This window comes from Homo sapiens, chromosome 8, assembly GCF_000001405.40.
Source record: "Homo sapiens chromosome 8, GRCh38.p14 Primary Assembly".
In the NCBI taxonomy this organism is placed as follows: Eukaryota; Metazoa; Chordata; class Mammalia; order Primates; family Hominidae; genus Homo; species Homo sapiens.
In genome coordinates, this window is record NC_000008.11 from 16,346,244 (window position 1) to 16,922,959 (window position 576,716).

The 576,716-nt window shown below is 36.2% G+C and overlaps 2 long non-coding RNA genes and 2 pseudogenes across 3 annotated transcripts, besides 5 other annotated features; 1 reads left to right on the forward strand and 3 right to left on the reverse strand.

Annotated features, from left to right (window-relative positions):
- Positions 1-26,345: 26,345 nt before the first annotated feature.
- Positions 26,346-409,194, reverse strand: LOC101929028 (uncharacterized). The gene is made up of 10 exons (XR_007061175.1): positions 409,108-409,194; positions 352,281-352,406; positions 330,674-330,831; positions 319,305-319,517; positions 316,292-316,456; positions 308,773-308,895; positions 165,604-165,667; positions 149,550-151,741; positions 37,036-37,084; positions 26,346-27,500 (listed from the first exon to the last, which is right to left on the reverse strand). It is a non-coding gene; the product is annotated as an uncharacterized LOC101929028 (long non-coding RNA).
- Positions 28,376-28,843, forward strand: MRPL49P2 (mitochondrial ribosomal protein L49 pseudogene 2; annotated as a pseudogene).
- Positions 130,963-131,724: an enhancer, noted in NCBI's record as "OCT4-NANOG hESC enhancer chr8:16334715-16335476 (GRCh37/hg19 assembly coordinates)". NCBI's record gives its function as "activates a minimal SCP1, AML or CMV promoter by ChIP-STARR-seq in naive and primed H9 embryonic stem cells {active_cell/tissue: H9 hESC(naive and primed)}" and the evidence as "EXISTENCE:reporter gene assay evidence [ECO:0000049][PMID:30033119]".
- Positions 313,624-313,824: a silencer, noted in NCBI's record as "peak6924 fragment used in MPRA reporter construct". NCBI's record gives its function as "represses an SCP1 promoter by STARR-seq MPRAs in K562 erythroleukemia cells {active_cell/tissue: K562}" and the evidence as "EXISTENCE:reporter gene assay evidence [ECO:0000049][PMID:32103011]".
- Positions 429,261-429,408: a silencer, noted in NCBI's record as "fragment chr8:16633013-16633160 (GRCh37/hg19 assembly coordinates)". NCBI's record gives its function as "represses an EF-1alpha promoter that drives an FKBP-Casp9 reporter gene in an ReSE screen in K562 erythroleukemia cells {active_cell/tissue: K562}" and the evidence as "EXISTENCE:reporter gene assay evidence [ECO:0000049][PMID:32094911]".
- Positions 436,972-569,829, reverse strand: LOC105379297 (uncharacterized). Of its 2 annotated transcripts, none has more exons than XR_949525.1 (3): positions 569,745-569,785; positions 568,675-568,790; positions 436,972-437,039 (listed from the first exon to the last, which is right to left on the reverse strand). It is a non-coding gene; the product is annotated as an uncharacterized LOC105379297 (long non-coding RNA). The 2 variants fall into 2 exon arrangements; XR_949524.2 differs by lacking the exon at positions 436,972-437,039 and adding an exon at positions 564,061-564,862 and having other exon boundaries at positions 569,745-569,829.
- Positions 479,731-480,930: an enhancer, noted in NCBI's record as "P300/CBP strongly-dependent group 1 enhancer chr8:16683483-16684682 (GRCh37/hg19 assembly coordinates)". NCBI's record gives its function as "activates an origin of replication core promoter dependent on BRD2, BRD4, P300/CBP, MED14 and CDK7 cofactors, with strong dependence on P300/CBP, by STARR-seq in HCT116 cells {active_cell/tissue: HCT116}" and the evidence as "EXISTENCE:reporter gene assay evidence [ECO:0000049][PMID:35650434]".
- On the reverse strand, positions 516,953-517,253 carry RN7SL474P (RNA, 7SL, cytoplasmic 474, pseudogene; annotated as a pseudogene).
- Positions 522,241-522,410: an enhancer, noted in NCBI's record as "experimental_102343 CRE fragment used in MPRA reporter constructs". NCBI's record gives its function as "activates a minimal promoter by MPRAs in K562 erythroleukemia cells, with activity observed for the non-introgressed 8:16726078 variant allele {active_cell/tissue: K562}" and the evidence as "EXISTENCE:reporter gene assay evidence [ECO:0000049][PMID:34662402]".
- Positions 569,830-576,716: the final 6,887 nt, after the last annotated feature.

Sequence of the window (576,716 nt, forward strand, 5' to 3'; positions counted from 1 at the left end):
ATTTACCTATTTTTTTCTTTTCTTGCCTGTGTTTTTAATGTCATATCCAAGAAATCATTGCCAACACCAATGTCATGAATCTCCCCCCGCCACGTTTTCTTGCAAGAGTTTTTTAGTTCTTACATTTAGCCATCTGATCCTTTGTGAATTAACTTTTTATATATGATGTAAGGGAAGAATCCAACTTCATTTTATTCTTTTTTTATGTGGACATCCAGTTCTCTGAGCACCATTCATTAAAAAGAATACCTTTTACTATTGAATGATCTTGGCATTCTTATTGAAAATCATTTGACCATATATGTGAGGGTTTATGTCTAGACTCTGCATTGGTCTAAATGTCTGTTTTTATGCCAGTACCACACTGTTTTTATCACTGTAGCTTTGCAGTAAGTTTTGAAATTGGGAAGTGTGAGTCCTCCAATTTTGTTCTATTTCAAGACTCCTTTTGCTATTCAAAATCCCTTGAGATTCCACATAAACTTTTGGATTTCTTTTTCTATTCCTTCAAAAGATATTGTTGATGTTTTAATAGGGATTGCATGAAATCTGTAGATCTCTGTGCAAAGTACTGGCACTTCAGCATTAAATCTTTTGATTCATTAACAAAAGATATATTGCTATTTATTGGTGTCTTCTTTAATTTCCTTTGGAAACATTTTATAGATTTTAGTGTAGGCGTCTTCTGCCTCTTGGGTTAAGTTTATTACTAAATATTTTTGATGCTATTGTAATGGAATTGTTTTCCTAATTTCCTTTTTAAATTGTTCATTCTCACTTTGTAGAAAAGCAACAAATTTTTCCACGTTGATTTTGTATCCTGCAACTGTGATGAATTAATTTATTAGTTCCAGCCAGCTTTTTTGTGGAACTTTAGGATTTTCTATACATAAGATAATGTCATCTGTGAAGAGAGGTAATTTTACTTCTTACTTTACAATGTAGTGCCTTTCATTTTTCTTCTTGCCTAATTACTCTTGCTAGAATTTCCAGTGCTTTGTGGAATAGAAGTGAAAGGAACATCCTTGTCTTATTCTTGATCTTAGGTGAAAACTTTTAGTCTTTCACCATTGATTATGATGTTAGCTCTGTGAATTTTTTAAATATATGGCCTGTAATATGCTGAAAATGTTTCTGAGTTCATTCCTTCTTACCTTAGACTCTCCAATATTAATTATACTTCTAAGTTGCTTCCTGGTTGTTTGTAAACTTATTTTTAAAATCAAATTATATTAATAGAAATTATATATTGAGTGCTAAGAAACTCCTGGTCACTATGTTACCTGTTGGTAAGTCAGAGATTGCTGAAATATATTTCTTTTTCTTAGGTGCTTAAGCAAGCAGTGGGAAAGAAGTTAAATGGAGTTTTAATAGAAGTATGCACAGATTGCTATGGAGCAGAGAGGAAGACATAATTAACTTTGCCTAGACAGAAGAGGCTGTACATCCCAAAAGTGAGCATTGAAGGATAAATAAGAATTTGTATAGTAAAGAATACGCCTGGCATTCAGGAGATAGAAGTTGTTTCCAAAGCATTCTCGGAAGAAAAATTTCATGCACATAGGGTTGGAAATATAATGTCACATTCAAGGAATTTCACATAGAAATGCATAAACTGTGCTGTGAATTTGGAATAGGAATAATAGAGGAGGATTGAGAGATGGTAGAAACATGCAGGAAAAAAACTACGAAGGGCACTGTAAACCTTTGCTAAACCATCTCAAATCAGGACTTGACGATAGGCAAAAATGTATCAAACTAAATTTGTAAATGACAGCTTTCTTGAAAATTTAGACAAAAATTCTTTTTATGTAAAAAGCATATATTAAATATGTGATGAAAAGTGAGTCTCACGTTTTTCTTTTAGCAATATGTTTCTTTAAAACAATATGGGAAGAAATTTGGTGTTTGCTATGGGCAAAGGTTTTCTACATCCTTGGACCTTCAGGAGCACCTGCTCTTTGGTTTGGGGAGAACCAGAGAGAAAGCCACTGCAGGAATTAAGCAAGACAAGGGCGTGATCACGTCTGAATTATCAAAGGAATTACACTTTAGTTACACGACTCATCTTTCAACATCTCATTACACTCCCTAAAACAATTCCCAAAACACACACTTTCAGTATTATCTGGGTCTAAATACATCTGTAGTGTTTCTGGTAATGTTCTAAGACAGATTGAGGAAAAGAGTTTTTATGATTCTATTTGTTTTTCAACAGTTATGTAAATCCTTATACATATGCTCCCCATTGAATATTTACTGTTTCTTCATTATAATTTAGACAAATGTTATATAGGAAGAAAGTATTGAAAAGAAAGCACAAAACATTCAAGAGGCATTATGGCGTGTGTCATGTTAGAAGAGTTTACCACAGGGTCTTAGCTGGGCTTTTATCCTAACTAGCTGTGTGATCTTGAGAAGTTACTACTTCTGAATCTCACACCTCATATGTAAAATTAATATTTTATTTAAAAGGAAATTCAATCTCCAAACTCCCTTCTAATTTTACATTTCCATGGCTGTAAAATTTCATTAACAAATATACAACAATCTTTTTAATGAGACTATTTTTCTCTTAATTCATTTCATTTAAGGTGGTCACTATGCCAGGTGGCTGCTGTTGTCTAATAGGAGAGTCAGTAACTTCCCACAAGCACCATGGTCCTCAGATGTGGATCATTTACAGTGCTCAGAAAAGTCCTGTAAATAGCCCACGCCCAGATCAGGACTGCCTCATGTTAAACTTATCAACTTCATTACAATGTCACTCTCATGCTTGCCTACTAAGAAGGAAGAATGACACAGGAGTGGATTTCTTTTCTGAATCACAGAAAAAAACTGTAAATCCATCAGATTTCCCAAGCAGGCAGGGTGCTTTATTAGGTGATAAGAAGGAAAAAGAACCTTCTTTTGCCAACTTTGGCTTGTAAGTTTTCCCATTATCCTGCAAAGTCTGTTCATTATACCACATCATGTGTGATGCTGTGGCATTTGTCTGGAGTGAGTGATTCACACCTGTTTGTTAACTAGACTCACATTTTAGGAAGCAATAGAAACTGTGATTATTTTATTAGTCTGACTTCAACAAAGAAACGGAACCAAGATTGTGTGTGTATGTGTGTATATATGTATATACACATATACATACACATATATATGCATATAAAATTATATATATAGATAGATACATGCTCCTCAACTTAAGAGCATTGTAAGTTGAAAATATTGTAAGTCAAAAATATATTTAATACACCTATCATTAGCACTGAAAAGATCAAAATTCAAAATTAGAAGTATGGTTTCGACTGACTGCATATTGCCTTCACACCATCACAAAGCTGAAAAATTACAAGTGAAACCACAGTAAGTTGGATATGTCTGTATACATTCATTTTATATATATATTATATATATATATATATATATACACATGTAATTTATTATGGGAATTGGCTCACACAACTATGGAGGCTGAGAAGACCCACCATCTGCAGTCTATAAGCTGGAGAACGAGGACAGCAGTGGTGTAATTTAGTCTAAATCAAAAATCCTGAGAACTAAGTGGGGTTGGGGATGCTGCTGTAAGTTGCAGAGTTTAAAGGACCAAGAACCAGGAGCTCCAATATGCAAAGGCAGAAGAAGATGTATGTGCCGGCTCAAAAAGAGAAAGAATTTGCCCTTTCTCTGTTTCTCCTATCCAAGTTTTGCTCTCTTCAACAGATTGCATAATGCCCATCCAAGTAGGTGAGAGTGAATCTTCTTTACTCAATCTACTGATTCAATGGTCATCTTTTCCAGAAACGCCCTCACAGAGACACCCAGGAATAATGTTTTACCATCTATCTGGGCATCCCTTAGCCCAGTCAAGTTGACACATAACATTAATCATTACAGTAATAAATCAATACTTAAAATCTAAAATAAATTTTGTAAAAAATTAAGTATAATTTTCAAACATATAATGTGAGATTCTTTTAATATCTTGGCAAGAATTAAGCAAATCTTTTAACTTGTAATTATTTTTCATGTAAAGTTTCAACTGCCACCTATATGTCATTTTCTCTTCCATCTCTGTTTCTGGATCTTAACTCTTGTATTTACTTGCAGATGCCTGTGCCTGCTGTTAGGCTGTCAGCTCCTTGGAGGCAACACTGGGCTGGAGCAAAGCTCAATAGGGCCTTACTCTGGCCATGGAGGTGCAACCACCGAACACGTAGAGGTCTGTAGAAGTCAGTGTGAGAACTCCTAATTTTGTCTTTAATAAGAAAAGAACAGTGGGAAACAGGAATCTTTCATAATCACATAATCTTTAAGGAGGAGTAGGATTAGATCTCAGGTCTTCTCACTTCCATGTTCTGGTTTTTAAAATAACAGCTCCCTTATTGTGTTAGGAAAAACCTTCTGACAAACCCCGAATATATCATGTTCTAGACTGAGAGCATTCTGAAAGTCCTGTGAGGACAGGGTTGGTTGCCTTCTGCACTAGTTTGTCTCCAGGACCTAGTATGTTGTAAAGCACAGTTAACATTATAAATTGATATTACAAGTATTTCCGAACAACTTTAAAAGTGAGAGAAAGACATATATCAAAGCAAACAGAGGGACTGCATTATTACTATGACACATTAGCACCTTAATTTATAAAATTAAGAGCACAACGGATCAAATTTGAATAGAAATGAACGATTTAATAAATGTTCAGTAGTGAGATTGAACACAACTTTACCAAAACGTAGTTGATCATTCACAAGGAGTTTTGAGGATCTTATATGCCTGTCATTTTACTGTATGTTTGACTAACACATTTGGTTAGACTATCAACTATGTATCAATGGAATGTTTCCAGTATGATCAGAACCATATCATCTTTATTGCTGTTTTATAAAGTACAGAATATTTTTGTGAGAAAAGAACCTATTATTCTGTTCTTTTGTTTCAAAATTACATGATCCGACTATTATCAAGATGCATAAATCCTTGGCTTTGGCTTGGTAACATTATATGTATATTTCAGTTTATATAAATATAACTACTTATTTGTGCCATTAAATCAATTACAATAAATTAGTATCAGTGTTCTAAATTAGTCACCACAAACGTATTTATGTAAAATTTTTTATTCTTCCTACTTCAGAAATATGCAATAATTAACACATTTAAATTATATATTATTAACACTTTGTGTGAAAGTGCAGAAATTGTATATCGAATATTTTCTATGTTGAATCAGGATGGATGTTCCAATAGTGAACTGTATCCACCAAATGAAAGCAGAATATGTCTCTCATTACTTTTCACTGTCTGCAGGATCCACTTTGATATTTCACTTTCATCTATTATGTTAGTAATTTGAGTATTATTTTCCTTGATAAGCCTGAATGAGATTTTATAAAGTGATGTTAATTTTTTATAACATCATCGTTTTTGCTTTATGTTCGTTATAAATTGTATTAGTTTTTTAAATTAATTCCTGTTCTTATCTTTATTAATCCTTTTTTTATTGATTGGGTATACTATTTATTCTTCTAAGTTTTTGAGATTGAAGTTAGTTCATTTGATTTCAACCTTCCATTCTTACATGTTCATTTCTGGTTATAAAATTCTATCTAAATACTGCTTTTGCTGCATCTCACAAATTTTGTTATGTAACATATTTATAATTATTAAATTCAAACTATTTTCTAATTTTCCAGTGACTTTTTTGACTCAGGAATTATTTAGAAGTATATTAGTTTTTAGGCAGTGAGCATGTTCTAATTTTTTTATTGTTTTTGAATTGATTTCTGAATTCCACTATTTTCAGAGAATATACTCTTAATTGTTTCAATTCTTTGGAGACTTATGAGATTTCTTTAGGGTGGTTAATCACTTTCACCACCTATGTTCCACGGGTATCTGAAGGGATTTGTAGTTACTACATTGGTGGTTACAGTATTCCAGATTTGTCAATTAGGTCATCATTCTTATGTGCATGGACAGACTTTCTATAGCTTTTCTATCTTTATCATCTATCAAAACTTCCCCCATGATTTCCCTTTATAGTTCTGTATAATTTTTATTTATATCATTTGAAATTATATTTTTGGGGACATGAAGATTTTAAATTATGCTATCTTCCTTGTGAACTGACCCTCATTATTAAGAAATACCTCTTTTTCTCTATAAACACTGCCTGCCTTAAAGTTTCTTTCGTCTGTTGGTTAGTATAGTGACAACTTTTCTAGTCATTAGTGTTTTGTGATATATGTTCTTCTACATTTATTTTCTAGTGTTTTCTGTCCTCATATGTAAAATGTGTCTTACAAACAGTATAAACGTCTTTTTTCCCCCCAGTCTACATTTTTACTTGATGATAGGGTATTTAGGCAGCATCAAGTCAGGACCACCTCCAACACTTCTGTCTTTTATTTGCTGTATTCCCAGGGTTTCTCCCTCGGAAGTTCTTTGTCTCCTAATCACTGCCAGACTGAGAAATTTTGCTCTGCTTTTCAGAACGATTTTATCTTAACTCATTAGTTGCTTACCCCACACAGCTTTAGAACTTAGCACAAATCTTGAGGGACATACTGTCTCTTTGCTTGAGGCCCACATTTTTGGAACTGTGCCCCTTCATGTCTTTGTGCTCACCAGAAGCTCCAGGTAGCAATCTTCTGTCTTGGATAAATCCAAATGCTGAGCCTACAACAAATGCCTGGAATTGACAGAAGCCCCAGAAGAACAGCAGCAGCAGATTCTTGTCTCATTTCTTAAAGATTCGCCCATGTTTACAATCTTGGTCTCCCATTGTCTTCTGTGATTCTCTGATGATAGCTTGTGATATATTTGTAGGTTTTCCTAGATTTTCTACCTATTGTCAATGGTAGTCTTCTGCTTGTTACAATCTAGTTTGCCTACCCAAATAAGACAGGGTATTATTTTTTAAGTGAGAGTCAAGCATATTTGCATATTAAGAAGAACAATCCTGTCGAGGAGAATGGATGTCATGGTTGGTAGAGCAGAAAATAGCTTTATCTGTATTCTTCTTTAATAAGTGAGACAGAGAATTCATCTAATGTCCAAGGGGAGCAATTAGCCCTAAATAGCAGTAGTGAGAGCTTATTTATAATAACAGAAAAATCAGAGCTATTCTTTGACCACTGCAGGTCAGATGGTGGCGGTATATGTGGTAATGGGAACTTATGAAATTTTTCTTCTGATTATTTCTGTTTCTGTCAGTAAACAGGAAGTAAGGTTATAAGTTGAGAATGATGAATTGAAAGGAGTGAAGGTATGAAGATGTGGAATAACCCTTTAAATGAGTGACAGAGAAGTGTATTTGTAAGACTCTTAGCTCACTTGGTATAATTAATCATGCATTTAAAGTCAATTCAATCACCATGCGTATGTGTTTATTTCTAACCAAGTTCAGTGACTTCGAGCAGGAACAGAGTAAATGGAGAAATACATTTAATTAGAGTTAGTATTTCACTAGGAGAATATGATGGAAGCAGAAATGAGCAAAAGAGTGAATATGGGAGTTATTAAATGATTATTTGTGCAATTTAAAGTAGCAGAGATGAAATTAGGGATATGAAGCAATGAGAGACAGTGATAAGAAGATAGTATGAATGGAAATTACATCTAGCAGTGTAAAAAATTCCAGGAGTCAGTGAACGAGGGGAATTGAACTGAGAAGTAAGATGTAATAGTTGGAGATTGAAATCCTTGAAATTTTTATTATAGAGAAGGTGAATTTCTGTGTAATGACAAGTTTTAGAGTGTGATAGGGCTGGGTAATTGAAGTCAATGACTGGATATGAGGAGAGGAGACCAAATTATTAAGAAGTCAAATTATTAGAAGAGTCATCAACAAATAAAAGTGTCACGAGAGAGAGAGTAGCCCTGGTGCTGAAATCTTAAGGAGTGATAGAAATGGGAGAAGATTTTGACGATAGGGTTAGTGGATTGTACAATTTGAAGGAATTAACTTAGGAAATGATGATGTTAGACAAATATTTTTTAATGTCTCTCATTGAAATATCACGATTTCCTCCATAAAGATCTTTCACATTCATTAATTCATTCGGTAATTATTTACTAGGAGCCTAAGCCCCGTTCCGGACATTAGAAATCTAGCCACTTAACTTTGTCACCGCCTTACTAAAATATTGCTCTCATATTTAAATAATCTGGAGGAATTTTTTAAAATGTTAAGCAAAACACCACATTCTTCAGCTCAAACTCATCCAGTATTGACTCATTACATGCAAAAGAAAATAAAATTATTTTACCATGTCCTAGAAAATCTCTCTTGTTGGGAAAGGCAGTCATATGCATGCAGTCTTTTGATGATGCTGGGCTGCACAAGAATGGTCCTGGAGATGGAGACATTTTCTTACCAAGACAGAAAGAGCAGTCACAGTCTGTGTTGGCCTTACGGCCATGTACGGGAATGTCTTACTTTCTACCGATCTCAATATGTGTTCCTTTGCTCTACTTAAGCGTATGTGTCATATAGCACCTCGCCAACCCCACTAGTACGTGTGTACTATGAAGTCCTTCTCCTGCAACACAAGAGGAAAGGTAGGCTGTAGAAGGAGCTTGTTCTGGCCATGGGGGACCCACAGCCACAATGGAAGCTGATCTGGCCCTGCCTCTGTATGTGAGCAAAGCATTGCTCCACACCATGCCTGCAGGTTGTGTCTTCCTTGGATACTCTGAACCATGGAGTGAGTTGGATGTCCTGGGACTGCTGTTCCTGCTGGCAGCATTATGCTATTTGCTATTCTCCATGAAATGGACTCCCCTGCTATCACCAACAGAGGTGGAAAAAGGTGTGTCACTTGCCGCACAGTTACACACACAAGATCTGGCTCCTGTCTTCCTCTCCAACGGTTTTCTTATACCAATCATCTCCTTCCACACTTCCAAACTGTTTTGAATGGCCAAGCTTCTATCCTTCAGTGAGACATTATATTAGTTGTTCGTTCTGCCTGGAATTCACTCTCACCAGATCTGTATAAGGCTGCTAAACACTTGGGTTATTCACATGCCATCTTTCCAAGGAGGTCCCCTCCAAAACACTCAATTAAAAATAGTCATCAGTCATCATTCTTGGTCCTAAACTTGGCTCCATTTTCTTGATAACACTAATGGTCTATGAAATTCAACATTTAAAATTGTATAAAATTATATTTATCACTTGTATATTGTGTGTCTCACACACATATGAATTTTTTCAGGAGAGCAGACCCTTATTTTGTTAACCACTTAATCTTTAATTACTAGAATAGTTCACAGAACACAGGAGGTGTGTAGAAACACTGTGAAAGGAAAGGGGAAGAAGGAAGTAAGAAGGGGGCAGGAGATGAAGAAATTTTGAGAATGTCTGCTTACTGCCTTTGAACTCGAATACAAAATGCACTTTATTTAGACTGTGCAGGTCCACTTATATATGGATTTTCTTCAACTTCTTCCCCCTCCTCCTCAGTCTGCTCAGTGTGAAGATGATGAGGATGAAGACATTTAAAAAGATCTATTTGCACTTAAATATATTTTATTTTCCTTATTAATATCATTATTTTTTCTCTAGCTTACTTTATTGTAAGAATGCAGTATACAATACATGTAACATGCAAAATATGTGTGTTGATGTTCTCAGTAAGTCTTCTAGTCAACTTTTAGTAGTTAAGTGTCTGGGGAGTCAAAAGTTGCAGTGGATTTTTTACTGAGGAGGGGACTGACACCCCCAATTCCCATGTTGTTCAAGGGTCACCTGTTCTGCTTAACAGATTTAGGTAATAATTTCTTTCCCTCAGAATGTCTAGATACTACTTGATTATTCATAACTCTGAAAGATACTATGAAAAAATCATGTAAACTTGACTTTTTTCCTTTTGTATATGACTTGTTTTATTTCTGCGTGGTTACTTGAAGGATTCTTTCTTTATCCCTGCATGTTACTAATAATCCAGATGTATCTCAATATAAAATTGTATTATGGTGTCCTATATATATGTTGTTCCTCCAATTTATTTTTCATTCTGCAGATAAAGTTATTTAAATAGTGTTTTGTCTCTAATATATATGACAATAATTTTTGTTCCATTTGTTAGATTCCCTAGTTTAGAAATAAGTATTTGCTTTTTACGGCAGATATATTCTTTCTGCTGTTCTTATCTAACAGCTTCTCTGTAATTATGTTAATTATGCATCTATTGCCTCTCTCTATCCCAGGCATTTTTATCATGCTTATATTCACTTTTCAGCTGTGCTCAAAACCCTTCCATTCTGACTGGTTCTAAGTTACTTACTTGATATTCAATTATGTGAATTGTGGTCTCAGGGTTTCTTATCTCAGAAATTTCTTTTTCCATATTAAACTCTGATTTTATCAGTTTACTTCCTCACCTCTTAGATGTGAATTTGTATTTTTTAAATTTGTAATGTTTGTGGGTACCTAATAGATATACATATTTATGGGGTACATGAAATGTTTTGATACAGGCATGCAATGGGTAATAATCACATCATGGAGAAAGAGGTATCTATCCCCTGAAGCTTTTATTCTTGTGTTAAAAATGATCCTATTATACTCTTTTAGTTATTTTAAAATGTACAATTAATTATCTATTGACTATAGCCATCCTGTTGTGCTATCAAATAGTAGGTCTTACTCATTTTTCTATTTTTCTATTTTTGTTGCACCCACTAGCCATCTCTAACTTCCTTCCACTCCCCCACTACTCTTCCCAGCCTCTGGTAACCATCCTTCTACTCTCTATGTCCATAAGTTCAATTGTTTTGATTTTTAGATCACACAAATAAATGAGAACATGCAATGTTTGCCTTTCTATAGCTGGCTTAACTCATTTAACATAACGATCTTTAGTTCCATCCACGTTGTTGCAAATGACAGGATCTCATTCTTTTTATGGCTGAATAGTACTCCATTGTGTATATGTACCAAATTTTCTTTATTCATTCATCTGTTGATGAACCTGTAGGTTGCTTCCAAATCTTGGCTATTGCTAATAGTGCTGCAACAAACATGGGAGTTTTTGATATCCTTGTGATAAACTGATTTCCTTTCTTTTCAGTATACGCCTAGCAGTGGGATTGCTAGACCATATGATAGCTCTACTTTTAGTTTACTGAGGCACCTCCAAACTGTTCTCCAAAGTGGCTGTACTAATTTGCATTCCAACCAACAGTGTACAAGGGTTCCCTTTTTTTCAACATGCTTGCCAGCATTTGTTATTGCTTATCTTTTGGATAAAAGCCATTTTAACGGGGGAGAGTTTGTACTTTTATTAATGCCTTCTCCAATGATATATCCTTGCAGGGAATGAGATGCCTTTGTTAGAAGAGTTTTGTTCTTCTGGACAGGGGTATGACATGTTTTGTGCACTCTCCTCTCCTCCATCATTTTTTGGTACTATGTATTGCTACTGTTTGTTATTATCCTATTCAAGGTAGCAGCTCTAACAGGTTGTTTGTCTATTATTTCTTTCTGGAACTTCTTTAAAACATATCGTGGGGTGCGTGTGTACGTGTGTGTGTGTACGTGTGTGTGTGTACATTTAATACCGCTGAACTTTTTTCTTCACACTTGCTCCCTCTTTATCTCCCATTGTTCTGTCTTCAGGAACATCTCCTACCTAGTTTGTTTTGTCTTGATTTAGTACTAGCTCACTTATTTAGCCCACCTTAATACGTAATTTAATTTCAAAAACTTAGGTTTTATATTTCTAAATTTTCTGCGTTTTACCACTAATTTCTGCACTTCGCTGAACTAAAATGTGTTCTTGTTAGATAATAGATCTGATTCGCCCCCTGCCTCTACTGGGGTATTAAATATACTTGCTTTACTGTCCACTATTATCTCTATTTCTTCCATGAGGGTTTCTCCCATTTGCAGAGTCTGTTGGCTCTCATGATATTGGCCTTTGTCAGACGTTTTGTGATTCCTGCTTGTACATCCATGGGGATGTTCTCCCACATGTCTTTTCGGTTATGATGGCCACTTGGCTGGTTCCCTATCACAGGCCCTCCATGCTTGAGGTGAGCCCTGTTGCAGCAATCTCTGGTTAGAGCATTGCCTCATCACCTGCTTTCCTTTCTAAGACAAATCATTCTTTAATTTAGTTTTATTGTCATAGGTTATATTTTTACTCATCTTTAATGTTTACATTTCACTTACTTTCTCTTTTTTGCTCCAACTTGGGGTCATATTTTTGAGGTAGACTTCAATGTTTTGAATAATTTGCTTTTATTGTATTAAGTACTTTTGGCATGTTTACGAAAACATACACAAAGCAAGGGAGGATATCTATTTATTCATTTTCTTATTATTTCTTATCTAACGACTTCCCTGTACATGTTCATAGATTCTAGAGACTTGATGACTATTTTTTAAATGACAATATTTGGTTGAAATATCAATTTTTAACATTTGTATTCAACTATTGTAAGTATACTAACAATAGCATAGCTATCTATATTGTTGCTTATTTGATTTGGGTGCTTAGAGCCAGGTATTCTATGGTATAAGTTTTGTTTTCTTAGATTCTTAATTTTGTTCAACATCTCAGTTTGCTGGTCATCAAATTTAAGTACTTTAAAAAAAGAACATGCGTATTTTTAAGTTCCTATATAAACAAAAATGTTTTCCTACTGTCTTTATCAAGAAAGATGTCATTTTTTCTTTTAAAACTTTTCATATAGTTCTCCATTGTCTTGACAGTTAGAGCTGTTGAGAAGTGTGCAGTCAGCTTAATTTTTGTCTCTTTTGTAGATTAATTACTTTTTCTTTCCTGCCCGGAAACTTACAGATTTTGTCCTAACCCTTCTTCCTGGGCTTTCTTTGCCTGAGGCAAGTTTTACAATTTTTAATGTTTGACTATTATTTCTGTCACATTTTCTATGTATTCTTCACAATTCTATTGTATCTCATTTTTCTGTCACTATTACTCAAAAATAATTTCATCATATTACTTTCATTTATTTGTTCACAATGTTGCATTCTTGGAAAATTTGTCAAAAATATTACTCAAATTATCAACTTAGTTGTCCAGGACACTAATTAAGCTGATTTTTTGATATAAAGCAGACTAAAAAATAGAATTAGAATTTTTAACACAAATAGACTAGAAGTTTATACTTACAAAGTTCAAATGATCTGCTCAAATAAAAGAATGGTGAAATATAATGATTATTGAAAAACTTCCATACTAAGATTTATAAAAAAAAAACTGAAAAGTAAATTGTGGAATAAATGTGTGTCTGTTTATTTGAATATCAATTCAGAAAGATGCTGTGTCATTTTTAAAATTAAGCAAGATAAAATAATTTATAGAAGAGTGAAGAGTATATTGAACCCATACAGTAATGCTGTAAGTATGGTATTTACAAGTCCATTCCATCTTAGCATACATTGTTCAGTATCGTCCTGCACATTCCATGGTTGAAATTGCAAACTTGAAACAAGTTCCAGCATTATACTGAATGGGCAAAAGCTGGGGGCATTCCCTTTGAAAACCTGCACAAGACAAGGATGCCCTCTCTCAACACTCCTCAGGGAGGAAATGACCTGGCCTTTTGGAACTTCAGCTTCCTCATCTGTGTCCTATTCAACATAGTACTAGAAGTCCTAGCCAGAGCAATTGGGCAAGAGAATGAAATAAAAGCCATCCAAATAGGAAGAAAGGAAGTTACAATGTCTCTTCAGATAACATGATTCTGTATCTAGAAAACCCCATGATCTCAGCCCAAAAGCTTCTTTAGCTGATAAACAACTTCAGCAAAGTCTCAGGATACAAAATCAATGACATGGAATCAACCTAAATGCCCATCAAAGATACATTGGATAAATAAAATATGATATCTATACATCATGGAATACTACGTGGCCATAAAAAAGAATCCAAGATTATGTCTTTTGTGGGAACATGAATGGAGCTGGAGGCTATTACTCTTAGAAAACTGGTGCAAGAACAGAAAACCAAATACCACGTGTTCTCACTTATAAGTGGGAGCTAAATGATGAGAACTTAGGAACACAAAGAGAGAAACAACAGTGAGGTCTACTTGAGACTAAAGAGAGGGAGGAGGGAGAGGAGCAGAAAAGATAACTATTGGGTAATTGGCTTAATACCTGGGTGATGAAATAGCCTGTACAACGAATGTCATGACACAAGCTTACTTATGTAACAAACCTTCACATGTACCCTTGAACCTAAACTAAAAATGTTTAAAAAAGAAGTTCACAGGAAAAATACAGGGTGTATAACAAAAATAAAAGGAAAGGAAGAAAGGAAACACATAATACAGATGACTAAATAAAATTATTTTTGTAAAAATTTCAGAACACTAAAGTTATAAAAAGTATTAAAAGTTGAGTCAATTAACTTACTCGTCAACATGAGAGAGGGAAGGAGGGTCTACATCATCACATGAACTTCTAATTTAAGCTCCTGGAGTTCAATTATGCTTAAATTGGTTGGGCTCATGAAGGCTGAAAATTAAAAGACTGTGATACAGTAGAGAACATCATTAAGAGCAGTGTAAAGTTAAGAGCATATATATGGACTGAAACAATCTTAGGAATGACTTTGAATTTAAGATGAAAAAGTTTTACTCAATTTTTTATGCACTGAAGTGCACAGAGTTTTTGGAGGAGGGATGTGATTCAAATACAGCTGCATATTTACAAAATTAAACTGACCATTTCTGATTTTGAGAAGGAGAGATAGGGAAACCAGATAGAAATCCATTTTAATAACCCAAACAGGCATTTGCACTAACTAGATCGGAATGCAAAATCTTGTAATATTTCAGGAGATGTTATAAAGTTAATTTAGCTGAACTTCAAAATAGAAGAGGATCAATACCAAGCAGACACTATGTATTAGTTAGCAGTACATAGTTATGAGTGACCAGATTTTCTCTTGTGTGCTTTAAGACAAATGTGACAGGGAAAATAGTAGGTGGCAACAGGGTTAAATTTTTGCACTCTCTTTGAAACTTTTATATCTAGGCTGTTGATTCTTAAGTTCAAAGATATTTATTTTTCCTAAAAATTATTTCCCTTATTATCGGAAAGCAAGGGTATTCTTCCAGCCTCTTGTTTTAGCACAACTCAGAATGATCTGCCAACTGAATGTTCACTACTTATTTAATTTTTAAAGGGCATTACGCACATTCAAGGTGGAAATCTTATAAAACAGATTTGGACTTTGTGACCCAAGATATGGTTTGCTTTAAGGAGGGTTCGGAAACAGTGTTAAGAATGTGGGAAGAACACTTGTAGCAAAGACAAAAGCAAATTTTTTTTTTTTTTTTTTTTTTTTTTTTTTTTGAGATGGAGTCTTACTCTGTCACCCAGACTGGAGTGCAGTGGCGCAATCTTGGCCCACTGGAAGTTCTGCCTCCTGGGTTCATGCCATTCTCCTGCCTCAGCTTCCCAAGTAGCTGGGACTACAGCACCTCCCCCCACAACAATGCCCGGCTAATTTTTTGTATTTTTAGTAGAGATGGGGTTTCATCGTGTTAGCCAGGATGGTCCAATCTCCTGACCTCATGATCCGCCCACCCCAGCCTCCCAAAGTGCTGGGATTACAGGCATGAGCCACCGTGCCCGGCTGCAAAATGCCTTTTAATGTCATGATGATATGCTCAGGCTTCCACATTCTGTCCTAAGTAGCATTTCCACAGGACTACATGCATGTTCCCACTCTCTCTCTCTCACTCTCTCTCTCTCTCTCTCTCACACACACACACACATATTTCTTCACATTCTAAAAAGCATATTAGATGAGGATGATGGCATCATTTACAGGATTTAGTCGTTTTTAGTAGAAATAACCCCATATTCACATTCTCTAATTCAGTGAACACTAGTCACCATGGAGGTGAAGCAATGTTCAGTTATGTGGTGTTCCAAGAAGATTAATAAGGGAAGTAAAAACAAAAATAGAAACCAGATTCTTTTGCTATTATGCAATAAATACAACTGTAAATTCTTTTTCATAGCTTGTATGAATTCATATTAATAGTGTATAGCCAGCAAAAATATGGTTGAAAACACTTCTCAAAATTATCCTATGAATCTTTCCTTGTGGGCACACTGTGATGTGTTACTCAGATGCCCCGGCAAATAAGAACTCACTGCTGCAGTTATTGAGAAGACTCTGAGCAGATGTCTGTCAGCCATTAGCTCCTTCAAGGATTGCCTTAGCTAAGGAAGGTTATCTCCCCAAGCCTGTGCCTCTTCTCAGGGTCCCTCACGTCGAATGACTGAGCTTTGAGAGATTATAATGGCCTAAAGATTTTGTCCCAACTAAAGACAACTCTGACGGGTCATTCTACCTCCAGAACTTTCCATGGGATTAACCAAGACCATCTTGGGTCTACATCACAGTTAAGTAGCTTTCTCTGCCCAATCCTGCTGTCTCTCCCATCTTCCTGGAATGCTGATCCCAAGGGAACTCCCCAATAAACATACTGCATAGTAAATGCCATTAAAGAGTGAGTTTCCCAGGATCCCAAATTGTGGCATTATCTTTCATTAGAGGACTCGGGGGGCGGAGGCAGGAGAATCGCTTGAACCCGAGTGGCAGAGGTTACAGTGAGCCAAGATTGCGCCACTGCACTCCAGCCTGGGCAACAGAGTGAGACTCAGTCTCAAAAAAAAAAAAAAAAATTAGAAGATGTTAATCAAAACAGATCTTCCTCATTTATGTCTTAATAAAAGTTGCGTGCAAGGTTCACTGCAATATAAAAGTTAAGTTTCTCTTTTGAAATACCCAATAAGGAAGTGCTAAAACTTAGAAAATGCAATCGTTTGCTAGTACTGACAGAGTAACAATGGAACAGCTGCTAATCCAGGGCTATGCTTCTCTGGCAAGGAGAGGACAAAGGTAATTTTTCCACAAACAGCATTTGATAGATCAAATGTGCTTTTTTGCTTTCTTGGAATCTCCAATCATCCAGGAACACAGGTGGGATAAGGCAGTAGACACCCAAAATGTAAGAAAAACATTGGTTTATGAACGTATTTAAAAACCACATAAGGTGAACAACAGCAATTTATGTTCAGCAAAATTCTTAGGCAAAAGTAATTTATGTACCTTCCTTTAAACAGGGACTTACATAAAGCAACTATTAGAATTTGATTCTAATAAATCATTATTATATGATTCTGTCACATTTTGCCTCAAACCATGCCTATGAAGCAAAGTCGGGTCTAATAAATCTTTTTGCTATTATCAGACAAAATTCCAATATTTCACAAAAAGCAGAAATGCCATTTCAACGGAATTTGATAATACTATGTGTCATAAAAAGATAAAACGTATAGGCTTTTAAGGGGAAATCCTGAATTTTTTCCAAATTAAAGTAAAAATCCTTATATCCCATTATGTGCTAAATTGTGTCCTCCCCTAAAAAAGATATATTGCCTATATTCTAACCCACAGTCCCTCACAATGTGAACTTATAGGGAGATAGAGTCTTCACAGAGACAATCAAGTTAAATGAAGTCATTATGGTGGGTCATAATCCAATATGACAGGTGTCCTTACAAAGAGGGGCACAGGGACAGACACGCACGGAGGGAACACAGTGTGAAAGACATAGGAGGAAGACCATTGCTAGCTGGAGTGATGCTGCCACAAGCCAAGGAACACCTGGGGCTGACAGCAGCTGAAAAATGCAAGAAAAGATCCATGCCCTACAGGTCCCAGAGAGAGGAGAGCCTGCCAACACCTTCATTTCAGATTTTTAGCATCCAGAACAGTTGTTCTAAGCCACTCTGTGTTTCTCTGTTATGGCACCCCCAGGAAACTAATATGTAACCCCAAACTTTTAAAAATTGATTTTGGTATTTTCTTATTTTTTAAGATTCTCTTGACCCTTCAGTTATGTGATTTGACACCATATTACACACATACACACACACACACACACACATTTATGTCTACTTGTGAGAATCCATTTGTATGGTATTGGTTTCAAAAGCCATACTTGCCATATCATTACTATTTTATAATATTCTACATTTTTATTCTTAAAAAATGCACATTATGTTAAGCGGAAGCACTGAACTTTATATAAGAACATGCGCTTGAAGGAAGTTTGGTACAACATCACTTTGAGTAACTGCAAATTTCAGCCTGGGTTTAGGAAGCTAAATTTGAATAAAGAAACTGATCATTTGTACCAGTTCTAAACAACAATGACTTGTCAGTTAATACAATTTGGTAACTCAAGCATAATATTAATAAAATGCATTTATTTCACCCAAACTCTGTCTTCTTTTTAGCTACACTCATATCATAAGTTTCTAACTGGGCAAGTTAATGGCCCCAATTATTAGGTTAAGCAATTTTGGAGGAAGAAATCAGAGTGATGCTTTTATTTTTAAAAAGAATTAAGAAATTTTTAAAAGGCATTCTCAGTTTGTAGTAATAATGACTAAGTTTTAAAATACATTCCTCAAGCATAGTTTAGGTCCTCAGTAAAATATTGGATGTTACACAGTGTTAGTTATTTCAAGATGATCTCATATCCTCCTGCAGACATCACATTCTGCCTGTGTCATCACATCATAATCTAAAGGAAAATGATGATTCCCTCAATGGTCATAATATCAAGCTAGGAAATAAGAAGAATAGGAAGTTATCAGTGAAGAGATACTGAGATATATGTAAACATATCTCTAGTAATAATCCTCTCTGGCTGGGAAGGCTGAAAGTCCATTAGGAACAGTTATACCTCGTACAAAATGCTATCATTGGAATTCCTAGCCAAAGCAATGAAACTAGAGAAAATAAATAAAAAGCATCCAAATTAGAAATGAAGAAATAAAACTATCTCTCTTTGATTATATAATTATATAACTAGAAACTCCTCAAGACTTCTCCAAAAGACTTCTAGATTTAATACATTAATTCAATGAAGTCTCAGGTTACAAAATCAATGTACACAAATCAGTAGCACTGCTATACAGCAACAATGACCAAGCTGAGAATCAAATTAAGAACTCAATCCCTTTTATGATAGCTGCAAAACATAAAATAAAATACCTAGGAATATACTTAACCAACAGATGAACAATCTCTACAAGAAGAACTACAAAGCACTGCTGAAAGAAATCACCGATGACACAATCAAATGGAAATATATCCCAAGCTTATGGGTTGAAGAATCAGTATTATGAAAATGACCATACTGCCTCAAAGCAATCTACAGATTCAACACAATTCCTATCAAAATACCAACAACATTTTTGAAAGAATTAGAAAAAACAATCCTAAATTTCATATAGAACCAAATAAAGAGCCTCAATAGCCAAAATAATCCTAAGCAAACAGAAAAAATCTGGAGGTATCACATTATCCAACTTCAAAATATACTATAAGGCTATAATAACCACAAAAGCATGGCACTAGTATAAAAGTAGATACATAGACCAATGAAACAGAATAGAGAACCCTGAAATAAAACTGAATACCACTAACTGATCTTCAACAAAACATACAAAAACATAAATTGCAGAAAGGACACCCTGTTCGATAAATGGTGCTGGGAAAACTGGATAGCCACATGTGGAAGAATGAAGCTGGATCCCTATCTCTCACCATATAAAAACCAACCCAAGACTAATTAAATTTATCTTAAATTTAAGACCTGAAATCATAAAAATCCTAGAAGAAAACCTAGAAAGAGCTCTTCTGGACAATGTCCTACACAAAGAATTTATGACTGAGACCCCAAAAGAAAAACACAAGCAAATATAAATAAATGGGACCTAATTAAAGTAAAAGGCTTCTGCACAGCAAAAGAAATAATAATCAGAGTAAATAGATAACCCACAGAATGGAAGAAAATATTTGCTAACTACGCATCCAACAAAGGACTAACATCCACAACCTGTAAGGCACTCAAACAAATCAGCGAGAAAAGAAAAAAACAAGAAATCCCACAAAAAAGGGAGCAAATGACACGAATACACATTTCTCAAAAGAAGATATACAAATGGCCAACAAATAGGAAAAAAATGCTCAACATCACTAATCATTAGGGAAATGCAAATTAAAACCACAATGAAATACCACCTTATTCATGCTAGAACAGTCATTATTAAAAAGTCAAAAAGCAATAGATGTTGGCATAGATATGGTGGAAAGGCAATGTTTATACACTGCTAGTGGGAACTTAAATTAGAACAATCTCTATGGAGATTTCTCAAAAAAAACTAAAAGTAGATCTACCATTTGATCCAGCAATTCCAATCTGGGTTTCTACCCAAAGGAAAAGAAGTCATTGTATCAAAAAGACACCTGCACACGTATGTTTACTGCAGCTCTCAATTCACAATTGCAAAGATATAGAACTAACCTAAGTGCCCATCAACCAATGAGTGAATAAAATGTGGTAAGCATACACCACATTGAAATACTACTCATGGAATACTACTGAGTTATAAAAAAGAATGAAATAATGTATTTTGCAGCAACTTGGATGGAGCTGGAAGCCACTATTCTAATTGAAATAACTCGGGAACGGAAAACGAAACACCCTATGTTCTTACACGTAAGTGGCAGGTAAGCTATTTATGTCTTCACAAAAGCATACAGAGAGGTATAATTGACAATTGAGATGTGGAAGAGGGGAGAGTGGGAAGAGGGTGAAGGGTAAAAACTACATATTAGGTACAATGTACAGTCCTTGGGTGATGGTGCACTAAAATCTCAGAGTTTACAACTCTGCAATTCATCCATGTAACCAAAATCACTTGTACACATAAAGCTATTGAATATTTTTTAATTATTGGAAAAAAGCTATTGCTTGTTAATAAGAGTAACCACAACCATTTTAAACAATCAAAATACTTCCCTTTGCAGAAAATGGTCCCAGAATAATCTGAGAAATAGACCTATTTTATCAGATCTTCGCTTCTGCAGATTGCTGTGGTCTAATCACTCACAGTTTGGATTCAACAACAGCACCCACACATAGCTGATGTCCCAAAGATGTCAGGGTATTCACCCAGGTAACCATGAGTCAGGAAAACACAACACTTCAAAGACAATGCATTGCTTTCTGACTCAATCACAAGACTATTACCCCAGGATAAGAGGGACAAACAACATATTTTCATTGTATTTTAATTAGCATTGTTTTATTTTATGTATTAATACAACTTAACATGTTCCAGCTTTCTGTGTTAAATTGATCTTAGAGCCAGGCATACTCACCAAGGTGCTCAGTGCTGCCCATCACAGGAAACCATCCCAATGACACCATTTCAATGGTGAGCAAAGTGATTTCCTAATAGCCTTAGGTTGCCTAATAAGTTAATTACATTAATTGGTTTATACTTCCAATCTTGAAATTTTACTGGTAGATGTAGTTACTACAACTACAATATGTTGTTTTTTGTGCGTTATTGGGGTAGAATACGCAGAAAAGAATATGCTGAAAACAATTTTCTTAGGAAAGCAGCTATCTCTGGGAGAGAGGTTTGGATGGGGAAGGCAGGGAGAAGTGGCACTGCTATTAGAGTCAGCACATTGAGAGAGAAGCAAATTGAGTAAAGTGATGTGTAAATTGGGGAATTCTCAATAGAGTCAGAACAATGAGCAATTTCAGAAATCAAAACTACCTATCTGGACATTCATTGTGTTACTACATCCATTTTGATGCCTGCAAATCCGTCGAAATCATTAAAGGTGTTCAAAGTTCTTTGTTAAGGAGTGTTTAGCTATTCTCATTCTAGTTATAAATTGCACATCATAGGTAATCCTGTACTTACCAGTTCATGAAGAACTTTTTGCCATCAAATAACTCTCTCAGCTATATAAAAGCTTAAAATTAAACAACCTTTTAATGTTCTCTACAGATCAGAAAAGGATGATGCATTAGACTGTGTCTGGAATAGTCAGAGAAACATTCTGATGGGAAATGACCTTTGATCTGAGTCTTAATGAACTAGCATTTCCAGGTGGACAGACTGGGTAAACAAGGAAGGGAGTAAAAGTGAGAAGTTATCAAGGTCGTTGTTAAAAGCATGCACTGGTGTCACAGGCAGGTGTTCCAATTCCAATTTTCCTGTGTCCTGGATGTATTACCAAGGCAAGGACTCTAATTTTCCTTGACTCCCATTTTCCCATATATTAAACAAAGGCTATAAAATACGGACCTCCTCAGGTAGCTGAAAGACATAAATGAAATAATGCATGTGATCATAAAGCCTGTGTACCTGAAATATAGTAAGCATTCAATAAGTGTTAGCCATCATTATTACCCTCACATCAAACTGTGGGCATTCAATTCACCATGTTTTTTTTTTCTAAGAGAAATTAGAACAAAAAGAATATAGATATTAAAATAATAGAGCTCTGAATTGATATAAAATTTGGAATATTTCCAAAATACTTTTTCAAAAGTAATTATTACATACATTAATGAATCACTATACTACATATATATCAATAAATAACCACAGTTATTTAAGTCACTTTCAGCTCTAATCTATAGGAATTTAATGAGATTTTAAACTCTGATTATTGTCAGTACTTGTAGAAAATTTGATTATCCTCAATTCATTTTTATTCTTATTTTGTTCTCCTTGCTAGGTCAACCTAGACTTTTATAGTGATCGTAGCCTCACAAAATAAAATCTATTTTTCAAAATTGAAGTGTTACCTATTAAAGGATAATAGAAAGTCTAAATCAGTTTTTCCAATTTTCTCCCAGCACAATAATGATACAGTTCTCATATTTATTTATTCTTGACCTGTCAGGTCGGACTTTATGTTATTGAATTGGCTTTATATTTCTTGCATTAACAGAGGGGATAGAAGCAGAGGACAATGAACTAGACTTAGTAATTTTCTAACTTAGCCTCAGCGATGACTCAATTACTCTCAGCCAACAATCCTTGAAAACCTACTGTGTGTAAAATTCTCACGAGCTCACAGAAGCTTCTTCAAGTGATGTTCTGATATTTATGCAGTTGTAATTGAAATGATTCAAGTAGATTATAAGTCGCTTGAAAAAGTAATTATTTCACTCATTTATTATGCATTTGCATACTATCTAATTTTGTGCTACAAATTGGTGCCCTTAAATGAAGACTTACTGAATTAAATTGAATAATAACATACTATCGGTGGCTCTTATTAGGAAAAATTATTAGGCAATGAGAAATATAAAGAAATGTTTTGCCAACTCAGACTCACAAGAAGCAGAGACTTTACACAGTATTGCGCTTCATTATCAGTTCAATTTCATATACGTAACTACGAAGCAGAGAGGAAGCATGAAGTCTTGACTCTCCAATACAGCTCTGGACATGCTTATTTGCTGCATGAGGAAGTACCTTAGCCCTGATTTAGCAAAAGAGCTCTCTCTAAGGATTGCAAGCACCATCACTTATACAAACAAAGCCATTTTGATGATGAATGTTATATTATAGATGCTATAACAGGTCACCCCAATGAATAGAGAATATTTCGTGCAAAATGGGCCCAGGACTTTTAAGAGCAAGAGCTATGTAATGACCTTGAGCTCTACTCCTTTAGAGGATTATGGATATGATTCTATCTAAGGACACATACCTTAAGTGAGTCTATTTCTACGTAAGTATATTTGAGGGAGCATCATTTGTTACTTTGTGTCAAAATCCCTTAGGCTATATTTGACATGACAACTTATTAAAAGCAATTTCTTGTTTTAAGGTATAAAGAATTATCACTCACTTAAGAACAATGTGTCTTTGATGCAAACAACTTCCTAATATAAATTTTCTTCCCTGGAAAAAAAAATCCATACCTAAGTATTTACTTTTCTTCCTTCCTCATTTAATTCAAGCCTGTACAAATGTCACTTACTGCAGAGATATGTCCCCATCTAAAATAGTAATCCATCATTCATTATCAGTTCCCTTACTTTATCTTCTGTCTTATAGCACTTCTCAAGACCTGAAAGTGTAGCATTTATTTATTTGTTTACTTGTTATAGTCTCCCTCCTCAGCTAGTGTGCATGAAGGAGAAACCTAAAAAGTGCTTATAAATTAGCAGATGTTTCATAAATATTTCCAGAAGAAATAAATGGATTCTCATCAAAAGAACATAGCAGGTGCACTAAGTCTGTGGGTTTCTTCTGTCGGCTTTTCTGGAGGCATAGTTTTGAAAGACCAACTTTTTTAAGTTTAAGATTTAATTGACGTTTAGAGCAATATATTTTGCAGATAATATTTATTGGTGTGGTAGACTGCATAAGGGCCCTCCAAAAATCTACATCCTAATCCTCAGAATCTATGAATATGTTACTTTACATGGCAAAAGAGGCTTTGCAGTATGATTAAGTTAAGGATCTTGAGATGTAGAAATTATTCTGTATTATCTGGGTGGGCCCCATGTAGTTTCAAGGGTCCTTATGAGAGAAAGGTAGGAGGATCTGTCAACAAAGCGAGTCAAACTGTAAAATATTTAAAGAGGCTTATTCTGAGCCAAATATGATTGACTAAGGCCCATGACACAGCCTCAGGAGGTCCTGAGAACATGTGTCCAACATGATTGCACTATAGTTTGGTTTTATACATTTTAGGGAGACATAACATAGCCATCGATACATGTAAGGTATACACTGGTTTGTTCTAGAAAGGTGGGACAACTCGAAGGTTGGGGGGGCGGGGGTCGTGGGGGAGGGTGGGTTCCAGTCAGAGGTGGATTCAAAGATTTTCTGACTGGCAATTAGTTGAGAGAGTTAAGTTATTATCTAAAGACTTGGAATCAATAGAAAGGAGTGTCCGGGTTGAGATGAGGAGCTGTGGAGACCAAGGTGCTTATTACGCAAATGAAATCTCCAAGTATTAGGCTTCAGAGAGAATACGTGGGAAATGTTTCCAATCAGATCTAAAAAGGTACCAAACACTTAATCTCTCCTGGATCAAGAAACATCCTGTAAAGGGTCTACATGTAGAGAATCTACGTTCTCTACTGAATGTAGATTTTTCCCAGAAAAGACAGCTTAGCAGGACCATTTCAAAGTAGGTAAAAGAAATATATTTGGGGGTAAAATACTTTGATTTCTTTCAGGGCCTGCTATGTGTCATGTGATGCTGTACCAGAGTCAGGTTGGATTTTGGTATCTTATTGCTAGAGAGTCTGTTTAGTCAGTCTTAAGATCTCTGTTTTAATGTTAATGATCAGTTGTCCCCGAACTCCAAAGACAGGAGAGTATAATGAGACACATCTGACCTCTCCTTCCCATCATGGCCAGAACTAGTTTTTCAGGTTTTCTTTGGAATGCCCTGGGCCAAGAGGAGAGGTTCATTCAGTTGACTGGGGGGCTTAGAATCCTATTTTTGGCTTACAGTTCAAAGACAGTAAATGTAATCTGACAATACAAGCAAAGAGAGAGGACAGAGAGATTAGAAGTTGATACGCTGCTATGTTTAAATGTGGACTAAGAAGCCACCTACTGAAAACTATGGATAGGAAGGTGGCAAAGGCAAGGAAGCTGAGTCTCCCCTAGAGCCTCCAGAGCAATCAGTTCTGCTTACACCTGGACTTTAGCCCACTGACTGATTTTAGACCTCTGACTTTCAGAACTGTAAAATAATAAATGTGTATTATTGTCATCCACTAAGTTTATGGTAATTTGTTGGAACAGTTACAGAAAACTAATACAATTGATAAATTCTGTTGATCACATACAACATTCCCAAGAATTTCTGGACAGATTTTTTTTTCTTCTTAATTTAAAGTCCTAGATACTTGGGAAGGTGAAAACAAACTGTGTGAGAAAACAACCCTCATGAAATCTACATATAGCAAATTTGCTTTATGGCAACTTCACATTTAGTGCTAGCTGGTTGTTGATGAGAAACAGGGAAAAATCCTAAAGATTCTTGTTCTTTCTGCTTGTGGTAGGAAAGGAATCTAAAATTCTCAATTCTTGTTTAAACGTGATCTTAAGTCCAATATTAGTTTGATAGGACAGCTATAACAAAGTCCCATAAACTGGGTGATTTAGAACACAAAAATTTATTGTCTCACAGTTCTGAAGGTTAGATGTCCAAAATCAAGGTATCTGCAGGGCACATTTCCTGTGAAAGATCCCAGTAAGGGTCTTTTTCAGGCCCCTCTCCCAGCTTTTGGTAGCACCAAGTATTCTTTGGTTTGTAGATGAATCACTCCAGTCACAAGGCTGTTCAATTCTTGTGTCTTCAGTTTTTTTCCTCTGTAGGCCTGTCTCTGTATCCCAATTTCCTCTTTTATAAGGACCAATTATTCATTTTCAAAGAGCTATGGTATATCAGTATAACTTGACATCTAAATAAAGAAACATTTAATGCATACCATAAGGCATTATGCATTTATTTATGCACCACAAAGGCATATGTATTTATTTCTAACTCTCATTCTATTCCAGGACATGATGTAAACAATATTTAAACATAGAAACGTTTTTTATCTCACATTTTAGTATCTCAATTTAGTTTCTGAAATGAGGAAAAGAAAAAAATGAGATGAATTTCATTTAACTTCATTCAATAAAAATTGTGTCATTCCTTCTTTTAAATGCACAGACTCAAATTTTATTTTCAGAGATAATGAGTAAGCCACAATTGCAAAGGTGATTATAATCAATTTGGACTGGTAACAAAATCAGGTGGTCAGAGAGAAGCTGAACTCATTTACAATAATGAATCAACTCAATGATGATCATTTCTGAATAACTGCATTCCGGTATCCAACACTTGAAAGGGAATATAAATTACTATCATGTGCTTACTATAAGAGGCTTCTATCAGCATTATTGCCTCTACATTAGAGACCATTAAAATGCTTATTTTAAACTAAGGAAACTGACGCGGAGGAAAATTAGTTAACCTGTCCAACCCACATAGATTGTAAGAGCTGAAGGGAAGATTTGAACCCATATGTGATGCTAGAGTTTGTATTCTTAACCACTATAACATACTGGCTCCCATATATCCCATAGCTAGATAAAGTATTATTATATACCTGAATATCTTCTCTGTAAGCTTTGGGCAGAGTCAGAGTTAATATGCTTTGCACACAGACTCACATAGGCTCCCAGACTCTCCAAGCCCTTTCTTACCCATCCTCCTTCTTTTCTTTCTCACTCACTGACAATGGAATATAACAATTGCAGTGGATTCCTGGGGGGATTCAAGTGGTCCTGAACTAAGAAAAAAACAAAAATATAAACCACCCATTTCCAATGATAAAGATTTAAAACTTAATTTACATTTCATACAAATCAATAATTTTAGTCTTATTACACTAATGTGTAGCATAAGCTTATCCAACTAAATCACAGTAGAAAATCTATGGACAGAATATGTGCTAATGTGATCTTTGCAAACTCCGTCTTCTTGGAAGTACATGTCTTCTGTCTGAGTAGAGTTGAACTATCACTTCACTCTTCTTAATAAAATCAGTTCAATATCAGATAATAATTTGGAGAATTTGGAGAAAACCTGTGAAAAACAAGGTTTGTTCTATGTTGTATCACAGCTCTAGTTCTTATAACTTGGCAGGTTAGTTTTTTTATACTAAAGATCACAATTTTTGGTGTTAAAAATATAAGCTAACAAATTAATATCTCCTTATATATTATGATTGTACAACATTTTAAAAGACTAAATCATCAAATACTGAAATTCAAATTAATAATACAAAATAAGTTGTGAAATCCAAAGGTCTTTGTTTATATAACTAAAATATATATGTATATATGTATGTGTGTGTGTACACATATATATATGTCAAGACAATAGTGCCATTGCTGTATATTTTTCTAATTAAAAATCTAGCAGTTGCCCTTTATTTATCTGTGTTGAGTTTCCTGGCTATGAAGCTACGTTAACACTGACCTAGATCAATACACCTCAGCAAAACCCTGTAAGCAACAAGCTTAGAAAGGAATTGTGTTTTTACTATTGACTTCAGAATAAATCTCCTAATTTCTTAGCTGAAGCAAACACTTATTTAACAAAAGCTGAGAATACAGTTGTGTTGTTTCTTAAAACAATGCAACCAAATAGAAGTATTTTTACTATAAAATTCTCCAATTCTATTTTAATAAATATGTGCCAGACTTAAAACAAAGTAATCCAGTGGGTCAAGATTATATGTATGAAGTATTTAAATAATGCAACTATTTTTCTAATTATAAAAGCAAATCATGTTTTGACAGGGTTTGAAAATATTAAAATTATAAATAAGACAGTCATCTAGAAAAAGTTTTATATAGTCACAATATTTGGCATTACAAAACAGAAACAACTTTGCATAAATTTATTTTAATAGCTTTGGCCTCAGTGAAAAATGTCTTAGAGCCCAAGGCCAGAACAGGGCAACATCCACGTTCTGGGCTGCACTGCTGGACTGGAGAGCCAGTATCCAGTCTGGCTATTCACCATATAGCTGAGATAGGTTCAGGGGTCTCCAGATTACCCCAGGTTTGTAGAGTATATGTATGAATACCAATTTGTGGAGTGTCTATTATTCCCTACCAGCGTCTTAATGCCCCCAAAGCATGAACATTATCTCAGTCTTAGTAACTGGCAGCCTCTCAAAGACCCCCATCCAACCTGCCCTACTTAGTGCAGCACTCTCAGATATACAACATCCCTGTCTACAACCGGTCGGGAGCGCGGAGGACCATATTTGGGCCCCGCAGAAGAATGTGGAAGATTTTCTGAGTCCACTGCTGGCAAAGACATGCATTACCCAGGCCAAAGAGTTGACAGGTACCCTGCAGGTCAAGGGCTACTTTGACCAGCAGCGCAAAGCCTGGCTCCTGAAGAAGGGCTACTGAGGTCCAGCAGAGCAGCTTGCATGACAATATCCCCACAAGCTGCACTCCAAGGAACCTCAGGAGGAATAAGGTGGGTTTTGGAGCCTTGAGACAGGCAATCCAGAGACTCGGGCTAAGGGATTTGGTGGGGCAGAGTGAAGGCCAAAAGGATTCTTTGTTAGGTCTTAGTTGCATAAAGTGGGAAACAAGACCCTATGTACAGGTGGCAGCACTAGGTGAGCACTACCTGCCAGGAACAGCCAAGCTAGTGGGGGCTATTAGCTCTTGTCCCTCCCCATCACCTTGGCCCATCCCTGCTTTCCCTTCATTGGTGCTCCTTGGGTGCAGCTATTAAAATTCTAGGGGTTGTCACCTGGTGAAAGCAATAACCTAACTCCATTTAGGAGACTGTAGCAGAGGGCAGATTCATTGGGTACATTCCTTCCTTGGTCCTCTGGCCTTCCAGAGCTCACTGCCACAAATTTACCTGAGCCCTTGTCCTAGTTCAGACCTGGCTTGGCAGAGGCTATGGAGAACACAGATGATTCAGGCATGGGTCTTGGGGGTCTTCTGTTCCAAGTGCAGTGCTGAGCATGAGACACAGAGTTCCTCTGTTAGCCACTGAATTATTTCTACCTGATGGAGGAGTAAGAGGCCCAGACTGGGTGCCTGTTCCATTCCAGACCAGACTTGGGTCTAACCGGGTTTCCAGCTCCAGGAGATTAAGTGATTCGCTTTGGCAGGGCTGGCCACAAGCAGTGCCTGGGAGCTCCAAGTAGTCCAGTATAGGGCTATCCTCCCCAGCCTGCTGACCTGGAATCAAGGCTGGATGGGGGTTTGCAGGCAGGAAGATGCTGGCCTTTAAACCCGGCCATCCCATCCCATCCCACCCCCAATCAGCTAGCCATCACACCCAGGCCATACTTGGAATCACAGGCGCCAAGGGCCTGAGTTCTCACCCCCATCCCATCCTAGCATCAAACTGGCTAAGACATGGTTCAGATACTAGCTCTCCTCCATGGTCTCTGACCTAAGGTAGGGTACTGAATTTCTTTGGGACTCAGTTTCTTTATATGTAAAATGGGCACATCTTTGTAAGGATATTCCTGGCTTACATGTTAAACCCTCACTCCTGGAGACTCCAGGACCCTCTCAAGTCTAAAGCCTCTGCAAAGAAAAGGAGCTCAATACATTGATTTAATGACATAAGCCCCACCAATCATTAATGCAAATTTTTAGTTAGCTGTATATACGATTCAAGCTATTAAAATTTTTACAATATTTACAAATTAGTCTTCCGAAAAAAAAATGCCTTACAAGGAACTAGTACTGACAATAATGACAAGTCAAGATTATTTGAATTGCATCAAATATTTCCATAACACTTATAAATATAAAATAAGACATAAAAATAAGAATAAAAATATGAAATGATAACATAATTTAAAATAAGAATAAGCATATGCATCAAAGATTACTTGCACAGCTAGAAGCCCGCTCAGAACTCTAGTCAGTTAAGGAGCAAAATACACATTTAATAGAGTTTCAAATAAAAAGTTACTTCTGGAATGTATGGGAAAGTGACTATGTTCCCAAATAATTTAAAAGTTGAATGCAATCTTTTAGATTTCAGAGTGAAAGTGACTCTTGATTGTATAATTTATTAAAATTAGAATCAGAGTTGCGTTTGGGCCAGGTGTCAGTAAACAAAAATGAGTGACTCTATCTCTAGTAACTCCAAATTCCTCCTTATCACTTACTGCCTTGAGCTTCTCTCCTCAGTTATTTCGTGTCCAATGACAAGGTTCACCTGATAGACTGGTGTGGCCATAGGGAAAATTACCGCCAGGGTCCCCTCAGGCTGGCCAGTATTCATGACAAACTGTTAATGATTTTGAAAATCACTACCTCCAGTGTTTCCAGAGTCTTTAACTGATGACCATTTACAAAAGCTATTCATAGAAATATAAGCCTGATATCTAAATGAAACATAAGGTTGCTCTGTTACATCTCCTACAATGTTTGCATTTTAATATTGGCCATGCCTAGTTTAAGCCAAAGGGAGCCTCATTCTCTCTGCTTCATGTTTCCAAAAAGAGACCGCCCACACCTCGACTTCCGCTAGCCTCTGGTATCTCTCCATGATTCCTGTTCACTCTTGTTGGAAATGGAGGACTGGTTCCTCTAATTGGTGGATTTGGAACAAAAAATTCAGATGTGCTCACCTCAGCCTCTCCTCTTCTGCTTTTTATGGAGCTAATCTATTTAGCTCACTGGTATCAACCCACGTATCTGGAAATTTGCCTGGATTATAGGATGGGCTTCAGAAGTGTTTACCAAACACTTACAAACATTTAACAAATGAATAATAATGAATCTGTTGAGTCAGTAACTGAATGGATAAATTTCATATAATGTGTCAAATATCAGCATGTCCATTTGGTCAAAGATCTGAATCTACATTCTTCACATGGTTTGTCAGTATTTGAGTAAATAATTTTAAGTGCATCTATGTGTCTTTGATCCAACTCTAATAGTCTCAGAATTCAGTCATGGACAAGGGGTATATTACTTGTTGTTTGTTCTGAAACCACTTAATAGAATTGAAAGGAAAATACAGCGAAGAAGAGTTAAAGTTAATATAATAGAAAACTTTTTTAAATGGAAGCTTTTGAAAAACCAGGATGTACCGTCGCGAGTGTAACATTCACCTCAATAGGTGAATATTAGTAGAGAATAGATACTTGTTAGATAAGATGTAGAAGAGATGATCCCAGCACCAGAGAGAGAATTGGTCAGTGTCAAGTAATAAAAACAGGAACCACTCCAGATACTGCAAGAGAAGAGGGGCCAAAAGCAGGGAATAAACTACAAAATTGTTGGAAGGGCAAAAATCAAACAACCAAAAAAAAAAAAAAAAAAAAAGAAGAAGAAAAGGAATATTGGAAGAGTGAAAGGGAGAAGGGAATGAAGGGAATGTTACCTAGTTATCAGGGCTGTCTTTTCAATTCAAGACTCAACACACCAGCCATCCCTCCAGCTGATCTGCTAAAGATGTTGCAGAAACAAAGGAACATGGATTCCATGGATGCTACTGAAACCCCTACTGACATGTTGGTGACCCTGTCACCTGAAGTTGCTCTCAGAGCCCATAGTCACCTCCCCATGTTATCACTGCAACCAGAGACACCACAGTAACAGAAAATAAATAATTATTCTTTCTTTCTCCTTAAAAAAAATGTCCTGCAAGGGCTTCGCATTGGCCAAATCTTACTGGAAACTTGTTAGCAAGGGAGCCTGGGAAAACTGCTTGGCATTCTTCCAGCTCCCTGCCATAGAAAAGCAAAGAAGGGTTTGAATGAAGCTGAGAGCCAGCAAGCAAGCAACCAGAATACCAGATAATGTATTCTTTCACATTTTTCAAGATCCAACAGAAATTTGTTAGAGGAGGAACACTATTCACTATTAACCTCTCTAGAAATTACAGCAACAGACCATTAAAGACATTTAGAATAAATAACTAGCAGCTACCCACAGTCGCAAAAATATTTGTACTGAATTACAGCTGTCAAAGTATATATGACAGCTTACACTGTACATGGAGAGAATGAATTATAGAACTAAGAAATGCCAAACCTACCGACTTTATTTATACTCATAATGCAGAGTGAGGAAAAAATGGTGTGGGCAACTTTAGAAAGCCTTCAAGAGGAGATCAAAGGTAACGTGCCCTGGTAGGGGAGGTAGGATTTCAATGAAAGGAAGTTATTTTATACTGATAGAGAACATAAGCAAGGGAACTGAGGCTAAATGGGAGTAACAAGTATATGGAGAACATGGAAGAAGGAGTAAGGTAAGAAAAATCAGTCTCACTCAAGGATCTGAACATTAAAATAGGGTCCAATATGGCGGATATAGTTATACTTAAGGTGTGGAAAACTACAGAGTATTGAGGAAATGATGAAAATAGATTCCTTTGGAGTTCACTTTGTTAGATTTTATTTCACAATGTTCTATCTGAGGAAGGCTGATATTCCATTCTTGATTACAATCTATAAACAGTGATTAGCCTAAAATATATGGAAGTTTGTTTGGGGGGGTCTTCCAAATCTGACTTGAGGTGTTATTTTGAGTGGTATTCGCAGCAACATTCCACTTTTTCTGACTTCCTTTTCCTTTCTATACTAATTTGACCCCCATTTCTATCCTACTATATAAATATTTATACGACATTAATATCAGCAATAGGAACAAACCACTCTGAGAATGAATATAGTCTAACAGTTAAGAGAATGAACTCTGGAGCCAAACTACATAAATTCAAAACCCAACTCCACAAGTACTACTTATATGACCTTTGATTTACTTAAAATTTTCTTAGCTTCATCTTTAAAATGGGGTGATGGAAGAATTTATCATCTAACATTGTTGTCAGCATTAAAGGCAATGATAATGTTAAGCACTGGCCTTAGGGCCTGACATATACAACATCATGTAAGGGTTAGCTTTATTTTTTCTGTTATCCCCAGCATGTGGTTTTAACTTGTGCATAAGTTCTCCATTTTGACAAAGGCATCATTATCCCCTGTTGCAACTCATTTCATTTTGGACCACTGAAATCATGAAGTCTTCTCTATACGTTTCTTCATATTGAATTTGTTATAATTTCCAGCCATTGTTTCTATTTCTACCTTTGACGCTACCTAGAATTCATGCACCACATTCTCTCTTGAGTAGGGCAGGCTTTCCTAGATTGAGAGAGAAATAATTACCCTCTTCCAAATTCTCTTATTTTGCTCATATTAATAGCACTGTTCTTATATTAATACTTCATATTGTATATTTCTTAGATCTACATGAACTTGATTATTTGCCTTTGGATCTCCATTTGCCAATATCATTCTCAAACATCCTAGTAACATCTGCCATCTCATGTCCAAAGATATGCACACTGGGGAACTCTCAAATGGCCAGTGGGACGGACATAAGTAAACTGGGGGCCTTCTACTCCCCCGTTGATCACCTGTGTACGAAACTGTCCCTGTCACCTGCAAACTGTGACTTCTTTGGATACAGTGTTCAAAATAATCTCCCTTACTTGGACTAATAAACTGAATAGAGATAATCCCAGAAGAGAGAGACAAAGATACACTATCAGGGCTCCCCCTTCACATTTGTGTTCAGCAAATTTAAGCTGTAAAAATGAAACACTTATGCTGCTTTCAAATGATCAATATTCACAGAAGTGTGTCATAGTAACCATGGATTAAAAATTATAATAATATGTATTAAAGTAACATAACGTCTTAACAGGGTCAAATATTTTTAATGATTTTTACAGACAAATGGTTCCTCTAAGAATGCTAACCTATTATTTAATGAAACTGTGTTAAAAATTAAAATCAATTAACCAAGTTTTTTCCTCAGCCATTGTATTTTATATTAGCAATGTGTTTTTCATATATGTTTCATATGTGTATATGTGTGTTTCTCATATATATAGCACATATATAGCAATGTGTTTCATGTATATGTTTTATATACATACACACATACAAGGTAGTGAAGAACCATTGTGTGTGTATGAATGTGTATATGTGTGTGTGTGTGTGTGTGTGTGTGTATATATACATATATATATATATATATATATATATATGCTGTACACCAACATTGCCCAGTGCTAAAACTATATCTCACTTCAAGGAAATATTATAAAAATAGAATTGTGAAAATTCCAAAAGACAAACCTTTTCTAATAGTTGTACCATATGTCACCATATCTTATAAAATTATATATTAACTTGAGAAAATCCAGATAAAAATATTTTACTAAAGATAAAACCAATGTCCATTTTGTAGAACTCATAATCTGCTTTGTATTATTCTAATGCAAGGGCAGGTCAGTGCAATTAACTTTGGGTGAGAGTTGTTCTTCTCCACCTGTGGTCCTTGGAGAGCTCATCCTTCTAGGCTTCCGGGTAAGCTGTCAGGTGCACTGCCAACCAAGATTCAGGCTTAGATTAAACCTTCAGGGCCCACATAACAATTTATACCCTTGACAATTTTTTTCTGCTGATTGAATAATGGTATTTTATGGCCCATTTAAAAAACAATGTATTTGAGCACATTTTATTTGTACTACCCTAAGTTGCTGATCCTATAAAAAACTGTAAGCCAACTATAGTGTGCCGTCACATTTTTGGAGTTACGTATTTCCCTAATTGAATTTGTTGATTTATTGCTAACAAAGATAAAATTTTCTATTTCAGCCAATTTTCTGGGATGTGAAATTGCTTCAACATGGAAGCAAATTCTATGACTTTGAAAAAAGTGCTTGAAATCCATTTAGTCACCAAAATATTAACTTGATAGAAGTGAAACAACCAAGGAAAATGATCCTGTAAAGTCTTCTTTCAACTCTAAAATAAAATTATTGAAAGTACAGCTGCTTGAGCAGAAAAGTAGATTGTGACAACTTCTGCCACTTAAATTTTCTGAGTATAGAGTAAGTTTCATAATATTCTAGAAGAATATTATAATTAATGATTATCAATTTCTTAAACTTTTATGAAATTTCATTATGTAATTAATATTTCATAACTAATTAATATTTAAATAGGAAATAAAGTATTTCCAAAAGTCCATTACAAATACAAAATCTCATAGCAGGCAATTGGAAATGCTGTACTTTTTCGATCTTTCTAAAATGGAAAAGGCATGTTCTCAATTTTTTTCTGAAATTTTATTCTATAATTGCTAGCTTAGATTAGAAAACAAAAATGTTTGATTGAATTTCCTAAAAGGTTTCTATTAGGTGGTAGGTATTATGCATACACTATTACCTTATTTAATAAAATATCTGTTGTTTCATTAGAAATTTTCTACTTATGATGTTTGATATAAACCCCCATTTGGAAATATAAATCTATCTTTCTCAGAGCAAATAGAAGGACATTGTCATGCTTGGAAATCTCCAGGTGTGTCTTTGTATCTTAGAAAGCTTAATGTAATACCATCATCCCCAAATTTGCACTAAGCTTGGCAAAAAGAACAGCAAATCCCAAGAAGCAATTAATCTTTTCTATCCTACTGAAGACAATAGCTGAAGTTTTAGAATTCAATATTCAGTCAGCATACAGAAACAACACTTTGAAGTTATATAAAATAAAACGTGATGACTCTTTAAAAATAGTTTTAAAATTTGGCTGTACTCCACAAACATGAATCTATGCTGTGCCTTCTAAGTACACTCTCGCATTTCTTCCATACAGACAATGCAATGCAATGACATCATTTCATTATATGGAATGTTGGAAATATGCAAATAGAAAGGTCAGCAGAAGAAACCACTGCAGAAAGAAGCTTGGTCAGGACAGCACAGCAGGAAACAGATTCAACATCCTTGTCTCCGACCTGTGTTTGCCTATGAACCCATCCTAGTCACCATATTGAGGTCTGATCCTACCAGCACCAAAAGAGTGAAGTAAGTTATACAGAGAATGGAGAAGTGTATTATTATAAAGTGCCAGAAATTGTTGCTGCAGGATTACTACGGAGGATTAATCTAGTAGGTAGCCTAATGTTTTCCCTTCATAGGTTAAGTTGTAAAGGATGTTAAGATACCAGGTCAAGCATGCCAAATTACTTCCCAAAATTGTAGTACGGCTGGCAAAGGATATTTTGAACTCCTATTTTCCAAATTCTAACTAACACCAATAGGGAATTATGCTTAGGTGGGAAAAAGATGAAATGGAAAGCATTTTGGAAATGAGGGGACACGAGAAAAGAGGAAGAGATTCATTCAACACACAGCTACCAATATCCATAATTTGGCTACTCAAGCCACACTGATCCTACCTGAATTTCACAACCAATATATTTGGCTTAAGAAGAAAGCAGCTAATCTGACGAATGCTTACAGTGTTGAATAAGGAGATTGATGCTTTTTTGTAAAGCCACATGCACACGGAATACTGACGTTTCAGAAGAAAATTCAACTGTTGAAATTCTAACACATTGGAGTTGGCAATAAAGATTGTCACATAGTCCAAATTAGTAAGATTCTTAGCTCTCCTTTTTCAGAAACAACACAAATGATTGTCTAGCAGGAGAATCTCTGCCAGAAAGCTGACAAAATGCTGCTTTTGCTTCATTTTTGGAATTTTCAAATTTAGAATAGTAAAAGAAGAATTTGGCCACAAATTACTGACCTCTTTGTTTTGGCAACATAAATCAATGGTGAGAAGTAAAACAGGCAATCTGCGAAAACAACAAAGAAAACCAAGTTAAAACAAATATTGATTGTAAGTGGAGAAATGCAATGGAGAAATCAATCACTATTATAATTCATCATTCATAGAAAAAATACAAAAATAGAAAAATTAAAACTTAAGCCCTGAAATACAAGATAAGCCCTGAAATACAAAATAAACCCTAGTCAATGAATTCTGAAAACCACATAGAAAATACTCTTTCCAAACGGTCCCTTCCTCCTTTATTTACTGCTTCACTGCCAGCATTTCTTCCATTTACATTTTAGGGAAATTATTAAGTTTCAAAAGATCCACTTCTTTTGGTAATATCCAGTTGTTAACCCTGAAACTCTGTGACTGGCTGGGTCTATGTGGCAAATGTCAATGGAGGTAACCAAGATGCTTGTAATTTTCTAATTCTCTAATCTTCTAAGAATAAGAAAGCTATTTATCTCATGCTTTTTTATGAAAGTCTTTCTCCCAGCTATTTCTGACACATGGAAGATCCCAACTCTCTAATTAGGACCCATGTTTGTTATGAAAACTTCTCTTATTTACTCAGCCTTTTCTCCTCCTGACAACATTCCTTGCACCAAAACACGTGTTTAGGTAATTTACTACATTCCTGCCATTCGTTTTCACTTTATCTTGTTTACACAAATACCTATTAGCAAAAGGGGAACAGATATTAGTTATTAGGTTGAATCTCACACTTAGCTGTTCCATTTTAGTACCTTTTTCACATGACCATACAATGTTATCACACGTGTAGTATTCATCTTCTGTCCTCTTCATTCTTTATGCAAAGTTTATAATGAAGACTCCGAGGCCTATGTATGCCCAATCAGTTATGTGGGGGTAACAGAAGACATCTTCATTTGTAAAATTTTGTTTTTTTTTTAATAGAAAGAACACTTAACATAAGAACTACCCTCATAACAAATTTTTAAGTGTACAATACCACATTATGAAACATAGGCTCAGATGGGCACCACAGCTCACGCCTGCAATCCCAGCACTTTGGCAGGCCAAGACAGGTGGATCACCTGCTGTTAGAAGTTTGAGACCAGCCTGGCCAAAATGGTGAAACCCTGTCTCTACTGAAAAAAAAAAAAAAAAAATTAGCCGGACATGGTGGGAGGCGCCTGGAATTCCGGCTACTCATGAGGCTGAGGCAGGAGAATCGCTTGAACCCGGTAGGCAGAGGCTGCAGTGAGCCGAGATCACGCCATTGCATGCCAGCCTTGGTAACAAGTGAAACTTCGTCTCAAAATAAATAAATAAATACAGACACTAGGATTATAGCAGATCTCTAGAACTTACTCATCCTGCATAACCAAAACTTCACACTTGTTGATTCACAACTCCCATTTCTTCCTCTTCCCAACCCCTGGCAACCCCAATTCTGCAATTTGCTTCTATAGGTTTAACTATTTTAGATACCTCATGTATGTTGAATCATGAAGCGTTCGTATTTCTGTAACTAGCTTATTTCGCTTAGCATAATGTCCTCCTCCTGGTTCATCAATGTTGTTGCAAGTGACAGATTTTCTTATTTTAAGGCTAATATGTCATTGTATGTACATGTTAAACTTTGTTCGTTTCTTGATGAACATTACAGTTTTTTTACATGTTAGCTACTGTGAATAGTGCTGCAATGAACACAGAAGTGCTAATATCTCTTTGAGACCCTTATTTTAATTCTTTTGGATAAATGTCGAGAGTGGGACTGCTAGATCATATGATGGTTCTATTTTAATTTTTGGAGGAACCTCCATACTGTTTTCCACAGTGGCTGTACCATTTTGAATCCTACCCACAGTGTGCAAGGTTTTCTAATTTCTCCACATCCTCACTAATAAGCTTGACTTTTTTTTTTCATATGTCATCCAGACAGGTATGAGATAATATCTCATTATACTTTTGAATTACATTTCTGCGATGATTAGCAATACTGAGCACTTTTTCATATGCCTGGTGGCCACTTGTATGACTTCTTTAGAGAGATGTCTATTTAACTCATTTCGTTTTAAAATCTGGTTGTTAGGTTTTTTTTTTTTGCTTTTGACTTGTAAGATTTCCTTATATATTTTGGAAATTAACCTTTTATCATATATATGCTTTGTAAAGATGTTCTCCCATTTTGTGGATTGTTTTTTTCACTCTGAGGATTGTTTTCTTTATTGTACAGAAGGTTTTTAATTTGATGTAGTCCCATTCATCTTTTTTTTTCTTCTGTTGCCTATGCTTCTGGTGTCATAGCCATGAAGTCATTGACAAAACCAAAGTCCTAAAGCTTTTCCCTTATGCTTTCTTCCAGGGATTTTACAGTTTCTGGTCTTACACTTAAGCCTTAAATCCATTTTGAGTTGATTTTCATGTATGGTATAATATAAGGGTCCAACTGTGTTCATCTGCATGTGGATATCTAGTTTCTCAACATCTTTTCTGAAAGACTATCCTGTCCCCCTTGTGTATTCTTTGCAATCTTGTCTAAGTTTAGTTGACCATTTATGTGTGTGAATTTATTTCTGGGCTCTCAATTTTGTTCCATTGGTCTATATATGTTTTTATGCCAGTACCATACTGTTCAAATTACTGTAACTTTATCTGCATGTGGATATCTAGTTTCTCAACATCTTTGCTGAAAGACTATCCTGTCCCCATTGTATATTCTTTGCAACCCTAAGATTGTCTAAGATTAGTTGACTATTTATGTGTGTGAATTTATTTCTGGGCTCTCAATTTTGTTCCATTGGTCTATATATGTTTTTATGCTAGTACCATACTGTTTAAATTACTGTAACTTGGTTACACTTTTTGAAATCAGGAAGTATAATGCTTTCAGCTTTGTTCTTTCTCAAGATTGATTTGTCTATTCAAGGTCTTTTATGACTCCGTATGTATTTTAGATAGTATTCTTTTCTATTTCTATGAAAAATGGCATCAGAATTTTAATAGGGATTGCGTTACATCTGCAAATCTTTTTGGGAATATGGATATCATAAAAATAGTATGTCTTCCAATCCATAAACACAAATGTCTTTTCATTTGTTTGCATCTCAATGTATTTCATTAAAGTTTCGCAGTTTTCAGTGTATAAACCTTCCCCTTCTTTTATTCCTAATTATTTTATTATTTCATTCTATTGTATGTGAGATTTTTCCTAATTTTTTTCAGAGAGTATGTTTTCAGTATATGGAAATGCAATTGCTTTTTGTAACTTCACTGATTCATTATTAGTTCTAACAGTTTTTTAATAGAGTCTTTAGGGTTTTCTATATATAAGATTATGTCCTCTGGAAACAGAAACAATTTACTTATTTTCCAATTTGGATGCCTTTTTTTTTCTTGCCTAACTAATTTTGCAAACACTTCCAGTACTATGTTAAATAGAATTGAGGACAGAGGGCATCCATGCCTTGTTCCTAATCTTAGAGAAAAGTTTTCAGTTTTTACCATTGATTTAACAACTAGGCTTTTCACATATGTTTTTATTATGTTGAGCTACTTTGCTTCTATTTCTATTTTTTCAGAGTATTTATTTATAAAAAGGTGTTTACTTTTATCACATGCTTTTACTGTGCCTGTTGAAGTAATTTTTTTCATCAATTAATGTATCGCATTAATTGAATTTTAGATTACCCATCCTTTTATTCCAGGGATAAATCTGACTTGGTCATAGTGTATGGTCCTTGTAATGTGTTGGTTTGCTTGTATTTTATTGAGGATTTGTTGCATCTATATTCATCAATAATATTGGCCTGTAGTTCTCTTGTGTTTTTTTTTTTTTTTTTGAGATGGAGTCTCGCTGTGTCGCCCAGGCTGGAGTGCAGTGGCGCGATCTTGGCTCACTGCAAGCTCCACCTCCTGGGTTCACGCCATTCTCCTGCCTCAGCCTCCTGAGTAGCTGGGACTACAGGCCCCACCACCATGCCCGACTAACTTTTTTGTATTTTTAGTAGAGATGGGGTTTCACCGTGTTAGCCAGGATGGTCTCCATCTCCTGACCACGTGATCCACCCACCTTGGCCTCCCAAAGTGCTGGGATTACAGGCGTGAGCCACCACGCCTGGCCTCTTGTGGCATCTTTGTCTGGCTGTTATCTGGGTTATGCTCGCTTCATAAAATTAATTTAAAAGTGTTTCTTCCTCTTCAATAGTTTTGGAAAAGTTTGAGAATGATTGATGTTCATTCTTCTTCACATGTTGGACAGAAGTCACCCAAGAAGCCATCAAGTCCTGGGCTTTTTTTTTTTTTTTTTTTGGGAGATTTTGCTTACTGATATCATCTCTATACAGCTCTGTTCAGACTTTGTAGTACTTCGTAATAAAGTCTTGGTATGTTTTATGTTTCTAGGAATTTATCAGTTTCTTCCAGGTTATTCAATTTGTTTGTGTATAATTGTTCATAGTAGTTTATTATGATTTTTCTTATTCCTGTGGCATCAGCTGTAATGTCTTCTCTTTCATTTACAATTTTATTTATTTGAGAAATGGATCTTTGCCATGTTGACCAGACTGGTCTTGAACTTCTGGCTTCAAGAAATCCTCCTGCCTCAGCCTCTCAAAGTGTTAAGATTACAGGCGTGAGTTTCATTTTATTTATCTGAATCTTATGTCTTTTTTTCTTAAATAGTGCAGCTAAAATTTGTCAGTTTTGTTTATCTTTCATAAATCAAGGATGCTTGGGGGAAAGGAAATCACATGGGGAATTCTTAATGAATCTACTAAGGTCTCTCTATTTCTGAATTAAATTCCAGATTGTCTAACCTATATTTAAACTCTAAATCCAGCTCTCACTCCCCACTTTCAGTTTTCAGCAAGATGATCTAGTAACTTCTTTCCCCTTGTCCTTGTTCTTACTAACAGCTCATATTCCTCTTGTTTTACTCATCCTTCTTCAATATGGTTTTTGTTGGAACGTTATATTAATTTTTTCAAGAAGGATTGTTGGAGGACCTACTATATGGTAGGCCCTACAATAGTCATTAGGAATATGTCTAGCAAAACAGTGCTAATCTCTGTGGTGCTTTTAATATAGTAGGGGTGAGAAAGATTAAAGAGATAATCACATATTTGAGTATATGGTTACAGGTTTCAGTGAGTGGTATTAAAGGAAACATACGACTGTTGAATGAGTAGAGAGATCAGACTTAATCAGGAGGACAGAGAAAGCTCTCCTGGAAGAAGAATATTGGGCTGCTGTCTGAAGGATTAATGGAGTGAGCTAGGCAGTTGTAGTGATGCAGAGAAGAAGAGGACTAAAAGAAGAGAGAAATGCAGATATAAAGGCCCTAAGTTAGATATAAAGCTTAGCATGGTGAAAGAACTGAGAGAGTACATGTATAACTCAGTGCATGAAGCAAAGAGGAAATTGGTAGGATTTGCAACCGGGGAGACTAGCAGGGCAGATTCATGTATCACGTTACAAGTGACATTAAAGATCATGGTCTTCTCCCAGCAGTGAGAAGCCACTGAAGGGGAATTACTCTGATCTGATCTGAATCTTCAAAATATCACATTGGTTTCAGTGAAGAGAGAAGCATGAAAGGGGTAAAAGAAAAACTGGGGAAAGATTTCTTTTGTCCAAATGAGAGATAATAGTTTGAACTAGAATGGTACAGCTGATAGGATAAATTGAATATTGGAGAGAGCTTTAGAATGAAATAAATTGTACTCAGGAATAGATTACGTATGAAGGAGTGAAAGAAGGAGGTCATACGATGGGTGCTGCTGAGAGTACTAGTTAAAGCAGATGTCTCAGGTTCGATTGCTTCTAACGAAGTAGACACAATGTGGACTACTGAGTATCTGACCACCAGATGTTAGCTTCAGAGAGCATTTTAATTCTTAGTCCTCTGTTTGAGGTTGGAAGGAGAATAGATGTACTTTCTACTTCACCCATTTTACTAAATTCGTACATTACACTTCCTCATGCTAAATGGTTGGACATAGCTCTGGGTCCAATCAGGAAAGGGATAGCAAATGAGTCTGTAATTACAGCACCTGAGTGTAAATCCTGTGATGGGCCACCCACAGAGGGAGATGTTGGCTCTGTCTGGGAGGTCCAGGAAGGCTTACTGGAGGAGGTGGCATGCTAGCTGAGTATGCAGGATGAACCGGGGGAATTTGTTACATATCTGTGCAAATCATTTCTCCAATCAGATTATAAGCATGCTTTGGGGAGAATCATAATATATACATTTCTCTGCTACAGACTAGCCCTGCTGTGAGCTCACCATAAATGCTTCCTAATAATTATTTATTGGAAAACAGAAGTAAAGTTTCTTGGGAAAAATACCTCATTCAAACTAAATCTACCACTGAAACTTCCTTTTTAGACTATGAGTTTTGTATACATTACTCCACAGCTTGATTAGTATGGGTAATTGAAATTCTTTAAGTTTTCAAATGGAAGATGAAAGTGAAAATTTTAAGTTGATAACTGTGCAAATTATAACTGTTAGTTCACTTACTTGAGGAAGCAAACTAGACTGTATAGTCCTAAATGAATATTCACATGTGTTCTCTTTCATTGGCAGGGAAATGCCTATTTTTAAACTCACAGAAAAGACTTTCAATTTAGACTTCATTTCATATTAACTTCCTCTGTTTCCTTCCCTGTAGTTTTTACTTTGTTCTATTCAGTGTGACAAATTTATGCTTAGACTGTATTTTTAAAAATTAAGGATCTGCTTAACTTTTAAGATTTTTATAGTATAGAGATTATGGACCTTATGGAATAGTTTGACAAGTGACTGAATTGCCAGATGTAAAAACCTAAACTGTGTCTCAGTTTTGAAATGCCTAAAAGTCTGCGACAAAATCCACCTAGTGTATTTTGAATGTGTTTTTATTGTTTGGATTTGTCACGTAATATGTATGCATGACATGAGGATATTATAACTTAAATAACTAGAGGGGTGGACCCAATAATTCAAACGTGGACCTTTAAACATGGGTCTGCACCTCTAAGGACTACATATTGGCTGGACTGCTGACTTGCTGCTTACAGTTTCTGCTATGACCTTATATAATCTATGCATTTTTGCTCCCTGTTTGCATCTAGTAATCATCTTTAATCAGCTTACTTCCCTGTAGGGAAGGATTTACTTCTGTTTCTGTCTTACTGTTTGCAACTTAAATTGTTTTGCCTTTAAGTTCTTGTAACTCTTCTATCATTTAACCTTAAAGGCATTATTTAACATATAGCAATGGTGATTTTTAAAAAATCAAACTATCTCATATGTCAAGGTCAAAAAGCACAAATAAAAAACAACCAAAATGCTTCTCTGACATTTTCTCATAGTGCGTATACTACCTATATCTTCATATGTGATAGCACAGATCCACTTCAATAAATGTAAACTGATTTTTCCTATTAAAAAATACACTCAATTTTTAATATTTGAACATAGCTCTCAAGAAACATTTCCCTTGGAATTGAGGAAACAGCAATCAGAGCAACAGCAGCAATGAATGAAGGAAGAACCAGTGCCCAGACTATGCCAGAAAACCAAACAGATGGCTCTCAGCAAATGAGCCAAAACATGTCCTGCAATGTATATTTTATGTGTGGGCAGGGACAATTTCAGGCACATTTACCTTGCATCCTGAGTGCCTGGCACAGAGTAAGTGCTTATATTTATATTTATGTGGAATTAACTAGTAGGCAACTCAACACTAACTTGATTTACTTAAAAAGTACATTCATGGTCTTTATGAATAAGAGATAATACCATTGGTACTAGCAGTTATTTTGGGGATGTTGCTGAATGACTATTTGAAATGATTCTGTATGGTTGGTTGATGGAATTTACTATACTTAACAGAATATCATTTTCTAGAACTAGATATTTTCTGTTGCAGATTACAAATGTCATTCTTGAAGAATCTATGCTTATCCAACACAGGTCATTTCCATACCTTTCATTGTTTTTTGGGGGGGAGGAAATAAAACAAATTTCTTTATGACTTGTAATAAAAATTTTAAGCCCAAATAACTGAAATTGGGGGACATAGACCATTTTTTGATGCAATATATTCAATTCCTCAAAAAGAATTGCAAAGTCAAATCTACATTAAAGCATATAGAAAAGTGAAGTAGGACCCTTATAAGGTACTCTCATAAAAGTAATATGGACATGACATAAATATGATCAAATCAATTCTGGAAAACAGAAGTTGACTGCAAAATCAAACTTATGTTTACTTTAAGTTTGTAAGATAAAAAAGCCTCATGTCCTGATTTGTTCAGAATTCTTTAATAATCAAAATATAGGCAGTATTTGACAATCTGCCAGCTTTTGGTTTTCACAAAAATAAGTTAACGTACACCAACTCAGTTACTCTTTCCTTCAGCTTCTCTCTTGAGAATCATGCTTAGATCTAAAAGAGGAACCGCAGAAGAGTGTCAGTGATAATGAAAGGATGATGAACCATATGGAATTCCTGAATTACTAAAAGCAGACGAGCAAGATTTTCAAATAAATGAGATGCCCTATGATTGAGTTCATCTGTTTTCATTTAGCAGAACAACAATAAGTGAACACATAATGGGATAGAAAATTATGACGGTTTTTACATACATTTACATATCACATTCCAAAACATTTCCAGAAAGGAAATATTTGTACCACCTTATGATGGTTAATTTTATGTGTCAACTTGACTGGGTCATGAGTTATATATTTGATAAAACATTATTCTAGGTGTTTCCATGAGGGAGTTTTTGGATGAGATTAACATTTATTTATTTATTAATTTGAGTCAGGGTCTTGCTCTGTCACCCAGTCTGCAGTGCAGTGGTGCAATCTCAGCTCACTGAAGTATCAACTTTTAGGACTTAAGTGATCCTCCCGCCTCAGCCTCCCAAGTAGCAGGGATGACAGGGATAAGCCATCCACACCTGGCTAATTTTTTTTAATATTTATTTTCAGTACAGATGGGGTCTCAATATGTTGCCCAGGCTGATCTGAAACCCCTAGGCTCAAGCGATCCTCCTGCCTCAGCCTCTCAAAGTGCTGGGAATACAAGTATGAGCCACCGTGCCCTGCTGAGATTAACATTTAAATCAATAGACTGAGTAAAACAGAGTACCCTTCATAATGTGAGTGGGCCTCATTCAAGGAGCTGAAGACCACAGGAGAGCAAAAGGCTGACCCTCCTCCAAGTAAGAGGGAGATCCTCTTGCCCTAAAATGGCCTACACTGGGGCATCAGCTCTTCTTGGTTCCACAGCAGCTTCCAGTCCTTGGATTCAAACTGGACATTGGCTCTGCAGATTTTGGACTTGCGAGTCTCTGTAATTGCTTCAGTCAACTCCTTAAAATCTGTCTCTCTCCTATTGGTTCTATTTTTCTGGAGAGCCCTGACAAATACACACCATGTAACCATATTCTTCCATACAGTTGAGCCCTCACAGCCACCTGTAATACTCTGTGTTCTCCTAGTCAGTAACTTCAGCCATTCTTCACAACTATTGTAGTTTTTCCTGAACAATTCTTAAGCATTCTACTCCATCTCTTCTTACTTTCAGCAGCCTCCTATCATGTAGGTAAAATAAATGCCATATGATAAGAAATCACTAAACTTTAAAATCCCCAAACCTCCACTCTCCTCTATGATTTCCTCATTTCTTTCTGTTCAAATACAGAAAATAACTTGTCTCTTGCCCAAGAGTAATCCAACCAGTTGTGTTCTGTGTCCAATTCCTTCTTCCATGTTTAGATACTTGCTGGGTTTATCATTTTTTTCTCTCTCCTCTTTGTTTGTAATTTCTTTTTATATATCACAACCTTTTATGAAATCTAAGCGTGTTCACTTCTCTCCTATCACAAAAATAAACAAAAAACACAAAAAGCCCTCTTCTTTGGCAGCACCTTCTGCTCTGCTCACTATTTTTCCCCTCCTGATAGCCATGTTTTTTAGGTCATTATTTGCAATTGTACTCTGGCCCTCTTTATCTGAATGCCAAAATAAATGTTTAAGGTGCCAAGGCAAGAATTCAAAAAATTACAAAAACAAAAGATAAAAGCTTCAGACGGAGTAGGGACCCCTCTTAGCTACTTCTGGGCCGCTGAAACATGGCAATTTTTAAAAAATCTTGAGTCCCTTCAAGGGAAGTTCCAGGCACCTAGCTGGCCTTGAAAAGTAAATGCCCATTAATCAACAAGCAGATAAAGAAAATGTGGTATATATGTACCACAGAATACTACTCAGCCATAAAAAGGAATGAATTAATGACATTCACAGCAACCTGGATGGAGGTGGAGACCATTATTCGAAGTGAAGTAACTCAAGAATGGAAAACCAAACGTCGTATGTTCTCACTCATAAATGGAAGCTAAGCTATGAGGACGCAAAGGGATAAAATGATACAATGAACTTTGGGGACTCAAAGGGTGGGAGGGAGGAGAGGGTAAAAGAGTACACAATGGGTAATGTGTACACTGCTCAGGTGATGGGTGAAACAGAATCTCAGATTTCATCACTGAAGAACTTATTCATGTAACCAGACACCACCTGTTCCCCCAAAACCTATTGAAATTTCAAACAAATAAGCAACCTGATAAACAAGAAGATAATAACAACAGTCTCCAGCAAGCCAGAGTTGCAAGGTATTTTGGTGGTGGCACCTTTATTCTTTAGGGTCTTAGGGCCACAAAAATTCCTCAACCAGACTTTCTATGCCTCATTCTTTCTAGAACCCACTGCACTCTGAATTATCCCCTCAGTTCTGCTGAAATTGCTCTTACTAATATCATTAATAGATACTCATGTCAGTATCATACTTAGTTTCTTATTATCATCTTCCTTGAAACATTTTCTTCCCTTGGCTTCTCTGATGCTTCAGTGTTCTGTCTTTGGGGCTGCTGGTCTCTTCCATTTTGTTCTCAGGCGTTTCTCCTCTCATGGAATAATCTCAGTCCATGTGATCTGATTCCCGCTACTCCAATTTCAAGTCCTTTTATTTACTGATGGCTCCCAAAATGAACACTTCAGCCTATATCTCTCTTAAACTGCAACCTTTATCTCTCTCTTAAACGGCAGATTTATACACCCAACTATTATATTTCTCCTTCAGGATATTTCAATGGAAGTTCAAACTCATCTTCTAGAAAAATGGCTTTCTATGCTAATCTTTGTCTCTGCTCTGGCTCCCACGTTCTGTAGCTCAGTAGATGGCACTGATGTCTTCACTGAGGTTCACGACTGAATCCTCAACACAGGACTTAACCTCTCCTGTCCTATACCATACAACAAATAAACCATCAGTTCCTACAGATTCTACAATCCTAAAATCTCTAGAATCCTACCAATTTCACCTGATAGCTAGGCTATTGCCTTTTAAATAAGTTTGAGTTTCTTGCCTTCTTTTTTCTCTTTTCCAATCCTTTCTTTATGATGCAACCTGAAACATAAATTAAATGTAAATTACAATCGTTTGCTCTTTAGCATAAGAATTTCAGTGGCTCCTTGTGGCCTTCAGGATAATGTCTAAGCTCCTTCATGTTTCTTAGAACAACCAGCTTGCCGTGACTTGTTTTTACTGCTTCAGTATATCCTCTTATCTGTAGATAGGGTTTCCATTCTTCACGTGTGCAGTTCCTCTTGTATTTGAGGGCTTTTGCCACATTGTTTTGTTTTCTTTTTGTTTTCTCATTCAACTAAATCTTGTTTTAGATCTCAACTTAGACATTTACCCCATATGAAAAGCTTCTCCTAAACTCTAAATAGGGGTTTAGGAACTCATATCACATGCTGCTTCAGACAGTTATTTTATCCAAACCACAATTTTTCCATTTGTAAAATAAATAGGATTATATCACCTACTCTACAGGGTTGTTGTAAAAATTAAAGGAGAAAATGTAAAGTGTTAGCAGAGTGCCATAGCTCAGAGTAAATAAATTAATTAAATATCAGTAAATATTAGCTCTGATGATCTTTATGTTTATTATGATTACTAAGAAAGATTCTTTTATGGATTCTTATCCAGTATTAACAAAGACACTCAAGTTCCTCGTGCATAATTGAAATGTAAATTTCTGATCTACTCCAAACTTTCTTGAAAAAAAAGGAAAAGCACAAAATGAATAGATACATCAATTTTTAAATATTGTTACTATCAAACCAAACATCTTCCCAAAGAAAATTATTATGGGCTCATGATTTTTTTTTGTGATAGAGAATGAACAGATAAACTCTACTGTCTAAAATAGTACAGGGTTTGTTGTTAGCTTTCAGAAGGATATTTTATATTGGATAGATCTTATTGCTGCTTACATTTCATCCTCAAAATAAAAGGACACGTTTAGCCACTTCAGAATCTAGATACAGATTTGCCTGATTCTGTCAGCCAATCTTTCTGCCCTGTATGCCATATTGCCTCTCTAGGGAGCAGCTTCTGGGTAGGGGGAAGGAGTGGCTGGAAGCAATGTATGAGACAGTTACAACAAATTTTCACCCAACAGGGTTCTGTAAATTGTATCTTTAAGATTAGGAGAGGATTTATTTTTCAATAATAGCTCAAAGCACAGCTCCCACTCATTTTCTGCAATTCCAAAATCCAAGGAATCCTGAAAAAACAACAAGTGTTCTCCTAGGTTTGGTGTCAAAGCTCAATTGAATACAAAACTGACCTGAACTGACAATAGGACATTTATTACTCCTTTTAACCCCATTTAGTGTTGTGACTATTGATTCATGTTACTACAAAAATCTTAATAGGTTTGACTCCAGAGTGCTACCCTGACATTTCTGTTCTTTTACATGAAATACTCAAATTCTGAACCATATCCGTCCCCAAGGATTTGGAATAATATATTGTGGATGTGTCATTTTTTTCACATCCTGACTGTCATGGCAGATATGTAATAGGTAATACTTGTAGGTTTCAACTTCTAAAGAAACAGCCCAGCCTAGCTTAAGTAAAAGGGGGGATTCGTGGAAGGATACTACAATTGCATGTAGAAATATAAATGCACAAATCTGGTGATTCTTTCTTAATATAATATCCATCAGGAAGTTTTAGCCGTCAGGGAAAATTGTTGGCTACCTTCTCTCAGATGCCACTGCATGAAGAAAACAAGGCCTTCAGCAGCTCTAAGCTCTGGCACTTACATCAGATAAAACACAGGTCTTTCTTTCTTAGATAAGTTTGGTCATGGAATGGGAACAGGCCTGTGGCATATGCCCAGCTTTGGGGTAGTGTGGCAGAGTTTGTTAATGGCAAACTCCAACTTAACCTCACAGGTGGTTGTGGAGGTGGAACAACCACCGCCCCCCGCCCCACCAAGGAAATTTTAGCTAGTAGATGAAAAATCAGATGTCCTCCAAAATATGACTGACCATAGGAAAGAAAAACATGCATAGTATTCATCAACCACTCTGGTAAAACTAGGAACAGATAAACGGTTTTTTTCATTTGTTTGTTTTCTACATATCAAGATTTACAGTTCTTACATTATAACTCAACATAACATATCATTACATTTTATGGCAAACCAACCTACTGAAACCTATTTTTTTAATACTTCAAATCAGAATGGTCAGGCATTTTATTGTATAATTGACTCATACTTTACTCTTTCTAAAAATAATCTTTCTCCACATCCACTGATAAATGAATAAATATGCCATCTGTAATGTTAAAGGTTTGTTTGAGAAACAAATTATTTTCTGATGTGACACTAATATGGTATTTCATCAATTAATAGTTTCAGTGGCTTTGAAATATTTCAAGTCTATGCCTAGCTAATGAATTTAATAGAACTAAATTTGGATATTAGTGCTTCATCAGTGTTGATGAATATATTTCAACTGTAAAAAGATGAAAGGAAGTAATTCAAAAAACAAATGTAGGCACTTGAATTACATTTTGATGATAATTATTTCTGCTCTTTGTGAGCTAAAGGAAACCTAACCCCAACATTTTATTTGTTAATAAATAATTCCGTATCAGTAGACTGCAGAAAAACTTAATGTAATCACTTAGAAATAATGAAACAGTAATAACCACGAAAAAAAAAAACATAGAAATCTGGGAAGAGCCTAAGATTTCTTTACTTCATGATGTTTTCTGCAACTATTCCATTCCATACTGGTCTGTTGAGCTTTCACAATACCTTCTGTCCAACCATTATCTGCCCTTCATTACATGCAATGTGATATTATCATTGAGTCTAATATTGAATGCATATTATGCTTTCCATTCAACTTGAAAACTCATTTAGGTAAACATATTACACTTCATTTATATTCCCTCTTCAGTGCCTATTATGAAATGTACACTAGGCATTAAACAAGACTTGAAAATTGAATTGTTAAACCTTGTGAGAGTTAACAGAGAATCATTGGCTAATCAGTTTCAGGAGACCTAGGGTTAATTCGTTTAACAATTTATACATGAGATTTTTTGCCATTTATGATAAGCTATCAAATTTCCAAAATATTTCACTCATCTATATTCTAATGACATATCTATTAAATCAAGTAGAGGAAGTGTTTACCTAGAAACAATGTCTTTTCCAGAATTAAGTTGGCCCACTATCAAACATCATAGTAAGTTTACAGTACTATTACCAATTTATATGTGTGATATAAATACAGTGTAATATTTTATTCTTTAACGTGGACTAGGGTGATATTTTCTGAAATAATTGTTTCCTCCACTATATTCTTTAGCTGCTGTCAAGAATTTAGACGTAAATCACATTTCTGATTATGTTTCTTTCTCATTTACTGACTTTTAGAATGGTCCAGTGCAAACTGAAGAACTCAAATTTCTTGGCAGAAAAGATTCTTTTCATCTTCTCTCGCTATGTTTCCTCATCATGTTCTCTGATTAGTCTATTGTACCTATAATAGCAATATCAAAAATTTACTCTTCTCTAAGTATTCTAATTATTTTTTCACTGGAGAATTCCTTTTAAAATATTTTTCTCATCTACCAACCTGTGCTCAAATATTAAGTTTTAACATCTGCAAATTTCCTCTAGCTCACTTGCAAAAAAAAAAAAAAGAAAAACTTAAAACTGTTCAAAAGTCCATTTATCAATAACCCTTTTTAAGCAAAAGGTAACCATCCACCCAAATGTCATTCTTTGAAGATGTACCAGCCCCTTGCACATTAGTTCTCAGATCTATTCTCTGACTTTCCCCGCATATTTTAGGAAACCTTGATCACTGAGTTCTGGCTAAAGTTAGCTACTGTGAGAAACTGACAGGACCCTAAAGACTGGGACACAGACACAGAGTTAATCCACCTCTTCCATTTATGCTTAGAGCTGCTTTTCTGGAAGCAGCTGTATCTCCCCATGGCCCCAGCTCACCCTGGGCAACCCCTTTATCTGCGGTTCTGGTCACTGCCATACAGCTTTCTTGGAGACTGAGTAACCTCACCCCAATCTGGCAACCCCAGCTCTGGGTTGGGGTACCACCACTTCTATCTTCTCACCCTCTAGGCATAGAGCTAGCATCAACTAATTGATGTTGTTAATCTAGGAATGACCTTAATAGTGCCTGCTTGCCTTCAGCAAGCACCTGTGCAACTAGTCCCCAGAACTCAAGTCCTTCTTTTGGACTATGTGGAATGAGCTCTGCTTTTTGGCCTAGACCCTGACTCTGACACATTATCAATCGGTACATAAAAAGGCAATTTTTAAACTGTGATTATATACTTTACGCTATTTAAATAATATTAAATTGAATTTGTTAAAAATTAATAAAACGAAATCAAGTAGAAGTGAAAATCTCAGTGAAACTCCACTGAAAATCAAACATTTATATCCTTATTATAAGAGATATTATTCTCTTAGAATATCCTTGTGAAGATAGGAATGAATTGTAATTAAGACAAGAGACTTCAGTTTAAAATTATATGTTTTATTTCTTTATTTATTTTTGGTTGTTAGAGACAGGGTCTCACTCTGTCATCAAGGCTGGAGTGCAGTGGCACGACATAGCTCACTATAACCTCAAACTCCTGGGTTCAGGGAATCTTCCCATCTCAGCCTCCTGAGTAACTGGGACTACAGGCATGCACCACAATACCTGGCTAATTGTTTAAATTTTTTGTAGAGATGGGACCTATATTGCTCAGGCTAATCACAAACCCCTAGGCTCAAGCCATGCTCCCACATTGGCCTGTCAAAGCACTGAGATTACAGGAATTAGCCACTGCGCCCAGGCTTACTATATGTTTTAATCGTAGATATTACCTGATCCATAGACAAAAACCTTCGCTCTCTTGTAGGCTCACTTCCTTTCCAGTCACCTTCCATTTCAATTGCCTCCTTTCTCTTTTGTAAATTTGTCAATAATTTGACATGGCAAAAATTGTAACTTTTTTATTCTCTCCTGCCACCAGTTTAACATCCTTTATTATAATTCTAGATTTAAGTGGAGTCAGTGATAATTGTCACCAGTTTAACAGGGTTTCTTATAGCAATTCTACATTTAACTGGAGTCACAGATAATCACTACTCCAATACCAAGGCACCATTTGTGAGTTCTTTATAAGGCTGCATTGCATTATATGTTGAATTGTCACGATGAGGATTGTTATCAGTTAAATTTTAATATGCAGTTTGTTTCCGTTTTTCTTACCAGTGGTTAACAGGTGACATATAGGTTCTTTCATATTTGAGATGGCCTGACTATTGCTCTGTCCATGAAATACTTGGTCCAATAGTTTGGGTATTTGTCCTCAACAAATCTCATGTTGAAAGGTAACCCACACTGTTGGAGGTAGGATCTGGTGGCAAGTGTTTGGGCGCAGATCTCTCATGACCTGGGCACAGATCTCTCATGACTTGGTGCTGCCCTTGTGACAGTGAGTGAGTTCTTGTAAAATATGAGAGTTTAAAAGTATGTGGCACCTCCCTGGTATTGCTCCTCCTCTCACCGGATGAGACACCTGCTCCTCCTTCACCTTCTGCCATGAGTAAAAGCTACCTGAGGCCTCACTAGAAGCTGAGCAGATGCCAGAACAATGCTTCTACAGCTTATAGAACCATTTAGAGTCAATTAAATTCCTTTTCTTTATAATCACCTAACTTCAGGTATTTCTTTATAGCAATGTAAGAACTGTCTAGCACACTTGTGTTATGATACTCTCTAGTAACATTTCTGCAAAACATTGCAGAATTTTATCTATTGTCTTCTGGCATTGGATGTTGCTATGAAAAAACTGATGTCAGGCTAATGCTTTTCTTTTGTAGTTTAAGTTCTCTCCGAATGGAACTCTACATATATATTTGCATATATATGGCACACACATGCACCCACACAGACACACACACACACGTTGTGCTCTTTTGTTCCGAAGATTCTACTCTCTTTAGTTCAAATTGTCTTTCATTGTATCTGTATTTCACTGACTGAATTCTTTAAATCACAGACATTATTTATTCTATGCTGAATTGTCTTGAAAAACCCTTATATTGGTTGGAATTGTCTAATAATTTAAATTTTTTTACCATTTTATTATTTCAAGCATTTTTCTATACCCAAAGCTCAGTTTTTTGTTCTCTCAAATTCGTTTCTTGCTGTTTCTAATTTATTAGTTTTGAAAAGCTATTGTACATGTTTCCTGATGTTGGTGATAGTTTTTCATCTCATTTTAAAATTTTATAATTTGTGTTTGAGCTCTCGTCTCATTCTATTCAAGCTTCTTAAACTTGTTATATAGCTCAGAATATTTATCAGGCATTTGCTTTAGTTCCCTGCATTCTTCCATGCTCAGTTTTTCATTGTCTTTTCTATTCTATGTTCCTTTTCTTTACTGTCGTTATGTCTTATGTTTTATATTTTGGGGTATTACTGGCAATTATTGGGACTTTTCAGTCTTCTTGCTTTTGAGATACAGGGATAGGGTTAGGACTCTTGTCACTCTACTACAGAATACTTTTATGGTTCTTAGTTAACTAGTGTGTGTATGTGTATGTGTGTGTATCTTTATTAATATCACTATTTTATGTTATTTTTGTAATTGTTGGCATGTTATTTTTATTGTTTGTCAGGCTTTAGGTATTGGAATGGGAATTTCTGTATGGTAGCTTTATACTGCCCTCTCTGCCTGGAATTCTCACTTCTATAATTTTTAATGTGGATATTTTTCCATTTTGCTACAAATTTATCAAGACTTGAACCATTTATAATTCACAATTATAGGCCATAACCCCTGCTATATAACAGGTATATAATAGATTATCAATACATGGTTGATGTATAAAATAAAATGAATACATAAACATAACATGTAGCCTCTAGAAAAGTAGAAAATTTTCAGTTCAACAACGTTTATGCATGAATGACAGTAAATCAATCAGAAACTTAAAATATCTCTCTCTATAGTTGGATTAAATGAACACTCTCTTGCTGTTTTACAGAGTGGTGAGAAGAAACTATATCCCTCATGTGTATGTTTAATTGTTATCATGATGGCTGCATGGAGTAATTAAATCTTAAGTCTTCCTTGTTTAAAATAAAATGTAAATTCCCTTGGGCAAAATAAAATTCTAGCTTCATTTTGTGTGAGATAATAATATCATTTTTTAACATTCAGTTTTGCTGACAAAAGAAAGATAATATCCAAGGAACTAAATATGTGATGTGGGCTAAATATTGCTAATATACAGTGAAAACGTTACAGTATAAAAAGATTTATTTTCTTCTTTTGCTTCACAATATTACTATTACTATCAATATTTCCCATTTATATACTTTAACGACATCTAATTAGTCAAAGCCATTGAAGTCTGCCACACTTGAAGTTCCCAGAACATACCATCTACATCGTGAACTAATGTTTTTTATTTCTTAACCTATTTCCCGTTTGCCCCAAGAATATTCTTGTCTCTAATCCTAATGTAACATCATATACATTCCTGTTACATTGAGATTAGAGAAAAGTTCTGTTAAGAAATAACTACAAGAACTGTTTATATTTTGTTTTCACATTGAAAATCAGTCAGATTTGCTTCAGTCTCAAAGAACATGTTTATGTAAAATTAAATGAGCACTGGCCCCAAGCTGCAATTTTTTTTTCTAAATGGGAAATGAGTTAAAATTCTCAAAACATAATTCAAAGCTGTATTTTGAGGGTTAAAAACCTACTTATAGCACTTAGCATAATAAATGGTAATAATTCAAAATATGCTATACGTTTATATAACCATCATTACTGTTGTCATAATTTAATTGCCCCCTTACATCAGGATAAAATCCAAACTACTGAGCTCTCTTTGAAGGACTCCCTAGATTTGTACATTCCTAAATCTCAGGAATGAATCTGATAATATCCTCTGCCAGGCCCATTCACAGTGACTTGATTTCCCTTTTCTATGTAAGCTATGTGTCTCTCACTTCTGGGCCCTTGAATGTGTTGTGGTTTTACTTTGAATATATTATTTTTCTGTCTTCATGCAAGAGGAAGACAAGAAAGAAGAAAAAATTTTTCCATATAGGAAACTTTCCTTACCCTCCCCTCACAGCAGAGTTCTCCATATAAAATATGAATAAGAATAGATATCACAATGGATGAGAGAGAACTTCTATTCCTAGAAGTAGGGCAGACTATATACTCTGACAGACTCTTCCATAGAAAAAAAAATCTAAAAATGCCAGACAAAAAATAGAAAAAGAGTAATTTAAAATAAAACTCTAGAAGGTGGTAACTCGATAAAATCAGCAGTCATTTAAAATGTCATTCTGAATGTGGAAGAAAACCAACACAATTTTACAGGTGAGCTTTATCAAACATTAAAGGAACAAATAATTTTAATTTTAAACAAACAGTCCTGGGTATATAAGGAAACAACATTCTCCCGAGTCATTTTACAAGACTAGTAAATTTAGTTTGATATCCGTACTTAACAAAGACTGTACAAAACATGGAAAACGTCAGGTCAGTCACCCTCACAAACAGATGCAAACATACTAAACCAAGTATTAGCAAATAGATTCAGGTATGCATAAAACATGAGTAAATCTATCTTCAAAATGAGAAACTGATTTCAACGTTAGAAAAAATAAAGTTTATTTCATTAAAAAGTTTGGAAAGAGCCTTTGTTCATCTTGAAGATTAAGGAAAGCACTCTTTTAGGAAAAAAAAAATTCTTAACGATAAACAGAATTAAACTTCTGTAAACTGGTAAGTCTCCAGCAAACAGAATACTTAGTGGAAAAAAGAAGCTAGCATGTCACTATGAGGGACAATACAAAGTTGTCTGCTATAAGCAATTTTATTTAACACTGTACTAAATGTTCTAGCTAGCTCAGTCAGGTAAGAAAAATAAGTACAGGTTTGTAGTAACTGGAAAGGAAGGAACTACCGGTTTTTATTATTTTCACAGTATGATTATGGAAAAACTACATAATGACATCTCCCAATACATTTTTATAACATCAGGTCTCTATATATGAAATCAATATATAAAAATAATTTGCATTTTATTCAGTAGCAATAATATCTATGCAAGTACTTAACAGGGAAATCACAAGAAAACCTTTGTATGGATCATTCCCAGCTGATTAAATTATAAAATATCATACTACAGTTGTGACATTCAGTAGACATTCTGATTTCTACTTCTTTGCTTCAATTTTTGGCTTACAATTGATACAACGAATGAAATTCACTTATGGTTCTACTTCACCACGAATTCTACTCAAAGCTGCTATTCCAATGTCTGTTTTGCCTACACAAGTTTTCTGCCTAAAACATTGTTCTTATTTACTTAACAAGTTTTTACTTTTGAGATCAAATTTTCTTCAAAACACCTTTGCTTTAGGGGCAGAGATAAAAAGGAGTTCTTCGAGTATTTCGTTATTGAAACAGAACCTACCAAATGCCATTATTTAAGCTGCAGTTTCAGCTGTATAGCAAACAATGTGGACTGTAATTTGTTTCAGTACTAGTTTCTTCAAATCTTCAACAATATATTTGTTGATAAAATGCTAGCTTGTCACCATATAGCTTCTTACACTATTATTTTAACGGGAAGAATGTATTTCCCAAAATGGCATTCTGTTTCTTAGTTATTTAGAAAGAAATCTCAAAAGTGTATTTTAGTTTTTATCATTACATTTAGTTAAATTTTGTAAATTACGAATTGAGCATTAAACGGCTTTAAATATAACTTAAAAATTACAGAGATTTATCTTCATTTTATGAATGCTGAGTTAAAAGTCATCTGAATACTTATTTCATATTTCACTTGCTAATACCTCAAAGCATCAGGTAAAGCTGAGTTTATATTAATCAGGTAGTTGTAAATAAATATTTCAAGTAGTCATTATTTGACATGTTATATGGTACTCAATATTTTCAAGTTTTTTTTTTTTTGAGTACTTAATGGGTCATTGTTTTTTTTACGTCTCAGTTTGATTGAGAGCTCATACTCCATGGAGGTGAAATGAGAACTCCACTATTTGATCCTTTGCTTGCTTTTAAAAGATTAGCATTATCTTTAATCTGTTTATTCTTTGGAGCAATCCTTGTGAACCTTTTGTTCATTTTCTGTGAGTTAGTTGTCTTCCAACTGCTCAGTAAGAGTGGTAGGACAAAGAAACAACCACTGAACTTGAAGCATAAAAAAAAAGAAAAAGAAAGAAACAACCACTGGATTAGTCCTAGTAATGGAACTAGGTAACATGTCAGCCTGACTGTATGCACGCAAGTGTAACTCACAGTCGCATCCAGCACTGGTTGTATTTGGAATTAAAAATTCAAACAAAAACATTTCTCCATGAACATTTCTCCATGATTGTCATGTATTGTGACAATCCCCAGATGGTAGGGATAATCTCAACGGGGCAGAGTAGAGCTGGATTGTATGATTCCTACAACAATCATCTGGCTTGTCTAGGCAAACATTTCAAAATTAAATGAATAAAGAAATAAGTAAAGAAAATGAATACACAATGGAATACTATTTAGCCATAAAAATGAAATTATGTCATTTGCAGACACAGGGATACAACTGGAGGTCATTATGTTAAAGTGAAACAAGCCAGACCCAGAAAGAAAGACAAATATTGGATGTTCTCACTATTATGTGGGAGCTAGAAGAGATAATCTCCTGGAGGCAGAGAGTAGAATCACAGACATCAGAGGCTTGGGAGGATGTGTGGGTGAGTGGGAGGGGAGGGAAGAGAGATTGGTTAATAGGTAAAAACATAGAATTAGATAAAAGGAATAAGTTTTAATGTTCAATATCAAACTAGGGTGACTGGTTAACAAAAATGTGTATTTCAAAGTAGCTAGAAAAGAAGATTTGGAATGTTTCTAACAGATAGAAATGATAAAGAGAAAGATACACTAAGTACCCTGGTTTGATCATTACACATTGTATGTTTGTAGCAAAATACCACATATACCCCATATATATGTACAAATATTATGTATCAATTAAAAAATTTAAATAAAAAATATATAAATTGCTTCTATGCAGCCTAATAGGCATATACTTTCCAAATCTATATTATAGGTCTGCTTTTCTAATGAGTTGTAAGAAGGCATCTCTTTGTGAGACCAGATTTCCTCATCAACACTTGTTTGGGTACATTATCCTCTCAATATCCAAGTAATCAATAGTTTGTGCTCTGCTGAATAACAAGTAATACTGGAATATAGCACCAATTTTTATTTCCTTCAATACTGGGGGCATGGATGACGGCCAAAAAATATTACTGCTGTGTAGTGTTCATTCTTCCATATCCTGAATACTCTGACTTGCAAACTTTTCAGGTATAGTTGTACATGAGTGGGAAATGTTTTAGAAATTGCCATTTATTATTTCACAAATATTCATTAGCTATAAATACAATTAACCACAAATCAGTACACAGTTCAGGACAAAAATTTTAGATTTGAAGTCATATTGGGCAGATTCTGGAATTATGGCTTCACCACCTCTATCTATAAGCAGGTATTCTATGTCTTCCAGCTTGCTCCTTCATCTGGAAAATGCTTCTCAGTGTCTGACCCTTAGCAGACATTCACTAAATAAAGCTTTCCTTTCTTTTTCTTTTAAAAACTCTTCACAGACACTGGAGGTAAGGTACATTTTTACTCCTTGCCCATCCATTTCTCTCTCCTACTGACTCTGTGGTTGTCATTTGTGGTTTTTTGATTTCTCATCCAGATGGACATATTTCTGGATGGGTGGTTATGTGGACACTCTGGATGGAGATGGAACTCTTCCATGTGCCTGAAGGAGCATCTTCACTTTACACTCCATGTGCTCTAGCAGGATGGAGTTTATTAATGTATACTGTGGACTGACGGCATTATGTCTTCAGGAATTAGAAAATATCATCAGATGCAAAGTTACTCAATTAAAGAAAACGTATCTGCCTACATATTAGACTAAACGTTAGGAATAAATAAAATATTTGGTAAAAACAATTCCGTCTATAAAAAGAAAAGGGATTAAATCTGTTTGACGGGGTAGCTGATGTTATGTTTTAAATATGAGATATTTAAGATAGAGTAAGAAATTACTAATATATATATATATATACAGCTTTGACTTAGTTTGGGTTATATAAAATTTCTCTTTTCTAACGATCACGATTGAATATTGGCAAATTTGTGGTGTAAATGTCACAGTTCTGGTGATAGTCTTCCTTGGAAAAAGAAATTTCAATTATATGAAAACCTTGAAAGGAATAAATCTCAAAAATATTTCTTCGCTCACAAAAATGTGGGTTACATTCCATAATTTGACAGTTCGGAATGGGTTCTATTTCCTTGGGCAAATGAGACAGCATCAAGACTACCTTTTGTGTTTGTTATCCACCCGTTATATTTCCTTAGAATAAGTATAATCATGTATCTTCCAAAATGGGATGCTTTTGAGAGTAAAAGAAGAACTACTAGTTGTCAAGGTGGATTTAAAAATGCAAAACTGGAACTGTACAGATCAAAGTGGCTCCATGATAATTTTCCTTACTAATAACCCAGGTGCCTCTCTACAGTGCTTTGTTTCTAAAACACTGGAACAAAATTGGGTTGATTCTAACTTTATCACACTGGATTAACAGAGTCAGGCTCCAACTGATTCACCCAAGGATCATTTCTCTGTTTTATGGAATGAATCCAGTATGCCTAGATCAGAAGACTCATTCCTTCATATGACATATTAGTTTTTGCCCTCCCTGATGCTTCAACAACAGAAATGTGACTGTCAGAATTAACTTTAATTAAATATTAAAACTAGTAAAATCTATTTCTTGCTGCTTCCATTTCAACAATAAAATCTATTTTAAAACAGTGTACTCATTTAAATACAGCAGTTGCATCTTCCTTTATTATTGTATCAGTAAATCATCAGTAATTTTTAACTGTGTCAGAGATACCAAAGCCAAAATAAGCATAAATATATTTTGTTCAATGAATTTAACAATTTGCATATCATGTTATTTTCATCATCTATATTGAATTCTTACTACATAATGTTCTTGTTTTCTGTCTACCTATTCTGACCACTTTATAGTCAGTTTCCTTTATTGTTTCTGATTCATTTCCCTAATTTTTAAATATTGGGAGGCCTCAAAAATTAACCTTCAAAAAATCTTTCTTTTTTTTTTCTCTCCACACTAAGTCCCTGCAGCATCTAGTACATTTTCATAGCTTCACGTACCACCTAATGACCTAATGACAATTTCCTGGACTCCAGAATCATATATCCATCTGCCTCTATGATACATCCACTTGGAATTGACATCTGGAAATTTTTAGGTCCCAACTGAGTCACTGCTATTAAATCTCCCCTATCAAGTTGAAGATTTATAATCTCACAGATTTATCCTTTCTAGTGGTGGTTACTGCTGGTCTACACTGCTCAGGCTAAAATACATGGTGTTTGATTTCTCTCTCTCTTTCATACTCTGTTTCCAGTGTATTAGACAATCCTATTGACTCCAATTTTAAAATGTATCCAGAGCACTGTTCAAAATAGTCAAAACGTAGAAACAATATATTGTCCATCAACTGATGAAAAGATAAATGTCTTGTATCCAAACAATGGAATATCATTCCGTCATTAAAAGGAATTAATTACTGATATATGCTGCAACATGGATGAACCTAGAAACATTATTCTAAGCAAAGGAAGCCAGTCACAAAGGCCACATATTTTATATTTGGATTAAATTAGCAGAAAGTCATTGACCTGAGACTGTCCCATATTTTGAGTTTCTAAGGAATACTCCAAAATCTATCTTAGGATTATGTACATTTCTGCAAAAAAAAAACAGCCAAAAGTCAGCCAGGGACAAATAGCGGGTCACAGTCAGTCCATGCCCAAATAAGGCAAACACCTAGCTGTAGCTAATCCGATGATTTCATTAGTTTGTTTTTGTGAGCTTGCTGCTCATGCTGCTGGGTGGAGCTCTCTCAACCTCTCTTAGTTCTGAGTGCTGTCTGATTCATGAATTGTTCATTGTTCAAATAAATGCTGTTGAATATAATTTGTCTAAAGTTTTTCTTTTAGCTGTGTAATTCCATTTATATGAAATGTCCAGAATAGGCAAATTCAGAGAGGCAGACAGCAGATTAGTGGTACCAGGGGAAGGAGAGGAGGAGGGTATGGGACATTACTGCTTAAAGGGCATGGGGTTTTCTTTTGGAATGTGTAAAGTGTCTTGAAACTAGAGAGAGATGGATGTACTAAACGTCACTAAATGTCACATTTTAGAATGATTAATTTTATGCTATGTGAATTTTACCTCAATAAACAAAAGCAAAAAATGTGTGTCCAGAAATAAATCACTTCTTATTACCTCCAACTGTAATCACCCAATGGGTTCTTCTTCCTCGCTGCACAAATAAAACAATTTGGTAAGACTGGGATATTGCAGTAGAGAAAGAGTTTAATGAATGCAGAGCTAGCCAAGTAGAACTAGAGTTATTACTAAAACCAATCTCCTGTGAACTCAGAAGCTAGAGTTTTATTACAATTTTGTGGGCAGAGAGCTAGGAAATGGGTGCTGCTGATCAGTTGGGATGAAATCATAGCAACATGGAAAACAGTTACTGTGCATTGTCTGCCTGTGGGTGGAAACCACAGGACTAGTTGAGTCATGAGTCATGTGTCCAGGTTGGGTCAGTCAATTGCCAGAATACAAAAGTCTGAAACACCACACCTACATCTTAGCAGACCTCAAGCCCCTTCCATAATTCTATTCTCATGGCCTTTCATTAGTCATACAAAGGTGGTTTTGGTCCCAAGCAAAAAGGGCATTAGTCTAAGGGAGGGACTATTATTCTTACTTCAAATTTAAACTCTAAACTTAATTCTTTCCTTGGTTAGCTTGGTCTACATCCAGGAATGAGCAAGGAAAGCCAGCTGGTGAGGCTAGATGCAAAGTGGAGTCAGCCATGCTAGATTTTTCTTACCATTGTAATCTTTGCAAAGGTGGCTACAAACCCAGGATCCTGTTTCAAGATACTCTCTTCTCTCCACTAAATTACAGTGATAACTTTCGAACTTATTTCTTAGTAAGACTGATACTATAAAATTATGAGATCATTTCACTCTTGAGTTCAAAACTTTCCAGTAGCTTTTGTACCTTTCAGAATGAATATCAACATCTTTATGTGACTATCAAGACCCAGGAAGATCAGCCCTCTCTGTTGCTTCACTGATCTCACCTCTTAACTTTGCCCCTGACCTCTGATATCTTATTTCCTCTCCTCCAGTCAGAAAGGTTGACCACCTTTCTACTCCTTCAAATATGAGACAATAAACCATCTCAGGGGATTTGCAGCTGCTGTTTCCACTGCCTAGAATTCTTGCTCTGCCCAGATACATTCATTTTTAATCCATAGCTTCCTTCTGAAATAATCTTTTCAGTAAGGCTACTCCAGGAAGAATCACAACCCCTGTTCTCCTGCCCACACAACCGTTTCCCTATTTGACTTTATCTCTCAACATTTGTCAATAATGTGTTATAAATTTTTATGTATTTATCTTATTGCTTGTACACCTTTCTCTATAATAATGCTCCATGCATTTAAAAAAAGTCCACAGATTTTTACCTCTTTTTATCTCTGATGTAAATAACATCACATTGATAACATTACATTGACATCTCCGATGTAAAAAACACATCTATCACATTGATAGATGTCCAGGTGTTATTTAAAAATTAATAATTATGAGGCATTTAAAATATATTGCAATACTGAACAAAATTATTTAAGGAGACCAGACTTATGGATTATTAAATCTAGCAAAAAATTACTTTTACTTTTAAATGCTGGTTTTGTAAATTTTGCTCTAAATCATATGAAAAGATATTCTAATACATACAGCTAACTCATTCTGTGCCTCACAATCCTGTTTTCATAGCAGTGTCAGCAGAAAAGAACTGATTGCTGTAGATTTTGTTGAAACTCATTTCCAATTTCTGATTAAATTGCTTTTATTGAACTTAATTGTAATGTATATATGAATTAGCTGAGAACAATAACATGGCCAGACTTGATCAAAAATTCTTCAGAAGACCATGCTAAAATATAAATTGCATGGACTCAAAGCATGTGCATTAAGACAAACATTAGATCGAAAAACCACTGTTTTAAGATTTTCTAAATTCAGGGTTGATTTAATGCAACTCCGAAGCAGACTATGGAGGAAATTTATAAGGAAAACTGATTTTAATTAAGAGTTTAAATGGTCTCAAGATAAACAGTATGTGTTCCGGACCTTTTGAGTTGGAAGAAAGGGTTTTGAATCTCGTTTTATCCCAGATAAGGAACGATCCACTCTTCCAGCTTTCTAAATTATTGTACACATTTTATAAAGGACCAGTCATAGAAATCCAAATTATATAAGCATGACAGATGGCTATGTCTTTGAACATTATAAACTTTATTTAAAATATGCAAAAATACTACTTGGAATGCCATAAGCAGTGCACAGGCATCTCATAAGACTGCAGGACGGGGAGACTGATTGAGGTCCACAAATCATCAAATCTCATTTGTATCATATTTGTAAACTACTACTTCATCAAATCCTATACTGGACTAGCCTATATTAAAAAAATCTGATATTATACCTTCTGTCTGAGGGCTGTGGTACTCATATAAAGGCTTAGGAAGAGAAAGAACTCAGATCATCTACAGACTGTAGAATCGACAGAAAAGGCTGGTAGTGTGCTCTGTCGACGGTGCTTGTCTGGGAGTCCCTCAGCTGCCTTTCAGTGACAACATTTCAGTGACAGGACTATAAACATGCCATTGTGTTTTCAATAAAGCTAGTTATTAGCCTTCAGAGGAGCATGACAAATACAATAGATTTGAGGTTTCGATGAAACTATAGCTAAAGGATTTAGATTTTTAAAACATGTTGTACATGTTCTCTAGTCAATTTATTAAAAGTTGGAGATATAATTTTTCATTCAACATTAGTTTGCACTCATCCAAATGTAATTTTCTCTTCTCAGCAATTTAGTAGTGCCTTATGGAACTGGCCATGTAATGTGTTATGCATGAGGAGTTGACACTGTTATAAAATCCATATTCTGTATCTTTTTATAAGAAATAAACATTTACTTGCAGTTAAGGGACTGAAGCAGAAAAAGCAGCCAGGCCAATAATCAAAACACAAATATTTCTTTATCAATTATTTGAGGGGATTACAACAGGCAAATGAACCAGATATGTAAAAACATATCTATTTTTCACAGTATCAAGTTTCTTCTTCTTAGGGCTCATCGCTGTTTGTCAAAAATGTGTTTAACAAAAGAGATGTGTTTAACAACAACAGCAACAAACTATGTTTAAACAAAACTATATCTTTCTCTTTGCTCCACTTGAGGCTTTGTTCTTTTCAGAGTTCAAAAGCAAAATGAAGTTGACGGTCAAAATTGAATGAAATGTGCTCAAATACTGAGGAAGTCATAAAAAAAATTTTGTTGCAGACTTCCTGTGCTTGGAATGGCTTCGAAAAACATTGAAGGCAACTGACATTATATTTATTACAGCAATATTCTGCTCAAAATTTACATAGTTATTTGTCAATTCTATATTAAAACTTAAATTACACAACTGAGAATGAAGCCTTGTTTGGGATGCCCCTAACACAAAGACGGTAATAGGTGTCATCTCTTGGATCGGCTATAATCTACTGATAGATAATGGCATTTTGGTGTGCCAATTCCTGAGATTTTTGAAGTTAAGTCTGAACTCAGGGGGAAAGAGGATCCTAATCCATGTAACATGCCTTCCAAGGGCAGAAGATAGAAGCAACCTCCCAGTTCTAATGTTGGAAGTCCAAGGCAGCCATGCACTTAAGCATACTGTCCCCTGTATAAATAGTCAATGCTCAAGAAAGTTAATGTTTTTCTTCCAATTTCTTCCACTGGGAAATTAATTAAAGGTATCTCCTTTCATAGGTGGTATTGAGATAATAAATACATTCAAAATATTGTTTTGAAATAGTCACTCTAACATGTCTCTAATTTTCTGAAGTCCTACATTTGTCCCATATATTTACCCTATTATTTGCCTTCAACATGGGTAGAACTCCTATTTGTTAAACTGTTCATGTATTCTCCCAGGGCAATACATTTCAGAATGTGGCCACAATGTAGTATTCCTTCCTACTTGCCAAACTTTTGTGGTATCTGAAATGTAAAACAAGAACTCTTAACCTAAAGACATATAAAGATGTATTTTAATTGTTATGAAGCAGAATAATATAGTGGTTAACAGTATTTAAGACCATTTAATAGCCACAAAGTTCCAGGCTTCAGTTTCTTTATCTATGAAATAGAGAAAATATCACAGGTGATGCGACTGTTACGTACATTAAGTAAAATAAGCTTTACTAAGCAATTTGCACATACCTGGTACAAAGTGAGTTCTTAAATATTATTTTTTTAATCAAAAAGTAAATTAGTTGAGCATATTTGCACCATCTGAGAATACAAATCAAGTTACCTAACCCATATATACCACTCTCTCACTAGCATTCTTTTTTTTTTTCTAGACTACTCCTGCTAGAAGATGGTGTGACTGGCCTTCCAAGTTCAGGCTACAAGTTCCTCAGGACTCATCACATCTCCTGCACCATAAAAGCTTCCAGCATTCTCTTTCCACCTGGCCTCTCTCCACTCTAGTCTTTCTGGAACTATCTTCCCAACAAATTTGATATATTTTCAAAAACTTGACTGCCTTGGGGAAATCATAGTCTAAGAAGCACTTAATTCTTGTATAGCCTGCTTCCTACCCAAGGGACATAAGATGCTGAGACCTTCTCAGTAGAGTGAAGGATAAGTTAATTATTTTTGCTGGTAATCACTATTTTTGGCTTTTTTCCCCCTCCCTTGACTATATAGTCTTGTTTCCCCTCCTTATATGCCTCTTCTCTAATGTCATGCTCCTCCATTCATCTACATCTATTACAACTCTACGTTATAGCATAGTCATTTGATTCTCCTCTTTCCCCACACCCACTGGGTTTATAAAGAAAAGTATAGGGGGTAGTGGGAGTTATGATTAGTGTCTGCTGGGAGGGGAGTAGTAACTTCTTCTAGAGATCTTTGCAGACACAATCTATACAACTATTTCTTGTTTCTTTTCATTTCATTTCAAAGCTGAATTTCATTTTGGTTTAGCTTTGATCCCACCCAAATCTCATCTTGAATTGTAGTTCCCATAATCTCCATGTGTCATGGGAGGAACCTGGTGCGAAGTGATTGGATCATGGGGACAATTTCCCCCATGCTGTTTTCATGATAGTGAATGAGTTCTCGCAAGATCTGGTAGCTTTACAAAAGGCTTCCACCTTCGCTTGGCACTCATTCTCTCTCCCACCGCCCTGTGAGTAGGTGGCTTCTGCCATGATTGTAAACTTCCTGAGACCTCCCCAGCCATGTGGAACTGTGAGTCAATTAACCGTGAGTCACTCTTTTATATATAAATTACCCAGTCTTGGGTAGTTCTTCATAGCAGTGTGAGAATGGACTAATACACATTTTACAGGTATTTGTATTTTCATTACTCACTAATCTCATGTAAGATTAGAATGGATATAACTCTGTTCCTTAGGGTAGACCTTCTCGAAGTATTTGTAGTAGAGAATCAGTTTTTCCCCTAACCTATTATAGACTAATATTTTATTAAAATCGAAAAATAAATAACTAAAAGAATAAAATAAAAACAGACATGCAAAGTAATAGTTGCAAATTTTTTTAAAACAATACAGGAAAAAGAAAATGACAAAATCTGTATATGTTGTAGTTTTTACTATCTCATCAGTAGCTAGTTACCATAGTTTATCCTATAAAGTTATAGCTACATTTCAATTGTCTTCTGTTGAAATAAATTGGTTCTGGAATTTTAATACTTTTGGGTTACAGGTGACAAAACAGCTTTAAGACATTGTGTAACATGACAGTCTGCTACTCACTCCAACATCAACTGACCTTGTGGGGTCTACAATATACAAATTGGTCATGCTCTGTCCAGCAAATCCAATGAACTAAATAGTTTTCCTCAATTTCTGCACTTATTTCATCAGGGACCAGTGACAAATTTTACATAATACATCACTGTCTGTAGATTCAGTTTATACAGTGCTACTGAATAGCTTCTTTTTTTTTTTTTTTTTTTTGATAGCTTTTAGCAGGGCCAAATTTTATGACCAGGCCTTGGATTTTTTATATCTAAGAATGGAACCATAACTCCAAGTTACTTCAAATTTTACACTTACTAAATTTGGCAAATTCACCTCTGCAGTGCCCATAACCCCTCTCCAAAAGGAAGGGTAGTGAGGAAAATACAGGAAAAATTTATCAAACTATGTGAATTTTCGGTAGTATATCCTAAAACACTGTTAAATCAAAACAATAAATTATCCCAAATAACTAAAAATGCACAAAATAATCCAAGGAATTTGATAAAAAACAGCCCGGTTTTATTTTTTAAGTACTATAAGATGCCATTTTTTTAAGAATTGGACGTTCAAAAACGAATTTTTAAGTATTAGAAGTTCAAAAAGTTTAAACTTTTACATTTCAAGGTGAAAGACAAACTATCAAAGGCCAGGCGCAGTGGCTCACACCTGTAATCCCAGCAATTTGGGAGGCCGAGGTGGGTAGGTCACCTGAGGTGAGGAGTTCGAGACCAGCCTGGCCAACATGGTGAAACCCCATCTCTACAAAAAATACAAAAAATTAGCTTGGCGTGGTGGTGGGCGCCTGTAATCCCAGCTACTCAGGAGGCTGAGGCACAAGAACCACTTGAACCCAGGAGGCGGAGGTTGCAGTCAGCTGAGATCACACCATTGCACTCCAGCCTGGGCGACAAGAGTGAAACTCCATCTCAAAAAAAAAGAAAAGAAAAGAAAAGAACAACATCTCTGTTTATACATGAAATTGTAAGTAAAAACATAAAGCAGAGAGGTATGAGATTCATAGAGACTATATCAGACAAAAATATAAGGAAAGCAGTAATTGAAATAAACGTATTTATAAGGCCCCAAACCAAAAAGTAAAAGAAAAGATAACCACTAGAGAATAACAGCATGTTATTTCTAAACAGGCAAAGATACAGGCTAGGAATGGTGGCTCACATCTGCAATCCAAGCACTTTGAAAGACCAAGGGGGGAGGATGGCTTGAGCCCAGGAGTTCAAGACGATCCTAGGCAACATAGTGAGACCCCGTCTCTACACAAAATAAAAAACCATCTGGGCATCATGGCATGCATCTGTAATCCCAGCAACTGGAGAGGTTGAGGTGGGAGGATCGTTTGAGCTTGGGAGGTTGGGGTTGCAGTCAGCCAATGTCTCAACCACTGTACTACAGCCTGGGTGACAGAGTGAGATCCTGCCTCGAAAAAAGGGTAAAGAGAGTATCAGTGTACCACTTCTAAAAAGCTCAACTTAAGATACCTTTTTCTACATGTAGGCTTATGCTATACAAATGACATTCTGCAGTGGTTGCTGTGATTCCATTTTCAATCTCCCTCCATGGCAGCTGAAATCTCTTTGCAGTGAATGGTTTAGGGAAGGTCAAATGACTTAGTTCTTTTTAATAGGAAGTGAGGAGGGTTTGCTATAAAAGAATTCCTCAGAAACATTCCTTGCCTATGAGACACAGAATAACTGACCTCTGTTGTTTCCAGGACATTGGCATTGCTGTATACAATGTCTGGAACTGCTTAATTTCCACCAAGCTAGCACTGAAGCTGAGCAATGAAAGTAAAACTAACAGAATTATGACAACCAGGAGAGCCAGAGAGCTTATGTACTGTACCTGGAGTCTCCCCTATCTTTAGACTTCTTGTAGAAGGAGGTAATAAATTTTCTTATCATTAAGCATATTTGAATCACGCATCCCCATCCCTTGAAGACGAAGGTACCCAATATGATATCTTTGCTTGAGACTGATGATTTGCCAGGTACCCTTCAAGTTTATGGGCTCACTCACATGAAGTATTGTGATTTATTTACATGCTAATTTACTAGTAATCAGCTATTCCTCAGAAAAAGGCATGCTTGCAGAACTGAATTGGACATACCAATCTTAGACTATTATGAGATTGTTTAAATTTCAAGAGACCTGAGTGCTAATCTTTCTTTACCTGTAAATATGTAACTTAGAGAAGATCAATGAAATTAACTGAATCAATTACTTTTTTGAAGTTCTACAATTTACGATGTATTTTGTTTTGTCTTTAAGTATTTTCTGCTTTCAATACTGCAAATACCAGATCAATTGCAAATTGCAAATACCACATCAGCTTCATTAGAAGACAGACTATCATATAAAATTGTAAAGCATCGATAGCTATCTGCCTGATACTTCATTCTCGTAATTCAATTTTTGTATTTGGTCAGAATCAAGAATGTAGTTTCAGGTTGCAATAGGATAAAAATGGTGCATACAGAGGTAGAGCTTGCTTTTAGTCAATAAACATTCTTTATTATTTTGATCAGCTTTAATCTACATTAATATTACACCTAATAATGGGAGACTTTAACACCCCACTGTCAACATTAGACAGATCAACGAGACAGAAACTTAACAAGGATATCCAGGATTTGAACTCAGGTCTGCACCAAGTGGACCTAATAGACATCTACAGAACTCTCCACCCCAAATCAACAGAATATACATGCTTCTCAGCACCACACCCCACTTATTCCAAAATTGACCACTTATTTAGAAGTAAAGCACTCCTCAGCAAATGTAAAAGAACAGAAATTATAACACACTGTCTCTCAGACCACAGTGCAATCAAACTAGAACTCAGGATTAAGAAATTCACTCAAAACCGCTCAACTACATGGAAACTGAACAACCTGCTCCTGAATGACTACTGGGTACATAATGAAATGAAGGCAGAAATAAAGATGTTCTTTGAAACCAATGAGAACAAAGACACAACATACCAGAATCTCTGAGACACATTCAAAGCAGTGTTTAGAGGGAAATTTATAGCACTAAATGCCCACAAGAGAAAGCAGGAAAGATCTAAAATTGACACCCTAACATCACAATGAAAAGAACTAGAGAAGCAAGGGCAAATACATTCAAAAGCTAGCAGAAGGCAAGAAATAACTAAGATCAGAGCAGAAGTGATGGAAATAGAGACACAAAAAACCCTTCAAAAAATCAGTGAATCCAGGAGCTGGTATTTTGAAAAGATCAACAAAATTGATAGACGGCTAGCAAGACAAAGAAGAAAAGGGAGAAGAATCAAATAGATGCAATAAAAAATGATACAGGGGATATCACCACTGATCCCACAGAAATACAAACTACCATCAGAGAATACTATAAACACCTCTACGCAAATAAACTAGAAAATCTAGAAGAAATGGATAAATTCCTCGACACATACACCCTCCCAAGACTAAACCAGGAAGAAGTTGAATCTCTGAATAGACCAATAACAGGCTCTGAAATTGAGGCAATAATTAATAGCTTACCAACCAAACGAAATCCATGACCAGATGGATTCACAGCTGAATTCTACCAGAGGTACAAGGAGGAGCTGGTACCATTCCTTCTGAAACTATTCCCATCAATAGAAAAAGAGAGAATCCTCCCTAACTCATTTTATGAGGCCAGCATCACCCTGATACCAAAGCCTGGCAGAGACACAACAAAAAAAGAGAATTTTAGACCAATATCCCTGATGAACATCGATGCAAAAATCCTCTATAAAATACTGGCAAACCGAATCCAGAAGCACATCAAAAAGCTTATCCACCATGATCAAGTTGGCTTCATCCCTGGGATGCAAGGCTGGTTCAGCATACGCAAATCAATAAACGTAATCCAGCATATAAACAGAACCAAAGACAAAAACCATATGATTATCTCAATAGATGCAGAAAAGGTCTTTGACAAAATTGAACAACGCTTCAGGCTAAAAACTCTCAATAAATTAGGTATTGATGAGACGTATCTCAAAATAATAAGAGCTATCTATGACAAACCCACAGCCAATATCATACTGAATGGACAAAAACTGGAAGCATGTTCTTTACAAACTGGCACAAGACAGGGACGCCCTCTCTCACCACTTCTATTCAACATAGTGTTGCAAGTTCTGGCCAGGGCAATCAGGCAGGAGAAGGAAATAAAGGGTGTTCAATTAGCAAAAGAGGAAGTCAACCTGTCCCTGTTTCCAGATGACATGATTGTATATCTAGAAAACCCCATTGTCTCAGCACCAAAATCTCCTTAAGCTGATAAGCAACTTCAGCAAAGTCTCAAGATACAAAATCAATGTGCAAAAATCACAGGCATTCTTACATAACAATAACAGACAAACAGAGAGCCAAATCATGAGTGAACTCCCATTCACAATTGCTTCAAAGAGAATAAAATACGTAGGAATCCAACTTACAAGGGACATGAAGGACCTCTTCAAGGAGAACTACAAACCACTGCTCAATGAAATAAAAGAGGATACAAACAAATGGAAGAACATTCCATGGATAGGAATAATCAATATCGTGAAAATGGCCATACTGCCCAAGGTAATTTATAGATTCAATGCCATCCCCATCAAGCTACCAATGAATTTCTTCACAGAATTGGAAAAAACTACTTTAAAGTTCATATGGAACCAAAAAACAGCCCACATTGCCAAGACAATCCTAAGCCGAAAGAACAAAGCTGGAGGCATCACGCTACCTGACTTCAAACTATACTACAAGGCTACAGTCACCAAAACAGCATGGTACTGGTAGCAAAACAGAGATATGGACCAAAGGAACAGAACAGAGCCCTCAGAAGTAATGCCCCATATCGACAACCATCTGATCTTTGACAAACCTGACAAAAACAAGAAATGGGGAAAGGATTCCCTGTTTAATAAATGGTGCTGGGAAACCTGGCTAGCCATATGTAGAAAGCTGAAACTGGATCCCTTCCTTGTACCTTATACAAAAATTAATTCAAGATGGATTAAAGACTTACTTGTTAGACCTGAAACCATAAAAACCCTAGAAGAAAACCTAGGCAATACCATTCAGGACATAGGCATTGGCAAGGACTTCATGTCTAAAACACCAAAAGCAATGGCAACAAGAGCCAAAATTGACAAATGGGATCTAATTAAACTCAAGAGCTTCTGCACAGCAAAAGAAACTACCATCAGAGTGAACAGGCAACCTACAGAATGGGAGAAAATTTTTGCAACCTACTCATCTGACAAAAGGCTAATATCTAGAATCTACAATGAACTCAAACAAATTTACAAGAAAAAAACAACCCCATCAAAAAGTGGGCAAAGGATATGAACAGACACTTCTGAAAAGAAGACATTTATGCAGCCAAAAAACACATGAAAAAATGCTCATCATCACTGGCCACCAGAGAAATGCAAATCAAAACCACAATGAGATACCATCTCACACCAGTTAGAATGGTGATCATTAAAAAGTCAGGAAACAACAGCTGCTGGAGAGGATGTGGAGAAATAGGAACACTTTTACACTGTTGCTGGGACCGTAAACTAGTTCAACCATTGTGGAAGTCAGTGTGGCGATTCCTCAGGGACCTTGAACTAGAAATTCCATTTGACTCAGCCATCCCATTACTGGGTATATACCCAAAGGATTATAAATCATGCTGCTATAAAGATACATGCACATGTATGTTTACTGTGGCACTATTTACAATAGCAAAGACTTAGAACCAACCCAAATGTCCAACAATGATAGACTGGATTAAGAAAATGTGGCACATATATACCATGAAATGCTATGCAGCCATAAAAAATGATGAGTTCATGTCCTTTGTAGGGACATAGATGAACCTGGAAACCATCATTCTCAGCAAACTATCACAAGGACAGAAAACCAAACACTGCATGTTCTCACTCATAGGTGGGAACTGAACAATGAGAACACATGGACACAGGAAGGGGAACATCACACACCAGGGCCTGTTGTGGGGTGGGGGGAGGGGGAGGGATAGCATTAGGAGATCTTCCTAATGTTAAATGACGAGTTAATGGGTGCAGCACACCAATATGGCACATGTATACATATGTAACTCACCTGCACGTCATACACACGTACCCTAAAACTTAAAGTATAATAATAAATAAAAAAATAAAAATATTATACCTAATTAGTGACTGTCAAGTAATGTGTATAGATTAGAGAATTACCTCCAGAATCTGACTTTCTTAGGATACACTAGGTAAGTTACTGAATTTCTGAACTAAAATGGATGCTATAGCCCACTTGAAACTATAACTGAGTGTTTACAGCAACAATGAAACAGACCAAGATTATCTGGAATGCTTTGAAATACAAATGACTTTGTATCTGGGTCAGATAGCTTATTCTGTTCAACCCAGTTTTAACGGAATTCACTTAGAGTTCAATCCTATAATGCTATACTGCATATATCAAAATCATATCTTTTAGTTAATACTCTGGCATGTCAATCACACATTTAGCAAGATTCTAATCTCTATGCAAACATAAGATCAGGATTTTATGGGCAGAAATGAATTTTAATACAAAGTTTGTTAAAACTTTATCGTATTTTTTTTCTCCTTTGGTTTATCTGACAGTGAGGGTTAACTTTTGAGACTATTTAAAATTGGAATTATCCATGAAGATATAAGCCTGCTGAGAAGAGATAACATCTACTTCTCTGTTCCAAACAGAAAATGATTCTTAGCACTCAATAAATGTTAAATTAGGAATAATAAATGCACATAAAGTCTGAATGAAAAATGTTGCTGAATGCGTATCTATTTATTGATTCAATCTCCTTAGTACTTCCTTGTTGAAGAATGCTTTATAAACTTACACCAAGATTATACCAGAAAGATAAAATTATAGAAAAGGTGGAAGATTATACAAAGGAAAGGAAATACAGCCCCTGAATGTGCAAAGCAGGAAACTGCTTTTGGTAAAATTTTATGTGTATCCTAAAACTACACAGTAAATTTGTTAGCAAATTTGAAAAGAATCTCTAGTAAGTTTAAACTCACTTATTATAGATAAGTACTATAAAATGGCTCAATTCAGCAGAAGTCTTTTACACAAAACAAATGAAATTATTAAGACTAACTTCGAAGCGGGTATATAAAAGCAACCGGGAGAAAGTTCCCAGGAGCCTTTTTCAGTAGATTAAACATATGTCATGGTCACGGAGCTTTAAAGCAGAACTTTACTTCTACTGGAGAAATCAAATCAGTGACACTGAAGGTCACTCCTAATCAGAAAAAAAAGAAAAGAAAAAACATGAGTGAGACATAAGACAGGCTGGTGATCCAAACAATTTAACTGGGAAAGCAAGATAACAAAAGGAAATAAAAGAATCTCTTGTAGAAGAGAACTATCCTGAGCTGAATAAATCTATGTGATTACTCATTATCAACAAAATTATATTTGAAATGGACTAATATCTTTAAATATCTTGGTGACAGTTTTAGTTTCAGGAACAAAAAAAACCTAGGTATACCCAATTTGAAAAATCAAAATAGTTTGAAATAAAAATATTGCACACTAATTAAAAAAACCAGAATGACTTCAAAATTCTTTCTTTCATAAAAAAAAGTTGAAGAAAATATTGTTCAGAAGTAAAAGCACTTGCATCTGGTTTGTTTTCTCCTTTCCAAGAGCAGATAAGATTGCAGTTTTACACCTGCCTAAATGTTGTTCAAGCGAGTTGTGATAAAATAAAATATTCATATATATAAAGATATAGATGACAGAGATATAGATATCTCCCTTAAAGTGATGCTAGTGGAAATGCAATGCACACAGCACTGCTGGTCTGGGACATGACAAGTATAGAAACCGAGTATAAATTGAGAATATGCATTCAGACCTTTAATAGCATTGCCATGACATCCAAGCACACAATTGTATGTTTTAACAAAAATGAGTGCAATGAAATGGAAAATAGAAATAAATTTACTCTTTACTGCAGAGGAACTCTACCATAAAAGATAGAGTGGGTCTTATAATGCAACTCTAAAGACATTCCAAATATGCAAAAATATGAGGGAGATATATGTTGACTGAGGACCTCGTATTAAAACAAATGATATAACATTGAGAATTCTGTCAGAATAGTATAATTATAAGAACTTGAAAATCCAAATAACTTTAACTCAAATAAAAAACAGCTTTCTCCCACCCACCTACCAATCTCTCTCTCTTTCAAGAAATCTGAAAAGGTCAGCCATCCAGGGCTGGAAGAGAGATTCCTCAGTCATCACAGATCAGGTCTCGCTGTGTCTTTCTTCTTTATTATCCTTAGAATAAGGCCTCCATTCCTCCATTCTTAAGGAGGATGATGGGAAGGGCAAAATGTTGCCTGCCTCCCAGCTGAGTCAGCCCCTTTAAAAATAACTTTCTGGAATCATTACCTCGAAGATTTTCTTAGCCAGATGTGTCTTGATTTATGGGCTTATGTTCAGATAAACTCATCATAAATTCAAAATACCATTAAGTAGAAAATGCATTAAATATACCTGTATATTGAATCGAATCGATTCTCACCCCAGCTTCCTGTTTTCAGCCTCACCTTTGTCCCTACTTACAGAAGTACCTGGTGAATTCTAATTCTAGTGCCTCTTTATCTGCTGGTGCAAATTAGCTTGTTTCTTGGCTCTCTTACTTGCTTTATTAAAACCTCTTGTTCATCTACTTTCCAACTCTCAGAAGTCTGCTGCAATCCCATTCAATGTTTCGTGTGTGTGTGTGTGTGTGTGTGTGTGTGTGTGTGTGACAGAGACAGATACAGAGAGAGCTGTTTCAGGAGAAAGTGGAAGTAAAACCATTTCCTATATAGTCCTTAACAATTCTTTCACAATTCTGCAGCTAACTTATATTCATAGCTTAGGTCACACTTTAAGACATTTTTGTTTTTAGATAGGCACGCCCTGGCCTCCCATTCTGACCTAGACTCCCACATACTATTTTTTTGTCTCACAGAAATCTGCTCCTTCCGTTCCTTACACTTAACCATAGTTATTAATATTTTATTCTGTTTTGTTTAGCCTTTATAAGCTGTAAACTTGGTGGTAGGAGAATTCCAGCTGAGATTTGGAGACTGCAGGTTCCTCTCCATCCCAGCCCGAAGGAGGTGGTTAATACTGTTTTATTTATTTAATATTGAGAAGAATCAACTAAATGAGAGTGGTTACAGAAACTTTTAGGAATGAAAAGATAAAACAAATCAGCAGACACTTTTCTCTGCCTACACTAATCAAATGTCTATAAATTAAGATATGTGCAACGAAGAAGTATAAAATTATTCAGACATGTATTTAAAGTATTATTTCTTTATTGTGCCTTGAAAATTATAATACTTGTTTTCATTTCTTCACCAAACATACAATGTAAGTTGGGTGCGGTGGCTCATGCCTGTAATCCCAGCACTTTGGGAGGCCAAGGCAGGTGGATCACCCGAGGTCAGGAGTTGTAGACCAGCCTGGCCAACATAGTGAAACCCTGTCTCTACGAAAAATAAAAAAATTAGCCGGGAATGGTGGCACACACCTGTAATCCCAGCTACTCTGGAGGCTGAAGCAGGAAAATCAATTGAACCCAGGAGGCGGAGGTTGCAGTGAGCCGAGATCCTGCCATTGCACTCCAGCCTGGGTGACAAGTGTGAAACACCGTCTTAAAAAAAAAAATACAATGTATGCACATAGTAAAATTTTAGCAAACCCAACAGTACAAAATGTAGAGTGCAATGTAAAAGTCCTGCTTTTCAATACATCTCTATCCCTAGAAACAGATTCTGTTTAGAGTTTCTTAATCAGTTTTGCAGGACTTTCTGTTTACACACTATGACTGCCTCTCCCTGTGGTCTCATTGGCACTATTCTCTTAGGTATTTTTGGACTTAATCCTAGAATTAGAAGGATTTTTTGATAAGTAGCATGAAAGTAGAAAAGGTCCTTGACTGGAAGTAAAAAGCAAGAGTCTCTCCCAATTTTCTGTGTCCTGAGTCTACTGGCGGACATAGGAATCATGCTACCTTTTCCCACCCCAGCCCCAAATATCTCAGTGTTTGTTAAAACGATTTCAGCAGATTTTGTATTTCCTTCCTTCCTTCTTTACTTCCTCCTCCCCTTCAACCTTTCCCTCCTCTTCATCCTCTCCCCCCCTTCCTCCTCCTCTTCTTCCTCTTCTCTTTCTTCAATAAATACGTTAACCATTTTTTAAGAAAGTCATAGTTTAATAGTTTGGCATGGAAGGACAGCACGAGAATCTGACAATGTACTTTCTGTAAAAGGACTTCATATCGACGCATACAGGGCTCTGATCTGGTATGTAAAACTTACATTTCTATGAAAATTGATACTCTTGCAGAATATGACATCCAAGCACACAACTGTATGTTTTAACAAAATACTGCAAGCACTCCCTTATTCACTCCAGCTGGTTTCTCATTAGGTCATGTGCCCACTATGTCCATTGGTAATGAGCTCAGCACAGGCCAAGGAGTTGCCTAGGAGTGGCAGTCCTTACGGCCTAAACTGCCTTTCAAGTTTACCTAAGACCCAAGAGCACTTTAGTTTATGTGGCAAGTCTTGTTGGAACTCAAGTTCCAACCACTGCGATGGCTGACTACCCTCTTGGTAGCGCTGGTCCAAATGCACCCTCCATGAGTGGGTAACTCATAGAAGAAATGTCTAAGCAGCAAAGCATTCAAGAGGTGACTTGGGTGCTGTTCAAGGCATTCAGTTTTAAAAGGCAAACAGAGCATATAAGTTTGGAAAATTTGCAGCCTGTAAATATGATAGAAAAGAAAATCCCATTTTATGAGGAGAAATTCAAGGTGGCTGCAGAAATTAGCATAAGTAATGACAAGCCAAATGTTAATCCCTAAGACAATGGGGAAAATATCTCCAGGGCATGTAAGAGGTCTTCACCGCAGCCCCTCCCATCACAGGCCTGGAGGTTTAGGAGGAAAACATGGCTTCTTGGACTAGGCCCAGGGTCCCTATGCTGTGTGCAGCCTACAGACTTCATGCCCTGCATCGTTGCCGCTCCAGATGTGGCTCAAAGGGGCCAAGAAAGACATTGGGCTGTGGCTTCAGAGGGTACAAGCCTCAAGCCTTGGCAGCTTTCAGGTGGTGTTGAGCCTGAGTGCACACAGAAATCAAGAATTGGGGTTTGGGAACCTACAAGTAGATTTCAGAGGCGTATGAAAATGCCTGGATGTCCAGGCAGAAGTTTGCTGCAGGGGCAAGGCCCTCATGGAGAACCTCTGCTAGGGCAGTATAGAAGGGAAATGTGGGGTACAAGCCCCCACACAGAGTCCCTACAGGGGCACCACTTAGTGGAGCTGTGAGAAGAGGGCCACTGTCCTCCAGACCCAGAATGGTGGATCCACTGAAAGCTTGCACCATGCACCTGGAAAAGCTGCAGACACTCAATGCCAGCCCATGAAAGCACCCAGCAAGGAGGCTGTACCCTGAAAAGCCATAGGGGCAGAGCTGCCCAAGACCATGGGAACCCACCTCTTGCATCAGTGTGACTTGGATTTGAGGTTTGGACTCACAGGAGATCATAGTGGAGCCTTAAGATTTGACTTTTCTACTGGATTTCAGACTTGCATGGGGCCTGTAGCCCCTTTGTTTTGGTAAATTTCTCCCATTTGGAACAGCTGTATGCTGTACCCCTATACCCCTATTGTATCTAGGAAGTAACTAACTTGCTTTTAATTTTACAGGCTCAAAGGCAGAAGGGGCTTGCCTTGTCTCAAATGAGACTTTGGACTGTGGACTTCTGAGTTAATACTGAGTTTTGGGGCACCGATGGGAAGTCATGATTGGTTTTGCAATGTGAGGACATGAGATTTGGGAGGGGTCAAGGCAGAATGATATGGTTTGTCTGTGTCCCCACAAAAATCTTATCTTGAATTCCCATGTGTTGTAAGAGGGAGGTAACTGAACCAATTGAAAGACCTGGGGGCAGGTCTTTCCCATGCTGTTCTCATGATAGTAAATAAGTCTCACAAAATCTGATGGTGTTATAAGGGGGGTTTCCCTGCACAAGCTGTCTTCTCTTGTCTGCCACCATGTGAGATGTGCCTTTCACCTTCTGTCATGATTGTGACGCCTCCCCAGCCATGTGGAATTTTAAGTCCATTAAATCTCTTTCTTTTGTAAACTGTCCAGTCTCAGGTATGTCTTTATCAAAATCATGAAAGCAGAGTAATAAAGACGTGAGGGTTACATGTGCACATAATTAGAAATACAATTGAAAATTCAAAAGATAACAAAATAACATTTTAGTAAAATAAGTAATATTTTAGCATAAACTTCAAAATAATAAGAATAATCTGTGTCTCTTTTTTCCAGAAAAAATCTTAATGAAGTACTAGTCTTTAAATAATCAAGGAACAGACAAATTTTATAAAAAGAAGATAATTATACCAATATTCATAATTTATGTAACATTTTTTATTTTCTTTACTTCTAACTCAAATTTATATTTTCAAAAATTACACTTTAAAATGATAAACAAGTTAAGGTTGTAAAAATCTGTAGACTGTGTGGTTAGTTGTGACTGACTTTAATTTTTGACTTTCTATCTGGAAGATTTTGGGAACTTGTGAAGCTTTTGGGGGCTACTATAGATCTTCAAGATGATGCACTAGTGCTTATAGCACAATAAAGGCCTGTATTAGACTGTCAGGAAAGGGGAGTTACCATTGTTATTATTGTTATTGTTTTGGTTGTTATGATGATTATTATTAGGTTAGTTAGGGCCCCAGAAATTAGGAAAAGGAGGGGTAATGAGGAGAAGACATGAAAGAGTAGAAAATCCTTTCATGGAGAAGAGTGTTGTAAAAGAACTACACTTGAAGCCATAAAAATTTAACTCTAATTTGAGAGCCAACAGTTTGAATTATAATAAATGTTATTTTGAGAATATAAACATGATCTCTAATGCATATGCTCTTTCAAAGTAGATACAGAGATGATTAGTAGTTCTATAATCATCAGTTACTTTGATCTATATATCTACTGTATCAAGGCAGAATAGTGGCCCCCTATAGACATCTATGCCCTAATCCTTACAAGGAAAAAGAACTTTGCAGATGTAATTAAGACTATGACCTTGAGATGGAAAAAGTATCCTGGATTATTTCAGTGGGCCCAATTAAATAACATAAGTCCTTAAAAGCAAAAGATGGGAGCCAAAGTATCAACTAGAGAGATGTACATAAGGACTCAATCCATCACTTGGAAAATGGAGGCTTGGAAGACAGAGGAAGCAGGCCAAAGCAGGAGGGACCTCTAGAAACCAGGAAAAGCCCTTGGCCAACAGCCATCCAGAAAACAAGACTTCCTCTGTGCAAGAAACTGAATTCTGCCAACAACAAAAAGATTAAATTAACAGATTCTCTTCTGGAGCCTCCAGAAAGAAATGCAAACTTGCCAGCACCTTCATTTTAGTTCACTAAGACCTATGTCTGACTTCTGATTAACAGAAGCATAGGACAGTGAACTGTGTGGTTTAAATTGCTAAGTTTGTGGTAATTTGTTATGGAAGAAATAGAAAAGTAATACATCTATGATTGGAAAAAATTACATAGATACCTAAACACTGCTGTACTTTAATACCATATTAAAATCACTGATCCAGAACTTCAGGTTATATTTATTGGAGGACAAATCTTGGCAGTGTTAATATGCTTATACCAAAATAAAAATTGTACTGGACACGTTTCAACATTTGGCATACAAAAATGCTAAAATGTTTATAAGCAATAATGCAAAAAGTTATAGCATCTTCACAATTTATTCTATGAAACCATAATTGTCATTCTTTTAAAATAATCAAACACTTTTTAAGATTTAATGTACATATGTCTTTAAAGGTTGACAGTTGAACAGTTATGGAAGGCACTAAATTTTATAGAGAATATAATATTTTGAAATATACCATTTCTTAAAACCACATTCAGATTAATAAATGACTGAATTTTCAAAGATCAGATGGTTGTAGATATGCGGCATTATTGCTCAGGGCTCTGTTCTGTTCCATTGGTCTATATCTCTTTTGGTACCAGTACCATGCTGTTTTGGTTACTGTAGCCATGCGGTATAGTTTGAAGTCAGGTAGTGTGATGCCTCCAGCTTTGTTCTTTTGGCTTAGGATTGACTTGGCGATGTGGGCTCTTTTTTGGTTCTATATGAACTTTAAAGTAGTTTTTTCCAATTCAGTGAAGAAAGTCATTAGTAGCTTGATGGGGATTTCACTGAATCTATAAATTACCTTGGGCAGTTGGCCATTTTCACGATATTGATTATTCCTACCCATGAGCATGGAATGTTCTTCCATTTGTTTGTATCCTCTTTTATTTCATTGAGCAGTGGTTTGTAGTTCTCCTTGAAGAGGTCCTTCACATCCCTTGTAAGTTGGATTCCTAGGTATTTTATTCTCTTTGAAGCAATTGTGAATGGGAGTTCACTCATGATTTGGCGCTCTGTTTGTCTGTTATTGCTGTATAAGAATGCTTGTGATTTTTGCACATTGATTTTGTATCCTGAGACTTTGCTGAAGTTGCTTATCAGCTTAAGGAGATTTTGGGCTGAGACAATGGGGTTTTCTAGATATACAATCATGTCATCTGCAAACAGGGACAATTTGACTTCCTCTTTTCCTAATTGAATACCCTTTATTTCCTTCTCCTGCCTGATTGCCCTGGCCAGAACTTCCAACACTATGTTGAATAGGAGTGGTGAGTGAGGGCATCCCTGTCTTGTGCCAGTTTTCAAAGGGAATGCTTCCAGTTTTTGCCCATTCAGTGTGATATTGGCTGTGGGTTTGCCATAGATAGCTCTTATTATTTTGAAATACGTCCCATCAATACCTAATTTATTGAGTTTTTAGCATGAAGCATCGTTGAATTTTGTCAAAGGCCTTTTCTGCATCTATTGAGATAATCATGTGGTTTTTGTCTTTGGTTCTGTTTATATGCTCGATTACATTTATTGATTTATGTATGTTAAACCAGCCTTGCATCCCAGGGATGAAGCCAACTTGATCATGGTGGATAAGCTTTTTGATGTGCTTCTGGATTCGGTTTGCCAGTATTTTATTGAGGATTTTTGCATCAGTGTTCATCAAGGATAATGGTCTAAAATTCTCTTTTTTTGTTGTGTCTCTGCCAGGCTTTGGTATCAGGATGATGCTGGCCTCATAAAATGAGTTAGGGAGAATCCCTCTTTTTCTATTGATTGGAATAGTTTCAGAAGGAATGGTACTCCTTGCACCTCTGGTAGAATTCGGCTGTAAATCCATCTGGTCGTGGACTTTTTTTGGTTGGTAAGCTACTGATTATTGCCACAATTTCAGAGCCTGTTATTGGTCTATTCAGAGATTCAAATTCTTCCTGGTTTAGTCTTGGGAGGGTGTATGTGTCGAGGAATTTATCCATTTCTTCTAGATTTTCTAGTTTATTTGCATAGAGGTGTTTGTAGTATTCTCTGATGGTAGTTTGTATTTCTGTGGGATCAGTGGTGATATCCCCTGTATCATTTTTTATTGCATCTATTTGATTAAACCTGACAAAAACAAGCAATGGGGAAAGGATTCCCTATTTAATAAATGGTGCTGGGAAAACTGGCTAGCCATATGTAGAAAGCTGAAACTGGATCCCTTCCTTACACCTTATACAAAAATTAATTCAAGATGGATTAAAGACTTACATGTTAGATCTAAAACCATAAAAACTCTAGAAGAAAACCTACGCAAACCATTCAGGACATAGACATGGGCAAGGACTTCATGTCTATAACACCAAAAGCAATGGCAACAAAAGCCAAAATTGACTAATGGCATCTAATTAAACTCAAGAGCTTCTGCACAGCAAAAGAAACTACCATCAGAGTGAACAGGCAACCTACAAAATGAGAGAAACTTTTCGCAACCTACTCCTCTGAGAAAGGGCTAATATACAGAATCTACAATGAACTCAAACAAATTTACAAGGAAGAATCAAACAACCCCATCAAAAAGTTGGCAAAGGATATGAACAGACACTTCTCAAAAGAAGACATTTATGCAGCCAAAAGACACATGAAAAAATGCTCATCATCACTGGCCACCAGAGAAATGCAAATCAAAACCACAATGAGATACCATCTCACACCAGTTAGAATGGCGATCATTAAAAAGTCAGGAAACAACAGCTGCTGCAGAGGATGTGGAGAAACAGGAACACTTTTACACTGTTGGTGGGACTGTAAACTAGTTCAACCCTTGTGGAAGTCAGTGTGGCAATTCCTCAGGGATCTAGAACTAGAAATACCATTTGACCCAACCATCCCATTACTGGGTATATACCCAAAGGATTATAAAACATGCTGCTATAAAGACACATGCACACGTATGTTTATTGCGGCACTATTCACAATAGCAAAGACTTGGAACCAACCCAAATGTCCAACAACAATAGACTGGATTAAGAAAATGTGGCACATATACACCACGGAATACCATGCGGCCATAAAATTATGATGAGTTCATGTCCTTTGTAGGGACATGGATGAAACTGGAAACAATCATTCTCAGCAAACTATCATAAGGACAAAAAACCAAACACTGCATGTTCTCACTCATAGGTGGGAATTGAACAATGAGAACACATGGACACAGGAAGGGGAACATCACATTATCACACTCTAGGGACTGTTGTGGGGTGGGGGGAGGGGGGAGGGATGGCATTAGGAGATATACCTAATGCTAAATGATGAGTTAATGGGTGCAGCACACCAACGTGGCACATGTATACATATGTAATAAACCTGCACGTTGTGCACATGTACCCTAAGACTTAAAGTATAATAATAATAAAATTTTAAAAAAATAAAAATAAAAGAATAAATGACTGAATTTTCTCCTGATCCAGTTAATTTCCAAATTTAAGTGCATATATATATATGTATATATAAATATATATGCACACAAACACACACACACACATACATATATGAAGTAAGATGAAATTCATGTGAATCATTTGGCTTCATTTTAGACATTTAAAGCAAGAGTTATTATCATTGAAGAATTTAGTGCTTCTTAACTAAAATTTCAAAGACTCAAAGAATAAACTCTAATTTTACTAACAAATTGTGTTTTTTAAGAAAATGTTTAAAATTTAACCTAAAAATTAAGCATAACAAAAAAATTATAAATATTTCCAAAGTATTTTCATGTCATCAAAATATTTTGGCTGGGCTCTGTGGCTTACACCTGTAACATCAGCACTTTGGGAGGCCAAGGTGGGAGGATAACTTGAGCCTAGGAGTTGAAGACCAGATTGGGCAAGATAGTGAGATTTTGTCTCTACAAAAAATAAATAAAAAAATTAGCCAGGCATGGTGGTGAGCACCTGTTATCCCAGCTGCTGAAGAGGCTGAGTTGGGAGGATTGCTTGAGCCTGGGAATTAGGTTGCAGTGAAGTGTGATTGCACCACTGCACTCCAGTCTTGACAATAGAGTGAAACCCTGTCCTCTCAACCACCAAAAGAAAAAGAAAAAAGAATCTGGAGTTTAAATGTATCTTAAAAGTCACCAGGTCTAACATTTTCCTTCTACAATGCCTGCAATAGATGGTCTCTAACCTCTGACTGAATACCTCCAGCAAAGGTCAAGTGTTATGCAAATGTATATGTTGTTTTTTAATCATTGTAATTATTTGAAAGTACAAACTAATACGCATCAAAACCTGATGATTGGCTCTACATTCATTTTTTAAAATCTATGCAAATATGCGAATATGCTACTAAAGAGTTAATTTTGGCCAAGTCCAAATCACCCATCTGATTTCCAAATACTGATGAGGGAGAACATAATGTAACAACTTCTTTTTGACTCTGTCCATTTCCAGACACTAAGCTAGGCTTTTACCATATTTTAATTCATTAAATAGTCTTGCAAATCATTAGATGAAATCAATCAGTAAATTCTTTCATGAAATGTTAGTGGACTTCCAGAATCAATGCCTCCCGAAGAATTGAGACCTTAATTGTTACTGGTTTACTGGCAGGATCTGGCTGATAATATTTTTCCAAGCAGTCCTAAACTTCAGTCTTATTGTTCATCATTTCACATTGCTTACTTATGATTCAGATATTACTGATTGGCAAATTTTGTTTTATTTTATAGACAATCGTCCCTATAAAGTATATAAAAGTAAACGCTACATGAAAGGGTACAATTAGATGTTTTTATGATGATTTATTTTGTTGGAAGAAAGCTTTTGAAGCATCTGTTAACCAGACTTTCTTGGTTAACATTACAAGATGGCAGAGAGATCACAGGTACTCTCCCTATTCAATCTCCACTGAACTGGCACAACTATTTAAATCCCTAACAAAGCACAAGTTACACTGAGTAAACATCGGTATCGATGAGCTTTTTAAAGACAGGCAGTGGGTGACTTATGTTGATGTATTCATCAACACAATAGTCACCAGGCTGAACACATGCATGAAAGAACGTGCCTCAGAGCAAGAAGTCTTTTTTCTCTGTAAAGCACAGACAAGTTTCTAGGTCAGAGCCAAGTCAGTAAACACACACAACAGAATAGCTTGCAACAGTAAAGGAGAGTAGTACTGAAATCTTCCTTAACAAGTGAAAAACACCACAGACATAGTGGCAAAACAGACCCCAACACAGTAATCATCTTCCTGTTCTTACGGATTCTGACAGTGAGTTAAAAATTTGGAGAGTGTTACCTTGTCTCTGCTCTGCAATATCTGGGGCCTTAGCTGAAAAGATTCTAAATTTGAAGCTAACTCAATGACTGGGGTAACTCAAAAAATAGAAGGGATTCCACAGTCAGGGGCTGGCATTATGCAAAGCCTCACTTACATGACTGATGGTTGATACCAGCTATCAACTGGGAGCTCAGTTGTTACTGCTGGCTGTAACACCTATACATAGGCTCTCCATGTGGTTACGTGGGCTTCCTCACAGCATGGTGGTGAAGTTCCAAGAATGAGTGTCCCAAGAAGAAACAGATTGCACTCCAGCCTCGGCAACAAGAGCCAAACTCCGCCTCAAAAAAAAAAAGAACTTGTACAACTTCTTATGACCTAGCCTAAGAAGTCATATCTGCCACCCAGATTCAAGACAAGGAATCACAGAATCCATTTTTAGTGAAAAGAGTTAAAATCACATTATATGAAGAATGGGAGATATTGTTATTGTTGTATTTATAAAATAAAGTCTGCTACAGGTAATTTATTAAAGAACTATGTAAGATTAGCTGTCAGTTTAAGTTTCCCTCTACTCCAGCCACACAGCAAAATCTGCTGAAAAAATGAAAGGAAGTTTGTTCTGTCCAGAAGCAAAAGGAGCATTCAAGTCAAAATATTCAGCTCATTAACCCGGATCTCACACTCAGACCTCTCTTTGAGGAGAATGAATGAGTGTGAGATCAGATCTACACACTCAAAGTGGAAACCTATTCCAGAGGATTTGTAATAATCAGCCTGAAACTCTATTCCTAAATATAGTTATCAGACATTTGGGGAAAATACAATACCATGAAGAGAGAAATCAAAATAAAAAGAGATGAGGAATGACTTAATAGAGAACTGAGAATTTAAAAAATGAAAGAGAACTTGAAGAAAAAAAGGAAAATGTGAAATTCCAGAGTCAAGTTAATATGGCATATATTAAACAGAAATAAGATGCAATGAACAAGCAGTGGTCCAAAAACAAGATGGAATAATTCAAAATTTTAAAATAACTTATAAAAGTAACAAATATAAAAAATAATTTGAATAAGACGACATACATAGGTCTAAGATAATAAGGATGTTTTCTAAGGTCATACAGCTAAAAACTCTGGTTGGTGAAGCAGATTTAAATGCAAGTCTAATGGAATCAACCCAAATGCCCATCAATGATAGACTGGATTATGAAAATGTGGGACATATACATCATGGAATACTATGCAGCCATAAAAAGGAATGAGATCATGTTCTTTGCAGGGACATGGATGAAGCTGTAAGCCATCATCCTCAGCAAACTAACACCAGAACAGAAAAACAAACACCACATGTTCTCACTCGTAAGTGGGAGCTGCACAATGGGAACACGTGGACATGGGGTGGTGGAACAAAACACACCAGGGCCTGTCAGAGGTTGGGGGGCTGGAGAGCATCAGGATAAATAGCTAATATATGTGGGGCTTAATACCTAGGTGGTGGGTTGATAGGTGCAGCAAGCCACCATGACACAAGTTACCTGCATAACAATCTTGCATGTTCTGCCCATGTATCCTGAAACCTCAAATAGAATAAAATTTAAAAAATAAAAAATTCAAAAAAATAAGAATGCAAGTCTAACTGTACCCCTTTACCTACATATACTGGGATGAAATTTAAATCAAATTTATATATTGTGTATATTAGTGTTATATGTATACTTTACAGTACATTAAAAGCATATGTATTACATACAAAAAAGGCAGGAAATTCATGCTTTATAAGAACTGCTGTATAATTTCACCATTTTAAATTATCTCTCCATTTGGTAGGGCTACAACTTTGCTTTTCTTATGTATTATTGGTTTCAACTATGAATTAGTTTTCCTTTGTCATCTGTTAAGAATACAACCTTCATTTATATTTTTCTCACTGCATAGTGAAATTATCTCCTTTATAAGTTTCTGTACGACATTGTCCACAATTATACTACTGACAAATAATTATCAACACATAATGCTGAGCACTAAAGTTACTGTGAAGAATGCATATGGGAGAAGCTGTCTCAGAGCTTGTCCTACGTATTCTGACTTCTTTGTTCTTTTCATATTAAAATACAGTTCAAATTGTGATACTGTTATATGAAACTGTCAAATTCACTTTCTGAAACGAAAATATTTTTTGTAAACATTGAATATATACAAAATCTTTGGCAATTATCATTTTTATGTTTTGCCTCTCTTCTAGCTTTTATGTTTTAAGAACACTTTATGCCTTAACTGCAATTATATTAATTATAAAATAAGTTTTGAAGATGACTTTCTATTGTTTCATCTTATTTTATCTCCATGTTGTATGTGGATTATTTGTGCTTTTTTTTTACCTTTAAGAGATCAGTGAATACTGACATTCCAGATATTTTTCATACATACATGCTTTTGAGATGTTTCTAGAAGCATTTAAATATTGACAAGTTCCCCTTCTCAACTTATGGTGGACCCATTTTCAACCACAACCTTACTCTCTTACAACTATCTGTAGGTTGACATTAACCTTCACATTTTGTTTATGTGACTTTAAAGTTCATAGTAACTTTTATATCCATTCTCAGTTGATTTTCATACCAGTCATTTAAGATGGGCAGAGCTGAGTATCCCTGTTTAAGAAGTGAGTGAGAAGGTTAGAGATGTGAGATAAATTCTTCAGATTTGTGCTTTTAGTTGAACTCCAACATGATATGTGACTATAATATTATTCTCTATATGAGCCAGTGTTCTTAATTTCAGACATTTCACATTTATTTTTAAATAAAAAATAGGCTTAATAGGGAACATGACTTATTCACAGAATTGTTTGTAAGGTGCAGGAACAGAATCTAGGCAGCACTGGGGTACCAAGGTAACTGCTGATTCCAGCACACTTAAAAAGCAACAAAATCCGAAACTGTCAACATGGCTACTGGGGCCAGAGCCATACCACGTCTCAAGACAAAGTTCAGGAAAGTGGATACTTGCCTTTCTCTCAGTGTAACTCAGCTCTGAACCAAAGCTTTGTTCCAGTGGAAACTAAATCACCTTTGGATCCCAGCTTTGGGTGCTAGAATAAATACTGACCAAGACAATCTACACTACTGACCCTTGGCTACTCCACACTTACACACAGGTTTCTTCTCATGTTTAAACTCCCAACTGCAACAACAGCATGCTCCCACATAAACAGCACAGTAAGACCTCAGACAAATTAAAGTGTGCTCATTGTTTCCATGAAAGGGAAGACCCAAAGTCATATCAGTTATTACATTTAACTCTAGGTAATGTTAATTCTCTTCTCTTCCAGTTTCGATGCCATCTTTATTTTTGTAAATTATAGACCAATTATAAAAGGTAACCACGACAAAAAAATTCAGTATAAAGTACTACAGAAATGAAAAAGAAGTATATGATTAATAATTAGGTACTACTAAGTATGATCATGCAAGAAGAATATGAGGAGCTATTACTGTTCTCATTTCTGCAACTGTTCACCAGGGTTTCATCAGTATTTATAATGTTATTCCCCCTGATCCAATCGATATTCGCTTTTTATTCTGCCTTCACCTCAGTGGGCCAGGTTTCATCCCTTATGAGGTGATCAAGTCTATATTCCTGAGGTCTGATCTCTGTGGATATGTCTGCATAGGTTTCTTTGTTTTCTCCTAATTTGTGTTCCTTGACAGAAGATGCTCAGGATTCCAGAGCTTCAATGTCCTTTCCTCACTGTGTGGAAAGCACTATATTTCACCTTGATCATCAGAATCTAGCACCCTGGCCATCATCTTGCCATTGGCTACAGTGCAAGTGGTATTATGGAGTACTTGAGAAACAAAAACCCACAACTGTGTCGTGAGCCCCTGGGCTGGCTGTGAGATAGAGTTGGGACAAAGCTCCACTTGTCAACTGATGCCTGTAAGACACAACCCTGCCTGGAAGACAACAATGGTGTTATGTACCCCCAAGTACCAGCATCATCTCAGAGCCAGTGGTCAACACCCTCCAAATATCAGCGGGCACGCTGACTCTCACAAAAGGCTCTTGGTGTCTTAAGGAAAAGATAGGAGGAAAATCTATAATAAAAACTAATGATGTTTCCACAAGAGTCTTTTTCAGAAGTACCCACATTTCCATTCACTCAAAAAGATGGGTGGAGGCTATGCAATGACTCTGATGTAAGAATTGGGTGAGGGCTCCTGACTTCCCAAGGTGGTAACTCAGTGTTAATTTTGACTTTTTTTCCCATTACACCTAGAGTTTGTACAGTTAAAAAGAATCAGAATTCAGTGAGCTTCCCATCTTTTGAGTTCTACAGACATTATGATGAATTGGCCTATAACAACGATTTTCAGAGGTCTAATCATTTCGTTCGGCACCAGAGCTGTTAACTATTACAACTACTCCCACTTTGCCTGTTGCGCTGCTACTACCTTTCTGAAGTCAGGGAGCTTGTCCCAATGGATCGTCTCCTTCCTGCATCGCTGGTTTACAAAGGACAGTCACTGAAGTGCACTGAAGGATGCTAACGTTTCTGACACCAGTGTATCTCTCAGTGTCTGGTGGATGAGAACAACCTCTAGGGATAAGGTCTGTAGCAGAAAGGAGGGATGGCAATAAATGACTGTCACACATAATAAATCTCTTCCAACATACTTACTTCTCTATGTCTTTAGATGCCTCCTTTCACAATACTAAGAATTTCTGGATCCTCCAAATCCTTTATCACAGTGTACGCCTGAGATAAGTTTCAGTTAGCCAGCAAAGCAAACAATCTGAAATATCTTCTAGCTCCCTGAGCTAGGAATTTAAATCCCATGGGATCCAGAATCTCAGGAAGAAGTGGTCAGGGTACAGCATTGAGACTAGACGCTAAAGAGGGTAGCAATTTATTCCATCATTGTTTTATAAAACATAGAGCATTAAATAATTTAACATACGTCTTAACCTAGATGGAAGGCCCAAAGAGTCAATTGTATTCCTTCATATAAACAATGAAAATATCCCTAACCCTAAGAGATACGGTTTGAGGCACAAAGAAAAATGAGATAGAGATTATATCTGCTTATTTTTCCCAGCACTTCCAAATATCACCTTTGAAATGAGAATCTGGGAGGAAAATCCCAACAACCAAAACAATTGTGAAATACATTATCTCTCTCTATATATTTGTCTGTTAGCAGGCAGCAGTAAGTCTGACAATTTTATAATTTTTATTTATTCAAAAATCTTTTTATAGAAAAGCATTGAAATTGTAGACTTAAATGGGATACAAAAAGTCCATTCACTTATTCATTTTTATTTAACAAATGTTTATTATAGGCCTACTACGCACCAAACAATACATTAACTCACAATGATCTATAGTCCTTATAGACACATTTGATAACACAGTCAATGCATAAATAATATAAAATTACAAACATAAAAGTAAAAATTGATTAGCATACAGACTAATAGAAGGAAGCCTAACTTAGGAGATACTCAAGAAAGCTTTCTCTGGGGAAATGTCATTTAATTTGAGAATTAAATGTTAGGATGAGTAAGGTTTAGCCAAGTCATGAGTTAGAGTTGTGGAAAGGGTAATTTGATTCTTTTTTTAAAAAAAATTCTAGTTTTGCACGCGCACACACACACAATGTTTTATCAGAGGTTTATTGTCTATAGTGAGAGAAAAGAATAAACAAAAGTGGAATTAGGTTGTTAAGGAGAAAGGAGATAAAACTGAGGTGTCATTTAAGTGACCATAATAATAAAAACATCATTCTCAAAACAACTGTTTATTTCATTTGAAAGCTGTGTGTGTGCTACGGAAGACAGTGCAGAATAATTCTGCCTGAACAAACAACATATCATATGAAATAAAAAAACAGTACCCATAACAGAAAAAAAAGGGCTTAATTTTGGTTCAGACCTCAGCAGCACCAACCTTTCTATTTCAGTATTCACTCAGTACATTGCATTATAAACAAAGGTGACATGTCCTCTTCTTACTTGTGATCTCTCTGCTATTTTCTGATGGATCAGATTCCTAGTAGTTTGTAGTAGTGTATCTTGCAAAAATAAAAGCATGGCAATAACACTTGCTATTCTAATAATTCTATAAACAGAATTGCTTAGAAAATTCATAATAAAATGCAAAACGAGTACTTTAATTCCATATTTCTACCTCACAAATATTAAATCTACGAGCATAGCCTTGACACCATAATCTATGCCCTCTGAAAATAAAGAGGTCATAGGCCTTTCTTGCTAGTATATAGTTTTACTCAAATTGTGTAATAAAGAATTATAGTAAGAAGTTTCAAGTTTTTAATTTTGAAGCATATAGTGTATTATCATAAATCCTTTCTTGAATTTCCCTGCAGTTGGGAATGTATTATACGTATAAAGTGTACACCTAGCAATGCCTTGTTTAAACTTTACATAATAAATACCAATGTTATTTCAAATTTGATTTTTCATTTGCTTTAAATCTCCGGATATTATGTAACCATCAAATTTGTCGAGATTGAAAAGCTGTTTGTATAGCTAGATGCATGATTACACACATAAAACTGTAGAATTTATTCATGATGATCCTAAGTGATCATCTTTATAGCTGTTTGGTTACAATAAAATAGCCATTAAAAATTATACCTGAGGTGAGTAAAATGTTCAGGGTTTCCAAAAGTCTCTGCTCTTTTCTGAACAACTTTTGCTCCTTCCATAGAATTCAATAGTACATATGCAAATAAACCATTATGGCGTGCTGCTGCGTTAGGAATTTATATACTACTATTTCCTTTCAATTCATGTAGTACTTATCTCCAAAAACTGGAACCATTAACTTTTTTTCTTTTAAAAAATCTTTTTTTTTTATCATTAATTTGAGATCTTTCTAGCTTTTCAAGGTCAGTGTTTAGTGCTATAAACTGTCTTTCTAACACTGTTTTCACTGCATCCCAGTGATTTTGGTATGCTATGTCTCTGTTTTCATTTATTTCAATGAATTTTTTTTTCTAAGTGCCTATCATGTATAGCAGATACAGTGCTAGCTGCAAAACCACTTAATTGCAACTTGACTCATACAGGAATCTTTCTAGAGAAAATTTACAAAGATTTAAACTGTTCTTGCTCTAGCCAGTGCAGCTAAGCATCAGAAACTTTATGATGGGACTCACTTGTGATCTTACTATCCCCCCATTCTACTTCTAAAATTATGATATTTTTGAGATCTAGTCTGTACCTTCTGTACAGTTTAAATACTAAGTAATTTAGTTTTCCCTGAGATTTCACTTTGGAAACTTTCCTACAATTCAGTTTCTTTATAACACTAAGCATTGCTTTACTCCCATTAGTCCTATCCTGGAAGCTTCCATCACGGTCAATGGTGTCATGGTAGAGGCATTTCCATTTGCCAGAATTTCTAAATTTCACTTGTCTGTGTGATTGGCTCTACATTATTGCCTCTGATCCTCTCCTATTGAACTTTAATTGTCTCATGTTTCATCTCCATTATGGTATTTCCATATCAAATATCCTAATTTTTATTGACATTAGTCTTCACATTCTATCTCTCACCCAACCTTCTGGCAACACTCTCTGCAGGTGATCTTTTTTTAATCTCTCTATTCTATCTCTGATCATCTTTATCAAAAAAAATTCTGCCATTAGTTCTAAAGAGAAATGTGTTTATTTCTTTAGTACTAGTTAATAAAATACAGCTCTAACTTTGTGCATAATTTTCTTAAGGTACATATCAAATCTTATGAGATGTGGTCACAGCAATACATAAATAAGAATCGATAGGATTTATTAATAGAAATGGAGAAAAAATACTGATAAAGAAGCATTGTTGTAAGTTGAATTGCATCTTCTCAAAAAAGATATGTTAAACTTCTAAATCCCAGTACCTTACAATATGACCTCATTTGGAAATAAGTCACTGCAGATGTAATTTGATAAGATGAGATCCCACTGAAATGCGGTAGGTCTGTAACCAAATATGACTGGTGTCTTACAAGAAGATGCCCGTGTGAAGACAGAGTCAGACAGGATGAACATCATTTAACAATGAAGTCAGGGATTGGGGTTATGCACCTCCAGGCCAATGAATGCCAAAGACTGGCAGTAAAGCAACAGGAGCTAAGAAGACACAAGGATTCTCCTCCAAACTGTGAGATAATAAATTTCTGATGTTTTAAGCCACACAGTTTGTATACTTTTTTACGGTTGCCCTAGGAAACAAATACAGCCCTCAACCAGAGAAATTAGAAAAAAAAATCCAAACGATATGGAAATAAATGAAAAAAATAAAGGTCATTAACTTTAAGATGAATATAAATGCAAGTCAACAAAGAGCATATTGATAATAAACATCAAAAATTGGTTCTGAAAGGGTAATACAGATGTGTACACTATTAGAAATTTAATCTAAAAACAGTAAATAAAGAATAATAGAAAAGGAAATAATATCAATTGCTAAGTAAGGACTTTTTTAATAAAGAAGGAAAATAATATGTAGCTTGGCAATTAGTATAATGAGGTCTACATATAACATTTGGGGTCCGTTTCAGGTTTTTAAAAATTCTAGTTTGTATAATTTCCAAAACGCAATAAAGTGTATCTATGAGAAACATACAAAAATTAACACTTTATGTTCAACAACTATTAATAGAAATGTTTCCATTAAGTCAAGAATCAACCAATCCAAAACAATAAGAAAAGAATAAAATAAAGAAAAAGCTGTTTTTATTTGCAGAGATCATGATATCCTACATAAAAATCAACATACATCACTGTAAACTAAGTATTATTAAGAAGAAACTTTAGCAAGATTACTCAATATATCACGACAATGACATAATGCATTGCTAAACACTATCCATAAGCAATTAAAATGTAATGAATCCAAAATATCTCATTCACAAAGCAAATTTATAAAACACAAATAATCGAAATTATAATTGTATGACATAGCTAGTAATTTACTAAATATAATTGAAAAATGATAATATTTAATCTCAATTAATGGAAACCTCTACCAAGATACTGGATGGAAAAATAACATCAACCCTTGAACAGCACAGTTTCATCTGTGCAGTTCCACTTATATATAAGTTTTCTTCAACCTCTGCCACCCCTGAGGCAACAAGACCAACCACTCCTCTTCCTCCTTCTCCTCAACCTACTCAGCATGAAGACAACAAGGATGACCACCTTTGTGAAAACCCACTTGTAGATAATCAATAGAAAAGATATTTTCTCTTATGACTTTCTTGAAGTTTCTTTTCTCTTTCTTTGATGTAAGAATACAATATATAATACATATACAAAATAGGTGTTCACCATCCACAATATCATTCCCAAAAGACCAAAATAGGCATTAATCAATTGTTTCTGTTATGAACTTCTGGTCAACAGTACGTTATTAGTAGTTAAGTTTTTGGGGAGTCAAAAGTTATATGCAGATTTTTGACCTAACAGGGGGTTGGTGTCCCTAATTCCCACATTGTTTAAAGGTCAACTGTACATTTTTGAAGTGTCATATTTTCCTCATAAATTTATAAATTCAGCAAAAATTCAAAAAAAGTATGAAATTTGACAACTAACTTAAGTTACTGGAAAGAGAGAAAGCATGGAGAATTAAGTTTATGTTCTGCTTTGTAACCTAACAAGTTACAAGCATTTTCAAGCACATGAAACTTTCAAGCACATGAAAAAATCTGCTACAATAACTCACGGCTGGTGAGGGTCTAAATTTACAGTCTTTTTGGAAGAAACAACAATATTCATTTAAGTATTACAATGTGTATCCCATAGGAATTAACAGTTCATTTTATTTTGGCAAGTCTAAGGAAATAAAAGAGAAACGTACAAGGGAGGTCACTGCAATATTATATGTCTGAGTGAAAAACTGAAAATGATTGAACTATCCATCAATAGGAACTGGTTAAATAAACTTACATATAAACAAATGCACTTTAACAGTTAAAAGGAATGACATAGAATGATAAACACTGCTATTGTTTGAATATGTCATAAATTCATGTTAGACACTTAATTCCCAGTGCAACAGTATTGGGATGTGGAGCCTAACAAGAGGTGATTAGATCATGAAACCTCTACCCTCATGAACACATTAATGTTGTTATCACAGAGTGGATTTATTATCATGATAGTGGACTTATTCTAAAAGTGAGTATAGCTCCCTCTTGATCTTGTTCTCTCTTGCCCTTCTGCCTTCTGCCATGGGATGATGTAACACAAAGGCCCTCACCAGATGCCAGCACCATACTCTTTGACTGCCCAGCCTGCAGAACTGTAAGCCAAATAAACTTCTATTGTTTATAAATTACCCAGTCTCAGGTATTCTGTTATAACAGCACAACATGAACTAAGACAAGCACTAATATGAAAAGTATCTAAGACATTGTCAAGAGAAGAAAGCAAACAGCACAATAAATATATTTTATTAGAACTATATTTTACATGAGGATGTTTTCGTGTCTATTCTTATACTTAAGTGCACTAATGAAGGATTCAAATAATAATAGATTGCTCATAAAATTTTTCCATGTTGGAGGGTAAAAGGGTGGAGAGGAAGGAGTTGAAAAGTAATTTTCACCTTTTTCTCTGTATCCTTATTTATTTTTTAAAATTGTTTTATTAATGACATGAAATAACTTTAAGAGAAAGCAATAAGGCAGACTAGTGTTTTAAAGTTATATTTCTACCATGATGTATTCTTAATACTTCAATTCACATACTTAACCTCTTTATCAGCTTTAGAGATTTTTAACTTGTCAAAAGAATATAAAAACAACTTAGAAGAAATTGCTTTATTATTAGCGTGATCCTCCCTCACTTCTTGCCCACGAAAATTATTCCCTGTGCATTGAGTGTGCACAGGACTGTGCGTGAGCACTCCACAGTTCATTTCTTTATTTAATGTCAACTTTCAGCCCTGAACACGCCTAAGTATAGGTATAAAGTAATAGAAAATAAACCCTAAGTGAAAGGCATTAGAAATTACAGATTTAGGATATTCTTTTCACCGAGAAATTGGCATTGTACATAACTAGCGGCTTTTCAGTTTCTGAAATATATTTGGCTTACCTGGATTTCAGTTCAATCAGTTATACCTGCCTAATATCCTTCATTTTCCTTATTGCAGAAATTGGTTGCTCAATAATGAGCAATAACTATGCACATGAAATTAAAGAAGTCATCACTTAGAGTTAGATAAATAGTAGAACTAATAAAACTAATGAAAAAAGATTCTTTTAAATCTGCTAGTGAATTACTTGATATGTCAAACTCAATTTTAAAGCCTAGTGAAAGTGAATTTGAAGAGCTGATCAAAGTCAGTCTGAAGTTGTTTAGCGTAACTGAAAGGAGAACATGCTATTTAAGAACATTCTTTAAAATTTGTTGGAAATTTAGATATAGTCTAAGAGTAACTCAGGGCTTCTTCGGTTGTATGCAATGGTAAACACTTTAGCTGGGAATAAGTACTTGTATTCCAAGCCACTTTCATTCTACAAAATGGGTGAAGAAGAAACTCCAGTCACCCACCCCTTTCTGTCCCTCATCTTACATCCTGGCCAACTCTAGTCACCCCAAGTCCACTACATGTAATTTTATGCCCTCCCTCCTCTTTATGTCATTCCCATAGATTCAATTGATCCCTTCCCCCAAATAAGTTAAAGTCGTAACCTCCAGTACCTCATAATGTGATCTCATTTGGAAACAGTCTTTACATAGATGTTCATTAAGGTGAGATTATTAGGTTGGACTGTAATATGACTGCTGTCCTTATAAAAGGGAGAAATGTGGACACAGGGACAGAAACACACAGAGGAAAAACAATGTGAATACACACGGGGAGAAGACTGCAGCGATGCATCTACAAGCCAAGGATCACCAAGTGTTGCCAGCAAGACAGTAGCTAGAAAAGGCAAGTAATGATTTCCCCCTAGAGTTGCCAGAGGGAGCATGACCCTGCTGACATCTTGATTTAGGACTTCTAGCCTCCAGAACTGTGGTTCAGTAAATTTCTGTTGTTTTAACCCACCTCATTGTTGGTACTTTAAGGCAGCTCTAACAAACTAAGACATCCATATCCATGAGAAGTTCCAGACATCTCAGTCTTACCTAAGCCACTATCCTCTAATCCTCATGAGACTCTTCACATCCATTATTCTGCCCCTCTATTCACCCCTCCCAAGCGCTGGAAGATTCCACTGTGCACTGTGGACTTATTGGTCCATTGTCAGCAAAATCTCTTTACCCTGAATCTCTTCTCCATACATTGAGTTGATTTTCTGGATCTAACAGAAACCAAGCTCTTCTGAGGACACTGCTTTCCTTACAACCCCTCCAATTTCCCTCTCACACTCCTTGTACTTACCTTTGAGTGTGTAGGTGAATGGTAAAACCACTATGCTCCTCACTGTCAGTCCCAGATTGTTTTCCCTCTTGCCTAACTAAAACTTCCATTAGGACTCTATGTCAATAGACTCTGTTACGTGACATGTACTGTCATGACTATTCATTTCTGCTGTTACCCACTCTTTCTTAGGTCAATCCATCACTTTTCTGTGATTTGGCTCCTGACTCCCTGATTTCTATTTCTTCATTTCAAAAATGAAGAATATACATTCTCATGATCCTCCAATCAACATGGGTTCTCAGTTTCCTGAACTTCTCTATTCCAAAGGTATTTTATCAGTTTGTTTTTCTCAGTTTGTTTTCTGCAGTACACCAACTCCTACACCAGGCTCATCAACCCATGAATCCTCCCATCTTTATACTGTCTCTCCTCCACATGTTGCCCCTCTGCCCTCTTTATATTTAAGACAAATTTCCATGAGGGCAAACTTATTATCACTACCTAGCATGCAACCTCAATTCTCCTGCCTCTTTCTCACTACCACATTCACTTGGAGAAAAAAACATAATCCTGATAAATTCCTATTCTTTGCCTACAGAGTCTGTACCTTTGCAGTTAAATGTGGCTGAAGAAAAACTAGAAACAATGTCTGTGGTTTCACTTTGAATTCATGACAATTAATTTCAAGGGGGCCTGTAATGCTTGCTTTTATGCAAGCATGGTATACTTCCTAGTCCAATCACTCCTCCTGTATTCTGTATTACAGTTTACACTTCTCTTATTTCTTCAAACCTTGATTATCTTTTGCCCCACCTTCCTTCTAAGCTGATAACCTCGATTTCTTCATTGAGAAAAATGAAGTGACCACAAGTAAAATTTCAAAGAATGCCACCACCACATATGCCCTCACTCCAAGTATCTGTATATACATCCCTGCCATCTGTTTCTGGGAATCAACTACATGTCTTCTGCCTAAAGTCAGCCCCTTCAGGGGTAATTGATCCTATTTCTTATTGCTTGCTTATACTACAGAATTTCTCCCTTCTCTCAGGTATAACCACACATTTTTTCCTTTCTCCCAAATCAGTCTTATGTGTACATCAACTTGATGATATTTTCTATTATAAAAACACAATAAACCAAAATGTAAAAAAGCTCTTAACTCCACTTCTTGCCAGTCACTGTGCAATTTCTCTGTGCCCCTTTACAGAAAAATCCTCAAAAGAGTATTCCATACTCACTGTCTCCTCTTTCCATTGTCTTCCCTCTCTTTCCATTCTCTTTAATTTCTCTGCAATCATTATGAATTGAATTGTGTCCTTCTACAAATCCATATGTTGAAGTCTTAACCCTCAGTATCTCAGAATGTGACCTTATTTGGAAACATGGCTGTTGAAGATGTAGTTACTTAAGATGAGGTTATCCTGGAGTAGAGTGAGTCCCTAATCCAATATGACTCTTGTTCTTATAAAAAGTGGAAATTTGGAGAGAGACGCACACACACACACACACACACACACACACACACTCTTCAAGCACCTTGTCAAGATAAAAGTATATAGATCAGGGTACTGCTTCTACAAGTCACAGAATACCAAAGATTGCGGAAAAACCATTAGGACTTCCATTAAGACCCTAAGTCAATAAACTCTGTTACATGACATGTACCGTCATGACTACTCATTTCCCATGACTACTCATTTCTTCTGTTACCCACTCATTCTTAGGTCAATCCATCACTTTCGTATGATTTGGCTCCTAATTCCCTGCTTTATATTTCTTCATTTCTAAAATTAAATCCTTTCACTTTCATAGACACCCGCATGATCCATCAATCAACTTGCATTCTCAGTTTCTTGAACTTCACTATTCCACAGATATTTTATCTTTGCCTTCACGTAGCAACTCACTGACATAATCACCCTCTAGACCTAGTCATTACCAACAACATCCTTAGCTTCTCTGTTACCTTAATTGCAGGAACAGATTCTTCCTCATAGCCCTTGAAAGGAACCAACCCTGCTAACACCTTGATTTCCCATTTCTCACTTCCAGAGTTGTGAGGCAATCATCTTCTGTTGTTTATGCCACTTTGTTCATGTTTCTTGGCTAAAGCAGTCTTACCAAACCAATAGGCCAATCAAGCATTTAGTCTACCACTTAAGTGCAACTGGTCTAACCTATGTTCCTATGATCTTCACATTGCTAAAGCCTAAGTAATTATCAGTCCAGATTTGTGCTTGATTGGTCAGCATCATTTGACTGTCTTCATCTGACTTCTCAGGTACAACACCTGCCAAATTTTGCTTCTGTCACTCTGAGAGGTCCCTCTCGGTCTCCTTTACTTGGTTCTATTTCTCCACCTCTTAACTTAGGAGGGCTTTCAGGGCTGAATTTCTGGCCCTCTTCATTACTTAAATGTACTCACCTATGATGTCATTGTAAATACCATCTATCTGCTGAGGCCTCTCAAATTTACATCCCCATCCTAAAACTATTCCCTGAAATTCAGACTTGTACACCTAAGCTCTCCTTAAAATTCTGCATTTGGATATCAACAGACGTCTCAACCCTAACATGTTCAAAATGTAACCTGTGATCTTCTCTCATGATTGTCCTCCCACGGTCTTTCCCTTCAGCTGATGACACTCTGTCCTGCCTGTTGTTTAGTCCAGAAACCTTGGTGAAATCTTCAACCCTTCTCTTTCTTTCACAAACCCTATGTAATCCTTCAGATGATCCAGTTGCAACTAGTTACAAAATATATCCATAATTCTCAACTTTCCCAACCTCCTCCACTACCACCCTTATCTGAGTCATCATGCCACATGACACTTCCCCTGAATTACTGCTGTAGTCCCCTGCATGCTCTTGGCATACATGACTGCCCTTTGTCTTAGTTCATTTGTGCTGCTATCACAAAATACCACAGAATGGGTAATTTATATAGAACACAAATTTGTTTCAAATTAATTCTGGAAGCTGAGAAGTCTAAGTTCAAGGTGCAGGCATCTGGTGTATGGTGAATGCCTGCTTGATGTGGCCTCACATGGAAGAAAGTAGAAGGGCAAAAGGGGACAAACTCCCTCCATCAAGCCCTTTTATAACAGCATTAATCTATTCATGAGGGCAGAATCCTCATGACCTAAACACTTCCCAAAAGGCCTCGCCTCCCAACACTGTTGCATTGGGGATTAAGTTTCCAACACATGAATTCTGGGGGACAGATTAAGAACATAGCATCCTCTATGGTCTATTCAAAGCACAGCAGCTAAGATGTCCTTCAGAAATGTAAATCAGACCATGGCTCCCCTCTGCTCAAAATCCTGCAGTGATTCCATATTTGCTTCATAGGAAAAGCCAAAGTCCTAAACATGTACACTAGGGCACTCAGCTTCCCGTTAGTGTCCAACTACATCCCTTGCCTCTTCTTCCCTGCCTTCTCCTCTAGCACAGGACATTCTTGCCACTCCACAAGTAAGACAGGCACTCAGTCACTTCAGGACCTTTGCACTGACTGCTCCTTCACCTTTTAATTCCCTTATCCAAGAAATCTACTTGGCTATCTCTTTCACCATTTTATATATCTTTGCCCAAATGTTACTTTCACATAGATTACTCAGAGCACTGCATTTAAAATAGAAATAGTTGGAGTGTAAATTAGTTCAACCACTGTAGAAGACAGTGTGGTGATTCCTCAAGGATCTGGAACCAGAAATACCATTTGACCCAGCAATCCCATTACTGGGTATATACCAAAAGGATTATAAATCATTCTACTCTAAAGACACATGCACACGTATGTTTATTGCGGCACTATTCACAACAGCAAAGACTTGGAACAAACCCAAATGCCCATCGATGAAAGACTGGATAAAGAAAACATGGCACATATTCACCATGGAATACTATGCAGCCAAAAAAAGGATGAGTTCATGTCCTTTGCAGGGACATGGATGAAGATGGAAACCATCATTCTCAGCAAACTAACACAGGAACAGAAAACCAAATGCCACATGTTCTCATTCATAAGTGGGAGGTAAACAATGAGAACACATGGACACAGGGAGGGGAACATCTTACACAGGGGCCTGTCGGGGTTGGGGGTTAGGGGAGGGATAGCGTTAGGAGAAGTACCTAATGTAGGCGATGGGTTGATGCGTGCAGCAAACCACCATGGCATGTGTATACCTATGTAACAAACCTGCACGTTCTACACATGTATCCCAGAACTTAAACTATAATAATAATAATAACAATAATAATAATAATAATAAACAGGAATCTCTACTCCATCCCAGCATGTCTGACTCTAACTTTGCCTTATTCTTTTCCATTCTAACAATTATATGATTTATTTTCTTATTTAGTATTTCCTTTCTACCCAGTTTTCGCTAGAATGTAGGCTGAAACAAGTCAAGACTATTTATTATATTCACAGATGCAACCAAGACAGGTATGCTCAAAAAACATTTGCTAGCTGATGAAAACAACCAGTCCACCTACCAACATGTCTTATTAATTCAAATAATTCATTCCAAATTTTCTTCAATGTTTAATGTACAAGTCATGCCATCTGTAAATAGCAGATTTGTTCTTCTAATATTTATATACTTTATCAATAGTCTTTGTTTTTATACTCTAGGAAATCAACAGAATGTGACACCACAGGTTGATTAAGAATACCACCGTGGAAGACAGTGTGGCGATTCCCGAAGGATGTAAAACTAGAAATACCATTTGACCCAGCAATCCCATTACTGGGTATATACCCAAAGGATTATAAATCATTCTACTATAAAGACACACACACACGTATGTTTATTGAAGCACTATTCACAATAGCAAAGACTTGGAACAAACCCAAATGTCCATCAATAATAGACTGGATTAAGAAAATGTGGCACATATACACCAGAGAATACTATGCAGCCATAAAAAAGGATGAGTGCATTCCTTTGCAGGGACATGGATGAAGCTGGAAACCATCATACTCAGCAAACAGTAACAGGAACAGAAAACCAAACACTGCATGTTCTCACTCATAAGTGGGAGCTGAACAATGAGAACACATGGACACAGCGAAGGGAACATCACACACTGGGGAATATCGAGGGGTGGAGGGCTAGGGGAGGGACAGCATTAGGAGAAATACCTAATGTAGGTGACGGGTTGATGGGTGCAGGAAACCACCATGGCATGTGTATACCTATGTAACAAACCTGCACGTTCTGCACATGTAACCCATAACTTAAAGTATAATAAAAAATAAAAATAAAAAAATAAAATGAAATAAAACAAAAAAGAATACTAGTGCAGATACATGTTTTTGTATATAAAAGATCTTACAATATGCAATATAGGGGGAATCTAGTTACCACGTATTAACATAAAGTATGACAGTTTTTATTTTAAAAATCATAGGTAAATATATACAGACACTCACAAATGTGTACATACACCCATATATAGCACTTACTGTGTCTGATACTCTCAGAATTACTCAAAGCATGTATTATTAGGCATACTTTCCAGATAAGAAATCTAAGTCCCAAGTTTGTACAGGGGGTATGCAGAAAAGTAAGAATTAAAATCCTATGTCTATCCTTCCAAAACTCCCTACGCTCTATTGCATTCAACACTGGAATTTGAAATGGATCATGAAAATTTTTCAATTCCCCAGTACACGACAGAATAAATCTGATCTTTTGGGTTTTTTATTGTAAATATAAAATTCACTTAGCAATAATTCAACAGATGAATGCACATGCTTCTTCTTGTGTCTAGGTAAATCCTCATTAATCCAAGTCAGAAGATTATTCCTGGGTTAAATCTGTGGAAAAATTCAGCAATTGGAAATGTAGACTACTCAATCTTTAATTTGCAAGGGTTTTTGGTGACAGATTGAATTGATGAAGTCATGAAAGACACTCAAAAGAATGAGGATAATTGATTAGAACAACTTGATGGAAACTTGGTTTCAAGTTATCTACCAAAACATGCCTTTATATCCTTTTATAGTTAGAAAATTTAGATGAGCACAGCCTTCCAGAATAAAGACTGTATGTGTTTTCCAGACTTCCCTGTGATTCAGTGGGGGCCCTGTCACTAACTTCTGGCTAATGAGATAGAGTCTAAAATGAGCTCTGCAACTTCTGGAATGGGTTTTTTAAGAGAGTGCATATAACTGCATATAACTTCTACCTTTCTGTCTTTCTTGCTGGAACCTGGATGCTTTTTTTTTTTTTTTTTTTTTTTTTTTTGTCCTAAAGAAACCATTTGGGACCCTGTGCAACTCTTGGCTCTCTGATCCTGAATAATTTATTTAGCTTCTCTGTGTTTCAGTATCCAAATTTATAAAAGTAAATAATACAATGTATCTTCTGGGAGTGCTAAGAGTTGAAAGTAACATGGAAAAATTTTAGCAAAGTAGCCAGTCCTCAGAAACATTTATTATTTTGATAGCCTGAAAGAGGGAGTAGAGGTAAATATCCTTTTCTATTCTTCATATTCTAAAAACACTCATATAGAATTTTATGATATACTAATAGATACTTAAAATGTGAAAAGGAGGAGGTCTCATTTCTCTACCCCCGCAATATAAGTAAGGGACATTCATACACACGACTTTGATCAGACTCCAGAAAAAACAGGCCTCCACTGCATTCTCCCTAATATCTAACATTCATTTCTAAGGAGGGTTAATGCCTCTAACTAAACTCTTCCCATCGGCAGAAATTTCCTCTGAGCACAGAGTCTCAACAAGCATACACATTTTCAGCGTGAACTGTTTAACTGTAACAAGACCGTCTTTATAATTCTGGAAAATGTTTAAGTTCCTACCACGCTAAGAAACATACGTATACACACACACACACACACGTAACTCATCTATGCACATGAATTATCAATGACATCTGACTTTTACTTGGGCTATAAATAATCTCACCAAGAAGTAGTCAAACTCTTAACAGTGTATATGCTACTTATTTAATTTCTTGAATATAAATATTTCCAAATAATAGAAACCTTATTGAACGTATACTTTTTGAGATTTATAACAAAAAAGAAACATTGATGTCAACGTTGCTTTACATTCATTATATTTAAATGACTGCTACTTTTACACTACCACACTTACTGTATGCTAAGTATTTTCAATTTCAAATACATAGTGAGAAACATTTCCCAGTGGGAATGCATTTCCACAGTTTTATATCAATTATACATAATTTTATTTCTTCCTGGATATGATATACTTTGTTTCATTTTTATAAGTAATTGTTATATACCCCAGACCAGTTATATATTCTTCTTAAGTAACAGGAAATGAGTTTATTCACAACTTGATGAATTACAGAATGCCTGTGCTTTTGTAAAAGTCTTAAAGAGCTTACTCATTCCAAGGTAATACTTCCTTTAAAACTCTAATTGGTACAACTATTAGATTAATACATGATTTTCCTAAATATTAACAGATTTGATCATCAGCTACTTGATCTTCCAAGTTCTGCAGGCATTAAAAGATGGAAAAGTACACTGACAGTATCTGTCCCCATCTCAGGTGATACCCTGCCAGTCTCAACTGACATTTATGGTAAGCCAAAGAAAAATATACATGTGTAGATATACTTCGAAGCCTTTAAATACTTAAATAAATAGGGTGAAAGTTTTTACATACTACCTCAAATTTTGCAGCAATTTTTCAAGAAAAAGTGACCCCAAAACAACATAGCTCTAAAGTATTTATGTATAATTCTATAAACATAAAAGAATAAACAATAATAATAGTAATTGATATATTACTAGGTGGCCTGTCTCCATAATACAAGATTCACATAATTTAGACATGTAATAACTCTACGAAGAAAGTTCTGTGATTTTCCACAGAGCTAAGAAGTGGCAAAGCTGAGAGCTTTTTCTGACAGTGAAATATGTATTTTAGCTAGCAACTGTATTCCCAAGAAGTTACACATTTGCAGCCTAGGAAACAAAGTTGATCATTTGTTTGCTTAGTTAATTTTATTTAAATTTCAGTACAGTACCAGGGGTGGGGTGGGATGGAGTTTATTATGTTTTGCTTTAGATGCACAAGAGGATTAAAAATGACGTTATCTTTGAGAACCAGGCATTGTGTTAGGGGACAGAGATGGAGATGAAGACAATCATGTATTTTCTCATTATAAAATCCTCTTAGTTTTTTTTTGTGATCAAATTAATATAATTACAAAAGCAGTAATCTTAAAGAGACTGTGACTATGTGAGGATTATTTGGATAAGATGTGGTTTCAAGAGTATAAAATTTCAAGCTAAATTACAGGATTTAAGTTAATGTATGATATTTTAAGTAAAGTTTTAACTATTTAAATTTGAATATCTAAAACCTTAATGCCATCACATTATTATAACCTGAATCTCATTAGCTATTTTTAAATAAAATGATTACTGTCCTTTAAAATTGTTTTTAATTTTCTTCAACGAAATAAGATGCATTTTGATTTAAATGTCTTGGTACATGCTCAAATATTTATATGACATTCACATTATATAAAAAAATTGAAAAAATAAAAGTATACAGTAAAACCAGAAAGCTAAAGTAGACTCAGAAAGTAATGAACTTCTGTTTCATGAACTTTTCCATTGTTGAAAAGAATTGCTATTTCTTTGCTGAGATGTAGTATACAAACCTTATGTTACTATAAATGTAACATTGTAAGTTACCTCAGTAAGTGACCCTCAGGAAGACTACCAATTTACAGTATTATTATATCTGAGAGAGTTAAGTCTGTGACGGCCACAAAATTATTTCTAGCAGTAAACAAATTAAACTTGTATTTTTAAACTATCACAAAGCTGGCAAATACCTAAATAGAAGCACTTTTTATACCAGTTACTGGATTTCTTTACTACTGAAAATAATCAAGCATATTGTAGAAAATCTAGAAAATGCAGCAAAATGTCAAAATAAAATTATTAAACATCTATAATCCCCTGACCTACAGATACACTTTTTGGTATTTTGGTGAAATAGAACATTGCAAAGTGGACCATGTATATTTTAAACTTGTTCATACACATTTTCTCATGAGCATTTCCTCAAGGAAGTCGATTTACCTTAATATTTTATCTTAATAAGTTGTAAATTTAAATTTCTCAATGTTTGTAATTTAAAATATACATTAAACCTCAGGTCATTTCCATTACTCTGTTCTGTGTCTATATATTTTATTAATTTATGTTACATGAATTACAAAGTCATTATCTTGATATTAATTCTCCAAATGACGAAAATTTATTATAATCGTTACATGACATTACATGTGCATAATTATTCAAATACACATGATTTTTAATTTTTATTTGGGAGGTAAATCCTGAAAATGACTTTATAACACCACATATCCAGTAGAAATTTCATGGATAATGCTATATATATGCACGATTATATCACTTAGATATAATTCTTTATTTTATAATCCCACTTCCTTGTTCATCCTACTTTTGTTAGGAGTTGTATGTATTAATATGTGCAATAATAATTTATGTGTAAGCTTTAACTGACTTAGGAGACAATTTTGTTATCCCCTACATCCTTAAATATTCCAACCCAGCCAAACAACAGTGATTATTCTCGCAAATGAACAAAACATCATGGTCTAAAGTCAACATAGCAAAATAAATAACCTGAAAATGTTCCCACAGTAAATACCTTAAAATCAAAGTGATAATATAACAAACGATCTTTTCTCAATGCACAACTGAACTCTCTGGAAAATAAGGGAAGCCACCTGACTCTCAAATCAAGAGGAGACTAACAGAATAGAGTGAGAAGCATGTAGCTGGATTCTCTGGGAAGTAAGAGTCTTAGTTGAGATTTTTGGCATAAAGTCAGGTCCTTTGACCCTGGGTTGGGAGGCGGGTCGGAGGAGGTAAGGTAGAGAGAAGAATCTCCTGCAAATGAAAGCCGCTTGTGCTTTCTGAGAGCCCCAGGTGAGAGAGGAACACAAAAACTGACTCCTTTTAACTGAAGTAAAAATTTATCTGCTATAGTGGGAACATTCTCTAACAGATCTTGGTGCGTTCCCATACATAACCTCCCCAGGTATAAAGCTACGGAAACGACAACAACAACAACAACAAACCCTTAAACTCCAAGCTAATATATACATGAAGAAACACGGTAGGTAAAACAGTCTGCAGAAGTAACAAGAAAATTAGCTATTTGAGTACTTCGGTTAATGGAATCTTAATAGACATTTTTTAATAAAAATGTGAAAGGAATAATATGAAAAAAGTCAGGTAACTTTGAAAGAAAAAATGCAATTTTGGAAATATAATATCCAGTAACTTATTATGAAAGGACACTAAAAACAGTTGAAGAAGGAATTCATGCATTCAACGGTGAATCTGAAGACACCACAAAGAAAGCAGTAAAGGGAGATAAATGTACGGGAAATGGGGCCTGGGCGCGGTGGCTCACGCCTGTAATCCCAGCACTTTGGAAGGCCAAGGCGGGCAGATCACAAAATCAGGAGTTCCAGACTAGCCTGGCCAATATGGTGAAACCCTGTCTCTACTAAAAACACACAAAATTAGCCGGGCGTGGCGGCGTGCGCCTGTAGTCTCAGCTACTCACAGCCTGAGGCAGGAGAATCACTTCAAACCGGGAGGCGGAAGTTGCAGTGAGCCAAGACCGCGCCACTGCACTCCAGCCTGGGCGACAGAGCAAGACGAAAGGAGGAAAGGAGGAAAGGAGGAAGGGAGGAAGGGACGGAGGGAAGAGAGGAAGGGAAGGGAGGAAAGGAAGGGAGGAAGGGAGGGAGGAAGGGAGGGAGGAAGGAAAGAACGGAAATGCTGACGTCTGAGAGAAAAGCATGAGAGAAAGTGTGATAACATCATACCAATATCTAATTAGAATTCTAAAAGTAAAGGAAGAGAATAGCAGAGAGGCGATGTATTAGTCCATTCTTACACTGCTATTAAGAAATACCCAAGACTCGGTAATTTATTTTAAAAAAAAAAAAGAGGTTTAACTGACTCACCGTTCTGCATGGCTGGGGAGGCCTCAGGAACTTAAAATCATGGCGGAAAGCCCCTCTTCACAGAGTGGCAGGAGAAAGAAAGAGCGGAGAGGATGGGGAAACCCTTTATAAAACCATCACATCTCGTGAGAACTCACTCACTGTTACAAGAACAGCATAGGGAAAACCGCCCCCATGATCCAGTTATCTCCACCTGATCTTACTCTTGCCATGTGGGAATTATTACAATTCAAGCTGAAATTTGGGTGGGGATGCAGAGCTAAACTATATCAGACAATATTTGAAGAGGTTAATTTTCCATGACATAAATTTTCCAAGACATAAATCTTCATATTCAAAAAGCACAGTATTTCCTTAACATGATAAAAAGAAATCTCACGTGGATGCATGTATTAAACTACAGAACTTCAAAAACAAGAGAATCTATTTGAAACAAGCTTAGAGAAAAGACATTAGCAACATAGAAATGACAGTGATGCTAACAAGTAGACTGGTCAATGGCTTAAAAAAGAAGCCAAAAGACATTTGAGAAATGTCTTCTGGTGTTGAGAGGAAACACCTGGTTTCCTCTGGCATTCTAACAGCAGCTAAGACACTATTCAAGAGTTAGAAAAAAATACAGGTGTTTTGATGAGAAGACTGAAAGTTATTAGCACTAATATTTCCTTGAAAAGACTTTCTTCAAGAATAAGGATATTTAACCCTAAAGGAAAGGAGTATGAAAAATATAAACCATGGTTAAAACTAAACAAGCATTGATTGTATGAAACAATTTAAAAAGGGACTATCTTTAGTCGTTTTACAAAAGTTAGAACTTTAATAATGGAGCCAGAAATTAAGAATAAGAGAGGAAATATGAACAGATTTAAAGCTACCTAAGATCTTAGGAAGGAGGTTAGAGATACTGAGTAGTTAAATGGGGATATTATGAATTTAAGAATTTAAAAATAAAGGGAAATATAAGACAAAACAGCAAAATATTTTGAAAGTGTTATTTAATAAAAATAGAGAAAACATCATCAAATAATTTGGAATAAAATGGATATAATTACTAATTGTTGATACATTCGTTTTTAAAAATTACATTGCAATAACATTAATAACTAAGTTTTATATGGCCCTTATGATGTTCCAAACATTTTTCTAAGCATGACACATATATTACTTCATTTAGTAGTTAATCATTAAAGACAGTATGTATTGTGTTACACCATTAAATTAGAAAAATATTTATTTCACTCTTTTCTAGAAAGATACAAGTTAGTAAAACAATGTCAAGAAATAAAAACAACCTGAATAAATCCATATATATTAAATACATTTAGTTTTGAGAGGCTGAGAGTGGAAGAAGATAATCTTGCAGGATGGTTAAAGACGATATCTGGAGAAAAATAAGGTACCTCTGTTTCATACCCTTAATAAATTCCTGTTTAATAAATTAGGGTCTGCATGTGTATACAGTCAAGCATAGCTGGAAATTATAAATCCAAATACAGAATAATGACTAATTATTTAAAGGGACGGAATAAGGGCTGCCTTAGGCTGTGAAGGATGTGTTCTGCATCGTCCGCGAGCATGATTTCCCTTAGAGTTCAGGGTATGTGAGCACTGCACACACAATCTGAAAAATCACACACAAAGGCCCCAGAGAGCAAAACCGTGATGTTTTATCCCAAAAATATGCATAATTTGAAATAAATGGAGATGAATTTTAACTTCAGCACATGGGTGTTGAATATAAAATTCTCTATTTATTTTACATGCTTGATATACTATATGAATTTTAAATATAAAACAATATACAGATGCAGTGTCTTTGACAGAAAGATGATGTACCCACTAGCAATGTTAGAAGTGTGACTTTTCATTTTTAAAGATGTGACACTCTTAATCAAGAACTTCTAAAATGTAAATAACACTGAAATGCTCTATTAATGAAGCAAATAAATAAGAGTTCATTCTTAAGCCTTTATTTAAGCTATTAATTTTATTATTCCACCATAAACAGTACCCCTAAGTTTCCCTGTAGTTAAATTCAAAGGATTGACTATTTGATCTTTCACATACTATTTAAAATAAACTTTGTATAGTTTTATGATTTGCAGTTCTAAACTTCTGACTTCACTTGAGCTATACAAATATAGGATTCATTTCTTAAGCAATAGTCTTAAATTATATTAGCATTATATGTTACTAAGCAAATTAACCAGATATATCAATTCCTTTTGTAAACATCTTACCAATAAAACAAATAGAAATTTGATAATTCATTTTGGGAATATATTCTAATCAATATTCTTATCATATTCTGAGAACTCAGCATGACACTTTCGATTACAAATCTTATAGTTCTAACTGATATATTTTCTATTAGGTCATTCTGTTTAACCTCAAATGCCATTAAGTTCCTTTGTAAAGAGGAATAAAAGTTATTTTATCTTAAAGTGAACTGAAAACTGATGGAAAAAGTTGTTCTTTTATCAAACTATAATCTATTGTTTCAGCTACAGAGAAATTATACACAGAAAAGAGTATAAAGAACTCCATAAATTATTATGACAAAAAGAAATGCCAAAGCAATAGCTTTAAAAGTGTTTTTTCTATGCCCTGGCAAGCAGTAAATTGATAAAACTAATAAAAATTGAAAGTGAGACAGAAAAAAGTGTCCAATAGTGTAGGAATTCTGAATTTCCTCTATTTTATATCTGAAGTATCAAAAATGCATCATTTGCAACTAATAACTCAAGTAGTATAATTAAGAAAACATTAAGAAATATAATTAATAAAATTAGGTAAAGGAAACTATGAATTATACTAATTTCATCAATGATCATGATAGGAAATTTATAAATATTACATTAAAATATGGTAGTTAAGTATTATATGAACATAAGCAAAAAAGTTTAGCTTAAAAGGGAAGTTCTAAAAAATATTACAATTCTCCCTAATTATTAAAAGAAATAAATTAAAAAGACACAAAGGAAATAAAATAAATCATATAACTATTAAAGAGTGTAAACAACACAAACGGATGCCAAAAGAAAGACTAAATTTGATAATTATTGTAAATTGGCTAAATTTGCCCACTAAAAGATAAATATAATTAAATTGAATGCCGAAGCAAAACCCAATACTTTCATGTAAATAAAATAAAGTAGTTCCAAAGGCAGGAATAGAAAGGAGGGTATAATATAAACAAAAATACCACAAAATAATAATACGAGTAAATAAAATACTAATACAAACAAAATGAAAGCAGGGGTCACATTCTAAATAAAAAACAAATTGAGTGCCTGCTTGTGAAGTGTGACAGAATTGGCACTTTGTTATGATGATACAATAGCTATTAATATCTATGCTCCAATAACTGAGCATAAATTGTCATAAACCAAAACAACATGTAAATCAGTTCCTACAAATAAAAAAAGAGATACAAATATTCTGAAGATGTACACAACACACAAAAAGGAAATATAAGTAGTTTTTAAATATAAATCTTTCAAAATTTTAAATACCCATACAATTTGACTCAGAAATTTCATTTCCAGAAATGTATCATACTAACATGCTTGTATTTGTTCACAAAGGACATTCACTGCAGCATTGTTATAGTGGCAAACAGTTAGAGACAATCTAGTGCAGGATTAGATAAGTAAAATTTGGAATTTTCATATAATGTGACATTATTAAGCTTTAAAATAAGAGTTGCATATACTAACAAATAACAAGCTCTAGAAGCGGGGGGAGGTAGTCAGGCAGATAGATAGATAGATAGATAGATAGATAGATAGATAGAAAAAGATAGATGATAGATAAAGATAGATGATAGATAGATATAGATAGATAGATAGATAGATAGATAGATAGATAGATAGATGATAGAAAAAAGATGTTAGATTGATAAATAGATAAAGATAGATGATAGATGATAGATAGGAGATAGATAGTGGACATAGATGATAGATAATAGATGATATATAATAGCTAGATGATATAGATGATAGATAATAGCTAGCTAGCTAGTTTTTAAATAAAAGTGCAAGATGTGGATGATAAACTCATGCTTAATATATTTTATTTTCTGGGCACATAGAAGGCTATGATTTTCAGGAAGGCCATATTACCCAGCCTTTTTCCTGCAGCAGCATCATGTGACCAGTTATAGCCAAAAGGTTGTGAGCATAAGAGACTTATGCTCCTTAATTGCTTCTGATTGACTTAACTGAAGCATTTAATTGCTCCTGAATGACACCCTCTCCCACTCTTTTGCTCTGCAGGGGAGGAGGGAGACAAAAAGAACGTTGGAGACTGGCAACCCAGCTCCCTGAGTGACAGAATAGAGCAGACCACTGGGGTACTCTCACTCCTGGCTGTCAACCCAGGCTGGTTATAAACTGCAATCAAGAAATAACTGTTTGACATTGACATTCCAGGAATAATTTCTTAGTGCAGCTTACTCTAGAGTATCTCACTATGGTACAGAACTATATATGAAGTGCAATCGTTTGTATAACAGAGGAATACGTTTTATAAACATATATGTATGTTTTTATAAACATGTATGTATGTTTTTATAAACATTTATGTATGACCTGAGAACAGTGTCAACAGTGTCAATAGAAAGGGAAACAGAAAGCTAGAAAACAGAGGACACAAGGGTCCATATATGAATTCTTTCTGTTTCAATTATTTTTAACAACGTCATATATATGTGTATTATATATGTTTCTTGCATGTGTATATATATATATATAGATGCACTACACACACGTGCACTCACGCGCCCACACACACACACACACGTTTCTTCCCAAAAGAGAAAAAGCAGGAGAATCTATTCATCTGTTTACTGGATAAAATTAGTATGAATTATAAAAGAGCAATGTATCTGTGTCTGCGTGTGGTTCACCCAAGTGCTGAATGTAAAATTACTACTAAGGACTACGCTATTGATATTCAAACTGGGGAGAAGTTTGAGGTTTCACAGGATGCATCACAGCTTCCTGGTTTGTATCCAATGACAGGAAACTTTCATGTGACACTGCAGCCATTAGAGAATTTTTTGATCAAAATTATTGTCAAGCCTTTTTCATAGCCAGAGAATCCAAAATATTGGCTCTTGGAAACAATACATGAAAAGTAAATATAGGCTTGTAATATTAAAGCAAAAATGATGGAGAAGGTATAGCAAAGAGTAAGTCCGTAAGTATTGAGCTCACAGCTATTTATTATTTTACTGATTATATTAGGAATACAAACATCCTTAACATGACCAAGAGTTGACATCACAGTGAATTGCAGGGAAAAATGAAAAATCAACAAACAGTAATACAAAAAGTAATCAATCCTGGTGAAGAAAATGAGAGTTGAGAATTACATTGTGCAATCAATGAAGATCAGGAAAATCTGACAAATATGAAAAGATAAATGTAGATAAAGCCAGAACAAAGACAGGTTTTCTTCATAAAAATATCACTACCTGAAATGTAATTATACAACTATTTGTGTGTGTATACATACATACGTATTTACACATTTCCTCAATGAAATATAAGGTCCAAAACTTCAGGACTGGAGTTTGTAATTTTCCTAGAACAGCATCTGACACATAAAAGCCACTCAATTAAAACTTTCAGATTAAATAAACAAAAGATCATTACCTTAATGGTTTTCTCCAGTTACTTGGTAAATGAATTAGAAGCTTAAAATAGACCCACTCGACTACTGAGCAATTAAACTTACTGATTGTACATAAATGCCCATAAGTGCAAAATATTATAGATTATAATACTAAAATTATATAAAAATATACATGTATATATGCATACACATATGTATATGTATGAGTGTGTGTGTGTGCATATATGTGACTTCCTAGGAAAAGTTTTATATTCCATTTCTCAGTAATCAGGTCACTGATTCATTCTTCAGTGGTTTGAATCATCTCAATATGTTTTCTAGTTATTTGATTTATTAATTCTGTAATTTATAGAACTTTATAGGATTTGAATGGACCACTTCTGAGCACGAGAATTAACGTTGTGGGTCCCCAAAGGGATACAAACAGATTTTAAGAATTTGACATATGCTCTAATACATCCAAGAGGAGACTAAAAGTCATGACTTGGCCAAGGTAAAAGATAGGTCCAATAATTGTTTCTTTAATTTTGTGTAGAATTTGAAAAATTAGAAAGATGAAGTCACGCTGAGATCCTAAGAAAATGAAAGATCCTAAGTTATGAGAAAGACTCCCAGTTGAACTTGAGATGTTACCTATATGATAAATTACTACCTTACCCAAATATATACATAACTAATATAAATATGTCTAAAAATATTTGCAGTGAAAACCACTGGCTCCCTACCACTCACACTACGATAAAAACCACCATTTTATAAGTTCTGTTTATGCTCACAAATTTTTTTCATGCTTCTTTCTTACATATGAAGGGATAGTCGATGATCACCTGATAGCTCAAGAATATCTTTATTACAAAACAAAGGCACAAAATGAAAAAATAGTGAAAACAAACTGGAAGAAATGAAATCCATACAAGAAGAGAAAATGTAAACATTATTGAATTTAATGTGTTCATAGAAAAACATTTCCTCTCTAAGCTTATGCAGCCATGAAGTCAAGACAAGGTACAGAAAGCCATAGTTTGTAGTTTGTTACAAAGAATAATTAGAGGACCAAAAGCAGCATTCAGATATTTAAAATAAAATACCAATAAGCACACAAATAATGTAAGTTTGGGGCAATAAAACAAAAATTCTCATGAAGTTGAATTCATATACCCATATTTAGTTAAGAGAAGAGAGACAAATTCTGGATCCAAAAAGCAAGTGAAAATTAGACAAAGGGTGGGAAAAGAACCCTGTGGTGGTTCCCACCTCCTTTCCCTCTTCTTCAGCCTGTAGATACTGTAGAGTTTATTTATCTACAAGTTATAATACTCTAGTGTGTCAGCTATGATCTCCTCAGTTCCCAGAATTCAAAATTATTAGCTTTGGGTGACAACTTAGAGATACCTACACCCTCAAATTTTGGAAACTGAATGATTGATACGGGAGCTAAAAATTAGGCAGTTAGTGAGGGTAAGAGAGTCATCGGTAAGGTTTCCCTTTTAATAAAATGCAGCCCCCAAATCCTTTCTTTTCTAACAAAGGGCAGCCTGAAAAATCAAGCTGCAGACATAGAAAAGCAAGCTAGAAGCTGGCACAGGTGAATGCCAACAGCTGTGCCAATAGAAAAGGGATACCTGGAAGTCAGATATGTTCAACATGGAGGCTCCTTCTTTCTTTTTCTTTGCTGCCACATGTGCAGTAAAGAAGCAGGCAACAAGCCAGGTGTGATAGCTCACGCCTGTAATAACAGCACTTTGGGAGGCCGAGGCAGGTGGATCACCTGAGGTCAGCAGTTCGAGACCAGCCTGAACAATATGGAGAAAACCCGTTTCTACTGAAAACACAAAATTAGTCAGGCAGGGTGACACAGCCTGTAGTCCCAGCTACTCAGGAGGCTGAGGCAGGAGAATCGCTTGAACCCAGGAGGCTGAGGTTGCGATGATCACAGATTGTGCCATTGCACTCTGGCCTGGGCAACAAGAGGGCAACTCTGTCTCAAAAAAAAAAAAAAAAGCCGACATGGCCACTGGCCAAGGAAAGAACCCATCAGCATAATAAAAGATAAGGGTGGGATGACCAGCTTCTTCTTGCATTATGTAAATGACGTAATGGGTCCAACCAATCTTTTGGACCCTATGTTAATCAGACACCACCTCCTCAAGCTTGTCTATAAAACCCCATGTATTTCACCAGGGAACCAGAAGACCCACTTGGGAGCCTCTCTCTCTCTCTGCAGGAGAGAGAGCTTTTCTCTTTTTCTCACCTATTAAACCTCCACTCTTAACGTCACTCCTTGTGGGTCCACATCTTTGATTTTCTTCGTGTGAGGCAAGAAACCTCAGGTATTACCCTAGATGAATGATGCCGCTTCATGAAGAGTGCCCTAAACAGCGTGACAGCCAAAACTCCAAATGGTCCCCACTTCAAATATGTCAGCTAGGTTTGGTGAAGTGAAAGAAGGGGCAGTTTGGTCAAGTGTTTGCTGACTTATTCTGGTGGCTAAATATTTACACTGTCAACTGTAGAAGCTGCCAAACTATATTTGAATTAGGAGCTGAGGTATTTAGGAGAAATTACTAAGATGGAGTAGGGTGATTTTAGTCAAATTAATTAACTTATGTCATTCCAAGTTTCCTGAAGCAAAATGCATTTAAACATTACCATCACAGCACTTTAATAAGGCTTAGCATTTTAATGAGGTAACATATGTGAGAACTTCTAGAATAAAGTCTGAAACATAATAAAAGCCCGCAATCACAATGTCTCCTCTCTTTTCTAGTTTTCCTGATCCTAGTATATACTAACTTATCAAAGTCCTTCAAGCACATGCCCAGAACAAAACTAGATGCAATTTTCCAACTGAAATCACATCCTTGGTCCAAAATAGATACAATATTTATTATATGTAATATATATAATTTTTAATACATTCTAAGACTTTCAATGGCTCCTGTACTATTTGTTTGTAATGATCATGTAACTGTTAAGTCTTTTCCAACTGGGCTGAATGCAGACCAGGTACTTCTCTCCAGCTGTGGTTGTCTCACTTAAGAGAATCACAACATGGCTCTCATTAAGACACTCAAATATTTTCAGATTAAAAAATGATCATAAGTACAGAGAATTGAATACCAGAAATAAAGAGATGTAGATGGGCTTTCTATAATCCAAAAAAAAATAACTTGTTGGATGCACTTGTAAAAACTGAATGACAGTTTAAATTTTTGGTTGACTTCCCTTCTCTCGATGTGTGTTGGACTCTCTGATGACTTAATAGAATTTATATGTGCAGAGATAGAGTAGCAAGGCAAAACAGTAAAAATAGGATGACATATCAGTATAACAACCCTGTCATATAGTTAATATCAAGAAAAGTATCTGATTTTATATTCAATATACTTCCTGGCACATGAATGACATGTCATGAATATAGAAAATAATCGTTTGTTTGATATATCTTAAATTGAAAAGTTGTGTGGCAAAACTTGAACATTAAACTTTTTCAGAAAAGTTATATTTTTCAGCCAGCTCAATTTTAATTTTTTTAAAAGTTTATAAGCATGTTTTTTTATTACCCTTTCACATCTTCTGTAAGATGCAGTGTACCCATGCATCCACCAAACACTACCTGATCAAAAACAGTAAATTTCTTCGTTTTCATTTGCTAGTAGCCTTTCAATTAGGAGTTGCTTCTCTAAAAGAAAATAATTACTTGGTCATTTATACCATCTATCTTCTCCATGAAAATGTTTCAGAGTATGTAATGGAATTGTAATTATACATCAGTCATCTTTAATTATTTATAATTTTTAGCCTTAAAAGCTTGCCATTTTAAAAGTGACTTAATACAAGATTTATGTTATATTTAAGGACTCATTAGAAAAGTCCTTTCTCTGTTTCCTAAAACTCAGATAATCAACATTTCTATTTTTTTCTGTTTTTATGCTTACAACACATCTAGGTGCTAAGCTACTCCTTGAAAAAAAAAACTGCAAAACTTGGGAAGCTGAAGAAAATTAAAAAATATATATAAGAGAACAAAGAGATGACAAGCTAATTTACTTCCCAATAACAAAGAATGTGAGAGTTACACTGAACAAATTAAAAACATTAAAATTTCACTATGATCTTTCTATTCACCTATATTAAAGGATACATTTATTTATATAAATTAATCATGTAAGTTTGAAGTCTTCAAGGACTCAGATACAAAGAGAATCAGGAATTTGGCAAATTGACATCTTCCTATAGAAATCATAGAGAAAACTTTTTCTAAATTACTTTAAAAAATATTCTGTGGTGTCTATGATTCGCTTCCTATTTTATGTTTTGCAGTATTTTTATTAATGTGTAAAAACTGAAGATAAAAAAGAGAAATGTAGGGCTATTTTATTTCTTAACGATAGAAAGAGAGAATTCAGAAATAAGGGAACAGGGGAAAATGTTACCAGAGTCTTGGGAAAGATGAAGGAATGGATAAAATATCACTTTTTAATAACAGAAGGACAGGACAGAAATGGCTGGTGGAGCCAGGCCTGAGTCTCCTGCCTTGTGTTTCTGTGCTCGGATGTGAGGTTACCTTAAAGGGGCTTCAGTTCACCAATCTGTTTATTGGCGAGAGTCTTAAAGAAACCATCCAAGCCACAAAGTACGCAAATTACCTTTCTTAGCTATAAGGAAGCAAAATGCTTATAAAACTTTCCTAAGTGTTTTTCCATTTACAGTATTCACATTTCTTCTCATTTCTCAAGTACAAGAGAAGATGAATGTTAACCCAATGGGAACTCACAAGACCTATGGAATCTCTCTCTTACTCCCCCACCCCTCCCCATAAAACTGCTAAGTCTTGGTGCTTCCTTAGATCCAATCCTACAAATCATGTAGGATTTTAAATGGGTACTCAGTAGAGGCTCTTCACCTCTCCTCACTGAAAAGATTTAAACTAAATTTAATTATCTGCGCCCTGCCTAGAATATTCATCAACTAGATCTTTGTATTATGTCTGGCTTCTCAAACTTCAGATCCATTAACAAATAGTAACTTTGTTTTCCCTGATTATTATATCAAACATAACACGCACCAGTCATCCTCTATCCCAGGACATTGCTTTATGTTTTTTGGTACGCTTAAGACTTTCTTAACTTTTATTTCTTTATTATCTATTTGGCCCGATGTTGATGTCTTTTCCTACTGGAACAGTGGACTAAGATCAGGAACTTTGTCTCTAAAGTTTACTGTGTACCTGGATTCCCAGGAACAGTGCTTGAAAAATAGTATACACTCAGACACTATTTTCAAATGGTATTGGATGAATGGAGGAAATTAGAAGTAAAGTCATTTCACTTTTTGGAAGAAGTTAGGTGTTACGATCCTGAGAGCTGTAAAGTCCAACTGTGTTTAGATCCTGACTCAATATTTACCCTCTGGGTAGGCTTCAGTTTTCTAAAATCCAAACAGAAGGAAAAGAAATGTCACTGTGGTATAGGATTATGGTGAATTCAAGTTAAGTAGTTGTCATTGCACATAGCACAAAACACCTCAACAAATATTTTACTATTAACCACACACAAAAAATAATTTTATGAATAAGTTAATATATGAAGTATATTCTAGATTGTCAGTAAAATCAAAAGCAAAATAATTGAGATTATTATTTCATTCACTAAAGACATTAGAAATCACACATTGTAAATTAATTATATAAAAGGCAAAGCATATCTAAAAAAAATCAATCAATCTGTATTGCCCTTGAATTTCAGAAAACAAAAGAATAATGCAAAACAAAGCTGGGAATCCAGCCAACCATCTAAATACAGCATTTATCATTTACTTGTGAAATTACACTGTAAAGGCTCAGTAAAGAAAGCGAGATTATGCATATTCATACGATGCTTCAGTGGAGATGATAAATGAAACATAGCCACAAAATCATTCATTGAATATGACATGATTACATTTCTTTCCATGCTCACCCAACAACCAAGATTACAATGTAAAATTTCTATATATTTTTAGGAGAATAAAAGATCTAAATTTCTGAATGAAGGCAAAATCAGCATATACATTTTATGCATTGTCAAATATTATATGATTACAATGTGCATTCTGTTTTTTTAAGAAGACCAGAACAAAACACAAACTCCTTACAAGAAGATAAGAGGTTATCCTGATTCACTAAAGGTTTCAAGAATTTCGCTTTGACATTGTTTAATAATAAAAAATAAGTATCTCTTCTTATATTTTTAGTGAGTTTAAAGTTTAGTGAGTTTTATTTATTTTCTCTCTTAGTCTTTAAGCATGTTTTGTTTACCTTTTTAAGCAGCTTTTAAACAGTAGAATAGCATTATTTTAATAAATCATCAAACTTCTTTTGTTCAAAAAACATGTTAGTATACTCTATCAAAGCCATGAGGCTTTGATGATACATTATAGTAATAACTCATCAAAAGACAACAGTTTGATCATGCTGTACATTAAGTACATCACCAAAACTCATCTTTCCAATAGCAAAATAAAACAGCACCTAGCACAAACTCCTTTTTGGTTAGATGACTTTTCTTTAACACTAGAAATTCATGTTCATATGTACACACATACACACACACAAACATCTGTTCCTAACTAGGGATGGATTTATGCATAGTACTGAAAAGGAATTCAACTTAATAGGAAAACAAATTCAGGTGGATGGATTTGACAAGAATAAGGAAACCAAGAGGAAAATGAAAGGTCACTTAAATATATGATTGTATATGGTTTTACAAATAATAAAAATAATTTATGACAACTGTAGAAAGATGCAAAAGTATAGACAATCACAAAGGAGAAGATAAGTCATCCATATCACCACTAGACATAAACACCAAAACATTATGATATATCACTCAAGTCTTTTCCTCTCCCAAAGTATTTTCTATGAATTATTCTAGAATATATATGATATGTATATATGATAGATATATATGTGTGCATATATATGATATATGTGTACATATATATTTGTGATATATATTTATGATATATTATGATAGATATAGGTATAGATATTTTATGCAGAGTCTCACTCTGTCACCCAGGCTGCAGTGCAGTGGCACAATCTCATCTCACTGCAACCTCCGCCTCCTGGGTTCTAGTGATTCTCCTGCTTCCGCCTCCTGAGTAGCTGGGATTACAGGAGTGCGCCTCCATGCTCGAGTAATTTTTGTATTCTTGGTAGAGACAGGGTTTCACCGACATGTTGGCCAGGCTGGTCTCAAGCTCCTTGCTTGAGATCGGCCTGCTCAGCCTCCCAAAGTGCTGGGATTACACTACCAGCTGATTGCTATATATGAGCTTCATTCTTTTATATACTTGTATAACGTTTTAAGAATTTGATTTTCAATTAAATTTTTTAACTTTTCTATATGAATTATATTATTCTGTTATTGTTGAATTTCTGTAATGGACTATAGACATTTCATTCTATTTTTTTATTCTACTATAAGTTATATTCAATTTTTTTTTATTATTACACTTAAGTTCTGGGATACATGTGCAGCAGGTGCAGTTTTGTTACATAGGTATACACGTGCTGTGGTGTTTTGCTGCACCCGTCAACACGCCATCTACGTTCGGTATTTCTCCTAATGCTGTCCCTCCCCTAGTCCTCCACCCCCCAATAGGCCCCAGTGTGTGATGTTTTCCTCTCTGTGCCCATGTGTTCTCATTGTTCAGCTTCCACTTACGAATGAGAACATGCGGTGTTTGGTTTTCTGTTCCTGTGTTAGTTTGCTGAGAATGATTTCTAGCTTCATCCATGTCCTTGCAAAGGAAGTGAACTCATCCTTTTTCATGGCTGCATAGTATTCCATGATGTATATGTGCCACATTTTTCTTTATCCAGTCTATCATTGATGAAGAAAACGTATCTCTTTATTTCTCTAATCATTCATTTTAATATCTAAATGATTCTTATAGGCCCTCAACTTTATGTAAAATATAGTTATTAGCTATTACTTGTTGATTGTTTATCATGCACCAGAATGCTGCTATTTTGTGAGTAGGTCACTTGATTTTCCCTAGAAATTTATTAAATATATATTACTTTTGTTTCTACTTATCATCAGAGAAAGTAACTTGTCAAAATATTAAATAAGGAAACTGAGGTTCAAATTTCATTCTTCAAACTCCTCACTACAGGTTCTTAACCACTATATCCTAATGCTATAAATCATACTTCTTGCCAGGCGTGGTGGACCTGCCTGTAATCCCAGCTCCTCTAGAGGCTGAGATTTGAGGATTGCTCAAGCCCAGGAGCTCAAGGCCAGCCTGAGCACCACAGGGAGATCCATCTCTTTTAAAAAACATATTTCTTCGAGTCTACAATTTCATTGTTCACCTTAAAAATATGTCACGCACATGGACTAAGTTCACACATTGCCCCCCCACCTCCACTGAACACTCAATGAGACACACTGTGAATTTTTCTCTGACTTCCCAAACATACTTGATCATTCCTTTTTCATGCTTCCACATCACTTGTTACCTAAGTCTGTGAGAATTTGGCACGATGTTTTATAACTAGTGGCTGTCCTGCCTGCTGTCTAATGATACGTTTAGTCCTGTGTACTCCTCTGCATTCTAAGTGCCTGCCATGATAATTTATCATAATAGTTTATGGGTGAGTCTTACGAAATGAACAAATAAATGGTTGAATATATTGTATAAGAAACACTGCAACTACACATCCAAGAACGGTCTTGAATAGGCCTGTATTATAAAATAACTATGTTTTGTAAGTACTTAATCCATTTAATTAAAGGACATTCAGATTGAACCCAATTTATATCGCTAATTATTTGTTGTAGATAGCATAGGAATGCCATTATTTCTATGCTTGGGGAGATTCTTTTTGGTGTTGAGGTTGTTGAAAATGTGTTAGAATGTGGAGAAGTAAAGTGAAACAGAGTATCGAAACATTCAGATCGCTGAGCTGTCAGGGTCTCGTTGGAGACGGTCCTAGGAAAGGCTGTCAATATCAGTAGGAGTAAAGAAGAAGAATCAAGTGCCTAATTCCAAAACCAAAAAGTCTTGATTTTCATTTCACACACCATTAACTGCAGGCAGTGGCTCCCCTGAGGGTAGAAAAAGTAAAGTACCTTGACACAGGTGGAGGTATTGTAGGGCTCTGGATGGGGAACAGAAGCTTTCTGTCTTCTACGAAATCTCACTAGGGAAGACCATTTCCAATTAACACTACAGGCTTTGCTGTATCGACCAGAATGTTTATAATTATAACATGTAGATGTATATAACCAGCATATATGGTGTTCATAATTATAATATCTATAATTTAGAGAACACATAACCCAAAATCGTTTTCACTGAAATTACTACATATTAAGGTAGAAGGTCTTATTCAAAAATTAACTTGTATAAAAATGTAAACAAAGAACGGTTAAAGAATTGCTCATTATTCACCTCAACTTCAGATAATATCCCATTCAAAAAGCGCTCCAAATCTGATGCACACTATAATCATGGGTAATAAACCAGACTGGCTGTGTTTAAGTTCACCACATAAATGATAAGCTACTGAAAACAATAATTCTATTATGTTACTATATAAATTTTACTTTGTTGAAATTATTATCCCATAGTCATGAGATCAATGAGATCTCAAATTTTCAGTTTACAACAAGAAAAAAGAATGCAATTAACATACAGCCAATAAATAAACTGTATCATATTTTTGCCTGCCACAACAAATAATATTTTATATCCATGTTATTAACATATATATATATATATATATAACTAATAATAGCCTGATTGGCAAATAAAAAGTACTGCTACTTAAAATGTTTTCAAATTAATTAGTAATTCTGCAATTTAGAAAGTAGTCAGTAGTAAACTATGAATAGAATAATTTCATATGCAATTGAAGATTATAAATGTTCTTACATATGTAAAGCTTCCACATTTTTGTTGATCATCACTGCCTTTTCCTTATGATATACAGTTTTATAAAATCTTGGTTAGTTGTGACATAGGAACCCAAATGCTCTTCCTTTAAATTGTTATGTCATATAAAGCACTTTTTAGTAAACCTTTTATAGTTTATTATAGTCTTCTGACATAAACCATGCATATTTTTGCATGGTTTATTTTTAATACAAATTTTAACAAATAATTATGTTTGTTATTTAAAAGTAGAAAATTATAATGGATGAAAAGCAGTACCCCTTGTAGTCTTAGCACAGAGTGATAAATACCACTTTGTTTTTTACTGAATTGTTAAATTTAAAATATAATTAAATCAAGAATTTTTCACAATGTCAGGAACATTGATTTCGAAATGAGCACGTATTTTCAAAGTGTAATTGAAGTTCCCAAAATTCTCACTTTCATTTACTGTTTGATTGTAGATTGTCATTTATAACTTTGGTTTTTAAAATTTTAAAATACCATATTCGATTTCATTTTTTCGTATTTATTTATTTATTTATTATACTTTAAGTTCTGAGATACATGTACAGAACGTGCAGGTTTGTTCATATTTAATCTCTTAATTATTAAAGCAATAAATACTTATTTGGAAAAATAAAGAAAACCTTAAGAAGCAAATTGAAATTTCTGATTGCTATTTGATATTCAAAACTTTGACTAAAAAATAATTCTAAGTTTTTAATAGCAACGTCTCCATTTCTATATTCCAAAGGACAAAGAGAATAACGCAGCAAAAATTACTGAATGAAAATTGAGATACTAAAAGTAACAAATGCAAACCTATAGATATAACACATGTAAAGGTAAACATTTGAATGGGAAATACAATATTTAAATCCGTCTGTATAGTGTTTTCTCTATTGAGTCACTATGGTTTGCTTTTAACGCATGTCTGAATATGTTCAATCAGCCTTTTGCTAAACGTCCAAGGGGGAAGAAATAATCTTTTATAGGCATTGCCTCATGGTAGATAATTCTGACTTCCCTAATCTACCTAGGTGTATTTATATATTTTGACTTCCCTTATCTACCTGGGTACATTCCTACAAAACAGAAAAATGCCAAGTGATATCTTGGAATATCAACTTATTTCTAAATATGTCAACAATCAAATGAGCAGCATTTGTTCATTAAAGACTGATAGACACGTGCATACATTATGCATACATACATGTATGTATACATACATTATACATTCCTTACAACCTCCCTCAGTAAATCATTCAGAGACTTAATTCTTTGTTAAAAACTTTTTTTTTCTTTTTACAAACTGAAAGTTTGTATATTTTAATTTTGGCATTGTTCTTTATTTATTTTCCAAAAATATTTATCTTCTATACATTAAGACAAGGGTTGGTTATAGATAAAATCACAAGGAAGCAATCTTATCTTGAATCTTGTTCAACCACATCTTTGATTTACTTTTTTCCCTCCTATTCAAAAAGTCTTCAAAGCCTTTTTCTCACAGCCCATGCATTAATGTGAAACACAGGGACGGGTATCCATTGTTGAGGCTCTGCTAGCTGGGAAGAGCTATGCCAGGTGTCTTAGCACATCTCAGTGAGCCTCAAAACAACTTTTTAAGCTTCAATTTACAAACTAAAATAAATAAATAAATAAATAAAGCTCAAAGCATCTTAGCAGCCAAAGTCACACAGATAATTAGTAAATACTGAAACTTATATTTGAACCCTGCTCTCTGAGACTCCAGATCTGTGCTTATAATAATCACTCTATCACAGTGATCTTTTAGTTATTTTCAAGGTGTTAATGTTTTATTATGAAATATTTTAGACAGACAAGAAGCATAAATATAATATGGCATATATCGCTGCTTTTATCTATCACCTTAAAAAACAAATCCTCACTTTCTTCCTGCAAAGGGATCCACTATTTTGAATCTGCTGCTTCTTGTTCCAATGCAACTATAGACCTCTGTTTGGTTCTCAAATAATGAGTTTTTATTTTCCATGGTTTAAACTTTATGCAATATACATGTACGCTACATAGTATGCATTTGTCTACAACTTTTCCACCTCAAACATGCTGATTATGGTAACTCTAGCTCATTCATTTCCACAGTTGCTAAATATTCTACAGCTGGATAATGCCACAGTTTAACTATTCCTCTATACATTACAATTATGTAGTTTGTCTTATTTTCTATTACAAAAAATTCTGCTAGGAATTTTATTTTTACTTCTGTTTTTAACAACTTTACTGGGGTTTAACCGATATACCAAAAGACTGAACATGTTTAATGGATACAATTTGATGACTTTGGACATATGCATTACTCATGATATTCGAGGTAATAAATATATCATCAGGTCTAAAGTTTACTTGTGTCCCCCCCTTTTTTTGTTTTTTGGTATGGTAAGAATGCCTATCATGACATCTATTCTTTTAATGAATTTCTAACTGCACAATATCATGTTGTTCACTATAGGTGCTACATTGTACAACAGATCTCTAGATTCTGTTGTTTATCTCACATAACTGAAACTTTACACGCATCAACAACTCCCCATTTGCTCCTCATCCAGGCCCTTGGCAGCCAGCATTCTATTATCTGCTTTCATGAGAATGACCAGTTGAGATAACTCATATGAATAGAATCATACAATATTTGTCTTTCTGAGACTGGCTTATTTTTACATAACGGACTGTCCTTCTGGTTCATCCACATTGTCACAAATGGCAGAGATCTCTTTTAAGGCTAAACTATATTCTATTGTATGTATTATATGCTGCCTTTTAATCCAGTCATCTTTGGATAGACACGTGGGCTGCTTTCATACACTGGATATTATGAACAATGCAGCAATGAATATAGCAGTGCAGACAGCTCTTCAAAATTTTGATTTCAGTTTTTTAAATACATATACTCAGAAGTGGGATTTCCAGATTATATGGTATTTCTTCTTATTTGATAATTTCAACATTTATTTTAGATTCAAGGGGTAAAATGTGCAGGTTTGTTGCGTGGTTATATTGTGTGATGCTGAGGTTTGGGGTAGGAATGTTCCCACCACCCAGATAGTGAACATAGCACCCAATAGATAGTTTTTCAACCCTTTGCCCCCACCTCCCCTCCCCAGTAGTTCCCACTGGACTATATAGTATTTTTATCTTTAATTTTTTTGAGGACTTTTCATACTGTTTCCCATAGTAGCTGCATAATTTTAAATTCCCACCAATAGTGTACAAGCGTTCAAACTTCGCCACATCCTCATTAAACGTGTCATCTTTTGTTTGAAACTAGTCATCCCATACAGCTGTGAGGTGATATCTCATTGTGGTTTTGACTCGTATTTCCCTGATGATCAGTGATACTGAGCACCTTTTCATATACCTAATGCCCACGTGTATGCCCTCTTTGGAGAAATGTCTATTTAACTCTTTTGCCCATTTGTAGTCATGTTATTCTTTTTTTTTTTTTTTTGGCTGTTAAATTGTAGGAGTTTCTTACATAGTTTGAATATTAACCCATCATCAGATAAGTGGTTTGCAAATACTTTCTCCCATTACATAGGCTCCTTTTTACTCTGCTACTTCTTTGCTTTGCTATGCAGAAGCTTTTTAGTTTGAGGTAGTCCGATTTCTCTGTTTTTGCTTTGTTGCCTGTGCTTTTTGTATCATATCCAGGAAATCATTGTCAAACCCAGTATCATAAAGCTTTTCCCTTATGTTTCCTCCTGAGTTTTATGATTTTAGATCTTATCTTTAAGTCTTTAATCCACTTTGATTTTTCTAAATCGTGTAAGGTAGTAGCCCAATTTCATTCTTTCGTATGTAGATACCTAGTATTCTCAAAACCGTTTGTTGAAGAGACTGTCATTTCCCCATTGCATATTCTTGATACCCTGTTGATAAGTAATAAGTGATTTTTCTCTAGCTGCTTGCAAAATTCTCTGTGCCCTTGACTTTTGACAATTTGATTATAATATGTGTCTTCTTTTGGTGTCAATATCTTTAGATTCATCTGATTTGGGATAGTTTGAGCTTAACGAATCTAGGTGTCCATTTCTCTCCCCAGATTTGAGATGTTTTCAGCCATTATTTCTTTAAATGAGCTTTCTGCCCTTTTCCCTCTTCTTATTCTGGAACTTTCATAATGTGCTTATTTGTTGTCCTAATGATGTCCCAGAGGGCCCGTGGGCTTTCTCCACTCTTCCCCTTTTTTTTCTTTTTGTTCCTCTAACTTGATAATTCCAAATTACTTGTCTTCAGGTTTGGAGATTATTTCTTCTCCTTGATCAGGTCTCCTGCTGAATATCTATATTTTTCAGCTCAGTTATTGTATGTACTCTTCAGCTCCAGAGTTTCTGTTTCTTTAAGATAATTATTTAGAATTTTTTGTCAGTCAGTTCATAGGTCTCCATTTCCTTAAGGTCTGTTACCAGAGATTTACTGTGGGTTTTTTTTTTTTGTTTTTTGTTTTTTGTTTTTTTTGTAGTGTCATGTTTCCCTGATTCTTTGTTTTACTTCAGATTTCAGTAGCTATTTGTGCATTTGAAGTATATCCACTTTGTCCAGCCTTTACAGGCCTTGCTTTGGTAGGGAAAGACCTCCTCAATTAACCCTGCTAGTGTATCTGGAAGTTTCCAAAATCTTTTATATGTATTTGCACACTTTACCCTTCTCCCTACCTGCTGGGGAGAAATCTCAAGATTGTGCATCTTCTCCTAATCCCTCAGATCCATGCCAGGTGCCGAAAGCCACAGGCTCCTTTTTCCTTGGGCAGCTCAATAAAATGTTGGGACATTGAGTATAAGTTACACTTCTTTCCCTCCTGCCTAAACAAGAAGTTTTAGAATTATGTACCTTCTCCCAATCCTACTGAACTAAGCCAGCTTCTGAGGTCTACACATCCAGCTGAGAGCTCCATGTGCTGGCTGCTAAGATCCATGCCATCTGCTAAGATCTGTGCCATCAGCTTGAGAGCTGCATATGCTATGGATATATGCCCCATCAGATAAGATCCACTCTGTCAATTGAGATTCAAGTCAGCTGCTGAGAGCCACAATGGCTGTTAACATCTGCACCAGCTGCTGAGAGCCACTTACCCCTTTTCTTTGTTCTTAGCTTCCCCCAGGCATTCTAACTATGCTAGATTCCCTTAGCACTCTGAGTGTGATAAGACAAAAGCAGGTCTTTTGAGCGGTGCCCCAAAAGCCTGCGGATGTTAGATGCCCACTGATTCCCTTTCCCTGATGGGAGAAATCACAGGTTGAGGGAATCTCCCTCAGTACTAGGGTGTGCTGGCTTGAGGGAGTGGGTGATTAGAAACTGCTCTTCTTATCATTTTAATGTGATTATTCTTGGTTTTGTGCGATCCCGGAGCATTGTAACCTCTTATCTGGATTCCTGAGTTCTCATAAAGCTATTTTGGTCCATATGTGGCACCAAATCAGTCTATTTGTTTTTATGAGAAGATAAAGAAATATGGACCTTGACACACACACACACAAAAACATATATTCCACTTGTTTCCTCAATTGTATTGGGTTTGGCAGTAACCTTCTAACTCAGAACGAAGGTAGCCACTTCAGCCTAAAGACACAGAAAATGATGTTCATCCAGTTGAAAAAGCAAGAAGTGTACATGAATGTTTACCAAATTCCTCAGTCACTCATAAGTTTCAGAATGGCATCAGACGTCAGTTCAATTGGAAATAATTCTACATCTGTTTTTCATATACTAGTAACTCAAAGAGTCAGTCATAAGCACCTCCTCCAGAATGCTAAATGTATAGGTGAGTTTCTGAATTATTTTCTAAAATATACATTCTAGTAATTAAAAAACCCCAAAGTAATCGTATGATGCTGCTGAAGCTACAGAACATTATGGAATGTTATTGTCTTCATATTCATTCAGTCGTTTAACTAAATATGTTATACAAAGTGATTATAATGTTTATAGATACCAGATATTGCACTTTTTATATTTAGAATCATTTATTGAAATCTCGTGTTATTTGATGATTCAACAAATGTCTTGCACATAATCAATTACAATCTCAGCTCCCATATCATGTCTATTATTGGTTTTATAGAGTAGATGTCACAATTTAGCACTTGTTTTAAATTTATATCTGAAATTTTCTGCACTCAAGACATCCAGCATTCTACAAGAAAATTCAATTTGAATAATAGTAGCTTGCAAATGCATTTTTTTCTGCATCACTAAAAGGTAAATAACATCATTTGACTTCAATTAAATAATGTGACACTAAAATCCTTGTAAGCAAAAATATAACAATGGAAATACATTAGCATGGAAATTTATAGGCAAACCATAAATTAGGCTTTAGAATGTACTGCAATGAGTGTCAGCTGCTGCAATTTTATTCCTTAAAATGCAAAACAAACTTTACTTGCTAAATTCATGACAGAAAGGAATTACGAAAAATTACTTTTCTTTACTATATCCAATTCCAGTGTACTTTCAATTAGATAAGAGTTTGATTCACACGAGGATCCAGAAAATACATAATGCCTGAAAAACAGATACATTTATAGCCACAGGGCATTGTTATATGAGAATGAAGTAATTAGATCTCTAAATTACTCCATTGTTTAATTCAATTCAATTAAATATATCCTCTAAATATCTCTGGTATTTTCAGCAATTTTCCTTATCATTATAAGAAACAGAAAGTCAAGAAAAAGTTATAATTCTGGGCAGGCCCAATCTTATTTTTTTAGAGACTTTAGGTGGGGTTGGGAGAGAGGTCTATCCCTTCCTCAGAATCTGTGCTTCTATTTTAGAATCCTGTACAGTTCTGAGGCAGATACCTTACAGTACAAGAGTCATTTATCCTGACAGGCACTGTCCTTCTTCTCATCATCATGACCCTGAGGACCGGGATGAGCTTGAATGAGTCCAAGTTCTACATGGGGTTCTGAGATCTTCCTTGAGGTCACCAGTTGTTCTGCTTGCTTAAATCACTCTTTTTTTTTTTTTCTTGAGATAGAGTCTCACTGTTGCCCAGGCTGGAGTGCAGTGGCGTGATCTCGGCTCACTGCAACCTCCGCCTCCTGGGTTCAAGCGATTCTCCTGCCTCAACCTCTAGAGTGGCTAGAATCACAGGTGCACACCACCACACTCAGCTAATATTTTTTTTTTTTTTTTTGACAGAGGTTCGCTCTTGTCACCCAGACTGGAGTACAGTAGTGCGATGTTGGCTCACTGCAACCTCCGCCTCCCGGGTTCAAGTGATTCTCCTGCCTCAGCCTCCCAAGTAGTTGAAATTGCAGGTGTTCACCACAAGTCCTGGCTAATTTTTGTATTTTTAGTAGAGATGGGGTTTCATCATGTTAGCCAGGCTGGTCTCGAACTCCTGACCTGAAGTGATCCGCCTGCCTCTTCCTCTCAAAGTGCTGGGATTACAGGCATGAGCCACCACACCCACCCTTAAATGACTCTTGTAACCATTTCCCCTCTGGAATATCGCTGGCCTTTTGGCTTCTCTGCTGGAAGCTGAGGACATGTCACTTGTGCTTTGAAATCCCCATCTCCAATGTCACCATCTCCCTTCATGTCAAGCTGGGAAAACTTTCTAGTTTCAGTGAAATCCTTCTGCCTTTGTGTTTATGGTTAAGATATTTTATCTATGTCTCAATCTTCTCATGTCTCTAGAGTTTAAAAAGACTTGCAAGAGCCTTCTGCATTCTACCTTGTTTCAAAACTCACTCAAAACAAGCACAAGTCTGACCATTTACTCATATGAAATGGCAGGATTGGGAAGTGGGAGGGGAGGGGGAGAATACACAGATTTTAAAACATGATAATGCCTCAAAATATACCACCCAAAACACCTAACTTGCACGGTTGTAGTAATACTTAGAATTTCTGCATGTAAAATTTGTTGCATATTCTAGAGTTTTTCTGTAATGATAGTTACTATTTTTATTATCATATAGGACCCTATAAAATTACTCCCATGATTTAGATTTCTGATATTCCTGCAACAATTATGTGAACAAATTATATATAACAGATGGAAGATATTGAATGGAGTCCCAAGGACTAGCCAGAGACAGAGCTCAAAGTTAAGCCCCTGATACTTTGAAAATTCAAAGAACATTTAAATTCTAAAAACTACAAATCAAATTTAGACCTAAACAATGAGCATGGTTTCTGACACATATATCCAATAAGCAATCTTCCTACATTTCTACTGACATTTTCTTAACATCTTCAGTTCTCAGGTTTAACCCCAAAAGACATGTTGATAATTTGGCAAAGATAGCATACATGTGGTGCCTAACATTTTCAAGGATACAGTTTATTTGAGAGTGGCTACCGTGAGGCTGATTCGAGGGCTACTACTATAAGAGAACAAAGAGGCAATATGAATTAGATCAAGGTAGTAATAGTGAGGAAAGAAAGAATTGGATGAATTCTATTTTACATAGATGCCTTCATGATTAATCGGCTCAGGTCCTACACTAGGTAACAGAAATTTAAAAACTAGAATACAACCTCTAGTTTCCAGAATCAGTGGCTAAGTAGATAGTGAAGGCATTTCCTAAGATAGGAAGAACTGGAACTTCAGAAGGTCGCAGAGAATTTTTTTCTAGTTTGATTAATGATATGCTTACCAGTTATTTCCATTTACATGTTTCAATGACATTTCAAGTTCACCATATCTTTAATCACTGTCTATACATTATCAATATGCCAATAATTCCCAAATAAATATATCAAGCCTAGACTTTTCTTGAGATTTCACTTTGTTCTTAGTCTTGATACAGGCTCTGGAATTGTTAGCATATAGACAATAATAAAATTTATATCAGTGGATAAAATTGTCTAAGGAGAGTGTAGAGTAAATAGGTAGAGAAAAAAGAAATTTAAAAAAATCCTGGAAAACAGTAATTATAAGATGTCAGCAATATGTCGCTGTAGAGCTGACAAGCATTGACTGCTTTCCTTTTTCCAGAACTGGGCTAAGAATATTTTATACGTTATTTCATGTAACCCCTATAGCAGGGATATCTGTAATAATGCCATGCGGACACAGAATATATTCTAATACTTAATAAGAAATGATGTGTGAAATCAGCAGGAAACTTCAAACAATCACCTCTGTATTATTCTCTGTATTATTTTCTTTAGATTTGAGTAGAGGCACAAAGGAAGAAAAACTGGTTAAATATTTGCTCTCTTTTTAGAAGTTTTTTATGTGTTCTGGAAGTCAGAAATTTTTACAAGTATAAAAAATCCTGGGGGTCAGGCCAAGTGACATTCAAGTTGATAACAGCGCTTTTCAGGTTTTAAATGTCAGTACTTTTAAGCCAGTCCTAATCTTTCTTGAATCAAATAAATGAATAATAAATGTCTGCAAGATTTTTCCATGCATACCCTTATTGAAATCATGCATTCATTTAACAGTACTATGCATTTATAAAGCTGGCTATTGATCAGAGGGGGTATTGTGATCATTCTTCTTTCTCTGCATTCTATCAAAGGTGCTTAAGATGTTTTGGTAATTCCTTTACATGTCTGTCTTACCCATCAGGCTATGGGCTCATTGATGGTTGGCGCATATTTTACTTATCTTCTATATCAAGAAGTTAGAAATGAACATAAAATATATTATAAACTTATATTAAAATATATTATAAACTTAATAAGTTACGCTTTGAACATTTCACATTTATAAAACTACATTTTTAATAATTTGTGAAGGGCTAAAACACAAAGATTGTCAGTAGATACTTTCTTTGAGGCCATGGTTAACGGCAGAAAAAACATGGGTCTGGGAGGTAAATACAAGTTTGAATGCTCACTATATATTAGCTTCCTCATTTTTCACTTTTATCCTTTTCATCTTAATCACCCTAGTCCATTTCTATAACCACTTGCTCACAAAGGACCTCAGCTTCCTTGCCTATCCCTCTGTCCTTGGTACTTAACTGGTAAGACTCTAGCTCTAGATAAACCAAATAGCTCTCTCCTCCATGCCTTAATCCATGAAACATGCTAGAGGGAAATCACCCAACCAGGCTCCCTAGTTTGAACTCTGAATTAATAATCAAAAACCTCAAAGGTACGCTCAAGATTTGCAGGAACTTTACTATTTTTATCTAGCAAACTTGAGATGCCATTCACTAATATTATTTCACAACATCTTCTCTCTCTTCAAACTGAGAAAAATCATCAGATGCTAAATACATTTTCTTCACATCATTAAATTTGTAATGAGCCAGCACATGAAAACCTTACAAATGGTCTTCAGCGGGACATGCTGTAAGAATAATAATTCAACTTAAAAAATGTCAGTTTATCCATCTACATTCACTTAAAAATTTCAGGCCTGCTAATACCTGCAGATCTTCTAGGTAAATCTTACTACATACATCAGTAGGGTGCAGGAATTTAAGTTAGCTTATGTTTTCATTGCAAGTCTTGGAATCATGGCCCTGATCTTCTAGCTAGTGTGGTCTACCAACTCTGTGTTCTATCTTCCACCCACATTATGCTTCAAGTACTTCAACTGGATTATTTCATCTATGTATTAAAAGAAAGTTTATTGAGTGTCATCTATGTGCAAAGCACCATTATAGAAGCTGGTGTAACAGCAGCGAAAATACAAAGTTCCCATACTCATGAAGACGATATTCTTGTAGGAAGAGTTAGAAAAAACAAACACACATATAAATGGGTAATAGAGTGATAAGTGTTATGAAGAGGAATAAAGCAACGTGGGAAATAACAAGGTCCATGCAATTAATATTTCATTTTATAAGATTGGTAGAGAAGACTTTTTAAATAAAATAATATTTAAGCAGAGTCTCAAAAGTTTTTCACCATGTGCATGTGAGAAAAACACATGAGGAGGGGACAGCAAGCACAATGGTCCTGAATTGGTGCAGGAGAGAAACAAAAAGCCAGTACGACTAGGTACAGAGTGATCAAAAAGAAGATTGTTGAGGCTGAGTGCAGTGGTTCACACCTGTAATACCAGCACTTTGAGAGGCCAAAGCAGCCACATGGCTTGAGCCCAGGAGTTCTAAACCAGCCCATCTCTCAATAAAAAAATTTTTAAAACATTATCCAGGAATGGTGGCACATCTGTAAAGTCCCAGCTACTCCAGAGGCTGAGGTGGGAGGATCACCTGAGACCAGGGAGTTTGAGGCTGCAGTGAGCTGTGATCGCACCACTGCACTCCAGCCTGGGCGACAGAGTGAGTCCCTGTCTCAACAAAGAAGAAGAAGGACAATAAGGAGAAGGAGAATAAGGAGAAGGAGAAGAAGAGAAAGAGGAAGAGGAGGAGGAGGAAGAGGAGGAGGAGGATGGTGGGGAAGAAGAAGAAGAGAAAGAGGAAGAGGAGGAGGAGGAAGAGGAGGAGGAGGATGGTGGGGAAGAGGAAGAGGAAGAAGAAGGAGGAGGAGGAGAAGGAGAAGAAAAAGAAGTTGAATAAGGAAGAGGAGGAGGAGGCAAAGGAGAAAAAGAAGAAAGAGAAGGAGAAGAAGAAAGGGTAGGGAGAAGAAGAGTGCAAAGTTGTGAGTTTAAAGGACTTTGTGTCCATTGTAAGGATTTTCTTACTATTTTTTTCCAGAGGAGCAAAATAATCTGGTGTGTTTTTAAAACACTAGTGATTACCAGATAGAAAACCAAAGCAATAATTCAAGCACCAGATTATAGTGGCTTGGCTGGGATTGGTAAAAGTGAGGTCATAAAATAGGTTAGATCCTGAACATGCTTTGGTCCTTCATCTCCTGGGACCCTAACCCTCATATAACTGGGCAGGTTGACTTTCCTTCTACCTTCTGACACTCCTCATCTCCTCAACTCTTCCACTCTGTACTCTGGAATTTCAATTCCATCAATAGCAAAATCTGTTGTGGCCTCAAATTCTTTTGTGAAAGCTTCCTTTGCTTTCTTGTCCAAAAAAGTCCAAATCTTCCCTAAAACATTGCTCCTGCTGCAGGCACAGGTAGTGGCTGTTTTCTCTCCCATGCCCCTCACAACACCAAGGTTAGAAGACATGGTTCACATCCTCACTGTTCCTCATATTCTCTTCCAGATGATTCTTGCTCTCAAATCCCACAAACACCCACTTTTGTTTATTGTGTCATCAGACCCTACTACACACTATTCCTCCTTACAACACTCATCTATCACTTCTTAGAACACTCATTTCATTCTCTTTGGCTCCTGACCAAAGTCTCTTTCCTCAACACTACCTCTGTCACATGTTTTACTGATTTCTATACTAATGTACATGATCCTTTTAATCCTTCTTCCTAGGCCCTACCATGGCAAAGACAAAGAAATGGCAACTAAAACCCATTCTGTCCTTCCATGAATAAAATTTCAAGCTAAATGAAGACCGCATGTCACAGAATCTTTCTCCAATTTTTTATTAAGGTATAGTCATATTACTAGTTCTCACTAACAAAATGTGATCAAAGCTGATCTGTGCCACTTTAGGATCAAGGCTTTTAAAAGTTAGTTGGCCTCCTCTATGCCCTCTTCACTCTCCTGCCTATAGGATGTAAGAAAAATAAGGGTTTGAAAAAATTTAAAAGGTAGGTGGAGTCTGGGTTCCTGAATCATTTATTGGCAGAAAATTGGCCACCAACTAGAAACGCAGTTTGGTAACAGAGACGTGAGGTATTTTTTTGGTTGTGTTTACAGCCACAGCCTAGCATATCTAACTAATAAGACATCTCTCATCCGACAACTCGCCTAGGACCCCACCTCATCCACCATTTCCATGGTTACACCCAAGACCTGACATTGCCAATAGCTGCACACTTTCTGTGAGCAATATTTCAAATATTCCTTTTTGATGCCAGTTGCATTGTTTTAGCTCCTTCCCGTTAGTGGTTACTTACCAAATTTTCAAAACACTATTCCATTGATGCTCACATTATTTTATGGTTCCTCATATCCATAATACCCTGATTTCTGATTTCTCTTCTTACATAGGTTAAATATAATAGAAAAGGATATACAGGCATATCTTGGAAATATTGTGGGTACAGTTCCAGACCACCACAATTCAGCAAAGATCACAATAAAGTGAGTCACACAAATTTTCTGGTTTCCCAATGCTTACAGTATGCGTACAACATACTGTAAGTGTGCAATAGTATTATTTCTAAAAAAAAAAAAAAAAAGTACCTTAATTTTAAAATACTTTGTTGCTAAAAAATACAAACAATGACATAAGACTTCACTGAGTAATAATCTTTTTGCTAGTGGATGCTCTTGCCTCAGTGTTGATGGCTACTGACTGATCAGGATGATGTTTGCTGAAGGTTGGGGTGGTTGTGTCAATCTTTAAAAATGAGACAACAATGAAGTTTGCCACATCTATTGACTCTTTCTTTCAAGGAAAATCTCTCAGGCCAGGTGTGGTGGCTCACGCCTGTAAGCCCAGCACTTTGGGAGGTCGAGGCGGGTGGATCACGAGGTCAGGAGTTCGAGACCAGCGTGGCCAATATGGTGAAACCCTGTCTGTACTAAAAATGTAAACGTTAGTCAGGTGTGGTGGCATGCGCCTGTAGTCCCAGCTACTTGGGAGGCTGAGGCTTAAGAATTGCTTGAGCCCAGGAGGTGGAGGTTGCCATAAGCTGAGATCAGGCCACTGCACTCCAGCCTGGGGGACAGAGTGAGACTCTGTCAAAAAAAAAAAAAAAAGAAAGAAAGAAAGAAACAGAGAAAGAAACAAAGAAAGAAAGAAAGAGAAAGAAAAACTTCTCTGTAGCATTTAACACTGTTGGATAGCATTTACCCACAGTACTTCTGTCAAGACTGAAGTCAGTCCTCTCAACCCTTGCCATTGCTTTATCAACTACATTTATTGAATATTTGTTTGTTGTCATCTCAACAATGTCTACAGCATCTTCATCGTGAGTAGATTCCCTCTCAAGAAACCACTTTCTTTGTTCATCTATAGGAAGCAACTCCTCATCCATTCAAGTTTTGTCATGAGGTTACAGCAACTCAGTCGCATCATCAGGCTGCACTTCTAATTCTAGTTCTCTTGCTATTTCCATCACATCTGCAGTTATTTCCTCCGCTGAAGTCTTGAACCTCACAAAGTCATCCACTGAGGGTTGGAATCAACTTCTTCCAAACTCCTATTAATGTTGATATTTTAATCTCCTCCCATGAATCACCAATGTTCTTAATGGTTTCTAGAATGGTAAATTCTTTTCAAAAGCCTTTCAATTTACTCTGACCAAATCCATCAGAATCACCATATATATGGCAGCTATATCCTTACAAAGTGTATTTCAAAAATAAAAAGACTTGAAAGTTGAAATTACTCTTTCATCCATGAGCTACATAATAGATATTGTGTTGTCACTTACATAACAGCACACATTTCCTTGTACATCTCCATCTGAGCTCTTGGGTTACCAGGTGCATTGTTAATGAGCAGTAATATTTTGAAAGGAAGTTTTTTTTTTCCATAGTGGTCATAAAATAGTCAGTATACCATGCCGTAAACAGATGTGCTGACATCTAGGCTTTGTTGCTCCATTTATTGAGCACAGGCAGAATATCTGATTTAGCTTAATTCCTAAGGGCGATACGATTTTCAGAATCATAAATAAGCATTGGCTTCAGCTTATAATCACCAGCTGCACTAGCCCCTAACAAGAGAGTCAGGCTGTCCTTTGAAGTTTGGAAGACATAGGCTTCCAAAGTTTGAGAAGTTTGGAGAAGCATAGGCTTCTCCTCTGTAGCAATGAAAGTCCTAGATTGCATCTTCTTCCAAGAGAAGACTGTTTTGTCTACATTGAAATTCTGTTGGTGACTGTAGCCACTTTCATCAATGATCTTAGCTAGATCTTCTGGATAACTTGCTGCAGCTTCTTCATCAGCACTTACTCCTTAACCTTGCACCTTTATGTTATAGACATGTCTTCTTTCCTTAAAGCTTATGAACCAACCTCAGCTAGCTTCCAACTTTTTTACTGCAGCTTCCTCACCTCTCTCAGCCTTCATAGAATTTAAGAGTTAGGGCCTTGCTCTGGATTAGGCTTGGGCTTAAGAAAATGAAGTGACTGTTTTGATCTATCCAGACCACTGAAACTTTCTCAATATCAGCAATAAGGCTACTTTGCTTTATTATCATTCCTGTGTTCACTGGAATAGCACTTCTAATTTTCTTCAAGAACTTTTTCTTTGCATTCACAGCTTGGCTAACCAACTCATACAAGAGTTGTAGCTTAGCCTTCAACATGCCTTTCTCACTAAGCTTAATCATTTCTAACTCTTGATTTAAAGTGAGGTATGTGTGACTTTTTCTTTCACTTGAACCCTTAGAGCCTATATTGTATGGTTATTCATTGGCCTAATTTTATTATTGGTGTGTGTCAGGGAATAGGGAGGCCTAAAGTGAGGGAGAGAGCTGAGGAAATGGCCAGTTGGTGGAGCAGTCAGAACTCACACATTTACTAAGTTTGCTGTCTTATATGGGTACAGTTCATGGTTCCCCAAAACAATTACAACAGTAGCATTAAAATTGCTGATCACAGGCCAACATACAGATAAAATAATAATGAAAAAGTTTGAAATATTGTGAGAATTACCAAAATGTGACAAAGAGACACAAAGTGACCACACGCTGGCGGAAAAAAAAATGGTGCTGATAGAATTGCTCAACACAGGGTTGCAATAAACCTTCAATGTGTAAAAAACGCAGGCCAGGCGTGGTGGCTCATACCTGTAATCCCAGCTCTTTGGGAGGCTGAGGCGGGCGGATCACTTGAGGTCAGGAATAGCTGAGATCAGCCTGGCCAACACGGCAAAATCACATGTCTACTAAAAATACAAAAATTAGCTGGGCATGGTGTTGCAAGCCTGTAATTCCAGCTACCTGGGAGGCTGAGGCATGAGAATCACTTGAACCCGGGAGGCGGAGGATGCAGTGAGCCGACATTGTGCCACTGCACAACAGCCTGGGTGACAGAGCGAGGCCCTCTCTCAAAAAACGAGCAAAGAAACAAACAAATAAACAAAAAACTTCAAGATCTGTGAAGCACTATAGAGTGAAGTACAATGAAACCAGGTCTGCCTGTACTCCAAATCCCTTGTCCCTGTCACTTGATCAGTTACTTGCTTAAACCACAACCCTGATTAAATTTGGTCCCCTCCAATATTGTATCTCTGTACTGATAGAGCTGAATGGGGATGGGAAAAAAGCAGAGAACCATGATAACTGGTTTCTCCTAAATTCCCTGACACTAACTTCAGTTAAACCCATAATGGTGACACAAAGTTTTTCTATATTTCTTAAATCATCTGTTCTCTCACTGCCTTTTACCTTCAAACGTACACCACCAAAAACTCATTCTCTGTATGAGCTGGTGTTGTGTTTTGTGTCACTGAAAATACTGAGACCACCCCAAAAATCCTCCATAAGATCACTACCACTTAGAGTTTCAGCATCTGTGCACACATACTTTGCCTTCTTTTTTCTACCTATGGATAAATTTCATCTTGTACTAGCCAAGGTCAAGATGTCTGCACTAGAATTCATTCCTCTCCCGCTTACACTCAGGAATATTCTTCTAGCAATTCTCCCTTTTTTCATGTCTGAAATTTTTGTCTCTAGTAACTCACTCTCCACAATAAATACTACTTCTCTTATCTTAGAATGTTACATTTACCCCATTCCTCCTTCACTTACTATGTAAATTTTTATAGCAAAATGTGTACAAAGCATTTCATGTGCACAAAGAAAAATGTATACAAAGTTTTATTTGTTGTCTCTCATTGTCTTCCCCCAGTGTGCTATTCACCCCAATCACAGTTTTGCCTCCCACTGCAGCTGTGCCCATCAACAAAACCCCTTGACATCACTAAATCTAGTGGTCATTCTTTGCCATCTGCTTGCTTGACACAACAGCATGATAGAGTAATTGTGATTCTTGGAACCATTTTCTCCTCTAGGCTCTCAGGACTCTATTCATCGTGGTCTTGTCCAACTTCTCTTTCTTGTCTCTCAGTGTTCTTTCCTGGTTCCTCTTCCTTCCCCTCACTTCCATTTGGTGTGTCCCAGTGTTTAGTCTTTAGACTCTTTTATTTCTTGTCTATACTCTTGGGTGACTACCTCAATCAATTTCATGGCTTTGAAAAACATACACAATCTTTCACTTATTACAATTTATATATTCTCTGAACTCTAGGCTCATCTATTCAGCTATTTGCTCTCTTAATTTGCATGTCTCACAGCCATCTTAAGCTTTACATGTTCAAGATTAATTCCTAATATTATCTTCCACCAAAAATCCACTGTTGCTGAGCATGGTGACACATGCCTGTAGTTTCAGCTACTTGGGAGGACGAGGCAGGAAAATTGTTTGAGCCCAGGAGTTTAGGGCTGCAGTAAGACTTTTACAAACAGAGTGACTCTGTTTCTGAAAAACAAATCAAATAAAATCATAGTGTTCTTCTTATAATCTTAACTGTCTCAATAAAAGGCAAATGAGTTTTTCCAAATGTGAAAGCCAACTACTTTGGAGAGTCCCTTAACTACTTTTATTTACACTACAGCTGTAAACCTCCAGCAAATCTTGCCAGCTCTACTTTTGACATATACCCAGAATCCAACTGCTTCTCACTTCTTACTGCTACTACTGCTGGGCCCTGGCCCCCCTCACCTTCTATACAGATTCTTGTTGTACCTTTGGGTTGGTCTTCTCTAGATGCTGCCTTTGACCATTAACAAGCTTCCAGGATTAACTTTTTTAAATCTTTGGCAGAATGTTACCTTTTTTGCTTAAAATCCTATAGGGATTTTTATCTCACTTAGTGCAGAAGTCAGTTTTTTGTTTTGTTTTGTTTTGCTACAAGACACTATTTGACCTCCAAATTTTGCCATTAACTCTTTGAACTCCTCTCCTATTGCTCATGTTCTGATCCTGAGCTCTTTATTTCAGCCACACAATTTCTGGAAGGCCTAGGCAAATCCCTGCTTCAGAGCCCTTGCAGCAGGAGTTACATTTTCCTGCCATCTTTACTCAAATGTGAGTGAGGCTTTTATTGGCTATCCTTGTCTCCTTTTCTTGTATATTCATTATAGGCAGAATAAAAGATGGCCATATCCTAATCCCCCAAACCTGTGAATATGTTAGGTTACACGGCAAAGGGAAATTAAAGTTGTAAATAGAATTAAGGTTGCTAGTTAGTCGACTTTACAACAAGGACATCATCCTGGATTATCCCCGTGGGCTCCACAGAGTTCCAAGAGTACTTCGAAGTAGAAGAGCAAGGCAGAAGAGAAGAGCCAGAGTGAAACGTGACTACGGAAGAAACACACAGAGACAGGCAGCTTTGCTAGTGTTGAAGATGCAGGAAGAAAGCCATGAGCCAACATGAATGTGGATGGTCCATAGAAGCAAGAAAAGGCCAAAAAAAGAACTTACCCCTAGAGCAACCTGATGGGAATGCAGCCCTGCCAATATCCTGATTTTAGCCCAGTGTGACCCATTACACACTGGGTCTATATGACCTTACACAACCAAAAGGTAGTAAGTTTCTGTGGTTTTAAACTCTTAAATGTGTGGCAATTTGTTACAGCGGCAATAAAAAGCTAACACCTACCTAAAGTTTAACCAACTTCTTCAACATTCCTTTCGCCTCTCCGCTGTTTTATTTTTGCCATAGCATTAATTTCTTACTAATGTACATTATGGTTTGTTCATTTTTCTTATTAATGCTGTGTCTCATTGGAATGCAAGTTCCGTGAAGGCTGTAAGAACAGATATTTTTGCCTTTTTTGCTGATCGCTGTATCCCCATCACCCACAAGTGTGCCTAGAGCATGATAAATATTTATTAAAATTGTTGAATGAATACATTGAATATATATATATATATATATATAGATATATATAGATATATATATATATATGCGTGTGTGTGTGTGTGTGTGTGTGCTGATTGGTTATATTTAATTTAGATTCTCTCCATTGCTTTATCTTGTGCTTGTTAAGGACCTTTCTTATTTACTTACTGAGTTATTCAGTAATTACAACTTCTGCCCTCCAGTAAATCATCTTGCAGACCTGAGTTCTCACTTTCTTAACTCCAGTTTACTTGATCCTTCTCCCTATAATTCCATACAACATTTGAAGCAAAAAATGCCCTAAAAGCACTTTTTAAAACACCTGCTCACTCAGAAAGTATATCAGGAACAGAGGCATTTAGTGATTGTTGATATGCACTTGTTAAACATTGCTGAGTGGTCAGCACTGTGAACATAATGGATTACCTTGTAAAATCTTTTATGATATATTTAATCTTAATTTGTTTTTGATGAATAACAACAAAACATATTAATCTTATAATTAGCAATAAATGAAAAACATAAGTTTATATATTAATTTTGTAAAGTAATGACTATATATGTTGCAGAGACAAGAAGGTCATACATATACAGATGCCTTTATATGTTTTTACCCTAGAAAACTTAAAAAGATTTATCCATTTTCCTACCTAGATTTTATTTTGCTTTTGATCACTTTTCTTACCTTAATTTATATTTCAATATGGTATTTCATCTTCAATATTATACTTTTAAAAGTACTAGCTTCTAAGGAAAATAAAATCGAATTTACTCTTGAAATCACTTTTCATATGTATAATGTGATATCTACTTTACTCATATTATGTTAGATAGTACGCAATAGTTTGGAGTGGCTGATTGCCCTGTTCATACTATTCCAAGCAATATCTAAAGACAAACGCACTGAACAAACTGAGTTAAACTTTATCTGCTGAAATTTGCAGCTTATTTAGTGGCTTATGAGAAGAAACACACACACAGATTGAATAGAAAAGGATTTTTCCCCATTAAAACATCCTTATGTATTCTGATTGTGATTACATGGAGGTCATTTTTCAAAATGCCAAATGGTTTCTTATCAGAATAAGAATGACACAAGCTGTGGTCTGACTTACGTGACATTGAATCTCAAAATGAGTCAGTAAAGTAAATTAAAAAGTGAGAGTTTTGCAGCAAGTTAGCACTCCCTCCTGAATCCTGCCTTGTAGAGTGTCATGATATATTGAACTATCAAGAGCATATTATACAAAACACACACACAGTTAGTATTTGCTCCAGAATTACGTTATTGTAAAATCAATGAGTTGACATCATGTATGAAATTTTCCATGCAAGGCTTCAGGGAAAATTTTTTGTGGTCAAACTCAGCATTAGTCCATCCCATTGGGTAATTACAGCATTCAAAACTCATGCCGATTATTACGGCCATTTATGTTCATAATAACATCTGTCAATCTTCCAGCTATATTTATCTTATGAAGGTAATAGTGCTGTCTCACGTAGAAATGAAGAATATGTTAATTAAAGCAAATTGAAATTCTTATTTCCCGTAATTTGAATGACTACCCAAAGAAATGGAAAATAAGTGATTAAAATAAAAACAGATATCTAAGATCTTAAAATAAAGTTTGCTCTAATTTTTAGATCATTTTAATTAGTTCTCAAATAGAGTCCAAACAAAATAGCATACCACTTCCTTTACTATGGTTTTGCAAATACAGTTGTGATAATTGGTCAACATTGTTTGGCAAAGGACAATTTCATCTGAAAGTTTATGAGTTTGGCTTGTATTAGTTCTGTAAAGATTGGCTTTAATTCCAAAAATCACCTATAAGCCATTGACCAAATGCTTTCTGTTTTGTTTTGCAATATGAGTAATAATACTCATCATAGGGGTTTTAAAAAGCATCCTTAGAAACCAGTTACCTTCATCCAAAGTTGTATTTAAATCTACAGGTGAAGAAACCTAAAGTAGGATGGTAAACTTCATCCACGACCCAAACTGGCAAATAAAGATAACCCAAAATATTTTTTGTCAGCCAGCACAATGTTTTGTAGTAGTTGTTATGCCTGTTTCTGTTTTTTCCATGATGTGAGGATGAAATGAACAGAGTCTGAAAACATCTCTGTTTAGAAGCTTCATTCCACTTTGGATAATAATTCCCTCTAATAACTTTTTTTTTTAACTTTCTGCCTTCCTTACCAATTGGCTATTCAATATCATATGGTACAGTTTACTTCAGAGCCAGAACTTTTCCTCAAATTGTTATTATAATTTTTACAACTAAAATGCAAAACATCTATTTGTGTTATTATTAATCCAGATTTAATGTATTCATTTATTAAAGAATACTAAACAACCTGAGCACATAAATAAAATACACTTTTTAAAGGAGAGTGAAAAACAATCCTTTCATCATGATTTTTATCTTCTGTATTCAATGGTTTGACCTGGCAGTTTGTCTGTTTGTTTGTTTATTCTTCAACCAATTTAAAAAAGAAAAACTATCCTGAGAAGGACATCTATATGCTATGAGCTAATTATCGCTGGTGCTTTTCTAATCAGATGACGTAGCCAAGTCAAGTAAATGTTCTTGAATTTGTTAATCTATAGAACTAGATTGTAATACTATATGTTTCACAGGATTTTTGTTAAAATTAAGTGGAATAATTTGAGAAATGTTATACCCAACATCTGGCAAACAGTAGGCTGAGTAGGTTCAGGGAGCAGGTCAGTTTTGTTAATCTATCGATTACCTTCATGCTTAGGACAATGCCTGGGACACTGCAGGAACTCAATTATAATTGTTCATTGGATCAGTGAATATATGAATAAAACCTACTTTCTATTTTTGACATCTAATCAGGGTTTATTAGTGCAAAGACACAGAATTGGGGATGGAGATAAGTCAATGAAAATGAAAGAAGAGTCATTATATAGAAATATCAAGAACAGTAAACATCCAGGTAGTTAAAGTAATATTTGTTTGGAGGACATACATAATTTAAAGAGAAATTCTGTCTTTAAACATTAGGTTTATGTATTACTAAAAATAGTAATTATCTATCTTTAAAAAATGTTGACTGCCTAACCTTCTAGAACATAGAGGGAGAACTGCAATTTTGTTTTCATTTTTAGTTTGTATGTGTTAACAAAATACTACTGCTAAAATGTCCTTCTCCACTGACTTTAACTGATATCCAGTAAATGTGTAATACCAGCAATTGGAGTCAAACCTAGATTTAAAAGTGACATATGATTAGAAAAAGGGAAGTAGAGATACACATTAAATATAATAATCTGTCACCTAATACATAGAAAAAATAAAAAATACTTTTCATGGTAAGAAAAGGACCACTTCTCAGACAATGCTCCTTCCCTTATACTTAAAAACATCAGCAGTGATAGACGATCTTAAGAGGCTGTCTGTATTCACTTTCTAGTCATCCTGAAGGCCTTTTGTATGTTTCTTAAAATAGTTAATGAAGAATAGCCTTGAAAAATATTTTAGCAATATCCACGGTCATAAGTTCAGAAATCAATTGTATCTAATGAAAAAAACCTGACAAGCTCGCTTAATATTCAATATATGAGCTTGTTTTCCCACTGGCTCACATTTAAGGCATGTAAAATGTGCTTTTCAGGGAATGATATATTTGTGGAGTAAAGATGATACACTTTGCAAATATTCTTCGAGACAGATCATTCAAATGTATGTCCTGTTTAGAACTTTGCTGCAACCTGAGTGTGTGGATGCTGTTAAGGACTGAATATCTGTGTCCCCCTAAAATCATATGTTGAAATCTTAACCCTCATTGTAATGATATTAGGAGGTGGGGCCTTTGGAAGATGATTAGGTCATGAAGGCAGAGCCTCATAAGTGGAATTAACAACCTTATAAAAGAAACCCCAGAGAGCTCTCTTGCCTCTTTGCTTGCATGCTGAGTACACAGCAAGAAGACGGCCTCTATGAAACAGAAAGTGGACCCCTACCAGACAATGAATCTGCTGACACCTTGCTCTTGGACTTCCCAGCCTCCAGAACTGTGAGAAATAAATACTTGTTGCTTAACCCAGCCAACTTATGGTATTTCTGTTACAGCAGCCAAACTGACTGAGACAGATGCTGAGCTAGTCATTCCAATTTTTGATCACACAAAAAACCTAAAGCACATTTCCACGCCTGTTAAAATAGTTCCAGAAGTTATGATGATCATTTCCAAGAAAAACTAGTCCAGACTATTTAAGTCTATATGGTATTTCTAAAGAGAGCATGTTAAACATTAATCATTTTTTTGAAGTTACTTTCTTCTTTTTCAGAATTGAGCTGGTCTTTATTTAAATCATTTATCTATTTATTACCACTAAAACTAAATTGACTTACCTTTTGAGAAACAGAAGCAGGGCCCAGAGAGATTTCTTTCCTTGTTTTGCTTTCACTACCAATTTTCTTTTGCTACTAAAGTGTGCTGTTCACCTTCAAGAGCAGAGGGAGTAAGTTTTATGGACTCTTGCACTCCTTTATATATGGCGGCAACCTGAGTAAATACAGTAAAGATGCAACTAGAAACCTCGCACTTTGGAAGATGACTTTAGTTTACAGAATCTGACTATCTATAGCTCTTAAAACTCTTGGCAGTAAAAATTTATAGCATCAGGAACAATTTTCTGTACCCCAGCACTGAGTCCTGCTTCAGGAAGAACATTCTTCCATCTGTATGAAAAATTGTTGCTAAGAGAAAATATTTTTATACCGATACATGTCTTGTGTTTTTGCTCCTTATCTGATATTCTAGATTTTCTCTTAAAAGACATTTTCCTTTCTGTTACTTGGGATTTATCTAGATCTCAGTTAAATCACTTATAGCTAAAGGCACTTTTAGAGATTTATAAGGTTAAGGATTTTCGATGATGTAGATATTGTATTCAGTTTCTAAAAGTTACTGTCCCTATAAGTCAAGTATATTAAGTCAAACTTTTAAAACAACCTGGTATTTATATTAAATAATACATCAGAATAAATTCTGAAGATTTTGAAATAGACTATATATTTACATTCTGTATTTTGTAGTTGAATGTATCTTGTTTGGTTCTGGAGCAAAGTGAGACATAATCTTCCCTACATTAAGCATAAATGGCATTCTAAATTCAGAGCAAACTTATACATGTACTAGTAGCAGTCAAGGAAATATTCCCAACCATATTACACAAAAATTTGTATAAGCTTCAAGATTAATTATGGATTTCTGATATACAAAGCATGATGTATTTTTGAGTAAGAACACAGATGGAAGTTCCATTTTAGCTCAGTTTTACATTTTTCAAATTTACTTTCTCTCTGATAGCTAACTTAACTTTTCAACAAACAAGCACTGATCGTAAACATGAAAATAGCTGGGAAAATTGATTACACTGATCTCTGTGGAACTAACAAAGACTCTCTCTTTGACCAAACTCCAGCCAGGCTCCTCTGGGCCTCCTGTTCCACTAGGCTTTAACTTTGGCCCATAAAGACTTCAACAAACACTAACATCATTTCTAACACCTCCAGGCCACATCCTTAAGATGACCCTAGGCCGCCTTATAGCACTTGTTTGAGAAAATTCAAGGCTGCCAAAAATTTTTCTATTTGTTTCATCCAACACCTGAGGACAGAGCTTCTGTCTCCCAGTCTCTCTGGGATGATAAATATCTCCTATAATCTCCAGCTAGCAAGCACAGCTGGCCTGACCACAGTCACACTAACTAACCCTTTGTATTTTTTCACATCCTTGACTCTACCAAACTCATGCTCACCTCCTTTCCTGTTTACTCCCTTGTTCTCTCTTTAGAATTTCCTGTACCTCTGTACAAATCAAAGTTGAGTTCAGTCCACAATGGACCCTTTTTTTCTATTGCAATAATTATTACTGATTGAAATGAGTCCTTACCATTTTCACTAGTGTCTGGCTTTATCATTGGCAAAATAATTTCTTTATGTAGGATCCAGCACAATGGGAGAAATGAGACAAATAGCTACCCACAAAGATAATGTTTTTCAATACTGATTGTATCTAGATGCCATGAAACAATTGGCGTCACTTATGGGTTCACCCTTTCCAACCCTGGCAATCCATTTTACATTGCCCTGGCTCTGTCTGATTATTGACAGGGAGCTTTTCAAACTCCTGAGCCTCTGTTTGTGTTTCAGATGGAGTTTAAGTTAATTCAGCCTTCCTAACTTTCCACAAAAAATATCATAGCCTTATGTTTACACAAACCTACACACAGAGACATGTATGTACACACACATACACTTTCATGAAATACTTTACGAATTAAGATGACCAGCACTCCTAGCCTTCCTATGGGCAAAGTCCAGAAGAAATCTCTCATATTGCATATAACAGCAACAATATTAATGGATAATGCATATTTTTCAGGAGAGGACAGAAAATCTGTGAATCATTAAGAAAGCAATGTTACGTCCAGGCGCGGTGGCTCACGCCTGTAATCCCAGCACTTTGAGAGGCCGAGGCGGGCAGATCACGAGGTCAGGAGATCGGGACCATCCTGGCTGACACGGTGAAACCCCATCTGTACTGAAAACACACAAAAAATTAGCCGGGTGTAGTGGCGCCTGTAGTTCCAGCTACTCGGGAGGCTGACGCAGGAGAATGGCGTGAACCCGGGAGGCGGAGCTTGCAGTGAGCAGAGATCACGCCACTGCACTACAGCCTGGGTGACAGAGCGAGACTCTGTGTCAAAAAAAAAAAAAAAAAAAGAAAAGAAACAAAAAAACAAAAAAAAAACAGCTATGTTAGAAACATTGTGGTTTGGCACCACAATACATTGATTAAGAATAACAGATGTTGTCAAGAAGTTTATTTTTACCCTTATATTTATAAGATTAATTCAATGCCAATTGAAATTACTAGTGGGATTTACTTTTCAATTTAAAAAAAATGATGTCACAGTTTATTTACAACACTGGTTCTTGAACAGGAACTATTTACCCCCAGGAGACACTGAACGACGTCTAGAGACATTTTTAGTTGTCACAACCATGGTTATTCCTAATGGTATCAGGCTGGTAGAGGCCAGAGATCCTACTAAACATTCTCTACTAAATAGTGCCTACAAGAAAGAATTATCTGGTCCAAAATGTTAACAGTTGCCAAGGTTGAGGAATCTTGATTAGAATATGAAGGTCATTAAAATGACAACACATTTTTTAACAAAGAGTAAAAACATGATGCTCAAATCTAAAAATATTATATTGTTCTAATAATTGAGTGGTATTGATGTAAGAATTGACAGAAAATTCATTGAATAGTATTGATAAAACTGAAACTAATACGTTGTAAACTAATGTAATCTGGTCCAATGTTTCTAGTTTGACTGCAAGCACCAGAAACCTTTTAAAAAACAATGCATCTAGGGCATGATCAAACGAAAATAACAAAGATGTAAATAATAACTTGTGAACAGCAATACTAATAGTATTAACATAATAAAAGCAGAGGATGTCCCTAAATAACCATACAAAATTCAAGGGGAGCATAGTCTTAAAAGTTTAAAAATAAATGAAATGCACCTTGCATCTATTTATACCTCCTTATTTTCAGTAATTCCTGATCCTCTCACTTTCTTGTCCTCATGGCAAACAGTAAGTATAATGAAGGACCAGGTGCCATGTCTGCCCAGGCTCTTCCCCAGAGAGTGCTATCTTTACTTAATCACTTACCCTCTGTACATCCTCCCATCTCCCTGTCTACCTCTAATCCATTAATGTTGGACCATTTGCTAACTCTTCATGTATTAAGACCTTCCACAAAAAGCTTTTTATTTTATTTATTTATTTATCTGTATTTGACAGATAATAACTGTGTGTATTTATAAGGTAAAACATTATATTTTGATTCATGTATACATTGTAGAAAGTTTCAACTGTTGGGAAAAGTGGAGTGTTTGGAGAAGCTGAGGCAGGGCTTGCGTGTCGACATAATATAAAAGAGTCTTGGAACATGTCCGGGGTCCAGGGTCTAAAATCCCTTGTGGCCTCTGGAACACCAAGCTCTGCGCTAAACAGTTGGAAGGCTACCCTGACACACCATAATCTAAGCCCAGGGCATAAAATCCCTTGCGGCTTGGATAGAATCCAGGGCTCGTAGTTCTGGAATGTGTCTAGACTTGCTGGCTCCCCGCTCTTTGCTCTCCCAGGATTGACTGTGTCTTGAGTTAAAAGAACCTGCTCTCCATTATCTCAAGTAGCAGAGCAAATGCTAAACCATCACAGCTGTAAATCATGTGCTTAATGCTATGTGCCCTTTTGACCTCCACATTCTCACCACCTGTTTCTCTGTTGGATTACCAATAGATTGGGCTCCCAGAGCTCGCGGACTTTGCAGCTTTCATGATTGTGATGGCCCCCTGGTCCCACCTTTCTCTCTCAAACCGTCTTTTATCAATCTTTTGACTCCACCGAACTTCATCGCCCCCACGACCTGGTGTTGGGTCTGATCACCCCAACATTCAGCCAAGCAAATTAACATATCTATTACCTCATCCTCTTACCATTATTTTTTGTAGTGAGAATGTTAAAAATTTATTTTTCCGGCAATTTTGAAATACGCAATACATTATTAACTGTGGTCACCATGCAGTGCAATAGATTATTGCACTAAAAATTATTCATCCAGTCTAAATGAACATTCGTATCCTCTGATCAATATCTCCCTTGTCCCTATCCCTTCTCCTCCCCCGCACTTCCCAACTTCTGGTAATCACCTTCCTACTCTCTGTTTCAAGGAGATTGACATATTTAGATTCCACATATAAGTAGATTATATAGTGGTTGTCCTTTTGTCTTACTCCACTTAGCATAATGTTCTCCAGTTTCATCTGTGTTATCACAAATGAGAGAATTTCCTTTTTTAAGGCTGTATAATATTTCATTGTTTAAAATGGAATGCCACATTTTTAAAATTTATTTATCTGTTGATGGACACTTAAGTTGCTTCCATACCTTAACTATTGTTAATAATTCTGAAATAAACATGTGAGTACAGGTATCTGTTCCACATACCAATTTCAAGTCTTTTGGATATATACCCTGTAGTGGGATTGCTGAATCATATAGTAATTCTATTTTTAGTTTTTTGGGGAAACTCCAAACTATTTTCCAAAACGGCTGTACTAATTTACATTCCCAATGACAATGTACAAGGGATTCCTTTTCTCCCTTGTTAACACATGTTACCATTATTTTTTTTATTACAGCCATTCTAACAGGAGTGAGATGGTATTTCCATGGTTTTAGTTTGCATTTCTCTGATGACTACAGATGTTGAGCATTTTTCATATTCCTGTTGGCCATTTGTATCTCTTCTCTTCAATATGTATGGGCCAAGCCCAGTGGCTCACACCTGTAATCCCAGCACTTTGGGAGGCCAAGGCGGGTGGATTGCTTGAGCTCAGAGGTTCAAGACTAACCTGAGCAACATGGCAAAACCCCAACTCTACCAAAAAATAAATACAAAAAATTAGCCAGGCATGAATGGTGGCATGCACCTGTGGCCCCAGCTACTCAGGAGACTGAGGTGAGAGGATGGATCACTTGAGCCCAGGAGGCAGAGGTTGCAGTGAACCAAGATCACAGCACTGCACTCCAGCTTGGGCAACAGAGTGAGATCCCATCTAAAAAAAAAAAAAAAAAGAAAGAAAAAAAAGAAAAGAACAAAGAATAAAGAGAAAATGTCTTTTCAGATTTTGCCTATTTTTTAATAGTTTGTAGACATGACTAGAGACACTTTCTTGGCAAAGGCAGTACTAGAATTGGACCTAAAGTGGTTAGAAATTTTAGAGACAGTTTTTTGGGAAAGGGTGTACCATGTAGAAGATTCATGTTTGCCATATAAAATGGGTTTGTTAAATGACCAGTGGTGGAATTTGGGGAGGAAGGAGTTGTACTTGTGATGTATAGTAAAAAAAATTTCAAATGGTTAATTAAAACAAGGTCACTTTGAACGATCTAGCATATGTTGATATTTTCTTTCTTCATTTGAAGCCTTGCTTAGGAATTTGGATGTTGAAACCATTTAAGATGTGAGTAAGCTTGACCTGATAGAACACACCAAATAGTTACTTGTTACACAGAAATTTCATAATGTCAATAGGTGAATCTGTCAGAAAAAGAAATGAAAGAATCTTTAAGTTGCTTTTAGATTGATTTATTGCCACGTTTAAACCAGTTTTACCAGAGAGAATTGTTTTTGCCTCATCAGTGTGACTGAATCAGTGGGCTGGAAAATAAAATTTCTGAGCTCCATTTTTACTATGTGCCAGCAAGGAATTTGAACAAGAAACTTTGTCTAACTCCTTTTATACATACAAAAAATTAAATTGTAAAATGTCTAGCTTTCTGTAGTGATTAATGTTTCACTAACTGACCAAATCTACTGGTTAAAACATAGAGCTGTAATTCATTGAAAACTTCATAAAGATTACATGTCATTTTATAACTGCAGTTTAAGTTTCATTTATTTTGCTTTATTTTAGGCATTATAGAAACATGGCAAATGGAGTACCATTTCAATATGTTTTAGTTTACCAAGGAATGCATCATGCATTTTGTCATTGAAGCCTTGTAGAATACCTGTAAACTCAGCAGCCATCTCTTCTAAATGTCTTTAATAAACTCACTCTGCTACTCTCTGGAAGGTGAAAAGTCTGATCCAAACTCTAAATTCTGATTCTCCTACAAACCTCTTAAGTGAATTGATGACTGTGTTTTCACTTGAATGATATATTAAAATGAGAAGCTTCACCAGAAGGTAATTCCCTTAATTTCCCGTGATCTACCTGAATTCCACACATCCTCTGCCCCATTCTCCTCTGAATCCCATCTGCCCCTGACTTCTCCTCTTAGCCTTCATCATTAATGTATTTGTCCATGAATGGCTGTTTCTCACTACTATTCATACATATTCTTTCACATTAAAACATATTTAAAAATACACTTTTCTCCAACCTACCACCCCATGACACTCAAACTTGCCTAAAACATTGTCCTGACTCACACCTTTGTTTTACCCCACTCATTTCTGGAGGTCAAACTACAAAGTGATGAACAAAACCAAGCACAGTGGCGGTACAGGTCCAAGCACTAAGATCTCAGTATGTGGACACACACTGAATGCTGGAAGACTACCATGTTGTTTTTCACATCTTCAATCACAGAACGCAGAGTGAGCTACCTGAACAGGCTTCAGAATTTTAACCTCATCTCTCCTCCCTTTATGCCATGAGATAATACCCCTTATTGCAAATCATCACCCTTCAGGAATACAGAAATGTACATATAAGTATTTAAAGAAATGATAGAAGAAGAAAATGGATAAGTGGGTAAGTAGAAAGACAGGCTCTGAATCCACAGTTCTTGCACATTATTTCTCCAATGACACCTTCACTCCCATTTTTTAAAAAACTGCTCAGAATAACAGTAATATCTTACTGTAAAAAGCAGCTGTATAAATAAATTACAATAATTATATTCCATAACTGTAATCTTATTATTACAGAAAGTATTGTAAATAAACTATACATACAGCCATAATATTACAGAGCAAACACTGTGTTATTGAAATGTTAGATATAATGCGCTTCTCAATACAAACTAAAATGTATTTCAATACTGTAGCACTTATTAAGAATTATGGAAGCTCAGTAGATGAAATACTGTTTTAATATACCATTTAAAATGTTAATAGTATTTCATTTTAAACCATGGAATCATTACTTATGAGCATAATAATCAGAATTATCTCCAGAAATGTATTTTAGACAAGTTTTAATGATGTGTTTTAAAAAATTTACTGAATATAGAACAACTTTGTTCTCAGCACTTTCAATAATTTACTAGTGATGTAATTTTTCAAGTTTGTTTACTCATAATAAATTCAAGTACATACGCAAGAAATGCATTTATACGAAAATCACATGATACAAGAAAAAGAAGAACGTGACAAATGTTTGAAATTGTGATTCTAACCTAATACAAAACATCACAAACCCTTTGCACTTTACAAAAACACAGATCATAGTTTTATGAGCTATGCAACCATAAAAATGTCAGTAATATTAGAAAGTTTTTTCCCGTGTACTGCATATGTTTTAATAGTTAATTTTTTTACACAATCTATATCTCTGAGTTTTTATTTGTGGACACATAGCTTCCAAACAATGGGGATTGCATTCCATCAAATTAGAACATTTAGTTTATTTTCAATATGTTTGATGAATCTACATGTGTGGAAATATTTTTATCAATTTAATTGAGGTATAATTTATGTCCAGCAAATTGAGTTCTCTTAATTGGCAATTCAGTTAATTTTAACACTTGATGCACTGGGGAAGGCACTGCTATAATCAAGCTACAGAACATTTTCTTTGCCCGCAAAGCCTCCTCCCACTTCTTTGCAGGACCTCTGTGCCTCCATCACCCTGATCCAATATAGTAAGTTTTGTATCTGGTTCAGTGATTTTGAGACAGACGAATGTTGTTTTCTGATTCAGTATTACATTTCATCTTATTGATTAGTATTATTCTATTGTTAAAATCTACAAAATATTTTTATCCATTCTTTTGATGGACATTTGGGCTGCTACCAAATTTTGGCTATTACAAATAAAGCTTCCATGAATATTCTTGTAGAAATCCATCTTTAGACATAAACTTTCATTTAATGCATTTATATTAATAGAAGTGCAGTTCTTACCTCAAAAAGTATGTGTATAATTGACTGTGTAAGAAATTGCTAAAGCACTTCCAGAGTTTTAGTAATCTTTTATACAATCACCAGCAATCATTGAGAGTTCTATTTGTAACTTTTCACACATTTACTGTTGTCAATGTTTCTAATTTTAGTCCTAGTGGGTGTTAAATGACATGTAACTATGACTTTAATTTACATTTTCTGATAACTCACATGCTTTTTTTTTTGGCCATTTGTGTATCTTCCTTTGTGAAAATGCTAACTCAAAGTCTAAAATAATCGCTCATTTTATATTGACTTGTATGATAGTTTGGGCCTTCCAAAAAGCAAATGCTAAAATGAGATTAGACATGCAAGAGATTTATTGGGGAAACAACTGTGAAAAAAAAATAGAGCCAAAGAAAGCAGGGCGATCTTTAGACCACAATGCTGGTCTGACACCTTTGAAGAAAAGGAAAGGGGAAGGAAAGTGAACTGGGTAGGAAGAATGTCAGACCACTGCAGCGCCATATGGAAAAGACTCAGAAGAGTTGATGGGGAATCCTGAAACCAAAGTAATCCACTAAGGAGTCCCCCATCTCATGGGAACAGGCCTGCATTAGCACAGCTGGTGTGCTCCATCACGGGTAGACACAGCAGTGACCAGCATTGCCTCAGGGAAAATGTGAGACAGCAACAGGGGCCTGCAGTCAGTTGCACCTTCTCAGCAAGAGATTACAGCCCCCACTTCCCACTCCACCCCACAAACCTTCTTTCTGCAGGTTCTAGCAATACTCCTGTGTGGTGCAAGTGCCTCTCCCTCCCTCTCTGAGGGAAAATGTAGAAGAGGAAAGTTGGTGGAACTAACTGCTGACCTGTTTGAAAATTTATGCTCAGGGCCACACTGCTACTCCTTCTATTTCTCCTCCATTATCCATTTTAAAGTCTTATCCTCGCTCTCACCTTGGCAGGTCTTACTGGCTTATCTGGTGTGACCCAAACCATTTTCTCTGCAGTATCTGAGCCCTGGAAATCACACTCTTATCAGGCCAGTATTGCTATATGTATTTAGTACCCAGAGCCACCTAGTACATCACCTGGGTTCAGCACATCTACAGACCCCTGCGCTCACTGATTGGAAGCAGTGTTACGTCTTCTTGTCTACCAGAGTCAATTGCCTCTGATTTATGGTGACTCCTCTTCTCACCTGCTGGTTTCTCTGATTTATAGTGACTCCTCTTCTCATCTGCTGGTTCCTGGTCACAAAAAGTCCAAAGAGCCCTGGCAGTTGCCATAACTTGTGGCCCAGTGGAATTCTTTATTTGACTCTGGCAAGAGTGTGCCACACTGGGAACCACGACCTTCAGTTCAATGGAAATCGGAGTTGTGGGAATGCATAACACAAACCATCTCAGTCTTAGAGACTGATTGTATATCACTTTTCATTCCTTGGTGTCCTTTTTTATTGAGGACAATGAACCATATAAATCTTTAATTTAAAGCATGTAATGCACCCGGAAGGATAACACCCATTCTTTCAGAGTGTTGTCTCTAAACTGGCATTTTAACTGTGCTTTTAGAAGGCTGTGTCAGAGCTCTGTGGGGCCAGCTGCTTCAGGATAATGCATTATGTATTACAACCATTGCATTTCATGATCATGGACTACTTGAAGTCTTAGGCCGTGCAGTAAAGAAGAGAAAGCAATAATAGGCATAAAAATTAAAAAGAAAGATGTAAAAGTGTCTGTATAGAATGAATATGCTATCTTCTTAGTAGAATACGTTAAATAATCTGTTAAAGAAACCAATTGAAACTATTAAGTTAGTTTAGCAGAGCAACAGGGCATAACAGCAATATACAAAAATCGATTGTAATTCTATATAGTGATAATAAACAAATGGCAATTTAAATTAAAATTACAACATAATCACATGAAAAAACATGAAATACTTAAAATATGCAACAAAATATGTGCAATGATATCAGCCAGCACAGTATTGACATAAGGCTATACATATAGAACAACGGAACAGGATGGAAGCAGTGATATGCAAAAAATTAACTTGAAAGGGATCATAGGCCTGTTCAGAAAACCTAAAACTATAAATCTTCCATAAGAAAACACAGGAGAAGAGAATTGTCCTCAGCTTAGGCAAAGATTTATTAGGCAAAAAAAGCATTAAGTTAAAAAGTTAAAAAGCATTAATCATAAAAGAAAAAAATTATAAATTACACTCATTCAAAATTTAAAGCTCCTGCTTTTGAAAGATTCTAAACATGAAAAAGCAAAAGATATATCAGAGAAAATATATGTAATTATCTGTTAAAAAGCTCTAATCCAGAATAAAGACTTCTTTCTAACTCATTAACATGACAAATAATTTAAGAAAGAACTGGAGACAGAAAAAAGCAGAGATAACCAAGAAAGATATATAAATGGCAAAAAAAAAAAAAAAATCACACAAAACCCTGATCAACGTCATTAGTTGAAATACAAGTTGAAACCTCAGTGAGATACCACTACACATGCTACAGAATGATTAAAATTAAAAAGACTGGTCAAGGCAAACATTGATAAGGATGACTTCTGGTGGGAATGCAAAATGGCACAGTCACTTTGGAAACTATTTTGTTAATTCCTTGGATAGTTAAACATATACTTGTCAAATGATTTACCAATACCACTTTTAGACATTTACCCAAGAAAAATGAACACACATATGCTCCCTAATGCATGTGAATGTTCACAGAACTAGAAAGTCATGTGGGCATACCACAACTGGTCTATCACACATGAATAAGCAAAAAAAAATGACACATCCATACAATGTAATACTGCTTAGCAATGAAAAGGAAGGGAATATTGATACGCACAATATCAATAACTTTTTGTGAAAGAAGCCTGACACAAGAGACATTGCATTGTATAATTCCACTTATATAAAATTCTAGAAAAAGTAAAACTATAGTGAAGAAAGTTCATCAATTATTGCAAGAGATGGGAGTAGGACATTGACTAATGGGATGTGCAGAAACTGAGGGGTGATGGTAATTTCCCACATCTTTGATTCTGAGGATATTTAACTGACGATATATATGTCACAAATCATCTAAACATATACATAAAATCGGTGAATATTTCTATGTATGTCAAACCACATGAATGGTGATTTAAAACAAAAGCACATTATCAACATTGTCATAATGAACCTCCAGAGGGCTTCAGTTTAGTTAGAACTAATGAAAGCATACAAAATACCTTCCAAAATTACTGCCTAAGGACAGGTGACCAGAGCACTTGTCCAGCAGCTTTCAGCCCTTGTGTGGTTTGTTACTTAATCTTGTCCATCATAGCTACATAGGTTCTTGGGACAAGGCCCTGGAGCAGAAAGAAGAAAGACATCTGCTGTCCAGGGAGGCTAGATTCTTGTCTTCATGCTTGTCCTAATTAAAAAATATTATTTTCTTTCTTCCTGTTCAGAAAGTTGGCCCTTACCTAGATGAAGTCAGAGTCTTGGTTTATAGCCAAAATAAAAGAGGCTTAAAAATCAGGAGTTTTGCCACAATGAGATATCATCTCACACCAGTTAGAATGGCGATTAGTAAAGTCAGGAAACAATAGATGCTGACGAGGCTGTGAAGAAATAGGAACGCTTTTACCCTGTTGATGGGAATGTAAATTAGCTCAACCACTGTGGAAGACCGTATGGCAATTCCTCAAGGATCTAGAACCAGAAGTACCACTTTACCCAGCAATCCCATTACTGGGCATATACCCAAAGGAATATAAATCATTCTACTATAAAGACACATGCACACATATGTTTATTGCAGCAATATTTACAATAGCAAAGACATGGAACCAACCCAAATGCCCATCAATGATAGACTGGATAAAGAAAATATGGTACATATACACCATTCAATACTATGCAACCATAAAAGGGAATGAGATAATGTCCTCTGCTGGGATATGCACGAAACAGGAAACCATCATCCTCACAAACTAAGGGAGGAACAGAAAACTAAATACCTCATGTTCTCACTCATAAGTGGGAGCTTAACAATGAGAAAACATGGACACAGAGAGAGGAACAACACACACCAGGGTCTGTTGAGGGGTATGGGGCGAGGGGAGGGAACTCAGAGGATGAGTCAATAGGTGCAGCAAACCACCATGGCACACATATACCTATGTAACTAACCTGCATGTTCCTCACATGTATCCCGTTTTCTGTTGTTCTTGTTACTTTTTTTTTTAGAAGAAATAAAAAAAAGAATCAGAAATCTTGGTTGTAACATCAAATTTGCCACTAACTGGCTATATGTGTTGCAAGAAGTCAGTTTAATTTCTGTGTCAAATTTTTCTCATTTGTAAATACAGGGGTTGAGTAGTTGTTTTCAACATTTTTTAAAAAACTAATATTGGTGTGTTGCTCATCCAACCGAATTTACTCAACAATAATTTATTTGACCAACACTATTGGCGTGTGTGTGTGTGTGTGTGTGTTTGTGTGTGTATATATATACACACACATATATATATACACATACATACATATATATTCACATATATACACACATCTGCAAATATATGCTAATGAGAACTACAGATACGTGACAATTTTCATATTTCAGTGATAGAACTACAGAAAAAAGCAAATAAACTAATCATTTAGTCTATACAGTTTTATCATGGCTAAATATTCATTTTCCATTAGCGATTTTGAAATATTTAAAAACCAGCTACTGAGCTCTTTCCATTAGTAATTATTGCCTTTCAGTAACATCTTTCCACTTATAGAAACAAATATATATGTAATTCCTAAAGACCCTTCCTCACATTTCTGATTATCTGCTTCTATGTCTCTTGATTGCTCTCCAAAGATAGATAAAAACAAAGTAAACTATGGCTCTTATAAAATGTACCATTTGTAATACAACAGTATTAGTAAATTCATGTAAAGAGGAAAACCATGAACCAATTCAATTGCACTTAATACAAAATATCAACTATATTTCCAGTTTAGACACCCTCTGAAGAATAGATGAGAACTGTTTTGACTTGGATCGTTTGCTGTTACCTATAGGCTTTTGAGCATAGCATTATTTTCCCTCCACTGTGACAAATTTCACAAGAGAAATGGAATGTGGATGGGATATTGTGTCATCTTCCATGCGTTTGTTAAGTATAGATTTCCCATATTCTGCAACACCTTTGTGTTTTCAATTTCTTTATTTTCATAAATAAAAAAATGCTGCAGCTTATAATAATAAATACAGACAACTAAAAACTTGAGAACAAATCAGGATTATGCAGTAAGCTACAAAACCATTAACTGGGATTTTGGAGTGTGTGAATGATTTTTTAAAAAACTAAAACGTAAAGCCAGATTGTAGTAGGTAACTTCCATTACGACCCTCAGTGATCCCCACCCACTTCCTAGTATTCCCCTCTTTGTCACACCTCCTCCCTTTGAGTGTGGGCTAGACCTAGTGACTTGCGTCTAAGGAGCAGGATTCAGCGTAAATGATTGGATGGCACTTCTGAGGTTAGACTTTTGCTTCTCTCTTAGATGATCTCTCTTCTTCTCTTAATTGCTTGCTTGGAGGGAAGCCAGTTACCATATTTTCACCTGCCCTACGGAGGGAAGCCAGTTACCATATTTTCACCTGCCCTATGGAAAGGCCACACAGCAGGAAATGAACTCAGAGAGATCTCCAGCTAATAACCAGCAAAATCCTGGTGTTTGACAGTAAGCATGTGAGTGAGCCTGGAAATTGGTCCTCTGAGGCCTGACAATGACCAGGTGAATAACCTTCAAAGCAGATCCTTCTTCTCCCAGGTGAGCCTTGAAAGGACTGTGGCCCTGGCCACCACCTTGATTTCGGCCTTGTGAGAGACACTGAACCACAAACACACAACTAAGCCACACACAGATCCCTGACCCAAAGAAATCATGAAACAATAACTGTTTATTATTTTAAGTTGCTAAGTTCAGGGATTATTTGTTCCACAGAAATAGGCAATGAATACACCTTGCTTCTCACAGCAAAAAAAAATCACTCACACAAGATACATAGTTCCTGATGATAGCATCAGATACTGAAGTCTATTTCTGTATTAAAGAGACTGAAGCTTCAGCATTTTTATTCAGCCATTTGGGGCCAAGCAAAGAGAAAATGGCATTTAAGGCAGATTACTTTTTCTGTAAGTCTTAGCTCATTTGCTTTAACTGAGAGTTTGGCCAATCTCAACCATTTTAGACCAATCTTAATTATTATAGTATTCTGTCAATAATACTTCGGTTCACTTATTGTAAATCTGAAGAAAGAAGCTATTTTTTGAAGATTCGTGTAGTTTCTCATAATTAGATAAATTAAACAGTCACCTGGAAAATAACTTGAGAATTTCTGCCTTTTAGCTTTCTTTTCCTAATAGATAAGGATAAATAATAATATTCCTTGCAATATTTTGGTGATCAGATATTCTATTTTATATAGAATGATTTAGACAAGTACTGGAAGTACATTGCAAGCTTCTGACCTTTTACAAGTACTCCCTGATCACCTAACTAGTGTGTATCTCTTGCAAAGTGTTTGTGTTGATTTGAGAATTAGCAAAGCTTAAATGACCTGCCCAGCTCTTACCATCACACTTTTCTGATTTTTAGCAGCTATGCTTTCTAACAATCAATGTTCACACTCATTCCCATTTGCGGCTCTATCATCATACCTGACCCTAGGAAAGCTAGTGGCAGGACACACACACACATACACACACATAAAGGAACATACAATCTTGTGCATTGCCTACAATCTCTACATTGAATCATTCTCCTATCTTGTCCCTTCTGACCTTGGGCACTAATTTCTAATTCTTCATTTCCTACTTTGTGTCCACATTACTTCTCCAAACTCTTCTCAATTATCAAGAGGTAGCATAAACATCACATGTTTTATTTGGCCTTTTAAAAATCTCCCACCCTCACACATAAAAAGAATTACTAAATTCTCAGTACCCAGACATGTTTTTAAACTTTATTGTAGTATTTATAACATCTTGTCTTATTTTATAGATATTTACACATCTGTGTGCGTGTATATGTGTGTGTGTATGTGCGCGTGCACATGCGTCCTGCATTAACCTATGAACCCCTTGAGGACAGGAACAATTTCTGAATCACTTTGTTTGTATTTGTATAGGTCAATTGTGGAGAGTTCCTTCCGATCACTCTTTTCTGTTCTATTTCTCCCTTTACTATGACATTGCATATCCTTCCATTTACGTTTGTTCTTTTTGATTTTTTTCTAAACAACTTTGTGATTTTGTGTAAGAATTGTATAAAATGGCCTTCTTTTAGAAAAATACATCAGCTTGTATTTTCAGTGCTCATAATTTGGGATCCATCTGATCCACAATTTTTTTGTGCCATCTGTGATTCTTCAGCAACCAAAGTGCCTGCGTGTGTGGGTTAACCACAGATAATTCTTTGTCTTTTCCTATCAACTGCCACAAACTGCCTAATTACTGGGCCTGATCCTGTTACTATTGTCACAAGGCTGTCTTCAGCAATGTTGTCTTTATCTGCTTAGTAACTCCCTATGACCAGCTGAATGTCCTTTCTGCTATGCACTGATTACGATTTCTGGCTTCCCATGGGCACTGAACCAGCACAAATTCTAAAAATTACCTTACAGACCTGTGTAGACTGTGTATGTCTCCTCATACTCTTCTGGGGTTATCTTTCAGAGCATCAATATGTTCTGCAAAAATAAGGGGTTAAGTAAATATATACATTTTTATTAAGAATAATCAATGTGACACAAAAACATGTCTTAGCCATTCTTAAAATTGGCACATTATACATGCCAAGTGCCTTCCAATTCAGCAATGGGGTTATGAAAATTAAATCATGAATCTTATATTTTACATCAATTTCTTTCTCAGTAGGGAATATTGCAATTGACATTAAAGCAAAATAGGAAAGAGTACACGGGGCATGGGAAGCACAAAGGAACAATTTATTAACAAGCACGTTACATTTTGCTGTTCTCTAATGTAAAATTGAAACATCATTTACAAAAAGAAATATGATGTGAGGGATTTTACATGCTAGAATAAAGTAGTAGGGAACAAAGATTATGAAATCATATACACACACATACATGTATATACATATATGTATATGTGTATAGCTATATAGATGATAAATAGGCAGATAGATACAAAATAATAAATAGATATTAAAGTAGGAGACAGACACATCTGTCCCTGGCCTCCAGAGAGGATTGAAAATGAATAGATTAAGTTTCATAAATCTGAAGTCAAGGAAACGTGCCTGATGATTTGTTCTTGAACAATGTTCCTGCAGAAGAAACTTCTCCATCTAACATGTTCATCCCTCTAGGGCAGGAGGCAACTGCATGAAATGGCATGGATGGAGGGCAGAGATGGCAGACGGAGTGTGGTGAGAGAAAACTCAGACTCCAAGCTCCAATTCCTGACAGCCAGAAGCATCTAATGAAGGCTCTGTTTGCCTTGTTTGGGACCTTCTCGTCCATTACGTTTCTATTATAAGATGACATAAGCTTAGTTTTTGTTTTGTTTTGTTTTTGTTTTTGTTTTTTGAGACAGAGTCTTGCTATGTCACCCAGGCTGGAGTGCCGTGGCGCGATCTCGGCTCACTGCAACCTCCACCTCCCAGGTTCAAGCAATTCTCCTGCCTTAGCCTCCTGAGTAGCTGGGATTACAGGAGCCCCCACCACGCCCAGCTAATTTTTTTGTATTTTTAGTAGAGACGGGGTTTCATCATTTTAGTCAGGCTGGTCTCGAACCCCTGACCTGGCGATCCACCCGCCTCGGCCTCCCAAAGTGCTAGGATTATAGGCGTGAGCCACCATGCCTGGCCGACATAAGCTTAGTTTCTGAATAAGAGCAAGGTCTGGCCTGGGGATGCTCAACAGTAACACTCTGTAAAACTCTCTGGCAATGGCCATGCAATGATGAAAACAACTCATTGTATCCCTTTGCTGAAATCAAAGAAACCCCAGAATTCCCTTCAATATTTGAATGGCTCAAGCCATGCCAGTAGAACAACGGGGATTCTACTCCACAAAGCAATCTTGTAGTAGTATTAATAGTGAACATTATGAGTGCTCCTTTTTAGTATTATAGCCACGTCTCTATTACAATACAACACTTTATTGAAATTATTTGTGTATCTCAGGTAAGAGACTGAAAATTCTCAGGTATAGACCACTTCTAACTTATTTTCCTATTGTTGAAACCTAGTCTCTTCCATACATACAGTAGGGACTCAGTATTTCTGTTAAATGAATGAATAAAGGCTAGCTATGGAAGACAGGCATACCTCTCCCTGTAGATAAATATATACTCATATGTTTGCAGACCTTGCCCATATTGATGTTTCTACAATTGATAAGATTTTTATATTTGTAGTGTGTCTTTTTCTCTCAAAAAGTTGTTTTTAGATGGGTGGTAGCTTAGAGCCAGTATAATTAATATAGATATAAATAAATGAGGGAAAGAGATCATATGACTAATGAATATATCTATTTTTAGATTTTGTAAATATGAAAGTATTTACACAAATTTTTGTACATTTGTTTACTGGAAAATGACAGCACATTCTATACCATCAAATCCCACAAAATGCAGAATTAGAAAGATTTACAATTCATCTACTGCTAAAGTTAGATATAGTATGAACCTGATCAATTTGAAGAAATTGTTTCAGGCCAAAAAAAGTACCAATAGATGACTAAATAAAGAAAAATTATAGGCACAAAGAGTCTCAAATTTATAGACATACATAAATACTTTTAAAGTTTCAGGAACAATATTGTAAATGATCTAAGAATTTTCCACTGAGTCCTTTATTCAATGTTTAAGATATATTGTGTATAAATTATTCAAATATGTACTTTTATAATTTGTTATATATTTTACCTTATGGCATTTCCTTATTAGTGTGAACAAATAAATAGTATTTTCTGCTTCCCTTCCTACTAAATTTCTTTGTTCAATAAATACTTTCTTATTCCAACAATTTGTTCCTAGAATATTTATTATTAATGTGTTTCATTATAATGCCATAAAGCTGATATAAAACTTTTAATTTTTCATATACACATATAAGTCTAACAATATTTATAAAAATATGTATGTATATGCACCAGAATTATACATTATGCAACTCATGTATAAATTATTCCTAAACAATAAACATGGAGAGCGTATTAGAAGAAAAACTTAAAATTTATGAAAGTCTCTAAAGGACAAAGTAAAATGCAAATTAAATGCAGAGTTAATGTATTTTGAAAGTAATAAAAAGTATAGCAAGACAGAATATTAAGAAAAATTTTCCATTTAGTTTTTACTGTGTCAACAAAAAACAAATTTTTCATGCTTAATTACTTTTCAGGCATTCTAATTCACTGGATTTTTTTAAATTATGGGAAATAAATAGTATTAATTACAGAGTAATAACATGTTTTTACAGTCTTTTTATGCACAGTGTGTTTCAAAATCCTAATTCCTTTTCTCTTGTAGAATTTAACTATATTCCTACCTAGAGACACTGTTGTCTACACACGACAATGCGATGAACTCCCGGATTCTTACTGATTAATAGCTTTTTATTTTGTTCCAGAAATAACAACAAAAGTAACCTGGAAAAAAAAATAAAGAGAAATGTTTTCCTCCTCCAATCTGGATAGCTCATTCTTTCTTATCCCCCTCTGGAAATTTTACTCTTCTCTATTTTTGCCAAAAATTCAGCTGACATTCAGCTTGATTTTTTTTATTTTAGGGAGCCCTTCTTCTACATGTATACATCATGTAATTGGACTTTCATTTAGCATTTTCCTTTCTTCTTTGTAATATGATTTCTATATCTTTTTATTCTTGGACTGCAAAGTCCAAAATGTCAGGCTGAACTCTTTTCCCTGTCCTTCCACATTTACTACACTGTGCTCCAAAGAGTTCATGCAATACAGATCTGCTGCATTCTTATTGCTATTTTATTTTTCCATCAGCATTGATGTGGAAAACATAAATTGTGCAAATGATTTTAAGTACCATGAAAGAAAATTAAAGCAAAGCTCTTGCTTGAGAAGTTTACATTTTTCTTGGGTGACAAAGATACAAGAAAGAGTAGACAATATCGGTGCAATGTTCATTTAAAATAAAAACAGTATTATGATGTTAATTACAGGTTAATTGAATTGACCAGCATATCAAACTCTATACATGCTATGGTTAAATCTATAAAATACACATATGCATTTTAAATGTTTGTGATATAAAATTGAAGACATGAGGCCGGGCGCGGTGGCTCACGCCTGTAATCCCAGCACTTTGGGAGGCCGAGGCAGGCGGATCACGAGGTCAGGAGATCGAGACCATCCTGGCTAACATGGTGAAACCCTGTCTGTACTAAAAATACAAAAATTAGCCAGGCGTGGTGGCGGGCACCTGTAGTCCCAGGTACTCGGGAGGCTGAGGCAGAAGAATGGCGTGAACCCAGGAGGTGGAGTTTGCAGCGAGCCAAGATCGCTCCACTGCACTCCGGCCTGGGTGAAAGAGTGAGACTCCGTCTCAAAAAAAAAAAAAAAAAAAAAAAAAATTGAAGACATGAGGCACTATATTAGCTGTTGACTTTTTCTTTACTGTTAAAATGCATGTATATTTTAAAGTGTATTTACAGTTCATTAAATCAGTGTGCAGCGGGTTCAAAGAATCCAGGGAAGCCAGTCTCCATAGAGCATTATCTTTGGACTTAACAATTTGGAAATCCAAGATTCACTTGCAAAAACTATAAAAACTACATTATTTTTCCCTGACATTTCTGGGTCCTCACAGGTTACAGTGCCAGGACATTTTTTTTCCTGATTGCAAAACCCTCTCTAATCCAGCCAAATTCTTGAAAAACCCAGCCAGCATACGATGAATGGAAAACAATTGTGATATATTCCCTATCAATGAGATCCTAACTTTGACTTTCCCTGCTAGGGTAGATCCTCTAAATACCAATTATCTTGCTCTTGAGATAAAATACTTGATATGTGACCAAGGCTTTGTATGAACATCTTGTTATTGCACAATTGTGTTTCAAATATAATAATCTCAAATTCAAAATCTGATCTCTTGCAGTGAAACAATTAAGCCCCTTCTATCAACTAATATACCAAGATAACAACAAAACATAAATCTCAAAAATCATGTCTTTTTGTGGGCATACAGTTATATATTAGAAACATTTGAAAGAAAACAAGGAAGAGACTAGAAAAAGTACATTTGGGCCATTGAACACAACTAAAATAAGTAAGAATTTTATAAAAGTTCCACCAAGTAGAACAAATGAGATTAATGCCATATGTAGATATCAAAATTAACTAAAGTTGAAAGCTCTAAGTCTTAATCAACAGTATAGATTTCTTCATTTAGAAAAGAAGTATAGCATAGTGGATCAAAACACACTTAGTAATAATAATTTTAAAAAAACCTTTGGCTGCTTATATAGTAAAAAATTAAAGCTGTGTTTCAGCATTCCGGTATCTCTAATTGGTGTGGTGTTTTATTTTTCCAAAGTTGTTATCACAAAACACTGATGTACCAAGATGTCTTCACAGCAGTGGTAGATACACTGCTATTTATTTCACCACCAGGGTAAAGTTCAAATAACTTAGTGAAATTGATTTAGGGCTCTGTCTGGGTCAAGTAACCTCTGTGACTGGTAAATTTACAGGTAAAAGGGGAACCATAAAACATAAATTTCATGTGGCTACAGTGTCAATAAAGTTGTCACGTAGCCGAGTGGGTGATATTCTTTTTAAAAACAGTACAGAGAGTGTTTCAAACCATCTATCCACATCCAAGAAAATGTTTCAGTGACTTTCCTCACCTATCAAATGGGAATTGGAAAGCTTATCATATAGATGTGCCGAGAGGAATAATAAGCCATCAGAATCTGTAAGATTACTTCATGTCTGTTATTCAAAATAGGTAACTGGGAAAAAATATGGACTCTTCTTGAAAGCATGTTAATCTTGGTAACAAGTTCACAAGGTTGGCTTTATGCAAAGTCAAACTGAGACCTTTCCATTCAAGACGTTATATTCTATTCACAACAGAATATTTGGTTATACAGGGGCTCTAAACTAAGTTCTAACTCTGAGGATGACCTCTGTTTTCTTGAAAAGTTTTGCATGCCTGTCTGATGGCAAACACTGTAACCTTCTCATTTTCCCATCCGGGATCTCACTGTTAATCTCTCTATTTCTCTGCCATGGCAGGTTTTTGATCAATTAAAGCATTAAGCATTCAGTAATTATTTCAATCCACAAGTATTTACTGATTGTCACTTGCCAGCACCAGTGGCAAACAAAGCCAACTCATGAAGCTTACAGTCAAATATGGAGACGGGTTTAAACAAAAATCACCAAAAAAAGTGACTAGTGCAATAAAATAGCAGTAAAGGGCGTCATATGTTAAGAGCTCTACACTGCTGCCCTCAACTTTGGAGCATTCCCTTCGCATTGAAATAGCTTTATTTGACTATACAACATGAGCATAGTTTAGCGGTTATCAACAGAGATATTACTTTCCCCGAGGTGCATTCAGAAATGTGGGGACCAGCTTTCAGTTGTCGTAATGATTAGGATACAATTATTTTGTCATTCGGTGGGAAAATCCAGTAATAAAATTTACTGTAATGTGCAGAATTAACAAAGATGTGAAACAAAGGAAAATTTTATCCTTGCTAGTGGAAATATGGATTAGTTAATCCACTTTGGAAAACTACTTGCCAGTATTTACTAATCTGAAAATGTTGCTGGTGGGCCGGTTCAGGTTCTTGACTTCATTCACCACACAAAGAATTTGATAACAAGTCCAAAGCAAGAGTAGGCAAAGAAGTTTACTGCAAAGCAAAAGTACACTCTGAGAGGCAGAGTGGGCTGCTCAAAGGGAGAGATAACAGCTAGTATCCTAAGAGGAATTCCTTTCATGGGAGTTGTACACAAACATTCATAAAATACGGGTGAGGTCAAGTATGCAAAGGCAGACCTGTGGTTGGTGAATGCGCTCAGCATCTACATGCTCTCACATGCATTGCACGTATCATTAGCAGATAAAAATCTCCACGTAGGAGTGTGTTTTTTACCAATAAAATGAGGGAAAGGTCACTATAAGCTAAACCTTGAGCCTAGCTGCACATGTGGGATCCCGGAGACAACCCTACCCCCCAAGGCAGGAATTTGTAGCTAATAGTTTCCTGGGCTTTTAGTGCTGACTGGCTGGAGAATGTGGGAGCTACATCAGGAGTAAGAGACTTTTATTCTCTTTCCCAGGACATACCAGGTATCAGGAACTTGTAACCATTTGGTAATCTGCTCGTATACTGTAGGACTGGTTATCTTGCAAAAGAGTTACTTGCTGATGCAGGAAGGTGCAAGAGATGCAAAGCTTCCTGCAAAAGGGGTCCGTGGGGCATTACACAAGGGGACAAGTCAGCATGGCTCTGTAATCTTACTTAACCTGCCCCAAAAATACACGTAGCCAGTGAACCATCATTTTTCCTCCTATGTACATGCCTGACTAAAATGCATTAATTTGAAACCTCCACATACACAGGGTGAAACTCCAAGAAACCCAGTGGAAAATAGCATCTCGGAGGCCGAGCAGGGATTGCAGCAGCCACATGATCTGAAAAGAAAGAGATTAGTCCAAGCCTTGTAAAGATGACGATATCTTTATGAATACAATGAGCTTTTACGTGAATCTCAAGAAGGACCATGACCCTGGAGATAGGGTCATCATCTATGATTATGACCCATGCCTTAAAAGTAAGAGGAAATTTATAGGAACAACTCTAACAAAGTCTAAAATCATACTTTGACAGCGGCAAGGTGACACACTGCTACTTTATCTCCTTGTTACAAAAAATTTTTCACATTCTCAAGTAAAAATCTAATGCCGTGCAGAGATGCTACAGTTTCTTATTCTCAATGTCTGAAATCCAATAAAAATGTATGAGGCATGCTAGGATCCAAAATAACTAAAAACCAAGAGGAAAAAGCACATATTTTTGAAAGACCCACAGGTTTTCAAATATTGGAATTAATAGATAGAAAATTTTAAAATAAATATGTTTAATATATTCAATATAGAGAAGAAAGGGTATGTAATGGACTGAATGGTCCTGTCATGCTCAAAATTTATAGGTTGAAATCCAAACCACCAAGGTGATGATGGTAGGAGACGGGGCCTTTGGGACACCTCCCAAAGATTAAGGTCATGAGGGTGAAGCCTACATGAACGGGATTAGTACCCTTATAAAAGAGACTCCAGAGAGTGTATGGGCCTCTTCCATTATGTGAGGACCCAGCAAGAAGGCAATGTCTGTGAGCCAGAAAGCAAACCCTCAACAAACACAAAATCTCCCTTGATCTTGGGCTTCCCAGCTCCTAGAACTGTGAGAAATAAGTTTTATTGTTTATAAGCTACTCAGTTTATGGTATTTTTTATAGTAGACCGAACAGACTTATGGTACAACATAATGAAGACATCAAGAATGTCAATGGAAAATTGGAATCTACATAAAAGCAATCTAATGAGTATTATATAAGCAAAAACTAAAATATCTGCAATAAATACACAATGGATGGGTTAAAAACAGTTTGAACACAGTTGAAGATAAGAGTAGTAAACTAAGAAAGTTCACTAGCAAATAATCCAACTGAGGTACAGAGATAAAGAATAAAGGTACAGAAAAAAAGAAAAAATAACATAATGAGAGAAACATATGGAAAGCTGTCAAAAGTTTTGTCAAAAATGTAATTGGATCTCAGAAAGAAAAAAGTAAATAGGCAAGAACAATATTAAAGACACAAAAACAATCTTAAAAGTAGCCAGAGAAAATAGAAATGTTTTCTTCAAAGGAAAAGCAGTAAAACTTATGGCTCATTTTTCATCTGAAAAAGTAGAAAAAAAAGAGAATAATATTTTAAAGTGATAAAAGACAAATAATCTTCTATATTTGAATCAACTACCCAGAGAAAATATCTTTCAAAACAAGAAAAGGTATGTTAATGTATTGCTAACAGATCCACTACAATAATACTACTAATAATAATACTAAAGGACTTGTTTCAGACTGAAGATAAATGATCCCAGATAGAAGTATGAACACGCAGGAAGGAAGAAAGTGTGAACACACAGGAAGGAAGAAAAGAGCACTAAAAAAATTTTTTTAAATGAGTAAATATAAACAATTTTTAACAAGATAAAACAAACACAATAATAATGTCTCATGGGCTTTACAACATGCAGATGAGAAAGAAATGACAAGGACAGTGATAGTGCACAGGGTGAAAAGGAATAAACAATTGACTTAAACTATTGTAAGATATTCACATGTTTCAGTGAGTAGTAAATGTACCAATTTAATTAGACCGTACTAAGACAAGAATCCACACTGAAATCTCCAGGATGACCACTCAAAATGATATAAATGTGCCTAACTTAGAAGATTATGGAAAAAATTGAATAATAGAAACATATTTGATTAATCTGAAAGAAGGCAAGAAAGGAGAAATAAAGGAACAAGGAATGGACACTACAAATAGAAAACAAATAGCTAATTTTCAGGCTTAACCATATTTCTATCAGTAACTTTATTAAGTGTAAATAAAGTAAATGTCCCAAATAAAAGACTGTCAGACAAGATTTTAAAAAATGATTCCAATATATGCTGTATACGAGAGACATACTTTATAAATACAGCCATGGAAAAAGTTGAAAGAAAAAGGATGGAAAATGATGATAAGTTATATCTTGAAAAACATAAACAAGTGTGTATACCTATTCTGATATCATGTAAACTAGAATTTAAGGCAATAAGTATCACTGGAGTTTAAGAGAGTCATTTTTAATAATAAAACTTTCAATGCCACAGCAAGACATAATAATACTAACATTGTATACATGTGATGCCACAGCCTTAAATTAGATAAAGCAAAAGTTGACAGAACTAAACATAGAAGTAGATAAGTTCAATGTCACAGGTGGATATTTTCATACATTACACTCATAACGATATAAACAAGTAAGTAAAAGATCAGTAAGCGTACAAAATATTTAAACACAAAGTTGGACAAATTTCCATATGTAGAACCTTATATTCAACATTTACCCAATACACATTCTTTATAAGTACACGTGTGACATTTGCCGACGCGTACCATTTACCAAATTGACTATTCACCAATACTCTGCGATGCTCCAAGACATACAGAGATCTTATACTTTACCATACACTAAGTTTCAACAAATTTCAACAGACTGAAATCATGTAGAGCATGTTATGTGACCACAGTGGAATTAAACAAGAAATCAATACTAGAAAGATAACTAGATCTTTAACAAAGGATTTCTATTTTGATAGTAGCCACACACAACCAAATAATTAATTAATCTGTTAAAGGGAAAATCAGCCCTGGTTGTTGTTATAATTTATATGACTTCAACAAGAGTTTCTGTTGTTCTGCTTTCTTAATATTAATACTGTGAGAAATTTTAGCTTTTAATAATCCAATAGAGTTTAAATTATCAATATGGCTTTAATGGGCATTTAGTGATTCAGCAAAAATTAATATATTTATGCACTGAAAACTGTAAGTTTCCCTCTAAGCTCTGTTTTTTAGATGCATACTACACATTTTGATAACTTGTCTTTTCATTCAGTTCAAAAATATACATAATTTCATTTATGATTTTTTATGATTTTCCCTTTAACACATGAATTTTGCTCTATTTTCAACATATTGTGTTAAGAAAGTGACAATATCCTTGCAAAATGAAGTAAAAATGTTTTCACATTTTTCTAATATTAAGTAAATATTTATACAATATTTTATAACAGATGAATATTCATTCTGAGAATTATTTTTTAATTCAGATTTTAGTAGTCCTTTTGTGCACAAATTTAAATTTATCATACAATTGGTTCATGACACATTCTCATCGTTGATAATAAGTATGTCCCTCATTTTCATTCATTGATCAACAATAAATAAACCTCAGTTATCACCCATCACTCAGGATGAAAAACTTAACAAGAATTTATATCCACTTCTCTGCCCATTCCTCAAACTAGCCATCCTCCCAACCTAGTCATTCTTCTGTAGCCTGTGTTTGTGATTTGGTTTTAGATTACGATTTTCAAAGTCATGTCACTTTGCTTCTAAAAAATTTACTGCTCAGTTTTAGTTTTTCTCTTTACAAAAAAAAAGTTTAGCATTTTAAATAACTCTCTGTTATTTTCTTCAATCAGTAAAAGGAAAATAGTCACTTGTATTCTTTAATGTAGTTATATTCATTCATTTTGACTGCCATGTAACATTCAATTGTGTGAGCATACTAGGTTGTATTTACTCAGTTGCTTACCAATTGCATTGGAGTGATTTACTTTTTATATTTAAAGAAAATAAACTTGAAAAGCTATCTGCTCCCTGTGTTAGCTTTGATAATATGTCTCAGATAATTTTTAAGAGGATTTATGCTCATGAACCTACTGTGACTCATATTTATTACTAAGTCCATCAAAATATGCATTAGTTTCATTCAAATGTGCACAATGGTCTTACAGAACATTGGTTCACATATATTACTTTTTGAAAATTTAAAAACAGGCCAGATGCAGTGGTTAATGCCTGTAATCCCAGCACTTTGGAAAGCCGAGACGGGTGGATTGCTTGAGGTCAGGAGTTCGAGACCAACCTGGCCAACATGTGAAACCCCGTCTCAGCATGATGGCGCACACCTGTAGTCCCAGCTACTTAGGAGGCCGAGGCAGAGAATCGCTTGAGCCTGGGAGGCAGAGGTTGCAGTGGGCCAAGATGGTGCCACTGCACCCCAGCCTGGGCGACAGAGAAAGACTCCATCTCAAAATAAAAAAAGATAATAATAAGGAAATTGAAAAAATATTGTCAAGCGCAAAAACAAAAACAGCTGTAATCATCTCATTTGGAGTTTCATCCTCCAAATTCATTAAGAAACATGTTGTTTCATATCTTTCCTGGCCTTTCTCTATGCATGCATGTTTTTTTGTCGAAAAACTAAGTAATAGAAAAAATACAGTTTTTAAAAATAATATTTACTCCTTTAAAGAATAAAACTCCTGATTTAATTTTTCTTTGCTAATATCAGTGCAGTTTGTAATATTCGTGACATTGTAGGATTTAACTGTATGGATACAGCATAGCAGGGGAAATGTTATCAGACTTAGCTAGTTCTTTGATTACTAAAGCAGCTGAACATGTTTTTGTTATTTGTATTTATTTTGTGAATGGCTTTGTCATACACATTACTCATTTCCTTTTGTTATTACTTTTTAAATATTTAATGACTTTATATTTGAAGATATTATAGCTTCATATGTGTGGAAAATATTTACAGACTTTCCATTTGTTAATTTTCTGTAACTATTTATTTTTGTGATAGTTAAATATCTAGCTTTGTGTAGCAACACACAAATAATTTTAGTTAAAATTTTGGATTTTGGTATCTGATTTACAATAATTATCAATACGTTTGCTTGTAGTAATTATGTATGCAGGCTAAGAGAGGGATATGTCTCATTTAAGTCTGGATTCCATCAGCAGCTCAACCTCCGTTCCAAGTGTGACTCTGCCCCTCTCTGAAGTCTGCTGTCTGGTGTGTCAAAGAGTCATTGCCAGATCCATAGGTACATCTGCAGCCCCTCTCCTGGGGCCTCAGTGCTGTTGCCCTTAAATGCCACTCTAAGATGACAAAAAGATGCCAACAGCGGGTTCCCAATTTTGCCACAGTCTGCCCTAATCTGTAGCTCACATCTCCAGCTCCAGATTTTGAAGAATTAAAGACTTTCTGCCATACCCTTTAATATTTTTCCCCCTGAATCTACCACTTCAGCCATCAGTACTAAATTCAACCTCCAAGTACGTTGTATCTAACAGGAATTCTTTTTCAATCCTCTCCTCTGGATAGCATTTAAGCTGATATATATGACACAGAAATATCTGACGCTTAAATTCCTACAGTTATTTCTATAGTTATATTTCTATCGAAATGATATATTTCTATTGATACATGTCATGTAAAACGTATTTGCCCTGCCTCCTTTTTCTCTTATTATATGCAAATGTGAAAATGGAAACTTTAAAATCTCATACTGAAATGCTAAGAGAGATTAGAAATTGGAAGAGTATTTTACAGATCAAGGGAAAAGTTCTACAAAGATATAAAAATGAGCTCATTTAGTCTCAGAATAAGAATTTTTCAAAAACACTATAGTGAAAGGAAAGGAGAGGAGAAAATATAGAAGGGTGAAGTCATTGTTTTACAAAGATCTTGATGTATTATTGACTGTTAATTTATATACATTGATGGAAAGGATAAAAAACAGCCATACATATATAGTAATTGTTTTGATTCCGTAACTAATTTATGTACATGTGCTATGGTTAAGGGACATAGATTTATATAAGAAGGCCCAAAATGGAGTTTTTTAAATTGAATCTGAGCTAAGGGAAAAAAATTAAATTTCCACATGTCTATTCTCTCTATCATTTTTCCACAACAAGACAATGTCCTTTTCAACAAATTTCTGCCCCATTTATCTAAAAGTAATGTATGAGACATTTGTCCATATTGAAAAGAAAATCTCAGGCTGTTTCTGTTTTCACAGCTCCTGAATCTATAGAGATATCTTTGAGAGTCATGTAATGGTGGGACTGAAATGGTTCATAGAGGTGACAGTATGCCTGAGCTCACATGGAAAGTAGGTAATCTTGCTAAGACATAAATCCAGATCCTCTGCCCTGAGTCATATCTAACTGGTCAGCTGGTATTCACCTTTCTCCATAGAGATTCTAATTTAATTGTTCATAACACATTTTCTAAAGTATGCATCAGAAAATTTGAATTCTGTAATTTCAAATGAGAGTTCTGCAGATAGTGTTTTGCAATTAAATTTGTAACCACTTGTATAAAGTTAAATATTCTTTCCCATAGAGATATTCAGCAAGTCTCTAGGGATGAGCACTATGAAATCATTTAAGAGTTGCATGCACCATATTATGTTTTTGATATTTTGCTACTACAGAGGACTATTTCCGCAAAAGGACCACTTAACCTAAGGTACGTCTGGTCATATTGATGCTCAGTAGAACACTCTTGGGATGTTGTCCAGTAGATCATGTGCACACTCCAATTAAAAGAGGATTCATCATACCATCTCCAAGGAATCTGTTTACTAAATTTTGAATTCAGATCTTTGACAAAGGACATTTTGTAAGTGCTTCTGACACAGGAGAAATTTTGAAAGTGAAAGAGGCTACTTAGGATATAACTATGAATAAATCACACACAATTTCAGCCCTCATGGAGCAAATCGTTTAGCAAAGGACACAGACAGGAAACAATCTCACAAATCAGCATTTCCAGAGAAAAATGCACAGATTAGTTGCACCATGAAAGGCTTGAAATATTCAGGTGCTATGATTCCAGTATATCTCAATTTACTTCCAACGTTTTAGCCCATGATGCAGAGTATACATTTGGGAAATTGCTAGTGGATTCTTATAATTTGAGTCAGCTGGGGATGCTACTTACAGCTCTTGCTTTAGATGCTGTAGATTTTTTGGAGGATATTAATACAATTCCTCATAGGTGATATGCAGCTATTAACCTGACCCATGCATTTCTGTGCATTTTAATAAACGGAGGTCATAAAAATCCGTTTGCTTTAACTGGTAGGAACAGCCATATACCATTAACATCTGATCCTGAGGGTAGCAACCCTAAGGTTCTGTGCTACATCATAATCTGCGGGACTTTAGAAATACATCACCACACAAGGCATGATGTTGATGCAACCTATTAATAACATCATGCTGATAGAATCTGGAGAGGAGAGTAGAAACCATCCTAAACGGCCTTGGTAAGTTGTATGCATACTGAAGAGGGAAAATAGATTCTCTGAAAATAGAAGAATCTGCCTTATCACTTAAGTTTCAACTGAGAATCAATAACCATAGGATATTCACTTCAGTGCGAGGAAAAATTTGCTGCATGCTGTAGTCTTAAGGAGATTTGCTTCCTCATATTTACTGACGTGTTTAAATCTTGAAAGCAACTTATACCAATTTGGACCCATATACCAAAGTGGCCAGAAAAGGATTTTAGACGGATCTAAAGCAATAAATGCTCCTAGCAGGACCTGGCTGCAGTACAGGCATCCCATATGTGTTGCTGTTTTTCCCATAGCCTAGAACCCACTGAAGCAGTGGTTAATGACTCAGTAGCAAAACATTTTATTCTGGTTTTCACCATGGTTTTGATATTTTTGTACTCAAGAGCACTATTTCCACCAATGGACAAAAAAAAAAAATGTTTCCACTGGATTGGAAACTATGATAGCAGTTAGATAAATATAGAGAAAAGGATGATTTGGAGTCAGAATAAGTGATGGACCCACACTAACAGGAAAAAGAGGATTGCTACTCTATAATTGGATCAAAGATGTATACTAATGGACCCTGGTACCTGCTTACTCCACCATGCCCAGAAATGAAGATTTATTACTACTCTTAGAACATGTACAATTGTAATTGTACATAATCTGCCTGCTTTGTGACTACTACTCTTCCTCCTTCATATAAATATATATGTATATATACACACACACCCCTTTTTTGAATTACGAAAATAACTCTCTCTAAAAGCAGAACTGCCAAGTGCTTAGAACACCCCATTGGAAAAATAACTCCATCTAGCTACATTGTTCTGCCAGAGTTAATTGGTAATGTATATATTTTAGCATTTGATCATCTCTTCATACTGGGAGATTCAGATTTTTGTAATGTAGTTTCTTTGTAGCCAGTGGCATGATTATAATATTCCAGACAACTATAAGCCCAGGAAAGTAGAATTTGGCATGCCAAGATGAAGAAAACTATGATATTCAGATTCAATCATTCACAAAAATAGGATTACACAGTTCTATAAGCTAAGCAATTGTATAGAAAAAAGATGTTCCAAATTCTATCTTAATGCAGTTTGGAGGACTCAGCTCATAGGTTATCCCATAATTTAATTACAGTAATTAATTAGAATATCTGTATTTTCCATTAAGGCTTAGATATCCATCTATTGGAGCTAGGAAGAAGGAGATGTTATTAATATTATGATGAATGGAAAGCTCTTTCACAAAAAGGCAATTGTAGGATCATGAAATCAAGGAAAAGGACTATAAATACATCTCCTGATTTTTCTTCTTTGGAATCAGGTTCACCGAGCAGGGGAGTGCATTCGACAAATGGAGGGCAACAAGAAACAAAGAAGTTACTGTGCAACGATTTAGCATGCCTACATCCAGTGTGCTCATGCGCAGTGAGGCAGGCACTGGAGTTTAGCAATCCTGGGCTGTGTTCAGTACACTGTGAATCAGGGAACTGTTTGAAGACCCAGTGGGCTTGCCACCGGCTCTGTCAGAGTAATGGGAGGTGGCTTCTTAGCTGATGCTGGAATCAGGTTCTCACAGATTGGAAGACACGCAGAGCCTCAGTGTCTGCCATCGGTGAGAGCTGAGCTGAGGCCCATTTAGCTAATATATACTGAAAGGTTAGCAATGGACCAAGAGAAACATGATCGCTAGTTACACACTTCAAGACCAGAAACACTCAGAAGGACAGAAATTTATTCAGGAGAAGCATAAAAACCCCTGTGTACCTTCCACACCAGCATGAGGCCAGGGTGCTGCTCCTTACCTCATTCCCCAAGCCAGAAGCCCGCAATTCTCCTTCAATCCTTATCCACTTGAACAGAAGGAGAGAAGCAGGGGAAGCAGAGGGATCTGAGAAACTGAGCATTTTTATCCGCATGAAAGATGAAGCACAATCTAAAAAAACTCTTGATTACCAGTTCAGACTAAACTTAATCTTGTTTGACATTCAGCTAATCACTTTCCTGCTAATCAGAATGTCAGAGCACAGGAGAAAGACTATAGGTGTTTTGCAATCTATTTTTTCTGGATATCTAACTTGTATTATGAGCTATTTGTGAATACTACTCTTCCTCCTTCATATATATATAATATATACATATATTTTTAATTAAGAAAAGAACTTAATTTTTTCTTTCCCGAATTTAATTTTTTAATTGACACATAATAATTGTACATATTCATAGGGTGCATAGTGATGTTTCAATCATATGGTGATCAAATTAGGGTAATTAGCATATTCAAAATTTTAAACATGTGTCATATCTTTGTGTTGGGAACATTCAATATCCTCCATCTAGCTATTTGAAATTATACAACATATTATTGAAGCAGCGTCACTGTCTGGGGTAAATACGGGAGGTTCATTGCCTCATGCCAAGGAAATCAAGGACTCAGACACATATGGATTGAGGTTAAGAGCAGAGGTTTAACAGGCAAAAGAAAAAGAAAAAAGAATAACTCTCTCTCCCTTGAGAGAGAGGAGTGACTGAATGGGAATTCCAGCCCACAAGGGAGTGCACTAGATTTTATAGACAGGCTTGAGGAAGTGGTGTCTGATTTACATAAGGCCCACAGATTGGTTGGACCAGGCATGATGCTTACATAGCAGCAGAGGAAGTTGGCCACTCCATCCTAATCCTCTTACTATGCAAATGGTGTCTTTGCTTGGCCATGGCCATCTTGTTTGCTCCTTACTATACACGAGGCTGGCAAAGAGAAGAGAAGATGGAGCCGCCATTTTAAACGTGCCTAGTTCCCGGGTAGCTTCTTTCCTATCGGCGCAACTGCCAGCATTCCCCCGTGCAAGCTTCTAGCATTCCTTTCTATGTCTGCAACTCGATTTTACAGGCTGCTCTTTGTTAGAAAAGAAAGTTATTTCGGGGCTGCTTTTCATTAAAAGGAAAGCCTTACTGAGGGCTTCCTTGCCCTCACTATCTGCCTAAATAATTTCTTTTTAACTTCTATATCATTATTGTTAACTAAACTATAGACCCTCCAGTGCTATAGGAGAGATTTTTTAAAGAATACAAAATTACAGCTAAATAGAAGGAATAAGTTCTAGTGTTCTATATATATTTCAAATTTCCCTTTGACTTTCTTTCCCTCACTATTGCATATAACTTCACCATTTGCCAGTGATATATTTAGCCAATATACCAGAACAAGATCATGGTGGAAATTAAGGACAATGAATACCACTTAGAAATCTTGGAATTGAATCTGGAAAATGTTCTTAGGGGTAGGATGACGATTTTATTTTTACAGGGAATGTTTGCATTATGTCAGGTGGGAAGTTTTTTGAAAGCATACTTTTAGGACTAAAGATGAGGATAGATGTAGGGGTAAACCTTCATGAATTTCTTCTCCACTATATGTACCCTTCCTAGGACTGTTTAACTTCTGGTTACAGTGTGTTCTCATGACCGAAGAAAGGTAGGCCTACTGGGTTCTCTCTCTTCTAGGAACTTAAATCTTCAGCAGAATAATGTAAAGACTGAAAGACAGTTAGAGCCTATTAATTGCATTTTTGTATTTTGATGGTGTTCTCATGAATTGAATCATTGTGCTTGCTGGAGTCAAGAGGTTCCAAGTTATGTGGGACCACAGCTTATACAGTTTGGAGGGTCCACTTGAAAACAAAAGAATGCAAAATAACAAAAATTACTTGGAAGTAATTGGAAGAATTACTTGGAAGAACTTGAAACTTCAGTTTCATTACTGCATAGTAAATGCACCTCCTACCCTTTTCTACGATCTATTCTTTCCTGAGAATTCCCATAGATTATCTGAACTGAACGTTCAGAAAACTTAAATTTCTACTTAAGTTAATCAGAGTCAATTTCAGTTGCCATAACCAAAACTCCTTAACTAATGAAAATAGTCACCATTTTATTGTTTTAATGAAAATAGTGCTGTAGACCGAATTGAATAACAATTACAGCTACTTGGGCCCCATTTTCTTATTTTTTAATGCATTCATCTGGAATATACACATTATTTTCCAATGTTTCTAATTTCACTGTTGAATATTATTAAAAATGGTCGATGAATATACCCATTTATTTCATTGTAAAGCTTTTGAGACTTGCATCATTGGTATAGTTACACTGATATTTCTCCCTCTACAATTCTTTAGCAAACTTTTTGATCATGTATGCAGTTTTTATTTTTTTAATTCCACATTTTTATTCTATTATCTAAACTCTGTTCTAAGACTACACAGGTACTCCAGCTTATTTTTATAGCAAATGCCCATGTAAATATTAAGTTACTACAAACATTAATTAAATGATTGCACTGTATTAGTTTCATTATATTGCCTAGAACTTTTTCTTTTTTCTGTGAACTCTGCAGAGAAGTAGAACATTTTTATAACAGAAATACATCATTTAAAATATATGAATAAAGTACAAAGTAAAAATAGTGAGAATTTTTTTAAATTTGAAACTAAATTTTAGAAAAGGTTCAACATATAGCTTTAATATTCTGAACTGATTTTCTTACAAAGATCAGTTTTGTATTTTTGTTTATATGTTTATTATTATATCCCATACCTTGACAGAAATCTGCAATCAAAGCACTTTTGGAGATAATGTCCTACTGAGTTCAGAACACCTTTACAGTCTCCAAAATATAAGCTATAGGAATAACTTCAAATTTGCCTTGGAAAATAATATTTTCCTTAGATTATATGCAAGATGTGAGAAACACCAAGTGTATTGTACTTTTTACTGACACTGGGGGAAAATAACTAAAAATACCTAAAAGAGCTTCACACTAAAGTCAAGAACCTTTAATTTTGTAGACTGCTATTTTTGAAGTTAATATGATGGATAGAAAAGATAATAAACTTTGACATAATATAAATCTAAGTTTAAATTGTGGGTCTAACACTTATTGTACTTCATAGAGTATTATGATGTACACTTCTTCCACATTTTATAATCCTTGAACTCAATAAACACCCAACAACGGCTGTTGGCATGGCATGATGGAATTGTCATTGCCTATATATAAGCAAGCAACAAAAGTTTCAGGGTCAAAACTAGTAGGATAGAAGTCAATGCTTGGATAGAAAACTTGGATTCGATAGTGCAATAAACACATTTTATCCCTAGGAAAAAGTGATTGTGAGGAAGAGGTTGGGCTCTGTGGTGGCTTGATACGTTTCGCAACAGTCTTAGAGAAGGAGAAAATGTAGACCAGCTCTACATACTCACAAAGCCAGTTTTAGAGTTCAGCATAAAAAGCTTTGAATTATTTTATAGACTCCTTAAGAAATGCTGTTCCCCTAAATCTCTGGTGTTACAGAGCCAGGGAGGACCATAATGTGTGTGAAAACATGTACCTGGATTACTCTGCATCAAAAGTCGATTCAGAACAGTCACGCTCCAAATATAAAGAAATTTTAGGAATATTTTACCTAATTTGTTTCACTTCATTTTTCTTTTATATACATGAAACATAAATAAATGAACATTTATGTGGTAAATTAAGCCTAAAAGAGATCCTTCAGTAAGTATACAATTCTAAGATAGAAAAAAAGTATTATATCATGGTACAAAATTAACAGTATTGTTTTTAGTGGTATATAAGATAATAGTGCATCTTACAACTAATGCACCTTAGCTTGGATACAATGCAGTACTGTTTTTACTTTGCTCAAATCTTTTCTAAGGCTACTTAAGCTTTCTTTTTTTATTCATAGTATTAGGTTGGTGCAAAAGTAACTGTGGTTTTTGCCATTAGAAGTATTGCTATTTAAAGTATTTAAAGTATTACTAAAGTATTAATATTTATGTAAAAATTAGAAGTTCTGTATCCTAAAAAATCCTGTTCTATAATATACCTTCAATGCATCATTATTAGTATTATTTGTCAAAATGCCCACATTTCTTATTGAGTAAATACCTGATACCAAAACAATGAAAAAAATCAGTAATGATTCATATGCTTTTTTCACTTATACAGTTATATATGTATATTGCTTATTATTCTTAGGATATTTTCTTACATTTAAAACTATGTTGGACAAACTCTAAAATGATCACCAGTTATCCCGCCTCCTGATATGCGGGTCTTATATAATTTTGAGTGTGGGCAGGACCTGTGACCTTCTTAAAACCAGTAAAAGAAGCCAAATGTTATGGGATGTTAATTCCATTATTGCATTACATAAGATTGTAACTTCTGTATGGCCAGCAGACCCTCTGTATTGTGTCATTCCCTTGCTGGGTCTGAGGCAATAAGCTGAAATGTGGAGAGTCTCATGTGGTGGCAAAGGACTGACTATACCCTCTGGCTCATGGCCAGAAAAGATCTGAGGCCCTCAATTCAGCAGTTCACAAAGAACTGAATGTTGTCAACCACATGAACCTGCAGGCAGATCCTTCCCCAGTTGAGCCTCAAATGAGACCACAACTTTGCTGTCACCTTGATTGCAGCCTATGAAACATTGACAGGTTTCAGTCCAGGACCCTCCTAATCTATGCTCTGATTCCTGACCCAAGAAACTGTGATATAATAAGTGTTTGTTGTGTTAAGCCATTAAGTTTGTCATAATTTGTTACACAGCAATAGCTAATCAAAAGAAATGCATGAAGACATTTAAAATAATTTCTTTAAAATTGCAGTTTATATCCAATCATTTAAATTTTAGAGCCTTTTTTAAAAAAATTACAAGCTGAGGGTGGTGGCTCAAGCCTGTAATGCCAATACTTTGGGAGGCCAAGGTGAGCTGATCACTTGAGGTCAGGAGTTCAAGACTAGCCTGGCAACATGGTTAAACCCTGTCTCCATAAAAAATACAAAAATTAGCCAGATGTAGTGGCAGGAACCTGTAATCCCAGTTACTCAGCAGGCTGAGGCAAGAGAATTGCATGAACCTAGGAGGTGGAGGTTGTGATGAGCCGAGATTGCACCACTGCACTCCAGTCTGGGTGACAGAGCGAGACTCCATCTCAAAAAAAAAAACTACAAGTATTAGTCCCCCTATATGCTTGAATATCTATCTCTACTTCAAGAAAAATGATAGCACTATCACAAACTACCTATAAGTAGTAACTTTTGGGGGGATAAACTATAATTTCAGTGTCAATTTTTTAATGTATTAAGGCATTATTTTTGTCTGTTCCTTAAAATAATAGCGTTTTTCTTTGAAATAGTACTTATTTTCAAATATGCAATTGTTTAATTATAAGCTGAATCTTTTCTTATAAAGATGAATTTCAAGTTTTGTTTTATATCATATTTTGGTCTTCTTGGTCACTAATTTCACCCTTGTGCAATAAACATTAGACAATCAAAATTCAATGGCCAAGTGTGATTCTTGGAAATCATGTTCATTGTTGAAGACAAATATGTTATTATACAGAACAGCATACACAAAAGGTAATAACTGGCAACAAAACAACACTATAATGAAAACATTCTTGAAAAATCAATTGCAAAATTATTCTAGAAGAATTAACTGGCAAAAGTAGAGAAGATAATTATACATCATAGGATTATCTACATTTTCCTGTTTTTGCCCACTGGTTTAGCTAGCTAGGGATGGAAAGGATGAGGCAAGCACATATGGGACCCAACAAAGGCTAATATATTATTCTATAGTAATCTCTAGATGGCCTTTTTATTTTCATCTATTAATATTTTTCCAAGAATACTTTAATTCAGTCAGACACGTGTCATAAGGACACACCTTGGAGATGCTAGAATTATGTGGAGACTAAGGGTTAAATGGTCAAGTTATCACTTAGTGTAGACGTCAGTAAAAGTCAGTAAAATTGAGGCTCTTATTAATATTATATCATTTATACTTAATAGCTGGCAAGTGCTAAAATATTTAAATCATGTATATATCAAAGAATTATGAATCATCAAACTTTACACAGGTGAAGTAATTTTAAAAATTATGAGAATTTGCAACAGCAAACTCTACTGGTATAAAGCAGTATCTGTCACCCCTTGCCCCCGATTCATCTGTGTAAATATGAATCTATATTCCCATTGTGCGGAGAATATGAATACAAATAACCCAGGTGGTCTTTGACACATTTCAAGTTAGAAAAGAGAATGTGCTGCCTTAGTAAGGAAGGGATGAAAGGAAATGATAATAGACTTTTTTAAACTGACATATCCATGCCATTCTTTCATTTTCTTCTTTAAATTGATATTTAGTGTTTCATATAGAAGAAAAAAATACATAACAGAGAAAACAGAGGAACAAAAAACCACTATCTTTTATAATCTTTTTTACATTTATTACTTTTTTAAAAGCTAGATGAGGTCACAGTATGAATTATATATTTCATTTTATCCTAATATTTATGTCAAAGAATTCTTCATGTAGCCATCTTTATAACCATTAATTTAGCCATGCAAAACAACTCATCAAAAGTGGGGAGGGAGGAGGGGGGAGGGATAGCATTGGGAGATATACCTAATGCTAGATGACGAGTTAGTGGGTGCAGCGCACCAGCATGGCACATGTATACATATGTAACTAACCTGCACAATGTGCACATGTACCCTAAAACTTAAAGTATAATTAAAAAATAATAATAATAATAATAGTAATAATAATAAATAAATAAATAAATATGTATCCCCCCCAAAAAAAAAGTATATCCCATACTTTATTTATATTTTTCTTTCTTTTATTTTTAAATGGTGTTAGGATAATACACAAGATTTGATATTTTTTAAAAAATAAATTTATACTCTTTAATAAAAATATTACATGATTTTTTATTTTGCCTTAATAACATCCTAAGTGAGACTGAATTTGCCCCCATATATGTGTAGGGAAGGACTGTGGCTTCTCTATTGTTATCAAACTATAAATACGGGCAAGTTACTGAATCTCCCTTAGTTTCAGCCTCTTTACCAAATAGATAGAAATATATTTGTACTTCAAGCCTTTTTTGTGACATTTAGTCAGCTCATATCCAGAACCCAACAAGAATCTAGAAGCTGATTCATCTTTGTTTCCTTTGTTCTTCTCCATAAAGAATTGTTCCTCATAAGAACAGACTAATCTAAGGAAAATGTTTTGTTCACTTCTATGAGATTTTTGTATCTGATAATAACATTAATCTTATGTCACACCTGTGGCAATTGTTTTTCACTGTTAAACTTTTTATGATTCTAAATATAGACTATTTAAAATATATTTGATTTTTCATCATTTTAAACAGTAGGAAATATCCTTCATTTGATGTCTTCACAGAAATTTATTTTTTTCTAATCTTTCCAAAGATATTTTAAAACTATAACTCTTTGATATTATGAAATTTAAATACATTTGTAATGTCAAGGTGACAGTTTAAATTGCTCTGTTTTCATCAAACTTGTTAAACACGTATCTCACAGAATTTACTAAATAGGAATTCTCTTCTCCAGTAATGTATGACTTTTTTTTTAACGCTCTGGGCTTTCTGTTGATCCATCTCTTTCATTTTTTGCTGGTAGCAACTTGTTTTATTTTAAAAAGGCTAATCTGGCCTTACCAACATGAGAAGAGTGTTAGTTGTTTCTGTAAGAGGCTGTATATACTGTTTATTCATCTTATAGGTATCAGCAAAGGCTTACATAAAACCAATCATCCTTATTGTCATTTACCTAAACCACAGCAGTAGTGGCCCATTTGTCAGTTAAAATTTTTATGTGATTAGAAAGAGCCTTCAAAAGAGTTTATGGTAAGAGATTGATAGGATCAATTCTATGGCTGCATCCAGATTTTTCTTTATTAACAATGAACTGATATTTATTGAGGGGTTACTATGGGCAGCCCAAGTATTATTCTAAGTGTTCCATATGCATTATCAAACTTTAAAGTATCCCCTAGTGACCCGCAAGGATGTTCAAAAAATGAAAGGACATCATGGGCAAGGAATTAAAGGAAACCAAGAGAATTATGATAGTGATTACACAGACAATATGAATAAAAAGATAGAAATTACAAAACAGAACCAAGTATAAGTGTTGGAGCTAAAGAATACAATAATTGGAATGTCCTACGAGAAAACTGATGCACAAAGAGCCAAAGTCACACATCTGGTAGGAGATAGAGTCAGGATTCGAACCCACACTGGGGCTGTGGTCTATGCGTCCTCTCAAGCTGACTGCCTGCTGGCTGTCAGGTTCCCTCTGCTCCCATGGCCTCTACTGCCCAACCCCAAGGCTGGAAGTTCACATTGTCAAATAATCCTGGTAAAGCTCTGGGCATGGATGCAGCTGGAGGCCATTATCTTAAGTGAAGCAATGCAGAAACAGAAAACCAAATATCATACATTCTCACGTATAAGTGGGAGCTTAACATAGGTTATACGTGGATATAAATATGGGAACAATAGGCACTGGGGAGCACTAGAGGAGGGACAGGGAAGGAGGCAAGGGTTGAAAAACCACCTGTTGGGTACCGTGTTCACTACAGGGGCGATGGATTCAATTATATCCCAAACCTCAGCACCATGCAATACACCCATGTAACAAGACTTCCCAAGTACCCCCGATACTAAAATAAGAGTTGAAAAAGAAGAAAAAAACAGAATTGTCCTAGCAAACAATTCTAATGCCGGCTTAAGATATGGGAAAAGGTTTAAGCAGACTAAAAGTAAATAAGTGAAAGTTAGTAGACAAAAATGATATCATTTTGTGTAAAATATCCTGATGTTTCACAGCTCAATGTTAGTAATAATAACTCAGGGCTGCAAATCTATCAGACATTACTTTTAGGAATTTAAATTAAGAACATTCTAAAAAGCCATTAGACGGCCAGGCACAGTGGCTCACGCCTGTAATCCCAGCACTTTGGGAGGCCGAGGTGAATGGATCACTTGAGGTCAGGAGTTCCAGACCAGCCTGGCCAACATGGTACAACCCTGTCTCTACTAAAAATACAAAAATTAGCTGGGTGTGGTGACACTCGTCTGTAGTCCCAGCTACTCGGCAGGCTGAGGCAGGAGAATCGCTTGAACCCAGGAGGCGGAGGTTGCAGTGAGCTGAGATTGTGCCACTGCACTCCGACACTCCTTCCTGAATGACACAGCGAGACCCGGTCAAAGAAAACAAAAAAAGCCATTAGACAGTGTATACTCTACCCACTGAAAATGCTTAGATTCATTAGCATGAATATACTCCAGTTCAACAAATCTATCATTTGGAAATTCAGAACTATGGACCAACATATATAAGCAAACAGCTGTATCTCACAGCTTTATAAATATTACTAACCTCAGTTAGGGAAATGAACTACCAAATACTTATCATTTAAAAAATAAAGACATTAACATTTCTACATGTCAAATTACTATAATAATTAAATTACTATAATATATATGTATAAAAAATACATCAAAATATAGTAATAAACTTGGGATGGTCACATTGTAACTAGTGGCTTTTTTCTCCTTTGTGCTTTTATATATTTTTAATCATTTCATAGTTGGTATTAAATAACTTAATAATTATTCAAAGTGTAATGTAAAAATGAAATAAACAGCAAAGAGCATTCCCAGTATTGTCTTACTTTGAGGGACAAAATGTGAACCTAGAAATGTTAACACTAGATAATTATATAATTGGTCATGTTTTTATTTTTCATTCCCTAGCATGTCTTCAGGAAGCACATGTTGTTTTTATAATCAGAATAAACTTATAGAACATTGTGTTCTACATAATGACAAAAACTTGCCAAGATGTTTTTGAAAAAGAAATGTAATGTGAAAACGTGTTGATTTATTTCTGACTGGAGAGCCAAACCTTGTTTGACAACACCCAAATCTGGTACTGATTGGCTTAGGTCTCCAAGTATGAGAGCATGTTTTTTGTTTTTTTTTCCATCTTGTTTACTGCTATATTTTCAACATTTAGCACACTATCTGTTTCATAAGAGCTCTTCAAGATGATTTGTTAAATAATTCCACATATTCAATCTATGTCAATAGAATGTCCTGTCCTTACCAATAACCAGCAGTATCACATTCACATGATAATAGAGCTTCTTCACCTTCAGGCAGAGTACAGATTGTAAAAAACATGAGGCTTTTTCATTAACTTCAAGTACCTACTTTTTAAGCCTCTCACTTGCTATTGTATAGCCTTGGGAAAACTACTTAACATTATGTGGTTATTTCTTTCATTTGTAAAATGAGGATGTAGTATCTAATTTTTAAGGTTACTATATTAATTAGGTAAATGTTAATGTAACTAACCCACAGTTCACCTAAAAATATGATAAACCAAATTGGGTTCAACCATATTGTACACTTTCATAACCCATTGATATTTTTTTCCATGACTGTATCTTTTAAATTTTAAAGGAATTGTCTGCTTTATTCACATTTTTATCTGAAAATCTTTTTTCAACTTTTAAGTTCCGGGTTGTATGTGCAGGATGTGCAAGTTTGTTACATAGGTAAATGTGTGCCATGGTGGTTTGCTGCACTTATCAACCCATCCCCTAGGTATTAAGCCCTGGGTCCATTAGCTATTCTTCCTAATACCCTCCCTCCCCACCCCTAATATGCCCCAGTGTGTGTTGTCTACCCCCGTGTATCCATGTGTTCTCTCGTTTTCCTTCCACTTGTAAGTGAGAACATGTGGTGTTTGGTTTTCTGTTCCTGCATTACTTTGCTGAGGATAATGGCTTCCAACTTCATCCATGTTCCTGCAAAGGACATAATCTCATTCCTTTGTATGGCTGCACAGTATTCCATGGTGTATATGTACCACATTGTTTTTTATCCAGTCTATCACTGATGGGTATTTGGGTTGATTCCTTGTCTTTGCTATTGTGGTTAGTGCTGCAGTGAACATATGCGTGCATGTACCTTTATAATAGAATGATTTATATCCCTCTGGGTATGTATCCAGTAATGAGATTGCTGGCCAAATGGTATTTCTGCTTCTAGATCTTTGAGGAATTGCCACACTGTCTTCCACAATGGTTGAACTAATTTACACTCCCACCAACAGTGTAAAATTGTTCCTTTTTCTCATCCTTGACAGCATCTGTTGTTTTTTAAAGGTTGGAGGAAAATTACAAATTTTTAAATAACTTGCCAACTCCTTATTGTCTTTTTTCGTAGGTTGTTTTGGTGAATTATACAAGGGGAGTCATCGAAATTATTTTTATACCTTCTCCATTTAATCATATTCTTCCAGGCAGAAACTGTTAACAAGATTATGAAATGCAATAGATTTTCAATATCTAAACATGTTAAAATGCTGCAATTAGGTTCCTTTAGTACATGTACGTTCCTTTGTAAAACAGAATTATAAGTAATATGCCATCTGCTTTACCCTATTTCTAATTATAGCATTGCATATGAATTTTAATAGGTATCATAATTTGAATCACTATCATGAGAAAATATAGAGATATAGGTTATTGTATCTGTTTATTTTCACAACAAATCTGTAATAGTAAAGAATATTTTATGAAATACTAAAGTATAAAGAGAAATTGTTTTTTACTGCAATGAAAAAATTGATTAAGTCATTCAAAGGGTGATAAAATTTAATTTCAAAATAGATACTCCAGAAGTTGAACAAAAATGGTTTTGATTATAATAATAGTGCACATAGATATTATACAAAAAATGAAAACCTGTATAAGCGCAGCCGGAATCATCCTCTGATTGTATGTGGCTGTTACCATTCAAAATTAGTTATAAGAAAAATCATAGTCACTTGCTGAGGGTCAATTATTGTGCCAGATACTCTACAAAGCTGTCCAATGTCCATGTTTTTTCTACTTCATTATGCCCCAGGCTTTTTTTTTTTTTTTTTTTTTTTGAGACGGAGTCTAGCTCTTGTTGCCCAGGCTGGAGTCCAGTGGTGCAATCTCAGGTCACTGCAACCTCCACCTCACGGGTTCAAGCGATTCTCCTGCCTCAGCCTCCCGAGTAGGTGGGATTACAGGCATGCGCCACCACACCCGGCTAATTTTTGAATTCTTTTTTTTTCAGTAGAGAATCTCACAATAATGATTTGGGTTTTTTGACATGCCAAAAAGATTAAAAAGTGCAAATCATAAAGGAAGAAGGAACAAAAACATCCATATAAGATGATAACAGGTAGCATTCACCACTTAATAACTTTTTATTTGGTGAGATAATTTAATTCTTTGAGTCTTAGTTTTCTTATTTGTAACATTTAAAAAAATTCGCGTCAAAGTGTTATTGTAAAGCCTAGGTGAAAGCATGCATATAATTCTCTTAACACTAAATTCACAATAAGTAATATATATTATTTTGAAGAACTCTGTATGAATTTTTGTTTAAGAAATGTATTAGTACTTCTATCTAAGGAGATAAAAAATGTAGAAGGCAAATAGATTTATGACATAATTAAAATACTTTGAAAAGAATTATAATTTTTTCTAGAATTAACTAGCAAGAATGGAGATGATAATGTTAAAAATGAAGAGAGTTGGGGAAGTCTTAACCTAAGACATATTAAATTTTATATTAAAAATAATATTTCTCAAAGTTGCTATTTTCTAAAGAAAGAAGAGGCATTTAAATGAAAGACACAGTAACGTATGTAAAACACATCCTAAAGCAATAAGGAAGTAATTCTGCCAAGAAAATTAGCTAACAATTTAAAACAGCTTCAAATGAGATTCTTACCTTATAGACTATATCAGCTAAATTATTTTTATTAATAATGTTAGTATTAATAACAATATTTTTACTTACTATGAGACAATTATTAAGCCATTTATCAGAGTAAGAAACTGAAAAATTTGCAAAGGTTGGTTAAATAACTTACCCGAAGTCAAGAACTAAAAGGAGAGCTAGAATTAAATAAATATCTTAATATAAATAGGCAAATAAATTGATAAAAGGTAAAAAAAATAGTGTGGATAAGAATGTTTTAAGCATTAAGGAAAGAGATTGCTATCAAATGAAAATATTTGTAGATTTAATTCCAGAAGAATTTAAAATTTCTGACAGTGAAAATTTATAACCAAAAGCAGCCATTTCTGAAAGTATGGCAAACAAGCTATTGTGAAAAGTTGTGTACATTACTCCAAGCAATTTTAATTGCACTGCTAAACTCATAAAGCTAGGAAGGAAGAAAGGGAGGAAGGTAGGAAGGGAGGAGGAGAGGCAGGGAAGGAGGGAAGAAGGAAAGCCAAAGACTAATGTGTAGGCATAGGATGGCTCTGCCAACAGCAAAAAGAGTAAACACAATTCTCTCTGGGAGAAACATTCCAAAATGAGATAGATATTTTAGAGTTTCCATCTTGTAGTAAAAAACGAAGTCAATGTGAAAATATTACCAGACTTTAACAATGAAATTTTCACAAGCCAACGCAAACATAAAGAAGTTAAAAAGAATAATGAGCAGAGTAAGCACATTAGATCTAGAAATGATTATATATTAAAAGGTAAAAACTAATGAAATGCTTAAGGAAATAAAAGATGTTATCAGAAATATTAACAAGAAAAAAATCCTGTAAACCATCACGAGACAATTTTGAAAGAGAATTCTAGAACTTATAAAATTAAAACTAAAATCATTGAAAATAAAACTTAAATCCAGTTAAATAGTAACTTAAATACAGCGAAAAGATGTGAACTGTAAGAAGGTAAATGGATTAATCTACTAGGCAATATATCAATCCAAAATGTATATGCAACCAATACCATAGTTTCAAAATATATAAAGCATGTATTGATAAGATTAAAAGGAGAAATAAGTAAATCTAAAAACATACTGGGAGATTTTAACATGTATAACTCAGTAATATTTGGAAGAACCAACAAAAGAAATTAGTATAGATACAGACGCTTTGATAACAAACCTGACGTGATATGTATAGAACACTAAACCACAAAACTTCAGAATATATATTATTCTTAAAGGCACGAGACAGTTGCTGAAATTAACCACCGTAATAAAGCAAGCCTCAACAAATTTTAATAGATGGAATTCAGATACCATATGTTCTATGACCTCAATGGAAGTAAGTTGAAAATTAGAAACAAATAGATACCTTAGAATATTGTCCAATGTTTAGGAATTAAATTAAATTATGCACTTCTTAGGAATCCATGAGTCAAAGGAAAATAGAAAATATTTTGTACTGAATGATGACAACATACCATATCCAAATCTGTGTGATATAATTAACATTGAATTATTGAAAAATAAAACGGAAGAAGTTTAAAAAAAGCAACAGACTCTAAAAAGAAGGATATGATAAATATAAGAGGAAGATTATGGAAGAAAAGGAAAAAATTAAATAAAAGGTACGCAGTCAAAAAATGATTGAGACCAATAAAAGCGATTAAAAAAAAAAACTTTGACAAGATGGATAAAAAAAAAAGGAGACAGGGAGAAAGTAAAATTTACAAGTGTTAGGAAAAAAGTATTCTGATATTTAAAAGATTTTAATAGGAGAAATATCATTTGAAAATTAAATAATATGCTATATTCCTAAAATAAAAAAAATGCAAGAAGCAATAGATATTTTAATAAAATTTGCATTTGTTGAAACATCTAAGCCCATAAGCAAAATTTTCCATAGAAATAATCTAGGCCCAAATGGCTCACTAGTGTATTCTTCCAAATATTTAAAGAAGAAATAATGTCAATCTTAACGAACTCTTCAGCATACAGAAAGAGTGGGAATAATTCCTGATTGATCTTATAAGCTCGACCTGACTTGTTACATCAACAAAGGAATTGTGAGAAAGTAAAATTATAGGCCAATCCCTCTCATTAACATGGATGCAAACTCTGAAACCAAACACTTATAAATGAATACATATATTGGCCATTTTGTATTTATTCCAGACTTTTATTGCACAAAATACCCAAAATCCAGTGTCATTCCACACATGAAGAGAATAAAGGAGAAAAATTATATGATAATTTCAACTGATACAGAAACACTTTTTTTTTTGAGACGGAGTCTCGCTCTGTCGCCCAGGCTGGAGTTCAGTGGCGCGATCTTACTGCAAGCTCCGCCTGCTGGGTTCACGCCATTCACCTGTCTCAGCCTCCCGAGTAGCTGGGACTACAGGCGCCTGCCACCACGCCCGGCTATTTTTTTTTTTGTATTTTCAGTAGAGACGGAGTTTCACCATGTCAGCCAGAATGGTCTTGATCTCCTGACCTCATGATCTGCCCGCCTCGGTCCCCCAAAGTGAGAAACACTTTTAATATTACTTTACACAGATTCATGGTTGAATTCTTTTATCAAACTAGGAATAGAGGTAACTTGGTGTGATGGAAGATACGTAGAGTAAATCTACAGTAAACATCAAGCACATGATGAAATATGAATGTTTTCTCTCTAATATGGAGACAAGACAAAGATGCCTGTTTTATATTTTTTAGGTACGATTGTACTAAATTGAGAAAATGAACTTGGACTTTGACCTTACACTATACACAAAAATTAATTCAAAATGGTTTAAAGACCTATAGGTAACAGCTGAAACTACAAAACTCCAAGGGAAAACAAACAAACAAACAAAACAAAACAAAACAAAAAACTGGAGAAACTCTTCATGACATTGTATTTGGCAATTTTTTTTTGGATGACACCAACAGCGCAGGCAACAAAAGCAAAAAGAGATAAATGGGACTACATCAATTTTAAAAAACTTCTGTGCAGCAAAGGAAAACACCAACAGAAGGAAAAGGCAACATACAGAGTGGGAGAAAATATTTGCAAACCACATATTTGATAAGGGGTTCATATCCCAATATAAAAGAAAAAACACCTACAACTGAACAACAACATCAAAAAACAATTTAAAAATGGGCAAATAGGCCGGGCACGGTGGCTCACGCCTGTAATCCCAGCACTTTGGGAGGCCGAGGCGGGCGGATCACGAGGTCAGGAGATCGAGACCATCCTGGCTAACATGGTGAAACCCCGTCTCTACTAAAAATACAAAAAATTAGCCGGGCGTGGTGGCGGGCACCTGTAGTCCCAGCTACTTGGGAGGCTGAGGCAGCAGAATGGTGTGAACCTGGAAGGCAGAGCTTGTAGTGAGCTGAGATAGCGCCACTGCACTCTGGCCTGGACGAAAGAGCGAGACTCCGTCTCAAAAAAAAAAAAAAAAAAAAAGGACAAATAGCTTAAATAGACATTTCTCCAAAAAGACATAGAAATTACCAGAAAGCCTATGAAAACATGCTCAACATCACTAGTAACTAGGGAAATGCAAATCAAAACCACAATGTAATATCACACCCAATAAGATGGTGATAATTAAAAAATAATAACAAGTGTTATTGAAGACGTGGAAAAATACTAACCCTTGGGCCTTTTGGTGGGCATGTAAAATGGTTCAGCCACTATAGAAAATAGTATGGAGGTTGCTCGAAAAATAAAAATAGAACTACTATATGATTGAGCACTTCCACATCTGAATATATATCCAAAGGAAATGAAAACAGGATCACAAAGTGCTATGTGCACACCCATGTTCACAGCAGCTTTATTCACAATATGCAAGAGGTAGAAGGAACCTAATTGTCCATCAACAGGTGAATGGATAAAGAAAATGTGACGTATGTAAATACAATGGAATAATATTCAATCCTAAAGAAGAAGGGAATCCTGCTGTATGCGACAACATAGTCGAACCTTAAGGACATTATGCTAAATGAAATAAACCAGTTTCTGAAAGACAAATACTACATGATTCTACTTATAGGAGGTCTCTAAAATAGTAAACTTCATGGAAACAGAAAACAGAATAGTGACTGCCAGTGACTAGGAGAGGGCAAAAGAGAAATTGTTCAATGAGTATAAAACTTCAGCTGTAAAAAATGAACGATTTCTAAAGATCTGTTGCATAACAATGTGCATATGGTTAACACTGAAACAGCATTTTTCATCTGGGGTAATACCTGAGGTTTGTTGCCTCATGCCAAGGAAATCAAGAACGTGGACACACAAGGAGTGAGTTCAAGAGCCAAGGTTTAATAGGTGAAAGAAGCAGAAAAGGTCTCTCTCCTGTGGAGAGAGAGGGGCTCCCAAGTGGGTCTTCCGGTTTCTTGGTGAAACGCATGGGGTTTTATAGATGAGAAGGAACTGGTGGCCCCACCCTAATCTTTTATTGTGAAGATGGGTTCTCTGTCTGGCCACCTCCATGTTGCCGGTTCCTTTACCGTACACGTGGTTGACAAAGAAAAGGGAAAAGGGAGCCTCAATGTTGAACATGCCTGGCCCCCAGGTAGCCTTATCCTATTGGCACAGCTGCCAGCATTCACCCGTGCAAGCATCCAGCTTGCCTTATCTACGTCTGCAGTTCGATTTTACAGGCTGCTCTTTGTTAGAGAAGGAATGATATGGGGGCTGCGTTTTTGTAAAAAGGGAAGCCTTACTGAGGACTCTCTTACCCTCACTAACTGCCTAAATAATTTCTTTTTAAGCTCCTTATCAACACTGCTGTACTCTTAAAAATGGTAAAGATGGTAAATCCTGTTTTTTATCACAATAAAAAAATTAAGAAAAAAGATTGTACTAAAGGCTCTAGACAGTGTAATAAGGCCAGAAAAATAAAAGATTTAATAATTGGAAAGAAAAAAAGACTATCATTATTTGCAGATGCATGATTGTATAATATAAATATACCAAAGGTCGAGAAACTATGGTAAGAATATTTAATCAATTCATACTTTTATTATTAGATATAGTAATTTTTAGCAAAAAGCATCTATTTGCCACCTAGAAATAATCCCACATAAAGTTAGACAAGAACTTTATACCAACAAATGATAAAATTTTGTATATTAAAGCAGACTATAATAAATGGAGAGATACTCTATGTGTAAAGACAGGACAATTAGTTCAACCCAAACTGGCTTATGAATTTAATACAATTCCAATGGAAACTACATTTCTTTAGTTAACTGATATTATGATTTGAAATTTTATTTGAAAATCTCGTGGGCAGTGACAGCTAAAGCACTCACCAAGAAATATTATCAAGTTTTATTACAAAGCTAGAGTAATTTGTATAGAACCCCAAAACCGAACCAACCTATACAGAAACTTGTTACATATAAATACTGTGTATTAGAGAGAAAGACAGGACTTAGTAATTAGTGCTGAGACAATGTGTTATCCATAAGGGGCAAACAATAGTGATAGAACACTTATCTCACAGCATGCTTTAGAACAGGAGAGAAAGAAAGAAATGTGTAAAACTTAACAATTGTTTATGGCCTAATATACAGAATGATGTCCTAAACAAAATACCAAAAAGTAATTATATTAAGAACTCTTGGGGGTAGGGAGGAAATGGGGATATGTAGTTCCAAGGCTGCTAAGTTGCAATTAGTAGAATGAATAAGTTTAGAAATTTAATGTACAGCACGAGGATAATAGCTAATAATATTGTTTTGTATACTGGAAGTGTGCTGAGAGAGTAGATTTTAGGTGACCTCACACACACACACAAACACACACACACACACACACACATGCACTCCAAGGGATAACTGTAAGATGACAGATATGTTAATTTGCCTGAATATAGGAACTATTTCATTATGTATATTAAAAAATTATCTTGTATACTTAAATATAAACTATAAAATATTTCTTAAAATCTCTTAAAATTTCATTATCACTAAATTTAATAAGAAATTTGTTCATTAAGGGGAACCTTTTAAAAACATAGAAAACAAACCACAAATTGGGAAAAGATACTTGAAAATGATAAATCAACAGAAAATTAATAACATGAATTTATAAAGTTCTCCTTCAAGTTGACAAACAGAAGACCACCCAATAGAAAGATAGGGCAAGAGATATGAATAGGCAGTTCCAAAGAAGAAACCCAAGTGGTCAGTAAGCACATGGTAATATATTCAATCCATCACGAATTAGAAAAGTACAAGTTAAAACCAATCAAAATGAGATATAATTTTACAGTGACCATCATAGCAAAAATGTAAAAACAAAGTTGGACAAAAACAAATATTGGTGAGAATGGGAAGCCCAATAGGAATTCTTATATACAGTTTGTGGTCATGTAAATTTATATGGCAATTGCTGTATGCAGTTGGGTGAATTTGTATTTGTCAGTTTAGCTAGACCAAGTTATGTTTCCCAGCACTGCTGTCTTGCTTAGTTCTAAGTTAATGCAAGCCACAAGAGATATTCTGTGCAAGAGCTGGCAGGTAAAAGTGAAACAGCAGCTATGTACCTATGCTTGAAACAAGAATTGAGAACACCACGTACGAATTCAGCTTACACGTATTGTCAGTTGCTGCTGGCTCACTGGGGCTGTATGGGGCACCATTTGGCCCACAGCACTTAAACATCCTGTGGCTTCTGCAGGATCCTAGTTGGGACAGCATATCTGCCCCAGGGATATTTCATTCTTTCTGGTGGCATCTTTTTTTTTTCTAGGAGGAAGCACCTGGTATTACTAAGAATTATGCTTCCTGTCAATGATACCGACCTGACTTCAGCAGAAAGAAAGCGCACTGACATTATATAACCATAAGTTGTAAAAGAGAGGGGAATTTAATTCTGTGATGAAGGACATCATGCTCTCCTAGAAGGTATTCTTATGGTCAAAGTTGAAGTCTCAGAGGCAGAGGGAGAAATATGAAGGTTTCAATTTGCCATCATGGATTCCAGCTTATCCATCCTCTGTTCTACTTAGTATCATCTTGCCTTCCTGACTACCCGCTCTACTGATGTTAGGCTCCAACCCCAAGCACAAAACAGCTTTATACAGACTTTAACCAGCTGCTACAAATATATAAGGTCAAATTCTTATCATAAGTTTCTTATCACATATATAAGTAGGATTCTGTTTCTTCGATTTAATCTCAACTGTTTCAACTGATTATGACATAGACATAATAAGACAAATTGCAGCAAGTAATGGCTTGACATTTTATTAACCATGAAAAAATACCAACTTTTCATTTATTTAAAGACAAAAACAACACATAAAATTCACCTCTCTTAAAACTTATGGTCTGTGTGCTTTCTTTCTCCTGAACTCAGGTCAGTATCACTGACAGGAAGTATAACTCTTAGTAATACCAGGTGCTTCCTCCCAGAAAAAAGTAGAGGCCACCAAAAATGCTGAAATATCCCTGGGGCAGATTTAGGTGTCACCTGACACACATAGAGCATTTGTGCAGAGACTAAAAGATTGATCTGAGAAACCACTTCCTGGGATGAAATGAAAGCCAGGCAGAGAATCCCATACCCAAATATAATCTAAAGGGGTTAAACTGAGAAAAAGAACACCGGTGAGACAAAGGGATTTAAACTGGAGGAACAAGGAAAGAAAAAGTGAGTATATATTTGAAGGTGAGAGGTAGAGCCTAGAGGAATCCATTGAGGCAAAGGAAGCCAGCTCTAGCTAGTTGTTTTTCTAATGGTCCCTGGTGACTAAAAGGCAAGTCACAGCCATGATTTTACTATTACCATTACATTTTTTTCATAAAGCATCTTTAAAGACACTGCAGAAATCTGGGGGGAAACTTCAACAACATGTTGATCCAAAGAACGAACTATAAACATATTACCTGTCAACTGCAACACTAAAATATAGATCAGTTAAACTAGTCATAATGACATGTAAACCTCATATATCTGGACTTCAGTATTTTGATCAATATCTTGAATGCCCTAATAGTCTGGCTATAGATTGATATCTGGCAATAAATGATTAACTTGTAATGTATGAAAATACTGTTTAGCTTTCATAAAATGAGTAGTAGTAATTTGAATGTATGATTTCAATGGATTTTAAAATATTTCTAAAGAAAGAAAAATAATGACTCCAACTCTTTAGCAAAAATATCATGAGACATATAACCAAAACAAAAATGTCTTGACTCTGAATAAAAATTTTTTTTTCAGTTTTCAGCTATTTCGTTCAAATTTGTGTCTCCATATTCACTGTGCTTTCTGTTTTGGTACAAAAATATTTTCTTAAAATTGGATGTAATAATGATCAACATTTTGCATTGTATTTTAAATTTAATGTAGAGTTACTTGACTTAATTCTGTGGCAACTTTTTGTGAAGTGGGGTATCTTTATTTATGTTCCTAATTTTAGCAAAGTTTTGTCATTACAAGCAACCTCAGTAAGTATTATATACAAAAGTATGTAAACAGTTTCAATAATATGCATTCTAAAACATATCATTTCTAATGATAAAATTTTATATTCTCCGATTTATAATTTCACAGTCACTACTAAAAAAACTTTTGAATATTAGAAAAAACTACATTGCTCATTTTGGTGAATGAACTTAGCCAGAAACTCAATTTGCAAATAATGAAATCTAAAATAAGTGTAAATTTTATTAAATATCATGGGGAAAGAATTTGAGGTAACTGGGAAGTAAATGTCTACTAATCTTATTTTTGGGTCTAAACAATGGTAACCTAGAGGTTTGCATTCTCAAAGGCATTTATGTCCAATAGATTTACATAATCCCAAAGGTTCTCTAAATAAAAATTTGTGGGTTCTGGCTCTACTATAACATTAATCAAGATCAAATTAAGGATTTATGGCTTATAATAAAGTAGTTCCAGTGTCTATCACCTATTTTTCTAAATAGTTCATCAACTGGCTTTTACACTAGATTAAATTCCTTCCCTGTAGAAGAAAACAGCTCAAGTCTTAACTCCTACAATTTATATGACAAATAAAAATCAATACAAGTGTTCTTGTTAATGGTCTTATAAGAAAAAGCCAGAATATCTGGAACAGGAGACAAAAGAACTCCAGGGTCAAGTCTACTCATCTTTGGATTCCAGCATCTTAGACTTCCCAAGAATAATGGCTCTCATATTACCCTCTTACCTTCTGAACTGCAATCTTTCTTGAATTATGAGCCTAACTGTGCATGGCAGAAGTGTTTCTTTAACAATCCTAACTTTATCACACTGAAACACTACGAGACAGTGCAATAAACCCATCTTCATAGCTTTAAATATTACTATAATCTAAGAAGTACAAATGTTAGGGAATTTCATAGATATTGGAAATGAATCATCTGTTTAAACCCTATCACTTTTTATTTGAGGAAATTAAAGATCTTCAAAACATAAACACTGAGCCCAAAGTCATAGGCCTAAAGAGAAAATTTAAACTAGAACATAGACACGTGATTTGTAGCTAATATTATCATCCAGTTGGACGTATGAGCATAGGAATTTAGAGCAGAAAGACAGTCTAATTCTATCCCTTTATTTTATAGACAAGCAAACTGGGCTATAATGATTTCAAATTTGCTTAACGGAGTGAAATTATCCATAGGGTTTGTGAAATCAAATGCTGAAAGCCCAAAAAATGCTTCCTTCTGTTTTGATATATAAGCAGAAAGCACTGCCTTAATCTATATTCTTTCAGAATCTTTTTTTCTGGCAGTAGTTATGACTTTTCTGTACTTTGAGGCCCAAATAGCTTTGTTTCAAAACAAAGTGCATTTTCAAAAGCAATTTTCTAATATCAAAATAATAATACAATCAGCCAAAACACTCACTAAATCAGGCACTCTACCAGGTTCTCTTCTAGGTATAGGACAAGACAAACAACTAAAGCAGTTTCATTCTAGAAAGACAGACAGACAAGCTGAGACCTAGCTACCAAGCAGGCAAGCAGATAAATAAATATAAGATTATTTTAAGTATTAATAAATGTGATGGCCAAAATTCAAAACTCAACATTGAGTGAGACTATGTCCTAATCAGAATGATTCAATAACTAAAAAAAATAGTTTATTCCTAGCAAGTGTCTTGTAAAGAGGGAGTTCCAGGAAGAGAAATTTCTGTGCCAATTCATACAGACTACTAAAAATCGCTAGAGGAGCTATATTGCTTTGGTTTATTTGTTAAAGTACCAAAGTGTTTTCAACAGCGTGGGAACCAATGAAGTAAGAGTGAATAAAACACTTTAATTTGAAGCAAAACATTCTCTTTCTCTCTCTCTCTCTCTCTCTCCCTCTCCCTCTCTCTCTCTCTCTCACACACACACACACACACACACACATACACACACAACTCACAAACAAGCACAGAAAACCAAATATTTTAGATCACTGTGGCTGCTATAATAAAATACCATAAACTGGGTGGCTTGTAAACCACAGAAAATTATTTCATAGTGCTCTGAGGCTGGGAAGTCCAAGATCAAAGAGCCACAAATTCAGTTTCTGGCGAGATTCACTTTCTGATTCAGTGAGGGCTCCTTCTTTCTGTGTCCTCACATGGCTAAGGTTTGGGGGGTGGAGTTAGCACTCTGGGGTCTTTCTTAGAAAGGCTCAATTCGTAATCCCCTCCCAAAGATCCACCTCATAATACCATCACCTTGAGCGTTAGGATTTTGACACATAAATTTGGAGGGTGGCACAAGCACAAATGGATCATAGTAGCAAATGTGAAGAAAGTGAGGAGGGTGAGGAACCTCATCCCACAAGACATGCTACAAGAAACTCTGAGTTTCATTAAATCAGTGACTAATAAGAATATCTAACGATCTAATAATTGGTCTTATTCCTTCACCAGATTCTAGGGAAGACATCTAGGATATCGCACAATTTTCCTGTTTCCTAATTTCTAAGGCATATTTTCATTTTTTTTTACTTAAATCTACAAATTATTCAAATCTAAACATTTTTATTAAAAGTAACATAGGTCTACTTTAGAAATTTTTAAAAAATACGAAGATGTATAGGAAATGAAATATTTAAAAAGCATGACTATCTCGTCTCATTACTAGAGCTGTCTCCTAATTGATTTTCTTACTTTTCACTGTGGCCTTCTCCTCCAGCTTAGGATCCACTGCACAGTGATGCTGACCACTCTAAAATGCAGATATGATGACGGTACTCCTTGACTTAAAATATTGACATGACCCAACTCCTTATTCTCACTGTGTTCAAGGAATCCAGATTTGCAGTAGTTTAGAAGGCCGTGCATGTTCCTACCCCTGCTCAACTCTCCCACTTGATTTGTTTTGACTCATTCTGGGCCCTCTGAGGCTTTATGCCACCCATTTCTCCAAGGAAACATTTTCTTTAATTGCAAGACTCATGAGCATTCTGTGTCCTATACCTAAAGTACATAGAGGCAGGCACCACCCTTTTCACCAAACAAATCAGACACCCTTACATGACCAAATGAGACATAGCTTCAGCCAATATGAGTTTGATGTTTCTCTTATATTCCTTTGAAAGACTCTGTTGGTTTTCTCCACTTCATTGCTTTATATTATGATTATTTGTAAGTACCTTCTACATGCCAGTCATTGCTCTAGAGGGAAAAGAAGGAAGCAAAACACACAAAACAGCCACTCAGCAGCATTCTACATTCTAATAAGGAGAAGCAGACAATAAATAATACAATTTATAGATATCACACGAACAGATGTTAAAAAGTCCAATAAAGACTGGTTAGGGGAAAAAGATTTCTAGGGAATTCTCGTTTATATCAAGTGATCAAAGAGAAACCCAATGAGATAGGACATCAGAACAGAGATTGGAAAAAGTAAAGGAGCAAACCATGTGAATTTCTAGAAGGAATATTTTCCACGCTGAGGGAAAACAAAGTGAAAAGACTGAGAGGTTTCCACAATCCCTGTGTTTTCAAAGGTCAACAAGAATGCCAGTGTTGGAGTTGAGAGAAAAAGGAGAACATTTGAAAATGAGGCTTTCCATCTGGGATTCTCAAATGCTATTTTAAATCCAATATTTCTTTGATGTAACGGGGTAACCTGGACATTCTAGGATATTTAGCAACATCCGTGGACTCCATTCACTGGATGGTAGCAACATCCACAGCCCCCCAACTCCCTACCCCCATTGCCACCCAGTAATGATCATCAAAAATTATCACATTTTCCCTGGGGGAGCAAAATCAGCCAGCAATTGAAAACTGCTGTTCTAGAGGTAGCAAAAACAAGATTGTGCGAAGTGTTATGCGCCATATTCAAATATTTGCCTTTACCTTGAGTAAAACGTATGCCAATGTAAGACACTCAGCACAGAATTAACATGAACTTCAGTTATGAAAATCATTCCTGCTTTTGTGTTGAGAATAGGCTACAGGATAACAAGACAGAAATAGCACAGTAATCCAAGCAGGAGATAAAAGTTGTTCAGATCTGTACGACAGAAGTGGAAGTGATGAGAAGTGGTCACATTCTGGAAGGTCACCAGATTTCCCAGCATATTGTAATGGGTGTGAGAAAAAGATAGCAATCAAGGATAATTCCAATGTTTTGGGAACATTAGACTTGCTATGAACTGAGATACAGAAGGCTAAAATTGGAATGGGCTCTGAGAGAAAGAAAAAAGGAAAAAACAGTCATTAAGACTAAAAAGGTGTTGACACGGATGTGTTTAAAAGGGAACACTTCCACACTGCTGGTGGGAATGTAAACTAGGACAGTTACTATGGAAAACAGGGCAGAAATTCCTTAAAGAACTAAAAGTAGAAATACCGTTTGATCCAGCAATCCCACCACTGGTTATCCACCCAGAGGAAAGTAAGTCATTATACGAAAAAGATAATTGCAAACACAAGTTTAGAGCAGCACAACTTGAAATTGCAAAAATATGGAACCAGCCCAAATGTCCATCAATCAACAAGTGGATAAAGAAACTATGGTGTATATATAATACTACTCAGCCATAAAAACGAATGAATTAATAGCATTTGCAGCAACCTGGATGGAATTGGAGACCACTATTCTAAGTGAAGTAACACAGGAATGGAAAACCAAACATCGTATGTTCTTACTCATAAGTGGAAGCTAAGTTATGAGGATACAAAGGCATAAGAATGATACAATGTACTTTGGGGATTTAGGGGGAAGTGTGGGAAGGGAGTGAGGGATAAAAGGCTATAAATTGGGTTCAGTGGATACTGCTCAGGTGAGGGTTGCACCAAAATCTCACAAATCACCCCTAAAGAACATACTCACGCAACCATATACCACTTGTTATTCAAAAACCTATGGAAATAAAAAACTTAAAAATTAAAATTAAAAAGGTGTGCTACAGAGAAGGAGGAAAACCAAATGAGTGTTGTATCCAGGGAGGCAAACGATGAAAGAGTATTAGGGAGTAGAGAATAAATAACTCCACCAAATCCTTCTGACAAATAAGAGGAAAACTGGGAATGGCATTGGACTTAACAATATGAAGGTTACTTTTGTCAATGCTAAGAGGATTTTTGATGGAGCGATGGGTGCAAAAGCCAAAATGGAGTGCATTAAAACCGACTTTCCCCTAGTGTTCTATTATTGGAATGCTAAGGATGTGGGAGTTATTCATATCCTACTGCTCAAGATCATCGCTGAGGTCTGGGAAGGGGAGGGGAGTGGAGGGGAGGGAAGGAGAGGAGAGTGGAGGGGAGGGGAGGGGAGGGGAGGGGAGAGGAGAGGAGAGGAGAGGGGAGGGGAGGGGAGACGACAGGAGAGGAGAAGAGAGGAGAGGGGAGGGGAGGGGAGACGAGAGGAGAGGATAGGAGGGGAGGGGAGGGGAGACGAGAGGAGAGGAGAAGAGAGGAGAGGGGAGGGGAGGGGAGACGAGAGGAGAGGAGAGGAGAGGAGGGGAGGGGAGGGGAGGGGAGGGGAGAGGAGAGGAGAGGAGAGGAGAGGAGAGGAGAGGAGAGGAGCTATATTTGACAAATTACCTAACTACACCCTAAGCAAATGTTTTGAATCCTTGAAGGCAGAGATGTTCATTGGCATTTTTTCCTTTGTAACTATACAATAATGCTTGGAAGAGAGTAGGTGCTCCGTAAATAAGTATAGCCTTTGAAGATATCCCATAATTCCTATTTTATAAAAATATATGCCGTAGAAATAGTCACAGAAATGTTTATAGTTGTACGTTGAATTCTCAGTGTTTTACAATTTTAGTATTTTGGCAACAAGGCCAGCCACAAATTATATCAAGATCATTTAATTGGTGTCATATCATCTTAAATAAGAGCACAAAACATAGAGAAATTATTTTCTAATCAGTTGTAACTTGGTAAACTATCTCGAAATTATTATTCAGAAAGATGAGAAAAAGACCAGGAAACCCAAGGAAACACAAGTGAGAATACGTAGAGACTAACGGGAAAGAATAAACATGTAAAAGATGAAAAAAATGAACTAAAGGATGGAAAACAAATGAGTTATTTAGAAGAAAGTTATGGCAAAATCAGAATAACTGAAGCCGTGAATAAATTTAAGACAAGTAGAGTGACAGCAGGAATACTTCCAATATATCTAATAATCAGGAACACATTGAAAATGAAGGAACAGTTGCCTTGGACAAAAAAAAAAAAAAAAAAAAAGCTTACCTTTGAAGATTTGGCCATCTTAGAATCATATGTCTGGATTACTGAAGTGGAGGAACTAGCATGCTAGAAGTATACTTCAGGATAATTCATATCCCCTTATATTTAGTCATGATATATACTTGAATCTGAACCTGAGTATAAGATTTTTTTAAACAACTTAAGACTAAAATAATAAAGTAATGCTGTTATGCATATAAAAAATGAAATGTTATAGCAATTGCATTTAGTTTGTTGGTTTCTCAGGGAACTATAGACAAGTACAGAAAAACGCTTTGATTCTTAATTTGTAATATGTGCTGATTATTATTTTATTCAATTTTACTAATATGCTGTAATTAAACCAACAGCAAACCTAAGTATACTATTTATGATTCCACCTTTTTGGAAGAGGGCTTAGTCGTGTGGACTTAGGATAAGTCATGGCAAAGAAATGGAATTGTGCCACACAGTTGTATCATCAAATGCAATTTTCAAAGTACACAGTAAATCACATACCTGAATTTTGTTCTCAAATACTGGGCAGAACAGCACTATCAAACACAAGAGTCACAGAAACAACTCCACACAGTCCACAGATGTAAATAGGAATAAGAGTCATATTAAAATCTCATGCCCTATTCAGGCCTTTGGCTATGAAGTTAACCCCCAAATCACCTACTATTTGTATCTCAGTATGGCCATACTATTCTTACTTTCTATTCTATATGCACTAACACTTATAAAAATAATTTTTAATTAAAAATAGCTGTCCTTGTGAAAGGCATCTATTTCTGTTTTAAAAAATCAACTCCTAGTGCTGATGACTGAAGTAAGAAAATAGTTAAATCTGAGAAAGTGATGATGTTTAGGTGGAAAACATCCTAGGGTTAAAACAATACAATGAAATATTATATTCTACAGTGGTTTCAATTAATAATCTAAATGAACTCATTTTTTCTGACCTATACAGAGACAAACAAGAAAGTTTATAAAACATCAGTACTTTTGGGGAAAACTTTATGCTACATGAATTCTTGTTTGTTTGTTTGTTTTGAGATGGAGTCTCGCTCTGTTGCCCAAGCTGGAGTCCAGTAGCGTGATCTCAGCTCACTGCAACCTCTACCTCCCAGGTTCCAGCAGTTCTCCTGCCTCAGCCTCCTGAGTAGCTGGGATTACAGGTGCACACCACCACCCCCAGCTGATTATTATTTTTTTTTTTTTTTTTTTTTTTTTTGTATTTTTAGTAGAGACAGGATTTCACCATGTTGGCCAGACTGGTCTCAAACTTCTAACCTCAAGTGATCTGCCCACCACATGAATTCTTAAAGGTGTGTCTTAAGAAACTGTCAGAGTTCTACTGTACCAACAATTTCCAAGGAGTATTAATCATTGAGGTTAAAGAATGTGCCTACATATTCAATTGAGCTTATTTAGAAACGCCTGTTTTCAGAACAATGATCTCCACATGCTATAAGGACTGTGTGGAATTGTTTCTGAGAATCCCGTGTTTGATTAGTGCTCTTCTGCCCAATATGTGAGAACACAATTCAGGTATGTGATTTGCTGACTACTTGGAAAATTACATTTTGATAGTGCAACTCTGCAGGCAATCCCATTTCTTTTCTAGAGTGCTTCCATAATAAATATGTTCTGGTGTTTCACTAACTCTCATAGGTGTCATTTCTATCACTACATTTGTGTTTCTAAGATTGAGCTATTGAAGTAGTGTTTACACTACTTCTTCCACATGGTTTCCTATCTAATATGAATGATAACTGAAGTAGCTATGTCTACAATAGATCATTGACATTTTTTCTCCCAAAGGATTATCTGTTTGAGTTTTTCAAAATGATGTTTTCTGAATCCACACCTGATACTGCCTGGGTAACAACTTAATTCACAGTACACCAAGAGAATGTCTCCCTTTTTGTATCTCCAACTGTATTTGCTTCACTTTAAAGTAGTATCGTGTTTTGTATTATTATTATTTTAATTTAATGAAAGAATAAGAAATCATTAAAGTTTGAATAAATTAAAATATTCAGGTGCCATACACTTATATTGCTCCTGGATAAGAAAAATAATGTTTAAAGTTTTTTATGCCAATGCAAAGAAGGAGAAGGAAAGTTACATGTTAGGAGAATCTGTTCTGTCTGTGGTTGTTAACCCTCTCAATAAAGCTACAAGGTAGCATTAGTTTCTTCATTTCACCAAAAGTCACAAGGCTAAGTACCTAGTATATGGAAAATTTCAAACTCAAAGTGGAATTTGAAATAATGTTCCTATGGTTCCAAAGGCTGTCACTTTTTTAGTATGCTGTATTCTTTTCTATACAACTATTTCACTTTCATTATAAGAAAATTCAGCCTGAAGTACATACGTTAACTTATCCATTTAAACACATTATCACATAATTTTTTGTATCTGAAAAAAAAATGTAGCCCATATAATACTGAGAATGAAGATTTAAAGAATGCCTTTCTGAATCCAATAACCAGAATATTGAATATTCACTAAAAATCCCAGTAAGCCTGTTTTATAGGTGAAAACTCTTGTAGCATGTTGGCATGGTTTACTTTCAGAACTATTCTTCACAAGGAATGCTTGAATGACACAAATAATACTAATATTAGTACACAGGTATTAATACTATTAATAATGTTAATATATCATTTTATATAAGCTTTACATTAATAATATTAGTACTGATGCACTAATGTTAATAATATAACAAGTAGTTAAGTACAAACAATCTCAAATGATCTTGAACTCTTGCTACAGAGGTAATATGATAAATTCTGGCCTTTACCGTGTTGTCATGGGGAACTTACTGGCTTTCAATATGAAGCAACTCTGAGTTTTTAATTATCTCATTTACAAAGGAAGATTTACAATGAAGTTATGATCATATATTTGTGGACACTTTCTAAAACTAAGAAATATTAAATTCAATGAAGATTACTGTCACTTTCTATGCCAATCTCTATCTCTACCACCACCCTACAAAAATACATATAATTATACTATAATATTGAGGCTACAGGCATGTTTGATAATTGGGTTAAGGTACAACTGTATTGGTGATATATTTTGTTTGGTTGAGTGAATCAGGCTAGGGGCAGAATATAGGTTTCTGATACATAGGACAAACATCTTTTTTCTATTCTATCTCACTTTTCAAACATGTTTGGTAAATTTTATCAAAATTATACTGGTAGGTCAAGTAGGAAATAGCAGTCAGACAATATATACTTATCTTTTTAAATAGTTTCCCCATGTTAGAGCTTCCCATTCTCTATATTTTATGGAAAGTTTTTGTTATTCCCAACGGTGATGAGGTGAGCAGTGTTTGTATTTTGAAATATGAGGTTAGACTAGGCAAAACGATTAGGTCAGTGGTAGTTTTACTGAAGGCAGAAAAAAATCTAAAAAATTATAAATATGTATTCAGCTGAGACCTCATCAGAATGATATATTGTTAGTTGTAAAGATATGATACTTTATAAAAAAGACATTGATCATCTTGTGAAACAAATGAACTTAAATTGCCATCTAGTTTATTGCTGGAGAGATAATTTCTTTGACATTAGTTTAACTTTCATGCTCCATTTATACTTATAAAAGCTTTTAAGAGACCAAAACAGATTCTCATTGTCTACCTAAACGCAGTGATATTGGCAACAATTATGCTCTTCTAAAATGAACAGTCAAAAAGATATGCAATTAATATGGATTTTAACAAAGATATTGGCAAATGTATTTTTTAAAAACAAAAATCTCATTACCTTAACGATTGTATTGAGCAATTCACTTTCCAAGATGTCATATATTTGAGATTACCTATTCTTAGCACAGTTCTTCCAGTCTACCTCAGAAATAAAATAAAAACTTTTTATCTTATTTTCTAAAATCTGTATTATTCTTGTGACTGTTATCTGCTCAAGATTACATCATTTTTTCTGCATAAAAGCCAGTTTCCAGTAAGTATACGGAACTTAGTATTAAAGCTAGTCATTTCACATTACATTTGAATTATGCTTAATTTCTAAAGTATTTCAACATATTATCTCTCTTGATATTATAAATATATCAAGGGTTAGCTCAGATTGTTATCACTCTACAATGGCAGAATCACGACTCCAAGTTTTTATTGTCTGGTCATGTTTACTATTTTCACAATTGCAAATAATGCCTCAAATACTAGTAGATTTGCACATACATTACAGAAACAACTATGATAAAGACTGGGACGAATTGGAATAATTCTAATGCTGTAAGTTTTAAATAATAAAATTTGTTATTTTATTATAAAAACAAAGGAGTCTTTCTTACATATAGAGTATTGTTATGAACACAGACTGATACACAATTAAAATATGCAATTTTATAACTAAATAGGTACATCATCAAGGCAACTATAGTGTTCCCTTTGAGTGAAGAGAAAAAGAAGGAAAAACGCATTTAAAACATTGCCTGTAGGTGTCTTTGTTACTTAAAAGTTTCAAGAGCCTTCCTAATAGCATGCTTCCAAGATACTCAAAGAATTTCTTAATTAAAATTGTATTGATGTATTCTATCTGCAGAGATAATTAAATACAACACTAGTTTTCTCTTGCAAAAACACATTTGTCTTGCCAAGAAAGTAATTGAGAAATAGAGTCGAGTGACTCAACCTTGATACGGAAACTTTTGCCAGAAAAGTTTCTTCTGTTAAGAAAAGTCTGAGGATTAGCCACTGCTATATAGTTTGATCTAATTTCTTTTTGTCTTAATTGAATGTGAAAAATAATGGCATAATAAAACAAATGCATATTTCTCCCCATTAGTTCACGACATACAAAAGAAGTTAAGCCAAGTCAGATTTTGAAGTCAACTGAGAGCCGATGCCTTATTCACCGGTAGCATTCATCTGTTTCATCATGATGCTCTCTTTCTCTGTTTTTCTGTTTCATCATGATGCTCTCTTTCTCTGTTTTGAACAGTCACTGAACTATTAAGTTGGACTTTTTCATTTTAAAATACAAGTTACTCTCTCATGCCTGCATCCCAATGATAATTATTGCTCTGAAGGAGCAGTTCCAATTAAAAGATGTGCTGTTCATTCATTATCGCTGAGTTACTGTGATAACATCCCAGTTACTGGAGCTTACAGTTGCAAGGTTACAATAGAAAACAGTGGAAAGGAAATTCTAGGGAACCCATCAGCCCAGATTTACGCAAAAAATGTATTTATTGCTACGCAATATATAATATCCTTTAAATCCTTAAACCCAAACAAAGATTTAGAAAAAAAATATGATTTTGTTAGAGAGCACAGCACATTGACTCAAATTTTCAAAAGCCTTACTATCTCAGCACCAAATAACTTCAGATGAAGTTAAAGAAGGCTATCTAAGAGCAAATATGATCCAAAGGCTTCATTCTGATGCCTTAGTGAGAAAAAAAGCAGGAACTCAACCTCTACCCAGGCCCTAAGCACTTCAGAATACTGACAGTGGTTGAGGTATTTGAGGATAGAGGTCCAAGAAAGAACCATCCAGTCGTGAGGAAGATGACCTCCATCCAGTAAGTGAGCAAATTCCCACCTCCAAGAGTTTACAGGTTCAGCATTTGTGACATGTCCCAGTGGAAACGTGAAAAATATAAAGTTGTGAAACATTCTTACAGTGCAGTGACTTTCAGAATGACAATTAGGACCTCAAAAATCTGCTTATCTGTAATGCAATGATAGAGCACTTGCAAAAACTGTCTAAATTACCTTTTTTTGAAATTCCAGAAGTTAACCCAAAACTTCCATCACTCTGCAGGGAATTTCTTCAAGGAAAATAGCTGAACCTCAGTAAAAAACAGAAAGGCTTGTACCATTTTATTTTATTTATTTATTTATTTATTTATTTATTTTTATTTTATTTTATTTTTTTTTTTCTGAGAAGAGTTTCACTCTTGCTGCCCAGGCTGGAGTGCAATGGCACAATCTCCGGTTCACTGCAACCTCTGCCTCCTGGGTTCAAACAATTCTCCTGCCTCAGCCTCCCTAGCAGCTAGGATTACAGGCATGTGCCACCACACCCAGCTAATTGTGTATTTTTGGTAGAGACGGGGTTTCTCCATGTTGGTCAGGGTGGTCTCAAACTCCCAACCTCAGGTGATCTGCCCGCTTCGGTCTCCCAAAGTGCTGGGATTACAGGCATGAGCCACCGCCCTCCGCTGGCTTGTACCATTTTAACCTGCCCTATTCTCATCTCATTTTTGTCGGTTCCACAATAACCTTGAACACCAGCAGCTTCACAGCCATGGTAGTGAAACCAAGCAGCCCAGTAGCTACTAGAAACAGTTAACTGGATTTGGATCTCCTCACAATGCTTGTCCCCACATATATAATCTGTCTGGCAGCTCCTTGGGAAATCTCCATTAGCAAGGCTTTTCTTTATTTCACCTCATCCAGTGTTCAACAGGAAAAGTCTTGTCTCCAGAACATTTGTTGAAACTAATTGCCTAACATGGCAACTGCCTGAGGCCAAGATAACAATTGAGGCAAACAAGAGGTTGGGCAAAAAGGAAGATGAGAATGAGATGTTCCTAGTGGGCTTGGAAAAGCTTCAATGTATTACTGGGGATCTAGAAGGCCCCATGCATGTGCAAAGCTGTGCATGTGCCCAGGAAAACCTAGAAAGGTCCTAATCTCTAAGCAGAAAGTAAAGGCTGAGGCACAGCTTTAAACTGCTTGAATGCTAAAGGCATGCCCTAATACATACAGAGCTCCTCTGCAAAGGGTAGGATACGTTGTTTGAAGAAAAAATCAATTTAAGAAAATCTCTGTCCTATCATTAGCTGACCAGTAAACTAACCAAGCCATGACTTCAGTGCTGTTCATGACAGAAAATAGAGACTTTGCAGAATTCATACAGCAAAGCTGCTACACGAAGAGGATCAAAAATATCAGATGACAAAAACAACATCCCTGGGGAAGGTAGAGAATCTGATTTCCACAATTATTATATTATAGAATGTCCAGTTTTCAACAAGGTTATAAGACACAAAGGGAAAAAATGTAGTCAGTAAAAACTGTCGCTAAGGAAGCCTAGATATTGTATTTACTAAACAAACACTTTAAGTCAGTTATTGTAAATATGTTGAAAGAACTAAAAGAATCCTTGTCTAAATAACTAAAGGAAAGTATGAATTGTGTCTTAGCGAATAGAGAATATCATTAAAGACACAGAAATTATATTTTAAAAATAGCTACACAGAAATTCTGGAGTTGAAAATTAAAATAACTAAAATGAAAAATTCATTGGAAGGAGTCACATCATATTTGCATTGGCAAAAGAAATGATTTGTGAAGTTAAAGGTAGTTCATTGAAATTGCCCAGTCTGAAGAAGAGAAAGAGAAAAGAACGAAGGAAAATGAACACAATTTCAGAGATCTGTGAGATAACACCAGGTATATCAACATATGCATAACAGGAGCCCCAGAAAAGAAGGGAAAGAGAAAGAGGCAGAAGTAATATTTTAAGAAATACTGACTGAAAACTTCCCAAATTTGATTAAAATGCTTGTAAGTTAAAATGATAATTGCAAGTATTCACTTCATTGATATTTGTCCTACTGCATTTCTAAAATCTTCTAAAACACAAAGTAGACATTCCTCAGCTTTAGTATGCCTACCTGCCATTTTTAGTGCAATGGAAAAAAAAAAAGAATATACAGCAGTAAAACATTTTCGTTCACTGTTAAATCAATCCTATTTAATCTTAATTCATTTTTTTCAATTGAATATATCTTAGTGTATAATTGTCAATTTATTAACAAAAAATCTATCAAAAGTATTTTAATGTATGTTATTAATTTTATTGAAAACGACTTACTTTAAATATATTTTTATTTGATAGATTTTCACACATATAAAATTTTAATTTTCTGCCTTACAGCCCTTTAAAAACATGGAATGGGATTGCCTATTTTAGAGGGATAGTCTAAGTGACATATTAATTCATTAATTTGGCCTCCCCAAGACTTCACAACTATATCAATTCTGAATTAGGTTACTTCACAATGGGAATAATTGCTCATTCCACAATCATTTATTGCATATATACTATGTACTCTGTACTAGGTACTGGGATGGTAATAAAACATCCAGTATCTATAAAGCACTTTCTATGTGCTAAACACTGTAAAATAAGCAATATATATTGACATATTTAAACTTTCCAAGCCCCCTAAGAAGTAAACACTATTATTATCTCCATTCCACGGATGGTAATAATGAGTCATAGAAAGAGTAAGTAACTTGCTCAAAATCATACAGCACTTAAGAGTTAAGTCAGGATATTAATCTGGGCAGTCTGGCTCAGAGTCCAAGACCTTCCTTATTCCACTAGACACTAGGAGAAGACTGGCATCAATGTGTTAGTTGCAATTAAGTCCAGTTAATTCAGTTGTGGAGGTAAGTACTTCACACTAGAAGAGCACATGGGTGGGACCTCCTAACTTACCTTCTAACATGAAGTTAGGTTTCTCTACAAATTGATATCTAGACTAATATATTTGATGACTATTAAGTTAATATTAGTATTAAAGGATAAAGTACCCTTGGCACTTGCAAGTAAACAAATAACTATATTAGAATTAATTACACTATTACCTACTTAATTTCATTATTCACTAAATGGCTCTAAGGCTGAAAGTGTTTCTGATCCTTTATCTTGATAAAGGACACTTTAAGAGGCTGCGGAGATATCACAGGCAGAGGAAATACAATGGCAAATATCCGGATGCAAGGGAGAAGATTAGAGCCATGAGAAGTCATGAAGAACTTCTAAGAAGTTTAGTAAATTAGATTGCATTCTATACTCAAAATTGGGAGAAATGAAGCCATCAGATTTAGAGACAAAAGACTGAGGGTATTTTGCCAACAGGTTTATGAAAAAATGCTCAACATCACTAATCATCAGGGAAGTCCAAATTAAATCCACAATGAAATGTCACCTCACACCTGTTAGAATGGCTGTCATCAAATAGATGAAAGATAAGCATTAGCAAGGATATGGAGAGAAGCTGTTGATGGGAATGTAAGTTACTACAGACATTATGGAAAACACTTTTAAGAAGCATGTTCTCACTCATAGGTGGGAATTGAACAATGAGAACACATGGACACAGGAAGGGGAACATCACACACCGGGGACTGTTGTGGGGTGGGGGGAGTGGGGAGGGATAGCATTAGGAGATATACCTAATGCTAAATGATGAGTTAATGGGTGCAGCACACCAACATGGCACATGTATTCATATGTAACAAACCTGCACATTGTGCACATGTATCCTAAAACTTAAAGTATAATAAAAAAAAAAAGAACTAATCAACAGGCGACATGTCATTAAAAAAAAAGAAAGAGAAGTTTTTCGAAAGCCAGAAATGGAATTACTATATGATCCAGCAATCTCAATTCTTGGAATATGTGTAAAGAAATTTAAATCAGTGTGAAAGAAATATTTGTACTCCTATGCTCATTGCAACATTATTCAGAGTTGCAAAATACAGAATCAACCCAAATGTCCATAGAATACTTTTCCATAGAATAGATAAAGAAAATGTGCTACATACATACAATGGAATACTATTCAGCCTTAAAAAGGAAATTTTTGTCATTTGCAGCAATATGGATGAAACTGGAGGACATTATGATAAGCGAAATTAGCCCAGCACAGAAAGAAAAACTATGTGATCTCATTTATAAGTGAAATGTAACCAAGTCAAAGTTACAGAAGTAAAGAGTATAATCGTGGTTACTAGAGTCTAGGGGTGGGAGGGTGGTGAGGATGGGAAATGAGGAGATGCTGGTTAAAAGGTATAAAATTTCAGGTGGACAAGAGGAATAATTTTTTGAAATCTATTACAGAATACAGTGACCACAATTGGTAATAATGTATCATATAGTTCACAATTGCTAAAACAGTGATTTTAAGTGTTCTCACTACAAAAAAATTTGTGAGGTGATGGATATATTAATTACCTTGATACGATAATTCCACGAGGCACACATATATCAGAACTTCACATTCTACCCTGTAAATGTATACGATCATTATTTGACAATTTATTTTTTGAAAGGCAGAAAGCCTTTTGTAGGTTAGCTTAATAAGTTTAAATTTGTGCTAAGTGCAATAAGTAATGAACGAGGTATAAGGGAAGCAATTTTCAGATTTGGATTTTAAGACAACTCACTCTGATTGCAATGTGAAGAATAAGCTGGAGAGGAACAAACGGAAGAGAGAAAACACTTAGGAGCCTGTTATATGTGACACAGACAATGACAATTTGAAAGATGATGCAACACTGTGAAATGTGAAAGATGGTGTCACAGATGTGAAATGTGAAAGATGATGATGTAAAATGGTGATTTGGGACATTTTTGGAAGACTATTTGGTTAAGTGATGTGGAGCATGGAAGCACAGGAAGGAATCAGGCATAATTCCCAAGTTTCCTTAACTAATCTCAGAAATCCCTTTTTATAAATGTGCTTCAACATTTCACTATGCTGTTGCAAATGCTCAATATATATGAGGGATACACTTATAGAAGAAAAAACAAACTCATGCAATAAATCCCTTTCAGAAATCTATATCAAAGTAACACTTTCTTACCTTTTGAACCAGTATATTCCATTTTATTACCTAATAAGAGCAAGTCAAATGCAAGTCATGTATCCCTTGTTGCACTGGAAGTCAAAAGGCTCCAGGACAAGTTTTGCTTTCAATTCTATTAACGTTTTTTTTTTTTTGGCTTAGTTTTCTTGTATAACTAACTTCTCCCATCCCTTAGGCTTTGTCATGTACCTATAATTTTTTGATTTTGTTTTTGTGATATGTAAATGTTAAATGGGTGTTATAAATGAACTAATACTAATGCATTTTTGACAATCTAATTAGGACAGAGAAGATTAATGTACTTAGAATACTGTACTAATAAAATTAATGCAAAGTGTGTATAAAATTAAAGAAGAATTAGAAATTAGAAAATCACTCAAACAAGGTAGGGAATTAAGACAAAGTTCTTTCACATAAGACCATTAATGAATTTGTAATATTTATACAGTCCGAGCTAAATAAATTTAATTGAAACCTAGTATTTAATAACTATGGAAAACAAAAAAATAAACACCACTAGACATACAAACAAATAATTATAAAACAACTCAAGCTTTTTAGATTGCTAACAGGTAGAGAATGTTTGGTCAAAATATAGTCAATCTTTTGAACATTTAACTATTAGGAATGACTTATTTTTCAAATTATATCTTAAAATCATTATATGCTTGCACAAATTGAACGGACTTGGGAGGTATTTACAGCTTGAGATTCCTAGCCTTTTTCACTATAAATCTACAACATTAAAACCACTTAAAAATCCAGAATTATATAACATTTACCTTTATATCAATTTAATACAAGTTATAAGTAGATATGCATATTCGAACACATATTTCACATTCTTGGAATTGTCTACTATAATATTTATTGACATCCCAGATGTACCACAATTTATTATAGTCAGTTGTATATTGGCACTTGGAAGTAAACAAATAACTATATTAGAATTAATTACACTATTACCTACTTAATTTCATTATTCACTAAATAGCTCTAAGGCTGAAAGTGTTTCTGTGTGATTAAGGAACTGATTTTCAAAAACCTATATTTCATTCATTTTAGCATAAGTTCACTTACATCAGCAGAAAAGTCACCCATAGCCAAGTACGTAAAACAATGCAAACTGATCTCTGGTAAAGGAATTATCTCCAATTACAATACCACTTCTATGCTAACATATGTAGTTATATGGTCATTTTCCAGGTGCATTCCTACTTACCTCAAGGGTTCTGTGCAATGAAGTAGAAAAAGAACAGAAAGAATTTCAGAGAGACTCATCAGCATCATCACAGGGATCCTTGATGAAGCAGATGGAAAATACAGCATGAACCCTAATAAAAATGCTTCCTGTGCCAATCCTGAGACCACAGTGACTGTGGAACCTGAATTAACATATGTCATGAGAGGAAAGGAAGCTGAACAAAGAGCACAGTGAAGTGACTTGGCCTGACCTCATTTCCTTACCTCATGAGGACTTCGTCTGAAAGGTGAGCCCAGCGCAGCTGTGCATAGCCAATCCTTGGGAAACACAGAAAAAGGAAGGAGCCACATTCCACACAAGCCCAGTGACACTAGACTCTCAGGAATTTCTTGAGTCAAATCAACTGTTCCCCCACTTTAAGGAAAAGGTGATTCGGGAAGACGAGAAGGCTCTCTGATACTGCCTTTCTCTTTGGGTGACTTCCTTTGGTCAGTCTTCACCCTGATCCAGCAATACCTTCCGGACATGTCAGATAGGGCTCACTGGCCTTTGATACAGTTCAATACTGCTATTCCATTTACTATAAATTAACAGGAAGAAGGTGAAGGAGTACAAGAGCCCGGCTTATCTGCAGAAGATGTGTTCTAAGATCACCAGTGGATGCCTGAAACTGCAGATAGTACTGAATCCTGTGTACAGTGTTTTTTTTCTATACTATATGCCTATAATAAAGTTTAATTTATACATTAGACATAGTACTCTTGCACTTTGGGGCTATCATTAAGTAAGATAAGGGCTACTTGAACACCACAACAGTCCATGTGATAACTGAGATGACTCTTAGTGGCTAACGGATGGGTAGCATAGACAGTGCGGATGCACTGCACAAAGCGTGTTGAAGCACCCAAATGAGATTTCATCAAGCTACTCCGATCAGCACACAATTTAAAACTTATGAATCGTTTATTTCTAAAATTTTTCACTTAAGATTTTTGGACCATGATGGTCCATGGATAACTGAAACTGCAGAAAGCAAAACCGTGGATAAAGGGGGAATACTGTAATTTAAAATAAAATGCAAGCTTTCTGCTTAGGAAGTGTGAGCAGGATATTCCTGCCCTTTATAGGTGACGTGAGTGCGTGTTCTTTACAATACTGCTGTAAGAGTACGTGGAACTTAATTTTCACTTCCTAAATATCCTTTCTCCTGTCCTACAAATTACAACCAGAGCCACTAAAAGAAGTAATACAATTGGAGAGGTATAATCTATAGTAATCAGTGTCAACAGAAGCAGTGAGAAAAAATAATAATAATCTACAGTAATACAGTTAGCTCTTGCCAGGAAATGAATCAGAAGGTATTTATATTTCTATGGTTTTGGAAAACAAATTCGCTCATTAGAGAAAGTAAAGTCATTATTCACACTGTCCTCAAACAAAATGAAGTTTCACTTGATTCTTACTTGTTTTTTAATGTATTTCCATAAACTCTCATGTTTCATATTTTTTTGTTGCTAATATATTACTGATTTTTTCCTCTTAGAAATAAGAAAGTATTGCTCTGTGATGTAGGGGTGGAGGGGGAGATATTTTCATACCTCAGCCCCACCTCCACACCTACCTTGGTGCAAGCCTAGGGAGTTAGCCAGGTCTGGAGAAGCTATTAATCATGTTAATATCATTTTGGGACAATTTCACCATGGAAAAAGATATACCTCAGCCCTAAAGAAAGATTAATGTAACATAAGAAATTTAATATTAGCATAACAAATATGTATTCAAATTCTCTTTGTCCTGCATTATTGAGCCTCGTATCTGTGTTACTGCTCTAAATGACACAGCAGTCAACCTGCTATTCCCTCTAGCACCCAAACCTCTCTGTCATATGCTCTGGTGGGATTTTTCTGATATAATACAATTGTAATACTGAAAGTAAAAAATTACCTTTGCTTTCTCCCTCCCTCTCCTTGACCTTAGCCAAAAGAATTCCTAAATAGTTCTGTTCTGCACAAATCCAACCCTATGATTACTTCTTATCTGGCTAACAAATACAGTTATAAGCCATGGAGATGGTGTCAATAAATAATTGCAAAGGAAAGCAGAATTACCTCCTCTCATAATCACATTCATGAAATTTTATACTTTGTCCTACTAAGCCATAAACCAAATAACTAAGAGGTTGTCACATTAATTGTTCTATATGAAACTATTAAAATTCCAAACTTAATATTCTTACTTTATATGAGAAAAAACAAAAAATGTGCAAAGAAGTAGAAAGAGTGAGAAATAAAATGCTCAATTGAATAGTACATCAAAATCATTCATAGAACACTACATCCATACAGGTAGCAGAAGGCAGTGAAACAATTTTTAAATGAAGAGTATATAAAGCTCATTTGTCTAATATAAAAAGAGTTCATGGTTTCTCAAATAAGTTTATAAATGTCTGTCACAGAAGTGACTGGATGTTGTTTCCCAAATGAATTTGCTACCACTGCTGTGATTACACAGTGATTTTTTTTGAAGTAGGCTGCAGTTCTTATTATGCCAATTCATTATGAATGAAAGGATAAGAAAACCATTACCATCGTGAGTTTACCAAATAACAAAGCAGCAGGTAAAAATAATCTCTCCACCTGTCATTTCCATATCGGTCCTAACAGCATTGTCTAGCTTTTCAAGCTGCTTGACAAACAAACAATATTGCAACTTCTCATTGAGGCAGACAAGACAGTATTTAGAATGAATGCATTTTCTAACCCTCACAGCAATACACTCAGAAAATCATTAGATTCCAAAGTCGTATTGTATTTTGTAATGATTTCAAGGTTATCGAAATTTTGTAAGACCTGGAGAAATGTTTTCAACCAATTATACGCTTGCAAATAATGTTAAATAATAGTTTCACATTAAAATTTTTGAGTTTATAGAAATATGACTATTTAGAAACCTGTACATGCTTTCCCCTTTCTAAACTAAACAAGTGTGGGTTTTCTGGAAGTTTTTCTATAACTTCAAAACATAAAATCTCTGCCCATGAAAACCATCCTTTAATATCATCAGAGGAATCAATGAACTACAACAGATACTGTTGCATTGACAAGCTCAAATTAACTGCAGATTCTTATTTGTAAAAAGAGATGAGACTTATACAAGTACAAAATGACATCAATTTTATTGACTAAAACATTCCATCCCCCAGTTTACTAGCTCTCTTATTTAGTGCATACCACAAGAAAGCTCTGGGTCTTTGAAGATTTCATTACACCACCATAACCCATGTTTTCTATTTGTTTTTCAAGAGAATTCTAATTAGCATATAAATCATCTGAAATCCTTCGTAGCTCCAATTTAACTCATGGGTAATGAGGTAAGGTATTCAGTGCCTGAATATGCTGCAATAGTTCTGTACAATCTTCATAGGGTGAGAGAAAAGTACCGAAAGAGACATCAAAATTCTTTCAGGAAAAACTACATAGACCCATATTTTTAAAGAATTCAACTTGGCTTCTTTTTCCCAAATCCTTGGATTATGAAACTTCAGCTAGTCACTCAACAAGGGAAGATGTAATTCAAATTAGTTTCAAAAAGTTGCATTCTTATTATCCAAATTTTATATCCAGATAAACTTACGATCTAAGTGAAAGGACCATTCTGAGTATGTCCTCAAAAAAACACACACTATATCAGTTGTGCAGGCGGAAATGACATATTTAGAAACTACAGGCCCATATCCCATTTCCATAGACATTTGGCTCTGAAATATTGTGGCTTTACATATACAGAGAGTGGATTTCATATATTCTTCCTTTGTTTTCCATAGCTCTTTGATATATAGCTTTCAAGTTTTCCTCTTCAAAGAATGGTTTTATAGAAAACAGTGTGGAGTATTAATTTTACAGTCTATCTCTACAATGTCACGTATTTCTAACTGGACCAATGAATCAAAATATGCCTTCCATCCACAATCTTCTTATTGACATTCTACAACCACCGAAATAAGGTGGTTTGTACTAAGGACACTGCTTAAGAAAAGTCCCTTAAACTGAGACAAGAACAGTTAGCCTAGCCCTTTAACCCTCTTTCTTTCTTTTTTTTCTTTTTCTTTCTTTCTTTCTTTTTCTTTCTTTCTTTTCTTTCTCTCTCTCTCTCTCTCTCTCTCTCTCTCTCTCTCTCTCTCTCTCTCTTTCTCTCTCTTTTTCTTTTTCCCTCTCAGGCTGGAGTGCGGTGGTACAATCCCGGCTCACTGCAACCTCTGCTCCCTGGGTTCAATCGATTTTCCTGCCTCAGCCTCCCAAGTAGCTGGGATTACAGGTGCCTGCCACCAAGCCCAGCTAATTTTTTATTTTTAGTAGAGACAGGGTTTCACCATATCAGCCAGGCTGGTTTCGAACTCCTGACTTCAGGGGATCCACCCGCCTCAGCCTCCCAAAGTGCTGGGATTACAGTCATAAGCCACCACACATGGCCCCTTTCACCCTTTTCTATAAGTTTCTGAAACTGTGAATGTGACTTGAGGTTGTTATTAACCTCTTTCCATTAACGCTTCTAATCTCCATGAACTCAAATCTCGGATATCATTCCATAGAAATCAGAACTTTGCCTCAGACCTCTACTTTGCATGTTGGAAATTTTTAAGTTGATAAAACAACAACAGAAAACCTGAGACAAAACGTAAAGATCTAGTGGTTAGTTCCTTCAGTGAGAATTCTTTCTACCATTTAGATAAGGACAATTTAATTTAAATAAATAAAGAAATAAAAATAAAGGTTTTGAATTTTAGAGCTGGAAGGGAATTTTCTTATTTGTTTCTTGCTAATTTTATAAATGACAAAAATTAAGGCCCAGGGAGTTGAAACAATACCTCCAATGTCACCAAAAAAGGTTAAAGAAATAAGTGGTATATAATCCAGGTCCTTTGTCACCTTGTTAACTACTACTCGGACCCTATTCAATGACCAAGATGTGGCCATTAACATCTTTACATAACATTGTGAAGAAGAAAATCATTTTAGAGCAGCAACTTGTACTTGAGGCATTAGGGAAATTTCTTGAGTAAAAAGAGGAAAATGCAGGTGAGGTCCCTTTATTAATGGAAAGTTTTAAAAAACAAATAAAGTGACTAGCAGTCTAGCTAATCAGCCTTTCTTTTTCTATAGTCATCAGCTTAATTTTATGCTAAACTATGACTCTTAGACTACCAACAGAAAACCGACTACACAGTGAATTTCTTTATTCATTTATTATTTTAGGATGTTCCCAAATGGCCATGATTTGAAAGAAGATCCCTTCTGATGATTTTCTTCGTAATCTTTTATTTTTAAGGAGAAATAATTTAAAATTGTTCTTTGTACAGCTTTTTGCCTAAAATGAATTTCCTCTGATATACAAAAATACAACAAAATGAATACTTACAATTAGAAAAGTATCTTTATTCTTATTAGTCTAATAAGAAGAGTAGAATAAAAATGTTTTATCATCACTGCTGTGTATTAGAACTGGAAAGATTTGGGGTTCATCAGATGGAACACTTGATTGGTTTCTACAGAATTCAATAGGAAGCCTGCATCCAGCTTCGAGTGTGCTATGACACTCATGTCACCTTGATTGTACAGTCACCATGGCAATAGTTTCATTAGCTATGCAGTAGCCTCTTTGTACTCAACTTGAATTTGTTCTGCATTATGCCACCTTTTATCAAAGCTGAACATTAGATAAATGAGTCCAAATTTTCAATCCTGATTCTAATGTTGGCAAGCCTAAAATGTTCCAAATTAGTTAGTAATTTAAAAACTCAACAAAAAATTAGCCGGGCGTAGTGGCGGGCGCCTGTAGTCCCAGCTACTTGGGAGGCTGAGGCAGGAGAATGGCGTGAACCCGGGAGGCGGAGCTTGCAGTGAGCCGAGATCGCGCCACTGCACTCCAGCCTGGGCGACAGAGCGAGACTCCGCCTCAAAAAAAAAAAAAAAAAAAACTCAATAATCTTCAAAGTAGGAATACTTGAAGATAAGTTGATTGGTTTATTGTTGAAGTTAAGGTACCATCAGAAACATGAGTAAAATCTGAAACATTTGTAAATCTTGCTTTTTTTCCATTGTATTCAAATATCTTCATTGTTGGTAACAATATCTAGAAGTATTTCCAATTCTTATTTGTATTACAGGGCTATTTATGTTATTAAATATATTTTTAAAATATTATGTGTAATTATTTTGTTCAGATTTGTGGATATTGGGATATTAATTGTACCCAAGTAAAATCTCTGATGCCTTTCTTCAGGATCATACATCTAAACTGTATCAGAGAGAAAGCACAGACTCTCAAAGTTTCTAATATACCCTTTATACTTTGTTGGTTTATTTACCTAAGAGATATTTTTTCCAGTTTTATAATTTCCTGGATAATTCAGTGAGGCATTTTGACTGGGGAGAATTAAATGTCTGTACTTAAATAACTATGTTACCAAAAAACAAAATTCATATAGTGCATATGTATACATAAAAGAAAGTAACAAGTTAGTAATTGTGAATTTTTGCTGTAGATTAATGGTTGGTATCTGTGTAGATATGGTTCAAAATATAGCTTACATATAAATAACTGAAAAGCTTCTAGTCTTGTCAACACCTGTACATTAACAGGAATATCAGTTTACAGAGTTCATACCTACTTAGTTTCAGAAAGATTAACCCTTAAGCAGAATAGTGAGCAAACTTACTCCATGGATATCAACATTCTACAGCAATGGGAATAAAATAAATCATCACTCCAAGTTATGTGTGGCCTGTATTCTTATATTTTTCCTGGGCACGGGAGTTACATATCATGTTTTCATTTCTGAAAGAGATTCACAACAAAATTATTATACCACACTCTAGCATAAAAAACAGGGGATTCTAACTTGTAAGAATTTGTGTCATCCTAGGATGCATTAAATATTACGGAGCTTAAGCAGCATCTCAAAAGTTTACTATTTTTCTCTGAAAAAAATTATAAATGGTAATACTAAAACTAATGGTTGCAATTGCAATAATGACTCTCACTTTTGTAGTGATGATGTTTACCAGACTCTGTACTAAGCCCTTTACATGTATTAATTCATTTGACCTTTACATTCTATTATTACTTCCATTTTACAGATATGGTAACTGAAGTACAAATCGATTAATTGTCTTACCCAAGGCCACATATATGACATGTGGTAAAATCAGTCTTCAAAGACTGTTAGAATGCCTCTAGAATTCAAGCTCTAGAAATGGAAGCATATTTGTTTTTGATGGGTTAAATTTAAAAAAAAAACTGTACAAAAAAGCAAAAATAAATACCTATTATTTCAGCTCCAGAAATGATAATATAGAACAAAAGCTTATTTATGTTCCTACCATATAATATGTAAAAAGGAATTCAACTCGTTCCCTTGCCTGAGTAACCTACATTCTCATAGTCCAGCAGCTTTGAACATAGTTAAGTCCATTATTAAGGTGATTCAGATGTAGGAAAAAATCACACATTGTAGAATTTTTAACCTTTAAAAAACATGTTTAAGTAGACTAGAAACACTGATGAATCTCAGATGATATTCAACTAACACTGCTATATGAAACAACAAGAATATCTGAGTTCTGGTACTGATTTGTAATATTTTAAACCGTGTAACCTATACCGATAAGGAACTCATTTTCTTCATTTACAAAACAGTGGGGTTGAACAAGATGATCTCTAATGCCCTTATAACCAAACGTGAATTTATCACAGCTTTGTGAAATGACAAATCCTTAAAAATAGGTGTGCTAGTGGTCAAGACGCTGAAGCCATTAGAGAATTATTGGCAGAATAAAGACAGAGTTGTGGCCTTACCAGGGTGGCATAAGGCCTGAGTCCACTCAAAGTTCCAAGTTATTAATTTACCAAGAAAAGCAACCTCATTAATGTAACACCATCTGTTCAGTGCTGCTTTGTTTCTGGTTTGTGCTTTGTGGTCTTCACATAGAGCTTCTTGTTCTGACTTGTCCCTTTACCTTTGGATTTGAACTTTACCCCTTTCGATCCCTTGTGAAATGACTCTGACCAGAAGCGATCCCAACTCCTGCATCATTATTTGGCCTGAAGGAATCACTTAGCTTTACACACAGGCACAGCTTCCTTGCTACTGGATCAATAACCTAATTTCAATATCTTCTCTCTGGTATTCCGGGATTAGAAATACTACTGCTTGTTTGGGCGGATTTATTTGGCTTTCTTCTAATACAACTATTTATATTTTCATGTACAGCCATTTCAATGACTGTCTTTCCATCATGCTTGTTTAATGTGATTGCATTGTAATTATAACAGTTGGAATAAAATGAGTTGAACAAAAAAGACTAGTATAATCTGAAGAGACTTATATCCATAAATTCTTTGTCAAAAATATTAAAGAAAGTAAACTCCCCTACTATTTTTTTTCATTTAGGTAATCCCCACATATGTTCCCTTCTCTCGGACCCTTTCATGGGATCTCTGATATCAAGACTGTTTTTATAATGATATCAAAAAATGAATTGCCTTCTTAAATATGTTTCCATTTGCACTGATGATGCAAAATAATAGTAGGTAAAACTGTTGGAGCTTCAGCAACATCCAGGTTGAAGCAGGGCATTAAGCTGTTGTAGTAATCATTTATTCTTCATGTCCACACACAGAAAAAAAGAAAAAAGTCAATTTCACTCAAGAATATCGATGGTGATATTCATCAGTAAGATATTAGTGTTTTATTAAGTCTCAACACTTAAGCACACATCTTTTTAATATTCAGTGTGATAAAATGGGAAGCAGGTATAAAGCATTCCTGCTGCATCTGATGTTCAAGTATGATGATTGTCTCCAGAAAAACACTCAGATAACACTAAGTTGCAAACTGAAACTGCCACTTTTCCATAGAAAAATATTTTTACTTGCAAAAAACCACTCACCAATACAAACTGTGGTTATTCAAATTGCATATCTAGCAGACATTTTCTTGAAAAGAAAGTAAGCCTGACACTCATATCAGTCACCTGAGTTTGACAGCTTCCCAATACTTAAAAGACCCTTCTGATGAGATGGATAGTGATTTAAAAGATGTGGCTTAAAAATGATACATTATATAATAAAATGTGTCAACAATTAGAAGATGCATAGCTCCATGGACCAATACTTTCCAAATGTTTAATGCATGATGTTACAAAATCATCCAGAAGTAAAAAGAGCCATTCAAAGTGCAAGATGAACCGATAGATTTTAACGTAACAAAATACAACAATATCATTGATGTGCTTTCTTATTTCACATTACAACAAATCTTCAAGAAACTACATGTGCAGAATTGTGAAGTAGTATCAAATAACAATATCCAGAGTTAATCTAAAAGTCTATAGAAATATTTTTCCTTTAGTTTCATACCTCTGTGAAGGCAAATTTTCTTCATATATTTTAACCAAAACAACATATTTCAACAGATTGAATACAGAAACAGATATGAGAATTCTACTAACTTCTATCAAGCTTTATATTAAAGAGATTTTTCACACATGCAAAGCAATGTCACTGTTCTCACTATTTTTTGTTTTGGAAATACAGTTATTTTCATTGAAAGCATGTTATTTACAGTAACATTTAATAGATTTTTCATTAATTTTACTTGAATTAATAAAGTGCTCCGTTTAAATTTCTGATTACTTATTTTTTAAAGTACTTAGATTATGTTTCTGAGTGTTTACTGATAGATATTACCCACATGACTGAGAGTTCTTTGGGATCCTCGTTCATTTTCTTTAAGAATGTAAAGATTCCTGAGATTTAAAACAGAATAATGTTTTGGAACCTCAGTCCTCACTATTCCTATCCCTTACAACCTCACCTCCTAATGCCTTTCTTCCCCAATTGTCAAGACTTGGTGATCCAAGTATTCCAAATAGATTTCCACTGCAGGACCTTTGCACTTGCTGTTCTGTCTTTATAGAGTCTCCTACTTGCAGATAGTCCTATATCTGCCCGGCTCATGACTCCTCTCATGCAAAGCTCTGCTTAAATACCTCCTCATCCAAAAGGCTTTTACTAACTACCACTTTTAAAACAGAACCTCCCACTCCATGACTCTCTACTCCTTACCTAGTATTATTTGAGGTCATGTACTAATCCCATCCAGAAATTTTATTATATTGTTATTTATCTATTGTCTGTCTTTCCCACTAGAATGTAAGCACCATCAGAGCAATCTGCTTTACTTTTTCACTGCTTCCTACCTGGAATATAATTTGTGCTCTATCAATAGTAATTTAAACAATGTAAAAATATGGTGTCTATATTTATTTAATTTGAAGGACGATTATGCTAAATAGGTTTCTCTTAAACGAGAAAGTCTGGAAATCTATATTTAAATATGAGAGTGGCAACTATAGAATGCTCCCTCCCAAAAGGGCTTGTGTCTGTCACAAGAAACAGCAAAACTTGGAGCACAATGAACCTTCCTAGGTTGCAGAAAAGTTTCTAAGTCAAGTCTTGACTTTCTCACTACTAAAACAGTGGTTACTCATGCTTACTGGGGCCAATAATAACGGATTGAAAATAATACATTTCTATACTATAGCATGGTATATAGTACAAAAAAAAAAGAAAAACTTTAAACCTTCAAGTTAGGTAGAAGCAGGTATGTATTCTAGGTCTGACTCACTTCTTTGTAACCTTGAGAGGAATGCTTAACCTTACAGGGAAATATGCTTTAATTGATACGCAGTTTCAAATATCCATTAGAAGTTTGTAGTCATGAAAGCAAAGTACTCCTACTTAGCTCAGATATATACTTTTACTTTAGTGACAGTGATACAAACGAAGAAAATCACTTTCTTTTATTGGTCCAATTTTGCATTTCTGAAAAACTTCCTATTGACTATTTTCATTATTTTCTTAATGTATGAATGAGTTTTATTTTCTAATATGTCTTTGAACACTTTCTGTCAATGGTAAATAACTATGTAATATTGGATTATAGGTTTTTGTTTTCTCTTAATCATTTTAACCACAGCCTGGCATAAATTAGGTGCTATTGGAATTTCAAAGCATTTTTTTCTGTTTAAAGTTGATTTTACCTTCCCAGTTTATATTTCTAGGAGGGATGGATATCTTGGTCTTTGTGTTAAAATTTAAACAGTTTTAAAGTTCAGAATGGAAATACATAAGACTATGTAAGTCAAAAAATATAAAGGATAGAGCTTCCCTCTGATTAATTCCTTACTAACTGGCATGTTTGTTCTTTATGTGTAGGAGTAATTGCTGTCACTGGAGGATTTTTTCTTCTTAAGAGGGAAAGATACAACTTCAAGTTGGTGGATGGAAGATCTATGAATAATGCCAAACACATCTGCACCTTCTTTCTTCCATGGTAGTTTCAATAGGCATGAAGAAAAACAGCAAAACAGCACTTCCTTCCTGAGTTTGTAAAATTCCCTACCTCCTATCTATTGCTCAATACGGCTCAGTCCCACAGTCTATGAGTCACAACCACTGAGTAGGGAAAATGATTGAAATAATTATTTAAAAATAATTCTTCCATTCAGCCAGCTAAGATCTTACTTTAAAATGCTAATGGCACCAAGAAAAAAAGTAATATGACCTACTTTTTAATATATCTATACTATTGTTAGCAGGCAAGAATAAAATCACCCTCTTTCAAGGAAAAGTAACCAATAAAAACCATAAGAACATGGGAACTATAAAATATTCTGCAGTATACACTAATAACAGTATGTTAGAACTGAAATATTAGTTTACTTAAACTTGTCAAGATATAATCAGGAATAATGAAGTAATGACTCCCAAAGATTCTTTCCTCCAAAAATACAATGAGAAGACTCATAAAAATTCTCCAAATCAACTTTTTCAAAACTCTAGAAATTAACCAAAAGCTCGTACCCATATTTGGAGCATTTCTTCAAGAAAAGAGACTAAATCTTGGAAAGAACAGATAACTTTGTGATATTTTAAATTATGCTCTTCCCATTCCCTCTTCCCAGTCTGTGGTAGCCTGGAAAATCCACAGCCATCAATTTTTGTGAAAACCAGTAGCCTAGTAGCCGCTAAGGGTCAGAACAGGGCTGATGCTCTTTCAAATCCCTATTCTCAAACAATTTCAATAATTTTACCTGTCTGGCAGGTACATAAAAACCTACTCACAAGTCTTGTCTTTATTTTACCTCACTCAGAGTTCACCAACTGGAAACAGTCTGTTCCCCAAGAGCATTTGCTGAAAATGCTCAGTGGCAATTGTTTAACATTGCCTTACACAGTGAAAAAAGTTGGGACAAAAAACAAATAAACCAAAAAAACAAAATTGTAAAAAGGAAGATCTGGAAAATGAGATGTTCATTGGAGGATTTGAAAAGTTCTTAAATATTCTTGAAAATCCAGAAGGCCACACGCTATGTACGGCTGTGTAAACACTCAGAAAAGACCTGAGAAGACCCTCAGTTCTTGCCTCTGAACTTGAAGTTCTGCACAAGGAGGAAGTGATGGGAAAGACATAATTATAAATTGCCTGGCTGAATGTTAACAGCATTCTGTAACACTCACAGAAAGCCCTTCACCAAGATTAGGAGAAAACGTTTCTAGAGATTTAAGGAAATCTGTCTTGTCACTAGCTCACAAGTAAGCTAATTGAGCAGAGACTTAAGAGGTGATACATGACAAGGAATATGACATTAAAGAATTAGTTCAAGATAGTCTTTAACAAAAAAGTGGGAATAGTAACAACAAACACCTAAGACAAACCCTAGGGAAGGGAGAAAAATCTGATTTCCAGAGTTCTCAAATTGCATTATAAAGATGTGCAGTTTTCAAAAAACAAATTAGTAGACATTCAAAGAAACAATAGAGTATGGCCCATATGAAAGTAATAAAAAATCACTCCATAGAAACTGCCCTGAAGAAATCCCATCATTAAACATACTAAACAAATACTTTAAATCAACTATTTAAAACATGTTCAAAGAACTAAAACAAACCATGTATAAAACACTAAAACGACCCATAGAAATAAGGTCTCAACAAATAAAGAACATCAATAAGAAGATATAAATTATTAAAATGAATAATTTTGGAGTGAAAAAGTTACCAAATTGGCTCAACAGCATATTTTAAGAGGCAAAAGAACCAACAAACTTACAAAGTAGTCAGTCTAAGGAAAAAAGGAAAAAGATTGGAGAAAAGTGAACAGAGCCTTACAGACCTGTGAGATACCATCAAGCTCACCTAATAAGCGTAATGAGAGTCCCAGAAGCAGAAGAGAGATAGAAAGAGGCAGAAAGAATATTTGAAGAAATAATTGTAGAAAAATTCTCATATTTCTGAAACACATGAATCTCTATATCCAAGAAGCTCAAAAAACCTTAAAGTGGGAGAATAAACTCAAGAAATCCACACTGAGATAAATTATAATCAAACTGTTGAAAGCCAAAGACAATGGGAGAATTTTGAAAACAGTAAAAGAAAAGTGACTCATTATATTCCAAGGTCCTCAGCAAGATTAACAATTAATTTTTTATCATAAACCACTGGGACAGAAGGAAGTGATATGCTATATTCAAAGGTCAACCAATTATTCTATATTTAGCAGAAGTATGTACATTTCAAGATTTACATATACTGAGAAAATTTGTTAAGAGCAGATTTCCCTATAAGAAATCTTCCAGAGAGTCCTTTGAAGTGCAACGGAAGTACACTAGACAATAACTCAAATTCACATAAAGCAATAAAGAGCATTGGTAAAGGTAAATACAGAACATAGGTAAATACAAAAGATATTATAACTGTATATTTTGTTTGCAACAATTTTTTCTCCTATCTGACTTAAAAGAGAGTTGAACAAAACAATCGTCATAAATTTGAATTGATTTTAATACAATGCATAAATACATAATTTGCATAACAATAAAGCACAGAGGAAGAGGAGGAAATACAAGCATACAGGAGCAAAATCTGTAAATGTTACTGAAATTAAGTTGGTATTAATCCAAACTAGATTATTATAAGTAAAAATTTGAATTGTAATTCCCAGGGCACCACTAAGAAAATAACTCAAAAATATTATAAAATATAACAAGATAATTAAAATGGCAAACTAGAAATATGAATTTAACACAAAAGAAAGAATTTGGAAAGAATACAGAAACCAAAACAACATAAGAAATACAAAGAAGAAGTAGCAAAATGAGTGGCATAAGTCCTATCAGTAATTACATTAAATGTAAATGGGTTAAACACTCAAATCAAAAGGTTGAGATTAGCAAAATGGATAAAATAAACACAATGGTCTCATATACTGTATATAGAGATAAACTGGATTCAAAGTCACAAATAACTTGAAAGTAAAAGAATGAGGAAAAAAAATAAAATATGCAAAAAGTAAGCATAAAAGGCCTGAAGTTGATGTACTAATACCAAATCAATGCACTTTAAATCAAAAAGTCATTGATTTACAAAAACAAAGGACCGTATACATTGATAAAAGCGTCAATTCTTCAAGAAAATACAACAATTTTTAACATGTACATCCACTAAAAACAGAGCTTCAAAATACATGAATCAAATACTAAAAAACTGAAGGAAGAAATAGACGACTCAAAAATAATAGTTGGAAATTTCAATACCCTACCTTGAATAATGGGCAGAACAACTAGAGAGGAAAACAACAAGGAAATAGAAAACTTGAGCAACACCATAACTAGACCCACTAGACGTAATAGGATCTACATAATACTTCCTCCAATACCAGAATATACATTATTTGTAATTGCACGTAGAACAGAATAGATCATATGTTAGACCATAAAATATGTTATTCTCAATAAATTAAAAAGGATTAAAATTATATAATGTACATTCTCTAAACATAACTGAATGAAATTTTAAATTCATAAAACATGGAAATTTGAGACATTCACAAATAAATGGAAATTAAGCAACACTGCTAAATAATCAATAAGCCAAAGAATAAATTAAAAGATAATTTAGAAAATATTTTGAAATTAATAAATGCAAGATATCAAACTTACAGAATTCATCTAAAATTGCGCATAGAAGAAAATTTGTATGTAAATACCTGTACTAAAAAAAAAAGGTGAAAGATCTCAAATCAATAACTTAACCTTTCACCTTCGGAAACTAGAAGCATGAAGAATAGCTTAAGCCCAAAGCAGGCATAAAAAGGAGATAATAAAGATTAGAGTGTAGATAAAGTAAGTAGAATATTTAAAAAATAGACAAAAATCAATAAAACAAAAATTAATTTATTTGTATTCATCAACAAAATCAGCAAATTTAGCTAAACCTATGAAAGAAAAGGAGGGAACTCAAAATATTGAAATCAGGAATGAATAAGCAGTATTACTTCTGACCTTACATAAATAAAAGGGATTATAAGTGAATACTATTAAACAATTATTTTCCAAGTAAATAGTAAATGTAGATGAAATTAATATATTCCTAAAAACAAACTACTGAAAATGACCCAAGAATAAATGGAAGTTATGAATAGACATAACAAGAAAAAAAATTAGTTACTAATCAAAAAAAAAAAAAAAAAAACCATCCCGGAAAGAGCATCCCAGAACCAAATGGTGAATACTACTAAATTTTTAAAGAGGAATTAACCCAAACCCCAACCTTTCAAAAAATAGAATTAGTCCTCACACATTCTGAGGCCTGCATTACCCTGATACCAAAAAAAAAAAGATCCCTAGAAAACTACAGACCAATATATCTCATTAATATAAAAGCAAAAATCCTTGACAAATACTAGCAAAACATTTCTCACAACATAGAATAAAGGATTATACAACATGAACAAATTTATAAGGAATATGATTACTGCTAAAAGTTCATCTTTAAAAACTTAGCTCCATAATTACAGTCACTTGCCAATATAAAATTTCTTTCATTTACATGCTCAGCTCAAAGTAAGTTTCTCAGTAATTATTTTTCTTATTTCATGTCTCTAAGATAGAATTGATTTGATAAGTAGATAAGATCTTAAAGGTAAGTTTTAAAGTGGTATTGATATAAAGACTGACAGGTTTAACGTACCCAAAATGCACATGTAGCATTAAAATTTTATATCACTCAAACTTTTTCTTTGAGAAAGAAAGCTGATGATAACTAATACTGAAAATGGTGAGACATTCTGTTTGTTCTATTTCACTTAAATACATTCTGATTTATGAAAAGTGAAGAAAGTAAAGAGTTTTCATGTCTTTCATCTTAAGTAGGGCAGCCTTTCTAGTTTCTTTAATTGCACTAAGAACTAAAGATAAATGTTCACAAAATCAACATGACTGATTTGCTTTTTCACGAAGAGACAGCTTATTTAGTGCCTGGAAGCAATTTTTGTGTAATACAGTGGAGATGCCATTTCTTCAAATGAGTTCTTTAATGAGTCTTTGTCTCTCAATTTAATAGTACTTTTTACTTTATTTTCCAAGATGTTCTTGTGTCTTTTGTGCAAAATGCTACAAACACCATGTCTACCAGGAGAAATTCTAAGATGGCCACCTTCAATAATAAAAGAGGGTACCTCCATTTTAAAATATTATTCATTAAAAAACTGCCTTTTCAGTATTCAAAGAACACTCAATTTGTTTTCAAGGATAAGACTTAATCTATTGAGTATATTATTTATTGACTTTTGTAATTTCACTCAATGTTCCTAAAACCTATGAAAGCAATAGCTTTTCATTTTTTCCCAGACAAGTGAGTACAGATTGTTTATAAAGTTTAACCGTACTTTAAACTCATTTTACTTTTAGGTAACTACAGATTGTTAAATACAGTTGACTTAAAGAGATATTGATATTCAAATACCTGAAAGGAAGCATAATCATAGGTCAGGGGATGTGTCTCATACTATTAAGATGGGGGAAGGTGCCACAGGAAACAGAGGCTGTGAGAATAATATACTTCATTGAAAAATTGCTCCTGGCAGTTTTCAATAAAACCAATTCAGAAAGTAATGCTTCATGTTGATGTCTGAAGTGCAAATGAAATCTGGTTTCATTTATTTATATTAAGTAGTCATTTCCCTGTATTGCACTTAATTGAGCTATTGTTCTCTTCATTAAGTATGCCTCTTGAATTTTTCCATTTTGAAAAATGCTGTTGTTTCAGTCACAGTAAATGTGAGATGGAGAAATCAAGTATCATTTTCAGGGAATTCGAGATACATGAATGTTTGTTGATGCTTTATGCTTAAGAAAATAAGGAGAAACGGCCAGGCATGGTGGCTCACACCTGTAATCCCCGCACTTTGGAAGGCCAAGGTGGGCGGATCATCTGAGGTCAGGAGTTCAAGACCAGCCTGGCCAACGTGGTGAAACCCTGTCTCTAATAAAAATACAAAAATTAGCCAGGTGTGGTGGTGGGTGCCTGTAATCCCAGCTACTTGGGAGGCTGAGGCAGGAGAATCTCTTGAACCTGGAGGCAGAGGTTGCTGTGAGCTGAGATCACACCATTGCACTCTAGCCTGGGCAACAAGAGTGAAACTCCATCTTAAAAAAAAGAAAATAAGGAGAAATACTAAATATTAATAATTTGTATTTGTAGAACACCCTTAAATTTCTCCCAAGTTCTCCATATTAAAAGCGTAATCAGTTTATTAGAGAATCTTGACTCTTAAAGGCATAAGGCTTCATTACTTCACATGTCATTTTCATCCCCATCCTAATCATCTCCTGCTCGGTGGAAGGTCCCATGACAACGTAAGGCATTGTTCTTTGAGAATTTTCTTCTACTTGTTAGTTTTCGGTTACTAGGTTCTCTTTCCCAACATGCAACCAAGTCTTACAAAATTCTACCGATTTGTTTAAGTTCCTTATAGATGCTGGACATTAGACTTTTGTCAGATGCATGGTTTACAAATATTTACTCCCATTTTGTAGGTTGTCTGTTTACCCTATTAATAGTTTCTTTTGCTGTGCAGAAGCTCTTTAGTTTAATTAGATCCCATTTGTCAATTTTCATTTCTGTTGCAATTGCTTTTGACATCTTTGGCATGAAATCTTTGCTAGTTCCTATGTCCAGAACGGTATTTACTAGGTTATCTTCCAGAGTTTTTATAGTTTGGGGGTTTATGTTTATGTCTTTAATCCATCTTGAGTTGAATTTTGTATATGGTGCAAGGAAAAGGTTAATTTTCCATCTTCTGCATATGACTAGCCAATTATCCCAGCACCTCTTATTGAATAGGGAGTCCTTTCCCCATTGTTTGTTTTTGTCAGCATTGTCAAAGATCAGATGGAGGTGTGCAGCATTATTTCTAGGCTTTCTATTCTATTCCACCGGTCTATGTGTCTGTTTTTGTACCAGTACCGTGATGTTTTGGTAGCCCTGCAGTATAGTTTGAAGTCGGGTAATGTGATGCATCCAGCTTTGTTCTTTTTGCTTAGGATTGCCTTGGCTGTTCGGTCTCTTTTTTGGTTCCACACGAATTTTAAAATAATTTTTTCTAGTTCTTTTTTTTTCAGTATCCAGAACTGTGAGATGTTTTTCCTAGTTCTGAGAAGAATGTCATTGGTAATTTCATAGGAATAGCATTGAATGTATAAATTGCTTTGGGCAGTAGGGCCAATTTAATGATACTGATTCTTCCCATCCATGAACATGAAATGTTTTTCCATTTGTTTGTGTCATCTCTGATTTCTTTGAGCAGAATTTTGTAATTCTCATTGCAGAGATCTTTTACGTTCCTGGTTAGCTGTATTCCTAAGTATTTCATTTGTTTTGTGGCAGACCCATTAAAAAGGGGGCAAAGGACGTGAAGAGATATTTTTCAAAAGAAGGCATGCATATGGCCAGCAAGTATACGGAAAAAAAGATCAATATCACTAATCATTAGATAAATGCAAATTGAAACCAAAATGAGATAACATCTCACAGTCAGAATGGCTGTTATCAAAACATCAAAAAAATAACAGATGCTGGCAAGGTTGCAGAGAAAAAAAATTACTTATACACTGTTGGTGGGAGTGTTAATTAGTTCAACCATGTTGGAAAGTGGTGTGGCTAAAAACGGAACTACCATTCAACCCAGCAATCTCATTCCTGGGTATATAACCAAAGCAGTATAAATCGTTCTACATAAAGACAAATGCATGCATATGTTCACAGCAACACTATTCACAATAGCAAACGTATGGAATCAACCTAAATACTCACGAATATCAGACTGGATAAAGAAAATGTGGTACATATACACACCGGAATACTATGCAGCCATGAAAAAGAATGAGATCATGTCCTTTGCAGCAATAAGGATGGAGCTGGAAGCCATTATTCTTGGGGAGCTAATATCTGGAAAACCAAATACTACATTTTCTTCCTGATAAATGGGAGATAAAAGATTGGAACACATGGACACAAAAAGGGGAACAGCAGACACTGGGGCCTATTAGAGGGTGGATACTTGGGGAAGGAAGAGGATCAGTAAAAATAACTAAGCTTAGTACCCGAGTGACATAATAATCTGTACACCAATCCCCTGAGTCATGAGTTTACCTATATAACAAATCTGCATATGTATCCATAAACCTAAAATAGAGTTAAAAAATAGAAAAAAATAAAATTCTAAAAATTCTAGCAAACCCTATTGTCCCCACCAAAAAAAAAAAAGTTAAAGAAATATTGGACAATCTTTATCAAGAGGCTAGGAAATGGAAAATTAAAATGTAATAGTAGAACTTATTGCTATTGTTATCCAGCAAGTTTTTTTTTCAAAGTTGTCAACTGTAATTACCATAGATTCCATGGAAAAACCATATCATTCTTGAATACTGCCAAAATTATATGCAAAGAGTAAGCCTCTTTCCCAAGTAAATAAGTAAGTGAAGATATTTTAACAGCTATAAAACTAACATCACTGTGGTCAGTCAGGGATCTTGGGGGAGACAAAACTTGCAAACCTTGGCTGACATATGTAGGGAAGTTGTTCATTTAAAAGCTATCCAACCCTGGCACCAGAGACCCCTCTCATATCACAGAATCATAGACAAATGACCTAGGCTCAGCCAACTGCATATCCAACAGTTTGAATTTTTGAGGAACAATGCAGTTACAAAGCCATTTGGAACTATTTACACTAGTCATGATAGAACGTAAAACCCTGCATCAATATTGAGCCCTCTCAGAGGAACAGTCAGTGGTGGGAGTTCTACTGGCTGCATCCTGAAGCTTCCCTTGGTTCTTAAGCATGATGAGCTAATCTTTCTGTGTATTATATGAGTACCAAATATGCTTTAAATACATTTCATTTCCATGTAAAATCTCAAAATTTGATTTATATTGATTTCCCACAATCAATGTCCCCCACTGATACAGTGGTGCTAGCATTCCAGGGTCAGACAGCTTTTTAACATCTCCATGTGCTTACAGACCAGGCATAAATTGTTTCATCTCCAATTCTTGGTGCTTTGAAATACATTTTGGCATGGTTGTTGCGGCACTAAAATTTGCTACAGAATGATGTGGCTCTTTCCTGTAATCTGTAATGTTTCCAGCAGAGTCTCTTCAAAAACTCCCATATTCATTATACCAATGAATACTGACATTCCTATCTATAAACTACTCCTTCTCAGGAGTTTTACAAATACAGTCCCCTTTGTCCATGACAGTACAAATACCAAGTGTAGTCTTACTGGAGTGAAAAGTTTTCTGATGCTTTAGTAAGCTTCTAATGTACTATGAACTAATCTAAGACCAGAAACAAATGCTTATTGTTTAGAAATTTAAAATTAGGTGTTTTTAGACTATTTCCAGAAGTGCGCCGAGGAGCAATAGAATGATTTCTATTGCTCAAAAATTTAGGTGGACTAATAGAAACTATTTTGATATTAGAAGTTTTAATAGCATGTTTATGTGATCTAGAATTAAAATCCCAAACCACTAAGATTCCTTCTACCCTAACACTATTAACATGTAGTAGAAAACATAATTATTATGGAGTCCTTAGGGTATTCAAGCAGTTTAATAATATCACATATATTCTTAAATAAATTCAGCATATTCCAAAGACCTGAGAAGAAATTGGGATGGTGATGTCCATGAGATGTTAAATCAGAGGATATCTTCTTTTTATTTTTATGCATACATAAAAGTTTTACATATTTATGAAATACATGTGGTATTTCGATGCAAGCATACAATGTGTCATGATAAAATCTGGGCTACTGGGATATCCATCACCTCAAACATGTATTTCTTGGCCTTAGGAACATTGCAAATATACTCCTGTAGTTATTTTGAAATATATAATAAATTATTATCTGTTATTGCCCTATTGTGCTACCAAACATTAGATCTTATTTCTTCCATCGAACCCTATTTTGGTACCCATTAACCAACCCTCTTTATCCCCACCTCACTACCCTTCTCAGCCTTCTCTGGTAACCATCATTCTACTCTCTACCTCCATAAAATCAAAATGTTAGCTCCCACATATGACTGAAAAAATACAACACGTGTCTCTCTGTTCTTGGCTTATTTCATTTAACACAATGTTCAACAGCATCCATGTTGCTGCAAATAACAGGATTTCATTCTTCTTTGTGGCTGAAAAATATTCCATTATGTATATGTACCACATTTGCTTTATCCATTCATTGATGGACATTTAGGTTGATTCCATACCTTGGCTATTGTGAATACAGTTGCAATAAACATGGGAGTGTAGATATGTCTTTGATATACTGATTTCCTTTCTTTTGAATATATACTCAGCAGTATGATACTAGCTGTGCATCTGCTGTATAAGGTCTTTATCATGCTGAGGTATGTTTCTTCTGTACCCAGTTTGTTGAGAGTTTTTATCATGAAGGGATGTTGAAAGAGTTTTTATCATGAAGGGATGTTGTTGAGGCCTCGCTCTGCCATTTTCTAGTGATATTACTCTGGGTTAGTCATATCATCTTTTACGATCTATTTCACCTGCTGCTTATAGCAAGCTCAAGTTTTTGCCTGAGGTTCAATGACACAGGGCATCTAAAAACACTTTGCAATCTCTGCCATACTATACAAATGCTAACTATGGTTATGTTCTGAAAGTGGTAAAAATAGATTTTATGTACAGTAAAGTATACCATTATGGTAATGGGGGAGATATTTTACTTATATTGGGCTCTTTCTCTCCCTCAAAATACTTTTTATCTTTTTCTTTCAATAAAAGAATTGTATAAAATAATGGTGAGATCGATGGGGAAATTCTTTTCAATGAAAAAATTAGGCTGGATTTGGAAAAGGTAAATATTTTAGCATTTAACACTAATCTCAATATATTTACTGGGAAATAAGCAATGTGAATGTTTAGTGCATTTTTTCATCCTCTGAACACTTATTCTTATGCCTCTACCACTGACTGCCATATTCAAAGTCCTGTGGTACCATAAAACATTTCCTTCTTATCCCCATCATAATAAAAATATCCACCTTTCTTTCTGATTAAACTAAGGAGCTTCTGCACAGCAGAAGAAACTATCAAAAGACAACCTACTGAATGGTAGAAAATTTTTACAAACTATGAATCTGACAAAGACCTAATATCCAGCCTCTATAAGGAACTTAAACAAATTTACAAGAAAAAATACAACCTCATTAAAAAGTGGACAAAGTTTATGAACAGACACTTTTAAAAGAAAACATACATGAAGCCAACAAGCATATGAAAAAAAGGTCGACATTACTGACCATTAGAGAAATGCAAATCAAAACCACAATGAGATACTGTCTCACCACCTCAGTCAGAATGGCTATATATCAAAATGTCAAAAAATAAAAGGTGCCGGTGAGGTTACAGAGGAAAGAGAACACTTATACTACTGGTGGGAGTGTAAATTAGTTCAATCATGGTGTAGTACAGTGCAGCAATTCCTCAAAGACCTAAAAACAGAACTACCATCTCACCTAGCAATTCCATTACTGGGTATATACCCAAAGGGATGTAAATTGTTCTACTATAAAGATATATGCACGTGTATATTCATTGTAGCACTATTCACAATAGCAAAGACATGGAATCAACTTAAATGCCCACTGATGATAAACTGGATAAAGTAAATTTGGCACATATATATCATGGAATAATATGCAGCCATGAAAAAGAATGAGATCATGTCCTTTGCAGGAACATGGATGGAGCTGGAGGCCGTTATCCTTAGCAAACTAACACAGGAACAAAAAACTAAATACCACATGCCCTCACTTATAAGTAAGAGCTTAATGATGAGAACTCTTGGACACAGAGAGGGAAACCACAGACACTGGGGCCCATTGGAGGATGGAGGGTGGGAGGAGGGAGAGGATCAGTAATAACAACCAACGGGTACTAGGCTTAATACTCCGACGATGAAATATTCTGTACAACAAATGCCCATGACACAAGTTTACATATATAACGAACCTACACATGTACCCCTGAACTTAAAATAAAAGTTAAAAACCAAAATCAAAATCTTCATCCTTGAGTGGTTTGTAGCAGTCATCTTGGTGAAAATTTAATATCTGATTTAATTAATTCCAGAGTCGAGGTATCCCAGGAAACATATTCTTGCCTTTTCTTTTCTTCTATTATTCCCGTCTCTTTTTTTCAGGAGTTTATTTAACTAAACCAATTACTCAAAACCATAAGAATTGTGAGGACGAACCCAATTTTTTGAGTGAGGAAAGAAGGAACATCCTAAACTAGGAAGCATACACCTATTCTCTAACTAGGAAACTTCACAATCCTTTAAAGAAGAATTCCTGGAGTAAACTACATTGCACAGTTGAAACTATCAGACAGGGATGTTAAAGTAATTGTATTTAATGTATTAAAGGTCTAGTGGTAAAGGTAAAAAAAATGGATGAATAGATGGGGTATTTCAACCAAAAGTAAGAAATTATTTTAAGAACAGCCAAATGGAAATATACCTAATATCACAATGTCAGAAATTAATAATTCCTTAGATGGAATTATCAGGGCATTACACACACCTAAAGAAACAATCATAGACCTAGAGGGCAGGCAATAGAAATTATCTGAGCTGGAACACAAACAGGGAAAACAAAGAAAGAAAACAAAAGGAGAATCCAAGATATGTGAAACAATACCACACAGTCTATCACATGTGCAACAGGTGACTCAAAAGGAGAAAAGAGAGAGAGCGAGGCAAATAAATACTTGAAGGGATAATAGCCAAGAATGTTCTTCAGAAAATTAGTGAACAATGTTAAATCATAGATCTAAGAAGCTTACAGAACTTGAAAAATCAGATGAACTTTTTAAAAACGTAGATGAATCATGATTACATTGCTAAAAAAAAAAAAGAAAAAGAAAGAAAGAAAAAAGGAAGCTTTTGAAGGCAGCTAGGAAAAAAAAAAGAAATGTTATATGGAAATGAAAAAGACAGAAATGATATCAGACTCCTTTTTCAAAAATATGCAAGCCCAAACATAAAAGAAGGCTTTAAAGCACTAAAATAAAACCTGTCAACTCAAAATTCTATACCTGGCAAAAATATCATTCAAAAATGGTAGTGAGATAAAGGACTTTTCAGACAATAGTTTAAAGACCTCATTGCCATTTAAACTGCACTACCAGAAATGTTAGATTAAATACTATCTTTTTCATGCAGAAGGAATGTGGATCTACACAAAGGAATTAAGACTGCCAGTAATCGTTAAAATAAAGGTAGATGTAAATGTCCTTTTTTCCCAAAAAAATGTTAGTTTAAAAGAATTTGACTTTCTGAAGAGTAACTATATATTGTGAGGTTTACAATATATGTATTAATTAACTATATGGCAACAATAGCCCAGAGGATAAAATAAGGAAATTGAGGTATATGGTTACAATGTTCATATACTATATGTGAGGTGGCACAATATTATTTGAAAGTAAACTGTGGTAAATTAAAGATGTACAGGCATACCTTGTTTTATAGCTTTGTTTTATCATGCTTTGCAGACACTGTGTTCTTTACAAATTGAAGGTTTGTGGCAAAACGGCATCAAGAAAGTCCATCAGTGAAGCCATTTTTCCAACAGCATGTACTGTCTCTTTCTCAGTATTTTTTAATGAAAGCATTTATAATTAAGTATTTTTAAATTTAGGTGTACACATCTTTTAGACATAATGCCATTGCACATTATAGTATAAACATAACTTTAATATGCACTGGGAAACAAAAACATTTGTGTGGCACTCTTTATTGTAAAATTTTTATGATTTTGATGAACCAGAACAAATAATGCAATAGCTCCAAGGTATGCCTGTATATTATCAACCTTTAGCAACCTTTATATTGTCAATATTCATATATATAGAATGGTAATAAAGCTATGTAATTAATAAGCCAATGGTAGAAATAAAAAGGGATTATACATACTACTCACTATTTTTTAAAAGGTCTGAAAGGGAAAAAAAGACCAAAGTCCTAGATGAGGTGAAAAGATACAATTATTAAAATGGCAGACTGAAATCCAGCTATGTCAATTATTACATTAAGAGTAAACGGTCTAAACAGGCTGAATGAAAGGCAGACATTGCTGGATTGTCTAAAACAGCAGATCCAACTACATGTTGTAAGAGTAAAAACTTTATGAAGACATAAATAAAAGTATTGGAGAGGAAAAAAATGTGTGTATGCATATATATGTGTATATATATACGTGTGTATATGTATATTTGTGTGTATACACATATATATACACACACACAAATATACATATACCCACAAATATATATGCATATTCATATATATGTACATATACACAAATATGTACACAGAAATAATATATGCAAACACACAAATATACATATACACACATATATATACACATATACATATATATCTATATATATACACAAATATACATATACACACATACCCAACACTAATCAAATGAAGACTGGAGTGGTGCCATGAACATCATACTAAGTAATCTTTTGAAGAGAAAAGATATACTGGGGATATCTTTTGAAAAGAAAATGTTATCAGGGATAAAGAAGAACATTGCCTAATGATAAAGAAATCAATTTATCAAAAAAATTAATGGTAAGTATATGTACATTACACACTCCAATGTACGTAAAACAAAAACTGATGGAACTGAAATGAAAGGATAAAGAGAGAAATCTACAATTCTAGTTGGAGACTTAAACTATCATCTCTCAGTAATTGACAGACTACATGGATATAAGATCAGTAAGAGTATAGAAACTTTCAACAATACTATCAGCCATATTGACCTAGTTGAGATATACAGAATCCTCTACCCAAGAACAACAGCAAATACTTTACTTTCAAGTATTCATGAAACATTCAACCCAAATGAAAAATATGCTAGGCCATAAAACAAATCTCATTCCATAACAAAAGGATTGAAATCATATCCTCTCTTGCCACAGTGGAATCTGATCAATAGCTGAATGTGTTTTATTTGGGAAACTAGTATATTCCACTATATTCTGCCGAGAAATTTGGGGATATCAGGAAGAAGGACATACAGACACTAATAAATATGAAATAAAGTTTATTACTCAGATAGTAAATGGCAAAAGTATTCTCCAAGAAAAGGGATCAGATTCCTTCTGTAGTAAAACAACCATGAGAAGAATAGATGACCCCAGCTTATTTTGGATTAAGAGGTGAAACCAGGTAGGGATCTACATGGTTTGAACTTCTCCGCCAATGCCAAGGGAGGGAGCTCCTGAGCTTTTTTGTAAATCAGTTTTCCAGATGTGAGGCAAAAGGTAAAGAGGGAGGGGTGGAGCTTTAAAGCTGTCAGTGATCAAACATCAAAATAGGAATCAGTCTTTATTATAGAAAGATATCTGGATAATTCTTACATATTTATAAGCTGAACAATATGATAGCTCAATGTGAACTATCCAGACAGTTCATAATATAACTAATGTGTTATAATTTACTTGAGAAGATAGAGGATGAGGTGAGGTCCTTCAAGTAAGTTAAGTCTTAACCTAACACAAATACTACTCATGAGATATAGTCTAAAATCAATAAATCATAATACATTATAGATAATTATAATTTGTATCATAATACATATAACACTATATACATATGAAACTATATACACATATATAACATATATACATACATTATAAACATATGCATATAATTTAGAAATATAGAGATTGCCACCAGAAGATATAGCTGGCAAGGTTACAAAGTGATTTCAGTTGTCAAGTGGGACTGAGCACTTCAGGATTTTCACCTTAATAGAGGTGTATTTTTTAACAAAAAAACAACTAGGCCAAATTAAAAGAAAAACAAAAACGAAACCAAATAATAAGCAAACTTTCTTTCCTTGCTCTACTCTTCACTATGAGACGTTAAGAGATTCACTTTAACTCTGAGTCACATGTTCTTACCTTAGTAAGAACAAAATTGAGTTGAATAATGTTCCCCAAGGGATGTCCCTGGGTCACAACTGTTATACACGAAAAGGGTTCTGATGTGGAGCTTGGACTTCAGTTTTAGTTAAATTAAACAATTAAAACAATTTTGTTTTTTACTTTAGGATGTCTTCAAGTCACCCAAGCAGTTTCTACTGTGAATCTTTGAGAGGGAGATTGCAAGGGGCCATCAAAAGTCATTCCAAGTCAAACCAAGGTAAAACCTGATGACAGTGATGGGATTTTTCTCAGCAAATGGTCTTGGGTCTGCTAGAATATACAAATGAATAAACATTCAAGGTCCAAAAGTTTCTTTTACATTTGGCTATAGGTTGAAAGCATGAGATGTTTATGAAGTAAACACCCAACATGGCCAAAGTGAAATGTCAGTAAGACAACTACAGAAATGTGATCTTTGAGATAACTTTCTAATTCACCCTCTAAGCTATTCATAAAATGTATAGCTAAAACATGTATACTAGGATTTGAGTTTTTCTCATTCATAAGACCACTTGCATCTGTTGCATGATATCTTCTATTAATTTTAATAAGTATCAGCAAAGCAAAACATTTCTTCAAATCTTGCATTCATCTGGTTTTTCTCAACTCTAACTACAAAACTTAGGGTTTCTTATCTTTTCATTCATATGTGATACCTTTTATATATTTTTTTCTTCATGAATTTTTCTTCATTTGCATTTCTTCTTCTCATAAAAACTATCCTTGAGCTCGGTGCAGTGGCTCATGCCTCTAATCCTAACACTTTGAGAGGCCAAGGTGGGAGGATCACTTGAGCCCGGGAGTTTGAAATCAGCCTGGGTGGGCAACACGGAAAGAGCCCATCCTACAAAAAATTTAAAAAATTAGCCAGGCATCGTGGTATGCACCTGTAGTCCCAGTTACCAGGAAGGCTGAGGTGGGAGGATTGCTTGAGCCCAGAAGGTGGAGGCTGCAGTGAGCTATGATCACACCACTGCACTACAGCCTGGGTGACAGAGCGAGGCCCCATCTCAAAAAAAAAAAAAAAAGAAAAGCAAAAAAATTCTTTGATATTTTCAGTAACAATATTGTAGTTTTCAGTTACAATTCTTTTAAGTTTTTCTCAAAAAATTCTCAATTGCTTATTTTCTCTTTTAGGAGATAAGCTGTTATTTTAACTCTGTCTTTATTATCTAAGGCACTTCCAAATCTGTTTCTTTTGTCTGCTTTTCACTGTCATCCAGGATGTCTTGTATTCTTTGTACCTGATTCCTTTCTTTGTACTCGACATTATATTTGCAAAATTGTTGTAGAAAATTATTTGAGAGCTACCACATCACCTTCCTTTAGAGAGGAATTAGGCTGCTTTTGTCTGGTACTTGGATGCACTAACTATCTGGGATCACTTCAATTCAATTCCAAAGATTAAAATGATTCATACCTGAGCTGTAGTCCTTGAAAAGGTCTATCTATTCCTAGTTCTTTTTTTTTTTTTTCCAAAGGTGTAATTTTCGGCCCCTCACTAAAGGTAAAGGATGCTTAGCAGAACCACTGCTTTTGATGGGACCTGGACTCTAAACCCTATTACCCTAGTTCTGTGAGACTGTCAGTAGCAAAATTCAGCTGCCTGTCAACTGCCCCGGGATTATCAATAATCTAGGGGGAAAATAGCCCAAGTGCTAGAATTTGCCAATCTTGGTTTTGTTCTCTTCTTGAATCCTGGGCTGGTATTTCTTCATTAACACTCTGATGCCTTTTTAAATAGAAGGCCTTTGTTTGTATTGTTTAATCCAGTTTTTCAAGTTGTCCTCAGCAGAGGACTGTCTTTTATCCAGTGTTTTGTTATTTACAAATATTAGAAATAATACAAATATTACAATTACAATAATACTAATATTACAAAGAATATTTATGTTACTTATAAATATTATTTATGTTACTTATAAATATTATTTATGTTATTATTACTACCACTGTAATTCATGCATTAATCATCTACTGAACTAAGTCTCTAACTGGCTTTCAAGGCTTCTGGGCTCTATTATTACTCCCTTGCATCAAACCTGTCTCCACACTGCTCCCAGGGTGATAGTCTAACACAAAAATCCAATAATGTCACTTAGATGTTTTAAATTATTTAAAAACTTCACTGCATACAGATAACATTATGTAGAAAAAATAAAGTGGTTATGAACTTTATAGCAAAATAAACCTTATTTCGAATCCTCACTCTAACAACAGCTGCATGAGTTTGGACAAGCTACTTAAGTTCTAAGCTTCAATTTTCTAATCTCTAAAGCAAGCATGGTATTAACACCTAACATAAAAAAGTGTTTTGAAGATTAAGTAAGAAGTAAAGTACTAACTATGGAGAGTATTAAGAAGATAATTCTCTTCTTGTTATAGCATTGCATGAGTTCAATAGACATTAGAAGTTTTCTTTTCTCTGAACTACCTCTGACAGTGCAAACATTCCATAATTTGTCTTCCTTCCATTCCTTTCCACATATTATTTTATCCTTTAACTAGGAGAGAATCCAGAGGAAAAATAGAAATAAGTGTGGTTTCTCCCATATTCCACAGTAGTTAGAGGGCCAAACACTCTTTCCTACTGCAAAAGAAGCTATTCAGAGGGCCTCTACCCATGACCACTTCTTTAGATTACAGATGGAGAATCGATCCACAGAAAATATGATAATACTGAAATTTGCTTGATTTTTCTTCATGGGAATCCATATTCCACATGGTTAAATGGGATTAAGTAAATATAGGCTATTCTCCAACAAAAAAGTAGTGGTTACAATAAGACAGAGCAAGAATTCAAGTTTAAATCAAGAAAAAATGTCTGAGGCCTCTATCAAGGGAGAAACATACTGATGGCATTTTAACAAAAGAGGAAAAACTCAATGTAGGATGCAAATGATATACAAGGGAGACACAAATTAACTGTTTGAATGAATTTTAACTACTTTAGAAGGAATAAAATTGCCCTCTTAGTTCTGATAATTTTCTGTCACCCTAGAGAAAAATAAAATGTGATTTCCAAAATAGCAGAAAGAGCAACTCTCCTTCTAAAAACAGAAAAATAGAAATGATCAGCTGGCTGCCAATTGTATGTTGTTAAATTAAATTATATTATAAATGTATACATTTTCTATATAACATGATATATACAACCAAAAAAGGAACTATTAAAATTTATATCTAAAGTAATGTCATCTCTTAGAAAATTTCTATCAAATGCACAACTTCCTAAAGTGTCTACATGATTAGCATCATGTTAACTCTCTTTATTTTTCAGATTTTCGGGACCCCTTTGTTATCTGATTCTTCAAATGAGTCATCCTTCTTTACCCCATTTACAATCAGGGTATATTTGGAATTTAAATAACTGTAAAAATAAGAGAATAAGATATAAAGGACACATAAAGATATAAAGGTGACCTTTAAACTTAATTTTACCATACTGAAGTTGACAAAGTAGTTGATGATTTTTAAATGTGGCAATATAGCCTAAACATGTTAAATACAATTTTCCAAAAAATGACAATTACAAATACATTAGATAGTCTAGGAAGAAAGCTGTAGTTGTTTGATGCTGTGAGTACCATACACTGACTGAGATGGATATGCACTTACTTGGCTAATGAGTTCACCTTCAAACTCTGAATGCTCAAATGGAAATAAATCACCAGGCAACTACATCACCAGCCACAGAAAAGTAAAATGAATTAATAAATTACAAACCTAAAACATATTACACACTATCAAAATACCGTATTTCATCTTATCTAAAGATGCCATCAGTTACAAGATGCACTGTTATCTGATTTACCATCAACAATTTTTTTTAAACACTGGCAATTCACATGGAACATACTATTGATTCCAAGATACATCCTGATTTGAGATATGAAATGTAAAAAAATCATATCTTTGAAAATTAAAATGTAGCATTCTTTTATTTATTGGCTCTTACTCTTGCCTGTTGTAACAAAAGGAATTCTCAGTCTCAATCCTAGAATGCCTGATATCTTCAAAATCCATTTAGGCACAAGCTGACTTTCCAAACGCAGACACACAATTCCACAGTGCCTTGGTCTTCATAGCAAAGTTGGGGGCACTGGGGATACAGTTAAAAAGCAGAAAAATAAAAATTAAAAAAATTTTTGACCTTTGGAAACCTGTGTGCCTGTGTGTGTGTGTGTGTGTGTGTGTTGTACCTACTTAATTCTGGCAGTAAACTTTCCTCTTCTCTGTGTTCCTATGGTAACTTTAACTCTTGTAAATTGTGCTGATTGCTAATGTCATTGAAGATTATTTTTCCTATTGTCTTTCCTTCTTCCCACTTCACACCCCATAGAGTATATGTCTGATCCACATCTGAAAGGACTGAACTATCAATCCTCCAGAGAGAAAAAAGCAGTTACAAAGCTTCCAGCCAAGCATTTTCCGGTAAAAATCAGAACAAAGGAGTGATCTCTTCTACTTCACTAAGTTCCAGTAATATTACATCAAGATATAGAAGGGATCACTCCACTGATTGCAGCCCCCAAAACTGTGCTCTAGCAAAAACATATTACTGAACAAATACTATTTTTACACCCATTCACAACTCCTTTGCTCCCAGAAAAGACAAAATGTCCTATTAAAAGCTGTAAGATGTCTCTTTGAGTGCAGTAATTATCTAATCGCAAAGCATTTCTGAAGGACAAACTGTACATATTGTTCTTAGAAATAACTAAGACATAGCCACTTCCAGTAGTCAGTGGCAGATATAGATTTAGTAAATAAGAGGGGCTTACAGTGATTGCCTGGTTTTTGTGTTGGGCAGCCTATAGAGACTTTTCTTGAATCTACATCTTGGTGACCCTTTACAGAAGACTGAAAATCTATTTGTTTTACATCAAAGAATTTGAAGTCAGTGGTGTAAGTCATGGAGATCATGTGGGGAACTGAAGACTAGCCCAAACTTTACCTCAGGGCTCACCACTCTCTAGACTGATAATGATATCAAAAAATACATCTTGAACTCTCAGCACAGACACAGCAAAGCACATTTCATTTCTCCATGGGTGTCAAAGCACCCATGGAGTCCAATGTATTCCTATGAAGATGTACATATCCAGATAGATTTGGATAAAATTTAGTAATATATTTTCCCTGGAGAAAAAAAAGAATATTCAAGAAAAATCTTCTCTCACAAATTCTAAAACCCAAATTATTAAATATATGATTTTATTTCTAAAACTTTAGTTCTTCTTATTCATTTTTCCTTTAAAGTGCCTTTTGAGTACCCAAAGGTCAATATTTTTTAATTTACTTTTAATTTAAAATTAATCAATCATATAGGTCTGCAGGGCAACACAACAGTAATTTCAGCATGAATAACAGTATTATACATATGTGACATATATTTTACTCCTAAATGACATTAATAATGATAAATTTTATATCACATTGATTTTTCGCCTCTACACAGCAGAAACAGCATCATAGATCATGATTCTATTGTTGCTGCAGGGATTCGGCCTTGCAGAGTGGGCAAAAACTAGAACACACTGCAGGTGGGAAATTGTAAGGAAAAAGTTCTGCATATATTAAATATAATACGGAGCTCTTGACTCTGCTCAATTATGTCTTGCTGGAAGTCAAAAAAGTTAGTACTCATGCCAAGTACTTAGACTGCGATGCTAAATCATCAAGTAACATGATAACTATGACTTTTCCATTTCCTTTGTTATAGGTACCACAGCGGAATATTAACAGTAGCCTTACATGTGTTCACGTTCTTACATTGCCTAGCACATTAACCAATTTCTAGGTAAAAAAATAATAAAACCAAAATTAAGGCCATTGTTTCTTTTTCTCAAAACTATAAAAGTTACTGATTTGTGCTCCTTAGTTTTACAAAGCAATTTATTTGGAATTTTTCATAGGTAATCCAAAGAAATCCAATTTACACATTCCCTGAAAGGTAAAGTTCCCATATGACTAGAATCCTTTCTATTAATGCAAAGGACAAGTGTGTAGAGATGTCTCATTAATTGATTTTTCCTGGAATGTTAAGAATTCATCAATTTATATATACAGATCTTGCTTCAAATCAGAAGAAATGAAATGTTCTGTTTAGTATTTGAAAATTGCTTCTATTTGTAACTTTTGGCCTACTGTAGAAATATCATTATTTGGTTTTGTTAGTTCTTTGTTTTGTCTTCCACATCCTTTTACTCCTTCTCAGTTTTTACACTATTTATGGTTTTTCTACACCTTCTTAAAGAGCTCCTCATTTTTGCCACTGTGTAGATTAAAGAAGTATCAATTCTGCTTCTTATGACAGAAAATGCCCATTTCAATCTTGTTATTTTTAAGAGTATCTTAACATTTTTAAACCTTAATAATATTCATGGTAAAATGTAGAAGTGCAGAATGTGATAAAGTGAAATATTATTTTCTCTGAAATCTAATTTGCATTCACAAGAAGTACACCCTGTTAACATTTTCCTTCATACAATGTTTACTATGCCTATATGACATGAATGTCTATTAGTGTGCATATACAGATGAATTTAAAATGTATAGCCTTGGGTTTGTAGAATGGCTTTCTTCATTTTCCTATTCCTAAACTAAATTTGGTCCTAGAATAAAAAGCCAGCAGGATACTTACTGCTGAAAACTGGAAACGTTTCCATTTTAGTGTGGGACAAAAAAAAATATTATTTGTCATCAGATTATTTGATTGTGAGATACTTAAAAACTTTTAGGTTTTTTCCAATCTTTTTCTATCATAATATTGCTTCAAGGAGTGCTGTTTCACATATGCCATTTTGTAAACATGGGAATGAAATTTCTCTTCCTATTGATATGAGGTCTTTTGCTCTAAAATACTATTTGTACATATATAAAAATGATACTATATATAGGTGTATATATATACGTGTATATGATTATATTATATGTAATGTATACACTTAAATTATATATGCACATTATCGTGTATATGATATTATACACACATATATAAGTTGCATTATATATGTATTTATGTATTGTAATGATACGGGAGGTGAGCAGGGAAGCGCTGGATAGAGAAAGGCAGGGTCCCTGGTGAAGGCTCCACCTTCGGGCCTGTGCCCATGGACCTATGTGAGGAGAGGCACTCCTGTTTTCACACCCAACTGTTGCATTTTTCAAGACCACTCTGGCCAGCCACCCTGCATCCCCATTCCTGTGCCTATAAAAACCACCCAGAGACCCTAGTGGGCACACACACACAAACAGCTGGACATTGAGAGGAACACACCAGCAGAAGAACACACCAACAGACACCGCCAGCAGGAACCACATGGATGCCAAGGAAAATTCAGCCAAGGGCAGTGGGAGGAGAGCCAGGCCGCTGAATGAGCGGCTCACGCAGGGGAAGACCACCTTCCCACTCCATCCCCCTCCTGGCTCCCGATCCGTCTGCTGAGAGCCACTTCCACCACTCAATAAAACCTTGCACTCGTTCTCCAAGCCCACGTGTGATCTGATTTTTCTGGTACACTAGGGCAAGAACCCCAGGATACAGAAAGCCCTCTGTCCTTGGAATAAGGCAGAAGGTCTAATTGAGCTAATTAACACAAGCCACCTGTGTTAAGGCTAAGCTGAAAGAGCGCACTGTAATACGAGCCCACTGGGGCTTTGAGAGCTGTAAACACTCAACCCTAAACGCTGCAGTGGGGTTGAAGCCCGCGCTCCCCACGACCTGCCCTTGCGCATGCTTCCCCTAGGGGTTCTTTGCTGTGGGGCACCGAAGAAGCGAGCCACTCCTCCTGTCACATGCCCTGGGAGGGGGATAAAGGAAAACTTTTCCTGTTTTAATAATTTCCATCTATTTCTTTTGTACCCAGCCACTTATTTAGTTTTGATATTATTGATATTGTTGGTTTTTTTCTTTTTGGCCTTTTCCTTCATCATCACTATTATTTTCTATTGTTCCAGAAATGTAGATGATATAATAATAATTATAAAAGTTAAGAAGAAGTAAAATTAGCAATTATCACAGAGAGTATATTGTTATTTACCTATTAAAAACATTTTTTGAGATTTTAATTTCTAAAATTTCCCTCCCATTCATATAAGTAATTTATAGAGCTTTGAATGTATAGCCTTAATTATCTTGCCCTCTATGATTGACAGATTAACAGAGATGCAGAGATGTCCAAGTTTAAATCTCTAGAACCCACGAATATATTAGAACGGCATGGCAAAGAGGAATTAAGGTGGCAGAGATAATTAAAGTTAACTGACTTTTGAGATGAGGAGCTTATACTGGGATTAACAGGGCAGGCCCAGTGTAACCACAAGGGGCGTTATAAGTGAAAGGGGACAGAAAGGTGAAAACATTAGAGAGATGGCAGCAGGACAAAGACTCAGTCATATGCTGGGTTTGATGATGGAGAAAGGGGGCCATGAGCCAAGGAATGTGGGTGGCCTGTGTAAGAAGGAAAAGGAACGGATCCTCCCTAGGGTCTCCAGAAGGAATGCAGCACTGCTGACTCCTTAATTATAGCCCAGAAAGACCTATTTCAGATTTATGACTTCATGAACTTTAAGATAATAAATTTGTGTTGTTTTAAATTTGTGGTAATTTGTTAGAGCGGCAACACAAAACTAACATACCCTCTAAACCTAACCTTTCTGTTCCAATATGCTATTTCCCTTATATTTATCCTTAAACAACTATAAAATCTTTCCAAACACAAGATTTGTCAAAATGGGGAGCATGTGATTACTATGCTCCCATTCAAGAACCACTTGGACGTTTTTCAAATCTCTTCCTTGCAGATACGGTTGGACAGTAGGATTTCTATAACAACTTCCAGCCTCTAAACAGCCATCTATGTGTTGTAAATAAGATTTCTTCCTAGCATTTACTAAATATTATGAACTTGATTTCTTCCTAGCATTTACTAAATATTATGAACTTGATTTCTTCCTAGCATTTACTAAATATTATGAACTTGGAGAAAAATTAAAATCTACTCTTCTGTCTGCCACCAGGATTCTTCCTGTATCCACTCTGTTTTATGAGACTAATTATGTGGAGAAAGTATGCTGCATAGTTTTAATTTGTCACTTTCATACCCATTAGTTTTTTAGAGCCGTACCCACCTAATGAATCTAACATGCGATATATGGGGTCTGGTGCCCAATAAATTAAATATATTCATATGTATTTTTTTCGTACAAGGATGGCTACTCTGCTTTTTTTGTTTGCTAAAGACCCTGCAGTTTTGGTGAGGTGCACACAGCAAAGGAGAAACTAAGTAAATTTCTACCTACTTTGAAGTTGGCACAGTACTGCTGACCTACCAATTTCACTTTCAGTTTCATTCTACTGGCGTTGGAGTTAGTGGAAATTTCCCTAGATACCATTTGAAACGGGAAGCCTGTCTTCAATTCTCAGTAAACAATCTCTTCGGCAGTGGCTCTTTGACCTTTTGTCTGCTTATCTTATTACCAGACAAATTTGCGCTGCCCTTTTAAAACCATCTTCTAATAACAAAACTAAGTACTACAACTAGCTCACAAGGGTAAAATCACAAATCAGATTTGTTTAGCAGCAGTGTCCTTGAAATGGGTAAATTTCCACTGTGAAAGAAACTCTTTGTCCCCATCAAGATCCTTTTTACATTTTGATTAATACCTTACCTAAATATCCAGAACAAAGGCAGAAGTGAAGACGTCCGTGAATGCTTGCGTAAGTACCAGGAGATCTGGAACATCTATTAATTATTTTTCACCATTCTGCCATTTCCAGGACTCGAAGTCAGCAGAATTGACTGAAATAGTCTTCTAAGTCCAATCCAAATATGTCTAATAATGAAAGGCTTTGTAAGGATATGGCTAAGGTGATGCCAATCTAGGGATGGATTTCATGAACATGAGTCCGAGAACTGATCAGGAAATGAAAGATTAACCAGAGGTTAAAATGTGCACATAGAACGATTATCTGGGATGTCAATCCAGATGGCTATCAAGCAAAAAGTTCCAAAAATTGACAGTAATAGAGTTGCAAAGAGACAATTTATTAGCATCAGGAATCTGGGGTTTCAACACAGGGAGGTGGATAACCAGAGTGCACACCAGGAATCAAGAAACCAGAGCATCAGAGGTAGAGGGGCTTCAACACAATTCTGACTCCAGGCTCTTTCAGAGAGCAATTTATCTGGGATCGAAATTGATCTAGATGAAGGGGTTGTACTATATTTACAGGTGAAGGCTAATTTGGCATTTAGAAAAATATGGAAGTCAGCAGCCAGAGTCAATAAACATCCTCATCTTTCAACTATTAACCACCTCTACTGAGTGACTACATAATATATTTTCAAATTCTTGCACAGGCATGCCCAATCTGATACATTGATCTTTTGAGATATTACATTTTATTTTGCTTTGTAAATTTATCTCATACCTGTCTACTCTTTTCAGTTCAATTAGGTAGCCAGACTTCTTAAATTTCTTGAATCAGAGATTTTGGAAGCAATAAGATTAAGAAAAGATCAAAGATGCCTTTCTTTCACAAAAGCCTAACCAAAATGAAGAGACTGATAGGAGACCTGGGCAGAAGGGAGCAGAGAGAATATCTGTGCAGCAGATACCAGTTTCCACCAAATAGGGAAAAGAGAGAGTCTTCAATCTTTGGACCAGAGGCTGGTGCACTAACTAGTCCAAGGCAGTGTCTGATGAGGTATTCAGACCTCAGAGAGATGTTTCTTAGTTTACCAGGAATGCAGGACCCCCAAAATGATACAGAAGCAGAACTGTAAAAGCTCAAGAAACCACTACATTATGAACAGTGCAGCTGCATTAGGGTTCACCAGAGAAAGAGAACCAATAGGATATCTGCATATATAATAGGACATTAATTATAGGAACTGGCTCAAGTGATTATGGAGCCAAGAAGTCCCATGATCTACCATCTGTAAACTGGAAAACCAGGAAAGCCGGTGGTGTAATTCAGCCTGGATCCAGAGGGTGGAGAAGCAGGAGCTCCTATCCCATGTCCAAGGGCAGGAGAATATGGACACTGCAGCTCAAACAGAAAAAGCGAATTCTCCCTTCCTTTGCCTTTTTCTTCTATTCAGGTTCTCAGTGGATTGGGTGATTCTGAATACCTCAATGATTTATTAAAGGAAATCTATTTTGAAAGATACTGAGAAGCTTACAATATCAAAGAAAAACTGGAATGATCAGGCCTTTAAAAAAATATGGAATCAGCCAGGCATGGTAGCTCACACCTTTAATCCCAGCTCTTTGGGAGGCCGATGCAGGAGGATTGCTTGAGCCCAGGAGTGCGAGACCAGCCTGGACAATATAGCAAGACCCTGTCTCTATAAAAATAAAATTTAAAAATAAAAAATAAAATCTAGAATCAAGGCCAGCTCTTCTCTCTATAGCAGGAACTCATGAACCTTGAGTATTCTCAAGATAGCATAGCACCCAACAGATTCATATGCTTTGTAACCTCTGTCTATCACTCATAACTTCAGGAGAAAGTCTGATAGGTTCCACTGAGACCATATTCCCACCTATGTCTAAGACTGGAAGGTGGGCTTACTGGCAGGCACTACCAGTAATGCTCATTGTATCTCCTTCGGCTTGGCTCCTTAGTTGACATATATCTTGTGCTCAAAGAATTAATGTTGAATTTAAATATTCTAAATGGCCAGTTTTTAATGAAGGCACATGCTGGTAAGCAGTACAGCTATTCTTATAATCCTAGACTTTTGTTCTTTCCTATTTATTTTCACATTTTTCTATGCTCCCGTTTTTGTCAGAAATCTGTTGGAACAGTTATTATCTCTATTTCTTCCATGGTGTCTAAAACTAGAGAGCTATTTTTCCCTCTGCAATGTCTTTTTTTTTCCTCTCTTTGCCATGCTTCAGTGTAACTTGTCAGTCCTTCATGTTATGTACTAGAGGAATTGCTGTCTCACCAGAAAAAGTCGCTGAAAGAAACTGCTTCTGAGCTTGAACACAAATCAATTCCTTTCATCTCATTCTTGCTAAGTTGAATATTGATCTGTGTCAAAGCAATATGCATGACTTTTTCATTAATATTTAATTGTTATTTTATATGACTTCAAGCAAAGAGACATCTCCATGGTTCATTGATTCATCCATTCTTTTGGCCAAATGCCAAATAGCCTGTCTCCAAGAAAATGTATCTGCCCTTTTCAAATGAGACTCTTTGAAGACCAATTCAATTCAATCAAATAATTAGGCTATCACATCATGTTATTATCCTACTAAAAAGTATAGTTGAGAACAGTACATATTCTAAAGTAGCAGTGATAGAAAACCTTATGTTACATGTAAAAATTACACATGAATGAATTTTTGGCGAATACAAAACGGAAAAATGGAACAGAATATAAATATAACAAATCTGCATATAAAATTCAGAATTAATGCGCTAGTTACACCCAGATTAAAATGAATTACTTTATGTACAATTTCATTGTAAAAGGAACCAACGCTCCATGGTTGATTGGGAGACTGGAACAGAGATTGTACAAGGTACACTTGTGCAATGAGCCTGGAACTTCTTGTGGTACCAAAAAAAAAAAAAAAAAAAGAAGTGCTAAAATTTTTAAATAGAAATAAAAAGGATAAGAGCACATCAAAGTGACACAGTTGCCAAATCTTCCCACGGTCAGAGCTGGACCAATCAAACAATAAAAGAAATAACACATTATGGATTATAAGTGTCACACTGGATTGAAGTATCCATAAGCCCTTAATAATAAAAAATAGCTAAAAAGAAAGAGGCAACTCTTCTTTATGGAATAATTCCAATTAATAACTATAGAAGAAATGTGGGAAATAGAAAACCAACTTTAAAACACCACAGTAATAATTTCTGCTGGCAAGATTCAATGCTGTATGCTACAGTGGGTAGCAAAATTTCAAGAACAGGATAGTGGCCTAGATTCAAATATCGCCCTTTTTTTTTTAATTCTTGTTGTGATTTTAATATACACTCATGAAGTTTTTGGTAATTCTCTCTTTAGGGGGGTGGAACTTAATTTGTCTCTCCTTGAGTGTGGAATTACTTTTCTTAATGACTCACTTTCAACAAAGAGAGTATAGAAAGGGAACAACAGTAACTTCACAGTAGAGAAACTGGCAGACATCACTGTAATAAAGTGATTTTAAGGTTAGCATCACCAACAATAAGTCATGTTGATATCATGCTACTCTTGAAATTATAAGGACACATCACCTTTGTAGCATTCTCCCAAAATATAGAAACTCAACTAATTATGAGAAAACATCAGACAAGCCCCAAATGAAGGACATTCTACAAAATTTCTGACCAGTACTCTTCAAAAAGATCAAGATTATAAAAAAACACATAAAGACTGAGAAAGATTGGGAGAGACAAAATAGACGTGACAACTAAATGCAGAGTGGTGTCCCAGATTGGATCCTTAAACAAAAAAGAGACATTGATGTAAAAATTTATGAAATCCACACAAAGTCTATAGTTTAGCCAATAGTATCATATTATTTAGTTTTGAAAATTATACCATGATTACGTAACATGCTAACATTAGAGAAAACTGAGTGAAGGGCATATAGGAATAATCAGTACTATCTTTGGAACTTTCCTGTAAGTCACAAAACAAAGAGTTCCAACAATTAAGGTGAGGTCAAGACAAGAACATTTGTCATAAGTAGTCTCACACCAGAGAAAAAGGACAAAACTTTAGAAAGGACTAAAGAGAACCAGAAAGGTCAAATATGAGAGTAAATATAAAATAATCTTAAGTGCTTAGACCAGCAGTATAAATGTCTTGGAGGTTGATAAGATATATTGAAGTACCATATATGAAAATAGCTCAAAGGTAGGGGTACAGGTAAAAGAAATTACTGTTTGAAGTTTCTTGTATGGAAAGTTGTAAAATCATTAAGGCAAATTATAAAAAGAAAAAATGCATATTGTAATCTCTAGGCGACCAATAAATGAATTTTTAAAACATAGTGATAAAATGCTGATAAAAGAGGTAAGTCGTTTTTTTCTTTATCTTAATGAACCCAAAAGAAGGAATGGAAAAGTAACAATAGGACCAAAGAAAAGATTGTAAAATTGGAAACAAAAAGAAAGGTGGCAGAACTAAGCTCAAATGCATCTGTAATTGGAATAAATGTAAATGAATTACACACCTCAATTAAAAGGTGTGTAAATTTTCAAAAGAGTTCTGAAAAAGGCCCAATCTATGCTGTTTACACTTTAGATATAAGGACACAGGAAGTCCTTACGTCGGAAGAAAAAGTATGGGAAAAGGAATACCTAACGTATTCCTTTAGGTAACGTGAAAACGTTACCTAAACATGGTGTGGCTACATTAATATCAGACAAAATAGGTTTAAAGAGGAAAAATATTATTAGAGAAAGTGAATTTCATAATGATTAAGGTCCAATTCATCATAAAGAAATAATAATCCTGAATCTGTAAGTATTTAATAACATGGGCTTCAAAATAGAAATTGATGGACCTAAGAGGAGTAATTTAAAAATTCTTAACCTGAGTTTGGAGTTTGAACACATCTCTGTCAGTAACTAACAGAACAACAAAATAAAACATTAGTGAAGCTATGAAATATTTAAACATTTTTTGCTAACCCTTTCTCATTCATATTTATAGAGCACTACCCCTTTAATGGGACATAGAACATTTACAAAAGAAAAGGAACAGAAGGAAGAGGAGGGAAAAACACTGGAAGAAAGATAAGAAGAAAAAGAGAAAGGAGAGAAGAAAGAGAAAAGGGGGAAAGCAAGCAGAGAATTAAGTCAGAGGAGTATTAAAAACATTAACTTTATCACTGATAAAATTAGTCTACAGAACATACCTTGAACTGTGGCTAGAAATAAGCTTCCAAATAATTTATCCCCACAAGTAAATTTACCCTGTGGTCACAATCAGAATACATGGGCAATGGTATATTGTCACCTTAGAGAGACAGAGATGCCTCAGTGTTGTAGGAAGGAGTGAGGAACACAGTGTGCTCCAGACAAGGTGGTCCACAATAAGGGAGAAAGAATTTGTGTCACGTGTATATAAACCAACCACTTTTCCTAGTTTCAGATCGATGGGTAAAAAGAAGCGTGGACCCTTCTCTCCAAAGATACAAACAATAGACATTTGTATTTAAGAGTCGCAGGGTGTGGTGCACTGGCTCATACCTGTATTCCCAGCACTTTGGGAGGCCAAGGTGGGTGAACCACTTGAGCCCAGGAGTTTGAGACCAGCCTGGGCATCATAGTGAGACCCCATCACTACAAAAAATTAAAAAATAGGTGGGCATGGTGGTGTGTGCCTATAGTCCCAGCCACTCAGGAGGCTGAGGCTGGACCTGAACCCAGGAGGTTGAGACTGCATTGAACCAGAAACTCATAAAACTCATGAAAAACAAAAGAGTGATTACTACTGATCACATGAAAGAAAGAGTATCTGATTTCAAGCATTAGAGTTTGATAGTTCCTCCGCAGATTCCATCAAAGAAGTAATCACTGGAATTAAGAGAGAATCCACTAAGGGCTTGCAACCCTGCAGTATGTTGGTTTATGAAGCGCTCATATTATGGCAGGATGCGGTGGCTCATGCCTGTAATCCCAGCACTTTGGGAGGCCTAGGTGGGTGGATCACCTAAGGTTGGGAGTTTGAGACCAGCCTGACCAACATGGAGAAACCCCGTCTCTACTGAAAATACAAAATTAGCCGGGTATGGTGGCACATGCCTGTAATCCCAGCCACTCGGGAGGCTGAGGCAGGAAAATCACTTGAACCCAGGAGGCAGGGTTGCAGTGAGTTGAGATCGTGCCACTGCACTCCAGCCTGGGCAACAACAGCGAAAGTCTGTTTCAAAAAAAAAAAGCGCTCATATTCAAACTCCGTTCAGCCATAAACAGGAAAAAGGATTCAGCCAGCTCATGAGCTAAGTGAACAAGTCAAGTGTGATCTACAAATTTTCTAAAACCTCAACAGCAAATTTGGGGCCCAATAAAATCTCTCCTGTCCCTAAGAGAAGTGAGCATTTATATCTACTTTTTAAAGCATATAAAGGAGTCATATTGAAAAGCAGACATAAAAATGCTTTAACATAAAATAAAAAGAAACTTAAAATAAAATGTCAGCTTGCTCTCCTGTGAGAAGATGCAAAAGACATGCTAATAGACAAGAACAGAAAAGCATGTAGAGGAATAAAGCTTGTTTATTATTTTTTTAAGTGAAAATAACAGTTAAAGTCGCAAGATAGCCTAAAGTATTTTTATGGCAATTTATAAATTCAATTCCCCCTACAGCTCTATGAAACTGTTATTACTCCTCTCCCAGTTTTGCAGATATGAAAACTGAGAAACAAAAGATTTAGGTAACTTGTCCTTAATTGTACAAAAGTGAATTCGTAGAACTGGGATTTGAACCAAGAGATTCTGGCTCCAGAAGCCTCATACTGAACACCAGAGCACTGTTTCCATCAGGGAAATACAAACACAAATAGACATAATTATGGAGTTGAGGTTCATGAAAGATTTCCAAGAAACTAAAATGTCCAAAGCAAAATTAAAATTCACAGTAGAGTTAGTTTAAAACTGAAACTCCATACAATTAAGGAACCAGTAACCTTTTTCAGCGTTTACTAAGTGTCAAGCATTGTTCTATTTGCTTTGATTCATTAATTTATATGATCCTCCCAATAGCAATAGTAGATATTACTATTATCCTTATTTTATATAGAGGATCACCATGTTATGCATAAATACGATGTAAATATTATTGAATTTCTGGAACGTGACAGATAAGATTTTCTCATTTCATGATCATGAATTGGATTTGCTTAATTTTCTCAAAATATTGTTTTATATTTCAATTATATTTCTAGCTTTTTAGCTTATTTTCACATTATTTTGCCCTATTACTCCAAATCACAGTCTCAAGAAAAACATATGTATAGAATATATTTATAAATGGAATATTCTTTAAAATCAAACTATTCTGACATTTCTTCAAAAATGGAGGGGAGGTTCATGGTTGCAACATCAATTTCACATCCTGTAAAAATTGAGTAAGTTATTGAATTCAATCTAAGCAAGGTTGAAACAATCACTCGTTTTTGGTACAAGAAACACTGTTTTGTGATTTTTCTAAGAAGAGTTAACTACTCTTTAGCATAATAAATAAATGTATGAATAATTGGTGGCCAAATTTCCTGTGATTTAGGATCCATTTATCAGGAGACCAAGGCTACAGTGAGTATATTTCTAAAGGTATTTTCCATCCAAATCCCTCCAAATAATTTGCTCAAGTATTTTTTTTTTTTGAGGGGGGAACGGGGGGATTTATTTGATTATTCTCTAAAAACTTACTTTTATTTTGAGACTGTGATTATTGGAAAATTCCAACAAATATGCAATTTGTACAAAAGTAGGTAATTCATTCCCTTAAATGGAAAGCTATAAAAAATTACAAATATTTATTATGAGATAACCAACTCCAGACAGGGGAACCCAAGAAAATATTCTGATGTTTCCAAGGAAAGCCATGTTTGAAAACCAGAAGCTTTAGCTCCCTTATTCAAAGACACTATCCTGAAAAGTATATGTTTAATCCTACATTGTTTATTTTTTCAGTAAATGATCTACATTTTTGTCAAAATACGGTTAAGAAATGTGCATTTATTATATGTCTGTCTGTCAATAAAGATTGTCTATTTCAAAACAAAGCCAAAATTGAAAATGATGTGTAGCTTACTCTGTTTCAGGCATTTGTCTGAATAGTTTCCTAATATTTATCCCTTTTATTTAGCAAAACTCTTTTGAAAATTAGGAGTATATCTATTGTTACAGACAATACAAAAGCAAGTTAACTTGCTTAAAATTCATATAGATAAATGACAAAACATAGTGTTCTTTGTACCTATTTGTGTATTCATTACTTCCTTTACTACTTGATTAAAATGTCCACATTGGGTCCTGTTTAGCTGTCTCTCTGGCATGCAGAGGATTAGAATGAATCTCAACCAAAGCAGATTTCTGATCATAAAAACCATATGTAGCTTTGGCCTTAATTAAATTAATTATAAACAATTTCATTTTCCTTTTCAGGACAAGATAGTTATGGAGTAATCCTCACAACTGCTATCTCAATAATTGATTAACATGAGGAATTTTTTTCTAATCCACATTCTATTGTTTGCCACTTAAGAGTGCTGTGTTCACATATAAACATGAAATACCTCCTTCACTGGCCATAGAAATGACATTGTAACCACACCTGAAGGAAGTATTCTTTTTTCCATGTGAAATCCTACCTCAAATATTAATTAATGTTGATGCATTCTTCACTTTTATTTTGCCACTAATTTATACTTTAGCTTTTTGAAAGTCTTGAATAGAAATTTTGTTGTTGTTTTGCCTTATGCATTAGGTTTTATTTCCACTAAAGTTCTATTAACAGGAGGCAAGCCACTGAATGGCTTTAGAAGTAGCTTTGTGAAAGCTAACTTTTCAGCTGAGAGAAATCTCCCTGGGGATATTACAGAGACACAGAAACTTTAATAGTATTTTGTTTTCCTCAGCACATCCCCAGATTTTAACGTGTCTGAATTTAATGCATTAGAAACAAGCATATGTGGTCTTAAGCTAAAATCTCTTCTTGTATCTAGAAAATCTATCACAAAAATACTAGCTACTGAATATATTTATATATAAAGAGAAAATACTAAAACAATGAACAAAGGACACAATTACAGTATAATCTGCAAAGCAGAGGCTCTTGCTCCTTGAGGGCAAGTAATAGCTCATAGATATTTCCCAACATCTATCTTCCCCCCTTAGTTTGCCTTTGCAGATCAGATGCTATCTGACCACACATGGTCTGTTCAAAATGATAAACAGTATTACTCAATGTATCTTCTCTGAAATGCTAATGCGTTGTCAAAATGCTATAATAGCCCCTATTACATCTATTTATGAAAATAGACCATTCAAGGAAAAGTTAATTTAAATCATCTTGTACTCTAAAATGTCAGTAACAGTAATCATGAATGGTCAGCAACAACAATTTATGCTGTAAATGTTTTTAGACTTTTTCTCTACCAAACCAGTTCACTACAGCAATGCTTATGTAAATTATACATTCTCTGGAAGTTTCTATAATACAGATTGAAAAAAATGCTATGTTTTAAAATTTTCTTTTCGGTGCTATTAGACTTTAAGTAAATCCTCAAAATGGGGTGTAATTTGGGAGCAGATATAAATCAGCACACATAAATAATATGCTTAATTTGCTATACCATTTGATATTAAAAACATCCTACTTAGCTGGTGAGGGAATAAAATGTATTATTTTTAATTTAACCTCTTTTTTGATGCAGAAATGCACCTAAAGTTTCTGCTTTTGAGCATATATTAATTGAATTCTAACTACATAATATATGTAAGACACTTTTAAAACATAGAAAATATAACAGTCCATATTTCTCTACTCAAGTCACTCAGTCTTTTGAGGGTGACAGTATAACCACATACAACATAAGACACATTTGATGTACTGTATTATGAGAACCATACAACTTTCATGCAAGATAGCTGACTGAGCACATACAAGGTCCTGTCCTCCATTTTCAATTTAAATAATTTAGTGATATATTCATACAATGGGCTACTACATTGCAGTTTTAAAAAGAAAGATAAAAACTATTGATAGATGCACCAGAAAGGATGAAGCTTACAAGCATTATGTTGAGTGGAAGAAGCTACTCACCAAAAAATGACACAAACTATGATTTCACATATACAAAATTCATGAACAGACAAAACTTGTCTATAGTAATAAAAGTCAGAATAGAGGTTACCTCATTGGTGGGAGTGAAGAAAGGTAGTTAATGACATGGAAGTAGCAGAACAGAACATAAGAGGGTGATGGAGTTATATAAGCTTATGTATGTGTAAAAATGCCCTGAGGTTTAAATTAATGACTTGCGTATTTACAACCAGTATACTTTCTTCCCTTTACTATATGTATATGTGTTAAGCTTCAATTAATGGGTTAAGAAAAGTAAAGTTTTATGTAATACAATAAAGCTGTGATGGAAGAGTGTGTTAGCCTAAATCAAACTACTTTATATGTGAACAGGTTTCTGCAAGACATAAAGAGGATACAATTGAGTTCATGAATAAATTAGAGCAGAGGAAGTTGCCATCCAGAATATGCACAAAATAAATGTATGCTATACCTGAAACGGAAGCTATTCAAGACAGAGTTCTAACTGTAAGTTAGTTCTAAGTTATGTTTTTCTAATGGAAAAATCAGTCAAACTTCAGTCCTTCTTCCTGTATTTTTCTCCCTGACAGAGCCGGGGCTCTGTCCTCAGGGGAAAAAAAAAAAAAAAATGGAGGGATATAGACAATAAAAGATCCAATTTCTTATATTTTGACTTTCAAAAGTGATGATTCAGAAATAAGAAAAGGTCTCCAAGAATGCTTGACTTATCACAAGTAATGTTCTCTTGCCCAGAATATATGAAAGAGAAGTAGAGAGTAGAAAGGAAAGGAAAGAGAACTGAAATTGGTATTTTAAAAAGCGTTGAAAAAATATTCCTTTAACAATACAAAAATAGTTTTCAATGAAATACCTGAACATTCAGAGTCTAGGATATTTAAATATCAAGCATGAAATTATTCTATAGATATAGCCTAGAATAAGACTGTCCAATAGACCCTTCTATAATGATGGAACAGCCCTACATCTGTGCTGTCCAGTAGGGTACCCCTTAGCCACATTGGCTATAAAGCATTTTAAAACTGATTTTATAACTAATTTTAATTAAGTTAATGTAAATTTAAATAGTTACCTATGACTAAGGGCTATTGTTTTGGACAGTGAAGGAATAGAAAATAAATCTGAGATCTAGAATATAGAATGAGATCAAAATATAAAATATATGAAAGAAACAAGAAACAGAAAGGATGTATTGAATACTTTCAGTATTTATCTAATGAGAGTTACATAAAGTGAAAGTGAGAAAATGTATAAGAGAAAATAAAGCATAAAATGAACCAGAAAAGAAAAGAGAGACACTGGTTATCAATCAGTGATAGCCCTTAAATAGAAGTTCTTAACCAAAAAAAAGGCGGGGCTCATACTTTCATATGTTTCTTAAAATTTATTTTGAAATTTAAAATTTACAGCTTTATTGTATTGTATAAAACTTTACTTTTCTTAACCCCTTAATTGAAGCTTAACACATATACATATAGTAAAGGGAAGAAAGTATACTGGTTGTAAATACACAAGTCATTAATTTAAACCTCAGGGCATTTTTACACATACGCAAGCATGCCTAAAATTTCCAAGAAAAAAAATCAAATTGACTACAATTGAATGAACATAAGACCACTGCCGTATTTCTCAGCTGTAACACTTTCTCCTAGAACAACAAGCAGCAATGGATTCAAACAAATGACAGAAAACAAACAAGCCAAAAACCAACAACAACAAAACAAAAAGCATTCTGAATTCTATATACCCAGACATATTATAAATGAATCATAGGCATAATAAAGAATTTTCCAAACAAGCAAGAACTCAAAGTTGACCTCCTATGAACTCCTTTTGAAATAATTACCTCAGAACATATTCTAACAGGCTTTGGAAGGGATATGGAAAGGAAGAGGCTATAAGGCTACTCTTCAATCATTTCATTACCATATCTGGAGGACAATTTTGAGAAAGAAAGAAGGCAGATGATCTGGTCACATTGTATTGTAAACGTGTAAACAAGAGACTTTATGGTAAATAAACCAATGGTACTTACTAGGAGAAAAATCCTAATCTCAGAAATCTTTTGACTAAAATGTTTCTAGTTAGTATTGTTTATGGTAAAGAAACCTACAGTCTGTGGATTTATAAGAAATGGCTCCCTGGAAAATATCACATATATTTTCTAACTCCATGGATATAAAATGAAACAATTAAAATACTTGTTACTTAAAACAGATGATAAAGAGATTTAGGGTTTGTTACTAACTTAAAAAAGTTATTGCATACGGATGTGAAATTATTCCAGCACAATTTTTGAAAAGACTATCACTTGTTCCATTTATTTGCCTCTGCACTTTGGCAAATGTCAATTACTGTATACGTGTGAGTCTGTTTCTGGACTCTCATTTCAGTTACACTCTATATGCCTATTCATTGGCCAATTCCATACTGAGTTACTATCTCTAGCTTTATAAAAAGTCTTGAAATAAGGCAGCATGTGAATGTCAAGTTTGTTTTTCTAGGCAAAACAATTTTGGTTATTCTTGTTCATTTGCCATTCCACATAAATTTTATAATCTCTTGTGCATTTCTATGACAAATATTGCCATGACATTGATTTGGATTGTATTTACTGATTTGATCAACTTGGAATTTGGACATATTTGGCATCTTAACACTACTGAGTCTTTCAATACATGAATATAATATGCCTCTCCATTTATTTCAGCCTTTTTGATTTCTTTCTTCACTGTTTTGTAGCCTTTACCATACACATCTTTTAAATATTTTATTACATTTATACCTAAGTAGCTCATCTTTTTCCACCATCAATGGTGGTATTCCCATTTCTTACTGTTCATTGTCAGTACCTAAAAATACCATTAAATTTTTAAATTGTGATCTTGTATCTTCAGTAACTTTGTTTTGTACATTCTTTGAAATCTTCTTCAAATACAATCATGTTGAAAGTGAATAACTACAATTGCACATATTTTTTTTTCTATTTGTATGCCTAGTTCTTTTTCTTATTACACTGCCTAGAACCTCCAGTATAATGTTAAATGTGGGTGGTAAGAACATTTTTCTTTTGCCTTAGAGTGAGGGTTCAGTCTTTTATCAGTAAGTATGATGTTTGCTGTAGGTTTTCTGTAGCTGTTTCTTATCATGTTGGGTAAATTCCATTCTACCTAAAATTTAGAGTTTATCATGAATGAATATTGAATTTTGTAAAATTATTTTTCTGTATCTATAGAGAATATAATTTTTTTCTATATCTATAGAGAATATAATGTATGTAGGGTCTGCAACAATGTCCTCTTTTTAATTTGTGATATAATAATTTGTGTCTTCTTCCTTGTTGGTGAGTCTCATCATAGGCTTTCACTGATTTTTCTCTGCTGCTCCATTTCCAATTTTATTTATGTTCTTTATTATTACTTTGCAGTTACTTACTTTGGTTTAATTTACTTTTTTCAAGTTTCTTAAGGAGGAATTTTAAATCACTGATTTAAGACTTTTTTCATATAAACATGAAATGCTATACATTTCTCTTTAAATTGTGCTTTATTTGCATCCCGCAAATTTTGCATGAGAGAGAGATTATTTTCTTTTATTCAATTCAAATTATTTTCAGATGTCCCCTATGATTTTCTCTTTGACCTGTGAGTTATTAGGTTGGTAAAAAAAAAATTGTGGTTTTTGCCATTTAAAGTGATATTTAGATGTGTGCTCATCAGTAAAAATATTCGGCAATTATTCCAGATACCTGTTTGTGATTTCTATTTTAATTCCATTATGATCAAAGAATATACTATGTACATGTTTTTAAATGTATTGAGGTTTGAATTATGGCCAGAACCACGATATATAGACTATACTATATGTTCTACATGCACTTGAAAATTATGTATATTCTGCTTATATTTAGTGTTCAATAAAAGTCGATTTGGTTGGTGAAGGCTTTGATAATACTGTTCACATCTGCGAATTCATTATTGATTTCTAGTCAATCAATTACTATCCAATCAATTACTTTGGGTTCTCTGAAGTTATTATATCTATAGTTTGATAAATTATTCTTTAAAATTTTGTAACCACTATCTCTTCAAATATTTCTTCTGCCTCACATTCTCTCTCTGTTTTCTCTAGGATTTCAATGACACATATATCACACTAATGATATTTTCTTACGGCATTTGAGTGTTTTGTTTCCTTTTTTCTTCACTCTTTTATCATTTGACAGTTTAGGTAATTACTATTAACTGACTTTCACATCCTCTATCACTTTGCTTAGCTGTGTCAAGTCTACTGGTGAGCCCACCCAAGGCATTCTTCATATTTCTTATCGAGGTTCTCATTTCTGGCACTTTCCTGGGGCTCTTTCTTGTCATTTTCATTTCTCTGCTGAAATCTTTATCTATCCATGCATGTTGTACATCTTTGTTTACAACCTTTAACCTATTAACCATAGTTATTTTCAATTACCTGTCTGATTGTTGCAACATCTGGATCATCTCTAAGTCTTGTTCAGTTCATTACTTTGTCTCTTGACAGTAAGGGTTGTGTGTTTTGTTTTTAATTTGATTTTTGTGTCTGTTAATTTTTTTATTAATTTCCAGACATAGTGTTCAGAGTGGTAGAGACTGATAAAAGTAGTATTTATGTGTTAGGTAAATGTCATTTGTCTTCTGCTAGGCTATTATTGTGGGAAGGTGAGTAAATTTATCTCAAGAGTTGAGCCCAATTTTCAGTTTTGTTCACCACTGTCTTTAAATTCCTGTTTGTTCTTAGGTTGGAGATAGTTTGCTGGTGGGTTTTCACGATGTTTCTGCTCCACTCATTAGGGCTTCCCTGTGCCACTGCCCCTCACAGGGAAATTCTCTAGTCATCTCCAGTGTTAATCTGTTGCTTCTGTCTTGGAGGTTGAGGCGTTACGGTTGTGGACGAGGTTCTCTGTCATCCTGATTCAGCCTCAGTTTAAGCAGTCATTGTCTCCCTGAGTCTTAGAATATGGATTTTCTCAGTGAGCTTCTTCCAACTCAATGGAAGGAGACCTTTACTGGTCTGGGCTCTTCTGAGCACATTTCTTGCTTCGACCTATGGATAAAGTATTTCCTTTTTTTTTTTTTTTTTCCTTCCCCTACCTACAATGGAGACATCTTCTCCTTGCACTGGGCCAAGAGCTTTCTGCTATTCCCCAGCATCTTAAAAGTCTTTTTTCCTTATGTGAGAAGAAACCAAAGATGGGTTCCTGTGTTTCCTACAGCAGTGGATGCACCTCTTCTTCAGGCTGCATCTCCAAAGTAGTCTATATTAGTACCTGCCCTGCCAATAAACTTTTTTCATCAGCACATAGTGAAGTCTATGGAGAAAAGCCTGCAACTGGCTGTCTTCATAGCTTCCATACTCTCACAGTATCAGAGAAGCAGTCTTTGAAAATTAATTAAAAGTCACTGTGACTTCTTTTTATTCACTTGTATGGTGGCCTTCTCTTACTCTTATGCTCTTACACAGGTGAATCCATGCTTGTTCTCTATCTGTCCGCAGAGGCACCTGTCTTTCCTCAGATGCCAGGCTACTTGTTGTCCTGCAGCATTAGCTCTCCAATAGGTTCCAGAAAAATTAGGATTTTGAGGACCATCTATCTTTCTCTTGCTAGAAGGCAGATGGGTACTCCTTCTAGATGTCTACATTCTTAGGCAGAAGTCAGAAGACCTGGGATTTGTGTTGTTATTGTGGGCAGGTATTAAAGTCAATCACTTTAATTTTTCCAGTAAGCTTCCAGATATGTCCACACAAGAAACCATGCAGATACGTTCTTCATTGTTCATTCATTTAGGGCCCATTTCCCCAGATCATACAGCAGGACCTTTGGTTAAAGTGCAAGAGTCTGTAAATATCCAAACACTCGCCTGTGAAAGTCTAACAAGCCTCCCTCTGCTAATTCCACTGCTATTGCCCTTGTGCAAACCCGAACTTGCTTTCTTCTTCAAGGCTTTACAAAACGGCCCTGTGGCCCTTATTCTGTATTCTCACTCTAGAGGATCCTTTCAGTGGACTAAGAAGCCACCTTTTCCATGACTGGGAGAGAATGGTAAGACCCAGACTACACAGTATCCTTAGTGGGCTCTATTTTTGGTTCTATAGTCAGCGAAGCAACTGCTAATATAAACTGTAGGCTCCCCTGAAGTTACCCTCTTAGCATCTTTCTAATATACTGTCTCTACCTTGTGAACAAGCTTTGCTATGCTGCACTCCTCCTATCTGAATGTCTCTCTGATATCACCCATGGCGCAATCAGTATTTCTGTCCTCAGAATTTTCTGATGCCCTTCAGTAGTGGGAGTGGTTTGAACCAACCCTCAGTAACAATCTCACTTTTCTCTCCTGAGTTGTATATGCTAAACAACTCAGCAGTTTTAGCCAAACTTCAAGAGAACTCACTGAATAGCCCTATTCAATTTCTGCAAATTCCTGCAATCTGCATATGTACTGGTTACAACAACTTCAAATATTATCTGAGTAGATGGATCGTAAGTGTCCAGTGAAAATATCTGTGCCAACACCCTTGGTATATCTTTAACACTTGTTTCTGCAAAAGCCCCACTCAAATTCAGATTTATTTTTAGTGACATTACGGTTCAGGCCAACAGGATTAATAGATAAATATGATTCAACCAAAACCCCAAAAGCCCTGCCAGTCTCTAAGTTTCCTGCCTATTTCCAGTATATGAGAGAACCAGTAATTTATTTCTCAAAGTAGAAGAACTATCTCTGGTTTCTCCTGTCTATATACATTCTTCAGAATTTCATGGGTTGGAATAAATAAATTAAATTTTATTTAATTTAATAAATCCCGCTTAAATTTTAGCAGGATTTATCAGCCAGCCTCTGTTTTTCATTTAGGTGCCTCTCTTCTTTAGCTCAACCTGATCTTTCTCTGAAGAGGCAATTCTCATACTGTCAGTGTAGTAAACTGACTTTCTATCAGTGATTTTTAACTCCAAATCCTTCATGAGAATATGGCAAAATGCTAGTAAATTTTAAAATCCCCATATCAATGCATGAAATAAATACTGATTCACTTTCTACAAGAATGCAAATTGTTACTGGCTGGGTTCCCAAATTGGAATGGCTATAATAGTGCTAAATTAAATTAAATTTGGCCTGAAGCAACCTTCATACATTGAATCCCTAAGAATGAACTGCAACCTAAGAGTTTATTTTTGTAAGAAATAGTTGAGTCTCAGCCAATCACAGCCACTAAGCTCCAAACAAACACAGGCTGCCAACTGATCAGACCATGTCCATATAGGGCCAATGCCTCATCACAAGACGCAAATTAGGCAAACACTCAACTGTAACCAATAAAGCTGTTTCTGTATGTTACTTCCTTTTCCTGTCTATAAAAACTGCTTGCCACATGGCTGGACGAAGTTCCCTGAACCTCCCCTGGTTCTGAGTGCTGTCCAATTTGTGAATCATTCTCTGCTCAAATAAAGTCTACTAAATTTAATTTGTCTATAAAGTTTTTCTTAAAGATAGCATACCATCCCCCGTGATCTGTGGTACTTCCTTTATAGCCTTTACAATATCAGTTACAATGAAGGTAATCAGAAATACCAACCTGTTCAATCCTTCATACTGGTAACCTCCAGGATCCATCTGTCTTAAGTACTGACCAGACAAGAATTTGGAAAAGAGAGTTAGAGGGAACCAAAACTTCTACTTCAACAATTTCCTTGATCAGAACAACAATCTCTCATTACTTCAAGAGAGTCTGTATTTATTGTATACCACCAAAGATGTCTCCAGTCACATTTTCCCATTAGCAAATTTACCCCTACCCTGCTTTAAAGTGCCTTACAGAGTATCATCTGTATACCCCACAGCGATTACTGGACAACTAGTGTCCATATCTGGTGACCCTAAGAAGTTTGCATATCACCTCTACATCACTTCATCCAAAAAAGCCATTGCAATAAGCCTAAGGCTTTTTTTTGTTTTATACTGTAAGGGATATTTTAATTATATGGACTTTTGAATTTTAATTCCTAGAAATTACCTTTATTATTATTTTCTGTCTAGAACTTCTATATCTGGATATTTGCACTTCTATGGATATTTCTCAGCTGTTCGATCGTATTTGTTTCCTTCTAGGAATGTGCTGGTATCCCACCTTACAAATGATGAATTCTTTCTTCAGCTATATTCATTCTCATATGCAATCTATTATGCTTCTTATTCAGCTGTTAACTTCTTTGCACCTAGTGTTTCTATTTGATTATTTTTCATTACATCTTATTCTTGTTTCCTATTGGTAATATCCTTCCCTTGTTGCATATTTTCTCTATTTCAAATTCTGACTCTTCCATTTTAATACTTATGATATGTTGTCCAATTTACATTTTTTAATTTAAGGAAGATATATTTCTGAAATGTTCAATTTAAATAAGTTATATCTTAGTATTTTGGCATTTAATAATATTATTAATTTGGCTTATCCCTGAAGAGATAGATACGTTGGCTGTTAATATGAACAGGGGAGGGGCAGAAGAAGGAATCTAGGTCAATCCTTAGAGGTCAAAGGTTTATGAAGGGATGGGCTTTCAGGTGAAGAACTCAAGTTACCACAAACCAGAATTAACCACTCCAATTTGGTTTCACCGCACCAAGTAACTTTTCAAGTCAACACTCTACATTCAAACACCAAGGAAAAGGAAGACTGCCTAAATTGTCATCCATCAGCCCTGGAAGTTTGGAGGAAAATGAATGAAAGAGAGAAAGCCAAGGCTGTTGAGTCCTCATCCATTAGTTTTCCTCAATTCTCCACCCTGTCAGGGATTTTGCATTCCCTTGATTTTATCCCTACAGAAGGATGGGCCATTGGAAGTATTGGCCTTCAAAGGTATGGGCAACCATTGCCAAATCCTGCAACAAAAAAGAAGGCAAAGGGGAAGCCAAGACAGTATTTCAACTGCTCTTTTCTAATTTCTACTTTAACAGCTGAGCCAAAAGCCCTTTGCTGTCAGCTGCAGCCATCTACCTGCCTTGCCACATACCAGTTCAAAGTAGCTGTCTTTTTTCCTAAGGATTTCTCACATTTTTATGAGTCTGCATCGAGTTTTCCTTCTCCCCCCGAGTTTCCCTCGGGTTGATTTGCTGGAGAGCAGCAGCAGCTTGTGCTAATTTGCAGTCTTGGCATAAATTGGAAACTCTCCTCCAAGCAGGTTTATGAACAGGAAACAGAAGACAACATCGCTGTAATAGAATCAAAGTAGACTACTGAATAGTCTTCTGAGATATATAAGATCCAAATTCTGGAAGAAACCTCAAACATCTAATTGTACATTTGACTACCCTGCTGGAATATTTAACTGTTAATTCCTTTAACAATATGGTCTCAAGTGAATGGACTAGATAGACAATTTTAAAGTGTAGAATAAACTGAAGAAAAGTTTTACAGTTTAAAGTTTAAATTATTTTAAATTTTGACTTAAAACTTGATTAGAAATTATCTTAATTTTAATAAAGAATGAAAAACAAATTTGAGAAATCTTCAAACTGCTTTCCACAGTGGCTGAACTAATTTACATAGCCACCAACAGTGGATAAGCATTAACTTTTCTCAACACCCTTACCAGCATCTTTTTTTTCTCTTTTTAACTTTTTAATAACAGACATTCTGACTGGTGTGAGACAGTATCTCATTGCAGTTTTGATTTGTATTTCTCTGATGATTAGTGATGATGAGTATGTTTTCACGTCTGTTGGCCACTTGTGTGTCTTCTTTTGAGAAGTGTGTGTCCATGTCCTTTGCCTATTTTTTTTAATGGAATTATTTGTTTCTTGCTTGCTGAATTGAGTTCCTTATAGATTCTGGATATTAGACCTTTGTTATATGCAGAGTTTGTACATATTTTTCCCCATGCTGTAGGTTGTCTGTTTATCAATAGTTTGTTTCTTTTGCTGTGTAGAAGCTCTTTAGTTTAATCAGGTCTTACTTGTCAATTTTTGGTTTAGTTGCAATTGCTTCTGGGGACTTAGCCAAAAATTCTTTGCCAAGAAAGCCTCAGAAAGGTATTTCAGAGGCTTTCTTCTAGAAGTTTAAGAGTTTGAGGTCTTACATTTAAATCTTAAATCCATCTTGAGTTAATATCTGTATAGAGTGAGCTACCATTTGACCCAGTAATCCCATTGTTGTGTATATCCCCAAATGAAAAGAAGTTATTATACCAAAAGGCACATGAACTCATATGTTCATCTCTGTGCCAATCACAATAGCAAAGACATGGAATCAACCTAGATGCCCATCAATGGTGGACTGAATTTTTAAAATGTAGTATATATACAGTATGAACTACAACATAGCCATAGAAAAGAATGAAATCCTGCCCTTTGCAGCAACACGAATGGAGCTGGAGGTCATAATCATAAGTGAATTATCACAGAAACAGAAACCTAAATATGGCATGTTTTCAATTATAAGTGGGAGCTAAACATGGAGCACAGAAGGACAGAAACATGGGAACAACAGACACTGCAGATTACTAGAGAGGGGAGGGAGAGAGGGGGACATGGGTTGATAAAATTATTTGGGTATTATGCTCACTACCTGGGTGCAATATACCCATGTGACAAACCTAAACATATACCCCCATATCTAAAATAAAAGTTGAATTTTATAAAAATAAAAATAATAAAATATGTTAAAAAAGAAAAAATAGATATCAGTACTGGTAAACCTTAAACTACAGATAAATTGCAAAGTTCTAGGTAAAGTGTCAAAATCCCTACTTTTAGCTGGGACATCTATTTGAGAAAACCTGTATCCAGCTCTTTAAATATAATTTGCATTGCGGTTGCTTGAATTCACAAATTTGAAGCAATCATCATATAATGCTCCTGGCATTGGTGGTGAAAATAAGTCAAAGCATATTTAAGCCTGTATTTTTGAAGCATGTTAACTGTCCTAATGCCCATCTCCTAATGTCCTCATAACAGCAATATTTTATTTTTACATTTTGGTTTCTCTTATATTCCCAAATATAGAGCCCACATTAAATGAAAGCTAACTAAACAACTATTTGGGAGTTCCTAGAACCTACTCTTTTCCAGCCGTCTCTCTAAGTGGACTACCCTTGTTCCTCAAATTCCACCACATTAGGTCTTTTAAAGTTAATCATGAGTGCTCTACATTAAAATGCAAAATATCCTAGAAAGAAAGATATTTTTACCTACTGGTATATAAGTGTGTATTATTTTATCAGATCCTTGGTATGGTATTGACCATACGATGGTCAATGAATTAGTATTGAATACCAGGATTTAAAGCAGGCTTCAAAAGACACTGAGGAACGTAGATCAAAGAGAGCTGGTGAAAAGTTTTAGGATACCAGGTGGGACATGGAAACTAGCAGCACCTTTAGGCCATTTGCCAAAGTGGGGAAAGGAGAAAATATTTTAAAGCAGGTGGGAGTATGCTGATGTAACTACCTTCTTCACGCTTTCATTTAGAGCCACTGTGCCCAAGAGACTGAAAATACTTGCGAAATTATTACACATATCCCAAAGTCAGGGCTATAAATTGTGATGCAACAAAAGACCTGACTTTCCCAGGCTGACCACCCAGCTTGCTTACACCTCCCTGCACAGCAACATACACAAGTTCCAATTTGAGGCCCTGCTTTAGAAATTTCTCACCTGTCCAAAAGAAATTCACCTGAATCTTCCTCTCTACTCCACCTAAAACTGATGAATCTTCCTTACTTCTGGTTGTAGAAAGAATGAATGAATTCATTTCTCAGAAAAGAAAGTTAACACTGAGATGATGGGGGAAATGTTGGCAGATATTCATATATGGACAACTTTTCCTCATCTCTAAAATCATACTATGCCTAAAGCCAATGTTCAGGTTACACCTATTATAATTATTTTGCAATATTTAGATAGATACCTAAGTCAGAGACGTCAAAGCAAGGGCTTTCCTTCGCAATTATAACCCCTCTAATCCTATCCCAAATTCCCAGCTATCTTCAAAACAAAGCCAGTGGATTTCTGTGCATAATTAACACCCAGACTAGACCATTCTTAACTGGCTCCTCACCTGTAACACAAAATTAACGTCAGGAAATACAACTACACCTATCATTAGCTGCATTCCATATTCCAAAAGAGAAAAAGATATTGCTTTGAATATATCTTCCTCTTACTTTTTCAAATATTTCCTTATTTGAATTCCTTTGGGTAAATGTCATTTCCTGTTAGGACCCCAAATTCGAATTCCTTTTTGAGATTCAAAATAACAACCAGTTGTTGGTTTCACAATAGCACTGCAAAAGACTGAAAGTTCTTATAAATCCCTGAAGGAACAAAAAACCATGAGAGTTTTTATCTACCTAACATTTTGAGTTTTGATCCTTTGGTTTTAGTTTGATATGCTAATATTTTATGCAACTAATTAATAATAACTAATTTTAATAAACTCAGAACATCTGTAGAAGGTACAATTTAGGCAACTACTAAATCATGCACCTCTTTCCTGGATTCATTCCGTAGTTTTAAAACAAATTAGTGTCCATTAAATACAACATATTTCCATTTTAAAGAAATTATTTAAATTCCACGTAATACTTTATGCATGCATGAATATTTGAACATGTAAAACAAAAACAAAAATGTTAGAACTTGTAGTTAGCACTCTGTTCAATGTTCTAGTTCAATTTCTATTTTTTTCGTCTATCCTATAATTGTTTATCTTGATTCTATTATTAAATGAGTATGCTGGGTTTATAAGATGAAATTAATTCCAATCTAGCAATTTCTAAATTCACAATTTTATAAGTCTTAGCTATGTGAAAATAAATAGAAACAGACCTTTTTGCTGATTTTATAACTAAAGAAACCTGAATTGAATAATTAGGACATAAAAATATGTGATAGTAAAGTTTTCTGAGAAATGGCCACCAAAAACAAGATTCATTTTCAAGTAAACAATGCAAAAATTCACTAAGCTGTTTGCCAAGTAGTTTTTCTCTTTCTACCTTTATACTTGCACTAGCTCTGCTAAAAGAAGCCTAATATATCTATGATTGAGGCCATGCCTTTATTGGAAATAGTGAAAATAGGATAATACATTCAATATTGGTTCACTTAAGGTAAGCCTAAACTACAGGAGATAAAGAATGCCATTAGCCAAATAGAAACTGTCTTAAAGATACAACATCTAAGAAGATGATGACAACAGCATAATATGAAACTCCAGTTAGTTAGCAACCTGCTTTGGTGATAAGACTTGAGCTCATAGGGGTATGCGTCCCAATAAAATAATTCAAAACGTGGAAGAAAAAACAGAGTGTGACATCAGAAAATTGCTGAAATTATTTCTATTTGAATACTTTTTTTCTGACCCAGAGAGGTACAATTTATCATGGAATGAATGGAACAATATGTGACAATAAGAGGAACCAATGAGAATAAATTAGGCTAGATTGCTGTGATACAGTGTTTTGCTTACTTGAATTGCCTACAAGTTTCTTTGCTAAATTCAAGTTGTTTCCTATACTGCTTAACGTGCCAAATTTGTTTTGATTCAAAATGCAGTAATGAAAAGAAAAAATTACATTGGCATTACTTTATACGGCAAAGTTATTTTTAGATATTAATATATTCCACAAACAAATTTATTGTACTCATTCTAGTTGACCTTAAAATTCTGTTATTCTGCTATTTTCCTAAAGAATATAAAGATCCAGTATGAATGTTAGTGTAAAAAAATCTTACAAAGCTCTACCTGGCTTTGATGACCCGTCATTACACAGTAAGATCCCTGCTGCTACTGGCGCTGAATTCTCAATCATGATAGAGCTGCTCCACAATCATGGAAAGATTTGTTAATTTTTGCATCCACACCCCTTCACTCTAGTTTGACCACACGCTAGGTTGCCTCTTTAATGCCAGGTTCCACCACGTGACTTGAATTAGCCAATGAAATGTAAACAGAAGTTACACGAGCCTCTTCCATGCACCAGGTGCAAATCTTGTCTCATTTTCTTCTATCTCTTTCCTCCCCCGCACTGCCACATGTGAAGCTGCTGATTGCCTGGGTTCTGGACTGAAGATCTTATGGAGATGAGCACCAGCTGGTCTCACGCATGTAGTCTGAGCAAGAAACCATTGTTTATCTTTTTTTAAATTTTCTGTTACTGCAGCATAATTAAGCCTTAGATCATTAATAAAATGTGTATTTAGAAGACTGGAAGAAATATATTTTATCAAATATATTTATATCAAATTGTAAACAGTAACATATGCTGGATGATATGGGGTCAAGGTAATCTTTTCATTTTTTGTTTTTCTGCACTTAAGGAAAAATATCTATTTAAATATTGGAATCAAAATAATGCTTTCTATGTTCTCACTTATTTGTAGGAGCTAAAAATTAAAACAATTGAACCCATGAAGATAGAGAGTAAGTAGAAGGATGGTTACCAGAGACTGGGAAGTGTAGTGGGGGTTGGGGGAGAAAGTGGGGATGGTAAACAAGTACAAAAATAACTAGAAAGAATTATTAAGGACTAGTATTTGATAGCACAACAAGGTGACTATAGTCAATAATAATTTAATTGTACATTTTAAAATAACTAAAAGAATATAATTGTATTGGTTGTAACAAAAGATAAATGCTTGAGGGGATAGACACTGCATTTATCCTGATGTGATTATTCTGCATTACATGCTGGTATCAAAGTATCTCACGTACCCCATAAATATATAAAACAATGTACCCACTAAAATTAAAAATTAAAAAAATACTTTATAAATACTATAAAATCAAATGCTTTGAATATATTCATATGCTGTTCTAATTCCATCCATTGCAGGCAGTTAAAAATTTACTGTGATAAATAATGTATCCTAATCTCCCTAAATGGGCAGATAGAATTACATACTTTTTACCCTTTAACCCTGGAAGAATAGACGTGTCTATTGGCAATTTAGAGGACAAAGAAAGAAGTGTGCAGAAACCCTGAAGCCCTTACTGTCCAATTCTTTATGGCACCAAGAGATGTTCTCACAGTCTGCATCAAGATGGCTGGTGGCTGGTAATAAGTTTTATGCTAGTAAGTACTTCCGTGAAATTAGTTATTTGCTGGATCCAAAACTTCATTAGCTTATGTTAAGGGAGAATTATCTTCAAAGCACCCTCTCAACTAGCAGGGTATGCCCCATAGACGTTTGGGCCAGAAAGCTCATGGCTGAGTCTATCCACCCCATTCCCTTCCCCTACATTTGCATTTCTGTTCCTTAAACTGCTTCCTGCTTCCATTCATGGAAGTAAGACCCTCCTCTTCCCTCTAAAGATCACACCAGCAGAAACACCTCTCCCCTAAGTGGCTTTAGTTTTCCACTCCTAAACTTATTTTATGTTGTATTGTATTTGTTCGTCTTCATTAGTAAAAGTTAGAAACTTAGAAACAAGAAAGCAAAAAGTATTTAGTGATTTTATAAGAATATATGCCATGTCTCAAGGAGTGATATAAACTTAAATATTTTAAATGTTTACATTCTGCTAATTTCTCTCTTTATTGGAGCAAAATAATCGTAACGCTATTCTTTAAGAATACCCATAAATTCACCTCAAGAAAAACGGAAGATTTAAGCAAAGATTTAAATAATGTTGTTTACTAAAATATTATTTGTAAAAGTTAACGATAAAGAGAAAAATTAACAAACATTGATTACACTGTTATTTCCAAAGAAGTAAATATGTTGCAGTAATTAAAACTTGTGATTTTTCAAAGACGTTTTGAGAAAATAAGAAATGCTTATGATATAATGTTAAATGGAAAATAATTTAAAAGTATGAATATATAACATAAATATTCCCATTTTAATTATTTCAATTACTTTAAAGAAAAAATGGAAAGAAGCAACAAGCATCTCAGGATCACATAATTAGGAATTACATGATAGTATTGTTGCCCCAAAATACATAGGTTTTGTGTTTTTTTTGTGTGCTTTCAAATTTTTCAACAAAATAAGGCTTCACTTTCACAACTGTAGGAAAACAAATTAAAGGAATCTCTACATGTACATAAATTCCAGTTTTCAGTAATCCAAACGCTATTCAACCAACTTCTTAGTTGAATTAATAATACAGCAACAATACAGTATCCATTTTAAAATCCCCATAGTAAAAAAAAAAACAAAACTATTTCTCTAACATTTTGAGGAATAAAGTTGGCTACTATGCTCTGCTATGTAGCTGAGAAGACAAACAAACAAACAAAATCCTAAAGCTCTTTCCTGGCAGCACTGCAAAATCCGAACATTAATGAGGGGAAAGTGGCATATATATGTTTATTCATAGTGCTCAGATTGTGTCCTAGAGATTAAAGCACTTGCCCAGAGCAAAACTGGAAGTTATTCACCAATAGGGAAACAACTGTGGCCTCCTGAGTGCTAACTGAACCTTTTTCTTTGTAAAGGAAATCACATTTTAAGTGTGTACATCATTTCACTTCTTGCCCAACATTTAGCCATAAGGAATGCTTAAAATGTGAGACTGGACTTTACCTTTAAATCTCATTAACTTTAGTAAGGGACAATTTTTTAAAGCTTTTCTTTGAATTTAAAATTAAACTTAACAGCCAGGTGCATACATTATTGTAAGTGACAAGTTGTTATTAAAAACATGTGTATTAGGCTCTTAAATGACCTGAACTTACTGTGGTCATACCAACTTTGACAGAACATTATCCAAACCTTTCATGAAGTATTTGGGATAGCAGCCCTTATACCTGTTGATGTTATAAATTCTAACAAGCTAGATTTAAAACAGAGTAAATAAAAGAATAAAGAGTATATTTACAGAAACTTCAATTAATAATAGCTTCTTTCAATAGAACTATTCGTCCTCAGAAGGCACAATCTTGAATTACTAAACATTTTTTATTCTTTTTTAAATTTTGGTAAATTTAATCACTTCATTTTCTAATTTTGTTTTCTGTTGCTTCTATTTTTATGTATTCCTGTTTTCTGTATGCCCAACAGCAAAAATTGACAGCCTGAGCCGTGAACTTAGGCCCGCACAGAATTTCCTATAGGATGCAAGCATCAACATTTATAACTGAATAAGTCGATTATACTTACATGTCATGTAACTTATATGTAAAATAAAAATAATAAAATATGTTGCAAAAGAAACAAAAATAGATGTAAATACTGGTAAACTTTAAACTACAGATAAATTGCAAAGTTCTTTGTAAAGTATCTAAATCCCTACTTCTAGCTGGGACATCTATTTGAGAAAACCTGTCTCCAGCTCCTCAAATATAATTTGCATTGTGGCTGCCTGAATTCACAGCTTTGAAGCAATCATCATATAATGCTCCTGTCACTGGCAGTGAAAATAAAGTGTATTTAAGCCTATATTTTTGAAGCATGTGAACTGTCCTAATGCCAATCTCCTAATATCCTCATGCCAGGAATATTTTATTTTTATGTTTTGGTTTCACTTATAGAGCCCACACTAAATGAAAGCTAACTAAACAACTATTTGGGAGTTCCTAGAACCTACTCTTTCCCAACTGTCTCTCTAACTGGACTACCCTGGTTCCTCAAATTGTACCATATTAGGTCTTTTTAAGTTAATCATTGCTCTGCATTAAAACATCACTGAATTTTATTGTTTTTCTACTGTTCATAATATGCTTTTATTATTTTTATCTATAATTCTGTCTCTGATAATTTCCCCTAATTCATTCTGCGTTGCTTTTTCCTCTTCCTGAAACAGTCTTTCCTCAGATGTCCACATTACTCATTCCCCACGAGTCAAGTGTTGACTCAAATATTCTTCCTTCAGTGTGGCCTTCTTGCACCATCCTATTTAAAATTGCAGCTATCATCTTCCCCTTTATTTTGAGCCACAGCACTCACCATCATCTAACATACTTCCTCGTTTCCTATTTATTTTGAACTTTATTCATCTCTGCCTACTCTAATTAAACTTCCCTGGGAGCACGGTGTTTAGGCTATTTTTTTTTATACTGTGACATACCCATCATATTGAAGAGGGCTCTTTTTTTTTTTTTATACTTTAAGTTTTAGGGTACATGTGCACATTGTGCAGGTTAGTTACATATGTATACATGTGCCATGCTGGTGCGCTGCACCCACTAACTCATCATCTAGCATTAGGTATATCTCCCAATGCTATCCCTCCCTCCTCCCCCCACCCCACCACAGTCCCCAGAGTGTGATATTCCCCTTCCTGTGTCCATGTGATCTCATTGTTCAATTCCCACCTATGAGTGAGAATATGCGGTGTTTGGTTTTTTGTTCTTGCGATAGTTTACTGAGAATGATGATTTCCAATTTCATCCATGTCCCTACAAAGGACATGAACTCATCATTTTTTATGGCTGCATAGTATTCCATGGTGTATATGTGCCACATTTTCTTAATCCAGTCTATCATTGTTGGACATTTGGCTTGGTTCTAAGTCTTTGCTATTGTGAATAATGCCGCAATAAACATACGTGTGCATGTGTCTTTATAGCAGCATGATTTATAGTCATTTGGGTATATACCCAGTAATGGGATGGCTGGGTCAAATGGTATTTCTAGCTCTAGATCCCTGAGGAATCGCCACACTGACTTCCACAATGGTTGAACTAGTTTACAGTCCCACCAACAGTGTAAAAGTGTTCCTCTTTCTCCACATCCTCTCCAGCACCTGTTGTTTCCTGACTTTTTAATGATTGCCATTCTAACTGGTGTGAGATGGTATCTCATAGTGGTTTAGATTTGCATTTCTCTGATGGCTAGTGATGATGAGCATTTTTTCATGTGTTTTTTGGCTGCATAAATATCTTCTTTTGACAAGTGTCTGTTCATGTCCTTCGCCCACTTTTTGATGGGGTTGTTTGTTTTTTTCTTGTAAATTTGTTTGAGTTCATTGTAGATTCTGGATATTAGCCCTTTGTCAGATGGGGAGGTTGCGAAAATTTTCTCCCATTTTGTAGGTTGCCTGTTCACTCTGACGGTAGTTTCTTTTGCTGTGCAGAAGCTCTTTAGTTTAATTAGATCCCATTTGTCAATTTTGTCTTTTGTTGCCATTGTTTTTGGTGTTTTGGACATGAAGTCCTTGCCCATGCCTATGTCCTGAATGGTAATGCCTAGGCTCAACACAGTGTAAGTGTTTTATAAATAATGGCCTAAATAAATGAATGAATTCTCCATTTTGTTTATTTGTGTCTTCTCCCTTGTTATTTTCCTCAACTAGTCAGTCCATGAATGTGTTCATTTTATTACTCTTTCAATAAACCACCACTTAGGATTTGTTATTCACTTTTTAAAATTATTTTTATCTAATTTGTTGATTTCTTTTCTTCACCTCTGTCTGTTTGGTAGGGAGGGAGATTTGTTCCTCCATTTTTCCATGCAAATCTAAGTACATAGATTTTCCTTTTCCCAACCTTTGTGTTTTCATTCCCATGCTATCATAAGTATACAGCTTTGTCTCTTAAGAACCTGTGGCAATAAATACTCTTAGCCTCATTCTTGACTGTAATTCAGCTGGCCATTCATCGCATAAAAAAAAATAGAAGTATAAATCATGTAACAGTTTTTTTAATGCCCTAGAAAACTGTGATCTGTGTTTTGATTCATTTTATTCATTATTTCTTTTTTCTTTTTCTGGTGAATGACTATTCAAATAGTGATACCCAGTGAGTTAACAGCTGTAATCAGACTTGCATTTACTGCTGCTTTTAAAAAATTGATTTAACGGGGTTGAACTCATTTTACCACATTTGATTATTTAACTGTAGCTTTTCAGTCTATAGGTATAAAAGGTCAAATGCTAAATTTGAGTACTTAAAGTGAGGAGTAATTGAGGTTGTTATATCAAGAAAAGATTTAATGGTTGGTGATGACACAGTATTTACATGACTAATGTTGATTTTTTTACTTTAAGTTTTATTCACTAATACTCTATTGCCACAGGAGAGTTCTAGGGCTGAATATTATTCAGATGAAGTGAAAACATTGAACCTAATCAATTTTAAACAGTTCATTTGAATATCTATTATAAACCGTGTGCATTCACTGCCATAGTTGTAATTAACTTAGCTTTATGCTCAGTTTTAAGCTTTTTTATTTAATCAAAATATACCCATTTTCTGTTTGCATGATGAAGAATACAAAATCTGTCTGTTGACAGTGGAATTTTGATATTAAACTGTTATTTTAAAACTTTTAAGTATAGAGTAAAAAAAAAAAATATGTCTTACAGAAAGGCAGCCAATAAAGCTGATTTCAGCATAAACATGAAAAGGCTTATGTGTTATTTATGTTAGGGATATTCATTACTGGATGCTGGTAAAAATCTATAGAGTTCATTTTCTTAATGTGACACTTTATATTAACTGAATCCTTTTCTTAAAGAAGGTAGGATTTCAGCCAGGTATAGAAAGAGGATTTTAGGTTCAAATAGGAGCTTTTTGGGTCATGATTACAGCATTAAACTGTCTGTATTTCCTCTGATTTTGAACCAAAGAAAATTATTTACCTTATGTAATGATATGGTTGGGCATATGAAGTATAAAAGTGAATTAGTACAGAAAATTAAAACTAATGTGAGCCTGTTATGAACTAAACATTTGTCCTCCACCCTTCAAATTCATATGTTGAAATCCTAACCTCCAAGGTGATGGTAGTGAGAGAAGGAGACGTTGGAGGTTATTAAGTCATAGGAGTAAAGTCCTCATGAATAGAATTAGTGCCTTGATAAAAGTAACCCAGAGAGCTCTGTCGCTCCCTTTCTACCATGTGAGAATACAAGAATGTAGAAGTCTGCAATGGGAAGGGAGCTCTCACCAGAATCCAACCATGCTGGCACCCTGATCTCAGACGTCCAGCCTCCAAAACTGCCAGAAGTAATTTTTTGTGGTTTGTAAGCCACCCACTCTACGGTACTTTGTTATAACAGACCAAACTGATTAAGACAGAGTCCTTGAATTTTGCAAATTCATTTCGTATTCAGATCATATAATTTCATTGCTAGAAATGAATATAGAATATACTCAACTAATCCCTCAATTTTAAAGATATAAAAGAAGACCACCAAATGACCAGGGCGAAATTGCACAGAGAGGAGCTAGTTTTCCAGAGATGAAGGGCATGAAGTTTCCTGTCTAGACTCCATCATTTAACATTGAACTACCCTGAGGAAGCCATTTTTCTAAGTTTTTACATTAGTGAAAGAAAAACGTAGGTAAGATAAAGTGATTATGAAGATAAAATGAGTGGCAGACACCCTGTAAGTATTTAAATGTAATGACATTTTATGTATGAAACTCATTTAATTTTTACAATAATCCTGGGAAGTAGGTAATATTAACTTCCCTGTTTTAGGTTAACAAACTAACGCATAGAGAAGAAACTAGCCCAAGGTAATAGAGCTGGTAGGAAAGAGAGTCATGATTCAAATCCCAGCTGTCTGATTTCAAAGCCCAGGCTCTTTGCCATTATATACTATGACCTACAAATTGGAGAAGTGTCTTAGCAAGAGAAATACCAAGAAGCCAGGTATGTGTATTTTAATTGTGACTCTTGGTCTGTCCTTTGGACCGCAGCCTTTTCAACTTCAGGCTTATAATTTTCTCCCCTGCATTTCATTCTTTCTACTCTCCTAGCAATGATGTCTCATTTAGTTATTCTTTTAATTTTTTAATTGACAAATTATAATTGTACATAGTCATGGGGTACACAGTGATGTTTCAGTACATATAATGTAGGGTGATCAAATCAGGGTCATTAGCATATCCATCATTTCAAACATTGATCATTTTCTTGTGTTGGGAACATTCAATATTCTCCTTCCAGCTATTTGCAACTATGTAATATATTATTGTTAACTATAGTCATCCTACAGTGGTATAGAACATTGAAAATTATTTCTCCAGCTAGCTGTAATTTCATATCCTTTAACAAATCTCTCCCTCCCCTCTCCCCTTCCCATCCTCTAGTATTCTCTGTTCTACTCTTTACTTCTATAGATCTCTCAAATCCTATCAACCCAAACCTGTGCCTCAGCATTTTCCACCACCATCACCCTTTCAAAACTACCTCCTTTTATGCTGGGAAAACGGCAAAAAAAAATTTCTTGAACCCATCAAGGACCCGAGGTCACAGCTAATCAAATAATCTGAATTCCAAAGACAAACAAGACACTACAAGGAAATATGAATGGTTCCTTCAGGAAGCGTAAAATCGTGTCAAGTAAACAAAGGTATGTTCAACCTCCACTGAAGAGTGAAGCACTGCAACTTAAGCAAAAATATGTCATCTGTTACAAAAATATATAGCTGTCAGGCTACGAAGCTGGAATGGGTTGGGTTCCTATATAATAAGCGAACCTAAGCCCAACTCAATGCAAACAGTAAGATGGAATTTATGCTTAACCAATCAGAAGCTGCCAAACTAATCTCTTACTAGGGACTTTCCACTTTTATCAATCAAATATATTTTCATTTGCGTTTTATAAAATTTTCCATTCTACCCTCCTCAGTGGAGGGCTAAAGCATTTGAGGTTTGGTACTGCCAGGCTCGTGACTAGTTGAATGCTCAAATAAACCCCTTAAAATTCCAATGTACATAAGTTTATCTTTTAATAAAATTTGTACACATAAGATTGGTAACATAAGAAAGCTGAATAACGACAAGTATTGACAGAGAAGTATGAGAGGTAGAAACCTCAGGTACTGCTTCTGGGCGTTTAGGCAGAAATAGCTACACCAGAGATGAGCTGGCTGAACTTAGGAGGATAAAGAGTAAAGTAGAAATCATGGTTCCCAGAATATGCCCAAGAAATTTCAACAGGACCATAAAAGGACATGTGTAAATATCCTCATAAAATTCTTGTTTACTAAGAAGACAATTGATAGACGTCTATCACAGAGAGAATTAAGAAGATACAATAGCTGTTTACTCAAGTTAGATGGAATGGGTATAATATAAAACCTCAAATTTCAGTAAATCTTAAATGACTAATGTGTGAAAAAGTAAGACAGATAATAATATTTACCAATTCTTGACTTTCTCTCTTTTATAGTGCTTTAATTTCTGCTTGAATCTTTACAAAAACTGCTTTTTTCTTCATCCTAATAAGTTTTTGTTTGGCGGTTTCAAGGCATTTGTTCATGAACTAATTTCCAGAGTTAAATGTGTTAGCTTATTTATTTTTATTCATTTTTGTTTAATTTTGTTTAATAATGAAATTTATTCAATGACTTATAATTTGCCTCTGGTTGTTGGTTTTGTCATAGTTTATATGTTTTAATACAAAATGTTGTAATAGAAATATTGTGTAATTGCAAATTAATTTCTTTTTTGACCATGAAATTATTTTGCAATATGTTTCATACTTCCACAGGGTAATGAAGAAGTAATTTTTAGTCTGTTGCTATTTTCCAGGTCTTTTATTGTAGTCAGACAACATATCAAATTAAAAAAATTCACTTCTTTAGATTTATTGGCTTGTTGAATGTGTGATTACTTTTAAAAATATATTTCATGGGCTTTTAAAAGAGGTGAATTCTTGTAAGAAACTGAAATTGGCAATATACCATTAAGTCGAAGAAATAGTTTAATATTATAATTCTCAATTTCTCATTTTCTTTTTTGATCCAATGAAAATCAAAGGTATTGCATTAAAGTTTAATATCCAGTTGCATTCCTATTCCTTTCTTCTTATATTCTAATAACTTATTATGAGAAAATAAAGTATACTTAGTAATTTATTATGTTTGTAATAGTTTATTTCCTCAATACTATGATTTTTCATGAGTAATATTTTGATTAAAAATTGACTTTTTGTTATTATAAAAAATTGTTTTTGATCTAGTTTATTAATACTGGCCTATAACTCCTTGTAACATTCTGCTTTTTGTTTGGTGCTCTTATTTTCATATTTCTATTTTTAATTTGTTTTATCACCTTATTTTAGGTTATTTACATTAACCAAATCATCAGTAATGAAATGCATCTATTTTGCATTTGAAAAGAAAAATAATTTGCTTAAGTCAATATATTAATTACCCTAGAACCAAAAGGAGAAGAAATAGATACATTGATTTGAAACTCTCCTGTCTAACCAATAAAACACAGAAACTTAACCAACAAGCACATACAAACCCTAGATTGGATACTGTTTTCTGCTGAATATCAATAAATAAAGTGATAGATGGTTGCATTTCAAAGCTGATTACATGAAACTTATAAAGTCTGGATATCTACAAGTAACTTTTATCTACAAATTACCCTTCAAATCTTATTGTGCAGATGTAAATCTGATACCTAAATTTTTATTTCTCATCATGGATCAGCACATACATTCTTTGTTTCTCTGTTCAAAGACAAAGAATATTTTCAGACTCTAGCTCCTCATTAAAGTTCCCAAATTACTTTATGACTTAGAATCCTGCTTTTCACACTATCTGATTAACCAAATCATATCTTAGAAACTCATCTTGCTACATGTGCTAATTATAAGTTCACAGACTGGTTCTAGTCATTATTTTATTAACCATCTTTGGAAAAGGAGAGAGAGAGAGAGAATGTGTGTGTGGTGATTATACTTTCTATGTTAGGAAAATGTAGGTTTATGATGTTATAATTGTTTACCTCTACAGCTCTATAGTCTTAGACTTACTTTAGCCCCTTTTCATCATTACCATACCTTAAACTAGATCTGCATAAAATTATCTCTTTTCTGTCTCTGAGGCTGGTTCTTCCATCTTATTTCTAAATACATAGCATGTATTAAATTTATTGCACTTCTTGAGATACTTCTTGATAATGTTTTTCTAAAAGTTGCTACTTACGCAATGTTCTATAATTTATATAAGCTCTACTACCACATACAATCAAACTATTACTTCTAATATTACTACACAAACATATGCATTTCCTTAAAGATTACCAATGCATAACAAATATATCCTAGCTCTCAGCCTGGAGTATCTTACTGACTTCTTTTCAAATGAGACTTGATAAAACATGAGCAATATTTGCACTCTTTTATTGACAATAAATCTAGATCCATGAAATTTTGTATACAATCCATAGTCTTCTTTCTTCTTTGTTTCTTTGTTTCTTCCTTTCTTTCTTTTTAGACAGGGTCTCATTCTTCCACCCAGGCTGGAGTGCAGTGGTACTATCATGGATCACCGAAACCTCGACCCCTTGGACTCAAGTGATCCTACCACCTCAGCCTCCTGAGTAGCTGGGACTACAAGTGATTGCCATCATCCCCTGGCTAATTTTTCAATTATGTGTAGAGATAAGGTCTTGCTATGTTGCCCAAGCTGGTCTTAAACGCCTGGGCTGAAGCGATCCTCTTGCCTCGGCCTCCCAAACTGCTGGGATTACAGGCCTGAGCCACATCACCCAGCCTACCACAGTCTTAGCGTCCACTGTTTTGGAATGAATAGGCTCACAAAGCCAGCAGAGTCAGTGCTAAATTGTTTTAAAATAATAGTATGTTCTTTATCTCTATGCAGTTCCATACATTGGAAATGTTATTACCTAAATCATTGCTCTTGAATTATACCATGGCTACAAGCCTTCAGTTTGAGTAAACTGGGGAGGTGATACATAGCTTTCAATAAATTATTTCAGCTTTTTGTTTGTCTCAAAATATCATTACCTTCACTTTTGAAAAATAATTTTTCTGGCTATAGAATGGTGCACTAACAGGTTTTGTTTTCAATATTGTTCTACTTTTTTCTAACAAGAAGACTCTTGTAATTCAAATATTAGTTTCTCTGTATGTGTTTTAACTATATCCCCCATTCTCTTTCTCCTCCACCCTTCTCCTCTCCTTTCATTATTTTATTTTGACTTTGATTTTTGGCAGTTTTTTCTCCTCTGTAACTATGTATCTCACCAGCAGTATATGAAAATTCCATTTGCTCTGCATTCTTGACAATACTTGATCTTGCCTAGGTATTTCATTTTAGTCATTCTTGTGGTTACATATAGATACCTCACATTGACTTTAATTTGCATTTCCATGATGACTAATGATATTGCACACTTTCTCATATGTTTGTTGCCTACTTGGAGATCATCTTTTGTAAAGTGCCTGTTCAAATGTTATTCTTCTCTTTTAGATTGACTGTAGTTTTCTTTGCAGAAATCATTTTTATATATCGTTTGCAAGTTCTTTGTGAGATATACGTACTGCATATGCATCCTCCAAATTTTTAGTTTGCCTTTCCTCTTTTAATGTTATCTTTTGGTGAACATAATTTAAATACAAAAATTATCGTTTTTCTTTTATGAGTAATATATTCTGTCTAGTTTCAGAAATATTTGCATAATGCATAGGCATAAAGATATCCACCTATGTTTTATTATAAAAGTTTTATTGTTTGATCTTTCACATTCAGATCAGAAATTGATTTGTGTAAAAGATGCAGGGAAAGTTTGTTTTTTGTCTGCATATAGATAGACATCTAATTGACTCAGCTTTGTTTATCAAAAAGACAATCTTTCATCATTGCCACTTATAAAACAGGAGACTGTATTTATTTATATTGGTTTCTGGCCTCTTTATTCTATTTGTTTATTTTTTGCCAACATCATGCATGTTAATATCTACAGTTCTTAATGTCTTCATGTCTGACACAGTGAGTATTCTAGCTTTGTTCTTCCCGAAAGCCACCTTAGACACACTTGACCTCCTGTATTTCCTCATGATTTTTGAATCTATTTGTCAGTTTCCACAAGATATGATTACAAGTGTTTTTTATACTTGTAGTTGCAACTTTTACACAAGTTGCACTGAATGTATAAATCACTGTGGAGGAAACTGACAACTTTATAATAGCAAAGCTTTTACTACACGAACATTGTATATTATTCCATTTAAGTAGGTCTTCTTCAGCCTCTCAGCAGCAATTTACTTGTAGTTCTCAATATCAACCTCTCAAACATTTTTATTCTGTTTATAGATATTTGGTATTTTCTGTTCCTCACATGATATTATTTGTATATTTTATTTTCTATTTGCTTATTGATGGTATATAAAATATAGTGTGCATCCAGCATACTTTCTAAAATCACTCAATACTTTTAAGTTTGGAAATTCTTTAATAGTTTAGCAGTTTGAATCTTCTACACACACTATTGTGTTATCTGTTTTGTAAACTGATTATATTTCTTGCTTTCTAATATCTATACCTGATTGCTTAACAAGTTTTCTTATCCATCACTGGCTGGAAAATCCCATACATTATTGAATAGAAGAAGTGATAACAGATGTCCTAATTTTATTCTTGGCCTTAGGGAGAAATCTATTAATATTTTACCACTAAGTATGGAGTTGGCTGTAGGTTTGTTTTTAACTACTCTTTAGAAGGATTACTTCATTTATCTTTCTAAGAATTTTTATTATGAATGATTGTCAAATTTTCCAAATATATTTTTCTCCATCTGTTGATATGCTTATATACTTTTCTCCATTTTCTGTTGAAATTTGGAGTTACATTGATTGAGTTTTACCTTTTAATAAACTTTGAATTCCTAAAATAAAACCAACTTGGTCTTGATGAATTCAACTTTATATATATTGCTGAATTAATTTTTCTAAGATTCCTTTAGATTTTTGTATCCATAATCAAGAGATTTTGATCTGCAGTTTCCCTTTCTTGTAACGACTTAAGTTTCAGTATCAGGTTATAGTAGCCTCAAAAATGAATTTGGAAACTTTTTTTCCTTTTCTATTCTCTAGAAGATGTGTTGTTCCTTATATGTTTGATAGAATTCTCTTGCAATGCCATATGGTTTTCATTTGAGAAAATTTATAAGTAACAGCTTAAATTTATTTTTAGAAAAACACAGGCTTATACTGGCTTTCTTGCATGATTTTAAAGTTCAGTTTTTTCAGAACTTTGCCCGTTTTATCTCAGTTGTCAAATGTATAGATTGATGTTGTTCAAAATCAGTTGATTGTCTTTTTGGGGGAAGGAAGGGAGTTAAATTTTTCCTTTAAATAATTATAGCTTCACAAGAAGTTGCAAAAAAATGTACATAGAAGTCTCGTTGACTCTCACCCAGTTTCTCCCAATGGTAAAATTTTGCATATCTATAGTACAATATTAAAACCAGAAATTAACATGGATACAATCCACAGAGATTATTTGAATATTACCAGTTTTACATGCACTCATTTGTTCAAGAGTGAGAGAGAGAGAGAGTGTGCATGTGTGTGTGTGTGTGTACAACTTTGTCACATAGATTAGCGTCACCATCACCACAATGGGGGTTACAAAACTGTTTCATGATACAAAGCTTCCTTGTGCTAGCTGTTTATAGCCATGCCTATCTCTCTTTCCCCAATTCTAACCATGGTGACCACTAATCTGTTCTCTATCTTTATAATTTTATGTCAAAAGTTAGATAAATTGAATTATATGCTGTGTAACCTTTTTAGATTGGCTATTTTCATTCAAAGATACATCTAAGTTATTGAGTGTTATCAATATTTTGTCTCTTTTATTGCTAAGTAATACTCTATTGTATGGAAGTATCACAATTTGCATAACCATTCACCTATGACATGGTATCTGAATTGTTTCCAGTTTTTGAGCTATTATCAATAAAGCTGCTATGAACATTTACAGGCAGGTTTCTATGTGAATATCATTCGGTTTCTCTGAGTTATATGCCTAAGAGTGTAATTGGCAGGTCATTAGGATAAGTTTATGTTTATTCTTATAGTACACTACCAAACTATTTTCTAGAATTCTGTACCATTTTATATGATTACCAGCAATTTATGAGTAATCTAGTTTCTCCACATCCTCACCAGTATTTGGTGTTATCACTATTTTAAATTTTTGTTATTTTAGCTATTCTAATAGGTATGTAGTGATATCTCATTATTTTAGTTTCCATTTCCCTAGTGGCTAATAATGTGGAATATCGCTTCATGCACTTATTTGGCATTTTTATATCTTTTTGGTGAACTGCCTGTTCATGTCTTTTGTATATTTTCTGATTGGATTGTTTTGTTTATTACTCTCAAATTTTCAGAGTTCTTTATATGTTATAGATACAAGTCCCTTGTCAGATATATGGTTTGTAAATATTTTCTCCAAGTATGTAGCTTGTGTTTTCATACTCTTACCAGGGTCTTTTATAGAGAAAAAGCTTAAATTTTTATGATATCCAATTTATCAGTTTTTTCTTTTTTAAATCATGCTTTTGGTGTCAACTCTAAAAGCTGCCTGGCCCTAAGTCTCAAAGTCTCTTTACTCCTCTCTTCTAAAAATGTTTTAGTTTTACATTTTACATTTAAGTCCATGATTCATTGTAAGTTAATGTTATGAGGTATATTTCTTAAGTCAAGACTTTTTTTTTTTTTTTGCCATGTTGACCTATTGGACCAGCATCAATTGTTGAAAAGGCTATCCTTTCATTCAATTGTTTTTGCACCTTTGTTAAAAATCATTTGGGCCTGGGTATGGTGGCTCATACCTGTAATCCTAGCACTCTGGGAGGCCAAGAAAGGAACGTTGCTTGAGCCCAGGAGTTCGAGTCCAGACTGGGCAAGATGGTGAAACTTTGTCTCTACAAAAAATTTTAAAACATAAAAAATAGCTGGGCACAGCAGCGCACACCTGTAGTCCCAGCTACTCAGGAGGCTAAGGCAGGAGGATCACTTGAGCCCAGGTATTTTTTGTTGTTGTTGTTGTTAGATGAGTCTTGTTCTGCTGCCCAGGCTGGAGTGCAGTGGCACGATCTCGGATCACTGCAACCTCCGCCTCCCTGGTTCAAGCAATTCTCTGCCTCAGCCTCCTAAGTGGCTGGGATCACAGGCGCCCGCCACCACACCCAGCTAATTTTTTTGTATTTTTAGTAGAGGCAGGGTTTCAGCATCTTGGCCAGGCTGGTCTTGAACTCCTGACCTCATGATCCACCCGCCTCGGCCTCCCAAAGTGCTGGGATTACAGGCGTGAGCCACTGTGCCCGGCCGAGCCCAGGAATTTAAGATGGTAGTGAGCTGTGATCACACCACTGCACTCCAGCCTAGGCAATAAAGCAAGATCCATCTATTTGAAAACAAACAAACAAACAAAAAACCCATCATATTGGCAATATTTGTGAGGGACACTTATTATGTGTTCTTTATGCTCTTCCATTGATCTATGTGTTGATCCCTCTGCCAGTATTACTTGATGCTGTTTTGATTATTTCAGCTCTACGGTATTTTTTCAATTCCAGCAGAATGTTTGCTCCCACTCTTTTATTCCTTTTTAATATTGTCTTAGGTATGTCACTTGCCTTTTCATATAAATTTTAGGCATCATGTATTGTCTTTTTAATGTCTGTAGGATCTATGATTATGTTCTCATTTTTATTTCTACTATCAGTAATTCGTGTCTTCTCTTTTGTTCTTTATTCATTTTAAATTTTGTATTATATTTAATATTTCAATACAGACTTATATGCTATATTAAATTAATACCTTAGTATTAATTATTTTTATTTATTTATGCCAAAGTTCATCCATTTTATTTGTCTTTTTGGAGAACTAAACTTTGATTCTATTGGGTTATATATTCTTTTTAAAATTACTGATTTTACCTTTAGTACTTTTTATTTCCTTTCTGCTTTCTTTGGGTTTACTTTGCATGCCACTGATAGCCTCAGTTTATTGCTACATAAGACATCTCAAGTCTCTAATCCTAACTGGGCATACTATCCAGTTCCTGAGTTACCTGTGGTGGCTGCACAGTTGTCTTAGTTTTCTCCCATTATCTCAAGTAACTCAGTGCGAAACTTTCCTCGGCCCTAAAAAATACATCCCAGCTTTTAAAATTATCATTATTTTTAAGTTTTCATTTTTTGGTGGGAGCTGTGACCAGGACTATTTTCATAGCCAAAACAGTCTCTACTTTTTGGCAAGGGTCAATACACATTGGTTCCAATTTTCTTTGTAGGAGCTGAATTCCTGGCGATCTATGCTTATATTCGGTCATGTAGAACTCAGTTGGTTTTGCACTTCAGTGCACACTTACTGTTTTGCACTTCCATTTAGACTAGTCCACTGACATGATTTGTCATGGAATTTAGCCTTTATGTCTTCTTTAAATTTTCCAGTTTATCAGTCATTGCTGTGTGATAGAAGAGACAGGGTGGAAGGTCTGTCTCTTCTATACAAACCTTCAGTGTTTCTGGACCAACTACTTCAAAGGGTATTTTTGCAGTCACACAATCTTAGGGGGAAAAAATGAAGAGAAAAAAATAACTGTCAGAAATATTATGAAGTTATTCCATATAAGTGGAGTCTGTGTTCCCAATATAATATCAGACTTAGAGGCAATATTTTACGGGACAAAAATCACAATCTATAGGAGCTGGGCCCTCTACATTGCAATATACATTCAGTGTGGCAGGGATTTTGCAAGAGGAAGATAAAAATTTTGTTAGTTCTATTATTTCTTAAATCTTTAATTTTGTTGATCTAGATCTTGCTGCCTGGTTCATTCCAGAAGCAAAAGGAAGAGGGCCTCTTTAATATTTAAGTCATAAAATAGAGCTCATTCATCCAGAAGTAGTGATGCAGAATGTGCAGTGGGAATAGCTATCAGGAAACGCAATGATATTACATTTATCCCTTTTAAAAGATAATTCCGATCTACTTGACACAATTAGGGGAGAAATGAAAGTAAGTACAGGCTTAGAAATTCTATCAGTAAGATAAATGCTTTAAATGAAGATCAATTAAGAGCCAGGTAGAGTGCTCAAAACAAGTGTCGGGAAGTGGGCAAATTGATAGTATCAAAGCTATGAAAATCACTAGGAAAAGTTAATAGGTTGGCAAAGATAAGCAAGCCAATATTTGGAAAAGCTAAATAGTTGTGCTAAGAACAGAGTGACTCACTGAAGTACAGAATTCTTATTTCTTTTAATATTTTTCTCACTGTTTGTTTCTATTAATACTGGTTAGAGAGGAGGCAGATATACTCCTGGGAAAAGGTAAGAGGATCTCTGGAGTAAATGATAGGAAGGAGGGCCACATATAGGTAGATTGAAAAATGGTTTGAACTACTATCTTAGACACATAAAATACTGAATGTGAAGTTCTGCAAAACATTAGTGACAGTTGAGAATATATTAAAAATATAATTGCAAAAATGATTGCTAACATTTTTAAGAATTAGAAATGACAATTCACTGTTAAATAAAATTATTTGCTAATTTTTCTCTAACTTATCACCAATATGAACAAATGAACCTACTGTATATGTGAGTATAAACAAAAAATGCTCTGCCTGCTTAAGGTAAGATAGGCATTGTTCATATGATATGTTTTTCAGATACCTAATCAACTTGCAGCAATTTACACCATATGAAAGGGAAGTGCTTTGGTGAATTTATAAAGCCCTCTAACTCCAAAACATTTGTATTTTTTCTTTATTGATGTAGGCAAAGAGTTGCGTTGCTCATAGCGATAATTTCAGGGCATACAGTGAGCATTATCTGAGCAAAGTCACTATAATTTTTTACATAATTATTTATCACTTTTTATTCCCATACCCATATATTATCCAATGTACAGTGTTTTTTTGTTTTTTGTTTTGTGTTTTTTACTTTAAGTTCCAGGATACATGTGTAGAACGTGCAGGTTTGTTACATAGGTATATGTGTGCCATGGTGGCTTGCTGCACCTGTCTACCTGTCACATAGATTTTAAGCCCCACATGCATTAGCTATTTGTCCTGATGCTCTCCCTCCTCTTGCACCCCCCACCTCCAACAGGCCCTCATGTATGTTGTTCCCCTCCCTGTGTCCATATGTTCTCAATGTTCAACGACTCCCACTAATGAATGAGAACATGCAGTGTTTGGTTTGCTGTTCCTGTGTTAGTTTGCTGGGGATGATGGCTTCCAGCTTCATCTATGACCCTGCAGACGACATGATCTCACTCCTTTTTATGGCTGCATAGTATTCCATGGTGTACATGTACCACATTTTCTTTATCCAGTCTATCAGTGATGGCCTTTTGGGTTGGTTCCATGTCTTTGCTATTGTGAATAGTGCTGCAATAAACATACGTGTGCATGTGTCTTTATAATAGAATGATTTATATTCCTTTGGGTATATACCCAGTAATGGGATTGCTCAGTCAAATGGTATTTCTGGTTCTAGATCCTTAAGGAATCTCCACACTGTCTTCCACAATGGTTGAACTAATTTTCATTCCCACAACAGTGTAAAAGCATTCCTACTTCTCCACAGCCTCTCCAGCATCTGTTGTTTCTTGACTTTTTAATAATCGCCATTCACTGGCGTGAGATGGTATCCAATTGTGGTTTTGATTTGCATTTCTCTAATGACCAGTGATGATGAGCATTTTTTCATATGTCTGTTGCCGCATAGATGTCTTCTTTTGAGAAGTGTCTGTTCATATCATTTGCCCACTTTTTGATGGGGTTGTTTTTTCTTGTAAATTCTGCATATTGGACCTTTATCGGATAGGTAGATTGCAAAAACTTTCTCTCATTCAGTAGGTTGCCTCTTCACTCTGATGTTAGTTTCTTTTGCTGTGCAGAAGCTCTTTAATTAGATTCCATCTGTCAATTTTAGCTTTTGTTGTAATTGCTTTTGGTGAATTCATCAAAAAATATTTGTCCATGGCTATGTCTTGAATAGTATTGCCTAGGTTTTCTTCTAGGGTTTTTATAATTTTGGGTTTTACAATTAGGTCTTTAATCCATCTTGAGTTAATTTTTGTATAAGGTGTAAGAAAGGGGTCCAGTTTCCGTTTTCTGCATATGGCTAGCCAGTTTTCCCAGCACCATTCATTAAATAGGAAATCCTTTCCCCATTGCTTATTTTTGTCAGATTTGTCAAAGATCAGATGGTTGTAGATGTATGGTCTTACTTCTGAGCTCTCTATTCTGTTCCATTGCTGTTTTGGTTACTCTAGCCTTGTAGTGTAGTTTGAAGTCAGGCAGTGTGATGCCTCCAGCTTTGTTCTTTTTGTTTAGGATTGTCTTGATTATGCAGGCCCTTTTTTGGTTCCATATGAAGTTTAAAGTAGTTTTTTTTTTTTCTAATTCTGTGAAGAATGTCCATGTTAGTTTGATGGGAATAGCCATGAATCTATAAATTACTTTGGACAGTACTGCTATTTTCATGATACTGATTCTTCCTATCCATGAGCATGGAATGTTTTTCTATTTGTTTGTGTCCTCTCTTACTTCCTTGAGAAGTGGTTTGTAGTTCTTCTTGAAGTGGTCATTCATGTCCCTTATTAGCTCTATTCCTAGGTATTTTATTCTCTTTGTAGAAATTGTGAATGGAAGTTAATTCATGATTTGGCTCTTTGCTTCTCTATTGTTGGTTTATAGGAATGCTTGTGATTTTTGCACATTGATTTTGTATCCTGAGACTTTGCTGAAGTTGCTTATTAGCTTAAGGAGTTTTGGAGCTGAGATGATGGGTTTTCTAAATATGGTATCATGTCATCTGCAAACAGAGATATTTTGACTTCCTCTCTTTTCTTTTTTAATACCCTTTATTTCTTTCTCTTGCTTGCCTTGACTAGAAATTCCAATACTATATTGAATAGGAGTGGTGAGAGACGGCATCCTTGTCTTGTGCCAGTTTTCAAAAGGAATGCTTCCAGCTTTTGGCCATTCAGTATATTAGCTGCAGGTTTGTCATAAATAGCGCTTATTATTTTGAGATATGTTTCATCAATACCTAGTTTACTGAAAGTTTTTAACATGAAGGAATGATGAATTTTATCAAAGGCCTTTTCTGCATCTATCGAGATAATCATGAGGTTTTTGTCATTGGTTATATTAATGTGATTGATTTTGTTTATTGATTTGCATATGTTGAACCAGCCTTGCATCCCAGAAATGAGGCTGACTTGATCATGGTGGATAAACTTTTGGATGTGCTGCTGGATTTGATTTGCCAGTATTTTACTGAGGATTTTTGCATCAGTGTTCATCAGGGATATTGGCCTGAGGTTTCCTTTTTTTGTTGTGTCTCTGCCAGGTTTTGGTATCAGGATGATGCTGGCCTCAAAAAACGAGTTAGGGAGGAACCTCTCCCTTTCAAATGTTTGGAATAGTTTGTGAAGGAATGGTACCAGCTCCTCTTTGTAATGTCCAGTAGAATTCAGCTGTGAATCCATCTGGTTCTGGGCTTTTTTTGGTTGGTAGGCTATTTATTGTTGTCGGTCTATTCAGGGATTCGTCTTCTTCCTGGTTTAGTCTTGGGAGGGTGTATGTGTCTAGGAATTTATCCATTTCTTCTAGATGTTCTAGTTTATTTGCATAGAGGTGTTTATAGTATTCTCTGATGGTAGTTTGTATTTCTGTGTGGTCAGCAGTGATATCCCTTCTGTCATTTTTTTATTGTGTCTATTTGATTCTTCTCTTTTCTTCTTATTTCTTGTCTTCTGCTAGCTTTTGGATTGGTTTGCTCCTGTGTCTCTAGTTCTTTCCATTGTGACATTAGGGTGTCAGTTTGAGATCTTTCTAGCTTTCTGATGTGGGCCTTTAGTGCTATAAATTTCCCTCTTAATACTGCTTTAGCTGCATTCCAGAGATTCTGGTACATTGTCTCTTTGTTCTCACTGGTTTCAAAGAACTTCTTGATTTCTGCCTTAATTTCATTATTTACCCAGGAGTCATTCAGGAGCAGGTTGTTCAATTTTCATGTAGTTGTGTGGTTTTGAGTGAGTTTCTTGATCCTGAGTTCTAATTTGATTGCACTGTGGTCTGAGAGACTGCTTGTTAAGATTTCATTTCTTTTGCATTTGCTGAGGAGTGTTTTACTCCCAACTATGTGGTTGATTTTAGAATAAGCACCACGCAGAACCGAGAAGAATGTATATTCTGTTGTTTGGAGGTAGAGAGTTCTATAGATATCTATTAGGTCCACTTGTTCCAGAGCTAAGTTCAAGTCTTAAATATCCTTGTTAATTTTCTATCTAATTTTGATCTGTCTAATATTGACAGTGGGGTGTTAAAGTCTCACACTATTATTGTGTGGGAGTCTAAGTCTCTTTGTAGGTTTCTAATAACTTCTTTTATGAATCTAGGTGCTCCTGTATTGGATGCATATATATTTAGGATAGTTAGCTCTTCTTGTTGAATTGATCCCGTTACCATTATGTAATCCCTTCTTTGTCTTGTTTGATCTTTGTTGGTTTAAAGTCTGTATTATCAGAGACTAAGATTGCAAACCTTGCTTTTTTCTGTTGTACATTTGCTTGATAAATTTTCCTCCCTCTCTTTATCTTGAGCCTATGTGTGTCTTTGCACATGAGATGAGTCTCTTCAATACAGCACCTTTCTGTTTGTTAGTTTTCCTTCTAACAGACAGGACCCTCAGCTGCAGGTCTGTTGGAGTTCTAGAGGTCCACTCCAGACCCTGTTTGCCTGGGTATCAGCAGTGGTGTCTGCAGAACCGCAGATTTTCGTGATCCGCGAATGCTGCTGTCTGATCGTTCTTCTGGAAGTTTTGTCTCAGAGGAGTACCTGGCCGTGTGAGGTGTCAGTCTGCCCCTACTGGGGGTGCCTCCCAGTTAGGCTGCTTGGGGGTCAGGGGTCAGGGACCCACTTGAGGAGGCAGTCTGCCCGTTCTCAGATCTCCAGTTGCATGCTGGGAGAACCACTGCTCTCCTCAAAGCTGTCAGACAGGGACATTTAAGTCTGCAGAGGTTACTGCTGTCTTTTTCTTTGTCTGTGCCCTGCCCCCAGAGGTGGAGCCTACAGAGGCAGGCAGGCCTCCTTGAGCTGTGGTGGGCTCCAGCCAGTTCAAGCTTCCTGGCTGCTTTGTTTACCTAAGCGAGCCTGGGCAATGGCGGGCGCCCCTCCCCCAGCCTCGCTGCCACCTTGCAGTTTGATCTCAGACTGCTGCGCTAGCAATCAGCGAGATTCTGTGGGCGTAGGACCCTCTGAGCCAGGTGCGGGATATAATCTCCTAGTGCGCCATTTCCTAAGCCCGTCGGAAAAGCGCAGTATTCGGCTGAGAGTGGCCTGATTTTCCAGGTGCCGTCTGTCACCCCTTTCCTTGACCAGGAAAGGGAACTCCCTGACCCCTTGTGCTTCCCGAGTGAGGCAATGCCTCGCCCTGCTTCGGCTGGCACATGGTGCACTGCACCCACTGTCCTGCACCCACTGTCTGGCACTCCCTAGTGAGTGAACCCGGTACCTCAGATGGAAATGCAGAAATCACCCGTCTTCTGCGTCGCTCATGCTGGGAACTGTAGACAGGAGCTGTTCCTATTCGGCCATCTTGGCTCCTCCTGGTTCTTGACTCTTTATCCAATTTGCCAGTCTGTGTCTTTTAATTGGGGCATTTACCCCAGCAATGTAAAGTGTTGAATAAATATTTTTGTTTGTATGCAGTCTTCAAAAATATGTATGGTTGTTTTGTGGACACATAAGTCATACCCGTATGAAGATATAGAACATTTCTATCACCCTAGAAAGTTAAATCATGCCCATATCACGTCAATCCCACCCCCGCCCACAAATCAATTACTGTTCTGCTTTCCATTATTTGCCTGTTGTAGAACTTTATAGAATCAAATCATGCATTATATATTTTTTTGCTTCTTGTTTCTTCCAGTCAGTATAATATCTGTGATATTCCTCTGTGTTGTGTTTGTATTAGTAGTTCCTCCTTTTAATCTGTGAATTCTATTCCACTTTAAGACTGGATTTTACTTTATCATCATTTCCATTTTATCCAGTTTGCATATTCCTTTTCTTGCTGATGCACCTGAGCTGTTTCCAGGTTTTGAATATGATGAACACATCTACCATGTAAATTGTTACACAAGGCTTTTTGCATCAACATGATTTCATTTCTTTTAGATAAGTACCTAGAAGTGGGAATTCCTGGGTCATAGGGTAGGTGTATATTCAGTGTTATAAACAATCACAAAACCTTTAGGTTTTGTGATATTTTGTGTCTCTAATAAGAAAGGATGAGAATTACCCTTCCTCAACATTTTTCCCAACACACGGCATTATCAGTCCTTTTAATTTTAGATACTTAAAACAGTGTGAAATGGTATCTCATTGTTTCAATTTAACTTCAGAACCTATGAAAAGTTTTACATTCAGTTTTAATGTAGGTGTCTGCTAATTCTAACAACTATACAAATTCTGAGTCAATTGATTAGTCTCCTCATATTGGTCTTGTTTTCTGGTTTCATTTTTCATGCCTAGTCATCACTGAATGGATATAAGACATCATGAATTTTACCTTGATAGTTACTGGATTTCAAAAATTCTTATAAATATTCTTGAGGGTTTTTTCTGAAATTCATTTTAAATTACTGAGAAACTGTCTGATACTCTTGGGTGTTGCTTTTACGATTTTTAGTGGGTCTGGAGTGGTGCTCAGTGTAGGGTTAATTATTACTCACCACTGACACAAGATACTCTGCATAGACTACCCAATGCCCTATGAATTATGAGCTATTAGGTCTAACTGTTGTGAATAGGCATTATTCCCACCCCTGTGTGAGTACCGGGCACTGACCCTTTTAGTTGTTTCAGAATTTTTTTTTTTTTTTTACCAGGCTGAGGCTCTTTTCTCTAATGTATGCACTGATAATATTCAGATGAATCCTTGAAGTTACTCTCCACAGATATTTGGGGTTCTTTCTGTGGGCAACTCCCTTTTTGCTAGAGTTTGGACTTTTTCTTAGTGACCAGAGAATAGCAATGAACCATCATTTTATAACTGAAACAAAAACCATAACCCCCAAGTCTACCTATCCATGATCTGTAGTTCTCTTCCTTTTTTGATTGCTATTTCTTCCCCAGTGACTCTTATACTGTTTGTAGGCCTAGACGTTTTGTTTGTGCATTTTTTTGTCTTTTGCTATTTTAATCCCAGGTTATGAGAGCCAGCTGGGTGTGGTGGCTCACACCTATAATCCCAGCCCTTTGGAAGGCTAAGATGAGGAGATTGCCTGAGACCAGCAGTTTGAGACTGGCCTGGGCAATATAGAGAGACCTGGTTTCTACAAAAATAAAAAGTAATAATTAGTGGGTATGGTGGCATGCATCTGTAGTCCCAACTACTTCAGAGGCTAAGGTAGGAGGATCACTTAAGCCCAGGAGTTTGAGGCTACAGTGAGCTATGATTTTGCCACTTAATTTCAACCTAGGCTACGAGGTAAGACCTATCTCTAAAAAAAGAGAGCTTGTCACCTTCCTCTCTCTCACTTTGGGACACTTACAAGGGTGAATATAAGGAAAGGGAGGTGTTAACACATACTAATTCATCATCATGTCATAAATCAAAAGTCTGGCAAGCTGGTTTCAATGACAAAAATACATTCACACCTACTAGTCTACATTGTCATTGGATAAAATCCTTATCGCTCATAAAACACTAATCAACCCCAGCTACATATGTGAAATATAGCTTTGATCCTAATTCTTTTTCATTTTTTTCTAATTTTCTGCTTAACAGAAGTTCAATAACTAAAGGTGCCACTATTTCTAAACAAAATATTCATTATAGTCTAAGATATGTTCAGACTTTTGAGAATTCTGACTGCCATATTGAGAGAAAATATCCTTTTAATGTGCTATTAGAAAAGTTTATTTTCTACAATATACACTAAATAAAAGTATAAGGAATTTATATTTTATAGATATGACGAAGTATTATTTTCCTTACCTTAAAGCCATCTCTTAATTGTAGGATTAGTTCAAATTAGAACATCTATTTAATGGCAGAAAACAGTCTTAAAACTAGGGATCTTGAAAATACTTCTCCAAATCTCTATTTCAAATTCCTATGAAAAGTTGTTTTATGTATCTTCCAAAGTATATTTGTTTTATTTTTTCTAAGAAGTAGGATATATTTTAAAGTTTTCATAACCACCTAGATTTATTTAGTAACTTTTCTCTAAGAAATTAAAGTGGGCTTACTCTTGTAGATTTAACTCAAAAAAAAGTTCTAATAAATAGATGCAATGAGATATATTCTATTTTATTTTTATTTTATGTATTATTTAGAGTTTTGAACTTTTCATCCAGCAACATTCTGCCTGGCTGCCTCTTTGACTGTAAATCAGATCCCCTCAGATAGAGCATTGCTCCAATGAGGACTTGAGAGTGCTCATAGGTACATTACTTACTGAATTGCACTCCAGCGTCCTGACAGAACAAAGCACTGGCAAGTGTAACATAAATTTCCACAAAGAAATAACTTCAGCAATAAACTCTATTTAGGGATAAGAAAGAGGAGAATAACAGGGCAAACTACATAAACGTCATCACAACACAGCACATTAGATGACATTTTTACAGTGACATATAAAAATTACCTTGTAGAATCTTGATAGGAACTTACAGCCAAACTTTCTTACAGGAACATAAAGCCTTCTTGATATCATGAAAATCTGTTGCAGTTCTTCTCAGGAAAGTGGCTTTTCAGGAACATTGTAATTCTGTTTTAATATGGATGTAAGTGCTTTCAATTAATATTCACTATACCGAATAAGCAGGTCTAAACAATGTAATGAAATTAATTAATAAGTGATGAATTAAACCACTGATTAAACTTATTTGAAGACCAATTTTACTAAGTACATATAACGTTCTGACTTACATGATTGAACATATAGATTTAATAGGATAAAAATAAAATGCAATTTACTATCTCTACGTATGAAAAATAAATATATAACACAAATTTTGTTAGCTGAAACAAAGGAAAAATAATTCTTTTATAAAATAATCCTCCTGAATGAGAAACATATATACATAAACTGGGAAAAATTAAATATATATGAATACATCATTAAGCTGTAGAGACAGTGAAGAAACCACAGAGGGCTAAAATAACATGTAAACAGAAGCTGAGAAGCAAATGAAATGTGTGAAATTCAGCTTTTATTCTGAAAATTTCTGCCAAATTTTGGGAGACTAAAGTTTCCCGTTCCCCTAGGACTGTATGGGCTAGAAAGAACAGAAGTTTTTAATGTGACATGGGTAGTTTAATAAAATATGCCTGATAAATCTGGTACCCCAAAGTGCCCTATGATAAGCCAAAGAATGAATGAAAAATGAACCCATTATAAAGAAGGGACAGCAAAAATATTTATCCATTTTAAACTTGTAACTGGATGAAAGAAAAGAAAATCTCCCATGATATTTTGTAACCATGAACTGAGTGTCACATGGATTTTTGCTTGAATTTATGCTTACCCACATGTTCAGGAGTAAAACTTGGAGCAGAAATTTTAATTTAAAGTATGGTAAGGTTTGCAGTGCTCCCTGATGACTGATAGAAGAAAGTAAAATCATCTCTAGGGATGTGCAACATCAATTCATTAAACAAAAACTTTCCAAATATAAAGTTCCAAGGGAAATGAGCAGTTCAGAGTCAAAAATCATAAAAGAAACCACATAAGTTACAGATGACCCTCAAAGAATGTAAATATCAGAATTATCAGACGATTTTAAATATCTGAAGAAAAGAAAAAAACTGGGAACAAGAGCCTATAGAAAACAAGTAAGATTTGGGAGAGAACACTGCATTTTTATAAATAAAGAAGACTTCAAATTTAACATTTAAAACAAAGATTGAACAATAAAAAATAGCTTAGCTAATGAACTAGTAGACAGCTTATTCTCAAAAGCTATGTGGTAGTAATATGTTTTAAAAACTAGAATTGACATTTTAAGGACAAACTTCCAATTTACAGTCTGGTAGGTAGAGAGCTTAGAAGTTGTCACTCATTCCTACCAACAAGTAAAAAGCTGAACCAACTGGCGCGGTGGCTCATGCCTGTAATCCCAGCACTTTGGGAGGCCGAGGCGGGCGGATCACAAGTTCAGGAGATTGATACCATCCTGGCTAACACGGTGAAACCCCATCTCTACTAAAAATACAAAAAAATTAGCCGGGCGTTGTGGCGGGCGCCTGTAGTCCCAGCTACTCGGGAGGCTGAGGAAGGAGAATGGCGTGAACCCGGGAGGTGGAGCTTGCAGTAAGCCGAGATGTTGCCACTGCACTCCAGCCTGGGCGACAGAGCGAGACTCCGTCTTTAAAAAAAAAAAAAAAAAAAAAAAAAAAGCTGAACCAACTGAAAAATCAACGACTCTTCTTAGATCTGTCAGAGAAGTAATGTCACAGGGAAAATCACTGGCCTCCAAATTGGAGAGACAGATGAATACAGAGAATCACAACTTACCAGAGCAAAGACCCACAAGCTGAAACCTCCATGGGGACCAGTGCTGGGTAAGAAAACCTGAGCTGTAATTAATAAATTACTAGAGGCTCAGTATAGATTATTTTGAGAGTCAAAAAGTCCAGGGAAACCCAGTTAAAGGAGTACCCCTACACTTTTGTGAGCTTTAGCTCCTAGAGCTAAACCAGGTTTTGACAGTGAAAGAGGAGAAGAGAAATGAAAAAGAAAGAAGAGAATTTAAAAATTCCTTCATGCTCCTTGCAAGGGGAAGAAAAAAGTAATCATTTTGAAATTTACCAAAGTATTCTGCTATTGATAAGGCCTGCCCCTAGAAAAAACTGTTTTCCCAGAGCCTAGACTACTGTTTTGTTTGGGGGCCTAACTAAACTGGGGGAAAGGGAATACCCAACTCTAGCCTTCTCTAGCTTTCCACATAGAAGAAGAAAAATACCCAACTCCAGTCCAATCTAGCTATTCTGTCCCACCTGGGGCCAGGGATGGGGGGAATCCATGGGAGAAGTGAGAAGCACATGTGAGGTTAACAGTCCAGAGGCATAAGCTCATTAAAACACTGAGACCTAATCAGGCAACTGTAGGACACTTTCCCTCCTCTGACATCTTATCACCTCATTCCTAAAGGCCTATTTATCCTGTTACCCAATACATCATGTCCAGCTATCAGGAAAAAATTACAAGGCATACTAAAAGTCGCAAATATAGTTTGAAGAGCTAGAACAAGCATAAGAACCAAACTCATATGGCAGAGATGATGGAACTATCAGATGAGAAATTTCAAACAACTATGATTATTGTGCTAAGGGCTCTATTGGATAAAGGAGATAACACATCATAACAGATGAACAATGTCAGCAGAAGTTCTAAGAAAGAATAAAAAAGAAATGCTAGAGATCAAAAACACACTAATAGAAATGAAGAATGCCTTTGATAGGATTACTATTAGACTGAACACAGCTGAGGAAAGAATTTCTGAACTTGAGAATACTCAACGAAAATTTCAAACACTAAATAGCAAAGAGAAAAAAGGCTGAAAAAAGAACCCAAACAGTATTTAAGAACTGTGGAAGAACTACAAAAAGTGTAACATATGCAAACTAAGATGAAAGAGAAGAAAGCAAGGGAGAGAAAAGAAGAAATACTTGAAGCAATAATGGATGAAAATTCCCCCAAATTAAAGTCAGACACCAAAGCACAGATGCAAGAAGCTCAGAGAACACCAAACAGGATAAATGGAAAAATAAAAAAACCCTAGCCATATTATACTTAAACTCAGAATATCAAAGACAAAAGACCTTGAAAGAAACCAGAGAAAACAAAACATCTTATTAAATAGGAGCAAAAATAAGAATCATATCCAATTACTTCTCAGAAACCATGCAAGCAAAAAGAGAATAAAGTAAAATATTTAATGTGTTAAGAGAAAAAAAATCCCAGCAACCTAGAATTCTTTGTCCTAAGAAATTACCCTTCAAAAGTGAAAGAGAAATAAACACTTCTTCAGACAATAAAATTTGAGGAAATTTGTAACCAATTTATTTGTATACATAAAATAAATGACAGCAATAATAAAATAATGAGGGTTATTTTATTACTATAAAGTACTCACAGTACTAAAGCAGCATTAAAGAGTGGATTTTAATGAATTGTAAATCTATATTGCTAACTCTAGGGCAACCACTTAAAAATAGGAAAAAAAATATAACTGTTATGCTAAGAAAGGAGATAAAATGGTATTAAATAAAATGCTCAATTAAAAGCATCAAGGGAAGAAAAAGTAGAATTCAAAACTGTGAATAAAGGACAAGGGTAACAAATAGAAAACATTAGCGAATACAGTAGATGTTATTCCAAGTATGTCAATAATCACTTTAAACATCAACGGTCTAAATATACCAATTAAAAGACAGAGATTGTCTGAGTGAATAAAAAAACAAGACCTAACCATATGCTGTTTACAAGAAGCACACTTTAAATATAAAGACACATATATATTAAAAGTAACGGATTGAGAAAGATATATCATGCTAACATATCAAAAGAAATGAGGATCCAGACAATGGAATCTTATTCGGCACTAAAATTTGAGTAAGGTATTGAGCGATGAAAAGACTACTCAGGGAGGAACCATAATGCACATTACAAAGGGAAAGAAGCCAATCTGAAAAGACTGCGTACTGTATGATTCCAACTAAACGACAGTCTGGAAAAGTTAAAACTTATAGAGACAGTGAAATGATCAGTGTTTGCCAGTGGTTGGGGAAGGAAGAAGAATAGGTGGAGCACAGAGGATTTTCAGGGTGGTGAAACTACTCTCTATAGTACTAATGCTATATATATGTCATTATCAACTTATCAAAACCCATAGAATGTTTAACACCAAAAGTCATATAAACCATGGACTTTGATAATGATGTCAATATAGATTCACTGACTGTAACAAAAGTACCACTCTGGGGCAGGATTTTCATGATAGGGGAGGTTGTGTACAAGTGGGTGCAGGGGATATATAGGAAATTCATGTATCTTCCACTCAGTTTTGCTGTGAACCTCAAACTGATGTAAAAAATAAAGTCTATTTAAAAAGTTAAAGGAAAAAGTTTTACTTCCAGACACAAAGGTGTAACTGAATCAGACCAGCTATTCCCCCATAGTCAAAATAACTGATTGTCATGTTCTCCCTCCCTCTCTGTCCTTCTATATTACTTTCTGCACAGGGATAGTGTTAGTGCCTTCTGGGATGGGAGAAAGGTCCTTCGAAAGCTCAGAAGATTCAAAGAAGTCTGAGGAATCAAACTGGAGGAGGGATAAATTCACCCAGATAACACTATCCTTGGGGTATGGTGCCAGGTTCTCCAGCTAGGGCCCTGACTTTGACATCTCACAACTACATCTGTGCATTGAACTGTGTTGAAAGTTCACCTGCTCTGACTCTTAGACAAGGGTTTGGTCTTCAGCTCTTTCTGCTAATCTACTGCATGAGATAAGGGCTTCTTTGTAAGCTGCCAAAGCACTCTGGCTCTCATGCTTAGTTTTCAATGACTTGCTAATTGAGCATGGCTTGCATTGTCAAACCACTCCTCATGCCAACTATGCTAGTCAGGTTCTCCAGCAATCAGACATTGAGATAACATTAGATTTACAGAAGTTGCACTGACAAGTAACGTCTTAGAAAAAAACCAAACACCGCATGTTGTCACTCACAGATGGAAACTGAACAATGAGAACACAGGGACACAGGAAGGGGAACATCACACACCGGGGCCTGTTGTGGGGTGAAGGGAGGGGGAATGGATAGCATTAGGAGATATACCTAATGTTGAATGACGAGTTAATGGATGCAGCACACCAACATAGCACATGTATACATATGTAACAAACCTGCACGTTGTGCACATGTACCCTAAAACTTAAAGTATAATAAAAAAAATAGATAAAAGAAAGGAAAGGAGAAAGGCTTACGGAGAAGAACTCATCAGACGGTGATATAAGATCTCGCAAAATATTGGCCAACCCCATGGGAAGCTCTGGAACAAAGATTTGCTTTTAGAAGAGCCTCATATTGGGTTAAGCCATTGGCAAGAAGAAAGTAACCTCAACTCAAAACCTGAGGTAGACCCTAATGGAGCTAGCAGCTAGAGGCTGACAGCTAACCACACTCCTTGCTATGGGTAGAACCATTTCTTTACAAAGGATCTAAGATATTCTTTTTCATCTGACACAAACACTATCAAATAAGTAGACATAATGGACATTTGGACATAATGGACATATGGACATCTACAAATGGAATGAATATCTACAGATGGAATTCCATGTATTCTAAAGATACATGGAATATTTACTAAGATAGTCCACCTGCTGAGGCATAAAAGATGTCAAATTCAGAAGGACTGAAATTATATAGAATAATATTCCTGAACAAAAATGGAGTTAAACTGTGAAGTAACAGTAAAAAAAATCTTAAACTTGTAAAACTCAGATTATGGTAATTAGCATATCCATCATCTAAAATATTCATTATTTCTTTGGGAACAAATTTAAGGCATGGAGGCATTATCCTAAGCAAATTAAGACAGAAACAGAAAAGCAAATATCGCATGTTCTCACTTATTGTAAGTAGAAGCTAAAAATTGGGTACTCATGGGCATAAAGATGGCAACGATAAATACTGGGGACTACTAGAGGGAGACAAAGTGCGGGGACAAAGGTTAAAAAAATAATTCTTGGCCGGGTACAGTGGCTCATGCCTGTAATTCCAGCACTTTAGGAGGCTGAAGCGGGCGGATCACCTGAGGTCAGGAATTCGAGACCAGCCTGGCCAACATGGTGAAACCCCGTCTCTTCTAAAATTACAAAAATTTGCCAGGCATGGTAGCAAGCACCTGTAATCGCAGCTACTCGGGAGGCTGAGGCGGGATAGGATAATTGCTTGACCCCAGGAGGCGGAGATTGCAGTGAGCCGAGATCACACCACTGCACTCCAGCCTGTGCGACAGAGCGTGCCTCTGTCTCAAAAAAGAAAACAAAAACAAACAAACAAACAAAAACGCCACCTAATTCTTGGGTACTATGCTCAGCACCTGGACGACGCAATCAACTGTGCTCCAAACCTCAGCATCACACCATATACTTACATAATAAATACTTCCAAGCAACTGCTGATTCTAAAATAAAACTTAAAATTTATTTTTAAGAATAATATGATAAAAATAAAATAAAACATGAATGTAAAAAGGCAGTTTATCATTTAAGAGGTAATCTAGCTTAATTTTTTATGAAAGTGTCTCTCTAGCCTGTTATTAAGCACATACAGGATTGAGGAATTTATTCTCTAAAGTAGCCTGATTCATTTTAAGATGTTCTTTAATGGTTGGAAATTATTTTATGTTAAAGTTAAATTTTCCCTCCCATTATTTCCACTTTTCATCCTAGTTCTCTCCTCCAGAACCTCTCAAAATCAATCCAAACCTTACTACACATGAGTCCTTAAAAATAATCAAAAACAGTTATCAAATTTCTGATTCTTTCCTTCTGCAGATGAAACATTCTCAGCTCCTTCAGGTACCTTCTCATGTGATTTACAATGACCCAGAAATATTCTCATTCCTTGCCCTTCAACATTCTTCAATTTGATTAAAAGACCTCCAAAGGTGAGCTTTCCAGAAGAGAACACAATATCTTAGGTGAGGTCTTCCCCGTGTGAAATACAGAAGCCACATCCCACTCTCACAAAAATAAAATAAAATAAATTTAAAAGGCATGAAGGGCAGGCAGGAGTTAGCTTGGATAATTTCTTTGGTAGACATACGATTGATTACTTCTAATTATAATCTCCTTCTTGGGACTCATCAGGCCCTAAAACTGGCTAAATAGTTTTATGCCTCATGGCCTTTGCACAAGCTGTCCTGGTGAAACTAATATTTGTACTAAAAATACAAAAATTAGCCGGATGTGGTGGTGGGCACCTGTAATCCTAGCCTCTTGGGAGGCTGAGGCAGGAGAATTGCTTGAACCCGGGAGGCGGAGGTTGCAGTGAGCCGAGATTGCGCCACTGCACTCCAGCCTGGGTGACAGAGCAAGACTCTGTCTCAGAAAAAAAAAAAAAAAAGAAAGAAAGAAAGAAAGATCTTACCATACTCTTCATATTCACCATCCCAAAAAGGCTGTTCCTTATCACTTTTTCCAGGGCAACCTTTTCACCATTATTCTCTGACCGAGTCTAATGTTTATTTTCTTCAGAAAAGTTACCAAAGATGCAATTATTAATTTGCTTGTTATCTTGTCTTTGTCTCTCCCACTAGAATATAAAGTAAAAGTTTGGTAAACAAACAAACAAAAAATTAAAAACTGCATCTGTTCATTTCATTAATATCCTGCCAGCCTTTCGCACAGTGCATGCATAGTGTACAATTAACACCCAAAAATACTTGGTAAGTTAATAAATTAAAAAATGAAATGGTGACCAACAGGTTTTTGGTTTTGCGACTGGATACATAAGCCAAGACTAACATTACAAAAGGACAAGTATGTTGTGGGGGGAAAAAGAGAATCATGAAGGAGTCTAAGTTTTTTGGGGTCTGTCTAATGTCTAGATTAGAAATAAGGATCTGGATCTAGAAGCCACACCTAAAAAATAAATTTATATAGCACGGTCACCAATCTATTTGACATAGTTAAAGTTGTAGGATTAGATGAGGAAATAATCAGATGTTATAATAAAGAAATAAGAAACTAAGGGACACAGAATGAGAAATTAATGTCTAAGGAAATTAAAAGCAATCCGAGAGGTAGAAGTGGAACTACAGCCCAATAATTCCATTGTTTCAAGAAGACAGAAGTGACAGATACCGTCAGATGGCAATAGAAGAGACCTGAAAAATGTTTATGGGTTTTGAAATTTAGCAGTTATTAGTAACTTTTGAGAGAGAGCAGTTTAATGGTATTTTCGGAGCAGAAGCCCGAGAGTCATGCAGTAAACAGGTCAGAAAATAAAAGGGTAAATAAGAGCACTCTGTCAAGATGATTGATTGAATTGCATATAAGAAAATCAAGGTAGCAAGCAGAGAAGTACCCAAGGACAAAGAAGGTGTTTTTTTTTTTTTAGTTTGTTTTTAGATGCAATAGATTTGTACATATTTATCACCTAAGGGAAAGAGCCACTGGAAAGGAAAGCATTAAAAATATAAAGAAAATGGGGACATTTGAAGAATGACTTATGTGTGATCACAGGAAGACAGCGGAATGAGTATTCATGAGTATAGGCATTAGATATTAGGTAGGAGGCACCTGTACCTCCTGCTTGTGGGGAACTCTCATTGGTGCACAGAAGTTAAAAGAATGATAAATGTTTAAAGGCATTTATATCACAAAGATACAAAGACAGAGTAGACAAGTAAACTTATTCCTCAAAAGCACGGAGGCCCCCTTGGAGTTGGAGATCATTTACTTGTAGTGGCACAAAGTGGCACCAAAAAAATGCATGCCTATGTTATGTTCTCCATCACTGTTCCACTCACTTGGTAAAAGATAGTACAAAAAGATAAAAGGATTGACCTTGGGCTGGAAGTCTGTAAGGCAGATGGAGAAGAATAATTTGAGGGAGGAGGATTAAAGGATACTGCCTTTATAAAGATGGAAAGAGGCCTAGCAGTGTAATTTGACAGGATATGTGAAAAATAACAAATTAAAGGAGAGACCACAAAGCAAGTGGATTGCAGAGAGGGATAAAGGTCCATCTGAGATTTGTGAATAAGGAGATGTCTAATCTATGTCCAAATCAAATACATAGTTGGATACTTGAGTCTGACATAAAGGAAGAAATACGGACTGGGGTTATAAGTTTGGTATTCATCAGCATCAAATAGTACTTAAATAGGTGAGAATGATATGATCACCTAGGGAGTAAACAAAGATAGAGGAGAAAGGAGAACCAAAGACTGAGCCCTGGGGCTCTGGAGCACCAAGACGTTGTAGAGATGAGAGAAGAAGGTTTAGAAGGAGTACAGCAGACAGAATTCTTAAATTCCTGTCTCCTGGTGTACAAACCCCAAATAATCCCCTCCCCTTGACTGTAGGTGGGACTTAATAACATAATTAGATCTTACTCCCATGAATAGGTTATATCTTATGGGAAAGATGTAATTAAGGTCCCTAATCAGTAGATTTAAATTACTAAAAAAGGAACTTATTCTGTATGGGCATGACCTAATCCAGCAAGGTATTTTATTATTTTATTCTGTTTTATTTTACTGAGAAAGGGTCTTGCTCTATCACTCAGGCTGGAGTACAGTAGCATGTTCACTGCTCACTGCAGCCTTGACCTCCTGGGCTCAGGTGATCCTCCCACCTCAGCCCCCTGAGGAGCTGGGACTATGGATGCACGTCAACATGCCTGCTTAATTTTTTATAATTTTTTCACAGAGACAAGAGTTTCACCATGTTACCTAGGCTGCTTTCAAACTCCTGGACTCAAGTGATCCACCCGCCTCAGCTTCCCAAAGTGCTGGGATTACAGGTGAGCCACTGTACCCCACTAAAATGTAAAATATTCTCTTCCTGGGCTTGAAGAATCCAACAGCCATGTTTTGAGAGGTTTTTGAGAGGGCCATGTAGCAAGGACCTGAAAACAGCCTTAGGAGTGGGAGTGACCCCGATCTAATAGCCAGCAAAACAACAGAGGCCTCAGTCTTAAAGCTGCAAGAAATGAGTTCTGACAATAATATGAAAGAACTCAAAGTGAATTCTTTTCCAGACAAACCTCTAGATGAGAAAATACCCCCGCCAACACTTTGATTTTACCCTTGTGAGACCCTGAGCCAGATTTTTGGCCAGCAGAAACTGTAAGATAACAAATGAGTATTATTTTAAGCCACAAAATTTGCGGCAACTTATGACACAGCAATGGGAAAACAACACTGAGAGTAATCATAGAAAATTACGAGTGCTGTTCTGGAAGCCAAATGATTAAAGAGGGAAGAATAATTAACTGTTGTCAAATGCTACTGACAAATGCAGTACAATGAGACCTGCGTATTAATTGTTGAATTTACTAAAGAGAAAAATTGTGGAATTATAGGGTAATTCAAGAGGAGATTTGCAGAAGTATAGAGGTGAAGCTCAAAGGAGACAAAAAAGTGGAGGGTTACCTAAGTTAGTAAATGAATAAAATTAAAATTTTCCAAGCATGTTCATTCTTCTGGAGTGTGGCATTTCTGACCAAATGTAAATTTAATACTTTGGGTTGCCTTCTTGTCTTCAGAAGAATAACCTCATCTTTCAGCGCATCTAAATGATGAATAATTAAAAGGATCCTCTTGCCCTTGCAGCATTTCCAAAACAAGATGAAAATTGAGAGGCATCTGAACAACAAAATTTCCACAAAAATAATGTTTTCAATATAGTTCATACTTTGTGTGTTTTATAAATTCTCCCCAACACACACGCATACATACACACACACACATAACTGTAAATTCTCCTACTTTTACAACTCTAATTATTCTGTACAGGTAGTACAGAAAAGCAACTTGAAGATGAAGTGCAGAAAACTATCTTCAGATTAAGGAGTAATGTATTATTTCTATAGGCTATATTCAATTAACAGAACATTTAGCATAAGCAATTTTCAAACACATACACACACACACACACCCCCCAACACAAACATAAGGTAAAATACATTTATTGCAAAGACATACAATCAACTACAACAGTGTAGTTAAAGGAATGCGTCTTTCTGTAGTTACTAACCCAGCTGAAGCAAATGCATTTTTTCCTAAAGTAACAATCATTTATTGTTAAATAACTATTGTTTATGTTTATCGAAAAACAATGCAGTGTAAAGCTAATATCTCTGTTCCTATTTCTTAGTTTATTTCTTTTGAAGATTGGTAAGGTGTAGAGATATTGATTTTATTCTCTAATAATCATTCCTTAAACTGTATTTCTGAATGCCATTACAACCCCAGGAAAAGAGAGCAAGAACAAGTTTAGTGCTCTGTTTGCCCATTTGTGTAGCACAAGTGGTACCAATTTCTAATAATGTGCCTACATTTATGGAGCAGCCGTTTGAGTTTTCAGCCTTGCTGGAATCGTGTTTTAGTTATAAAAAGGCCATACCGATGAGTTTTAGAGTGGATATGCGTTCATGTGAATCTACCCTAGAAGAGGAAGCACTGTGTATCCACAGGAGTCTAGTGTTGAATCTAAAAAGAGAAGCAAATGGTATCTCAATTCTGAGAACTGTTTCTCACATCAAATTGCATTCACTTGAACATAGTGAAAGTTGTTTTGGTGCATCTATTCCCGTGATTCAGTAAGGCACATGCTTTATCTTCTCATCATAAAAGGTGTAAACACTCTTATATGAGTTTCCTGGTTACTGAAAGAAGACACCAGTGAAGAGGTATTTATGCTAAAGTGAATATCCTCATTAACTTAGTCACTGATCTACTATTGTAAGAGGAAGTCTATGCTAGTTGTACAATAAATACATTATGATGGAACTTATATAAAATAAACTCTTGCCTTTTATTCATTTTTTGAATGATTGTTACCTCACCTTGGGAGAACAAAATACACTCTTTGTGTTGCTGTTGGCTGGTACAGAAAGTATTGGCATGAGTTAATCTACCATTGTTGTGGGTAGAAAAAAATACTCTTTTTCTCTGCTTGAATCCTAAGACTAGTTACAAGTTTTCACAACAAATAAGATGATATAAGAATAGTACTTGGCTTTTTATACAGTAAATTACACCAGTGACATGTAAAAGGTGTAGAGAAAAAAATATTCTCTGACACTGAAGAAATATTTATAGATTTATAGGCACTTGTATTAGTCAGAGTTCTACCAGATATAGACAGAGATGAGACAGAGATAGAGATAAAGATAGATAGAGATGATAGAGATAAACAGAGATAGATGGAAAGAAGGAGGAAGACAGAAAGGGAGAGGGAGGGAGAGAGAAAAAAAGAGAGAGATTTCAAGGAATTGGCTTCCACAACTGTACGGGTGGCAAGTGCTAAATCTTTAGGGCAGGTTGACAAATTGGACAGTCTCCCGCAGGAGGTGACACTGTAATCTACACTCAGAGTTTCTTCTTCCTCAGAGAAGCCTTGGTTTTGCTCTTAAGGCCATTCAACTGATTGGATGACGCCAACCCAGATTATCAAGGACAATCTCCTTTACTAAAAGTCAACTGATTACAGATGTTAACCACATTTACAAAACACTTTAGTTAGTGTTTAATTGAAAAACTGGGTACTATAGCTTAGCCATGATGATGAATAAATCTGACCATCATAACATCCATGACTTAAAAGGCACTGGGCTAGCATAAAGAAGTCTAGATTGAGTAAGCCCTCCTGGGGCTTAGAAGCTGATAGAGAGAATCATGTTTGGAACATGACATAACAAAATTTGTTATAAAAACAGAGAGGAGTCTGGAAATCAGGCTGCATATGTAATACACATTATAAAGATATCATATGCCTAGTACAAAAATAACACAAACAGGAAAAGTTCTGAATGGAACCTACTACATACTAAATTACCACATGATATAAGAAGCATCATCAATCAACCCAAAAATTGTCGATTATTGAAGAAATTGGGCTGGGAAAATTGAGTACTAGGGAAAAAAATTGAGTTTGACACTGCTATCAAAAATTGGTTTGAATAGTTGAGAAAAGTTAAATGTGGAAATTCTGATAAAATGGCAATGTAGGAAAAGCATGTGACACTCATGACCAAACCCCCACTATAACTCCAACTCCCCCCGACCACCACCAATGCTTGAGGAAAACAAGTGAATATAAAAATAAGTAAAACCTTATATCAGCACTGAAAACTAGCAAACTTGTGATGCACTTTTACCAGTTTTGAAGAATTGTTGCTATATAAAGCACATGCGGGATCGAAATAAAAGAAAGAATAAGTTCAAGACAGCTCACTAGTAAATGCTCAGTGCTCATTCCACGATCAGAAAACCTTAACAGAAGATTTCAAGACCTTCTACCTCAGAAAGTTAGGAGCAACACTGAAACAACCATACTGTTATTTAAGGCTTTCACCTTCCCTGGGTGCCTACAGGAAAGCAGTTCAGACAAAATATATCTTATCATGTAAAGTAAGATAAGATAAACGAATAAGAAAACTGATAAATTAGATATAAAGGATATGTTAGAAAGTATAAACAAGTATTTTATAAAACTGTAAGCTAAGTGGCTCACACCTGTAATTCTAGCACTTTGGGAGACAGAGGTGGGAGGATTGCTGGAGTCCAGGAGTTTGAGACCAGCCTGGGCCACACGGTGAGACACCATCTCTACAAAATTAGAAAATTAGCCAGGAGCGGTGGCATGCACGTGTATTCCCAGCTGCTCTGGAGGCTGAGGTGGGAGGATCACTTGACCCAAGGAGTTCAGAGTTGCAATGAGCTATGATCTCTTCTCAGGAGACCACCAAGAAATACATGAATTATTGGGGTAAAAGGACTATTTCAGGGAAATCCAGAAAACTAATGAGTTTTGCTTTTTAATTAAATTGGTTTGATGAATGGGCTCTGTGTTCAGAAACAGGAGCTCAGCAGGAGAGGCCATGAAGCAGTGAAGTGCTAGGAATGGGAACATACCTTGCTTGGGAGGCCAAAGGGGCACACACCAAATCAGTGAAGATAGGAACAAAATACACCTGGGTCCCCAAAGGGCAAGAGGAACTTTGATGATATATGAGTTCCACACATTTAATATATGATGTGCCCACCCAAATTAAGGAAAAGTAAAGAAATGGATGAATTAATCAAAAATGTTTGCTTGGGATGAGTGGTTAACAAATCAGTTCATAATAATGATAATATTAAAACTGTTAGAACCCGAAACAATTTACATAATAACTTCCATAATCATTGAGAATTTTATAAGAAAGCACAAACAACCTAGATGAGAGTACAGGGGAATATTTATGTAACCTTAGCCCTTCATTAAACAAAGGCATATCAGAAATTCTTCACAGATTTGATCAAAAAAATTATTAAAATCATAAGCTCAATCAAAAGGTAACAGGGAAAATTTATGGACTGATTTCTTCTGGCATTATTTTTAATTTAATTATTGATATCAAGCATTATTTGTATAGCAAGAATATTAACTGTTTTCTGTAAAAACTGTAGCAATGAACATAAACAGTTAATTCCCAAGAAAACAGCCATAAAATAAACATAACTTTTGATCCAGTGACTACAGTTATAATGTAAGAAATGATGAAGGATATAAACAAGGGGGTTGGCTGCAAAGATTTACAGTGCACCACTGTTTTCTCCTCCATTGGATACACTGCCCACTGTTCCCATGATGTAGGCACACTGAAAGCTCAGACTTCACTACTATCCAAAGTATCCCTGTAACCATAAACCACTTGTACCTCGAAAGCTATTGAAATCCAAATAAACTTTTAAAAAACATTGTTTTCAATGGCAAAATGTTATAAACAAATTAAATTATCTACTAAGACAGAAATAAGTGAATTATGGTCATAGAAAACTCAATAATCAAATTCTAGACATCTATTAAATTGAAATTATTAAAGAATAGTTAAAAAACATTCGTCAAAATATATTAAATGGAAAAAGCATATCATCCTACCCAATCTGAATTTTATGAAAGACATTTCCTAAGTAGGATCCATGAATTTCTATGAAAAATGAGATTTAAGACTTTGTGGGGAGGAGCCAAGATGGCCGAATAGGAGCAGCTCCTGTCTACAGCTCCCAGCGCGAGCGACGCAGAAGACGGGTGATTTCTGCATTTCCATCTGAGGTACCGGGTTCATCTCACTTGGGAGTGCCAGACAGTGGGCGCAGGTCAGTGAGTGCGCGCACCGTGCGCGAGCCGAAGCAGGGCGAGGCATTGCCTCACTTGGGAAGCGCAAGGGGTCAGGGAGTTCCCTTTCCGAGTCAAAGAAAGGGGTGACGGACGCACCTGGAAAATCCGGTCACTCCCACCAGAATACTGCGCTTTTCCGACCGGCTTAAAAAACGGCCCACCACGAGATTATATCCCACACCTGGCTCGGAGGGTCCTACGCCCACGGAGTCTCGCTGATTGCTAGCACAGCAGTCTGAGATCAAACTGCAAGGCGGCAGCGAGGCTGGGGGAGGGGCGCTCGCCATTGCCCAGGCTTGCTTAGGTAAACAAAGCAGCCAGGAAGCTCGAACTGGGTGGAGCCCACCACAGCTCAAGGAGGCCTGCCTGCCTCTGTAGGCTCCACCTCTGGGGGCAGGGCACAGACAAAGAAAAAGACAGCAGTAACCTCTGCAGACTTAAATGTCCCTGTCTGACAGCTTTGAAGACAGCAGTGGTTTTCCCAGCACGCAGCTGGAGATCTGAGAACGGGCAGACTGCCTCCTCAAGTGGGTCGCTGACCCCCGAGCAGCCTAACTGGGAGGCACCCCCCAGCAGGGGCACACTGACACCTCACACTGCAGGGTATTCCAACAGACCTGCAGCTGAGGGTCCTGTCTGTTAGAAGGAAAACTAACAAACAGAAAGGACATCCACACCAAAAACCCATCTGTACATCACCATCATCAAAGACCAAAAGTAGATAAAACCACAAAGATGGGGAAAAAACAGAACAGAAAAACTGGAAACACTAAAAAGCAGAGTGCCTCTCCTCCTCCAAAGGAACGCAGTTCCTCACCAGCAACGGAACAAAGCTGGATGGAGAATGACTTTGACGAGCTGAGAGAAGAAGGCTTCAGACGATCAAATTACTCTCAGCTATGGGAGGACACTCAAACCAAAGGCAAAGAAGTTGAAAACTTTGAAAAAAATTTAGAAGAATGTATAACTAGAATAACCAATACAGAGAAGTGCTTAAAGGAGCTGATGGAGCTGAAAACCAAGGCTCGAGAACTACGTGAAGAACGCAGAAGCCTCAGGAGCCGATGCGATCAACTGGAAGAAAGGGTATCAGCAATGGAAGACGAAATGAGTGAAATGAAGTGAGAAGGGAAGTTTAGAGAAAAAAGAATAAAAAGAAATGAGCAAAGCCTCCAAGAAATATGGGACTATGTGAAAAGACCAAATCTACGTCTGATTGGTGTATCTGAAAGTGATGGGGAGAATGGAACCAAGTTGGAAAACACTCTGTGGGATATTATCCAGGAGAACTTTCCCAATCTAGCAAGGCAGGCCAACGTTCAGATTCAGGAAATACAGGGAACGCCACAAAGATACTCCTCGAGAAGAGCAACTCCAAGACACATAATTGTCAGATTCACCAAAGTTGAAATGAAGGAAAAAATGTTAAGGGCAGCCAGAGAGAAAGGTCGGGTTACCCTCAAAGGGAAGCCCATCAGACTAACAGCGGATCTCTCAGCAGAAACCCTACAAGCCAGAAGAGAGTGGGGGCCAATATTCAACATTCTTAAAGATAAGAATTTTCAACCCAGAATCTCATATCCAGCCAAACTAAGCTTCATAAGTGAAGGAGAAATAAAATACTTTACAGACAAGCAAATGCTGAGAGATTTTGTCACCAGCAGGCCTGCCCTAAAAAAGCTCCTGAAGGAAGCGCTAAACATGGAAAGGAACAACCGGTACCAGCCGCTGCAAAATCATGCCAAAATGTAAAGACCATCGAGACTAGGAAGAAACTGCATCAACTAACCAGCAAAATCACCAGCTAACATCATAATGACAGGATCAAATTCACACATAACAGTATTAACTTTAAATGTAAATGGACTAAATGCTCCAATTAAAAGACACAGACTGGCAAATTGGATAAAGAGTCAAGACCCACCAGTGTGCTGTATTCAGGAAACCCATCTCACATGCAGAGACGCACATAGGCTCAAAATAAAAGGATGGAGGAAGATCTACCAAGCAAATGGAAAACAGAAAAAGGCAGGGGTTGCAATCCTAGTCTCTGATAAAACAGACTTTAAACCAACAAAGATCAAAAGAGACAAAGAAGGCCATTACATAATGGTAAAGGGATCAATTCAACAAGAAGAGCTAACTATCCTAAATATATATGCCCCCAATACAGGAGCACCCAGATTCATAAAGCAAGTCCTGAGTGACCTACAAAGAGACTTAGACTCCCACACATTAATAATGGGAGACTTTAACACCCAACTGTCAACATTAGACAGATCAACGAGACAGAAAGTCACCAAGGATACCCAGGAATTGAACTCAGCTCTGCACCAAGCGGACCTAATAGACATCTACAGAACTCTCCACCCCAAATCAACAGAATATACATTTTTTTCAGCACCACACCACACCTATTCCAAAATTGACCACATACTTGGAAGTAAAGCTCTCCTCAGCAAATGTAAAAGAACAGAGATTATAACAAACTATCTCTCAGACCACAGTGCAATCAAACTAGAACTCAGGATTAAGAATCTCACTCAAATCTGCTCAACTACATGGAAACTGAACAACCTGCTCCTGAATGACTACTGGGTACATAACGAAATGAAGGCAGAAATAAAGATGTTCTTTGAAACCAATGAGAACAAAGACACAACATACCAGAATCTCTGGGACGCATTCAAAGCAGTGTGTAGAGGGAAATTTATAGCACTAAATGCCCACAAGAGAAAGCAGGAAAGATCCAAAATTGACACCCTAACATCACAATTAAAAGAACTAGAAAAGCAAGAGCAAACACATTCAAAAGCTAGCAGAAGGCAAGAAATAACTAAAATCAGAGCAGAACTGAAGGAAATAGAGACACAAAAAACCCTTCAAAAAATTAATGAATCCAGGAGCTGGTTTTTTGAAAGGATCAACAAAATTGATAGACCGCTAGCAAGACTAATAAAGAAAAAAAGAGAGAAGAATCAAATAGATGCAATAAAAAATGATAAAGGGGATATCGACACTGATCCCACAGAAATACAAACTACCATCAGAGAATACTACAAACACCTCTATGCAAATAAACTAGAGAATCTAGAAGAAATGGATAAATTCCTCGACATATACACTCTCCCAAGACTAAACCAGGAAGAAGTTGAATCTCTGAATAGACCAATAACAGGATCTGAAAATGTGGCAATAATCAATAGCTTACCAACCAAAAAGAGTCCAGGACCAGATGGATTCACAGCCAAATTCTACCAGAGGTATAAGAAGGAGCTGGTACCATTCCTTCTGAAACTATTCCAATCAATAGAAAAAGAGGGAGTCCTCCCTAACTCATTTTATGAGGCCAGCATCATTCTGATACCAAAGCCGGGCAGAGACACAACCAAAAAAAGAGAATTTTAGACCAATATCCTTGATGAACATTGATGCAAAAATCCTCAATAAAGTACTGGCAAAACAAATCCAGCAGCACATCAAAAAGCTTATCCAACATGATCAAGTGGGCTTCATCCCTGGGATGCAAGGGTGGTTCAATATACACAAATCAATAAATGTAATCCAGCATATAAACAGAGCCAAAGACAAAAACCACATGATTATCTCAAGAGATGCAGAAAAAGCCTTTGACAAAATTCAACAACCCTTCATGCTAAAAACTCTCAATAAATTAGGTATTGATGGGACGTATTTCAAAATAATAAGAGCTATCTATCACAAACCCACAGCCAATATCATACTGAATGGGCAAAAACTGGAAGCATTCCCTTTGAAAACGGGCTAGCCATATGTAGAAAGCTGAAACTGGATCCCTTCCTTACACCTTATACAAAAATTAACTCAAGACAGATTAGAGACTTACATGTCAGACCTAAAACCATAAAAACCCTAGAAGAAAACCTAGGCATTACCATTCAGGACACAGGCATGGGCAAGGACTTCATGTCTAAAACACCAAAAGCAATGGCAACAAAAGCCAAAATTGACAAATGGGATCTAATTAAACTAAAGAGCTTCTGCACAGCAAAAGAAACTACCATCAGAGTGAACAGGCAACCTACAAAATGGGAGAAAATTTTCACAACCTACTCATCTGACAAAGGGCTAATATCCAGAATCTACAATGAACTCAAACAAATTTACAAGAAAAAAACAAACAACCCCATCAAAAAGTGGGCGAAGGACATGAACAGACACTTCTCAAAAGAAGACATTTATGCAGCCAAAAAACACATGAAAAAATGCTCACCATCACTGGCCATCAGAGAAATGCAAATCAAAACCACAATGAGATACCATCTCACACCAGTTAGAATGGCGATCATTAAAAAGTCAGGAAACAATAGGTGCTGGCGAGGATGTGGAGAAATAGGAACACTTTTACACTGTTGGTGGGACTGTAAACTAGTTCAACCATTGTGGAAGTCAGTGTGGCGATTCCTCAGGGATCTAGAACTAGAAATACCATTTGACCCAGCCATCCCATTACTGGGTATATACCCAAAGGACTATAAATCATGCTGCTATAAAGACACATGCACACGTATGTTTATTGCGGCATTATTCACAATAGCAAAGACTTAGAACCAAGCCAAATGTCCAACAATGATAGACTGGATTAAGAAAATGTGGCACATATACACCATGGAATACTATGCAGCCATAAAAAATGATGAGTTCATGTCCTTTGTAGGGACATGGATGAAATTGGAAATCATCATTCTCAGTAAACTATCGCAAGAACAAAAAACCAAACACCACATATTCTCACCCATAGGTGGGAGTTGAACAATGAGATCACATGGACACAGGAAGGGGAATATCACACTCTGGGGACTGTGGTGGGGTGGGGGGAGGCGGGAGGGATAGCATTGGGAGATATACCTAATGCTAGATGATGAGTTAGTGGGTGCAGCGCACCAGCATGGCACATGTATACATATGTAACTAACCTGCACAATGTTCACATGTACCCTAAAACTTAAAGTATAAAAAAAAATAAGAATAACAAAATAAATCCAAAAAAAATAAAAAATAAAAAAAATTTAAAAAAAGACCTTTTTATCTTTTTGCTTTTCTACGTATTATGTGATGAACATACAGTATGTAAATATACATTATTAATTATCTAATGACAAGAGGAAATAAGCTATTTTTGAAACCACCTTTCCAATTTATAAATTTTTCTTTTAATTGCATGCAATTAATATGTATTAGGTAGAGTAAAGAAATGATTAGAAAGTATTTTCAAAAATGTATAGAGAACATTTGCAGAAAGCTAACAAATTGAGAGTCGTAGCTTCTACCTAGAAAACTTGCCTTATTGTGTATAGAAGTCTGGACCATCATGAACCATATCCAGACCTCATGGGGAAATTCCATGTGGTTCAAAGAGCTATAATCAAAGAGGTAAGTCATTCACACACACACACATACACTGTCTCTCACACACACAGACTCACACACATCCACACACATATGCATACATATACACACATGTATACACCCAAAATACAATTATGGAGTAGAAAAGAGAAAACTGTGACAAAGTGTCCTGGCTTGGAGTTGGAATATACTCAGTTCTCGGTTTATTCTATGAAAGGAGCCCCCTTACCTGTTCTTTTTTGTTGTTCTGGACTTTACTGTCCATGATAGTCTTTCTTGTCCATTTTCCTCCATGGTCACATATGCCATAGACTTTGAAGTCACGTCTTGGCGACTGCTTTCTATTAATCTGGTTTTGAAGCTTAGCCATGGCTTCAGAAGTCAAGTAACGAGAGGCTACTACAAGCCAGACTTTTCATTTCTTTGGCGCCAACCCCTCAAAAGTTTCTGTTCTATTTGCCTCTAGATGGTTACATATTCACGTTACCACAGCTGAAGTTCTCAACTGGGATCATTTTTAAACCCGAAAGCTCTGATCATTTATTTACTGGCCTCTGTGTTCTTACTACTCTTATCCCTTTCAATTTAGTGGCAGTCATTTTGACATGTCGTTTACAATAAGGAAAAAAGAATATCCCTTAGAAAAGTATTTGTTAGTTTCTGGATGGTGTCTGTGGTCTGTCAAAGAAAAATTCAGGGAAGCTGCTTGTGAGGAGTTTGGGCTTAGAAATCTTGTCTCCAGCGACAGTATCTGTTCAGAGCCATCTCATACAAAGGCTTCATTTTGGAATAAAAGCAGTTGGCTTTTTCAACACTGGATTTTAAAACCCAGAGGCTCCATTATTAGATTTCATTCTGTTGACAACCTTTTCATCTCAGCGAGCAAAATGATGTATTACAGCCCAAATTCATTTCACTAATAGGACTTTACTATAAAAGGTAAAAATAACCAACATACATCAAATTTCTGCATTTTTCTTAACATGTGCTCTGTAGGCATACAAACTGACTTCCAAGATATCACAGATAATGGATTTGCCACACATACTGGTATGACATGGCAAGTGTCACCTGCTGGCAAACCTGCAATATCGGCACCCTTGCTATTGCCACCCGACCACTGAGACTATGCATCAAGTTTTAGGTTCTGTTAAGGCATCCCATTTCCAGACACTGTACTAAGGCTGGTGATTGTTCAAATGTTGCTTTGGACTCCTTAGGGAATCCTAAAACAAACAATGTTTACCTTAAACAAAATAGATGTCACAACAAGCCCAAGAAAGTAGGTCAAGTCTCCTCTGCTAAGCCCTCAGGGACACAGACAACTTCTGTCTTGTGTCCCTTTAATCTTCAAGAGAAGCTTCTTCCATCTTTTGATTCAAGACAGTGGTTCCAGTTTCTACCCTGGGAATGGAGAACAAGACCGTATCACATGCTGTTAAAGCACAGCCCAAAATGTCATAGCTCATTTTCATTCAGATGTCATTGACCATAGTTTAGCCACATGTCCATACCCAGCTACATAGGAAGCTGGAAAATATAATCCTTAGCTGTGCTGAGTCCAAAAGTCTATGATGTATGAAAAAGGGTGAATGTATTGTGAGGAAAAAACTAGCAGTTTGTATCACTTACATAAGATGCATATTTAAGTAATCAAAATGATGAGTGCCCCAAAGGAAAAATTGGCAGACAGAAGCAAAAAACTCTAAAAAGAAGAAAGAAAAGTTATTAAACCATTTAAAAGTAAACCTACCTAGAGATCCAAGAATGCAACTGGAAACAGTGAACATATACATATTTCTATCAAATTTAAAATAGTCTAAAAAATTATAATACCTGTTGTCATCATGATTTCAGTGAGACATACATCTCCATATTGTTAGAAGTGTGTAAATGCGAACAAACTGCAGGAAACAAATTGGTCATCTGTCTCAAGAGTGTTTACATTATGCAGTCCTTTTGCTGCAGCAATTTCATTTCTAGAAATCCACCTTAAGGTAACAATGATAGATGAGATAAGCGATTTTCATAAAAGAATGCTCACTGACACTGTATTTACAATTGCAAAAATTTAAAAATCTAAATGCCCAATAAAAGAGAATGACAATAATAATCATGATTGAGACACATACTAGAATAGTAATCAGCTGTTAAAAATCATGTTTCAATAGAATATTTGGCAAACTTCCCTAATGCAACACTCGAATAAAAGTAAAACTAGGATATGACATTATTTTATAAAATGGAGTCTAAACTGTGAGTAGGTATTAAATTTTATATCAAAATACCTCAAAATTATAAAGCAAATTGTATTTTTTATGATTTTTTGCATTTCCATGTTATCTACAGTGTACGCGTTTTAATTTAATAGATCAGAAAGTCAATGATGTTATATTCAAAGTTATTCAGATGAAGATGACTATGTTCCTCAAAACTCAAAACTAAACCTCAGCAGATTATCAGGAAATCGTCTTCATTTGCTCAGTTCATAACTGACTCTAACAGCTGCTTGTTCATTTATATTTTCTTTACTTCTCTTTTTGCTGAACTTGTTAACTCAATGAATTGATAGATATTTGAAAAATGAGTTTCATATGAAAGAAAATTCCCTTACTCATCCTAGTCTTTCTTTGGCTAATGTATTTTGTTATTCATTACAGTGTCCTGCCCACATGCGTAGTGGCATAAATGTCTGCTCTTTGAGCTCAGTCAGAAATTAATACTTTTACCTTTATGCTGATTTTTCATAATATATGGAATGAGTTAATGGGCTCAAATTTTATTTTCACCAACTAAAATTACGGAGAAGAAAATTAAAGGCAAAAATATTGTTTAAATTGACATGAAAAATATATTTTAAGTAATCACAGAATAGCAATGGTTAACCTTCTCTGATTGTGCCAGATACCACACTAAGTGCTTAGCAGTTCTTGGCCTATTGTGTCCTCACATCAATTCTCTGAGGCAAGTGCTATGATTAGCTTCATTTTACAGGCGAGGAGTCTGAAGCACAAGGAGTTATATACTTGTCCAGGATTGCTCAGCAGTGAGGGGTGGAGTTGCAACCCAATCCAAGGCAATGTGGCTACAGCGTCTGCACATTTGGCCAGATCACAACACTGTCTCATCATATCAAGAACGATGATAGAATCACCCATAAGTTTTCAACAGCACAGCCTCTGGTAACAAGAGAAAGTTATGTCCTCCCTTATTACAGCTAAAGAAAATAAATTGCTTCTATGTTGATACCATCAGAGACAGTTTCTCATTTTTACTTTTAGCAGATCTGCTGTGGTACATTTGATAACTCGGCAGAATCCAATAAAGGGAATGACAGAGGGAATATCAGATTCAGAACAGACATAGCTGGTCAGTGGCGAGAACAATAATAAAACATTTGATCACCTTGAGTAGTAAGCACTACATAACATCACGATATGCATTCATGAATGTGTGTGTGTGTGTGTGTGTGTGTGTCATGTCTTGATATGCCATATATCTGTCCTTTGAAGTATCTTCTTCAATTCATCATCCAGCTTCAAATTCAGACCTGCAAAAATGCTCTAGGCAAAAGGTGTCCTTTCAACTGATCTGTTTGTTATTGTAATGAGAGCACATTTTATGTGCATAGCCCAATATTTTAGAATTAAGAGCATATACAAAAAATGATACAATATTCAGTGAAATGTTCATCAAATCCATCCAGCTGCACCAGAGGCAGCTTTTATGATTCTCAAAAGGAAAGTCGGATTCCTTGGAACAATAAAACAACTGCACTTATGTAACTGACATTTGATGAGGTGAGACAAATGTTCCTTCAGATTTCCAGAGCTGGCATATCCAAAGTAGCAGGTCAGTGTAGAGCAGTGTATGCGTGTGTGCATGTTGTACATGCACATCAGCTACTGTTTGGTCTAATAATTGGAGCCCAGCTATTGTGCTGGATGATGCTCTGATCTAATTATTGCATTCTGCCATTTCAGGTAACTCTGACAAGCCATCCTGTGCATATGCCTCATGACTTTAATTGCAAGGAGCTGAAAATAAAGCTATTTCTCAAGTTTTTTGTGTCTTCAAGTGCCACAGCATCCAGCTCTCAGAACTCTTTACATTCCCTTTATGCTCTATTTAGGGTTTCATTGAAATCTATTATATTTCACATCATAATGAGAGGGGAGCAATCAAGTTGTTTTGAAAGATATCAGCAAATATCTTGGACCAAATTCCAGAGGTAGTTTTAATGCTCCCAGGATCTTTTTAACATTAAACCCTATTGACCTAGGATCTAGCAATCACTCCTTTCACAGTGGCCAAAAAATATACATGTATCTGAGATCTGGGGGAAAAATAATGACTCAAAAATATGAAAAAAATAAAATTTTAAAAAATTATGTAATTTCTGCCAACACAGCACTGTGTCATCCTGTGAGCTACAACTCAATTATTAGTTACATATGAATTTTGTTACATTCATTTTGATGTTGATATATTTTAAAGAGTGAGAAATAATGTACAATTGTCATCATAAATTGAAAGAACCTAATTGCCTAAACCCTATTTTAATTAATAGTAGGATTGTCACAATTCTTTACCCTGGTTCTCCAGATGTTCAAATGTATGAGTTAATCATTTAACATAAATGATATATATCATTACGGTCTGTTGAAGGTTGGCTAGTTTGGGTTAAAAATCAGCTTCTAAGTCTGGTCCCTACCACCAGTTACACAAGGGCAATTAGAAATAAGCAGTTATGAAAATTCTGCTACAAAACCAGAAGACTCTTTTGGCATGCTGAACTTTATCTTATATTCATAGCCAAAGGAGAAGCCTCTTTTTCATTAACAATTATCACTTTTGTTATAGCCCTGGTTCATAACCTTGGCTGCACATCAGAATCCCATATAGAGTTTTCAAAATTACATACACCCAGGCATCACCCAACACCTCTGAATCAGAATCTCAGAGGAAGGCCCAGGAATTTATTTATATTATATATATTTTTTTAAAAATTACAGGTGATTTAGATGTACTGCTGCTGTGGGAAGAAATAGCCTAACAAGTTAAAATGGGCAGATGTCACTGATGCCTTATCATCAAAATGAACTTCAATGCGGCTGACGGTGTCGTTAATGGTGCAATGTGTCAAATTTGGTCATGTTTTCAAGTGCCATTTCTGGTTACGTTGCTGCCTTGTTTTAAATGGACTGAGGTTTTTTGTAACTTCAGTTGCAGACAATATTTTCTGAGAGTGCACGAGAAATATCAATTTTCTGCAGAGATTATACCACCCCCTAACAGAGTGGAAAGCCACTATTTTACTTCTTTAATGCTGACAAGGCATCTAAAGGGAGACCATTTATCTTTCCTGATAGTTCAGGAAAAAGACAAATGCACGTCTCCTTACTGTATTATCAAAACCAAACAAACAAAAACCAAATTAACTCACCAAATTTGTGAAACAATGACACTTGTAATGAGAGCCTTTTGAGATAATAGAATAAAAATATTACCTGTTAAAATGTACACACTACACTTTGAACAGAATGACAGTTTATTCTCTTACATTCTATAACCTTAAGAATGATTTGCTTTCTCTTCATCTTCACTCTGTAAGAATGCTTACCAACAGACAAAAAGAAACTTCCCGAATTCCAACAACAAAGTAACAATGGATTTGAAGAAAGGGAAAACAGTAATCTGACAACATTCAGTCTTTCCACTGATGACCTGACCCTTTCAAAGTTGTCCAAAATAACAAGTCAAGAATCACTTGAGGTCAGGAGTTCAAGACCAGCCTGGCCAACATGGTGAAACCCCGTCTCTACTAAAAATACAAAAAATTAGCCGGCGTAGTGGAGCACACCTGTAATCCCAGCTACTTGGGAGGCTGAGGCAGGAGAATCGCTTGAACCGGGGAGGTGGAGGTTGCAGTGAGCCAAGACCGCACCACTGCACTCCAGACTGGGTGAAAAAGCGAGATTCCATCTCAAAAAATAATAATAATAAATAAATTTTAAGAATAAACCTTTTGTGTTAGGGTCCTGGGGCTCCTGAAACAAAGTACCACAAACAGAATGGCTTAAAACATTAAAAAAAAACAAAAAACAAAAACAAAAAAAACAAAACAGAAATGTAATCTCTCATTGTTCTGGAGGCCAGAAGTCCAAAATCTAGATGCCCACAAGGTTGGTTCCTTCTGGAGGCTCTGAGGGAGGAAGTCTGTTTCCTCCTGGCTTGTTTGCTGCTGACAAACTTTGGTGTTCCTTGGCCTGCAGATGCATAATTTCAAACTCTGCCTCTGTCTTCACATGTGCATCTCTGACTCTTTCGGTTGCCTTCTTATAAGGACACTGGTTGCAGGATTTCAGACCCATCCTGATTCAGTGTGACTGCATATTAACTTGATCATATCTGCCAAAATCGTATTTCCAAATAACGTCACATTCACATAAGGTCCTGAAGGTTAGGACTTCAACGTATATTTTGGGGGAACATAATTCAATCCACAACACATGCTTTCATTAATTACACAGTTTTAAAAAATAACTTGCTAACTTTGAGTTTGAGTAAAGTAACATTTCATTTACATTCCTGAATTCAGCCCCATTCAAAACAGGCGATCTTGAGTAAGCTACTTAAGCCTGCTCAGCCTCAGTTGACTCATTTGCAGAAGACCATCTCATAGAACTCTTATGAGGTCTAAATATGACAGTGTATATAATGCACATAATACTACTACTTATTGAGGGCTTATTATCTAATCCAAAAGTATTCTTTAAATGAACAAATTGACACACTAAAGATTTGAATGACTTCCTAATGGCACCAGAGCTAGGAGTGAAACACCTAAATCTAAATCCTAAATCTAGAATACTTTCCTAAATCTAGAATACTTTCCACTACATCATTTTGTGCTTATGAAATTATAAAAATACTGGATCATTTTTCCATTTATTTCTCAATGTTATCTATGTTAGTGAGCCTCAGTCAGAAGAACGACAACTTTAAAATTTGCTTTGCAATACAGGAAGCAAGCAGATATGCTATGTGTGATCTTATTTCAATAAAGTTGCAAAGTAACACAAACCAAGTATTCACACATACACAGATACAATGCCTCTGAAATGGCACCTAAAAACAACATGTGTGTAGTGTGTGTGTGTGTGTATGTGTGTGTGTGTGTGTGTGTGTGTGTATACTTGGTTTCTGCCTCTTTGCAACCGTATTCTCTTCTACTTATAAAGTAGTATCCTCATTTCTTCAGTTTTCTTCAGCTACAAGGAAGCCTGGGGCATCACCAGCCACAAGCTTGGCCAACTTCAATGGAGGCAGCCAGAATAAAAAATTTGACAGGGCTCAGTTAACCAGCACTCTTTCACCAGGAAGGCATTTAAATTTGTTAACTGCAAGTATGGCAAGTATAACTCTGCCAGCTTTACTTATGCAATAAGCTTAGTACCTTCAAATAAAGTGAACTTAACTCCATTACTAGACCAGGCAACTCAACTATTTCAGGTTTCAATAAACCACATTTAACTCTCACAATGTCAACTTAGCTATAATCAATGTCAGCAGAAAAAATGGTTTTGTTATTAATATAAGAGCATTTTGAGCTAATCATATTATTTACTAATTAATTCATCATTTCTTGGCTACTTTGTCTTTTAATACTTGGTTTTAATCTTTAAAATTGTATTATGATCAATTAAAATAGCCTGATTTAATTTCGTCTAGCTTTTTTTGAATAAACATAATTGTTTTTAAAAGAACTGTTTTATTGTGTAAGTATATTTCTGCATTTCTAGATGTAATGGGAACTATTTACTCTAAAGGAATTAAGAGATTTATTGTCAAGAATTCTGCTGTGTCATAAACTAAAACATAAAATGGAAAATCACTGTGAACTTACTATGAAAAAGTGATAAACTTTGTTGTCTAATGCTATGATTCATAAAGCTTTACTCAAAATCCTCTGGCTCAATTTTAGAAACCTTATAATCAGTTTTTCTGTTTAAACCTATAATCACTTCCATTTTTCATGTCAGCAGTTTGTGACACTCAGAATTCCTTCCGAAGTATTTTAATTTCATCAAAAATATGTAACACAGATAAGATCCCCTTCTACAGCACACAGGATAAGCTTTCTCACTGTTAGCAGGATTGTCCTGTCTTTTTCAGGTAAATCTTCTCAAAATGTAACTCACCTGATACTTATAAAAGGTATAAGCATTATTATAAAGGTAATAATTTTGATATTTTTGTATAACATGCAATAATCTGACATAGAGGTATTAGTACCACCAATTATTTTAAAAGATCTATGCATCAGGCAGGTTTTGTAGATAATTCAAAATCATATTCAAAAAGATTAAATGAATTAAGATTTAATTACCCAAATATTCTCAAAATGCCAGGCAGTATGATAGCTAGTATCTATTCCTCAAATCACCCACCTCAGTGATTCTAAAAGAAATAACCCCATAGGGAAATGGCACAAGAAACATCAATTTGATGTTCAAGACTTGGTTGATCTTGCCATTTATGCCCCTATAATTTCTATCTTCTTAAAAGCAAGAAAATTTTGTGCTTCAAATAGCATGAGTTCACTCTTATACAGCGGAGGGTAATTCAATATGTGGTTTTCTTCCAATTCAAAGCAAGGAGAGAGGACAGCAAGAGGAACTTTGCAGTAAAGAAACCCAACAGACACTACTTCTGCCAGTTGGTCAAGGTCAACATCAATTATCACAAGTCATGTCGATAGTATGCATCCTTGATATAAGGAGATGAAAATGATGCTATATCTGTTCTTCCTTCCAATAACTATAGCACCAGTTTTATCATAAGAAAATAATCAGACGAATTCCAATATTGGGCAACCTACAGAACATCTAACCAGGATTCCTCAAAATTGTCAAGGGCATCAAAAACAAGAGTTGTCTAAGAAACTGTGACAGCTAAGACAAGCCTAAAGAGACACGGCAACAAAACGTAACGTGGTATCCTGAATGGGATCCTGGCGCAGAAAAAGAAACACTACGTAAAAAACTAAAGAAATCTGAATAAACTGTGGATGTATATGTTAATAACAATATACAAATATTGGTTCACTAATTGTGACAGATGACCCACACTAATGTAAGATGTTAATAATAGGGGAAAGTGCACACAGACTATATGAGAATCCTCTTTACTGGCTTCTTAATTTTTCTGTAAATCTAGAAATGTTCTAAGAAAGGAAGTCCATTAGAAAAATCCCAAAAGTCCACCCAGAAAAAAAAAAAAAGGCGAGTGAAGGCATAAAATGCATTCACACATTTTCAACAAAAAAATCTACTGTGAATTAATAAGATATCCTTAATCATTTGCCAAGAGAATATATTGATATTCTTTATCCATGCAGAGATTTTCTCTTTTTTTTTTTTTTTTTTTTTTTTTTTTGAGACAGGGTCTTCTTGCTCTGTCACCCAGGCTGGAGTGCAGTGGCGCGATCTCGGCTCACTGCAACCTCCACCTCCTAGGTTCACGTCATTCTCCTGCCTCAGCCTCGCGAGTAGCTGGGACTACAGGCGCGTGCCACCACGCCTGGCTAATTTTTTGTATTTTTAGTAGAGACGGGGTTTCACCGTGTTAGCCAGGATGATCTCAAGCTCCTGACCTCGTGATCCACCCACCTTGGCCTCCCAGTGTGCTGGGATTACAGGCATAAGCCACTGCACCCGGCCTTCCCTTTCTGTCAAACAAACAATGAACACATGTGCAATGATATTCAGCAAGGCAATTTAGTTAGAAGAGGATACAAATCAAGAATTATGCAGAAAATATAGGCCAATGGGGCTAGTATCATTAGTAGTTTTAATTAGTAGTTTCTTGCTATTAACCTAGGTATGTCATCAGATGGGCTCCTTAATGAATTGGTCCTCTTTCTTGCTTTATGCCACTGGGCTCAACTCAATTTCCCTCTTAAAAATTTGCCAAAAACAAAAGCAACTGTCCATCACATGACACGTAAATGGGAGTACATACCTATTTCATTTAAGCAAAGCACACTTGTTAAAACACAACTATTTTTACATGTCAGCGAAGATGGCATTGCGAGTTGGCACACTGCTCTCAGCTTCTCATTACCACCCTTCTTGCTTGCTTGCTTGCTTTCTCTTCCTTCTTTTTAATGTAAAATTCTTTGCTGAAGCATAACAAAGAAATAAGAAAGTTCAGCCCAATGGATTTTCAAAGTGAATACATCCACGAGGTAAGCACCTAGAAACAGAGCATTACTGAACTCCTGTAGCCCCAGTGTGTCCCCTTCCAGACAGAAGCCTCCAATGGTAACCACTATCTCAAGATCTAAAAGAATTGGTTTGTTTTGCTTGTTTTTTGAAATACATATAAATGGAATCCTATGGTGCATATTTTTTTTGTGTGGGTCCTTTTAGCCATTATTATGAATCCTATGGTGCATATTTTTTGTGTGTGGGTCCTTTTACCCATTATTATGTTTGTCAGCTTTATCCATGCCACTGCATTTTAAAAATTTTTCTGTGATTGAATTATGCCATTGTATGAATACATAACGACTTACCCATTCTACTGGGTTGGGTTGTTTCCAGTTTAGCACTGTTGCAAGTAGTATTGCTATGAACGTGGCTATAATTGACTGTTACCCTCTGGTTAACTTTGCTGCACCTCCATGGCCTAGAATCTCCAGGAAGGAAGTCAACTAAATATTTCCTGAAATCACAAGCCCATGTGTTTGTGCAAAATCACTTTTAAATTTCTGCATACCTTTAATGATGCCATTCAAAAAGGGCCAAGGCCACATTTTTCTCAGTCTACCTGGTAAGTGATGAAAGTGTTCCTCTAAGTGTAGGCAAGCAAAGAAGAAGGATGGTGGTATTGAAAACAGAAAGGGCTACACTTCAGGCAGGAGAGAAGCTTAGCATTAGCTGATGTCAATGCAGTGTAACGAGTGGGCATTTAATGTTATGGTTATGGTATAATACAAGAAACCAACAGAGTCCTGAACAAAAATAAATTCCTGCTCTTGGACACTTTACCCAGCTATTGCCACACAATAACTTTGGACTAATTACTAGACCTGTTTCTTTGGTCTCTGATGACAAAGTTCCCCTTCAAGAGGATTTCCGCTGCTTTCCAGCCACTAAAAACTCTAGGTGGTAAGTGTATATGTGCATGTGTTGAAATCCTCATACTTGAAGTAGATCTTGTTAATTACTACATAATTGAGTTAATCCAATGTCGCAGCAAAATATTCTTCTGAATCCCAAGTTGTCTGAGGTACAAATTTGTCACTGAACATCATCTGAAACTCTCCATGCAAAATTCGTTTACTGAAGCCCAGGTGAGAATCTGTAAGGAATAATTTAAGCATATACAGACAGTCCCCAACTTAAGACGGTTCAATTTACAATTTTTCAACTTTACGATGGTGCAAAAGCAATATGCGTTCAGTAGAAACCATATTTCAAATACCCATACAACCCTTCTGTTTTTCACTTTCAGTATAATATTTAATAAATTATAGGAGATATTTAACACTTTATGATAAAATAGGCTTCACATTAGATGCTTTTGCCCAATGGTGAGCTAAGGTAAGTGTTCCGAGCATGTTTAAGATAAGCTAAGCTGAGCTATGATGTCTGGTTAGGTGTATTAAACACATTTTTGACTTAATGATATTTTCAACTTACCATGGATTTACTGGGATATAACCCCATGGTAAGTCAAGGAACATCTATATATTTATTTTCAGCATGTATTAATCATAATAGTATTTTAAGAGACATTTTACAAGAGAGATGAATTATAGATTCTGAGGCTATGACATGGCCATTAAATAACCTCTGCTGACAAATAAATTCAGAAAACCCTTAGAAAAGAAAAAAGTTATTCTCCATAATTTCCTCTAATGTTGACTAAAGGAAAAGAAAGTAATCAAGGTACCAACTTTTTCTGAGTTGAAGTAAAATTGATCACAAGGTCTTTCATCTGTTTATACCCGAGGCTAAAGATTGCAATCAAGCTAAGAGGTTTCCTTTACAATAACGTGTAAAAAAGATGCTTTTGTAGAGAGAATTTAGTATAGCCTCAGAGTTGCACATTTTTCTAAACCTCCATAGTAGGAACATCTCTGAGATAGAGACAACATTGGCCAAAATTTTAAGTCCTCAAACCTTTAGCCTACACATTACCTCCCTAAAAGGGGCCAAAGAATAAATGCAGAGGGCCGGGCGCGGTGGCTCACGCCTGTAATCCCAGCACTTTGGGAGGCCGAGGTGGGTGGATCATGAGGTCAGGAGATCGAGACCATCCTGGCTAACACGGTGAAACCCCGTCTCTACTAAAAATACAAAAAATTAGCCGGGCATGGTAGCGGGCGCCTGTAGTCCCAGCTACTCGGGAGGCTGAGGCAGGAGAATGGCGTGAACCCGGGAAGCGGAGCTTGCAGTGAGCCGAGATCGCGCCACTGCACTCCAGCCTGGGCGACAGAGCGAGACTCCGTCTCAAAAAAAAAAAAAAAAAAAAAAAAAAAAAAGAATAAATGCAGAGGAGGCGAGTGGGCAGAGAGACATTTCTCAACACTAATCATGATTGGGCTCCAAATTCTTGTCTTCTCTCTCACTCTTGAGAGAGGACTGGATCAGATGGGTCAAGAATGCCATTTGCTCCTAGAGCACACATAAGGAAGATGAGACCAAGTTTTTGGATAATTAAATATTTTACCAAATGGGAAAGGCTTAGAAAATTACTAGCTGGTAATGAGCATGCAATAAACATGAGCTTTCATTTGTATCATTCCCTAGGCTCACTACTTGATCCTGACCCTATAGCTTTTAATATTCTGATGGTGATAAGAGGCATAAAAACATAAACCAATAAAAATAGTTTTCTCACTAGAGCATCTCATTCTGTCATTTCTTTTGTGTCCTAACCTTAACCATATTTGGCTTCTAAAGTTGCAGAAAACTTCCCCAGGCTCATTTGACCATATCGATGTCATGGAGTTCTGAGAGAAAGAATTCAGGGAGAAGCATGATTAAAGAAGGGAGTGATCCCTGCAAAAGATGCCTAACAAATATCAAAACTTCCCCAGGATAATAGCCTCAATGTGTATTACGTATTGTGATTAACAGCTCTTACAGTGGTGCAAGGAAGCAAAACCAAGGGGAAGGAACAAATCCCACCACAATGAAGAGAGGTATTTGGGCCATACAAACTCTTATAAAAGCCTGGTTCTCTACTCAAGAGTCTGAGGCAGAAGGATTGCTTGAGCCTAGGTGTTTGAGGTTACAGTGAGCTATGATCGTGCCACTGCACTCCAACCTGGGCAACAACATGGTGAGACCGTGTCTCTAAAAAATTATAATAATAATAACATTAAAAAAAGTTCTATGAGCTGGGTTTAACATGTGCTACTCACAAAGTGCTTTCTGTAGTATAAGGATAAAACTACATCCTTAGAATCTTCAAGACAGAATGCTATTTATTTCCCATTGTCTGTCAACCCGAAGTTGCCCCCACAAAAACGGAGGATCTAAATGTCAGTTTAAAATGGGGCTTACATATGTATACATGTGCCATGACATGTACCCTAAAACTTAGAGTATAATAATAAAAAAAAAAAAAAAAAAAAAAGAAAAAAAAAAGAAAAATGGGGCTTACAAAGTGTGTTCCATTCCTAATCACTTTTGCGAATTTGCTAAATAGTCCAATTAATTGGTTTTCTTCCAGATATTTTCTGGTTCTGCAATTCCATTTTGAATGTTTCTAGCATACTTTGATACAAACCAATCAGCAACTAAGCCCATAGACAACAATAAAATAACTCCAGGAAAAAAAAATAGGCATGGTTGGTGTTGGATATGAACAACAAACAATATGTGAACATAAGCAAATCATTAGGGAAAATCTTCATTTTCTCCGATATTTTCATTTTGATTTAATAGGCACAGAAAACATATGCTACAATTATGGAAGGTAATACATCAAATGAAAGATACATCACATAACACAATGAGCCTTTGGAGATGTGTGAAATGATAGCACAAGGCCCTGAAAACTTTAAAAATAGAGGCATTCTGAGTCTCTGCAAACCTTTGGAGAATTAAGAGAACCAAATAAGGCAATTTATTACTTTCTACAGCTTACAATCCTAAGAGATTTAGGGAATGTACATTTATATGCTTCTTGTATAAGGTTGGTTAACACAGGAGGTCAGGGTATTTTCTTTACATTTCATTTCTGTAGAACTCTTGAAATTACATAGATTTGAATGCCAGAGGGAAAATAGAAGTTTCCGTTGCATGTTTGATAAGAAGCATTTCAAGTTAAAGGTCAATGGTCAATGTTCTGATGAGTGGCCTACAAGCCCGAGCTTTTGCAAATAATGGCATGTGCTTTCCTTCTCCAAAAATAATGACAAGCAGATGAGAAGGGACTCCCAGATGGGGAGGCCAATTGAAGGGCAAATGAGCCTGTCCTGCACTTGAAAATCAGAGCATGTGACAGAGAGCAAGTAACACTTTTCAGAGCTCTAGTGGGCTGATTTGCATCCAAATAGCAACTCGAGACAAGCAATCCATTCTTTTAATATATATTATTTGTCTTTTGGGGCATAGGAGGCTATACTAAGAAACCATGAATTTCATTCCTCAAAAAGTTTACCATCAAAGAAAATTATAGGAAATAAAAATTACTAGGTACCTAAACAAACAAACAAACAAACAAAAAACAGCAAAAAAAGAGGCTCAAGAAAAATAAATTTGTTGGATCAAAATTTTACATATTAGAAAAATATATATTTGTGCAAATAGTAAACCCAATCTAATGTACAAAAACTTTAAAATATTAAGGACATCCAATTGGTAACACAATATGTTGCTATTAAAAATAATAGAGTACTTCTAGACTAACTATAACTTTGGTACGAGGATCTTACTGTTTCCTTCAAATCCCAATAAAAGTGATGAAAGAAAAATAAAATAGAGGAGTAATTGCAGAACATTGAACAGAAAATCAAGGTGACATTCACGTGGCGCAATCTTTGAGGTAGTTCCACATAAATTCCTAAAGATCTAGCAAATTCTTTGAAAATCATACATTTACATAATGAATCCTGGGGGGACAGGAAGAATATGGAACTGAGAGCAAACAGTTCAAAACCTTGTTGACATCTGCTGTACTCAGAGGCAAATGCTGTGAGATAGGAGTTCAGCAGACTCCGCAGATAAAACAGGATGCAGTAAAGAAGCTGGCCAAACCTCCCAAAACCAAGATGGCAAAAAAAGCCACCTCTGGTGGTCCTCACTGCTCATTATACCCTAATCATAATGCATTAGCATGCTAAAAGACACTCCCACCAGCACCACGACAATTTACAAATACCATGGCAACATCCAGAAGTTACTGTACGTGGTCTGAAAGGAAGAGGAACCCTCAGTTCCAGGAATTCCACACCCCATTCCTGGAAAACTCATGAATAATCCACCCCTTGTCTAGCATGTGACTAAGAAATAATCATAAAAATAGTCAACCAGCCTATGGAGTAGCCACCCTTTCATTCTTTTATGTCTTAATAATTTGCTCTCACTTAACTCTGTCTGCTCACTCTTGAACTCCTTCCTGTGCAAAGCGAAGAACCTATATGACTTCTCAAACTGAACCCCAACTTTGAGGTTCGCCCTGTGACACAACTATGTGAAATAAGAAGCCCAGTGGTGGAGCCTTTCCCTGACATGGTAGGCCGTCCTCCAGGATGATGGTGGACACCATCCTTGCCCGCTCACATTCTGCTGAGAATGAAGGCTCAGTAAAAAATTACATATGAAAGCTGGCCTTTGCCAAAGAAGCATAGCTGTCTACAGAGAACAAACTGTACTAAAATAAAGTCTGTTTATTTCCCCTTATCCCAGGCACTGGATCATAGAACTGATAACGTCACCTTTTATCAACAATTTCTTCTGCAAAACATACTAGAAAAGAATTTTAATAACATCCTTATGGACAGTGAGAGGACACAAACAAAGCTTCTGACTACGTTTCTGATGAATACCAGGCTGCAATGGTGTACCAACAAAATCCAATATCACACCTGGATTTTACTGTGCGAAGTTGAAGAAGCAAAAGAATATTGCTTGGTATTGATCTTTCCTAAGAAAACAGAGGTAAATTATGATGTATTAATAAGTTTACAGTAAAATTCTATGAAAGATGAAGTACTTAAAATAGGGAAAAAGAAAAGATGATAAAATAGTAAAACAGAGCTGAATAAGACACAGAAAAAAATGTAAAAAATTAGAAATGCCATGGATAAAAGCAGCCTTACAGAAGCCAAAATACATCGGAAGGTTTCATCTAAGATATGAAATTAACCAATTTACTACAACTACCAGAATGCACTGAAATAAGACAGAGATGAAAACTGCAAGAGAAACTATGATAGGCTATTTGACATCACTGAAAAAGAGACTGCAAAAAAAATAAATATATTTTTAAATATATGATATATATATTTTTAATACATCATATTTCATAAATATTATATAACCCCTGAGATGAAGGCTACAATCTTCATATCTCAAAAAACTTTCAACTTTCCAGAAACAAAATTTAAAAAATAGGGGAAAAAACCTAACATACCCTGGTAAATAAAACTTTAGCATCAAATCCAAAAAAAAGTCATACAAGCAACCATGCAGAAAAACAAAAGAAAAATATAAAAACTCGCCATAGACTCTTCTGCTTTATTATTTGTAAGAACACTATGAAACAAGACTACAGATTTGTGAGAAGTAAAACGTTATAAACAGAAATTCTAGAACAAACAAAACTGAATGTTTCACATATTATACAACAAAGCATTCTCAAATACCCTCATAAAGCAAACATATGTTACTTACCTTTAAAAAACAATTTAGAGACATATTCTAGGTAACCATGAGACAGATTGAAATCAGGAACTCAGGAATAGAGAAATCAAGGTGGAGAAAAGTTACCTGACAGTGACGTCTCATCACCTCCATACACAGCTAAGTCTAAATTGTTGTAAATGCCATTATTTAAAAAGAATGGAAACTGTATAAATAATTATTGAATAGTAAATACATACTACAAAATATTATATAATAAACTGGGAATATTTTGCAAAGTGCATAATGAAGATAGTATTTTATTTGTAAATATCTCTTACAAATTTTAAGCATAAACACTACTGTTAAAACCAAAAAGAACACACGAAAACCACACACACACATAAACAGGCTAAATCCCAAAAGAAAAACAAAGCCACATAACCATTTGTTTAAGAGATTTCTAAAGTTATAATTTTAATCATCTCATCTTGGAGTGTAACAAAAAGAGAACCAGCTATCAGCCTGTGTATCAGGAATTTTCCGCAGAAAATTTGTATTACTTTCTCTTCCTAAAGAGACGTAACAGACAAAATTATTATGTGTAGGTTACATATTGAGCATATCTTATTTTTAAATATATAATAAATTATTATCATTGTGTACTTACCTGTAAGACTTGGCCAGAAGATTATATGACTGAAATAAAAACAATTGAGTCAATTAGAATTTCCAGTTTCTACCTGGCAATTCTAAGGAAACAAACCAACGACAAGAGCCAATGCTGATGTAACAACATGGTAGAAATAGAACAGTCAAGAACACTGTTTATGGGAACGTAAATTAGTATAGCCATTATAGAAAGCAGTATGAAGGGTTCTCAAAAAACTACATATAGGGCCGGGCGCGGTCGCTCAGGCCTGTAATCCCAGCACTTTGGGAGGCCGAGGCGGGCGGATCACGAGGTCAGGAGATTGAGACCATCCTGGTTAACACGGTGAAACCCCGTCTCTACTAAAAATATAAAAAATTAGCCGGGCGTGCTGGCAGGCACCTGTAGTCCCAGCTACTCGGGAGGCTGAGGCAGGAGAATGGCGTGAACCCGAAAGTCAGAGCTTGCAGTGAGCCAAGATCGCGCCACTGCACTCCAGCCTGGGCGTCAGAGGGAGACTGCGTCTCAAAAAGAAAAAAAAAAAAGAAAAAAAAAAGAAAACTGCAAATAGAACTACTATATAATCCAGCAATCCCACTACGGATTATCCAAAGGAAAGGAACTCAATACATCAAAGGGATAGCTGCACCCCATGTTTACTGCAGCACTATTCATAATAGCCAAGATATGGAATCAACATAAATGTCCATCAACAGATGGTGGATAAAGAAAATTGTGGTATACATACACAATGGAATACTGTTCTAAAAAAAGAATGAAATACTGTTATTCACAGCAACAGGGATGAGTCATGTTATTAATTATTAATGACTTATTAAGTGAAATAAGTCAAGCACAGGAAGGTAAATACCACATGTTTTTTACTCATATGCGGCAGCTAAAAAACAATTGAACTCATGGAAGTGGAGAGTAGAACTGTAGGTATTCGAAGCTGGGAAGGGGAGGAGGAGAGGATAGGGAGAGGTTGGTTAACGGGCTACAAAATTGAAGCTGCACAGGAGGAATGAGCTCTGGTGTTCTGCAGCACTGTAAGATGAAGATGATTAACTGCAATTTATTGTATATTTTCAAAACGCTCCAAAAGAGGATTCTGAATATTCTCAATGCAAAGAAAAGAATGAATTCTTTGTGATAGAGATGCTAATTTCCCTGACTTGCTCATTATGCATTGTATACACATACGGAAATATCACTCTGTATGCCATAAATATGTACAATTATGACATGTCAACTAAAAATAAAAGGAACAAAATAACAACACTTTTAAAAAATTTAAAAAAGAATCAGCCTTTTCTGACAGTGGCTAAGGAAAAGTCAACAACCTCAAACGGCTATAGGTAGGCAGATCTGCTAAAGTATAGATTTTCAGACATTTGCTAGGAGAACCAACCAAGATTTCCCCCTAAGAAGTACCTGCGACCAAATCTCAGCCTCAGGAGGGCCCAAGAGAGGTCGTCAGGGCCATATTCTTTGCCAGCCACACTCAAAGACAAGGTCCACACTGTGAGCCCTGGGATCATAAGTGGACAAAGGGGAATAAGGGATCGGTGGTACTAGGATTGACTTTTTTATTGTTTTCATTTTCTCCAATGAACATACATAATGTTTCCATTCAAAAAACAGAATAATATTTTTCAAATGGTTGTTGCAGATAATATGTGATATGGGCCACATTCATGACATAAGTGCTAAGTGTAAATTTTATTTACAACTCTGAGGAACAAAATAAGCTTGGAAGGGAATATTTAAAAACAAAATGACATGAACAGTAAGATTATGAATTATTAAGGTTTGTCCTCTAATGTCTAAACATTCCATAAGATGGTTATATGTTTTAATCATTTTAGATATTTTAAACATAATTGGAATCCAATCATTCTGCAACACATATATATTAAGACATATGTACCAGAATAGTATCATATCTTCTAGCCTTTAAACAGATTACAGGAGGATCAATGAATCTTAATATATATTAGAAGGCCTTTTTTGATTCGAAGCATTCACAAATAATAAAATAAACCTGGAGATTTAAAACGGAGGTGATTTTCAAAGGAACATTTTTTTTTGGAACCCACTCTTTTTAGAAACTGTAGTAGTAATCATTGATTAATTATTGGCATTGCTGGAATTTTACAAGTGACAAATTTCACATCTAATCATGGATGACAGAATCTCCAAAGACTGGATATATTGCAACTAAAGCAATCAAACAAATACAAGTTATTTTGGATACAGCAAAGACCACAGAAAGACTTTAATGAAATTTCAGTAATCCTTGCTAGGAGAGAAATTCACAAGGCCAGAGAACCCTAACTTCTGAAACTATTGTTCTTCAGAGCATTTGAAGAGCCCATTGTCAGAGAAATTGAAGTGGATCTGGCTTTTGATTTAAAATAAGTTCCTATCATGAACTGTCACTTCCAGGCATTCCAACCTCAGGCACATGATGAGCTGTGGATGGCAGAAGCTATAATCAGAGGTAAAGCAACTGGTGATAAAGTACAAGGTGCCATAAGTTTCAATATAAATCAATAGAGAAATTCCATCTCTATCCAGTTAAATCATTTCTAACTTTACTGTCTTACAGGAAATACAACCTGTGTCAAAAGAAAGGCAAAGTCAGAATCTACTGCTATAATTCCTATAACGTCTATTTTCTTAACAGTGCTTCAGCAAACTCTTTTGGTGCTGTTATGTGAAAAGTATCTCCCCTTAACCCTGGGTGCAAGGGTAGAATCCCATTGTGTTGGCAGGTAAGAGCTCACAGCTGCTCCCTTCTCCAGGAATTGCCCTCAGCTGGCAAAATCTGCTTTACCACAGCCTCCTTAGTCATAGCCACCAGTTAATGACTGAGTGATTTTGGAGTACAAAAGGTCAACAACCTTGCCATTCATGCAGTGAATACTCTAAAGTTCCCAGCTCCCCACGCCCCACACACATACCCAGCTTCCATGTATCAGACCATGCCCAGCCTTCATCTGATACCACATCCTTGCCTGGCTCTTTCTCCTTCCCTTCTTCCCTCTCTTCTCTTTCCTTCTTCACTCCCTCCACTAAGGGATTTTTCCTGAAGATCACTTCCTCAGTAAATAAATCACTGTCACCTGAATTCCTATTTCAGGCACTGATTCTACAGAACCAACCTAAAACAGAACAAAAATGAAAATAAACATACTTAAAAATCAAATTAAATTTTAAGACTTAGGCTGCACAAATCTCTGGATATTCCATCAATGTGTATTTGACCTTCTTTATTCCTCTCCCGAAGAGAACTTCTCCAGTGTATCTTATTCCCCACTGCCTTTAAGACACTGACATCGGTTCAACAATTGTATGTTGACTTCCCAGGTGTATATGACAATGCTTAAGACTATTGCTAAGCACAGCCTTAATGTTTGGAATAACATAATGACAGCAAGATTCAACTCCTAGCTCTAAAAAAAAAAAGAAAAAAGAAGATTCCACTCCTGACATACTCGGACTGCAGTTTTGTATCCAACAACTCTGAAATTAGTAGGAGAAGAAAAGATACACTCTCTGCCCCTCAAATATTTTTATCCTTTACAAAGCAGAAATGCAGAACACCTTTGATGCCAAGTGTTACTTACCCTACACTGCCCTTCCTCACCTTTCTGTGGCTCCTAAACCACTTAACATGGTGTGTGGTGGCTCAGGCTTGTAATCCCAACACTGGGAGATAAGGCAGGATTGCTTGAGCCCAGGAGTTTGAGACTGGCCTGGGCGACGTAGCGAGACTCTGTCTCTACAAAAAAATTCAAAAAGTTAGTCAACCATGGTTGTGCGTGCCTGTGGTCCCAGCTACATGGGAAGCTGAGGCAGGGGGAGCACTTGAACCAAGGAGGTTGAGGCTGCAATTAGCAGTTTTCACACCACTGCACTCAAGCCTGGGCAACAGAGAAAGACCCGTCTCAAAAAAAAAAAAAAAAAAAAAAAAGTGAGAGAATTTGTTTTGATTTGCTTTAATTCCTCCTAATGAGAGTTTTAATTTCCATTTCAATCATTGGGGAAAAATTTTTTGAAAGCATCTGCTCTGTACCAGGGCCTGGAGATTAGGGTAATGAAAAAACAGACAAAATCCTTTTTTTTTTTAAATGATGCTTACATTCTAACTGTGGAACACACACACACACACACACACACACACACACACACACACACTAAAACAAAACAAATTGTGTTATATCCAGACAATGAAATATAGTTCAGTACTAAAAAGAAATAAGCTATCAAGCCATGAATAGAGGAAACTTACATGCATGTTACTAAGTAAAAGAAGCCAATCAGAAAAAGCTACATACTGTATGATTCCAACAATGTTACATTCTGGAAAACCTAAAACTATGGAGACAGTAAAAAAGATCAAGGGTTGCCAGAATTTCGGAGGAAGAAGGAAGGAATAGGCAAAGCACAGAGGATTTTTAGGACAGTGAAACTGCTCTGTATGATCCTACAATGTTGGTGCATGTCGTACATTTGTCCAAACCCACAGAATATACAATACCAAGAGTGAGCCCTAATGTAAATTATGGACTCTGGATGATAATGTGACAGTGTAGGTTCATCAGTTGCAACAATGCACCAGTCTGGTGGCAGATGTTGATAATAGAAAAGGCTACACCTGTGTGTGGGCAGAGGCTATATGGGAAATCTCTGTACCTTCTGCTTAGTTTAGCTGTAAACCTAAAACTACTCTACAAAATAAAACCTACTTGAAAAAAAAAACAGAATGCAAATAAAATTATAAATTCTAGTAAAGAAGAACATCCAAAAATAACTTTGTCTCTAAATTTTAATATAACATTTTAAACAAATTATTTTTTCCTCCATAAATTGCATTCTAGGCCAAGGAGCTTAGTAGTCCTTGGAATGTTTTAGTAAAATATAGATTGATCAAATATGTTAATATGACCTTATTTCCATTACAACTCAGAGAAGGGAAGAGTATATTCATCTAAAGAAAGTAATGGTTTCTCCAGTAAAATAAGTTGAATAATTTCATAATTTAACAGTGGCATTATTTGAAATAGCAAATACTTGATAAAAGATTTATCTATAAAATGCACACTTAAACTATAAAAATATTATTAGTATTTTTGGACAATTAGCTATTGTTCTGCACAATTTCACTAATAAAAATTTCACTAGCAAAAATTAAAATGGCTATAAGTAGCTAAAAGGTGCAGACTGTGAAATCATTCCTCAATAGTGGTCACTTAAATGAACTGTTCTCTCAATGTAGATGGTAGGTTTACCCAACAGTTGCATTGCCCAATTATTTGCATACTAACCGTGTCTTGTGAACACTGCAGCATCCATCACAGCCTTTGTTTCATGATCCACATTGAGACTGTGCTTCCAACTGGACCACAGGAGTAATGGTAACTTTGAGATTACTTTGAGATTAACAACCAGATCTGAAAAAGGAATCACACACAGCTCTAGCTGCAAAAGGGACTGTAAACTCTATGAGATGGTACAATGCTTGAGGAAGATATGACATATCCCCAGCATAGAAGATACTAAATAAATGCCTATGGAATGAATGAATAAGCAAAAACAACATACACTTATATTGTGAAAGCTCGAATTTTATGCTCCTTCGTGTTCCCAATTAACTCAGAAGGAATACTTCATGGAATCATAGAAAATTATTTCCCCAGTGATAAAGAAAACTAGGTTAAACTAGAAGGCATACTATAAGTCATTTTGTAACTTTAATATATAGGTTAATGATTATTGACTGGAGTTTGAGATTAATAGGTCACACTTGCTGTAGCTGTAAAAATAAGTACTGTGTAAAATATGTAACATCTAAAATGTATTTAATAAAGGAATGTGTCTAATATAAATATTTTCAGGGATATTTTATTAAATAGATTTTTCTCACATCTTTCAATAAGGAGTCAGGCAAAAAACATACTATTCTATCTATCTATCTATCCACCTCACTCCTTTTCATTGCTGAATCCCAAATTTGCTCTGATTAAGTGGTAGCATTGATTCTATAGCTGGTTTCCTTTCTTGACTATTTGAGGATCTCCTATAGTTCACTCTTAAGAACTTTGCAAGATATTGCTTAAATTCTCCTTCAGTCTAGCCAGTTTTATTCTGACCTTCTATACCTTCTAGATATTTACATTGTCTTTTCATGAACCTACATTTAAGTTTCACAGGTGTCTTTTTTTTCTTGCAATAGCTTCATTGACTTTGCCTGTCAGTTATGCTATGAAAACTTGCAACAGACTTTATATACTTACTATACTCATACTTAAAAATTAAACTAATTATTTAACTAAGATTAAACATAAAATTTATTCTTTATCAAAAAATTAAAATAACGGAAAAAATAAAAATAAAATAGAAAAAAAATAGAACATGTGGAAAATACACCAAAAATATAAAAAATAAAAACATAATAAAAATGAAATTTATGCTCATCAAATGTACAGATTTCAGAAAGCTGGAAAGTAGAATAATATATCAGTTAGGTACAAAGGTAATTGTGGCATTTAATGACAAAAACCACAATTACCTTTGTAAGAACCTAATAATAAAACCAAAATTAAATATCACTATGAGAGATTGGATCTCAAACTCAAAAGGTGAATTTAAAGCCCTGTATTTATGTTCAAAAAATAATTACATAAGTACAGAATGAGAAGATAGGTAACATAGCTAAAATTCACTTGGAAAAAACATAAAAGTTTTAACTGTGAACTCACTAGGATCAATTTTAGGATGGGACAACTTGAAAACTAAATCCAGTCTAGCTGCATTGATAGAAGTCATATGAAAGTAAAATTCTACTGCATTCTAGTGCTTCTCAAGGTTTTCTCAAGAATATTTTCCATCTAAATACAACTTTTAAGAAAAAATCACCAGTGGTGTTTTCAACCTTAATGCTTCATCAATTTGACTCACTGAACTGTGTACTGAAACTATTGGAGCTACTTAGGAGTGAGATAAAGTGCTCCACTGAGAAAATCCAAAGAGTGGGAAGTCAAGAATGAGACAGCAAGTAGAAAATGTGAAATCATTGGGGTGAAAAGGAAGACTCCAACAAAAGGCAATAAAATAGCATTCACTCAAATACTGATGAAATGTTCTCCATTATCCATATGCCAGCAGCTGAATGACACCAACACCATGCCATTACCTAAGTAATTGCACACATTTGTAATTCACAAAGAACTAAATGGATATCTGAATTTATCTTATTTTCATCTGCCTTCTATTCGATTTGTCATTACAAGTATGTGAATTGTTACTGTTTGTGTAACTGCTCCTGATACATGAAACGTTAAGTAGTTAGCACCAAGAAGATCCTAACACATTTCAACATTACATCATGGCTGGTGGTGAAATGATATTACATTTACTTTTTTTTAGAAAGTTTGACTTATATAGTGTGCATTTCAGTGAATCTGTTATTAATGATATTTTCAAACATTATATAATTATCTATTTCAAGAATCATAACCACTTCCCAGAAAATGGTTCTCCTATTCATTGAAGAACATATGAAGTATATTCTGCATATGTTGATATGTACTTGAGAGATAGGAGAAAAAAAGTACTATTTCTGTATCACATCTATTTACTGATTTGAAATACTATTATTATTATTATTGCCCAAATGTTTATTTTGCAATAATTATAACCACACTAACATCTACCCAACAACTAAAAAATGAATTCTTAGTCTTCTGTAAACACAATAAGCATCACACCATTTTAATAATTAAACTGAATGCCTTCCCTTTACATTTCTCCTACTTCTCCAAGTCATCTCAGCCCCAGCCACTCTCTAAGTAAAAAGAGGAGAAAGAAATAGCAGGTATTTGGGCAAGTAGGTTTTTTTACACTAACTAACATTGTTTCCCTCATAAAAGCAAGCTACAGATAATTCTTTCCTGTATTCTTAATTTCTCAGCACCACTAGCAGGACTAGTTCAAAACCATGGTACAATATCAAATTCAAGTACGCTAATATCATAATAATGAGGATCCCTGTTAAAACATCACTGAACATTAGAATGTAATTTAATGGCTGAGTGGCTTGAAGAATTTAATCTCCTTCCTCAACATGGCACAAGAACTGCTGCTACTTTCAGCATAAAAGTCCAGCAGATGGTGGAAAGTCTAGTCTGATAAGTATAACAGGCTTCATCAAGTACAGAAGGATCTGTATGAATTAAATGTATTACACTTAAAGGTATTACATAAATAAAGTCACTATTTCCCTTCTTAGAAATGTCTTGTCCTGACTTTTCCAACTTTCCTTTTCTCCCAAAGGGAAAAATAAACAAAAATCCAACGAGCCGTGTTGGTTAAACATTCACATCATTCCTATTGCCATGAGTACACAGCTCAACACACACATGATTTTTAGGAATATATAAAGTAAGTCAAAAGGGAACAGACAAGAGAGATTGAGACTAACTTCCAGACATTTAATATAATTATTGGATCAATCCAGACAATAATAAAACTAATTTGATTCTTCACTGAATGATCTGAAGAAATTTCTCTTTGATATCATAATCTCTAAAGGGAAGAAATAATGAGAAATAGGTCAGTGAAATTTAACACTGGATATCACAAGAATGTTATGGATTATACCTTCCACCAAAACATACAGAGCCTTTTTATGAGTATCCATGAGAAAAACTTCACTATGATTTTAGTACCAGAAACATTTCTCATTTGAAACTTATGGACATCATGATTATTTCAACTGCTTATGTTTCTCTGTTTGTTCTAGCTACTGAAAGGTCCAAGCCAAAGTTTTAATCCCCTTCTTACAAATGAAAATGACTTTCTGTGATGCTTCTGTCCCTGAATCTTTCATTTGGCATTAGATTATCTTACTATTTCTTTCCCTATACCTCAGGTATGTCCAAAAGTCAACTCCGGTTCTCTAATTCTCTTTTTAAATGTATGGATCAAAGTTTAGGTCTTACTCCATTTTGTGTTGCTATAAAGGAATACCTGACGCTAGGTGATTTATGAAAAACAAAAAAAGCATTGTTTGTTTGGCTCATGATTCTGATGCCTAGAAAGTTCAAGAGTGGGCATTGGCATCTGGTGAGTGCCTCAGGCGTCTTCCACTCATGGCAGAAGCCTAAAGGAAGCCGGCATGTACAGATATCACATCACAAGAAATGTGGAATCCGCCCCATCACCAAAACATACGGTTTGGAGGGGATAAACATCCAAACCATAGCAGTATGTATAAACAAGTAAATTGTATATTGGGATTCTTATTGTTTTTTTAAAAGATAATCAGTATAATCCTTTAAAAGAAACAAGCTTTTGGCCGGGCGCGGTGGCTCACGACTCTAATCCCAGCACTTTGGGAGGCCGAGGCGGGCCGATCACGAGGTCAGGAAATCGAGACCATCCTGGCTAATACAGTGAAAACCCGTCTCTACTAAAAATGCAAAAAAAAAAAAAAAAAAAAAAAAATCAGCTGGGCGTGGTGGCGGGCACCTGTAGTCCCAGCTACTCGGGAGGCTGGGGCAGGAGAATGGCTTGAACCCGGGAGGTGGAGCTTGCTGTGAGCCGAGATCGCGCCACTGCACTCCAGCCTGGGCGACAGAGCAAGACTCCATCTCAAAAAAAAAAAAAAGATACAAGCTTTTCCCAGTTCTACTTTCAGTGGAACGTCCTTTGGCTTTATGCGCAAAATTCATCAAGCAATACGAAAGAAAGTATCTTCCAAGACAATTTTATAGACAATGAGCAGCCAGTTTTAAATGATTATTTCCTGTTTCAATCTTTGATTAACAGTTGAATTCTTTGATTTCAGAATATTCCCCTTAATTGAATTTTCTTCTACCATACTAATCTACAGATTCCCAGTCTTCCCTCTTGTTCCTTAACTGGTAATTTTGGTGCGCTCAGCCCTTGGTCCATTCTCTTCTCTGTGTACTGTCTCTTCCTTGGATCACATCCAGTCTCATAGTTTTAGGTACCATCTATATGCTGGCCAGTCCCAAATTTGTATTGCCAGCCTAGACTACTCTCCCGATTTCAAGATTCATACATCCGACAGCTCAACATTGCCCCCTGAATGTCTAATAAACATTCCAAAGTCAAATTTCTAAAATCAGACTCATGATCTCATGATTTTCCTCCCAAACATGTTCCACTTATAGTCTTCCCTGTCTCATTTGATGGCAACACTATCCTTCCAGTTGTTCAGGCCAAAGCTCTGGAATTATCTTTGACTTTTTCTTTCCCGCCCTGTATCAAATCCATTCGATATTCTCTTGGATCTAGCTTTAAAATATTTCCAGAATCCAAAAGATTCTCACCACTTTTCACTGCTACAAAGCCACCAACCTCTCTTACTTAAGGTTTACAGCACTAGGTCTTCTCATTTCTTTTTACATATATTTATTATACTTTAAGTTCTAGGGTACATGTGCACAATGTGCAGCTTTGTTACATGTGTATACCATGGTATCTCCACACTCTATTTTTCACATGGAAGCCAGACTGAGCCTTTTAAATCGTCAGTTAAATCATGGCACTTCTCAACCCAAAACCATATAATGATTCTTCATTCACTTGCAGTAAATCCAAAGTCCTTACAAGGTCCCACAAGACTCTACAACTACTGGCCCCTCCATTACTTCCCCGACTTCATCTCCACTTTCACCTCCCCAACGCTGCTCAGCCACACTGGCCTCCTTGTTGTGAGAACACACCGGGGCACTCTACTTGCCTTAAGGCCTGAGTTCTAAGCTGTTCTCTCTGACTGGAAAGCTCTTCTCCCAAATATCCTTTGGCAACATCCTCACCTGTTTCGAAATTTGTTAATAATTGTATCTGTTCAATGACTACTAATTCAATACTACATCCTTCTAAGCTCTTTCCCCACAATTTTCCAGCCCTCCTAATCCCCCTTACACTTCTAAAAATTTTTTGTATATCACTTATCACCTTCTAACATAAAATATAAATCACTCATGTATTATGTTTATTGCTTTTTGTCTTTATCCCCTTGCTAGCATGGGATACCCAGAAAGATAAGGATCTTTGTATGGGGCTCTGATATGCTCTGGACACATAGAACAGAGCCAGGAACATAGTAGGATGGTAGGTGCTGATTATTTCTTGAATGAATTCATACAGGCTCATAATTCAATTGAAGGAAGATATTCCTGGGAGAACCAAAGTAACAAAATATAGTAATAAAATTGAGAAATTCTGGTTCCTGCCCTTTATCAAGTGAGTTTCCTGGATATCATTAACAAAAATAAGAAACATCAGTTCTACAGAACTTGTTTAATAAAAATACATTAAGCACAAATTTTCTGAGAAGTTTACTTGTTTTGTTTTGTTTGTTTTGTTTTTGTTATTGTCTTAAGTGACCATATATATATATATATATATATATATATATATATATATATCTCCTTTAAGTTCTGGGATACATGTGCAGAATGTACAGATTTGTTGCACAGGTATACACATGCCATGGTGGTTTGCTGTACCCATCAACCCGTCATCTACATTAGGTATTTGTCCTAATGCTATCCCACCCCTAGCCTCCCACCCTCCGACAGTCCCCACTGTGTGATGTTCCTCTCCCTGTGTCCATGTGTTTTCATTGTTCAACTCTCACTTATGAGTGGGAACATGCAGTGTTTGGTTTTCTGTTCCTGTGTTTGCTTGCCGAGAATGATGGAGAAATAGGAACGCTTTCACACTGTTGGTGGGAGTGTAAATTAGTTCAACCATTGTGCAAGACAGTGTGGCGATTCCTCAAGGATCTAGAATCACAAATACCATTCGACCCAGCAATCCCATTACTGGGGATATAACCAAAGGATTATAAATCATTCTACTACAAAGACACACGTACACGTATGTTTATTGCAGCACTTTTCACAATAGCAAAGACTTGAAACCAACTCAAATGTCCATCAATGATAGAATGAATAAAGAAAATGTGACACATATACACCATGGAATACTTTGCAGACATAAAAAGATGAGTTCATATCCTTTGCAGGGACATGGATGAAGAGAAGTTTACTTCTAATACTCTGAGAACATGCTTTTCAACATAGAAACATCAGCTGTTTTTCAACGAAGTATGAGCCCCTAAGTTTCTAACTGGCAATGTCCTTCTCCATCTGCAGTTTGAAGTATTTGATTGGTATCAACTAAAGCAAAGCAACATTGGAACAGGCACTAGTGCATCATGATGAAGAAATGTCAGTTAAGAGTGGTGTTATAAGGAAATATTCAGCTGAGACAGCCTTGAGCACGGTTGAGACATAGGGGAGATCCTCGGCACAAGAGAACACAGAAGGCAGTGTTTTCAAGCATTCAGTCTTGAATATTGCTTCAAGACTTTTTGCGTCAGGAAAAGAGGTGCTTCAGACTAGTCTTTTTAAAAACTTTTCAACCTCAAAAAGAGAAGTAAAGTTTGTTACTGAAGAACTATTAACATGGATGTTTACATAAACATAAGCACATTTAAACAAGAATGAATAGATCAAAATCACTTTGCAAGAAGCTAAATTTACAAAGAACACATACTCTATACACTCAAGCTTTGCTTTTTTGTTTATTTGATCTACTTTCTGTATTTGGCAGAAGAAACAGGAGGCTGGAGGCTGGGACAGATTTTATTAGATGGAAGGAGCAGAGGTCAGGAAATTATACTCCTCAGTTCACAGAGAATATTGACATCTTTAATCCTATTTTTTTTACACCATTCCTCCTTCTCAATTCCTGTTTTCCTCCCCCACTCCCATAGTCAACCATTTTCATATATTCAACATATATCATTTTCTTGATATGTTCTTATAAAATATATGGGCTTGGTTGGTTTTCATGTATTTTATTTTGTACAAATAGGGTTGTGTTATATATTTCAATTTGTTTCTTTTTTCTCAGAATTTTATTTTCAAATATGCTACGGTCTGAATGTTTGCATCCTCCCAAAATTAATACAATGTAACTAATCCCCGTGTGACAGTATTGAGGGATGTGGCTTTGGAGAAGTGATTAGATGAGATAAGTGTCATGATAAAAAAGACCCCAGAAACTAATTAGCCATCTCCACCGTGGGAGGATGCAGTGAAAAGGCACCATTTATGATGAGTAGGCTCTCAGCAGACACTGCATTTGCTGGCACCTTTTATTGGATCCCCTAGCCTCCAGAACGGGAAGAAATAAATTTCTGTTCTATATTAGCCATCCTATTTATAGCGTTTTGTTATAGAAGCCCAAAAGGACTAAGACCAAATATCTACCCATATTTCCATGTATATATCTAGTCCACTCCTGCTAACTGCTGCATAATACTCCAAGATGGACACATGCTTTACTGTTCATCCCTCTGTAATAGACACCCATTTTGTCTCCAACTATCTGTAGTTAAACACTGCAGTGAACGTACTCATACTTGTACCCCTGTGGAGCTCTGGAGCTATGTGACTTTGAGATATATATATATATATATATATATATATATATATATACACACACACACATATATACACATATATATACACACACACATATATACACATATATACACACATATATATACACATATATACACATATATATACACATATATATACACATATATATGTACACATATATACACACATGTATATACGTATATGTGTACATATATACACACACATATATGTATGTGTATATATACACATATATGTATATATATACACACACAGACATGTATATATGTGTATATATACACACATAGATATATGTATATATGTGTATATACACACACATATATGTGTATATACACACATATATGTGTATATACACACACATATATGTGTATATACACACACATATATGTGTATATACACACACATATATGTGTATATACACACACATATATGTGTATATACACACACATGTATATATGTGTATATACACATATATGTATATATGTGTATATACACATATATGTATATATGTGTATATACACACATATGTGTATATACACACATATATATGTATATACACACATATGTGTATATACACACACATATATGTGTATATACACACACGTATATATGTGTATATACACACGTATACATGTGTATATAGACACACACGTATACATGTGCATATAGACACACACGTATACATGTGCATATAGACACACACGTATACATGTGCATATAGACACACATACATGTGCATATACACACACATATATGTGCATATATACACACATATACGTATATACGTGCATATATACACACATATATACGTATATACGTGCATATATACACACACATATATACGTATATACTTGCATATATACACACATATACGTATATACGTGCATATATACACACACATATACGTATATACGTGCATATATACACACACATATACGTATATACGTGCATATATACACACACATATACGTATATACGTGCATATATACACACACATATACGTATATACGTGCATATATACACACACATATGTATATACGTGCATATACACACATATATGTATATACGTGCATATACACACATATATGTATATACGTGCATATACACACACATATATGTATATACGTGCATATACACACACACGTATATACGTGCATATACACACACATATGTATATACGTGCATATACACACACACATATGTATATACGTGCATATACACACACACATATGTATATACGTGCATATACACACACATATGTATATACGTGCATATACACACACATATGTATATATGTGCATATATACACACATATGTATATATGTGCATATATACACACAGGTATATATGTGCATATATACACACAGGTATATATGTGCATATATACACACATATGTATATATGTGCATATATACACACACGTATATATGTGCATATATACACACACGTATATATGTGCATATATACACACACGTATATATGTGCATATATACACACACGTATATATGTGCATATACACACACACGTATATATGTGCATATACACACACGTATATATGTGCATATACACACACATATGTATATATGTGCATATACACACACATATGCGTATATATGTGCATATACACACACATATGCGTATATATGTGCATATACACACATATACGTATATATATGCATATATACACACACATATACGTATATATGTGCATATATACACACACATATATATGTATAGTCTGACTTTTAATTATGTGTTTATGATTTATACATTGGATTATTTGCTTCCCCTTTTGTTGAATTATTTACCTTTCTTTGATGGGAACAAAACTATTAAGGCATTTCCCTAAAGGCTCTTCTTATACCTTTTTAAGACACAAGTTTTCAACATTATAACTTTGCTAGAAACATACTAACTTAGCCATCAACATCACCTCACTGTGGATGGCAGCAAAGATGGATGAGGGAATCTGGTCTGTAAAGGAATGTATCCAATGCTTTAGGCTGGGCTGCAAACCACAAGCTTGAGAACTTCATGGCCACCTAAGCCAAGCAAATATCCTCATCCTTCAAATATATATATGTATATATATTCAATATACTCCTACACCAAACAAGAACAAGATGAAATAGGTCTATTTAAGAACTTTCTGAATACTCTTCTTATATTAGAATGTGATTATGTATAGCAAAAAAACACTCTGAAATATATGCTCAGTCTCTAAAATCAGAAAAAAAAAATCAGAGGGGAAAACATGTTGTATATACTTCAATCAGGGCAGTTCCTTTAATACCAGTATCCAGGTCAATCCCATAAGAACAATGACAAGCCCCATATGAGACCTTGGCTAGGGTCCCCCTCCTGCCCTGGAATGTCCTTGGTAGTCTCCTCACCATTGCATCCACTCATCCAAATCTGACATTCAGGACCTAACCCATCTCCATGGAAAATTATTTCATTCTGCAGATTGCCATCCTTCAGCCATTTACATAGGTCTATTAACGGTTTTTAGTTTTATTTCCTTTCGTTATATTTAGCTTATGATCTTTTTTTTTTTTTTGCTTTTATGAGATACATGGCCCTGAAAGACCATATATATCTTATAAATATGTCCAAATAGATATATGGCCTACCATCAGTAATCCTTAAAAGCTTGTCCTTTATATTAAAGTACTAATGGACAGTTAGCGAAAGTATTAGGGTATACATGTTATAGCCCAATAGAAGTGTATAAATGTTAAAGTTTGTTCCTAGGGTCACTAATTTTGCCAGCTATAATTTTCATTAGTCTAGACCTGTTGACATTGGCAGTGAATTTGACAATCTGAATTTCTTTGTGCACATTATGGAACACATTAATTCCCTAATATCATCAGCTTCATAAAGTGGTACAATACGTTGTCTGCCCAACTATTAAGAAGTTCTCTCTACCCTCAATAAGCTTGCATCTAGAAAGAATAATGCAATATAGATATTCCTCAGAAATATATTGAATAATTTATTCCATATATGCGTGTATCCGGGAAAAAAATAACAGAAAATGTTACATGCCACAGGAATGCTATATTTAGAGAATTTTTTCAGAAAAAATATTTTGATTATCCTAATATATTTAATAAGAAAGCATGCAATGATAATTCAAGGCATATTTGTATTTTTAAAACCTGAATATTACTGTGTGCCAAGTGATACTTGAAGAAATTAAAAACAACTTAATCCTCAGAATAATCCCATGACATAGGTAAATCTTCCCGTTTTGTGTTTGAGAAAGCTGAGATATAACCCCCTCAAAGTCTCAAAACTAGTTAGTAGCTGAGCAAGGATAGAAACCCAGACAGTCTGGCTCCAAAGTCTATGCTTTCAGCAACTATGCAATGTTGTCAGTCTATCTGAGACTTTATTTTTAAAATAAAAAATGGGAGGCTGAGGCAGGAGGATCATTTGAGGCCTGGAGTTCGAGACCAGCCTGGGCAACATAGCGGGATCCCTGTCTACAAAAGTTACAAAAATTGTTAGGATGTAGTGGCACTCACCTGTAGTCTCCCAGCTACCTGGGAGGCAGAAATGGGAGGATTGCTTAAGTCCAGGAGTTCAAGATTATAGTGAGCTATGACTGTGCCAGGATTTCAAGGTTACAGTGAGCTATGACTGTGCACTCCAGCCTGGGTGACACGGCAAGACCCTGTCTCTAAATAAATAAATAAACAAAAATAAAATATGCAGTGTAACCCAATGTTTAATACAGCCTTTTCACAAAATGTAATAAATGCACGTTTCTGACTATGCTGTGGGGATTTTTTAAGTTTTGAGACTCACATAGAAAATTGTACTGAGTTTTCTACAAGTGAAAAGTGGTTTTGAGGATTTAACAGCCCAGCCCTCTTAAAGTGCAAGAATTCTCTTAATTTCCCTCAACATGAGAGAATTCATGCATTAAAGGTAAACCAATTTCAGCTTGCATGATTAGGCAAATGCTACCAAAAATTCCTCTGAGCCTTGTTTTTTTCCTCTTATACTTCCAGTTTATACACTGAGCATCTGCAAAATAATTTTACCCAAGAAGATACATTTCACCTGATGATACCAAACTGAGATATTCTAAGAGAGGTTAATGCTTTAAAACCAGAGGAGGAGCAATACATTTAATCCCAAATAGAGCAGAAAATAATTATTTAAAGCCATCCCTATCAAACTAGCAAAACCATTATGTTACCTAATTAATCATATCTTCGCATTTGCACACACTATGTGAAATAGTCAGAAACCATTTACTGTTTCCATCCATATTCCTTTTTGCTTTCAACAATTTATTTTTTCGTTTCTGAAATACAAGTCAAAATACATTTTTGTTACATAACATGCCCTAAAATAATTTTAAAAAAACAGCCCGTGTATCCACGTATTTTTTTGATGAGCTCTTTCCTCCATTCACACTCTTCGTCTATGCTCTTTGGCTAGAAAATACTATTTGTTATACCCAGCAGTCACCTCCACCCTATCCCAATCTTCCTTGTTAACAGATCTCCAATTTTGTTGAGATGCCAACATGCTCAGGGAAGGGGCCCACCTCCAAGGAATTATTCGTGATTGTTCTCAACCTGTCACAAGCCTGCCCTCCCCTTCCGTGGACCGTTGTTGAAGCATACTTTGGTAGGAGGCTTGGTATCTCATTCTGGGCAGTGACATGTAATGAGAAATCTGCTAGGACCTTCCAGGACAGAATTTCTTCCCTGGTAGAAAAGAAAAATACAGAAACCTGATACCACTGAGCATCAAATCAGTTCTGAAACTGCCTGTCTCTGAACTTATATGAAATTGTAAGCCTTTATTACCAAAGTTGCATTTAGTATGCTATTATATTACTTGTAGCCAAAAGGATCCTAATTTATATCTGATTTGGCTTGTTCTCCAATCCCTAAGGCCATTATCATAAGTATGTCCATGCTACTACATCCTAACAGCTACATTAGCAGAATTTCTCCTCATAGATACCTGATTCTCTTTGCTTTCTTTTACATGCAAACTGCATTTATTTGTGTGAAATATAATAATTAGAAGATAAAATAAATGTTGGAAAATTTTTGATGTCCAAAATGTGATGATGACCACTATCGTCAATTAAGATTGATTAAACTGTTCCTGATAACAAGAAATCTAGCAAATACCCTGATTATGCACATTGAAGCTGTGGAAGAATTCAGAAATAAGATCATATTTTTTGTCAAGCACTTGCACGAATCCCTGTGAGCACACAATTTTCCTTGCCTGAATTCTGAAGCATACTTACCACCTGCAGATACTGAGAAAACTGACAAATAGTTTCTGACAAATAGGCAACTATTCTATAGCAAAATGACACTGGGAAACATCCACTGTGCCAAGTAGCATTTTATATTGAAGAAAATACACTAAATTTTCACATTGTAGGTCAAGTTTATATACTTCATGATATCGCTTTTGGGGAAAAGCTTTCCTCTTCCCTCTTTTATAATACCCTTGTAACAACCTCAATCAGAAAACCATGGGAAAACTAAACCATATGCAGTGACAATCTTAAATTAGAAAATTGTTCCCTAGCTAGACCTCTTACTGGGTTTGCTATGACTACGCACTTCAATTTGAAGAGACAGCAATGGTCAAAGAAGACGGGCAGGATGCTATAATGAGCCCACGTTTCAGAAACAAAATGTCAGGAAGGAGAATACGAGGTCATTCAAACATGAAATAAGTATAGTTAGAATGTATATCAGAAAGGAAATGATGCATAACAGAATAGCAGGATAACATAGTTTGGATTCCAAAGAGATGAAAATGTTGGCTAAAATCCATAAAGCATAATTTATAAAATAAACAATATCTGAAGAAAGATGGGTTGCTAAAGGAGAAAACCACTTTGCAGTCAAAACACTCTTATTGGACGGCAGTAACCAGGCAGGGGTGAGCAGAGATTCAAAAGAGAATTTGACTGGGGCAAACACTTCACTGGACTCAATCCCCACTCTATCACTTTGGTATACAACTTCAGAAATTTAAAATACAGTACTCCAACAGAGACTTAATAAGAACTGAAATACTAAGATTGAGCCCTCAGGCTTAGACAACATTTATGTTACTGTCGCGGTAAGCCCCTCTCATAGATCCAGAAACATTAAACATTCATTAAAATCTTTCTATCAATTGCCTACATCTTCAAAGGGGATTTCATTTTTATTTTGAACAGATGGCGAGCCCATTGCAGGGCGTTCTTTATGACCAGAGCATAAACACTGTCTGATTAAATCGTTCACAAACCAATTAAAAACAGCATTTGCTTTAGTAAGTCATATCTGCAATGAGAGAGGGAACATGAGCAAACCTAGTCAATTAACTATCCGATCCCCTGAGGAAAATTTGACATAGGACGTGGGTTAATAGAAGAAATCAGGTACCTCCATGTAGCTATTTATAGCCATATAAGCTCTCAGTTAAAAGTGCAATTGGCCAGAAATGTTGGAAGTCCTTTCTCATACATGTATTGGAATTTTCCAATGATAAAGTCTTCAACACACATACACATACAAAGAAAACCCACTAATTTAGAAAATTTGATCCTATTACAGAAAGAAAAAATGATAAGTCAGTGTAGATATTACTCTCGCACAAGGCTAAGTTCCACTTAACTTGTAGCCAAAATATTGAAAACTTTCTCTCTAGTAAACAATAAAACACATGACTACCTTACATTACAGTCAGACCTCACCCAATATCATTGAGAAGTTCCTGGAAACTATGACTTTAAGGAAAATGACATATAATGAAGCTAATTTTGCCATATACTGATATAAACAAGAGTGAAGTTCCTAAGGCATATTTCTGGTCACAAAAACATCACCAAACTTCTAAATGAAGATCCAAAACACTTGTAATATTAAACATTGAAATAAATGTGAGCTATACATGCATTTAAGAAAGATTAATTGAAACGAGTAAGATAATTATTAACCCAATTTTTGGTGGCTCTACGAGTGATAGCAGTCATAGTGGTGGTGGGCAAAATCAAGGAATAAAATGTTTGTGAAGTGAAAATTGTCAGGAGCACCTCCTTCCACTGTGCAGCTCAAAAACAAACAATCACAACTGGGGCAGCTTGCTGAGCACTTTGCACGGCATCGTTTATTCTTATGCACTTGTGTGACTATCAGCTACTCGTAAAATTTTTATTTGACAATGTTTTTCAGGGCGTATGTTCATTCATTTTCCAGCCTGCTTATTCCAGTTCAGGGTCTCGGATGGCTGCAGCCTGTTCTGCAGTTCAGGACACAAGTCAAGAACCAGCCCTGTCCAGGACTTCATCCCATGGCAGGGCCACTCACACACTTATACTCTGGCAGATGGGGACAACTTAGACAGCTGATTCACCTAATGGCACAGCTTTGGGATATGGGAGAAAACCTAGGCAGGCATGGGGAGAAAGTGCCATCTCCACACAGGTGGTGGCCCCACCGGGAAGCAATTTTTTTTCTCATCAACCTTGTAAAGAAAAGACACGACATGGCTGGGCATGGTGGCTCACGCCTGTAATCCCCGCACTTTGGGAGGTCAAGGCTGGTGGATCACGAGGTCAAGAGATCGAGACCATCCTGGCCAACATGATGAAACCCTGTCTCTACTAAAAATACAAAAATTAGCTGGGCGTGGTGGCACACACCTGTAGTCCCAGCTACTTGGGAGGCTGAGGCAGGAGAATCACTTGAACACAGGAGGCAGAGGTTGCAATGAGCCGAGATTGCACCACTGCACTCCAGCCTGGCAATAGAGCAAAACTCTGTCTCAAAAAATAAAAAAGAAAAGAAAAGAAAACACACGACGTTATTTGAGGTCCTGCTATACATAATTTATTCTTCATAACAACTTATTAGATAGGTACTATTATACCATTTTACAGATCAAAAAACTGTGCCTTCAGAAAAATAAATATTTTTGTCAGTGGGATGGTTCAGGTTCTTGACTTCGGCACACAAAAGAATTTGAGAATGAGTTTAAAGCAAGGGTAGGCAAAGAAGTTTATTGCAAAGTGAAAGTACACTCTTGAGAGGCACAGGGAGCTGCTCAGAGGGAGAGACAGCAGCTAGTGCCTTCAGGGGAATTCCCTTTATAGGAGCTGTTCATTCACATTCATAAAATACCAATGAGGTCAAGTATGCAAAAGAAGACCTGTAGTTGGTGCATGTACTCAGCGCCTACATGCTCTCACATGCATTGCATGTATCATTAGCATACAAAATCTCCACCGAGGGGTGTGCATTTTTACTATTAAAATGAGGAAAAGGTCATATAAGCTAAACCTTGAGCCTAGCTGCACATGTGGGACCCTGGAGAAGTTCTGAGCCTCTCTCTGCAAGGCAAGAATTTGTAGCTAATAGCTTCCTGGGCTTTTGGTGCTGATTGGCTGGAGAATGAGAAAGCTATATCAAGAATAAGGACTTGGATGGGCATGGTGGCTCATGCTGCAATCCTAGCAGTTGGGGAGGCCAAGGCAGGAGAATTGCTTAAGCCCAGCAGTTTGAGACTAGCCTGGGCAACATGGCAAGAAATACAAAAATTAGCCAGGCATGGTGGTGCATGCTTGTAGTCCCAGCTACTCAGGAGGCTGAGGCCAGAGGATAGCTTGAACTTGGTAGATAGAGGCTGCAGTGAGCTATGATCACACGACTGCACTCCAGCCTGGGCCACACAGTGGGACCCTGTCTCAAAAACAAACCAACCAACCAACAAACAAAACAACAACAAAAAGAAGAAGGGACTTTTGTTCTCTTTCCCGAGCCATGCGGGGTATTAGGAACTTGGAACCATCTGGCAATCCACTGGTCCACAGGGCTTCACAAAAGGGGACAAGTCAGTATGGCCTCCTAGCCTTACTTATTCTGCCTCAATGTTCTCACTCATATGTGAGAGCTAAAAAGTAACTGAACTCAGAGAAGACAATTGTTATTATTAGAGGTTGGGAAGAGGGGAGGGGCAAACAGGGAGAAGTTGGTTAATGGATCAAAAAGCACAGCTAGATAGGAGGAATAAGTTCTAGTGTTCTGTAACATTGTTGGATGAATATGGTTACCAATTAACTGTATAATTTCAAAAAGCTAGAAGAGAGGATTTTATTCTGCTTTTTCATTTTGTTTTGCTTTTTATTTCTTCGAAAAAAATAAATGGGATACATGTGCAGAACGTGCAGGTTAGTTACATAGGTACACGTGTGCCATGGTGGTTTGCTGCACCTATTGACCCATCCTCTCAGTTCCCTTCCCTCACCCCCCACCTCCCAACAGGCCCTGGTGTGTGCTGTTCCCCTCGAAGAGAGGATTTTGAATGTTTACAACAAAAACAAATTATACATGTGGAGATGAATATGCTAATTACCCTGATTTGATCATTACACATCATATACATATATCAAAATATCACTCTATTTCCCATAAATATGTACAGTTATTACATGCCAACTGAAAATTTTTTTTTTAATTTAAACTGTGCCTTCATGAAGTTAAACAACTTTCTCAATATCACATAGCTAAATACATGGAAGAGCAAAAACTTGGCATTGTACCCATAAGTTTTGATACCGGAAGATGTGCTTGAAACTACTACCTGCTATTTCCTCTGTAAGACAGAACAGTTTTTCTAAACTCTTTTAGAGAAAACAAAATTAAAAGCTAAAACTTCCAATCTAGCAGTTGCTAGAACTAATTATTTTCAGGCATTGCATATAAACAATTGAAGTACTCATCACAAATCATTCTCATTTCTTCATTAAAGCAAAATGAGGACATCTGTGTAGTCCAAATTACTATACGTACTTAAATAAAATGACTTTATAAATATTCTATAAGTCAGATTAGTTAAAAGGATAGATTTTAAATATTCATATTTTAGGCTTTTCATGCCATACTACAAAATACGAACTGGAAATAATACAAATGTTATATTAAAATGTAAATGAAAATCTAATATATCTGGAATTCATCATCAAAAGGGCATGTATTATTGGTAACCTAACTGTGCCTGATCTTAGGTGGCTGACTAAGCATCACAAACATGGAATAGTACTAAGTACCAAAAAAGTCACTGTTTCGGTGTGAAAGGAAATTAAATCTTGGGACCCCAAACTCATTAAGCCAAAGGTAAAAGTTAAGATGGAAACTGGGTCACACACACCTGCCTCCTGACAGAGCAGGAGCATCACCACCTTAGACAAACACTGCCATTTAAAAGTTTCCCTTGATCAAAAACTGCCTAAATCCAAAGGGCATCAGCCCCAATGGCTAAGGTCACCATGACCATAAACCACAAATGACATCTCCGATCAGAAACATTCCAACCCTAAGATAAACCCCTCCCCAACCAGAGATATGCCAGCCCTGCGATAACTTCCCTCCAGCCAGAGAGATGTCAGCCCCAAGATAACCTCCACTCCAACAAGAGACATTCCAATCCTGCAATAAACTTCTCCTCCACACAGAAACATTCCAAGCCTGTGATAAGTTCTCTCGCCCTGAACCTTTAAATACTCTTACTCTGTAAGACAGAGCGCTCCTGATCAAAATTGGCCAGAAGCCCCTCTCAGGTTTATTCACCAAAATAAACCTGTCTTTGACTGTTGAGCTGCTTTTTGTCTTTCTTTCCTCTTTCTTTAACTCTTACACCTCCCCTTTTGGTTCCTAAATAAGATATCTACGAGATGAAAAGTTACACACCTTCCCCATATTTTTCCCAGAAAGAAATTCCTGGTGAGCTCCAAGATCTTTACCCTAAAATACTCCTGTTGAAATTTCACCATGGAAATGTAAGTGGATAGCTTATCTTTACAGATGCAGCCACACCCCCTGCCCACCTGACGCAAATGCATATCTGATGGTTCCCCCCGTCCCATTATCTCTATGTTATCTTACGTAAAAATACAGATACCCTGCATCTTTCCTTGGCCCCAATTGTCTATGTCATCTTATGTAAAAAAACGCAGATTCACTGAGCCCGACAAAGGCATGAGTGACTATTTTCCCTACTCCCCTTCCAAATGAAAACTGTGTACATCTCAAAATCCTGCCCTTTCCCCTTTAAATTTGGAGCCCTCAAAATCATCTTCAGAGGGAAGCATAGACCTGGTTCCTGGCAGCATGTCCTTAACTTTGGCAAATAAACCTCCTAAAATGATTGAGACTTGTCTCGTCATTGTTCTCAATTGACTCGGGAAAGACAGAAATATTCAAGAAAACATTCTTATGATGTGATTCATACTGGGAAACAATGCATGTGGAATTATATACTTTCTTAAGAAATTGAGCAATTATAATTGTTTCAGCTTAGGCCCAAAAGTCCAAGACTTTTAGGGTATTTTTTTTTTAATGTTTGAATGGTCAAATATTACACATTTTCTCTAGTAAGCTTGATTAATCTCTGGCAGATTAAGGTATCACACAAAATTTCATCTTTTTTTTTTTTTTTTTTTTTTTGAGACAGGGTCTCATTTAGTCACCCAGGCTGGAGTGCAGTGGCATGATCATGGCTCACTGCAGCCTCAACCTCCTGGCCTCAAGCCATTCTGCCACCTCAGTCCCTCAAGTAGCTGGAATCACAAGCTTGTGCCACCACACCCAGCTAATTTTTTTATTTTTTGTAGAGATGAGGTCTCACTATGTTGTCCAAGCTGGTATTGAACTCCTACACTCAAGAGATCCTCCTGCCTCAGCTTCCCAAAGTGCTGAGATTACAGGCCTAAGCCACTATGCCTGGCCCAAAGTTTCATCTTTATGTGCAGCTGTAACTGGCACATTTATTTACTACTTTAAACATACTTAATGTTTATTCTGGTTAGGGGGATGATGACTACAAATTCATGAAGTTTATGATATTTTGCTAAAATTGTCTCACTATGGTGCATCTGAGAAAATGTCCTACCATATTAACTAAAAAGGCTACGTTTATATGCTATTACTGATATATACTAGATAGTAGCAAAGAACTTTCAATCAAATTAAGGTTGAATTTAACACAATCTACTATTTCACAATCATGTCAAAGAAGACTTAGTTTGGACCCAGCCCTCTCACAGATTTCCTGCAGTGGCAGTTAACTAAACTAGGCAAATAAATTACTTAATTTAATTAAATCACTACTGGGTCACTGTCACGTTCATCACAGCTAAAAGAAAATAATTCAAAATGCAAAAAGAAATTGCATTTTTAAAAATGTGAGATGAATCCTAGCAATACAATGTTAAATGAGAGACAACAAGTCCAAACATTACACACAGCAAAATGCCTTTTAAAAAAGGTAAAAACAACAAAGAAGTACATATTTCTTAAGGAATGCATACAAATGCAATAAAACCATATTAAAGGGGAAGAAAGAAATGGTGATCACAGAAATCATTTGGGAAGAAGTAGAGATACCAGATGGTTGTGGGGGACCATATGCTTAGTTTGGGGCCTGTGTTCGTAGTGCTTATAATATTATTTTAAATAAAAATAAATAAATGTATGAATGAATAAAAGCAGGGAGCCATGCATAGAAAATGAGCCATGCATAGAAAATGAGCCATGCATTGTCTCATGTAATAATGATTACAATTTTTCCAATTCTGTGCATTTGAGGTTCTTTAAAATCATATATGAATTTACCACCCCATTTAAATCCTGGAGGGCAGCTAGAAAGACCCAGGTTAGTCTCCTGCCTCCAATGTTGACTTCTCCATTTCACTTACATATTTCTAATACATCCTCTCAAAATTTCTTCATTTAAAAAAGACCTGGTCAAGAGGCCCGATGATGCAAATGGGATTTTCCTTCTCCATCCTCTCATTAAACTGTTAGAGTAGGCAGCTAGTCAGACATAAGCAGAGCAGCAGAGGGCTCCCCCCACAACTCAGACACAGAAGGAATGTCAGGCAACCATCAGGTGATGGTCAGAAGGTTGTTAACTGTCTCTTTAAAATAATAATTGGTCACATTCAGTGCCAGGGAAAGGCAGTTTCCCAATAAACAGAAATACCTGAAACTGACAATCAGCAGCTTCCCAAAAAGATCTTAAAAGTTGGGTAAGTGGGCTCAAGCATGCCCATCGATGTGGTTTGGCTGTGTCCCCACCCAAACCTCATTTTGCCTTGTAGCTCCCATAATCTCCACATGTCGTGGGAGGGACCCAGTAATAGGTAATTGAATCATGGCGGTGGGTTTTCACATGCTGTTCATGATAGTGAATAAGTCTCACGAGAACTGATGGATTTACAAAGGGCAGTTCCCCTGCACACACTCTCTTGCCTGCCACCATGTAAGAGGTGGCTTTGTTCATCCTTCGCCTTCTGTCATGATTGTGAGGACTCTCCAGACCTACGGAACTGTGCAACAATTAAACCTCTTTTCTTTATAAATTACCCAATCTCAGGTATGTCCTTACAGCAGTGTGAGAACGGACTAATACCAACATTAAGAGGCAAAATGGTGCAGTTTAACTGGTATATGACCTTCTAGGGACATTTGACTGGTAAGGGAAAAACGCCTCAAGTAAGCATGCATACAACTCCAGTCAACGCTGTGCATGCAGCCCCTCCCAAGTGCTAGCAGGCCACTGGGTATGTGAACAACCCACTCCAAGGATAAAATCAGGGGAGAAGGATTGCAAGACCATGGAAGTATGCCAATTTATAAAACCCCAAGTCAAAAGGTCAAACTGAACACTTGATCTCTCCAGTTGCCCACGTGGCCCTCTTCCAAGTGTACGTTACTTCGTTTTACTCCTGCTCTAAAGTTTTGTAATAAACTTTCACTCCTGCTCTAAAACTGGTCTCGGTCTCTCCTTCTGCCTTGTGCTGCTCAGATTCTTCCTTCTGAGAAAGCAAAAACTAGGGTTGATGCAGACCCGTGTGGATTCACTGCAGGGAACCTATTTTGGTGCCACAGGACCCACGTATGTTCCGCTCCTAACAGAATCAGGCACTCCGGCTCATGCTAGACCTGGTCCTGGACTGCTTCCCTGGGGTTTGCACCTCCTCCTTCCTGACCAAGCCCTACTTACCTTGTAAGCACTAGCACATGGGCCACCACATTCACAAATTACCTAGTCTACAATCTGTTTTCACTCTATACCCCAGAGCGTAGTATACATATTTTTATAAATGAACTTATCTACAGTAGTCTATTTCATCTTTTTAATTTAGCAAAAATCTACTGACTTCTATGAGTGAGGCAATAAGCGAGTTTGGGGGAAAAAAGGTACAAGGCCCTCAAAGAATTTATGGTTTAGAATTATTTATATTTCTATTTCACTTTTCCTATTTGATAATAAAAGAGGCAGTATCAATACATTTCACATTTGTATGTTTCCTAGTGCTTACCACACAGAAGGTAATTAACAAATATTACTTTCAGATTTACTGATCTTATTTTCTTTAACTTCAGAGCCCACTAACCTAATAAATAACTCCCAAATTATACTACATTTTATAACTTTCCGATGATCATGTCTGAATAAATATCACAACTCCTGAGTCTCTTCTATCTTCCAAACTCTGAAAACGTTTTCTGCTAGCAGTAAGAGTTAAGAAGTTGAGGTAAGAATCACCATCCTAGGCAATTCTTGTCCTCTACCTCAGAGAAGAGAAACTGGGTCTGCTTCCCCGGGTGGCATGACTTAGTCCCTTTTTTTTTTTTTTTTTTTGAGGCTGAGTCTCACTCCATCATACAGGCGGCTGGAGTGCAGTGGCTTGATCTCGGCTCACTGCAACCTCTGCCTCCTGGGTTCAAGCGATTCTCCTGCCTCAGCCTCCCAAGTAGGTGGGATTACAGGTGCCTGCCACCACACCTAGATAATTTTTGTATTTTTAGTAGACACAGGGTTTCACCATGTTGGCCAGGCTGGTCTTCAACTCCTGACCTCAGGTGATCCACCCGCCTTGGCCTCCCAAAGTGCTGGGATTACAGTTGTGAGCCACCACACCCAGCCACCTTACTCCTTTTGGGCTACTATAACAAAATAGCATAAACTGGGGAGCTCGTAAATGACAGAAATTCATTTCTCATACTTCTAAAGAGGCTGTGAAGTCCAAGGTTAAGGTGCTGGTAGATTTGGTGTGTGGTGAGGGCCTATTTCCTGATTCATTGATGGTGCTTTCTTGCTATGTCTTTACATGGTCTGAGAGGAAAGAGTTTTCTGGGGCCTTTATATAAGGGCACTAATCCCATTCAGAAGAGCTTTGCCCAAACAACCTAATCACCTTGTGAAGGCCCTGCCTCTCCACATCATTACAATGGTGATTAGGTTTCAACCTACAAATTTTGGAGGAACACAAACATTCAGACTACCACATGGCCAGAGACCATCCTGCATTTGATAGTTTTACATATATTGCCAGTGAGTCAAAACGGCGAAGGCATTTTGCACCTGCAAATATTGAATTTTTATCCCCAGTGTTTTAAAAAATGCAACAAATTATACTGTGAGCATATTTCCAAAAGTCAGAGATTTTCATTTATTGCTGGGAAGACTATAACTATAGAACACTATGAATTATCCAGAAATAAGTAACTTATGACTATGAGAACAAGACATGTCTCTTCAGTCTAGCACCAAGAAGTGATCAATGGCAAATGAAAATACAAAACTTATCTAGGGGTTGATCTACCAGCTCTAAAATTTAACATTGACAAGAGAACACTCATAATACAAGAGAGAGACTGTATCAGCACCTGTATCCTTCACAACGTCTATTTTCTCTATCTTCTTTATCAATTAATCCCAATTTTATGAGAACACGAGGATTAGCACCAATGAAAAATACACATGTCTATTGCAGCTATGGGTAGCCACATGACACAGTTCTTAGAAATGAAATGAAAACAGAAATGTCCTGAGTGGAGCAACTTTTAGTTTGCAGTGAGCCAAGATCGGGCCACTGCACTTCTGCCTGGGTGACAGTATCTCAAAAACAAAACAAAACAAAACAAAGACTCTCATCTTTGTCTCTTGCCCTTCCCCTCTTCAATACAGATGTGATATAGACATGATGCCTAGAGTTGGTGCACCATTTTGCAACCATTAAAGTCACACTCGGGCTGGAGGTTGGGAAACTAGAAGAAGCCCTGGACTTCAGCCACTTTCTTGATCGGTCGTGTTCGCTTCGCTTTGGGCTACCTAGCTCTTGACTTTGGTCATGTAAGAATGAAGGACTTTGTATGGTTAAGCCACTGTGGTACTTTTTCTTTCCTCAGCCAAAAGCAATTCCAACCAACACAACATCTCTGTTTATTAGTCACAACCAGGCTGGATTTTCTTCCTGTTCAGAAAATGAATAAAAAATGCAAACAAAGGTTGGAGATTGGAAATTTTTTCTTTAACATTAAAGAACCTAGCTTCAAGAATGGACTTCTTACAGAACACTACAGAAAATGAAATTTTAGAAATAGTCTTCTGTTCACAATAAAATTCATAGTGTAGACCTGTGAAATAAGAGCTAACGAATGAGATAACATACTGACATGAAGAGAAATGTGGTTAGGAGGTGATATGGTTTGGCTGTGTCCCCTCCCAAATCTCATCTTGAATTGTAGTTCCCATATTCCCCATGTGTCATGGGAGGGACCTGGTGGGAGGTAGCTGAATCATGGAGCAGTTACTTCCATGCTGTTGTTGTGATAGTGAGTGAGTTCTCATGAGATCTGATGGTTTTACAAGGGGCGTTACCCCTTTTTCGCTCTGCACTCCTCCTTGCTGCCACTATGTGAAGAAGGATATGTTTGCTTCTTTTTCTGCCATGATTGTAAGTTTCCTGAGGCCTCCCCAGACATGCTGAACTGTGTGCGTTAATTAAACAAACCTCTTTCCTTTAAAAATTACCCAGTCTCAAGTATGTCTTTTTAGCAGTGTGAGAATGGACTAATACAGGAGGTGAGTTGAAATAAAAAGGAAATAAATTAAAAGTAAAATGGTAAAATTAGTATCTTCACGAAATTAGAATTACTCAAAATTAGATTCACTGAAGAACAAAGCTAACACTGCTGAAAATTGAATAGTAATGTGTACATTTGAGCAGCTGCCTCCCATATATGAGAAATGAGCAGAGATTAAAATGATGACAGAAGAAAAAGTAGACATGGTTGACAGCGAAATGATATGTAACATAATATGCATTCATGAAAAGAAACAGTTTTAACAGAAATTTAATAAATCTGAATTATAACAGGAGAATATACTCCTACGCGAAAGAAAGGCTTGAGTCTATGGATGTGATTAACAGGAAACATTAATGACAACAGTAGCCTGAAATGATCCTGTTGAAATTCATAAATTCAAGGGTAAAGAAAAAAGCCAATGATTTGTTTTCAACTAGGCAGAAAAGTTTGCTGATAAAGAAAAAGATCTGACTAATGTCAGACTCCTCCATAGCAAGAAATTCCAAGAAGCAATTGGCAACATCCACAGAGTTTGAGGTAGCAAAAATTATAAACCAAGAAATCCATACATAACATGTTTCTTATACACAAAGGTTAAAGGAAAACATCCAATATGCAATAACTCAAATATATATTAATTCTATTTTTGAATATGAAAAATTTAAACATCAAATTTTAACCACTTAAAGGATAAATCAAAAGAATTAAATAATAAAGGCAGACCCAACAAAACTTCCTAATTATCAAACACATGCACATAAATTTCAACACATACTTAATCATCATTACGTTATTTCTAACAAGTAAAAATTGGAAACATCCAAATGTTCAGATACACAAAATTAACTAAATGGATTATAGTACCGTAAATGATGGACTAAGATATAGCTGTTTAAAACCACATTCACAAAACAGTGAAAAATATAGAGAGTCATCACAACACATTACTAAATAAAATAACAATAGCAATATATGCAGAGAGATTTTGTTACAAAAACACATGTATTTGGGTAGAAAAATATTAAATAAAATACAACAAAATGCTTACTCTGGCTTAAGATACGCTGATGTATTTTCTTCCAAATTTTCTGTCTTTTCTCTACCTAAATAAAAATAATACTTTTAATTTCCTCTCTCCCTTTTGGATGGATTTATAGTATATCAGCCCTAGTGCCTTCCTTGTGGCTCTGAAAGCTTCTCTCCACATGATTTTAGTAATGTTTGGAGTTTAGAAAGAATTTAGAATGTCATATTACTTATTAGGTACAATGATTATGTTATAATCTGTTTTATTACAACTGACAAATTCACAAATCAAATTTGCCATTTTGCCTATAAGAAGAAAATATTGGGCAATATATGTTTTCATAACGTTCCTTAAAAACCAAAACTTCAGAATGTGAGCATCTGTTTTCAATATGCACACTATTCAGTAGTGCTTTTAGTTTTTAATGTAAAGCCATAAATATTTTGGAACTGTAAATTTGCCTCCAGTCTTTTATCATCTCACTTTAGCTTTCCAGTTTTGCTGAATTTTACTTAACTGATTTACATCTTTTTTATACCTAATATAGACTCATTTTTAAGAAATATATAGTAGAAATGATAGACATTTTTCAGTAAGCATTGCACTTTTCTAGAATACACAGAGCAGGTTTAACTGAAGACAAAAATATCATTTTATTTTTGTTCAGATGTTTTCTACAGTGATAAAAATTTTCATGGTGAAGCTCAGCACAGTACTAGCCTTTGGCAGTTAACTAGGGAGATGAGGCTGTCAGCTCAAAGAATTATAGGAACTTGAAAAAATAGATTGTTTATGTTATCATCTGGAGGTTAGTTTATGGGCTCCTGAGTCCTTAACAACCCCAAGACACGTAGAAATTCACAGTGAGAGCCTCAAGCAGACTCAGGTATCACTGATTGTTGGTTCCACCTTTGCTTCCCGATTTGCCATGGGGTTTGCCCAGGAGTTGGTGAGAATCTTTTGACTAAAGCCAAGATGAAGCATCCAGAGTTTGACATTCTAATTCCTGCTCTGCCCCTGGCTTGCTAACGATCTCTGATAAGACAGTTATCTTGTCTGTGCCTAAAGCAGCCTGCAAAGTGAGAATAATATTTGATCCGAAATCTCTAGGACGCTATGATGGTTAACTAATACTTTACTGTGAAGCCAAAAAGAAGTGTAGCTATGCTTGAAGTTCTCAGTATATTCAAATAAACTTTTTAAAATCCTAGGTATCATGACTTTCTCATACTCAGTTACCCACAGTAAAAATGAGGAGGAAATAAATCAAAGAGGAACAGAGTCCTTAATAAGCAGAACCACATGTTAATATTCTAGATCAACAAATTCCTACTAAACCTTATTGTATAAAAGTTATTTCACTTCATCCATGGGTAAGCTTGCTTTCATTTGATCAGATGTAAAATTTATTTTAATTTTATACAAATTTAACACACTAACATTTGCATTAGTTTGTGATATTTTTTGGTATCAACTTTGTTGTTGCAGTAGCTTAATCTTGAATGGGACAATGAATTAATTAATATAATTCTATAACCTTACCATGGTATCCCTTTATTCTAAAGTAGCCCCCTTATCAGTTGTTATATTGATGTAGTTCCTCAATCAACAATTGTTCTTGGCTGGGCACAGTGGCTCATGCCTGTAATCCCAGCACTTTGGGAGGCCAAGGCAGGCAAATCACTTGAGTCCAGGAGTTCAAGACCAGGCTGGGCAACATGGCAAAATTTCATGTTATCTACTAAGCATACAGAAACTAGCCAGTATGCTGGTGCGTGCCTGCAATCCCAGCTACTCAGGAAGCTGAGATGAGAGGATCCCTTGAGCACAGGAGGTTGAGGCTACAGTGAGCAGTGATTGTGCCACTGCACTCCAGCCTCGGCAACAGAGTGAGAATATGTCTCTAAATAAAGAAAATTAAAAACAAAAACAAAACAAAATTGTCCTTCTAAAGAAGTCATATACTATTAAGAATATATATTCCCCTATGTATTTTTTCTTTAGTTTCTCATAGAAACATAGTCAGCTGTACATTACATTACAGCAAATACCATAGCTGACAAAAAAAAATAAAGTACACAAACACAGAATCAGAATACTATATTTTCATTGACAACTTAGCATAGAGAGGTTTAATTTCTTTATTTGAAATTGAGGATAATAAGAATAGTTATCACATAGAATTGTAACAAATATTAAAAGCGCTAATCTTTCAAAGTTATTTATTACCACAATGTCTACCAGACAATAAGTAATCAATAAATGTTATCAATTACTATTATTCTATTTCAAGAATACACAGCAGACTAGTCGTGCTTAAGTTCTGGCTCTTTAATAAGTAAAATTCAAATTTTTCTCTAATAAGTAAAATTCAAAATTATTTGTATTTTCAACTACTTTAGAAAACTAATGATATAATATTTCTAAATTCCTTGATTTAATTTGAAAACAAATTTTTAAAAGACAGTTATCTACAATATTTTGATTACTATTAATATTATTTTCTTTTTTTAAGAAGGAGTCTCCTTCTGTCGTCCAGGCTGGAGTGCAGTGGCATGATCTCGGCTCACTGCAACCTCCGTGATTCTCCTGCCTCAGCCTCCCAAGTAAGTACCTGAGACTACAGGCGTCCACAACCATGCCCGGCTAATGCTCATATTTTTAGTGGAGATGGGGTTTTGCCATGTTGGCCAGGCTGGTCTCAAACTCCTGACCTCGCGATCCACCCACCTCGGCCTCCCAAAGTGCTGGGATTACAGGCATGACCCATCTTGTTCAATGTTCATTTTTGTATACAGATTCTATGATATGGGGATACAACGACCTCAAATACATTGTTATTCCCTACAGGAAATATACATCTGGGTTTGTCTGTTACTGTGCCTAGCACATAATGAACACTCAGTACATAATATCTACTATTATTAATTCTTTAATATTTAAACAGATATCATAAACTGCCTAGTGTAATTAAGTGCCAAATACATATTACAGATGGTGAGAGAGATGATCTACAGAGATTCGTTCAAGGAAGACTTTGGGCAGAATTAAATTTGAGCTCTTCCTCATTTAATAGGCAGGAAGGATTCTGTGCATTATTTTGTGCTATATTACACTATTTTACATCATATTGTATTATGTATATATTGTATTATATATAAACATACATGCCATAGTGACATAATCTATACAATAATTATCTCAAGACCTGCCCCCACGTTTACCACTATTTTTTAAATTCAGAAAAAACATAAAAATATAAAAATTTAAGACATAAACACACACGCAATTTCTCAGCAGTGCAAAAACAAAAGCAATTAGATAATAAGTAGGTCTTCTGTACATTTCACAAGAAAAGAAAGATAAAAATCTAGGGCAGAGCAAATTGTCAAGAAGGAGAGGACAACTAAACTGGCAACAGAACTTGGATACCACCTGTTACTCACTGCTATAGTTTGGATGTTTGTCCCTGTAAACCTCAAGTTGATATTTGATCCCCAATGTTGGAGACAGAGTCTAATGGGAGGTGCTTGAGTGATGGGGGAGGATCCCTCCTGAATAGACTGATCTCCCCCACCTAGATCAGGCAGGGATGAGTAATTTCTTGCTCTATTAGTTCCCTCCAGAGCTGGTTGTTAAAAATAGCCTGGCACCTCCCCTACCCCTCTCTGGCTTCCTCTCTTGCCATGTAATCCCTGCACAGCTTGCTTCCTTTTGCACTCTGCCTTGAGTGAAAGCAGCCCACCTTCAGGCTTTCACCAGATGCCCAATAGTCCAGCCAGCAGAATTGCGAGCCAAATAAATCTCTTTTCTTTATAAATTCCCCAGCCTCTGGTATTCCTTTATAGCACCACTAAGCAGACTAAGACACTCACACTGTGTTTTCTTGTCTTGGTCTTCTGCGCTTGACTCAAGAAAATGGAAAGAGCTACTCAAACATGTTGAGAGATCACTCCCAAACCCAGCCTTCATTTCTTCCATACCTGAATATTATTTCCTTAAACACTGAAACTGCCTTGTCCCACCCGAACACTGTTCAAGTGAAAACAAATTACAACCTTGTTCCAGGCACCACCTCATATACCATCTCTACGATGATATTTAATTCAACAACATTTTTGAACACTTAATATTTAAAAAGTGTTGAAGAAACATACCTAAGAGACCGATGACCATGACTTTAAGAAAGAGAGATGGAAAGAAGTATAAGTAGGTCTTCTGTATGTTTCACAAGAAAAGAAAGATAAAAATCTAGGGCAGGGCAAATTGTCAAGGAGAGGACAACTAAACTGGCAATAGAAACCTGGATACCACCTGTTACTCACTGCTATAGTTTGGATGTTTGTCCCTGTAAACCTCACATTGATATTTGATCACCAATGTTGGAGATGGAGCCTAATGGGACTAAGCATCTTAAAATCTGTGATGGGAGGAGAACACAGTCCAGGAAGGACCATGTATCTATAAGTAATGCCCATGTATTTTTTGACCTGTAAAGGGAATGAGTACCAAAATAGATACAGGAAATAACTTTCACCCTGAACGACCTTTCTACTGGGGAGAAGATACTTTCAAATATTTAACAGAGTACAAAACAAAAGATGATGTGTGCAACATCCCTTAATTTCTAGGAAGCATGGAGGCCTTGTATGGCTCTGCATCCCAGCATATAACAGTGTTCAGAGATTGGAATGCATTAGTTATTCAGTGCATATTTTTTGAATGAATGAGTAAAAAGTATAGTTAGTAGAAGGAGGAAAGAAAAATATTCCCTTCAACTATTCATTTCATCAAGCCTTTCTTGAATTCCTATGTTTACAGTTCAGGGTCAGATTATTTGGGGATACACAGATTAATCAAAAAAGAATCCTACCTTTACAATGTCAAATTTAGCGGTCATAGTCGCTAAACGAAGTGAAAATTTGCAGGACCAAACAATATTTAGTTGACAAGGAAAAAGGGAAGAAAAGACAAGTACACCTTTGAAGACTGCCCACAGCTCTAGGTGAGCCTCTATACCAGCTCTTCAGAAACCATTCTGGAGCTCCAAGAGCAAGACTATCATGTCTCCAATAACATGAGGAAACAGTCTAACAGAACTGAATCATTACATAGAAATTCTATGACGAGCTGCTCACATTAATGTTGATGCAATTGAATGAAATGGAATGTAAACTATGAAAAATTTTCATAAATAATAAAGATAAATAAATGTTTTTAAAAACCTGAAGAACCAACTCTGTATAGGACAAACATTTTCCTCTACCTAAAAATAAAAATATTCCATTTCAAGATGGCAGACTTTATACCTGTGCTTCTGTCTCTTCCTTCTGCAATCTTGATAAAATCACGATAGGAGCACAACAAAGCTATAATTTAAGAACAATAAAGAGAAAGGAATGGCATAATTCAACCAAGTTCCAGAAGACTGAAAGTATTTCATGCAGGAGTCAGAAAAAAAGCAGTATCCTATAGCAATGGAGACCACCAGCCTGCTCATCGGAAACCTCAGAAAGATCTGGGCATCAGCTACATGATCTAACAGACCATGACAGTAAGAAACTGAGCATGAGAGCCTGGGTTAAAGGTCTCTATAAAAGATTTTTAACCAATACTGACTTAAATTTATTGCATGCAGAGTGCCAGGAGCCAAACATTCATACTCCAGGGAGAAATAAACAGCCTTTGCTAATAATTATATAAGAGTAGAATGAATTATCTGCAGACATCTAGGACAGCTAGAACTAGTATTGACACTCATTGAGGTCCTCTGCACTTTGGCATTAGTGCTCTGGAATTCAGACCAGCTCCCAGTCTACTCTCACTAGAACAAAGCCTGGCCGACCACTAGCCCCACCCACATACCCAGAAATCCCCGTCAGGCTCTCTACTGAGTCTCCCTTTCTATGGACGAAATAAATCCCATTGTTGCAAGTACCACAGATACGCTGGTATCACCAAAATCCATGTCACAATGCCTGTTTCATATGCTTCTCAAAACTCAAAAAGCAAAGAACTTTTACCACCCACCGAATCTCTTCCCCACTCTATTCTATTTTAGTAAATAAAATGGCAAAACCAGCCACTCAACTGCTCAAGCCAAAACCAGTGAGTTTTTCCTCATTCCAAAGGCAAGTTCTGTCAACTCTGACCCCAAAATCTATCCCACACCAAGCCAGCTTTCCTTGCTCCACTGAAACCACTAAAATTCAAACCAATGTAATTTTTTACCTAGATTCCCACAACTAACTTCCCTACCACTATCCCTGGCTTTCATTCTGATTTTCTACAATGGAGTGTCTGTTGAGAAGCCAGAGTTTTCTTTTTAAAATGTAAATTAAAACTTGTTAGGCCAGGCGCAGTAGTTCAAGTCTGTAATCCCAGAACTTTAGGAGGCTGAGGCAGGAGGATCATTTGAGGCCAGGAATTTGAGACCAGCCTGGGCAACAGAGTAAGACCCAGTCTACACAAAAAATAAAAATGAAAATAAAGTAGCAAGGTGTGATGGCCATGTCTTTACTCCCAGCTACTTAGGAGGCTGAGATGGGGGATCACTTGAGCCCAGGAGTTCAAGGCTGCACTGAGCCATGTTAGCACCACTTTACTCCAGCTTGGGTGATAGAGTGAGGCCTCATCTCTAAAACTAAAAAAAAAAAAATTGTCATGCCCCTGGAGTCCATCCAACAGAATTTTTCTTTGTCACTCGAAATGAAACCCAAATCCTTTCCCAAAGCCATAGGTGTTACTGTCCCTGCCACCTTCCCTTACTTCATCTCAGGTCATTGTCCTCTTTCTCACACTACTATAAACACGTTAGTCTTGGGTTCATTAGAGATTTCCGAAGACTACTCCAACCTCACGACATTTGGAAGTGTTCTTCTTTCTGCCCGGTATTTTTTCATTTGGGTCTCGGTTTCCTTAGAGAAGTCTTTCCTGACTGCCCAGACTCTCTATCCCATGGAAAACTCCCATAGTTGCAATTGCCTTTATGTTAAAGCTATATATACTTAGTATGCTTATTTTTATTTGCATACTAATACTCATATATTATCATTCTCTTGCTCAAGGATACAAGTTCCAGGAGCACGGTTGTCTCTTTTGTTTACCACAGTGTCTGTACTGATACACAATGAGAGCTAAAAAGTCTTTGCTGAATAATTATTTGAATATGTCATAAAGTGGGGGGAAAAAACTCCAATATAAACAAAAGTAAAAACAACCCTAGAAAAAAAAAAAAAGAACTACCAAACTAATTGCCTAGCAAAACCATGACTTTTAGAGTATTGTCATTATTTACTCAGGGGATTTTGAGAATAAAATGGAATCATCAGAAAGCAAAGTTCGCAGAAATGGGAAAGATAATTTCAAAACTATTAATTTAATAGCGTTAGAAGGTAAAATCAAGGCACCATGGAAATGTGCTATCAAAAAATAAGAGATAGAAAATAAGAAAGAAAAGATAAAGGACACAGACAATTTCTCCAGGAGGTACGAGATTCAATGAATGGAAATTCCCAAAAGAGAAACAGAGAAAATGGAGAGAAAGGAAGCATATTAGTGAGTTCAGGCTGCCATAACAGAATCCCACAGTTATGGGATTTATTTGAACAACAGAAATTTGTTTTTTCGCAGCTCTGGAGGCTTGAAACCCAAGATATAGATGCCAGTAGGTTTGGTTTCTGGTGAGGCCTCTTATCCTGACTTGCAGATGGCTACCTTCACACTCTGTCTTCACATGGCCTTTCTCTATATGTCCACAGAGAGGGAGAACAAGCTATGATGTCTCTGCTTATATCAGGACACCAATCCTATTAGATTAGGGCCCCACCCTTATGACCTCATTTAATCTTATTTATCTCAATAAAGGCCTTATCTCTAAATATAGTCAGAGAAGGGGTTATGGCTTCACCATATGACTTTGAAGGAGACAACACTTCAGTCCATAACAGGAAGTGAAACATTTTTTAATGCATGCAAGAAATTTAACAAAAGTTAAAAAGAGACATAAATTTTAAAATTTAAACAACTTAGCAAATGCCATGTAGGTTTTTTTTAAGTTCTACATCTCATAGTAAAATTTAAGAACAGGATAAGGAGAATATGTTCTCATCTTCCATAAGACATTGAGTAGGAAGTTAAAACAAGTCACATACAAAGGAACAAGAATTATACTTAAATTTAACGTTTAAGTATAATCACTGGGTATCATAAGACAATGAAGAAAAAATTCATTTTCAACCTAAAATTGTCTACCCAGCTAAAATTATAAATTACACAGGTAAAGTAATATTTCATTTTCAGGTATAACAAGGGCACCTAAATTTTACATTTTACACACTTTACTTAGAAAGTCGGTTGAGGATACCACCCAGCCAAGTGAGGAGCAAACCAAACAGTATCAGGAAAAGAAAGATCAGTAGTGAAGTCAAAGCAAAAGACAATAAAGGGGAGAACATTAACAGTGGTGCAGCAGGTGGATAGAAATCAATCCATACAGGAAGAACAGAAGAAAAGAAGACTTCAGAAGAGAGGTCCTAGGGTTAAAGGGGAGTGCCATAGATGAGACAGGTTAGAAGAGATTAAAAATTAGAAAAGAGATAGAATGAACTTTTAAAGGCATAAGAATTAGAAATTTCAGGGAAAAATTAACAAAGTTTAAAACTGGGCTGGGAGTCGTGGCCCACGCCTGTAATCCCAGCACTTTGGGAGGCTAAGATGGGTGAATCACTTGAGGTCAGGAGTTCAAGACCAGCCTGGCCAACACAGTGAAACCCTGTCTCTACTAAAAAATACAAAAATTAGCAGGGTGTAGGGGTGGGCACCTGTAATCCCAGCTACTTGGGAGGCTGAGGCAGGAGAATCACTTGAACCTGGGAGGCGGAGGTTGCAGCGAGCTGAGACCACACCATTGTACTCCAGCTTGGGCAACAAGAGCAAAACTCTGTCTCAAAAATTAAAGAATAAAAATAAATACAAACTGTATGAGAGAACATATGATTAAGGCATAATATTTAATTCCACAGAGAACAATTTTCATGAGTTCACAGTATTACAAATAAAAATAAAATTAAGATAAAATATTTTATAAATAAAGTTCAAAGGTATGCAGAGACTAGGAGAATAATACATGCAACACGCAGAAAAAAGAATTTATGCCCAAGGAACAAATACAGATCTAGATATAAATGACAAACAACTCAATAGAAAAATAGGAAGGGCATAATGAGGTAATTTATGAAGAGGAAATGCCAGCAAACATTTGAAAAGTTGCTCATTCTCACTTCCAGCCTAAGAAATGCAAATCAAACTAGCTAGGAGAGATCTTCTTTTTATCCATAATATTAGCAAAAATAAAATTTTATAACATCTAGAACTGGCCAATAGACGTGGAAATGGGCGCTCACATGCAATGTTGATGCAAGAATGAAGTATTATGAGCTTTCAATCCAATAGTATCTGCCAATAAGTAAATGCACATACCCTCTGCCCCAGTAATTCCCCTTTTAGAGTTAATTCAACGGATATAAAAGCATTAGTATATAAGAATATCTGTACATTACTATCTACTAAAGCAAAAAAGTATATAGTATACAGTAACAGAAACAAGACCATTACCCAAAAATCCATACTCTGTCTCAAAAAAAGTATAATTGAATATAGCCTATCTATCTATAAAATAGACTATTAAGCAGCTATTTTTAAAAAATGAGTTAGATGAGTGGTTTGAAAGGGTATTTATTACAGATTATTAAATTGAAGGAAGCAAATTTTTAAAAGATAAATTCGAAGAAGCAAATTTCAAACAAGCAAATGACAGAATTTAATTTGTAAAACTTAAAAATAAATTTTTGAAATTCAAAGAAGCATATGGAGTAGGACCCTAATTTTGACAGAAATAGAAAAGCATATGTGTAAGTTTACATACATCTGTATGCTATGTGTGTGTTTATGTGTGCATATATATATTAATATGTATTAGTAAGCATATTTAATAGCACATAGAAAAATGTGGAAATATGTACATGAAACTATCAGCAATAGTAACCTTGAGGCTGGGGAGACAAAAAGAAATTCTTTATACACCTCTGTAGTTTTCTCTAATTACAAGAAAAGTATAATTATTCTATTTTTAAATTTTAATCAAATTAAATAAAAATAAAAAGATAAGCAAAATATTTTTTAAAGACAAGGAACAAAAAGGAAGAATCAATTATGGAACTAAATACTACTTAAAGAATAGTGGGAAAAAGTCTCCACAATGAGTCATTTGTATTTTAGAAGAACTCATGGGCAACGTGAAATCAATAAAATAAGACACTCACTAAAAGGATAAGACAACAGAAGGAAGGGGAAAAACAAGATTGCAAAGTTTTTTTTTTTAAAAAAAGAGAAACTGGATAAAAACACTCTAACAAAAATAATAAATAAATAAAAATAGCAGAAAACAACATATGGGGCCAAATATTGAATTAGAGGACAAACGAATGCAGAGAGTAAAGACAGACACTACTAATCGCTTAGAAGAGAGTTAGTAGGTAGATCAGACAAATAATTTGGATCCAGCAAAAGAAAATCAATTGTTCTTCCCTCTGGGGAATTCTTGTGTTCTATTCTATAAATGGAATAGGGAAAACAGTTCATTTTTATATATCACAAGAAAATTTCCATGAGGAGCAAGGGAAAAAATGGGTCCACCAATTAAATGAGCCTACGATGTTTGAGAAAATGAACTGATTATGAGAAAGAATTATCAAAACTGAGACATGGGCCGGGCACCGTGGCTCATGCCTGTAATCCCAGCACTGTGGGAGGCCGGGAGTTTAAGACCATCCTGGCCAACACGGTGAAATCCCGTCTCTACTAAAAATACAAAAATTAGCCGGACATGGTGGCGCACACCTGTAGTCCCAGCTACTCAGGAGGCTGAGGCAGGAGAATTGCTTGAACCCAGGAGGCAGAGATTGCAGTGAGCCGAGATCGCACCATTGCACTCCAGCCTGGGCAACAGAGAGAGACTCTGTCTCGATAATAACAATAAAAATCAAATTACTGCTTGATATTGTAGATAACTTTCTTTTAAAATTTGTTTCCAAATTAAATCAGGAATCTTAGAAATATTATATCATTAGTTTTCTGCTTCTAAAAAGCAGGACTTCGTCTCAAAAAAAAAAAAAACTGAGACATATCCTGGAAATTTTTCTGAAATTCACAACTGAATTAGTTCAACAGGAATTTTTAGTCAGGAAAAGCAGAAAGGAGAAAGAAAGGAGAAGGAAGAAGCAAGGAAAAAAGGGAAGAAAGAAAAGAGGGAGGGAGTAAGAGAAACAATCAGGCATAAATATAGTGAGTACAAGTGAGGAGAAAGTTTGATTGTAAGAAAGTGAGAGTGAGTGGTTTCCATCATCACCCTTCCTACCAGATCTCTTATAAAACCTGCCCTGAGGACTAGGAGTTGCAAAGCATATAACGCTTGCCTGAAATAATTGGGTACATGAATTACAGGCATTTGTATTTTAACTGTGAATAAAGCTTTAAATCACTGAAGAGAAAGTTAATGGGGAAAATATCAGACGATAAGGGGTTAGTGGAGAAAGTACTTGAGAAATTTAAGCAGTCTGAAACATTCATATAGAAGCTAGTATTAACCTTCTCAAAAGAAAAAAAAGTTAAAATTTTTCTTTCACATACTGTATTCTTTTCTTTCCCACCCTACTGCTTTTTGAGACCAAAACCAGAAATCTGGTCAAAAAGTTGAGACCAAAACCAGAAATCTGGTCAAAAAGTTGCAAAAGCACTTGCAACTGTCATCAAGAAGAGTATACAAAGTTTCCAAGTCCAAAGAAAGACTTTCTAGCTTCTGATATTTAGGATTTGAGAAGACCCTAAAAATTAAATATCCTCTCAAAACAAATAAAAACAAAGAAACATCCCTGCCAAATCCTAATTCTCTATTAAATTCCTGTATCACTTGGCTTACCTGATTTGCTCATTCCAGTACTTATTCATATTCAGTCTCACATATTACATGATGGCATAAATAAACATAAATGTGGTACCCCTTTTACCTGTGGGGTATTGTTACCAAGTTTAGCCTAGCTGGCACTAAATGCTAAGGACCACAAAGAAAGTTGAAATCATGAGTCCAGAACTTGTCTTAGAAGCCTCAGGAAGCAAGGAATTCTATCTGCAAGTACAGTTAAGGAGTAGAGAAGTCTGTCTAAACCTAGCTGGCAAATAAACACTGATGGGGATTTAATGGAAAAAGAAAGCAAAGAAGTTTCCATAACAAATACAGACTGTCATAAGCTGCCTTACTTCTTTTATGTAATCTGGAAGGAATATAAATGTATAAAAATGCAAATAAACAACTAAATACATTTTTAAATGAAATGCCATCAGCAAGAGGTTGCAGATAATTGAATCAAATTGTACCTCAGAGATTGTTCTTTTGTCTGAACAATATAATCACTACAAACATATTTCAGTGAAATGAAAAGATTATTGAAGTAATATTAAAAGTCATCAGCACACATTAGAAACCCACACGTTTCTAACAAATGAGATGTATTTAAAGTTGAACTTAAACCTATAATATCAAGCAAGAAATAATGAAAAGCCATTGATCTGAATAAACTATGATTTTCTAGATCAGAGTGCAACTACTTATGTGCAATGAAAGTAATTCCAGGTCATGCCGTGATCCTATAAAAATTTGTCGTCTGTGATATTGGATTTTGCTTTTGACTCTAAAAGGTCAGAAGAAGAGCAGAAAAGCTATGGTTCTAGTTTATCCATAAATCATTTTGTATTCATGGAGGTACTGCTTCATTGCAAAGAGAACTGCCTAGAAACCAGATTGAAAATGTCTATGAATTGAGTAGGTTCCAGATGGGCAGTGAGCTGCACAGTGACCACACATTTCAAAACTTTGAAAAAAAAGAAAAAATAGATATATATATATTTCAAAGTTAGTTGAGATGAAGACACTTTTCAAAGTTCTGCATTTTTACAGATTCAGAACTGCTGTCATCAACCATGAATCACTTTCTCATATTAAACTCTTAAAAAATCATTACCAGTCATCAAAGCCATATTTTAATAGAGATGAGGTAGGATCATGTATTATTTCTTATTACCTGCCTTCTAGAAATTCTACATAGGTTCAATACCCCCTGCTATGGTGATACAGTACTACTCTTTCTTTCCACAAAGCATATTAAAACACGCATACACACACACACACACACATGCGCAAACACATACAACCTATGAGTTTACAGTCATTCCCATGGCCATTTCAGACTTTGTCACTAGCAATAACAGCATTTTCTTTACAATCTCAATGTCAAGATTCCTACTGTTTTATTACCACCTTGGGTCTTTCTAGCTCACTTCCTCTAACACCCCAATTCACACAATCCTTAGAATTCACCAGCACTTCCAATCCATTATCCTCACCACCATGATATTTTGAACACCCCCTACATTCTACATCCCTGTTTTATTTTTATTGTTATTATTTATTGAGACAAGGTCTGGTGATGTTGCCCAGGCTGGTCTCGAACTCCTGGGCACAAGCAATCCTCCCGCCTTGGCCTCCCAAATTGCTGGAATTACAGGCATGAGACACTGTGCCCTCTTTATTACTCAGGCCACTTTACTCAGGCAAAATTCCACCAGCAATTATTATCATCAAATTGTTGCATACACCTTCGATGACTTTACTCCTCTTTTTCCTTGTCTTTCTCTGGCAAAATCACATACCAGTTAAATCCAACTCTCTGCTTACTCTCTCACCTGCACATGGGTGGATGAATCCAGATAAAGAAAAACCCTCATTTAAGTTGCTTTATATTCATGACCATGAACCAAGCCTTTAATGCTTCTGGAAACCACATTATACTTTCTCTTTTCCATTCATACTCCACTCTCTCAAGACGACTATCTCCCATCATCAAACCTTCAACACTTTCTCCTCATTTCATTCTCAGCAGACAATCTGGCTTCCTACTTTATTCAATCAGAAAAGAACTCCCACAATCTATGGACCCTCCAACCAGCATCTTCACCCATTCTGCCTTCCCACCTTTTCCCTGAGATTAAAGATTCCCTTTCCTTTCCAAAGAGACTTATTGGAATTGTACACTATAACCCATCCCCTTTAACTGATATGAGGTTAGCACTTAGATGATTCTTTCCTCTCTTTGCTATACCATCAATTTGTCCTCACTACTGGATTATTTCTATTAGTTTATATTCTATTAATGCTCAGTCTTTAAAAATAAATCTTGATGTCATCTCTTTCACTAGATAGTACCACATTTCTTTGCTTTCCTTTGCTGCAAAGCTCCTCAAGAGACATCTTTATCCCTGGTCTCCAATTTCTCTCTTAAACCTACTGTAAAACCTCAGGCCTCAGTCTTTAGTCCCATCTCTATCTGCATTTCTTTCCTTGACAATCTCATCTGTCTCATGATTATAATTCTCATGCACCTGCAGATAACTCCCAAATGTATAATTTGTATCTCCAGTCTGGACATCTCTCCCAAATTCCAGGCTTATTTTTCCATTGCCCACTCAACATCCATGTTATGACCTGAATATTCGTGTCCCTCCCAAAATCCATATGGTGAAGCCCTAACCCCCAGTGAGTCTGTGTTTGGAGATGGGGTCTCTAAGGAAGTAATTAAGGTTAATAAGGTCATACAAGTGATACCCTGATACATAGGAATAGAGTCCTTATAAGAAGAGACATCATAATCCCAGCACTTTGGGAGGCCAAGGCAAGCAGATCACAAAGTCCAGAGATCGAGACCATCCTGGCCAACATGGTGAAACCCCATCTCTACCAAAAATACAAAAATTAGCTTGGTGTGGTGGCGCATGCCTGTAGTCCCAGCTACTTGGGAGGCTGAGGCAGGAGAATCACTTGAACCAGGGAGGCGTAGGTTGCAATGAGCCGAGATCATGCCGCTGAACTCCAGCCTGGGTGAACAGAACAAGATACCATATAAAAAAAATTAAAAAAAATAAAGAAGAAGAAGAGACATCAGAGAGCTTGCTTGCTCTCTGTGTAGTCCAGAGGAAAGGCTGTGTAAGAACACAGCAAGAATCATCTGAACCTGTAAATATGTTACCTCAGCTGGTGTTATGGTTTGGCTCTATGTCCCTACCCAAATCTCACCTTGAATTGTAATCCTCACAGGTGGAGGGAGGGACTTGGTGGGAGGTGATGGGATCATGAAGGTGGTTTCTCCCATGCTGTTCTCATGATAGTGAGGGAGTTCTCAGGAGATCTGATGGGTTGATTTGTTTGCTTGCTTGTTTGTTGGCTTGTTTGTTTGTTTGTTTGTTTTGGAAGAGAGTCTCACTCTGGCACCCAGGCTGCAGTGCAGTGGCACAGTCTCAGCTCACTGAAACCTCTACCTCCTGGGTTCAAGCAATTCTCCTGTCTCAGCCTTGCCAGTAGTTGGGATCACAGGCACAGGTCACCATGCCTGGCTAATTTTTGTATTTTTAGTAGAGACGGGGTTTCACCATGTTGGCTAGGCTGGTCTCGAGCTCCTGGTTCAAGCGATCCACCTGCCTTGTCCTCCCAAAGTTCTGGCATTACAGGTGTGAGCCACCACACTAGGCTGAGATCTGATGGTTTTAAAACTGGCAATTTCCCCTGTGCTTTTTCTCTCTCCTGCCCATGTAAGATGTGCCTTGCTTACCTTCACTTTCTGCCATGAGTTTCTTGAGGCCTCCCCAGCCATGCGGAACTGTGAGGCAATTAAACCTCTTTTCTTTTTAAATTACCTAGTCTCCGGTAGAATCTTTATAGCAGTGTGAAAACAGACTAATACACCTGGCAGAAAGGACTTTGCCAATGCAATTAGGCAGAAAGGACTTTGCCAATGCAATTAGAGGGAGATAATCCTGAATTATCCTAGGGGACCAACCTAGTCACATGAAATCTTAAAAATGGATAACTTCTGCTGGCTGCAGGAAGATAGAGAGATGCAGCAGAAGAGCAGACAGGAGAGAGGAGGCATGAGATCAACATGCTGTAAATGGCTTTGAAGACACAGAGGTCCATAAGTCAAGAAACTTGGGCAGTTATGAAAGATGAGAATGACTCCTGGCTGAAAGTGAGCAAGAAAACAGAAACTTCAGTCCTACAACCACCTAGGACTGAATTCTGCTAAAACCTGAATAAGCCTAAAAGCAGATTCTCCCCCATAGCTTTCAGCTTGCAGCTCTGCGGCATCCACAGCAGATAAACAAGCTGAGCCTAACAAATGTCCAGCCTAAAGAATTGTGAGATCATAAGTGTTGTTGTTTTAGGCCACTAAATTTATGGCCATTTGTGATGGCAGCTAGTGATAACTAACAAGTCCTAAACAGCTGCCTCTGAGCTCTTATGTTTGGCACACATTGTTAATGCTTCTCAGAAACCACAATTCATCCCAGTGGGAAAAGGAATAGGTAGGAATTTGTCTCTGATGGACCCAGGCCCCTTCTGAGAGGAAGGCCAAGTCTGTACCTACTCCGGGCTTCTGTCCTTTGAGTCGTTACTGCGCCATGTTTTGTAAGACTTACATTATCTGCCTTGACATATGTAAGTCAACCCTGTGTATTACTGCACAAACTAATAAGAGTGAGTCATTCTCTACACATTCACACATTCATTTAGTTTTCCAGGAAGTCTCAAATTTAAAAAAAAGAAAAAAAGGCCTCGTGATATTTTTGGCCAGGTGGGGTGGCTCATGGCTGTAATCCCAGCACTTCGGGAGGCTGAGGCAAGTGGATTGTTTGAGCATAGGAATTCGAGACCAACCTAGGCAACAAGGCAAAACCCTGTCTCTACAAAAAATAAAAAAAAAATAAATAAATAAAAAGAAATATAAAAATGAGCTGGGAATGTTGACAGGCATCTATAGTCCAGCTACTTAGGAGGATGAGGTGGGAGGATCACTTGAGTCTGGGAAGTTGACGCTGCAGTGAGCTGTGATTGTGCCACTGTACTCCAGGCTGGGCAACAGAGTGAGCACCTGTCTCAAAAAAAAGTGGTGGGCGGTGGCGATTTGGAAAAATTATATAATTTACTATATGTCTGGCACTGCACAAATTTCTTACATGTATTATTATTTTCAAATCTTCATAATAGTTCCATGAGACAAGACGATCAGGACTTCCTATCTAACCCTTAGAGTGAAGGTGAGAAACCCCACTACTCTGTGAACAGAATTCTGTCCAAACATGCTTCATATCTCCAGCATATTAACTAGTCTTTTTTGGATGCATTGTTAGTCCAAATTGGTATAACAACTTAAACTTTAAATGAGTATTCACCTCCTTTTGTTGTTTCAAGTCTCTTATTAAAGGTCAAATTTGATCGACGTGAGCAAAGACCAACAAAAGATAGTGAGGTGGGGATCAGATGAAGACTCAGCCCTGGAGTTTCCCCTCTGTTGCTCAACCCCTGAACTTATTCTGCTTCCAATTTAAAAGTATTAAATCTCTAGATAATCTTTTGAATGGCTTCCAGTCACCGAAATATGTTTTATAGCTTCCATAGAAGTGTAACATTGATTATAAGTAAGATTTGTGAAACATCAAGTAGCATTAGATTCTCAAATTTAAAATGAAGATTCACATTCCACAAGGCTGTTTGAGATAGCCTTATCAAATCAGCTGATTTGACTCCAGGTAGGTCTGCCACAGAATTATTATGAATAGATAGCTAACTTGGGAGAACTTTCACGGTCTGGTCAGCAACTTGTGCGACTTTCTAACAGCTTTAACTCATACCCTGATCACTACAGCTTTGAGACAGCGTGCCAATAAGAATAAAAGGTTCCAATATTAATAAAATAATATGAATAATAGCTTTAATTTTTAACACTTGTTAGAATGCTAGGCAGGTACAATTCACTAAACAGTGACTTATTCAACAAATATTAATTAGGATTCGAAAAACGAGTACAGAGTTGAACTCTGCAGCTACTCTCCTTTAGGCTACCATTTTTAACTAAATGACCTTGGCCATAATATTCAAATTCCTATCTGTAAAACAGGGTAAAAATAATACCTATCCCACAAGTTGTGAGAGGCAAATGAGTTTGTGCACATAAATCCCTTAGAAGAGGGCCTATCACAGAGTGAGTTCTCAATATGTCCTAGTTGTTATTGCGCATGACAGCTACATTCCACGTGGTTACTGGGCCCTGGAAATATGATGGTGATCAAGATATCCATGTTTCCTTACCTCAATGAAGCCTACATTCCTATGGGGAAATAAAACACAAACAAGAAAGCAATCGACGTTCAAATGTAAGTTTATATTGCACTAAAGAAAATTAGCATGGTGGTTAGATTGGCAATAGCTAGGTGTGTACAAGTGAGATGAAGGAGTAAGGAAGACCATCATTTGAGGTGGGCCCAGCAGAGGACAAAGAGCCACACATAATAAGAACTGGAGATAGATTAAAAAAGAAAAAATTCCAGGCAGAAGGGGCAACTACAAAAGCCTAGAGAAAATTAAATAAAAGAGCCAAGATCTCTTAAATCCTTTCAGGCCAAGAAAAAGAGTTCAGATTTTATTCTAACCACAAAAGGAAAATGCTGAATTATTTTAATTGAGAAAGTAAATAATCTGATCTGTTTTTTTTTCTCTTGATTTTCTCCATTTCTTACCCACTTGCACAGAAATTTACTTGCACAGGTGTAGAGCTTAGAATGGGAAGTACTGAAGTATATTAGGAAGATTCTCAACAGACAGCACTGGGAGTGAGATATTTCTGGAACATATCTAGGAAAGGTGAGTTTTCCTGATACCTTCTCCCCAAATATTCTGAAGAATATCAGTTTTGAGATTTTTTTTTATTTAATTAGGAGAAAGAAAATTCTGATACAACACAAGAGATTTTAGTAAGTGGAACAAAGTTCAAAATGAGGAAAGAGGAGAAAAAAATGAGTAAGCTCCCTTAGTAAAAAGTATTACTATAACAATTCATTTTTAGTAGACATCTTGAGTGCAATTTTACTTCTCTTTTCCAGAAATAAAATTCTGTGCAAGAAATGGAGAAAATCAAGAGAGAAAGAGAAAGACTAGCAGGAAATTATCGCAGTGTTCCAGGTAAGAGATGATTGACAACTGGGCTAAGATAATGGCAACAGATATGAAAACAAGTAAATAGAATCATAGTATGGCTTGGAAGTAAAAACAAAAATAAACAATAATGACAAAATAAACCTGTGAAATAAGCATCATCGTTATCTTAATTATGTTATATATATATATATATGAAGAAGGCTTATAGAATTTAAAAACTCAGCCAAAAAGCAACTGGAGTTCAAGCACCAGGAATTTCTGACTGCCATTTAGATGTTAGGATAAGAAGTGTGGTTGTGAGAAAAATAAGCATTCACTTTAATGCTTCCTATGTCAGCATATCTAGAGTCAAACTGAACACCATGAAATGTTTTGTAAGCATGCATCTGTTGAGTATTTGCTATACGGAGCATCTTCAGGTTTCTTTTATTTAAGTCTTGCAAGTTGTCAAAGATTTTTGTTTTCATTCTTTTCCTTTCTGCCTTTCTTTTAGTCTCTTAAGACATGCTCTGAAAGGAAGCACTGCAGGAAAACTTGTTACTGTTTGGATTTTTACTTGAAAAACGGTTGTTTGTTTTTATTGCTATATTCTCCAAAAGGTGGATTGCTTTCTCAAATGTGTGAACTTCCACTTGAGAAAGAGGAGTTGAACTCTTACCTACCTCCAACCCTTCAAAAGAATCAGCATTCCAGGATTATTATTTTGCCATGTGCTGATTTGCACCTGACGTGAGATTATTGTTGCAAGGAGCAAACCTTCCAAAAGAAAAAGTTATTTCAGTGCTGCCAACATTCCCAGTCTCCCTAACGAAGCAATCAGCTTTCAGAATTTGGCACTGCAACTCCCTGAACACACTGTCACCCCCAAATTCTCTTAAACTATATGACTGTCCACAGTTGTAGAGCTCAGAATGGGAAGTACTGAAGTATGTTAGGAAGGTTCTCAATGGACAGCACTGGAAATGAGATCTTTCTGGAATATATTTAGGTAAGGTAAGTGAGTTTTCCTGATAACTTGTCTCCAAATATTCTGAAGAACATGAGTTTTGAGGGTTTTTTTTTTAATTTAATTAGGAGAAGAACGCTAATACAACACAAGAGAGTTTAGTAAGTGGGACAAAGTTCAAAATGAGGAAAGAGAAGAAAAAATGAGTAAGTTCCTTTAGTAAAAAGTATTACTATAACAACTCATTCCTCATAGACCTCTTGAGTGCAATTTTACTCCTCTTGTCTAGAAACATCTCTAAAAGTAATGTTATCAGAGGGCAATTCTTTAGGCTGACAGCATTTTACATATTTCATATTGAAATTGATTGGTCTTTCTACCTTAGCAAAACATTTGTAGAAGAAAGTTGACAAGGAAGAAACAGAAGAGAGGATGTGAAATAATTCATAAATATTCACAATCTATCCGTTAAATTTCCTACAGTCCCTCAATTTTCCCAGCTTCATCCACTTTTCATTTCCTGAGTCAAGAAAAGATTGAAGTCTTCGAAATGAGGGAAAGTATAATGATAGAAAAACATAGACCCAGAATTAAGACTAAAATTAAAGACAGTAGTGAACTACACCTAATAGAAAGGAGCCCTTAGCCCCACAAATGGTATAATGAACTTGAGCTCACTTTTAGGATTGAAAAGGGTGCATATTTTTTCTATGTGTTGTCAAACCCCACCATAAACTCACACAGGGTTTACTTTGCATGGCTATAGTGCAAAGTCATGTTTAAGTTCTTCATCTCAACGTTCTCCATTTACATGAAAGGATTTGGCAATGGTTGTAATTACTAGAGTGTCCCAAATAAGATGGGTCACTGACAAGGCTTGGCTGCAGCTTTGGGATGCTCCAACTTTCATTATAAATTCCTTTAAACTCTTCATAATGGGGGGTGTATTTATATAAGAGGCCTACAAATAATTGTTTTTTAATTAATTTTTTTTGAGACAGTGTCTCACTCTGCTGCCCAGGCTGGAGTGCAGTGGCAGGATCATGGCTCATTACAGACTCAAACTCCTAGGCTCAAGTGATCCTCCTGCCCTAGCCTCCTAAGTAGCTTGAACTACAGGCACACACCACCATGCTGAGCTAACTTGTTGTATTTTTGTAGAGACAAGGTCTTGCTATGCTACCCATGCTGTTCTCGAACTCCTAGGCTCAAGCTGTCTTCCTGCCTGGGCCTCCAAAATGCTGGGATTACAGGCCTGAGCCACCACACCTGGCCTAAATAATTATTTAAAGCTTACCATCAAGCCTATACAGACAACTGTGGAACATTTTGACTCAGACTTTATTTCTACCTGATTGGCAAATAGAACACTTTCAGTGGAAATGAGGGGACAGGAGTAGAAAAGAAATAGCTCCCTGATCTCCTGTCCCTGGTGCTTCTGTCCCCACCATTACAATTAGCACAGAGCTGGTCACCTCTGTATCTAGTAGTATGCTGTTAAGTGTTTAACAACCATCTCTCCCAAAATAAAACAGCCTTGATCTGTAGCATTTGACAATTTCTTGGTCTACATATTCCCAACATGGCCAATTTCAAGCTCCCGACATGGTATCACTGAACATGGAGTTGATAAAAGGTATGCAGTCAGCTCTGGTCAACCATCATGAACACTCCAGCACACCACTGACAGTGTCTTCTTTGGAAACAGGGAGAATGAGGATGACAGTGAATATAAAGATAAGAAGGCCAAATTGTTAGCCACCACAATGCTTGCTGTTATCATTTTGCAACCATGCTTACACAAATGCAACCTTCATGTATTACGGAATGAAACCTTTAACACCTAGATAATGCCTACATAGTGCATAATGAAAGTTCACAGGAATAGAAATTCATTTCAGTAGCTCACGTTTATATTTGCATCTTTTGTTAGCATGCTATAAATTATCTATTATGAAAAAGTGTTGACAGCTATATGAGATCAAGATAGAGTATGTTCTATCTATCATCCTAAAAGAGAGAAATTTCCAGTTCTTGATGTGAGCTGATGTTTCGTCTCTCATAACATAGTTAATACATGAATGCAAAAGATCACATAACAGAATTCACTGTAAGAATAATTAGTGAAAAAAGTATTAAATATCTACTATTGACTTCTTTTACAACTACAACTGCAATACAAAAAGTCCATCCCTTGTTAAACAAATACAATTGTAACACAAAAAGTTCAGAGCGCCTGAACACTTCACCTGATACCCTTCACCTAATAGTGACAGTTCTCCTGTCCTGTTGAAGAAAGCAAGTCTAATCCTGAACAAAACTGAGATATTGCAACTTTCAGACAATTCATGTTCAATTACCACTGAGTGTCATGATGTGTCTTCTCCAGGAGCAAAGAGTTCCCTTTACATGACTCAGAGATCAATTTCCTATGCCAAATAGGAGAAGTAAAATTGTTCATGAAAGCATATTCACTGAACCGCTCATCTGATCTGAAAATGCATGTTCCTCTCTTGGTTTAAAAAGTAAAAGGCATAGAAAATTTATTTTTGTGAAGTGACAACACTACGTGACATTTTAATAATTCTAATGCTAGCATCGAAGAAGCCTAATCAGTGTAGATCAATGCGTCATTAATGGTTTTATTCCACTCTTCAGATCTTTCTGTCAATGCTATAGTATCTAGCCACATATGGTTATTCAAATTTAAATCAGCTAAAATTAAATAAAATTTAAAATATATTTCTTAGTCTCACTAGACACATTTCAAACACTCAGTAGCCACATGTGATGAGTGGCTACCATAGTGGACAAATGCAGGTATAGAACGTTTCAGTCATCACAGAAAGTTCTATTGGACAGCACTGACTAAGGTACTCAGACATCATTACACCAGCAAACCAGAAAATGAAGGGAAGAGAAAAACATTGAAACTGCCATTTGCCTTAACCCATTGCTATGTTCTTATAGAAATGAGTTTGGTCCAGGAGCGTCTTTTGAATTGTTGGATGATAGGGCACCTTAATCTGAAACCCATTATCCTTGAGTGAACATGCAACCTTTCTCTTGCATATATAATTATAATAGGGAGGACTGGAAAAAGCATTTATTAAGTTTATGCTTAACATAATAATTCCCAAGCATCATATGTGCCCACAGGAGAAATAAAATCTGGCTGCCCAAAAATGATTCCTTCCTCTTATTTTTCAATTCTCCTTGACCCTAATATAATAGAAATCTTTACAATAAGCAGTGTTTTAGTCCCTGGGAGGAAAGCCCTCAATCCCTTTGCAGCCCAGATGTTTCTCTGCTGAATCCTGACTCTACCAGCTGGATGTTAAAGCAAGTTCAGAGAGCCTCCTCTCTTGGGTCTATTAATGAAGCAGAATTTTCCTTCTTTGACAGGCAAGGGCTAATTATTATCCTTGAGTAAAAAAAAATTCACTCGCTGCCCCCTGAAAAAAAAGCAAAATTCATATTTAAAGCCAGCAGTTTCCAAATTAAATTTCACAGAACCTCAGATTGATTAATTTCCAAATCTAGTTGCTGAAGCAACAACTCTGTCCTCAGGCATAATCCGTGCTTTTTCAATATAGTGGTTATCACAGTAATAGAGGTATCAGCAAAACTAATGTTATGGAGGCTAAAACATAATGTTTTGTAATTATATATCTGCCTGTCAGAGGTGCCTTGGGTTGAATAATCTCTTGATGATAGAAAATAGATTTGACGGCACACAAAATAGCGGAAAATATCTTGCATGCACCTGCCTGATTGTTCTAGATAAGCTAAGCAGAAAACAACACATAGCAGTCTATCTTTTTTTGCTGCTGTTGTTCTGTTTGTTTGTTTTTTTGAGACCAAGTCTCACTCTGTCACTCAGACTGGAGTGCAGTGGCGTGATCTCAACTCACTACAGCCTCTACCTCACTGCAACCTCCGCCTCCCAGGTTCAAGCAATTCTCCTGCCTCAGCCTCCTGAGTAGCTGGGACTACAAGCACATGCCACCACACCTGGCTAATAAAACAACACGTAGCCATCTATCTTGACACATAGGGTTAGAAAATGACATTTCTTTAAAAAACAAACAAACAAAAAACTACACAAAAGTACTATTGTCTCATATAAAAAGCCTCGTCAGATTTATTTTTCTGCTCATCTTTTTTCTATTTTTCTATCTTATGTCACTACCACCCAGTCATTTTTCACTGATTCTCTTTTTTTGACAGTCACTCATTTGCCCTTATCTAGAGGCTAGGCAGCATCACAGCCAGAATCTGAAAATGCCGGTTCACAATGAGATTTCCAAAAAAATATTTCTCCCAATCTCAAAAGGTTCTATCCAAGATATTATCATGAATGTGTCAGCCATTTAAAAAATTAGATTAGGAAGAATTTCACAATAGTTCATTGTTTACTTTAGTTGAACTGGTGGGGGAACCACGGGGGATTTGAGTCATACTTTCTTTTAATATTTTCTTTTTTCTTTTCCTGTGTTAACTTTTGTATCTCACATTTCTTAGTTATTTTCCTCTGCTTCCTTTTTCTAATTTAATGCTATTTGTTCTCATAGAATTAGGGGAGCTGAGCACTTTCTAAGGAAATCCTAGAATGCAGAGTTAATTTTATACTTATTACTACATTTTCACCGCAAAAAAAATCATGAGCACACATTGTAGGGTACATTTTTAAGAACAATTCGATTTTCTCCCTGAATATCATTTGCCTGGGCACCCTGAATGCAGTTCACTCGCCTGTGAGAGTTTGCAGGTTGGTAGTTGATATGGTTTGGCTGTGGCCCCACCCAAATCTCATCTTGAATTGTAGCTTCCTTAATTCCCATGTGTTGTGGGAGGGACCCAGTGGGAGACATGTGAATCATGGGGGCGGTTTCCCCCATACTGTTCTTGTGATAGTGAATAAGTCTCACGAGATCTGATGATTTTATAAGGGATTTCCCCTTTCTTTTCGCTCTCATTCCCTCTTGTCTGCTGCCATGTGTCTTGTGTCTTTCACCATGATTGTGAGGCCTCCCCTGCCGCGTGGAACTGTGAGTCCATTAAACCTCTTTTTCTTTATAAGTTACCCAGTCTCGGGTATGTCTTTATCAGCAGTGTGAAAACGGACTAATAAAGTAGTGAAATGAGGTTTTTTCACCTCATGGAAAATAGACATTGTATGACCCATCAGTTTCCTGTTATTTTAACCTTCACTAGGGTCATGAAAAAACTCAGAGCAAGTTGTATTTCTTCTCTCCTACTTGCTCTGTCATCTGTAGAAATTAGCTGAGGTAAAGAGGCACCTTCTTCTCATTAATCATTGTAAGTTAAGGAATAATTTTATTGCTGTGAATGTTTTGGGCCGCATGCCCATTTCAAAGTTGAAGATGTTAAGCCGACCCATTTTCTCATAAGATGTATGTTTCTGCATCTTCAACCAATATTCCTTGGTCTGCTAAAATACATTAGAAAGTAGGAAAGATAAATAGACTCACATAGCTGTTTTGAGGCAGCAGATTGAACCATAAGGCATATAGAAGTTATAGTTTTATGTCTGCTTATACCATAATAAATAACTTCAAAAATAGACAAATTCTTTGCAAAATAAAACTGTAGGATAAACCAGAAGGCTAGAAACACAAAATACTGAATGATCAAGTCAAAATAGAATCCTCACTTTGCTTAGTGACCAAACCTGATTCAGAATAAAGCAATTATGCAAGGTATAAGAACATCAGGTGAAAATGCCTCTAAATAAATAAAACGCAGCATTTGTTTCACAAATATTTGAAATTTCAATATAATAGAACACAAATTAAAATGGCTTCATTACAGAAATTATAGCCTTAAGTTTGCCTTTTTGTAAAAAAAAAAAAGAATAATTATATTCTATCTTTAAATAGATTGTAAACACCACAAGCAGGGTGTGTGTGTGTGTGTGTGTGTGTGTGTTATTCACTAATGTATGTCCGGCATATAGAAGGTGTACAATAAATAGTTGTTGGATAGATTTTATAAAAGAGTTTCCTGTATATAATCTCATATGATTTCACCTGATCCAGCAGTCTTAATGTATAGTAGACACTAGTCATATGTATTAGCCCATAGGCACAGACTAAAGAGTGCAGTACCCATCTGTGTCTGTCTACTTGATAGACACCAAATCTCTCAGTATTCATTGGATGGTGATGCCTTCTGCAAAGATTTGGTCAGACTCAATTCAGCCCCCTCCATTCACTACCGCAACACCATATTTTATTTTATTTTTACTTATTTATTTTTGTTTCTATTTTTTTAGAGACAGGGTCTTACTCTGTCACCCAGGTTGGAGTGCAGTGGCACCATCATAGCTCACTGCCATCTCGAACTCCTGAGCTCAAGCCTCAGGCCTCCCAGAGTGTGAGCCACCACTCTCAGCTCATACTTTATTTTCTTAATAATTTTTACAATTAGAAGAAATTATATTATTCAGCTACACATTTACTCGTTTATTGTTTCTCCCATCCCACTAAAATGTAACTTCCATGAACAAAGGGTCCTTGTCTGTCTTAGACCCTAAGGAAGTACCTCATACCCAGTAGACACTGCAAGATTTCTATGTATAAATGAATCAGTGGGTCAGCCATCTACTTGGAATTATTTGTCTGGATTATCTTTTGTTCAATTATTCTCTCTCTTTGCATACTTTACTTGAGTGGCACAACTGTTTGTCTGTTTTTGTTTGTATGCTTGTGGCTTTTCTTTTTCTCTCTTTCCTCCCCCGTGATGTGGATTTCCTCCTTGGTGCACGGGTGAGGCACCCTCGAAGACCTAGCAGGATCATGGTAGAATCTAAGAAAAAACAACCGTGAATTCAATGGCTTAAGCTAGCTCTTCTCTATTATCTCAAAAAAGGTATGTTGTTTCTACCTTGTATTCATCTTCATGTTTCCTCTAATCTCATCAGAGAGGTAAGACCACAGGAGTCAAGAATAAGGAAATATGTGCCACATTTTCTTTATCCAGTCTATCATTGATGGATATTTGGGTTGGTTCCAAGTCTTTGCTGTTGTGAATAGTACCCCAATAAACACATATGTGCATGTGTCTTTATAGAATGATATATAATCCTTTGGGCATATAGCCAGTAATGGGATTACCAGGTCAAATGGTATTTCTAGTTCTAGATCCTTGAGGAATCCCCACACTGTCTTCCGCAATGGTTGAACTAATTTACACTCCTACCAACAGTGTAAAAGCATTCCTATTTCTCCACATACACCATGGAATACTGTACAGCCATAAAAAAGGATGAGTTCATACCCTTTGCAGGAACATGGATGAATCTGGAAACCATCATTCTCAGCAAACTAACACAAGAACAGAAAACCAAACACCGCCATGTTCTCACTTACAAGTGGGAGTTGAACAATGAGAACACATGGACACAGGGAGGGGAACATCACACACCAAGGCCTGTGGGGGGATGGGGGGCAAGGGGAGGGAGAGCATTAGGAGAAATACCTAATGTAGGGGACGGGTTGATGGGTGCAGCAAACCACCACAGCACGTGTATACCTATGTAAAAAAACTGCACGAAATAAGGAGGCCAGTGGGCACATCTAAGCCTTCAGCTAGGCAAGAAAATGACCTTTGGAGTCTCACATTCATTCTGTTCCTTCTGTTTACCATAATAAGATACAGCACAGGGTTGTTTTTTTTTTTTTTTTTTTTTTTTGAGTCGGAGTCTCGCTCTCTTGCCCAGGCTGCAGTGCAGTAGCACAATCTCAGCTCACTGCAACCTCCACCTCCCAGGTTCAAGCAATTCTCCTGCCTCAGACTCCCAAAGAGCTGGGATTATGGGCACATGCCACCATGCCCAGCTATTTTTTTGTATTTTTAGTAGAGATGGGATTTCACCATATTGGCCAGGCTGGTCTTGAACTCCTGGTCTCAAGCGATCTGCCCTCCTTGGCCTCCCAAAGTACCGGGATTACAGGTGTGAGCCACTGTGCCCAGCCAACACAGGGTAACACGGTCAAATCCTCAGCAGGCAATACTAGCATGTACGTTTGCCTTAACTGTCCTTTGCATCACAGTTATTCCTTGGCAACCCATGTGACAAAAAGCAGCTGGCAAGTTATTCAAATCTCTGCATTACACAGTCACCTATCAAAACTAACAGCACAGACATTACAGATGAGGAAACAGCCTCAGAGTAGTCATGAGACAGGACTGCTCTTCCCCCTACATCCTGTTTCAATTACTTTTCACTCACTGAGAATGTGAAAAATAAAATGAATGTTGTAATACACATTTTCATTATTATTTATTCCTTGGTTGGGTGGCAAACTGTTAAGGTAAATTGATTGTAAGACCACCAGGCAATGCTAAAGACATAAACCAGCCTTAACATTTAAATAATAGGAACATCCTATGACCACTTCGACTCATTGATTTGTCATGTTCACTTATTGCTTCTTTTTCTCCTTCCAGGCAATTTTCTGGAAAGACTGAAAAGTTTTTGTTCTCATTTTCTTCAATATGGCAGTAATCCTAAATCTTAAAGCAATAAAAATAGCCATTATAAATTCAAGGAAAGAGTTGGAATATTTTTTTATAAAAATCTGACTATGTCCTCTCACTCAAGTCACTTAAGGAGTTATTTGTACAGCTCCTGCTGCTATTCAAAGTAGCCAGAGCTCTAATTCAAGTAATATCCTTTCTTCTTCAATTCCGCATACTTCCTCACCCCTGTGGGTCAGCACTTTGTTCAGTATTTGTGACTGGATTACTGGTCTTTCCCCAACAACCACTATTTTTCTTCCATTTCTGGGTTTCTTCTCTTCTCACGTTATGAAAGCCATACTTTTGTACTTAGCTTTTACACTTTCGAGAACATTCGGTCTTTAAAAGCAAGAACACTGTCTTAGCTATCTTTTGATCTCCAACAGTGATTGTCTTTACAAATGGAAGCAATGGTGAATATGCAATGATTATCCTTTCCTCTTTGCTCCACTCATCCCCAATAATTTAATATGTTTGTGATAATTAGATTTGCATTGAAAATGGAAATTTAGAGAAAACTTTAGGCTAATAATGGACATTGTCCTCTAATTGGACATTAGCTGTAACAAGTCTAGGCTAGATCCTAAGGAATTAACCAAACACCCTAAGCACTTTCATCTTCAATCCTATTACATTTAAATGGGTATCTAGGTCTTTTGAAATTTTAATCACCTAGAAAGCTGCTGTTAGTTTCCTAGAGCCTGCTGGGTGAAATTATTATCCCACAGCATTTGTACTGCAAGTCCTAGACACTCTTGGAGAAATAGCACCACATAACTTTCTCTTCCCTTACAGTCAAAAGTGGTAAAATCTCCAAAGAGATGACTCAAAGCCTGGTCAAGGAACTATATCAGTAAACACAGTAATCACATGAGTTTGTCAAGATGAAAAATTGGCTCCTTATGTGAAACCAAACAGCTTTTTTTTCTGTGTCACCATTCCAGGCGAAAAAGAGAATGATAGCTTTGTACAGGGTGGGTAGAGAGGGTCTTGTTCTGGGTTCTGATATATAGGCTTAAAATTTAAGGGGAGGAATTTAGTTTTGGCAGGAAAAAGTTCTCAACTGTAACAGTTATTTGACACTGGAATGTAATATAAAAGAAAATCACAGGTTGCTTCCATAAGATTTTAGATTTTTAAATGTTGTACTGAATCCTCTGAGGGCTACTAGGAGCAAAGAAATAGCATCTTAAAGAAGAGACCTGTGATTCTATAAATGTATTTAAATATAATGAAGAGTTTGCTAACACTAGTGATTTTCAAAGAGTGGAACAAGTAATTGGAAAAGTAAAGAATATCATTCTAAAGGTTTAAACACAAAAAGATGTATACTTCAATTAGACATGGTTTCTAAAATTAATTCAGTATTCAAAAATGTAATCCCAAACGTAAGTATCTCTGGAGTCAACAACATCAATTAACACTTTACACTCACAGAATACCTGGCACTAAGTAAAACATTCCCAAAATAAAGTGTTTGCCCTCTCTGCATTCACATTCGGCACGGGATGGTACAACCTGAATATTACAAAGAGTCAGTCTGAATCCATTTTAAAGTTTGAATTATAAATCAGTTGTAGAGTCAGAATTATACAACTTTAGGGGAGAAACATGAGTCACCACGGTTGTAAATCAGAATTATACAACTTCTGGGGAGAAACATTGGTCACTATCTCATAAAACTAAGATTCTTTTTTTCTCATTTTTGTTTTTTAAATAGCTGTCTTCTTTTTAAGAAGAAAAAAAACCATACACTCATTAACTTTCTCAATATCTGTCATGGTCACATTTTAAGAGATGGAGAAAAACAATCCAAATCATTTAGCGTACCACAAGTGAATTAATCCACCTTTCTCAGAGATAGTTGGGATATTTTCATCCCAGTGTTACTAATCAATTACAAAGCCTACTCTGGAGAGGAAAGACTCTAATTTAAATGCAAGCAGCATGTGAAGCTCTTCTTTTTTATTATTATTTCAAGTAAATTGTTTCATTAAAAACCTCAGGAAGGAGATGGCTTCCTGTGCTTGTACAGAGAAAAGTGCCCGGGACAGATAAATAAGTCAGCAGAGCCCAAATTAACTTGCTTCATTATCTCATCCACTCACCTACACAGAAGAATCTACCTTTCTGGATCTCTCCCTTCCTCCGCGCTCTCTCCCCACGTCATTGCTTCCCATCCGGGAGAAAAGACTAGAGAACAAGTTTCAGTTCACTCTCTCTGAACACTTCCCTGGAGACGGCTCTAACTTTGACTATTATGCACTTCAAATGTTATGCAGCAGCAGCTGCCGGGCATCACGTCGGGGCAATATTTAAATATTATGCCTACCAGCTGTGTTTTCTTAAATAGTACCTTTAAACGTCAGTGGCTGTGTTTGTGATAGACTCTACAAGGCATGGAATATGCATTGCAAAATCATTTTCTCCTCTAGAGATTTAACAGTTCCAAAAATGTCTTTACATCGGTAAGAAAAGTTTGCCTTTCTTCAACGCTTCCCCCCTTATATAACTGAGTTAATGAGTGTTCCTTGCTTGCAGCTATCTTTCCAAAGGCAGGCACCAAATATGAAAAAACATTCATCAGTGAAACTTTAAGCAAGAGAATAAGCCAATGCATTGAAACCTGGGTAATGGGTTCCGGATGACTGAAGTTGAACAAGAGTCGCAGTCAGGACTGGGGGCCATTATGATAACTATAAATAGAAGTAAGGTTAGCGCTACTGGCTCTTTGATCATTTTTCAGTCTATAGCTCACAAACTCCTGTCGTTAAAAATTCTAAGAATTACTATGCAATTGAGCAGGCAATGAATGTTTTTTAATACACAGGTTTTTTTTGTAGAATGTGTATACCTGAACCACTCTTTTTAGGTAATCCTGGAAACTGTATGCAAAAAAAAAATTTTAAACCGAAATTAGAAAATATTATCACAAAATAGTGGCTCGTGTACAGGATTCTCTGAATCCAAATGATCCCAAACCACATCACAAAACAGTTAAATTAGTGTAAAAATTTATGTAGGAAGACAGATTGTTATTTCCACACTGTAATAGACAGAGTGACTCATTCCCCTAAGGGTAAGCATGCATCCTGCTACATTTTTCAAATGTTATAAAGGTAACTTATCTCTAGTCCATATTGTCTCCAAAAGTAACAGTCAGGGTAGCAATACTGCAGATAAGCAAGAATAGGACAATTGGACAAGACCAGGGGCTTAAGTCTTGTCACCTGTTATCTAGAATTGGTCTGGCTTTGACGTATTAAATTCTCATTCTACCACATCTTTTAATTTCTAGGTCTACTGCCTCCTCTATTTTCTTGGATCCTTTTCAAACCCATCCTGCCTTCATATTCTATACTAATTACTTAGATTCTATTATCCATCATGCATCACTTTGTTCACACTTTGTCAATATTTTCAACTTTTTTGAGCCAGTGTTCTTCCTTCTCTCCAAAGTTTCTATTACTTGTTAAATTAGAGAGATACTAGAACAAGCTAGTGATTACTTAAAACATGAATATTTCATGTTTATTCAATCTTTCCATAACCCTTGTTTAGAATACACTTTAGCCACTCCAGAATTTTGCAATTCTTCTGTACCCTGAGAATATACATTTGCATTTTTACCTTTTTTTCAATTTTCTCTTTGCTGGCAGTTAAAGATTAATTTTTCTCTTTGCTCTAATAGCCTTGTGCGTTTGATGTTGGTGGCTAATAAATTCATAATGCTAATGATCTTAGACATATCTAAGTATCTTTTGGTCTTCAAAGTGCTAATAATTGAACTTCCAACACGGTTAAGTGTAGAGGATACACCCTCAGGCTCTGACAGCAGTTCCAAATATCATCAGACAACTGAGAACTCTTGTGCTGAGTGACCTGGGATTTCTTAAGCAGATTCAACTGAACCTTACAATATTTAAGGGACACCCAGAAAGACGATAATTCCGCTACAGGAAGCGGGAATGCCAACAATCATAAATTGGCAACATAATGCAGAAAAGGACAGCTGAGTTTTTGCTAATGCCAAGGCAGAAGCAGTAGAGGGTTGACTGACACTAAGAAGATTATCTCTGGATTTTCAATACAGCAGGCAAATGAATACTGCAGATAAACACACTATCAACTTTATTCTTACAACCCTGATATTGACTTTAATCTTGACCTTGGAATGGCTTCTCTGTACACACAAAGCCTGTTTGAAATGACATTTTTTTAAGGTGAAACAATAATTTATCTAGTGATGAACTTGTATTTAGATGTTTACAGCTGGCCAGCCAACTAAGTGCTTTACATACATCTTGTCTGATTTAATCCTTACAACAACATGATGAGCTCACTATGAACTCCCATAATTTACAGACAGGGAAACTGAGGCTTGGTGCAGAATCAATCCAATATCAGGGCCTGAGCAATTATATCCCATTCCTAGACTGCACCCCAGTAGTTTGTGTTTCAGTATTCTGGCTTCCTATAGTTAACAATCTGGACAATTACCGATAATTATAAAAAACAAGGGCTGATAATTATAAAAAGCAGGTACTAAAAACAGTGCAGAGCAAATGACAGTGGGTAATTGACAGGATTCAGGGTATAAGAAAAAAGAAAAGCACAATTCACCGCAAGTTCTAGCCTTCTCTATGGGAAAAGCAGGCCACTGACTATGTAGTGATCTTTACGACCTTGAAGCTTTCTTTAGCCAGAAATTGAAGGTCTTTGTCTCCAGTCTTCTTTAGAGCCAGGCATTCTTATCCTTAACTACTTTAGGGGCTTTTTTAAGGACACATGTATATTAACTAGGCTGTTACGTTTCCTAGGAAGCGGAACACATTAATTAAGTGAAGGAATTATTTCATCTACTCCAGATCATTACTATCTCTTTTTCGTTTTTTTTTTTTTTTTTTTTGAGATAGAGTCTCACTCTGTTGTCCAGGCTGGAGTGCAGTGGCACAATCTCGGCTAACTGCAACCTCCGCCTCCAAGGTTCAGGCAATTCTCCTGCCTCAGTCTCCCGAGCAGCTGGGATTACAGGCCTGTGCCACCAAGCCCAGCTAATATTTGTATTTTTAGTAGAGAAGGGGTTTCACCATGTTGGCTAGGCTGCTCTCGAACTCCTGACCTCAAGTGATCCACCTGCCTCGGCCTCCCAAAGTGCTGGGATTACAGGCACGAGCCACCATGCCCGTCCATCTCTTTTCAATTAATAGACACACACATATAAAGATTTCTGTGAAGAGACGTTTTACACTTCACTTATTCAAGTCCTAGATCCGTTCCCATCACTTCAGTAAAGCTCTTTTGCCAAGGTGACCTGGTGGTTATTTTTAGTTCTTATCTTATTCTCTACAGTATTCTCCATTCGACATCTTTCTCCATTTGAAGTAGTCCCTTTCTTTGGATATGAGCGCATTACTCTCTCCTCCTTTCCTTGTTCTCTGACTCTCACAGCTCCCTCTCTCTGCAAGCTACTATTCTTTTACCGATCCATCAAGTGCTGGAGTTTCTAGGGGCTCTGTTCCAAGCGTCTTCTCTTCACACTCTACATATTCAGTCTGGGCACCTCACTCACTCATGCAGTTTCAGTTTCCATATTTATGCAGACAACCCTGAAATCTCTATCTTCAGCTCAGAATTCTACACAGAAGTTCAGGCCTATATATCAAAATGTATACCAGCTCTCTTAGACACCCTGCAGACACCTTACATTCCATAATTCGCAAAATCCAGTTGTCTTTCTCCAACTGAAAAACCTGTTCATTTTCTGTATCTCAGTAACCTGAGTGTCACAGTCCTCATCCCCCATATCCTATCAACCACCATCTCCTGTATATTCTACGTATTAAGCACATCATTACCCTCTGTCCTCCTTATCGCTCATTTAATGCCAGATGCCATCTCTCCTCTGGATTATACAACCAACTACAGAAGGTCTTCATGCTTCTTGGTCCCATAGATAGGACCTGCCATGTTGCCCAGGCTGGTCTCAAACTCCCGACCACGAGCAATCCTCCCACCTCAACCTCCCACAGCGCTGGGATTACAGGCATAAGCCTCCTCACCTGGCTTCACTCTACTATTAATAACCTCAAATTTGCATGCTGCTCTTTACTGCTATTAATAAGCATTAAAGGCTTGCAGTTGGTGTCTTCTCAGAAGGCTCTTCTTCTACTTCTTAGAAATAGAATAACAAATTCTACATTGCCTTCTATTTTCAAGTTAGATGCTACATCCATAGCAAAGTTTCTTCTAACTCCAGGATCTGGCTAGCCTACTCCCGCTGTGTGCTGCCAACATTCCTAATGTGTCTGGAATTGGTGGGTTCTTGGTTTCACTGACTTCAAGAATGAAGCCACAGACCCTCGTGGTGAGTGTTACAGTTCTTAAAGGTGATGTGTCCGGAGTTTGCTCCTTCTGATGTTCAGGCATGTTCAGCGTTTCTTCCTTCTGGTGGGTTCGTGGTCTCGCTGGCTTCGGGAGTGAACCTGCAGACCTTCACAGTGAGTGTCACAGCTCTTAAGGCAGCACGTCTGGAGCTGTTCATTCCTCCCATCCGGAGTTGTTCACTCCTCCCGGGGGGTTTGTGGTCTTGCTGGCCTCAGGAGTGAAACTGCAGACCTTGGCGGTGAGTGTTACAGCTCATAAAATCAGTGCAGACCCCAAGCGTGAGCAGCAGCAAGATTTATTGCAAACACCGAAAGAACAGAGCTCCCACGGTGGGGAAGGGGACCTGAGCAGGTTGCCACTGCTGGCTTGGGCAGCCTGCTTTTATTCCCTCATCTGGCCCCACCCACATTCTGCTGATTGGTCCATTTTACAGAGAGCTGATTGGTCCATTTTACAGAGAGCTGATTGGTCCATTTTGACAGGGTGCTGATTGGTGTGTTTACAATCCCTGAGCTAGACACAAAAGTTCTCCAAGTCCCCACTAGATTAGCTAGACACAGAGCACTGAATGGTGCATTCACAAACCCTGAGCTAGACACAGGGTGCTGATTGGTGCATTTACAAACCTTGAGCTAGACACAGAGTGCTGATTGCTGCATTCACAATCCCTTGGCTAGACATAAAGGTTCTCCAAGTCCCCACCAGATCAGCTAGACACAGAGCACTGATTGGTGCATTTACAAACCTTGAGCTAGACACAGAGTGCTGATTGGTGTATTTACAATCCCTTAGCTAGACCTAAAGGTTCTCCAAGTCCCCACTAGACTCAGGAGCCCAGCTGGCTTCACCTAGTGGATCCCACACCAGGGCTGCAGGAGGAGCTGCCCCCTAGTCCCACGCCCTGCGCCCACACTCCTCAGCCCTTGGGCGGTCGATGGGATGGGGCGCCATGGAGCAGGGGGCGGTGCTCCTCAAGGAGGCTCCAGCTGCACAGGAGCCCACCATGGCCGGGAGGCTCAGGCATGGTGGGCTGCAGGTCCTGAACCCTGCCCCACGGGGAGGCAGCTGAGGCCCAGGGCCAGCACTGCTGGGGGACCCGGTGCACCCTTCGCAGCTGCTGGCCTGGGTGCTAAGCCCCTCACTGCCTGGGCCGGCGGCAGCCAGCTGCTCCCAGTGTGGGCCGCCGAGCCCACACCCACCTGGAACTCGAGCTGGCCTGCAAGGGCTGCGCAGCCCCGGTTCCCACCCATGCTTCTCCCTCCACACCTCCCTGCAAGCTGAGGGAGCCAGCTCCGGCCTTGGCCAGCCCAGAGAGGGGCTCCCTCAGTGCAGCGGTGGGCTGAAGGTCTCCTCAAGCGCCGCCAGAGTGGGCGCCAAGGCCGAAGAGGTGCTGAGAACCAGCGAGGGCTGCCAGCACGCTGTCACCTCTCACTAATACTTATTCCTCTCCATGTAGTACCTTAATTGCTTAATGCTACATGAATGAGAGGAATGAATGAGATGCTAGTGCTGTAAATTTTCAACATTTAAAGTACTTAAGACAGAGAAGTGACTAGATGATATGGTGGATAGGGGAGTTATACTGAAGCTGCATTTAAATAGCAGGCGTAATGTTTCTGCTTCTATTTATTGTTTATTTGGTATGATTTGGAGGGGTTCATTATTACTATGAGAGTAAATTGGGTCTATGAGGGTCTAAAATTTCTCACAAGCCACCCATTAGTATCACTAATGAAATAAACCAGTGGTTTGCAAACATTTTTCATTTAAGCTTCTATCAGTAAATAATATGAGCATGTACCTTTAATGTGTGGATTTTATAATTTATAGATTATACACATGTACTTATATATAATATACCTTTTAAACATTCTCAGAAACAAAGTTTTAAAAAATTTTAAGATAAATGGAGATTCTAAATTTTTCTATACCTTGGTCGACCATCTATTGATTTCTGTTTAAAGATCATCTTTACAAATGGTTTGTTTTTCATTTCTGTGGGTACATGGTAGGTGTATATATTTATGCGGTACAGGAGATATCCTGATACAAGCATGCAATGCATAATAATCACATCAGGGTAAATGGGGTACCCATCCCCTCAAGCATTTGTCCTTTGTGTTACAATCCAGTTGTACACTTTTAGTTGTTTTTAAAGTACAATTAAATTATTACTGACTATAGTCACCCTGGTGTGCTATCAAATACTAGGTCTTATTCATTAAAAATGGGTTTTGAAGACAGGAAATGTATTAGGTTGGTTAGCTGCTATAACAACATCAAAGATGGGTCTAGCACAGAGCTCAGGATATAGTAAGCACCCAGTAGTTATCAAGCGATTGAAAGACAGAAAGTTTGCGCTAAAGAGTAGAGTAGCTTATGGAATGCGGTCTAACCACCAGTGGGATGCATGAACACTCACAAGATAACTCCTTCAAGGAAAATTTCTCAAAAACATATAAGAAAAAGTGCTTGCTCGCCAAGATGGAAAAGACAACCATACATAGACAAACACTCCATCATTTCCTTTTAAATCTAAGCAGCTTTTTGATGGGTTTTGTAAAACTAATTTCAAACATTTTCAACGACTCTCAAAATAGTTGTGACTATTAATAAGGTTTGAGGGAGAGAGATAAGAATAGATTCATTTTCATAAGCAAAATTATCACTGTATTTGTGAATACTATTTTACTTCAAATATTTTCCTTGAAGATTTCTATCTTAAGTGGTTTTTAGAACTAAGCTATGCCAAAATTCTGCATCTGTGATGTCAGAAAATATTACCCATTGTTCTGGCCACATAAGGGCAAAGTACAATTTCAAAGACATACTGAAAATGGTGGCCAAGGTTTCACAGTTTGTCAGAAGTTAGCTGGAAAAAGAAAAAAACATTATTGCCAGCCACAGTGGCTCATGACTGTAGTTTCAGCACTTTGGGAGGCCAAGGCGAGAGGATCGTTTGAGGCCAGGAGTTCAAGACCAGCCTGGGCAACATAGCAAGACCCTGTCTCTCCAAAACCAAACAAACAAACAAAAAACGTTTTAAAATTATCTGGACATGGTAACATGTACCTGCAGTCCCAGCTACTTTGGAGACTGAGGCAGGAGGACCACTTGAGCCCAGGAGTTCAAGGCTGCGGTGAGTCACGATCATGCCACCCAGCCTGGGTGACAGAGTGAGACCCTGCCTCTAAAAGAAATAATCATTCTTTTTTGTATGCACTTCACCTCCCAATAATAGTATTTAATTCCTCAAGATAAGCAAACAACATGGTGTTCATACGCCTTGAGAGAAAGGACTGTAACTAAGAGAGTCTCGTCGAGTTCAGAGAGTGGTAGATTGTAAGAGTTAAAGGAATTTTTACAGGTCACAGGCAAACACAAGTGCTATAGCTTGAATTCTGAGGCTTTGATTTAGACGCATTTGGCTGTTTTTCTCAAGGTGACAGAAAAAAAAAGTCATGCATTCCTACTCTTTTCTGATTCTTGAAGACAAAACCTGGCCTGGCCTGGGAAGCTGAAATATCTGATGAGTTTGATTTCTTCCCTACAAAATGTTCATGAAACATTTGATCTTCTGATTCATTCTATTCGTTTTTAATAGCTTTAAACATACAATAAGTTTTAGGTGTACAATTCATTGGCTGCTAGGAAGTGTACAGAGCTGTGCAACCATCACTACAATCCAATTTTAAAACATCTCCATCACTCCAGAAAGGAACGCCATGTCTGTCTGCAGGCACTCCTTATGACCACTGCAACTCCCAGGTTACCATTAATCTACTTTCTGTCACTATCAATTTACCTTTTCTGGACTTTTCCTTTAAGTGGAATTCTACAATATGTGGTCTTTTGTGTCTGGCTGATTCTACTTAGCACCATGTTTCTGAGGTTCATAGATGCAGCAGCGTGTGTCAGTACTCCATGCCTTTCCATTGGCCAATAGTATTGTGTTGTGTGGTTATACAATTTTTTGTTTCTCTACTCATCAGCTAATGGACATTTGAGTTCTTTCCATTTTCTGGCTAATATAAATAAAACTGTGAATGAACATTTACATACAAGTCTTCGTGTGAATATATAATTTTATTTTTCTTAGGTAGCTAGAATTGAAATTGCTGGGTCCTATGGTATATTTACATTTAACATTTTAAGACACTGCCAAACTTTTCCCAAGCAGCTACACCATCATTCTACCTTAAATTTCCTGAGTACCAGGTAAATGATAATCGTGGTGTTTTGAACAGGACTACATTTGCTAACCAAAATAGAACATAAATTTCTGCCAGCTCTTAGCTCTTACCAGTTAATATACTTCCATCATTCTATCATTTCATATTATCCCATCTATTGCTAAAGTGATATAATCTGATAAGCAAAATTGATCTGTAGAGACGCTAAAATTAAATGCTAGTTACTTGGAACTATTTGGAGATTCAAATTCAAATGGGCCATTAAAAGTTACCTTTCTTTTTTTTGTAAATCTGCTTAAAAAACCCCAGAAGCATTCATATCACTCCTACATTTCTTCCGAAAATTTCCATCAACATGGTAAAGAGATCGAGACTAATAAGTACAATTATATGACACAGAGATCCTTCAGCAAGCCATCTCTGTAAAGAGGCATAAGGGAGTCCATCGATCTAGTCTTTAGAGCAGAGTGACATTTCTGTGAAAAACAATATTTTATGTCAGACTGTTGCTTGAGTAGTCCATGAAGGATAAAGAAACAAGGAAACTAAACACTGTTCACAGATCAACAAATGTCTTTTCTCCTCAAGTGAATTCTGCATTGTCAAACTCAGCAAAGCCAAGATATAACCATGACGTTAAACAGAGTTCTTAATTCAGCTTTTCACAAAGAGAGAAATCTAAATTTCACTTATATTTTTTTAAAAGAAAATCTACATTGAATGGAAGAGCAAGGCCTCCACCTAGTGGATAGTTCGAAAATTTTGTTTTTTACAGTCTCATTTGGCATTTATATGGTAAAATGTCATAATGGATATATAGAGTGAACGACAAAACAGAAATGTCGCTAATTAGCTCTCACTTACTAACGAAGCCAGTTAAAACTTGAAAATAATTTCACAATCTTTCAGGGAGACAGGGAAAGGTACAGTCACCAATAATACATTTAGAAATAAATGTAGGCAATAAAAGAAAGTGAGACGAGGCAAACTTTTAAAGGTATGAAGAACATTTAGCTAGACGATTAAAAATTTGTGTGTATAAAAAATCCTCAAGACCACATGAATTACCATATTGATGTTCCTCAGTTTCAGGCAATCAATGGGGTTATTTTCCACCATCAGCTCTGTAGATAGCACAGATTTTTCTTCTTTTTTTTTTCAGACAGACTCTTGCTCTGTTGCCCAGTCTAGAGTGAGCAAGCAGCCTCTCACTAGAGTTCACTGCAGCCTGGAGTTCCTGGGGTCAAGTAATCCTCCTGCCTCAGCCCGCCAGAGCGCTGGTATTACAGATGTGAACCACTGCATCTGGCCAACTGTTCTTTTAAATCATGTCACTTTACAAAGCAATTATAGGAATCTTATAACCATATATAATAATTTCCAAATTGTATGGCTACTATAAGTTGATTAAAAGTCTAGAGAACAACAGATTTGAGGCTTATAATTGTACTGTAATGCATGCTTTATTCATTAGGATCTCAGCACGTAGGCAGACATTAAACAAAACTTATGCTAACATTTGAGGACTCACTGTATTCTAGGCACTGGTAAGGGCTTGATATAAATTATCTTCTATAATCCCCAAAACAATCCTATTCTTCCCCCTTGGTACGGATGAAGAAATTGTGCCTTCACCACAGAAATAGCAGAGCTGGAATTTGTTCCAGGAAGTCAGACTCCAGAGGCCACGTTCTTAAGCTCTGAATGAAAACAGAAAAAAGCACAATAAAAAGTGAACGCACATTGAGAAATGTGCGTTCACTTTATATTGTGCTGTTTTTAAGGAGAAAGCGTATACTGTTCTAATTTATATTACTTATTTGCTAATTTTCAAGAAATTTCAAACTTCCCATTTCAGTGTTAGAACTGAAGTGAGAATCAGAAGCCCTGAGCTCTTTTTCCGTCTCTACCGCCCCTTTGACATCAGACCAGTTTTTGACCTTTCTAATAAAATGACCTGTATCCTTGTGATATGGTTTGGCTCTGTATCCCCACCCAAATCACATCTTGTATCTCCCAAATTCCCATGTGTTGTGGGAGGAACCCTGTGGGAGATAATGGAATCATGGGGGCGGGTCTTTCCCGTGCTGTTCTCCTGATGGTGAATAAGTCTCACGAGATCTGATGGCTTTAAAAACGGGAATTTTCCTGTGCAAGCTCTCTTCTCTTGTCTGCCACCACGTGAGACATGCCTTTCACCTTCCGCCATGATTGTGAGGCCTCCCCAGCCACGTGGAACTCTAAGTCCATTAAACCTCTTTCTTTTTTAAAGTGCCCAGCCCGGGGTATGTCTTTATCAGCAGCGTGAAAACAGACCTTGTCTAGTGCTCTTGGTATTGAAGCCTTGTGGTGCTGTATTGAAGTCAATGGGGATATAATAGGTCATCCCTAAGTGGATATGTTCCTCATGCCCACTGCAAGGCAACCATAACAGAGTATAAAACATGAGCCCAAACTTCCATGTATAAAAAAAGTGCACTTGAGAGAGCATGAAGATCATTTGGTTCAACATCCCTGTCTCTGTATTTCCTTTGCCTTATAATATCGTTGACTAGGACTCAGTGATTCCCCACAGCGGTGCTTTTAGCCTTTGACGCAATTCTTGGTTGTTGAGGATTATCCCATGATTGGAAGATAGTTAACATCTTTGGCCCCACCTTCAAAATGCTACTAGAGCGCTGCACATTTTCAAACACATACCTAGGAAAAAACAGTAAAACCTTTCGTCAAAAACCATGCGAAAACTCCTAGAATCTTTATCTCTCACTCAGCCCAGAGATTGTCAACAATAGAGAAACATCACGGAAGACAAAAAACCCACAGGCACTTTGAGTCCACCAGTCAACAGCCTATACTGATTGCTGGTGGGGTTCCCTGTATCCAGCGAGGAAGACAGAATGCAAAGCCAAGAAAGGTACATGAAATGTGTGGTAGTGGTTCCTCTTGTGATCAAGCAGCTTTAGAGATTGGCATTGAAAATATAGAACTATGATTTATGATCTTCAACATGAAAATGATCATTGATGCGACACAGAAAAATACAAAACAGGATTGACGGCCACAATGTGTATATGTGTTGTGAGTGTAAAGGGTAGAATATTTCAGACTCTCTGTGTTAACCAAAAATAAAATTATTTTCTTGTTTTTCTGTAACTCAACCTCAATTTGAACACACTATTTCACATAATAACAGAAATTTGGTCTAATCATTCAAAACAAACTCCAAGGTTTTCTCAGTCATTTCTTACGTAATCTCAATATTCTCTCTCTTTCATTCCTTTTCCATTTGTGGAGGTGAGAGGCTAATAATAGTAATAATTATAACAATAGCTAAAATATTAAGCTACTATTAACTTCTTAAGGTGCAATCCCTCCCTCACACCACTCCCTGCTTTCTCATCCCCAGACAGCTGATCTTCTTTCTATCGTGATAGATTAGTCTGCATTTTTATATGTCATTTTATATAAATTGAATCATACCATATGTACTCTTTTTGTTTGGCTTCATTCACTCAACATAATTTTTTTGAGATTCATTCATATTGTTGCTTGTATTAATAATTCATTCCTTTTTATTGTGTGAATATACCTCATTCCATTAAACAGGTAATGGAAATTTTGGTTGTTTCCAGTTTGTAACCATCACAAATAGAGTCTCTGTGAATATTAAGGTACAACCTGTTTGGTGGACATATGTTTCCACTTTCCTTCTACTCTTCCTAGAAGTGGAATGCAGGGGTCATACGGTAGGTGTTCATACATCTTTCTAAGAAAATGCCAAACTGTTTTCCAAAGTGATTTTATTATTTTACATTCACACCAGTAATGTATAAGAGTTTATAGTCCCTCCAGCAAACTAACAAGGAACAGAAAACCAAACACCACATGTTTTCACTCATAAGCGGGAGTTGAACGATGAGAACATATGGACACACGGAGGGGTACATCACACATCGGGGCCTATCAGGTGGTTGGGGGCAAGGGTAGGGAAAACATTAGGACAAATATCTAATGCATGTGGGGCTTAAAACCTAGATCATGGGTTGACAGGTGCAGCAAACCACCATGGCACATGTATACCTATGTAACAAACCTGCACGTTCTGCATATGTATCCCAGAACTTAAAGTAAAATTAAAAATAAAAAAGTTTACAGCCCCCCAATATGTAATATGCTCAGACTTTTAAAATTTCTGTCATTTCAGTGGGTGAGTAGTGATAACTCATTGTGGTGGAATTTTCATTTCCCTAGTGACTAATGATCTTAAGCCTCTTTTGATGTGTTTATCATCTGTATAACTCCTTTGATAAAACATCTGTTTGTATATCTTGCCCATTTTCTACTATGCTATTTCTTTTTATTAGACATTTTTATGTTCTAATTACAAGTTATTTATCAGATTCATGTTTGCAATATTTTTCCTGGTTTATTTGCTTAACAGAATAAACTGTTTTAGATGGTAATGCACAATATTAATTTTTTTCTCTTATGAATTGTGTTTCTGGTGTTGTATTTAAGAAATATTTTCCAAGGCCAAGACCACTAAAGTTTTCTCCTATGTTATCGTCTAGAAGTCCTATACTTTTGACATGTTTTTTTCTTTTTTTTGAGACAGAGTCTCACTCTGTCACCCAGGCTGGAGTTCAATGGTGAGATCTCGGCTCACTGCAACCTCCGCCTCCCGGATTCAAGCAATTCTCCTGCCTCAGCCTCCTTAGTAGCTGGGATTACAGGCATGCGCCACCATGCTCGGCTAATTTTTGTATTTTTAGTAGAGACAGGGTTTCACCATGTTGGCCAGGCTGGTCTCAGACTCCTGACCTCAGGTGATCTGCCCACCTCAGCCTCCCAAAGTGCTGGGATTACAGGCATGAGCCACCACACCCAGCAATTTTAGGGTTTATATTTAAGTCTATGAACCATTTCAATATAATTTTTGTTGATATTGGGAGGTAAGAGTTGAGTATTGGGTTTCTGCATGTGGCTACGTGATTGTTCCCAAACCATTTGTTGAAAAGATTATACTTTTCCCATTAAACGCATTCCACTTACCTATTTTTCTATCCTTACACCAAAATCACACTCTCTTGCTCACTGCAGATTTATATGCTAAGTTTTAAAATCAGTTAATGAAGACCTCCAACTTTCTTCTTTTTCAAAGTTGTTTTGGAATTTCTACGTCCTTTGCATTTCTATATAAATGTTAGAATAATGTTGTTAATTGCCTGAAAAAAAAGGCTTTCTAAGGATTTGGTTATCATTGTGTTACACATGTAGATCATTTGGGGGATAATTAATAATAACATTGAAACTTATGATCCAAACACTGTATATTCTCCAATTATTTAGGCCTTCTTTAAGTTATCTTAGCAATGATCGGTAGTTTTCCAAGTACGGGTCTTGAGAATCTTTCGTTAAGGGTATACGTCGTTATGCTATTTTTTTTTTTTTTTTTTTTTTTTTTTTGAGACTGAGTCTCGCTCTTTCGCCCAGGCCGGACTGCAGCGGCACTGTCTCGACTTACTGCAAGCTCTGCCTCCCGGGTTCACGCCATTCTCCTGCCTCAGCCTCCCCAGTAGCTGGGACTACAGGCGCCCGCCACCACACCCGGCTAATTTTTTGTATTTTTAGTAGAGACGGGGTTTCACCATGTTAGCCAAGATGGTCTCGATCTCCCGATCTCGTGATCCGCCTGCCTCGGCCTCCCAAAGTGCTGGGATTACAGGCGTGAGCCACCGCGCCTGACCTCCAATGCTGTTTTTAATGTACTTTTTAAATTTATATTCCTAATTGTTTGCCACCCATATATACAAATACAATTTAATTTTGTATTTATATCTTGTCATCTCTAGATATAATTGGTTTTACTTCTTCTTTTTTTATCGGCATGACTTTTGTTTGTTTTTCTTGCCTATTGCATTGGATAGAACCTCTAGTACGATAACTGAGCAAAAGCAATTAAAGCAGACATCCTTATTTTCTTTCTATCCTTAGAAGGAAAGCATTAAGTCTTTCACCATTAAGTTTGATGTTAACTGTAGGTTTCTCACAGATACCCTTTATTAAGGTTAACACAGCTTCTTTCTCTGCTAATTGTTTTTTTCAGAAATGAATGTTGGATTTTGCCAAAGCTTCTTCCACATCTACTGAGGTGATCATATGGTTCTTTTGTAATCTGTTAATGTGGTGAATTACATAGGTTGATTTTCAGTGTGAAACCAACTCTGCAGTCTTGGATGAATTCTACTGGATCATTATGTGATATCTTTTTAAAATACTGTTAGGTTTGGCGGGGCATTGTGGCTCACACCTGTAATCCCAACAGTTTGGGAGGCCAAGGTGGGTGGATCACTTGAGGCCAGGAGTCTGAGACCAGTCTGGCCAACATGGTGAAACCCCATCTCCACTAAAAATACAAAAATTAACTAGTGCCCACCTGTAATCCCAACTACTTGGGAGACTGAGGCAGAAGAATTGCTTGAATCCAGGAGGCAAAGGTTGCAACGAGCCAAGATCGCCACTGCACGCCAGCCTGGGTAACAGAGCGAGACTCTGTCTCAAAAAAAAAAAAAAAAAAAAAAAATTGTTGGGTTCAATTTACTAAACTTTTTGCAAAATTTGTGCATCCATCTTTATTTAGCCATTGGTTTGTAGTTCCCTAGAAATTTCTTTGGAAAGATTTTCTGGAAAAGGTTGTATTGAATTGGTACTATTTACTTGACATGATTAACACATATTCACATATTTTAACTCTTAATCTCCATGAAAACAGTATGAAGCAGACCATTATCATGATTTTACACAGTGATTAATTCACTTGCCCAAGGGTCATAACTTATAAATCATGGGGCCAGAATTAAAACTTTGTCAGTCTAATAAAGACGCACTACTTCACTATACTAATTTCAATTACAGTCAAAATGAAATCAATACCTTTAATATATAAGTAGTATATGTTTGGTAATCTCATTTAAGCTTCATTGTTCATAGACTGAGATCTTGGCAGAAAGAGTGGAGGACCTTTGCTAAGGATACATCTAGCTCTTTGGAAATAACAGTATCTAACAGCATGTTAAAATAGGAAACTTCTTGCCCCAGCTTTTGGTGAGGTCCCCAAAGGCTCAGAAACAAAATTAAAGGTTCAAATTTGCAAAAATGATGTTTAAAAACTGTTTTTATGAGCCTTAGTTAACAATCAGTCAAGGGTTGGTAGTAGAAGAGGCTGAAATATGTGAAAGCTGGATAATTGAGGCATTCTCCCACCTACTCCTCTTTGCCATAAGTCTAAAAAGAGGAGATTCGAGAAGACCACCTGTAGAGCTACCTATTGTGTGAGAAGCAAAGAAGCTGGTGTCTGACTCAAGGCTGACTAGAGCAAATGCAAAAATCCATGCTGTGAGCTGCTTGCAATGTCAGGACAAGAAAAGCACAGCAAAGAAGGCAGCTATTCTTTCATAATTTAGATGGGCAATGATGCACGAGTTGCCTGAGAGAAAAATGGATGATCAAGAAGAAGTTCAACAGGTCAAAGTCCCCTGAAGAGCTCATTCCCAAAAAATAAAAATAAGAAACAAAACAAACAGCCAGGGTAAGGGGACCTCAGCAAAAAGAAGCTATGGGTGGTACCTTTGGGTATTGATGCCTGTTGTGAGACCTCGATTCTTTTCTTCTTAGTTTGAAATAATTTACACAAGCAACACACAGGAAAAGAGATGCAACATAGAGTAATTTATTGCAAAGGAAAAAAAATATTTTGAAAGTTAAGTGCAGAATAGGCAATACACACTGAGAGGGGAGTCAGAGTGACCTGCCCGTGAGGATGAGACAGCAAAGACTGGCACTAGGGAGACTCCCTTTATGGGAATCTTACGTAATCATCCATGAGCAAGTGGGAAGAGGTGTCTGGGTGGCCCTCTGGGCACACATGCACAGTAGCTGTACATGCCTGTTCATATGTCACGTGTCTCATTAGCATCTTAAATCTCCACCCAGGGTGTGTGTTTTTTAGTATTATAGTGAGCACAGGGTCAGTCTGAGGACAGATAAAATCAAAGTGCACATGCTCCCTACCGGGGAAATTCCCTACTGGAGATAGCTTTGCTTGAATAAGCTGGACTACAGTGCAAATGTGGGGGGTTATTGTTTTGACTGTATGGTCACCATGATGGATGCATCCCAAGGACATGGCTATTTCCATGACTACCTATCCTGCCCCACAGAGGCTCTGAGGATGAATCACAAGAAGTTAGCTGGAGAGTGAATCTCCCACATGAGAGGATTGGAGCAGAGGGCAGCCAAGAATTCACCCTGCAAAAAAAAACCTATTTGAACATCCATCATTCTCAAAGAAAAAAAAACAATGGTATATCTACTACGTATGCTTCATTTAAAAATTTTGAATTATTATCCATAAGTATGACTGGTCATAGGAGGGGTGTGTGTGTGTGTGTGTGTGTGTGTGTGTGTGTGTCTTTGTTAGGTTTTGATAATGCGTTTATGTTGGCTTTGTACAAGGAATTTTCTGTTGTGGCCCAAGTAATAATGTTTTCTTACAGTCTTACCATCTTAGATGAGACTTAAAGAGGCCCAGAGAACAGCCTGTGTTCTTGGTAAAACCACCTTTCCTACTCACTCTCACCTACAAACCCCTACAGCATTCTCAGTGACCACAGTAAAGTAACTTACAGGCCATTGACAAAAAGGAGTCTATTATATGGAACATATAATCACTATTCCCTCGTTGCTCCTGAGAACCCAACATTATGCCTTCATTCCATTCACCTCAACAATCCAATCTTATCAAGCACACTGCTCTACCAGATTTTTAACCTCCTAACACTTTGTACATCCACAATCTAAATCCAATACCCCACCTCTCCCAAATCCCCTATATTCCTTCTCTGAAACTCATATTCATCAGTGTAGTCTATAATATCTTCACCCTCTTTTCTGAGCATTATTCGTCCTTCTTCATGAACGCAGTCTGTCTTCTATGGACTCTGATATTCTGTAACTCTTTCAAGTAGAGGTGATTTTTTCTCCATACTATATGTGCCACCAAACCTAAAGGTAGATTAGATGTCAGACTTTTTCCTCCTTGCTACATCCAAACATCTTACCCCCTACTTCTTAAAACCCCCTTGATAATTCAGAGCACATGCCATCAGAACATGACACGCTTAATGTACTGAGAACTGTAGCACTCAGCACGTGACTTTCTTTCAACTGCTATCATCAACTTAGGTAAGTCGCTATGCCTGTAGAGTCAACACCTTGCCCCTCCAGTTTCTTGACCTTTTTGCTTTCAATAATTTTCTTCTACATCCTGCCTCTTCCACCAACAACTACATCATCTTCAATATCTGGGTTTTGATCACCCCTGTCTCTGATAATTACTTCCTCTGATGACTTCCAATTAAGTTGGAATTATGATCACTGGAATTATGGAATGGATATGGAATTATAATAATTCCAATAAGCTTCACTCCTATTACTCAAGGTAATGTCAAACTCACTGTATCTGTCAATCCACTAAGCTGGCCACTTTTTTATGCTACAACACGCATCTCACGCCCTCCCTTCCCTCCTTACCCAGCTTAGATCCCATGACCTACCATTATAATGACTACCACACATACCCTCAGCCCCTTCATCCACTTTTTCTTCTTTACACTCATCTAACAAAACATCAACCCTAACTAAATTCAATTCCAAGTACAACTCTAAGTTCTACATGTTTATTAATCTCTTAATTGATTGGATTTCTACATTAAGTACTTTTTCCAGGAAGAATCATGGATGTCGTATTCCCTAGGTCCTTGCATTTTCAAGATCATCCATCTGTAATCTTCACACCTGAACTGAAACGAGCCAGGTATAAATATTCTTATTGATATTTTCTTTCTCTCTCAACAGTCTAGATACTCTTCCACTGTCCTCTGGCACTGAAAGGTTGTGTGGAAAAGTTCTGAAACCAGTCTGATGTTTAGTTCATTGTTTAGTTCATTTTTTCCCTTGAATCCTGAATATTTAATTATCCCTAAGAATCAGTAACTTTGCCTTATGTAGATTGATATTTATGGAACATGGTGCACCTTTCCATTTTCAGATGTTAAAACTTACTAATTTCTTTATAGTGGAAAAGTTGACGGGGGGTTGTTTTCTCATTATATCTTGGAATATTTTTCGGTGTTTTTTTAAAATCCAGAAAAGGTTAATTGTTTTTTATATTGACCATGTTTTCTGTAAATTCTTTCATGCTTTATCTTTTTTCTTTGCATTATCCGAGTTATTTCCAGCCTGTTTGTCATTGGTTTAATTTTCAACAATGCCTACCTCACTATTTTTTATTAGTTCCAATATTATGTCTTTTTATACTCAATTCATTTCCCTAGTTCTCCCATACTATTCTCTGGTCTGTTATCTTTTCATCTTTGAGTTTTGGTTTTATATAGTCTATACACTTTATAATTTCTTTAAAAATGCAAAGCATTAGTTGTGAATGTTTTTCTTTTGTTTTCTAGGGCGTGTTCTCATTTAGAGTACTACGCATGAGAAGGTCATTTATTTCATTTTTTAAATAATCATAGGAACTTCTCATAGTTGTTATCCTGTCTCTTCTCATTTCACTCATATTAGACAAGGCAGCTCTTCTCTTTGCCCATGTGTGAGCTCTCCTTGAATCTCTTCTTATCTGCGATCTAAGAGTGTTGTCTTACCTTCAGATGGTCAACGTGAAGAATGGGTATTGATAGGTCACACTCACTCTGCTCTTTGTTTATCTGAGATTGAGAAGCTAGAGAGAGGAAGCTATGGGCAGTTAGGAAGAAGTTGGTCTCTTCTCTATTTTCCTATTGATTTTATAAAATCCTGTTCTGTATTTTGTTTTTTCTAGTGAAATGTTGACTTCTCTCCTTAATTCAGAGTGAGCTGCTGAATCTTCCCTCTACAAAATATCACTCATTCTTACTAGGCTTTATTCCTCTTTCCACTGAATATTGAGCTTCTAAGTTCAAATGGGAGTCTTTCAGGCTAGCCATTAACTTTTCCTGTTCTGTAAATGCCAAGATAAAATATTATGAGAGATTAAATTAGTAAATCTAGTTAGATTTTTTCTTATAATGAAAATACAAGCTGGAAAATTGGAGAATGCTGTACAACCCTTCCAAACTCCAACATGTTCATAAGCTCAACTTTCTTAAATTGATATTAATATTGTCATTTCTTACTAACAAGGACTGCAGATAAGCTTTAGGGACTCTTTTTTCCTTTCTTTCTTTTTATTTCAACCTGTTGACATATAGGCAACATGTCCACTATACCATGATTTTAAGTGCTCCTTTCAAATTCATATCTAGCCCTTCTTCCTAACCCATTTTGGGGGTAAAAAGTTGCTGAGTTCAAAGTCCTAACATCCTAAAGGACTTCTTTCTAAATTAAGTGCCATAAAGTTCTTATCAAAGAATATATGGATTTACGCTATCAAAGGCTTCCATAGAAACCTCTAATTTGACTCAAATGAAAAGTTTAGTCCTTTTAAAATGAAAACATTAAAGCAATAAGGTGAAAGCATCACTTCCATTGATTTAGTAACCAGTGACTTCTAAGTGACTTTTAAATTTGAATCTCTTTTAAAAACCAGAAACAGGCCGGGCACGGTGGTTCACACCTGTAATCCCAGCACTGTGGGAGGCCAAGGCGGGTGGATCACGAGGTTAGGAGATCGAGACCATCCTGGCTAACACAGCGAAACCCTGTCTCTACTAAAAATAAAAAAAACTAACCGGGAGTGGTGGTGGGTGCCCGTAGTCCCAGCTACTCAGGAGGCTGAGGCAGGAGAATGGTGTGAACCCGGGAGGCGGATCTTACAGTGAGTCGAGATCGCGCCACTGCACTCCGGCCTGGGCAACAGAGCGAGACTCTGTCTCAAAAAAATAAATAAATAAAAATAAAAACCAGAAACATACTGGCAAATTCCGGTAGTCTACCTTTATATGGACACTGTATTCTCACTTCAAATCCAGTAGGGCCAAAAGAAAACTCATATTCTCCCTGTTGAACTGGTGTCTTTTTCTGATTCGTCATCTATAACATTTCTGCCATTATATATACACAATGAAGCTTAACAATCTTCTTTATTTCTCCCTTTATCAAAGAGTTCATTGGTTAATCAGTCACTCAGTTCTAAAGATTTTTCTCCACCTTGGGAATTAAATCATATTTCTTCCTGTCCGTTCACACACACATACCACTGAGAAATGCGAGCCCAGGTTACTTTTCTCCCAATCTCCCAAGCTATCTTAATAACAGCCAATCTCCTCATGATTAGGCTCTCACTTTGCCATCCCAATTAAAGTTTTGACCATGTCACCACCAACTTAAAAAACGTTCCATGGTTCTCCAATACCTTCTCAACCTCCTTTTGTTGTTTCAATATCCCCCACGATCTGGTCCAATCTCCCTGTCAACATCATCTCACAAAAGTATACACAGTCAAGCCACAATGCTTTATTCACTATTCTCCAACCACATTTCATGTCTTTCATGATGACACTTCTTCTGTCGAGGCTCCTGTGTTTATTGCCACACTATTCACAGTAGGAAAGATATGAATCAACACGTGTGTTCATCAGGCCCGGCGCAGTGGCTCACGCCTGTAATCCCAGCACTTTGGGAGGACAAGACTGGCGGCTCACGAGGTCAGGAGATCGAGACCATCCTGGCTAACACGGTGAAACCCCGTCTCTACTAAAAATAAAAAAAAAATTAGCCAGGCTTGGTGGTGGGCGCCTGTAGTCCCAGCTACTCGGGAGTCTGAGACCGGAGAATGGCGTGAACCTGGAGGTGGAGCTTGCAGTGAGCCGAGATCACGCCACTACAATCCAGCCTGGGCGACAGAGCAAGACTCCGTCTCAAAAAAAAAAAAAAAGTGTTCATCAATGGATAATGAGATAAACAAAATGTGGTGTGTGTGCGCGCACACACACACACACACACACACACACAGCCATGTAAAAAGAATGAAATCCTGTCTTTTGCCGCAATATGGATGGAACTGCAGGCCATTACCTTAAGTGGAATAACTCAGAAACACGAAGACAAATACCGCATGTTCTCACTTAGAAGTGGGAGCTGAACAGTGTATACACATGGACATACAGTGTGGAATAATAGACACTGGAGATTCGAAAGGGTGGCAGGGTGGGAAGGAGGTGAAGAATAAGAAATTATTTAATGGCTACAATACACACTGTTGGAGTGACAGTTACACTAAAAGCCCAGGCTGCACCACTAAATTAAATATCCATGTAACAAAATTGCACTTTCAACCCTTAAATGTGTACAAATAAAAAAAAGAACATTTCTATTCTTTCCTCTCCTGCTTCATTTCTACATGTTAAATCCTATTTAGCATTCAAGTCTTGGATCAAATATGCTGCTACAAAGCCTTCTTTGGGATTCCGTAAATAATTAATCTCCTCCCTAGATGACTTTTTAGTTATCATTATTTATTATTATTCTCAGTTTATGGTTAATAAATATATTTATTATTTTATTATATAATATTATATATAATTATATAATATTATATAATTATATAATTACTACTACTATTCTCATTTTATACTTATTATATTATTATTGTCATTTGATTACTCTCATTTATGCTTTCTATAAATCCCTTGACAGCAAACTTGCTGTCAAGAAGTTTCTAGAGATTTCTAGAGAGAAGAGTATAAATGAGACTAATGAGCTGACCATAAAATAAAAATGTCATGTTCATTTTTGTTTTCAAACTCAGAGCTCATGGCCTGCTATGGTTTGAATACTTGTGTCCCTGCCAAGATTCACACGATGAAACCTATTCACCAATGTGATGATGGTGGGAGGTATGGCCTTTGAGAGGTGATTAGGGCATGAAGGCAGAGCCTTGATGAATGGAATTAGTGCCCCATGATAAAGGTCTGCAGAGAGCTGCTGCTCCCCTTCCACCATGTGAGACACAGCAAGAAGATGCCATCTATGAGAAAGGGCCTTCACCAGACACTCAATCTGCCAGCACCTTGATCTCGGACTTCCCAGTTCGAGAAATTCTGGAAGAAATTTATTTTTCCAGAAAGGGGAAAAATAAATTTCTGTTGTTTATAAGCTATCCAGTTTATGGTATTTTGTTACAGCAATTCAAACAGACTAAGACAGGCTGTATCAATAATAATTTCTGCATAGTCTGAAAGCTCAATGACAGCAAGAATCAAGTAGGCCTTATTGATCAGAACTGTATCACCACCACTTAACACAGTGCCCTTAGCTAACTATTTTTAATGGATGTTAAATAAAGGAGTAATTACTGAATTGATTTATTTTAAGTCTTCATTGTTAGTTTTAATTTGAAAGACATTTAAAATTCACTATTTGGTCAGAATATGCAGCAATGAATGAAGTTCGAGGAAATTTTATTTATATGTAGTGGCCATAGGGGTGTGTCTTCACATAATGACATCCGTTGCCAAAAGTAATCCAAAAGAAAAAACACACCCTTGATTGGTTATCTGGCATTAAAAAATAAAGTAAGGCCAGGCACGGTGGCTCATGCCTGTAATCCCAGCACACCGGGAGGCTGAGGCAGGAGGATCACTTGAGGCCAGGAGGTCCAGACCAGCCTGGGCAAATGGCAAAACCTCATCTCTATCAAAACTACAAAAATTAGCCAGGCATGGTGGCACAAGTCTGAAATCCTAGCTAGTCGGGAGACTAAGGCATGAGAATCACTTAAACCTGGGAGGCAGAGGTTGCAGCGGGCCAAGATCGCACTGCTGCACTCCAGCCTGGGCAACAGAGTGAGACTTCATCTCAAAAAAATAATAATAGTAACACTAATAACAATTTAATAGTGAAGAGTCTATCTTTGGTTATCATGCATCAACACAAATAATTCATTATTTTGCTCAAATGCCAAGAGAAATTACAGTCATCTCTGTACCCAACTGCCAATAAAGTTTCTAATATCTATGAAATTATGATACACAAAATATCTGTATGAGTTAATATTGCTAATACTTGTGGTGGTTACAAGACAGGGAGATGTTATTGACTTGCTGTAGTTTTATCATTCATGTAGACATGATCTTCAAAGGGTGAGAAAATACAAACGTCTGTAATTTTCTTTTCCTAACTTGTTAATAACAATCATACTTGTTTAATTCCTTCTAGTTTGTAAAATTATTCCATGCATTAACTTATCAAAATAACCAAAAGTCATTGACAGCTGATCCAGAAAATAATGTAGATGGCTGGAGTAGCATTCAGGAAATTCAAGCCTTTAGCTTCCTCATCTGTAAACTAGATAATTGCAATATATGATGTTTGAGGGCCTGTGGGTTCTAACCTTTCATTACTTTTAACAATGTTTGTAAGTTGAGTTAGGGAACTAATCAAAAAGAAAAAGTTTCAGAATGTTTCGAAGTCATGTCAGCCTTCAAGTTAAAATCACAGGCACCTACTCCAGAGTAACTTTTTTTTTAAAGAATGCAACACTTTGGGGGTGTTTACATTCTTTTATGGTTCAACAAGCCTTCAAGTTCACTGTTTTATAGAGCAAATCAATCCAGCCTGGTTTGCTTTGTAAATAAAGTTTTATTGGAACACAGCCACACCCACTCATTCACATATTGTCTATGGCTAGTTTTGCACAAAAATAATAGAGTTAAATAGTTGCAACAGAGACTTTACAGCCCAGCGAAGCCTAGGATATTTACTACCTGGTTCACTGCAAAAAAAGTTTGCCAACCCTTGCTTTAAAACAATAACTTATTTGTATGTATCGTTAAAATGTTAGTTCTTCCACAAAAAAAAAAAAAACTTTAAGAGAAGTGAAGTTATTTCACCTTTTCTGATCAATCCTTGGCAATCTGTAAATTTTGTAAATTTATATCAGTAGCACAAGTTAAATTATTTTTTTAAATTAATTTAAATTTAATTATGTTTCTGTGAAATCTAATATACAATTTTTTACACTCTTCTAACATTTGCAATGTTTGAAAAACACACTTGCAAATAAAACTGCCCAAAATGTCTGTCCTTTGTGAGTTTAGTATTCTGGTGAATCCTGTTCGATAGTATTTTTATTGATCAGTAGAGGGCGTGCTTGACTCAATATAATTGTAGGTACAGCGTGTGCACAATTTAGCCTGGGAACAACAGGTCGACAGCTGCATGAAGAAAGTTAAGGGAGAAATTACTCTATTTTTGTGATGTTAGTGAAAAGGATTAGAATAGCACAAGAAAACTGGTCTATTACCATTTAACTGAAGGTAGTGTTTTCCTCCTGAGAAGAAAATTACTCATCTACTCTTTAGCATTGGTTTACAGGAATCTTGAATATTTTCAACAAGAGAAAGCAACAATTTGGCTACAGAAAACAGGATTTTTTTGTGCCAAGATGATACAGCACATCTTGTGACAGTGGCTACTCTCTCCACCCTGCATCTCTTTGCATTGTTGCCTGTGTACTGATGCCATTAGCATTGACAGAGCCATTGTCCATTGTAAGAAAATATAAAAGAAGATCATTAGAAGTTCAGATTTCTGTAGTGGCTCTCTGGGTTTTTTTATCAACACAGAGGCTGTCTGAAAAGTGAAACATTTCCAAGGAGAATGTGCTGCCGAACTAAAGAATGCTAGGCCCCTAAAAAGAGACTGAAAAAAAACCCACCTACCAGCAGGCTAGACAAAGGGTGCAGGTTGGGGCCTCTTCTTTGAAAGACCTGATTAATGTGAGGTCTTGTTACCTGCTTTATCACTGTTTTGTTATGAGTGAAAGGTTTCAGCATTCTTAATTTGTCTTGCGGATGGGAAAAGGAAAGGCAAACTTGCCTGATGGGGGTCTGAGGGTGAGGTAGATCCATTTGCCCTCAGTGAAAAATAACAGACACAAAAGACACAGGTGATTCTACAGATTCATCCTAAATGTCTTTTTCTGAAAAAGCAGCCAAAAGCACTCATCGTTTAGCCACTTATCTTGAAGAATAAGGTATAGGCTCCAGCAGGTGCAGAAAATAAGTTATTCATTATGCTAAAGCAAAAATAGATTCAAAGAACTAAATAGGAAAAAAAAAATCAGTTTTAGGAATTAAAGAACAGGCATAGAAAGATTAAAATAAGGTAATCATTGTAATTCCCGTTACTTAATAGGTTATTCTAAAGCACATTTTGGCTTCAGGTCTCTAGAAATAATCATCTTCTCATGATATGTGCAATAGTTAAAAATTAATTACAAACAGTTTTCATACCATCTATGAAATTAGAACATATAAATCATGCTTTGGAGTTTTTTAAACGAGAAGCAGAATATGGGCTTTTTACCATATTTTACCTCTGGTTCCCTGAAATTTAAGTCTTATGAAAATATTAGGAGATACATAATATAGTTAATAGCAAATATCCAATATGTATTTTCAGTGAGTGAAGAGAGAAGGATAAGATGCTTATGCTGGATACGTGTTTCATGAACATTGTCCCATGAGGATGAAAACGTAACAGATCATGGTACTTGGATTACTGTATTGCCAGTCACAGACAGCAAGTGAAACATATCATTGGGTTGTAATGTGGAAAATACCCCACAATAAGTAAGCAAATGAGACATAGTATTAAAAATACATGGCGTCTGACCCACATAATTAGCTATTCCACAGATAGTAGCTAGTAGTCATTATCATAGTGTAAGTACAATTTGGTTTGATTGAATTTATTTTGTCACCTTTTTATCAGCATTTTGATCTCATTTCTAATATAAATTATCCTAGCCTTTTGCTAATCATTATGGCTAGACTTTGGCATACATAAGAGAGAAAGTGATTGCAAATACCTATACATACCTTTATGTATCTATATTTGTATGGATACATAAAACTTTTTGCCGTAACAGATTAGTTTTTAGAGGAACGCATTAGCTCAGTGGTTAAATAATAGTTTTTGTTTCTTTTGCAATATTTAATGCCTTGAATAACAAAGTTATACGATTAGATTGTGTATACACTAGGTTGTGAGCTCATTACAAGATGCATGTCTTTCTGATTTTTATATTCCCCAAGCCCAGTAAAGCCTCTGACATGAAAGTCTGCTTTCAAAAAATGCTTACCAAACGAGTGAACCTTGATCAGACACAACCGAACTTTTAAATTATTTCCCTGATTCAACCAGTTATTTTTTATAAAGAAGATATAAATTCCCATTTTTCCAAAGCATCTAACAGCTTCTCCTAGGTCTCATATCGCCTAATCAGCACTCTATATAATCTCTCTGAGTCCACCGTGGAAAGCATTAGTTCAGTCAAGGGAAACTTTTCAATTTAAAGCATGCAACAAGAATTATTGTCTCATGAGGAAGAGGGTTCCATAAGATCAAAAAGAGAGGTAGAAATAAATAAATATATACATACATACTTGTTCTAATGAGACTATCTACAGGTCATGCCTGATTGCCTTGAGCAGTGCAGTGGAAGCATCTTGATGTGGGTGTGAGAGAGGTGTGGGCTTATATCCTCACTCTGCATGAACTTGAGCAGGAAACCTAACCTCTTTGAGACTCAATTTCCATGTCTGGAAAACAATGATAATAATATCTCACTATATTTCCTGAGGCTCCTTGCAGATTCGATGGGCCTTCCTTCTTCCATCTGTATGGAAGCTAGGCATCATTTGGAAGCATTTGTCACTGTTCCAAACCACTAAGGCTTAAAAAGAGAGAAATCACTACATATTGCATGTTGAGCTCAGCAAACTTGCAAACAAATTCCTGCTTTGAGGGCAGTAGCTGAGTCCTTTCGGATTTTCTCAGAAGTCCCAGGACTATCCCCAGAGAAGGCACATTCTCCCTCAGTTTTGTTTTAATTTATTGAGTTAGTAAGCAAGCCCTCATGTGTGGCAGTCACCGTTCCAAGCACTTTGCTAACAATCACTGATTTGATCCTCTGAGGTTAATGCCACCCCATGAAATAGGGCTCTGTGGTCTTGTTCTACCTAGTAATCCCTTCTTCATCCTTAGATAATTCAGCCTTCATTCCTAAAATAAATGTGGAGCGATGGCAGTAGTTGTTAACTACGGGAACAAGCTTTAAGTGTACTACAGAAAATGTAATGGAGAATATTCCAAAAATAATAACTTGGAATTTTATCTTAGGAGAAAAGAAATTTCTTCCACCTCACCACAGCCCTGCGATTGTCAGGAGAAATTTCCTGTTAGCAAGGCCAGATCCAGGAGAAGAGTCCAGATGTCTCTCTGCTAGCCTAAACACCATTTGGCATCTCTTTCCTTTTTACTGAAGCTTTGAAGAAAATAGGAATAGAACCAGATCTAGTAAATTACCTGGGGACTGAAACATCTTTGATATACGTCTTGAGAACATCGCAACATATTTCTTTTCCTCCTTCAGAGCATTAGCTTTGCCGCTTCTCGGAACCCTAAATGACAGAAACAATGACAGACGGATTGGACAGCGAGTCTCGCTTCCCTGGTGCCAAATACAGACCAAAATAGCCTAAGCGCCCCTTTCCAAAGTCTTGAGACTGAAAAAATATATATATGATATGCATATGTATCCATATTTATTTATTAACTACTTGGTTACACTACAGCTGCTTTATTAGAATATTTTAATATCAGATTAATACAGTGGTTATGATAGCAGGCTTGATTAAGAAGGTTACCTTGATTACGATCCAAACTCAACCACTTACTAGCTGTGTAAATCTGGAAAAGTTGTGTAAATCTCTTTGCCTCAGTTTCCCGATATAAAATAATTATAATAGAACCTACCTCAAAAGGGTGTTGTAAAGATTAAATGTTAATGCATCTAAAGTACCTAATACGTACCTAACTCATAGTAAGTACTCAATACATGATAGTGAGAGGTGACAGCGTGCTGGCAGTCCTCAGAGCCCTCACTTGCTCTTGGCACCTCCTCTGCCTGGGCTCCCACTTTGGCAGCATTTGAGGAGCCCTTCAGCCCCCCACTGCACTGTGGGAGCCCCTTTCTGGGCTGGCCAAAGCCGGAGCCCACTCCCTCAGCTTGCAGGGAGGTGTGGAGGGAGGCACGAGCGGGAACCGGGGCTGCGTGCGGCGCTTGCGGGCCAGCTGGAGTTCCGGGTGGGCGTGGGCTTGGTGGGCCCCGCACTCGGAGCAGCCAGCCAGCCCTGCTGGCCCCAGGCAATGGGGGACTTAGCACCCGGGCCAGTAGCTGCGGAGGGTGTACTGTGTCCCCCAGCAGTGCCAGCCCACCGGCGCTGCGCTCGATTTCTCGCCGGGCCTTAGCTGCCTTCCCGCGGGGCAGGGCTCGGGACCTGCAGCCCGCCATGCCTGAGCCTCCCACCCACTCCATGGGCTCCTGTGCGGCCCGAGCCTCCCCGACGAGCACCACCCCCTGCTCCACGGCGCCCAGTCCCATCGACCAACCAAGGGCTGAGGAATGCCAGCGCAGGGTGCAGGACTGGCAGGCAGCTCCACCTGCAGCCCCGGTGTGGGATCCACTAGGTGAAGCCAGCTGGGCTCCTGAGTCTGGTGGGGACGTAGAGAGTCTTTATATCTAGCTCAGGGATTGTAAACACACCAATCAGCACCTGTGTTTAGCTCAAGGTTTGTGAGTGCACCAATCGACTCTGTATCTAGCTGCTCTGGTGAGGACGTGGAGAACCTTTATGTCTAGCTCAACGATTGTAAATACACCAATCGGCACTCTGTATCTAGCTCAAGGTTTGTAAACACACCAGTCAGCACCCTGTGTTTAGCTCAAGGTTTGTAAATGCACCAATCGACAATCTGTATCTAGCTGCTCTGGTGGGGCCTTGGAAAACCTGTGTGTCAAAACTCTGTATCTAACTAATCTGATGGGGAAGTGGAGAACCTTTGTATCTAGCTCAGGGATTATAAACGCACCAATCAGCACCCTGACAAAACAGGCCACTCGGCTCTACCAATCAGCAGGATGTGGGTGGGGCCAGATAAGAGAATAAAAGCAGGCTGCCGGAGCTAGCATCGGCAACTGGTTCAGGTGGTCTTCCACACTGTGGAAGCTTTGTTCGTTCACTCTTTACAATAAATCTTGCTACTGCTCACTCTTTGGGTCCACGCTGCTTTTATGAGCTGTAACACTCACCGCGAAGATCTGCAGCTTCACTCCTGAGGCCAGCGAGATCAGGAGCCCAGCAGGAAGAACAAACAACTCCAGACGCGCTGCCTTAAGAGCTGTAACACTCACCGCGAAGGTCTGCAGCTTCACTACTGAGCCAGCGAGACCACGAACCCACCAGAAGGAAAAAACTCCAAACACATCTGAACCTCAGAAGGGACAGACTCCAGACGCGCCACCTTAAGGGCTGTAACACTCACCGCCAGGGTCCGCGGCTTCATTCTTGAAGTCAGTGAGACCAAGAACCCACCAATTCAGGACACAATAGCAACCTGTGTAACTCTTCTCTCGGGCCATTCACTATAGTTGAGCTAAATTTCTCTTTGTCAAGCAGGAAATGCACTGTTTTCCTAAACTGTTTTTTGAAGCCCACTCGTCCCTGAAGTCCAGCAAAAAGGAATTCTCTTCTTCATTTAATTTTCGGAAACACTATATTTGCCTTGGAAACTCAAAATGCACTGAAATATATTAAGGACTTTGATATATTTGTAATTTAAAAATCTGTTTCATTTTGTTTAACATGATGAATCCCAAATATACAAGATCTCTTGACCCTTGAGTTTAACAGTCACTTACTCATTTTTATTATTTCATCTGTGTACGTTTCGTTTTAAGGTCTTCATTTTCTTGAAATGAGATCATTTCATCTTTCTTTTTTTTTTTTTTGAGACAAAATCTCACTCTGTCGCTGAGGCTGGAGTGCAGTGGCACAATCTCGGCTCACTGCAACCTCTGCCTCCTGGATTCAAATGATTCTCCTGCCTCAGCCTCCCCAGTAGCTGGGACTACAGGTGCCTACCACCATGCCCATCTAATTTTTGTATTTTTATTAGAGACAGGGTTTCACCATATTGGCCAGGTTGGCCTTGAACTCCTGACCTTGTGAGCTACCCACCTTGGCTCCACAAAGTGCTGGGATTACAGGTGTGAGCCACCGTGCCCAGCCAAGACCATTTCATTTTTCTTTAACATACATGGGACAGCAAACTATGGAAAGCACGTAGGTATCCTGAGATGAAGAGATCATTCTGGACTATCCGAGTGGGCCCCTAAAGCCAATCACAACTGTCCTTATAAGAGAAAGGTAGGGGGAGATTTGAGACACAGAAGAGGAGAAGACACCGTACAGGAGAAGGCAATGTGGTCACAGAGGCAGAAATGGGAGGGATGTGGCCACAAGGCAAGGAATACTGGCAGCCACCAGAAGCCAGAAGGGGCAAAGAATGAATTCTCCCCTAAAGCAGGGGTCCCCAGCCTGTTACGTCTGCAGCCTGTTACGAACTGGGCTACACAACAGGAAATGAGAGATGGGTAAGCAAGCAAAGCTTCATCTGTATTTACAGCCACTTCCCATTGCTTGCATTACCCCCTAAGCTCTGTGCCCTGTCAGATCAGCAGCAGCATTCTTCATAGCTTCTCACAGGAGCACAAATCCTATTGCAAACTGAGCATGCGAGGGACCTAGGCTGCAAGCTCTTTATGAGAATCTAATGCCTTATGATCTGTCACTGCCTCCCATCACCCCCAGATGGGACCATCTGGTTGTAGGAAAACAAGTTCAGAGCTCCCACTGATTCTACTTTATGATGAGTTGCATAGTTACTTCATTACATATTAGAAGGTAATAATAGAAATAAAGGACACTATAAATTTAATGTGCTTGAGTCATTCCAAAACCATCCCCATCCCCTGTCCACGGAAAAATTGTCTTCCATGAAACAGGTCCCTGGTGCCAAGAAGTTTGGGGACCGCCGCCCTAGAGTCTCCAGAATAAACATAGCCCTGCTGACTGGATTTCTGATTTCTAGCTTCCAGAACTATAAGAGAATAACTTTCTGTTGTTTGAAGCCACCAAGTTTGTGGACATTTGTTATTGGCAGCCCTAGGAAATTAATACACCCAGTTTCACCGCTGACAAAATGGTTTTAATAAAGGCGCACCTTGCCCTGCCATTGCCCTAACAGTGTTCTGAACATCACATGTGAAAACGTAGGTGAAAAATCTTCCACAGCTTAAAGTACTCACACAGTTGTAGCACTATCTTATTATCGCGATATCGAATTCATGAACCCTCCTCCAACTGAAACAAGAATTCCAAATTTTGGTTGCTTGGCAATTTCTCGGCTTTCCCTTATTCCTTTGTTTCGCTTGGTTTGGCTTGGTTTGATTTTATGAAAACTAGATCCACGATCCTCACTTCCTCCCAGTCAATGCCCGGTATGGCAAACACTGAATTTCCTAGGAAAACCTCAGCCATACCTGTCATCCACTTCCTTCCTATAGAGGATAAATCCACAGAATTGATCTGAACAGGAATTGTTCTTCTGTCAAAACAAATCAAAGCTTAAATCGATATATATATATTTAGATCAAAACAAACCCATTGAAATAACAGGAAAACATTAGGATAAATTAAGAGAATTAATCCAGATTGCAAGGAAACACCTTGCGTTATTAAGTCACTTGCTCTGAGACATTTAATATTATATTTCCATTTTAAAAGATGTACTGGACACATTTTAATGGCATCTGCCTCTTCGGTTTCCAAAAATAAATATACTTGCTTTCCTCAAACTTTTTCTTGAAAACCGCAAGAGCTCAAACCACAAGAACAAGGGCTTTTAAGAGTAACCAAATGCTATTAGAGGCACTGTCTTCCATACAGGGAGACACATGAGAGTCCTTCTTTGTTAAGACTGGCTTCCTTAACTCACTGGAGAAAAGAAGCTGGAAGACGGCACATCTGTCAAGAAGCATATTGAAAGGGCCAACTCGGATACTCTCACTTTCTCTTTGAAACTGTGTCCTTTTCCTATTCATTTCAGCAATTGACTTTACCTACTCCCCGTAGTGATCAAATTTCTCTTTTCTTTTAAAGAATCTTCATTTGATAGAATCTAGACTTGACAATATGCAGCTCCAAGTAGCAAACAATGAGAGTTTCCAAGGCGTCTCTGACTATGGGATTCAAATTGAAATTTATTTCTAGAAAAGGATTCTTCATCTCTCAAAACATCCTAAATGTTATTGGAAATTCAATACATGTGTAGGGAACTTTGCAAAAACCAAGGGGTGTTTTCATTCCAACTCATCTTTTCTGCCACACTTTCACTTCACAGTCCTCACTACCATCTGGTGGCTCTGCCAGCGTTTTTCTCCAAATTGTTTCAATTCTTTAAGTGGGTATGTTGGGAGATCAGGATTGTTTTTCAATTTTATTTATGACTTGCTCTACACGTATCTCAATTTAGTCCATAAGTCTCTGTAAAACTGCCCATTCCCCTATATAACATTGTTCCAAATCTAGGGTTTACAAAAGTAACTCCAATCTAGTGCACCATATTAGCACATCACACACTCTTGTGTAAAGGTAAACAGGTAACAGGTAAAGAATGAGGATCCGACACAGTGGCTAACGTGTGTAATACCAGCACTTTGGGAGGCCGAGGCGGGTGGATCACCAGAGATTAGGAGTTTGAGACCAACCTAGCCAACATGGTGAAACCCCATCTCTACTAAAAATATAAAAATTAGCCTGGCGTGGTGGCAGGCACCTGTAATCCCAGCTACTTGGGAGGCAGAGGCAGGAGAATCCCTTGAACCCGGGAGGCAGAGCTTGCAGTGAGCCAAGATCCCACCACTGCACTCCAGCCTGGGCAACACAGTGAAACTCCACTGCCAAAAAAAAAAGAGAGAATGGGGAAAAGATTTTCAATGGCATGATGAGCCCATTACCATAAGTCTAATGAAATTCCCACAATTTGCCCTACTAGAAACCAGCATTTTATGTCTTACATACTTCACTCTACAGTTTTTAAACATCAGATATGTGTCAGGTATGTGTTTAAGGGACTAGAATATATTAGGGAATTAAAGTAACAAAAATCTCTGCCCTCAAAGGACTTACATTCAAGTGATGGATAGTAGTCAACACTTACTATGCGTCAAGCACCGTTTTCAGTATTTTATATAGATAAATGTATTTAATCCTCACAAGAATCATATGAGATTCATACAACCATTTAAGAGAAAAGAACACTGAGGCACAAAGAGTTAAGTGACTTACTCAGAGGCACAAGAACAAAATCCGTCTCAGCTTTAACCCTCAGAGGAAAATTAAAATGCAAACATTTGCAGAAGAATATGATAAATGCCCAATGCTTAGCTCAGTGCTCAATGTAATCTAAGGAATAAATTCCATCTCCACTGAATTTTTAGAAGACTTTTATTATGCAGTTTCTTTTTACAACCAACACAACTAAAATTATTAACTATTCAATATTTTCCAAGTTTAAAATTATAAAACCAATTAGAAATTTATATTCTAGTACTATAAGAAAAGTATAATTGATAATAGCTTTACTATTGAATTATTGTATTTAGAAAAAAAATAATTTCAGCTCTTACCACAGTTCACAACCGTACATACATTATTATTTGATTAATGTCTATAGCCACTGCCCTGTATTTAGATATGCCGCGTAAACTATCAAGGACTTAGCACAATAGTACAGTGTCTTATATATCAGAAATTTATAGATTTAGCATTGCCTTTCAGTTTCTTCGTGAACATGATGAGGATACTGACTATAGTATTTAGTAGCCAGATTTACTTGCATTGATTTGCTATGAGAATTATGCATAACAAGAAACTCTCCCTGGACAAAGGTACTAATACCTTTAAATAGAGGAAAAAATTGTTTTTTCACCAAATGGTGCTGGAACAATTAGATACCTACATGCAGAGTAATGAGCTTCAACCCTTACCTCACGCCATACACAAAGAGTAACTTGAACTATATTGTATACTTACAAGTAAGAACTAAACTAAACTATAAAATTCTTAGAAGAAAACATAGGAGTAGTGATCTTGGATTATGTAATAATTTTACAAAAGTAAACACAGGAAATAAAGAAAAACATTAATAGGCATCACTGAAATTCAAAACCTTTTCACTTCAAAATATACAATCAAGAAAGTAAAAAGACAAGCCATGGAGTAGAAGAAATGTTTGAAAATCATATCTCCAGTAATAAACTTGTAACTCAAGTATAAAAAGAAAAACTCTTACAACTCCATAATTAAGATGGTAAACAACCCAACTAAAAAGTGGGCAAAGGCTGGGCACAGTGGTTCACACCTCTAGTCCTAGCACCTTGGAAGGTGGAGGTGGGAGGATTGCTTAAGTCCAGGAGTTCAAGGCTAGCCTGGGCAACATAGCAAGACCTTGTCTCTACAAAAAATATTTTTTAAAAAATTAGCCGGATGTGCTGGTGCACACCCGTAGTCCCAGCTACTTGGGAGAATGAGGTAGATCACTTGACCCTGTGAGGTTGAGGCTGCAGTGGGCCATGATCATGCCACTGCACTCCAGCCTGGGCAACAGAATGAGACCCCATCTTTTAAAATAAAAACACTAAAAAAATGGGCCAAAGATTTTAATAGACATTTCACCAGAGAAGATATAGAAATGGCCAATACAAACATTAAAAGAAGTTCATCATTATTACTCATTAGGGACATTCAAATTAAAACCACAATGAGATTCCACTTCACACCCCTAGAACATCAAATGCAGACAATGTTAAGTGTTGACAAGGACTTGGAGAAACTGGAAAGAACCTTCATATTGGTGAGAATATTAAATGGTACAGTCACTTACAGAAAGTTTCTATCAACCTATGCCACCCTAATGAATTGCTATTCTCTACCCTTTAGAATAGAATCAAGACATTCTTTTACTTACAACTTCAGCAAATAAAGACAAATATCCCATGTTTCCCTGTTCCATGGCCCAGGAAAAGCAGCAGTAATTGATCACTGAACTCTCCTCCCACCCAACATACAAAGAGTGTCACAACTTTCCTCAACAGAGAATAATAGGCAATCATTTCTATTTGTCACCTCCTGATACTTTCACTACTTTTTAGACATCCCACCTGCAATCGCCTTCTTTTATGATAATATTACCATTCCTGATCTTACACAGGCTACATAGTAATCTTTTTTTTTTTTTTTTTTTTTTTTTTTCTTCAGAGGGAGTCTCGCTCTGTCACCCAGGCTGGAGTGCAGTGGTGCAATCTCGGCTCACTGCAAGCTCCGCCTCCCGGGTTCACGCCATTCTCCTGCCTCAGCCTCCGGAGTAACTGGGACTACAGGCGCCCGCCACTGCGCCCAGCTAATTTTTTTTTTCTTTGTATTTTTAGTGCAGACGGGGTTTCACCACGGTCTCGATCTCCTGACCTCGTGATCTGCCCGCCTCGGCCTCCCAAAGTGCTGGGATTACAGGTGTGACCCACCGCGCACGGCCGGCTACATACTAATCTTATCTGTGAGCTTTAAAAGTTTTATGAAGGAAAAAATGTCTGGCATATAACCTGAAACTGGACCACAGAAGCTACCATGTAAAAGACCTGGGCCAGGCGTGGCGGCTCATGCCTGTAATCCCAACACTTTGAGAGACCAAGGTGGGAGGATCACTTTAGTTCAGGAGTTCAAGACCAGCCTGGCCAACATGGTGAAACCCCATCTCTAATAAAAATACACAAATCAGCTGGGCATGGTGGCAGACGCCTGTAATCCCAGCTACTTGTGAGGCTGCATCGAGAGAATTGCTTGAACCCAGGGGGCGAAGGTTGCAGTGAGCCGAGATCACGCCACTGCACTCCAGCCTGGGTGACAGAACGAGACTTAAAAAAAAGAAAAAAAAAAATAAACAGAACTGGCCATAAACTTTGCTCTATTAAAAAATATATACACTGTACTAAATTATTAGTGTATCTTATTCTTAGTCAAATTTTGTTTATATCTTTGTCAAATGTAAGACTCAAAATCCCAAGACTTTTTTTATGTAAGAAAATAAATTTCTCTGATGGCCAGTGATGATGAGCATTTTTTCATGTGTCTTTTGGCTGCATAAATATCTTCTTTTGAGAAGTATCTGTTCATATCCTTTGCCCACTTTTTGATGGGGTTGTTTGTTTTTTTCTTGTAAATTTGTTTGAATTCATTGTACATTCTGGATATTAGCCCTTTGTCAGATGAGTAGGTTGCAAGAATTTTCTCCCATTCTGTAGGTTGCCTGTTCACTCTGATGGTAGTTTCTTTTGCTGTGCAGAAGCTCTTTAGTTTAATTAGATCCCATTTGTCAAGTTTGGCTTTTGTTGCCATTGCTTTTGGTGTTTTAGACATGAAGTCCTTGCCCATGCCTATGTCCTGAATGGTATTGCCTAGGTTTTCTTCTAGGGTTTTTATGGTTTTAGGTCTAACATGTAAGTCTTTAATCCATCTTGAATTAATTTTTGTATAAGGTGTAAGGAAGGATCCAGTTTCAGCTTTCTACATGTGGCTAGCCAGTTTTCCCAGCACCATTTATTAAATAGGGAATCCTTTCCCCATCGCTTGTTTTTGTCAGGTTTGTCAAAGATCAGATAGTTGTAGATATGCGGCATTATTTTTGAGGTCTCTGCTCTGTTCCATTGGTCTATGTGTCTGTTTTGGCCATCAGAGAAATGCAAATCAAAACCACAATGAGATACCATCTCACACCAGTTAGAATGGCAATCATCAAAAAGTCAGGAAACAACAGGTGCTGGAGAGGATGTGGAGAAATAGGAACACTTTTACACTGTTGGTGGGAATGTAAACTAGTTCAACCATTGTGGAGGTCGGTGTGGCGATTCCTCAGGGATCTAGAACTAGAAATACCATTTGATCCAGCCATCCCATTACTGGGTATATACCCAAAGGATTATAAATCATGCTGCTGTAAAGACACATGCACACGTATGTTTATAGCGGCACTATTCACAATAGCAAAGACTTGGAACCAAGCCAAATGTCCAACAATGATAGACTGGATTAAGAAAATGTGGCACGTATACACCATGGAATAGTATGCAGCCATAAAAAATGATGAGTTCATGTCCTTTGTAGGGACACAGATGAAGCTAGAAACCACCATTCTCAGCAAACTATCGCAACGACAAAAACAATCAAACACCGCATGTTCTCACTCATAGGTGGGAACTGAACAATGAGAACACATGGACACAGGAAGGGGAACATCACACACCGGGGACTGTGATGGGGTGGGGGGAGGGGGGAGGGATAGCATTAGGAGATATACCTAATGCTAAATGGCGAGTTAATGGGTGCAGCACACCAACTTAGCACATGTATACATATGTAACAAACCTGCACATTGTGCACATGTACCCTAAAACTTAAAGTATAATAATAATAAAATTTTAAAAAAAGAAAATAAATTATAAAATCCATATATTAGCTCTGCAATAATTCTTAGGGCAATTTTTATTATTATATGAGTCATGGACAGTCTCATAAAATACTGTATATTTAAGCTGGGCACATTGGCACACATCTGTAGTCCCAGTGGAGGCAAGAGGATCTTTTGAGGCCAGGAGTTTGAGACCAGACTGGGAATATAGTGAGAACCTATCATTGCTCTCTCTAAAAAAAAGAAAGAAAAGAAAATTCTACACAATGATCTAATGTTAGAATTACCCAAGAAAAATAAAGAATAGACAGACCCTTTAAAAATCTTGACATTAGATCTCACTGCTTCAAGCTTCTTTATACAGTAAACTTTTATTGCTTTTTTTGTTGTTGACTCATATATGTCAGACTCCATTTGGACATCACTACCTTTAACAAGCTATTTTGTACCTCTACTATCATTTGTGAAAAAAAATCAGAGCTTCAGTGTTATTTCTCTACTTAACTCTAGTTCATGACCCTTTGTGTTGAGGTTATAATTGTTGCTGAATCTCATAGAGATATTCATAGGAACTTTTTTTTCTTTTCTTTCTCAACCTAAATAGAACTCGCACCCTTGAAATCACCTGCCGGGTTCTTTGTTTTCAACTGCCTTAAACCTTACACTATATCCTCCATAGCTAAGTACAAAATCATGTAAGGCAGACCAAATTTCCTGGAGCTAGTTTAAATGGTACTGTATTCAACAATATTGTAAGTCAAATTGACCTGAGGCAATATAATACACGGTCAGAGTAATAGAAAGTGAGATAAAAGTCTTCATTAGGGATCAAATAACTATTACCTTATCCATTTGGAGTGTTCTTTTGAGATGCACTTAATACACTTCTATCTGTTGATAACAGCAACCCTGAATTAGAAAAAAAATAGTGATCTGTTCCTATTGAAATGATACCTTAGGCACCTGTTGCCCACAGAAAGTAAACAGGAGGAAACAAATAAATCTGAGATCTGGGCTGTTTTGCCCAAATCACATCATTTCAAGGCACTCTGTGCCATGGGTTGCCGCCTTTGTAAAATATTCACCCTGCACAGTTTGTTTTGGTGCTCCACCTCCCCCTGTGTTGCTAATATCAGCCTGACAAAATACGCAATTAGGCTCCTCTATCTTAGCATAGTTCTTTTGACAAGAAACAACACTGTGAACCTCTGTGTTAACATGAACAGGTGATAAAGGGGGTCAAATAGCCAATCGCAGCTGCCAATAGGAGAGTTTCATGAAACATGCAAATCTCAAAGCCAGCTATTTAGCTGAAGCCCCAGGGAGCGGAGTTTGCTTTCTAACTCTCATTGTGTTCTCCTCTTCCCAGTCCTGCCACAAGCCCTTTCTCTCTATATAGCTTGGCAGCCCATTAAAGCAAAAAATGCTTTAGTCGCTGAAGCAATAAAGTTGAATAATTGCTGCCTTGAGTCTTTCTCCAACTCATTTGAAGGATGACCATTGTAAGATAGATTTACTTCTGGTAAATGATCTACCTTAAAGAGTGGGTTATAGAACAGCCGGGACTAGCTTGGCAAAGTTACTGGCAATGGCTGTGAAGTGGCAAGTAAATTGCCTAAAGAGAAGCAACTGCCTCAGTTACCAGGGCTCTGCCAAACCTTCATGAGCAATATGGTTTGCCTTGCACTGCTGCTAGCATTTGCTAGTGAATGTCAGGTTTTTTGCTTTACATGAACTCATGAAACAATTGCTTTCATAGGCAAAGACAATCATCTGGTCACTCAAGACTAATTATGAGTTACCCTGGGATCATAGGGGCAAAGAGTGCAGGAAATTTCTCACTTTGCAATTTCCTACCTACCCTAAAGTCATTTCGAATCTAATAGGAGAGATGAAAGCATAAATAATTCTAACTCTACCAACATACATGGAGGTATATAGCTTGCACAGGGCACTCCGTGGGCATATGCATTCTCCTTTTTCTTTTGTTTGTTTGTTTTTGAGACAAGGTCTTGGTATATCACCCAGGCTGGAGTGCAGTGGCACAATCATAGCTCACTGTAACCTCAAATATCAGGGCTCTAACAACCCTCCCACCTCAGCCTCCCAAGCAGCTGGGACTACAGACACATGCCACCACACTGGGCTTCCATGTGCATTTTCTTATTTGATAAACGCAGGCTCTGCCATTTGCTAATTATGTGACTATTGTGAAATTACCTACTTTCTTCTTGCCTACATTTTACCAGTTCTAAAGCTAGAGCACTACCCTCTAATGTCCTTGTGAGAATTAAATGAGAAATTGCAAGAAAAAGCAAAAAGCCTCATACCTAGTAAGCATTTGATAACTGTTAGCTTTTTAAAATTCTAATAAAGCATGTAGCAGAAACACAAAAACATACAAAGACTCTTATGTAGCTCTCTGGAATTAGAAATTAATATAACTGAAATGGATAGAACCTTACAGTGAATAGAGCAATGCACAACTTTCTATGAAGATTTCAAGAAACAGAATTAGTCTGATGGAGAAAAATGAAATAGATTTCTGGGGGAGTCAGAGGGGGGAAAACATTTTAATGAATATAAGAAATGAGAGTTGTTAAATTGTCAACTCATGCTAGAATGAAACCAAGAAAGTCAGTTTAATCCACTTAAATGACAATTACAGTAGTCTTCCCTTACCCAGTGGAGATGGGTTGCAAGATCCCCAGTGGATACCTGAAACCACGGACAGTACTAAACTCTATATATATACATACATGCATGAATTTCTTCTTCCTTCTTGACAGTTTCACTGATAGAAGATTGTTTTTCACCGTAAATCTTAGCCACCTCAGCACATGACTTCTTTTTTCTTTCCTTATTAAGTCAAGAACTTTTGCCTTTTCTCTTTTTAAAAAAATAATATTTTTAATTTTTGTGGGTTCATAGGAGTATATATTTATGGGGTACACAAGATTTATTTGTTGTTGTTGTTTTTTTTTTGAGACAGAGTCTCACTCTGTCGCCCAGCCTGGAGTGCAATGATGCAAACTCGGCTCACTGCAACCTCCGCCTCCCAGGCTCAAGCGATTCTCCTGCCTCAGCCTCCCAAGTAGCTGGGATTATAGGCACCCACCACCACGCCCAGCTAATTTTTGTATTTTTAGTAGAAATGGGGCTTCATCATGTTGGCCAAGCTGGTCTCAAACTCCTGACCTCAAGTGATCCACCCACCTCGGCTACTCAAGTTCTGAGATTACAGGAATGAGCCACTGTGCACCGTCTACATAACATTTTTTGAAACAGGCATGCAACGTGTAATAATCGCATCATGTGAAATCGGGTATCTATTCCCTCAAGCATTTATCCTTGTGTTACAAACAATCCAATTACACTCTTTTATTTAAAAATGTACAATTAAATTATTGTTGACTATAGTCACCCTGTGCTATCAAACACTAGGTTTTATTTATTCTATTTTTTTGTACCCATTAACCTCTGGGAAACATTCTTCTAATCTCTATGTCCAGGAGTTCAATTGTTTTGACTTTTAGATCCCACCAGTAAGTGAGAACACACAATATTTGTCTTTCTGTATCTGGCTTATTTCACTAAACAGCCTCCAATTCCATCCACATTGCTGCAAATGACAGGATCTCATTCTTTTTCATGGCTGAATTGCACTCCACTGTGCATATATACCGCATTTTCTTTATCCATTCATCTGTTGATGGACACTTAGTTTACTACCACAACTTGGCTATTGGGAACAGGGCTGCGAAAAACATGAGAGTGCAGATATCTCTTCGAAGTACTGATTTCCTTTCTTTTGGGCATAGGCCCAGGCCCAGCAGGGGGATTGCTGCATCATAGGGTAGCTCTATTTTCAGTTTTTTGAGGAACCTCCAAGCTGTTCTTCAAAGTGGTTGTGCTAATTTACATTGCCACTGACAGTATACAAGGGTTCCCTTTCTCCACATGCTTCCCAGCATTTGTTATTGCCTGACTTTGGGACAAAAACCATTTTAACTGGGGTGAGATGATATCTCATTGTAGTTTGGATTTGCATTTCTCTGATGATCCATGATGTTGAGCATCTTTTCATATGCCTGCTTGCCATTTGTATGTCTTCCTTTGAGAAATGTCTGTTCAAATATTTTGCCCATTTTTTGACTGGATTATGAGATTTTTTTCCTATAGCGTTGTTTAGCTCCTTATGTATTCTGCTTATGAATCCCTTGTTAGATGGGTAGTTTGCAAATACTTTCTCCCATTCTGTAGGTTGCCCCTTCACTTTGTCGACTGTATTCTTTGCTGTGCAGAAGCTTTTTAATTTGATATCCCATCTTTCCATTTTTGCCTTGGTTACCCCAACACACAAACACTTTTTTCTGAAAGGCAGCATTTCAAGGCTTTCATTTGCCATATCTACATTGCCAGCACCACTATTCTTGCACTTTGGGGCCATTATTAAGTAAAACAAGAGTGACTTGAACACAAGCACCACAATACCATGACAGTCCATCTGACTACCAAGAAGGCTACTAAGTAACTAACGGGCAGATAATGCAGACACCACGGAAATGCTGGACAAAGGGATGAGCCACATCCTGGGCTGGATGGAGCAGGTTGGCAAAAGATTTCCTCAAGCTACTCGGAACAGCGAGTGATTCAAAATTTATGAATTGTTTATTTCTGGAATGTTCCACTTATATTTTTAGATCTCTGTTGATCTTGAGTAATTGAAGGATCAGAAAGCAAAAGCACAGATCATGGAAGACTACTGTAGAGTTCACCCTTCAACAACACAGGTTTGAACTGCACGGGTCCACTTATATATGGATTTTTTTCAATAAGTACACAAATACAGAATGGACATGACTCCAATCACAGTCAAAAGACACATTAATGCAATATTAAATCATAACTGCATAAAATTAACTGGTACATACTTTACTACTGTAATAATTTTGTAGCCACCTCCTGTTGCTGTTGCAGTGAGCTCCAGTGTTGTAAGTATCCATTTAAAAAGTCATGTGTCACTAATCATCTAACATTGAGTTGTTCCTCTCTCCGGTAAATTGCACAGTAAAAAGTGACCTCTCGTGGTCCTCCCATATTTTTCATTGTGTTTAGTGCAATACCATAAGCCTTGAATAACACCATGGGACCCATACGAAGTGCCAATAGTGATGCTGGAAGTGCTCCCAAGGAGCAAAGTTGTGACATTACAAGAAAAAGTTGAATCTCTTGATATGTACTATAGATTAAGGTCTGCTACAGTGGTTGCTGCCATTTCAGAAATACAATTCATCTTGAAACAGATGAATAAACTTCTGGTATTCACAAGTACAGGGTTATTGGAAGGTATTTTCTCTTCCTTGTATTTTCTTAATAACATGTTCTTTTCTCTTACTTTATTGTAAGATTGCAGTATATAATACAAAATATGTATTAATTGACTTTATGTAATCAATAATACTTCTGGTCAAGGGTAGGCTGTTGGTAGTTAAGCTTTTGGGGAGTCAAAAGCTATACTCAAATTTTTGACTGCATAGGGAGTTGATGTCCCTAACTCCGGCGTCGTTCAAGGGTCCACTGAACTGTTTATTAACTTGCATGCTCCAGTAGGAAAAGGCAACATTCTGATCACTTCTCAGTATTGACTTGTCCTTAGTTTATACTGAGTGAATTGTTTTTGAGTTAATGAAATGAAGACATAAAATGTTTTTGTCACTTAAGTTTTAAAAGAGTTAACTGTTGAGAAACGTGGCAATTCAATTCAACTTGATCTCATCAAAGCATAAGGTTTACCAATATTTCACTGCCTACCAGATTGACATTTTCATGCCACTCTATAACCTCTATTGGAAGAATTTTGTTTAGCTATCAGGAGATCATTTTCCAAGAATATTTTTACATTTCTGGACAATCTGGGGTTTCTGAGCAAAGGGCATTGGTTAAAGGATCCCTAAGAACAAATATGCCTTGGAAGCTAGAGATAATATATTATTCCAGAGAAATGTAGTGTTATCTCCCTAGAACCATTAGCTTATATTCCAGGCTAGGGAGTCTAGAGACTTTCCCTTTCCTCACTGGAGAAGATCTGTTTACATTCCAGAGTAAAGGTCTCTCTCTCTCTCTCTCTCTCTCTCTCTCTCTCTGCAGGAGGGAAGATGGGCTGTTACACCAACCACTCTACTTGAGCTCCAAGTCTCATAATTTCAGGATTCCTCTCTTGGGGTGTAATACCTTCTGCATGTGCAGGGTAATATAAGGCCTTTACTGTGTCACCCCATAGAGACTGGAGCTCTGTGAGAACTGACATGTTCTATAAATAACAAATGGTCTGTTCTCTCATCCAGATACTTATTTCCTGTCAGAATCTGAACATATATATTCATATATATAAAATATATGCTTACATATTCATATATTATATATGCTTATATATTATACAACATATTAAATTATTTATATTATAAATACGTACATATTTAACACTAAAATATTGTGTTAAAAATGTTGTATTGCACATCATAATCCAATCTCCCTAAACATTCATTTCACCTTTCCCCAGCACAATTACATAGCAACCGTACGTTTAACAGAGTCAGGTTTGTATTCAGTAAAACTATTCACGAGATTCCTTTATTTTTGTTGTTATTGTTGTTGTTGGTTGGTTCAGAAGCATTGCCTTAAATCATCAGCACAAGGGTTTTTTCTGGAAATACAGGTTGGTTCAGGAACAGGTAATGACCCACTTAAGGCTCATTATTTAGAAGGAGAATTTTGCTGGGAATTATGAAAAATCTTCTACCTCTTAAGAGAGTCATAGAAAGCTCCACACTCTCTTCTATTGAATAAGAACAAGGAGGCATTCAGACCAATGCTACTGACAGCAATCCTACAATTTAAAGGGGAAGCAGCTTAGGATAAAATGGAAACTGGAGAAGGGGAATTCGGGGAACTAGGAAAAGCCTGAGTTCTTGATGAATGATTCCTCCGCTGCATGGGTAACTGCAAACACTTTCCTAATTCGGAACTTCCTATTTTGTGAGCAAATTAATTGCATTATGGTTTTAACTCACTTGATTTAGGTTTTGTGTTACACGCAACTGAATTCATTCTAACTGATAAATACTTGACATAGTGTCTATGGATAATTAATTCTGAAGATCTCTTTTGCTAGATCAGCTTCTATGAAATCCAAATTATATTGTTGGGCTAATCTTATCTGAAGAAGAAAATAATTACACTAAATAGATGAAGTATGTGTAATAGCAAAGAAAAATGACATGAAACCAGTGAATAAATGAAAATAATTATAATAAATGGATAAGTAAATAAAATATATACATATATTAGTGGCTACCCAGAAAATTACCTGTCAAAATAAAGTTTATTTTCTTTAAGGAAGAAAGAACATTTCTTTTTCAAACAGAAATTAGCTATGAATCTTTCACACTCAGATTCTAAGTAATTGTCCCTTACTCTTTAAGTTCAATATCCTTGATAGATACAAGAAGGAAAGAGTTAAAATTCATAGAGAATTACTTTATAAACTGATTGCAAAAGAGGTCACAAGCAACAGATGTGAGAAGATAAAAGCACTTCAGGTGTTGAGCTGCCCTTTGATGCAAGCAGGCCAAATTCAAGTGGCTCTAAAAGTATTAATTTAGGGCCGGGTGTGGTGGCTCACACCTGTAATCCCAGCACTTTGGGAGGCTCACAGGGGAGGATTGGTTGAGCTTAAAAGTTCAAAACCAGCCTGGGCAACATAGTGAGACTTCATCTCTACAGGAAAATTTTTTAATTCGCTGGGCATCGGGTGTGCACCTGTGGTCCCTGTTACTTGGGGGACTGGGGCAGGAGGATCACTTAAACCCAGGAAGTCAAGGCTGCAGTGATCTGTGATTGCACCACTGCACCCTAGCTTGGGAGACAAAGTGAGACTCTGTCTCAAAGTAAATGAATAAATAAACTTGTTAATTCAGGTTCAATTATGCATAGAAGAGCATAATTCTTGTTAAACCTACCAATAAGAAGAAAATGACATGGTTAGGGCCTATTGTTAGAGAAAACTCCTTGTATGTACCCATTTATTTTATAGGACATTTTACCCTGTGCCTCATTAGGGCATTGAAAAGTAGAGTATGTGAGGTGATGCATATATTAAACAAAAAATAAAGAAATATAGTATATTCAGGGGAAGATTTTGAGGCTAATGGGTATCCAGAAATCATCTCCTACAAGGAATGGAGAGAGAATCAAATGTATGAATGTGTCTGCCAGGTATTGAACGAACTCAGGGAAACTTTCAGTATTCTCTAAACAATGCATATCTAGCTCCTCTCATCAGTGTGGTTCTCAGCTTTTAGTTTGCATGAGAATTACCTAGAGATTTTATTTAAAATATAGACAACCAACACAGTAAGTACATGCACCATCTCATTCGAGATGATTCTTATAGCACCTTTATTTATAATTTTTAGCTAGATGCTAATTAACTTGCCCCAAGTTATCACTGAATTAATCACTAAACTAATAAAAGAAAAACGTATTCTTCTCTCTGTCCAAAATCTGTGCTCTTAGACTCAACTCTACACGGTCTCATTACTAATAAATCAGAAAACAATACTAAAGTGTCAGGTTTCTTAGTACATAGTAACTACCAAAAACTGGCCAGCTTTTAAAATATGACAGTAGCTAAGTTAGAAAGAATTGCACAAAAGTATCTGAAAAACCATTGAAAAGAACAGTTTTCCAATATTCGCCACATTATGCCCCAAAGGCACAACAGGAAATTGAAATTTGGCATCAGGCCAGCTTTAAAGCTTTCATCATTTTAATCTTGAAAGATTATGATTCCAGCTTTAAGAAGCTTATGTGATTTATCTTCATAGGCCAAACCAAAAAGTCCGCAGTCATTTGGAAATAGGCCCTGCCATTGTGTTCAGTGACATCTTATATTGTCAGGAAGTGATCAAGTATGCAATTATTTTGTGTAATCCTTGCATTCCTGTTAGTATAAGCTAGAGAAAAGAAAAAAAAATTGATGATCATGTTCCTTAGTGTGAAACTGCACAAAATGCTGTCCCATTGCTGATCCCTTCTTTCCACTAAGAAATAATTATGCCACTGCGGTAGCTACAACTAAGGTACAACGAGAAAATAATTTTCTTGAAATGAACAGGAAGCTTGAGATGGAAACACATTTTCATTACTTTTCCATTTTACTTCACCAGGATTCAATTTTTCCTTGAAATAGTATCTACTTATAAAACTAACATAAAGACACAACTACTGCTAAGATATTCATTTATAGATATTGGGAAAAAGAGTGAAACTAGTTTCACTGTCCCTGTTTTGTTAGTGGCTGTAGTGACCATTAATTTTGTCCCTCTTGCTAACTGACCTTGACCAGCTAATAAAAAATTTCAGCATTTGAAAGAAAAAAAGCACATTTCTTCATTTCTTCTTTTGTATTCAATTATATTTCACTTGTATGCTTGGTATTTTTCTAAAAAGCCAAATCAAGAAAAATTCAGTAGGACTGTATCATCTAAACAAAGATTAAAAATTTTAGCACCCAAATACATGATGTAATTTACATTTGATTATTGCTTATATCATATCCCAGCTGAAATACTAAGAGATTTCTAGTCTTTAAGTCTTTTGCATGGCAAAGACAGAGAGTAGATTCTTGATAATTTCCAATCCTGCAGCCTCCTTGGTTAAGGACATAGAGGGTATATTAGTCAGAGTTCTCCAAATAACCAAAAAAAAAAAAAAAAAATGAATGAGACATGAAAGTAGAGAAAGATTTTAAGGAATTGGTTCACACAATTGTAGGGGCTAGCAAGTCCAAAGTCTGCAAGGCAGGCCAGCACTCTGGACACCCAGGAAAGAATTGATGTTGCAATCTGAAAGCACAATTTCTCTTCCTCAGGGGCCTCAGTCTTTTCTCCCAAGGCCTTCAACTGATTGGATGAAGCTCACTCCCATTACAGAGGGACATCTGCTTTGCTCAAAATCTACTGATTTAAATTTTGAAAAGATTTTCACAGAGACATGTAGACTGGTGTTTGACCAAATATGTACATACCATGGCATAGCCAAGATAACACAAAATTAACCATCACAGGAGGCCTTGGAAGACTTCACAATATCAGCAGAAATTATGTACATGGCATATAGGTGCTGTATTAGTCCGTTTTCATGCTGCTGATAAAGACATACCTAAGAATGAGCAATTTACAAAAGAAAAAGTTTCAATTGACATAGTTCCACATGGCTGGGGAAGCCTCACAATCATGGCAGAAAGCAAGGAGGAGCAAATCACATCTTGCATGGATGGCAGCAGGCAAAGAGAGAATGTATGAGCAGAGGAAATGCCAGATGCTTATAAAATGATCAGATCTTGTGAGAACTCACTATCAAGAAAACAGTATAGGAAAACCACCCCCATGAATCAATTATCTCCACCTGGCCCCACACTTGACACGTGGGGATTATTACAATTCAAGGTGAGATTTGGGTGGGGACACAGAGCCAAATCATATCATTCTACTCCTGGCCCCTCCCAAATCTCATATCTTCACATTTCAAAACCAATCATGCCTTCCCTACAGTCCCCCAAAGTCTTAACTCATTCCAGCATTAATCAAAAAGTCCAAAGTCTCATCTGAGACAAGGCCTGTACAATCAAAAGCAAGCTAGTTACTTCCTGGATACAATGTGAGTACAGGTATTTGGTAAATACAGCCATTCCAAATGGGAGAAATTTGCCAAAACAAAGGATCTACAGGGCCCATGCAAGTCTGAAATCCAGCAGGGCAGTCAAATTGTAAAGCTCCAAAATGATACCGTTTGACTCCAGGTCTCACATCCAGGTCATGCTGATGCAAGAGGTGGGTTTCCATGGTCTTAGGCAGCTCCATCCCTATGGCTGTGCAGGGTACAGCCTCCCTCCTGGCTGCTTTCACAGGCTGGTGTTGAGTGTCTGTGGCTCTTCCAGGTGCATGGGGCAAGCTGTGGGTGGATCTACCGTTCTAGGGTCTAGAGGAAAGTGGCCCTCTTCTCACAGCTCCACTGAGTGGCACTCCAGTAGGGACTCTAGGCAGAGTAGGCGGAGGTTTCTAAACCTGAATTCTTGACTTCTTTGCACCACAGGCTCAACACCAGGTGGAAGCTTCCAAGGCTTGGAACTTGCACCCTCTGAAGCCATGGCCCAAGCTTTACCTTGGCCGCATTTAGTCATGGCTGGAGCAGCTGAGATGCAAGACACCAAGTCCCTAGACTGCGCACAAAACAGGGAACCTGGTCCTGGCCCACAAAACCATTTTTCTTCCTAGGCCTATAGGCCTGTGATGGGAGGGGCTGCTGTGAAGACTTCTGACATGTCCCGGAGACATTTTCCCCATTGTCTTGGGGATTAACATTCGGCTCCTTGTTTCTTATGCAAATTTCTGCAGTCAGTTTGAATTGCTTCTTAGGAAATTGGATTTTCTTTTCTATCACATTTTCAGGCTGCAAATTTTCTGAAATTTTATGCCCTGCTTCCTTTATAAAACTGAATGCCTTGAACAGCACCCAAGTCACATCTTGAATGCTTTGTTGCTTGGAAATTTCTTCTGTCAGATACCCTATATCATCTCTCTCAAGTTCAAAGTTCTACAAACCTCTAGGGCAGGGGAAAAATGCCACCAGGCTCTTTGCTGAAACATAACAAGAGTCACCTTTGTTCCAGTTCCCAACAAGCCCCTCATCTCCATCTGAGACCACCTCAGCCTGGACCTTATTGTTCATATCACTATCAGCATTTTTGTCAAAGCTGTTCAGCAAGTCTCCAGGAAGTTTCAAACTTTCCCACATTTTTCTGTCTTCTTCTGAGCCCTCCAAACTGTTCCACTCTCTGCCTGTTACCCAGTTCCAAAGTTGCTTCCACATTTTTGGTTGTCTTTTTGTCAATGCCCTACTCTACAGATACCAATTTACTGTATTAGTCCATTTTCATGCTGCTGATAAGGACATACCTGAGATGGGGCAATTTACAAAAGAAAGAGGTTTAATCTACTTACATTTCCAAATGGCTGGGGAAGCCTCACAATTGGTGGAAGGCAAAAAGGAGCAAGTCACATCTTACATGGATGGCAGCAGGCAAAGAGAGAATGTACAAGCAGGGGAAATGCCAGATGCTTATGAAACCATCAGATCTTGTATATCTCACTATCACAAGAACAGTAAGGGGGAAACTGCCTCCATGATTCAATTATCTCCACCTGGCCCCACCCTTGACACATGGAGATTATTACAATTCAAGGAGAGATTTGGGTGGGGACACAGAGCCAAACCATATCGGGTGCCATAAACAAGAGTAGACTCTTTAATTAGATGTGTAGAGGAACAACAACAAAAAAAGCTAATGACTTTTAGTTAACCATTTAAGTAGTATTAACTAGACTAGTAGATTATAAAATGTGGTCCCCAGACTAGAAACATCACCATCATGGGACCTTGTCTCAGACTTCTTTGAGACCAGATTTTTGAAACAAAAATCTGGGGGTGGGGCCCAGCAATGTGGGTTTTGACAAGCCCACTGGGGAATTCCAATGCTCACTAAAGTTTAACAGCCAATGAATTGGACCCTTGCATCACTACAGAATTCACACATTTCTATTTGTCTAGGGGAAAAGTTTTTCTATTGCTAGTTGGTTAATGCACCTAAAAAGTATTTTTCACTCACCAACAATCATTTACCAAGTATCCACTATGTGCAGCATCTATGTGATTATTAATTCTTCTGAACTAATAAGGAGGTGACCAGCAAAGAGAAGTGAGGCTGCCTAGGTAGGTTGGGGCCAGTTTGTGACAGGTTTTGTTGTGTTTTTTTTTTCCTTTTTTTTTGACACATTGAGGTTTGTTTAGACACTGATGGCTTAAATTTGTAAAAGAAAAACTTCAATTATCAAAAAAATAACTCTAAAAGCAACATGAAGAAATAGGATATCTAGGAAGTGACAGAACTGCCCATTAGAAGAGCAGTTGGGAAACAAAATAAAATAGTCCAGACAAGAAAGAAGTGAAAAGGAGTGGAAGAGAGAAAGAGAATTTCAGAAATAGAATTAATGGGAATAAGTGATCAAATGGATACAAGACATGAGTGGAGACATGTATGTATACACACACACATGCACACACATACATGCACATTTCATGAAAGAGAAAGGCCAGATTTAAAGCAGAAAATACTTCAGACATGAATACAGAAAAGTTGGAAATGAAAGACATCTCAGAATAAGTAATAGATATGGGACTTTTTAGTATAGAGGCCATAGCTAAAGCCATGAGAGCAGATGAAATTGCAGTTTGGAGTACTTAAACCATGATTTTTCCAGCCTAAGTACTAGTAAGAGGAGGAGAGGCTATGATTTTCATCAGTTGTATAGTTGTTAAAACATAGTCAATACAACTAATGCAAACTAAAAAAGTAAAATTTGACATGATCTTAGCTGAAGAGGTAGGCAGATATTGAGGGCTGCTGCATTGGATAAGGCACACATGAAAGGAGACTCATACATTCCCGAAGTAAAAATGAGCAAATCGGGAGGATCTAGGCAGAATTCTACAGACGTCCAACCATTCCAGGAAAGGCAGGGGAAGAGGAGCCAATAAAGAAGGCTTAAGGGAAGCTGAAAAAGAAAGAGAGGAGATGCAGAACGCAGCAATGGTAAGAAAACCAAGACAGGAGAGCACTTGAAATGGAGGGAGTGCTAAGGAAGCCCCATGTCCTGACGAGAACTGCAAAGCACCAAATGCAGATGGATAACAGCAAGCCCCAGGTGCCCAGAGTAGAAATGGTCTCAAGAGTATGGGGGAGGGGAAATTCATCTTAGAGCCATCCAGTGTCTCCCATTCTCACTTCCCCTCCCTGCACAAGGAGGAAAGTGGACTCAAAGATACCACTCCTTGAGCTCCAAAATTCCAGGGCAGAGATTCCCTGAAATTAGAAATGAGCAAGTTTTAGGTGGGGCTCAGTTGGCATTTTTAGTAAGAGCCCATATAACACCAATTTGATTGTTCTGAAAAACACTCTAAGAAATACCATTATGCAGCTGCTATGAGCGAACACAGTTTCTATTAGCATCTCCTCTCTGACTTCCCATAATTTTTTGTGGGCTTCTCTCATGAGATTTATGACACATTGTTTTATGAACACATTGTAGAAGTCATCTCAGATTCCCTACTCCCCGCCTGTCACCTGGGGCTGTTCCTTCTCATGGAAGGACATGCTTGGTGTTGTCCCTCCCTCTCCTGGTGAGTGTCTGTCTCTGTGATGGTCTCCACTGCACCTTCTGTAAGTAGGTCCCTTTCCCATGGTGTCTTGACCATAGTAGGTGATTGAAGAAATAAGTGTAAAGAAATATGACATGACATAATTATTTTAAAGTTGAAATTCAAATGCCATCATGATTAGCCGTTTTAAGGTACCATTATTATTTTAAGAGTGATAATTACTAGAAGTTGCCTACAGAGCTGTTATACTCATTCATGAATGAAGCAGTCATTCTAAGTTAACTGTTAAGAATGATTCCTTTTACATTTTCTATTTTTCTACTTTTCTCATTAACATACTGATAATTTCCATTTTTTCAACATATGATGCAATTTACAAAAATTATTTCCCTGGAAGAAGAATAATACCAAAACAAATGAAACCAGGCACAGTGGCCCATGCCTAAAATCCCAACTACTCTGGAGGTTGAGGCTGGAGGATCACTTAAGCCCAGGAGTTCAAGGTCAGCCTGGGAAACATAACAAGACATCTATACCCAAAATAACAAAAAATAAAACAAAATAAGCCTCTGGAAACTGAAAAAAAAGTTAACATTTTGTCTAATAATCAAGATTGTCTTTTGAGAGATATTTCAGCAAAAGTTTATAGGGACATATGGAATGATTTGAACATTCATGGTACCACTACATACATTCTCACCCTTATCAGGAGTCATTTCTATTTCATCATAAAAAGTGAACTACTTACTAATAGCCACAAAAGTAGCCATGGGAGTAAGAAGAGAATGGGAAGTATTACTAAAAATTACTAAAAATGTCTCAAGTTTTGATCAATAGTTTTTAAAGGATAAACTGAAAAAAAGATGTGCATGGCTTCTAAATATACTATGATCAGGAGACATGGATCAGGCAGTCTGAGAATGGGACAAAACAAAAAAAAATTTGGAGTATTCTGAAAAATCATTCCTGCTTAAATTCTACATCTAGCTGTAGATAAAGGAAGATAATTGTTCCAGGAGACAAGTGAGTTGGCTGCTTTTGAAATAGAAGGCGAGGAGAACCACAGGGAGGTAGATCATGGGGGAGAATGTAACATAATAATATCCAAGTAACGTTACCAAAAGCAGAAATGCCTAAAGAAATAAGTCCTCAACAAGAACAAAAACCTTCAGAATCCAATTTTCAATTCAAACTCTTTTTGACTGCTTTGATTTTTAAATTTCCATTTAACAAGAATCTCATGTAAAGTAAACAAAAAGGGAATATTTTTAAAGAAGCAAGGTATATTATGCTTTTCGGAATTCTGTAATATCAGTTTAATTGGGCCTTTGGTATACGGACCAGGGTGTATATGTCTATATCTACACAGACTGTCCCCAGCTTATGATGGTTTAACTCAAGCTCATCCAACCTGCAGCCCATAGGCTGCATGAAGCCCAGGACGGCTTCGAATGTGGCCCAACATAAATTGGGCCTTCTTAAAACGTTACAAGATGTTTTCGAGCTTTCTTTTTTTTTTTTTTTTTTTTTTTTTTTTTTTTAGCTTATCAGCTATTGTTAGCGTTAGAGTATTTTATGTGTGGCCCAAGACAATTCTTCTTTCAATGTGGCCCAGGGAAGCCAAAAGATTTGACACCCCTGATTTAACTTAACAATTTTTCAACTTTATGATGGTGCAAAAGCAATACACATTCAGTATAAACTGCACTTCGACTACTCATGCAACCATTCCGTTTTTCATATTCAGTACAGTATTCAATACATCACATGAGCTATTCCACACTTTATTATAAAATAGACTCTCTATTAGATGATTTTGCCCAACTGTAGGCTAATGTTAATGTCCTGAGCACGTGTAAGGTCAGCCCATTTAAACTATAATGTTCACTGGCTACATGTATTCAATACATTTTCAATTCACAATATTTTGAACTTGACAATAGATTTATCAGGACATAACCCCATTGTAAGAAGAGGAGCATCTGTATGTCTATAAATAGATAATATATGTATATGGATATAGACACCTATATTTAAATATATACAGGCAATCTGTATATGAAATTGATAGATATAAGATATTCATGCACACATAATCACCTGCCAGATTATAGCAATACCAATTTGAAATTTTAGGTACTACTTGTTTAACTGGGAAGCAATTTTCTAACCTACACAAACGAGAAAACACTAAATGAAAAGTTAGATCTGCACAAAACCCAAGTTTATAATTATACTGTGATAAAGTCAATTTTAACCATTCAGTGATTTAAATGACTAATACAAAATGTCTCACAGCCTTTGTGATCAAGCTACTGAAAATAAATCATTTTATTTACAGCTATCCTCCTTATCCAAATCAGTGCCAGAAATATTGTAGGAGATCAAGACATTACTGTAGAAAGAAAAGTTTTCAACCAGATAGAGGCATCCACTGGCAAAAAATGAATATGCTAACTATAAACAATTTTGAACTATTTATTCAAACAAGAACCGCTGTATGCCCTGCCTTTAAGTCTCTAAGTCACTTAAGAGTCAGGCTATACCTGTAAGTAGTTTGACAAATTTTTTTTGTTTTTCTAAATTTTTTAATATAGATTCTCTTTCCTTCCTCAAGGCACCCCAAATTAATGAGGTCCTGCAATTATTCATACTGCAAATATATGACGACATTCTGTTTATACTATTGTCATGGAGTAAATGATGGCATAAGCATCAATATATTTTATTATTCTAATGTGTGATTACTCAAACATTTATGTCAGAGACACACTCAACAGAATGAAAGAAAAATGTGATGACTGCTGACTTGCATGAAATATTCTGTATTAAATTATCCCATGGGGGTAGCCTACACAGCAGCTAAGAAATCCTTGAATTATTAAGGAAACAGTTATTTCTTTCATGATTTCTCAAGAATTTGGGTTTCTACATTTTAATAACCTTCGAAAGTGATTTTTTTAATTTAATGGAAATCTGAGTATAGTCTTAGAATCCTAAAAGGATGTGTGTGTATATATATATACACACACACACATATACATTAAAGGAAAAACAGTATATTCAATGATAAGATTCGCATTTAGATTAAACTGTCAATTTTAATTGTGTCTTTGCAGGACAATGAAAGTTTTTTTTTAATGTTCGTTTACACTATCAATAGCACAAAACCTTCCTGATTTTCTTCGGTCTTACATTCAGTTAAAAAAATATGATTTTTATATTGTAATTTTTGCAATAAAGATATTTTTCTACAATGTAGAAATCTGTCTATAGCAGCACTCTTCAGCTAAATAAAAATAGCTATTGTTTCTACTGCAAAACCCACATAATACAACGCGTTTTCTGCATTTTCTGAACCAAGTCTCTAATAAGAAACAAACATCTAAGATTACCATTAAACATAGATACGTTTTGAAAGAGACTAATCTTGCTTGAGTCAAATTAAATAGGGTTAGACATGAAGGTCCACGTGAATGGTCTACTTCCTGTTCTGTCTCAAGCAAAGTACCTGCCTAGTGCAGTTCTGAGTCTGCAGCTGTCCTCTTCCCCCGAGTCTGACTGATGAAGGAGTCTTTTGTTCTACCGATAAGTGATACATTGTGTATTGCTCAGGTGCCTTGAACAAAAAGTACAGGGCAACACAATGAGCTTCTCTACAGCCAGCTTTAAGAAGACGAAGAATAAAAGTAAAACTAGCTTTACCTGAGATGTGTACTTTTCAATGAAACTTTCCTTTCCCATTCTAAAGGAAAATATCATTTTGTGTGTTTATAAAAGCTTATTCTATAGTTTGTCCCTCACCCCCCACATCCCGATTCTGTGATAAAAGCAACAGGAACAGAGGTTCTCTTTTATTAAAATGGTTAATTTGGGTGAATTGCTGGCTTTTTGAAGGGGATTGTTGGAGTGACTTTATCTGAGCTAAGTTGCCTCACTTAATGTGTCTAAACAATCAGATATAGTCATTTAAATAACCATCGATTCTATTATTTATCAATGTAGAAGGAAGATATTTAAATCTTTTTTATATGTTCTTAAATTCACCTAATTTTTTCCTTTTTTCAACATATTTCTAAATGCAAAAATATAAATATATAAATAAATCATTTAATAATATTTTTAAAGCCTACAATTTTTTTTTTTTTTTTTTGAGTCAGAGTCACCTAGGCTGGAGTGCAATGGCGTGATCTCGGCTCACTGTAACCTCCACCTCCCGGGTTCAGATGATTCTCCTGCCTCAGCCTCCCAAGTAGCGGGGACTATAGGCGCCTGCCACCACGCCCAGCTGTTTTTTGTATTTTTAGTAGAGACGGGGTTTCACCATGTTGGCCAGGCTGGTCTCAAACTCCTGACCTCATGATCTGCCTGCCTCGGCCTCCCAAAATGCTCGGATTACAGGCGAGAGCCACCGTGCCCGGCCAAGAATGTTTTTAAAATTAATGTAGGATATATAATTTACTTGGTGAAGTCATGTTTTTTATTTAAATAAAATATTTGCATTTTTCTAGAGATATTCTTAAATCACAATGTAAAAAAGCATTCAATAAAATATTTGTATTTTTCTAGAGACATTCTGAAACTACAAAGTAAAATAGCATTCAATAAAATATTTGTATTTTTCTGGAGATATTCTGAAACCACAATATAAAAAAGCATTCAATAAAATATTGTATTTTTTAGAGATATTCTCAAACCACAATATAAAAAAGCATTCAATAAAATATTTGTATTTTTCTAGAGATTCTGAAACCACAATGTATAAAAGCATTCAATAAAATATTTGTATTTTTCTAGCGACATTCTGAAACCACAATGTAAAAAAAAACATTCCTGGGGGCGGGGGGGACAGTAACATTTCTTTTTCAACTCTCCTTTGACCAGTAGAGCATGATGCCCATCAGGGACATTTTGGCTTGACCCAAATGGTGTGTGCAGATTCTAGCTACTATAAACCACACTGTTCTATGGCTTGACAAGTCCACTTCATCAAGAAAAAAAAAAATGCACTACATTATTGATGATTATCACAGCAATTGCATGGATTAGTGCCGTCACTGAGTTTTTCTCATCCATCTTCCACACCAGGTTATTACATTTATATGATTTACAAATCTGTGATTCTTAGAATCACTAAAATCAGTACAGAAAGTGTTCAATATAGCATTTCCATCTTTGGTAAGTTCACAAAATATTTGTTGGATAATGAATAAAAGGCTCTCCAACATTGTGACTTTATATGCTGTGTTTCCAATGGCTCCTTAAACCTTTTAGATGCACCACTGGCATTATTTGCTGTGTTATAAAATCTATTAAATGTTTACACACTTTTTTTTTTTTTGAGACAGAGTTTCACTCTTCTTGCCCAGGCTGAAGTGCAATGGCTCCATCTTGGCTTACTGCAACCTCCGTCTCCCGAGTTCAAGCGATTCTCCTGCCTCACCCTCCCTAGTAGCTGGGATTACAGGCGCCCACCACCAGGCCAAGCTAATTTTTTTGTATTTTTAGTAGAGACGGTTTCACCATGTTGGCCAGGCTGGTCTTGAATTCCTGACCTCAAGTAATCCGCCCGCCTCGGCCTCCCAAAGTGCTGGGATTACAGGCGTGAGCCACCGAGTCCAGCCAGTTTACATACATTTCAACACAGTATAAGTATGTATCAAATGTTTGTACACTTTATATGTAAATGCTTGGTGGGCAGAATTTATATGTTTTATTAACCTATAAATCACAAGAGCCTATAACAGAGCCTGGCAAACAGTGGTGCAATATTTGCTTAAGTAATTGATAATTAATTGGCAATGAGATGGTAAATACAGACCTTAAGGTTATGTAGAAGATTCTATAATTTCCACCTAGTCAAATACTGAATATTAATACTAATTTTGTTTATTATTTTATTCTTAATTCTACCCAAAATAAACTAAATATTTTTTATTTCTTTTACATGGGATTCCAAGTTCTACAATAAATTGGGATATCACAGAGAGGTGATGGTATCATTTTCTAGAATTTTCCTTCTAGAGACCCTCTGCATGAAAGAAACTAGAATTCTAAAATGTAAAACACTTTTATTATACCTTATGAACACAAATTTAAATAATCAGCATGTTAGTGGTTCAAGATATGAAATGAATACTGCCCTTTTCATTTCTGATAGCATTGAGAATGTTACAATCAAAAAGTTCTAAAAACTATGTACAACTATTATATATAAATAAGAGAAAAACTTCTAATCTTACTCAATGTTGCTTTAAGTTTGGGCAATAGAGAAAGAGAAACAAAGAAAAGCAATACTTCTTCATATGTTTACCATCACTTTTTACTGGGACCATCAAGGTCAAATGCTTGTCAATGTCTTAAATTTAGATAACAACAAGTTGAAATTTTCTTAGACGTGTTTATTTCTTTTGGTAATCCAAATGCCACAGTTGCCCTCTAGGGTCATTTTGAAGCTCTTAAGTGACCCTGGATGAACCATTCCTTTCAAATCCTTTTCTCAAGCCATACATTTGGTAAAAGAAAGCGTATTGCTTGATAAAATCCTACTGTAACTAAAGTAAAAGTCCAAAATCTATATAGATGACATTATCTGAAGTTTCTCTTTTGCAGTAAAAGCATTCCTTCCCAAATGTCCCAGCAACTTCTCAATGAACAAGGGCCTCAAAATTAATAGCTTAGCAATGGGTAGATAAGCAAACAAATGATTAATTGTATAGTATCTTGTATATTTTACATGATATGCATGTATGAAGGAAGAGAGAGAGAAAGAAAGAGAGAGTCTGAGGAAGAAAAGAAACATGGATTTTTCAAATTTTACAGATTTTTCTCCTGTGATTATATACACCAATAAAACTCACAGTTTGGTGGCTAAGAGGCTCATACCACTAAAAAAAGGAGTTAAACTGAAGAAAGCATTTTTAAACATCTTTGAGAACTTAACCACAACGTGAGGCAGATTCTGTTTCCTTTTCTATTGACCTTTGATTGTATCTTGGGATGGTAGACACACTGCTTTGTAGTACTTAGCTTCTATATCCCTGTATGTAAGAAACCAAACCATCCTAACCTGTGTTGTTTATCTAGGAAAGACACCTATTCAAACACAAAGAACAGTGTCCAACCTTTCCTCAAAAAGTTAGGGTGTAAAATCTGTAGTGTAAAAATAGGAGGTCACGAGTAACCCCTTAATGCCTCTGTTACTTCAATTTTCTGTTTTGTAAAATAAAGAAGATACTAAATAACTCACATGGTTTTGAGAATTCTCTGATATGCAGCATGAAAATATACTTTATAAATTCAGAGGTATTGCACAAATATTTTATACTCACACTATAATGGGACTTTATTAGTAGACAACTGTGAAATTTGTCAGCCAACCTTCCTTCAAGTACTCAACCAGAAACATTATACACTTATTTCAATAAAAAATCATCACTAAAAATGTTTTTTGAAAATATTCCTTTAAAATCCCTTCAGAGTCTGATCATAATTCTCATGAGAATAGTAGTCTTGTTAAATTGTAACAATAAGATGATTTTACCCGGATTAATCACTATATTTGTCTGTTCTCACTGGGACTGGGTAATTTATAAAGAAAGAAGGTTCAATTGACTCACAGTTCCATATAGCTGGGGAGGCCTTAGGAAACTTACAATCATGGCAGAAGGGGAAGGGGTCGCAAGGCACGTCTTACATGATGGGCAGGCAAGACAGAGAGTTGGGGGAGCGGGGAGATACAGCGCAAAGCGGAAAGTGCCAGACACTGAAACAACCAGATCTTGTGGGAAATTACTCACTATCATGAGAACAGCATGGGGGAAACCATCCCGATGAGCCAGTCACCTCCCAACAGGTCCCTCCCCAAAACATGTGAGGATTACAATTTGGATTACAACTGATGAGGTTTGTGGGGGGACACAGCCAAACTATATCGATCACCAACATTCATTCTCAAAATTTGAGACATTTCTAACATGTATATGTAAATTTAAGATAGTTTATTTTTAAAGAGAGAGCTTAAATGATGCTATAATTTATTTGAATATTGAGTTTGAGTTAGTTTTATTTACAAACAAATCATTTTTTAATATATTAAGTATTTTATAATTTTTCTCTCCACATAAAGAAGACCAGAAGCAATATGTTTAAATCAAAGTGTAACTTTTGCTTTTTAATTCGTTTCTATGTAGGAATCCTCTTAATAAGGACATTCATATTAATAATGGGGTGGTGATTTTTTTATCCATTCAATCTATCAGTTAATCAAGAAATATTTCTGAGTCCTTACAGGAAATACCAAGTCCTTACCCTAAAGATGCCCATTGTCTAATAGAAAAGATAATATAATGGTAGCAAAAGACTAGAAAAGAAATAGATGGAACAGAGCAGCATATTTTAGAGGGAGGTACGTTATAATAAGTGCTATTTATGAGCAGTTACATGGAAATCCTAACTGCAGTAGCTATTGAAAGAGCAGCTTTTGAAGAAGAGTTTGAGTAAACCTATGAATATTAGAGTGTTTATCTGTGATTTTCGATTCTAAGCTCTCCATCACATGCCTAACTCACAGATGCTGAAAAGACTTCAACACACTTTTATCCAGCTCAATGTTTGTTAGCCAATAAATAGACACTGACTGCTAGACACTGTCCTAGGAAGTGGAGATAGTTTTTGACAAAAACAGACGAAATCTTTTTCTGTGTAACCAATGACATAGCTGGACAAAGTAGACATTAAACAAACTGTTTCAAAATAATTAAATCATTTAAACTGTAAAGTACTGGAACAGTATACAAGACACTCTAGGAATATATAATATGGAGAAAAGATCAGATCTCAGTGTTTACCAATTTTTATTTGAGACAATGTAGATCATTTTGTTTTCAAAAAAATAACATTACAATAATGTAAATATTCTGCAAAACTATCATGAAACCTGCATTGTAATATTTTGAGTAAAACACTCATGTGCAGGATATCTATGAATTAATGTTTTATCATTGTCAATAGAGAAGTTAGACAGGTGTTTTGTTCAGTCCTTTAAATTTGTCCCTTTTCCCTAGTTCAAAGTCTGACAGGTAACTGGAAATTCTAAACAGTTCAGGGTTGTATGGGTTTTAACAAAACTGTTGTATTTTCTAAGTGCTTAACAAGTTATTCTTTGATCTCTGAAGGAGTTATGTCAGAGCAAGGTTAATCATTGAATTTCTATCTGGGTTCCACACTGAAAAATAACATAAATGGCTTAAAACTCAATTTATAAATTTCATTAATTTGAAATTGAACCAAAGAAAATATTTGTAAACTTTTGCCTCAAAATCATATCACAATGCTCTAGAAAATCATAAACTTCACTATAAAAGAAAATGTATGAGTTTCATTTTGATAAACAACAAAATTTACTTTGATCTGCACTAAAGAGAAAATCAAGATAAAATCTGTTAATGAAATAGAGAACTATGGGTTTTAAATTAAAGAGATTTTAAAAATAGAACAACTTAGAGCTGTCTCCAGAGTAAATGGAATGGTTGGGAGAAATTTGGTTAACACCACTACTTGGCAGCAAGAGCCTGTATTGGGAGAGTCTGTATTATGTGTGATTAAACACCAAATTTATGTTTCCATCAGTTTATAATACAAATGCTCTTTTAACAACTTGGCTAAGTATCAGATCACATATTTTTTTTTATTTATTTATTTTCTGAGACAGGGTCTCATTCTGTTGCCCAGCCTGGAATGCAGTGGCACCATCATGGCTCCCTGCAGCCTTGACCTCCCTGGCTAAGGCAATCCTCCTATCTCAGCCTCCATAGTAGCTGGGACCAAAAGCGCAAGCCACCATCGCTGGCTAATGTTTTGTAATATTTATTTATTTATTTATTTATTTTGGAGAAACAGGGTTTCACTATGTTTCTCAGGCTGGTCTCAAACTCTTGGGCTCAAGAAATCCACCAGCCTCAGCCTCCCAAAGTGCTGGGATTACAGGCATGCAACACCATCCCCAGCCTACAGATACTTATAACCATGTCTTCTTTCCTCTTCAAAAGCTTAAGAAATGAAGCATTTTTTCTTCTTTCCTTATTTCAGTTGTAGAAATAATATATGATTAATTCTCACTACGCATATAATAAAATACAGGAAGTTCTAGTATTATTCCAAATAGTATGAATGTGCTAGAGAGGCAATACTAGACTAAAAAAAACCCACAGGGGTAGGCTTTGAGAAAGAACAAAAGTGTAAAAGTGCCTAGGGACAGGAAGTCCCCAGAAACTTTAATCAAATATTCCCACCCAAAGGAGAAGTCCCTACCTGTGAGAAGACTCTTTTGAGATTGAACAGAGTATGATTATTATGAAAGGGTAGAGACAGTATGTCCAGAAAGTACCCAGAAGTGAGCAAAAAGTAAGTTCAGAAAATACAAGAGATAGCAGATGTACCTGCACTTGAAAGCTTCAGCAAAACCCAACTTCTAAAGGTGAGTCCAATATTTTGGAAATAAAGAATGTGAAGAGATCTGAAAAGCTCAGAGCTGGGGATAGAAACTCTTCTGTATTCATGTAAGGTCTGAAAGCCAGAGAAAAAGTGAGAACAGAGAGGGGCCATTTATTAAGACCTTTGCTGAAATAGAGAAGGGAGCACCAGGATATTCACTCTGACGCACTTTCATTTCACCCCCAAAATATCCACACTGCCAGAACCACCTGCTGCCAGGTGGGAAAATTCACCTTATTCAAATATAGATAGAATAAGAGGAACATATTCTGCCTCCATACGAAGATTTTGGGTAAGTATCCATTAGTTCAATTTTTTTCTGTATTACTCACATCTCCTGTATCCTTACCGATTTTTTATCTGATATTTTATTTATTGAGAGAGTTTTGTCAAACTCAGTAAGAAAGTGATGAAAAAGAATGGTGTAACTTTCCTGCAGATAATAAAAACTCACTGGAGAAAACATTTTCAAAAAGTTAATGAAAAAATGTAACAACATTCCGAACATAAACAGAAAAGAATGAAAGAAAAAAAACTTCATTTGCTTAAGAATAAAGATAATGGAACAGACATAAGAATTCTATTGAGTAAAATAAAAAACATTAACAGAAATAAAACGAATCCCAAATAAACAGAGATATGTACCTTGTTCATAGATGGGAAAACTCAGAGAGGCAAATTATCCCAAATGGATCTACAGATCCAATAAAATCCCAATAAAAATTTCAACAGATTTTTTTTGTGGAAATTGGCAGGTGGACTCTAAAATTTACATGGAAATACAAGTGGCCAAGAATAGCTAAGACCCTCTTGAAAAATCAACAAGGCTAAAGGACTTACACTGTCAGGTATCAAAATAAATTATGAAGCATTAATTATTAAAATAGTTATTATCGACTCAAAGGTAGATAAATAACCCAGTGGAACAGAATGAAGTCTTCAGAAGCAGTCCCAGACAAGCTATTTGTTAAGTTAACTTTGCAATTGAGTGGGGGAATAAATGGTCTTTTCAATAAATATGGCAGGTCAATTGTATAGGCATATAGAAAAAAATAATATTTACCCATAGGTCACTAAAATATGTTGCAAAAATGGCCACAAATCCCTCCCATTCCTCTATGCATACCCTTTTGTGGCATAATTTCGCCTTTTCTCATATCAGAAGTGAAGTCTATTTATCCTCTTAAATCTAGGCAGGGATACGTGACTTCTTTAGCCAAAGGGACAATATGAAATGTGACATACGCAGGGCTGTGAAAAGCGCTCATGCATTAGGACTTGCCCTCTTGTTGCTGGAAACCCTGAGACCATCATCTGATGATCCTGGACCAGCCTATTGACATAGCATGAGAGACCATGTGGGAGAGATGCCAGCCAACCCAGCCATCCCAGCCACTCGCAGAATTGTGAGCTAAATGAAATAGCTGTTTTAAGCTACTATGTTTTGGGGTGGTTTGTTCCACAGTAAAAGCTAATTGCTGCAGTTCTACCACAAAAATTCCAGATGGATTGTAGATCTAAACGTGAACAGTAAATGACAAAAGCTTCTACAACAGTGCTGTCCAATAGAAATGTTCCCTATTTGCAATGCCCAGTAGGGTTGCCACCAAGCCACTTGTAACTACTGAGTACTGAAAACATGACTAGCACAAATGAGGAAATGAATTTTCAATTTATTGTAATTTATATTTAAGCTTAAATAGCTACACTAGGCTACTGGGTACAGTATTGAACAGTGCAGTTCTAGAAAATAACACAAGAAAATTATTCAGGAACTTTGGATTAAAAAATATATAAACAGGGGAAGAAGTACTGATCATATTGGAAAACAATGATTAACTAACCCACATAAAAACTAAAGATTTTTGTTTGTCAATAGACATCATTAAGTATTTGAAGAGATAAACGATAATTTGGAAAAATAAAATTAAAACATATTTCTGACAAAGGAGTCATATCCAGAATACATTAGGAATTCCCAAAAAATAAATTAAATAAGTACACCTAAAAACCCAGCAATTCTATTCCTAGGTAAATAGATATGTGTACATTATGTACATCAAAAGACATGTCTAAGAATATTCACAGCAGCAGTATTTTTAAGTAGCTACAACTAGAATAACCCAAATATTCACCAACAGTAGAATAAAATAGAATATTTGCAAAATAAAATATGAAAGAGTATATTACATGGTATACATATATATGGTTACATAAAAATGGATGAAATCTCACAACATTGAGCAAAAGAAGTCACGTGTATTTGTTTACCTATTTTATTTTTCCATTTGTATGAAGTTTAAAAACTTTGGACATAATCATTAAATTTAGTTGTGAAAGATGGCTCAATATTAAGAGATTCAGTAAGTTATCTTAATAAAGTTATTCTGTTCATGATCTAAAAAGAAAAACCTATAATCATCTCCATGGATATTGAAAAGTTATTTAATCAATTCAACTCTATTCTTAATTTTTAAAATATGTAATAAAAGTCATTCAGTAGGCACTTCCTTAATATGTGTGCTGGAAACCCTTTTTGGTTCCTTAATCCTGCCTACATTGTTATAAATGTTTTCTCTTCATTAAACTCTTGTTAGTTACTTAATTTCATTGTACTGTTTGTGGCAAAGATGTTACCTGGTACATGATTGTAGGTTAGAAAGCCCAAACACTAGCATCTTTCCTAACCAAGAGACACAAGAAGAACAAGACTAAGGATGGCCACTATCAACTCTCCTATTTAACTTTGTATTAAAAGTATTCAGCTAAACAACTGGGCAAGAGAAAAAAAGCTAGTGCTTAAAAGTAGCAAAGGAAATTCTGTTGTTCTATTGCACAGTAGGATAACTATAGTTAATAATAATGTATTGTGTATTTCCAAATAGCTAGAAGAGAGAATTTTGAATGCTCTCACCACAAAGAAATGATAAATTTGTGAGGTCATGAGTATGCTAACTACCCTGATTTGATCACTACATAATGTATTCATGTATAGAAACATCACCCTCTACCCCATAAATATGTACAATTATGTGTCAATTTAAAACAAAATACAACTTTTTAAAAACTGGAAAAGATAAAACTTTATTTGCAGATGATGGCACACTTGTAGAATAAAATGTGCAAGATTTTTCATTGTGGGCATTGTTTGTAGTAGAAAAAGTCTAGACATAATCCAAGTTCCCAAAAATATTGGACTGACTGAATAAAGTACTTCTACACCATGGAATATTAGACACTTGTAGAAACAGAATGCAGAAGGTGTGCGTGTACTAAAATAACTAGATCTCTCTATGATATGCTAATGACAGAAAAAAGCAAAGTCAAGAACAAAACAGGTAATAAAGAGGGAAAATAAGCCACGTGGAACTGTGAGTCCATTAAACCTATTTTTCTTTCCAGTCTTGGGTATGTCTTTTTTTTTTTTTTTTTTTACTGTACTTTAAGTTTTAGGGTACATGTGCACATTGTGCAGGTTAGTTACATATGTATACATGTGCCATGCTGGTGTGCTGCACCCACTAACTCGTCATCTAGCATTAGGTATATCTCCCGATGCTATCCCTCCCCCCTCCCCCCACCCCACAACAGTCCCCAGAGTGTGATATTCCCCTTCCTGTGTCCATGTGATCTCATTGTTCAATTCCCACCTATGAGTGAGAATATGCGGTGTTTGGTTTTTTGTTCTTGCGATAGTTTACTGAGAATGATGCTTTCCAATTTCATCCATGTCCCTACAAAGGACATGAACTCATCATTTTTTATGGCTGCACTGGGTATGTCTTTATCAGCAGCGTGAAAACGAAATAATGCAACTGTTTACGGCCAATCTCAATTCTCAGAAATAAAGATTATAGTCTGGTAACTATTGTTCCTGATCTTTTTCTAAGCACTCACATACAAACATGTTGTGTCACTTAGCTATTGCTGCAATAATGCTTCATAACAACCAACCTCAAAAATCAAAGGCTTTGGCCAGGCTCAGTGGCTCATGCCTGTAATCCCAGCACTTTGGGAGGCCAAGGTGGGTGGATCACTTGAGGTCAGGAGTTCGTGACCAGCCTGGCCAACATGGTGAAACCCCATTTCTACTAAAAATGCAAAAATTAGCCAGGCGTGGTGATGGGTGCCTGCAGTCCCAGCTCCTCAGGAGGCTGAGGCAAGATAATAGCTTGAACCTGGGAGGCAGAGGTTGCAGTGAGCTGAGATTGTGCCATTGCACTCCAGCCTGGGTGACAGAGTGAGACTCCGTCTTAAAAAAAAAAAAAAATCAGAGGCTTAGAACATTCATTTTTATTGATCAAGATATTATGGGGCAGCTAAGGTAGCTGCACTTCAGGCTATAGATCAGTTTAGGTTCATTCTAACTGCTTTGCCTCTGGGACCATCAGCTACCAGGACTTGAATATTCTAATGGAAAACAGTCAAGTGAAAGAGGTCAGGCAAAACACACAAGGATATTTGAAGCTTCTGCTTACACTATACCCTCTAACATTCCATTTGGCAAGACAGGTTGTAAAGCCAGGCAAGACAAGGCAGGGAGCTATAGACACAAATAGTTATAGGAATGTATTAACCCATTCTCACTTTCCTGTAAAGAAATACCTGAGACTGCATAATTTATAAAGAAAAGAGCTTTAATTGGTTCACTGTTATGAAGCTTATACAGGAAGCATGGAGGCATCTGCTTCTAGAGAGGCCTCAGGGAGTTTTACTCATGGCAGAAGGCAAAGCAAGAGCAGGCGCTTCACATGGTGAAAGCAGGAGCAAGAGAGAGTAGAGGGAGGAGAGAAGGGGAAGGTGCTACACACTTTTGACTGACCAGATTTCGCAGTAACTCACTCGCTATCATGAGAAGAGTACCAAAGGGATGGTGCTAGACCATTCATGAGAATTCTGCCCCCATGATCCAATCACCTTCCGTATTAGTCCGTTTTCATGCTGCTGATAAAGACCTACCCAAGACTGGGTAATTTAGAAAGAAAAAGAGATTTAATGGACTCACAGTTCCATGTGGCTGGGGAGGCCTCACAATCATGGTGCAAGGCAAAAAGCACATCTTGCATTGCAGCAGACAAGAGACACAATGAGAAGCAAGTGAAAGGGGTTTTCCCTTATAAAACCATGAGATCTCATGAGATTTATTCATTACCAGTAGAACAGTATGGGGGAAACCACTTCCATGATTCAGTTATCTCCCACTGGGTCCCTCCCACAATACATGGGAATTATGGAAGCTACACGTAAAGACGAGATTTGGGAGAGGACACAGCCAAGCCATATCACCTCCCGCCAAGCCCCACCTCCAATACTGGGGATGACAATTGAACATGAAATTTGAGTGAGGATACAGATCCAAATTATATCAAAGAATTTATTGTACGATAGCATTTCACATCAAAAAGGATATGGATCTTCAATTCGAATACAGAGATTGAGTAAAGACTTGGTAAAAATAAACTGATTAATCATATATACATATGTATATACCAATATATAGTTTTGATTTGTTTGGATTATTTTAATATCAATTTACTAAGTATATCGCTTAGAAATTTGTTTTTCTCAAAACTTAGTGTTATGTCCTCAAAAGTTTTCCATGGCAATACATATCATTATAGCTAAATATTTTACCTGCTGGATAATTTCCAAATATGGCTATAATTTCCAATAGTTTATACATCCTTTCCTCCATTGATGGGCATCTAGTCTGTTTCCAGTTTTTCGCTATTGAGAACACTGATGCAATGAATATCTCTACATCTAAGTCTTCACCTACATTTGGAAATTAGCAGACATTTGCCGCTAAATGTGCACAACAGGAATAAGGAATAATCTGATATCCTCATTTTGAAAGAAGTTATCAGTACTCACAGTGTTCACATACAGGGTTACAGGGTTTAGAAATGAGAAAGTTTCCATTAAAGGAATGATTTCATGTTTATAAACATATTAAAATCATAGAACCATAGAAACAAGTTTAGATTGTTTCTCTTTTGCATTATTGCTTTTTGCCTTTATACACTTGCACCATTTCTACCACTAGATTTTGAGCTACTGTCTTTTATTTATCAAAGGAACTACCAGTCTAAGAAAATAAAGAAAAATGTGTTCTCCTAAAAATGAATCTTAATTTCACTCCCTTTACCCTGCACGATTTTTCCTTTGTTCTTTCTTTCACAGCACTTAGCACGTTCCCCCACACTACATAATTTACACATCTGTTATGTTTTGTATTCTCCAGCTTAAATGTTAATTCTACAAAAGCAGGAATTTTTAAAAATCTCTTTTCTTCACAATGTATATTCCAAGGACTTTAATAAGTGTACTTTACACTGATGAAAACCTTAAGACAAATTTCCAGGTGTGTGTGTGTGCATATATATATATGCACACATATATACATATTACGTATATAATATATACATATATAATACATACATTCTAAATATAGCCATCAAAACATTGTATCAGATCTACAAGTTGGGTGAAATATAATTTTTAAATGTAGCTTTCCCTTCTTCTTGCCTCTGGAATAAAAACAGATCGTTTCTTAAGGTCATTGTCAAGTAAACAAGGTTATTAATATATTCTAGAACATACTCCAGAATAGAATAATAGAATATATGCTTCACAGTTCATGAAAACCAAAAGAAAAAATATTCATAATGAATTAAAAAATATCTGCCTGCTAAAAAGAACCATTCAGCACACCTTGTCTACAGCATTAATAAAAGATGAACAATTCAATTTTTTTTCTTGAGTGGTATATCTGTGGTGGCAATTATTTTTCTTTCTAAAAAGAAAGGTACATCTGATGTAATAAGTCAAGTTTCAGGAATCACTCAGTTCTGTATATTATTTTAAAACTAAAGCAATTTTTAAAAAGAGCCTCCATGTCTCACAGGGAATATGTAATTACTTATCTTTCAGAGTTCACTTAAATTTCTACATTTGAACAGGAGAAATTTTAAAATAGCATTTATTTTTTGGAGAAATTGGCAGACAATTATCACAACAAATTTATCCGAGATCACTATATATATATATATATATATATAAAATATATATTATATATATAATATATATATTATATATATATATTCGTGGCATCATTTAAAAAACAATTACCATATAGTGAATGAAAAAGGTTGTCTTCACTGACTCCAGAACCAAAGTATTTTATAACAGATTCCTTATATTTTTATTTTAAATAAATGTTAAAATCTTTTTAAAGAAGTTTTTGTGGGTTTCATAGGATTCTTTTTTCAGATAAAATGGGGCACAATAAGGTCATAAAGTCAAGATTCGTGTCTAAAAGCAAACTGTTGGTAAGAACTTCCACCAAGACTCTCCTAGTTTCTCTTTTCTTCACATTAACTTTAAAAAATCTTGTTATTTTCCAAGTCCTTTAGGTAAAGGACTCAAAAATAAACCCAAGATCCCATGATGTCAATGATTGGAGAGAACCACAAATTCAGTAGAATTACTTTTCAACCAAGACAGATACTTCTTAACTTACAAGTCACATATTTGAAAATATCTCTATTAAACATTAGAGTTGACATCTGAAAATCTTTTATAAGGGAAGTAATTTTAAACATAAGCCACTTAAAATACTCTATCACTCTCTGATAAGAGGGATCTTTAATATAATAATGATTAAAGAAGGTTCTTAATAGAACACTTCCAGGATAAATTTTGTTTAATATAATTATTCCCAATTCCCATATTGTCAAAAACAATTCTTTGGAAGAGGTACTCAAGTTAGTTATAAATTTTTTTAAATGTGTACCAAATAATAAAGAAATACTGCTTTCAAGCAGCAAAATCTGGACAGAATCCTAGTAACTGAGATGTCACCCAGTATTACTCAGAGTAAATTGTTTATTAAGACAAAATAGTATGTATTTTTTTATCTGAATTGATTCCTCAACTGAAAAATCTAAGTCCAGGAGAAAATTCCTATAAAATCTATTTGCTTTCCATAGTTAGGCAATGATCCTAGAAATATACATATACAGATATATGTATATCTGCAGATACACACACACGCACACACACACACACAGACATACACACACACACACATTAAAAACCCTCTCCTTCACATCGAAGGGCTCTGACCTAATTTCTGGGCACCGTGCCACATTTCTAGTCATTCAAATAGATGAGTCAGTACTCCCTGGGCCTCACTCTGGCTAGATCCACTCAGAGACCAAAACCTCTTCATCTCCTGGCAGACATTCTCAATGATGTTCTCATTTCATTTAAAAGCAAGATTCCTTCGATCCGCCTGTGAGGACTAAGGAAGAAAGCATTCTCACTCCATTTAATCATTTTACGCCACCACAGACTACCCAGCAGGGGACTCACGGCCCACTCTCTGTACTTTCAGGTAACTACCCTCGTTCACAGGTCAATAGTTGCTCTCTTCCTTCAGAAATAAAAATATTTACCTCCCACATAAAAGAGTAGTCATTCGACAAGTAGATTTTGCTTTTCATTACATAGGAAATAGGTGAAAAAACTTATAAAAGGACAGTATCTGCTGTTAACCTTTCTGCCCCTATTCAACTCCTGCTTTTCCTTGAAAACCTTAATTTCCAGAATAATCTAGGATCTCTTTTTTGGATAACAAAAGGAAGATTGGCAAACCACATAAGAATCACTTAAGGAGCAATGAGAAATAGCTAATGACTGAGCAAAAATTATTCAATCCTGATTCTCAGGTAGCAATTTTCCAGCAAGATACCGAAAATGTGTCAACTTGTATTCACATGGGTTACCAAATGCCTGTGACATCCCAAGTACTATATTAGACTCTTCTTTCAGGATCTCAAACAAAAACTCTGTGATGCGAATATTATTATCCTCTATTCAGATGAGAAAAGTGAGGTTGGAAAATGTGAAGAAACTTACCCAGTATCACACACAGAGTAAAGAACTTGTACACTCTTCTTAGCCTGGCCCATCTGATCACAAAGCTAGTACTCCTGCTACACAATGATATTTCCTCCCATACTTCTCTCTCAAGTCCTGCATATCCTTTAAAATTCAGTTCAAATTCCATCTCTTAAGACATTCCCCAAAAATGTTCTCAATCATAAGTGAACTTCCCCAGCCACGTATACCCATAGCACATCGACTGGTTTCCTCAGCCGTCATTTACCCGCAAGATATCAGAGTGAGTTTTGTGTGTTTCCACCTTACCACAAGAATAAGTCATTGGAGAGCAGGCTCTAAATCTCTTCTTTGCCCAAGAACACAAAGGTTCAGTGTTGAATTAAGGTGAATTATCACTTCCAACAAATCAACAACCTGATAGCTGCCTGTCTTCATTATGAGCATTTAAGCCCATCTCGCAAATGCATGGGATGCTGGTAGACATAGCAATCCCCTGCAACCTCACACATTTTCATCTTTGACAGTGAATTATGAAAATGTCAAAAATGTGGAACACACATTTCTAAACTCTAGAAACACTCCAAATTAGTATGTCCTTGTATTAGTCAGGGTTCTCTTAAAGGGACAGACCTAATAGGACATATATATACATATATATATATATATACACACACATATGTATATATATGTATAGGGAATATATATGTATGTATATATATGTATATATATACATGTATATGTGTGTGTGTATATATATATGTATAGGGAAGTTTATTAAGTATTAACTTACATGACCACAAGGTCCCACAGTAGGCTGTCTGCAAGCTGAAGGAGCAAGGAGAGCCAGTCTGAGTCCCAAAACTGAAGAAGATGGAGTCCAATGATGAGGGCAGGAAGCATCCAGCACAGGAGAAAGATGTGGGCTGGGAGGCTAGGCCTGTGTCTCCTTTTCACGTTTTTCTGCTGCTTTATATTCGCTGGAAGTTGATTAGATTGTGCCCACCAGATTAAGGGTGGATCCGCCTTCCCCAGCCCAGGGACTCAAATGTTAATCTCTTTTGCCAACACCCTCACAGACACAGCCAGGATGAATACTTTGTAGCTCTCAATCCAATCAAGTTGACACACAGTATTAACCATCACAGTCCTTAAAGTCTAAAACTCACTTAATGAAACACTCAAACAAATTTAAGAATTCAAGAACTGCAATCTCACATAATAACAAAGTGTATTGTCCTTGACTTTGTCCATTGATTCTGAAGAAAGGCTCTGGTCTTGTCTTCTGCTCTAGGAAGTTTATTGCCATTTCAAAACTTCATTTAAATTGAAAATAGATTAGTTCCATGTCAAAAAGCAGTGTCTACAAACTTGCTTCATGTCAACCTGTCTAAAGAGATGGAAACTTGAAAAGAGTATATTCAATTTAGAAGAGATCTTTAAGGGAATCTAATTTAGGCAATTTGCCTTTTTAACTTTATATTTATATAGAGTTAACATATATATATAACATATATATGTTATATATAAAGTTAACATATATAGTTAACATATATAACATATATAGTTATATAATGTTGAGCACAGAATCTTACTACGACCAGAATGCCTATTCTTCACTCCAATTCATTGAAAGAGAACATAGATGACTTTAAAGAAACATTATTGTTTTATATTTAAATGACCACATTACATGTATAATCTGGTAGTAAATCCATGACTTTTTGGAATCAAATGCCCTGAGTTCCAATTTCAGTTTTTCTGCCTACTATCAGAGATACCTTGAAAAAAGTACTTGACCTCAATATGCCTCTGTCTCATCTGCAAAATGGAAATAATAATGAAACCTACTGGATATGATTGCTGTGAGAATTAAATGAGATGATCCATGTGAAGGACCTAGAAGAGAAACTGGGACATGGCAGAAGGGGCCAGAACTACAAGTGTCTACACTTCTCTGGGCCACATGGCACAGGCCCTACTTAGAAATCCCTGCAGGACTTTGAATGTGGTGATGCTAAACTTTGCACAGAGATTCTGCAAAAGGCCTGAATAGGGCTGCCTTACTAGTAGACATCTGTAGTGATGGAGGGGGTTTCATCTAAAACTGTATGTTCTAGTGCCTATTGTATCATTTTTATTCCTTGGGATCTTGGAGATTTCTTTCCTTGAATAATCTCTATCAACGTATGTTTCCAAAAAGTTTTCTGGAAGGAGTTAAGTCTTAACTCACTGTCTGTTCATATCTTAATTATCAGTTCATAGCTGAACAGACATTAGTAAAAAGCCATCTGGAAGTACAAATGGCAATCAGGATAGAGTATTTCCTGAGCAAAACATAGACAGTGTGATGAGTTATACAGTAAACTGAGAATCAAAGAGATATCAAAAGAATATTGATAAGTAGTAAAGAGAGTCATTGACGAACTACCTTCTGCACATGCTGCATATCGTATAAAACAAAAGCGGTTAGAGTGGGGAGGGAGCTGTTGATCTGTACTTGCCAGAAAGATGTTGCTAAGAATTAAAGAGAAAAGTAGCTGACACACTTTATTTATTTATTTATTTATTTATTTATTTACTTATTTATTTAGACATGGAGTCTGGCTCTGTCGCCCAGGCTGGAGTGCAATGGCATGATCTCAGCTCACTGCAACCTCCATCTCCCAGGTTCAAGCGATTCTCCTGCCTCAGCCTCCCAAGTAGTTGGGATTACAGTCGCCCACCACCGCGCCTGGCTACTTTTTTTGTATTTTTAGTAGAGACAGGGTTTCCCCATGTTGGCCAGGCTGGTTTTGAACTCCTGACCTCAAGTGACCCGTCCTCCTTGGCCTCCCAAAGTGCTGGGACTACAGGCGTGAGCGACAGTGCCCGGCCAGTGACACACATTACTAAATGAAAAATGGTAAACATTTTTTATAAAGCTATTATTACATAAATCTAAAAACACTAAAAATTTTGGTTACATAGTATCTCTAAAATAACATTTCTGGCCTGGTGTGATGGCTCATGCCTCTTACCCTAGCACTTTGAGAGACTGACGTAGGAGGATCATTTTAGCCCAAGAGTTTGAGACCAGCCCGGGCAACACAGTGAGACCCCATCTCTACCAAAAAAAATAAATAATTTTTTTTTTAATTAGCCATTTGTGATGGCATGTACCTGTAGTCACAGCTACTCTGGAGGATGAGGTGGGAGGATCACGTGAGCCCGAGAGGTTGAGGCTGCAGTGAACCGTGATCATGCCACTGCACTCCGGTCTGAGTGACAGAATAAGATTCTGTCTCAAAAATAAAAATAAAATAAAAATCGTTTCTTTTTCAAATATATTTGTAAAGGTGCCCCGCCCCGCCCTGCCGTTTATATTTTTTTACATTAAGGAACCGCCAAAAATCCTTGCATGTGTGTGCTATGAATTGCCTTGTTGTGTAAGGCACTTAGAGGTCCGTAAGAACAGCCATTTGAAATGTGATTTCATACATCAAAACAATCTATTCCCACGGAGGAAGCTATGAATATCTCTCAACATCTTTTGGCCACCCGTGAACATCTCAGCATCACCAACTATGGAAAAGGAAAGATTAGTAATACATAACACATTTTTCATACCAAATCTCACTTTTCTTTAAGTACTTTTTCTTTGCAGGGATGTAAACTGACCCTGACAATGAATAAAAAATAAATAAATAAATAAAAGCACTAACTTCATATTTCAAAATGTCCTGTCAGCTGGTGTAAATGTCTACCTATCAAGTTAAGATCAAAAAAGTGAATGTTAGTGGGGCTAGTTAGCTATTAACAGTGTTGATTTGGTTCCAGTTTATGGATCCTGGTTTTCAAATAGGTAGTATCACATACTAAAGTTAACTCTGAAGGTGAAAACAAATCTCTATTCTCGGCTTTCTTCTATTATTCCCTCCTTTTTTTTTTTTAATTCTTTGTTGGACCTCCTTTATTCTTATTCTTTCAGTCCCCCAGGTCAACCCTTGTCTGTCCCTTGGTCTGATTTCTCTGTTTAGTGTCTCCATCTCCTCTTTCTACACTCTCCTTTTAAAGTCTCTTGGCTTTTGTTTTGTTTTGTTTTGTTTTTGACATGCAATCTTCCTCTGTCACCCAGGCTGGAGTGCAGTGGCACTGTGTCAGCTGACTGCAAACTCTGCCTCCAGGGTTCAGGTGATTCTCTTGTCTCAGCCTCCCGAGTAACTGGGAGTACAGGCGTGCACCACCACAGCCAGCTAATTTTGTATTTTTAGTAGAGACAGGGTTTCACCATGTTGGCCAGGCTGGTCTTGAACTCCTAACCTCAGGTGATCCACCTGCCTCGGCCTCCCAAACTGCTGGTATTATAGGCATGAGCCACCACGCCTGGCTGATTCTCCTTTTTAAAGCCATCTTCTGCCTCTCAGATCCTGCCTTTGTCGCCAGCATCCCCCAACTCACCTTACATTCTATTACTGCGTTCTCTCTTCACCCTGGCATTCAAGGCCTGCCAGAGTTGATCTGTTGGGGAAATGTGTATTATTTAAAGATGCTCTCTTACCCTAACCTAGTCTTGACCATCAAAAATGTATTTCAAGTGTAAGTAGAGGTGACTGATCTTGGAATTTTAGCAACTCCATGGAACAGCCTCCCAAAAACGCAAAGGAAATCAGAGCCTCATGTTTATTATATAACCAAATGCTTTTATAACATGTCCGGACTTTAAATCACTAATAAATTCTCCTTCATAGGAGTAGGACTTCATTTGCCACATTATACTATTTAAATGGGGATTTTTAAAATCCCCAAAGGCTGAGTTTAAGAAGAGAAAACAAAAACATCTATATAAGACAGTATCATTAGAGATGAAAAGAAAAGCTGAAATAATTACAGACCAGAAGCAAAGCTGTCATGAATTACCTTGGAATTTAGCTAGATGGTGCTGCAGCCTGTGTGTGGCTAGTTGCACAGTCCAGTTGCTGAATGGAAATCAACAGGCACGCAGATGGTTCATATTTTTTTAGGGTATAGAATTCCGTTAGGAATTAAAGAGACTACCTACCACAATTAGAATTTTTTCAAAAATCTAATTCTTCTGAGAATGACATTTTGCATCTTTGAAAAAAAGGAGACACCAATGAGGATTTATTATATACATGTTTTGACCCTGAAATAGAACCATCAGTATGAACATTCAGAAGTTTCATCCTCTTGAAATTCTTTCTTTTTTAGAAGTCTTTCTCTTTCATTAATCGTATCAACATGCTCTGTGTATTTGTCAAATTCTTCAGCTGAGATAACCGCTGTAATCACCCCAAGGATCTTAGGGATTTATAGCATTCTGCCAGAAGCTTCACCTTTGATCAAAACTGGCAGTCACCCAGCTGATTTCTCAAGAAATGTCTCCAAATTACACAATTTTAAATAGGGCCAATGCGCACACATGGTTCTACTCTGCACCACACAGTTTCACTACACATTCGGCTACAATATGGCTAACGTTTTGTAACATGTCATTATTCAGTTTTAATTATTGATTTAATTTAATTGTTTACATCTTTTCTGGTGCTTTGAAGTTTAAAGATCGGTCACTTTCATCCGGCAGCCCGCTAAAGAGGAAATTACTCCACGCTACTCACATCTCATCTCATGCATTTTAATTTAAAAGTGAGTCAGAGAAGCGGGGCCCAGTAGCTCACGCCTATAATCCCAACACTTTGGGAGGCCAAGGTGGGAGGATCCCTTGAGCCCAGGAGTTCAAGACCACACTGAGCAACATAGGGAGATCTCTAAAAAAGAAATTAAAAGTGAGTCACAGGTAAACTACTAACCAAAAGAAACGAAGGGATTTTAGTTGTGTGTGTGTGCATGTGTGTATATTTGGTGTGTAATTAGTAGTTCATATTTAATATTTTTAATTTTTCAGAAAAAAGTTTTTAAATTCTCTTCTATAAAACATGATGAAGATAATTATCACTGCCTCCAATTTCTTCCTGCAGAAATTAACAAGAATGATAGAATTGCAATTTATGTTTAGTATTTAAACAACTCTACCCTATAACTAATTAATCTGTAAAATAAATACCATATGTAGCTATACACATATCCATGCTCATGCACGGAATCTGTGACTACTTCAGATTTGTCCAACAAAAAAGTAAAAGTCAAATGTGTATCCTCTGTGCCATAGACTTTCCAAATTTGTTCTTTAGAACCCTATGGGATCCCCAGAAACGCCTTGCAGAGAGTAACTAGGCTGATATAATTTCCCTTATTCTTACTGCTAAGACCTTTACTATCTGCATAAAATACAAAAATGTAAAGACACACACACACCCCCTCTAGCTCTCTGTTCTATAATGTAAATAACTGGAATAGATGTTTAGTCTAAAATGTCACATTTAAGTTGTTTTACCTTGCTCTTTTGGACTTTACTTTAAATGCTTCAAATAGATACCCTATAGTGAAGGAGGGAAAGACTGAAAGAAAATCTTCTTCTGATTCTTTCTTATGGAATTCTCTTACAAGCGAAGATCAAATATATGTACAATGGAAGCACCCCAGATTCCTATGCTTTACAGAACAGCTGATGAGCCAGCTGCAATCCCCCAGCTAGAGCATCCCATCCATCCATCCCTTAACTCACTCATTCATTTAACATTTACTGAATACCAGCTATGAGCTAGGCACTGTCCTAGGCAAGGAATTAGAAATGAATCATAAGCAGTCCTCCAAGACCTCTAGAAATCCACAGTCTAAAATGCTTAGGCAGATACTTAAACAAATAAAGAAAATACAATGAGATGAGTGCCATGATGGAACTATACGTAGGGTCTGAACAGGGACAAAGAAAGTTCAAGATAGCCCAGGCTTCCTGGAAGAGGCAATGCCTGACATAAACCCTATCCAGAGAGTAGATGCTGACCAGGTGAAAAATTCAGCCCCAATAAAATCTCCTGTACTGGTGGAAGAGTCCTGAAAAGAAAGTGCAGAGACTGTGGGAAAATAGAAATATTAAGGGAAAATGGCTCTATAATTACATTCCACAAGTTCCATATGCTAAACTATTTCTAAATGATAGAAGAGAAAACCACAGGCTTAATACAGTCTGCTTAAGCGCCAGATAAAACCCTCGATTGATTTTATAACCTTGAGCAAATAATTCTTTGAGACTTGTATTCACTTTTTAATAAAAATTAGGAAATAATTACCTTACAGGATTGTAAGAATTAAATGAGCTAATGCACGTAGCACGTTATAAATATTAGCACCCTGCCCTCGCTTGTCTACAGGCTTCTATACCTAGAATAATACCAGACATGGGATATGGAGAAAAGTCATGAAGAAAAAAGTGTTAGATATAAAGTCAGAAAACCCAACTTGGTCTTCAACTCCACCAATTACTAAGCTCGATAACTTTGGATCAACTATGTACATTTTCTGAGCTGCATTTAATTTGATAAAGTAGAATAATAAAACCTCCTAGGCCTACCCAGACAGGGTTGTTGTAAATATTAAGTGAGATATACATTATGATGCTAACATAAATTAAAAGCAATTCAAAATGCTTTTAATTTCAAATTCAATAAATTTGAATGATCCAAATTCAATAAAGACTCTTTGACATTATATTTTTAGTAGATGGAATGTCAACAATGAATGTGTGGATGTGTGTATGTCTGTGTGTTTGTGCACATGTGTGTGTGTGAGAGAGAGAGAGAGAGAGAAAGAGGTTGCTAAAAAAGTAAATATATTGGCCCGGCATGGTGGCTCACGCCTCTAATCCCAGCACTTTGGGAGGCCAAGGCAAGCAGATCACGAGGTCAGGAGTTTGAGACCAGCCTGGGCAACATGGTGAATCCCCATCTCTACTAAAAATACAAAAATTAGGCGGGAGTGGTGGCGTTCACCTGTACTCCCAGCTATTCGGGAGGATGAGGCAGGAGAATCACTTGAACCCAGGAGGTGGAAGTTGCAGTGAGCCGAGATCGTGCCACTGCACTCCAGCCTGGGTGACAGAGCAAGCCTTCATCTCAATAAAAAAGCAAATATGGCTGGGCATGGCGGCTCACACCTGCAATCTCAGCACTTTGGGAGGCCAAGGCAGGTGGATCACAAGGTCAAGAGATCGAGACCATCCTGGCCAACCTGGTAAAACCCCGTCTTTACTAAAAATACAAAAATTAGCCAGGCGTGGTGGTACAGGCCTATGGTCCCAGCAACTAGGGAGGCTGAGGCAGGAGAATCACTTGAACCCGGGAGGTGGAGGTTGCAGAGAGCCGAGATCGCACCACTGCACTCCAGCTTGGTGACAGAGTGGGACACTTCTCTCAAAAAAAAAAAAAAAAAAAAATCAAATATATTGGTTCCCTTTGTTCCAAAATCAAGGTCAAAGTAATGTAATTTTCAAACACAATGATTTTCAAAGTACAATGCATTACTTTAAAAAACTGTTTGTATACTCTCTAATAAAAATCTAACAAAATGCTTTTAAAGAGAATCATTCTTAAAAACAATTTAAAAAGATAAATACAATAAAAAGGATGAAAATATCAACCCAGAATTTCACTAAAAATAGAATATCCAAGTAAACAGCCAACCAAATTGTAAAACTTTGATCAAATTTGTTAGAAATCAAAAATGCAAGTTAAAATGAATAAAATTCTTCACCTATTAAGTTGTTAAATAAGAAAAATAATTATAATAGCAGCATTGACCATTATGGGATAAGGGAACGGGCCTTGCACATCTCCAGTAGGAAGAAGAAATTAGTGCAGTCTTCCCAGAATGGAATTTGGGAATATGATTTATCATCCTCTAAAATGTTTTTTAATCTAAGTAATTAGGTTTTAGATTAATATGCTAAATAAAATCATAGATCAGCAATATGAGCCCTACAGTGAGTTATCATCATGCCACAGCACTCCAGCAGCCTAGGCGACAGAGCAAGACCCTGTCTGTAAAAAAAAAAAAAAAAAAAAAAAATCTGATTTTGAAGCATTATTTGGCATCATAGAAATGTATGGAAAATATCGCAAAGCAAAACTGTGTTTCCATTACCCCACTTTTAATATGTATATGTTTATTCCTTAGAAAAAAGACTTGAAAAGAAACAATGAAATATTAACAATTTTATTAGTTATCCTATTGCTGTGTAACAAATTATCCTTAAAACTTAGCAACATAAAACAATACCCGTTTATTTTATTACTGTTTTTGTGAGCCAAGAATCCAGGCACAGCTTAGCTGGTACCTGTGTTTCAGAGTTTCCTCACAAGGATCATGTTATTGACCAGGGCTGAAGTCTCCTCCAAAGGCTCAACTGAGGACAAATCCACTTTCAAGCTCACGTACATGGGTGTGCTCAGGACTCATTTCCTTGAGGATTCTGAACTGAGGGTTCTTTGCTGGCTGTTGCCAGAAGCTACTCTCAGTTCCTTCCTATATAGGCCTCTTTAACGTGCAACTTGCTTTATCAAAGCCAATAAGAGAGAGTGTCACTAGCAAGACAGAAGTCACAATCTTTCATTACTTAATTGCAAAAGTCGCATCCCCTCAATGTTACCATATTCTATGGTTAGAAGCAAATTACTCAAGGGGAGGGGAGTTTATAAAACTGTGAATGCCAGGTGGAGACCACTGAAGCCCCACAGAAGCACCCACCATGCTAGAGGATGCCTCCTTGTCTTCCTCACATCTCCATTTTTATATATATTATAAACATATTTCATATAAAAGAAAATAATTGTTTGTAAGTAAATGTAATAAATTGGCTAATCTGTTAATAAAGCATTTACAAAACATCTAAGAAGAGTCATTTATGTGGTTTGGCTGTGTACCCACCCAAATCTCAATGAATTGTAGCTCCCATAATTCCCTCATGTTGTGGGAGAGACCTGATGGGAGACAATTGCATCATGGGGGCAGTTTCCCCCAAACTGTTCTCATGGTAGTGAATAAGTCTCATGAGATTTGATGGTTTTATAAGGGGAAACCCCTTTCACTTGGCTCTCATTCTTCTCTTGTGTGCCACCGCGTGAGACCTGCCTTTCACCTTCTACCGCGATTGTGAGGCCTCCCCAGCCACGTGGAACTGTGAGTCCCTTAAACTTCTTTCTTTTGTAACTTGCTCAGTCTCAGGTATGTCTTTACCAGCAGCCTGAAAACAGACTAATACAATCATAAAACTATGTATTATGATAATATCAAAGAAAATACTCTTATTTATAGGCTAGCTATCTATAGAAGCTTTAAAAATTAAAGAAGAAAGGGACGGAGGGAGATAAAGGGGAGAAAAACAGCAATTTTATTGCCAAACACTTGGTGAATGGTTGGCTTTAAAAAATAAAAATTATGTCACGACATTAGGATATCTTTTAGCTATTCAGCCATACAGAAACATAAAAAAGTCAAAAAATTACAAATGTCAAGTAAAAAAATTAAATATAACCTATGTAATTATTATTGCAAAGTAAGAGCTATGTCTGTACCATTATAATTAAGCTTATAATTTTAAGCTTAATGAATAGTGATGTGGCAAAGGAATATTTTGAGACTTTGTTAACCACGTATAGTTGGACTCTCCATTGAAAAATTGGTGAAACAAACACATTTTTAAAAATAAAATAGCCTAGTTACACTTGAACAAATTAGTAAGATGCAAATAATTTTCTCACCTCAGATACTCCCAAAATAATTTATATAACTATATATATAGTTTCCTCTCTCACAACTATTATAAGGTGAATGAAATTATACAAATTGAATAAGCTCTCCTCTTTGACTGAAATACATCCTTATGCTGTACATAACCTCCTTGGGAAAGAAAACAGAGCTGTCTGTGAAAACAAAAGACCTGTGTTTCAGGCCAGACAGTTTATCTGATTAAGAAAGAGAAGGAGGTTTATAATCAAAAACTAATTCTCCAGCACCACACCGTAAGCTCTTCAAACAAGATTTGTGTCACTCTAGACTTCATTTACAAAGGTGGAGAAGAGTTTTTCAGCTCCTGGTGGTATTATTGTTCTTGATTGCCCCCTTTGGGCCCAATCTTTTGCAAAATACCAGGAACAAAGAACAAGTTAAACATACAATAGAATTAACAGAATAGTATAAGCAGCTCTACCTGCAACACACATGTAATTGGAAGCAATTTTACTAAATAAATACAACTACAGGTTTGAAAACAAATGTATATACCCCTCTTAGTAAGGTTTCTCCCCAAAATATATGAAAAGCTAAATTCACCCAAACAAAATTTTAACATAAAGGAAATAAGCTGATTGGAGATGCAATTTGCAAAAGAAAACAATCACTCCAAGAGGCGAGAGTGAAATAAAAATTATTTAGTTTGATTTTGAATACAAAGTTGACTGTTTCCATAGTGGATGAACAGGTATCAAAGATTCATTCTAAGATCTAAAATAAAGTTTCAGTTTTCTCTCTTGGGCTTAAAAAAAATACTACAACAGAAGTCAAAAATACAATGTGGCTCTGTGCCTCTTACCTACTAATAATATCTTTTGCCAATCAACTTTAAAGATATTTAAGAAGTTAGAGTTCAAAGACCATAAGGAAATGACTCCTGTATTATAACAAAGCCAAAGAATTATTTTATCTTTATCTCAGCAATAACATGCAAAGGCTTTTTCTAATGTCTAATGTTTCTCCTAACTTGCCTTTCTTCCCTTGAGTTTGCTACGGGGTGAGAATTTTTTTTTTCTGTAAGCAAAATGAGATTGAATCATTATCAAAGCAGCAAGTGTAGTTCCTCAGCTTAGTCACCATACTAACCACAGAAATTCCAAATGGTTGAACTAAGATGGGAAATTAAGTTTGCAACTGGAGTCAGGACATCAATTGTGTTTAAAGATTCAAGCTTTCCTTTATAAGTATTTATCAGTGACAGGACATGATTTATGACAAATTAAGATTTAGGTCTACAGTGTTCAAATCTTACCAAGAAGAACTTTATCAACATATAGTTAGAAAGAAAAGAGAGAAATTACAGTAAATTTTACATTAACTAACTCTCAAAATTCTTTATTCTACCACCAGGAGGCCTAATTCTAACCAGTTTCATCTCCCTACCCACTAGGCTTAGCAATATCTCTATTTCCCAAATATTTCCCAAACATCTGGACTCTGAATTCAAATATACCTAGAATTTGGATCCTGGATTTTTCATTTACTACTTGCAGGGCCATGGAACAACTTCTTGAAAGAAAATTTTTGCAAACTAAGCATCTGACAAAGGTCTAATATCCAGCATCTATAAGGAACTAAAAAATCTAATAGAAAAAAACATGTGGTGATTCCTCAAAGACCTAAAGAGAGAAATACCATTTGACCCTCCAATCTCACTACTGGGTATATACCCAAAGGATTATAAATTATTCTATTATAAAGACACATGCATGCATATGTTCATTACAGCACTATTCACAATAGCAAAGACATAGAATCACCTTAAATGCCCATCAATGATAGAATGGATACAGAAAGTGTGGTATGTATACACCATGGAATACCACGCAGCCATAAAAAAGAACGAGATCATGTCCTTTGCAGGAACGCAGATGGAGCTGGAAACCATTATTCTTAGCAAACTAACGCAGAAGCAGAAAACCAAATATTGCATGTTCTCACTTATAAGTGGGAGCTAAATGGTGATAACACGTGCAAACATAGAGGGGAACAACACATACTGGGGCTATTCGGAGGGTTGAGGGTGGGAGGAAGGAGGGGATCAGGAAAAACAACAAGTGGGTACTAGACTTAATGCTTGGGTGATCTATATAACAACCCCTCATGGCATAAGTTTACCTGTATAACAAACCTGCACGTGTACCCCTAAACTTAAAAGTTAAAAAAAAGTAAAACAAAATAACTACAGGAGTATAATTGGACTGTTGATAACACAAAGGATAAATGCTTGAGGGGATGGATGCCCCATTTATCCTGATGTGATTAGTCCACATTTCATGCCTGTATCAAAATATCTCATATGACCAAAAAATATATACACCTACTATGTACCCATAAAATTAAAAATTAAAATCAAAACAAAATAAAAATTTAAAAGTTTACTGCTTGTATCAATTCTTCTTGTGATTTTGTTTGTTTAGCTGGTTAGTTCTTGGTTGAAGTTGGCTTTCAATTCTTGGTTGGGGATTGAGTGGGCAGAATTGGATTATCAGTGGGCGGCTGGATTATCAGTGGGCAGAACTAAAACAGGGCATGCAGAAGGGTGAAATAATTCATAAACTGATCTGATTCACAGAATCAACAGTTTACAGCAGATATAACTCTAAGAGCAGTAGCATCTCAGAAATTACAGATTTCCATGGGTGAGGGGGTGCAGCTCTGGACCCTCACAAAACATTAATTTGGCAGTTCTAATCAATCTTCTCTTAATTTCAGAAAATAAATATATACATAATATTATATATATATATATATACACACACATGCTGAAATATTATTCAGTCATAAAAACAATGAAACCCTGTCATTTGCCGCAACATGGATGGAACTGGAGGTCACTGTGTTAAGTGAAATAAGCCAGACACAGAAATATAAATTTTGCATGTTCTCACTCATAGTTGGGAGATAAAAAAGTGGATCTCATGGAGATCAGAGTTTATCTGGTTGGATGTCAGAGGCTGGAAAGGGAAAAGGATAGAAGTGATGAAGAGAAGTTGGCTAAGGAGTACAAAAATACAGTTAGATAGAAGGAATAAGTTCTAATATTCAATAGCACAGTGGAAAAATTACAGTAAACAATAATTTATTGTATATATCAAAATGGCTAGAAGAGAATAATTAAAATATTCCCAACACAAAGAAAATATAAATATTCGAGGTGACAGATATCCCAACTGCCCTGATTTGACTCATACATATTGTGTACAGGTATCAAAATATCACAGGTACCCTAAAAATATATACAACTATTATATATGAATAAAAGAGAACTTGGCAGACAAGTGGCTTATTTAGAAAATACTAAGACTCAAATATAACTCCAGTGTATTATAATCAACAGTACTTTAGAGTCAGCCTTATATTTTAGTTTGGGTTTCCATAAAAGCATAACCCGAGACAAGCCTTTGTTCCTGGACAGTGTATTGGAGGCTGTAAGGCCAGAGAACTGGAATTGGAGGAGATTGGAAAGAATGAAACCGGGAAAGAAGCCAATCCAATCCCAGGGTGAGGTGTTGCACTGGTTACTGCTATGGATGTCTAGGTCTCAATACCGTTGGCAAGAGGGTTGCCACATTTAGCATATAAAAATATCCAACACTCCGGTGCAGTGGCTCATGCCTGTAACCCCAGCACTTTGAGAGGCCAAGGTGGGCGGATCACTTGAGCTCAGGAGTTCGAGACCAGACTGGCCAACATGGTGAAACCACCATCTCTACTAAAAATACAAAAATTATCTTGGCCTGGTAGTACATGCCTGTCGTCCCAGCTACTCAGAAGGTGGACATGGGAGAACCACCCGAGCCCAGGAGGTTGAGGCTGCAGAGCACTCCAGCCTGGGCAACAGAGCAAGACCCTGTCTCAAAACAAACAAAAAATAAACAAAATTACCCAACACTCAGCTAAATTTGAATCTCAGATAAACAAGGAATACTTTTTATTTTTTATTTTTTTATTCTTATCTCTGTGAATTCTTTTTTATTATTATTATACTTTAAGTTTTAGGGTACATGTGCACAATGTGCAGGTTAGTTACATATGTATACATGTGCCATGCTGGTGTGCTGCACCCATTAACTCGTCATTTAACATTAGGTATATCTCCTAATGCTATCCCTCCCCACTCCCCTCACCCCACAACAGGCACCAGTGTGTGATGTTCTCCTTCTTGTGTCCATGTGTTCTCTACTTTAAAGTTCATATGGAACCAAAAAGAGCCTGCATTGCCAAGTCAATCCTAAGCCAAAAGAACAAAGCTGGAGGCATCATGCTACCTGACTTCAAGCTATACTGCAAGGCTGCAGTAACCAAAACAGCATGGTACTGCTACCAAAACAGAGATATAGACCAATGGAACATAACAGAGCCCTCAGAAATAATGCCACATATCTACAACCATCTGATCTTTGACAAACCTGACAAAAACAAGAAATGGGGAAATGATTCCCTATTTAATAAATGGTGCTGGGAAAACTGGCTAGCCATATGAAGAAAGCTGAAACTGGATCCCTTCCTTGCACCTTATACAAAAATTAATTCAAGATGGATTAAAGACTTAAATGTTAGACCTAAAACCGTAAAAACCCTAGAAGAAAACCTAGGCAATACCATTCAGGACATAGGCATGGGCAAGGACTTCATGTCTAAAACACCAAAAGCAATGGCAACAAAAGCCAAAATTGACAAATGGCATCTAATTAAACTAAAGAGCTTCTGCACAGCAAAAGAAGCTACCATCAGAGTGAACAGGCAACCTACAGAATGGGAGAAAATTTTTGCAATCTATTCATCTGACAAAGGGCTAATATCCAGAATCTACAATGAACTCCAACAAATTTACAAGAAAAAAACAAACAACCCCATCAAAAAATGGGCAAAGGATATGAACAGACACTTCTCGAAAGAAGACATTTATGCAGCCAAAAGACACATGAAAAAATGCTCATCATCACTGGCCATCAGAGAAATGCAAATCAAAACCACAATGAGATACCATCTCACACCAGTTAAAATGACGATCATTAAAAAGTCAGGAAACAACAGGTGCTGGAGAGGATGTGGAAAAATAGGAACACTTTTACACTGTTGGTGGGACTGTAAACTAGTTCAACCATTGTGGAAGTCGGTGTGGCGATTCCCCAGGGATCTAGAACTAAAAATACCATTTGACCCAGCCATCCCACTACTAGGTATATACCCAAAGAATTATAAATCATGCTGCTATAAAGACACATGCACACGTATGTTTATTGCGGCACTATTCACAATAGCAAAGACTTGGAACCAAGCCAAATGTCCAACAATGATAGACTGGATTAAGAAAATGTGGCACATATACACCATGGAATACTATGCAGCCATAAAAAAGGATGAGTTCATGTCCTTTGTAGGGACATGGATGAAGCTGGAAACCATCATTCTCAGCAAATTATCGCAAGGACAAAAAAACCAAACACCACATGTTCTCACTCATAGGTGGGAATTGAACAATGAGAACACTTTTTAATAGTATATCTCAAGAAATATTTGGGACATATTTATACTTTTAAAAAGTGTTTGTTGTTTATCTGACACTCAAATTTTCCTAGGCATCTTGTATTTTATCTGGTACCCTAACTGGGAACTCTCCGAGGTACTACATATAATGTGCCTCTGATTATCCACCCAAAGGTGGGAAAGCAAAGGTTATTTATACCTTGGCTCCCACCCCATTGGTCCAAGTTCACAGGGGCGGAATGGAGAAGCCAGCAGGAAAAAACAAAACATAAGCAAGGCAGCTGAAGCTGGGTGCTGCGAGGCTGCATCTGCAGCAACACTGTTCGTCACTGCAGCAAATTCTAACCACTCAGCAGAATTCCAATGTGAAATTCCCCCTAAACAAACACCGAAATGCAAATCACATCTGAAAAGAAGGTGAAAGGTTTGCATATATGAATTTTCTCCAAACCAACTGACACTTTCTCAGGATGTAAAGTTCCAGTGCACTGTTAATTGAGGGATAGGAATTGAATTTGAGATCCTCATCTTTTGACCTTTGCCAAGAGCTTATGATTTTTCCTTATTTCCATTTGATTTCAAACTGTTAATAATTCTCAGGAGAAAATAAGACAAAATTTCACATTTCAAGGACTTATTATGTTTTGAACATTTGTATCTGTTGACCTTTAAAATAATCCAGTTTAAAACTCATTGGAGTTTTTTGGCAGGATTTTTAAGCAGTGGCATTTGCTTATTACAAACACTTCTGATCGTCGGGCCTGGAGGGTTGACAGGGAATGAAAGAACACATCTAGTATTCTTAGAGTAGATTTACTGGCAACATTTGGCCCTGTACACTTTTTCTTTTTTATAATTTATCACAATAGAGAATGATTTTGTAAATGACAATGGCAGGATGGATTTCAAAAGTTCTAACCCCTTACACACTGGTAATCAAAAGATGTAGGTAGAAAAATCGTACCATCAGAAGTAAAATTTTCCCCACAGTGAGACTGTACCTTAACATCCTGAATGCTGTCATTTTTGTATTGCCCTATGAGTCGATCCGCTCATCTTTTCCCCATTCAAGAGGTGAGTTTGTTCATCTCTGTGGCCTCTGTTTGGGCATACTATTCACCTGGAGTGCAGTGTGTTTATATAGACAGGTGCCTGCAAAGCACAAAGAAGAGTCTCCGTTTTTGGACTTTGTTATCGAAGTCAACAGGTCCTGAGTTTACTCTCTGTAGAGTTTACCATCTACATTGTCAGAAAAATTCCATGGGGAACTAAGCCCATGAGCACATCAGAGAGGAAGTTAGGAAGGTGTGGAGGATAGTGGGGCTTCTAATAAGGGAAAGGTTTTTTGGCATAAGAAAGGAATTACACGTTTAATGAACACTATGAGCTAAATTCCTGTCCTTCAGATTGTCTCTAACTGGAAAACCAAGAAACATTACTATGCTAGAACTGTTTTTTTATCACAGAGAAAACACATAGAGTAGGCTTCGAAATAAATTCAGGATTATTTCCAACTTGAAGGGTTTCTCCAATTATTCCAAATTTTAGGTGTCATAGGACCAGAGGTCAAGGAGATAGGCATGTTAGATATCAGCTTTTTTCTACTTTTATTCACTTAGAGCCCCAGAGGCAGAAGGGAAACTACGAGAAGTTTCATTCATGATTTTTATTTATTGAAAAGTAAAGCTTATGCTTTTATGTCTGATCCCACACAAATTGCCTCCTACATATCATTTCTAATCATCTAAAACCAAGGAAGATCATGGATCAACCACTTTGGTTTTACAGGTGAGGAAACTGAGACAGGGGCTTCCTTCTAGTTGTGACTTACTGATCGAGGTGAGATTGGTACCTAAATCCTGAACCTAAAGTTGACCCACAACCCCTCTGATTTCCTTCCACCTCCAGCCAGGATTTCTTTCTGGCCCATTGTATTCATCTCACATCCCACAGACCCATCTGGCCTATCGATAAAAGGAAAGCTAGAATTCAACAGAAGACCCCTCTCCCCATTTGAGGTCCAATGGACCATTCCAGTGCGCCATGAATTTTTAACATCTGCCCAGATTTTCAAGGTAAACACATCCCTTTCTCTCCTTCTGTGTAACTGTGTTGTCTGTCTTTCCCGAAGGATTCTAAACAAGATGAAGATTGAAGGCAAAGTCTTTGTGTTTCCAAGCTCCTGGTTCATACTGGAACTCAGTAATATGTGTGGAATATACACATGAAAACTAAAAATGAAGTATGTGTAGAGAAAGAGTGGATTCATTGAGGAAATGTTGACAAAAAGACAAGGGGAGTTTTGGTGGGGGTAAGACATATTGAGCTTAAGATTTAGGAATGTAAAGAAGAGGGAGCTTCTTATAATGGCTCACTGTTGTCTTTAGGGCATCATGAGGTGAAAGGCACTGCATATATGACCCACAACATAAAACCAGAGCCAGGGAGGTACTCACAGTGGTGCACACCTTTAATCCCAGCTACTTGGGAGGCTCAGGTGGAAAGACGGCTTGAGCTCAGAGGTTTGAGACTAGCCTGAGCAACATAGTGAGACACTATCTCTCCTCTTCTCTTTTCCTCTCCTCTCCTCTTCTCTCTCTTTGGGGTTCACCAGCCCTCCCTCCCATCTTCTACACCCTTGCAGATAACACAAAGATTGAACAACTCTGCCACATCTTCCTGGTGTCCTTGAGAGAGTTGGGATTGTCAGCAAACTCTGATTCTGCCAATAACACCCTGTCCATTGTCTCTGTAAGGCTGCTAATGGGTTCCAGACAGGACTTGAATCTGCAAAAATAAATTCCTTCATGTTACTCCTTACAAAGACCTGCCCCGTGTTCTGCGGAGTGGAAGAAAAGTGCTGAGTCCCATGTTCACTCCCAACCCTTCTTGTTTTATTACCAGCACTCCTCCCCTTTAGCTGGAAAGCTATTTAGCCTGTGGGTGAGAGGAAAAGGTTGGGAAATGGGTTAAGGAAGTGTGGATGTGCTAGCAGTTCACCTTCAGGTGTGTGTGTGTGTGTGTCTGTGTGTGTGCATGTTACGACTAAGAAATGGCCCACCACAATTTGAGAATGCGAGTTAAGAATTTGGTATTTTTGTCCTCCATCCTGACCTGAGAATTGCCCCTTCTCCAAGCCCAAAGAAATTAATCATAGAAGAAAGCATATGGTGACCAATAATTTGAATTATTATTGTGCCCAATCTGAATGGCCTCCCTGAAAGTCAGCTCTGGAAATTCCTACTTAGTATATCCATGTTCTCTCCTTTTCCTGATCCACATGCTTCTCTCCAAATTTTATTTCCCAGGTCATGGGCTTATTCTGCCTCATGAATGTGGATTAGCTGGTTCCAAACAGGAAAAATGAATGGGAAATTCCACCTACAGCTACTAGCGTGTGCCTGCTCAGTTCCCGAGTCAAACTGGCTAACATACATTTATAAAGGGAGAGACATGGGGACAGAGAATTAGGAGACAGGCAATGGAGAGAATCAGAAGGTTTTGAAATAAGGCTAATATATGGTAAAAGATAATGTTAAATAGATTGAATGGGATCAAATTATGGATGACTTTGAAGAACCATGTTTTATTTTTGAGACATAATATAGCAGGCAATGGAACCTATGGTAGGTTTGCAGAAGAGAAGTGATGTGATGAAAATGAATTTTTAGGGCTCTCAGTTCAAAGTTCAATTGGAAGGGAAATGCCCAGAGACGTCAACTTTCCAGGTGATTTTATCTGTTGCTGTTTGTCATTGGTCAAAATACTGCTTCATGACTTGAAGCACACTTCAGCAAATCTTTATACCAGAAACCTGAACAAAAGTTTCCTAATTCGCCCATTGTGGGTAATAATTTATAATAGATAGGTAGAAAATAATGTTAACAATCTGTCTTCATAGGAAAGACTAAGCTAATATATAAAACTAACCATGGTTTGATTTTTTTTCTCCCAGGCTGGAGTGCAGTGGCATGATCATGGCTCATTGCAGCCTCAACCTCCCAGGCTCAAGGAATCCTCCCATCTTAGCCTCCTAAGTAACTGGGACTACAGGCACATGCCACTGCGCTCAGCTAGTTTTTGTTTTTGTTTTACGTAGAGATGAGGTCTCACTGTGTTTCCCAGATGGATCTTGAATTCCTGTCGTCAAGTGATCCTCCCACCTTGGCCTCCCAAAGTGCTGGGAGGCTCACGCCACCACACCAGGCCTGGTTAATATTACCCTTATTTATGGGATGGTTATCCTCCTAAATTAATGAGAGGTCATTTTCATTTCGTATTTCCTATGCCAACTCACAAACATATTTGTAGCTTCACCCATCCTGGAAACATGACTCCCATTACAACAAAAAAGCTGTTTCTCCTTTTATTTAAGATCAATCCATCTGAATATAGTGAAAGAGACTGTTGACCCGACATAGACAATCTGCAATGTTGAAAGCCCATTTGAAGTCATTATCAAAAATGGATTATGAAACCAACAAATCTTGTTGTATGACATTCTCCAAAAGTGCTCTCCTATTCAGATGCAAGTGCAGGAAAACATGCATACAGGGTTAATATTCAGTTGAGTTTTGCCAGAGAGGTGAACCAAAATGTTAGATGTGGGTGGGGATTAAATGTATTGAATGTGGCAGAGAGAGAAGATTGGAAGAAAATAGACAATATGTGGATTGAAGGTTCAGATGAGGTCAAAGAATTATCGGAGTAAGGAAAGCTGAATAAGTTCACTGGAGCGAGTAGAGGCTGTGATGATAGGGTAGGATATGTGAATTAATGAGCTGGTAGGTGAAAATGTTTTTTCTCCTACTTAAGATGAGTGGCTTGTGTATGGGAGCCACTGGCTCAGGTACAGAGGAGGAGATGGTGACAGGAGAAGATGAAGAGGTCCCAAATGAAGAGGCCATGCCATTAGCTGTTCCATCCATGTGAATACCAGAGCCAGTCGGGATGATAGCAGTGATTGAGATGGAAAGAAGGCCTGTCATACAGATGCCAATGTTTTAAATAAGTAAGGGAAACTGAACTACAAGCATCATTTAAATATCCCAAAGCTTGCCTTTGAGTCTACTTTCTTTGAAGTTCCCGGGATTCCAAAAGAATATTTTATTTATTATGATTTATTTATTTAATTTATTTAATTAAACTGAGACCATTTTAATTCTTAATTTAGTAAATGCCAAGTTTTCATAAGTGCTATACTATTTAGTCTAGATACATCTACGCTCTAGAAGAGACTACCAAGATGGAAATTAGAAAATTTCTTTTTCAAGACAAGTTCTATCTACAGAATGGCCAATATTCTAAATAAGACCACCCGTTATTAATCTTAAAACAAACACTCTCTTCTAACACATCAATCACTTTACCACCCTCACATCCAAAGGTGCTGGAGGCATTGTTTTCTTAGCAAAGGCTTTCTACCTAAAAACCTAACTATGGAGGAAACAAACTCAAGAGATATCTACAAATCCTGAGTAAAGCAGTATTGATATAAATGTGGGATGGAATTAATGCAATCCCTGCCTTAGGGATTAAATGGGAGAGTGTAAAAGAGAGGAAATCCAAAATGTTTAAATTCTGAGGTGTTGGCCATCAATTATGAATGGGTTCTTATGATTAAGTAAAACAATGTTGATCCTAATGCTAAGAATATCGGGTAAGTTCTTCGTACATCTAGTTCTAATCTAACTCTGTCTAATTTAGAATCACAAATAAATTCTCTCAAATATATTTGAGGTTATCATAAAACCCGCAGAACTCATTTGCAGCTCATGGCTGAACTAGAGAAAGATGATATTTTCAATTTTGGATAATTTTACAAGAAGCAGAGCAGAGGAAAGATTCTTTTGGAAATATTCACTCCTAATTACTGTTATCTGACCAAACAAAACTTAATACAGACCAAATGACACAAAATGTAAATGACTAGGACTCCAGTCCTGGGCTCTAAAGCAGCAAAGCCGTTGGCTTCCTAGTAAGGAGCTGATAAATGTGTGTGCCAAACCTAAACTGTCATCATCTTTTCCTATTCACCAGATACTGATGAGTGTATATCTCTGGTGTCCCTTATTCCTGTCTTTAAAAAAAATGCTTCCTTAAAATATTCAAAGTGTGTAATTTACTTTCTAAAATTATAATGGCATTCTAATTTGGTACAAATTTTTCTAGGGTTCTTACATTATAAAAATTGAGAAAATGAGACATAGTTATTTCAACAAAACTGACTGAATACTGCCAAGTGGTTTCAAACCTTGCTGGACGAAAAGGCCCTAGAACTAGTTACGGCTTGAAGTAAGAGATCAAAATATCAAAGTAAATGAAAGACTTCTCCAAACAGTTATCAAATGCTTCTTAAGAATAGATAATGACACCTTTCATGTCTTTATATTTAAGTAGAGGGAAAGATAAAATAAAAACACCTAGCATTTAACAGAAAGTAAATACATATGCAATTAAAGAAGTCATTAGTACTAGAATGGTAAAGTGTCGTTACGGAAAATATGACATACTTCTAAAATTGAGAGAGAATAAAGATTTGGAAAGAAAAATAAATTTTACAATTCTGCATCATGCCTCTGTTAGCTGAATTTTTTGCTTTTTTTAGTTGATCTTTCTCCTTCTGGGCAGATAGAAGCTTACATCATACATCCATATATAAACATGCAAATTCAGACACAAGACATTTGGCTAGGTAAGTTACAGTATGCTGTATTTAATTAATTTATTTTGGAAGGTTCCCAAATAATGCAAAGTAAAGAAAGAGACTGTTGGAATGATTATTTTGTGAAAAATCAATTTATATTTTTAATCCACGTTTTAATTTTAATTCTGCCACAATCACAAGGAAAAAAATATTTGAAAATGTCTTTGAGGCTGGACGCAGTGGCTCATGCCTGTAATCCCAATACTTTGGGAGGCGGAGGTGGGCAGATCACTTGAGGCCAGGAGTTCAAGACCAACCTGGCCAATATGGCAAAACCTTGTCTCTATTAAAAATACAGAAGTTAGCCAGGCTAATGGTTGCACATGCCTGTAATCCCAGCTACTCAGGAGGCTGAGGCACAAGAATGGCTTGAAATGGGGAGGTGGAGGGCGCAGTGAGCCAAGATCGCGCCACTGCACTCCAGCCTGGGCAACAGAGCTAGACTCTGTCTCAAAAAAAAAAAAAAAGAAAAAGAAAAAGAAAAGAAAAGGAAAGGAAACGAAAGAAAATGTCTTTGAATCTTTAACTACAAAGTGAAGTTTTGCTAAGGTTATCATTTTCATATAACTAAAGAAGATAAATACCAGAGTGAAATAACTTTGAAAAACTATTATTCAGTCTGGGATTTGACTTCATCCAACTTAAAAACTAATAAATCTACTAAATAGAATGTAACTGTTTCATGGATGCAAACAGAAGACACAAGACCCCAGGATCAGAGACCAAGGTCTTATTTGCTCATGGCAAATAACCCCAACTACAGCAAGCAAAATGAGCATTATAACATTTGTGTCAGTTCTCCTTACCCACATGTCCCATAGAAGTGATGGTGTATGACCCACGTGGATGCTACAAACACAGTGAATTTGCACTGTAGTTGAGGAACACTGAGTTTAGGATCCCCACTGCTATTAAAGCAAGCACTAAGCAAACACATTCTTTGTCTAGAAGAAGAAACTACCTCATCTCTCAAATGTATCCACTGCATAAATAACTCTGAGAAGTGGCTCAGGTAAAAGGATGTTCAGAGATTTGCAGTTTTGACACACCCAGCAAGACATGTGGAAGTACTGTATCTCCAAATGGTCATATGATTTGGTTATTGATCTCAGCTTTCATTTTCTTCTTACAGAAGTTCCTCAGGGACGATCCAGTGGTTCGCCTATACCAAATGTATTGAAACAGAATGTACAAGCTGACAAAAAAATGAATAAATGCATAAGAGATATACATGGATAAACTTTGTTTCTCTCTTATTTTCTTATGATAAATTTTGAAGTCAGTAACTTAGCCTTATTTAAAACTAGTGATAAATCACGTATATTTGGGAATTGTAAAATTTGTCATTTATGAGATCTAGTGAGGTGAACTACTTCTTTCAAATGCTATATACTAACTGGATTCTATGGGAGGATGAATGCCTTAATCAGAACAATATATTCAATTATTTAGGTAACCTAGCATATAACTTTACAGTTTTTCTTTAAAAAATGTTTCCTTAAAATTATCTAAGTCTATAATTTACTTCCTAAAATTGTAAAGGCAATTTTAAATATAATAAAATGTAAGATGATGCTATTTCAGGGGACTTTCAGTTTTGGAGAAGATGGAGGAAAACACAAGGGAATTATTCTCCTTGAAAAAAATACAAAAATATATGGAACAACGTTGGCAAGACACAGTACATTAGGCAATGAAGGACAATGATCCTTGAAAGAGGTGAACCCTATGACTGTCCCAGTGTACTGCCATGAAATAGTTTCCAGGCTATGTGCAGAGAGCAGAAACCCAAGTAGAGCCTAGTAGACTCTTTGAGTTGAGGATTTGGAGATGAGAGTCCAGGAAAACCAAAATAGCAAAAGGTCTTGGGACAGAGTGCCAAAGAAAAGAAAGCTGCATGAAGAGAGAATTCCAGTGATCTGCTAAGGTCTTCCTTGAGTATTCGGCTGAGTACTGATGAGCAAAACACACAAAAGGAAGCACATGAGGCTAGGAAAAGAAATACACAGGGCCTAAGAACAGTGCTTATTTCCATCAGTCAGGCCTCAATAATAATGTGACGTTGGGTAGAATATACACAGAAAGGCCTTGCTCACTGTGGGGGAATATTTAGACTTAATTGCTGTGCAGTTCTCTATGCACTGATCCAGTCCTATTGAAGAAACTGCAAAAGTGATATCTAAAAGGATCTATATCCATAACAAAACTACCCTTCATCCAATTAGGTAAAATTCACAATATCTGGCATCTAATAAAAAAAACTACCAGGCACATAAAGAAGCAGTAAAAAAAACAATCCAAAATGAGGATAAAAATTCATCTAAAGTGACCCAGAACTGACACAGAATTTAGAATGACTAGATATGGGCATTAAAATGGTATATTTGTATTTGGTATATCCAAAAGGCAAATTACAGACACAGAAGATATAAAAACAACAGCCAGTGGAATTTCTAGAGATGAAAACTGCAATGTATGAGAAAGAACATACATGAACAGAATTAACAGAAGATTACACAGAAGAAATTAACAGTGAACTTTGAGAGACAGTAATAGATGCTATGTAAAATGAAGCACAGAGAGAAAGAATTTTTTAAAGGGAATAGATAAACAGTAAGCTATTGTTCAACATAGCCCAATATACATGTAACTGGCATCCTCAAAGAGGTTGGAGAGTCAGAAAAAAATATTTAAAGAAATTATGCCCAAAATTTTTTCAAATTTGTAAACCCACAAGTCCAAGAATCTCAATGAACCCCAACTACAAGCAACATGAGGGAAACTGCACACATGTGCATCAAGACCAAATTGCTCAAATCAAGAGATACAGAGAAAAATCTTAAAATCAAACAGAACAAGCGGTATGTTATGTATGGAGGAACAAAGATAAGAACAACATGAGATTTCCCCAGTAAGAAACAATGCACAAGAGAAGACAACTGAGAAATATCTTTGAAGTACTAAAGACAATTGAAATTTCAATTCATAATTCTATATTCAGTGAAAATACTTTTCAAAAACCATGGCAAAATGAAACATTTTTTAGACATACAAAAACCAAAATTATTCAGGACTAGCAATCTGACCCACAATAAATGTTAAGGGAAAGGAGAAAAAAAATTATACAAAAAAAAATTATTGACCTACACAAAATAATGAAGAGTACTAGAAATTGAAGTTATGTGGATAAGAAAAATCTTACTATTTATATCTCTTGTTATGCAAGTCTCTTTAAAAGATAACTAACATTAACAAAAATGATAAAATGTAGTGTGGGGTTTCTAACATATAAAAATAAGCTGTATAACAACAATAGGGTAAAGTTCAGGATGGGAGAAATGGGTGTTTACCATTGTGTACGACATGTGAAATGGTATAATATCACTTGAAGGTAGACTGTAGTAAGTTAAAGACGTATAACTTAAACCCCAAAGTAAACACCAGGATAACAGAACAGTGAATTATACATGATAAATCAACAAAGGAGATGGAATTATAAAAAATATTCACTTAATTCAAAATAAGGAAGAAAAAGAGGAACAAAGGACAAAGAACAAATGGACAAATAGAAACAAATAGCAAGAATATACACTTAACCCTAACCATATTAATAATAATATTAAGTATAAATGGTCCAAATAGTGTAAGTAAAAGGTGAAGATTGTCAGATCAGACAAAAATGCAAGATCCAACTCTACAGTGCCTGTAAAAAACATACTTCAAAAATGAACACACAAATAGAAAGAAACTGCCTCATTCTGACAAAGGACATACATGAAAATAACTACAACTGACATCCTTGACAGTGAAAAACTGAATGATTTCCCCATGAGGTCAGGAACAAGAAAAGGAGGCCCAGCCTTATCATTTCAGTTAAACATTGTACGAGAATTTCTAGCCACAATGGGAGGGTTATAAAAGGTATTTGGATTAAAACAATAAAGTAAAATTGTTTTATTTACAGATGGCATCATCATCTATGTAGAAAATCTAATGGAAGCTTCAAAAAAGATATGAGAACACTAACAAATTTGCAGGATACAAGATCACTTTGAAAATCAATTTATTTCTATTTACCAACATAAAACAAGCAGAAATTGACATTTGAACACATTATTTACAATAGCAACAAAAATATGAAATAGAGATAAATCTGATAACCATTTGAAAAATCGATACACTAAAAACTATAAAACATTAGTGACAGAAATTCTAAATAAATTGAGACATGTTGTGTTCATGGCTCACAAGACTCGCTATTGGTAAGATGTCAATTTTTTCTTTTTTTTGTTTAAGACAGAGTCTCACTCTGTCACCCAAGCTGGAGTGCAATAGCACAATCTCGGCTCACTGCAACCTCCACCTCCAGGGTTCAAGCAATTCACCTGCGTCAGCCTCCCAAGTAGCTGGGATTACAGGCATGTGCCACCACACCTGGCTAAGTTTTTTCTGTTTTCAGTAGAGACGGAGTTTCACCATATGGGCCAGGCTGGTCTCAAACTCCTGACCTTGAAATCCGCCCACCTTGGCCTCCCAAAGTACTGGGATTACAGGTGTGAGACACCATGCCCGGCCAGTCTTTTCAAACTAATCTCAAGATTCAAGTTAATTCCAATCAAGATCCTAGCCTGTGTTTTTAAAGAAACAAGTAAGTCTAATTTCTATTTTTGAAGAAATTTCATTAGTCAATCAGATTATGTTAGTACTCCAATTTTAATTTTATTCTTCAAAGTTGTTTTGACTGTTCTGGGTTCTGTACATTTCCATACGAAATTCATATGATCTGATTCAAAGATTTACTATAAACTATAGTATTCAAGACAGTTTAGTATTGGCATAAAGATAACAAACTAAGTAATAGAACATAATAAAATTCAGAAATAGACATACACATATAAGAACAACAGATTTCATCAATGATGCAAAAGCAATTCTGTGGAGAATGCACAGTCTTTTCAACAAATTGTGCTAGAACAACTGGATATCCATATGAAAAAAACGGAACTCAATTCATACCTCCCACAAAAATTAACTCAAACTAAGGTTTAATGATCACGACTGCCTCAGGGATAGTGAAGGCATGGAAGAGGAGTGAAGTGAGAGGGAGGAACTAATTACAAAGGAGCTCTAGGAAACTTCTACAAATACATGCATTAACTTCAATATAAGTGAGGTTGCATTAATATTTACATGTCAAAAACATACCATATTGTACCCTTTAAATATGTGTGTTTATACACTTTACATTTTGATAAAACTGTTTAAAAATAGATATTTGGGGCCAGGCACAGTGGCTCATCCCTGTAATCCCAGCACTTTGGGAGCCCAGGGGACACAGACTGCTTGAGCCCAGGAGTTCAAGACCAGCCTGGGCAACATGACAAAACCCCATTTCTACAATAAATGAAAATGCAATAATTAGACAGGTATGGTGGTGCATGCCTGTAGTCCCAGCTACTCAGGAGGCTGAGGCAGGAGGATAGCTTGAGCCTGGGAGGTTGAGCCTGCTGTGTGTTGTGATTCCACCACTGCACTCTAGCCTGGGCGACAAGAGTGAGATACCGTCTCAATAAAAAAAAAATTAAAAATAAATAAAAATAGAGATTTTGCAAAAAGGCAAGCATACTATTAAAATGATGCTACCTCTTATTAAAAGTAGATATCTTTAAATGTAAAGAAGACAATAAAAATGATGCTTGTATGGAAACTTTACTTGGTTATCAAACTCCAAGGATTCTGTTTTCAACATACTAAGAATGAATTAATTATACTGATAAAAAAATTTTACTTTATGTTCTAATACTTCTCAGTATTAATGGTTTAAGTAGCCAAAGGTATAAATAATTAAGAGACCTTATTTAAAGGTGCCTCTTTTTATCCAACAGTGCATTTTAAGTAAATTTAGATAATGTAAAAAGTGGTAATACGAAGAAATTAAAAGTTCGGTCTACATGGTTAAATTGAAGATGCCAAATATGAACCTGAACCTCCTCCAGTATTATTAATCCATTCCATCACCCCCTAAACTTTTTTTTCCTTTCTGCCCCTGCCCATTTTATATATTTTTTTTACTTCTGTTCTTTCACCCATCCTCTTCCATTTTCTTCTGTATTGTTTCTTTTCTCATCTCTCTTTGCCTCCATATTTTACTCGTTGTCGCTCCCTCTGTTTAATTCTTCTATCAGAAAAAAAATAATTAAATTCAATAGGAGTTGGGTTTTTTCCAGAAAGAGAAATATTAAAAGTTTGGTTCATCTTTCAAACTAAAAAAAAAAAAAAAGCATAAAATTCTAAACCTAGCAATGATAAAATATAGATTTCAACAGGGATAGAAGAAGCAAAAACATTCAGACAGAGATCAAGAGACCTATAAAGAGAAAAAATTAAGAAGAACAGCAGGCAAGAAGGACAGAAAGGAGGGAGAGAGGAATGGAAAGGGAGGGATCAGGAGATCAGGAGGGAGAAGGGAGAAGAAGGGGGAAGAGAAAGAGGAAAGAGGGAGAGAAGACAGGTAAAGATCATGGAGAAAACTCAGTAGGTTTAGTTACTAATGTCAATGTCTGATTGCTGAGATACCCTTTGCAAATTAACTTAGCTGTCCCATTCAGAACTTCCCTTTCTAATGGTTGTGGCAAAGTCCTCTAGAAGTTACTAGGCTGCCCTGCCTTTGTACTTTGAAAGATTATAGTTGTCTCATTTTACAGCATGTCAAAACAAAGTTTGGTATTAATATTGATTTATTTTTCTGAGTCATTTTTGCAATGATCCAGATTGTGCTTTTTCTGATTTTGTTTGTTATTGAGGGAGGAGCGTTTATTTCATCTAATGTGTATCTTTAAAAGTTTTCACTCATACACAAAAGCACAAATCATTGCAGTTCTTTGCATACTTTTAAAATAAATTTCAGAAGCTCTTTTTCCAAATGGAACAAACCACCTGGGATTGAAAGGAGACCATGATCCTTGGGTTGGAAAACACTTAATCTTGATGTCATATGTAGTGAAAATAAGCTCAAAGCAAACGTTGATCTCCTTGGCAAAAATTCCCCCATGTCCTGTGATCCATAGGTCTCAACTTGGTGACAATCATGACAATGCAGTGGGGGAAGAGCAGGACAGAATGGAGGAAATGTGGTAATAATATAATTCATCTCCTCCTTAACCTGTGATGGAGTTCCTGCCCTTGGTGAAAATTTCTTTGACAATAGTATCATCATCAAAACCAAGCGCAAAAAGAGAGCATGAAGCTCAAGAAAAATACTGCATTAAACAACATTTTCTTACCCAAGAATGAACCCCCCACAAGTCAGAAGTACGAGAATTTTGTTAGCAATTTACATTATCTGCAAAACCAGACGCAAAGTAACCATCAGTACCATTATCCGAAGGTAATAGTTCTAGATCATTTGCAGGTGGGGCATTAAGTCTATGGATTATAAGATTGTAATATTAGACTGGTATTAAATCATCTCTGCACAGTTGAAATGATAGTTATTACTAGGACAGCTGAAAAGAGAAAACAGTTTAGTAGGTTTTGAAGGGCAGATAATTGACTAGAAAAAGGATAAGGCATCTAAGGATAAGCTTAAAATAATGCAATTGAAACACACCTGACCAGCAGTCTACCACTATTTAGACACAAAATCTACATTTACATTGCCTGAAGCTATCCAAGAATAACTAAATCCTTAATTAGTGGGATATTGGCCATAGAGGCCTAATACATTTTTGCATTTGCCATTCAACCACCTTAACATTAAAGTAGGTATCTTCCAAAAGGTCTTACACAATTTTTCAAAAGTCATATGTAATTGGTATTTTTTGCTTACATGAAACCATGGATGTTACATTGCAACTTACGAGAAGCATTTACAAAAAAAAAAATGAATGAAGAATCTTCTAGTTAACAGAGTTTTTCCAGTCCTCACCCTATAAGCCAGAAGTAACCTTGATGCAGGGCAGGTGAGCTTCAAAGTGGGGCCTAGCCTGCAAGGCTTCTTGGCTTTGCCCAGTGAAGAATTCAAGGGTGAGCCAGTGGTAGGGTAGAAGAAAACAGCTTTATTGAAGTGGCAGAGTCCAGCGGTGTTACGGCTCCGTGACTGCTCTTGCTGAGCAAGGCTACCCCATAGGCAGGGTGCTGACTACTGTAGCAGCTCAGGGCAGCTTTGCAGTCATATTTATACCTACTTTTAATTACATGTAGATTAAGGGGAAGTTTATGCAGAAATTTGGGTTGTCAGGTCATTGCCATGGAAACGGGTTGTAATGCCTGGGTGTTGCCATGGCAATGGTAAACTGACATGGCACACTGGTGGTTGTGTCTTATAGAAAGCTGCTTCTGTCTCATCTTTCTTAGTCCTCAATTTGATCCAGTGTCTGAGCCCTGCCTTCAGAGTCAAGTCCCAACTCCTACCTCAATCTGACAGATGCCATCAGGATTGCAATCCCCAAAAAATAGAATCCTATGCTTGGTCAAATGAAGATGTGTTCGGCAGTATCTTGCTAAATTGCAATGTCATGAGAACTTCACTTTCTGTAATGGCCAGTTTTTATTGAATAGTGACTTTTTCCACATTTTAGTATGATTTTTTGATGTCTATTTGTGAAGGAATAAAAGTCCCTATGATGCCCCACTAATTTGCTGGCATCCTTATGACACCAATATTGCATTTCATAATGTCAGTCCTCAAGAGTTTCTGAATTGTCTTCTTCCTTCCCTCTTGACTTTTCTAATGCATAATTCTGGTTCTCATATTTTTATAACCACTCCTGCACATCTTTCACTAGTTTCTTTTTCTTTTCCTGTGGACAGCTCAAGACTACAGCACAATGTCTCATATGGTCAGCAGCTAAGAAACTAAGATGGAAGAAAAATATGAAAGGTAATAGATCAAGTCATTAGTCCATAACTAATGGAAATCAAGGAGTTGTAGATTATGGAGGTCAGAATAAGAGCCATGATCCTCAACTTGAGAGTTTAGCAAGACTTGAAAAAGGAAGGCAAAACAGGTAGTCAAAATAACAAAGAGATAGAAATGATGTTATAAAAGTGAAGTTATTTGAATAGGTAATGAATGTAGATTGAGGAGCAAAGGACTTTTCTGACAAATTCAAAGCCCTCTGTTCTCCTTATCTTATAGTCTCTTCTTTAATGAGCTCATCTATTTCCACAGTTTCAATCCTTATCTCTAATCTATTTATAGTTACAGTTCTAGCCACTCACTTAAACTTAGTTCTTTATCTCCATTATCACACATTTCAACTGAATATGTTTGAATCTAACTTCATCATCTTTCTTCCTAAATCAGTCTCTAATACACAATTCCCTATTTTCAGGTCAGTGATACTAGAATTTTTATAAGACACCTGTACTACATCCTCTACGTTTAATCTGTCATAAATTTTATCAATTTTTCTTTCAAAATAGTTCTCATGTCTGACTTGCTTTGTCCGTTTCCACGCCCATCACCGCAGGGAGGCCTTCATTTCCTTACTTCCAGACAACTACATGGCCTCCTATTTGATGTCTCCAGCTCTGTCTGGTTTCACTTCCCATTCAAATCTGCACATAGCACAAGACTGATCCTCAGAAAACATTACTTTAATTATCCTCATGACTTGCTTGTCCAAGAAAAGCCCAATCATACTCAAAGCCTTCATCTATAATTCAATACACTCCACAATTTGTGCAATTTTTATCTCTAGTATTCTACCACATTTTGTCTTTTCCAGGAAAGCCTTGCTGTCCCCACTTAAACAATAATTATTTCTACCTTTCTTATTTTGTCATGCTCCTACTTTAACCCAGATTCCTCTCTTTTTTTCCCTAACTTCCTCAAAGATATAAATCCTTCCAGTTTCAGCTCAAGACACATCTATTCTAGAAAGCCATCACGCCAATTAAGAATCATTAAAGGGGATTTAGGTTATCACATTCTCAGATATGCTCTGGGTTATCCTTAAGGTCAGTGTTTGAACAGCCAGTGAAGAATGTATAATATCACTTCTATCTCAAAATAATAGATGGTTAAAACCATGAAGTGTAGTTCTTCACCCAAATTAATCTGGAATGTACATTTTTACCATATTTTATAAGTTAAAAACAGTACTGAAATTTTAATCTTTAAAATTTACTTATTATTTTAAAATTAAAAATCAATTTTAACAAGATAAAACCATCATAAAACATCTCTTTTCTAAGTAGAGCTGAAGGAATACAACTGATTGTTTTTTATCTGAAAAAAAATGAATTGTAAGAATAGAAAGTAGAGGGGAAGCTAAGATTGAGAATAGAAAGTAGAGGGGAAGCTAAGAACTAAGAAATTTCTGGTTGTTAGCTTAAGAACTTGGACTTTATTCTCCTAGTCATAGGTATTGAAGGTGTTTGAACAAAAGACATGTTAAAAATTTTTTTAAGATTTTTATTTTCAAGAACAATGTGATCTAAAATAGATTAGAAAAAGAAAATTGTGTGTAGGCAGGGGATCCAGTTAAGAGGTTGTCACCACACTCAGGTGAGGAGTGACTGATGTGTGAAAAGGAAGTAGAAATAGTGTGAATGACAAGGGAGATAGAATCTTCAACAGTATCACATAGAAAACAAAGTAACAGATTCGATCAGCAGCTATGGGTGGAGTGATTCAAAGATAAGTAGGAAGGAAGGATTATGCTAAGATGTCAAAAAATGGTAGCAATATTGAGAGAATTTGGAACTTTCAAAAGAAATCTGGTTTGTGGAAAAGAATGATGACAATAATTTTTTAGCAAAACTGCATCTGAAGTGGGAATAATACATACACACTGTTCCATAAGCAGATAGAAATGGAAGCATGGGGTTTAAATAGGGGTCAGTGTTAGGTAGATTGGAAAGCATCTATATATCTGCCTCTGTATATATTTCATATTTAAAGAGCTGTCAGCTTCATCCCACATGTTCTCATTTATAAGTGGGAGTTGAACAATGAGAACACATGGACACAGGGAGGGGAACATCACACACCGGGGCCTTTTGGGGGGTGGGGAGTAAGGGGAGGGAGAGCATTAGGAAAAATACCTAATGCATGCAGGGCTTAAAACCTAGATGCTGGGTTGATGGGTGCAGCAAACCACCATGGCACGTGTATACCTACGTAACAAACCTGCACATTCTGCACATATATCCCAGAACTTAAAGTAAAATAAAACAAATTACAAAAAAATAAATAAATAAAGCGCTGCCAGTAGACACTAGGAGAGTAGGAGAAAGGAGGAATGGGGTACAAGTAAGTCCTGGAGAATTCTTTTATAGCAGTATCTTTGTTAAAATTGTCTTCATTACAATTGGATTTAACCTGATAATTTAAAATCACACATTTAAATGTGTACTTTTTAAAAAGCACTCTCTTACATATTTGGTGGAAAAGAAGTAATTCTGTTGAAATGCTTAAAAATGTTTCTTATTTCTATTGGTACTTATTTGCTTGCCTTGAGACTGCTGCAATAATGCTGTGTACCATAACAGTAGTCAGGAGTCCTGGCTTCATCGCCAATTCCATCACTCACCTGCTGATGCAAGCTCAGTATTTCTGGTCTCAAAGAACAGAAGCCAAGAAAGAAGCTAACTTTAAAGCCTCTCTTAAAGTCTCCTTCCTGAAATTATCTTTATTTTCACACCTTCAGAGCTTGTTTCAGGGAAGCGTTTACTCTGTGCATTAAGACCACAGAGCCCCACCGTCCTCCCTCTTATGGTTGAGTTGGTCCCCTCACCTGACAGTGGCAGGTTATCTTTCCTAAAAGCCTCTTATCACTTCTTCATTTGTTTTTTTAAATTAACCCAAATCTCTTTATCTGCTTTTCATTTCTTTGTTGAAACTCCTATAATGTCCTTTGAAAAAGGTAAGGACTAAGAGGACGTTGGTTTGCTCAAAGAGCTGACTTAGCTGTGCCAAGAAATCTGTTTAACTAACAGCATTTGGTCAAAGAGGGTATTTGTGTTATCTGCTTCAATCACATACAGAGCATCTTTATGTTGTCTTGCATATTGATTTCCTTAGGTTTTCTTTATCTATAAAAGTCTACAATAGTACTTATGAATTTCACTTCCATACCTGCTTAGAGAAATGTTATGGGAATTGACGGAAGCAAAAAATTAAATCCTTAAAGGAAAATTCTACAGAAATTTACAGGTATACGGTAATGACATTTGGGTCAAGGATGGACCACATATACAATAATGGACCCGTTAGATTATAACTGAGCCAAAAAATACCTATCAGCTAGTAACATAGGCATCAAATGTCACACTGCAACACATTACTCACATTTGTGGTGATAACGGTGCGAACCAGCCAATTGTGCTGCCAATTGTAAAAAAGTATAAGCACATGTATTGTATACAGTGCATAATACTTGATCATGATAACAAACCACTATGTTACTGGTTTATGTATTTACTATATTATGTCTTTTATCATTATTTTAGAATGTACCCCTTCTACTTATTTTTTTTTTTAAGCTAACTCTAAAACAGCCCCAGGCAGGTCCCTCAGGAACATTCCAGAAGAAGGCATTATTGGCTGGGTGAGGTGACTCATGCCTGTAATCCCAGCACTTTGGGATGCAGATGAGGGTGGATTGCCTGAGCTCAGGAGTTTGATACCAGCCTGGGCCACATGGTGAAACCCCATCTCTACAAAAAATACAAAAATTAGCCAGGCATGGTGGCTTGCACCTGTACTCCCAGCTACGTGGGGGGCTAAGACAGGCTAATCACTTGAGCCCAGGAGACAGAGGTTGCAGTGAGCTGAGACTGCACTACTGCACTCCAGCTTGGGCAACAGAGTAAGACTCTGTTTCAAAAAAAAAAAAAAGGAGAAGAAGGCATTGTTATCCCAGGAGATGACTGTTCCATGCTTATTGTCCCTGAAGATGTTCCAGCCAGACAAGATGTAGAGATTGAAGACAGTGATATTGACAATCTTGACCTTGTGTAGGTCTAAAGTAATGTGCATGTTTGTATTTTCATTTTTAATACTAAAATTTAAAAAGTGAAAACAAAATTAAAAATAGAAGAAGGCTTATAGAATTAGGATAAAAAGAAAGAAAATATATACAGCTATACAATGTATACTTTAAGCTAAATTATTATAATTATTATAATTAATTTAAAAGTCTATAAAGTAAAAAAGTTACATTAAGCTAAGGTTAATTATTGAAGAAACAGGCTGGGCACCATGGCTCACGCCTGTAATCCCAGCACTTTGGGAGGCCGAGGCAGGCGGATCACGAGGTCAGGAGATCAGGACCATCCTGGCCAGCATGGTGAAAGCCCATCTCTACTAAAAATACAAAAATCAAAAATTAGCTGGGCGTGGTGGCATGCACCTGTAATCCCAGCTACTCTGGAGACTGAGGCAGGAGAATCGCTTGAACCCAGGAGGTGGAGGTTGCAGTGAGCCGAGATCTTGCCACAACACTCCAGCCTGGTGACAGAGTGAGACTCTGTCTCAAAATCAAAACAACAACAACAACAAAATTATTGAAGAAACAATTTTTTTTTTTTTTTGAGACAGAGTCTTGCTCTGTCACCCATGCTGGAGTGCAGTGGCACGATCTGGGCTCACTGCAACCTCCGCCTCCTGGGTTCTAGCGATTCTCCTGCCTCAGCCTCCGAGTAGTTGGGATTACAGGCGTGCGCCACCATGCCCGGGTAATTTTTGTATTTTTAGTACAGACGGGGTTTCACCATGTTGGTCAGGCTGGTCTCAAACTCCTGACCTTGTGATCCACCTGCCTCATCCTCCCAAAGTGCTGCGATTACAGGCACAAAAAATTTTTTTTATAAATTCAGCGTACCCTAAGTGTACAGTGTTTTCAAAGTCTATAGTAGCGAACAGTAATGTCCTAGGCCTTCGAATTCACTCACCACTCACTCTCCCAGAGCAACACCCAGTCCTGCAAGCTCCATTCATGGTAAGTGCCCTATACAGGTATACCATCTTTTATCTTTTATACTATAATTTTACTGTACCTTTTCAGTATTCATATATGTTTAGATACACAAATATTTATCCTTGAGTTACAGTTGCCTACAGTATTCAGTAGAGTAACATGCCATATAGGTTTGTAGCCTAGGGGTGATGGGCTATGCCATGGAACCTAGCTGTATAGTAGGCTACACCTAGGTTTGCCCAAGTACGCTTTATGGTGCTTACAAGACAATGAAATCATTTGATATATTTCTCAGAACATATTCCTGTCATTAAGCAAGACATAACTGTATCTATGTATGTGTGGTATGTATGTGTATGTGTATTCATGTATGTATGGTATTTATATATAATATATAATGTATATACTACACGTATTGTAAGTGCATATATAATATATAATGTACATTTTGTATGTAATGTACACACAAGAATAATGTATACACACAAACTCTTTCTTAAAAATTTAAAACCCTTCTTGTTTGTTTGTTTTGTTTTGTTTTTTTGAGATGGAGTCTCTCTCTGTCGCCCAGGCTGGAGTGCACCGGCGCGATCTCAAGTCGCTGCAACCTCCGCCTCCCGGGTTCAAGTGATTCTCCTGCCTCAGCCTCCTGAGTAGCTGGGATTACAGGTCCGTGCCACCATACCCAGCTAATTTTTTTGTATTTTTAGTAGAGACGGGGTTTCACCATGTTAGCCAGGCTGGTCTCAAACTCCTGACCTCAAGCAATCCACCCACCATGGCCTCCCAAAGTGCTGAGATTACAGGCGTGAGCCACCATGCCCGGCCTGTTTTTAAATTCATAAAACATAAAGTATCCACTAAGTATGTTGGTAGGAGTTATAGACTTTTACAAACACATGCAGTCTAGTTTATACATGCATTCACATAAATGAAGAAATAGTATGACACAGAGCAAAGAATAAATGCCATGTTACCAGACTGTTTCCAGCTTCTGGCTGAAATATCCCCCTGAAACCTCTGCATTTAATTCCTCCTTTTAGAGCTCATACTTACTCTCCTCTGTTTTATCTGATGACATTACTGTTTCAAGAATCATTTTCTTGTTTTATTTTTTGTGCTCCTACTATTTTTGGAAAGTTCTTTCTATTGACACCCATGGATACTCATACATCACTTTAAATGCTGAGCCATTGCCAATGGATTGGAATAACTGATGGGAAATTTAAAGAGGTGCCCCTGTATTCTCTTAATTAGAGGGATCATAACATTTCTCACTAAAACTAGTACATCATAGACATTGGAAGGGGGCGCTATTAATGATTACTTCAGGGAAACAAAAATCTACCAAGAGTGGAGAGAGTCTTAGCAGGAACAGGAATGCCTTCAGGGTATAGGATTAAGTTTGCGGTAGATTCTTATTCAGTATATATTCCATTCTCCTCTTCACCCATGGGACTTGCTTTAGCCTAAGAGTGGACCAAAAGAATTCTGACTCCTTAATATCAAACATCTGACTCCTTAACTTTAGCCTCATGCTTGCTTTGGCGAATGAAATCATAGCAGCGGTGATGCGAAATGAGGTTGGAAACATGCCTTAGCTGTTGAACTTGCCCTCTCACACCTCTACCATCGGACAAGATGAGCTTCCCTTGGATAGTTCTTATTCCTTCAGCCTGGACTGTAGAATTAATACACCTGGAGTAAGCCTGAGCCCAGCCTACAGGAAGATACAAAGCCCAAGTGGACCCATGGCTTGCAGCAGAACCAGCCATGCCCAATTTAAATCAGCCAATTTGTATCCAAATCACATATAATAATAATTGCTGTTTTAAGCCACCAAATATTGGAGGACATTATTATACAGCTTTGTTACAGCAATTGCTACCTAATATACAGGATTTCCCTTTATTGCATATAGGATTCCTCGTACTATATGGTAGCCACTGTGCTAATCTCTGTACAGATACTGAAGAAAACCATATTCTTACCTTCGAGGAGCTTCTAGTTTGGGAAAAAATATAAAAGCACATTTAGAATTGACAAATATTGCAAAGCAGTATTTCTCTAAGTGCCAAAAAATATAGCATTTAAAGGTATAAAGAGCATCAACAACAACACAAACAAAAATCTTTGTCCTGCCTGAGCCATGCATTATGTTATCTTTTGGGGCTTCTCTTCTTTCAACTAAAAATTGAGTGATTTAAACTAGGTTAGCCATGTGATGACTTCTAGAAAAAAAAAATGTAAAATCCTGTGCTGACTCAGACAAGGTTGACCCCATGAAAGAAGAAGAATATCATAGAACAAAAATATAACACAATATAACACATAGTGCTTGGCCTTGAAAAATGGATTGAATTTAGATAGATTGGTGTATAAATATAAAATTATGTGACTAGAAGGTCAGAGAAGAAATCAAACATCTGTACCAATAGATAGTGTAATTATGTAAAGGAAAGCTCTATATCATCTTGTATGTAGCTCCTTGAGACATGCTACTGCCAAAAGGAACACTCCAGGTATGTTCCTATTTGATGAGACTTAAAATTTATTCCATCTTAAAGACTGCCCTTTCCCCTGACTACCTCTGCATTCTGAGATTATAAAGTGTGGAACCTCTTCTATTACATTTTTAGAAAATTACTCCAATCCTCGCCTTGTCCCTAAATAGGACTTAAAACTAGTTTTTGCCTCAGTGGCAAATCCATATAGCACAATCAAAAACTATGTCTCTACACATCAAAGAATATCCTATCAGTTTTGCAAAATTCAGTATGGCTTCCCACACAATCAGCTTCACTCTACAAATCACTGGAGATGGTGAAGATTTTACAAATCACTGGAGATGGTGAAGATTCTATAATAAAACCATGAACCAGAAATAAAATCAAAGAACAAGAGCTCTTTGCTCACTATGTGATGGCACAGCCTTAGAGTCCTAGAGCATCACTTAAAAATAAAAAATAAAAAAAAGCTTCGATTCAGCCACCTCGAAGAATAAGCACGTGTTTCTCATTATTATTTGCCTTTGCATTTCTTGTTGTTATTACTTGTCTTTGCCTTTGGAGATCAATTTAGGATAAAGCTGTTTTCAAAAGGTTACAAAGTGACCCAGGGATTTTCCTGGAAGTTTAATTCTGTATGCCACTGCTCCTCAGCTGCAGACTCTCCTTGGGAGAGTAGAATCTTTCCAAATGTCTAAACTTTGCAGTGTCAGTGGGATATGTAGAGACGTTATTTGACAGAGGCTTTGTGTATGCTCTTCAATGCAGGCCTATGAAAAATAAATAAGGGAACAGAATAGTAACAACTGCACAAATGTCATAACTAGAGCACAAAGGAATAATTCCTTGTTTCTCATGACTCTATCATTTAGTTTTCAAATTCTTAATTCATAATTTTAAAAGTACTATGCATTTTGATTTTTTCTTCTGTACCCAACCCTGTGCCATTTTCTAAACTCACTAGATAAAACTTTCTTTTGTAAATCTACTGAGAAAAACATTTTTTTTTAGGTTCTACCTGACATTGAATCTTCAAAGAAGATTCATCACAGTAACACTTAAAAAGTACACTCTTCAGGGAAAGGGGTGTGGGTGGATGTCTGTAAACACACCTTTATGCTCTTCTTTGAAATTATACCTGTAAGAGTTATTACACAGGAAATCCCCATGGATGACTAATACTTAAATTGAGTAAATATCTCACACACCGTAGGAATCCTAGAAGTAGCAACAGAGGAATCAGCCAGTTGACCTCTGCTACACTTCTGAGAAAGGCAACCAAAGACATTCATGTCTTTCAATCATCACCCATTGAAAAATGATAAGTAATTAATTGTCTTTTTGTTTAACATAATGAGAAAATAAGAACTATTACCGAGTTCTCGTTTCACATATAATGCCACGTACTGCAGATATGGAATGAGTGGAGGGAAAGAGGGCTCTGTTGATTAATTGCATTGCCATAGTCCAAAAACAGCCAAAATATTGGTCCAAATAATTGATACAAATGTCCACCTAGGTTAATAGTTCCTTTAGTTACATATCTTCATTTTGTGATTTTTTATAAGGAAACAAGTAATATAATTATTATTATTTCTTTAGTTCTAAGACCACAAGTAGGGATAGACCATGGAAGAGACAGAACAAGAAACTAGAAATGGAAAAAATAGAGAAATCTGCAAACATTAGAAGTCTGGACGGAGATGTGTTTGAGAAACCACTTAGATACCTACAAACCCAGGTGCCAGAAACAAAGGTTTCACAATACATCAGAAACTGCACTTGAAATCAGGTACCACACAGATAGGTCAGCTGCTGAGCAGTAAAGACACTTAGGTCAGTGCTTCTCAAATTTGAATGTGCACACATGATACCTGAGAATCTTATTAAAGCGCAGCTTCTGATTTAACAGTTCCAAGGTAAGAGCTGAAGTGATGCTCCTGCTGACAGTTATTTACTACAGTTGGAGTATCAGGAATTCAGTCTACATGGAAATGGGGATATCAGAAAGTCAGTGAGGAAGCCTAGAGGGCTTATGCCTCCGCTTGTGCGCCTGCTTCTTGCCAACACAGGTAGAAACCCCAGAGCATGGAGAGCCTGCATCCCACAGATGGAAGCAGGTGAGCCATGCGAGGGTAAGCAGAACAGATTTTGTAGGAACAAGCATAAAGGCAGATACCAATATTATCCAATACAAGAGTGAAATCAAACAATTGTATTTCATTGACTTCCACATTCTGATTTTAAAGGGACCCCATCTATTCAGTATATGTTTGATACATGTTGCAGAGAAAGCTTTGGGTAACTCACATTGACTTATTTAACTCAGGATAATTAAAGATATCTCCAAGTATGCAGCATGAGACAATTTAACATAGTGTCCAAGAGTCTAAAGTTGTTGAAGTCAGACCATCAGCACTTTAATTCTGATCTAATATTCATCAGCTATGTTACACAAATCAAGTTATTCAACCTCTCTGGGTCTCAGACTTCTCACCTGTAACATGAGAATAGGTGAGATTGGGGGGAGAGTAAGAATACCTATCTCATAAAATTATTGCGATGGCCAAATGACAATATGTAAAGGTCTTGGAAAAGTGCCTGCCACAGAGGAAATAAATGTGTGCTATCATAAGACTTTGCCATGGTATTTCTTCAACCACCTTTCCCCTAATGCCAACTTAAAGACTTTTAGGTCCGCCCATGTTAACTCTAAGCCAGATAAGTACTTATCAGCAACTTCTGACCTGGCTCTTGTGGGCTCCTCATACCCTTGGACACAGAAATAGAATTTCAAAGCACCTACTGACTTCATACAGCCCAAGGCTATTTTGTGGGGGGAAACCTATTCCTGCTCTCCAGCTGTGATCTCCTTTCACTATCTTCAATCCCAATTATCTCTCTTTTTCCTCAATTATTAACAAACTTTTCTAACTTCCTAGGTGGAGTGCCCTGTATTTGGAAATATATGAGCTAATATCATTTACGGTTTTATTGAAGTATAATTTAAGGAGAAATATTTAGAAATACACATTTCAGTTCACCTAATTAGTAGATTCCTCCTACTACCACTTCATTTAGCCAATCATGTGCCAATTCCAAATTCTAAAATTTCATCAAGTAACATTCCTCTTGAACTTGCCTCTTTCTCTCTTATTGGGTGTCACCTTCCTTCTAAACTCTATGTCTCTTACCTCAAGACTTGTAGGCTAATACAGTTATATTCTCCCCTTTCTAATCATCTCCTACTCCTGGCTCTCCTGTGGCCCACTGCTTTATTAATGTTTCTAAAATACTGATTCATATCAGGTTTCTACTCTTCTCCAAAATCTTGTCTTCCATATAAAACCTAAGCTCTTTGCCCAACATAGCGAATCTATTTTACCAATCTGTATCCTATCCATCTTTCAAGGCAATAAATTGTGCATCATTCAATTTATCTCTCATCCTTTCCTTAGGAGTCATTTTCCTTTCCTCTGTTACCTTTTTCATTTGACTCTCATGGCCATAAAGCATTCCCAAAGATATGCATGAAGTGAATTCCATGAATTTGACTGGCAGTTGATTGGGGTGCACACATTAAGAGAAGAAAAACAGAAAGGACTCAGAAATACATTTACCCATATCTTTTCCTCAACATTATAATTTCAGCTAAAGATTTACACAAAAGTGACATATACCAAAGTATGTCATGGCTTAAAACAAAGTTCTTGTATTGAATATGAGTTCTGTGATTGACATATTACCCATTGTTTGACCACAGGTCAACATATCTGAGCTGAACATGATCCCTACAACCTGCCTGAGATCACATTACCACGCCACACATGGGTACATAAAGCTGTCGGACTGTTATTTTAGAAGATGTGCAAGGAAGGACATGATGACACGGGTCAAATGTTGCCAGGAATATAGTTCTATGGCATAATATAGCTGTTTAATGGTCCATTGATAGTTCCTCAAGACACCTGAGGAGTTTAAAGCTTTACCCACCCAGGGTGTACAAAAAAGCAATAGTCAAACTGTAAAGCTTTACATAACCTGCTTTCAAAGTATTTTTTTAATATCAAAACCAATAAGACCTACTATTTGATAGTACAACAAGGTGATGATAGTCAGTAATAATTGTACATTTTGAAATAACTAAGAGTATAATCGCATTAAAATACAAAGAAATGCTTGAAGAGATGGATACCCCATTCTTCATGATGTGATAATTAAAATTGCATGCCTGTATCAAAATATCTCAGTACCCCATAAATATATACACCTACTATGTTCCCACAAAGCTTAAAACTTAAAAATAAAATAAAATATAAAAACTGAGCTTAATGATTATAGTTTTAAAGTCCAAATCCAGAGGAAAATGATAAAGATGGGAAAAGAGTAGCAAAACTATTTCTCTATCTCTTGTATTAATAAGGAAGCATGATTTACTGCTTATATGCTTCTCCTCCTTTTAAATCAGTGACATTGTTTCCACATTTGCTTTATATTGAATTGCCATGATAAAGAAGTATAAGACTATTTGGAAATGAATCACTCCCATATTACTTTTTAAAAAATTAGTAATCAAAAACATATTTCTTGGAAATAAGTATATATATATAGTTTATATATCTAGAGAGAGAGAGACATGGATACACACACACATATATTTATATGTATGTATTTGTGTATTTACGTGTGTGTATAACACATAAATTAGGCACTATGCATCTGCAACTCACAATTGAAATGGAGTTTAAATGGAGTTAAATTTAAATAGACATAGCCAGTTATCTCACACCGGCAAGAACAGTTTCTACATATGCTGTCAGGTTCTATAACTGTGTCTTCAATCTCAGCCCAAATTCACATAGAAAGGATGAGGCTAGGGAGAGAGGAAGGTGAGAAGAAGAAACAAGGAAGAGAAAATAATACTTAAAGATAACTCTTATACTTTAGGCAAAGGGTGCTACTTGAGTTTTCACATTTCATGATATAATCCGTTTCCAACTCACAAATTTAAACAAATGCCTTTGAACTCACATATTTTAATTTCTTTTTTTTTTAACTTAATTTTAAGTTCCAGAATACATGTGCAGGACGTGCAGGTTTGTTACATAGGTAAACGTGTGCCATGGTGGCTTGCTGCACCTACTAACCCATCACCTAGGTATTAAGCCCCACAGGCATTAACTATTTATCCTGATGTTCTCCCTCCTCCTGCCCCATCCCCGAATGGCCCCAGTGTGTGTTATTCCCCTCCCTGTGTCTATGTGTTCTCATTGTTCAACTCCCACTTATAAGTAAGAACATGCACTGTTTGGTTTTCTGTTCTTGTGTTCGTTTGCTGAGGATAATGACTTCCAGATCTATCCATGTCCCTACAAATGATATGATCTCACTACTTTTTACAGCTGCATAGTATTCCATGGTATATATGTACCACATTTTCTTTATCCAGTCTATCACTGAAGAGCATTTGGGTTGATTCCATGTCTTTGCTATCATGAATAGAGCTGCAATGAATATACGTGTGGATGTATCTTTATAATAGAATGATTTATATTCCTTGGGGCATATACCCAGTAATGGGATTGCTGGACCAAATGTTATTTCTGGTTCCAGGTCTTTGAGGAATTGCCACACTTTCTTCCACAGTGGTTGAGCTAATTTACATTCCCGCCAACAGTGTAAAAGCATTCCTATTTCTCTAAAGCCTTGTCAGGATCTGTTGTTTCTTGACTTTTTAATAATTGCCATTCTGACTGGCTTGAGATGGCATCTCATTGTGGTTTTGATTTGCATTTCTCTAATGGTCAGGGATGTTGGGCTTTCTTTCATATATTTGTTGGTTGCATAAATGTCTTCTTTTGAGAAGTGTCTCTTCATGTCCTTCCCCACTTTTTAATGGGGTTGTTTCTATTTCTTGTAAATTTGGTTAAGTTCATTGTAGATTGAGGATATTAGATCTTTGTCACATGGGTAGTTTGCAAAAATTTTCTCCCATTCTATAGGTTGTCTGTTCACCCTGATGATAGTGTCTTTTGCTATGAAGAACGTCTTTAGTTTAATTAGATCCCATTTGTCACTTTTTGCTTTTCTTGCAATTGCTTTTGATGTTTTTGTCATGAAATCCTTGCCCGTGCCTATGTCTTGAATGGTATTGCCTAGATTTTCTTCTAGGGTGTTTATAGTTTTGGATTTTACATTTAAGGCTTTAAGCTATCTTGAGTTAATTTTTGTATAAGGTGCAAATAAGGGGTCCAGTTCAATTTTCTGCATATGGCTAGCCAGTTCTCCCAGCACCATTTATTAAACAGGGAATCCTTTCCCCATTGCTTGTTTTTGTCAGGTTTTTTGAAGATCAGATGGTTGTAGATGTGTGGTCTCATTACTGAGATCTCTATCCCATTCCATTGGTCTATGTGTCTGTTTTTGTACGCGTACTACGCTGTTTTGCTTACTATGGCCTTGTAGTATAGTTTGAAGTCAGGTAGTGTGGTGCCTCCAGCTTTGTTCTTTTTGCTTAGGATTGTCTTGGCTATATGGGCTCTTTTTTGGTTGCATATGAATTTTAAAGTCGTTTTTTTCTTATTCTGTGAAGAATGTCAATGATAGTTTAATGGGAATAACATTGAATCTCTAAGTTATTTTGGGTAATATGGCCATTTTCACAATATTGATTCTTCCTATGTGTGAGCATGGAATGTTTTTCTATTTGTTGTGTCCTCTCATTTCCTTGAGCAGTGGTTTGTAGTTCTCCTTGAAAAGGTCCTTTTCTTCTCTTCTTAGCTATATTTCTACATATTTTATTCTCTTTTTAGCAATTATGAATGGGAATTCACCCATGATTTGGCTCTCTGCTTGCCTATTTTAGGTGTGTAGGGATGCTTGTGATTTTTGCAAAATGATTTTGTATCTTGAGACTTTTCTGAAGTGGCTTATCAGCTTGAGAAGCTTTTGAGCTGAGATGCTGGGGGCTTTCCAGATATAGGATCATGTCATCTGCAAATAGAGTAATTTTGACTTCCTCTCTTCCTATTTGAATACCCTGTATTTCTTTCTCTTGCCTGATTGCCCTGGCCAGAACTTCCAATACTATGTTGAATAGGAATAGTAGTGTGAGAGGGCATCCTTGTCTTGTGCCAGCTTTCAAGGGGAATGCTTCCAGCTTTTGCCCATTCAGTATGATATTGGCTTTCAGTTTGTCATAAATAGCTCTTATTATTTTCAGGTATGTTCCATCAAAACTTAGCTTATTGAGAGTTTTTAACATGAAGGGATGTTAAATTTTATTGAAGGCCTTTTCTGTATATTGAGATAATCATGTGATTTTTGTCTTTAGTTCCCTTTATGTGATGAATTCCGTCTGATTTGCATATGTTGAACCAGCCTCGTATCCCAGGGATAAAGCTGATCTTGGTAAATAAGCTTTTTGATATGCTGATGGATCAGGTTGCAAGTATTTTATCGAGGATTTTTGCATTGATGTTCATCAAGGATATTGGCCTGAAGTTTTCTTTTTTTGTTGTATCTCTGCCAGGTTTTGCTTTCAGGATGATGCTGAGCTCATAAAATGAGTTAGACAGAAGTCCCTTGTTTTCATTTTTTTGGAATAGTTTCAAAAGAAATGGTACTAGCTTCTCTTTGTACCTCTGATAGATTTCAGCTGTAAATCCATCTGATCCCAGGATATTATGGTTGGTAGGATATTTAGTCCTGCCTCAATTTCAGAACTTGTTATTGCTCTATTCAGGGATTCAACTTTTTCCTGGTTTAGTCTTGGGAGGGTCTACGTGTCCAGGAATTTATCCATTTCTTCTAAATTTTCTGGTTTATTTCCATAGAGTTGTTTAACGTATTCTCTGATGGTCATTTGTGTTTCTGTGGGGTCAATGGTAATAACCCCTTTATCATCTTTTATTGTGTCTATTTGATTCTTCTCCCTTTTCTTCTTTATTAGTCTAACTAGAGGTCTATTTTATTAATTTTTTCAAAAAAACATTTCCTGGATTCATTGATTTTTTTGAAGGTTTTTTTTGTGTACCTACCTATTTCTTTCAGTGCTGCTCTGATCTTGGTTATTTCTTGTCTTATGTGAGCTTTGGGGTTTGTTTGCTCTTGGTTATCTAGTTCTTTCAGTTGTTATGTTAGGGTGTTGATTTGAGATCTTTCTAACTTTTTGTTGTGGGCATTCAGTGCTATAAATTTTCCTCTTAACACTGCTTTACCTGCATCCCAGAGATTCTGGTACATTGTCTCTTTGCTCTCACTGGTTTCAAAGAACTTCTTGATTTCTGCCTTTATTTCATTATTTACCCAGGAGTCATTCAGGAGCAGGTTGTTCAATTTCCATGTAGTCGTGTGGTTTTGAGTGAGTTTCCTAATCTTGAGTTCTAACTTCATTATGCTGTGGTCTGAGACTGTTATGATTTCAGTTCTTTTGCATTTGCTGAGGGATGTTTTACCTCCGATTAAGTGATCAATTTAGAGAACTACCATGTCGTGCCAATAATGATGTATATTCTGTAATTGTGGGGTGGAGAGTTCTGTAGATATCTATCAGGTCCACTGGATCCAGAGCTGAGTTTAAGTCCTGAATATCTGTGTTAATTTTTCTGTCTCAATGATCTGTCTAATATTGACAGTGGGGTGTTAAAGTCTCCCACTATTATTGTATAGGAGTCAAAGTCTCTTTGTAGGTCTCTAAGAATTTGTGTTTTGAATCTAGGTGCTCCTGTATTGGGTGCATATATATCTAGGATAGTTGGCTTTTCTTGTTGAATTGATCCCTTTACCATTATGTAATGCCATTCTTTGTCTTTTTTGATCTTTGTTGGTTTAAAGTCTGTTTTGTCAGAAACTAGGATTGCAACCCCTGCTTTTTTCTGCTTTCCATTTGCTTGGTAGGATTTCCTCCGTCCCTTTATTTTGAGCCTGTGTGTGTCTTTGCACGTGAGATGGGTCTCTTTAATACAACACACTGAAGGATCTTGACTCTTTATCCAGCTTGCCATTCTGTGTCTTTTAATTGAGGCACTTAGCTCATTTACATTTAAGGTTAATATTATTACATATCTGAATTTGATCCTGTCATCATGATAATAGCTGGTTATTTTGCAGAATTGTTGGTGAAGTTGCTCCATAGTGTCATTTGTTTGTGTACTTCAGTGTGTTTTTGCAGTGGCTGATAATAGTTTTTCCTGTCCATATTTAGTGCTTACTTCAGGAGCTCTTCTTGCAAGGCAGACCTGGTGGTGATGAATTCCCTCAGCATTTGCTTGTCTGGAAAGGATTTTATTTCATCTTCACTTATGAAGTTTAGTTTGGCTGGAAATGAAATTCTGGGTTGGAAATTCTATTATTTAAGAATGTTGAAAATCGGCTCCCAATCTCTTCTGGCTTATAGGGTTTCTGCTGAGAGGTCCACTGTTAGCCTGATGGGCTTCCCTTTGTAGGTGACCTGGCCTTTCTCTATGGCTGCCCTTAACATTTTTCCCTTTATTTTGACCTTGGAGAATCTGATGATTATGTGTCTTGGGGTTGATCTTCTCATGTAGTATTTTACAGGGGTTCTCTGAATTTCCTGAATATGAATGTTGGCCTGTCTTTTTAGATTGGGGAAGTTCTCCTGAATGATATCCTGAAGTATGTTTTACAACTTGATTCTGTTCTACCTGTCTCTTTCAGGTACCCCAATTAGTCATAGTTCAGTCTTTTTACATAATCCCATAGTTTTCAGAGGTTTTGTTCATTCCTTTTTCTTTAATCTTGTCTGTCTGCCCTATTTCAGCAAGATAGTCTTCAAGCTCTCAAATTCTTTCCTCTGCTTGGTCTAGTCAGTTATTGATACTTGTGATTGCATTGTGAAGTTCTCGTTTTGTGTTTTTCTGCTCCATCAGGTCTTCTATGTTCCTTTCTAAACTGGTTATTCTGGTTAACAGCTCCTGTAATGTTTTATCATGGCTCTTACCTTCTTTGCATTGGGTTAGAGCATGCTCCTTTAGCCCAGCAAAGTTCATTATTACCCACCTTCTGAAGCCTACTGCTGTCAATTCATCCATCCTAGCATCCTCACAGTTCTGTGCCCTTGCTGGAGAGGTATTGTGAATGTTTAGAGGAGAAGAGACACTCTGGCTTTTTGAGTTTTTAGCATTGTTTTGTTGTTTCTTTCTCATCTTTGTGAGTTTATGTAGCTTCAATCTTTGGGGCTGTTGATCTTGGATGGGGTTTTTGTGGGGACTTTTCTGTTGATACTGTTGTTGCTGCTGCTTTCTGTTTGTTTGTTTGTTTGTTTGTTTGTTTTTCTTTTAAAAGTCAGGCCCCTCTTCCATAGGGCTGCTGTGGTTTGCTGGGGGTCCACCCCAGACCCCATTCACCTGGATCCCTCCCACCCTTGGAGGTGTCACCAGTGAAGTCTGCAGAACAGCAAAGATGGCTGCCTGCTTCTTCCTCTTGGAGCTCCATCCCAGAGGGGCACCAACTTGTGGCCAGCAGGAATGCTCCTGTGTAAGATGTCTGGCGACCGGTGTTGTGAGGTCTCACCCAGTCAGGAGGCACCAGATTTGGGACCTACTTAATGAAGCACTCTGCCTGCCCCTTGGTGGAGGGGTTACACTGCTGGGGGAATCCCACTCATCTGGACTGCCCAGATTCCTCAGAGCAAGCACAAGGACAGTATGCTGTTCTGTGGAGATTGAGGCTGCCCCTTCCCCCAGAGGTTCAGTCCCAGGGAGATCAGAGTTCTGTCCCTAAACTCCTGGTTGGAGTTGCTGAAATTACTGCAGGGAGGTCCTGCCCAGTGAGGAGGGATGGGTCAGGGTCTGGCCTAAAGAGGCAATCTCGCCATGATCTGCCACAGCCACTGTGCTGTGCTGTGGGGAGTTCCTCCTGGGTCCAAACCATCCAGTGCCCCCAGCACCAGCAAGGGGAAAATGGCAGACTGGAGCTGCAGTGATGATGGCCGCCCCTCCCCTCAGAACTCAGTAGTCTTAGGCAGTCTCCAGCCAAGTGGCCACTGAGAATCTGCACAACTCTGTGCTTGGTACCCAATGCCCTGGTAACAAGGGTTCATGATGGAGACCTCCTGATCTGATCTGCGGGTTGTACAGATCCATGGAAAAAGTATGGTTTCCTGGGCAGGGTAGCACGATCACTCAACACCTCCCTTGGCTGGGGGTGGGAGCGCCCCTTGCCCTGTGTGGCTCCCAGGTGGGACATCGCACCACCCTGCTTTTCCTTGCTCTCCATGGGTCATGCCAACAGCCTAGTCAGCCACAACAACAGAATCTGGGTACCTCCGTTGCTGGTGCAGAATTCACTCACTGTTTTCGTTCTATACACATTTTAATTTCTATTTGAAGCATTCATGCTTCAAGCTCAACCAGCTTTGGTCAATTTGTGATTTTATTTGCCATTGGCCTTCTACATAGTTTATGATACATTAGTTCACATTTGTTTTTAAGCCAACATAGGAAGCATTTTACAGGACTTTTGTTTTCATCTAGGCTTTTTATTTCCATGTTTCCTAGATTGTGCTTATAGATTACACTAAATCTCCAGGTGAATGAAAAGGACTGGTCATGATACTTATTTAGAGGAGTAGTTTTTCATATACCACGTTGAAAGTGTCAGGAAGAGAAGATCCCTTGTCGGTCCAACAAAGTCAAACAAATCAAAACCTGTTAACACTAGGGATTGGGCTGGGAACAATTCATCAGAGAGTATCATAGCACTGTAGGTCTCAAGAGGGCATTTAATAGCGCCCGTGGCAATAACAAAGAGATGCAGAGAAATTCACTCACCAGATCTTTTGGCAGAAAAAAATAAATTGATGAAGGCAGGTTATTGTTGGGCCCATAGGGAGAAATATTCCCACAGGTAAGGAAAAGTAAGCATCATACTGGAGATTCAGAGAAATCAACAGTCTATAAAATTAGTTTACAGCAAAAACCAAAAAAAAAAAAACCTTGGTTTTCCTTAGTAGGTTTCTAGTGAACATAATTTTTAAGAACCAGAACAAGAAAGCAACAAGAGAAAATTAATGAAATAAAAAGAAATTATGGCTTCCGAGTTCCAAGATGGCAGAATAGGAACAGTTCCAATTTACGGCTCCCAGCGTGAGCGATGCAGAAGACGGGTGATTTCTGCATTCCAACTGAGGTACTGGGTTCATCTCACTGGGGCTTGTTGGACAGTGGGTGCAGGCCACAGAGTGTGAGCCAAAGCAGGGCGTGGCATCGCCTCACCCGGGAAGTGGAAGGGGTCAGGGAATTTCCTTTCCTAGCCAAGGGAAGCCGTGACAGACAGTACCTGGAAAATCGGGATACCCCCACCCTAATACTGCACTTTTCCAGCAGTCTTAGCAAATGGCACACCAGGAGATTATATCCCGCACCTGGCTTGGAGGGTCCCATGCCCACAGAACCTCGATCACTGCTAGCACAGCAGTCTTAGATTGAACTGCAAGGTGGCAGTGAGGCTGGGGGAGGGGTGCCTGCCATTGCTGAGGCTTGAGTAGGTAAACAAAGTGGCTGGGAAGCTCGAACTGGGTGGAGCCCACTGCAATTCGAGGAGGCCTGCCTGCCTCTGTAGACTCCACCTCTGGGGGCAGGGCATAGCTGAACAAAAGGCAGCAGAAACTTCTGCAGACTTAAACGTCCCTGTCTGACAGCTTTGAAGAGAGTAGTGGTTCTCCCAGCATGGAGTCTGAGATCTGAGAATGGACAGACTGCCTCCTCAAGTGGGTCCCTGACCCTCGAGTAGCCTAACTGGGAGACACCTCCCAGTAGGGGCCGAATGACACCTCATACAGCCGGGTAGCCCTCTGAGACGAAGCTACCAGAGGAAGGATCAGGCAGCAACATTTGCTGTTCTGCAATTTTTGCTGTTCTGCAGCCTCTGCTGGTGATACCCAGGCAAACAGAGTCTGGAGTGGAGCTCCAGCAAACTCCAACAGACCTGCAGCTGAGGGTCCTGTTAGAAGGAAAACTAACAAATAGAAAGGACATCCACACCAAAACCCCATCTGTACATCACCATCATCAAAGACCAAAGGTAGATAAAACCACAAAGATGGGGAGAAACCAGAGCAGAAAAGCTGAAAATTCTAAAAATCAGAACACCTCTTCTCCTCTAAAGGAACATACCTCCTCACCAGCAATGGGAATTCTCATCTGTGACAGTGACCCAGAGTCCAGTTCATTATTAGTGAACTTAAAACCCATAAACATGTTAGTTGATCTCAGTATATATGTGATATGGTTTGGCTCTGTGTCCCCACCCAAATCTCACCTTGAATTGTAATCCTCATAATCCACATGTCAAGGGTGGGACCAGATGAACGTAATTGGATCGTGGGGTGGTTCCCCAATGCTCTTCTTGTGATAATAAGTGAATCTCATGAGATCTGATGCTTTTATAAGTGTCTGGCATTTCCCCTGCTTGCACTCATGATCTCTCCTGCCACCCTGTGAAGAGGTGCCTTCCACCATGATTGTTAAGTTTCCTAAGGTCTCCCCAGCTATGTGATACTGTGATTCAATTAAACCTCTTTTCTTTATAAATAAATAAAAAAGAAATCATGATGAAATTTTAAATGAAGAAGGGGAAGTAAGGGAGAAATTATAGAACATGTAAAATACAGTAGCAGAATTATCATTTACAGAGAAGGTAGTAAAGGGCAGAACTTGGTAGCATGAAAAGCCAAATCAATCGGGCCAAAGACAATCTTCAAAAACTGTCTAGAATGAGAAGAAAAAACACAATGAACTGAAAATAATGAGAAAAATAATAATCAATAAAAACAACAAAGAACAGAAACTCAATTCAAGAACACAAATGGGAAAACTAGACAATAGCTAGACCCACAACTGAAGAAATTTCCCATATTTAAAAAACAAAAGTCTAGTGTTTCCAGTTAGTCAGGGCTTACCACCTTTGATAAATGTAAGCCACACATACACATATCCTGGCAAAATATTTGAATTACAAGAATAAAATTTTAAACCCACAAGTATTCAGCTATATATGAAAGACTACAAATCATATCAGCCACAAACCTTTATTCTGAAAACAATGGAACAATGTCTACAGTCACGTCAGGAGAAAGATTGTTAGCCAATAATTTTATATCCTATGACATAATCTACACATACACAAGAAATAAAAAGCCATGCTCATTACATAGAAACACAGGAAATACACTGATCTCTTCCTATCTTTAAGGCTATTTGAACACGTATTCCAATTAAGTATATTCCAAAATATAAATTGAGAATTGAAAGAAATGGCATGAAGACTATTAAGTTTGTTCTTAATCAGTATGAGCCTCAAACTTGAGGATATAAACATACTGTGTTTTGTCACAAGAATTCCACAGCAAGAGAATAAAGTTTGACTTCCAGGATTTGTCTCAGCTAGCATTATTTTTCTTTTGTCACTTCTGTCCTGGGAAATATGTTTGATTACTACAGCTTTAAAATTCGTATTCTTAAACATACATCCAAAAGCCAGAAAGCAGAGTCTTAAAGAAATATTTGTAAGCCTATGTCCAAAGCAGCATGATTCACAATAGCCAAAAGGTGTAACAACCCAAACATCCATTAACAGATGAATAGATAAACAAAATGTGGCATATACATTTAATGGGATAGTATTCAACCTTAAAAAGGAAAAAAATTCTGACACATGTTACAATATGAATGAACCTTGAGGACAATATGCTAAGTGAAATAAGCCAGTCACACAAAGACCAGAGATATCTTGAGTAATCAAACTCACGGGAATCAAAGTAGAATGGCGGTATCCAGGGACTGAAAGAAGTGGGGAATGGAAAATAATTGTTTAATGGGAATACAGTTTCAGTTTTACATGTTGAAAAAGTTCTGGAAATTCATTGCACAACAATATGAATTTACTTAACGCTATTAAACTACACACTTAGAAACATTTAAGATGGTAAAATTTTATGTGCATTTTGTCACAAATATTTTTTTAAACTCATATTCATAGTGAATCACTGGTGTTTGTTAAATTTATTAATTTATTACTTTAAAAACTATCTAGTAGCTTATTATTATCCATTTTCAGGATCTTCATCATATCATATTCTATACCATATCTATCTATATTTGTGCACAGTTCTGCATTAAGAGGGCTTTAAAATTAATAAATGCAGTTATATCTCGACAACATACAAATACACGTTTATGGGTGAAAAAGCTTTAATTCAATAGATCATACATTCTCAACCATGGCAATATCATCTCCAAGGATACAAAATTAAGTCTTGCAGAGGGAAAAAAAAAATCTTACCTTCTAAATTTTCGCTGGTAAATCCTACCAAACATTTAAGGAAGAACTGCCTAATTAATGCTATACACATATACATACTACATAAAATCTTCCAGAAAATTGAAGAGGAGAAAACACTTCTCAACTTATCCTATGAGGACAGTGCTATCCTGATACCAAAATCAGACAAGACATGATAAGAAAACTATAGACCAATCTTCCTCATAAGCTTAGAAGCAACACTTCTTAAAATTTTAGCAAATCGAATCCAACAATATATAAAAATGGTACATGCCTGTAGTCCAAGTGCTTTGAGAGGCAAAGGGAGAAAGATTACTTGAGACCAGGAGTTCAAAAGCAGACTGGAAAACAGAGTGAGAGCCTGTCTCTGCAAAACAATTATCCAGATGTGGTAGCATGTGCCTGCAGTCCTAGCTACTCAGAAGATTGAGGTGGGAGGATTGCTTGAGCCCAGGATTTCTATGCTGCAGTGAGCTGTGATATGGCCACTGGGTGCAGCCTGGGTGACAGAGTGAGACTCTGTCTCTTAAAGAAAAAGGGGGTAGAGGAGGGATAGTACATTATGACCAAGTGGGGTTTATCCAAGGAATACAAAGTTTAACGTCTGAAAATCTGTCAATGTAATTCATCATGTTAAACAAAAATAAATAAATAAATGTGATATGATCATTGCAGTAGCTGTAGAAAAATCAGTTGACAAAACATACTTAATAGTAAAAGACAAAGTGCTGTCCCCCTAAGATCAGAAATAAGACAAGGAGGTCCACTTACTATTTGTATTTAACATTGTACTACAGATTTTGACCAGTGTACAATAAGATGAGAAAAATAAAATAAAATATACCCAGTTTAAGAAAGAAGAAGTAAAACTGGTTTTACTCCCAGATGTGACTGTTTATGTAGAAAATCTAATGAAATCTACATAAATTCAACGGAAACTACAAAAACACTGTTAGAAATGATAAGTGAATTTAGCAAGTCATGGCATACAAGGTCAACATACAAAAATCAAAGCTACTTCTACGTACCAGCGACAATCAGAAATTCAATTTTTTAAAATTACACCAGCATCAAAAACATGATACAGGGGAAAACATAACAGAAGTTGCACAAGACCTGCATCCTGAATATTATAAAACATTTCTGAGACGTATTTTTAATGAAGTGGAGAGATTTACCTAATTAATGATTAAAAGATTTAGTATTACCCCATAATTATGTATAATTAGTTATGTGTCAATTAAAAATAATAACAGTTTTTAAAATAGCAAAACTTTAAAAAAAAAGTCAATTCTCAAACTGCACTCAAGACTCAACATAATCCCCATAAAATCTCAGCAGGCCTTTTTTTTTGTAAAAATTATCAAATTGATTCTAAAATTCATATGGAAATGCACGGGACCTAGTGTAGTCACACACACACACACACACACACACACACTCACTTTCAAAAAGAACAAAATTCACGCTAACACTACCTGATTTCAAGCCTTATTATAAAGCTATAGCAATGATGAGAGTATGGTAATGGCATAAAGACAGATAAATAGATCATTGGGACAGAATGGAAAGTCTAGAAATAGACTCACATATATGGACACTGACTTTCAATGAAGCTGCAAAAGCAAGTTAGTGGGGAAAAATAGTCTCTATTATAATGCTGAAACAAATGGATATCCATATAAAAATAAATGCATTTATACAAAAATCTACTCAAAATTGATCATAGACCTAAATGTAAAACCAAAACTAAAAAACATTTAAAAGCACACATAGAAGAAAATCTTTGTGACCCTAGTTAGTCAGCAGTTTCTTAGATACCACAAACTGAATTCAAAACATTGTAAGTTGACCTTCACTAAATTCAAGTTTTTGTTTTTTGAAAGACAGTATTAAGAGAATGAAAAGACAAGCCACAGTAAGAAAAAATATTTTCAAGTCATATGTCTAATAAAGAATTTATCCAGAACATATAAAAACAACCCTCAAAACTCAATACTACGAAAACAAACAACAGAATTTTTAAAAGGACACAAGACTTAAACAGAAACTTCATCTGTTCAACAGATGGCAAACAAATGAAAAGATGTTCAACATCGTTGGTCATTAGAAAAATACAAAGTAAGTCCACAGTGAGATACCACTACACACCTATTAAAATAGCTAAAATGAACAAGACTAAGAATACCAAGTGTTGACAAGGATGTGGAGCAACTGAAACTCCCATACGCTGCTGGTAAAATATAAAATGATAATGTCACTTTGAAAAACAATTTGTCAGAGTCAAAAGAAGATAAATTTACACCTACTGTGTGATCCAGTCATTCTACTCCTTAATATTTACCCAAGGAAAATGAAAGCTTATACCTATATACAAAGACTTATACATGAATATTTATAGCAGATTTCTTTATAATAGCCAAAAACTGGAAAGAACCCAATGTCCATCAGCAAAGGAATGAAGAAACAAAACGTGGTATATCTGATAAAGGAATAATATTCAGTAATAAAAAGGTATAAACCATCGATATACAATACGAAATAGATGAATCTCAAAATAGCAATACTGAGTGAAAGAAGCCAGATGAAAATGAGTGTGTACTCTATGATTCTATTTATGTACAATTTTAGAAAATTCAAACGAATCTATATGACAGAAGGCAGAATAGTGTTTGCCTGGAACAGGGGTAGAAAGCAAGGTGAGATGAAGAGGAGAAAGAGATCACAAAGGGGCAGGAGGAAACTTGTGGTTGTGATGGATATGCTATTTATTTTTATTGTGGTGATGGTTTCACAGGTGTATACATATGTCAAGAATTACCAAAATGTAAATTTAAGTATTTTCAGTTTATTTCAGTGATTCCTCACTTAAGCCATTCTTTAAAAATTCAAAGTGAGTCACAGATGAATTCACTGCCCAGAGTTCTCCTAGTCTGTGAGATGGTCTGAGCTAAAATTGTACGATGAAAATTGAGAGGAAAATTGTGTCAATTCATCCATACTTCATCCCAAGAGTCACCTTGGTAACCCTACAGCAGCTAGGGACTAAGCTGGATGCCATAAAACTTTTTCTGCAACCAAAACTCAAATAAAAATGCATATCAGCAATGACGTAGCCCAAAGGAAGCATTTTCAAAAGTCTGACACAATAGAAAGGAAATTAATTGAGAGCCACGTGACCTGATTAGATTTTCTTGAAATGTCCTGCAATTAGCTAGCTGTAACCTAGGGCATATCCCTTATTTATCTATAAATTTGAGTTGGACTCATTTTATAGAGCCCCTTCCAGAGTTATCACTCAAGATCCATTGCCATAGTCTTTCTTTTCTCTCATTCTGTTTTTCTATGACATACGAAAATATATGTGTCCAAAATTAAGAAAAATAAAAGAAATAAATATAATTAAGGGAAATATAAGAATTAAAGAGAAGGAAATAATTAAAGAGAAGAAATCTGTAAGTATTTATACTATCAGAGTGGCAAAAATTATTGCTACCATTAGAACCATCAGTAGACACCATCATTTATCTGAGTAAGTTGAGCTACTCAATCATTAAGTATTGATTAAGCTCCTATGGCACATAGTTTTATATTATATTTATAGAATAAATGAGTATTAATAATTTGTTGGCATGTTTGTCATGTTTTGTTTTAACTTATAGGCTGAAAATTTCAGGTGATAAGTTTTGTTTTTACAATATATTCATATATTCAAATATTTTTGAAATATACAATTTTAAATTATTTTTATCACGATCCATTCATTATCATGGCATATTTCAGAATGCCTTAAAGAATCTAGGGCCCTGCCCTCTAAGAATTTGCCTTCTAAAATGGAAGGCATTCTTTTGCATTCAAAATAGAATGTTACACTCATTTTCCCAGTAACTTTTTACAGCCTGTAAATTGTTATCTCTCTAACTACATTTCTTAAAACAATATTGCCACTTGAGTGGAACCAATCAGATGGAATTATCCTTTAATGTCAAAATTCTGAGAGTCATTCCATGTAAATAGACTCTCATTACTTCTGAATTCCAGAGGGAAAATGCATTTTTTTAAGATCATCATCATGAGCTGTGAATGAGTATTTAATTAAAAAAAAATGACTTCCCCTAAAAGGTGTTGCCTTCTAAAGAATAAACAAGTACTTGATATCATCTATTCTGCTTGGGTCCTATCAGGTCATTGAACTACAAAGAAAACCCCCTAAATATTTGTGGTTAAGGTTCCTGCCAAAATACAGCTTTTCTAAGAAGGCCCCCAACCACAAACCTACAGTTAAGGATTAACCTCTACAGTCAAATAATAATAATGCAAAATGTCCCTTCAAATGGTAAAGATTAATATTCCAGACAAGAGATTAGAGTGGAATTTAAAGCTCAAAAAATAGGACTAAAGTCCAAGATTAAGGGAGAATTTTCCTTGAGTTTTAAGGACTGGGCAGAGGTTCATAATTGGAGTTCTCTTAAAGAGGCACTATTTCTTTTTGAAATCAACATGCAGCAACATCTGTTAGTGAGCAGACCTCTTGCTGGGCTAGGATTACTCTCTTACCATTACAAGTAGAAAAGTGCATGGCTTTGGCTTAAAAAAAGGAAATTTCTGATGGTGAATAAACATTATATTTAAAAACATAATATTTAAAAATTATTCAAAAGGGTCCAATGTCGTCAAAAAGAATAGGATAACATGCACTCCCTATAGAGATTGTGGTTAATAGAAAAGAAGGGAAGATACAAAGATGCAAAGATGCTTCTGGTCCTTGAGGATTTTATAGACCACTGAGGAAGAGGGATGTTCAGAGTAAGAAAGAGCTCATTGTAGATATACAATCATGTCGTCTGCAAACAGGGACAATTTGACTTCCTCTTTTCCTAATTGAATACCCTTTATTTCCTTCTCCTGCCTAATTGTCCTGGCCAGAACTTCCAACACTATGTTGAATAGGAGTGGTGAGAGAGGGCATCCCTGTCTTGTGCCAGTTTTCAAAGGGAATGCTTCCAGTTTTTGCCCATTCAGTATGATATTGGCTGTGGGTTTGTGATAGATAGCTGTTATTATTTTGAGATATGTCCCATCAATACCTAATTTATTGAGAGTTTTTAGCATGAGGGGTTGTTGAATTTTGTCAAAGGCCTTTTCTGCATCTACTGAGATAATCATGTGGTTTTTTTCTTTGGTTCTGTTTATATGCTGGATTACATTTATTGATTTGTGTATATTGAGCCAGCCTTGCATCCCAGGAATACTATGCAGCCATAAAAAATGATGAGTTCATGTCCTTTGTAGAGACATGGATGAAATTGGAAATCATCATTCTCAGTAAACTATCACAAGAACAAAAAACCAAACACCGCATATTCTCACTCATAGGTGGGAATTGAACAATGAGAACACATGGACACAGGAAGGGGAACATCACACTCTGGGGACTGTTGTGGGGTGGGGGGAGGGGGGAGGGATAGCATTGGGAGATATACCTAATGCTAGATGACGACTTAGTGGGTGCAGCGCACCAGCATGTCACATGTATACGTATGTAACTAACCTGCACATTGTGCACATGTACCCTAAAACTTAAAGTATAATAATAAAATAAAATAAAATAGAATAAAATAAAATAAAATAAAAAAAGAAAGAGCTCATTGTTCCAGCTAGGGTCAGAGAAAGCTTTACAGACAGGCGTGGAGAGCCTTGAAGAAACAATTACCAGGAGTTAGATATAGGCAAGAGGGGGAAAAAGGATTCCAGACAAAGGGATCAGCATGTGCATGGGTAAAGGCTCAGCACGTGCATGGGTAAAGGTTCAGGTAAAGGCTCACCAACGTGAACGGTACTTTCTCACCTGGGAAATACGTGGTATGGTTTAAGTCTTTCAGAAGTTGCCATAAGAAGGTAGAAATACAGGGTTTAGCCATAAAGATAGACCAAGGCCAGAACTTACAGGGCTTGGATGCAGTTTAAGAAGTTGGATGTGTATTACTTTCAAAGAGAAATATCAAAGACTTTTAAACGAGGGAATGAGATTAGCAAATTTGGGCTTCAGAAATGGAACTTCAATTAAACCCTTTTCAGTTTTCTTTCAGGGAGCCCTATCAAGTTCTACTTTTCCAGGTCAAATGGGTCTCAACTGAAGGTCAGGAAAGGCGCACAGGGAGGCAACATAGACCAGGCTCAGATCCTCCTGCTCTGGTATACCAGGGGGCTCACCATTTAAGTGCTTGATGTTTTGAGTTTGGTTTGGGGTTAACAATGACAGTTAAATTGCTTTTAAAAGATCTGGCTGCATTTTTTTTTTTAAGATTGAAAACCGCTGTTGTAGAAGATGAACAAGTTATTTTCCAGCCCTCCTTCCCAAAGGTTACCACTATCCTAAATTCTAAAGCTATATATTATTTTAGCATATTTTTATTTTATATAACTAAAATTATATAGTATATACTCTATCCTATGTTTTCCTTTATATAAACCTGGTTTGTAAAATTATCCATTCTATTATGTTCAATAATCATTAATTCATTTTTATCACTGAATGTAATGTATTGTATGTGTATACCACTATCCTTTCTACGGCTGATGGACACTTGGATTTTTTTCCCACTTTTGACCATTATGAATAATGCTCATAGGAACGCTCTTGTATTTGTCTTTGGGTGTATATATGTTTGCATTTCTGTCAGAAGTGGAACTGCTGGAGCATAAGATGTGTGTGTGTTTCACTTTAGTAGATATTACCAGTTTTCCAAAATAGGTGTGCCAGTTTACATTCTCATCAACAATGCATGAAAGCTCCTGTTGCTTTCTACTCTCACCAAACCTTGTCAGATATTTTTAACACTGCCCGTTTTGATAGATGTGTAAGTGTTTCTCATTGCGGTTTTAATTTGCATTTCCCTGAAAATTACTGTCATTAACTATCTTTTTTTCTGTTTTATTGGCCATCTGGAAATTATCACGTGTCAGTTCATGTCCTTTGCTCATCTTTATTGAACCCAATAGACTTTTTCTTAATCTGTAGTAATTTGTTATATATTTGGATACAAGCCCTTCATCAGTTATATGTATTTCAAATATCTCCTGCTAGACATTTATGTTATTTCCAGTTTAAAGTTAGGAATAAAGATGCTATGAGCAATTATGCACAAATCTTTGTGTAGAAATATATTTTTATACTCTAGAGGAAATACCTGGGAATAAAATTGCTGACTTATATAGTAAGTGTATGTTTAACTCCATGCCAAGTTTCTACAGTGGTTACATTTTACATTCCCACCAGCAATGTATAAGAATTCAGTTGTTTGACATCTTTATTAAGAATTGTCATTGTACGCCACTCATTTATTTGCAGCCATTCTAAAAGATGTGTTTCACTATTTCAGTATGTCTTTTATTTGCGTTTCCCCAATGGTTATGAGGATGACCATCTTTTTTAATGTGCTTATTAACCATTCACAGATTATCCTTTGTGAAATGTCTGTTTAAATTTTGCTCATTTGTATTGCGCTCTTACTAAGTTGTAAGAGTTCTTTATAGTTATATAGAAATATTTTATCTTATATGGGTTTTTCAAATATATTTTCCAGTTTATGTGGTTTGCCTTTTCATTTTATTAATGAGCAATTTAGAAAAGCAGCAGCTTTTGATTTTAATGAGATGAAATTTATCCATTTCTTTACAGTTTGTACATTTTGTGATCCAAAACATCTTTGCTGACCACAAAAGTATATAAAGATATTCTCCCATGATTTCATCTAATGTTTTACAGGCTTAGCTTTTGTACTTAGACCTAGTATTCTTATATTTCAAGTCAAATTTTGTGTCTGATGTGAGGTAAGGGTCAAGTTTCATGTTGTTTATCTTTATGGATATGAAGTTATTCCAACACCACTGATTGAAAAGAATATCTTTTCCATATTGAATTACCTTGGCACTTATGTCAAAAATCAATGGACTTCATATATGTGGGTTTATTTCCGGCCTTTGTATTCCATTCTGTCGATCACTACGTTCATTTTAGGTCAATAGTGTCCTATTATGATTACTGTAGTTTCTTAATGGTAAGTCTTGAAATCAGGTAACATATGTGCTCCCAATTCACTTACCTTTTTCAAAATTAGTTGCTTATTCTAGGTTCTTGGGATTTCTACATAAATTTTAGAATCAGCCTCTCAATTACCAAAAAGGTTCTTCATAGGATGTTGATAGTTTTGTGCAATTTAATAATGATGTGTATTTTGGTTTTCTTCTTGTTTATCTTGTTTGTCTGCTTGAATTTCATTGGGCTTCTTGGATCTGTGGGCTTATTGTTTTCATCAAAATTGGAAAAAAATTTGGTTATTAATTTTCAACTAGTTTTTTCTTCCCTCCCCTCTATCTGAGACTCCAATTACATGTACGTACAAGTCACTGAAGCACTTTTTTTTTCTCCGTCCTCAATTTTGGATAGTTTCTGTTGCTATATCATCAGGTTCTCTAAACTTTTCTTCCTCAATGTCTAATCTGCTGTAAATGCAATCTAGTAAATACTTCATATGCAGCAAGCATTTTTGCCTCTAGAAGTTTGTCTCAATAACCTCCATTTATTTCCTGATTTTCTTGTTTATCTTTAAATACTTGAACATATTGAGTATGTTTACAATAGTACTTTTAATAATTATATCTGCTAACACCATCATCGCTGTCATTCCCTGTTCTATTTACATGGACTAATTTTTCTTCCAGTTAATGTGTCACATTTTCCTGCTTCCTGTTCTGTCTAGTAATTTTTTATTAAATGGTAAGCACTTTATATGTGTTTTTATTGTTGTTGTTGTTAGTGTCTGGATTTTGTCATCTTCCTTTAAAAAGTGTTGAACTTTATCCTCAGAGGCAGTTCAGTTGCTGGCTAGTAAGCTTGATTGTTTTGAGACCTGTGGTTTTTTTAAGCTTTATTAGAGAAATCTAGGTTAGCTTTTACTGTATAGCTAGCTTATCTCTATTATTAAAGCATGACAAAAATTTCTGATGTCTCTACCGAATGCTTCAGATGATAAATGAAGACTATATTCTGGGTGAAACTTTTTTTTTTTTTTTGAGATGGGGGTCTTCCTTTGTCTCCCAGACTAGACTGCAGTGGCACAATCTTGGTTCACTGCAACCTCCTCTTCCCAGCTTCAAGTGAATCTCATGCCTCAGCCTCCCAAGAAGCTAGGATTACAGGCGTGTACCACCACACCCGGCTAATTTTTGTATTTTTAGTAGAGACTTGGTTTCACCATGTTGGCCAGTCTGGTCTCAAACTCCTGGCTTCAAGTGATCCACCCATTTCGGCTTCCCAAAGTGCTGGGATTGCAGGCATAAGCCACCACACCTGGCCAGCTGATAGAAACTTAAAGAGCTCACAGCTCTATGTAAACTCTTGGAATGGTTCATTTTACATCAATATGGCCATTCTTTACATTGTCTTATGGGTTATTACCCTATTATTCTGCAAAGCCTAATAAGGACTTCTCTAGAGATTTTTGGAGCTCTCTTTCTGCTCTTTGGAGCTGTATGCTGCAACTTCCAGTGCTATACAGAATGTTTTTAAAGGGAGAGCTTGGGAAATCACAGGGATCAACTTGCATGGTTCCCTTCTGTCTGTTGACACTGTGTTACCCGTTATCCAATTTCTGACAACAGTTTATTCATATGTTGTTTGCCCAATTTGGTTTTTTGGTTTTTTTTCTTTTTTCTTTCTTTCTTTTTTTTTTTTTTTTTTTGTTTTGACCGAGTTTTGCTTTTGTTGCCCAGGCTGGAGTGCTATGGCACTGTCTCAGCTCACTGCAACCTCCACCTCCCAGGTTCAAGTGATTCTGCTGCCTCAGCCTCCCAAGTAGCTGGGATTTCAGGCACCCGCCACCACACCTGGATAATTTTTGTATTTTTAGTAGAGACGGGGTTTTGCCATGTTGAGCAGGCTGATCTCAAACTCATGACCTTGGGTGATCTGCCCACCTCGGCCTCCCAAAGTGCTGGGATTACAGGTGTGAGTCACCACTCCCAGCCTGTTTGCCCTATTTGTTTATTGTTTATGATATGAAGATAAATAAGGCCATGTTATACCATCTTAGTCAGAAGCAGAAGTTCCCAAATCCATTAATTTGTTTAAGATTAAGTCAACCTTAAGTCCTGAATAAGCCTGATTTGGTCATTATGTATTCTTTTCATACATGATTGGATTTTATTTCTAGTATTTTGTCTGGTATTGTTGTGTATATTTTTAAAAGATAATTGGCCCGTATTTTTTTTCTGTTTGAAGATAATTTTTAATGAGTATCTTGAGTCCCCTAATTTTGACACCAGTAACATCTCGCCTCATCGCTTTTCCTGTGGGGATTCAGGCATGGTTCATCAGCAGAGGATGCTATTCTAGTCTGGCTGCTGCTCATGCTGTGAGTAATAATCATCTGTTTCTCTGACCAGTTGGTCTTGTGTTTGTCAGAGTATGTAGCATAAAATCTCAGACCCTTCAGTTCCTTTCCTAACCCTTTCCATAATGTCCTTATCAGGTTTTGGTATCAATATTGTTTGTACCAAAAGACATACTGGGAAATATTTCCTCTTGTTTATTCCCCAGAAAAAAAGTGTTAAATATTGGGGTTATATTTTATTATCATTCTATTAAATGTTCAGAAGAGTTATCTAGGGAAGTTGTCTGGGCCTAGAGATTTCTTTGTGATAAAGTATTTCATTACAGATTCAATTCTTATAATAAATATGATTAATGTGGATATTTTGCATTGAACTATCTTCCATTTCACTTACCCTCTATTCAGCTATGTGTAAGCTAGTGTTAGATCCATTTATTGATATTTTACTGGCTCTTTCCTTACCAAATTCTAGTCCTGGCTAAAATACCCTCTTAGCTATTTCTGCAAGTTCTTTGGGATGTCTCACATGTGTTCATTAAAAGAGCCCCTCCACTTTCATGTAATATCTGGCATCTCTCCTCCTTTATTCTAGATCCTTATAAGGATATCTGTTGCCTAACCTACTGAGGGCATGCCAGAGAGAATCTGCCCAATGACAAAGAACTTTGTGAGAAAGTATTTCATTACAGATTCAATTCTTATAATAAATACGATTAATGTGGATATTGTGCATTGAACTATCTTCCATTTCACTTATCCTCTATTCAGCTATGTGTAAGCTGACTAGCATCAAGGCTCTTAAATTGGATGATACTGAACTGTGTTACAAAGTCCTGTGGATATTTTAGCAAACTAGCTTTTTAGAGTTTTTCAAATTATTTTTAAATGACAAATAAAAATGCATATATTTTGGTATACAACTTGATGTTTTGATATATGTATAAATTGCAAAATGACTAAATCAAGTTTTTTAACATATGCATTACCTCACATACATATTTTCAGGGTGAGAACACTTAAAATATACTCTCTTAGCAATTTTCAAGTATACAATGTATTATTAACTACAGTCCCCATGATGTACAATAGAACTCTTTAGTTTATTCTTCCTGTATGACTGAAATTTTGTGCCCTTTGATCAACATCTCCCCAGTTCCCTCAGCCTCTAGCAACTATCATTTTACTCTCTATTTTTATGAATGTAACTTTTTTAGATTCCACATTTAAGTGACATCAAGTGACATTTGTCTTCCTGTGCCTGGCTTATTTCACTTAAAATAATGTCCTCCAAGTTTGTCCATGTTTTCTCAAATGAGAGGATTTCTTTTTTAAGACTAAATAGTATTCATATATATATATATATCTCACATTTTCTTCCTCCATTTATCCATTTATGAACACTGAGGTTGAGTCCATATCTTGGCTACTGTTAATAATGCTGCAACAAACATAGGAATGCAGATATCTCTTCAACATACTGACATTCCTTGGATATAGATGCCTTTAAGTTTTAACTGTTATATTATAGTCCCCTTATCCTAGAACTTGGGGCTCTGTCCCTACACATAGGCCAAAGAACAAAGTGACAGCATCTTCTATGCTCCTGCTAAAATAAGTAATAATTACTGGTATGTGTTTACATGAATTTGACTCAATAATTTAGATAAGGAAAATAATAAAATCTTAAGTTCAAAACACAGACTTATGTCCCATTTAACTTCCTGTGTGGTCAGCAAAAAGATGACTTTATCTACTTGGGAATCTAGAAAGCCATGCCTTGATCTCCTCTGTCCTTATCATAGTTAGGAGAGGAAATTGTAAATGGGAGGCCCTTAGTAAAAGTTGCTGAATAAACAAACAAACACTGATATTAATGGTCAAGTCTCTGCTTCAGCTTAAATCACCCCTAGAAAGTTGCTTTAAAGTCTTTCATATTATCCAAATCACAGAGGTGGGATCACTGAATCATAACTTTTTTTTTCAATAGCTTTAGGCGTACACGTGGTTTTTGGTTACATGGATGAATTGTACAGTGGTGAAGTCTAGGATTTTAGTGTACCCCTCACCCAAGTAGTGTACCTTGTACCCAATAGGTGGTTTTGCATCCCTCAGTCCCATTCCACCCTCCTCCCTTCTGAGTCTCCAGTGTCCATTATGCCACTTTGTATACCTTTGCATACCCAGAGCTTAGTTCCCACTTATAAGTGAGAACCTGTGGTATTTGGGTTTCAATTTCTGAGTTACTTCACTTAGAATAATGGCCTCCATTTTCATCCAATTTGCTGCAAGAGACATTATTTCAGTATTTTTTATGGCTGAGTAATATTCCATGGTGTGTGTGTGTGCATATATATACATATATACATTTATGTGTGTATATATATTTTATATATATGTGTGTGTGTATATATATATATATATATAATCTCACATTTTCTTTATCCACTCTGTTTGATGGGTACTTAAATTGATTCCATATCTTCGCAATTGTGAATTGTGCTGGAGAAACATACACATGCAGATGTCTTTCAGATACAGTGACTTCTTTTCCTTTGGTTAAATACTCAGTAGTGGGATTGCTGAATCAAATGGTTGATCCACTTTTAGTTCTTTGAGAAATTTCCACACTGTTTTCCTTAGAGGCTGTACTAATTTACATTCCCACCAGCAGTGTGTCAGTGCTCCTTTTCACCCCATCCACACCAACATCTATTGTTTTTTGACTCTTTAATAATGGCCATGGCCATTCTGGCTGGGATAAGGTGGTATCTCATTGTGATTTTAATTTTCATTTCCCTGATTAGTGATGCTGAACATTTTTTCATACGTTTGTTGGCCATTTACATATCTTCTTTTGAGGCATGTCTTGAACCATAACATTTTGTCAGCTCATTTTATCTCTTTCTATAATCAGAGAAAGTGTTCAACCAATATCATTATATATTGTTAAATTGTTACATATCACTAAAATATTGAAAGTATTTTCATTCTGATTAGTATAGCCACTGTCCTTAGTTCTATGAGTAGCCCACACCAATACTCTGCCCCCCACCATATTAATGCTCACTCAAGCAGCAAGGCTCCAGGCATCACTGCCCAAGCCAGTCAGCCATCACACACCCTATCCATGCCCTACACCAGTGTCACCAGGGATCTCTGGCGGCCAGCAGGCCAGGCCTGGCCCTGCCTGTTCTCCCAGCTAAAGCATGCCTGAATTTAGGTAGAGGAGATGGAAGACCTGCTGGTAGTTCTGGCTCCCCTCTGAGCAAATGCCCAATGTTATCTACACCCTCAAAGCTACCACAGGCAGAAACACCCCTATGACCACTGAGACATTTATAGCCAACAGACCTCTTTAGGTCTGAGAAAAGGGAAGAAACAAAGTGCCTATGGGGGAGATCTGAGGTGGGAAGGTGCTTAGGATATAGGATATCTTTATGGAATCCTTATTGAAATTCATCTTGAGCAAATAAAATGAGTTTGTTAAAATTCACTAAATACTCTTTGTATGCATACAGCTTTCATTTTATTAATAAAAAATAAACTGCTTTGAGAAAGTGCTTGCTATGTGTCAGGCACCACTCTAAATACACATTAACTTATTCAATAATTATGATTACTGGCATTGATTGCATTTTTCACATGAGGAAATAAAGATAGTCAGAGGTTACTTAATAAAAAATCCAGGCACCCTGACAAGAAAAGTGTGCTCAACTATACTATAAAATGCTGCTTCTTTGCCAGCCTGAAGGATTGGGTTTCATTCAATCAAATGTAGCCTTCCAATATATAATTTTTGTTACCCAGTATATAACAGAGATATTGAATATTCAATAGTTGTATAAAGAATTAAAATAATTAGAATATAATTTAATTGCCCTAAGTTCAGCAAATGATGAGAAGTTCAGCATGATTACAAGTAGCACTAATGTTAAGAGCAATTCTCTACTTATGGAAATGTAAAAGTCATCTGAATATCAATTTAATTGGGAAGTGTTAGAAGATGCTGATGTGGTTACTGAAAGGTCATCGTTAACTGGTCCAAGACTGGTCCTTTGCCAGCTATTCTCCCAGGGAAGGAACTGGCCTGCTTCAAGGCCTCAATTCAGCCACATTCTTAAGGCAGTCACCCAGCAGGTAGGGTGTGGATGCTGTCCAGGCCATTTGTCCTCACAGCATGAAAGTTATACGAGCTTATAAATAAGTGTATTACAGTATGTAACAACACTTTCTTGAATTTTAAAGTGTATAGTGTTAGCCAAGCACGGTGGCTCATGCCTGTAATCGCAGCACTTTGGGAGGCCAAGGCGGGCGGATCACCTGACGTCAGAAGTTCAAGACCAGCCTGGCCAACATGGTGAAACCCCATCTCTACTAAAAATACAAAAATGAGCCAGGTGTGGTGGCGGGTGCCTGTAATCCCAGCTACTTGGGAGGCTGAGGCAGGAGAATCGCTTGAACCCAGGAGGTGGAGGTTGCAGTGAGCCAAGATCACACCATTGTACTCCAGCCTGGACGACAGAGCGAGACTCTGTCTCAAAAAAAAAAGTTAAATAAATAAATAAAGTGTGTAGTGTGTATATATTAAGTGGTAAAATATATAAGGAGGTTACAAAATGTTCTTCTTTACATTTTTATTTTTTAAGCATTGGTTAATTTGAACCAAACTCTTGAATCCACATGAAACCACTGGGCTTATCAACAAGTCGCAGTATATTTGAATTATATTCATATGCTTAGATTTCATGCAGTTTTCATGGCTTAAAACCCAGTCATATTTTTAAAATCTTATTTTTCTTTAGATATAAGCAAATGGGATGCAATTTGTGAATTTTTAAATTAATTGCAGGAAGCTGTGCTCTACATTTAAAACTATGTTGGCCATGGCTAGAAATCACCTATTTAATGTAAGCAAATGACTTCAATAAGATTTGAACTATTACAAATCATAGCCCACTTTAAGACTGGTTAGTTATGATCCACAGCTCCCTTACACACACACACACACACACACACACACACACACACACACACACATTAACAAAGTAAGCCTGTTCTAGGTCCTCTCAGAAAAATATACTCTTGGCTTTATGAATTGGGTTGATATCAGATGACTGAAAGATATTTTCAGTCAGTTGCTGAGTTTTTGGGAAATGCAGCAGGTAGTAGAAAATTCAAGCAATCAGGGTACAATTAATGAACAATATATTATTTGGTTGTTGTTTTAATTGTGTTAAATTTTATTTTTAAAGGTATTCAAAACTATTATAATTTGTAGATTTATATAAGAAAATGTTTGCGTGCACGTGTACATCTACTATTAAACTTTCATCGTTCCTAAAAATCTTAAAGAATGATGCATTAAAAATCAAACACCGAACATTGAACCAGCTCATGTTAGGTGTCCAGTGTTTGGTTTTTAAAGCATAATTCTAAGATTCTCAGGAACTAAGAAAGTTTTGTAGCAAATGATGTGCTGGGCATTGGACCACAAGCTTTACATGCATTATTTCATTTAATCTGCACATCCTCATTTGGTAGATAATATTTTCATGTCCATGTTTCATCTGGGGTTAAAGAGGTTAGGTAAATTGGGAAAGACAACACAGTTTGTTGAAGAGCTGGGGTTTTAAGTTTTAACTGTCCAAGAGTAAAGCCCTTAATCTGCATTATGCAATATTGCCTCCAAAACATAAAGTGCTTTCAGGTATACAAAGAATTTTCAAGTTTATTTAATCCTCACAATGACCATTACGAGAGATGTGCACATGTTGTGGTGATTATATAGTGAAACCAGACTCAAACCCAGGGCTACAGCTGCCTTCACTTCAGCCTAATTTAAAAGAGAAAACTTCCCAAGTCCAAATGCTGTTGTGTTAACTAATAGCTAAAATCATTCACATATTTTCAAAATAGCCATGGAGGAAAAAAGGTTATTGCAGTAGGATGTAACACACCCTTGGGTATATCTAAAATATTTTTAAAACTTTTCCATATTTTTAGATTTAGCCTACTTCTCTTCCTACCATTAGGCATTCTAAAAGTAAAATAGGAGGAAACACTACTTTTTGCTATTTAACTAAAAAACACTATGTCTTTTCTGGTAGTGGTGATCATTTTCAATTCAGAAGATTTTTATAGACAGTTGATGAAAAAATAGAAAATAAAAAGAGTATAGAAATTTTTTAAGCTTTGCTTTTTACTAGAATTTTAAACATTCTTAGTAGGTTATTTACTACCATAATTTACTTGGTCAGTTTTCTAAATTTTTAACAGAAAGGAGATGATAGGATTAGGGGTATTCTATTTACTTTACGGATCTAACTGCTGAAGTCGTCTTTTCAAAGTCATTTGGGGTAGTTTTTTAGAGCACTCAGCACTTTCCTGGGGATAGCCCTGTTGAGACCAATGGTGATGATTTAACTAATCAACAGAATGGTAATATATATTAAATACGCCAAAGCAACATTTATGTTTTTGGTTTTCCTGCTATACTGACATTTGAAAACCAAAGAGCTTTTTCTTTAAGTCTGCCGCATATTTAATTGTTTTTTCTTCAGAATACAGTTTCATCAGCGGCATATTTAATTTGTACAAATATGTGCTTAGCAAAAATGAATAAAATGGAAATGTCCTTGAAAACATTTTAAATACTATAAAATTATGCTTTGCATATTCATTTGTATATATGTTAATATAAACATAATTATTATACAAGGCTGTTTATATAAAACCATATATGCTCCACCTCATGGGACATCTAAGTAATTTTCAACGTAATTTTGACTCTATGTGATATTTGTATGCTCTAACTTAAGAAATTAGCCTCTGGTAAGATGTGGCACCACTGCATTCAAAATGGAAACAAATAATTTTTATTCTTTTTTTTAATTAAGAAGATCAAATTCCAGTTTTAAAACATTGATATTTATTCTGAGTAGATATTCTGCATAGTTTCTCCAATAAACATTCCAATTAATTGATATGCAAATATGTACTCAATTTATTCTGGCCACTAAGATCACTTTGCTATGGAAGAATCAAATGCCATGTATCCAAAAAAAATTATATGCAGATTGTTACTCTTAATTTTAAAAAACAGAATAGCTCGCTATGCCTTTAGATCCTCCTCTTCTATTCTTTTTTTTTTTCTGTCTGTTGAATGTGATTGAAGTGGCTGAGAAAGTTTTAACATCTTTAACCTTTAAGGAAGCCCTAAAAGCATTCCATGTTCTCCTGAACATCGTATGACACTGAAATAAGGTGGAACACCTTGCATCTAGAGTCCCTCTGATTTCCAGCCTGCAGCCTCTTACTTTTGAGCTTTAACAGTCTCAGAAACTGCAAAGAAAACAATATAAAAGCACCTCATAGATTACCAGACCATTACTAGTCCTAGGCACTTCAGCAGATGAAACCTCCTTGATCCCACACTATAAAAACGCCTTCTGAAGGCTATTCAGCTCCTCTTTGATTCTTGGCCCAAGTCTTAATTTTCCCACAGAGCTGAAGCTCTGTATTTCATTAGGGATATCATCTTAAATCCCTGTGTGCCCCTACTTGTTTCAAAGAGGTTTCTCTTCTACAGATTAATTTCTATCTATTTTGTAGGTGAACTAATGAGTATCAAAATATATTTTTAAAACCTATTGATAATAAATACTGAGATTTTTTTTTTCAGATAAATCCCAATGGATACAAGGCTGAATTTTTTTTTCATTCCAATCTGATATAGTCACTTCATATTGAGTCCTTAGGTTAAAAACACACCATTAGGGTTAAGTCCAGATTTTGTTTCACAGCCTTCTAAGTTATTCTTGCACTTTGTCTCAACCAAATTTATAGACTTTAAAATGGCAATCTTGAAAAGTCATAAGATCTTTTTACTCCACACAGCATAGATAATATTGACAACAGAATTGGGGTCTTTAATTCCCCCAATAAATATAAAATACAAAAATCTTGAAATATGAAATCAATCCTTAGTACAACATGTTTATTCTGTATTCATGCTGCTTTTTTGTAAATGAATTCCAAACAATCTACAAAAAGCCATAAAACATAAGCTTTCTTCCCAGGAATTATCTCATTTATAACTTGATCCTCAAAAATAATGGCTTATAGATTCACTGGTTCATTTTTTGTTTAAAATGCCACCATAGCCATCACCTTTCCTTGACCATATAAATAACACGTGCGCATTATAGAAAATTTTCACAATGCAAACAAAGGGAAGAAGGTAAATGTCTGTTGAAATTATTTTTTCCTATAGTAATCTTTTGGGGTTAATTATTTACTGGAAATTTAAATTATTTACCATGGCATTAAACACAATGGAAAAATTGAGTAGCCAGCAAAGTTCCTATCTTTTAGGACTTTAAACGCAAAGTTATATTTGCCTGAGCCAGTAGGTAAGCCATTTGTCACCGAGTAATCTATTTTAAAAAAAAACAATTATTCTAAAATGATATAACCATCATTTTAAGTTGTTAACTTAATTATATAGTTGCTGTTTAGAAACAAGCCAATAAGAAATAATTGCTATTTTAAAAGAATCATTTGTCATAGGTATGTAAAGAGACACAGTCCAGTAGATCCAAATGTAGAGTAGGTAACACATGTTTAATATTATTAATAAGTCACGGGTCCTAGGAGAAAGGTCGGGGCATAGCTTGAGACTGTGTTTAAGGCAAAGGGCGTTCCTCTTTTATATTTAACGAGGAATTTAAATGTTTTATACTCAAAATTATTAACCAAACCAGGGGCACTTGGAGTTGAATTAAACACCTTTATAAGGAAGATTGCATCCTAAATTACTCTAATTGTTATAAATTAAAGGATTTTGTTTTATGGGGTCAATTGAGACAAATATGTATAAGTGTGTTTAATCATGCTTTCACCGGACCTAACTGTACATCACCTCCTACAAACCTACCAAATCTTTTCTTCATCTGAGCATTAAAAGACTGTCGCACAGCTGGGTTAATGGGAGATGAGCATAAAATTGATTCAGATAAACTCCTCAAATTAGTCTTGCTGAAAAGTGATCCCATACAAAGCGGGGCACATAGACGGATGAAGTTTGATCTCCATTTTGGGGACTCACTAGTTGCGTGACCTCAGGCAAGTCAGAGTCTAGGTTAATAACTGATGTTGTAAGAATACTGAAAGGTTAGTAAGATTATGGAAAGAATACCTAGAACATTACAGATTCCCAACAATGTTTTGGTTTACTTACATTCCTAGTGAAAATGAGGCAACAGCACTCTCCCTTATAAGATGAACATCAGCCAACTACTCCCATCACTAAATGCTTTTATTAAGCATCTGGGTGAGAAACAGGGTTACAAATGTATAAAGTATATTAAAGCAGGGTTATGCCTTCTTTAGGAACGCTATAATCCAAGGTAGAGAAGACAGATGAACCCTAAAGCACATGAATACAAAGTGGATACCCATTTCCATAAGAGTTTTTATGTGCTACTCTAAAAAATGGTATCCTGGCCTTCAATAATGAGAACTTGCCTAGTCAACCATTCATCCTTTGTTCAGTGAACATGGTAGTAAAACAAATGCCTTAGGAAATAAATTACATGTTTATTGTATATTATTATTATTAATTATTTCAGACGGAGTTTCGCTGTTGTCAACCAGGCTGGAGTACAATGCGCTATCTCGGCTCACTACAAACTCCACTTCCCGGATTCAAGCGATTCTCCCGCCTCAGCCTCTGGAGTAGCTGGGATTACAGGCACATGCCACCATGCCTGGCTAATTGTTGTATTTTTAGTAGAGATGGGGTTTCACCATCTTGGCCAGGCTTGTCTCGAATTCCTGACCTCAGGTGATCCGCCCGCCTTGGCCTCCCAAAGTGCTGGGATTACAGGTGTGAGCAACCACACCCGGCCTGTTATTAATTTTTTAAATGATAATTACTAAAATTAACAGACACCTAGGAAGAACATAATAGCATACAACCTATTTTAAAGAAGTGTTTTATATAAGTGTGTATGTGTTTGTTTATGTATCCACACAATCATGTGTTTTTCACAAATTCTGCAGAATATTTCATGTGACACATGGAAATACATATAATGCAAACTAATAAAAATATTTATAATCAGAGAAATAGACTGTAGGGGTAGAAAAGATCCAGAGAAAGTTTAAGCAAATAAAAGCAGGTCTCACTGTCCTTAAAGTCAGTTACTAATTTCAATTGCTAATTTGGCTCTGACTTTACTTATAGGCAACAGAGGGCAAAGCACAGGGGAAACACTGTCAGACGCAGAAGCCAAATGATCGTAAGACTAAATATCCTGCTTGCACAGAGAAGCAATGCTTTTCCTTTCATAGAGATCTACCAGAAGCTTCTCCAGGGAGGTTTCTCATAAATGAGATATTAAAGGAGGAAGTGGACAATATTTACAACAGCAACCCCTGGTAAACAAAATAGATAATTTTTTAAAACTATATTCTGAAAATATGGTAATGCAAGACTCGTGAACTGAAGTGAAATTTACTATGAAGAAAAAAATCCTCTGAAAGAAATGTTACAGGTCAGACTACAAAATGAAGCATAAAAGAACAAGTGCTCCTGTGTCTCATTCTTCTCATTTATAAAACGAAGAAAGTAGACTAAATGTGTTCTAAAATTTTTGCCTCAACAAAGACCCTTAAAGTAGCTAACCTAGATTCTTGGACGCTAATGTTTCTATGCAATAAATAACAAAAATGTCATTAATGATGCTACCTGAGAGGGAAACATTTGGAGAGAAATGAAATATTATTTCTGGGCTGATTGGCAACCTATCCATTTCGCTGGGTAAACCACGTGAAAAGAAAAATAGGGGCCGGGCGCGGTGGCTCACGCCTGTAATCCCAGCACTTTGGGAGGCCGAGACGGGCGGATCACGAGGTCAGGAGATCGAGACCATCCTGGCTAACACGGTGAAACCCCGTCTCTACTAAAAATACAAAAATTAGCCGGGCATGGTGGCGCGCGCCTGTAGTCCCAGCTACACGGGAGGCTGAGGCAGGAGAATGGCGTGAACCCGGGAGGCGGAGCTTGCAGTGAGTCGAGATCGCTCCACTGCACTCCAGCCTGGGCGACAGAGCGAAACTCCGTCTCAAAAAAAAAAAAAAAAAGAAAAAAAAAAAGAAAAATAGGCCAAATTGCCACAAACTGGAGGCCTGTGGGTAAGTTTGCTTTATTTGACTCATTCTAGCGAGGATGGTGTTTTTACGTTCTTAATTCATTGGAAATGTTTTAATATTGGAAGATTTCACATAAATATGTGAATTTCTTGCTTCTAAAAGAGTCAGAAATAGTAACAATCAACTCGAGCTGCTTATCCAATGTCCCCTTTAGCCAGGCCGTATGCTCTCTAGTGTGACACAGTCCCTGTCATTCTCTGCTGTGAAATTGTGTCAGCTGACTTCTATCATTGTACTTCTTCTATTTTTCTTCCTGTTATAGATTTAGAACAACACACTATAGTTTCTCTTACATCCAAACCTCCCTTTCAGAAGTAAGAAGATGACAGATTGATGAAAACAGTAATCAGTTTCAAGAAAAATTAGACACTTTATTTCTTAGTGGAAGTCATGAAAATGCCTACATATTTAAATATGTTCAGTTAACATGACCTGATTTTATGCCTGGCATACAGAGAGGTGGGAGGATTGCTTGAGTCTGGGAGGTCAAGGCTGCAATGAGCTGTGATTGCCCCACTGCACTTCAACCTGGGCAACAGAGTGATACCTTTTCTCAAACAAACAAACAAAAAACAAAAACAAAGTAAAACAACAACAGAAAAAAACTGGTTACATAATACCTAAAGGCATTTCCATTGTACCATATACGCAGAAACATACATATGATGTTTTATATGTACTTGATGTATTTGATTTTATTTACCAAAAATGTAATGTATTTTATTTTATTGTGTGTCTTTGATTTAATGTAATGTATGTATTTGATTTTATTTATCAAAAAATATATACTTTGTATTAACATGTTGCTTTACTTTAAATATCCTGGGACAATCAAGAAAAGAACAAATGATAATATTTCCAAGAGAAATTTTTAAAAATAAGAGAGAAAAAGAAATTATCTCAAAAACTCAAAATTCAACTAACTTCCAAAAAATGATGAGCACATAATTTTCTTTAAAGTTTACCTGAAACTTTTTTAATCATATAAAAATATTACAGCTTAAAGTGGGGAAACATGCATATATGTTTATAAACACACTCACATTGGCTATTTAACAATTACAGTAGTAGAATGCACTAGAGGCTTAGCAACGTATGGTTTTCATGATATAATTAAAATTTATTAACATGAGTTTGAGTATGAACTCTGTAACAAAGATCAAACCTGGCTAAATAGCTATAATAATTCATGTCAACAAAAGACAACTTTTAAAGTTAGAAAGAATTGCTCAACAGAGTGACCTGGATAGAGAAGTTACACGTCATCTTGACAAGTTAATGCTTTTGTAACACGTATGTTAATCAACTAGCCTCATAGAATAGAAAAGATAGCCATACTATAGCGGACAGAAAACAAAAGTGGGAAAATAGGCCGGGATGTAAATAAAGTAAGCTCCTGGCCAGATGTGGTGGCTCACACCTGTAATCTCAACACTTTGAAATGCCAAGGCATGAGGATCCCTTGAGCTCAGGAGTTTAAGACCATTCTGGCCAACATAACAAAACCTCACCTCCACTGAAAATCAGAAAAATTACCCAGGCATGGTGGCACAACCTGTAGTCGCAGCTACTTGGGAGGCTGAGGTGGGAAGATAGCTTGAGCCAGGGAGATTGAGGCTGCAGTGAGCTGTGTTCATGCCACTGCACTCTAGCCTGGGCAATAGAGTAAGACTCCGTCTCAAAAAAAAAAAAAAAAAAAAAAGGCTGGGCACAGGGGCCTGTAATCCCAACACTTTGGGAGGCTGAGGCGGGCAGATCATGAGGTCAAGAGATGAAGACCATCCTGGCCAACATGGTGAAACCCTGTCTCTACTGAAAATACAAACATTAGCTGGGCGTGGTGGTGGGTGCCTGGAATTTCAGCTACTTGAGAGGCTGAGGCAGGAGAATCGCTTGAACCCGGGAAGCAGAGGTTGCAGTGAGCCGAGACCATGCCACTGCACTCCAGGCTGGTGACAGAGCAAGACTCCATCTCAAAAAAAAAAAAGGTAAGCTTCAATTAGGAGGAAATTCTGTATTTAATTAAAAGTAGGAACCAAACATTTATGGAGTCCCTGTTGCAAGCAAGACACTGAGCTTGTCACCCTACATTTATTAACTCATTTCAGCTCCTTAATCCACCTGTGATTAGCTATTTTCTCCATAATCCTCTCATACACTAAAAAGGAAGGCTCAAAATACTTAGAAAGAGGGTGAAAACAAAATAACCCTAAAATCCATAAGAAAACACAACACACAGTAACATTACCACAGAAAATATAAACAACATCAGTTTCTCATTCTGTTTATCTCTGACCAAACTTGTATAAATACTTCTCCCCAGAGCTGACTGACTCCAGAGCAAGGGGCTGGTCAGGTGAAAGGCAATGTCTGAAGCATGAAGAACCACCCTTCCTGCCCCTATTCTTTTTAACTATATAATTTTCCAGTGGTGTGATTCAAAGTGCAGTAAAACCTCAGTAACGACACTAGAGTCCTTAATTAACTGCTTTTTTCTTACAATTTTCGGAGACTGTGGCAGATCACACACACAAAATAATTGTATGTTAGATTTAATTAAACAAATGCACACTTTTTTTTTTTTTTTTGAGACAGAGTCTCACTCTGTCGCCCAGGCTGGAGTGCAGTGGCACATCTCTGCTCACTGCAAGCTCCGCCTCCCGGGTTCTGCCATTCTCCTGCCTCAGCCTCCCAGGTAGCTGGGACTACAGGCGCCCGCCACCACGCCTGGCTAATTTTTTTGTATTTTTTTAGTGGAGACAGGGTTTCACGGTGTTAGCCAGGGTGGTCTCGATCTCTTGATCTCGTGATCTGCCCGCCTCGGCCTCCCAAAGAGCGTGGGTTCAGGATAAATTTAGCCTCAAACCGTGTGAACCCTGTACCTTCAAATTTGTGCAGCAAAAAATTGAACTTCAGAGTAAGGCTAGCAGGCAGTATAGCCTACGTCCTAGAATAAGAAAGGCCTGTGTTCAAATCCTGACTTTTCCGCTTGCTAAATTATCAGACTTCAGTGCATTCACCTGCGTAAAATGGGAATAATAATAACAACAGTATCTACTCTATAGGGTCATTGTGATAATTAAATGACATGATCTATACCAAGCACGTAGGAGGCATGCATTATAATATCATCAATTTAGTTTTACTATCTTAACTCTTTTAAAGCACTCATGCAGTGTGTGGATGTGCGTGTGTGTGTGTGTGTGTGTGTGTATGTGTGTGCTAGAAATCTTTTGGTAATAAAGTCAACCCAATACAGATTTTGTGAATGACTATATTCTAACCTAAAAATGCAATTAATTCTAATACCATGTTACACAATTCTTTCCTTTTAACAGAGAATATTTTTTTTCTTTACTGGGAAGCATGTGCCGTGATGAAAAAAGAAGCTATTTGAGCATTGATGAGTCCAGGTTAAAACTGTAGCTGTCACTCATTAACTAGCAATTTCAAGTCACAACTTTCCTGTTCTCAGTTTTCTCATACTTTGCATAGTCTTTGGTATGAAGATTAACGGAGCTACTTGACACAGACTGGGCCCCAAAGAAATAGTAGCTTTTATCATTATTATTATTGTTATTCAATCTTCACCTTCTTATTATAGGGCTCAACATTTAATTTGTATCATAACCAAGACTGAACATTAAAAATGTGTGAAGCATATTTTAAAATCCTTTAATAGAATATGTCTTCATCTTACTACCAATTGTTGTGACTTAAGAGATCAGCTTAATTAATTAGAGAGATAAATGCTGTATAATTTGCCAAATTATTGGCATTTGTTGAGCCACATGGCCTCTTCCCTCGCCTAATAGAAATGTTAACTGATTGTTTTCATAAGGAACATGGGACATTGAAAATGTTTCAGAAAATCTCTGTTGTCACAGGTTGACACTATGGAGTCTTGGAACCCTTCCTGATACATTTCCATGAGAAGCAAATACAAGAATTATTTTTCCTTTTGGATCATGCTCAGACATGAAGGTAATTCAAAGCATGATAGATATATTTTTCACCTAGATTTTTAAATGACAATAACATATTTGGGTATAAAGGATACAAAGTCAATATTATATTAGTTTGGCTATTTCAGAAAGAACCAAAAAAGCCTGCAGTGACCTCCAGCAATAATAGATTTTTTAAATCGACAGCTGGTTAACATTATCAGAATGAATCATGGAGCAGAAGTGACAGCTGGATTCCAGCCAGGGAGGCCAAAAGATACCAAAGGTAATTTCTGTGTTTTTAAAGGAGAATTTTTTTTTAGTGCCTCTGACCTGGTGCTACATACATCTTAATTTAAGGGGACAGGTAGTGTGATAAAAAAACAAAGTACAATTATAGCTAAAACCCAAAGGATCTGAACAAATACAAGTGTCTTAAAAGCAGTATATTTTGCAACTAGAGCAAGGCCTCCACTCTGCCCAAGAACTCCTGGCTAAATGCTGGAAATACCTACTGTTCTATTTAGAGCAGTTTAACGTTTTTTTTAAATAAGGAATAAACTGTATCTGTTTTTATGGTCAAGTTAAAACAAGACTCCTACCTGTAAGCTTGACAGGTAAAGCCACACCAATCTTTTCAGCTTTAAAACAAGAAAAAAAAAATCTGTTTCATGCTTCTCAGCCTAGACAACACAAGTTATGTAGGTTTTTTCCCTTCAGATTTAGTGTAAATGTCCCCACCTGACACACGCAAAACCAAACTATCAAACAGAATGATGACGCCGATGTGCAACACCTGTACTTTCAGGGCCTCCAACAAAGGAAGACAGAAATTTCTCCATACACACCTGCTGGGTGGGTGGATGCCTTTAACCTCTTCTTCTCCTGATGGGTCCCCACAAGGCAGAAATGGAAAAGAGTACTTGTCAGAGAGGCACTAAGAAGGACAGGCAAACCAAACTGCCCTATATTACAAGATTTAAATGTTTAATTATAGAATATATCTGGCAACATGCTGGGAAGGAAACTTTATATTAATCAAAACGAAAAACAAAAAAAAAAACAGAATTCACAATTTCTCCTAGCCAAACTGGAAAAAAAAAAAAGTAGGTTTCTAAAAACACCAAAAGAAGACAAGTTATTATTTAAAGCAAACTAAACTTATGACATTTTGTAGCATGTATGGTGTATTAGGTCATTCTCACACTGTTATAAAGAATTGCCCAACACTAGGTAATTTATAAAGGAAAGAAGTTTAATTGACTCACAGCTCCACAAGGCTGGGGAGGCCTCAGGAAACTTAAAATCATGGCCGAAGGGGAAGCAGGCACCTCTTACATGGCAGCAGGTGAGAGAGCTTGTGAGAGAATGCAGGAAAAACTACCGTGTATAAAACCATTAGATCTTGTGAAAATTCACTCACTATCACATACAAGCAAGTTCACATACCAAAATAGCATGGGGTAAACCACCCCATCATCCAGTGACTTCCCTCCCTTAACATGTGGGGATTACAATTCAAGTTGAGATTTGGGTGGGGACACAGAGCCTAATCAATTCATTTGGTAAGCAGTTCTTATTACTAGAAAATTTATCAAGCGTAAATACAGCATATATATCTCCGAAAAAAATACTTTTGAAAGACAAAGACATGTCATTTATAGAGCTTAAATATTTGCATACTTAATGTGGTACCTTATGTATTCAGACTACTTTTTAAATAATATATAATTGTTTTAATCTACTTTTTTAAAAACGAGTTAATAAATAGATGAATCATGACAAAATGAACAAATATACTATCTTTTTGGGAAAATGTTTAATCAAACTATTTAAAGTACAAGACAAATTTTAAAATCTAATAATTTACAACTTGAAGTACCACATTATAGAAAAATGAAAATTTTCCACTTTACAACACCATTTGAAAGAACAGTATGCATAATAGGTAATATAGTACTGAGACTTTGTATATGTTAAGACAATTGGAACTTAATTACACTTAAAGATAGTTTCAAACACTGGATTAAATTCCTATGTCATCAAACGATGTCTTTTAAGTATCTTTATTTATAAAACAGTTGTCTTCAATTACTACATATATGGTATAGCTAACTGGTTTTTACAAAACAAGATTTTTGTCAAACATTAATAGTTTGTATAAAGAGAAATCATTTATTTCACTGATAAAAAATAGGAATACTCAAGTACACCACCCTCATTTGTTACACTGCAATCTGTTTCAAGGCTTGAGGGGTGGAAACTCAAAGGTTGTGTGTATTTCAAGTGTTAGATGTGGGCAGAAACAGAATCCCTTTGGAGTTTCTGGAAGATGAAAGCATGAACAACTTTCTTTCATGCTCTTTTCTCATCAGAGATAGAACAGATTTGCAAAGTTACCACCTAGCCAAATACTATTCTAAGCTCTGGAATTCTTCCCAAAACTTACAAGTGGGTAATTTTTTAATTCAAATAAAGTGACTTAGTCATTTGTGTGATATCACCATTTAAGAGAGGAAGTCCTCATACCAAACAAAAGCATTATTTTAACAACCCATATTTCAGTGGCCACCCTTCTAACCCGTGACTGAACTTTGGCAGTAGTTAATATTCAAATCGGACTGTCCACTACCTATAAATGAAGCTACAAAGGGTTGACAGTGTGAGGATCAGGTTGGAGCAGGCTAATAGGTTTTAGTGCCTGAAACTTTTGATAATCTGGCTTTAAGTGTCATGGGTCTTTCAAGGTGGATTCCATCTGTCCTATAAAGTTATGTATTGAAACATAATGCATCCCTTTGATCTCCTTTGTAAAAACCCTAAGAAGTCAACAAAATGCCCCCATTGACTCAACAGCCAGATCCCCAACCTGTTGACATGAAAGATTTTAACTGTTGTGTTTGTGAACAGTAAGTGAGCTATGTGTTGAAAGTCTCTCAATAAAAAGGCACAGAGATGGGCTGAGTCTTGATATAGGTACAGGCTGTCCTACTGATATTTTGTACCAAAATAAAACAAAAGAGTGCAGCTCACACAAGGATTAGGCCTGATAATGTCCATTACATAAGTTTCCAAAGTCATTCTTCAATAATGTATTTATCTTGAAAAGCATAATAAATTTGAGTTTCAAATCACTTACGTTAGTGAACAAAAATATTCCAACAACATAGATGTATACCATGGTAAATAACACAAATAAGATATACATGTGTATATTTATGTATTTATTTATATGTATATATGTTTATAATACAAGTATTATAACACAAGTAGATATGTACAGTGTATACCCAAGACAGACACATAGAGGAAACTAGACAATGAAAATTGCATTGATTTTTGTAGTCAGAAAGACCAAGTCTAAATATTGGTTGCTACTACTGAGTGACTTTGAACATTTTTCTTATCTTTACAAATGAATAGGTACTAATACCCACTTAAACTGACTGTTTGGATTAATTGAGATCAGTTATATTAAGCACTTGGCAAATAGTAGCAATCAACATATACTGTTTATCTTTTCCTTCTCCATATCAGCATCATACCCATATGTAAGTCTCAGTTTTATTCAATATTAGAATTTAATGAGCCTCCTGCATCAGTATTAACATATGCCCTCATGTTCTTGCATCATGGAACACAGATTCAAGGGGCTCTTTTTGAATAGTAAGGAAATTGTGGTCTGTCTGAAGTCTGCAATTCCCTGTTGATGTTATCTCCTAACAAGGGAAAATCTTGTCCAACCTTCAACACTCAGCTCAGGTGTCACCTACTCTGTGACAACTCTCACAGTCCTGCTGGACAACAATAATGAACTATTCTTTTCTCTGCTCTCCAAAATCTTGGTGTATGCCATTATCATAATACTTATTAAATTGTAAGTAATTTAATTTAACTAAATTGTAATTAGTTCTTGTCCAGCCAGCTTCCTCTAAGAGAAATTGAGTTCCATGAGATCAGATCTATATCTTAGTCTTCGTGAACCCCCTGGCGTGCAGCTCAGAGCCTGGAAGATATCAAACACACAACAAAAAAGGGAGAAGGAAGGGGAAAAGGAAGCCAGAAGTAGTATTTGCCCATTTTTCTTACATTATGTCTATGATCACCTACTCAACAATGAGTAAGACTTAAACATAAATAAACAATGGCCATTAACCTAAAGAATCAAATAGTTTTAAGTCCTTCTCAAATCTTGGGACTATCACTCAATATTATTTCAGCGTCTTACTCCTCAGCCACCTCAAAGATATGCTGATTTTCTAACACCATCTAGCCAAGCATCTGACAGATGGCTCTGAGATCCACACTGTCTTTATGTGTGTAAACCAACAAATGTTCCACCCAGTGGCATATGTGTTCACATATTATCAATGCTAGATGCTTCAAGCTTGCAAACAGAGCCCTACTGAGGAAATGTACATCTCTTGTGGATTTATCTAAACACATAAGCCTTTTATTTAATTTGAAATTAGTAATCATGTATAGCTGACCATTTACAGATTTAATCCCTTTATGCATATTTTGCCTTATCTTCCACAGTGAATGCCACCAAAGTGATCTGCCTAAAGCTCAAATCTGATCATGTCAGTTTCATACCAAAATTTCTATATCACCAATGATAAAATCTAAACTAAATCTGAACCAATCGTAAGCAAACTACCTTCCACTTGCCAAATGTGCCATGCTCGCTTGTGTCTCTACTCCTTTTCAAATATTGTCCCACGTCCTAAAATATCATTTTCATGCCTTTCGTATTAAAAAAATAATTTCCCTTTCTCTTGGTTTCAGATACATTCTCAGCTACTCTGAAAAACCTGTAACACTTTCTCCCCTTACCCACTGACGACCTGAGTACCCATCCACTCTTCTGCTGGGACAGGAAGGGCAGAATGTAGGTGCATATACCATGCCTCATAAGACTGCCCTATAATTATCTTTATACGTAACATGTGTGCATCACAAGGTCATATGCTATTTGAGAATAGAAACTGAGTTTTGTTCATCAGTTGTATACTCAGAGCCTGGAACACTGCATGTGCCTAATTATTTGTTAAGTAAGTGAATTATTGTGGAGATTTTGTCCATAAAGAGTTTATAGTAACTTTATACAGATACACATGTAATCACAAAGTTTAAATAAAACACTACAAGATATAATTGAAACTTTGGGGATCAGGACTAAGAAAGTTAGCAGAGTAGAGTGGGCTTAGTCACATACAAAAGGATGCTTGAAATTATGTCAGATTATTTATTTCATTGAGATCAAGTCAACTTGAAACTTTTACATAACCCCCTTACTAGCCAAGAGTTCCTTGAGACTACCAGACAATATAAGAGTAGTCACAAGTACACATTTCAATGCAATGCATTTTTAACATCATAGCACTAGGAAAATTTCAGGGCCAGGCATGGCAGCTTACATCTGTAATCCCAGCACTTTGGGAGTCTGAGGCAGGAGGATTGCTTGAAGCCAGGAGTTTGAGACCAGCCTGGGCAACATAGCAAGACCTCATCTCTACAAAAAATACTCCACCTCTTCAAAAAAAAAAAAAAATTTAAATAGACAGGCACAGTGGCACATGCCTGTACTCCCAGCTACTCAGGAGGCTGAAGTGGGAGGATCACTTGAGCCCAAGGGTTCAAGGCTGCAGTGAGCTATGATAGTGCACTGCACTCCAGCCTGGGCACCAGAACAAAACCCTGTCTCAAAAATAAATTAATTAATTAATTAATTTAATTAAAGTATAACAAATAAATGTTAATTTTCTAAAGCCCAGAGCAGTAAGACACTGGAATAAGCGCAAGAGTAGACAACAAATGGTTCTTCCCCAAGAACGTGGGGCTCTGGGCTGCTGCTGGCAGTGCCAGAAAAGCACATCCTCCTCTGACTCTCTGGAAAACCCAGAGCAGCAGCTTTCAGAACAGTGGGAGTGCTGAGATGCACAGGAACAAAGGCTGGCACGTAAACCATTCCCCCCAGTTCTGCCTAAGAGGTGTTTTCTAAGCCTGGATCCATGCCATCAAGCTACATCACCCAGCCTCAGAATTCTAAGATTAGATAATGCACTAGATTGTTATTTTGTCACAAATGAGATATGATAAATGCTTGACATTTTTGCCTCCCCAGAAACAGATCAGCTACCCCAGAAAGGAAGCAAGGCCTTGGCTCTCTCTGTAGAAAGGGAAAGAGAGACAGAGATTTCAGGAGACAGGCCATGAGCAAGGAACTTGGGCCTGCTTGATTTGTTACTCCTGAGACCTTGTATCTTTAGGAGTGATGGAAGAAAACAAGTAGCTAGCTGAAGATTATTCAGAGAATAAAAAGCAGAGTATAAAGTCCAGCAGTGCACTTGCAGTATTGTTAACTGAAGTATTCTAATTATCCTAGTGGCTTGATTTGGACATTGGGATTCTAGATTTTTCCTCCTATCTATGCTTTTGTCATAGATAGATAGATAGATAGATAGATAGATAGATAGATAGATAGATGATAGATAGATAGGTAGATAGATAGATAGATGATAGATAGATAGATAGATAGATAGATAGATAGATAGATAGATATGATTTGTCATTTTCTAAGTTCTTGTGTTTCCTGACTTTACATTTTTTGGTTGAGTGTCAAGATCTCTAGGGCAGCCATCATCTCTACTTGTCTTGTATTATTGCTAAAGAAAAATCAAATCTCTGTGTCCATGGCTATTGAAGAGTCTACGGCATAACAAAAATTGATAAATAGGAATAAACTATTCATCATCTAGTCAAGCCCCCTCATCTATCAAACGAAGGAATTGAAACTCATGGAAGCTAAGTTACTTGTTCAAGGTCATTGTATTCACTAAATGGAGTAGCTGGAGGTTGAGTCTTAGCCAGTGATCACACTTTCCACGACACCTTGCTGATTCTGCTGCCTCCTGCCAGGTTAGCAAGACTCTTACGGTAGGGATTGTTTCTGTTCTAAATTGTTGTAATTAAAGAAGCTGTGCCCCCCATTAGCTCACCTTCAATGTGTCCCAGCCCTTCTTACTTCACATGTGTATTATTTTCTGACATGGGTGTATGGAAGCAGAAGAAGAGATCATATGTGAACATACGCTGTGCTCATCACCGGAATTCAGATATGTCTAGTTATACTAAAGCATTTTTTGGCACAAATAAAAACTGTCATCGGTTCTATTTATTCAACAATTATTTACTGAACGTTTATTATGAACTAAGAACGGTGTGACAGGCAATGAAGATGCAATAAGCAAAAAAGACTTTGTTTCAGCTCTGTAAAATTTACAGTCTAATGTGAGAGAGCCACACACAAATAAGAACATGCAAAAAATCCTTATTTTGCTCAATGTGGTGATAAATGCCCAGAGTTGGAGATTAGGTTTAACAAGGAAGTTACATTTTAAGTCAAACACTAAGGAGAAATAGGCATTTTGCTGCTAGACAGGAACATTTATAGAACTGTGCTAAGGAGGAAGTCCATTGTTTGGAACAAAAATTTCCTTATTCCCTGGTAACTGGCCAATACCATTATTCTATGTTGGTGATTACGCACTGCCTAGGGCTAATTCTAGTTGTTGGTGATGAATTCAATAGTATTCTGTTTCCTCATTAAACATATGGGTTATTTGTTCACTTTAGACTGTCTCTGTGAAATTTAGCCTTTTAACCACATCGCATCAATAAGGATTAGACCAACCCTGAGGTCCACAAGGACGAGCAAATTCTACAGCTCTTCTTTTTCCATGCTCTGGTTCAGAAATGGGTCACACATATTCAATGCTCTTTAACTATTTGTTGAAATCGGAAAGATTCAATTACCTTCTGACTCAGTCCTTTTTTGAGTTTGCAGCCAGCCTTCATAGTCACTCATGTCCTTGACAAGGGATGGTTCTCATCTATCTGGGAGGGTTAAACACTTCGACCAAATGAACAATCTGGGGAGGAATGAACAGAAGATTTGAACAGGGAAGAGGATACCTGACAACATCTATAGTGAGTTTCTGCTTGTTTCGAGTTATTATATACTCTAAAATATATGCTGGTATTGAAACAGAAAAAAGAAATACACTATCTGAAGGTAAATTTCAAATGATTTGAAAAAGACAAAAATTTCTAACAGCAAAAGGTCATGAAAGATAATAAGCATCTATAACAACTTTTTGCTTTGACTTGTATATTAATTACTTGAAGGGAACAATATAATACATGACTCACATTTTTCCGACAGAAATGTCAACTGAGAAACTTCCAAAAAGCTATCGATAGATTGCTATTACTTCTGGGAATATAAAAATAAAATGGTTTTATTTTTTGTTTTCATATTATAAAATGATTTAATTAGTATTTCATTCCGGAAGCAAAGTCAAGACCAACAACATTGTAAGGGACAACTCAGTTATACAAGCAGAGTCTTTTCGGTTACTTAGAGCAGTGTTTCTGCCACTCATATAATACTGTAGATTATTATAATTCTCTAATGCAGTCTTCAGGCATGAGACAGAAGACAGGAAGAACAGAATTGAGATTTCAACCACTCAGGGAGGCAAAATGATTTATAGAGGAAGAAGGAAGAGAGAAACAATTTAGGTCAGTTGAAATACTGACCCAGAGGCTCCCTAAGGGTTTGTCATACTATGAGGGGCACCAATTAAAATAACAATGATCTGGAATTATATACCAATGTTTTCTTAGTAAATTTAGTTTTAGATACTTGATAAAAAATAATTGGAAGAGGCTGGGCATGGTGGCTTCCACCCGTAATCCTAACGGTTTGGGAGGCCAAGGTAGGAGGATCACTTGAGCCCAGGAGTTCGAGACTAGTCTGGGCAAGATAATGAGACCCTGACTCTACAAATATTTAAAAAATAGCAGGGTGTAGTGGTACGCACCTGTGGTTCCAGCTACTCAAGAGGCTGAGATGAGAGGATCGTTTGAGCCCAGGAAGTGAAAGCTGCAGTGAGCCATGATTGTGCCACTGCACTCCACCCTTGGCAACAGAGTGAGACTCTGTATCAAAAAAAAAAAAAAAAAGAAAGAAAGAAAAGGAAAAAAAAAAAAAAGAAACCCCCCCAAAAGAAAAATAGATTAAAAAAGAAAAAGAATTGAAGGGAATGGATTTATTAAAATGCAATTAAGTAGCAATTTGTGTTTTGTATAGAATTTTAGCCAGGTTGCTGAATTTTAACTTTGTATCTGATGCCATTCAATCACTAAAGGTTAGGGAATTTTCTATTAAATTAATTTTGAAGAATAAACAAGCCAAAGGCCTTAACATTATTATTTTGGATTATCTTAATAAAAAATAATGACATGGTTTTGTGGTTTATACATAAAGGTGACTTTTTAAGATATCAATTCCTAATTCAAGATTACATATGTTCTACACATACACAGTTTAAGTTAAAAAAATTCAAAAAGTAGAGAAAACTCCTTTTTTAGCAATCATAAAAAACACCAGGAAAAATGAATTAAGGTGGTCTGTGAAATTGCCAACATACTGTGGTTAATTTTTTAGCCCATGAGAGACTCTCATATATTCCCATAATACATTAAGTGATAGGTATTGGATCCATAGGAATTAAATATAATTGCTTTAATTTTTAAAATTTTTTTAGAGACAGACTCTCGCTCTGTTATGCAGGCTGGAGTGCAGTGGTACAATCATAACTCACTGCAGCCTCCAACTCCTGGGCTCAAGCAATCCTCCTGTCTTGATCTTCCAAAGTACCAGGATTACAGGCATTAGCCACTATGACTGATCTAAATTTTTATATGATATTTTAAGTTATGAACGAGTCTTCATTTAGTTGATCCAGAATGTTGCTGCATACTCAATCAAGGTCATGAAATAGACTCTGCCCCCTCAGTATCTTCCTTTGTCACAACGTTCTCAAAGTTTAACCATATCTATAGACCTGCAAGATATTTCATGCAAAGTTGGCTTCTGAATAAAATCAGTTGTGGTCTACTACCTCTAAAAGTCCAGCCCCAGGTGAGCTTTAGATTCCCAGGTGTAGAGAACAAAATACAGTTCTTCACTTTCGCTTTCTTACATCTCCTGCAAATCTTCCCTGGAGGCTCCATTTTATGGTTAAGAAATTCCCCGTGTTTCAGGTCAGTACAAGGTCAAACTAGAGGTTTATTTTGTAAACAAAAGTGTGACCCATAAAATGATTTGTTTCATTTTCTTGTGCAAATGTTATTTGAAGTAGAGATAATACATTTGTAATTGATATAATCTTTTACTCTGCATCAGCTTTGTACATTGGGTGCTTTCAGACTTCAAGAGAACTGTTTGCATGCTTCTACTTGCATGCTTTCAAAGATCTGGATCTGAATTTGCAAGTTAACATTCCCTTCAAGGCTATAGAAACAGCAGAAGAAAATGAAATTTATGTAATTTATATTTACCTCATTAGATGGCAGCATGCATCCGAAACCAAAGTTAATAATTTGGTGGGAGATATGATATCTCTTAGAAGTTGCAAAAGAAAAATCAAATATGCTAAAAATAGGGATTTATGTGCAATTTCTCTGTGTTTTTAATGTATCCATCTAAACTCAGATATAATTTTTGAAAACATTTAACATCACACAAAATTTCATTCAGGTTCATTCATTCATTCATTCAAAAAAAAAATGTATTGAGCCCTGACTCAGCGTCACATCCTTCATTTCTAGATACTTCAGTTACACGTGTGATCAGAACAAAGATCCTTGCCTGCCTGGAGCTTACATTCCAAAGGTAGAGGACATTTAAAATGCAATGGAAGTAATATATTAGTAAATGATCTGGTATGTTAGAAAGTAATGAATGCATATAGAGAAAATAATGTAGAATAGGATAAAGAGAGAATGAGGAGTGCTGAGGTAGGAAGTCAAAATGTAACATTAGATAGGAAAATCAGCGTAGGTCTCAGTGAAAAAAAAATGACCTTGAGCAAAGACTGGAAGGAGGTGAGGGAATTTGTCAGGTAGAAAACTGGAGGAAGATTGCTCCAGGCAGGGGAAATAGCTAAGCAAAAGGCTAGGATATTGCTGAAATAAAGTGAAAATGGCTAGATGAATAAGAAAGGAAACCAAAGAGGGGAACATGTGGGAAGAGAAAGCAGATAATATAGGGCTGATATGGTTTGGCTGTGTCCCCACCCAAATCTCATCTTGATTTGCTCCCATAAGTCCCACATGTCATGGGAAGGATCCAATGGGAGGTAATTGAATTAAGGCGGGGGGGTAGGTCTTTCTCATGCTGTTCTTGTGATAGTGAATAAGTCTCACGAGATCTGATGGCTTTATAAAGGGGAGTTCCCCTGCACACGCTCTCTTGCCTGCCCCTATGTAAGACATGACTTTGCTGTTCATTCACCTTCCGCCATGATTGTGAGCCTCCCCAGCCATGTGGAACTGTGAGTCAATTAAACCTCTTTCCTTTATAAATTACCCAGTCTTCAGTATGTCTTTATTATCAGTGTGAGAACAGACTGATACAAGGGCCTCTAGAGCTATCGTAAGAACCTTGGCTTTTACTATGAGTAAAATGGGAACACATTGCAGGGTGCAGGGTTTTGAACAGAGAAGTCATCCTATCTCAAACAGGTTTTAAAAGCATCACTCTGGCTGCTGTATTGAGAATTGAGCAGCCAGAAATTGGGGGTAGGGGTAAAAGCAGGGAGACCAGTTAGGAGGCCATTGGATCACCCATGCAATGATGACAGTGGCTTGGACCAGAATTACCGCAGTGGAGGTGGTAAGAACAGGACAGCCTCTACATATAATCTGAAGATAGAACTGACGGGGTTCTAGACAGGTTGCATTGAAGATGCGAGAAAATGAAGGAAGTGAAAAATGAATCCAAGGTTTTTGGCCTGAACAACTGGCAGGATGGAATTATCATTAAATGAGAAGACAGAGGCTATGGGTAAAATAAGTTTGAGGGGGAAGAGTAGTTTTGAACATGTCAAGTTTAAGATTAAACAGCAAAAAGGAATGTCAATAGGGCATTTGGATATTTTAGTCTGGGGTTCAGCGAGAAGATCCAGGTTAGATATATGTAACTGGGAGTCGCCAGCTTATTTGTGAAATTTAAAGCCATAAGACTGGATGAGATCATCAAGGGTGGAGTGTAGAGAAAGAAAAGAAGATAATCAAGATCTGAGCATTGGGGCATTCAAAAATTAAAAAGTTAAGGAGGAGCTACCAGCAGAGGAGATGAAGAAGGAAGCGTAAGTGACACTGGAGAAACCCAAGGGAGCATCGATATCTAATGTCGATGCAAGAAAGAAAATGTTCTGGTAACTGATCTGAGAAGTGGAATCAAGGAAAGTTTATAAGTTTTGTTATTAAGATGGGGAAATGACAGCATGCTTGTGTGCTAGTTGGCATGACCCAGTAGAGAGAAAAAAAATATGCAGGAGAGAGAGGGGAGAATTGCTGAAGCAATGCCCTTCAGCAGATGAGAGAGAATAGGATCTAACATAGGAGCAAAGGGATTAATCTTAGATAGCAATGCAAATAGTTGAAAAAGGAGAAAAACAGAGTATCCAGGTGAAGATGCTAACAGGTGAAAAAGGTGTCTAAGAGAAAGTGGGACAGTGAATGCACTAGGGAAATACAGTGTGATTGCCTAGCATTAAGAGACCACCTGAGGTTCGTGATCATGAATCTAAAAGCAAGACGACAGTCAATGTGGTCCAGTGTCTTTCTCCAGCCACATTCAGCTTCCAAGGTGCAGACAGAGAGTAGGCAGAGTTGGATGTAACCAAGACTGGGATTTTGGCAAGGGAGTACAAGTTCAACAAAGCAAGAGGGGGCAATGAAGTCATCATAATGATTGGCCATGAAGTACAAGTCAAGTAAGAAGAGGAGTAAGGACATGAAGGGTATTAAAAGGATGGTAGGATGAACGGACGGCAGGCACCAGTGGGGCTGGGAGATCATTGTGTACGGGACACTGACAGTGGAATGGAAAGACCACAGTGGTGATTACCACATGGGATGCATGGAATTGAAATTATAGAGAAGTTACAGTTATTGTAAAGTGTTGCTGAGGATATGAGGGACAGAGGCAGGGTTTGATAATTATTAATATATGTGTTGCTGTCTGTGGTCTTCATCATTTTGGAAACACTTTCCTTATTATTTGAAATGCCTCTAGACTGTTCGTATATAGCAGCTAGGATTAATATTTTATTCATTCTTCATAAAATCTCTTTCAATCTCACCTCAGTAGGTTGATTTTTGGTAATGAATTAACTACGAAGAGAGAGTAAATTTCTTTCCTTTTTTTTTTCAGACTGAGTCTCGCTCTTTCTCCCAGGCTGGAGTGCTGGGGCGGGATCTCGACTCACTGCAAGCTCCGCCTCCCGGGTTCACGCCATTCTCCTGCCTCAGCCTCCTCCCGAGTAGCTGGGACTACAGGCGCCCGCTACGACGCCCGGCTAATTTTTTGTATTTTCAGTAGAGACGGGGTTTCACCATGTTGGCCAGGATGGTCTCGATTTCTTGACCTCGTGATCCACCCGCCTCGACCTCCCAAAGTGCTGGGATTACAAGCGTGAGCCACCGTGCCCGGCCGAGAGAGTAAATTTCAACTGTGCTATTTTATCTACATTACCTACTTCTTTCTAGTGCACTAGTTAGATCACTGGTTTCTGTCATATCATTATTGTTTCACATTGTGTGGTCCACATGGAATTAGGTGACTAGCTTTAATCACAGCTGTCAATACTTCCCATCAACTTGTATCCTGATATTATTAATGAATGACATTTCAGCATCCTATGATACAGTATCTATTACTGGTTCTTGAAATTCCTGCTTTTCTAAGTTTACCTGTTGTTTGTTCTAAAACATACTGTGGCTCTGAGAAGCCACATACAACTTTATTTTTGAGGGTTTTTTTGTAGGTGCTTCCTCTCATTTAAAGATTTCAGAACAGAGGGATGCTTTAAATGCTATTTTATTGATACAAAACACTAAGAGGCCTCCGATTTTGGTATCTATTAATTATGTATTTTAAGAAGAAGATGCAGTTAACTAATCCATTATTGCTGACATTTTCATCTGGGTGCAACCTGATTTTCGTCATGTAGACCTTATTGAAGTTTAGAGAGATGGTTCTTCTTCTCCCCAGTTTCTTACAAAATTTACTTTATTTAGCAGAAGGAACCATTTTTTTTACTTTTTCTGTTTTATAGTATATTTCAGAAAACAGAATAATTATTTTACAGAATCTAACTATATATGTGCTATTGTAGTTTCCTTTTACACATAACATTACAATAAACTTATTGAGAGGAGATAATTTATTGTCCATGGATAGAATTGCTGTTTCTAAATCTAAAACCTTATTTCTTTTACCAAATATAATTTGACTTGTTGCTATTTTGCTGCACTTACATGGGCAAAGAAACTGCATTATTTAATTTCAATAAATTATTGCATACTTGTATGTCTACAAATATACAAGTATTATACATTTTATATAACTGTCCATGCATAATTGAATAACAGCATTAAAAAGAGGATATTATTTATGCCATTCCACCACTTCTGAAAAGGATTGCAAAAAAACTTTATAGTGGCAAAACAAATAACTCATTAATTTTTTTATGTGGTTTTTAAATTTTTTTAATTTTTATTATACTTTAAGTTCTGGGTTACATGTGCAGAACGTGCAGTTTTGTTACATACGTATACACGAGCCCTGGTGTTTTGCTGAACCCATCCACCCATCATCTACATTAGATATTTCTCCTAATGTTATCCCTCCCGTAGACCCCCTTCCCCCGACAGGCCCCAGTATATGATGTTCCCCTCCCTGTGTCCACATATTCTCATTGTTCAACTCCCACTTATGAGTGAGAACATGCAATGTTTGGTTTTCTGATCTTGTGATAGTTTGCTGAGAATGATGGTTTCCAGCTTCATCCATGTCCCTGCAAAGGACACAAACTCATCCTTTTTTATGGCTGCATAGTATTCCATGGGGTATATGTGCCACATTTTCTTAATCCAGTCTGTCATTGATGGATATTTGGGTTGGTGCCAAGTCTTTATTATTGTGAATAGTGCTGCAATAAACATATGTATGTATATGTCTTTATCATAGAATGATTTGTAATCCTTTGGGTATATGCCCACTAATGGGATTGCTGGGTCAAATAGTATTTCCAGTTTTAGATCCTTGAGGAATCGCCACAGTGACTTCCACAATGGTTGAACTAATTTATCTTCCTACCAACAGTGTAAAAGTGTTCCTATTTCTCCACAACCTCTCCAGCATCTGTCGTTTCCTGACTTTTTAATGATCGCCATCCTAACTGGCGTGAGATGGTATCTCACTGTGGTTTTGATTTGCATTTCTCTAATGACCAGTGATGATGAGCATTTTTTCATATGTCTGTTGGCTGCATAAATATCTTCTTTTGAAAAGTGTCTGTTCATATCCTTTGCCCATTTTTTGATGGGGTTGTTTGTTTTTATCTTGTAAATTTTTTTAAGTTCTTTCTAGATTCTGGATATTAGCCCTTAGTCAGGTGGATAGATTACAAAAATCTTCTCCCCTTCTGTAGGTTGCCTGTTCACACTGATGATAGTTTCTTTTGCTCAGCAAAAGCTCTTTAGTTTAATTAGATCCCATTTGTCAATTTTGACTTTTGTTGCCATCACTTTTGGTGTTTTAGATACGAAGTCTTTGCCCATGCCTATGTCCTGAATGGTATTGCCCAGGTTTTCTTCTAGGATTTTTACGGTCCTAGGTTTTACGTTTAAGTCTTTGGTCCATCTTGAGTTGATTTTTGTAATAGGTGTAAAGAAGGGGTCCAGTTTCAGTTTTCTTCATATGACTAGCCAGTTTTCCC